The sequence below is a fragment of the Agelaius phoeniceus genome, assembly GCF_051311805.1.
Source record: "Agelaius phoeniceus isolate bAgePho1 chromosome W unlocalized genomic scaffold, bAgePho1.hap1 SUPER_W_unloc_1, whole genome shotgun sequence".
Taxonomy (NCBI): Eukaryota; Metazoa; Chordata; class Aves; order Passeriformes; family Icteridae; genus Agelaius; species Agelaius phoeniceus.
The window spans coordinates 5,655,296-6,126,778 of record NW_027509866.1 but is presented as its reverse complement, the minus strand read 5'-3'; the positions used below and the strand labels follow the sequence as shown (position 1 = coordinate 6,126,778).

The window sequence follows — 471,483 nt, the reverse complement described above, 5'->3', positions numbered from 1 at the left end:
TCCTGATCCAGGCCAGGAGCCATTGGCCTTCTTGGCCACCTGGGCACACTGCTGCCTCATGTCCAGCCTGCTGTCCATCACTCCCTGCAGGTCCCTTTCTGCCCGGCTGCTCTCCAGCCACTCTGTCCCCAGCCTGTAGCACTGGGGCCAAATAGCAGGGCCTGGCACTTGGATTTGTTAAACCTCACCTTGTTCGATTCATCCTCTGGATCCAGCCTACCAAGGTCCCTGTGCAGACCACTCCTATGTTCTCTCAGATCAAAACTCACATCCAGCTTGGTGACATCTGCAAAGAAGTCCTTGGTTCAAAGGGGCCCCTCAGTGTCACAATGGCCTCTTGGTTACACCAGGCCCTGCACTGTCACACTGGTCTCCTTGGTTCCATGGGGCCACAAAATATGACAATGGACTCCTTGGTTCCATGCGGCTTCACAGTGTCACAATGTTCTCATTGGTGCTGCAGTTTCACAGTGGCCCCTTGGTTCCATGGGGCCCCAGGGTGTCACAATGGCCCCATGGCCACATGAGGTCCCACACTGTCACCATTGTCTCTGTGGTTCCACAAGTCCCCTCAGTGTCACAATGGACTCCTTGTTTCCACAAGGCCACACAGTGTCACAGCATTATTCCAGATCCCTTGAGGCCCCATCGTGTCACAGTGGGCCCTTGGTTACACAGGATCCTGCAGTGTCACAATGTCCCCTTGGTTCCATGAGGCCCCGCAGTGTCAGAACGGCCCCTTGGTTCCACTGGGCCCTGCAGTCTCTCAATGGTCCCCTTGGTTTTGCAGTGTCAAAATGGTGAAACCCCTTGGTTACACAAGGCCCTGCAGTGTCACAATGGCCTCTGTGGTTCCACGAGGGCCCAGAGTGTCACGGGGCACTCCCTGGTTCCATTTGGCCCCAGAGCACCACCGTGGACACCTGGTTCTGTGGGGCTGCACGGTGTCACCATGGTCCTCTTAGTTCCATGAGGCCCTGCAGTGTCACAATGGCCCCAGAGTGTCCCAGTCATCACAGAATGACAGAATCAAATAGGCTGGAAAAGACCTTTGGGATCATCAAGTCCAAGCAATGCCCTGATGCTGCCTTGTCACCCAGATCATGCCACTGAGTGCCACTGGAGAGGGACAGTGACTCTGCCACCTCCCCCCTGGCCAGCCCATTCCAGTTCCCACTCACCCTTTCTGTGAAGAACTCCTTCCTATTGTCCAGCCTGAGCCTCCCCTGGTGCAGCTTAAGGCTGGGTCTTCTTGTCCTGCCCTCCAGCAGATCCACACTCACACCCAGCTTGGTGCCATCTGCACTTTGTGAATGCTGCACTCGATCCCCTCACCCAGACCATCAGTGAAGATATTAAACAGGACTGGGCCCAGCACAGATCCCTGGGGACAGCACCAGTGCCTGGATACCAGCTGGGTGCAGCACCATCCCCACCCCTCTCTGGGCCCAGCCTCCAGGCAGCTCTTAAATCTCCCAGCCAGGAGGGAACCTGCCCAAGCCGTGGGCTGCAGCTTTTCCAGGGAATGCTGTCAGAGACAGAGTCAAAGGCTCTGCTGGAGTCCAGGCACACAACATCCACAGCCTTTCCCCCATCCACAGGTGGGTCACCTGGGCATAAAAGGAGACCAGGTTGGTCAGGCAGGACCTGCCAGCCCTAAATCCACGCTGGCTGGCTCTGATCCCTGGGCCATCCTGTGGGTGCCCTGTGATGGCACTCAAGGTGATCTGTTCCAGAACCTTGCTGGGCACCCAGGTCAGGCTGACAGGCCTGGAGTTCCCCAGCTCCTCCTTCCAGCCCTTCCTGGGGATGGGCTCACACTGGCACCTCCAGTGCTCTGGGCCCTCCCTGCTGAGCCAGGACTGATGGTAAATGATGGAGAGCAGCTTGGGGAGCTCATCCACAGCTCCCTCATCCCCCTGGGATGGATCTCATCTGCTCCCATAGACCTGTGAGCATCTGAGTGGCTCAGCAGGTCCCCAGCTGCTTCCTCCTGGATTCCAGGGGGCTGTTCTGCTCCCTGTGCCCATCTACCAGCTCAGGAGAACACTTGTCCTGAGGACAACCTGTCCTATATTGAAAATTGAGGGAAACAAGGTGTTAAACTGTTCAGACGTTTCTTTAGTTACTCTATTCTCCACTGCATCCAATAAAGAGTAGAGGTTCTCTTTATCCGGTGTTTTGCTACTAATTTATTTATAGAAACATTTCCTATTAGTTCTCACACAAGTGGCCAGATTAAGCTCTAATTGGGCTTTCACCTCTTTCCTCTTCTTTCTGCATAACCTAGCAACATCCTTAAACACTTCCTGAGTTGCCTGTTTCTCTTTTCAAAATGATGCATCCTCTTTTTTCCCTTAAGTTCCCACAAAAGCTCCATGGGCAGCCAGGCCAGTCCTTTTCCTCACCAGCTCATCTTTTACCACACTGGGACAGGCTGCTCCTTCCCCCTTGAGATTACTTTCTTGAAAAGTGTCCATCCTTCCTGGACCCCTTTGATTTTAAGGGCTCTTTCTCTTTAAAAAATCAGTACCTGATTCAGTACTCCCCAAATCAGCGTCCTAAACAGGCCAAAGTCTGCCCTTCCTAATTCCAGTGCGGAAGTTTTGTTACTGCCCCTCCTCCTTTCACAGAACATTGAAAACTTGATTATTTCATGGTCACTGTGCCCCAGGCAGCCTCTGAGCCCCACATCTGCCCCCAGCCCTTCTCTGCTTGTGAACAGCAGCAGACAGAGCTTTCCTTGGCAGTGGGAGTGTTACCAAAAATTCAGTGAAAGAGAAAACTCCTTTACCCCAGTGCAGCATTAAGAAGCAGCATTCTTTATTCAGCTGGATGCACGGGGGAGAGCTCCTCCCAAAGCTGTGCATGCTGAGCACAGGAAAGTTTCTGTTTATTTTCTGTATTTTGCACACATATTCATTGATTGTCTTGGACTAAACATACATATGATAATCATTTCCCCGAAATCATTAACACATTTCCCCTCCCCTTTACCCATGTGTTCTTCTGTCCTGGGGGTCTCTCTGGTGGTCCCTGGTGGTCGTGGACCCCAAGGTTCCGGTGGGCCTGGCTGAGCTGGCAGGACCCTGAGGCTGCTGAACTTCCAGTTCCCCTTCTCACACAATGGGCCTTGTGTGGTTTCCACAGGCCTGGGGATATGGAGAACAAGCTCCAGGTGTGAGCTCACCTGGTGTAGGCAATTGATCATCTGGTAATATGAGGTCACAGAGTGGGCTATGACATCACAGAGTGGGTTATGCGAGGTCATGGAGAAGCATCACAGACTGCCTCTGTGACATCACAGAGCCAACTGTGCCATCACAGAGCAAGCTGTGTCATCACAGAGCAGACTATGACCTCACGGAGTTGCCTGTGACATCAGAGACCAGCTGTGTGACATTAGAGAATGGGCTGTGACATCCCAGAGCAGGCTGTGACATCCCAGAGGGGCTGTGTGACATCCCAGAGGGGCTGTGTGACATCCCAGCAGGGCTGTGTCAGGTCACTGGGTTGGTCACTCTGCCCCAGCTCCCCCTCACAGTTTCTCCCAACAAGTCCAATGCTGTCCATGCCCAGCGGGGTCCCTGTCCCACAGGATCCCCCCAGCCCACCTGGAGCCACAGCCTCCACCAAAGGATGTTCCACAGGATCCACCCCAGAGCCTGACATGGGGACAAGGGGCCAGGGCTGTGTGACCAGGACATCAAGGACGGGGATTATCCAGGTCACTGTGGCCTGGGTTGGGTTGCCCAGGGCAGGAAAGATGTCTGGCAGCTGGAGCAGGGTCTGGGAAGGGCCTTCAAGGTGGGGCTGGAGCCCCTGGGCTGTGAGCAGAGGCTGAGGGAGCTGGGCTTGTCCAGCCCAGAGCAGGGAAGGCTGAGGGGCTCCTCATCCCAGCCTGGCAGTGCCAGCGAGGAGGGGATGGAGAACACAGAGCCAGGCTCTTCACCGGGGGCCTGGTGGGAGACAAAAGCCAATGGGTGGAAGGGGAAAGAGGGGAGATCAGCCAGGACAGGAGGAGATGAAATGAGTCAGGCTGGTTTCAGCATTTCCTCAGCACCAAGAGCAGCCTGACCTCCCTTCTCCTTCCACCACTGACAGCTTTGCAAATCAGGAATTGTTGGAGCTGTTTTGCCCCCACTCCAGGATGAGCATCCTGATACAAGAACTTCATTGTTTTTATATCTATCACAGAGACACATTTGTCTAAAATTACTTTTAGGATGGAAATCACTTTTGGGTGGTGGACTCATCAGACACTGCTGGGACGTTGCACATGGCTCAGGGAAGAGTGAGATTGTTATTAAATTGTGTCCTGTTCAACTGTGGTCTGTTGGCCATGAAGAGAAACTTTCTGTGCCTCTGATTCTCACCAGTTCCTGACCCCCAAAGGACAGAAACCTGGTGAGTTGTGGTTCCCACTACAGGGGCTGCACTTGGACCTCCCTCCATCCCCAGAGCTGAGCTCCCTTGTCCCAGAGAGTCCCTGGCAATGCAGGGATGAAGGAAACAGGACAAGCTGGGGGGATCAGGGGCAGGGCAGAGCCAGGGAAAGAATGACTTTTGCATTTGCTGGAGCTGTGCCTTCCCTTGGCTTTGTTGGCTGACAAGAAATGAACATCCCTCTGTGTCTCGGGCAGCTCCTTCTGCAAGGAAAGCAGGTGGGAGTTGGAGCCAAGGAGCTGAAAGCTGCAGGTGCAGCCTGGGCTGGAGGGAGCTCAGATTTGCACAAGGCTGCTCTGAGTGCCAGGGCTTGGATGGGGGAAATGGTGGGGTGCGGGTAGGGACCGAGTCTGATTGATTGTCAGCCATGAAGGGTCTTGATTTTCATATCTATTCCAACTGCATGAGGAGATACTTGGATTCAGTGTCAATTGGAGATTGCACATATCAATGAATTAACAGGAAAAGAAAACTAAACAGGACCTAAAAAATCTTTCCTCGCTGTCTTTTTAAATGTCATGTATTCAGTTTGAATACACTACTGAGATCTACTTAACCACAAAGGATTTGAAAATTAAAATCAAATGATTCCCAGAGGCTTGGCTTGTTCAGGTGTTCTGAAGTTTCATGAGCCCTGGGACACTGAATTCCTGCACTGAAGAGCTGAAGGCTGAACAAGCCTCTGGAGCAGTGAAATTCAGCAGCAGCCTCCAAGTTGCTGAGGATGTCAGCAGCCCCCAGTGAGGCCATCCCTGCCCAGAGACCGTGGGGGAATGGGCAGACAAGGAGAGCGTCCCTGGGGCTGGGGCAGCACAACTCAGAGGCACCAGCGGCTCCAGCTGGGCAATGGAGTGTGGGATGTGGCTGGGAAAGCCCTGCCTGGGCTGGGCCAAGCAGCACACACAAGCTCTGACCCCCATCCCCCAAACAACTCTCTCAAGGAGACATTTAAAGGAATTACATTTGTTTCTGTACCCTGAGTTGGACTCCCTGGAGAAATGCCAACAAGAGATTCTCGGGAGCTCCAAACTATAAATCAGCCTTTACTGGGAGCTTTAGAAAATCAGAGAAACTTTTGGAAATGGTTTATTATGACATTGTAGTGGTTTTGGTTTGTTAATTTAGGATTTTTATTATCTTGAGATTTCTTAATTAATCATTTCATGAGTATGGTGGGTTTTACTGTTGGTTAATTATTTATGTCTTTATTTTGTTGTGAGATTGGATTACAAAAAAGGTAAAGTGGGTTCAAAATTTTAAAAGTATAAAGAAATTTTTATTAACAGTAAATTAAGAAAGAAAAAAGGAGTAAGAATTAAATTCTTGGAACACTTTATTTTTCTTTATAACTTTTTCTTTTATACTGACAATATAAAGAAAGTAAAAATTCAATTTCTAGTTAGGTTACTATTTCTAGAATAGTCCTTTTTTAGTTTCCTTAGGGAGAGAAGTTTTTCTTGTTAAGGTTATGGAGATTTTTTTTCAAAAGGAAAAAATAGGGTTTTTGTGGTTCATAATTTTGTCATGGATATCTGTTCTGTGGAACTTTGGTATTGTTAAGTTGTTTTTATTGCCAAAAGCTTTTCTACAGCTTGTTGATGGGCCATGTCAACTTATGGGATATTGTTTTAATGATGAGTTATTTAAAGGTAAAAACTTTTATTATTTACTTTTGAAATTATTTTTATCTCTGGGAATAGAGATCTTCTCTTGGGGGTACTGGATTATGTTTTTATCTTCTCCTGTTTAAACTTTTTATGAAATTACAGTTATTTTAACATTTGGTTTTTTTTAGTATGCAAGTTTTTTGTTTGACAATAATTTGAATATTTTTATTTTTTTATAATTTTATGTGCTATAAAAAAAGAGTTTTTTCTCTATAGTTTATAAGAGGGTTTTATTTTTAAGATTAATGTACTTTTTCTTTTTTTTAATTTGGAATTTCATGTCTTCTTCACTGTCTTTGATGGTTTTATAATATTTTTATGTTTGTATTTTGTTTTTCCCTTTTACTTGAGGGAGGATTGAAGTATTGAAAGGGTTGGCACCTGACCTGCCAGTAACTTGTGGTGGAAGTTGTGGTTGGGTTGAGTTAGAATTGGTTTTATGGTTAATTTTTGTGGGGTTTTAATTTTAGTTGTAGGGTTATTTTGTATGGGTTGTAGGCTGTAGGGGTTTCTGGTTTTAGTTGTGTAGAGGGAGGGCACTTGATGGTGAGGTTTTAATAGCTGTGGCTGGCTTTGTTCTGGTTGGGGTTTTGTAGCCTCTTTTGTTTTCCTGTTTGGGAGTTGTTGGGGTTTGGTTTGGTCAGAATGGGGCCGATGAGGGGAGGGGGTGGCCTGGGGAGGGGGGAATGGGCTCAGCCTGGGGCAGGGTTGCTTGGTTTGGTTTGGTTTGGTTTGGTTTGGTTTGGTTTGGTTGAGATGGGGGCCAGGGCCGGGGCCCGCTGCTTCTTTGTTGTCTGGAAAAGAAAGAGGAGGTTCCTGGGGTTTTTTGTCTTTTACATTTGTGTTTCACAGAGGCATGTTCAGTATCTCAGTGGTTTAACAGATTGTAAGTTACACAAAAACTTTTATATTACTTTTAAAAAATCTTCTCATGTCAAACTATGACAGACATTCAATCAACAAAACAACACTTGTCAAAGCAATGACTTGGCCCATTTAACTTCAGAAACTCTAAGACTGTTCAATGAAATGTTAATCAAAATTTGGAAGAGAAACAGAAGAATAAGACACAGAAAGAGAGAAACAAAAAAAGAAACAGAGAAGCACACACACAGCTACAAAGCCCTGGATTCCAGCACTGTTCAGATGGAAATTCCAAGAGGATGCAGGGTCAAGATGTGTGCTTGCCTTTTGGTCAGCCTTCAATACCCCTTGGTCTCCCTGGGCCCTTCCCCCAGGTGGGGCTTGGGCTCATTTGGTCCCTCAGGAGCTGGGCTGGGGGCTGCAGAGGTGGCTGTGGGGCATTGCCTGTGCTGTGCCAGGGACTGGCAGCCACTGCTGGGCTGGGATAGAGGCTCTGGGGGGATTGGGGTTCCAGGGCAGGGCAGGGCTGGGCTTCCAGGGCAGGGCAAGGCTGCACCTGCCCCTTCCTCCCCCACACATAAATTGTTTTGAGCCAACAATCTCCTCCAGTCTCTCACAGTAAGGGAATGTTGGAGGTGGAATTCCATTCTGGCCATGGGCACTGGACAAGAAGGACAGTTCTTTTCCATAGGAAGGAAAGCACAGAGCCCCAGTGTTTGGAAGGCAGGTGAGAGCCTCAGTAGGCCACGGCCAGGCAGACTTCTCAAGAATTGCAGATTTTGTCTGGGAGTAGTCTTTCAATTAAGGGAATTTTGAAGGTGGAAACCCAGTCTCCGCTGTGGGCACCTGGAGAAGCAGGACAGTTCTTTTCCATAGGAAGGAGAGCACAGAGCCTCAGTGCTTCAACAGCAGATGAGAAAAGACCCTAAACATGCCAAGGTCAGCTGGTCCAGTCAGGCAGCCCATGGGAGGCCAAAGCAGCCACACGTGTTCTGTGTTCCATTGGTTTTGTGGGCCCCATAGTGTCACAATGGTGCCTTGGATCCGTGAGGCCCCACAGTGCCGTAATGGTGACTTGTTTCTATGGGGTCCAGCAGTGTTACAATGGCAAAGTCCAGCAATATCACAATGGACCCTTGGTCAAACAATGTCACAGTGGCGCCAAGGTTCCAGAAGGCCCTGCAGTTTCACAATGGTCCCACTTATTCCAGAAGGCCCTGCAGTGTCACAATGGTCTCCACAGTTCCACAGGCCCCACAGTTTCACGGGATTCCTCTGTTCCATGAGCCCTGCAATGTCACAATGGACCTTTGGACCCTGGGGGTTTGCTGTGCCACAATGGTCTCCTTTGGCTCCACAGTGTCACAATGGACCAATGATGACAGGAGTCCCCTCTGTGTCACCCTGGAGCTTTAGTTTCATGCAGCCCTGCAGTGTCTCAATGAACCCTTGGTTCAATGGGGTTCCGCAATGTCACAATGGTCCCAAGTTTCCATGCAGCCTTGCAGTGTCACAATGGTCTCCTTTGGTTCCCAGTGTCACAATGGACCCCTGATGACACGAGGTTCCACAATGTCACAATGGACCTTTGGTTCCATTGCCCAGCTGGAGCCGCTGGTGCCTCTGAGTTGTGCTGCCCCAGCCCCAGGGACGCTCTCCTTGTCTGCCCATTCCCCCACGGTCTCTGGGCAGGGATGGCCTCACTGGGGGCTGCTGACATCCTCAGCAACTTGGAGGCTGCTGCTGAATTTCACTGCTCCAGAGGCTTGTTCAGCCTTCAGCTCTTCAGTGCAGGAATTCAGTGTCCTTGGGGCTCATTAACATTCGGAACACCTGAACAAGCCAAGCCTCTGGGAATCATTTGATTTTAATTTTCAAATCATTTGTGGTTAATTAGACAGATCTCAATAGTATATCCAGAGTGAATGCAATATATTGAAAAAGACAGTGAGAAAAGATTTTTCAGATCCTGTTTAGGATTTTTCCCCTGTAAATTAAATGATATGTGCAATCTCCAACTGACACTGAGTCCAAGTACCTCCTCATGCAGTTTGAATAGATATGAAAATCAAGACCCTTCATGGCTGACAATCAATCGGACTCTGTCCCTACCCCCAGCCCACCATTTCCCCCATCCAAGCCCTGGCACTCAGAGCAGCCTTGTGCAAATCTGAGCTCCCTCCAGCCCAGGCTGCACCTGCAGCTTTTAGCTCCTTGGCTCCAACTCCCACCGGCTTTCCTTGGAGAAAGAGCTGCCCGAGACACAGAGGGATGTTCATTTCTTGTCAGCCAACAAAGCCAAGGGAAGGCACAGCTCCATGAAATGCAAAAGTCATTCCTCTGCTGGATATTAAATCTACTTTGCACAGCAGACAGTCTCAGAGCAATGGAAAACACCTTCTGTGCCCAGCACAGATCCCAAGGTTCCCCCAAACCCTCCCTACCCAGATTCTGCCCTGATTTCCTCTTTGCACACACGAGTCACACGCTGAAGTCAGGAGCTCCCTCCATGCCCAGAGGGAGGAAAAGAGAGAAAGGGGATGAAGAGCTCTCCTGTGCAGAGCCAAGGTCCAAGTGCAGCCCCTGCAGTGGGAACCAAAACTCATCAGGTTTGTGTCCTTTTGGCTCAGGGACTGGTGGCACTCAGAGGCCCAGAAAGGTTTCTTGCCAACAAACACAAGTTGAACATTTGAAGAGTTTAATAACCATCACAGCTCTTCCCTCAGCTCTCTGGGATGTCCCAGCAGCATCTGACATGTCCACCATCCCCAATGGCTTTCTGAACAGGAATAGTTTTTAAGCAAAAACATAAGAAATGGAAATTCTGTGATAGGTATAACCACAGTGAGATACTCAATTCATATTTTTTTTAACTTGAAAGATTTGGCCACTCCCTGAAGTTGAAAGCATGAAACCAGTCAGCTGAGAGGCGCTCAAATGACCAGAGAGCATCTGGAGGAGGAAATCTGGGAGCAGCAAGAAGGACATAGATCCAGCTGATCCAGTGAAGAGATGTCCTTAGACACGGCCATTTAAACAGGAGAGCTGGAAACACCTCAAGGAAGGGGGTCATTAATTATTAGATTGAATGTCAGTGGCAAAGGAAGAGGGGAAGATCTGTATTTCTTCCCTTGCCATCAGTAGAAACATCCAGTAGATCCAGGAAATTCCTGTTCTTGGTGGGAAAATATTGCCATTTCTTAAAATACTCAAGTGACCCAGATAATAAAGATTTGCTTGTGTATTATGAAACTAACAGGAATTAAAACCAATGCCCCTTTCCACGCAGACATCAGTTGTGTGCCCATGAACAGGCAGTGCCACTTGTGCCCTGAGGTGCCCAGCTGGGATTGGATCTCTCCAAGAGCACCTGAGGGAGAGCAGAGCACCTTGCAAGCTGCAGGTCCTTGACAGCCCCACAGGGCTCCTGTCCCATCAACATATTCTCTGCTCCAGTCTGAAACAGGGCCCAGCATGGTGCTGGGACCATCAGAGAGCTGAGGTGTGTGCTGGAATTCAATGGCCTCCCCATCCTGCAGCAGCCCTGCATTTCCCTGCTGCAGCCTTGGTCTCCAGCCCAGCCATGGAGGCTCTTTGGGCTCTGGAGTGTTGCTGCAGCCCCCAAGGGCAGCTGAGCTCTGCCTTTGGCACAGTCAGGCCTGGCCAGCTGCCAGGACTGTCTAGGTTCCCTTGGCTTCCTGAGGGCCAGCTCTCATCTGCCTGTGAAACACTGGGGCTCTGTACTCTCCTTCCTATGGAAAAGAATCATCCTTCTCATCCAGGTGGCCATGGACAAAACTGGGATTTGGCCTCCCAAATTCCTTCTACCCAAGGATTGCTCCCAGACAAAAGCTGCCAAGACAAACAGGTCTGGCTGGCCTTGGCCTCCTTGGAGCTGCCTCTAATCACCCTATGAAACACTGGGGCTCTGCCCTTTCCTTCCTGTGGACTAGAACTGTCATTCTGATCCAGGCACTCATAGCTGAAATGGAATTCCACCTCTGAAACTCCCCAAATATCCAAGGGTTGCTTTCAGACAAAAGCTGCAAGGACAGACAGGTCTGGCTGCCTTGGCCTCTGGTGACTGCCTCTCATCTGCCTTCAAATCCCTGGGGCTCTGTGGTTTCCTTCCTGTAGAAAAGAACTGTCCCTCTTGTCCAGGCACCCATGGCCTCAAGCACATGAGCACTGTACAGGGACAATGGAGCTCTGTCTCAGTGGGGTGGAGACTGAGGACAGTAGAGGAGACCTGGGAGGGATTGAAGGGAGGTTTCAGAGATGGTGGATCCTTTTGACATAATAGTAAACAGGGAGAAGAAAAAAGAAAAAAATTAACGTAAATTGCTGCTGGGGAGATGCGGACTGGACACAAGGAGAAAGGCATTTCCCTGCCAGGGCAGGGCTGTGGTGCAACACATTCCCCAGGAGGAGCCTGGAGCAGCCCCAGGCTTTGTGTGGGCAGGCAGAGGCAGGCAGGAGGCAGAGCTGTCAGCAAAGGAAGGGGCCAGCCAGGTGGGGCAGCCGGGGGATGCCCACAGCCTGCAGGGACAGAGGCGCAGGGCAGGGACACCGTAGGACAGCCTGGGCTGCACAGGGCACAGGGGTGGGCAGCAGCTGCCAGGCCCTGACAGAGCCAACTTGGGCAGCACTTTGGCCATGGCTGCTGGCCCTGGGCCTGAGGCCATGAGGGAACAAGTTACCCTTGCAGGCCTGGGCCCTCATTGCCTCCTTGTCCCTGCTCAGCAGCCTGGCAGGGGCTGCCCCATGCTCCTGCCCTTGGCATTGCCCATCCCCACATGCCAGTGCCCATCCCGGGAAGAGCCCTGAGCAATGAGGGAGGGACAGGATCTGCCTGGCCAGGGGCTGGGGCTCAGGCCTTGGCCCTTTGCATTCCTGAAACACATCCAGCTTTGCTCAGCACCAGAGACACCTTTGCCTTGTTTGTCCCCAGCTGTCATCACTGCCTCCAGTGTTCTGCTCTACCTGGAACTTGGGGACACTTTCCCAGTTGTCTCCCTCAGTGGGACCCATTAAAACTTCAAGAAACTTCAGAGTTTCAATTTAATTTTGAGTTTCTGAGAAGTTTTTTGAAGACTCTCTCAGGGACTGAGTCTGATGTAAACAACACCAAATCCCTGAGAGGCTCATTCAAGTCCTTGTGCTGTGTCTGTGCTGCTGAGCTTTAAAGGAACAGCTCTTCCCAGGGCCAGCTCCTCTCCCAGCCCAGCAGGGCTGAGGGCTCTGCCTGCAGGCACTGAGGGGACAGGAGCCAGGCAGAGACAGGCTGAAGGCAATCAGGATTGGGAAGACATTGAGCTGAGACTTCACTTGGGGAAAGATCTTCACGGCCCTGTGCATGGTGAGTGTGTGGGTGCAGGGCAATGTCCCCTGTGCTCCTGGAGGGATCTCCTGAAGCCAGCACACCCCACAGCCTGGGGGATGTGTCAGGAGGACTCTCCCAGTTTCTCTGTGGCAGAGGAGGAGGAGGAGGAGGAGGATGTGCTGCAGAGCAGAGCACCCCTTCTTAGGGGATTTTTCATGAGCTCATTCAGGGCAGGAATTTCCTGCTTGGGTCTCTACTTTCCTGAATCTGTGCCCCCACTTTTCCCTGGCTCAGCTGGGTGGTAATGGAAACTCAGCTGTGCAGGGCAGAGCAGGGGCTGAGGCTCTTAAACCATCACACTGAGGATTCCTGGGCACCTCAGCAAGTGCCTGCACCTGCCCAGCCTCCAGATCCATGCAGCATCACCTTTCCATGGTGCCCAGTCTGGGGGAAGCTGCTCTTTAATCCCTGCAGGGCCGAGCAGCTGCAGGGCAGGGCTGGCCCAGGGGCTGGGCTGGGCTCTGGCAGCTCTGGCAGGGAAGGAGCCCGGGGCCACAGGAGCAGCTGGGGCTGGGACAGCTCCAGCAGCAGAGCTGTGGGCAGGGAGGGAGGGAGGCAGTGCTGAGGGCAGCCCTGCTGCAGGGCAGATGTGGCACCTGCCGGGCCTGCCCTGCAGGGCAGACACTGCCCTGAGCAGCACAGATCTTGTGTCCCCTCACAGCCAGCACAGCCCTCAGCCCGGGGGCTCGGGGCCCTCAGTCCCTCCTGGGCCGGCAGAGCAGCCCCAGAGATGAAGGGGCCACTTCATCTTGGCCACATGGCCACACTCTCCGGCCATGTGCCCATTCCCTGCTGACCAGGGCCTGGGGGGCACTGTCCTGCCCTGCTGCTGCCTGGCAGGGGCTGAGCAGGGCTGGGCAGGGAGAGGCTTTTCCTCAGGCCCGGCTCTCTCTCTCCCCTTGCCTTGCCCAGGTGCTGCTGGCATTGCTGAGGGGCTCTCTGGAATGGCAGTTCCAGCTGCAGGGCCAGGCCCAGCCCTTGGGCTCCTCCTGTGCAGGCTGAGCACAGCAATGGGGTGTCCCAGCTCCCTGTGCCCGGGGAGCTCTGGGCAGGGCAGCCTGGGAGGCTGGCAATGAGCCCACTCTCCTGACTCTGGGAAAGGCAGGAGCCACTTTGTGTGCCAGGGATCCCTCTGCTCTCTGCAGTGTCTCCTGGCTGTCCAGGGTAACATGGGAGTGGATTTCAGAAAGGTGCCAGTCCAAGGAAGCTGGAACAGGAGAGAGGGACAGAGCAGCTCCCCTCAGTCTGCACTAAGCCTCAGACAACCCTCCTACCTACCTGGACTCTCTGTTCTTCCACAGTGCAGCAGAATCTCTCATTCTGTCTCCTGTCATCCCCATCCCTTCCCCCATGCAGCTCCTCTGCCTTAGCTGAACATTTTTATCCAAGTCCCAACACCAGTACTGGCCCCTGCCCTCACTGTTCCCCTGTACTGACTGGGGGTCAGGGCTGACTCCCAGGTGTCCTGCAGATCAAGGTCCAGCTCCTGACACAACATTGGCCAGCAGCAATCAGGGCTCCAGCAACAGAGCTGAAGGAAGATTTCTGAGACATGGACAGGGGAAGCTGTTCAGTGGCAGGAACGACTCTATGAGAAAGGGCTTTGATAATTCTGAGAGAAATCTCCCTTCCATTGCCCTGTCTTTCCACCTTCTGCAGGTTGAAATGCCCAGACACAGCAAATGTCCAACAGCAGCTCCATCAGGCACTTCCTCCTGCTGGCATTGGCAGACACGCGGCAGCTGCAGCTCCTGCACTTCTGCCTCTTGCTGGGCATCTCCCTGGCTGCCCTCCTGGGCAACGGCCTCATCATCAGCGCCGTAGCCTGCGGCCACCACCTGCACACGCCCATGTTCTTCTTCCTGCTCAACCTGGCCCTCGCTGACCTGGGCTCCATCTGCACCACTGTCCCCAAAGCCATGCACAATTCCCTCTGGGACACCAGCAACATCTCCTACACTGGATGTGCTTCACAAGTATTTTTTTTGGTCTTTTTCATTGCAGCAGAGCTTTCATTCCTGACCGTGATGTGCTACGACCGCTACGTGTCCATCTGCAAACCCCTGCACTACGGGACCCTCCTGGGCAGCAGAGCTTGTGCCCACATGGCAGCAGCTGCCTGGGCCAGTGCCTTTCTCTATTCACTGCTGCACACGGCCAATACATTTTCCCTGCCCCTGTGCCATGGCAATGCCCTGGGCCAGTTCTTCTGTGAAATCCCACACATCCTCAAGCTCTCCTGCTCCAAATCCTACCTCAGGGAACTTGGTCTCATTGTGGGTAGTCTTTGTTTAGATTTTGGCTGTTTTGTGTTCATGGTTTTCTCCTATGTGCAGATCTTCAGGGCTGTGCTGAGGATCCCCTCAGAGCAGGGACGGAACAAAGCCTTTTCCACCTGCCTCCCTCACCTGGCTGTGGTGTCCTTGTTTCTCAGCACTGGCTCATTTGCTCACCTGAAGCCCCCCTCCATGTCCTCCCCATCCCTGGATCTGGCCCTGTCAGTTCTGTACTCGGTGGTGCCTCCAGGCCTGAACCCCCTCATCTACAGCCTGAGGAATCAGGAGCTCAAGGCTGCAGTGTGGAGCCTGATGACTGGATTCTTTCAGAAACATTAAACTGCTTCCCAATTTCTGCCAATCACTTGTAATAAAAGTGATCTTTGATACTTGTTGGTTTGGTTGTGTGTTTTTTCCCCTTTTTTTTACTTTTTTTAATCTTGACTACAAATAAATGTCATTGTTTGAGCCAGTTCTCATTTTGTTTCTCTCCACAATCCCTGTGGCCACAGACAGTGTCAATGAGGGGTTGTGCTCTTGGTGGCTTTAAAGGAACTAAAGCATCTCCCAGCAGAGTTTTCTGCAGAGATGCCCTTTTATTGCCTTCTCTGGAGCTGCAGCAGCAATGTCTGTGTGCAGAGCTGGGGCAGATACGTGCTGAGCACAGCAGCTCTGCTCCTGCTGGCCACACCATTCCTGAGCCAGGCCAGGAACCATTGGCCTTCTTGGCAACCTGGGCACACAGCTGCCTCATGTCCAGCCTGCTGTCCATCAGTCCCTGCAGGTCCCTTTCTGCCTGGCTGCTCTCCAGCCACTCTGTCCCCAGCCTGTAGCACTGGGGCCAAATATCAGGGTCGGGTACTCGTATTTGTTAAACCTCACCTTGTTGGATTCATCCCCTGGATCCAGCCTATCAAGGTCCCTGTGCAGACCACTCCTATGTTCTCTCAGATCAAAACTCACATCCAGCTGTGTGACATCTGCAAAGAAGTCTTTGGTTCCAAGGGGCCCCTCAGTGTCACAATGGCCTCTTGGACACACCAGGCCCTGCACTGTCACACTGGTCTCCTTGGTTTCATGAGACCATGCAGATCAACAATGTTCTCCTTGGTTCCATGGGGCTTCACAGTGTCACAATGTTTTTGTTTTTGCTGCAGTTTCACAGTGGCCCCTTGGTTCCATGGGGCCCAGGGTGTCACAATGGCCCCATGGCCACATGAGGTCCCACACTGTCACCATGGTCTCTGGGGTTCCACAAGTCCCCTCAGTGTCACAATGGACTCCTTGTTTCCACAAGGCCACACAGTGTCACAACGATCTTCAAGATCCCTTGAGGCCCCATCGTGTCACAGTGGGCCCTTGGTTACACAGGATCCTGCAGTGTCACAATGTCCCCTTGGTGCCATGAGGCCTCGCAGTGTCAGAATGGCCCCTTGGTTCCACTGGGCCCTGCAGTCTCCCAATGGTCTGCTTGGTTTTGCAGTGTCAAAATGGTGAAACCCCTTGGTTCCACGAGGCCCTGCAGTGTCACAATGGCCTCTGTGGTTCCACGAGGGCCCAGAGTGTCACGGGGCACTCCCTGGGTGCATTTGGCCCCACAGCACCACCATGGACCCCTGGTTCTGTGGGGCTGCACGGTGTCACCATGGTCCTCTTAGTTCCACAAGGCCCTGCAGTGTCACAATGGCCCCAGAGTGTCCCAATCATCAGAGAATGACAGAATCAAATAGGCTGGAAAAGACCTTTGGGATCATCAAGTCCAACCAATGCCCTGATACTGCCTTGTCACTCAGACCATGCCACTGAGTGCCACTGGAGAGGGACAGTGACTCTGCCACCTCTCCCCAGGCCAGCCCATTCCAGTTCCCACTCACCCTTTCTGTGAAGAACTCCTTCCTATTGTCCAGCCTGAGCCTCCCCTGGTGCAGCTTAAGGCTGGGTCTTCTTGTCCTGCCCTCCAGCAGATCCACACTCACACCCAGCTTGGTGCCATCTGCAATTTGTGAATGCTGGACTCGATCCCCTCAGCCAGACCATCAGTGAAGATATTAAACAGGACTGGGCCCAGCACAGATCCCTGGGGACAGCACCAGTGCCTGGACACCAGCTGGGTGCAGCACCATCCCCACCACTCTCTGGGCCCAGCCTCCAGCCAGCTCTTAAATCTCCCAGCCAGGAGGGAACCTGCCCAAGCCGTGGGCTGCAGCTTTTCCAGGGAATGCTGTCAGAGACAGAGTCAAAGGCTCTGCTGGAGTCCAGGCACACAACATCCACAGCCTTTCCCACATCCACAGGTGGGTCACCTGGGCATAAAAGGAGCCCAGGTTGGTCAGGCAGGACCTGCCAGCCCTAAATCCATGCTGGCTGGCTCTGATCCCTGGGCCATCCTGTGGGTGCCCTGTGATGGCACTCAAGGTGATCTGTTCCATAACCTTGCCAGGCACCCAGGTCAGGCTGACAGGCCTGGAGTTCCCCAGCTCCTCCTTCCAGCCCTTCCTGGGGATGGGCTCACACTGGCACCTCCAGTGCTCTGGGACCTCCCTGCTGAGCCAGGACTGATGGTAAATGATGGAGAGCAGCTTGGGCAGCTCATCCACAGCTCCCTCATCCCCCTAGGATGGATCCCATCTGCTCCCAGAGACACCTGTGAGCATCTGAGTGGCTCAGCAGGTCCCCAGCTGCTTCCTCCTGGATTCCAGGGGGGCTGTTCTGCTCCCTGTGCTCATCTACCAGCTCAGGAGAACACTTGTCCTGAGGACAGCCTGTCCTACTATTGAAAATTGAGACAAACAAGGTGTTAAGTAGCTCAGCCTTTTCCTTATCTTTAGTTACTATATTCCCCATTCCATCCAATGAAGAGTGGAGGTTCTCCTTCTCCCTCCTTTTGCTATAAATTTTTTTATAAAAACTTTTTTATTTTTTTACAGAAGCTGATAGGTTAAGTTCTGATTGAGTTTTCAGCTCTCAGCTTTTCTTTCTGCATAACCTAATGACATCCTTAAACACTTCCTGAGTTGTCAGTCCGTTTTCCCCTTGACTTCCCACAAAATCTCCATGTGGAGCCAGGCCAGTCATTTTCCTCACTGGCTCATCTTTTGCCACACTGGCACAGGCTGCTCCTTCCCCCTTAAGATTACTTTCTTGAAATGTGTCCATCCTTCCCAGCCCTCTTTGTTTTTAAGGGCTGTTTTTCCTTAAAAAAATCAGTACCCAATTTGGTACTCCCCAAATCTGCATCCTAAACAGGCCAAAGTCTGCCCTTCCTAATTCCAGTGTAGAAGATTTGTTGCTGCCCCTCCTTCTTTCACAGAACATTGAAAACTTGATTATTTCATGGTCACTGTGCCCCAGGCAGCCTCTGAGCCCCACATCCGCCCCCAGCCCTTCTCTGTTTGTGAACAGCAGCAGACAGAGCTTTCCTTGGCAGTGGGAATGTTACCAAAAATTTAGTAAAACAGAAAACTCCTTAACCCCAATGTAGCATTAAGAAGCAGCATTCTTTATTCAGCTGGATGCACAGGGGAGAGCTCCTCCCAAAGCGCAGGCTGAGTACAGGAAAGTTTCTGTTTATATTCTCTATTTTGCACACATATTCATTGATTGTCTTGGACTAAACACACATATGATAATCATTTCCCCAAAATCATTAGCATATTTCCCCTCCCCTTTACCCATGTGTTCTTCTGTCCTGGGGGTCTCTCTGCTGGTCCCTGGTGGTCGTGGACCCCAATGTTCCAGTGGGCCTGGCTGAGCTGGCAGGACCCTGAGGCTGCTGAACTTCCAGTTCCCCTTCTCACACAATGGGCCTTGTGTGGTTTCCATAGGCCTGGGGTTGTGGAGAACAAGCTGCAGGTGTCAGCTCACCTGGTGTAGGCAATTGATCATCTGGTAACATGAGGTAACAGAGTGGGCTATGACATCACAGAGTGGGGGATGTGAGGTCATGGAGATGCTATGACATCATAGGCCATATCTGTGACACCACATGGCAGAATTCTGACATCAAAGAGGAGATGATGACATCAGAGATTTGGCTGTGACATCAGAGACCAGCTGTGTGACATTAGAGAATAGGCTGTGACATCACAGAGCAGACTATGACATCAATGAGTTGGCTGTGACATCAGAGGCCAGCTGTGTGACATTAGAGAAGGGGCTGTGACATCACATACCAGGCTGTGGCATCCCAGAGGGCTGTGTGACATCCCAGCAGGGCTGTGTCAGGTCACTGGGTTGGTCACTCTGCCCCAGCTCCCCCTCACAGTTTCTCCCAACAAGTCCAATGCTGTCCATGCCCAGCGGGGTCCCTGTCCCCCGGGATCCCTCCGGCCCACCTGGAGCCACAGCCTCCACCAAAGGATGTTCCACAGGATCCACCCCAGAGCCTGACATGGGGACAAGGGGCCAGGGCTGTGTGACCAGGACATCAAGGATGGGGATTCTCCAGGTCAGTGTGGCCTGGGTTGGGTTGCCCAGGGCAGGAAAGATGTCTGGAAGCTGCAGCAGGGTCTGGGAAGGGCCTCCAAGGTGGGGCTGGAGCCCCTGGGCTGTGAGCAGAGGCTGAGGGAGCTGGGCTTGTCCAGCCCAGAGCAGGGAAGGCTGAGGGGCTCCTCATCCCAGCCTGGCAGTGCCAGCGAGGAGGGGATGGAGAACACAGAGCCAGGCTCTTCACCGGGGGCCTGGTGGGAGACAAAAGCCAATGGGTGGAAGGGGAAAGAGGGGAGATCAGCCAGGACAGGAGGAGATGAAATGAGTCAGGCTGGTTTCAGCATTTCCTCAGCACCAAGAGCAGCCTGACCTCCCTTCTCCTTCCACCACTGACAGCTTTGCAAATCAGGAATTGTTGGAGCTGTTTTGCCCCCACTCCAGGATGAGCATCCTGATACAAGAAATTAATTGTGTTTATGTCAATCACAGAACCATGTTTGTCCAGAATTACTTTTAGTATGGAAATTACTTGTGGATGGTGGACTCATCAGACACTGCTGGGACATTGCACATAGCTCAGGGAAGAGTGTGATTGTTATTAAATTGTGTCCTGGTCAACCATGGTCTGTTGGCCATGAAGAGAAACTTTCTGTTCCTCTGAGTCTCATCAGTTCCTGACCCCCAAAGGACACAAACCTGATGAGTTATGGTTCCCACTCCAGGGCTGCACTTGGACCTCCCTCCATAGCCAGAGAGTCCCTGGGAATGCAGGGACAAAGGAAACAGGACAGGCTCTGGAGATCAGGGGCAGGGCAGAGCCAGGGAGAAGAATGACTTTTGCATTCAATGGAGCTGTGCCTTCCCTTGGCTTTGCTGGCTGACAAGAAATGAACATCCCTCTGTGTCTCGGGCAGCTCTTTCTCCAAGGAAAGCCGGTGGGAGTTGGAGCCAAGGAGCTGAAAGCTGCAGGTGCAGCCTGGGCTGGAGGGAGCTCAGATTTGCACAAGGCTGCTCTGAGTGCCAGGGCTTGGATGGGGGAAATGGTGGGGTGGGGGTAGGGACAGAGTCTGATTGATTGTCAGCCATGAAGGGTCTTGATTTTCATATCCATTCAAACTGCATGAGGAGGTACTTGGATTCAATGTGAATTGGAGATTGCACATATCATTTAATTAGGGAAAGAAGTTTTTCTTGTTAAGGTTATGGAGATTTTTTTACAAGAGGAAAAAGTTTTTTTGTGGTTCTTAATTCTGTCATGGATAACGGGTGTCTGGGGAAGTCTGTTATTGTGAAGTTGTATTTATTGCCAGAAGCTTTTTCACAGCTTGTTGATGGGCCATGTCAACTTATGGGGTTTTGTTTTAAAGATGAGTTATTTAAAGGTATAAGTTTTTATTATTTACTTTTAAAATTATTTTTATTTCTGGGAATAGAGATCTTCTCTTGGGGATACTGGATTACTTTTTTCCCCCCTTATTTAAACTTTTTATGAAATGACAGTTATTTTAATATTTATTTATTTTAGTATGCAGGTTTTTGTTTGAAAATAATTTGAATATTTTATAGTTTTATGTGTTATAAAGAAAAAGAGTTTTCTCTTTGTAGTTTATAAGAGGATTTTAGTTTTAAGATTAAGGTATTTTTTCTTCTTTTTTTGGGGGGATTTAATTTCTTCTTTACTGACTTTGATGGTTTAATGTTATTTTTTTATATGCTTGTATTTTGGGTTTTTTATATGTTCATATTTTGTTTTTTTCTTTTACCCGAGGGAGGATTGAAGTATTGAAAGGGTTAACAACTTACCTGCTGGTAACTTGTGGTGGAAGTTGTGGTAGGGTTGGGTTAGGATTGGTTTTATGGTTTGTTTTTGGCTTTTTTATCTTTAAGTTTTTAGTTGTAGGGTTATTCTGTATGGGTTGTAGGGGTTTTTCGTGTTGGGAGAGGGGACTTGATGGTAAGATTTTAATAGCTGTGGCTGGCTTTGTTCTGGTTGGGGTTTTGTAGCCTCTTTTGTTTTCGTGTTTGGGAGTTATTGGGGTTTGGTATGGTCAGAATGGGGCTGATGGGGAGGGGGTGGCCTGGGGAGGGTGGAAGGGGCTTAGCCCATGGCAGGGTTGCTTGGTTTGGTTTGGTTTGATTTGGTGTGGTTGGGTTTGATTTGGTTTGGTTTGGTTTGGTTTGGTTTGGTTTGGTTTGATTTGGTTGGGTTTGATTTGGTTTGGTTTGGTTTGGTTTGGTTTGATTTGGTTGAGATGGGGGCCAGGGCCAGTGCCCGCTGCTTCTTTGTTGACTGGAAAAGAAAGAGGAGGTTCCTGGGTTTTTCATCTTTAACATTTGTGTTTAACAGAGGCATGTTCAGTATCTCAGTGGTTTAACAGATTGTCAGTTACACAAGAAGTTTTGTATTACTTTTTAAAATTCTTCTTATGTTAAACTACGACAGATACTCAGTCAACAAAACAACACTTCTCAAAGTATTGACTTGGCCCATTCAACTTCACAAACTCTAAGCCTGTTCAATTTAATGTTAATCAAAATTTGCAAGAGCACAGAAACAGAAGAAGACACAGAAAGAGATAAAAGACTAAAAAGATACAGAGAGGCATAAACACAGAGCTACCAACTCCTGGATTCCAGCACTTTTCAGATGGAAATTCCAAGAGGATGCAGGGTCAAGATCTCTGCTTGCCTTGTGGTCAGCCTTCAATACCCCTTGGTCTCCCTGGGCCCTTCCCCCAGGTGGGGCTTGGGCTCATTTGGTCCCTCAGGAGCTGGGCTGGGGCTGCAGAGGTGGCTGTGGAGCATTGCCTGTGCTGTGCCAGGGACTGGCAGCCACTGCTGGGCTGGGATAGAGGCTCTGGGGGGATTGGGGTTGCAGGGCAGGGCAGGGCTGGGCTTCCAGGGCAGGGCAGGGCTGGACCTGCCCCTTCCTCCCCCATGCATGAAATGTTTTGAGCCAACCATCTCCTCCAGTCTGTCACAACAGGAAATTTTGGAGGTGAAATCCCAATTCTGGCCAGGGGCACCTGGCCGCTAAGGGCAGCTCTTTTCCATAGGAAGGGAAGCAGAGAGTCACAGTGTTTGGAAGGCAGGTAAGAGCCTCACTAGGCAAAGGCCAGCCGGACTTGTCAGGAATGGCAGAGTTTGTCTGGGAGCAGTTTTTGGATTAAGGGAATTTTGAAGGTAGAAGCCCAATCTCAGCCATGGGTGGCTGGAGAAGCAGGACAGTTCTTTCCTATAGGAAGGAAAGCACAGAGGCTTCCCACAATGTCACGGGACTCCTCTGTTCCATGATCCTGCAATGTCACAATGGACCTTTGAACCCTGGGGGTTTGCAGTGTCACAATGGACTCCTCTGACTCCACAGTGTCACAATGGACCACTAATGACATCAGGCCCTGCAATGTCACAATGGAGTTTTGGTTCCATGCATCCCTGCAGTGTCACAAAGGCCTCTTGGTTTCACGAGGCCCCACAGTATCGCAATGGTCTCTTGGTTCTGTGGGGACCCCCAGGGTCACCATGGTCTCACCGGTTCCATGAGACCTCACAGTGTCACAATGCTTTGCCTATTCCATTAGCCCACATAGCATAAAAATGGTCTCCATCATTCCAGGAGTCCCCTCAGTGTCACAGTAGACCTTTGGCTTCATGGGGTCTCACAGTGTCACAATGGCCCCTTGGTTCCTTGACACCCCTAAGTGTCACAATGGTCTCCACAGTTCCATGAGGCCCCACAGTGTCACAATGGACCCTTGGTTTGATGGGGCCTCTCAGTGTCACAATGATCCCTACACTCCATGGAGCCACACATGGAATGGAACTGTGTGGCTCCATGGAATGTAGGGATCATTGTGACACTAGCTTGGGGACCCAGGGGGACAGGGGACCCCACTGTGCCCAAGCAGCCTTTGACTTTTCTGAGGTAAACTATGAGGGGAGGCTAGGGTGGATTGACCTCCTCAGTGACCTCAAACATTCCCTTTGATGTCACACAACCACCTGTGATGTCACACAGATCCTGTGATATCACAGAGCTAATTTTGTTATGTCACCCTGTAATGTCATACAGCAGTGCTGTGATATCAGAGAAGATTGTGATGTCACAAAGTCACTCTGTCATATCATAGTCTCTTCTGTGATGTCACAGCCTGGTCTGTGATGTTTCACAGCCACCTGGTGATCTCACAACCCACTCTCTGATGCCACAGAGCCACCCTCTATCATGGCAGAATCTGCTCTATGGCCTCATATCCTACTCTGTGATGTCACAGACAGCTGTGTGATGTCACAACTCCCTCAGTGATGTCACAAAGCCCTCAAGAACTCAGTTATATTGAAACACTGAAGTTTCTTGGACTTTGAAGAGATCCCTGTCAGGGACACAACTGAGAAAGTGTCCCCAGGTTCCAGGTAGAGCAGAACACTGGAGGCAGTGATGACAAGTGGGGACAAGCAAGGCAAAGGTGTCTCTGGTGCTGAGCAAACCTGGATGTGTTCCAGGAATGCAAAGGACCAAGGCCTGAGCCCCAGCCCCTGGCCAGGTAGATCGTGTCCCTCCCTCCTTGCTCAGGGCTCTTCCCAGGATGGGCACTGGCATGTGGGGATGGGCAGTGCCAAGGGCAGGAGCATGGGGCAGCCCCTGCCAGGCTGCTGAGCAGGGACAAGGAGGCAATGAGGCCCCAGGCCTGCAAGGGTCACTTGTCCCCTTGTGGCCTCAGGCCCAGGGCCAGCAGCCATGGCCAAAGTGCTGCCCAAGTTGGCTCTGTCAGGGCTGTCTTGCAGCTGCTGCCCATCCCTGTGCCCTGTGCAGCCCAGGCTGTCCTACGGTGTCCCTGTCCTGCGCCTCTGTCCCTGCAGGCTGTGGGCATCCCCCGGCTGCCCCACCTGGCTGGGCCCTTCCTTTGCTGACAGCTCTGCCTCCTGCCTGCCTCTGCCTGCCCACACAAAGCCGTGGGCCTGATATCAAAAGGGTAATTCAATTTTCACTGTGCCTGTGAACTTTTAGTACAGGAATAAGGCATTCAGGTGCTGCTTTCTCACCAAGGATGGTTGGAAGACAAGAAGAAGACATTTGGCGCAAGATTGCAGTGACAGAAAATCGAAGGACTGAGTCTGGGAACTTGAGGTGGGTTTTATGGGTAAATTGTAATATGCATGTAGTGATGCTGCTGGTAGAATTATATGTCCACATAAGGTTACGAGTTATATCTCACTAGACCTCAGACCCGAATAAATTATATATAATTTAAATAAGAAATTAGTGTTAAGGAGTCTTAATCTGATATTTTGGATATTTGGTGGTGGTGGGGCCTCCTAGAACAAGGAGTCAGCTGTGACACTGAGCAAAGTCAGGGCACAAAGGGTCCTTTGTGAGTCTGCAGAACCCCATGGAACCAAAATCCGTTTTGCTACATCGGGGTCACATTGAACCAATGGTCCATTGTGATACTGCAGCTCCAAGGAGACCATTGTGACCCTGAGAAACCTCTTGGAACCAAGGGACCATTGTGACACAGCAAGGCTGGTGGAACCATGAATCCATTGTGACACAGCATGGCCACATGGAGCCAAGGGGCTACTGTGACACTGCAGATCCAAGGAGACCATTGTGACTTAGGAACCTCATGGAACCAGGAGTCCATTGTTCCACTGTGGGGCCCTGTCCAACCAAGGGCACGACAGTGACTTTGTGGGGCCTTATGGAACAATGGAGACTATTCTGACACTTTGGGACCCAAAGGAACCAAAGGGCCATTATAGCATGGCAGGGCCTCATGGAACCAAGGGGTCTCCAGTGAACCCTGTGGGTGGCCAGGGGATGAAGGGTCCAGTGGAACCAAGGATACCATTGTGACACTCTGGGGCCTCATGGAACCAAAGGTCCATTGTGACACAACAGGGCCTCATGGAACCATGGAGGCCATTTTTACACTTAGAGGCCTTGTGGAACCAAAGGTCTTTTGTGGCACTTCAGAGCCTTGTGGAGCCAAGGGGACCACAGAGACACTGTGGGGCTCAGTGAAACCAATAGTGTGTTCTGACACTGCAGGGCCTTATGCAATCACATAGACCATGGTGACACCAAAGGCCTCAATGAACCAGGGGGCCATTGTGACACTACAAAGTCTCATGGAAGCAAGGAACCATTGTGACACTATTGAGTCTTGGCAGGCCAAGGGGCAGTTGTCACACTCTGTGGCAGCAAGGAGTCCATTGTGACACTACAGGACCCCATGGAAATAAGGATCCATGTAACAGTGTGGGACCCCATGGAACAAACGTTCCATTGTGATACTGCAAAGCCTGATGGAATCCTGGAGGCCATTATGACACTTTGGGGCCCTGTTGAATCAAGGGGCTCTGCAGGGCCTCATGGAACCAAGGAGCCCCTTCTGACACTGTGAGTCCCAATAAAACCAAGGGTCCAGTGTGACACCGTGGAACCAAGGAGACTGTTGTTGTCTGGTTTTGGCAGTACAAAAGCTCATGGAACAAAAAGTCCATTGTGACATTGTGGAGCCTCATAGAACCAAGGAGACTGATATGACACTTAGGGACCCAATGGAACCAAGGGGCCATTGTGACACCACAGGGCCTCATAGAACCAAGGAGCCATTGTAGCACAGCAGGGCCTCATGGAATCAAGAGGATCACAGTGACCCTGTGGGGCTCCACAAGGGGCTGTGGGGCTCTATAAGGGGCTGTGGGGCTCCATGAGACCATGGAGCCATTCTAACTGTGGAACCAAGGATACCACTGTTACACTATGGGGCATCATGGAACCAAGGAGAGCACTGTGACACTGCAGGGCTCCGTTGAACTGAGAACTTGTGTGGCAGGGAGGAGCCCAATGGAACCAAGGTGCCATTGTGATACTGTGGAACCAAAAGAGACCATTGTGACACTGAGGGGCTTCATGGAACCAATGAGACCATTCTGACATTCCGAGTCCCCATGGAACCAAGGGGCCATTGTGACACCACAGGACCTCACAGAACCAAGGCAGCCACTGTGACACTGCAAGGTCTCATGGAAGCAAGGGGCCATTGTGTCACTGTGGGTCCCCATGGAAGCAAGGGGACATTGTGACACATTCAGGCCTGGTTGAACCAACAGGGCCATTGTGACCCTGAGGAACCCAATAGAATCAAGGGGCCAGTTTGAGACTCTGCCACGTGATGGAACCAATGGGCCATTGTGGCATTGCACCATCCCATGGAAACAAGGAAACCATTTTAACACAGCAAAGTCCTCATGGAAGCAAGGGGCCATTATGCCACTGTGGAGCCAAGGAGACCATTGTTATATCACTGGGCCTCATGGAAACAAAGATCTGTTGTGATCCTACAGAGCCTCATGGAACCAAGGGGCCATTGTGATGCTGCAGGGCCCCAAGGATCCAAGAACATGGAACAGGTCTGGCTGGCTGGGCCTCCTGGGGGCTGCCTGACTGGTCCAGCTGACCTGGGCATGTTGAGGACCACTTCTCATCAGACACTGAAGCCCTGGAGTTGTGTGCTTTCCTTCCTGTAGGGAAGAACTCCTACTCCAGGGGTTCATGGCTGAAATTGGGATCCCTCCTCCAAATCTGATTATATCCAAGGATTATTCCCATATGAAACCTACCAGGACAGACAGCTCTGGCTGGCCTTGGCCTCTTGGGGGACCACCTCTCATCTGCCTTCAAAACACTGGATGCCTGTGCTTTTCTTGCCACAGAAAAAAACCCATCTTTCAAGTCCAGGTGTCCATGGCCAAAATTGGGAATCTGCCTCTAAAATTCCTTATATCCAAGGATAGCTCCCAGACAAACCTGCCAGGACTGTCCAGGTTCCCTTGGCTTCTTAAGGGCCAGCTCTCATCATCCTTTGAAACACTGGGGCTCTGTACTTTCCTTCCTATGGAAAAGAACTGTCTTTCTTGTCCAGATGCCCATAGACAAAAGTGGGGTTTGGCCTCCCAAATTCTGTCTATCCAAGGATTCTTCCCTGACAACAGGTCTGGCTTCCCTTGGCCTCCTTGGGGCTGCCTCTAATCAGCCTTTGAAACACTGGGATCCAACCTTCCTTCCAGGAACCCATGGCTGAAATGGAATTCCACCCCTAATATTCCCCAAATATCCAAGGGTTGCTTTCAGACTAAAGCTGCAAGGACAGGCAATTTGAGGTGTCATGGGACCAAGGGTCCATTGTGAAACTGCAAGACCCCATGGAGCCACAGGTCCATTGTGACTTTGCAAGGCCTCATGGAATCATGGAGACACGATTAAGACACGTCACAGCCTCATGGAAACAAGGAGACCAATGTGACACTAACGGGACTCATGGAATCACAGAGACCATTGTGACACTGTGAGGCCCCATGGAACCGGTGAGACCATTGTGACCCTGGGGGTCCCCACAGAATCAAGAGGATCCTTGTGATACTGTGGGGCCTCCTGAAACCAAGAGGCCTTTGTGACCTGCATGGAACCAAAGCTCCAGGGTGACACAGAGGGGCCTCCTGTCATCAATGGTCCATTGTGACACTGTGGAGCCAAAGGAGACCATTGTGACACTGCAGACCCCCAGGGTCCAAAGGTCCATTGTGACACTGCAGGGGCTCATGGAGTCATTGGGACCATTGTGACACAGCGGGGCCTTCTGGAACCCAGGGGCCATCGTGAAACTACTGGATCCCATGGAAACAAGGGGTCATTGTGACACTGCTGGACCCCATGGGATCAAGCCACCATTATGGCACGGCGGGGCTCCATGGATCCAAGGCACGATTTTGGCACTCTAGGGCCCCACAAAACCAAGGGAACACAGAACAGATCTGGCTGGTTTGGCCTCCCAGGGGCTGCCTGACTGGTCCAGCTGACCCTGGCATGTTGAGGGTCTCTTCTCATCTGCTGCTGAAGCACTGGGGCTCCGTGCTTTTCTTCCTATGGAAAAGAACTCTCCTCCTCCTCCAGGCACCCGTGGCCAGAACTGGGATTCCACCTCCAAATTTTCTTATTATAGTAGAGGAAATGTATTGTATTTGAATATCTGTATAAAGGCTTTGTCCTGGGAGGTCACGGTTGTCCTTCATGGGCTGCAGCTGTGATGTCCTTCATTGGGCCGTAGCTGTGGCTAATGAAGATAACTGGGATAAAAGGGTGTGGGTTAGCCAGTCAGAGAGAGTCTTGGAGGAGCCCTGAAGTGAGAAAGATGCAGGAGAAGGAGTCTGTGCTGTGAAGATCTGCAGCCATAAGAACACACCAAGGAGGTATGGAACTTCAGAAATTTGATAACAACAGTATGGGACTCCAGAAATAGAACAACACCACCTTATCTCATGCGATTGTTCCAATAGGAATATTCCCAGGACAAGTCTGTCTTGCAGTGGTTTCAGAAGGGTCACTTTGCATCTATCTCAAAAAACAGTGGGGAAGGCTCTGTGATTTCCTTCCTATGGAAAAGAAGTGTTCTGCTTCTCCAGGTGCCCATGGTTGGGATTGGGGTTCCACCTCTAATATTCCCTATATCCAAAGTCTGGTCCCAGACAAAATCTTCCATTCCTGACAAGTCTGGCTGGTCTTGGCCTAGTGAGGCTCTCCAAACACTGGGGCTCTGTGCTTTCCTTCCTATGGAAAAGAACTGTCCTTCTAGTCCAGATGCCCATGGCCAGAATTTGGGTTCCACCTTGAATATTGCCTGTTGTGACAAATTGGAGGAGACTATTGGCTGGAAACATTTCATATGTGGGGGGAGGAAGGTGCAGGTCCAGCCTTGCCCTGCCCTGGAAGCCCAGCCCTGCCCTGCCCTGCAACCCCAATCCCCCCAGAGCCTCTATCCCAGCCCAGCAGTGGCTGCCAGTCCCTGGCACAGCACAGGCAATGCTCCACAGCCACCTCTGCAGCCCCAGCCCAGCTCCTGAGGGACCAAATGAGCCCAAGCCCCACCTGGGGGAAGGGCCCAGGGAGACCAAGGGGTATTGAAGGCTGACCACAAGGCAAGCACACATCTTGACCCTACCTCCTCTTGGAATTTCCATCTGAACAGTGCTGGAATCCATGAGTTGGTAGCTGTGTGTGTGCTTCTCTGTATCTTTTTTGAGTTTTTCTCTTTCTGTGTCTTCTTCTTCTGTTTCTGTGCTCCTGCAAATGTTGATTAACTTTAAATTGAACAGGCTTAGAGTTTGTGAAGTTGAATGGGCCAAGTCAATGCTTTCAGAAGTGTTTTTTGTTGATTGAATATCTGTTGTAATACATGACAAGGATTTTTAAAAGTAATGTAAAACTTTTTGTGTCACTGACAATCTGTTAAACCACTGAGATACTGAACACGCCTCTGTGAAACACAAATGTTAAAGATGAAAAACCCAGGAACCTCCTCTTTCGTTTCCAGTCAACAAAGAAGCAGCGGGCCATGGCCCTGGCCCCCATCTCAACCAAACCAAACCAAACCAAGCAACCCTGCCATGGGCTGAGCCCCTTCCCCCCTCCCCAGGCTGCCCCACCCCCATTGGCCCCATTCTGACCAAACCAAACCCCAACAACTCCCAAACAGGAAAACAAAAGAGGCTACGAAACCCCAACCAGAACAAAGCCAGCCACAGCTATTAAAATCTCACCATCAAGTCCCCTCTCCCCAACACAACTCAAACCAAAAACCCCTACAACCTACCACCCGTACAAAATAACCCTGCAACTAAAATTAAACACAAAGAAAAACCCAAAACCAACCATAAAACCAATCCTAACACAACCCAACCACAACTTCCACCACAAGTTACTGGCAGGTCAGGTGTTAATCCTTTCAATACTTCATTGCTCCATCGAGTAAAAGAAAAAAACAAAATACCAGCATATAAAAAATATATAAAACCATCAAAGTCAGTAAAGGAGAAATTAAATCCCAAATAAAAAAGAAGAAAAAATACCTTAATCTTAAAACTAAAATTCTCTTGTAAACTATAATGAAAAAACTCTTTTTCTTTATAACACAAAAAACTTTTTAAAAAATTACAATTAATATTAAAAAACCCCTCCATAATAAAATAAACAAATGTTAAAATAACTGTAATTTCATCAAAAGTTTAAACAGAAGGGAAAAAAATCCAAGTAATCCAGTATCCCCAAGAGAAGATCTCTATTCCCAGAGATAAAAATAATTTTAAAAATAAAATATAAAAACTTTTACCCTTAAAGAACTCATCTTTAAAACAATACCCCATAAGTTGACATGGCCCATCTACAAGCTGTGAAAAAGCTTGTAGCAATAAAAACAACTTCCCAAGAACAAAGTTCCCCAGACAACTGTTATCCATGATGGAATTAAGAACCAAAAAAAAAAAAATTTCTTCTTGTAAAAAAATATCCATAACCTTAACAAGAAAAACTTCCCTCCCCAAGTAAACTAAAAAAAGACTACTCTTGAAATAGTAAACCAACTAGAAATTTTAAGTTTACTTTACACTGTCAGTAAAAAGAAAAAGTTATAAAGAAAAAAAGTGTTCTAAAGGGTTTATTATAATTCTTACTACTTTTTTCTTTTTAAATTTACTTTTAATAAAAAATTCTTTATACCCTTTTAAAATGTTAGGCCTACTTGACCTTTCCATTAATCCTACCTCACAATAAAATAAATAAATAAATAATTAACCGACACGAAAACTCACTACACTCATCAATTAAGAAATCTCAATATTAGAAAAATCTTAAATTAACAAACTAAAACCACTACAATGTCATAATAAACCATTTGCAAAAGTTTCTCTGATTTTCTAAAGCTCCCAGTAGTGACTGTTTTCTTCTTTTCAGCTCCTGAGAATCTCTTGTTGGTATTACTCCAGGGAGTCCAACTCAGAGAACACAAACAAATGTAATTCCTTTTAAATGTCTCCTTGAGAGAGTTGTTTGGGGAATGGGAGTCAGGGCTTGTGTGTCCTGCTTGGCCCAGCCCAGGCAGGGCTTTCCCAGCCCCATTCCACACTCCATTGCCCAGCTGGAGCCGCTGGTGCCTCTGAGTTGTGCTGCCCCAGCCCCAGGGACGCTCTCCTTGTCTGCCCATTCCCCCACGCTCTCTGGGCAGGGATGGCCTCACTGGGGGCTGCTGACATCCTCAGCAACTTGGAGGCTGCTGCTGAATTTCACTGCTCCAGAGGCTTGTTCAGCCTTCAGCTCTTCAGTGCAGGAATTCAGTGTCCCATGGCTCATGAACATTCAGAACACCTGAACAAGCCAAGCCTCTGGGAATCATTTGATTTAAGTCTCCATATCTTCTGTGGTTAATTTGACAGATTTCAGTAGTGTATTCAAAGTGAATGTATTTTATTTACAACAACAGTAAGAAAAGATTTTTTTAGGTGCTGTTTAGGGTTTTTTTTTCCTGTTAATACATTGAAATGTCCAATCTCCAATTGACACTGAATCCAAGTAACTCCTCAAGCAGTTAAATAGATATGAAAATCGATCAGACTCTGTCCCTACCCCCAGCCCACCATTTCCCCCATCCAAGCCCTGGCATTCAGAGCAGCCTTGTGCAAATCTGAGCTCCCTCCAGCCCAGGCTGCACCTGCAGCTTTCAGCTCCTTGGCTCCAACTCCCACCTGCTTTCCTTGGAGAAGGAGCTGCCCGAGACACAGAGGGATGTTCATTTCTTGTCAGCCAACAAAGCCAAGGGAAGGCACAGCTCCATCCAATGCAAAAGTCATTCCTCTGCCGGATATTCAATCCACTTTGCACAGCAGACAATCTCAGAGCTATGGAAAACACCTTCTGTGCCCAGCACAGATCCCAAGGTCCCCCCAAACCCTCCCTGCCCCGATTCTGCCCAGATTTGCTCTTTGCACACACGAGTCACAGGCTGAAGTCAGGAGCTCCCTCCAAGCCCAGAGGGAGGAAAAGAGAGAAAGGGGATGAAGAGCTCTCCTGTGCAGAGCCAAGGTCCAAGTGCAGCCCCTGCAGTGGGAACCAAAACTCATCAGGTTTGTGTCCTTTGGGCTCAGGGTCTGGTGACACTCAGAGGCACAGAAGGGTTTCTCGCCAACAAACACAAGATGAACATTTGGACAGTGTAATAACCATCACAGCTCTTCCTTCAGCTCTCTGGGATGTCCCAGCTGCATCTGACATGTCCCCCATCCTCAAGGGATTTCTGTACTGGAACAGTTTTAGATAAAGATATAAGAAAAATTAGGATGTTGACTAAGGTGATATTTACTGAATATCAGAAAGATTGGGAAACTCCCTGAAGTTCAAAGCAGGAATCCAGTCAGTTGAGAGGCACTTGAATAACCAGGGAGCATCTGGCGGAAGAAATCTGGAAGCAGTGGGAATGACAAAGATCCAGTGCGTCTAGTGAAGAGACATACATAGAGACAGCCATTTAAACAGCACAGGTAACACCTGTGAGGAAAAGGGAGATGATATAATACACAGATTATTGGAGACTCAAGCAGAGAGCAAGATCAGTATTTCTTCTCCTGCCATCAGTATACTTCCAGGAAATTGCTCTTCCTGGTGAGAAAATTTTGCCATGTCTAAAGAATACTCAAATGACCCAGATAATGAAAATGTGCATGCATATTATAAAATTTACAAGTATTAAAACCTGTGCCCCTTTGCAGGTAGAAATCATTTGTGTGCCCATGGACAGGCAGTGCCACTTGTGCCCTGAGGTGCCTAGCTGGGATTGGATCTCTCCCAGAGCACCTGAGGGAGAGCAGAGCACCTTGCAAGCTGCAGGTCCTTGACAGCCCCACAGGGCTCCTGTCCCATCAACATCTGCTCTGCTCCAGTCTGAAACAGGGCCCAGCATGGTGCTGGGATCATCAGAGAGCTGAGGTGTGTGCTGGAATTCAATGCTCTCCCCATCCCGCAGCAGCCCTGCATTTCCCTGCTGCAGCCTTGGTCTCCAGCACAGCCATGGAGGCTCTTTGGGCTCTGGAGTGTTGCTGCAGCCCCCAATGGCAGCTGAGCTCTGCCTTTGGCACAGTCAGGGCTGGCCAGCGCAGGCCATGCTCAGCAATTGCTTGTGTGTGCCTGGCCTTGCTGTCAGCCCTGTGAGCGGCTGCGTGGCCCCTTTGTGGCCCTGTGCTGGCCCAGCCATGGTGGCCCAGCCCCTGTGCAGGCCCAGCCCAGGCCAGGAGCATTGCGGCTGGGAACGGCCCCTGTGCCGTGGTGCCCACAGCAGCCTTGGGGCTCTGTGCCCCATGGCCTCCCTGCTGGGCAGCCTCTGCCAGCTCCTGCAGAGCCCGTGGCACCTGTGGGGCTGCACAGACAGCCCTGCCCCGGGCTCTGCCGGCCTCTGGGCCAGCAGAGAGGCAGCCAGGGCTGGCCATGGCCGGGAACAGGCCCTGAGCCCCGCAGGAGGATGGAGCTGGGCCACCATGGCTGGGCCAGCACCTTCTAATCCAGTCTGAACAGATATGATAATCAAGACCCCTCCTGGCTGATAATCAATCACACTTTGTCCCCACTCCCTCCCCACCATTTCCCTCATCCAACCCCTGGCACTCCTATGGATCAGGAATGGTGTGGCCAGCAGGGGCAGGGCTGTGATTCTTCCCCTGTGCTTGCCATTGGTTCTGCAGCACCTCAAGTGCTGTGTCCAGTTCAGGGACCCCCAATTTAGGAAGGACACGGAGGGGCTGGAGCATGTCCAGAGAAGGGAAACAAGGCTGGGGAGGGCTCTGAAGCACAAGTCCTGTGAGGAGTGGCTGAGGGAGCTGGGTTTGTTTATCCTGGAGAAGTGGAGGCTCAGGGGAGACCTCATCACTCTCTACAACTCCCTGACAGGAGGGTGCAGCCAGGTGGGGGTCGGGCTCTTTTCCCAGGGAACAGGGACAGGACAAGAGGACACAGCCTTCAGCTGCACCAGGGGACATTTAGGCTGGACATTGGAAATATTCTTCAAACAGAGGGTGATCGGGCAACGGCATGGGCTGTCCAGGGAGGTGGGTGTGTCGCCGTCCCTGGAAGTGTTTAAAGAAAGACTGGATGTGGCACTGAGTGCCATGGTCTGGGTGACAAGGTGGTATTGGGTGCCAGGTTGGACTTGATGCTCTCCAAGGTCTTTTCCAGCCTGGCTGATTCTCTGATGATTGTGACCCTGCAGGGCCCTGGGGAAGCAAGGGGCCATTATGACACTGCAGGGCCTGGTGGCACTAAGAGGACCATGGTGACACTGTGTATGACATGGCAGCACAGAGCCAAGGGGCCATGGTGACACTGTGGGGCTGAATGGAAGCAAGGAGTCCATGGTGACAGTCTGGGTCCTTGTGGAACCACAGAGGCCACTGTGACCCTGCAGGGCCTTGTGGAACCATGCAGAGCATTGTGACAGAGCAGGACCTGGTGTCATGATGGGGCCATTGTGACACTGCAGGGCCCCATGGAACCAAGGGGCCAGGGCTGCTCCTCAGGGACCCATGGAATGAATGAAACATGTTTGAAACCGTGGTGGCCTTTGGGACCAAGAGGCCATTGTGACACTCTGGAACCAAGGAGAGCATTGCTGCACTGCCAGATCTCATGGAACCAAGGATCCATTGTGACACTGCAAGGCCCAAGGATCCAAGGGACTTTGTGACACCAAGGGGTCCCATGGAACTAAAGGGAGATTGTGACACTGTGAAGCCTCATGGAATCATGGAGACCATTGTGACACTCTGGGGCCTCATGGAACCATGGTGACACCAAGTTGTCTGGGAGTGTGGATCTGCTGGAGGGTAGGAGGGCTCTGCACAGGGCCCTGGACAGGCTGGATCCAGGGCCCAAATCCAACAAGGTGAGGTTTAACAAGTCCAAGTGCCGGGTCCTGCACTTTGGCCACAAAAACCCCTGAAGCGCTACAGGCTGGGGACAGAGTGTCTGGAGAGCAGCCAGGCAGAAAGGGACCTGCAGGGACTGATGGACAGCAGGCTGGACATGAGGCAGCAGTGTGCCCAGGTGGGCAAGAAGGCCAATGGCTCCTGGCCTGGCTCAGGAATGGTGTGGCCAGCAGGAGCAGGGCAGTGATTCTTCCCCTGTGCTCAGCACTGGTTGGGCAGAAGTGCTGTGTCCAGTTCCTGGCCCCCAATTTAGGAAGGACATGGAGGGGCTGGAGTGTGGGGCTGGGGAGAGGTCTGGAACACAAGTCCTGTGAGGAGGGGCTGAGGGAGCTGGGGTTGTTTATCCTGGAGAAAAGGAGGCTCAGGGGACAAAAGGCAGTGTCAGGGCACAGGTTGGACTTGATGATCTCCAAGGTCTTTTCCAACCTTGCTGATCCTGGGATTCTCTGAAACCACCACTGGAGCAGTTGCAGGATGAGCCCTGGGCCTCCTCTGCAGAAGCTCCAGCAGCCCAGGTCCCTCAGCTTCTCCTGCCAGCCCCAAAGCCCATCCTGTCAGTCCTGCAGAGCCTCTGCAGCTCCTCCTCATTGCCCAGAACAGGGAGCCCCAGAGCCAGACACAGCAGCCCAGATGTGCCCCCCTGGCCTGGGGTGCCTCTGGCAAGGGAGCAGCAGCAGGCACTGCAGGAGCCTGCAGCCAATTCCTGCAGCACTTGTAGGATGATCCTGCTGCCCAAGGGACGTTGCCATGGGGCCAAGTCAGGAACTGCAATGGGGAGTGGGGCCAGAGAGGAAAGGGCAAACAGGGATGGGCTGTTTGCAGGGGAAGGAACAGGGCTGGGCAAGAGGAAGAGATTTGTACAAGGGAAGAGTAAAGAAAACAAAGGTGAAGCCAAGGAAATGCCCAGGGCAGTTTGGGGGTGGCTGCCAGGCAGCCCTGGCTCTGAGCAACAGCGTCTGCAGTGGCACAGGAAACTCCCAGCTGATGGGAACAAACTTTCTGGCTGAGTGCAGAGGCCAGGACAAAGCTGAGTGGTTTCCCTGGTGTCCCCCAGCCCTGGCTGGCCCCAGGGGCTGATGGCATTTGTGCTCCCTCAGGTTCATGTCCCCACAGCAACAGCATGGGGGTGCTGGCCCTGCTGTGTGCAATGCAAACAGGGGCTGCTGAGGCAGTGCTGCCGTGTCTGTGCCTGCAAGGATGGGGCACCTGTGTGTGCTGGGGGAGAGGCCAGGGCTGCAGAGGGGGGATGTTGTTGGCAGCTGCATGAGGACGCTCTGGGACGCTGCCCTGGGCTGTGCAGCGCACTGGGCATGGATCAGCCCCTGCTCTGCTGCTCCTTCCCGTCTCCCCAGGGCCCTTGCAGAGCCCCAGCCATGCTGTTTGCCCCCAGCCTGCCCACGGCCAGCCTGGGGCTGCTGACGGGGGTTTCTGTGCTGAGCATTGGCCTGGCCGTGTTCTTGAGAGAGCCTGGGCAAGGAGCCTGGAGCCCCCAGGGCCTGGCCTGAGGCGTCAGCGCTGCCCCAGCAGTGCCCATGGCCTGGCCCTGCTGCAGCCCCGGCACTGCCACCCCCAGGGCTGTGCCCGGCCCCGAGAGCACTCAGGCCCTGCAGCAACACCAGGGCCACCAGGGCAGCGGGGCAGGGCCACGGCAGCAGCACTGGCAACACCAAGTGCTGCTGCTGCTGCTGCTGCTGGGCACAGCTGCTGGGCCAGCACTGATCTGCCCCAGCTCTGCACACAGACATTGCTGCTGCAGCTCCAGAGAAGGCAACAAAAGGGCATCTCTGCAGAAAACTCTGCTGGGGGATCCTTTAGTTCCTTTAAAGCCACCAAGAGCGCAGCCCTTCATTGACACAGTCTGTGGGCACAGGGCAGGTGGAGAGAAACAAAAAGATAAATGGCACAAACAATGACATTTATTTGTAGATAACATGAAAAAAGTAAAAAAAAGAAAAAGAAATTCCAAAATGAAAACTACAAGAAGTATCAAAGATGAATTTTATGACAAGCGATTTGCAGAAATTGGCCAGCAGTTTAATGTTTCTGAAAGCATCCAGTGATCAGTCTCCACACTGCAGCCTTGAGCTCCTGGTTCCTCAGGCTGTAGATGAGGGGGTTCAGGGCTGGAGGCACCACCGAGTACAGAACTGACAGGGCCAGATCCAGGGATGGGGAGGACATGGAGGGAGGCTTCAGGTAGGAAAATGTGGCAGTGCTGATGAACAGGGAGACCACGGCCAGGTGAGGGAGGCAGGTGGAAAAGGCTTTGTGCCGTCCCTGCTCAGAGGGGATCCTCAGCACAGCCCTGAAGATCTGCACATAGGAGAAAACAATGAACACAAAACATCCAGAAGATAAACACACACTAACAGCAAGAAGCCCCAGTTCCCTGAGATAGGATTTGGCACAGGAGAGCTTGAGCATCTGGGGCACTTCACAGAAGAACTGGCCCAGGGCATTGCCATGGCACAGGGGCAGGGAAAATGTATTGGCCGTGTGCATGAAAGCAGTGAGAAAGGCAGTGGCCCAGGCAGCTGCTGCCATGTGGGCACAAGCTCTGCTGCCCAGGAGGGTCCCGTAGTGCAGGGGTTTGCAGATGGACACGTAGCGGTCGTAGCACATGATCGTCAGCAGATAAAACTCTGATCCAAGGAAGAAGAAAATCAGAAAGAGTTGGGCAGCACATCCGGTGTAGGAGATGGTGCTGGTGTCCCAGAGGGAATTGTGCATGGCTTTGGGGACAGTGGTGCAGATGGAGCCCAGGTCAGCGAGGGCCAGGTTGAGCAGGAAGAAGAACATGGGCGTGTGCAGGTGGTGGCCGCAGGCTACGGCGCTGATGATGAGGCCGTTGCCCAGGAGGGCAGCCAGGGAGATGCCCAGCAAGAGGCAGAAGTGCAGGAGCTGCAGCTGCCGCGTGTCTGCCAATGTCAGCAGGAGGAAGTGCCTGATGGAGCTGCTGTTGGACATTTGCTGGGACTGGCCTTGGGGAGCTGTTCATGGAGAAAAGTCAGTGACAGGTTAGGAGGAACCTTTTCCAGCAAAAACAAAGCCTTTTCCCATAGACCCTTCTTGTATAACCCTCTGACACCCTTTTGAATTTCCAGCAGATTTTCATTCAGCTCCAAGGGGGGATCCCTGGCTGGTGCTGGCTGAGTGGGACATCAGGTTCAGGGCAGCTACACACAGGGTTTTTATTATTCAGCTCTGCTGTGCAGATGTGGGAGGAGGACAGGGACCTGTCCTCGTGTTCCACTTTGAAACCTTGTTAATACAGACGGCCCTGTGAGCATGTGCACCCCCACTGCCAGAGAGCAGGAATGGTAAAATCTGTTTAAATCTTCTAGAGATTTTACAGCTCCTCTTCCCCCTCTCTTGCTATATTCAGATGTCAGTAACTCTCAGCATTTCTGCTGCCCTCAGGGAGAACAGAGTGAGTTCTCTGAGGCAAGGTGGTGAGTGGAGAGTGAGGGGAGGAGGTCTGTCTCCCAGTCCTGTTCCAGGATTCTCTGGGCTTTCATCATTCTTAGACATAGGATGATCACCCTCCCATGTTTCCTTTAAAAACCATCCTGACACTTCTGAGAGCAGATGGATCCCCCACAGTCCACCAAATGTCCATTCCTTTCTCAAGGTCGCAGCCCCACATTTGTACCCAGGGAAACACAGGCCTCATTTCACCAACCCAGCAGCATTTTCCCATCCTAGAACTTCTGTGCCTCACCCTCGGGCTTTCAGATAACACAGAGATGTTACAGGACAGGTTTGCACCCTGGATTGAAGCTCCCAGCTTGGACTGAAATCTCAGGGAGACTCCCAAGTGTCCTTCTGATGGCATTGGATTGAGGGAGATGCAGCTCCTACCCTGGCTGCACTGACAGCATTGCCCAGAGCCGGGCACTGGGGACAGCGTCACCCTGAGCCAGCTGTGCCCCCTGCCAGAGCCCCCAGGGTCGGGCAGCTGCTCCCAGCCCTGTGCTCTGCAGAGGGAACTGGGCCCGGGGCTGCAGAGCTGCCCCACGGCTCTGCTGCAGCTCTGCCTGCACAGGAGGGGCTGCACGCCTTGGAGCCCCGGCCCTGAGGGCAGAGGCTTGGCTGGGGCACAGGAGGGAGGGGGCTTGTTCAGAGGGAGGGGCTGCACTGCAGGGGCTCCTGTGGGCATCTCTAAACTCTCCCTGCCACAGCATTGCTGGGCTTTGTTTTCTCTCATTGCCTGATCTTCTCTCTGCTTCCTGCAGATTTCGCTCCTGCAGGTGTTTCCCTGTGCCTGATCTCTCCCTGCCAGCACTCACAGACCCCAAATCTCTGTGCACTCTCCTTGGCCTGACAGAACCCTGCCTGTTTGCAGGGAACTGGCTGGGTGCAGGTTCTGTTTGCAGCTTGGAGAAAGGGCAGCTCAGACTGAGCCTGATGGCTCCAGCAAAGGTGATGCTGCTGCTGTCCATGGGCAGAGTGGCTGAAAGAACATTAGGGATCTCCTGTGAACCTCCTGATCACTAAAAGTAACAGTTTGGATGTCTCAGGCACATGTCAAAATTAATGATTAATAATTCATTATCATCCTTTTAATATTTTTGCTGCCCGCCCCCCCCCTTCCCTTCTTCCCCACAATTCCCATACAGTTGGAAACTGAATAGAAAGTCGTTGGAAATTTCCTCATTTTTATCAAAATCCTTGTCTTGGAAATATTCTGTGACTGATCAGAACCCCTCAGCATGTCAGAGCTTCATGAACATTTCACCTCCCCTGCACCAGAAATACCCAGAGTTGTACTCACAGGCTCTGCAGGCATTGGCATGTTCCAGCTGCAGGAGATGGCTCCAGGAGCTGCAGCTGCACTGTCCTGCAGCCAGAGGTTCCTGTGCCAAGGGCTGGCAGTGATTGTGCCCCAGGCACTTCTCAGCCCCTTCCCAGCCCTGACTGATTGAAGCTCTCTGTGCCTCTGTGCTGTGCCCGGGCTGGCTGCAGGCAGTGCCCCAGCCCTGCTGGGCTGGCACAAGAGCTGCTCATCCAGAGAAATGTGCTTTTGAAGCTCTTCTTGGTGACCAGGAGCTGCCTCTGTGCCAGGAGCCCAGCCCAGCTCAGCAGCACAGACACAGCACAAGGACTTTAATCAGCCTCTGGGGCTTTGTGCTCAGGCCCTGAACATCAGTCCCTGAGAGGGAGCTGAAGAAACCTCTCCAGAACTCCAAGGCAGAATCCACCTCCAAACTTTCTTGGACTTTTAATGGGTCCCAGAGAGGGAAACGACTGAGCAAGTGTCCCCAGGCCCCAGGCAGAGCAGAGAACTGCAGGCAGTGCTGACAGGTGGGGACAAAGAGAAGCCAAGTCTTGGTGCCCTGGGGCACAGCAGGGTCTGTGCCAGCAAGGGCTGGGAGGAGACACCTTGTCCTGAGGCCCTGGGGCCTCCTGGCACAGCCCCAGCCAGGCTGGGCACTGTCAGCCCCTTGTGCTGCCCTCAGCATCCCCCCCTAGCCCACATCCCAGTGGCCTCAAGGATCTGCTGCAAGGAGTTCCTGGGGAGCCTTGCTCAGCAATGGCCCTGGGGGCTCCTTCATGCTCCCTGCAGGGACTGCAGCTTTTTCAAAGGACTCTGGCTTTGGCTTTTGCCTTGCAGTCTCTGAGAGGTTTGTGCAATCATGGCTCCAATTATCTGCTGTAATTAGTCCCTGGAGAGGCTTTGTCAGTAACAACACTCAGTGGGGCTCATTAATGCTTTAAGGTACTCCAGTTATTTGAAGGTACTTGGTGTTTCCCTTTTGATACAGACTCTGTGAGAGGTTTGTGCAATCATGGCCCCAATTATCTGCTTTAATGAGTCCCTGGAGAGCTTTGTACTGACACTCAGTGCTGCTCAGTAATGCTTTGAGCTTCTCACATTTTTTAAGGTAGTTTGGAATTTCCTTTCCACACTGAGACTCTGAGATGTTTTTGGTCAATCCTGGCCTCCAATTGTCACCTCCAAGGAGTCCAGGAGGAGTCTGTGTTGGGGATGGACCTCAGTGGGACCCATTCATGCTTTGAGACACTTTGGGGTTTTCTTCTGACTTTGACTCCTGGAAAGGTTTGTGCAATCTCCTCTCAGGCCCTGAGGTTCCAGGGCTCAGCTCCAAATGCACCACAGGGCTCATCAGGATGCAGCAAGTCCTGACAAACCATGGCTCTGCCTTGATTTCCCTCTGCTCTAATGCAGTTTATCAGGAATGTATCTGGAGTGATTTTTGGTTTGCTAATTTGAGATTTCTCAGCCAATGCATCTATTCGTGCAGTGGGATCAGTGTTGGCTAATTACCATTGCACTCACTGGAATATATTTACTCATTTCTTGCTCTGAGATAGGATTAGGAGAAAGGCAAAGTAGTCTCAAAATTTTAAAAGAGTATATGGAAAAGTTTATTACCAGTAAATAGAAGAAAGATTAATAAGAATCTGAACACTTCTCCTCTCCCTACAACCTTTTCTTTCTTACTGACAATGCAAGGAGACAAAACCTGAAAGTTTCAGTCAGTTTATACCATCTAGAACAGTCTTTCTTCAGTTCACTTAGGGAGAGGAGTCTCTCTTTCATGCTATGGAGACTTCTCCATAAGAAAACAGTTCACTCGTGGCTCTCAATTCCCACAAATAGCAGCTGCCCAGAAAATCTGCAATTGTGATGTTCCTCCCATTTTTTCATAGCTTTTCCCACAGATGTTTTTATGGGCCATGTCAACTTATGGGGTATGAGTTTAAAGATGAGCTGTTGAAGAGCAAAGATTCTCTTCATCTATTTCTGAAATCATCTTCATCTCTGAGAACAGAGATCTTCTTCTTCTCTCCATGAGGGCGCAGGATCTCATTACTCTTCTCTCTTTCTCTGTTTAAAATTCTCATGGGATCACAGCTACTTCAACATTTGCCTACTTTAGCATGGAGGTTTTTGCTGAACAGGTCATCTCCCCATATTTTCAATTAGTTATAGGGAAAAAGAGAGTCTGACATATTAATTACATCCTTCCCCATAGCTTTACAAGAGGATTTCAGCCCCAAGATCAAGGCATCTCCTCATCCCTCCCATCTGGGACTCAACTTCCTATTCAGTGACCTGGGTGTCTTCATGTTGCTCCTCTGTGTGCCTGCACTTTGTCCTTTTCTCTCACTGGAGGGAGGATGGAAGCACTGAAAGAGTTCATATCTCACCCGGGGCCTGCAGATGGTTCCGTGCCCCCGGCCAGGCTCGGTGCTTGCGGCCGGAGCTGTTTTACGATGGAGGTTTCTGCAGCGGCTGCGCTGGGGCTGTGTCAGGATGGGCCGCGCTGGGGCAGGGCCAGGATCTCAGCAGCCAGGCCAGAGCACAGCAGCAGCACGGCCGGGGGCCGATGGCTTCTCCTGCCCCTGCCCGGGGCTTGCGGCTGAAGCCCAAGGGTGGCAGAATCTTGGCCGAGCCGGCCCGGCCCGGGGCTGCTCCTGGGGCCCGGCGGATCCTGGCTGGGCCCGGGCTGGCGGCGGGGCAGGGCTCAGCAGGGCCCAGATGTTCCCAACTGCAGCCATGGCCCGGCCCGGCCTCGGCCCCGCGGCCTCCCCTGCCCTGCCCGGCAGCCGATGGGGCCTGGCGGGGTCCCTGGGAAGGGGCCCGGCCCCACGGCAGGAGCCACCCGGCCCGGCCTGGCTGAGACGGGGCCGGGTCAGCCTTGTTACCTCTGTGCCAGCCAGAAGGGAAAGAGACCCTCCCAGGCTCTCCCATCTTTAACATGTGTCTTCACAGAGGCGTGTACAGTTTCCTTAGTGGTTTAACAGATTGTCAATTCTCAAAGCTGATTACTGATTGGTTTTTTGTCAGACATGGAAGAAAACTGCTAGCAACTTCTTTTAGGACATCAATTCTGTGATGCAAAACCACCACAACTGCACAGAGCACAGAGCTCCTTTGTCCATATATAGTGCTCATGTGCCCGAGGTTTCAAAATACCTCCCTGGGAGATCTCTGGGCCCTATCCAAGGTGTTTTCAAATGAAAACATTCAGCTCAAGGTCTAAGAAAATCACAAGTGGACAGGGCCAGCCTGACCTGTCTGTCCTGGCTACTTTTGTCTGAGATCAGTCCTTGGATATACAGAATTGAGAGGCCAAATTCTAATTTTGGCCATGGTCCCTGGACATGAAAGCCGGTTCTTTTCCATAGGAAGGAAGGAACAGAGCCCCAGTGTTTCAGGGGCAGATGAGAGGTGGCCACCAGAGGCCAAGGCCAGCCAGAGCAAGCAGGATTTTGTTCTGAGTGATATCCTTGCATATAGGAATTGTTTTAGGGAGAGTTCCAATTTTGGCAATGGGCATTGGAAAAGGGGGACGGTTCTTTTCCATAGCAAGAAAAGCACGGAGCCCCAGTTTTCCAGGAGCTGATGAGAGGCAGCCCTTGACATCAAAACATCAGCCAGACCTCTCAGGGGACCCCTGGGAGGCCAAACCAGCCAGACCTGTTCCATGTTCCCTCACTTCCATGGGGCCCCACAGTGTCCCAATGGTCCCTTGCTTCCCTGAGGACCTGAGGTGCCATAATGCCCCCTTGGTGACACCAGGCCCTGAAGGGTCCCAATGGTCTCCATGGTTCCATCAGGCCCCACAGAGCCATAATGGTCTCTGGGTTCCATGAAGCCCCGCTGTGTCACCATGGCTCCTTGGTTCCATGGGCTCCAGTGGTGCCACAATGATCCCCTTGGTTCCATGAGGTCTCCACAGTGTCCCAGTGATCTCCATGGGAAGGGAAGAACCCAGCCCCAGTGTTGCAGGGGCTGCCACCAGAGGCCAAGGCCAGCCAGACTTGATGGTACTGGCAGATTGTGCCTGGGAGCAACCCTTGGATATACAGAATTTTGGAGGTGGAATCCCAATTTCAGACATGGACACTGGAGGATAAGGATGGTTGTTTTCCATTGGAAAGAAACCACGGAACACTGATTCAACGGTGACATTTGGGGATATGTGGGGCCTATTGGGGATCCTTTTTGCACCTTGTGACCCAACAGGAGCTTCTCTAATAAGTGTTGCCTGAAGCTCCCACTGTGCCCATGACAGGAACCCCTGTGAGTGTCTGGGCCATCCTGGCTCTTTGGCAGCCTGGGGACTCCTGGGATGTCACCGTGGAGCCCCCGTGAGTGCCTGTGACAGATCAGTGCCTTTGCAGCCCAAGGTGCCCTGGGATGTCACCATGGAATGGCTGTGACTGCCTCTGACCACAGGGCTCTTTACCATCCCCAGAAAGCCCTGGGAGGTCTCCATGGAGCCCCTGTCCCTGCCTGTGACATTCCAGCTCTGGAACAGCCTGGAGACTCTTGGAAGGATCCCATGAAACTCCTCTGAGGGCCTGTGACAAATCTGATCCTTAGCAGGCAACAATCACCAGCCCCCTGTTGCTATGGTCAGTTTCCATGGCAACAATCACCAGCCCCCTGTTGCTATGCTCAGTCCCTTGGCAGCTCGATGGAGACCCCATGCCAGGGGTGGTTGCCATGGCCACCAGGGCTGGCACCAGCTGGGATGCTCGGTTTCCACAGGCCGGGCTTCAGGAATGGGATTCCCCAATTTCCTGCTCCCGCTAAAACCACGCTGCCCTCGCTGCCCTCCCGCCTCCCATGGAAAGCACAAAAGGCAAAGATCCTGGGCTGGGATATGAACAATTTATTGGGAACAGCAACGAGATAAGGAAAAAATGAAACAGAAACAATATTGATAACAGAAGGGATAAACAAAACTTTTACAGGGAAAACTAAACACAACTGACTGTCTCTTCCCAGCCACAATTTCCCCTGTCTGGAAAGGACACCCTTCTCCTCAGGGAGAGAGAGAGAGAGAGTCCCTTTCCTGCCCCTGGCAATGGCCTGAGGTGGGAGTGAATGGAATGAAAGGGCCATGGCATGACCATCATGTTCTTCAATCCCACATCATGTCACAGGGCAGGAAAAGGGACAGGTGTCTTCCCAGCATGGATCATGGGCAAAACGGATCCCCAGGACTCTTCCCAACGTGGGTCCTCTAAAGGGGGATGAAGCTGGAGTGGTGCATGAAGCTCTTCCTGCAGCTGGGGCATTTGCAGGCCTTTCCTTACTGGTGCCTCCGTTGGTGTTTTGTCAAGTGAGAGCTGCTGGTGAAGCTCTTCCCACACTGGGGACACTCGTAGGGCCTCTCCCCAGTGTGGATGCGCTGGTGCCTGATGAGGTGGGCTTTCTGCTTGAAGCCCTTCCCACAGTCAGGGCAGCTCTGCCTCTCATCAGTGTGAATTCGCTGGTGGCAGAGGAGACTGGAGCTGGTCTGAAACCTCTTCCCACACTGGGGACACTCGTAGGGCCTCTCCCCAGTGTGGATGCGTTGGTGGGTGATGAGGGCAGAGCTGCAGCTGAAGCCCTTCCCACACTCCCCACACTCGTAGGGCCATTCCCCAGTGTGGATCATCTGGTGGCTGATCAGGGTGCTGCTCTGCCTGAAGCTCTTCCCACACTCCAAGCACTTGTGGGGCTTTTTCCCATCATGAATCTGCTCATGGGCCACCAGCTCCGAGCTCTGGCTGAAGCTCTGTCCACCTTCCTGGCTCAGGGTGGGTCTTTCCTCCTCAGAGCACCCTGGTCTGGGTTTGGAGCCCCTTCTCCTGTGGGATCTCTGGGGCTTTTCCTCTACATTGGAATTCTGCACCGTGGAGCCACTCAAAATGGCCTCTTCCATGAGGTTCTGCTTTGAGGATTTGTCCTCCCTGGTCTCCATCCTCAGCTTCTTCCCTGGGGGAGGAAGGACAAGGAGAGGATGGGATTTGCCTCCGTGCCAGAGGGAAGGGGAAGGAGATCCCCCCAGTGCATCCCCAGCAGGACGGGGTTGGCAGCAGGGTTGTCCTGCAGCCAGGGGCTGTGCTGGGCTGGGAGATGGAGCAGGAGAGAGGGGGAAAGGGGCACTGACTTCCTCCTCATCTGCCTGGGTGTCCCAGGGCATTGTGTCAGTTTGAAAAGACAGGTGTCTGCTAAGGAAGGTAGGAGACTCCCTTGAAATGGAAAATGTTAATCCCTTCACTTGGAATTATAATTTTCAAAACAAGAGGCTGTCAAGCAAAATCTATGGGAATAGGAATAACAATTCTTCAGAAGGAAAATTAAAAATACACATGCAGTAGTACTAAAAACCACTTACAGAGTAAGAATACGACCTGACACCCTGTGGGTCAGAGTGTTGGTAGCACTCCTGTTAAATGGTGGCTGCAGTGCTCCTGCAGGGACAGGTGTGGTTCTGTTGGAGCAGTGATCCTGTAGAAGGGTGGAGTTTTCCTCTGAAGGTCCAGTTGTGGCGTCTATTGGCCTGGTCTTCCTCTGGGATCCAGTGGAGCTGAAAGCTGCTCTTCTGGGAATCTTGTGGGAGAAGGCTGACTCTGTTGTTCACATTCTCAGATTATATCCCGGTAGGAATGCTTGGCTCCTCCCTCTGGGCAGAGCTTCTCACAATGGGATGATGGAATTTTTATCAGTGACACTCAATGGCCCATTAACAGAAGATATCTCCCTGGAGGGAGGATTCATGTGGAAGAGATAAAGTAAACTGCTCAATTAACAGATGATAATTGCCCCAGCTTTACCAGAGGGTAATTGAATACACACCCAGCTAAACCTGAGACACTGTTCCAGCCTTGGAAAGCAGGATTTGGTACCAGGATTCTTTAGGGAATGCAACCCTGATTGAAGGCAGAGATAGAATCTCCAGAGCCTGCAGCCAGAAATGGACAGTTGTGTGATACTCATTTCAACATCTTCTCTTTCGGAATTATTGACTAATGATTATTTGCTTTGCCTACCTAATATTTTTGTAATTTTTTGCAAATTTGCATTATCTAAATTACACTGTTCCTTAAGTTAAGTTGGTGTCTGTGTCTTTGGTGCGGGCCCTGCCCACTGGCGAAACAGGGCCCAATCCTGCCTAAGTGTTACCTGGGGAGACAAAACCCTCACTGCAAATGTGCCCCCTTCCTCCTTGTTCCCCACACTTCATGCACTGATCATGATGTCCTATGGTCTGGGCTATCCCTGGGGTCAGCTGGGATCTCCTGTCCTGGCTGTGTCCCCTCCCAAGCTCCCCCACACCCTCAGCCCCTCCCCAGCGTGGCCGAAGGAGGGGCAGGACAGGCCTTGGCTCAGTGCGAGCTCAGCAAGAACAAAACCATCTCTGTGTGCTCAGCCCTGTGCTCAGCCCCCGGGCCCGGCATTTCCTCCACTGCCACCCCGGAGCCCCCTTTCCCACCCCTCTGCCCCACGGCCGCCGCAGCACCGGCTGACAATAGAAGCAATTCTGGGGCAATTCCAAGTTTCCTTGGTTCCTGCACAGCTCCAGCTCAGCTCCTGGCAGGTTACAATTAAAGAAAAGTGCAAATTCGGCCCAATACAGATATTATTAAAAGGAAGTGGAAGCTCTGTGTAGCTGTCACAAAGGTGACAGGGATGAAGAGAATAATGATTCTCACATTTGGCAAAAAACCCAAGCCTGGGAATTCAGTAGTTATTTGGGAATTTAGCTACTTTAGCTGGGCTTCTTGTGGGACTTTTAGCAGCCTTGTGTTCCTCACCATGTGGTGAATGAACCTTGTCAGTCTTGCTGCTATCATTTGCTTCATTTCCTCCAGTGATTTTAACAAACTTTTCAAGGAGGGACAACAAAATATTTTCTTTACACTCCAGTCCCACAACAGCCATTTTCCTCATCAGTTCTCCCATAGGTTGCTCAGATGAAGCTGCGTCAGTTTCCAAGACTTCCTCCAGAGAGACTCACAACCTCCTCAGAGGAAGGAACCATGCTGTTGTCAAAGGCAACTGGGGTCAAAGAACAGTGCCCTGAACTCACTGTGTCAAAATAATTTCACAATCTGGTTAAGAAAATATTAGAGAGATGCCATTTTCCCTGGAGAAGGGCACGTGTGACATTGTCCCCTGTGTGTGAGGCCTTCCCGGGGTGGGGGTTTTACACCTGAGCCAGTTTGGGTAAGGGGGGTGGTGTTCACCCCCTGAGCAGGGATTACCCCACTGTTTCAGGCTGCAATGTAAGATGGAACCAAATGCATGTTTTCAATCCCCATCTTCATCAACTGCTATAAACAGGTGGGGCAGTGTTCTTGATCTCTTCCATGACTCAGCCCTGATAACGCCTTCCAGGGGAGATATCTTCTGGGAATGGGCCATTGAGTGTCACTGCAGGACTGATAAAATTCCATCATCCCATTGTGGGATGCTCCGCCCAGGGGGAGGATCCAAGCATTGCTACCTGCATATAAGCTGAGCCTTGCAACACCAGGAGCAGCTTGCCTACTGGATTCCCAGAGGACAAGAGCTCCAGAACCACCAGAGACCTTCAGAGGAAGACCAGACCCTTCTACAGGATCACTGCTTGGACAGAATCACGTTCATCACTCCAACAGGACTGCAGCCACCATTTAATGGGACTGCTGCCACCACCCTGAGCAACAGGGTGTCAGGTTATATCCTGACTCTATCAGTTTAAGGCAGTGTTTCTGCATCATTGCCTTGATCTTCATTTTCTTATAAAATTGTAATCCTGGTTTAGACCCTCCCCAGGTTTGCCTTCAAACAAGTACAAAATTCAATGTACTTATCCCTTGTTTTCTTCTCAAAACAGGATTTTCCATCCCATAAACTTAGCCAGATGGAGGAGGAGGCTGTGAGGAAGAAGAAGGTGCCCCAGGAGCCCCAGGCAGGTGAGGAGGAAGTCAATGCCCCTTTCCCCCTCTCTCCTGCTCCATCTCCCAGCCCAGCTGGTGGTCCATGAGCAGCTTCATGATGGGGAGAAGCCCCACAAGTGCTTGGAGTGTGGGAAGAGCTTCAGGCAGAGCAGCACCCTGATCAGCCACCAGATGATCCACACCGGGGAATGGCCCTACGAGTGTGGGGAGTGTGGGAAGTGTGATGGTGTTGGCAGGGTTCTTAGGATGAGAGAAGAGACAAGAATGTCGACTCCATGTTTCAGAAGGCTTGATTTATTATTTTATGATATATATTATATTAAATCTGTGCTACAAGAATAGAAGAAAGTATATTATCAGAAGTCTAGCTATGAATAGAAAAGGAATGATAACAAAGGCTTGTGACTGACTGAGACAGTCCGGACAGCTGGACTGTGAATGGCCATTATTAGAAACAACCACATGAGACCAATCACAGATCCACTTGTTGCATTCCACACGACCAAATTATCATTGTTTACATTTTGTTCCTGAGGCCTCTCAGCTTCGCAAGAGAAAAATCCTAAGGAAAGGATTTTTCAGAAAATATCATGGCTACAGGGAAGGGCTTCAGCTGCATGTCCCACCTCATCACCCACCGGCGCATCCACACTGGGGAGAGGCCCTACGAGTGTCCCCAGTGTGGGAAGAGCTTCCCCAGCAGCTCTCACTTGACCAGACACCAACAGATCCACCCATAGGGGAAGCCCTGCAACATCTCTGACTGTGGGAAGAGCTTCCTGCACTGCTCCAACTCCATGCCCCATGAGAGGACCCACTTTGGGCAGAGCCCTGGTAACCCACATTCCCTGTGATCCATGTTGGGAGGAGATCTTGATGGTTATCCTTTTGGTCTGGCCCTAATTTTTTTCTGATTTGTCTCTATTACTTAAAAATAATACGACTAAAAAGAAAGTAATTGATCAAAGATGTCTAAAGTGCCACAATTTAACAGGTATTTCAGATGGAATTTATGGTTTGGGGACATATTTTGGGGGATTTGTGGGTTCTTGGGTGATTTCAGGAAGTGTTCTCCGTATCTTTGCACTCCAAAGTCAAGATGATTTGATCTGTCACCTCAAAATTACTTAATTGCCCTGAAAAAAACTCAGTCATACCCCACAAGGGCTCAATCCCACCTCAAATTGGCTTGTTCCCACCTCAAAAAAAAAATCAGTCCCATGTCAAAATTACTCAATTCCACAGCCTCTAGGGTGAGATGGGATTGGAAGGAGATTTGGGGAAGTGGCATACAAATTTGGAGAAGTGGGATCAGGATTGTGTGGGGCTGGGTGTGTGGGATGTATTTTGATAATAAATAAAACATTCAGATTATTAACTTCTATCCCATTCATTTTCCATCAGTTCTGGTTTGTTTTTCAGAGTGCCACCTTCTCAGCTGATTGTGTTTCTGTCCTCCTTTCTCTCCTGCCTCTCTTTGCCTGCTCTGTTTCTCTCTCAGTGTCTCCCTTGACCCAAGGGCAGCTCCCACCAAAGACCCTGCCCTGATTTAATTCCCAATCCATGAGCTACAACAACCATGGGTGAAGTTATGAAGGCTGGCAGTGAAATGTCACTGTAAGATCTTGCTCCACTTGGCTTTTGGCTCCTTCTTAGGGCTTTGCCTTCAAGAGCAGGAACATCTTTTCCTGGCTGGGAACTGGAATTCCAGCCCCTGGCAGTGTGTGCCATGGATCCCAGAGGGGCATTCCCGAGGCTGCCAGGGTGCTGCCCCTGCCGTGCCTCCCAAGGAGCTGTGCAGGGCCAGGGCACAAGGTCCAGCAGCTCTGTTGGTGCTGCAGTGCCACAAGGGCCCCTGCTTCCATGAGTTTCCCTACTGCCAGCAGTGGTTCCTTGGTTCCCATGATGCCCTGCTGCTGTGTCACCATGGATATTTGGTGCCATGAAGTTCTTCAGTGTCACAATGGCCTCCTTGGATGGGCAGTGTCACCATGGACCATTGACTCCAGGCAGCCCCGCTGGGTCACCATCGACTCTTTGGTTCCATGAGGGTCTGGGGGTGTCTCCATGGTTTCCTTGGGTCCACAGTGTCACAATGGACCACTGGATCCACGTGGCCCTGCTGTGTCACCATGGCCCCTTGGTTCCATGGGACCCCAGGGTCACAATTGACACCTTGTTTCCATGTCACCCCAAAATGGCCCCTTCATTCCATGAAAAATACAAAAGTTTTGTAGAAACATTGAGCAAATCCTGCTTAACACACCTGAGAACATCTGTTGGCATTCAAGAGAGAGGTTAAAGGTGAGGATGGCACCAGCAGCTTCCATCTGCAACAGAGATCCAGGGAAAGGACAGGGACAGAGAATTCAGGTGGAAGACTCAGAGAATTCTGCTTCCAGAGATCATTTCTGCTCACACTGTCCCTTGGAGAAAGGTGACACCATTCCAGGCAGCCTGGACTGAGCAGGTGGCTCCTGAGTGGGGTTTGTTGTTCAGGAAACCTGCTCAGGCTTTTCCACTCTTTCCTCACCAACAGGAAAACTTCTCCTGGGGCTGTGTGCAGGCAGAGCCCTGAGGAGAGCAGGTGGGACACGGTGCAATGGGCTGGGACATGGAGCTGCAGAGCTCAGGGACAAGGTTCTGCTGCAGGGCACAGGGATGTCAGTGCCAGGTGGGCCATGTCAGACATGGTGAGGCTGGGGGTGAGGAGCAGCTTGTCCAAACAGGGTCAGCCCTCAAGGGGCTCATTCTTCTTTGTGCCCAGACCTCCTAAGGAGACATTCAGCATCAAGATCACCTGGGGAATGCTTCTATCTGCTCTTCTCTGACCTGAAAAATAAAAAAATACACAGTTGAATAAAGAAGAAAAGTCATGAGGTGCACTTGAAATTTCCTCCTTACAAGAATCCCAAACTGATTACAATCAGCTGCACAAGCCCTGGAGACTTGAAGACCACTGAAGGAAGACAAAGAGTCCTCAAGAGTTTTCTGTATTTTGATGGTCCCCACGGTGGATTTGGGGCTAAGTCCAGGACCCTCAGGCACTGAGAGAAGGGTGAAGAAGCTGCTCAAGGAGTCACAAGCAAAACTCCAAGTCCCTTGGAGCATCACTGGGCCCCACTGAGGGCAGGGAGGGCCAAAGGCTCCCCAGGGACTGCAGAGAGCAGATCCTTGAGGCCAGGATTGCAGGGAGCCACAGGCTCTGAGCAGGGAACTGCAATGCTGAGCAAGGCCTGGGCTGGCTGGGGGAAGCAGAAAGGCCAAGCCCTGAGCCCAGCCTGGGACAGCAGGGCCTGTCCCTCACGGGTGGCTCGGGGCTGTTTGTGGGGCAGTGGAATATGGGGGGCAGCAAGGACAAATGCCATAAACCTGTGTGACACTGCAGACCCTCATGGAACCAAGGGGCCAGTGGGACACTGTGGGAAGTTGTGGAACCAAGGGGATCATTGTGGCACTGCTGGGACCAGGGAACCAAGGGGCCAGTATGACACTGTGGGGCTTCATGGAAACAAGAGGCCATTGTGAGGCTGCAGGGCTGGAACACCCCAGAACACTGAAATGCTGGGGGTAACCAGAGGTTCCTCTCCTTGAGTTTGGTGCACAGGAGAAACACCAACCAGATATTCTCAACATGGACAGATGTAAAGAATGTTCTTCTTTTAAGAAAGGGACCCACAAGGATCATCAAGTTCAGCTCTCAAGTGAATGGCCCACACAAGGATTGAACCCACAGCCTCGGTGATACCAGCACCATGCTCTGACCAACTGAGCTAAGAGGTAAAGTGACACAAAATGTTACTGGCAAAATACAGACAGTAAAGGAACTTTTGCAAAGGGTTTAATACAACATCCACTTCAACAGAAAATGCTTATTGTAGTATTAACTTCATAAACTTAGCCCAATTAACCTAAAAACCGTTAACCCTTTAGATGTTAAGCCACCTAAAAACGTGCCAGGTAAGTAGGATTAGAAGGAGAAGAAATAGGGAACAGAAAGACAGAAGATGCATAGAAAGACACACACCTAGGTAGCAACTGCTGGGGTTCCAGCATCACCAACAAAGGAACCCCAGGAGAAGGCAGGATCCACACCCTGGGCTGGCCTCGTGCTCCGGCTTTTCACCCCCTGGGCCTTCATGGCCCCGCCCCTGGGGTGGGACTGCCACTTGCTTGTCCAATCAGAGACAGGGTAGGCACCAGCTGCTGGTGTGTGATTGATTGATTGATTGATTGACAGCTGGGCCAATCAGAGCTGGGTTAGCACCGCCCCTGCTGTGTGATTGGCAGCTCTGCCAGGCCAGGGCTGGGGGCAGGGCTCTGTCCCACCACAAACCAAGGCCTGACCCGGCCCTGGCCCCACACGGGCATTCCGAGCATCCCAAGGTGTCTCGGGACATGGATCTCATCCAGCCTCTGACAGTGACCACGGTGACACTACGGAACCTCATGGAGCCATGGCTCAGTTGTGACAATGGAGGTCCAAGGAAACGATGGTGAGACTGTGGAATCCAGGATCATGGAATCAAGGAGACCATTGTGCAAATCATGGGCCCTATGGAAGCAAGGATCAATGATCAAACTGTGGTTATGTTGTGATTGATTTAAAACAGAAACAAGGAGCCATTGTTTCACAGCGGGGCTGCGTGGGGCCAATGGACCCTTGTGACTCTGTTGGGGCTCCTGAAACCAAGAAGCCATTGTGGCATTGCCAGACCTCATGGAATCAAGGAGACCATTGTGACAGTGTTAGGACCCATGAAATCCATGGAACATGGAACAGGTCTTCCTGGTTTGGTCTCCTGGGGGCTTTCTGACAGGTCCCACTGAATTTGGCATGTCAAGGGCCACTTCCCATCTGACCGTGAAGCACTGGGGCTCTGTGCTTTTATTCCTATGGGAAAGAACTGTCTTTCCTGTCTAGGCACCCATGGCCAAAATTGGGATTCTGCATCTAAAATTCCCTATATCCAAGGGTTACTCCTGGAATAAATCTGCCCATACAGTCAAGTCTGGCCAGCCTTGGCCCCTGGTGACTGCCTCTCATCTGCCCCTGCACCACTGGGGCTCACTTGTTTCCTTCCTATGGAGACCATTGTGACACTGAGGGGCGTCGTGGAAGCAAAGGGCCATGGTGACGCTGCAGGCCTTTGTGGAACCTGTTACACTGTAGGAACTTGTGGAACCAAGGGGAGCATTGTGACCTTGCAGGGTACCATGCATTCAAGGGGCCACTCTGACACTGTGGAGCCTCATAGAACAAAAGACATCACTGTGGCTCTGCTGGGCCGCATGGTCCCAAGGGGCCAATGTGAAGCAGCAGGGCTTTGTGGAACCAAGAGGCCATTGCTGCATTTCAGGGCCTCGTGGAGCCAAAGGGCAGTTGTGATCCTGCAAGGCACTGTGGATCCATGGAGAGCATTGTGGCATTGCAAGGCCCCATGGAATCATGGAGACCATTGTGACACTGTGGGGCCTCATGGAAGGAAGGGGCCATTGTGACACTATGGGAACTTGTGGAACCAAGGGAATCATTGTTGCACTACTGGGCCCCAATGGAACCAAGGGGCCATTGGACACAGCGAGGCTTCCTGGAACACAAAGATCATCATGACACTGTGAGGCCTTGTGGAACCATGGAGACCATAAAGATCCTTAAGGACTTGTGTAACCAAGGGGCCATTATGACACCTGAGGGCATCATGGAATCAAGGAGCCATTGTGACACTGCAGGGCCCTGTGGAACCAAGGGAACATGAAACAGGTGTGGCTGCCTTGGCCTCCCAGGGGTCACCTGACAGGTCTGGCTGACCTTGGAATGTGGAAGGCCACTCCCATCTGCCCCTGAAACACTGGAGCTCTGGGCTTTTCTTTTTATGGAAAAGAACTGACCATTTTTTCCAGGCATCCATGGCCAAAATTAGGATTCCACCTCCAAATTTTTGTGTGCTACAGGATTGCTCCCAGCCAAAAGTTGCCAGGACAGACAGCTCTGGCTGGTCTTTGACTCCTGAGGGGCTGCACTCACCTGTTTTCCAAACACTGGAAAGGGCTCTGTGCTTTTCTTTTTATGAAAAAAAACCACCATCCCTTTTCTCCAGGTACAAATGTTTTAAATTAGGACTCTACATTCATAATTTCAAATATCCATTGGTTGCTCCCAGCAAACCTGCCAGGACAGACAGGTCAGGCTTGCCTTGGCCTCTGGTGGTTGCCATTCATCAGCTCCTGAAACATGGGGGCTCCGTGCTTTCCTTCCTATGGAGACCAATGTGACACTTGGGAGCCTTGTGAAATGCAGGGGCCATTGTGACACTGCAGTGCACCATGGATCCAAGGGACCATTGTGACACTGTGGGGCCTCGTGGAACCAAGGACATCATTGTGGCTCTGTTGGGCCACATGGTCCCAAGGGGCCGGTGCAAATCAGCAATGTGGGAGTTAGCCTGGCTGCAACTCAGTGTCAGCCAGATTTTACCCTGGAAGAACTGGGCGCGAGTTTCCAGCCCTGGGAATCATTTGTTTAACTTAGGGTGAGTTTGAGAGTTCCCCCATAAGCCTTTAGTGTTGCTATGCTAAGTTGTCCAAGTTCTCCTCCCCTATTGGTTACTTGTTTCCCCTATAGGGTTATTGTTCCAGAGTGTTCTACCCTCAAGTGTATATTTTGTTGCTTTGCCTTTATCTCAGGTCTTTGAATCCCACCCCTCATACTGTGCTCGACTTCTCCATATTTATTGTTTTCCACCCTGTTACTAAAGTTCTTTTTGGGCAACTCCATTGATCCTGCTTGTAGGAGCGTCGGGGGGTAGGACAGTTGGGACAGACGGAGACAAGAGATCTCTGAAGCCAGGTCTTGGAACTTGTGGTTTATTGCAAAGGGTGTGGGTGCAGGGGCCTTGTTTGGAGCTGCCAGCCACAGCTCGGAGCAGGCCCGAAGGAGGAGCTCGAAAGAGGCGCCCAAAATGGATGCCCGAAAGAGGAGGGGAGTTCCCGTTACAATACAAGAAATCGTCTTCTGTGCTGCATATTCTAATTTTCACTAACCAATCTAGTACATGATACAAATCCTATAGCATTTACATACAGCCTAGAAGAATCATTACATTACCATACTGTGTTACATTTTAAACCCTAAAAACTCCTCTTTGGACCCCTTCTGCCAAGCTAGTAGGGTCTGCTCTGACCCTTGGACCTGTCTGCAAGCAGAGAGTATTGTTTCATCAAAAGAAGATTACCTTCAGCCGGCCATATCATTGTTTTCCAGTTGTTCAGTAACTAAGGCTTGGTATCTCAAAGCTTGCTTTCATTTCAATCTCACTTTTAGTTTCCATATTCTCAAAATCTTTTGCCAGGCAATCATATTTATAAGGCTTTCCTGTGTCATCTTCCCCAGCATCTGCTCCTTTTCATTTTTACCACCCTTGCCCTGAAGTTGGGGAACCAGAAAGGTTTGTCACAGCCACCCTCATTGCGACCTTTGGTGCCCGAACAGGGACCCTGACATTCAGTCAGGTCAGCTGGGGTTAGCTGATGGATAGGCCAGCGCTCCCAGGGATTGTGGATTGTGCCGGGCCGGCAGATTCATCATTGCTTCAAGGGACCTGGGCCAGGATCCACAGGGACAGCAACAGTTTCACCTGCGTAGGCTTGCAGGTGGGTTTGGGGAAACGCAGGACAATTATTGCCCATTTTGCCACTGTGTTTTTACAATACGCACCCACATCCCATAACTGATTTGGGGTGTTCCAGTGGCTGCTCCACCTAAAGTGGAGAAAGAGAAAAATGGGCAGCCAGATGTCCAAAGTAGAAAGGCGTGTATATGGATGCTTTAAATTAATTCTCACTGATCATGACCAAATATCTTCAAAGTACAAATTAAAATCAATCGTGAAGTGGATCATTAAAAATTTTCCAGATGCCCCTGAGCCTGACCATCCTCCCTCCATCTTGGCTCCTCCACTTCCTGCTACCACAGCCTTCTCTTCCGCCCTGAATGAACCTCCAGACTCCACCCCCACAACTGCGGGTCACACCCCCACTGTCAATCATTCCACCTCCACCCTGGGCCATGCCTCCAGAACTCCACCCTGGAAGTCCGCCATCCTAAATCAAGACCTGGAACACCTGACAAAATGGCAGCGCCCTCTGCCTCACCCTCCAGCAACAATATAACCCCATGATCAAAGATACTAAGCCCAACTGTCATACTATTTCTAATCCAAATGTTTCTGGTCCAAGTTATTCTTCCTCCCCAGAAGACAGTTTGGACTCCCCAGAGCCACCTTGCCCCTCAGCCCCAGAAGATCCCTAGGAAAGGATCCGGAAAGAAGCAGTTAAGGAAGGAGACTGGCAAATAGCCTCGAAACTCCTCGTTGCCCCTGTATGTTATGAAAGAAGGGGGCAGAATCCCAGGTATCAACCATTGGTTTATGGGGAAATCAAGGATCTGTGTAGGGCAGCTAAAGACCATAGAAAGGACTTACCTTGTTTTAATGGCCTAATGAGGGCCATGTTTACAGCACATGCTTTAACCCCCTATAATGTAAAATATATTATGACCACGATGTTGTCACCTACAGAATACACCCTGTGAGAAAGGGGATGGAAGTGTTTACTAAATCAATTAATAGCAGACTATGCTAATAATGAGGCAAGGGCGGAATTGACAATCAACCATCTAGCTGGAGAAGGTCAACACAGCCTACCAGATGATCAAGCAGCAGGTATCCCCAGAGAAGTATTGGATGATATCAAAGAGATGGCTTTGAAAGCTTTAATCCAGGTATCAGGTGGTAGCACCCCCAATTTGGACAACCTTGGGTGGCTGCAGCTAAAGCTTTAGGACAATCAGACCATCCTGGGTGCCTGTTAAGTAAGCAAACCAATGCTGCCTCCCTCACATTGAGTGGGCTGCTCTCAGACACAGAGACCATCAGACACGCCACCTTGCAGAACAGCGATAGAGTTTTGACTCTGGGCACATGGGCATGGCTGTGTAGACTCTGAGGGCATGTGCTGCATGAACCTCTCCAGCCACAGCGAGTCAATCCACAAGAGCATTCAGGCACTGAAGGAAGGGTTCAAGAAGCTTCAAGTGGAAAACAAAGACTGGTTCAATAAACTCTTCCAGTCCAAGGGACTAAAGGGTTGGATGATGTCTAGCTAAAACAGGACTAGTCATTCACTTAGTGGTTGTTGTTGTATTGTTAATTCCACCGTGTTTGTTTAGATGCTTTTAGAAAGTCTTACAAAATTCCTTCACTTCCATATTTGTTATAAAACAGAAAGGGGAAGATACCCAACACAGGCTCCTCATGGACTCCTTGGAGGAGAGAATTGGAGGCCAGGATGGCACAAAAACCTCTCAGAGACTCAGTTTGGGAGGGAAAATCCTTAAAAGTACCTAAAAGTATTCTTAAATCCATAAAGTACCTGAAAAACCTTGAGTATCTCAAGGCATTAATGAGCCCCACTGAGTGTGAGTACAAAGATCTCAAGGGACTCATTAAAGCAGATAATTGGGGCCATAATGCACAAACCTCTCACAGAGTCTGGATCAAAAGGGAAACACCAAGTACCTTCAAATAACTGAAGTACCTTGAAGTATTAATGAGCCCCACTGAGTGTTGTTACTGACAAAGCCTCTCCAGGGACTAATTACAGCAGATAATTGGAGGCCATGATTGCACAAACCTCTCAGAGACTCCAAGGCAAAAGCCAAAGCCAAAGTCCTTTGAAAAAGCTGCAGTCCCTGCAGGGAGCATTCAGGAGCCCCCAGGGCCATTGCTGAGCAAGGCTCCCCAGGGACTCCTTGCAGCAGATCCTTGAGGCCACTGGGATGTGGGCTAGGGGGGGATGCTGAGGGCAGCACAAGGGGCTGACAGTGCCCAGCCTGGCTGGGGCTGTGCCAGGAGGCCCCAGGGCCTCAGGACAAGGTGTCTCCTCCCAGCCCTTGCTGGCACAGACCCTGCTGTGGCCCAGGGCACCAAGACTTGGCTTCTCTTTGTCCCCACCTGTCATCACTGCCTGCAGTTCTCTGCTCTGCCTGGGGCCTGGGGACACTTGCTCAGTCGTGTCCCTCACTGGGACCCATTAAAAGTCCAAGAAATTTTGAGATGGATTCTGCCTTGGAGTTCTGCAGAGGTTTCTTCAGCTGCCTCTCAGGGACTGATGTTCAGGGCCTGAGCATAAAGCCCCAGAGGCTGATTAAAGTCCTTGTGCTGTGTCTGTGCTGCTGAGCTGGGCTGGGCTCCTGGCACAGAGGCAGCTCCTGCTCACCAAGAAGAGCTTCAAAAGCACATTTCTCTTGATGAGCAGCTCTTGTGCCAGCCCAGCAGGACTGGGGCACTGCCTGCAGCCACCCCGGGCACAGCACAGAGGCACAGAGAGCTTCAATCAGTCAGGGCTGGGAAGGGGCTGAGAAGTGCCTGGGGCACAATCACTGCCAGCCCTTGGCACAGGAACCTCTGGCTGCAGGACAATGCAGCTGCAGCTCCTGGAGCCATCTCCTGCAGCTGGAACATGCCAATGCCTGCAGAGCCTGTGAGTACATTCTCTGCTTGTCTCTTGTGCAGAGCAGCCAGGGGTGCCCAGGGCTGTCCTGCAGAGCAGGGTCCTGCAGCCCAGGGCGCTGTGCTGGGGCAGGGACTCTGCTGCCTGCCAGGGACAGCTCTCAGCCAGCCCTGGCAGCTGCTGCCAGCACTGGGGGACAAGATCTGGGCGGCAGGAGACAGCTGGTGAGGCTTGGAAGTGTTCTCCTTGTGTGGGGAGGATGCTGCATTGTTCAGGACTGCTCCCAGCATGGCATTTAACTGCAGAACGTTTCCAAGTAGATCATTCAGGGAGCACAGCAAGGGAGGGGCTGCATAAGGGGGATAATCCTGCTTTTTTAATCTACTGCTCTGGGTTGCCTGGATAAGAAACTGCCCATAGATATTCATCTCTCAGTGAAGGCTGGGAAAAATAAATTTAAAAATTCTCTTAGATCTGAATAAACTTTGCAGTTACAGAGATCAACAGAGGGCCCCTGAGCAAAAGCATCAGTGTCGCTTTTTCAGCCTCCTCAGGGTTGCTCTGACGTTGCCATCAGAGCCTGCAGAGCCAGAGCTGCCCCTGGGCAGTGCCTGAGCTGGGAGGGCTCTGCAGGGGAGAGCTGAGCCCCCAGGGCTGGGCTGGGCTCTGGCAGCACTGGCAGGGCCCAGCCCTGGGCACAGGGAAGCAGCTGCTGGCAGGGACAGCTCCAGGCAGCAGAGCCCTGGGCAGGCAGTGGGGGGAAAGTGCCCCCGGCCTCTGCTGGGATATTTCAAGTCCTCTCCAAACCCAACTATTCCATGATTACTTTTCTTACAGAGCCCCATGCCAAGGTGCAGCAAATGTCCAACAGCAGCTCCATCAGGCACTTCCTCCTGCTGGCATTGGCAGACACGCGGCAGCTGCAGCTCCTGCACTTCTGCCTCTTGCTGGGCATCTCCCTGGCTGCCCTCCTGGGCAACGGCCTCATCATCAGCGCCGTAGCCTGCGGCCACCACCTGCACACGCCCATGTTCTTCTTCCTGCTCAACCTGGCCCTCGCTGACCTGGGCTCCATCTGCACCACTGTCCCCAAAGCCATGCACAATTCCCTCTGGGACACCAGCAACATCTCCTACACTGGATGTGCTGCTCAAGTATTTTTCTTGGTGTTCTTCCTCTCAGCAGAGCTTGCCCTCTTGACCGTGATGTGCTACGACCGCTACGTGTCCATCTGCAAACCCCTGCACTACGGGACCCTCCTGGGCAGCAGAGCTTGTGCCCACATGGCAGCAGCTGCCTGGGCCAGTGCCTTTCTCTATTCACTGCTGCACACAGCCAATACATTTTCCCTGCCCCTGTGCCATGGCAATGCCCTGGGCCAGTTCTTCTGTGAAATTCCTCAGATCCTCAAACTCTCCTGCTCCAAATCCCACCTCAGGGAACTTGGGCTTATTGCTTTTAGTGTCTGTTTGGTATTTGGCTGTTTTGTGTTCATTGTTTTCTCCTATGTGCAGATCTTCAGGGCTGTGCTGAGGATCCCCTCTGAGCAGGGACGGCACAAAGCCTTTTCCACCTGCCTCCCTCACCTGGCTGTGGTCTCTCTGTTTGTCACCACTGTTATTTTTGCCCACCTGAAGCCCCCCTCCATCTCTTCCCCATCCCTGGATCTGTCAGTCTCTGTTCTGTACTCGGTGGTGACTCCAGCCCTCAACCCTCTCATCTACAGCCTGAGGAACCAGGAGCTCAAGGATGCCCTGAGAAAAATTATGACTTTATCTTTTCAGAAAAAATAAACTCTCTTTTTTCTGCTCTATAACCTTAAGAATGTAACTCTTTACAATCTCAGCCTTTTTTTCCTAGTTCTGCAGTTTTTCATTGGGAACTTTTCTTATTATTTTACTAGTGTTATAATGTTTTTTATAAAATACTGTAGTACTCTGCTGAGCATGTCTACATGGACATCTACTTTTCTTGTGTAGCACAAAGACTTTCAGGAGTCTTGTTCCCTGTTCATTTCAATAAAATCCAGTGTCTGCCCTGCCTTGTGTGTCCAAGGCATTTCCTCAGCCCTTCTCTGGCTCTGCAGGGGCAGTGCCTGTGAGCAGAGGCTGAGGGAAGGGGCTCCCAGCACAGCAGCACGGCCAGGGACAATGGCCCTGCCTCTTTGCACATCTGCTCCCCCCAGCTCCACACTCCCCTCCCCAGCCCTGCTGTGGGTGCAAGGCCAGAGTGCTCTGGCAGCTTGGTCCCTGTCCTGCTGCGTGTCCCTGCTGTGACCCCAGGCAGGGACAGGCCATGGGCACTGCTGGGACACAGCTGGGCTCCAGCACAGCAGCTCCATCAGCAAAGAGCATCTCCTGAGGGCAGGGCAGGGAGGCTTTGCTCCCCTCCAGAGTCACTCTCAGGAGGCTCCTTGTGTTCCTTGCTCTCCCAGGGCTCAGTGGGATGAGATCAGGGTCTCACTGGGGCCTTCAGGGGACTCAGGTCTGGGTCAGATTTTGCTTGTTGCTGGCCAGTGCCCATCAGATGCTGAATGGTCTGTGCTGAACCTTCCTGGGGCTCTGCAGCTTGTGCCAGGGATGATGGCAGGGGAATGTTTGTCTGGAGGGCCTTGGGAACTGTAGGAGAGCACAGGGGACCTGCAGGGACAGAGTGTGCCAGGGACCAGCAGGGAGTGGAGATCACTGGGCACAGGCCTGGCCAGGGTGGGGTCACCCTGAGATCAAGGCCTGAATGTCTGCTGTGAGCCAGGAGAGCTCTGCAGCCCAGGGGCACAGCAGGCACAGGGAAAGGAGTCTGGGCACTGACTCCTCTGCCCCTCAGGGATCTCCCCCAGGAGGATCCAGGGCAGCCCCGAGCCCCTCTGGCAGCCCTGGAACAAGGCAGGCACCTCTGAGCCCCTCCATGGCCCTGCAGAGCCCGTGTGGGAGGGGGTCAGGGCAGGAGCACCCTCAGCTGCCTCTGTGTCCCAGGCTGAGCAGCAGAGCCCAGCAGAGGCAGCCCAGGGCCCCGGGCAGCACAGCCCCCGTGCTCTGCAGAGCAGCAGCCCCAGCTCGGGGCTCTGGGCAGCAGGGCAGGGCTGCAGCAATGGCTGCTCGGGCCAGCACAGACGTGTTCCCCTGGGAAAGGCTCTGGGGGCAGCTGGCATGGGCCAGGAGCAGGGCAGGAGCCCGTGGGGGTGCAGAGGAGCCCTGGCAAGAGGCTGCCCTGTCCCTGAGCCAGCAGGAGCTGCCCGAGGAGCCCCGGGGCCAACTCTGCTGCTGGGCTGGGCAGCGGGGCTGGCCCTGGGGCTGCAGGAGCTGCCCGAGCTGAGCATCTGCTGAGCATCCCAGACACAGAGTGGCTGTCCCTGACCTCCAGGGCCTCCAGTTCCTGCTGCAGGCCCTGACCTGACTCTGCTGCTCTGCTGGGCTGGGGCAGGGGCACAGAGGGGAAAACAATGGAGCCTTGTCCCCATGAGTCCCCACAGAGTCAGAATGGTCTCCATGGTTCCATGAGGCCCCAGAGTGTCACCATGGCCCTTTGGTTCCATGGACCCCCATAGGGTCACCACGGTCCCCTGGTTACAAGAGGCCCTTCAGTGTCACAAGGGCCCCCTTGGTTCTGTGGAGCCCACAGAGTCAGTTTTGCCAGTGGGCAGGGTCAGCATCAAACACACAGACACAAACTGAAGGAATTGTGTAATTTATATAATGTATGTCTGCAAAAAATTACAATAGGAGAGGCTCAGCAAAGCACATAATCATTAGAAAATAATTACAAAAGCAGAAGCTCAGCAATGCACCCAACCATCCCCACCAAAGATTGCCTGCAGTGATTGAGAAAGATCCAGCCCCAGTTACCCTCAGCCTTTACCATCCCCCAGACCCACACAGCAGCTGGGGAAGCTGTCACAGCCAAGGGCTGCAGAGCCACTCCTGGGCACTGGCAATTCCTGCAGGTGCCTCCAGCCACAGGTGAGGCTCCAACCCCGCTGGGAGAGGGCCCAGCTCTGACAGTGCTGAATGGACAAACTGACAGCACTGCTAGTGTGGCAACATCCGGTTTCATTCTCCTCTTGGCTCCCTCCCAAAGCCTGGCCAGGGCTCCAGGAGGAACCAAGGGAGGTGACTTTGACCATTCAGCCCCAAACAAGGCCAGATGGGGCCTTGTCTGGCTTCCAAATACAGAAAAGTAAATCCATATTTCACCAATGAACATGTACAGAGCTTATATTGCTAATAATGATTCATTAATGAGTGGATACAAAAATTTCATTTGGTTGGAAGGTTCATCTGGAGCTCAGCTTTGCCTCAGGGCCTGTTGTTCAGGCCTCAGTCAGGGCCTGGTGAGGCCTCAGTGCTTCACTCAATGCTTAGACCTACAGATGAACTGCAACCTTCATAACAACTCTTTCAATAACACAGCTTAGATTTAGGTATTAGGCATAAAGGCATCTCCTCTTGTTCTTCAATTAAGTGCTGTTCAAGTTCATAATCGAGAGCTTTAATTCACATTCCTTTTAAAATAGCCCTAATTAGTTGCTATTCTCTGTTATTTTATCAAATGTTCCTTTTTTCTTGAGACTGTGTCTCATTTTAGACAAGTCTCAATACTCCATTTCCAGCACAAAGTGTCACAGCAACTCTAACATGGAATCATAACACACCAAGTGTTCACACTGTAGTGATGACAGACACTGCCATGAATGCATTTCACAGCAGCTCCAATTTGGCAGCCATGAAGCCAATGCCACCAAGAAGAATTTTCTTCTTGCTGCCACTCTTGTACTGCTTTTTCTGTCAAGGTGATTCCTCACTGTTGGACCTCTAACCCAGCACTGATCGACATTCCTGCAACATTCCTGTCCTGGAATAGCCCAGGTTCCTCCCTGGCCAGCAAGCAGATAATCCAAGCCCATGTGGGTCTGTGGAGTCCCCATTCCATCCCATTGGAGCTCCTGGCATGTGCTATTGGATATTATAACAGGATCATTTGCTATTTCTTCTAATAATCAATTTATCTCATTACTGTAAGCTCCACAGGACGAGGCAGTGCCCATGGGGCACAGGGTGAACCAGAATCTTTGGCTTTCTGAAACCCAATGCACTCCTTGAGGGGAAAATGCTCTCTGGGCCTCAACTCTTCCTTGTGGTTGTTGCTGAAGGACCCGAAATGGTGGCCCTGCAGCCAAGAGTGGTGTGACACTGACACTGACCAGCTCCAGCACCCCAAGTTCTACTGACATTGGCAGTGATGGTGAAGCACAGAAATCCTCTCACACTGTGGCCTCTGGAACTAGAACAGGGTTTGGTTTCTCCTGAAGGGAAATCCTAGTGAATCCTGTCCAACTGATCATTGCATTACTGTGTTCCACAGCACAGTTTTCTGTACCTGTCCCTGCACTGACAGTGACGAGGCAGAGCCCATGGACAGAGTTCTGGCCACCCCACAGGGTGGGCCCTCCAAGGGAACCCCATTCCTCCCAACTCCAGCTGAGAACACACCCAGCAATTAGTGACATGCAGTACTTTGCCTACCCTGATCTTTACATTTTCATAACTCATCATTACATTTTGGTGACTAACCCCTGGGTGAAACCCTAGAGGTGTTTGTGGCAGACAAAGATTCTGGCTGACTATGAAGGTACAACTTACAGACACCAGTAGTACTTTAGTGACACCGTTCTTCATTCATTTTTCTCAACCTCATTTGGGATAAGAACAACAATCCTGTTGTCCATGGAGCTGGCACCATGTTAATTCCAGAATAATGCCCCCAGGCCCTTTGCTGTTCAGCTTTACCATGCTGTCTGTGGCTAACAAGGCCTGGGGGGCCCTTTCCCCTCTGGCTGGAAGGGGCCGGGTCCCAGTCCCTGAGGGGCACCCGGGCTCCTGGATGCAATTCCTGTGCAAGTCCCTCAGTGTCACAGCAGCCTTCCCATGGAGCCCCGTGGATCAGAGCATTTCCCAAAGGGGCCCTTGGGGCAAACAGGGAGATTTGGTCTGGCAGCATGTGTAAAACAATATCCTGTCAGATCTCCTTGTTCTCACACAGAACACTTGGCTGCAGGGACACATTCCCATTGTTCCTGCCCAGGTTTCAGGACTCAGAGTTGTCTTTCCCAGGAGCTGCTCCTTCAGCTGCCTCGGGAGGGCCATTTGGCCTCCAGACCCACACTTGGGCTCCATTATTAGGGCTGCTGGATCCAAACCCTTTATCTCCACAAACGGTGGTGATTGCAGGTGGATCTCCTTTTTTCACAATCCTTCTCAAAATTGCAATATTGATAATTGTGCTACCCTGTCATGGGGTTGACTAATCCAATCCTGGTCACTATTGTTTAACACAATTCCTTTAATTTCTCCTTGATATTCTGCATCAATTCCTCCTGCCATGACATGACCACTTTGCAAGGCCAAGCTCGGGTGAGCAGTTACCAAACCAAAGTGTCCTGGAGGAATCTGAATTCCTGTTTCAGTATTGATAGCTCTCATTTGCTTTGAATTTATCCAAACTAATTCCAGTGCATGAAGGCCCAGCCCTGCAGCCTCTGGGCTGGCCCTGCCAGGGGCCATCACAGCCAGAACAATTTCCCAGGCAGCCCAAGTCTCACTGCCCATGGTTGGATTTGCAAACTGGGGGCAGCCGTGCACAGCCAGGGGGTTTCCATTTCCCCATGGGCCATTGTTAAGGGCATGGAGCACATCTGGGAGATGGGTTCTCCATGGGCAAAGGTTCCCATCTCCTCATTTTTTCAATTGCTTTTTAAACAACCCCTTCACGAGTTCAACCAATCCTGCAGCTTGTGAATAGTTTGGTACATGAAAAACCCTGCAGGCTTAATCACTGAATTTTTCACAGGAACAGACAAAGCACTCTGCATCACAGTATCAGCAAACCCTGTAAAAACAGCCAATTTTATCCCTTCCTCCTTTTTTCACTGTATACAATCTCACAAAGTTGACCACTGACATTAGGGCCCTGGCCAGTCCTGTTCTGTAGGGTATTTAGTGTTACATCCCTGAGCAGCCAAAGCTACCAAATTAGTGTTATACTATTATATAATAGTAATCAGCACTACTTCACATTATTATAATTTTATATGTAGATATACATATTGATACAGACAGACAGACCTAGACATACATATAAAAATATATAAAAATATATATATGAAGATCTTATTATATTATAAATACATATATTGTTATTTATTATATTGATATTTCACTTGCACAAATGCAGCTGAGCTCAAGATTAAAACCTTCTTCTCTTGCTCCATGTGGGAGCATTCCAACAATAATTGTTCCTTCTGAAGCTGCTGTTTCCAATGGACTCTTAAGAAATTCATCTTTGTCTGCCCAAACCCACAAGTTCTTTTCCATATGTAATTTTTGGATGCATTTGAAGCCATCCAGGGGTTCAGCCTCTTTTACCCGACTGCCCCACTGCTCCACGGGGCTCCGACCTCAGCCCACTCCAGAGCCAGGGAACTCCAGGGAAGGGCTTCCCATCTGGGAATTTCTGATGGCACTGATTCCTCACATTTACATTGAACAAGTGACATTTTGTTGGGATCTGGCCAGACTGTGCCAGTTTTGTTTTACCAGTGGGCAGGGTCAGCACCAAAGACACAGACTCCAACTGAAGGAATCAGTGTCATTTCCTGCAGCTCAAAGCAGCAAAGAATCACAACAGGAGCAGCTCAGCAATGCACCCAACCATCCCCACCAAAGATTGCCTGCAGTGATTGAGAAAGATCCAGCCCCAGTTACCCTCAGCCTTTACCATCCCCCAGACCCACACAGCAGCTGGGGAAGCTGTCACAGCCAAGGGCTGCAGAGCCACTCCTGGGCACTGGCAATTCCTGCAGGTGCCTCCAGCCACAGGTGAGGCTCCAACCCCGCTGGGAGAGGGCCCAGCTCTGACAGTGCTGAATGGACAAACTGACAGCACTGCTAGTGTGGCAACATCTGCTTTCATCCTCCTCTTGGCTCCCTCCCAAAGCCTGGCCAGGGCCCCAGGAGGAACCAAGGGAGGTGACTTTGACCATTCAGCCCCAAACAAAGCCAGATGTCAGATTTCATGGCCTGGTCTGGCTTCTAAATACACAAAGGTCCGTACATGTTTCACTAAGGAGTGGCTACATCTATCACAGTGCTAATGACCATGCACATTTCATCAGGGAGCAGATACAAAGATAACCTTTGGTTGGAAGGTTCATCCAGAGGCCACCTTGGGCTCAGGGCCTGCTGTTCAGGCCTCACTCAGGGCTGCTGTCCAGGCCTTGGCACTTCAGGGACGTGGTTTAGTGCTGGGCTTGGCACTGCTGGCTGAGCGGCTGCACTGGGTGAGCCCAGAGGGCTTTTCCAACAGAAAGGATTCTGTGATTCCATGATTCTATCCACTGCATTCAGCTGGGTCCATGTTAGCAGCATTCATTTGCTCAGAAAGTCTCCTCTTGCCCAGCTCCTGTGGCCTGAGGCTTCAGCTCCTTCAGCTCCTGGTGCTGAGCTGCTCATGCTGAACGAGACGACTCGGAGAGAAGAGCACAGTCCATGCAATTCCTTCTGGGACACGGAGAGGGGAGGCTGTGCAAACAGGAGCATTGTTTGCTGTGGCCTCCTCTCTGCCCTTCACGCCTTTCAGCGCTTGGAACCAGCCCAGAGCTTTCTCCAAGAGTGCAATGGAGCAGCTGTTCCTGCTCCTGGCTCTGGCTCTCTCCAGTCTCTGCCCTTGCCTGCTTCTGTCCCTCGTGCTGTGCCCTCTGTTCCCCCAGGGCTGGCTGGCTGCTGCCCAGGACTGTGGCACTGGCACAGATCCAGTGCTCCAGAGCCTCCTTTCTGTGCCCTTGGAGCTGCCTGGCCACAGCAGCCTTTTCCATCTGCAAGCTCCCCATGGACAGGGAGTGCCCAGCTCCGTTCCTTGCACAGCCTCCAGGAGCCCAGGGCTGCCATCTCAAGTCCCTGCTGGCACTGGGGGCTCCCAGGTGCCTCAGGCTGCTGTGACACCGCTGCACACGGGAGGGAAGAGGGGCAGGGGCTGTGCTGAAAGTCAGCTCCATCTGCTGCTGCTGCTGCTGCTGCTGCTGCTGCTGCTGCTGCTGCTGCTGTGGGGTCATTTGTGCAGCCCTGGCCCAGAGTCAGGGATCAGATCCTGCCAGTCTCTTCCAGCCCTGGCTGCTCAGAGGTTGGGCCTTGGAGCCTCAGGTGGGCAAAGGCAGCTGCTGCTGGTCCCTCTGTGTGCCCGTGTTCAGCAGTGCTGCTCCATCAGTCTGTGCCCAGCAACGGGGAAAAGCCTCAGCCCTGCAGGGCCAGGAGCTGCCGGGCTCTGCCTGAGCAGCTCAGCCAGCAGGAAGGGAGCTGCTCCACATGGGAACCAGCAGCAGAGGACATTCTTTCGATAGGACATGTTTTCTATTTAAAAGAAAAAAAAAGAAAAATAGAAAAAAAAAGGTAAATTGTAAAAGATAAGAATAAAATCCAAGTGTTAGTGAAAAAAACATAACATAATGTTAGTGAAAAAAACAAAACATAAATGCAAAGTTACATTCTTTGCATTAAGAGCTAAATGATCTTTTTAAAAAGAGAACTCAGTTATTTACATTGTAAATGTGCTGATGCCATGGATGCATCTTGCTGACTTCAGCACCCTTTTTTGAAAAGTTTTTGAGGTTGTTTCCAACATTGTTAATTTGTGGGTGAAGCAATGGGAAATTGCTTTGTGCCCTGCCACCTCCAAGCAGGACTGGGAATGGAAACTCTGTCAAAGCCCAAATCCTTTAGAAGATGCCCTTCCTTCTCACCCTCAGTTAATGAGCTGCACATTCCTGTTGAAACTGTCAGGGGTTTCTTAAAGACACAAAGTCCCACTTGCAGCTTTTTGCTCTGGTTTGGCAGTGCAGAAGGGCAATTCTCCATCCACCAGATCCAGACTGCACTGCCTCAGGAGCACGGCCCACTCGCCAGCTTTGGCCCACTCGTGGCACTGCTAGAGGAGGAAGAAAGTGCAACTGCACAATTCCAGCCAATCAAGAAGGAAGAATGGGACAGACAAAACAGCCTGTGCAGATCCAGGCATTCAGCTGGGACTGTGGAGAGTTTGGGTCCTTGCCAATTGGATGTGTGTCCCCAGCTGCAATCTCTGGGCCTGCAGCAGAGTCTCACTCACCTGCCAAAGCAGAAAGCTCAGGTGCTGTGCTCGCAACGGGCTCGTCTGATGCAGAGCTGTCAGAGCAATGTGAGGGCAGAGCCAGCCCAGCTGGGCCCAGGGCTGAGCCCAGCAGAGCCCTGGAAGAGCCCAGAGCAGCCTCAGCACCCGCAGAGCCCGGCTGCAAGGAGAGAAAGCAGAAACCGCCCGTCAGCTGAGGGCTCCTGTGCCCTTGTGCCAAGGCCTGCGGTGCCCAGGCCGTGGTGGCTGTGCCCAGAGCTGTGCCCAGAGCTGCCCATCCCTGCTGCCTTTGGCAGCAGAGCAGGAGGGCAGGACATGTGCCCAGCCTGCAGCCAGCCACGGCACATCCAGCCCTCAGCAGCTGCCCAGAGCCAAAAAGCAGCTGGGCAGCCACTGAAGAATTCATTGCATCTGCCCCAGCAAAGGGGGAACCTTTGGTGCCCGGCCAGGCCGTGCCAGGCCCAGATCTGGGAGCATCCCCCTGCCTGTGGACTCACCTGCAAATTGGGCCTGGAGCCTGGCTTTGAAGAAGGTGCCAGAATCCAAGTCCATCATCTTCAGCTGGCCAGGCCGAGGAAGAGATTGTCACCCTTGAGCTTGTCCTTGGTGTCTCCAGCAGCAGCCCCACCTGGTACAGCTTCTCCAGGGGCTCCTTCTCCTTCCTGGGGCCAGACCAGGCTGTCAGGGCTCTGCCCAGGGCCCCAGCCATCCATGAACCAGACAAACCAAACCAGGGGGGATGGTGGCCACCAGTGCTTGCCACACCAGGTCTCCAGCTCAGCTCCAGCCCAAGAGCTGCGTGTTCCCTTCTGCTGACCCCTGCTCAGAGCTACAGGCAGCACAAAACCAGCCTGGTTTGCTTTGCCACTGAGTGCCAAGAGATGTGTGGAGCTGGTACCTGCCAGGCCCCTGGATCCAACTGTGCACGTGGATCTCTCCCATCTTCTAGGGCAGAGGAACACCCTGCACCCAAGGATGGCAGAAAAGCTCTTCTAAGGATGGCCTGTCCGAGGGTTGCATGGACAAACACCTCTTAATGATATCCTGGCACTCTGGGGAGAGAAACCAGAAATCACCAGTCAGCTGGAGAAGTTGCCCCCCTGTTCCTGTGCCCAGGCCATGTTGGGTGTGCCCAGAGCTGGGCCTAAACCTCCCCATGGATGCTCTATTTGGACGAGAGCAGGAGAGCAGGACCTGTGCCACCTCCTCAGCAGCTGCCAGAGTGGGATGCCCACGAGCCCGCTGCTGTCTCCCAGCACTGGGATTCCCCCCGTGCCCAGAGATGAGGATCCACCTTGAGAGAGCCATCGTGGGAACAAGATCCGCCCCCGGATGATCTCCTGGCCCCTCCTGAACGGGTGCTTGCCCATGACCAGGTGGCACAGCAGGAGGCCCAGGGACCAGATCGTCGCTGCCTCGCTGTGGTAGCGCTGGTGCTGGATCCACTCTGGTGGGCTGTAGGACAGGGTTCCTGTGGAACACAGACACAGTTCAGCGGGGGGATGCTGCTGCTCCCAGAGCCCGGCCCCAGCATCCCTGGCCATGTGGGGGCTGCCCCAGAGGCACACGGGGTGAGCGCTGCCCTCTCGCCAGCACCTGGGACTTGTGTACAAACTCGGGGCTGGAAAAGAAGCCACAGGTGCTGGAAGAAGGCAGCAGAAACCCTGGGAAGGCCCAACCATGACACACAAAGGAAAAACCCACCCACTGGTGGAGAAAACCCACTCTCCTCCCCATCTGCATGGCCCCCAAAAATGTTAATAAGCCAAGGCAAACAAGGGGAGCGGAGCAGTCCAAGCCCTTCCTCGCCTGCACACCAAACCATCCAGGGCACGGGGTCAGACCCCCTCTCTGCTACCCCCATGGGGGTTTGTGTCGGGCTGGCTGCCCCAGCTCCAGCCCCAGCCCAGGCCACAGTGGGTGCTGAAGGCTGTTGGCAGGGCAGGCAGCTGGCCCCCTCACACCCCACCCAAATCAACTCGGCTCCAGCATCAATCCCATCCCGGCTGCAATAGGGGGAAGCCCCGGTGCTGCACCCAGGCTGGGCCATGAGATGCCCAGGAGCATCCCCCGGAGGGCTCACCTGCAAACTGGGTGTAGGCTGTGTCTTGGAGGAAGGCGCCACAGCCAAAGTCGATGAGTTTCAGCTGCCCGCTGGCCAGGTCGAGCAGGATGTTCTCGGGCTTGATGTCCCTGTGCAGGACCCCGCAGGCGGTGCAGTGCCGCACGGCCTCCAGCACCTGGCGGAACAGCGCCCGCGCCTCCTCCTCGGGCAGGAACCGCCGCTCCGCCAGGAAAGCCGAGAGCTCCTGGCACCGCTCCGGACGCTCCAGCACCAGCAGGAAGCTGTCGGGGAGCTCGAGCCACTCCAGGAGCTGAATGACAGCGGCACAGCCACGGGACACCTTGGCCAGCAGCACGATCTCCAGCGGCGCGCTGCTGCCGTCGGGCTGCGGGAGGAGCGCGGTGCCGTCAGTGGGGCTGAGGCCGTGCCGGGGCTCTGGGAGCCCTCAGCCAGCCCGGGATGCTCTGCACGCCCCGCTCAGCCCACGCCCGCTCTCCCCGCAGGGCTCCCGGCGGCTCCCACCCTGCCGGGCCCCGGCTCCTCGCCGCCCGGCCCGGCCCGGCTGCTGCCGCTGGCCCCGCTCACTCACCAGCTCGCCCCAGTGCCGGATGCGATCCCGCGGCACGCGTTTGATGGCCACCTGCGAGCGAGGGAGAGCAGCGGGCTGAGCTCGCCGCCCGTCCTGCCCAGCCCCGACCTTCTCCTCCTTGTCCGCCTTCTCCTCCTCCCCCTCCTCCTTCTCCTCCTCCTCCTCCCCCTCCGCCCGCCGCCGGCCCCGCCGCTCACCGGGGCGCCGTCCGAGAGCCGCGTCCCCGAGCAGACGCTGCCGAAGCCGCCGCGCCCCAGCAGCGAACCCACTCGGTACCGCTCCTGCAGGGCCTCGTGCGCCTTCCCTGCGGGCGAGACGCGGCTGTCAGCGCTCGGCCCGGGGCCAGCAACGGCCCCCGAGCGCCCCCCGAGCGGCCCGGGCCGGGCATCCCCACCCGCCCCGGGCCCCGGCGGCTCGGGGCCGGCGGCCGCGCTGCCGAGCGGCGGAGCTCGGGCCGGGGAAGCCCCAGCGGAGGCGGCGGGAGCGGCCGCGCCGCCTGTGTCCTCCGCGGGCCCCGGGAGGAGCCGGGGACGGGGACGGGGACGGGGCCGGGACTGGACCCCACATCGGGTCCTGGACCGGGCTCGGGCCAGGCGGAGCCGAAGGGCGGCGATGCCGCTCCCGCACCAGGCACTGACGCCCGCCCAGCAGCGCCACCGCCAGTACGGCCAGAGCCGGGCGGAGGCGAGAGCGCGGCGGGACGGCCGGGGCCGGGCACGGGGCAGCCCCGCCCGGGGCCGGGGGCGGGCCGGGGGCATGGCCCGGCCCGGCAGGGGAGAGGGAGGCGGGGAGAGGAGAGGGACGCCGGGCAAGGGACCCCGAGAGAAGGGTGCCCGACAGCGGGAAAGGGAGAGAAAGAGAAAGAAAAAGAGAGAGTGTTGAAGCGTCTCTGCTTTTGCTGCCGCTGCTGCTGCCGCCGCTGCCGCCGCTGCAACTGAAGCACCGGGGCCGTTCGTCCCCGTGTCCGTTCCCCGCTCGCCCCACGAGCCCCACGTTCGAGCCCCGCGCGCCCCGGGCACAGCCCCTGAGTCTGTCCAAACACGGGAACTTTGCAGCGGTGAGCCCAGATGCAGAGCCCTCACTCCTGCACACTGGCACAGCAATCCCCTCGCTTGCTGCTCTGCATTGGCCTGGCTGAGGGGCAAACACTGTCGGGCCACCTTCCCTTGCTGTAGGATTCCTACCTGAGCCCAGCACTGCACTTACATCTCCAGTCTTGCCTTCCAGTAAAACCAGGGGAAGGAAAACTCTGTGTGGCTCATGGTATTTTCGAGTGTCTAAAAATCACTAAGTCACTGATCTTAGAGGTGCAGTGCATCTGGAATTCCTGGGATGGAGAAGTAGTGCAACATGGAAAAGGGGAGCATAGAAATAAATAGAGGAAAACATCTTGGATTGTTTCTTTCTGTTTTCATTTCATTTCCTAAAAACTGTTTCAGTTCTTCCAGAATCTTGTCCACAGTTCTGTTTGCTCTGTCCAAGAACCTTTCCTGGAGAACGAGGTGCAGCTTCTGTCACAAGATGTGCCACCAACTGCAGCTTCTCTTGGCTTTCCACACTGTGCATGCAGCACAACTCTTGCAGCAAAGCAGGACAAATGTTTGAAGAACTTTACAGCTAGTTCTTTCTTTTCCTTGTGAGCTGGGCACTGTGCCATTGGTGAGGTTTTCATTGTCACTGGTTTACACTAAGAAAACATTATGGGCTCCCAGGAATTGTTAGGGAATGCAAGCCTGACTGAATGCAGAGAAAGACTCTCCAGACCTTGCAGCCAGAAATGGAGAGCTGTGTGATAATCATTCCAACACCCCCATGGACATCTTGAAAGTGATGTAGAACATGAAAATGGGCTGGCAGAGGGAGTTTGTTTCAGTGTTCAGTTCAGATACTTCTACATCTCTTGCACTGATATAAATCAAGAGCACAGTCAGTTCATGAAAGGCACCAGAACAAGCTGGACCCCTCAGGAGATGACTGAAAGAATCTGAAAAGGAGAAATGCAGGGAATGACTTGGTGAGCTTTGCCTGTACAAAGGATAATTTTTCCTAATACTTTCCAATCCATTCCCTCCACTTTTGTCCTTCCTGACAAAGCCATTTTCATCCCAGATTCCCCATGAAATGGGAAGCCTGAGCTTGTGGAGTGCCTGAACGATGCCCTGTTCCTCTGCAGGGACACTCAGGCTGGAACAGGAGCAGGAGCCCTCTCTGGGGCAGCCTCCTCCGAGCTGGAATTTGTGCCGTGCTGGGAGAGGAGGAGGAGGGGGAGAAGGCAGGCGCTGTGTGGCAGGAGCAGGAGGGTTGGGCCACAGGACATTCCGTCTGCATCGCTGCCCCACAGTGGGCGGCCGTGCCCAGGGCTCTGGGCCTGGCCCTACGTGCGCTGAGCTCCCTGGGCCGGGCTCAGGTTCCTGCTGGGACTGGGCAGAGCCTGGGCTCAAACTGGGGGCAGCAGCAGTGCAAAACACCTCTGGGCATCTGTGTTTGCTGCTGCTGGGAAGGAGCAATGAAGCGAGTTGAGAAGTTCTGGTTTCTGTTTCTCCTGGTGGATTTTTAAATTTAATTCCACACTATGGAGGCAATTTCTGTGCTGGCCTCTGTCAGTTTATTCTCTTTCAACACAACAAGGCTGTGTTTGAGCACTGCAAATGTGGCCTGTGTGGCTTTAATTCCTCTCGCCTTAGTGCTCAGGGGCTGGTGGGCATTCCAGTATCTGCTGATCTTTATGCCTGCAACAAAAGCACTGACTTCACTTTCATGAAAGAACCATGGGCAGCACCAACTGAAAGAGGCACTTGCAGTTTTATGGGTAAAATTCAGGTGGCAAGCAGAAGAGGGCCAAGAGCAGCCGTGATCTCCAATTCCCAAGGCAAAGGCACCAGCAGCCTCCTGCTGTCAGCTCAGGGTGAGTCAAACAGAGCTGAAAACAGCGTTGGAACCCGATCCTTTCTTCCTCTGAGGGCTGGCTCAGGGCAGCACAGGCGGGCCCTGAGCAGTCAGGGCTGTGTGTGGGTGCTGGCTGCTCTGCTCCAGAATTGAGCTGGAAAAAGCCCTTGGGAGCCGAGGCAGGAGCAGGCGGGAAGGGGCCGGCGCTGCTGCTGCTCCTGGCCGGGAGCCCCGGCTGGGCCGGGCCGGCACCCCCTGAGCTGCGGCTGCTGCTGCTGCTGCCAGAGCCGGGCGGGACTCGGGGACAGGGAACGGACACGGGGGACAGCAAAGGCCTGGTGGCTGCAGGGATGGTGACGCTGGGGCCAGCGCCTGCACAGAGCTTCAGCCCGCAATTAACCCTGAGGGAAACGCTGGGGAAAGGCTCCATTTCAGCCTTTCTGCACTCGTGGCTGGGAAGAGACTGAAATGAAAGGAGAACAAGCAAGGCCCAATCCCTCCTCTTTTGGGAGGAGCCCTGGCCCTGGGCCTGTGAGGGGCCTGTGAGGGGCCGTGAGGGGTAGTGAGGGGCCATGAGGGGCCGTGAGGGGCCACGGGGAACTGGGGAAGCCATAAAGGTCTGTGAGAGGCTGTGGGAGCCCAGGCCCCTCATGGAACCAAGGGTCCATTGTGACACTGCAGAACCAAGGAGATCATTGTTGACAGTACAGAACCTCTTGGAACCAAGGGGCCACTGTGGCCCAGCAGGGCCTTATGGAACCAAAAGGACCATGGTGACACTATGGAGCCTCATGGTACCAAGGGGCCATTGTTACACAGCAGCCACAGCAGGGCCACAGAACATAGGAGATCATTGTGACACTGCACAACCTCATGGAATCAAGACATCCATGTTACTCTCCTGAACCTCATGGAACCAAGGGTCCCTTGTGACACTGTGGAACCAAGGAGATCATTGTTGGCAGTATGAAAGCTCATGGAACCAAAAGTCCATTGTGACATTGTGGGGCCTCATGGAACCATGGAGACCATTATGACACTTCAGGACCCAGTGGAACCAAGGGGCCATTGTGACACTGCAGGGCCTTGTATAACCAAGGAGCCATTGTAGCACGGCAGGACCTCATGGAATCAAGGGGGTCACAGTGACCCTGTGGGGCTCCGTAAGGGGCCATGGGGCTCTATAAGGGGCTGTGGGCCCCCATGAGACCACAGGGACATTCTGACTGTGGAACCAAGGATACCATTGTTACACTATGGGGCATCATGGAACCAAGGAGGCCATTGTGATCCAGTCGGGGAACCCGCTGAGACTATTGTGACACTTCAAGGGCCACTGTGGAACTGCAGGGCCTCGTGGAACCAATGACACCATTGTGACATGGCACAGCCTCATGGGACCAAGGGGACATTGTGACACTATAGGGCCTTGTAGAACTGAGGGGCCCTTGTGACCCTGTGTGGCACCATGGAACAAAGGAGAGCACTGTGACACTGCAGGGAAACAAGGGGCCATTCCGTACTTTAGGGCTTCATGGAACCAAGGTGCCATTGTGATACTGCGGAACCAAAAGAGACCATTGTGACACTGCGGGGCTTCATGGAACCAATGAGGCCATTCTGACATTCCGAGTCCCCATGGAACCAAGGGGCCATTGTGACACCATAGGGCCTCACAGAACCAAGGCAGCCACTGTGACACTGCAAGGTCTCATGGAAGCAAGGGACCAGTGTAACACACCCAGGCCTGGTGGAAGCAAGGGGCCATTGTGATCCTGGGGAACCCAATAGAACCTAGGGGCCATTTTGAGACTCTGCATCCTCATGGAACCAATGGGCCATTGTGGCACTGCACAGTCCCATGGAAACAAGGAAACCATTTTGACACTGCAAGGCCTCATGGAAGCAAGGGGCCATTGTGCCACTGTGGACCCAAGGAGACCATTGTTATATCACTGAGCCTCATGGAAACAAAGATCTGTTGTGATCCTACAGGGTCTTATGGAACCAAGGGGCCACTGTGATGCTGCAGGGCCCCAAGGATCCAAGAACATGGAACAGGTCTGGCTGGCTGGGCCTCCTGGGGGCTGCCTGACTGGTCTTGCTGACCTTGGCATGTTGAGGGCCACTTCTCATCAGACACTGAAGCCCTGGAGTTGTGTGCTTTCCTTCCTGTGGGAAAGAATTGTCCTTCTATTCCAGGGGTTCATGGCTGAAATTGGGATTCCTCCTCCAAATTTGATTATATCCAAGGATTATTCCCATATGTCACCTGTCAGGACAGACAGCTCCGGCTGTTCTTGGTTTTTTGGGGGCCAACTCTCATCTGCCTTCAAAAAAGAGGGGGCCTGTCCTTTTCTTCCCATGCAAAAAAATATCTTTTATGTCCAGGCATCCATGGCCAAAACTGAGGATCTACCTCCAAAATTCCTTATATTATCCAAGGATGGCTCCCAGACAAAAGCTTCCAGGCCTGTCCAGGTTCCCTTGGCTTCCTGAGGGCCAGCTTTCATCATCCTTTGAAACACTCGGGCTCTGTACTTTCCTTCCTATGGAAAAGAACTGTCTTTCTTGTCCAGATGCCCATTGACAAAAGTGGGGTTTGGCCTCCCAAATTCTGTCTATCCAAGGATTCTTCCCTGACAACAGGTCTGGCTTGCCTTGGCTTCCTTGGGGCTGCCTCAAATCAGCCTTTGAAACACTGGGATCCAACCTTCCTTCCAGGAACCCATGGCTGAAATGGAATTCCACCCCTAATACTCCCCAAATATCCAAGGGTTGCTTTCAGACTAAAGCTGCAAGGACAGGCAATTTGAGGTGTCATGGGACCAAGGGTCCATTGTGAAACTGAGAGACCCCATGGAGCCAAAGGTCCATTGTGACTTTGCAAGGCCTCATGGAATCATGGAGACACAATTAAGACACGTCACAGCCTCATGGAAACAAGGAGACTAATGTGACACTAACGGGACTCATGGAATCACAGAGACCATTGTGACGCTGTGAGGCCTCATGGAACCGGTGAGACCATTGTGACCCTGGGGGTCCGCACAGAACCAAGAGGATCCTTGTGATACTGTGGGGCCTCCTGAAACCAAGAGGCCTTTGTGACACTGCAGGGCTGCATGGAACCAAAGCTCCAGGGTGACACAGAGGGGCCTCCTGTCATCAATGGTCCATTGTGACACTGTGGAGCCAAAGGAGACCATTGTGACACTGCAAACCCCCAGGGTCCAAAGGTCCATTGTGACACTGCAGGGGCTCATGGAGTCATTGGGACCATTGTGACACAGCGGGGCCTTCTGGAACCCAGGGGCCATCGTGAAACTGCTGGATCCCATGGAAACAAGGGGTCATCGTGACACTGCTGGACCCCATGGGATCAAGCCACCATTATGGCACAGTGGGGCTCCATGGATCCAAGGCACGATTTTGGCACTCTAGGGCCCCACAAAACCAAGGGAACACAGAACAGATCTGGCTGGTTTGGCCTCCCAGGGGCTGCCTGACTGGTCCAGCTGACCCTGGCATGTTGAGGGTCTCTTCTCATCTGCTGCTGAAGCACTGCGGCTCCGTGCTTTTCTTCCTATGGAACAGAACTCTCCTCCTCCTCCAGGCACCCGTGGCCAGAACTGAGATTCCACCTCCAAATTTTCTTATTATAGTAGAGGAAATGTATTGTATTTGAATATCTGTATAAAGGCTTTGCCCTGGGAGGTCACGGTTGTCCTTCATGGGCTGCAGCTGCAATGTCCTTCATTGGGCCGTAGCTGTGGCTAATGAAGATAACTGGGATAAAAGGGTGTGGGTTAGCCAGTTGGAGAGTCTTGGAGGAGCCCTGAAGTGAGAAAGATGCAGGAGAAGGAGTCTGTGCTGTGAAGATCTGCAGCCATAAGAACACACCAAGGAGGTATGGAACTTCAGAAATTTGATAACAACAGTATGGGACTCCAGAAATAGAACAACACCACCTTATATCCAGCGATTGTTCCAATAGGGATATTGCCAGGACAAGTCTGTCTTGCAGTGGTTTTACGAGGGTCACTTTGCATCGGTCTCAAAAAACACTGGGGAAGGCTCTGTGATTTCCTTCCTATGGAAAAGAAGTGTTCTGCTTCTCCAGGTGCCCATGGCTGGGATTGGGGTTCCACCTCTAATATTCCCTATATCCAAAGTCTGGTCCCAGACAAAATCTTCCATTCCTGACAAGTCTGGCTGGTCTTGGCCTAGTGAGGCTCGCCAAACACTGGGGCTCTGTGCTTTCCTTCCTATGGAAAAGAACTGTCCTTCTAGTCCAGGTGCGCATGGCCAGAATTTGGGTTCCACCTCCAATATTGCCTGTTATGACAAATTGGAGGAGATTGTTGGCTGGAAACATTTCATGTGTGTGGGGGAAAAAGGGGCAGGTCCAGCCTTGCCCTGCCCTGGAAGCCCAGCCCTGCCCTGCCCTGGAACCCCAATCCCCCCAGAGCCTCTATCCCAGCCCAGCAGTGGCTGCCAGTCCCTGGCACAGCACAGGCAATGCTCCACAGCCACCTCTGCAGCCCCAGCCCAGCTCCTGAGGGACCAAATGAGCCCAAGCCCCACCTGGGGGAAGGGCCCAGGGAGACCAAGGGGTATTGAAGGCTGACCACAAGGCAAGCACACATCTTGACCCTACCTCCTCTTGGAATTTCCATCTGAACTGCGCTGGAATCCAGGAGTTGGTAGCTGTGTGTGTGCTTCTCTGTATCTTTTTTGAGTTTTTCTCTTTCTGCATCTTCTTCTTCTGTTTCTGTGCTCCTGCAAATGTTGATTAACTTTAAATTGAACAGGCTTAGAGTTTGTGAAGTTGAATGGGCCAAGTCAATGCTTTCAGAAGTGTTTTTTGTTGATTGAATATCTGTTGTAATACATGACAAGAATTTTTAAAAGTAATGTAAAACTTTTTGTGTCACTGACAATCTGTTAAACCACTGAGATACTGAACACGCCTCTGTGAAACACAAATGTTAAAGATGGAAAAACCCAGGAACCTCCTCTTTCGTTTCCAGTCAACAAAGAAGCAGCGGGCCATGGCCCTGGCCCCCATCTCAACCAAACCAAACCAAACCAAACCAAACCAAACCAAACCAAACCAAACCAAACCAAACCAAGCAACCCTGCCATGGGCTGAGCCCCTTCCCCCCTCCCCAGGCCACCCCCTCCCCATCGGCCCCATTCTGACCAAACCAAACCCCAACAACTCCCAAACAGGAAAACAAAAGAGGCTACAAAACCCCAACCAGAACAAAGCCAGCCACAGCTATTAAAATCTCACCATCAAGTCCCCTCTCCCCAACACAACTCAAACCAAAAACCCCTACAACCTACCACCCATACAAAATAACCCTGCAACTAAAATTAAACACAAAGAAAAACCCAAAACCAACCATAAAACCAATCCTAACACAACCCAACCACAACTTCCACCACAAGTTACTGGCAGGTCAGGTGTTAATCCTTTCAATACTTCATTGCTCCATCGAGTAAAAGAAAAAAACAAAATACCAGCATATAAAAAATATATAAAACCATCGAAGTCAGTAAAGGAGAAATTAAATCCCAAATAAAAAAGAAGAAAAAATACCTTAATCTTAAAACTAAAATTTTCTTGTAAACTATAATGAAAAAACTCTTTTTCTTTATAACACAAAAAACTTTTAAAAAAAATTACAATTAATATTAAAAAAACCCTCCATAATAAAATAAACAAATGTTAAAATAACTGTAATTTCATAAAAAGTTTAAACAGAAGGGAAAAAAATCCAAGTAATCCAGTATCCCCAAGAGAAGATCTCTATTCCCAGAGATAAAAATAATTTTAAAAATAAAAAATAAAAACTTTTACCCTTAAAGAACTCATCTTTAAAACAATACCCCATAAGTTGACATGGCCCATCTACAAGCTGTGAAAAAGCTTGTAGCAATAAAAACAACTTCACAAGAACAAAGTTCCCCAGACAACTGTTATCCATGATGGAATTAAGAACCAAAAAAAAAAAAAAAATTTCTTCTTGTAAAAAAATATCCATAACCTTAACAAGAAAAACTTCTCTCCCCAAGTAAACTAAAAAAAGACTACTCTTGAAATAGTAAACCAACTAGAAATTTTAAGTTTACTTTACACTGTCAGTAAAAAGAAAAAGTTATAAAGAAAAAAAAGTGTTCTAAAGGGTTTATTATAATTCTTACTACTTTTTTTCTTTTTAAATTTACTTTTAATAAAAATTTCTTTATACCCTTTTAAAATGTTAGGCCTACTTGACCTTTCCATTAATCCCATCTCACAATAAAATAAATAAATAAATAATTAACCGACACGATAACTCACTACACTCATCAATTAAGAAATCTCAATATTAGAAAAATCTTAAATTAACAAACTAAAACCACTACAATGTCATAATAAACCATTTGCAAAAGTTTCTCTGATTTTCTAAAGCTCCCAGTAGTGACTGTTTTCTTCTGTTCAGCTCCTGAGAATCTTTGTTGGTATTACTCCAGGGAGTCCAACTCAGTGTACACAAACAATTGTAATTCCTTTTAAATGTCTCCTTGAGAGAGTTGTTTGGGGAATGGGAGTCAGGGCTTGTGTGTCCTGCTTGGCCCAGCCCAGGCAGGGCTTTCCCAGCCACATTCCACACTCCATTGCCCAGCTGGAGCCGCTGGTGCCTCTGAGTTGTGCTGCCCCAGCCCCAGGGACGCTCTCCTTGTCTGCCCATTCCCCCACGGTCTCTGGGCAGGGATGGCCTCACTGGGGGCTGCTGACATCCTCAGCAACTTGGAGGCTGCTGCTGAATTTCACTGCTCCAGAGGCTTGTTCAGCCTTCAGCTCTTCAGTGCAGGAATTCAGTGTCCCAGGGCTCATGAACATTCAGAACACCTGAACAAGCCAAGCCTCTGGGAATCATTTGATTTTAATTTTCAAATAATTTGTGGTTAAGTAGATCTCAGTAGTGTATTCAAACGGAATACACTATGTTTAAAAAGACAGTGAGAAAAGATTGTTTAGGTCCTGTTTAGTTTTGTTTTCCTGTTAATTCATTGACATATGCAATCTCTGATTGACACTGAATCCAGGTACTTCCTCATGCAGTTTGAATGGATATGAAAAATCAAGACCCTTCATGGCTGACAATCAATCAGACTCTGTCCCTACCCCCAGCCCACCATTTCCCCCATCCAAGGCCTGGCACTCAGAGCAGCCTTGTGCAAATCTGAGCTCCCTCCAGCCCAGGCTGCACCTGCAGCTTTCAGCTCCTTGGCTCCCACTCCCACCTGCTTTCCTTGCAGAAGGAGCTGCTCAAGACACAGAGGGATGTTCATTTCTTGTCAGCCAACAAAGCCAAGGGAAGGCACAACTCCATCAAATGCCAAAGTCATTCCTCTGCTGGATATTAAATCCACTTTGCACAGCAGACAGTCTCAGAGCAATGGAAAACACCTTCTGTGCCCAGCACAGATCCCAAGGTCTCCCCAAACCCTCCCTGCCCCGATTCTGCCCAGATTTGCTCTTTGCACACACGAGTCACAGGCTGAAGTCAGGAGCTCCCTCCATGCCCAGAGGGAGGAAAAGAGAAAGGGTATGAAGAGCTCTCCTGTGCAGAGCCAAGGTCCAAATGCAGCCCCTGCAGTGGGAACCACAACTCATCAGGTTTGTGTCCTTTGGGCTCAGGGCCTGGTGACACTCAGAGGCACAGAAAGGTTTCTTGCCAGCAAATAGAAGATGAACATTTGAACAGTTTAAGAACCATCACAGTTCTTCTCTCAGCTGCTCTCTGTGATGTCCCAGCAGCTTCTGACATGTCCACCATCCCCAAGGGATTTCTTACAGGAACAGTTTTAGACAGAGACATAAGCAAAGGTAATTCTGTGATACATATAAACACAATTAGGATGTTTATATGTAATGTGGACTTGTATATGTAATATCTGAAGTTCAAATATATACCACTAATGTGGTATATATTTGAACTTCAGAAAGACTGTCCACTAGCTGAAGCTCAAAGCATGAAACCAGTCATTTGAGAGGCACTTGAATGACCAGAGAGCATCTGGATGAGAAAATCTGGGAGTGATGGAAAGGACATAGATCCAGTTGCTCTAAATGAAGAGATATTCTTAGACATGGACATTTAAAAAGGAGAGCAAGAAACACATGAAGTAGGTGGGGTCATTAAATATTAGAGTGAATGTCAGTGGCAAAGGTAGAGGGGAAGACGAGTATTTCTTCTCCTGCCATCAGTAGGAGAATCCAGTAAATCCAGGAAATTCCTGTTCCTGATGGGAAAAGTTTGCTGTTTCTTAAAAGTACTCAAGTGACCCAGATAATAAAGATTTGCTTGTATATTATGAAACTAACAGGTATTAAAACCTGTGCCCCTTTCCAGGAAGACATCAGCTGTGTGCCCATTACAGGCAGTGCCACTTGTGCCCTGAGGTGCCCAGCTGGGATTGGATCTCTCTGAGAGCACCTGAGGGAGAGCAGAGCACCTTGCAAGCTGCAGGGCCCTGCCAGCCCCGCAGGGCTCCTGTGCCATCAACATCTGCTCTGCTCCAGTCTGAAACAGGGCCCAGCATGGTGCTGGGATCATCAGAGAGCTGAGGTGTGTGCTGGAATTCAATGGCCTCCCCATCCCGCTGCAGCCCCCGAGGGCAGCTGAGCTCTGCCTTTGGCACAGTCAGGCCTGGCCAGCGCAGGCCATGCTCAGCAATTGCTTGTGTGTGCCTGGCCTTGCTGTCAGCCCCGGCAGCGGCTGCGTGGCCCCTTTGTGGCCCTGTGCTGGCCCAGCCATGGTGGCCCAGCCCCTGTGCAGGCCCAGCCCAGGCCAGGAGCATTGCGGCTGGGAACGGCCCCTGTGCCGTGGTGCCCACAGCAGCCTTGGGGCTCTGTGCCCCATGGCCTCCCTGCTGGGCAGCCTCTGCCAGCTCCTGCAGAGCCCGTGGCACCTGTGGGGCTGCACAGACAGCCCTGCCCCGGGCTCTGCTGGCCTCTGGGCCAGCAGAGAGGCAGCCAGGGCTGGCCATGGCCGGGAACAGGCCCTGAGCCCCGCAGGAGGATGGAGCTGGGCCACAGCCAAACTCAGCCCAGGCCAAAGCTGGGCTCAGCATCCAGGGCTGCCAACGAATGGGCACAGAGGCTGGCACTGACAAATGTCCTGGGCCCCCTCCCTGCTCTGTCCATGCCACCAAGGGCACAGAGCAGCCTCCTCTCTGGGCCACTTGCCTGTTTGCAATGCCTTGCACAGGCGCTGGCCCTGCCCCACAAGGCCTGGCCTGAGTCCTGCCCCTGCACGCTCAGCCAGGCTGAGATGGACACTGATGGTTTCTGGGCCAGGCTCTCTGAGCCCAGCCCAGCTCCCTGCAAGCTCTGCCAGCTGCCCTGAGCTCTGGGCAGCACCAAGGGCCTCTCTGAGCCCAGCCCAGCCCAGCCAGCTCTGGCCCCACAGCTCTGCTCAGCCCAGGCTGCTCTGGGCACTGGCCCCATGGCCTCAGCCCCTGCCAAGGCCACAGCAGCAGCTGCAGCTGCCACAGGACTCAGCCCCAGCCATGGGGGAAGGTGCTTGGCCAAGGCCAAAGGAGGCTCCCTGGCTGCCCTGCTCCCCTGGGGCTGAGGTGCTGAGAGCTCTGCAGCCCCTGCTGCCATCCCATCTGCCCAGGGCAGCACCAGAGCCCCGGCCTTGGGGCCCTCAAGAGCTGCTCCTGCTCCAGGCCCAGGGCCCATGCCAAAGCTGGGGCAGCAGCCACAAAGCTGTGCCCATTTCTGTTCATTGCGGCTCTGATGGGGATGGATCCTCAGCCATTTGGTGTTTGCTAATGAATTTTATTTCTCCAGAGGACTCTTTCTTGAGCTCTTCAGTTGAGGAATTCAGTGAAAAAGGATCATAAACATGTGTTCGAAACACCTGAAGAAGAACAGCCCCGAGGAATAATTGAAGTTTTCAATTCTTCTGTGAATAATTAGACAAATTTCACAAGTGTTTTCAATGTGAATCTGATGTATTGAAAAAAAAAAGGAAGAGAACTGTTTTATCCAGTATCCTTTTCCTTTTTCTAGTTTGGTATATTCAATGTCCAGTTGTTATTGACTCTCAGCACCTCCTAATGCTGTTTGAAGATATATAAAAATCAAGACCCCTTATGGCTGAAAATCAATAACACTGTCCCCACCCCCTCTCCACCATTTCTCTCATCCAACGCCTGGAACTCCAATAGATCAGGAATGGTGTGACCAGCAGGAGCAGGCAGTGAATCTTTCCCTGTTCTCAGAACTGGTTGGGCAGCACCTCGAGTGCTGTGTCCAGTTCTGGGCCCCTAATTTAGGAAGGACATGGAGAGGCTGGAGCGTGTCCAGAGAAGGGCAACAAGGCTGGGGAGGGGTCTGAAACACAAGTCCTGTGAGGAGTGGCTGAGGGAGCTGGGGTTGTTTATCCTGGAGAAGAGGAGGCTCAGGGGAGACCTCATCACTCTCTACAACTCCCTGACAGGAGGGTGCAGCCAGGTGGGGGTCGGGCTCTTCTCCCAGGGAACAGTGACAGGACAAGAGAACACAGCCTTCAGTGGCACCAGGGGATATTTAGGATGGAACATGAGGAAATATTCTTTCAAATATTTGAAAGGATTGATTGCGCATCGGAATGGGCTGCCCAGGGAGGTGGGTGAGTCCCCATCCCTGGCAGTGTTTGAGGAAAGACTGGATGTGGCACTCAGTGCCATGGTCTGGGTGACAAGGTGGTGTTGGGTGCCAGGTTGGACTTGATGCTCTCCAAGGTCTTTTCCAGCCTGGTTGATTCTCTGATGATTGTGACACTGCAGGGCCTGGGGAAGCAAGGGGCCACTGTGACACTAAGCAAGGGGCCTGGTGGCACCAAGAGGACCATGGTGACACTGTGTACGACATGGCAGCACAGAGCCAAGGGGCCAGGGTGACACTGTGGGGCTGAATGGAAGCCAGGAGTCCACGGTGACAGTCTGGGTCCTGGTGGCACCACAGAGGCCACTGTGACACTGCAGGGCCTTGTGGAACCATGCAGAGCATTGTGACAGAGCAGGACCTGGTGTCACGATGGGGCCATTGTGACACTGCAGAGCCCCATGGAACCAAGGGGCCAGGGCTGCTCCTCAGGGACTCCTGGAATGAAGGAAACATGTTTGACACTGTGGGGGCCCTTGGGACCAAGAGGCCATTGTGCCACTGTGGAACCAAGGACAGCATTGCTGCACTGCCAGACCTCATGGAACCAAGGATCCATTGTGACACTGCAGGGCCTTGGGGACCACGGCACCATTGTGACACTGCAGGGCCCAAGGATCCAAGGGACTTGGTGACTCCAAGGGGTCCCATGGAACCAAAGGGACATTGTGACACTGGGAGGCCTCATGGAATCATGGAGACCATTGTGACACACTGGGGACACATGGAACCATGGTGACACCAAGTTGTCTGGGAGTGTGCATCTGCTGGAGGGTAGGAGGGCTCTGCACAGGGCCCTGGACAGGCTGGATCCAGGGCCCAAATCCAACAAGGTGAGGTTTAACAAGTCCCAGTGCCGGGTCCTGCACTTTGGCCACAACAACCCCTGCAGCACTACAGGCATGGGACAGAGTGGCTGGAGAGCAGCCAGGCAGAAAGGGACCTGCAGGGACGGATGGACAGCAGGCTGGACATGAGCCAGCAGTGTGCCCAGGTGGCCAAGAAGGCCAATGGCTCCTGGCCTGGATCAGGAATGGTGTGGCCAGCAGGAGTAGGGCAGGGATTCTTCCCCTGTGCTGGACACTGGTTGGGCAGCACCTCGAGTGCTGTGTCCAGTTCTGGGCCCCCCAATTTAGGAAGGACCTGGAGGGGCTGGAGCGTGTCCAGAGAAGGGCAACAAGGCTGGGGAGGGGTCTGGAGCACAAGACCTGTGAGGAGCGGCTGAGAGAGCTGGGGTTGTTTATCCTGGAGAAGAGGAGGCTCAGGGGGGAAAAGGCAGTGTTAGGGCACAGGTTGGACTTGATGATCTCCAAGGTCTTTTCCAGCCTTGCTCATGCTGGGATTCTCTGAAACCACCCATGGAGCAGTTGCAGAATGAGCCCTGGGCCTCCTCTTCAGAAGGAGGGAACAGGGGTGGGCAATAGAAGAAATTTGTATCAGGAAAGAGTAAAGAAAGCAAAGGTGAAGCCAAGGAAATGCTCAGGGCAGTTTGGGGGTGGCTGCCAGGCAGCCGTGGCTCTGAGCAACAGCGTCTGCAGTGGCACAGGAAACTCCCAGCTGATGGGAACAAACTTTCTGGCTGAGTGCAGAGGCCAGGACAAAGCTGAGTGGTTTCCCTGGTGTCCCCCAGGCCTTGCTGGCCCCAGGGGCTGATGGCATTTGTGCTCCCTCAGGTTCATGTCCCCACAGCAACAGCATGGGGGTGCTGGCCCTGCTGTGTGCAATGCAAACAGGGGCTGCTGAGGCAGTGCTGCTGTGTCTGTGCCTGCAAGGATGGGGCACCTGTGTGAGCTGGGGGAGAGGCCAGGGCTGCAGAGGGGGGATGTTGTTGGCAGCTGCATGAGGACGCTCTGGGACGCTGCCCTGGGCTGTGCAGCGCACTGGGCATGGATCAGCCCCTGCTCTGCTGCTCCTTCCCGTCTGGCCCAGGGCCCTTGCAGAGCCCCAGCCATGCTGTTTGCCCCCAGCCTGCCCACGGCCAGCCTGGGGCTGCTGACGGGGGTTTCTGTGCTGAGCCTTGGCCTGGCCGTGTTCTTGAGACAGCCTGGGCAAGGAGCCTGGAGCCCCCAGGGCCTGGCCTGAGGCGTCAGCGCTGCCCCAGCAGTGCCCATGGCCTGTCCCTGCTGCAGCCCCGGCACTGCCACCCCCAGGGCCGTGCCCGGCCCCGAGAGCACTCAGGCCCTGCAGCAACACCAGGGCCACCAGGGCAGCGGGGCAGGGCCACGGCAGCAGCACTGGCAACACCAAGTGCTGCTGCTGCTGCTGCTGCTGGGCACAGCTGCTGGGCCAGCACTGATCTGCCCCAGCTCTGCACACAGACATTGCTGCTGCAGCTCCAGAAAAGGCAACAAAAGGGCATCCATGCAGAAAACTTTGCTGGGAGATCCTTTAGTTCCTTTAAAGCCACCGAGAGCTCGTTGATACTGTCTGGTACCACAGGGAAGGTGGAGAGAAACAAAATGAAAAATGGCACAAAGAATGACATTACTTTGCAGACAATATGAAAAAAGTAAAGCAAAGGAAAAGAACTTCCAAAAATGAAACCAAGAAGAAGTATCAAATATGAATTTTATTTCAAGTGATTTAAAGAAATTGGCCAGATGTTTAATGTTTGCGAAACCATCCAGTCATCAGTCTCCACACTGCAGCCTTGAGCTCCTGGTTCCTCAGGCTGTAGATGAGGGGGTTCAGGGCTGGAGTCACCACTGAGTACAGAACTGACAGGGCCAGATCCAGGGATGGGGAGGGGATGGAGGGGGGCTTCAGGTAGGCAAATATGGCAGTGCTGAGGAACAGGGAGAGCACAGCCAGGTGAGGGAGGCAGGTGGAAAAGGCTTTGTGCTGTCCCTGCTCAGAGGGGATCCTCAGCACAGCCCTGAAGATCTGCACATAGGAGAAAACAATGAACACAAAAGAACCAAGTGCTACACAGGCATTAACAGCAAGAAGCCCCAATTCCCTGAGGTTTGAGTGTGAGCAGGAGAGCTTGAGAATCTGTGGGATTTCACAGAAGAACTGGCCCAGGGCATTGCCATGGCACAGGGGCAGGGAAAATGTATTGGCCATATGCATGAGAGCATTGAGAAAGGCACTGGCCCAGGCAGCTGCTGCCATGTGGGCACAAGCTCTGCTGCCCAGGAGGGTCCCATAGTGCAGGGGTTTGCAGATGGACACGTAGCGGTCGTAGCACATGATGGTCAGGAGGAAATACTCTGCTGAGATGAAAAAGGCAAAAAAAAAGAGCTGTGCAGCACATCCAGTGTAGGAGATGTTGCTGGTGTCCCAGAGGGAATTGTGCATGGCTTTGGGGACAGTGGTGCAGATGGAGCCCAGGTCAGCGAGGGCCAGGTTGAGCAGGAAGAAGAACATGGGCGTGTGCAGGTGGTGGCCGCAGGCTACGGCGCTGATGATGAGGCCGTTGCCCAGGAGGGCAGCCAGGGAGATGCCCAGCAAGAGGCAGAAGTGCAGGAGCTGCAGCTGCCGCGTGTCTGCCAATGCCAGCAGCAGGAAGTGCCTGATGGAGCTGCTGTTGGACATTTGCTGGGGCTGCACATGGGCACCTGTTCATGGAGAAAGGACAATGACAAGTTAGGAGAGGCTGCTTGAAGCCAAACCTGGGCCATTCCCTGTAGACTGTCCCTACATTAGGGACACACTGCCCTTCTAGCTTCTGTGGGAAAGCCTTTGGCTGCAATCAGAGCACAATCACACTCCCCAGGTACCCTGGGATGAACCAGACCCTGCCCAGAGCAGAGGGATCCCTGAGTGTCTCACCCTCTCTCAAGGTCTCTGGGCAAGGTCTCAGCACCTCCTCGTGCCAAGGACACTCACGGCTCCCTGGGCAAACCCAGCAGCATTTCCTCAGCTGTGGCAGCTCTGCCCTTCCCCGTGGGACATCCAGGGAACTCCCAGAGGCTCTGGCACAGATTTGCACCCAGGAGGGCAGCTCAGAGCCTGGCAGGGCACAGCAAGGAGATCCCTGGCTGTGCCCATGATGGGATCTCAGGGAGGGGGCTCAGCTCATTCCCCTTTCCCATGGACTGCTTTGCCCACAGCCCCACAGGTGCCAGGCAAGCTTGGACACCCCATTCCCATGGACAGCCCTGCCTGGCAGGAATGCCAAGGGCAGTGCCTGACTCAGCTGCTGCAGATGCCAGAGCCTCCCTGAGAGCAGCAGATAACAGTGCCAATGTCAGGGCAGTGCAGAACCAAGAGCAGATGTTGTGGTGCTGTGCCTGAGAGGGCAGGGCAGAGACAGCCGGGCACTCAGGACAGTGTTCCCGTGCCCAGCTGTGCCCGGCACCTCCCACACACCAACAGTGCCCTCCTGCCCCAGCCCTGCTCTCTTCAGCCCCCTCTGCTTCCCTGAGCATCTCCCTGGGCCTGGACATTCCCTCCTGAGAGGAGCCTTGTCCCTGCCAGCGCTCACAGAGCCCATCCCAGCCTGTGTGCCCTGGCTGGGGCCCTACAGAAACCTGCCTGTGTGCAGGGCCCTGGCTGGAGCAGGCTCTGTGTGCAGCTGGGCAAGGGCAGCTCAGGAGAGCCCTGCTGGGCCCTGCAAAGGTGATGCTGCTGCTGTGCAGGGCTGAGGAGTGGCTGAGGGCCCTTTGGGAGGCTCCCAGCAGAGACACTGACCACCCAAAGTTACAGTTCTGGACTCTCTGTAAATGTTCAAACATTCCTTTGGTGATCCTGTGTGTCCCTTTCAATTTAGAATGTTTTGGGATTCTGGGATAACAATTCCTGTTCTGCTTCTCTTATCCCCCTGCTGTCTATAATCCAAAGAAAAAAAAAAAAACCCTTGCAACAGTGTTAGAACAGTAAAGTAAAAACCAGACATTAATTGGAAGCTTCCAGGTGTCCCAATGGGGATGGGGCACACTCGGTCCCTGATTTCAACAATTTATTAAGGTTGATTAATTAGGATATTTAACAGGAACATCCAATAGGAGATTCAGTTGCCCTGGTTACAGGGCCATTGTGTTACACACTCCCTGCTCAACCTGTTGGAATAGGTCCAAAGGCTTCTTTGCCAAAAATTTTTGTTATGACTGCTCACATTCTGGTCAATTAAAAAAATGGTTTTGTAGGTTCTCTTCCTGATAATAAGACAGTATTTCAGGAAGGTATTTAGACAGTGAGCTTATTGTTCTAAAATCTAAGAGAAAGGTTAGGAAACGTACTAGAGTTAATTATTATAATTATATAAGTATGTAATATTAGTTTATTATAGTTAATTAGGAATTTAGTAGTGTTAAGTAAGGATTGTAGATTTATAACTATATAATAGTAAGTTACAGAGCTATGAATATATGAAAAATATGTAAAATGCAAAAATCTTTTCGTCATCACCCCAACTTTCCCATCCTTCTCCAAGAACGAAATTTAAAACACTCTCAGGAAAGCTCCTGATCTTTCCAGCAATCCCAGGCTTACCTTCTTTGGGAAGTGCCCTCCGCAGCTGTGCCCAGGCTGGTTTGGAGCTGGGAGCAGCCCTGCCCCACCCAGCCCCTCTCAGCAGCAGCCCCTGCCCTGCTCAGGGCGGCTCCTTCCCCCCAGAGCTTCTGCCCAGCGCTGGGAGCAGCTGCCAGGGCTGGCTGAGAGCTGTCCCTGGCAGGCAGCAGAGTCCCTGCCCCAGCACAGCGCCCTGGGCTGCAGGACCCTGCTCTGCAGGACAGCCCTGGGCACCCCTGGCTGCAGCCCCGGCTGCTCAGCCCTGCAGCAGAGCCTGGCAACAGGAGCTGCCTTGGGCTGTGCCTGGGCTGGGGCAGCAGGGAAAGCCAGCCCTGCCCTAGGGCCACAGCCCTGCCCTGGAGCAGCTCTGAGAGTCCTCCTGAAAGGTCCTAAAATCTGTGGGATGTGCGAGCTCCAGGGGATCCCTGCAGGAACTGCGGCTTCTCTTCCCACAGCCAGGGAATGACTGCATCAAACCTGGGATGATTTCTGCTCTAGTGAGCCCTGAGTGAGCTCTGCCCTGTGCTCCCAGCCCAGGCTGACTTTAACCCCTCTGTGCCTCTGTGCTGTGCCCGGGGTGGCTGCAGGCAGTGCCCCAGCCCTGCTGGGCTGTGCACAGGAGCTGCTCCTGCCCAGAGCTGTCTCTCTGCAGCGCTGCCCTTGCCAGGAGCCGCCTCTGTGCCAGCAGCCTCTCTGCAGGTTTTTCAAAGGACTTTGGGTTTGGCTTTTGCCTTGGAGTCTCTGAGAGGTTTGTGCAATCATGGCCCCAATTATCTGCTTTAACGAGTCCCTGGAGAGCTTTGTACTGACACTCAGTGGGGCTCATTAATGCCTTGAGATACTCAAGGTTTTTAAGGTACTTTGGATTTTTCTTTCCACACCGAGTCTCTGAGAGGTTTTGGGTCATCCTGGCCTCCAATTCTGTCCTCCAAGGAGTCCATGAGTAGCCTGTGTTGGGGATGGACCTCAGTGGGACCCATTCATGCCTTGAGATACTTTGGGTTTTGTCGTGGTGAGGGAAACTTGGACACTCAATATGAGTGTTTAGCAAGCTTCGTTTATTGAAGAGAGCATCAGACTTTTATGCACAACAAGCAATAAGCTCATACATATTCTGCAAGCTAAGCAATCTATTGGCTATAATACGATATCAGCTCTTCCTCATACCTTAGGGGTTACATCTTTCTTTTCTCATGTCTCTCTCACTGCTTGTTACTGTACTACAGCCATGCTCAAAGACACAGTGTTTTGCAGGTGCAGGGACCCAGATTAGCTGCATCCTCCCGATTCTTGGTCCAGAATGTGGCCCTTGTCACGTAGCCATTCCTCCACACCTTATTCTCTTCCCCTCTGATTTTCCCACACCCTCCCCAGGCCCTGCTCTGGAGTAGCGTTGGCCATGCCACCCTGGACTCTCCTTTCCAAGATGGTGATGGCCACACCACTTGGAACCTGTTCTGCCGCTCTTCACCTTCTCTTCCCGGCCCTGATCTCGCCTCTGGCTCCACCTCTGGAGGTTGTGACCACTCCATCACAGGACACATCTATTCCAGGGAAGATGGAACCAGAAACCCCACTGCAGAAACCTCCTTTTGTTTACTCCCCCAGAATGGTGATGCCCATAACCCTCCTAGCAGAGCCCCAGACAACTTGCTGCAGTTACGCAGCACAAACATCAGGGCTTCCACGCCTTCTCCTGAGAGGATCTCCCACTTCATTGCCTCTGCCGGCACCATAGAGCCCCTCCAAAGCCAGGCCAGTCCATCAAACAGTTTGGGACCTGTGTTTCAGCATCGAGAGCCTCCTTTGAATGCGGCCACTGCCATCCGGACTCCCCAAAGAAACTTTGTGTTTCACCAAATTGTGCCTGTGCCAGTACCCACCGCCATGGATTGCAGCAGCAGGCACCTCCAGCACGCCATGGCAAACTGCACTCAACAAAGTTTGACACCCAGCGCTCCCAAGCACAGCTGGTGGAGAAGGAGAAATCATCACCAAGCCTGCTCCAGACAGCAAATTAATGTAACTGTGCAAGTTTTCTGTAGAAACCCTAACACTTCCCTTTTTATTCCCCCTTCCTGGTAAATATATTTTCAGTTGTATTTAGATCATTTTAATTTTAAGCGAGTTCTAGATCATGTTTATATCACAAAAGATATGTTTGTTTGATTAACCTTTTCCAACCCCCCAGTCTTCATTAGAAAGGAGTAGCTTGATTTAATAGTACTAATTTAACTCATGTAAGCTATTAAATACCAGAATTATTATTTCATTTGTTAATGTTAATTTAGTTTTTACAGACTATTATTATCTCTTTTCATTTTAATATATACATAAATGTAAATAGTTCTCAACTAATGTTACAAGAAGTTAATATGACACAAACAATCCTAACTCCCATTACTCATGTTAAGTTTTTAAATCTCTTTATTTTAATTAATTGGAAAAATCAAGTTTCCAGAATACACTCTTTATACCCTATTATCCTTTATGGAAAGAACCCTGCAGAAAAACAATATCTCATGATAAATGTGTAAGTCTAATTTGATGCTTGATTTTTCACTGGTTTAAAAAGTTTTTTACAAATGATGAGTTTCATTTTGTGTTTTTATAAATTATGTGTTTTACTTTCGTACTTGATCTTGCAAATGACAATTTTTTGTTAGCAGAAAAATAACAGAAGTTTTAATTAGAGTGAAAAGCAAGTGAAAAGAAGGTGTGCATAAGCTGTTTGATTGTAAGTCAAGAAGTGATAGTATAGAATACTTGAAAGATGTTTAAAGGGAAGAGAAAAAGGGGAAAGAGGAAAAAAGGAAAAAGAGAAAGTAAGAGAGTGAGCAAAAAAGAGAAGGACTAATTTACTAAGAATAAGGGTATTAAGTTGAGAGCAAAGAAATGAAAGAAAAGGCTTAAGTGTTACTTTAATTATTACATTAAACTTACTTTCTTACCTATACCTTTTAATCTTCTTGTGTGTACCCCCTTCATGTTTAGTCTTTCCATTAAGATTGTTTATTGTCTCAAGTTTAGCTAAAATTATCAGTTTTATAATTGTTATTGTCATGTTAATAGTGTTTTACTGTTCATTATTATGTCCCTGGGAATCCCTTTATGAGTTGTCATAATCTATCTATAAGTCACCTCATAAGTATTAACTAATTTAAGGGCTATAACTTTAATTTTTCCCCTGTTTCTAAAAGAAAGAAAAAGGGGGAGGTATGGGGTTCCCCCGCCCCAGGAGGTGGGGATTCTACCCAGACAGAGAGCATCAGGCGAGGGGTGTGATTTAAAGAAGATTCCACCCCTCCATCCTGTGGGCTGTGACCCCGGAAGCCCAGGAAGAAACACTCCACTCCATTTTGTCAAATAAGGAATGGCCCCAGAATGTTCTTCTTTTCCTGTACTCCCATTAGTGTAAATTCTACTGCAATGTCCCTGCCTTAGTTTTTTCTATTGATTTTTTTTCCTTAGTTTTTTCCTTGATCCACCCTTTGCAGTCCCCTGCTCCTCCTGCTATTGGACCCCAACTCTAAACACCACCCCTACTCTTTCATGTAAAATCCATGACCCTCCGCCCCTTGTTTCTTGTCTTGGTCCCTGGCACAATAAAGGATCCTGGGTTTTGCTAAACCCAGACCGGTCCTGTTGCCTTCCTGTCCCTGTTGGTCACCGGTGGCTGCCTGAGGTCTGAGACTCTGGGGCCTGGGGGAGTTGTTACACCACAGGCCCCTGGACCCAAATGCCAGCTCTTTGCCATGGGAAACAAAACTCACGGCCCCAGTTTCCTGATGTCAGTTTGCAGGAGGCGCTTGGCACTGCCAGGGCAGCCTGAATTGGAGGTGGTGGCAGGTTGGATCTGGGAGACACCCTGTACCGTTCGGGATTTCAGGAGGCAGCACCCACTCGGGGTCACAGGCCCCTGGACATGAACACTGGTGGAGGAAAGATCCAATGTTAAAAGCATCACCCAGGCAATGCTCTTTTGACAAGTTCTGCCCTGAGCTTTCCTTAAGAAGATCTGAAACATTCAATGTCACCAGCAAAGGCTCCTGCAATGGCTGCTGGCCAGCAGAGCAGGGCTGTCAGCTGTGAAACAAGTGCTGCCACAAGCAGCAGCTCCCCCAGGGCAGCAAATCAAGAGCTGGGAAGGAGCTGATCTGATGGCCAAACCTCCTTAGCTCCTTCTGAAAGAGCAGGAACAGTTCCTCATTCCAGTGAGGTGGAATGCTGGGCAGCACAGCTCCAGGTGAGGACTGGACACAAGTTTGCTCCCACTGAGTGCTGATGGTTTCTGCAGGAGCTCTGGGCCCCTGTGCTTGACAGGCACAATGAGGAGAGAAGGAGCCAAGTGCACTGATGTAGAAAAAGGATATGTAAAAAGTTTTTAGAGCCTAATAGAAGGCCCACACAGTATGAATCTGTATATAAATCTTGAGACAAGAAATGCTGACTTAAAAATGCCCTGGAATAGGACAGATACTGTTGAGAGAGAAATGGAGCTAGAAAAAAATTTCAAAAGATGGCCTTGCAAATAAGACTTTGGAAAAATAAAGCTATGAAAGATGCATTGTAGTGGGACCCACAAGGGGTAGTTTGAAATAATTGGCTTTAAGGCATCTACAACATGGTGTGGAAAAAAAGCAGATAGACCAAGAAACACTTAAAAGGTATTATAATTAGGAAATAGTCAGCTTCTGATTGTGATGGCGTGAATTATAACATCTGTATTGTCTCACCCTTCTCATGAGACTGAAAATGGAATAAAAGTTTTTAAAACACCTCTCAGTTGTCCCATTTCTAGGTCTTGAAAAGAGTATTATCCAACACACTGACACACCTTTGCCTCGAGCATAACCCAGCCTGCACCAAACACACTGAAAGTTTTCCCCTTTGGCCCATGTCTTGAAACATCAGGTCTGGTGTTTGACAACTCAGGTTGGTTTGGTGTCAAGGAGTTTCCCTCAGAAATACTGGGTTTGTCTTCCTCTGTGCCTTTCCCTCAGCAGCCTTGGGCATGCTCCTATGTGAAGCCATCTGTCTCACACAGTTTGAGACAACTTAAAACAGGATATTGTGCAATAAGTCATCTCCTCTATAGTGTTCCAACAATCCCTTTCCAGCAATATGAAGTTATTACTAATAGATGAAAGTGGAAAAACCCCAACAGTTTATTAACAAACAGAATCCCCCCATGACACGCGTTCCAAGAAGGCGCCGGGTTCTCTCTCGGGAAGAACAGGAGCTGTCACGGAGCAGTTCCAGCAGCTGATGGAAGCTCGGTGGCTCGTCCAGCGTCGGCTTTCTCCCATGGCAGAGCTCCCTGGAACGGTCAGGGCAGGGGAAGCAGCTGGGCTGGAGCCCCTCGCTGTCTTTTCTCCCCGGCGTGGCTCAGCTCACAGACTCTCGGGCTGGGAGCGGGGCCGCTCCGCTTCTGCCGGCACCATGTCCCCGGGCTTGGACAAACAGTTTTCTGCCAGGAGAGCCATGCACACTGCTCCACTGATCCCTCATAAAGGCCCAAACCAACTCCAAACACTCTGTCTGCAGCAGCTTTTCACAAAGGGCTGCAGAAATCCAGGACAGCTGCAAGTGAGTGTCGGAAGGCTCTTGTCTTGCTCCTGACAGCAGAATTCTTGATGATCTTATGCAATTTTATTCAGATGTAACATGAGAGCTGAGGTTTTTTGTTAAAATATTTCATGATGAGTAACAAGCCTTGGGAGCATGAGGTACAGGACTTACATGTGAAAGCATGAGCATATCCTCCAAAGTGGCCAGTTTAATTGTCCATTTTATTATTCTTCTATTTACTCCACACTAATAAGGAAAACCAAGCTTTGCTTGGAGGCAAAACAGGCATGGGATACACTACAGTCCCTCGCAGGCTCCCAGGGCTGAGAGTGACAAAGCAGGCAATCTGCTTCATTGTGAACCATTACAGAGCTACATCCCAATCTGGTTTAAGCAGCGTGGTATTATTAAGAGCTCCTTTTCTGCATGAGATACACAAAGGAGATCCCAAAGGATTTTCATGCAAGCATGCAGTAAAGAACTGGTCCTGCTATCCTAATGAAGGATGGCTTTGGCAATTACACTCTTCCCATTCATCTTTTGATGCAGACACTTCAGGTTTTCCCCCACACCCCTGCAGGGCTGGCAGTCACTGTTTCCCATTTCCTGTTCTTCCCTAGAGATGGTGCAGTGGCTGCTTTGAAACAGAAAGCCCTGAGATCTGGACAGCTTGAGGAGCATGAAATGCTAATTAAGTGCTCATATTGGTAATACCCAGGTCTGCACTTCCCAGTCCTCTGAAGCCAGCAGCAGGAGGACCATGCATCATTCCTGTTGGTGGATGGTCATGTTTCTGATGTGCAAGAGCAATGGCTTTGAGGAGGGACAAAAATGCCCCTCTTCAAACAGTGGGTGTGCAAGGAGATGTGAAGTTTCACAGCCTTTTCTAGGATATTTCAGAAAGATCTAAGAGAATATTGTGGCATGGAGTAGGTCCCTAATTTTGTCTCCAGAGAAATCCCCAAAGGGCACATTCACTCTGCTGCTGATGGCAACCCCATAAGCTCATGGACCCGTTTTCCCTGCAACATGCCACCCTGCCTGGGCTTTATTAGGCCAGGACTAGACCCAGAGCAAAGCAAACACATGCAGCCAGGTGACACTGTGTAACATCAGAAGCTGGCAACCAAGAGTACAGTTTGCACTGGGGCCAGAAGTGTTTTTCCCTAAGACAAAGCAAATTGAAATGTGAAGTTTAATACTTCAAATGATTATGAAAGGAAACTGCAGAATAATTTCTGGAAGGGCAGCATTGTCAATGATCGTGCAGCCCACCAAGAGCTGGAGCTGAATCCAGAATTGCTTCTTCCAGCTGTGCAGGAATTCATTACACGGGCAAGCACTGGTCCATGGGAACAAATGATGCCCTAGCTCTGGGCTGAATGGCACCCAGGCTGCAGTACAGATTGGAGGAACCCTTGTCACTTGTTATTGGCCTTCCAGTGCACTCATCCTTCTGCAAACAAGGTGCAAACAACACAGCTGGACTGCTGTCCCAGGTAAATATACATACAGGTGACTTTTCTAAAGCAGTGCATCATTTCCCAGTGAAATACATGACCTCTTCTTACCTATGGAATTGTGATTGAAGACACCTGTGAGCCAGATCTGTGGGAGGTTGCAAAGGAGCAAAGCTTTGGGATTTGGGCACACTTCTCTTTGTTTCTTTGCTCAGGCCTTTGGTGAGCCCAGAACACACCGAGGTAGAAAACCTTTGACTATACAGGATCTTTTGGATCCATTGTCCCCAAACAGGTCAATGGTGGCCCCATTGTAATGCCAAGTAACAAAGAGCAGCACAAATGACACAAAGAAAACATGGCCAAAGAGGAGAGGAGAGGCCCAATGAGGAAAGGATGTGGTGAGACACTGGCACATTGAGTGAGCTGCACTCCCATAATCTCTAGGCTAGCAGGTCCTGGTATTACGTTCTCCTCTTGGTTTATTTAAGTTTTATTTGTTTATTTACTTTTTTCATCATCAAAAATACATATAGTTAAACATATGTCAAAAATTTTAAAGATACAATCAAAACACATTAATTCAAAACTACATCTAAAGATCAGAACATATGTACAGCTGTAACTATGAAGCCTAAGGCATCAATCCTATTCTTCAAACACTCTTCATGCAGGCAGCAGCTTCTTCCTGAGCTTGGAGGAAAGAGAGCTCTTCTGGACGGGAGGCGAGGACTTTGTGGGTGAGGGAACATCGGAAGTGTCTGGAGAAAACTTCTCAGTAAGACTGTAACCAGCCAGATCTGCAAAATGGAGACACAAAATTTAACAGAGGCCACCATGCAAACCTAAAGCATCTGAAGCTCCATATTTCATGGGACACATTTCCTGCAAACTTCTAAACAGCTGCACAGGGAAACATGCTCCTGCTGGCAGACACTTGAGGCAGGCCAGGGCAAAACCCTGAGCCACTTGCCCAGAGCTAGCACAGGCACAGCCTGGCCTCTGGGCTGCCCTGGGACAGCAGGGAGCCCAGAGCCCTGTGCTCTCCAGGAATGGCTCAGCTGCACCTGCACCCTCCTGCTCCTCTGCCTGCCCCACAGCTCAGCAGCCCTGCAGCTCCAGGGGCACTGGCAGCAGCACAGCTCCTTGCAGGGGCACATGCAGGGCACAGCTGTTCCCTGGCAATGTGCACAGCCTCTCTGCGCTGCCACAAGACCCTTCCTCCCAACAGAGACTGGCCCAGCTCCCCCCTCACCTCTGTGTGAGGCTGAGCCATGATTCCCTTCACCTTGTCCTCCATCTGGAGCTGCTCCAGGCCCCCAATGCCATGACTAGGAAGGGCAATGGAGAGAGCGGGGGCAGATGCAAACCCTTCCTTTGGATTTCATCTTTTTTGGCACAGCTAAAAAGGCAAATCCGGAGGTGTCCAACTCAGCGCTTCCTCAGCCTTCTGGAGAACATCTCGCCCTCACCAGCCCAGCATTTTGGAGAGGTTTTCCCGCACGTGTGCAGGCTTGCTGGCAGCACATTTCTTCAGCTGGGTGCCCATCACCTTGTAGAGGGCAGAGGCGAGCTTGGTGGCCACGGTGCGGACACTGGCGCTCCGCACGGGCAGCGCCTTGTTCTCCAGGAAGGACCAGAGCACGGGCAGGGCGTCGCGCTGGACGACTGCAGGGCTCCTGGCATGGACCCACTGCACAAGCACTGCCGGGACAGAGACACAGCTCCTTAGCCACAACCTCAATGCAAACAAGCATCTACCTCTGCTTTTGCTTCTGGCAAGCCTCTCTGGCCAAGATCAGCAAAATGGCACACAGAGCCCCTTGATCCAGAAACGGGCAAAGCAGCTGATCATCCTGGAAACAGAACCACCAACCCCCCAGGACTAATTGCTCCAACCAGAGCCTTGTCCCTGTGGCAGACTTTGCACATTTATTAAATTATTTCACAGTCTCTTTCTGCATAAACAATGAATGAAACGTCCAACTGCCTTTTATTTCCATTAAGAACTTGTCTAAATCCACACTGAAGATTTGGAAATGCACCACAGAGAGGAAATGGAGAGATTTCTAATAAAGGGATGATTCCATTTTTGTAACTTTGATGTCAAGTTCCAAATGTCTAATCTGGCTCTTCCCTGTGCTCAGTGGCACACAGCAAAGGGCAGGATTAGAACACACCTCAAAACTCCAGCCCACCAGAGATGGCTGCTCCTTGACAGCTGGATTAGAAACATCAGTGACCAGCTGGTGTCTTTGGCAGAATGCTTTTGGGGCTTCCAAGAAACAGCTGTTTCAAACCTCAGGGTGTCTTAGAGAATTACCCAGATCCCATTGCTGTGGCATTTGAGCATCTCCACATTTTATTGCCACTTTCCCCTCCCAATGTTAATGGCATTTTTTCTTTTAATGTCCACTGAAATAGGGGCATAGAGAAAGAAAAATGCTACACAGGGGACTGAAATGCAACCAAAACACGAATGTTTTCTCATATTGTCTCTGAAATGTGCTCTCTGCCCATTTTTTGAACTGAACTATATCAAACACAGACAAAAATTTACTACCAACAGGCTTCTTGCATGGCAGATTTGGCTGAGAGACCAAAACCTGAATGGCTCTGGAGACCATTCTTATTTTCTGATCAGACAAAATGTTATCTAGCAGCCATTTAATATTCTGTGGTGGAAGAGACTTCATTTTCTCGATGCTGTTAATCCACCACCAGTCATCAACATTGAAAGAGTTCCTGCAAGTACCCAAAACCAATTTTGCTAAGCAGGAAAGGGTTATGGTACTGTGGTGGTTTGACAGGAAATGTGTTTTTTGGGATGCTGTGTTTTTGGCCAATGGATATTCAGGCTTTAATATTGGCATTTAACCTGGCCATTGGGACATGGACACGCCTCTGAGAACACGGGGTTAAAAGCAGAGCTCTCCCCTGGGAGGGTCCTTTTGGGTTTCCGGCGGGAAAGAGTTCGGGTCTCTGCCCCGGCCCAGCTGCTGGCTGGGCAGGGGGAGGGGAAAAGCCATGTGGCCAAGAGAGGTAGGCCTGAGCCCCGGGGTGGAAGGGTGGAAGAGAGAAAGAGAGAGAGAGACACCGGGAGCCATCGGGTGCCCCCCCTGAGAGACAGAGAGAGAGAGAAAGAGCCGCTGCCTGAGACTGTGACCTTGAAGCTTGATAAACATGGGCCTGTGCCGGCAGCACGGCTGGGACGGAGAAGAAGGGGGGGTTCAGCCGGCCACTTGTAGGAGCTTTTAACCCCTTTTTGGAAAATGAGAACTTTACAGAACATTGACCTTTCCTAGAAGATAGAGTGGAAGATGAGGAAGAAAATGGGCCAGTGTGAGAGAGGTCTGGGCAAGCGAGAGATAGTAGAAGAATAGAGAAGAATCCTAGTGGGAAGAGATGATGGAGTAGCTTTTGCTGGACTCTTTTTGTATAGCCATGGACAGACCCATGTTCCTTGTGATACAGAGACTGCATTCTAGGGGGAGGCAATGGCCTCAGAGCCAAGAGGGTTCAGTGTTGATGCCCCTCGGCCCCAGGGGGTGAAAAAAATATGGGGGGGACAGGTGTCCCAAAGGAGAGATTGTGGGGACAGGTGTCCCAAAGGAGAGACTGTGCCTTTTTTGGATCGGGACAGAGCATCCTTAAAAGACAACCCTAGAAGCAGTTCTGGTCCGTGTTCAGTGGTGAGAGCACTGGACATGAAAAGGAAGAAGTCACGACGGCAGATGTACTCCGGGCGGTGCCACGAGTGACACGGAAACACACGAGGCTTCAGCTGTGTTTCCAGGGGAAGCCCATGGCACAAGAAGGACTCCTCTCCTCTTGATGAACTGAGGATTGATTGTTTGAAGGGTGGTGCAGGACTGAGAGTTGGTGATTTGAGGAACAAATGTATTGAGCTGGAAATTTGGTGGGGGGAGGAGGAAATGCATTTGTGAAGTTTTCATTTTCCCTGTGTGTGTGTGTTCCTTTTTTCTTTGTAGTTGTAGTGTAGTTAATAAAGTTTTGTTTTCTTTTTTCCCTAAGTAGGAGCCTGCTTTGCTTATTCCTGGTCACATCTCACAGCAGAAACCAGGGAGAAGGTATTTTCATGGGGGCACTGGCATTGTGCCAGTGTCAAACCATGACAGGTACCCATTTTAAAATAGGAATTAATTTGAGTTTAAATGCAGTTAAAGACATCGGTGACTACTGAACGTGAGGAACAGCTGTCTGTTTCTACTAAATCTCAGAGACAACATCTGCTCTTTCTAAAGTAATCCTAATTTATGGTTAATTCCTTTATTTGAAAAAGAGATCAAAAGAACTGCTAAACTAAATTCCCTATTGCTGGAGATCTACTTTATTCAAATGCTCTTTAAAGGGCCTTTGACATTCCCAGTCACTGAACATGCCCTTTTGAGATTCCTAATGGAGACACAAAGTGTATTAAACCTTGCATTTAAAGATGTTGGCATAATTAGCAGTGGATTTAGCCCCAGGTAAAGCAAGGTGATCAATTCTCCTCTCTACTATATATTGAGATTATCCTTTTTCCATTCCTTGTCTCTTGCTGACATAGCAAGCTCCTCTGAGGAATCAATTATCAGCTGCATTTGTAGCATTTTGGACAGCGCTGGCACAGGCAGACACTGTTTGCACACCCTGAAAGGCTCCGTCCAAGCCACTTTGACAGCACAGGCAGGGAGCCTCAGCACTCTGCTTCTGTCCCTGTGCCCCAGAGGCTGCCTTGCACTAAACCCCTGCCTCTGATGCCTCTGTTGAGTTTTGACCTGAGCTGTGACCCCCAGGCTCTGCATGGTTCAGCCTCAAAACTTTCCAACAGAAAAACAAGAATTTTGTGAGGACAGAACAAACTGATGCCCTGAAACAGCATCTGCCACCATTTCCCCTCAAAGATCACAGATGTCCCTGAGCTTCCCAGAGAGGAACCAGCTGGGGTATTTTCAGCCCCTCCCTTTGCTGGAGGTGGTTCTGAGATGCCCCAGTGAGAGCTCAGCCCCGAGGCCGAGCGCTGCCCCCATCTCAGATGCTGCCCAGCTCTGCAGCAGCCAGGGAAATCCTGCCAAATCCACCTGCCTGGGCTATTGGGCAGCAGGGACAAGCTCAGCACCTCCTGATGTGGAGGAGCTGCTCTGCTGTCTGTTCACAGGCATTCCCTGTCAATACTCCCTGGGCAGAGCTCTTGGCTCAGAAGGGGAGGCCATACCTGTGATACACTCGGTGACATCCAGCAGAGCTTGGCCACTCAGGTGATTCCATTGGTAGCTGAACTCTTTCAGCAGTGACACTTGATCTACAAGGGAAACACATGGTTCTGCTCACTTTTCTCAGGTCATAGGAGAAAGGACAGTGAGGAGGGAAAGGGCAGGGCCAACCCCATTTTATAAAATAAAGTACATTTCTGTGGATTTTTGAATCCTTTTCTTCTTTCCTTCCAGCCTGCTTGGCAGGGTTTAAAATTCCAAAAGAAAAGCTCTCCTTTCACATTTGTAAATCCAAACTTGTCTGCTGTAGCAGGAGCTATGTTAAAACATTTCACATCAGGGACCTCAAGAGTTCAGTCACATGGAAGCAGTGAAAAGGTTTTGCATCCCAGAGCAAAAAGGAAGAAGCCCATACTTGGGTCACAGAAAGGCACTGAGTCAGGCAGTTCCTGAGTTTACAGAGCAGCTGGGGAGGAGAAAGTGGAAACTCCTCTTGAAGACCTGCCTCTTCAACACTCCTTTTTTCAGGCATATTTCCCCAGTGAGCATTCTCAGAGCTGACATAAATCTGTGTGGCAAAGGAATTTAGAGCAGCCCTTGCCTATGTAGTTAATTGCTGTGGCCATCTTGCCCCATGCAAAACAACATGTGGAACAAGGCATCATTGACAGCTGGGTTTATACCTGTTTGTTCTAATGAAATGAACTTGGTGAATCATAAGTTCCCCTTTGAACATGGAAGACAAAGAAGAAAAGTGGAAAATAGGCAGCTGATGCCTCTAATGTAGAGCCTCCCAGGTGGCTGCTCTGCAGAAGCTCTGATGGGCCAGTGTCCCTTCATGCCAACAGCAAAGCTGTTCATTTGGGAAGTCAGACAGGGCCCAAGCACACTCCAAACCCCCTTTGCCTCTGAACTGTAGCAAAGCTGTAGCCCAGGACTTGCTCTTCAGACAAGCAGCACAGAGCCAAGGGCTCCTGGGACTGTTGGGAAATGCTGCTGCACATTCCAGCCTGTTGGGGATGGTGCATAAGGACTGCAGCTGCACAGCTTCTGGTGGGTGTCAGCTGCAGTGTTCCACAGACAAGAGCAGCTGTCAAGGCACTCAGCGCTCTCTTGTGCAGGAGAGACAGAGATGCAGTTGAGGAGAGTCCCTGCCAGGGCTCAGCCTTACCCAAATGAGCAATGGATTCTTCCAGTGCTTTCACAGCTGCCCCACGAACCCTGGGATCCTTTGAGTTCAGGTTCTTTGTTATTCCTTCCACCAAACCAATGATCACTGGGTTCAAGGCATCTTTCAGGACTCCTGTGATTTCAGCCAGCACATCCAGCGCCCTCTGCTTCACTTTCTTGTGGCTGTCAGATATCCTCAGGACAAAATAATCAAAAATCTGTGAAGAGAACAAGCAACATGAAAGCTGGATTCAAATGTCCTTGTTTGAAGAGTGGCTGTAGCAGTCAGCAATGTCAAAGATGAAAGTGATCCTTTCTGTCAGGTCAGCACTCGCTTGCACAATTTCACTGTTTTCCTGTGGGCCACTCACTGGAATAGTGGCGCAACCTCATGATGGTTGAAAGATTTTCTTCTGTTTTTAAGAGATTGGGCTGGGGACAGAGTAGCCCCTATGGTATTTCTCTCCATCTCTAAATCATTAAATCAATTCCATTTATTAATGCTAAAGAGTACCTTTGCTTTGAATGGAAGCAGATGTTTACAATGCCTGGTTTTCTATACAGTTGCCTCGAGTACTGAGGGCAGTTATGATTTTGCCAAAACTATGGCTGGAGGAGATCTAAGTTTTATTTTGTTTGTCTCAGAGCCAGTGTCTGGAGAAGTGCAGGGCTCTGATCAACTCTTCCAGGATCCAGACCATTTCTCTAAGTAACAGGTGGACTTCTGAAATGGAATGTGCTGTACAGCTCTCATTAGAGCACGTTCAGTCCCTTGACAGCCACATTGTCAGGCACCTTTTCCTGGAAAAAGGGAAAAAGCAGCTACTGGGAGGAGAAGGCAGAGAGGAGTCCTTAGCTGTTTCCATCCTTTTCCAAAGAGAAAAAAAGACCCCCCCAAGAAGGGTGAGCACTGTCTTTACCAAGAGGAATAGGAACAAGGATGGAAATGAGTAGCCAGAGCTGTGCCTGTGTAAGACAAGAAGGAGTATATAGAAGTGTTGTTTTTGAAAAACCAAATGGGTTTAAACCAACCCAGCCTGATACTTCTCTTCCCTATGCAAACCCATTTTTGGTCTAGAGAACAATTGCCATGCTTTCAGGGGCTGGATTTCCTTCACTTAACCCAACTGGGAGTAGGAGACAGCAGCAGTTACACCAGCAGAAAATTCTGCCATCATCTGATAAACAGCATCAATAGGCACCTGCCGGACAAATACAGCTGGACTGAAATAACTTGTCCTGAAGACTGGACCTGAATTACATTTGTCTGGGTAAGAGGGACCAGCGTGTCCCAAACAGCCAGGATGGAGTGCCAAGACACACTGAATTAACTTTGCTGCTACAGGCTTAGGAAAGGAACTAAAGGAAAGGAGCAGTGAAGATACCCTACGTACTTGGACAATGTTGGTGGAGATGAGCTGGGGGCTGGTTTTGCACAGGTCTTGGAGGAGTTCCACTCCTTCCATCCTTGTCTGAAACCCCTTGGCTTCCAGGAGATGGTAAAGCTTCTGGAGCAGCTCCGTTTCTTCCACAGCTGGAGGTGACGTGACCTGGGCTTTTGCACGGTGTAGGAGGTGTCCATCAGAGGGAGATTTCACCCTGGAAAATAAAACCAAATGAGGACCTGGTGGTGATAATTATTGTAGCATGGCATCCCCGTCGTGGAAATAATTAGCATTGACTCCATGATTCCAGAGGGCTGATCAATCACTTTATTACACTATACTATACTATACTATACTATACTATACTATACTATACTATACTATACTATACTATACTATACAGAAACTCATCACCCTTACAGACAGTCAGACACAGACAGACCAGATTAGTCAATTGAATCCAAAACACCATCACCAGTAGCCAATTAAGAAATTACCCTTTAGTAAACAAATCTCTATAACACATTCCACATGTTCACAACAACAGGCGCAGCAAGGGCAGGTAAGAATTGTTTCTGATTCTTTTCTCTGATCTTCTCACAGCCTTCCCCAGGACAATGCCTGGGAAAGTTGTGCCTGCTGCTCTCTATGGAGAGAGCTGCAGCCACAGACAATACCTTCAGTTAATTGTGAGCAAAACATCTTGAGCAGCTTTCCTATTATGTGATTTCAAGCTGGAAAGTCATGAGGGTCCGAAGAACAATGTGGACCTCATGACAATGATTACTGGAGACAATCTGCAAGTGACATTCTTGCCAGAGCTCACTGAGGAAAACCAAGGATGAGATGCATCTGATCTATCTTCAGATGGCTGCCAGGGCACACAGGTCACATTGCTTTGTGGAGAAAGAGAGACACTGCTTCCAAGTCTAAATGCCTCCTCATAAGGGACGTGTGTGTCTTAGAATAAGGAAACTCATCACTCTGGAGAAGTGTCTCTACACCAGGCATGACAATCTGGAAAAGTAGCTCAGATGCATCTGAACCGATAAACAGGGCTATATTTGAAGGATTCAGAAAATCAGTAAGAGAGATAAAAACGGAAGCCAGACATCCCAGAACTACACTCCACTCACATTTCATTTGCTTCCCTAGAGCCTAGATGCACAGGTTAACAAACCCACTGGGAGCAATTCTCCTGATCAACCTGTCTCTTCCATGAGCACGGGAAGATGCTAGCTGTGCTACTGAGGCATGTGGTCACTTTCCTGCCACTGCTGAGCAGGACAGAGCTAAATTCTTTTATCAGAGGAGAAGAGGTACAAGCAGCTCTGCAACTGCCATGAAAGAGACAGCAAGGAGCAATTCCTGTCTTAAATGCTGATTGCAGCACAGGGGGAAATAAACCAAACATGCTGTCCATCAAGCAAATTACATGAAGGACAGGAATATCAAGACAAAAAGTCCACATTGAGACACCTGTTGACTGAAGTTGTTCAGGAATTGCCTTGCTCCTTACTACTCAAACTTGATACTGTTTGAGTGTAAGAAAACCATGATTCAGCCAGGCCAAACCACATGGATGAGAACTGCATCTTTGTGGAATGGCATCTTGCTTCCAGACTGAGATTTCTCATCAAAACACCCATCTGAAAAAGACTCCACTCAGATGAAAACAAAGCCCTGTTTGAATTTACTTGTCCCAAGTCAGGCAGCAGAAACTTGGCCCTCTCCCAGCCTCCACAACACTGCCCTTGCCACTGCACTGCATTGTCTGAGCTGCAACCAATGGGTGTCTTTTTGTCTCTCCATTTTTGTGGAAACCCCTCCAGAGAAGTTGTGTTCAGCACAATGCAGAAGTAGATATTTTTTATCCTAGAGCATTTGTAGGGAAAGGAAACAATCTGTGGCACTGGTCATCTCTGCCAGAAAGTTTTTCCTGAGGAAGAGACATGTAAAGCTTGTCATGTGCTTTGTCTCATCTAACAAAAGTGCTCAGTACCGTTTGCTAGAAGACAACGTGGCCTGGGGCTTCTTTGGGCCACCGTTCCTCTCCTTCACCGGCTCCTTGACAGATGGGCCTTCAGCCTTCTGGTTTGCCATCCCCTACAAAGACATAGAGAAACCCCATCAGTCTTTGGAGTATAAAATTGGAAATTCCCTGTTGAAAACACAAATTAGAACCAGGATCACTGCTACCAAGGCTTAGGGAAACATTTCCTAACTTACAGATGGAAACAGACCAGAGATTCAGTGATGCCAACTCTTTGTTTTCAGTAGCCCAAGGCAGGTTATGGGTGCTACCAGACTGAGCAGCAATATAAAATCCTAAATTCCTTAAGTCTTGAGCATAAATGGAAATAATGCAAACTGGCAGGCAATGAGTGTTTGTGAAGGAAGCAGCAGAACAAACTGGACTCTTTGGGGGTTGGCCCATTGTGTTGGAAGTAGATTTGGTTCAACAGTCACTCTCCCTGTGCCTGCACAAAGGCAGGCTCCCTTCTATAATGTCGATAGAAAAATCCCCTCAAACAAACAAAGGATTTTCCACTGGATGCTGCTGAATTCACCAAGCTTCTTCCAGCTCCACAGGGCTTGACAGCAGGGCAGCATTCCCAAAAGACAGACAGTAATTGAAGTAACTAGGATTGACTTGGACATCTTTTGTGTATTTGCAAATTTTCTTCGTACTACTATTTCCAGTGTCCTTTGCAAAGACTCTGTTATGTTCAGAAGCGCAATTCTCACTTAATTCCTTTACAGGGGCAGAGTAGGGAGAGCCTGGTGGGGGCTTACGCTTAAATGTAAACCCATTTTCTCCTCTTCCCCTTTCCTCTTTGTGACTGATATTGAAAATATTCAAAACCCCACTTTTTCCCTAATAATATCAATTCCTTTGTGATCTGCAGATGAACAGGCTGAGGATTAACAGCTCATTCCCAGCAGCAAAATGATTCAGCAGAAGAGGAATGAGCTAAAGACAGATTGGGTATGTTTGATCTCATATTAGCAGTGGCGATACTTGCACAAAGGAGACATTTCTCCTGCCAAGCACTTACTTTCTTCTTGATTCTTGTCAGAATATCTTCCAGGTCACGGGTGGAAAGAGATTGTTCCAAAAGCTTTTTAAATTGTTGATGATTGAGCAACATCTTCACCATCTCCTGTCCATAATGCCTAAGGAAGGAAGGAAGGACAGAAGAAAGGAAGGAAGGAGGCAAAAAGGAAGGCAGGAAGGCATGAAGGAAGAAAGGAAACAAAAGAAAAGTGAACAAACACAGGAAGAGTGTTAACAGAAAAGGCTGATACCTTAAACTCATCAGGTGCAATCCTTGCACGAGAAGGCATTACCTGCTCAGCAAAGAGGGAGATTTACCTCACTTGACACTGCACAGTGCTGTCAGCTGAACACAAGAGGCAAGAGGAGAATGTGGGGCAACAGAAAAATACCATTTCGCTCTGAAACTGTGGGTGTGCTTCTGTGGCATCAAAGGATCTCAGGGAACAAGCAAAACACATCTGCTTTGTTGTCAGAGCCTATTAGCAGTGTCTTGCTGCCATTGCACAATAATTTGCCTTTCTTTAACTGGCAGGGAAGCCAGAACAAAACACCTCATGCATCCTATTGAGTATTCTATACTATGTGTTTGCACAGGGGCAGCTAGTTGCTCTGGTGTTCTTGGCAGCTATTCATGGGAATTTCATCATCAAAGGAAGGGGATTTTGGTGGTTTGGGTTGATTTTGCCACAGTTTTCTTCAAGAAGAAATGTGGAGTTCACTGAGCCACAGATAACAGCATTCTAGAAATCTGCAGAACAGGTTTAGAAAGACTGAATATGTTGGCTGAAGACCTCTGAAATATTTCTAGGAAAGTCTGAAGTTAATGAGAAATGGATGTTTGGGATCCTTCAGTGATGAACATTAGCCAACACTTTGGCTTTGTGTTGTGCACCTAAGGCCAAACAAAACTGTTGGACTCGCTGATCTGAGCTCTTTTGATCTCAGTAAAGAATCCTTCAAGCCACAGGAAAAAGTTGGCAATGCTCCTTTTTGCTGGCCAACCTCAGGTTTCCCAGTACAGCCATTTGCCCAGGCAACCCAGAGCAGTGGTCACAGTGCCAAGGCTGACAGAGCTCAAGAAGTGTTTGGACAATGCTCTCAAGCACATGGAGTGACTCTTGGGGTCATTGCACATGGCCAGGGGATGGACTCCATGACCCTGATGGGTCCCTTCCAACTCAGCATATTCCATGATTCACACCATGAGGTAACTTCATATTCCCTTTAGTTTCCACTCTTTTGTGGTTTCATCTTTATAGCCAGACACAAAACGGTTTTGCTGTTTTAGGAGGTGAAATGATCATTACCTTGTGTCCTTGTGACAGTCCTGAGCAAGCTTCCCTGCCACGTGTGCCAGCCTCTCAGCCCAGGCTGTGCCTGCGAGCTTGGTGGCTCCAATTCTCTGCATCAGGGACAGGAGGAGTTCGGCTGCACGCTTCCGCACCGGGGCGGGGCGGCTGCTGGGGAGGAGAGAGCAAACCCTGGGCCACAGGGACCAGGAGCAGCAGCAGCACAGGCCTTGGCCAGAGCCTGCTCCCTGCCCTTGCTGGGGGAAGGAGCCTGGGCTCTCCCTGCACCTTCAGACACCTGCAGAAGGTTCTGTCCTCAGGTAAACACAAAGTTCGCATTGCACACAAGGCCTGCCTGCACGGAAGAGGGAGGAATCCAGTCTCCCTGCACTGTCTGATACTCAATTCTTTCTCAGTTTTTATTCTGAGAAAGATTAAAGAAATAGATGACATATGAATAATTTAGAAATTAAGGACAATGATGTCGACCCATCAGAGGGCACCCAGTACACAGAGCTGCAGCAGGATTGAGGCTCTTTTCACCCATTTATCCCCAAATCTGCAGACCTTTGGAAAACAACAAATGCAGGGAAAACACATTGTGGGCTGTGAAGTTGCAGAATATCCAGCAATGCAGCCTGTTTCTTCTGTGAGGCTTGGCAATGGATCCATCTGAATGTTTTTCCCTATTCCAAAGCTGGGGAAAGGGTGGCAGGCAGTTTAGCCAGGTTGTCCTGTTCTAGAGAGTGTCTCTTGGGAACTATCACCAACATTTAAGGCAGCATTTGCTTCAACTGTCCCATGGCACTCGGCCTGTGAAGGTGCCTTTAGAGTGATTCATCATCTCAAGGCTAACACGAAACATCAGTTTGAATAGAAAGTAGAGCTCTAAGGCCAGGACAGTCATACAAGACTCCTTTGGCAGGAGCTGCACCTGCTGTGCAGGCTGTGCCACACCCAGCAGATTGTCCCCCATGTGCTCCATGCCCCAGCAAGGACCCTCTTCATTTCTCAAGTTAATGGCATCATGAGGAGCCATGGTTTTCCCCAGGGCCTCTGTGGTTAGTGCTGTGAAATACCAAACACTGCTCACAGCTGCAATTGCAATTGTCCCTCTTCCCACAAAAGCACAAGGCTCTATCCTTGGCCCTTGCAGGCACTTTCCCTTCCCCACCAGTCACCATATCTAGGAAAATCTGACAGACTGGGAGAACTCCAGGAAGCAGCAGGAAGCTGAGTCAGAGGAGCTTTAGTTTGGATATCAGGAAAAAGGGTTTTTCACCCAGAGGGTGGCTGGGCACTGGAACAGGCTCCCCAGGGCAGTGGTCACAGCACCAAGCCTGACAGGGTTGAAGAAGCATTTGGACAACAATCTCAGGCACTTGGTGTGACCCTTGGGCTGTTCTGTGCAAGGCCAGGAGCTGGACTTGATGGTCCTGATGGGCCCCTTCCGACTCCCCATATTCTACAGTTCTGTGATTCTGGGAACTAATAATAGGCTGCAGGATGGCAGAAATAGGTGACAAGAGGAAAGAAGTGAGGGTGGTCGGAGAATCAAGTCACTGAGTCCACAGAAGATGCAGGATACAGGACCCTTCCCTCCCACCATTCCCATCTCTGTCTCATCCCTTCTCCCTCCCACACACACGAAGGTGAAGAACATCACTAAAAGAAGAAGAACCTACTTGACTCCCATGTCCATGAGAGCAGCCATTGCTCGTGCAGGAGTCACATTCTCCACCATGATCCCCAGGGTCTGACTGGCTGCTTTCTGCACAAATTCTGGCGAGTTGGACACCATCTGGAGAAGGACCCGAGCAACCTCATCCACCTCAGAGTCCATGTCCTTCTTCAAGGTCACAAAGAGCTCTCCCAGAGTGACAATGGCAGAGTAGGACACCTTGGAACGGAGGTTGGTCACCTGGGGAAGTCATGAGGGGAAGTATAAGAATCACCTTGAAAAGAAAACCAGTTGCCTTCAACAGAAGTCCCAGGAAATGACAACACATCCCACTGTGTCCAGAGGAACATACAAGTACAAGAAGAGCAGGAGAGCACAAGCACAGAAAGGCACTTACTCTGGCACCAATTTCTGGCCTCAGACCTGCTTACTGCAGGCCTAAAAAAAATTTGACCAAAGTGTTCTACTTAACCCTTCTAAAATGTCCACAGCTTTGATTTTAGGCCCTTTTACTAGAAAATTAAAGCAAGAGCTGCTTTCAGATCATAAAGGCACAAGTCATAAAGATTAAAGAGTCAGGTGCTCCTGTTCAAAAAAGCAACACCAGCAGCTGAAGCACTCAGCCAGGAAACAGAAAACACAGGCTCTGGTCTACAGAATAATTTGCAGTGTTGAATTACAGTTTGGGCAGAGATTGGGACTCTGGAAAATAACGTCATTAGTGTCTCAGTTTCTGCCTTTGCACATTGCATTATAAAGGCACCACACTCAAAGATGAGTGTCAGATACCTGACCTGCCAGTAGATACAGCTGCATGTACCCACGGATCCTACAGATAGCTGACAGACATTAGAAATATCAGGTCTAAAACCAGAAATGAAGGCAGACCTTGAGCACACATGGAGATGAGCAAGCACATACCTACTCTACACACCGTGTATGAAGTATGGAGGACAATTCAGAACAATGTTCTCACCTCGCTGGTAACTGCCAAGCAAATGTCACGAAGTCTACAAAGCAGGACCTCTGAATGGGACCCAGCCAGGTGTTTGATGGTGAAGAGTCCCTTCTCCTTCAGCTCCCTGAAAGGCAGAAGATTGATTTTTCTCTCCACCAAGGCAGCACCCTCTGAAATGACCAGGCTGGCAGCTCAGTTGAACAATGGGAGGTGCTTTTCAAGGAGTGCTTATTGAAATCCTGGAACGCGTTGCCCCAGGATGCTGTGGCTGTCAAAAGCATTCACAAACCCAAGGGGCAAAGAGAGGGGTTTCAGAGTGGCCATTTAAGAAGACAGCCTTTCTGAAATCTCTGGCACATGAGGCCCCTCTGTCACTGCTTCCTAGAAGCTGTGAGACCGGGCCATGCTGCTGTTTCTTGTCACCTCCCTGTACCTGTCCCTGAGGCACAGTGCCACCAGGCTGTTATTGGGGCATTTTCCTTCTTTGTCAGCCCCAGCAGGCATTCAGCAGGGAGAGTCTGCACTGCCACTCTGGAGCTGAGTTTCCACTCTACAATCTCAGCCTCTCTGTCACCCCCTCCACTCCACCTCACACATTCCCCAAAAAAGCAGCAGGATGACCCAGGAGATTCCACCCCTGGGCAAACTCTGGGCAAACTCTGGCTTTTCCCAAAACCCCCTACCTAAAACAACCCCCACAACAGCAACAAGTGATTTAAAAGGTGCAAACAACTCTGTCTCTGAGCACTTGCTTTGTGCAAGCCCTCAGCTACAGGAAGGTCTGTGAGGCATCAGGGCTGCAGCCCAGGGCTGGTGACCGATCCCACAGGCACCCCTGAGTGCCATCCAGACCCCCCACACCTGCAGAAGCTCTCTGCACCTCACAGGGCACCAAAGAGAAATGGGGAAGAGAAAGCAGAAGTGAAAGGGCAAAACAAAGGTGATTCCACAAGGAGATGCATCATGGCAGATTTTTCATGCTTATCCCGGTGTGAATGGAGTCCTTACCCCTGTGTGAATGAAGCATCCACCAGGGAGTGATAAAAAAAGACATCAAAAAGAAAACCAGTATCAGCTAAAATTTGTAGGGTTATCAACTCTGGACCTCCTTCTGCCTGTGTATAATTTTGGGACACATTGGGAGTATTGGCAAAACATCTCAGGTCCATATGAAGCAGTGAGAGGTAAAAAGTTGAATTCCAAAAGTGCAAGATTCCTAGAGGGTTTTCTTTCTTTTTCCTTCTCTTCTGCCATGAGCCCTTCAGGAGTAATGGCAGGCTGAGGGACTTGAAAGCACAACTTAGTCCATTTCTCAGAAAAAGGAACTCCCTGGAGCTGCTTCTGGGACTCCCATGCAGGAGGTCACAGGGAGACCCTGTCACCTGCCATTGCTGTCAGCAGTGGGAGCAGAGAGGAATCTTACTCAGTCCCACTGGGCCAGTGGCCCAAGGCACCCAAATCTCTACACTCAAAACTTCTGCCATCCTGCTTCTGCCTTCAGCCAGCAAATCATCTCCTTCCAGAGCTTTCTCTCTTCCCTCAAGGTTTCCTTTGCAGCTCCATGGAGCAGCAGGCAAAGCGAGGAAACAGCACGGACCTGCTGCAGCTGCAGCACTGCTGCAGAGCAAGGCCAAGAAAAGGCTGCTCTCCAATCTTCATCCTCTCCCTGCTCTGCAGGGGTTTCACCAGTGCCCTTTGGCCCTCTGGGCTCTCGGGGCTCCGAGGCACGAGCAAGACACGCTTCTGACCGACCTTAACGCCGAGAGGGACACAGAGGGAACGGGGCCTTTCTTACCAGTCATCGCTGCCCAGCATGGAGAGTGCCTCCTGCAAGGACTGCTGTGGGTCTGAAGAGGCTCTGTCCTTCTGCTCACGCCCACAGAGCAGCTCCTCTCGGCGCTTGGCACCAGGGGCTGTCTGCGAGGTCACTGTGAGGAGAGGGTCGGCCATGGGCACTGCAGCCCCGGGCAAGGCCCCGCCATGGAGCGGCCTCAGCCCCATCTCCCAGCCAGGGCTCCGTGTGCTACAAACTGGCGCTGGCTCAGAGGCCTCCCTGCTGTCTGGCTCCTGGGGCTCCTTGCTTGCTCCCAGCCTCCCCCAGCTGGGCCCAGCTCCGGGCTGAAGCTGACAATTGCCCCCGCAGCGCCAGCTCCCAAGTGCCACAGGTGCCCAGATAGTGAGTGAACAACTGATCGTGGTGGTTCTCATAGGAGCACAGTGAGCACAGCCTGGCAGACTGCCCTGCAGCTCATCCCTGCAGTCCCAGCTGCCTCCTGGCACCAGTGCTGTAGTTTGGACTCTCAGGATGGGCAAAAGCCAGAGCTGAGGCCTTTACCACTACTTTATTCAGCTCAACTTTCCAATGGATCTCTAAGAACCAACTGCTCCAGTACTTCCAAGCTGGAGTCACTCAAAAGTAGATTTGCTGTTCACTCTCAGGACAGACTATGGAGCCAAGATCCCAGCAGTGCTGGCTGAGGCAGGAGGCAGTTTGTACTCCTTGTGCAAGGACAAACCCGTGTGGAAAAAGCTGCCACGGAGCAGGCTTACCTGAGGAGCTGTGCGGGAAGCTGCCATCCCCATGGATGATGGGTGTATTGGGCAGTAAGGGAATGTTGTCCTGCTTCCTCACGACCTCCTTCTTCAAGGCACCACCAGGGTGTGTTCTCTGCACTCTAGAAGCTGTGCCATCAACAGGTGGTAGGCTAAAGGCTGCAGGGACCAAAGAGGAGCTTGTAAGTGGATAGTGCTGCACAGGGTGATGATGGAAAGGGCCAGAAAACTTGCTGGAGCTGCATAACATCTCTTTGTTATCCCAAAGAACTTCAAGTATAACAATGAAATACCACTTTATACCAAGTATAACACTAACATGGGACAATGAGCACAGAGTCCTAGAAGATTTTGGGTTGGAAGGCACCTTTAAGCACTATCTAGTCCAACCCCTGTGAGCAGGGACATCTTCATCCTGAGCTGGTTCCTCAGAGCCCCATGTAAGGTTTCCTTGAACACCTTCAAGGATGGGACAACAACAGCTTCTCTGGGAAAACCCTTCCAGATTTTCATTCCCTTCATTATAAAAAAAATTCTCCCTTATGTCTAATCAAAATCTACCCTATTCTAGCTTAAAGCCAAACTGCAGCAATGCTTTCCCTAAGAAACAATGAAACCCAGCATTGCTTTGCCTTTGTTCTCCTGTTGCAGAGGCTGGCAGGGGCAGTTGCCAAAGGAAAGTGCAGATAACCTTGGGTGCTGGCCTCGGGCTGAGTGCTGCCTCCTCAGGGCCCCGCTGCCGCCCTCGGGCAGCGCTCACAGCCCTGCAGGCAGAGCCCCTCAGCCGGGATTCAGTCGGGAACGCTGCTGCCTCCTGGGGCTACAGCAGAAGCCCTGGCTGGGGCTTCAGCACAGCTCTACAGCACCAGCTCCTCAGCAGGGAGTGGCAGGAGATGGAACTCTGGTGCCTTCATTACAAGGAGCTGAATTTTGTTTCTTCCAGGCTGCACCCCAGTTGAAAAGCATTCTTTTGGACTCCCCTTCCCTGGAGGCTGCTCTCCAGGAGAGAGTCTGAAGCCCCAGTGTACTTTGCAAGACAGTTTTCTCTACTCTAAAAGACTTCAGAGGTCAAGGGAGGAAGCTGATATTCTGTTACTGACTCAGTGAGGCCATGGGCAAGACACTTCATGCCTCTGTATTTTTCTTTGAGAAACAGAATTCAATCCCAAGCAAGCTTCCACTCAGATGCAAGCAGAACAGCTCCCCAGTCTGATTGCAACACTGATTGCAAAGGACCACCACAAGTGTAGCCACCACTTACTTGCTTCAGCTGCATCCCCAGGCTCGACTGTCTCAGGAATAGGCTGCAAGGATGTTTTCCTTTGTCTCCTATTCTTCATCTCTCTCTCAAAAAGCTCTGCATCCTTCTGCTCCAAGTTCTTTTGAGCCAACATGCACAAAGCAGCACGGATCTGGGTGCAATAGAAATACATCATAGACTGCAAGCAGAGACACATAAACCACACACAACATCTCATCAGGAGCACAGAGTCCACAGAGTGCCATAGGCTTCAATGCAGCTCCATCCACATTCCAATAGTTTCAGAGGAATGTCTCCAGTCCTCACCTTGGCAATTACACACAATGAGGGGGAACACTTCAGTGCCACAACCTTCCACTGCTGCAACTGCAACCTATGTCAGGAAGCCCTGCTTGAAGCATCAAAGTCATAGGAGTGCTCCAAGAGGAAGAGCTGACATGGCCAGTGAGCAGGCAGTTCAGTTCCTACAGGCCATGGCAGGAGAATAAAAACCATGTGCAATACCCAGCAAGGAGGGTTAATGAGCTGTTGCTTAACACTCATGGCCAGGAATTGCAGCTGTTTCTCACTTCCTGGCTTCTGAACAACTCAGCTCTGAAGGGCTCTGAAGGACTTGGTCTCTCAGATCAGGAGATCAAAAGGAAGAGTCATGTGAAAAGAAGTTGCAGAAACACTGATGATAATGAGCAGAAAACTTGAGAATGAGAGGGCTGTGAGATACAGCCAAAAAGGTAACCAGGAAAAATCAACCTCTCCCATTTTCTTTTGCAGCCTTGCTTACACCCAACATTAGAATCTTTGCTTCTCTGCTTCCAAGGGTGCACTTTGCCCATGTGCACTGATGTGTAGCTTGCTCTGCCATTCAGAACTTCTCTAAAACAGCCTTTGCACATAAAGAATGCTTCAGGCATGACCTTAGCACCATCTCCAAACCAGGGACCTTGGCACCACTGGAAATAGCCAAGCAATGGTTCTGTAGCTGTCCAATATATTCCCAAGGGAATCCCCATCCCCCAAGAGTGGCAGATGATGATTTTCAGTGACATTTTGGGCCAAGCACTAAACAGCCACTGGAAAGGAAGTCTGCTCATCCCTGTCCTTATCCCTTACCTTTCCAAAGCCATCCCTCAGCTCTTTGTCCCTCGTTAGACCAGGACTGGTGGGATGATCTGTCTCCTTGGCCTGGCTCAGTGGGAGGCCTGGGAATGGAAGCAAAGCTTTGTGTCAATCTCTGGCAGACTTCAAGCCCCCAAAAATGCAATGCTGGGCAACAGGCAAGACAGGTTCCAGAGTGCAGAGCTCTCAAGACACAGAGATTGTGACTGAGAGCAGCAAGGTACAATGCCTGGACCCTCTCCCAAGGGAAGGGCTACTGGCAGCAGACATGACATGGCTCTGTTGGCCAGCAGACTGAAACCTGCTGCATGATGAAGGCCTCAGCCCCTGCAGGCTGGAGAGCCTCTGTGTCTGATAGAGAAGGGCAGAGACAGAGATTGCTCTTGACAGAGATTCTTTTCTGCCCTTTTTCACACTGATTTTAGTAAGCATCATCTTTCTGGTTCCTGAAAGAAGCCCCAGGTTCTAATACCTGGATGCATTTAGATCAACATTGTCTTCTTTTTGTTGGAATATTTTAGAGGACATTCAAAGAAAATCTGAGCATTGCAGGAGTGTTACCCAAATGTGAACTGTGTTCTTGACACTAGATATTTCATTTTCCCCAAGGATTTTCATTCTAAACTGTATGAGCTTGGGCCACTTTTAGGCCAGCCTGACTAAAGGCTGATTTTCTGTCACAGACATCTTTTATGAAAAATCCTTTCCTTAGGATTTTTCCTCCTGAGAAGCTGAGAGGCCTCAGGAACAAAATGTAAACAATGGTTATCTGCTGCTGTGGAATGCAACAGGTGGATCTGTGATGGGTCCATGTTGGTTGTTTCTAATTAATGGCCAATCACAGCCAGCTGGCTCGGACACAGAGTCCGAGACAGCTGCCTTTGTTATGCCATTTTATTCTATTCTTAGCTAGCCTTCTGAGGAAATCCTTTCTTCTATTCTTTTAGTATAGTTTTAATGTAATATATATCATAAAATAATAAATCAAGCCTTCTGAAATATGGAGTCAAATCCTCATCTCTTCCCTCAACCTGAGACCCCTGTGAACACCATCATAATTTTCTAGTTGCAATTCTATACAACAGCTTCACAGAGGATAAATTAAGTGGCAACACAGTAGAAAAAAAGCAATGTCTTAAATCAGGACTTTTTGCCCCTGCAGAATGGTCAGCATAATAAAAAAAAGGAGACTTAACTAGTGGCTCTTTCAAAGGAGGGCCTTGGAAGGTAAAAGCCTTTGGGATATTGGCAGGGAAACTACAGATCCCAAGGTAACCTCCTTGGGACCACTGCTGTCAGTCAGGCCAGCAAAATGGACACACAAAATATAACAGAGGTGACGACACAATCTAAAGCATCTGAAGCTCCATATTTCATGGGACACATTTCCTGCAAACTTCTAAACAGCTGCACAGGGAAACATGCTCCTGCTGGCAGACACTTGAGGCAGGCCAGGGCAAAACCCTGAGCCACGTGCCCAGAGCTAGCACAGGCACAGCCTGGCCTCTGGGCTGCCCTGGGACAGCAGGGAGCCCAGAGCCCTGTGCTCTCCAGGAATGGCTCAGCTGCACATGCACCCTCCTGCTCCTCTGCCTGCCCCACAGCTCAGCAGCCCTGCAGCTCCAGGGGCACTGGCAGCAGCACAGCTCCTTGCAGGGGCACATGCAGGGCACAGCTGTTCCCTGGCAATGTGCACAGCCTCTCTGCGCTGCCACAGGACCCTTCCTGCTGCCAGCAAGCAGCCCAGCGCCCCCCTCCCCTCTGTCCTTGTCCTCCCTGGCAGTGCCCCTGGGGCCAGCGCGGCTCCGCGGCCTCTGCCGGGGCTCCTGGGCCCAGGCCCCTGAGCCGCCCCGGAGCCCAAACCTCCATTCCCAAGGCCGGGCTCCGGCACAGGAGGCTCCAAGCCCAACAGGTCAGCCAGTTCCCTTGGGAACAGAGCCATCCCAGCTCCTATCTTGCACCAAGAGCTCTTTCCCCTCTTCCTCTGGGTGTTTGCTGTAGGCTCAGAAGAAGCTGACATTCAGGTACAAGAGAAGAAGTGAGTTAATTGAACTCATGCCTTTACAATCAACCCATCTAATGGGTGAGGAATTCAAAGCATATTTTAGTTACTGAAAAGATTGCTTGTTTTTTTTATTTTTCATGAAATGAGCATCAGTTTAATTTCTCTGAACAATATGGAGCTGGCAAGCCAAGAGAGAAGGGCTCTACTAGTTCATGTGATGCCCCTTGCCTCCCCACTACTACAGGACCCCTTTCCTTCCAAGCAGTTGGAAATTCACTGTGCTCTCTAGAATCTGACACTGGCAAGGAAGTAATTGTTTTCAAAAGTAATTTTCAAGGCCTTTGTTTCTGTAGGTCCCACTGAATTCCAGGTCAGGTTTTGCATTTCTGGGATTTTATATTACTCTTTACAACAAAAGAAGTGCTGGGACACAAACAATGGCACCACGTTTTAGATGCAAAAGAAGCTTTGCTTTCTCCATTAGATGTGCCCAGTATTCTGTGAGCCTGGCTTTGTAGGGAACAAAGTGTTCATCCCAAAGTTCCATTTTTGCTCTACTTACTTGTTCCAGGGGTTTATTATCCCCTGCTGTCTTTTCAGCAGAGACACTCAAACACAACATAAACATGACCTGCCTCAAAACATTTCTGATCTTGGCTAATACTGTCAACTCAAAATATTCCTAATGGAAATAGCAGAGGGTAGGTCATTTTGAAATACTCTCCAACAGAGCAGTTAGAATTAAGAGAAATAGTTCTTTACATGGCTACACAGAGAATAAAATCATATGGCAGTCAAGGAGGATGAGTGTCTTAAACCTGGATTCCTTCACCCTGACCACTGCCGTGGTCAGTAATAAAAGTGAGACAGGTAAGGTTTAATGAGAAAGGTCATTTCTAGTCCAGAATTGATCCAGCAAAAATGTCACCTTAGTGAGCATTAAGCATTCCAGCTGCATATCAGCAAGTAAGGAGTCATTCCAAAGGGGCCACAGCCAGGATTTGGCAGAACTAACCCTGATCCCCAAAGGAACCAGGGGATCTGATCCCTTTTTCTGCATCAGCAGAATTATTTCTCCAAGTCTCATCTCTCCTATCATTACACACCCAGAGATGACACAGGAACAACAACAGTGTCATTGGGGCTTTCAACTTGAAAGCATTGCCTGACCCAGATGCACCAGGGACTGCATTTTGTCTGGCACAATTCCACTTGTCAGGGATCAGGCAAGGCAGGGACAGGGACAAGGCAGAAGGCATCTCCTGCCCCAGCCTCAGCCTGCAACACTGACACAGGCAGAGAGAGCTGGGCAAGAGATTTGTCACTGTGAACCTGCCATGGGTGGCTTTGGGCTTGTGCTGTCACAGCATGACAAACTCACACCCTGCCTAGGCTGCATCCATTTGGAAGGCTCTTTCTCCTTCATTGGAAAATTCAACAGGACTTTCTATCATAGGAAATTTCCAGATTTCTGCCAGTGCAAAACCAGACAATGTCCATGAATCCTCTTCAGATCTCAAAGGGTTCAGCTCAGAAACTGCCCCAAGGAAAGGTTTTCTGCTTCAAAAGCAGGAGGAAGGAGTGGGAACATCTCTTATTTCATGATAAATGCTTTCTTTACCCTAATTGTGACACTAGAAAGGCTGCAGGAGATAAAAGACATGTGCAGGATGGAGAGGAAGGTATCCTCTTCCAGCTCAGCATTTCAGGGGCCAACAGGTACCACTCAACACTTCACACTGGTGGAATTTTCACTACACCACCAGAGAACACTCCCACTGACAGGGCTCTGGGAGAGTCCACTGAACCCACAAAAGAATTGAAATGAATTTAAAGAAATTTTGAAAATAATTGGTTTTAACCAAGATTTCCAAATATCACCTCTGAGTCAAGACTACAATGGTCATTTTAGGACAGACATGCCCTGTACCTACCTGCAAGTTCAGAGTTCTTCTCTTTGTTTATGCTGCTGGGTCTTGGCCTGGAGAAAATGGAGGACAAAAGAACATGTGAGGAGGTAGAAAGAGAAGGGAGGGAATGGGTGTACCATGAAAGGAGGCAAACCTACTTAGCATGGTCACTCTGATGAAGGAGGAAATGCAACCCATAAACCAACAGGATGCAGAGCTGATTCATTGTCCTTAAAATTTACGTTGCTGGAGTCACACAGAGCTGGCCAAACACAGCAGTCATTCTTCAACTTGCATCAGAACTCCCCAGTTCTGCTGCCTCTCCTTTTGCAGCCAAGTGGCTCCTACAGCCTCTCTGAAGCAGCAAGAGCTGCTGAGCTGAGACATGAGTCCGTATGGAGGGCAGCTACTTTTGTACAGCTGCCAAAGCTTGACTTTGCTTACTTGTTCCTTACCCTGGTGACAGCCTCGTGCTACATGGGATCAGAGCACTGCTGTCTCCTGAGAATGATATTACACCTGCTGGCTCTTTCAAGAACAAAAAGGCTGTTTCCAACTCAGCTGCTAGGGGAGGAGATTCAGATTGCACACCTTAAAAGCCCCACTGAAGATTCTCAATTGGCATGATACTTCTGTGACTCCCTCTTTATTGATAACACTTGGATAAGGGTAACAGCGACATTTTCTCTTGCATATCCAAGCCAATATTTTTCCATCAGGTACAGTCCTATGCCTCTTCTCTAGCACCTTGCCCTCTTTGATCTTAAGCCCAGATCAAAATATTAAACATCAATCGGATTATACATCAGATTTTACATCTATACTGAAAAATTTATCTGGCATCTCATTTCACTGTGGACTCCCAGGCACAGTCACATTACACCTGACGTTTACAGAAGCAGCACCTGAATTTGCAGACACCTTTCCAGTAGCCAATATTTGCCCAAGCACATTCTCCTGGTTGCAGAATTTGACAGTCAAGGATGACAGCATTCAAACATCTGCAGGATCCGACCCATGCAATTCAGTTCCCAAATGTCACCACAACAATTACAGAGAGATTCAATAGCCAAGCCCAGCAGAGGACCCATCAGGGGGTGCTTTAAAGACCTGCCTCCTCTTCCCCACCACCACCTCTGCTCTTGGGGCATATGGTGTTGGGTTTGACATTGTGCTGGATCATCATGGATGGGCAAAATAGTGAATACACAGAAGTTTGCCAAAATACAGGAGACAGATGGCTGTGAAAAATAACCCAACAAGAAAGGAAGAGTGAGGTGAACAACACACTGCAGCAGCAGACACCTTGGCTCACCTCATCTCCTGGGACTCCTGGAATTCCAGCTGGGGAGAGCTTGGCAGAGACCCTGCAGCGCTGCCCACAGGGGGACTGCCTGCCCTGCGTATGGGGGGGATCAAAGGCAGTGCCAGTGACCCCTTCTTCATATCCCCACCACTGGAATAGAGCAAGGAAGTCTGGAAAGAGTAGAATACAGTGCTCAGATCAAGCATCCAGCCTTGCCCTCATTCATGCCTCAAGACATTTAGATATGCCCTCAATTGGGACCTGGCAGGAAAAGCCAAACTGATGAAGCAGCTTGGACCAGGATAGGGAATGAAAATGGAGGAGGTGAGGGAGAGACCATGTCCCAGATTTGCCACCTCTCCCCTCATGCTCACTTTTCACTAAGGGTTCCTACATTCCCAGCTGGCATCCAGGTTTTGGACATGAAGATGCTCTGAGGTGCCCCTGCCTCCACTGCCCTTTTGGATGGCATGGCAGTGGCTTTAGATCACTGTTCTCTCCCTGCCCCTGAGGTGTCTCACAGCCACTGCTGATCTCCAGCCACGTCCCCACAAAACCATTCTGCAGGATGCCAAAACCTGCTTTTCTCAGGCCCCTCATTTCTCCTGCTGCTGCCCTTCCCTCCTGCACTTCCCCAGCAGCCTTGGAGCCCAGATGCTGCTGAGCTCTCGGGATGCTGGCTGCTCTCCAGCTCCCACACATCCATCATCTCAGGCTCCCTGGCACTGAGGAAGTTCAGCAGAGCTCCCTGCCCTGCTGCTCTCTGCAAGCTCTCTGCCTGCCCACATTGCTCCAGGGCCCCCATGCCATGGCCAGGAATGGGGCTGGAGGCAGCAGGGGCAGGTGCACACCCTTCCTTCATATCCCATCATTTCTGGCCCAGCTAAAGAGCCAAACCAGGACCTGTTCAAACTTCAGTGAGAGGGTCAGTTCCTGTCAGGGAAAAGGTCTCAGAGCTCTGCCCACAGCACATCACCTGAACATTTACCACACTGCACTTACTTTGGTCTCCTTACCTTACATCCTTTTCCCTCTGAAATCAGCTCCTGTTTTTTTACCCAGGACCCATCCCAGCCGGTGCCATTTTCCCCATTCTCCTGCTCTCCGCTGCATGTTGGGCCTGGCTTGGTAGAAGGAGAGCTCTTCTGGATGGGAGGCAACGGCTTGGAAGGAAGGAGCATGGAGGGACTTGCCAGGGAAAACCTCTTGGCAAGAGGGCAGCCAGTCAGGCCTGCAAAGTGGAGACACAAAATAGAACAGAGGCCACCATGCAAACCTAAAGCATCTGAAGCTCCGTATTTCATGGGACACATTTCCTGCGAACTTCTAAACAGCTGCACAGGGAAACATGCTCCTGCTGGCAGACACTTGAGGCAGGCCAGGGCAAAACCCTGAGCCACCTGCCCAGAGCTAGCACAGGCACAGCCTGGCCTCTGGGCTGCCCTGGGACAGCAGGGAGCCCAGAGCCCTGTGCTCTCCAGGAATGGCTCAGCTGCACCTGCACCCTCCTGTTCCTCTGCCTGCCCCACAGCTCAGCAGCCCTGCAGCTCCAGGGGCACTGGCAGCAGCACAGCTCCTTGCAGGGGCACATGCAGGGCACAGCTGTTCCCTGGCAATGTGCACAGCCTCTCTGCGCTGACACAAGACCCTTCCTCCCAACAGAGACTGGCCCAGCTCCCCCCTCACCTCTGTGTGAGGCTCAGCCGTGCTCACAAGGGAAGAAGTGAGTTAGGTGAACTCCCACCCTTACAATCAATCCATCCAAAGATTGATGAGGCGTCCAAGGTGTTTTTACTATTCAGAAGATCACTCTGTTTTTTTATTTCATGAAACTAGCATCACTAGAATTCCTCTAACTGTATGGAGCAGGGAAGCCAAGAGACAAAGCTTCTACTGCTTTGCTTAGGTGTTACTCATTGCCCATCCACTACTTTGAAATCCCTTTCCTTCCAAACAGTTGGCAACCCACAGTGGTCTCCAGAATTTGACAATTACACCTAGGAAATAATTGGTTTCCAAAGCTAGTTTTCATGGCCTTTGTTTCTGTAACTCCCACTCAGTTCTGGGTTGGGTTTGGTTGGTTCCAAAACTCATTCCATTTCTCTTCACAAGGAAGGAAGTGCTGGTACGTGAACAATGGCACCCCATGTCAGAAGTAAAAGAAGCTTTGCATACCCATTTCAAGTCCCCAGTATTCAAGGACCCAAATCTGCAGGGAACAAATTAGCTTTCAAATATTTTGGTTTTGCTCAGCTTCATTGCTCCATGGCTGTATTTCCTGCTTTCTTTGCTGCACAGACCCAAACCCCACATAATCATGACCTGGTTGAAAACATTTCTGATCATGGCAGTTCATAACAATTAAAAAAATTTTAGTGGAGATTACAAAGGGCAGATCATTAAAAAAAGACCATTCTCCAATCTGTATTTTTTTATCCCTGTAGAATGGCCTGATCATTTTTAAAACCACAACAGGTAAGGTTTAATGAAATAGATAATTTCTAGTACAGAATTAATCCAGAAAAATTGTCACCTTACTTAGTGAGCAATACTATTCCCTAGCTGCATTAAGCATTCCAGCTGCATATCAGCAAGTAAGGAGTCATTCCAAAGGGGCCACAGCCAGGATTTGGCAGAACTAACCCTGATCCCCAAAGGAACCAGGGGATCTGATCCCTTTTTCTGCATCAGCAGAATTATTTCTCCAAGTCTCATCTCTCCTATCATTACACACCCAGAGATGACACAGGAACAACAACAGTGTCATTGGGGCTTTCAACTTGAAAGCATTGCCTGACCCAGATGCACCAGGGACTGCATTTTGTCTGGCACAATTCCACTTGTCAGGGATCAGGCAAGGCAGGGACAGGGACAAGGCAGAAGGCATCTCCTGCCCCAGCCTCAGCCTGCAACACTGACACAGGCAGAGAGAGCTGGGCAAGAGATTTGTCACTGTGAACCTGCCATGGGTGGCTGTGGGCTTGTGCTGTCACAGCATGACAAACTCACACCCTGCCTAGGCTGCATCCATTTGGAAGCCACCTTCTCCTTCATTGGAAAATTCAACAGGACTTTCTATCATAGGAAATTTCCAGATTTCTGCCAGTGCAAAACCAGACAATGTCCATGAATCCTCTTCAGATCTCAAAGGGTTCAGCTCAGAAACTGCCCCAAGGAAAGGTTTTCTTCTTCAAAAGCAGGAGGAAGGAGTGGGAACATCTCTCATTTCATGATAAATGCTTTCTTTACCCTAATTGTGACACTAGAAAGGCTGCAGGAGATAAAAGGCATGTGCAGGATGGAAAGGAATGTTTCCTTGCCCTGCACTGCATCTCCAGGGCCCCAAGGCACCACTCCAGCTCCTGCCACTCAACACTTCAAACTGGAGGAATTTTCACTGCACCACTGGAGAACACTCCCAGGGACTGGGCTCTGGGAGAGTCCAGTGAGCCCATCAAGGAATTGAAATGAATTTAAAGAAATTTTTTAAACAATGGGTTTTAACCAGGCTTTCCAAATATCACCTCTGAGTCAAGACTACAATGGTCATTTTAGGACAGACATGCCCTGTACCCACCTGCATGTTCAAAGTTCTCTTTGTTTATGCTGCTGGGTCTTGGCCTGGAGAAAATGGAGGACAAAAGAACATGTGAGGAGGTAGAAAGAGAAGGGAGGGAATGGGTGTACCATGAAAGGAGGCAAAACTTCTTAGCATGGTCACTCTGATGAAGGAGGAAATGCAACTCATAAACCAACAGGATGCAAAGCTGATTCATTGTCCTTCAGCTTTCAGATGCTGGAGTCACACAGAGTTGACCAAGTTCTGTGTGAAACAATAGCCAAGTCCAGCAGAGGACCCATCTGGAGGTTCTTTGAAGCCCTGCCTCCTCTTCCCCACCACCACCTCTGCTCTTGGGACATTGCTGTTGCCTTTGACATTGTGCTGGATCATCATAGATGGGCATAATGGTGAATACACAGAGGCTTGCCTAAATACATGGGACACCTGACTGGGCAAAAAACCCACACGAGATGGGAAGAGAGAACTGAACAGCACACTGCAGCAGCAGACACCTTGGCTTACCTCATCTCCTGGGACTCCTGGAATTCCAGCTGGGGAGAGCTTGGCAGAGACCCTGCAGTGCTGCCCACAGGGGGACTCACTGCCTTGCCTATGGGGGGGATCAAAGGTGGTGCCAGTGACCCCTTCTTCATATCCCCACCACTGGAATAGAGCAAGGAAGTCTGGAAAGAGTAGAACACAGTGCTCAGGTCAAGCATCCAGACTTGCCCCCATTCATGCTTCAAGACATTTAGCCATGCATTTAACTGGGACCTGGCAGGAAAAGCCAAACTGATGAAGCAGCTTGGCCCAGGATGGGGAAAGGTGACCTAGGAAAGGAAGGTGGTGAGGGACAGATCGTGTCACACATTTGCCACCTCTGCCCTCATGCTCACTCCTCTGCAAGTGGCTGCATTCCCAGCTGGCATTCACATGTTTGACATCAAGATGTTCTGAGGTGCCCCTGCCTCCACTGCCCTTTTGGATGGCATGGCAGTGGCTTTAGATCACTGTTCTCTCCCTGCCCCTGAGGTGTCTCACAGCCACTGCTGATCTCCAGCCACGTCCCCACAAAACCATTCTGCAGGATGCCAAAACCTGCTTTTCTCAAGCCCCTCATTTCTCCTGCTGCTGCCCTTCCCTCCTACACTTCCCCAGCAGCCTTGGAGCCCAGATGCTGCTGAGCTCTCAGGATGCTGGCTGCTCTCCAGCTCCCACACATCCATCATCTCAGGCTCCCTGACACTGAGGAAGTTCAGCAGAGCTCCCTGCCCTGCTGCTCTCTGCAAGCTCTCTGCCTGCCCACATTGCTCCAGGGCCCCCATGCCATGGCCAGGAATGGGGCTGGGGGCAGCAGGGGCAGGTGCACACCCTTCCTTCATATCCCATCATTTCTGGCCCAGCTAAAGAGCCAAACCAGGACCTGTTCAAACTTCAGTGAGAGGGTCAGTTCCTGTCAGGGATACACTGGGCCCTTTCTCTGCAAGGCTGAAATCAACTACCAGAGTCCTTGATTGCACATTCTGTCTACCAAAGCTGTTGTTCATCTGCCTCCTGCTGCACCCCATGGCAAACCCAAAACAACTGCAGGCCCTGGCCCTGCTGCAAAGGCAATCGTGGGGCTGGGCTCTGGGCTGCTCTCCCCATGGCCACCTCCCATCCCTTCCCTCTGCACAAAGCCATGCCAGAGCACACAGCTGCCCAGAAGCTGATGAAGTCCTGAAATAGCAGCAGGGACAACTGTGCAGAGGGCATGGCTGTACAAGTCAAAAGCTGAGACAACCTGAAACTGCCTTTGCAGGACTGCCTGTTCCAGCAAACACCTTTTTCCATCCTAACCAGGCACAGCTGACAGAAACCATCACCAAGACACAGAGACGGTTCAAAGAAACCCATTGCTTACTAAATCTAGGAGTACAGCCTGTCCAGAGTGGACAACTTTAGCTGCTCTGACTGCTTGTTGGTGTTTTCTCAGCCATAAGACAGAGGAAGAACCACGGCAGAGCCCAGAAACCATTGTAAGACCTCTCCTGTTATTGATCCACACTGAGGACATGAAGGCTGCACTACACACCCATTGCAGAGACAGCCTGAAGCACAGTGTCCAGCTGAGCTCTTCTTTGGCTCAGCTGCTTCCCTGGGCTCACAGCATAGGAAAAGCTCTCCAAGCTCTGCCTCCAGCACATAAACTGAAAATCTACCTCACAGGACTTAGTTTGGTCTCCTTACCTTAGAATTTTTTCCTTCTGAACTCTGCTCCTGGTATTCTCTACTGTCATTATCATAGCCAGTGCCTGCTTCCTTGTTCTCTCCTTCCATGCTGTCCATTTTATTATTGTTAGAAGAAGGAGAGCTGATCCGGATGGGGGGCAATGGCTTTGAGGGAAGGAGCCAAGGCCGGAAAGACTTGGAGAAAATGAACCTAGTCACACCTGCAAAGTGGAGGAATTCTCACTGCACCACCAGAGAACACTCCCAGGGACTGGGCTCTGGAAGAGCCCACTGAGCTCTGGGAGAGCCCACTGAGCCCATCAAAGAATTGAAATGAATTTAAAGAATTTTTTAAAAGAATAGGATTTATCCAAGCTTTCCAAATGTCACCTCTGAGTCAAGACTACAATGGTCATTTTAGGACAGACATGCCCTGTACCCACCTGCAAGTTCAGAGTTCTTCTCTTTGTTTATGCTGCTGGGTCTTGGCCTGGAGAAAATGGAGGACAAAAGAACATGTGAGGAGGTAGAAAGAGAAGGGAGGGAATAGGTGTACCATGAAAGGAGGCAAAACTTTTAAACATGGTCACTCTGATGAAGGAGGAAATGCAACCCATAAACCAACAGGATGCAAAGCTAATTCACTGTCCTTAAGCTTTCAGTTTCTGGAGTCACAGAGAGCTGGCCAAGCTCTGGATGAAATAATGGCCAAGTCCATCAGAGGACCCATCTGGAGGTGCTTTGAAGCCCTGCCTCCTCTTCCCCACCACCAGCAGCAGTCATTCTTCAACTTGCACCAGAACTCCCCATTTCTGCTGTCTCTCCTTTTGCAGCCAAGTGGCTCCTACAGCCTCTCTGAAGCAGCAAGAGCTGCTGAGCTGAGACACGAGTCCATATCGAGGGCAGCTACTTTTGTACAGCTGCCAAAGCTTGACTTGGCCTGCCCGTGCCTTACCCTGGTGACAGCCTCGTGCTACATGGGATCAGAGCACTGCTGTCTCCTGAGAATGATATTACACCTGCTGGCTCTTTCAAGAACAAAAAGGCTGTTTCCAACTCAGCTGCTAGGGGAGGAGATTCAGATTGCACACCTTAAAAGCCCCACTGAAGATTCTCAATTAGAATGATACTTCTGTATCTCCTTCCTTATTGTTATCACTCAGATAAGCTTGACAGCTACATTTTCTTACGCATATCCAAGCCAATATCTTTCCATAAGGTACAGTCCTATGCCTTTTCTCTACCACCTTGCCCTCTTTGATCATAAGCCCAGATAAAAATAATAAACATCGATTGGATTATGCATTTATACCCCAAAACATATCTGGAATCTCATTTCACAGCGGAGGCCCAGGCACAGTGAAGTTACACCTGATGTTTACAGAAGCAGCACCTGAATTTGCAGACACCTCTCCAGTAGCCAATATTTGCCCACAGATAATCTCCTGGTTGCAGAAGTTGACAGTCAAGGATCACAGCATTCAAAGATCTGCAGGATCTAGACCCATGCAATTCAGTTCCCAAATGACACCACAAACATTGCAGAGGGAATCAATAGCCAAGTCCAGCAGAGGACCCATCAGGAGGTTCTTTGAAGCCCTGCCTCCTCTTCCCCACCACCACCTCTGCTCTTGGGGCATTGCTGTTGCCTTTGACATTGTGCTGGATCATCATGGATGGGCAAAATAGTGAATACACAGAGGCTTGCCTAAATACATGGGACACCTGACTGGGCAAAAAACCCACACGAGATGGGAAGAGAGAACTGAACAGCACACTGCAGCAGCAGACACCTTGGCTTACCTCATCTCCTGGGACTCCTGGAATTCCAGCTGGGGAGAGCTTTCCAGAGACCCTGCAGCACTGCCCACAGGGGGACTCACTGCCCTGCATATGGGGGGGATCAAAGGTGGTGCCAGTGACCCCTTCTTCATATCCCCACCACTGGAATAGAGCAAGGAAGTCTGGAAAGAGTAGAACACAGTGCTCAGGTCAAGCATCCAGACTTGCCCCCATTCATGCTTCAAGACATTTAGCCATGCATTTAACTGGGACCTGGCAGGAAAAGCCAAACTGATGAAGCAGCTTGGCCCAGGATGGGGAAAGGTGACCTAGGAAAGGAAGGTGGTGAGGGACAGATCGTGTCACACATTTGCCACCTCTGCCCTCATGCTCACTCCTCTGCAAGTGGCTGCATTCCCAGCTGGCATTCACATGGTTGACATGAAGATGCTCTGAGGTGCCCCTGCCTCCACTGCCCTTTTGGATGGCATGGCAGTGGCTTTAGATCACTGTTCTCTCCCTGCCCCTGAGGTGTCTCACAGCCACTGCTCATCTCCAGCCACGTCCCCACAAAGCCATTCTGCAGGATGCCAAACCTGGTTTTCTCAGGCCCCTCATTTCTCCTGCTGCTGCCCTTCCCTCCTGCACTTCCCCAGCAGCCTTGGAGCCCAGATGCTGCTGAGCTCTCGGGATGCTGGCTGCTCTCCAGCTCCCACACATCCATCATCTCAGGCTCCCTGGCACTGAGGAAGTTCAGCAGAGCTCCCTGCCCTGCTGCTCTCTGCAAGCTCTCTGCCTGCCCACATTGCTCCAGGGCCCCCATGCCATGGCCAGGAATGGGGCTGGGGGCAGCAGGGGCAGGTGCACACCCTTCCTTCATATCCCATCATTTCTGGCCCAGCTAAAGAGCCAAACCAGGACCTGTTCAAACTTCAGTGAGAGGGTCAGTTCCTGTCAGGGAAAAGGTCTCAGAGCTCTGCCCACAGCACATCACCTGAACATTTACCACACTGCACTTACTTTGGTCTCCTTACCTTACATCCTTTTCCCTCTGAAATCAGCTCCTGTTTTTTTACCCAGGACCCATCCCAGCCGGTGCCATTTTCCCCATTCTCCTGCTCTCCGCTGCATGTTGGGCCTGGCTTGGTAGAAGGAGAGCTCTTCTGGATGGGAGGCAATGGCTTGGAGGGAAGGAGCATGGAGGGACTTGCCAGGGAAAACCTCTTGGCAAGAGGGCAGCCAGTCAGGCCTGCAAAGTGGAGACACAAAATAGAACAGAGGCCACCATGCAAACCTAAAGCATCTGAAGCTCCATATTTCATGGGACACATTTCCTGCAAACTTCTAAACAGCTGCACAGGGAAACATGCTCCTGCTGGCAGACACTTGAGGCAGGCCAGGGCAAAACCCTGAGCCACCTGCCCAGAGCTAGCACAGGCACAGCCTGGCCTCTGGGCTGCCCTGGGACAGCAGGGAGCCCAGAGCCCTGTGCTCTCCAGGAATGGCTCAGCTGCACCTGCACCCTCCTGTTCCTCTGCCTGCCCCACAGCTCAGCAGCCCTGCAGCTCCAGGGGCACTGGCAGCAGCACAGCTCCTTGCAGGGGCACATGCAGGGCACAGCTGTTCCCTGGCAATGTGCACAGCCTCTCTGCGCTGCCACAAGACCCTTCCTCCCAACAGAGACTGGCCCAGCTCCCCCCTCACCTCTGTGTGAGGCTGAGCCATGCTCACAAGGGAAGAAGTGAGTTAGGTGAACTCCCACCTTTATCATCAGCAAATCTAATGGGTGTGGCACTCGAGGGGAATAATTTCTAATTATTGAGAAAATTTATTTGGTTTTATTTCTCATGGAACTGGCCTGCATTTAATTTTTCTGAAGAGTATTGAGTTAGCAAGTCTGAACGTAAAGGTGGAAACCTCCAATGATAAGAGGGGAAAAAAGAAAAAAAGATTCTTTCTTAAGGCTGGCCTGTGAATCCACTGGAAAAACCCACACTAGCTGTGACTGCTAGTTCTGCAAACCACAAAAACCTTCCCACAACAGGCAGGCATTATTGGTGTTTCTAGTGCACCGTAATACCATCCTGAGGGTTGGGCCCAACCAGCAAGCAGAGGAAGAATGGGAAATTTATCTGTAGTGAGACCTAACGTTGATGGCAAAGAAAGCAACAGGACTTGCATCTCATGACCTTGTCCAATCTGTGGTCAGCTGTGGCCACAGTCCCTGTCCTGGCTGACAGTATGAGTGATTTGGCCACTGTCAAAAAGGAGAAAGCAGAGTAAACTAATGACAGAATGTTGTGATGCCTCAGGGCATCCTTGCAGGATCATCTGTAGCTGTCAGCCACCTACTCTGACACAGAGACAGCACTGACCACCACAGACCAGTTTTCTCTGAAATCTGGTGGGATTTGTTTTCCATTTGGCTTCAGCCTTTCAGCTCCTTTCTATCCTCACCTTTTCCTTCAGGGGTCTTTCGTTTTCCAGTGAAATCCATGTTTGAACCCGTGTTTCTGCCTGGCAGAAGTGCCTGGGTTGGAATTTGGGAACGCTCTCAGAGCAGTCAGCGCCGGGAGCTTGGTGCCAGCCTTTGAACAAGGCCGGGTGACTCCAATCGCCAGCGCTCGGCACAGAGAGGCAGAGCCGGACGCGTCTGCTGCCACTGGGGCTGTGTCAACACAACCTGCACCAGCCCAGCCTGGGGCTGCCCCTTTGTGACACGCTCACCATGGTTCTCTCGTTTCCATGGCTGCAAAACCCCACCCCGACTCCATCCCCTTCCATTCCCTTGCCAAGGGCAGCCAGCCCTAAGCCCAGCCTGGCCAGGCCTGAGGCTTTCACACTGTCTAGGATATAGACCCTTTCCAAAGCTACTTTTCAAGGCCTTTATTTCTGTAATTCCCACTCAGTTCTGGGTTGCAGCTTGTTGGTGTGGGATTTTGTTTATTTGTCTTCACATCAAACCAAGTGCTGGGACACAAACAATGGCACCAGGAGGTGGAAGTTAAAGAAGCTTTGCACTTCCCAGTAGATGACCCCGTAATTCAGCTGGCCAATAGCTGTAGGGAACAAATTGACCATCCAAACGTTCCACTTTTGCTCTGCTTCATTGTTCCATGGCTTTATTCCCTGCTTTCTTTATTGCAGAGACACCCAAGCCCAACATAGACATGATCTGCTTCAAAATATTTCTGATCTTGGCGGTTCCTGACAATTCCAAATTTCTTAGCAGTAATATCACAATAGGCAGGTCATTCTGAAATACACTCCAACAGAAAAGATAAAACTAATCATGCTTGATTTGGCAGAACTAAGCCTGAGCCATGGGACCCGTGGGTCTGATCCCCTTTTCTGCATCTGCAAAATCATTTCTTCAAGTCTTATCTCTCCTATCTATTCAAAGAAGCTTTGCTCTCTGCATTAGGTGCCCCCAGTATTCAATGGGCTGATATGATCAGTGTATCTGTAGGGTGTAAATTTGCCATGCAGAGTTCTCCTTTGTTGCTCAAGGGGTTTCTTCCTGCTTTCTTTCCTGCAGACAGACCCAAAACCAACATTACAACACCTGCCTCAAAGCAATTCTCATTTGGACTGTCCCTGAAAATTCAAACCTACGCTCAGAGCGTTTCCCTGTCCCCAGGGACAGGCTCCAAGGCTGGGCTCTCACCTGCACAGAATGAAGAAGAGCTGCTGCCCTTGCCAGCGGCTGCGGGGTCTCGCCATCAGTGCTTTGAATGCAGCTTTTGCACACACTCTGCCTCTCTGAGCCCAGCAGCATTCCCGGGCATCAGCAGAGCTGCTGCAGGCCAACATCCTCCAGGCACAGCTGCAGCAAGGAGATTGCAACAAGGCCTGGCTGCAGGAGTCTCCAGCCTGCAGCAGCCCTTCCCCTGTGGGGAATCATCTTGTGCTGCCATGGGGGAGCAAAGGGGGTGAGGGGCTCTTTGCAGATGAGGGTCTCCTCCATGTGCTGCTGCTCGCTGGGCTGATACAGCTGCTGCTGCCCTCCCCCACAGCTGTACCAGGAGCCTGCCTGGGAAAATAACACTGCCAGTGCCAGTGCCAGTGCCAGCCGCCCATCCCTGCCATGGCCCTGCCCTCAGGGCGTCCTGCCCACCAAACTGCTCCAGTCAGGTGATGTCAGACACCATCAAAACACATTCAAACAACGCATTTTCCACACTCTGGCAAAATCATGGCCATACAGGCCACATGCTGGAGGCAGACTGCTGTTGGCAGAATGGGGGAAGCCCCAGCAGCTGCTCTCCCCAGGCTGGATGGCCATGGCAGCAGAGGCAAGTCTCTCACTGTTCCCACTGCTGTGGGACCCAGTGCTTTGGACATGTTCCCACTGAACTCAGGCTGCTGCTACAGCAGCACCATGCTTTCACACATTTGATAACAAAGAGTTGGAATGGCACACAGGATTCCCCATGAGCTACAAAAAAAAAAAAAAAAAAAAAAGAGGAGCACATGGAGGAGACCCTCATCTGCAAAGAGCCCCTCACCCCCTTTGCTCCCCCATGGCAGCGCAAGTGAGGAGGCAAGTGAGTTAGAATAGTTTGCTCCTTTTTAATACAAGCATACCTGGATTTAGGCAGGGACACTGGGCTAATCATACTGGGGCCTGGTTTGTAAGCTTTGTTGTTGCAGTGTGATGCCATTTCCTGTTTCAGCTCCCAGGTGTGGCAATACATTCTCCCTTCCCCTCCCCCTTGCCTCCTTGCTAAGTGCTGTCAGTCGATCTTAACATTCCAGCAAGGTCTGGTTGGTGCAGTTCAAAAGATGCCCCTCAGCCCTGGGTCATTGGCTCGTCCAAGTGTCATTGTCCCCTGAGCCTTCCCCCCCTCCCACCTGGTTGGTGGCTCACCTACCCTTTCCCCTCCCCCTTTCCCCAGGCTTAAAAAGAGACAGGACCATGCGGTCGGGATTCTGTAGAGCTGTTACCAAGATTCAGACATCTGTGACCCTGGAATAAAACTCTGGATTAAAACCTCTGCAGAATCCATCTCCTTTTCCTCTTCACCTAGCCTGGAGCCTTTCCATCAGAGGTAAACTGAGTTTTACCATACCTGGACTTGTTCCGAGTGCCTGACTGCAACTTGCAGCCAGCCAAAGGCGTCTCTGAGGTGAAACACCACAGCTGCTGCCTTTGGCCCAGCAGCCAGGCTCAGACGAGCCCAGGCACATTCCACCTGGTAATATTGGGATAATATTCCAATACTTTGTCTCTAGCAATTCCCACCAGTCTGCAAGCATGTTTCAGCAGAAAGGGGTAGAGAAGACTTTACAGCACATGCAGGAGCAAGTCTGAGCAGGAACTCAAAGTACAAGACAAATACTCCCAAATCGGCCACCCATGGGGAAAGGAAGAAGAAAAGCAGATGAAACAAGTGCCATTGTGGCTGAATTGCCTGCATTTATCCCATGGTCAGAGCTTTCTGTACAAAAGCACCTCAATTCAAACACACAGCTTAAGATCAAGGAATTCAAGTGTTTCGAGAGCATTTAAAGCCTGATTCCTATTACTTTCAAGGAAAGGTAGATGCTAAATTCCTTAAAAACACAAATGTGGGTCTATTTGGGAGTGCATCCTTCAAAAGCAGGAATGGAAGTTTAGAATTGCAGAACTATTTCCACTGGAAAAGACCTTCAAGATCATAGAGTCCTCCCAATAACCTGAGACCACTAACACTGCCAAGGTCACCACCAAAGCATATCCCAGGAAATGTCGTGGGATGGGACATCCTTCTTGTCTCCTTTGTCTCCCCAGGAGCCCCTAGGAAAGAGAAATGCCTACACAGGCTTTATCTGATTCCTTCCCAGCCAGCCCTTCCCTCACTCCTGGGTCTCATTTGCTCCACAGGCTTCACCAGCTCGCTCAGCTCAGAGGAGCTGTCAGAGGAGAAAACGCTGCCTGGTGTGGGGCTGTCTGATCCCTGTCTCATCTTGATTCCATCTGCCCCGCTCCCACCCCCATCAAAGAGACCGAAGGATCCCCCCAACCCCACGGTTCTGCACCAGATCCCGGGCACATTCCCTCCTGCGCTCCTTGGTGGCCCTGGGGAGGCTCCAGAGCCCTCTCTGTGTGCGGTATGGAATATTAATCCCAATATTTCCAGGTGTGGGGTGCCTGGCCTCGTCTGACCCTTGCTGCTGGACCAAAGGCAGCAGCTGTGGTGTTTCACCTCAGAGATACCTTTGGCCGGCTGGGTGCTGCAGCTAGGCACTTGGAACAAATCCAGGCATAGTAGGAACTCAGTTAACCTCTGGTGGAAAAGGTTCAGGTGTTGGTGAAGAGAAAGGAGAGGATTCTATCGTAGAGTTTTAATCCAGAGTTTTATTCCAGGATGGTAGACCTCTGAATCTTGTAACAGCTCCCAATAGAATCCCGGCCACATGGTCTTGTGTCCTTTTAAGCCCCGGGGACAGGGGGAGGGGAAGGGACAGGTGAGGGCCAACCAGGTGGGAGGAGGGGAAGGCTCAAGGGATAAAGACACTTGGACAGGCCAATGAGCCCAGACCTGAGGGGCATCTTTTGAACTTTTGCCAACCACACGACGCCCTTGCTGGAATGTTAAGATTGATGGGCAGCTCTTAGCAGGAGGGCAAAGGGGAAAGGAAAGGTTGGCACACCTGAGGGGTTGGGATAGGTGAAACAGGAAATGGCATCACCCTGCAACAGTGCGGGACAGCTGCTGCAGCACTGCTGCGCCTGTGTGCGAGCAGCGCCCAAGGAGCAGCTGCGCCAGTTCAGAGTCTGAAACGGAATCCTCAGTGCACACAAATGACAACTGGCATTTCAGGGCTGGCAGGAGAAGCTAAATCCATCTGCTCCCTGCCCTTTCTAGCCATGGCCACGCTGATGCAATTGGAAGAATTGTCCCTGCCCAGGAAGATCTCAGGTGCAAGAGAGGAGCAAAACCAGGTGTTTCTGAGGTGCTAGCTTCCAGTGCCGCAGGTTTTCCTTCCAAGTTCTAAGGGGTTTGGACTATTTTTACCATTTCATATTTTCTGTGAGTCCCTGTGAGCGAGTAAGCACCACAAACCCTCTCCCTCAAAGCCCTGAGGTACTGCCAAAACAGAACTTGTTCATGCTCTTTCCTCCTGATGATTTTATAATCCCATGCAGACTCTGATAGCAAACCCGTGCTGTAGAGAAAAGATTGACCTTGGCATCCTGGGGCACTTTCTGGGTGGGTGTTTGAATCTGCTTTTCCAGGCCTTGGGCTGAGCAGGGTGAGGCCGAGGCCTGGGCCCCTCCAGCCGGCGCCGGGAGCCCCTGGGGCAGCAGCAAGGGGCGGCCCTGAGGGGCGGCACAGGGGGCATTTCCCCCGAGCGGGCGGGCGGGCGAGCGGCGGGGAAAGGCGCCCTGGGCACAAGGGCAGGCACAAGGGCCCCGGCTCTCTGCAGTGCGGGCGGCCCAGCGCCAATCGCTGCTCCCGGAGCCGCTGCCAGGGCCGGGTCTCCTCCCCGCCGCTGACCCTGCACCTGCAGCGCTGCCTCCGGCTCTGCCGGGCTCCCCGGCACGGACGGCAAGGACATGGACACGCTGCAGCAGGGGCCCAGCAGGGACACCCAGATGGTGCCAGGGCTGCAGCTCCTCTCCTGCAAGGAAAGGCTGACACAGCTCGGCTTCTTCAGCCTGGGAAAGAGACCCAGCCTGATCCAGCTGCGGCCTTCCAGTACCTGAGGGCAACCTAAAAGAAAGCTGGACAGGGACTTTGTATGAGGGCAGGCAAAGACAGGACAAGGGAGAATGGACTCAAATGGAGAGAGATTAGGTTCAGGTAAGGGATTTAGAAAAAAGACTCTCCTGGAACAGGTTGCCCAGAGATGGTGTGCGTGTCCCATCCCTGACAGTGTTCAAGGCCAGGCTGCATGGAGCTCTAGAGAAGTCGGTCTAGTGCAAGGGGTCCCCAGCCCACAGCAGGGGGGTTGCAGCCATGGGATTTTTCAGATCGCTTCCAAGCCAAACCATGCCACAACTCCATGATTCTGGGATTCTTCCCCTCCTCATCCTCGGGCAGAAAAAGAAACTTGGCCCCAAGTTCCACACTGCAGACCATGTCTTTTGGCAGCCTGCAACTGTGTCAACAGAGGATGAAAAGAGATGACGTTACTGACACAATTTCCCTTTTCTACTTGAAAATTAAATGCTCTGCTCCTGTCCACTCTGGCAAAATTGTCAGAAGAGGAAATTCTTCCCCATGAAATGCTTCGTCTCACACAAAGAAGAAAGAAGCCACAAGCCAACACTCTTCTTTATTGCTACCTTGTTTTATTTGGTTACCTTTCTAATAGGAATTACTTTGGGGTGTGATTTGTTTGTTTCTCTCTCTCCTTCCTTGGGGCGCGCGGTGGCTCCTCCATTGGGTTCGTGGGGGCAACGGAGGAACGGCCGCGAGCTCCGGCGGCTCAGCAGCGGCAGCGGCAGCAGCAGCAGCAGCAGCGCTTCTCTCGATCGATTTCCCCCTCGACTTTTCACTCGCTCCTCATCCCCTTCTCCCTCTCACACTCACTCTACTCCCATCTCGTGCTGTCCCGTCCCATCCTGTGCCGTCCGTGTTCCGCCTCTCCCAGCCCGGCTGATGCTGCGTCCCGCGAAGCGCCCCTCGGTGGGGCCACCCCGTGCCCGCCCCCGCCCAGCCCGCTGTTGTTCCGCCTCGGCCGGGGTCTCTCCGTCCTGGCTGTGGCGCCGCTGGAAGAGCCACTTGCTCTGGTGCTGGCGGAGCATCGCGGTCTTTTGGCTGAGCCTGGCACGGGCTCTGGCCCAGCCCCAGCCAAGGCCCCGGCTCCAAACAAAGCCCCTGCCGCGGTGCCGCCCGCAGCCGCCCTGCTGCCGCCCGGCTCCCGCCCTGTGGCCAACAGCGTGGCCGGCAGCTGCCCCGCTCCGAGCTCCGCCGCTCGCCAGCTCGGCCGCCGGCCCCAAGCCGCCGCAGCCTGGGGCGGCTCGGCAAGCAGCAGCGCGCCGGGCGGGCGGGTGCCCCGGGCAGAAGAGCGGGATCGCGGTGCCGCCCGCACGGGCAGAGAGGCCTCCCCTAGAGCAGCTCTACCGGCAGGGCCCGCTGCTGGGCAGTGGTGGCTGCAGCAGCGTTTACTCCGGGACCCAGCTCGCCGACGGCGCCCCAGTAAGAGACAGGGCCAGGTCAGAGGGTGGCAGCCAGCAAGCGAGTGTCCCAGGAGTGCATCTCGGAGTGGGCGCGGCTGGTGAGTGAGCGGGGCCAGCGGGAGGAGCCGGCGGGGCGTTCTGGGCAGGGCTGAGGCAAGGCCCGGCAGGGCAGCAGCTGGAACGCTGTGAGGGGAGTGAGCGTGGAGTGAGTGGAGGCCGCGCAGCGCCCCGGGCCGGGCCATGGCGAGCCGCAGCAGGGCAGGGGCTGCCCGAGGCATGGCGCAACATCGGCCCCACTGACGGCATCGCGGTCCCCCTGCAGCGCAAGGGCGCCCTTGTGCCCCTGGAGCTGGTGCTGCTGTGGATGGTGTCACAGCCTGGCTTCCACGGCGGCGTGTGGCTCCTGGACTGGTTCGAGGTGCCCAAGGGCTTCGTGCTTCATGCCCGAGGACGTCACGGAGCGTCCGCAGCGCTGTCAGGACCTCTGGTACTTCCTGCACGAGTGGCGGTTCCTGACGGAGCCCGTGGCACGGGGGCTGTTCCACCAGGTGCTGGAGGCCGTGCGGCCCTGCAGCAGCCTCAGTGTCCTGCACAGCTACATCAAGGCCGAGAATGTCCTCGTCGACCTGGCCATGGGCAAGGCGAAGCTCATCGACTTCAGCTGCGGCACGATCCTCCAGGACACGTTCTACACCTGGATGTCAGGTGAGCCCGAAGCTGGTGCCCAGACAGGCAGCAGAGGTTCCCCTTTTGGCTGGCAGAGGGGCAAAAGGGAGGGAAGGAAGGAGGGGGAATCCTTCTCAGCCAGCTGCAGCCAAGTTGCTTTTTGGCAGGGCAGGGGCTGGCTCTTGTGCAACGGGAGCTGGCTGGGAGGGAGGGAGCAGCATGGGCCTGATGAGCTGCACCCGTGTCCCATAGGAACACTGGAGTACAGCCCAGCAGAGTGGATCCTCTTTGGCTGCTACCATTGTGAGATGCAAAGCTGTGTTTCGTGTCAGGTACAAACAGGTGATGTGTGTACTTGCGAATGCAAAATGTGTGGACCCCAACAATGGGAGAGCTGTGAATTCTAATAATAACTGAGGAAAATAAAGCATGGAAAAAGGCCTTTGAACCTATCTTTTGTTTGCAATTAATTCTGGTTGATTTAGGAGCATTGGAATTAAGGTGTTAAGGATGTTGCTTTTTGCTTGCATTTAATCCATAAAAAAGCTCTGCAATAATAACCTTTTGAAGTAGAATTTTAGAATATTACTTGTATCCTTGAAACTATAGCTTTGGAATATATACATAGGAAATATGCTTATCTCAGGCCTTATTGAAGCAGAGAAAAACATTTTGAGAAAGGAAGATGACCATCACCTCAAGGATTTATGGTTTCGACCAAAGGGAAGCTGGACATCACTGTTATGAGATTTATAGTCTCTGCAATTAAAAGGTGGGCACATCTGGAGAGCTGGACTCCACCAGATGGAATTCGTCTTTCTTCTTTCGGAAACTGGACCATCACCATCTGGGGATACTCCTTTGAAAATACATCCTGAGAAATTCAAATCACAATACTGTATAGAATTGTGATGTAATAATTTGGAATAAAAATTGCTGATGAGTAAAAAAATTGGAAATAGAAACTGCTGAAAAAGCTGATGAGTGTAATGAGTTAATGTCTTAGTTTGTTCATCAAGTTGCTAAAAAGACTCTAAGAGGGGGAAAAGCCAGTAATAGAGAAAACCGCAAGGATAGATGTAACCAACTAATATGTTGAAAGATGAATATAACGGGCTAATATATTGCAAAATAACTGTCATAAGGCTTAAACCACAAACTGTCAGAAGCTAATATGTTGAAAGGCTAACTAGACAAATGTGTAACTATATGTAGCTGTGTGCCTATATATGGTAAAGGCTATTGTAAGACCTCGAGGAAGAGGACCGGAGCCTTCGTCCAGATGACCACCAGAAGGCAGAATAAGACCCCCTAGCAACTCTCGGTGCAGACGCAGAGAATGCCAGAAGGACACCCAACAACAACAGATAAAAAGGAGGACTGAACTGCCGAGTGGCGTGGGCCGTTGGTGGAGCGGTGACTCCCGGGTGGGTGCAAGCCTTTTGTTGGCTGCACCCAGTGCTGTAATTTGCCTATTATTGCTTGCTCTATCAATTAATAAATTACATTTTATTTGGACTCACTTGTCGGTGGTTGGTTCCTCACCACAACTTTTAACAATGAGTACCCCTATAAATACCTGTAACCCTCAATTATCGGTGTGCAGTTGGAGGGAAAACTTCCCCCATGGTAGCCAGCGCTGTATTGCTCATACTTTACCATATTAAATAATAAATTGATTGCTGCTTGAATATTGGCCTAGTCAAGGTTCTTATTCATAACAAAACTTTGTTCCTTTAGCCTGGCTGCAGAGACCCCCAGGGCCTTTTCTGCACCCAGTCCCAGCCCCCAGCACTTGCTGAAGGTGCTCCCTGCAAATGTCCTGGAGCTGCCAGGGCCCTGTCCTTGCTGTCACCTGCTGGGGCTGGCCATGGACAGAGCTCCTGGACTTGCATTTCCAGCTGTTGTGCAGCCAAAGCTGAGGGATCTGCAGCTGCCTGCAATAGGAGCCTCTCTCCAGGGGAAATCTCCCCTCCTGTGCCAGCCCATGGCAATGCTGAATATTCCTCCATTTTTTAGATCTTTTTAAATATTTACCTCAAATAGAAGAAGAAAGGCTCTAGAATAGACACCAAATGTTTAAAAAACATTAATAATTCTCGTTTTTTCTGTTTCTCCAGTCTCCATACTTTCTCTCTACTATCCTTCATTTTCCTAGGAATTTCTCAGCACCTCTGTCTCCTTTTTCTATCCAACACGCCTTTAAACTTTAAACAGCAGCATTTGAAGTCTCCCTGTTGTTATGTTTGCTCAATTATCCCTTCATAAAAAAACCCCAAACAATATTTCAGATAGCAGCAATTTTAATTGAATAGTTTAGAAGATATATACTGACAATTAATTTGATTAAAAATAAGGGATAATTTGGTTCCAATAATAGCGCATAAGCAAAAGATAACCGCGGGGTGCGGAGCGCAGGGCTCTTGGACCCTTGCCACCTCACCTACGAGCTTGCCAAGTGAAGATCCCCCCCTTATATGCCATGTGTCAATGCCATCTCCTCCCATTTCTGATTCATCACACTTCTACCTCTGCCCTCACCACCACCTTTACCGCGCATGCTCCACCACTCGTTTTGGTGGTCGCACAAGTCTTTGGGGGTCGTCACTGATGAAGGCTCTACTCTTCCTCTTTGTCCTTTAATTCACCTTTGGGTTACACATGCGCACCAAGCCAGTACAATGTAAGCCAAAACTAACATATTACTACATTTTACATCAAAGCAATAAATCTCTTATAGTGGGCATTTTCCTGGGACCCAACCAGATTTTCCCTTCTTTCTGTTAATTTTTAGTAACTGTTATCTCTTGCTTTTCCTCCTGTCCTTGAACATCGGCAGGGAAGGGGGGTGGAGCCCCTCCTCTCCCTTTCTTTCTTGACATTATAACTTTTAACTGTTTTATTATTCCCAAATATTAATTACTGTATCAATATTGATTACTGTTTCAATTTTATCAGCATGAATCATACCTATTTACCACACAGTCCTGGTGTAACATGTGTTTTGGGTTTGGATGTCCCAGGACATGCACTCCTGAAGATTCCAAATTACTTTGTGCTGTTCCTGCTGTCTCCTGGAATGATTTCACCCCAGCCATAGCTGGAACAGTTAATGTAAAAACATTTATTATCCATTTACCACTGTCACTCTGCTCTTGGCACGATTCTTTCTTCATCCTTATGGATGGAGAAAATGTGCTCTCTCCAAGGGATAGGAGGGAATAAAAACTGCTCTGGAACTCCAGCCAGAATGTACCTATGAGGAGGAAAAAATGCCTTCAATATGTTTTTTATCTTTCTAATCTTAGCCAGGCCTGGTGTCTTCTCCCAACCAGTCATTTCAGTCCATGAAGACATAACAGTGGAATATTGACCTCATTTTCTTTACTGTTGAATATGTTGATATTTTTATTTATCCTTACAAGGTAAAAATTAATTAAATTATTCCTGTGGAGAAAATGAGGCACAGGACAAGACTGGGATTCATCTGCATAATTTGGGGTGTCTGTTATTTATTCATCTTGATTTAATTATCATCAATTAAAGACAATCTAATCAACAAACTGAATAGAGTTTAGAGTGTGAATCACCTGACAAAGTGCACGTCTGGTTTAGGGTGAAATAAATCACAGAATGGGTTGGGTTGGAAAAACCCTTCAAGATCATCCAGTTCTCTACAGCCTGAGTGTGATCCAGCTGCCTTGGCACTGAATTTATTGAAACTTTAGTCAACCAATCTGTGCATTTACATATTGCTGGTCAACAGGACAGGGAGCCAAGAGGAGCCCCATTCCCTACTACAGCCCATTGGACACTTTGGGACACCTAAAATAGCTCCAGGAACCAAAGACCAGGCCAAAGTGGTGACTCCACACATCACTTCTGCAGCCGGGGCAGAGGGACCTGGGAGATCACCCAAATCATGGAATTGCAGAATTGCAAAGGTTGGAAAAGGGCTCCAAGTTCATCCAGTCCAACTGTCAACACCATTAAACCCTGTCCTCATCCACACCCCCTCTGAACACTTCCAGGGATGGTGACTCCACCACTACTCTGGGAAGCCTGTTCCAATGCCTGATAATGTAAATTAAAATTCCCAGATTTTAGTGCCTGGAATAATTTTCCCAAGGTTAATTCTGATACCTAAAGATACTGAAATCACATCATCCAGCACTGGGGGTCACGAGCTGTTCACTGTGCCCTGGGATACTTGATGGGGCTCTGGTAAGAGAGGAAAACAGCTGGAAAAGGAATTGTCCAGCCCTTGGTCACTCATTACAGTAATGGCTTGAGGAAGACCTTAAAAAGGAGAAAATGAGGCTCAGGGGAGACCTTATTGCTCTCTACAGCCACTGAAAGGAGGTGAGTGAGGTCAGGGTTGGTTTCTTCTCCCAGGAAAGAATTGCACATGGAGAAAGGGCCTCAAGCTGTGACACAGCAGGTCCAGGTTGGATCTTATGAAAGATTTCTTCACTGAAAGGATGGTTAAGCATTGGAATGGACTGCCCAGGGAAATGGTGGAGATATCATCCCTCAAGTGCTCAAAAATGAGTAGGAATTGCACTTGGGTTGGTGGATATGGTGGGATTCATTCAAAAATTGGACCAAATGATCTTGAAGGTCTTTTCCAACCTGAAGGGTTCCATGAAAGCAGAACTGCTGCAAAGCCTCCAGCTCCCTGGCAGGCTGTGCCTCTGTGTGTGGCTGTCTGGGCTGCGAGCACAAGGTGTTGGATGTCTGTTTATTTGTATTATTTATTAAGCAAATTATTTCTGTGCCCAGCATCTGGAAACACGCCATAAATAAAACACAGCAGAGTCTTAAATTTTGCTGCTATTCACAGGCAAATGTCCCTCAGCCCTCCTTGCAATGCCACAATAAACCTCTGTAAATAACATGCCCAGCTTGCTGTCAGTGCCAAAAGACATTGCAGAGCAAATCCAGCCTCCTGCCATCTTCTGGAGGAGAATTGGCAGGAGTCACGGACACCAAAAATGCAGCTGTGCACCTCCAGGAGAAACTGCCTAATGAGGAGAGTGGAGCACAGGAAGAGCAGATCCTCTTACATTTGGGGATTGCCACATGACCTCTAAAGACAATTCTATCTCCAGCTGTCGTCCAAATGGCTTTGAACAAAGCTCCAAGAGGGAATATTTTAGGTAGGGGCGTTTCCCTAAGGAACTAAAATCTGTCATGACATGCAGCACAAAATATAAATCCACACACACTGGATCAGACTGCATTCCAGGTTCAGCCTAAAGTCCAGACTCTTCCACTCTGCACCAGCATTGAATATGTTCTTATGGAGAGACGGCTCTTATTGAATTAAGGTGCCAAGGAGATCATCTACCAAAGTCAAACCCAGGGATTTTATTTAACAATAAATGTTAGGTAGAGAAATTGAAGCAGATTGGAAACAGGAGAGTGAGAAGGAAAGAGAGGGAAAAGTGAGGGTGGGGTGGATTGGGGAAGAGATCAAACAGTGGACAGTACAAGACTTGTCTCCAGCAGTGTCCCATCAGTCCCTCCTCGCCCTGTGCTTCTCTGCACTGGGGTCCCAGTGGTTCTTGTGGAGGTGAGGACCCCAGGCCATCCATCCAGGGTTTACACCTTTCTCCACTCTATTTTAAGGGTACCCAGGGAGGCACTTTCCTAGTTGCCCTGTGAAAGGAGAATGGGTTTGCCTTCATTTACCTGCAATGCTGAGGCCCAAGGAGCATTTCTCAGCTCCCAAACCCCCCTCCCTGGGGGCAGGGTGGGGATGCACCCCCACAATGCAGCCCAGGCCTAAAGTCAGCTTCTGTGGAGTGCACGAGGCAGCGCTGTCACCCTTCCTCAGCCGGCTCTGCCTGACCAGGCTGCCTTGCTGTTGGCTTGGGGCTGAGGGGCTGGGGCCGGCAGCAGGACCTACCTTTGGCAAGTGTTTGCCTTGGCCACCACCCACCCATCCATGGGTGTGTGCCCAGGGTTGGTCTGTCCCTGCTGCCGGCGGCTCTGGGACCGGCCGCTGCCCCCGGGAGCTGGGCGTGCTCAGGGGAGCCGGCGTCTCTGGGCATCGTCCTGGTGCGGGCCCCGGGCTCACTGCTCTGGCTGCCCCCTGAGGCAGCTGAAGGAGAAAAGGCGGCGCAGGGCCCGCCGGGCCGTCCTGGCCATGGAGCGCCGTGGCCGCGGGGCCGGGGGCTGCGGGGCGGCTGCGCTGCCAGCGGGGCGGGCAGGAACGCTGCGTGCCAGGGGCTGGGCAGGCTCCGGGCAAGCTCCTGCCGGCGGCTCCTGCCCGCAGGGCTTTGCCTGGGCAGGGGCGGCCTGGGCACGGCCGGCCTCCATGCCTGCTTCTTCTGCCTCCTCCGCAGGGTCAGCAGGCAGGGCACAACCCACAGACACATTCGGGTCTTTGAGCAAAGCCCTGCGGAGAGGCTCGCCGTGCCCCTGGTCGCTGAGGTCACTGTCTGGAGACGTAGGCACTGGCTCTAACTCTCGGTCTCGCGGTGGGAGTGACAACGGGCTCTCTACCTCTCTGGCCCTCTCTCTTGCCACTTCTTGCTCCCCCTTCTCCAGGAGCTCGTTCAGCAGAGTTTCCAGGCACGGCAAGTCCTCAGAGTCAGAGCCCAAGTCTGCAAACAGCTCAGGAGACACAAGCTCTGAGCAGTTTTGTGTCTCTGCTGTGACATCTCTGATCACACAGCAAGAGCTGAGTGGCACCAAGGGGTCTGCAGCTGGTTCCAGGGTGGCACCTGATGGATCCCTGAGGTCATAGCTGGACGTCATGGGGCTTTCTTCATTGCTCATGGAGGAGGAGATGTCTCCAAAGAGCTCTGCATGCATTTTCTCTTCCTCCAGCTTCTCCAGCCCCTCTCTCTTTTTGCTCGGAAGTTGTAGCAAATCCTCAGGCCCCATGCACAGCTGCTTGTGAAGTGCAGCATGCTTGGCTGGCCGGCCAGTTGCCCTTTGCTCACAGGGGTCTCCAGAGAAAGGAGAAGCTGAGAAGCCTGAGCTTTCCTCAGGTACTGATGTGAGGAGGAGCTTGCTGTGGCCCTCGTCCCAGGGATCTCCAGCCAGGGCAGAAGCTTCTGCCTCTACCTCATTCTCCTTCAAGAGCAGGGCAAGCCACAAACTCTGCAGGTCGCTGTCCCAGTGTCCTGCAGCCTGTGCTTCTGGGAGCTCTTCCTCCTCTCGCTTTTCCTCCAGCCCCTTGACAGGAGTGTCCCAGGGCTGTGAGTTTCCAGAGACAGAGCTCTGCTCTGCCAACTGGGCAGAGGAAGGGAGCTCAGAGCACTTTGCTGCCTCTTCTGCGGAGCCTTTGGTTGAGCTGGAAGCACTGGGCAGCTCCTGGGGCTCTGCATCCACCTCTTGGTGGGCGCTTGACTGTTTGTGACTGCAGGTGGACATGATGGACTTGTCTTCTGACAGGTGTGGGCTGAGGCCTCCAAAAAGGTCTTTGTGGATGTGGCCACCATGCCCTTCCTGCACCTCAATGCCCTCCTCTTTCCCAGAGCGCCCCAGGTGCTTCCAGGCCGGCCGGGCCCCAGTGCGGAGCGGCGCGCCACGTGCAGGTGTCACGGGGGGCAGGCGGTGGCCCTGCCTTGCCCCTGACCCCTGCCAGAGCCCTTCTGTTCTGCTCCCCGGGGAAGGCGTTCCCTGGGCTCTGCCTGCAGCCAGAGTGCCCCATGGAGAAGGTGGCACACGCTCTGGCTGGCCCCGGGCCATGGGGCACACAGCACGGGCTGTGCCTCTGGGAGAGGATCCAGAGGCGGCTGCTGCAGGTGCTGCTGGCAGAGGGGGCAGCTTGGCACTGCCAGTGGACACGCTGGACATTTGACCACTGAGCTGGCCTGGAGGTGCCAGTGTCACCTTAGGGCCGTGGAGAGGTGGCAAGTCCAACACGGACAATCTCTGTGGCCCTGTGACACGGCTGTGGGGCACTGAGCGCCTGCCCTCCTGGCTGCCCCTGCGTGTGCAGGACCAGGTGGGGCTCCATGACCGGATGGGTTTGGGTAACAGAGTGGGCCCAGGGATGGGCGTGATGGTCGTCCAGGTGACCTGAGGTGCCGCCTGTGGCTGCCTGTGGGTCACCTGTGGGAAGCAGGAGGAGGCACAGGATGGAGCTGGCTGTGTGGGCACAGTGTCCCTCATCAAGCCCAGGCCTGGCCCCAAGGCAGGTGCTGGCCACAGCAGCCAGGCCGGGCCGGGTTCCCAGCTGGGCTCGCTGCCTCTGGGCATTGCTGTGCCTGGGCCATCCCAGTGCTGTCCCCTCCGCAGAGCATGGCCTGGTGCCAGGCCTGGCTGTCTCTGTCCCAGGGCTTCCCCCAGGTCCCACTGCAGGCTCTCCCTCCATCCCTGTCCCTCACCTGTCGCCGCCGGTACAGCAGTGGCTGCCCCTCACGGGGCTGGCCGTGGGCATTCATCTCCTCCTCTTCCACATTGTGGTGAACACTGGCCACAACTGCCCGGGTGAGCTGCTGCCTCCAGAGAAGCTGCTGCCTCCTCAGAGAGCTGCTCTCCTGGGAGCGGCCACTGCAGGGATTGGCAGCCCCAAGGCCCATGACATGCACCCAGGTCACAATGGCCTCTGGGCCCGATGTCACCGCAGGTCACAAAGGCCTGGTGGGCATGGCCGCCCTTTCTCCTAGAGGCCTGGTGGTTTCCATGCTGATGCTCCTGGGCACAAAGGCCTTTTTAATGCCTTTGCCCCACAACTTTGCCTGCTCTTGTTCCTCTCTCAATGTTCTGCAGCTCTCTCTTGTTCCACCTTGTGTTCCTCCCTTAAACATCCCCAAGGAAGCCCTGAGCCAAAGTGCCAAAGGGCTTTTCCCATCCAGCCCACCCTGGGTCCCAGCCCTCAGGCCTGACCTCTCATAGATCATCAAAAGCTCCATTTGAACTCAATCTGATGGCTACTGTGAAAGGCTATAGAAAGTGTGTTTAAAAAAAAAAATATTAATAACAAAGGAGGGCCAAGGAAAATGTCCATTCATTATTTCGTAGGGTGGGTGGGGAAGGATGGAATTATGGTCAGGCATATGCCAGGGGCATCCTGGTGTTCTGTGTCAGCCATAGTGTGGCCAGCAGGACCAGGGCTCTGATTGTCCCTCTGTGCTGGGCAGTGGTGAGGTCACACCTCATATCCTGTGCCCAGCTTTGAGTCTCTTTACCCTGTGCCTACATTTAATAAACATTACCATCTCCTTGAGTGGTAAGAATCTCTTGTGTCTTTGTCATAACTATATGGCCTATTGCAGATTAGAGGTAAGGTTACAATTAATTGATAGGTTTTCTCATTTATGGGTCAGAAATAGTGAAATTATGTAACATTACATATGCTGAGTTCATTGTAGGTGGTTTACATGTTTGATGGATATAATTTGGTTTATCTTCTGACAGGGTATACAGGATGATTATAAGCAGTGAACACAATAAAGCCAAAACTAACAAAACTACAGTTGGATGCAACATTAAATTCAAAATTCCAGTTGCTCTGGGTGGCCATCCAAAAATAGTCTCCCACCAACAATGCTCTCTATCTTTCTTCCCTCTTTCCAGGACATGGTGCATCTTCTCTGCCTGACAATGGGTGGTAATGCGGGTTCTTGGACTCAGATCATCATATTGCAACAGATTCTTGCCAATGCCAGATTCACTCCAGGCAATGAAACTTGACACAGTGTGCAGTTGGATTGTAGCAATTGCTGAGTTGCGAGGGAGCTGCATCCCATCATTTTGCTAAAACTACAGATATCGCTATTAGAGCGATCAGATGTCTCTCAGGTGGTGTTTTCTGTAAACATAGAATCACACCAAGTTCTCATACAGATACATCCATTTCCAGCATATGCAAGTACAGTCACTGGGGTTTCAACAGAATATTGACGTTTTCTTAAGAGTCAAGGCAAATCTCTTAGTTGTTAATAGTATTATTTTCACAAATAAATCCTTGCTGTTCCTGTCCGTCAGGCATTAACATCCACAGCTGGCCATTTGCTCCCATTTGGGGCTCACACTTGTATGTTCTAACAGATAGAGGACAGTTCCATTGGGATTTAATCAGCACTATAATTGGGTATAAGGCATAGAGTATTGTTAAAAGAAAAGCTGTGACTTTACCATCAATGGGATAATAAGTGTCATTAACAAGATGCCACCAAGATTGGAAACACTTTCAAAGAGAGTGTGATAATCCCAAATTACCTTTTGTTTATCAGTGGTCAAGGTGCCCTCATTGCCTTTCCTTTTAATTGCTATTACAGCAGATTGCAACCACATCTGAGGAAAACATGTGGTGCATGGTGTAGAATTTAACTAAAGTTCTATTTATTATGATTTATGCTTATCAGTTGGCATAAATAAAGTGAGGCTCTTTAGCATGTGGGTCAAGCTGTGTTGATGTGTATTTTGGGTTCTCCTTTGAGAACAATGAGCAATTCAGGACATCATGTAAAAAGTCAGCAACAGGGAATTTATTGAACAATAAATGGGCAGTAGACAGATAGAAAGGGATAGGAAACAGGAGAGTGAGAAGGAAAAAGGGGGAAGATGGAGGACGGGGTGGGGAAGGAAAGAGTAGGGGTGCACGGGTGTGGGGAAGATCAGGACTGGGGTGGGAAAGAGACCAAACAGAGTACAAGACTCTTGGCTCCAGCAGTGTCCCATCTGTCCTTGGTGACCCTGGGCTTCTCTGCAATGGGGTCCCGCTGGTTCTTGTGGAGGTGGGGAAACAAGGTCATTCACCTGGGGTTAACATCTTTCTCTGGTCCATGCTGTGAGTATCCAGGGAACCGTTTTCCTCTTTGCCATGTGAAGAGAGAATGGGTTTCATTTACCTGCAATGCTGAGGCCCAAGGAGCATTTCTAAGCTCCTAAACCCCCCTCCCTGGGGGCAGGATGGGGCTGCACCCCCATAGTGTCACTTAGCAGGTGGGTTGTGCTGTGCTTGTTAGTCCACACAGGTGCTCAGAGGGGTTTTTCTTGGCTGCAGCATGAGGTGGGGGTTTTGAAAAAGGCCTCTGGGGAGCAGGGTGACCTGGAGTGGGCAAACAGGGGTGTATCACGGCAGTTTTTTGGGCAAACAGGGGCCTGGCACGGCTCTGAGGGCGTGTCATGGTAGTTTGTGGGCAAACAGGGTCCTGGCACGGCTCTGATGGCGTGGCACAGCAGTTTGTGGGCAAACAGGGGCCTGGCACGGCTCTGAGGGCGTGGCACAGCAGTTTGTGGGCAAACAGGGGCCTGGCACGGCTCTGAGGGCGTGGCAGGGCAGTTTGTGGGCAAACAGGGGTGTGGCACAGCAGTTTGTGGGCAAACAGGGGCCTGGCACAGCTCTGAGGGCATGGCGTGGTTGTTTGCGCAGCAGTTCACACCGGCAGGGTTGCAGGTTTCCAGGAGTCCCCTGTTCAAAAGGTTTGCTGTGTGTTGCTGTTGGTGTTTTTGTTGTTCCAGGGTTTCTGTTAGTAATGGTCCTCACATGATCAAAACCCCTAGTTAGTGCAAATCTGTGTAACCAAATGGAACCCTCCAAAAAGGATGTGTCTGCACAGACTCATTCCTGTGCGGAGAGTTTGAGCTTCTCTGTGGTTTCAGGGAGGTTGAGGACAGAACTTGCCTGAGGTGTGAATAGGTGGATGATCTTCTCACATTGGTGGCTGACCGTAGAGAGGAAGTTGAAAGAATAAGGAGTATCAGGGAAAGTGAAAGGGAAATAAATCAGTGGATTGCCCTTCCATCCTTGAGGGAAGCCCACCAAGGGTCAGAGGACTCCTCTGCCTTCCACTGTCAGGCAATAGAAGAACTCTTGGTAGATGAAGGGGACTGGAACTGGGTCCCTGCTTGAGGAAAGAGGCCCTTAATAATTATAGTATTAACAAAAAACTCCTTTTATCAATAAGTATTAATAAAAACTCCTCCCAACCCCCATTCTCTAGCCAGGTCCACTTCAGAATAGGTATGAGCCCCTGGATCTGGAGCATCAGCCAAATTATTTAGAAGAAAAGTATCTGCCCATTGAGCATCCCAATTATGATTGATCTGTGAGAGGGACTGCCACCTCTAACATCCAAAAGGAAAGAAGGGTAATCATGGTGGGTGACTCCCTTCTGAGGGGAACAGAGGGCCCCATATGTCGACCAAACCCACCCCACAGAGAGGTCTGCTGCCTCCCTGGGGCCTGGATATGGGATATTACTGAGAGACTGCCTGGGGTGATTCAGCCCTCTGATTATTACCCACTGCTGATATTCCAGGCTGGCGGTGATGAGATTGAAAAGAGGAATGTCAGGACAATTAAAAGGGACTTTAGGGCGCTGGGACAAGTGGTTGATAGGACAGGGACACAGGTAGTCTTTTCCTCAGGCCCTTTGGTGGCTGAGAAAAACGGTGAAAGGAATAGGAGAGCTCACATTATTAACAAGTGGCTCAATGGTTGGTGTCATCAGCAGAATTTTGGATTCATTGATCATGGGGCAACTTTTCCAGCACCTGCTCTACTGGAACCAGATGGGATACATCTCTCTGTTAAGGGCAGAAGATTTTTTGCTCATGAACTGGCAGAATTTCTTGAGAGGGCTTTAAATTAGGTTTGAAGGGGGAAGGGGATGCATCTGGCAGTCTGGAAGCAGGCCCAAGGGTGGCAAGCCTGAGTTAGGGTGAAATCAGCAGCCCAGCTGAGGTGCATGTATACCAGTGCACACAGCATGGGTAACAAACAAGAAGAGCTGGAGGCCATGGTGCAGCAGCAAAGCTGTGATGTAATTGGCATCAGGGAAACGTGGTGGGATGACTCACATGGCTGGAGCGCTGCACTGGATGGCTACAAGCTCTTCAGGAGAGACAGGAAAGGGAGAAGAGGTGGAGGGGTGGCCCTTTATATTAGGGAGGCTTTGGACACCATAGGTATTGAAACTAATGATGATGAAGTTGAATGCCTGTGGGTGAGAATTAGGGGGAAGGCCAACACGGCTGACATGCTACTGGGAGTCTGTTATTGTCCACCCAACCAGGAAGAAGAGATGGACAACTTATTCTATAAACAGCTAGAGAATGTTTCTGGATCATCAGCTCTTGTTCTTGTTGGTGATTTCAACCTGCCAGACATTTGTTGGGAAATCAATACAGCTGAAAAGAGGCAGTCCAAAAGATTTTTAGAGTTTGTTGAGGACAACTTTTTGTTGCAGCTGATGGGTAAGCCCACCACAGAAGGGACTGTGTTAGATCTGTTGTTTGCAACAGATGGGATGTAGAGATGGGCTGGTGGAAGATGTGGTGGTGGGAGACTGCTTGGGGGATAGTGATCATGAAATCATAGAGTTCTCAATATTCGGTGAAGTCAGGAGGAACATCAATAAGGCTTTTACATTGGACTTCTGGAGGGCAGACTTTGGCCTGTTTAGGAGACTTATTCAGAGAGTTCCTTAAAAACAAAGGAGTTCAGGAAGGGTGGGCATGCCTCAAAACAGTGATCTTGAGGGCACAGGAACAGACTCTCCTTGTGTGCTGAAAGACAAGTCGATGAGGCAAATGCCCAGCCTGGATGGGCAAGGAGGTTTTGGAGGAACTTAAGAATAAAAAGAGGATGTATCATCTTTGGAAGGAGGGTCAGGTCTCTCAGGAAGTATTTAAGGGGGTGGCTAGAGCATGTAGGAAAAAAAAAATAGGGAGGCCAAACTCAGTTAGAACTTAAAATGGCAACTTTTGTAAATGTCTTAAGTTGAAAGACGTAGCTGGGGTTGTATTCAATTCCTATCTGTAAGAGGTGAGGCAGTTATCTTCTGTTAATTGGGCAGTTTTTCTTTATCTTTCCCTCAACCAATCCTCCCTCTGGGGAGACATCTTCTGTTAATGGGCCATTGAGTGTCACTGCATGACTGATAACAATTACATCATCACATTGTGAGATGCTCCACCCAGAGGGAGGAGCCAAGCATTCCTACCTGGATATAATCTGAGATTTTGGGACACCAGTACAGCCTTTTCCCCACTGGATTCCCAGAGGAGCAGCTTTCAGCCCCACTGGATGCCCAGCGGAGCAGCTTTCTTCCCCACTGGATTCCCAGAGGAAGATCAGGCCCATCTACACTACCACTGGACCTTCAGAGGAAAACTACACCCTTCTACAGGATCCCTGCTCCAACAGAACCATACCTGTCACTTCAGGAGCACTGCAGCTGCCATTCAATGGGACTGCTACCAACACCTGACCAACAGGTATTCTGACTCTGTCAGTAGGGGGTTTTTTGTTTGTACTCCTACATTTGTATTTTTAGTTTTCCTAGTAAAGAACTCTTATTCATATTCCAGTATCTTTGACTAAGAGCCTCTTAATTTCAAAATTATAATAATTCAGAGGCAGCGAGTTTGCATTTTCCATTTCAAGGGAGGCTCCTGCCTTCCTTAGTGGACACCTGTCTTTTCAAACCAAGACATTAACCCTTAGAGGGAAATTGAAAATATATACCCCACACTCATTTTAGAAGTATCCTAAGCCAAAAGGCTGAGAAATGGCTCACTGATTCCCAAGTGCTAAAGTATGAACCCATCTTAATAGATAATGGTTTAGAGCTAATTCTGAGTAACCAACTCAACCCTGCCCAGTTTTTGTATGGAGAACCAGATGAGGATCTAATACATAATTGCCTAGAGGTTATAAACTATCAAACTAAAGAAAGGATCTAACAGATCAAGCACTCCAAGGTGGAAAACAATTGTACATTGATGGATCTTCACGGGTAATAAAGGGGCACAGGGTATCGGGTACGCTATAGTGCATGAAGGGTTGGTGGCCACAGAAAAGGGAAAGTTACCTTCCAACTGGTCAGCCCAAGGTGTGAGTTGTACGCCCTAAAGCGAACTCTGGAAATATTGGCACAGAAAAGGGGAAAAATATATACAGACTGAAAATATGCTTTTGCAAAAGTTCATTTCTTTGGAAAAAATTTGGGAAGAGAGGGGGCTATAAAATTCAAAGGGAAAGGGACTGAGTAATGAAAAACTTATTTTAGAAGAGTTAGAAACCTTGCAATTACCAGAGGAAGTAGCAGCAGTATATGTTAAAGGACATCAAAAAAGGATAACTCAGGAGGCACATGGAAGCAATTTAGCCAATTTAGAATCTAAAAATGCAACTGAACCAGAGACAGGAAAACTAATAATATTAGTATTAGCCCCCATGAGAGAAATGCATAATGTCCCCATATTCAGTGGGACAAAAAAGGAAGAACTCCTTAAAATAGGAGCTGAGAAAGATAACGAAAAAATGTGGAGACTAGCAGATGGGAGGCAAATGTTGAATAAACCCCTTGCCAAGAAAATGCTAGAAGGTGTACATGGAACAACACATTGGGGTACACAAGTGCTAAGTGATCAATTTCTAAGGAATTGGGGATGCATAGGAATTTTTGGGATAGCTAAGCAGGTGACTGAATGGTGTGTGATATATCAACAACTGAATAAGAAAATCATGAGGAAAACACCCAGAGGAGGGCAAGAACTGGCCTTATGGCCCTTTCATAACATCCCAGTAGACTTTACTGAGCTTCCCCAGGTACAATGGTGGAAGTTTTTGCCAGTGATAGCAGATCACGTGACTCATTGGGTAGAGGTGGTACCCACGGTGAAAAACAATGCCAGTGTTGTGAGTAAAACACTTCTAGAATCAATCATTCCCCAATATGGGATGGAAAACAGGATTGATTCAGACTGGGGAACTCATTCACATCGAAGATATTGCAGAAAGTTGTTCAAGCCTTGGAAATGAAATGGGAATTACACACTCCATGGCATCCACAGAGTTCTGAAATTTTGGTGTCACAGAAGAAGAACAAGAACCAGTGACACGGGCTGAAGAGGCTCCTCCATATAACCAACTGCCCCCAGAGGAAACGCGCTACGCTCTTTTCACTGATGGTTCCTGTCGCATCGTAGGGATGAACCGGAAGTGGAAAGCAGCCGTATGGAGCCCCACATGACAGGTTGCAGAGGCCACTGAAGGTGAAGGTGGATCAAGCCAACTTGCTGAACTCAAAGCCGTTCAGCTGGCCCTGGACATTGCAGAAAGAGAGAAGTGGCCAAAGCTCTACCTCTACACTGATTCATGGATGGTAGCCAATGCTCTGTGGGGATGGCTGGAGAGGTGGAATGAGTCCAACTGGCAGCATAGAGGAAAACCAATTTGGGCTGCTGAAGAGTGGAAAGACATTGCTACCAGGGTAGGGAGGCTACCTGTGAATGTCCGCCATGTAGATGCTCATGTCTCCAAGAGTTGGGCTAATGAGGAACACCAAAACAACAAACAGGTAGATCAGGTAGCAAAAATAGAGGTGTCGAAGATAGACTTAGATTGACAACAGAAGGGAGAGTTATTCCTAGCTCGATGGGCCCATGATGCCTGCCTCAGGCCATCAGGGCAGAGATGCCACCTATAAGTGGGCACGAGACCGAGGGGTGGATTTAACCATGGACAGTATTTCTCAGGTTATCCATGACTGTGAGACGTGTGCTGCCATCAAGCAGGCCAAGGGAGTGAAGCCCCTATGGTATGGTGGGCGGGGGTCCAAGTACAAGTATGGGGAGGCCTGGCAGATTGACTCCATCCCACTGCCCCAGACACGCCAGGGCAAGTGCCACGTGCTGACCATGGTGGAAGCCACCACTGGATGGTTGGAAACCTACCCTGTGTCTCATGCTACTGCCTGGAACACCATCCTGGGCCTTGAAAAGCAAATCCTGTGGAGACATGGTACCCCTGAGAGGATTGAGTCAGACAATGGGACTCATTTCAAGGACAGCCTTATCAACACCTGGGCTAGCGAACATGGCATTGAGTGGGTGTACCATATCCCCTACCATGCACCAGTTGCAGGCAAAGTGGAGAGGTACAATGGACTACTAAAAACCCAGCTGAAAGCTTTGGGTGGGGGATCTTTCAAAAATTGGGAGCAGCATTTAGCAAAGGTCACCTGGTTAGTTAACACCCGAGGTTCCACCAACCGAGCAGGTCCTGCCCAGTCTGAGTCCCTGAATATAACAGATGGAGATAAAGTCCCAGTGGTCCATGTCAGAGGTTTGTTGGGGAAGACTGTGTGGATCAATTCTGCCTCGAGTACAGACAAACTCATTTGTGGGGTTGTTTTTGCTCAGGGACCAGGTTGCACATGGTGGATAATGCAAAGAGATGGAACAACACCATGTGTACCACAGGGAGATCTGATTGTGGGGTGAGAATGATATGCAATATCACTGTTTGTTGGATGTTACTGCCATTGCCTGTACATTACACCATACAGACATGAGACAGAAGGAAATGTGTAAGTGTTGAAGGTCTGGGCAAGTGGAAGATGGAGAAGGAAATGTGGAAGTGTTGAAGGTCTGAGCAAGTGAAAGATGGTGCTTTGAGTGAGTAAGTTGAAAGGGGTGAAATCCTGCAGCTCTGTAGTATAGGGCATGGATTCAGTGGTCCAGTGTGGGGATGTGATGAGGGCATGATGGGTATTGCTTGTAATTTTTGGGGGAACAGATGGAAATTTTGTGTGAATAAATGCATGATGTGTTGTAGTATGTTGATGATATAGGGATAAGGGGTGGAATGTCCTAGGGTGACATTACGATGCTTCTTTATCCATTCATGTGTTCTGTTTATGCTGGATATTATGTTCTATGCCTTTAAGACTGGCTCTGAAGAGTGAAAGTTTTGTTTTGGTTTTCTTATCAGCCTGGTGGGGCACAGAGACGCGCAGTACATAGTGCTGCTTTTGCTTTTTGCCTTTCCTTTTTGCATTGCTCTCTCACTCTTGCTTCTGCTTCACTTCTGCTTGCTCTTGCTTCTGCTCATTAGCTAGTTTATCGAAACTGTCCAAATTTCTTCCTGGACTGTTTCTCCTTTCCTTTTTGAACCATCTCGAACCTGCTCCGGATTGGCACCTGGGAACACCGAGCGTTTGCACCCTGTGGCCTGCAGCAGCTCCCCCAGCACCAGAGGGACTGAGTGACCACCCCCAAGAGAGACTTTCTGAATTTGCCATCTTTTTTCAGAGTGGTGAAAGAGCGGTGTCATCCGGTATTGTTCATTCTGTGTGCTGGGGGGTGCTGTGCCTGTTAAATAAACAGGTTCTTTCCACTCCTCTCCGAGGAATTCTTCCCGAACTGGCTGGGGGGAGGGGCTGTGTGGGTTTGCTTTCTGGAGGGGCCACCCTTTGGAGATTCTGTACCAAATTTGCCCTAAACCAGGAGACCCCAATATGGGATGGCAAACAGGATTGATTCAGACCAGGGAACTCATTTCACATCAAAGATATTGCAGAAAGGGGTTCAGGCCCTGGCAGTAAAATGGGAATTACACACTCCATGGCAACCATAGAGTTCTGGTCAGGTTGAGAGAATGAATCAAACTCTTAAAAGAGCTCTAGTAAAGCTAATGATTGAAGCCCAAAGGTCATGCATAAAATGTCTCCCTTTGGCCTTATTAAGAATTAGAACCCAACCCCAGTCAGATCTGGGGGTCCCACCCTATGAAATGATGTTTGGATTACCCTTCCTGACCTCACCCCAGAAGGCTGCCACCTATGAGGAAGGGGAAGCCAATGCCAAGAAATAAGTGATGTCTATAGCACAAACTTTAAAAGGGCTAAGACATAAAGGGGCAATTCCTCAAACTACCACCCTGGATTTCAGAATCCATAATATTAATCCCAGGAATTGGGTGATGATTAAGCCATGGAGAGATCAGCCTCTAACTCCTCAGTGGGAAGGTCCCTTTCAGGCACTGCTCAGCACCGAATCGGCCGTGCGAGCTGCAGAGCGGGGATGGACTCATGGCAACAGAGTCAAAGGCCCAGGAGAAGAACCCAAAGAGTGGACTGTAACATCCAGGCTGGGTGAAACAAGATTGACTCTCAAACAGAGACTGAGAGACAACCAGGAAAACACCAAGACACCCAAAAAGTAGAGTCAAGCTTCCACCAACCAGCTCGAGAACTGTCTTCCTGTTTTCATGGGTGAGAATTACCAGCAGCTGTTGAGGAGAAGTACACAAGGGACTGTAAAAGGTAATGGGACAGCTTCTTCAAGGAAATAAGACAAAGGAAGGAGGGCAAGGCCAGGTTGACCCCTTTGTTCGCTACCAAGAAGGCTCCATGGCCCTGCTGTGGGTAGCAACCCCGTAGGCACGGTAAGGTAGGGACAAAAGGCCAGACCAGACCTCTGTAATTCCTCAGTTGTCTTTTAATTCAGGGACTGGAGGGCAGGACTGAGTTGGCCTCTGTGCTCACCCCTAAGATGCACCAACTATGGGTAGCAGCCACACAGGCACAGTAGATGGGAGTCAAAGCCACACTGGACCTCTGGGATGCCCTTTTGTCCATTCCAAATGAGTGTGTCTAAGGAAAACCTGAGATTTTTTCTCCTGTTCCCACTGTCCTTGCCCACATCAACAGATGCTGGTATGACTCATTCAAGAGACAGGAAAATTTTTTTACTTAATTTTTCAAACAAGTGATGTGGAGAGCTTTGTGGACAGTTGGCTAGCTGAGAAAGGTCACGTCGACATGATACCGTTGGTTAAGTTAAAGGAAGGCAAGTCTAGGATTCAGCAGTCAGTGTCCAACCACTGACAAGGACATTGTGCCCTTGGTGCAACAACAGTATAGAGGAGAGCATCTTGTGCCAAAAATATGCAGATAGTTTCAGCAGAATAACCGCAAGAATGTAGAAGTAGTAACAAGATAATTATAAGAATATAGAAGTAGGTGTGGTTGACCGATAAGTAATTAGCCAATAATGAGCTCTGCTTTGCAATATGTATAAGCTTCATTAAGACCAATATAAATATGTGTGAACTATCAATAAAGTTTGAGACTTGCTGATCACTCATATTGAATGCTGCATTTCTTCCGCCGATCCAACAAAGTGACTTCTAGAAAAAGAAAAGAGGGGCTTATAATGGATGTGTAATCCTACAGTTGGCTCTCACAATTAAGGGGTGAATATTAAATATATGTTTGGAGAAGTTTTGTAGATGTATAGTTATCCTTCCCCTCTCCCTTGCATTGCTATCACAGGATGGCCTCAGTAGTTGGGGCATTTGGGAGGGTTGGCTTGTTCCTATGGCAGCACCTGACCTCCAATCAAGGTGTGAGACAGTGATCTCCACCACTGGACAGTGAAGAAGGAGTCGATTGACAAGACTTTGGGAGGGGCTGGAGGTGTAAAAGACAGAACATCCATTTTGTAGATGAGCACATGGTGACTGAATCCTTTGCTCCTGGTGCTGTATTCTTTTCTTAATTCAGTCTTCTGTTGTATTTTGATAAGGTCTTAATAAAGCATTTAAACTTTTGAAAGTAAAAATCGTTTCTCACTTGGGGTTGGGGAATGTGGGGCAAGGTTGTCCACACTGGGTCAGCTCTCAAGGTACAACTTCACTGACCTGGCCAGACCTCCTCGGGAGAGACCCTGGATCAAGATCAATCACAGAATGCTGCAATCACCTCTTGTATAATAAAAAGAGCAATAAAGGCACCATTTAAGAAAGGAATACATATTTCCTAGAAGCTCTTTGAAATATTTTTCCATAACTGTAAAAGGAAATCTTCCTGATGAACTGCTCCAGAGCAGAGGGAAATCAAGGCAGAGCCATGGTTTGTCAGGACTTGCTTGATCCTAATGAGCCCTGTGGTGCATTTGGAGCTGAGCCCTGGAACCTCAGGGCCGGAGAGGAGATTGCACAAACCTTTCCAGGAGTCAAAGTCAGTCGAAAAACCCAAAGTGTCTCAAAGCATGAATGGGTCCAACTGAGGTCAACACAGGCTCCTCATGGACTCCTTGGAGGAGAGAATTGGAGGCCAGGATGGCACAAAAACCTCTCAAAGACTAAGAGTGGAAAGGAACATCCAGAGTACCTTAAAAACCTTGAGTATTTCAAAGTATTAATGAGCCCCACGGAGTGTCAGTACAAAGCTCTCAAGGGACTCGTTAAAGCAGATAATTGGGGCCATGATTGCACAAACCTCTCACAGAGTCTGTATCAAAACGAAAAAACCAAATACCTTAAAATAACTGAAGTATCTTGAAGCATTAATGACCTCAATGATTGTCATTACTGATTAAGGCTCTCAAGGGACTCATTAAAGCAGATAATTGGATGCTGTGACTGCACAATCTTTCTCATAGAGTCTGTGGCAAAAGGTAAGCACCAAGTAGCTTAAAAAATTGAAGTACCCTGAAGTATTAATGAGCCCCACTGAGTGTTGTTACTGACAAAGCCTCTCCAGGGACTAATTACAGCAGATAATTGGAGGCCATGATTGCAGAGACCTCTCAGAGACTGCAAGGCAAAAGCCAAAGCCAAAGTCCTTTGAAAAACCTGCAGTCCCTGCAGGGAGCATGAAGGAGCCCCCAGGGCCATTGCTGAGCAAGGCTCCCCAGGGACTCCTTGCAGCAGATCCTTGAGGCCGCTGGGATGTGGGCTAGGGGGGGATGCTGAGGGCAGCACAAGGGGCTGACAGTGCCCAGCCTGGCTGGGGCTGTGCCAGGAGGCCCCAGGGCCTCAGGACAAGGTGTCTCCTCCCAGCCCTTGCTGGCACAGACCCTGCTGTGCCCCAGGGCACCAAGACTTGGCTTCTCTTTGTCCCCACCTGTCATCACTGCCTGCAGTTCTCTGCTCTGCCTGGGGCCTGGGGACACTTGCTCAGTCGTGTCCCTCACTGGGACCCATTAAAAGTCCAAGAAAGTTTGGAGTTGGATTCTGCCTTGGAGTTCTGGAGAGGTTTCTTCAGCTGCCTCTCAGGGACTGATGTCCAGGGCCTAAACACAAAGCCCCAGAGGCTGATTAAAGTCCTTGTGCTGTGTGTGTGCTGCTGAGCTGGGCTGGGCTCCTGGCACAGAGGCAGCTCCTGGTCACCAAGAAGAGCTTCAAAAGCACATTTCTCTGGATGAGCAGCTCTTGTGCCAGCCCAGCAGGGCTGGGGCACTGCCTGCAGCCAGCCCGGGCACAGCCCAGAGGCACAGAGAGCTTCAATCAGTCAGGGCTGGGAAGGGGCTGAGAAGTGCCTGGGGCACAATCACTGCCAGCCCTTGGCACAGGAACCTCTGGCTGCAGGACAATGCAGCTGCAGCTCCTGGAGCCATCTCCTCAAGCTGGAACATGCCAATGCCTGCAGAGCCTGTGAGTGCATTCTCTGCTTGTCTCTTGTGCAGAGCAGCCAGGGGTGCCCAGGGCTGTCCTGCAGAGCAGGGTCCTGCAGCCCAGGGCACTGTGCTGGGGCAGGGACTCTGCTGCCTGCCAGGGACAGCTCTCAGCCAGCCCTGGCAGCTGCTCCCAGCACTGGGGGACAAGATCTGGGTGGCAGGAGACAGCTGGTGAGGCTTGGGAGTGTTCTCCTTGTGTGGGGAGGGTGCTGCCTTGTTCAGGACTGCTCCTAGCATGGCATTTAACTGCAGAACATTTCCAAGTAGATTATACAGGGAGCACAGCAAGGCAGGGGCTGCATAGAAGGGAAAATCCTGCTTTTTAATCTACTGCTCTGTGTTGCTTGGATGGGAAATTCCACATGAATATTCATCTCTCAGTTCAGGTTGAGAAAACAAAAAATCTATCAGATGTTAATAAACCAGGCGGTGACAGAAATCAGCACAGGGCCCTTTAGAGGCAGCATCAGTGTTGCTTTTCCAGCCTCCTCAGGGTTGCTCTGACGTTGCCATTAGAGCCTGCAGAGCCAGAGCTGCCCCTGGGCAGTGCCTGAGCTGGGAGGGCTCTGCAGGGCAGAGCTGAGCCCCCAGGGCTGGGCTGGGCTCTGGCAGCACTGGCAGGGCCCAGCCCTGGGCGCAGGGAAGCAGCTGCTGGCAGGGACAGCTCCAGGCAGCAGAGCCCTGGGCAGGCAGTGGGGGGAAAGTGCCCCCAGGCTGTGCTGGGATATTTCAAGTCCTCTCCAAACCCAACTATTCCATGATTACTTTTCTTACAGATCCCCTTGCCAAGGCACAGCAAATGTCCAACAGCAGCTCCATCAGGCACTTCCTGCTGCTGGCATTGGCAGACACGCGGCAGCTGCAGCTCCTGCACTTCTGCCTCTTGCTGGGCATCTCCCTGGCTGCCCTCCTGGGCAACAGCCTCATCATCAGCGCCGTAGCCTGCGGCCACCACCTGCACACGCCCATGTTCTTCTTCCTGCTCAACCTGGCCCTCAGCGACCTGGGCTCCATCTGCACCACTGTCCCCAAAGCCATGCACAATTCCCTCTGGAACACCAGGGACATCTCCTACACTGGATGTGCTGCTCAGCTCTTTTTCTTTATGTTCTTCATCTCAGCAGAGCTTTTCCTCCTGACCATGATGTGCTACGACCGCTACGTGTCCATCTGCAAACCCCTGCACTACGGGACCCTCCTGGGCAGCAGAGCTTGTGCCCACATGGCAGCAGCTGCCTGGGCCAGTGCCTTTCTCTATTCACTGCTGCACACAGCCAATACATTTTCCCTGCCCCTGTGCCATGGCAATGCCCTGGGCCAATTCTTCTGTGAAATTCCACAGATCCTCAAGCTCTCCTGCTCCCAATCTTATCTCAGGGAATTTGGGCTCATTGCTGTCAGTGTGTCTTTGGTATTTGGTTGTTTTGTGTTCATTGTTTTCTCCTATGTGCAGATCTTCAGGGCTGTGCTGAGGATCCCCTCTGAGCAGGGACGGCACAAAGCCTTTTCCACCTGCCTTCCTCACCTGGTCGTGGTCTCCCTGTTTGTCAGCACTGTCGTGTTTGCCTACCTGAAGCCCCCCTCCATCTTCTCCCCATCCCTGGATCTGGCCCTGTCATTTCTGTACTCGGTGGTGCCCCCAGCCCTGAACCCCCTCATCTACAGCCTGAGGAACCAGGAGCTCAAGGATTCAGTGAGGAGACTGATCACTGGAAAATTTCAGACGCATTAAACTGCTGGCCAGTGTTTGCAAATCACATGTAATAAAAGTCATATTTGATACTTCTTCTTGATTTCATTTTAGAGTTTTTTATCTTTGTTCTAATTTTTTCTTATTGTCCACAAAGAAATGTCATTGTTTCTGCCATTTCTCATTTTGTTTCTCTCCACCTTCCCTGTGGCCACAGACTGTGTCAATGAGGGGCTGCACTCTCAATGGCTTTAAAGGAACTAAAGGATCTCCCAGCAGAGTTTTCTGCAGAGATGCCCTTTTGTTGCCTTCTCTGGAGCTGCAACAGCAATGTCTGTGTGCAGAGCTGGGGCAGATCAGTGCTGGCCCAGCAGCTGTGCCCAGCAGCAGCAGCAGCAGCAGCAGCACTTGGTGTTGCCAGTGCTGCTGCCGTGGCCCTGCCCCGCTGCCCTGGTGGCCCTGGTGTTGCTGCAGGGCCTGAGTGCTCTCGGGGCCGGGCACAGCCCTGGGGGTGGCAGTGCCGGGGCTGCAGCAGGGACAGGCCGTGGGCACTGCTGGGGCAGCGCTGACGCCTCAGGCCAGGCCCTGGGGGCTCCAGGCTCCTTGCCCAGGCTCTCTCAAGAACACGGCCAGGCCAATGCTCAGCACAGAAACCCCCGTCAGCAGCCCCAGGCTGGCCGTGGGCAGGCTGGGGGCAAACAGCATGGCTGGGGCTCTGCAAGGGCCCTGGGCCAGACGGGAAGGAGCAGCAGAGCAGGGGCTGATCCATGCCCAGTGCGCTGCACAGCCCAGGGCAGCGTCCCAGAGCGTCCTCATGCAGCTGCCAACAACATCCCCCCTCTGCAGCCCTGGCCTCTCCCCCAGCTCACACAGGTGCCCCATCCTTGCAGGCACAGACACGGCAGCACTGCCTCAGCAGCCCCTGTTTGCATTGCACACAGCAGGGCCAGCACCCCCATGCTGTTGCTGTGGGGACATGAACCTGAGGGAGCACAAATGCCATCAGCCCCTGGGGCCAGCAAGGGCTGCGGGACACCAGGGAAACCACTCAGCTTTGTCCTGGCCTCTGCACTCAGCCAGAAAGTTTGTTCCCATCAGCTGGGAGTTTCCTGTGCCACTGCAGACGCTGTTGCTCAGAGCCAGGGCTGCCTGGCAGCCACCCCCAAACTGCCCTGAGCATTTCCTTTGCTTCTCCTTTGCTTCCTTTCCTCTTTCCTAATCCAGATTTCTTCCTCTAGCTCAGCCCTGTTCCCTGCCCTGCAAACAGCCCATCCCTGTTTGCCCTTTCCTCTCTGGCCCCACTCCCCATTGCAGTTCCTGACTTGGCCCCATGGGAACGTCCCTTGGGCAGCAGGATCATCCTACAAGTGCTGCAGGAATTGTCTGCAGGCTCCTGCAGTGCCTGCTGCTGCTCCCTTGCCAGAGGCACCCCAGGCCAGGGGGGCACATCTGGGCTGCTGTGTCTGCCTCTGGGGCTCCCTGTTCTGGGCAGTGAGGAGGAGCTGCAGAGGCTCTGCAGGACTGAGAGGATGGGCTTTGGGGCTGGCAGGAGAAGCTGAGGGACCTGGGCTGCTGGAGCTGCTGAAGAGGAGGCCCAGGGCTCATCCTGCAACTGCTTCAAGGGTGGTTTCAGAGAATCCCAGAATCAGGAAGGAAAAGACCTTGGAGATCATCAAGTCCAACCTGTGCCCTGACACTGCCTTGTCTCCCCTGAGCCTCCTCTTCTCCAGGATAAACAACCCCAGCTGCCTCTGCTGCTCCTCACAAGAGTTGAGCTCCAGACCCCTCCCCAGCCTTGTTTCCCTTCTCTGGACATGCTCTGGCCCCTCCAAGTCCTTCCTAAATTGAGTGGTCCAAAACTGAACACAGCACTCGAGGTGCTGCCCAAGCAGTGCCCAGCACAGGGGAAGAATCCCTGCCCTGCTCCTGCTGGCCACACCATTCCTGATCCAGGCCAGGAGCCATTGGCCTTCTTGGCCACCTGGGCACACTGCTGCCTCATGTCCAGCCTGCTGTCCATCAGTCCCTGCAGGTCCCTTTCTGCCTGGCTGCTCTCCAGCCACTCTGTCCCCAGCCTGTAGAGCTGCAGGGGTTGTTGTGGCCAAAGTGCAGGACCCGGCACTGGGACTTGTTAAACCTCACCTTGTTGGATTTGGGCCCTGGATCCAGCCTGGCCAGGACCCTGTGCAGAGCCCTCCTACCCTCCAGCAGATTCACACTCCCAGACAACTCGGTGTCCCTTTGGTCCCCAGAGTGTCCCAGTGGTCTCCGTGATTCCATGAGGCCTCCCAGTGTCACAATGGCCCTTTGGTTCCATGGGACCCCTTGGTGTCACAAAGTCCCTTGGATCCTTGGGCCCTGCAGTGTCACAATGGATCCTTGGTTCCATGAAGTCTGGCAGTGCAGCAATGCTCTCCTTGGTTCCACAGGGTCACAATGGCCTCTTGGTCCCAAGGGCCACCACGGTGTCAAACATGTTTCCTTCATTCCAGGAGTCCCTGAGGAGCAGCCCTGGCCCCTTGGTTCCATGGGGCCCTGCAGTGTCACAATGGCCCCATCGTGACACCAGGTCCTGCTCTGTCACAATGCTCTGCATGGTTCCACAGGGCCCTGCAGGGTCACAGTGGCCTCTCGGTTCCAGGAGGCCTCAGAGTGCCACAATGAATTCCTTGGTGCTGCGGTGTCACAATGGAGCCCTGGTGACAAGATCCTGCAGTGTCACCAGGGACCCTGGGTTCCATGGGGCACCACAGTGTCACAATTGTTCCCTCAGTTACCAGAGTCCTTTCAATGGAGCAATGGCCCCTTGATTCCATTGTCCCCAGGCTCTCCCAAGGCTCTCCTTGGTTCCACAGTGGCACAATGGCCCCTTGGTTCCACAAGTCACAGTGGCCTCTATGGTTCCACCAGGACCCAGACTGTCACCATGGACTGCTTGCTTCCATCCAGCCCCACAGTGTCACCATGGCCCCTTGGCTCTGTGCTGCCATGTCGTACACAGTGTCACCATGGTCCTCTTGGTGCAACCAGGCCCCACAGTGTCACAATGTCCCCTTGCTTCCCCAGGCCCTGCAGTGTCACAATCATCAGAGAATCTATCAGGCTGCAAAAAATGTCGGAGAGCATCAAGTCCAACCTGGGACCCAACACCACCTTGTCACCCAGGCCATGGCACTTATTGCCACATCCAGTCTTTCCTTAAAAACCTCCAAGGACAGTGACTCACCCACCTCCCTGGGCAGCCCATTCCAAAGCCCAGGGTTCCAATGTGTGATTCCAATGTGAAGATTTGTAAAGAATATTTCCTAATATCTAGCCTAAACATCTCCTGGTGCAGGTTTAGGTTGTGTTGTCTTGTCCTGTCAGTGTTCCCTTGGAGAAGAGCCCGACCCCCTCCTGGCTGCACCCTCCTTTCAGGGACTTGTAGAGAGTGATGAGGTCTCCCCTGAGCCTCCTCCAGGATAAACAACCCCAGCTCCCTCAGCCACTCCTCACAGGACTTGTGCTCCAGACCCCTCCCCAGCCTTGTTGCCCTATTCTGGACATGCTCCAGCCCCTCCATGTCCTTCCTAAATTGGGGGGCCCAAAACTGGAAACCGGACTTGAGGTGCTGCCGAACCAATGCCAAGCACAGTGGAAGAATACTTGCCCTGCCCCTGCTGGCCACACCATTCCTGATCCATTGGAATTCCAGGGGTTGGATGAGGGAAATGGTGGGGAAGGAGTGGGGACAAAGTGTTATTGATTGTCAGCCATGAAGGGTTTTGATTTTTTTTTATATCTGTTCAGACTGGATTATGAGGTGCTAGAGGTCAATATCAATTGGACATTGCTCATACGAATCTACAAATAGGAAAAGAAAACTTAACATGACAAAACACTTCTCTCTGCATTGTTTTCAAGACAGTGTATTCACTTAGAATGCACCTCTGAAATCTGCTAATTATTCACAGAATAAATAAAAACATAGAATATTCCCTGTGGCTTTGGTTGTTCTGGAGTTTTTGCTCAAATGTTTATGAGCTTTCCTCACTGAATTCCTGAATTGAAGAGCTCAAGAAAGTAGAGGCCTGTGGAGTAGTAAAATTCATCAGCAAACACCAAGTGGCCGAGGATCCATGCCCATGGGAGCAGCAACGAACAGAAATGGGCACAGCTCTGTGGCTGCCCCAGCTTTGGCATGGGCCCTGGGCCTGGAGCAGTAGCAGCTCTTGAGGGCCCCAAGGCCGGGGCTCTTGTGCTGCCCTGGGCAGATGGGATGGCAGCAGGGGCTGCAGAGCTCTCAGCACCTCAGGCCGAGGGGAGCAGGGCAGCCAGGGAGCCTCCTTTGGCCTTGGCCCAGCACCTTCCCCCATGGCTGGGGCTGAGTCGTGTGGCAGCTGCAGCTGCTGCTGTGGCCTTGGCGGGGGCTGAGGCCGTGGGGCCAGTGCCCAGAGCAGCCTGGCCTGAGCAGAGCTGTGGGGCCAGAGCCGGCTGGGCTGGGCTGGGCTGGGCTCAGAGAGGCCCTTGGTGCTGCCCAGAGCTCAGGGCAGCTGGCAGAGCTTGCAGGGAGCTGGGCTGGGCTCCGAGAGCGTGGCCCAGAAACCATCAGTGTCCATCTCAGGCTGGCTGAGCGTGCAGGGGCAGGACTCAGGCCAGGCCTTGTGGGGCAGGGCCAGCGCCTGTGCAAGGCATTGCAAACAGGCAAGTGGCCCAGAGAGGAGGCTGCTCTGTGCCCTTGGTGGCAGGGACAGAGCAAGGAGGGGCCCCAGGACATTTGTCAGCGCCCGCCTCTGTGCCCATGCGTTGGCAGCCCTGGCTGCTGAGCCCAGCTTTGGCCTGGGCTGAGTTTGGCTGTGGCCCAGCTCCATCCTCCTGCAGGGCTCAGGGCCTGTTCCCGGCCATGGCCAGCCCTGGCTGCCTCTCTGCTGGCCCAGAGGCCGGCAGAGCCCGGGGCAGGGCTGTCTATGCAGCCCCACAGGTGCCACGGGCTCTGCAGGAGCTGGCAGAGGCTGCCCAGCAGGGAGGCCATGGGGCACAGAGCCCCAAGGCTGCTGTGGGCACCACGGCACAGGGGCCGTTCCCAGCCGCAATGCTCCTGGCCTGGGCTGGGCCTGCACAGGGGCTGGGCCACCATGGCTGGGCCAGCACAGGGCCACAAAGGGGCCACGCAGCCGCTGCCGGGGCTGACAGCAAGGCCAGGCACACACAAGCAATTGCTGAGCATGGCCTGCGCTGGCCAGGCCTGACTGTGCCAAAGGCAGAGCTCAGCTGCCCTTGGGGGCTGCAGCAACACTCCAGAGCCCAAAGAGCCTCCATGGCTGGGCTGGAGACCAAGGCTGCAGCAGGGAAATGCAGGGCTGCTGCGGGATGGGGAGGCCATTGAATTCCAGCACACACCTCAGCTCTCTGATGATCCCAGCACCATGCTGGGCCCTGTTTCAGACTGGAGCAGAGCAGATGTTGATGGCACAGGAGCCCTGCGGGGCTGTCAGGGACCTGCAGCTTGCAAGGTGCTCTGCTCTCCCTCAGGTGCTCTGGGAGAGATCCAATCCCAGCTGGGCACCTCAGGGCACAAGTGGCACTGCCAGTTCATGGGGACACAACTGATGTCTGCCTGGAAAGGGGCACAGGTGTTAATACCTGTTAGTTTTATAATATACAAGCAAATCTTTATTATCTGGGTCACTTGAGTACTTTTAAGAAACGGCAAACTTTTCCCAGCAGGAACAGGAATTTCCTTCTTCTACTGATGGCAGGAGAAGAAATACTCATCTTCCCCTCTACCTTTGCCACTGACATTCATTCTAATATTCAATGAACCCACTTCCTTCAGGTGTTTCCAGCTCTCCTGTTCAAATGTCCATGTCTAAGAACTTCTCTTAATTTAGAGCAACTGGATCCATGTCCTTTCTATAACTCCCAGATTTTCTCATCCAGATGCTCTCTGGTCATTCAAGTGCCTAACAAATGACTGGTTTCATGCTTTGAACTTCAGCTAGTTGCCAATCTTTCTGAAGTTCAAATATATACCACATTAGTGGTATATATTTGAACTTCACATATTACATATACAAGTCCACATTACATATAAACATCCTAATTGTGTTTATATGTATCACAGAATTACCTTTGCTTATGTCTCTGTCTAAAACTGTTCCTGTAAGAAATCCCTTGGGGATGGTGGACATGTCAGAAGCTGCTGGGACATCACAGAGAGCTGAGGGAAGAGCTGTGATGGTTATTAAACTGTTCAAATGTTCAACTTGTGTTTGTTGGAAGGAAACCTTTCTGTGCCTCTGAGTGTCACCAGTCCCTGAGCCCAAAGGACACAAACCTGATGAGTTGTGGTTCCCACTGCAGGGGCTGCACTTGGACCTTGGCTCTGCACAGGAGAGCTCTTCATCCCCTTTCTCTCTTTTCCTCCCTCTGGGCATGGAGGGAGCTCCTGACTTCAGCCTGTGACTCGTGTGTGCAAAGAGCAAATCTGGGCAGAATCGGGGCAGGGAGGGTTTGGGGGGACCTTGGGATCTGTGCTGGGCACAGAAGTTGTTTTCCATTGCTCTGAGACTGTCTGCAGTGCAAAGTGGATTTAATATCCAGCTGAGGAATGACTTTTGCATTTGATGGAGCTGTGCCTTCCCTTGGCTTTGTTGGCTGACAAGAAATGAACATCCCTCTGTGTCTCGGGCAGCTCCTTCTGCAAGGAAAGCAGGTGAGAGTTGGAGCCAAGGAGCTGAAAGCTGCAGGAGCAGCCTGGGCTGGAGGGAGCTCAGATTTGCACAAGGCTGCTCTGAGTGCCAGGGCTTGGATGGGGGAAAAGGTGGGCTGGGGGTAGGGACAGAGTCTGATTGATTGTCAGCCATGAAGGGTCTTGATTTTCATATCTATTCACACTGCATGAGGAGGTACTTGGATTCAATGTCAATTGGAGATTGCACATATCAATGAATTAACAGGAAAACAAAACTAAACAGGATCTAAAAAATATTTTCTCGCTGTCTTTTTAAATATCATGTATTCAGTTTCAATACACTACTGAGATCTACTTAACCACAAAGGATTTGAAAATTAAAATCAAATGATTCCCAGAGGCTTGGCTTGTTCAGTGTTCTGAGTGTTCATGAGCCCTGGGACACTGAATTCCTGCACTGAAGAGCTGAAGGCTGAACAAGCCTCTGGAGCAGGAAAATTCAGCAGCAGCCTCCAAGTTGCTGAGGATGTCAGCAGCCCCCAGTGAGGCCATCCCTGCCCAGAGACCGTGGGGGAATGGGCAGACAAGGAGAGCGTCCCTGGGGCTGGGGCAGCACAACTCAGAGGCACCAGGGGCTCCAGCTGGGCAATGGAGTGTGGGATGTGGCTGGGAAAGCCCTGCCTGGGCTGGGCCAAGCAGCACAGACAAGCCCTGACTCCCATCCCCCAAACAACTCTCTCAAGGAGACATTTAAAAGGAAATTATTTTTAATTTTAATCTATTTTTTTTGTGTACTCTGAGTTGGATGCACTGAGAAATATCAACAAGAGTTTCTCAAGAGCTCAAAACAACAAAACAGCCTCTACTGGTAACTTGAGAAAATCACAGACACTTTGGCAAAAGGTTTATTATGACATTGTAGTGGTTTTGGTTTGTTAATTTAAGATTTTTTGAATCATGATGTTTCTTAATTAATGTACTGATGAGTGTGGTGTGTTTTATTGTCAGTTAGTTATTTATGTATTTATTTTGCTGTGAGATAAGATTACGAGAAAGGTAAAGTAGGCTTAAAATTTTAAAGTATATAAAGAAATTTTTATTCCAAGTAAATTAAAAAAGACAAAATGAGTAAGAATTAAAATAAACTCTTTAGAACAATTTTTTTTTTCTTTACTACTTTTTCTTTTTACTGACCATGTAAAGAAAGTAAAATTACAATTTCTAGTTAGTTTACTATTTCTAGAATAGTCTTTTTTAAATTTTACTTAGGGAGAGAAGTATTTCTAGTAAAGGTTATGAAGATTTTTTTTCAAGAGGAAAAAATAGTTTTTTTGTGTTTCTTAATTCTGTCATGGATAACAGTTGTCTGGGGAACTTTGTTATTGTGAAGTTGTTTTTATTCCTAAAAGATTGTTTACAGCTTGTTGATGGGCCATGTTGACTTATGGGGTATTGTTTTACAGATGAGTTTTTTAAAGGTAAAAGTTTTTATTATTTAATTTTTAAATTATTTTTATATCTGGGAATAGTGTTCTTCTCTTGGGAACAGTTGATTACTTTTTTTTTCCTCTTTAAACATTTTATGAAATTACAGTTAGTTTAACTTCTGTTTATATGGAGAATTTTGTTTGATATTATTTTGAATATTTTCCTTTTTTTATAGTTTTATGTGTTATAAAGAAAAAGAGTTTTTCTCTTTATAGTTTATGAGAGGATTTTAGTTTTAAGATAAAAGTATTTTTTGTTCTTTTTTATTTGGGATTTAATTTCTTCTTTACCAACTTTTATGGTTTTATGTTGTTTTTTATATGCTTATATTTTCTTTTTTTCTTTTCCTTAAGGGAGGATTGAAGTATTGAAAGGGTTAACACCTGACCCACCAGTAACTTGTGGTGAAAGTTGTGGTTGGGTTGTGTAAAATTGGTTTTATGGCTGGTTTTGGGGTTTTTGTGTTTAATTTTAGTTGTAGGGTTATTTTGTGTGCATTGTAGGTTGTAGGGGTTTTTGGTTTGAGTTGTGTTGCAGGGCGGGGACTTGATGGTAATATTTTAATAGCTGTGGCCGGCTTTGTTCTGGTTGGGGTTTTGTAGCCTCTTTTGTTTTCCTGTTTGGAGTTGTTGGGGTTTGGTTTGGTCAGAATGGGGCCGATGGGGGTGGGGGGGCAGCCTGGGGAGGGGGGAAGGGGCTCAGCCCATGGCAGGGTTGCTTGGTTTGGTTTGGTTTGGTTGGGTTTGGTTTGGTTTGGTTTGGTTGAGATGGGGGCTGGGGATGAGGCATGCTGCTTCTTTGTTGACTGGAAAAGAAAGAGGAGGTGCCTGGTTTTTTTAGTCTTTAACATTTGTGTTTAACAGAGGTGTGTTCAGTATCTCAGTGGTTTAACAGACAGTCAGTTACACAAGAAGTTTTGTATTACTTTTTAAAATTCTTCTCATATCAAACTACAGCAGATATTCTGTCAACAAAAAACACTTCTGAAAAACATGGCCCATTCAACTTCACAAACTGTAAGCCTGTTCAATTTAATGTTAATCAAAATTTGCAGGAGCACAGACACAGAAGAAGAAGAAGAAACAGAAAGAGAGAAAGACAAAAAAGACATAGAGAGGCACACACACAGCTACCAACTCCTGGATTCCAGCATTGTTCAGAAGGAAATTCCAAGAGGATGCAGGGTCAAGATGTGTGCTTGCCTTGTGGTCAGCCTTCAATACCCCTTGGTCTCCCTGGGCCCTTCCCCCAGGTGGGGCTTGGGCTCATTTGGTCCCTCAGGAGCTGGGCTGGGGCCTGCAGAGGTGGCTGTGGAGCATTGCCTGTGCTGTGCCAGGGACTGGCAGCCACTGCTGGGCTGGGATAGAGGCTCTGGGGGGATTGGGGTTCCAGGGCAGGGCAAAGCAGGGCTGGGGTTCCCGGGCAGGGAAAAGCTGGACCTGCCCCGTCCTCCTCCACACACAGAATGTTTCCAGCCAATAATCTCCTCCAGTCTCTCACAATAGGGAAGGTTGGAGGTGAAGTCCCAATTCTGGCCATGGGCACCTGAAGGAGAAGGACAGTTTTTTCTATAAGAAAGAAAGCATGGAGCCCTAGTGTTTGGAAGGCAGGTGAGAGCCTCAGTAGGCCAAGGCCAGCCAGACTTGTCAGAAATGGAAGTTTTTGTCTGGGAGCAAACTTTTGTTTTAGGGAATTTTAGAGGTGGAATCCCAATCTTGGCCATGGGCCCCTGGAGAAGCAGGACAGTTCTTTCCCATAGGAAGGAAAGCACAGAGACTTCCCCAATGTTTTTTGAGACAGATGGGAAGTGACCCTTGTGAAACCACTGCAAGACAGACTTGTCCTGGCAATATTCCTATGGGAACAATCGCGTGATATAAGGAAATTTGGAGGTGAAATCCCAATTCTGGCAATGGGTGCCTGGAGGTGAAGGACAGTTCTTTTCCATTGGAAGGAAAGCACGGAGCCCCAGTGCTTCAGCAGCAGATGAGAAGAGACCCTCAACATGCCATGGTCAGTTGGACCAGTCAGGCAGCCAATGGGAGGCCAAACCAGCCAGACCTGTTCTGTGTTCCCTTGCTTTTATGAGGCCCTGCAGTATCACCATGGTCCCCTTGGTTCCATGGGGCCCCGCAGTGTCCTAGTGGTACTTTGATTCCATGGGGTCCGACAGTGTCACAATGGACCCTTGGTTCAATGGGGTCCCACAATGTCTCAATGGCCCCTAGGTTTCAGAAGGCCCCAAGTGTCACAATGGTCCCATGGATTCCATGAGGCCTTACAGTGTCACAATGGTCTCTGTGGTTCCCTAGGCCCCGCAGTGTCATGTGTCTCCTCTGTTCCATGTACCCTGCAATGTCACAATGGACTTTTGGACCCTGGTGGTTTGTGGTGTCACAATGGTCTCCTTTGGCTCCACAGTGTCACAATGGGCCATTGATGACAGGAAGCCCCTCTATGTCCCCTTGGAGCTTTGGTTCCATGCAGCCCTGCAGTGTCACAATGGTGTCCTTTGGCTCCACAGTGTCAAAATGGACTCCTGATGACATGAGGCCCCACAATGTTACCATGACACCTGCAGTGTCACAATGGTCTCCTTGGTTCCATGGTGCCCCACACTATCACAGTGGTCCTCTTGGTTCTGTGGGGACACCCAGGGTCACAATGGTCTCCTTGGTTCCATGAGGCCGTGAAGTCTCTTAATGGTCTCTCCATGGTTCCATGAGGCCCTGCAATGTCACAATGGACCTTTGGCTCCTGGGATCTCACAGTTTCACAATGGCCCCTTGGTTCCATCACACCCCAAAATCTCATAATGGTCTCCAAAGATCCATGAGGCCCTGCGGTGTCACAATGGACCCTTGGTTTGATGAGGCCTCTCAGTGTCAGAATGATATCAAGATTCCATGGAGCCACACAGTGTCAGTATGGTCCCCATGGTTCCATGAGGCCCAGCAATGTCACAGTGCTCTCCATGATTCCATTCAGCCCCAGAGTGTCACAATGGTCCCTTGGTCTCACAGGGCCCCACAGTGTCACAATGGTCCCTTGGTTCCATGGGCCCTGTGCTGCTGCATTCCCCCCTCCCCTTCTCAGGCCGCCCTGCCAGATGAGAAATGCTCCTTGGGGCTCGGCCTTGGCCAACAGCCCCTGGGCTCAGCTCCTCTGCAGCTCATCACAAACACTGTCTGCTCCAGGCACTGCTGCTGCCCAACCAGCTCCTGCTTTCTGGAGGAGCAGCCCTGGGAACTGCTTTTGTTCCCTCAGTGGCACAACATCCCTGTTCTCACACTGCCAAAGAAAGCTGCTGATGCCACGTGTGGCCAGGATGAACCATTGCTGGGACTGAAGCCCCTCTCTTGGGGCCCTGCAAACAGCGCTCCAAAAGGAGCCCTTGGAGCTCTCCTGGGCCAGCGACTCCCTCTGAGTGGGGCCTCTCCCAGCTGGGAACTCTCCCGTTTGCTGCACTCGGGGATCCCCAACAACGACGGAGCCTGGGCTGATCCCCCCACTCCTCCAGGCTCAACCCTTCACCCGCTGGGGAGATGCCAAAGGATCCACAGGGAGCATTTCCTGCCCTGAGGGGAATTTCTCCCAGGTGCCTTGCACTGACTCTTTGTGTCTGTGTGTACACAGGAGTGCCTGTGCTGGGGAAATGTGGCAGAAATGCTGCTCTCTGAGGGGTTTGAGTGCCTTGGATAGCTGAGTCAGTCAGGCCTGTAGGTAAGGTTAAATCACAAGGTCTAAGCTAATTTAAATGCTGCTAAGAGTTGTTCTTTTGCTAAGTTGTTATCTTTAATATAACTTATAGGCTAAGTTGAATATTGTTAAGTGCTATTCCTCTGTTAAATTGCTAACTTAGGTTTTAAGTTAGATTAAATACTGTTAAGTGCTGTTCTTTTGCTAAAGTGTGAAGGTGACAGTATCAGTTAAGGTTAAGGTATAAGTTAAGTCCTTTTAAGTTTGAGCTCTGTTAAGCTTCTAGGCTGCATTCCTTTTATCCTTGCCCTCACTGTCCTTGTGTCATACACACACAGGGACAGGTCTTGGTTCATTTCTGGTTTGATTGCCTGGATTTGGTTTGGTTTTGTTGTTGCTTTGTTTCCTTGGTGTGCCTGAAGTGTCCAGTCAGGAGCAGAGTGACTCTTGCCAAGGAACTCTGTGCTGCTGTCCCTTAAAATTGAATCTGGTTTTTGCTGATCCCTTGCTGGAGATTTTTTCAGCGCTCTCAAGGCCTCCGTTGGTACCAGGGTGAAGGAGCCCTGGCCCAGGCTCTGGCCCTGGGGGACACGGGGACGCTGCCGGGGGGTCCCTGTCCCCCTGTGCCACCCCCAGGGCCCCGGCCCCCCATCCCCGTGTCAGGCTCTGGGGTCGATCTCGTGGAACATCCTCTGGGGGAGGCTGTGGGGCCGGGGGCGGGGGGACCCGGGGGGACAGGGGACCCCGCTGTGCACGAGCAGGGTTAGACTGCTCTGGGGGGAACTGTGAGGGGGGCCGGGGCAGAGTGACCTCCCCAGTGACCTCACACAGCCCCTGGGATGTCACACAGCCAACTGTGATGTCACACAGACATCTGTGATGTCACACAGCCCCCTGTGTGATTTAAAACACCCCCCAGTGTGACATCACACAATCTTCCTATGATGTCACAACCCCTATGATGTCATTCAACATCCGGTGATGACACACAGACTTCGTGTGATGTCACACAACCATCTGTGATGTCATACAAACTCATGTGATGTCACACAGCCCCAGTGATGTTACCCTGTGATGTGATACATCTGCTCTGTGATGTCACAGAAGATACTGTGATATCACAAAGTCATCATGTGATGTCACTGTCTCTTCTGTGATGTCACAGCCTACTCTATGATTTCCCCCCCCAGTGATGTCACAAGTCACTCTCTGATGTCACAGTTCCATCCTGTATGATGGCAGGATCTGCTCTATGGCCTCACACTATGATGTCACAGACAGCTGCGTGATGTCATGACCCCCTCAGTGATGTCACAAAGCCCTCTATGTGTTATCATGGTGCCACTCTGTAATGTCACAGCACACAAGACCTCACAGCCTGCTCTGTGATGTCACACAGCCATGCCATGATGTCACGCAATCCCCTCTATGGTGCAATAGCTGCTCGATGTCCTCACAAAACAAGCTCTGTGATGTCATAGCCCAATCTGTGACCTCACACAGCCCACTCTGTGCTGTCACACAGCCCCTTGCTGACATCACAGCTGCTCTGTGCCTCCATGACACAGGCACAGAGGAGCTGCTGTGACACAGCCCCCTCTGGGACATGCCACAGCCCCTGCCAGTGCTGAGCCCCTGGGAGCTCTGTCTGTGCCCTGCTGGTGTCCCTGAGGGGCCCTGGCAGTGCCCCAGCCCTGCTGGGCTGTGCACAGGAGCTGCTCCTGGCCAGAGCTGTCTCTCTGCAGCTCTGCTGCCCTTGCCAGGAGCTGCCTCTGGGCCAGGAGCCCGGCCCAGCTCAGCAGCAAAGACACAGCACAAGGGCTTTAATGACCCTCTGGGGCTTTGGTGCTCTTTGCATCAGACTCAGTCCCTCAGTGCTCAAAGAACTTCTCAGGGACTCAAAAAGAGAGTGAAACAATGAAGTTTCCCCTCAAACTTTAGAGAGATCCATGTGAGGGACAGGACTGAGAAAGTGTCCCCAGGTTCCAAGCAGAGCAGAACACTGGTGGCAGTGATGACAGGTGGGGACAAGCAAGGCAAAGGTGTCTCTGGTGCTGAGCAAACCTGGATGTGGTTCAGGAATGCAAAGGGCCAAGGCCTGAGCCCTTTGGAATAAATTCTTCCTTTCTCCTGCTGTTCTCTACTATATCAAAAGGATCCTCCACCTCTGAAACCACCCTTCAATCCCTCCCAAAGCTCTCCTCTGCTGTCCTCAGTCTCCACCCCACTGAGCACAGAGCTCCTGTGTCCCTATAGAGTGGTCAAGTGCTTGAGGCCAACAGCACCTGGACAAGAGGGACAGTTCTTTTCTATAGGAAGGAAACCACAGAACCCCAGGGTTTTGAAGGCAGATGAGAAGCAGTCACCAGAGGCCAGGGCCAGCGAGACCTGTCTGGCCTTGCAGCTTTTGTCTGAAAGCAGCCTTTGGATATATGGGGAATTTTGGGTGTGGAATTCCATTTCAGCCACGGGTTCCTGGAATGGAATGACAGTTCTCCATAGGAAGGAAAGGGCAGAGCCCCAGTGTTTTAAGGACTGATTAGAGGCAGCCCCAAGGAGGCCAAGGCAGCCAGATCTCTTGTCAGGGAAGAATCCTTGGACAGACAGAATTTGGGAGGCCAAACTCCACTTTTGTCTATTGGGCTCTGGACAAGAAGGACAGTTCTTTTCCATAGGAAGGAAAGTGCAGAACCCCAGTGCTTCAAAGGGAGATGTGAGCTGGCCCTTAGCAAGCCGAGGGAACCTAGATAGTCCTGGAAGCTTTTGTCTGGAGCTGTCCTTGGATTTAAGGAATTCTGGAGGTGAATTCTCAGTTTTGGCCATGGATGCCTGGACTTGAAAGATGTTTTTTTTCCATAAGAAGAAAAGCACAGGCCCCTGGTGTTTTGAAGGCAGATGAGAGGTGGCCCCCAAGAGGCCAAGGCCAGCCAGAGCTGTCTGTCCTGACAGGTGACATATGGGAATAATCCTTGGATATAATCAAATTTGGAGGAGGAATCCCAATTTCAGCCATGAAGCCCTGGAAGGGAAGGACAGTCCTTTCTCACAGGAAGGGAAGCATGGAACTCCAGGGTTTCCGGGGCGGATGAGAAGTGACCTTCAACATGCCCAGGTCAGCTGGACCAGTCAGGCAGCCCCCAGGAGGCCCAGCCAGCCAGACCTGTTCTATGTTCTTGGATCCTTGGGGCCCTGCAGCATCACAGTGGCCCCTTGGTTCCATGAGGCTCTGTAGGATCACAACAGATCTTTGTTTCCATGAGGCCCAGTGATATAACAATGGTCTCCTTGGCTCCACAGTGGCACAATGGCCCCTTGCTTCCATGAGGTGTTGCAGTGTCACAGTGGTTTCCTTGTTTCCATGGGACTGTGCAATGCCACAATGGCCCTTTGGTTCCATGAGGTGACAGAGTCTCAAAATGGCTCCTTGGTTCTATTGGGTTCCTCACGGACACAATGGCCCCTTGGTTCCACCAGGCCTGGATGTGTTACACTGGCCCCTTGCTTCCACGGGGACCCACAGTGTCACAAAGATTTCTTACAATGGCCCCTTGCTTCCATGAGACCCTGCAGTGTCACAGTGGTTGCCTTGGTTATATAAGACCCTGTGGTGTCACAGTGGCCCCTTGGTTCCAGTGGGTCCTGAAGTGTCATATCAGTCTCCTTGGTTCAATGAGGCCCCGCAATATCACAATGGACTTTTGATTCCATGAGCTTTTGTACTGCCAACAACAGCCAACAACAGTCTCCTTGGTTCCATGGTGTCACACTGGACCCTTGGTTTTATTGGGACTCACAGTGTCAGAAGGGTCTCCTTGGTTCCATGAGGCCCTGCAGAGCCCCTTGATTCAACAGGGCCTCAAAGTGTCATCATGGTCTCCAGGATTCCATGAGGCCTTGCAGTGTCACAATGGACCTTTGGTTCCATGGGGTCCCACATTGTTACATGAATCCTTAATTCCATGGGGTCCTGTCATCCACAATGGACTCTTGGGTTCCATGGTGCCACAGAGTGTGACAACTGCCCCTTGGCCTGCCAAGACTCCATAGTGTCCCAATGGTTCCTTGCTTCCATGAGACTTTGTAGTGTCACAATGGCCCCTTGGTTCATTGAGGCCTTCGGTGTCACAATGGTCTCCATGATTCCATAAGGCCTTGCAGTGTCACAACAGACCATTGGTTTCACTGAGCCCCACAGTGTCTCTGTGGTCCTCTTGGCTCCACAAGGCTCTGAAGTGCCACAAAAGCCCTTTGGTTCCACAAGGCCTCAAAGTGTAAAAATGGCCTCCATGGTGTCAGGAGGCCTCAGAGTGTCACAATGGTATCCTTGGTTCCACTGGACCCTTCATCCCCTGGAGACCCCCAAGGTTCACTGTAGTCCCCTTGGTTCCATGAGGCCCTGCCATGCTGTAATGGCCCTTTGGTTCCATTGGGTCCCAAAGTGTCAGAACAGTCTCCATTGTTCCATGAGGCCCCCCAAAGTCACTGTGCTCCCCTGGGTTCCACAGGGCCCTACAGTGTGACAATGGACTCTTGGTTCCATGAGGTTCCTCAGTTAGAATGGTCTCCTTGGATCCACAGTGTCACAGTAGCCCCTTGGCTCCATGTGGCCACGCTGTGTCACAATGGCTCATGATTCCATGAGGCCACAGAGTTTAACAACGGCTCTTGGTTCCATCAGGCCTTGCTGTGTCACAATGGACTCCTGGTTCCATGAGCTTTCACACTGCCCACAACAGTCTCCTTGGTTCTGCAGGGTCACCATGGTCCCTTTGTTCCATGAGGTTCCATAGCAGAACACGGTCACCTTGGTTCTGTGAGATTCTGCAGTGTCTCAATGGACTCATGGTTCCACCAGGCCTTGCTGTGTCAGAATGGCCCCTTGGTTCCAAGAGGTTTCTCAGGGTCACAATGGTCTCCTTGGAGCTGCAGTATCACAATGAACCATTGGTTCAATGTGGCCCCAGTGTACCAAAATGGATTTTGGTTCCATGGGGTTCTGCAGACTCACAAAGGACCCTTTGTGCCCTGACTTTGCTCAGTGTCACAGCTGACTCCTTGTTCTGTGAGGCCCTGCCACCACCAAATATCCAAAATATCAGAATAAGACTCCTTAACACTAATTTCCTATTAACGAGGATATCATTTATTCGGGTCTGAGGTCTAGTGAGGGATAACTCCTAACCTTATGTGGACATGAATTTCTACCAGCGTCACTAAATGCATATTACAATTTACCCATTACCATAAAACCCACCTCAAGTTCCCAGATTCAGTCCTTTGATTTTCTGTCACTGCATTCTTGAGCCAAATGTCTTCTTCTTGTCTTCCAACCATGCTTGGTGAGAAAGCAGCCCCTGAATGCCTTGTTGCTGTACTAAAAGTTCACAGGCACAGTAAAAATTGAATGAACCCTTTTGGTATCAAGGCCAAGGCTTTGTGTGGGCAGGCAGAGGCAGGCAGGAGGCAGAGCTGTCAGCAAAGGAAGGGCCCAGCCAGGTGGGGCAGCCGGGGGATGCCCACAGCCTGCAGGGACAGAGGCGCAGGGCAGGGACACCGTAGGACAGCCTGGGCTGCACAGGGCACAGGGATGGGCAGCAGCTGCAAGACAGCCCTGACAGAGCCAACTTGGGCAGCACTTTGGCCATGGCAGACACAAAGAGCACCAAAGCCCCAGAGGGTCATTAAAGTCCTTGTGCTGTGTCTGTGCTGCTGAGCTGGGCCGGGCTCCTGGCCCAGAGGCAGCTCCTGGCAAGGGCAGCAGAGCTGCAGAGAGACAGCTCTGGCCAGGAGCAGCTCCTGTGCACAGCCCAGCAGGGCTGGGGCACTGCCAGGGCCCCTCAGGGACACCAGCAGGGCACAGACAGAGCTCCCAGGGGCTCAGCACTGGCAGGGGCTGTGGCATGTCCCAGAGGGGGCTGTGTCACAGCAGCGCCTCTGTGGCTGTGTCATGGAGGCACAGAGCAGCTGTGATGTCAGCAAGGGGCTGTGTGTCATCACAGCGTGGGCTGTGTGAGGTCACTGAGCAGCTACAGCATCATAGAGTTAACTCTGTGACACCACCGAGCAGGCTCTGACATCATGGCATGGCTGTATGACATCATAGAGGGGGCTGTGAGGTCAAAGTGTATGCTGTGACATTACAGAATGGCAGTATGACATCACAGAGAGGGTTTTGTGGCTCAGAGAGGGTTTTGTGACATCACTGAGGTTGTTGTGACATCACACAGCTGTCTGTGACATCATAGAGTAGGGTGTGAGGCCATGGAGCAGATCCTGCCATCATAGAGGGTGGCTCTGTGACATCAGAGAGTAGGTTGTGACATCACTGGCTGGCTGTGTAACATCATAGAGCTGGCTGTGACATCACAGAACACACAGTGACATGATATGGTGACTTTGCGACATCACAGTGTCTTCTGAGACATCACAGTGCAGCTGCATGACATTCCAGAGTGACTTCCAAGAGTTGACTCTGTGACATCACAAGGGTGCTATGTGGCATCCCAAAGTGGGCTGTGAAATCACTGGTGGGTGTGTGACATTGAAAAAGAGATCTGTGGCATCAGAGGGGGCTGTGTGACATCACAGGAGCTGTGTGAGGTTACAGAGAATGGCTGTGTGATATCACAGGGGCTGTGTGACATCCGGGGGGCTGTGTGAGGTCACAGAGATGTCAGTGTGACATCACAGGGGCTGTGTGAAATCACAGGTTGCTGTCTGATGTCACAGGGGCTGTGTGACATCACAGGGGCAGTGTGACATCACTGGGGCTGTGTGAGGTCACTGGGGAGGTCACTCTGCCCCGGCCCCCTCACAGTTCCCCCCAGAGCAGTCCAACCCTGCTCGTGCACAGCGGGGTCCCCTGTCCCCCCGGGTCCCCCCGCCCCCGGCGCCGCAGCCTCCCCCAGAGGATGTTCCACGAGATCGACCCCAGAGCCTGACACGGGGACAGGGGCCGGGGCCCTGGGGGTGGCACAGGGGGACAGGGACCCCCCGGCAGCGTCCCCGTGTCCCCCAGGGCCAGAGCCTGGGCCAGGGCTCCTTCACCCTGCTACCAACGAGGCCTTGAGAGCGCTGAAAAAATCCCCAGCAAGGGATCAGCAAAAACAAGATTTAATATTAAGGGACAGCAGCACAAAGTTCCTTGGCAAGAGTCACTCTGCTCCTGACTGGACACTTCAGGCAAACCAGGGAAGCAAAGCAACAACAAAACCAAACCAAATCCAGGCAATCAAACCTGAAATGAGCCAAGAACCCTCCCTGTGTGTGTGTGTGTGTGTGTGACATAAGGACAAGGAGGGCAAGGATAAAAGGAATACAGCCCAAAATGTTAACAGAGATGAAATTTAAAAGGACTTAAGTGATACCGTCAACTTCACAATTTAGCAAAAGAACAGCACTTAACAGTACTTAACCTAACTTAAAACCAATGACTCAATAATTTAACACAGGAATAACACTTAACAAAACTTAGCTAATAACTTGAATGAAACTTAACAACTTAGCAAAAGAAGAACTCTTAGCAGCATTTAACTTAGCTTAGATCTCCTGACTTAACCTTACTTACTGATATCTGGATATCTGAGTGACTCAGCTATCCAAGGCACTCAAACCCCTCAGAGAGCAGCATTTCTGCCACATTGCAGGCTGCAGTGTAAGATGGAACCAAATGCATGTTTTCAATCCCCATCTTCATCAACTGCTATAAACAGGTGGGGCAGTGTTCTTGATCTCTTCCATGACTCAGCCCTGATAACGCCCTCCAGGGGAGATATCTTCTGGGAATGGGCCATTGTGTATCACTGCAGGGCTGATAAAATTCCATCATCCCATTGTGGGATGCTCCGCCCAGGGGGAGGATCCAAGCATTCCTACCTGCATATAAGCTGAGCCTTGCAACACCAGGAGCAGCTTGCCTACTGGATTCCCAGAGGACAAGAGCTCCAGAACCACCACTGGACCTCCAGAGGATGACCAGACCCTTCTACAGGATCACTGCTCGGACAGAATCACATTCATCTCTCCAACAGGACTGCAGCCACGCTATGCAGAAAGAAAAGTTGAGAGGTGAAAGCTCAATTAGAACTTAACCTGGCGGTTTCTGTAAAAAGAATAAAACGTTTTTATAAAAAAGTTTATAGCAAAAAGAGGATGAAGGAGAACCTCTACTCTTTTTTATTGATTGCAGTTGAGAATAGAGTAACTGAAGATAAGTAAAAGACTAAGCTACTTAATATCTTCTTGTCAATTTTCAGTATTAGTACAGGTAGTCCTCAGGACAAGTGTTCTCCTGAGCTGGTAGATGGGCACAGGGAGCACAACAGCCCCCTGGAATCCAGGAGGAAGCAGGTGCTAACCTGCTGAGCCACTCAGATGCTCACAGGTGTATGGGATCAGATGGGATCCATCCTAGGGGGATGAGGGAGCTGTGGATGAGCTCCCCAAGCTGCTCTCCATCATTTACCATCAGTCCTGGCTCAGCAGGGAGGGCCCAGAGCACTGGAGGTGCCAGTGTGAGCCCATCCCCAGGAAGGGCTGGAAGGAGGAGCTGGGGAACTCCAGGCCTGTCAGCCTGACCTGGGTGCCCGGCAAGGTTATGGAACAGATCACCTTGAGTGCCATCACAGGGCACCCACAGGATGGCCCAGGGATCAGAGCCAGCCAGCGTGGATTTCAATGTCTGCGCTGATGGTCTGGATGAGGGGATTGAGTCCATCATCAGCAAATTTGCAGATGACACCAAGCTGGGTGTGAGTGTGGATCTGCTGGAGGGTAGGAGGGCTCTGCACAGGGCCCTGCACAGGCTGGATCCAGGGCCCAAATCCAACAAGGTGAGGTTTAACAAGTCCCAGTGCCAGGTCCTGCACTTTGGCCACAACAACCCCTGCAGCTCTACAGGCTGGGGACAGAGTGGCTGGAGAGCAGCCAGGCAGAAAGGGACCTGCAGGGACTGATGGACAGCAGGCTGGACATGAGGCAGCAGTGTGCCCAGGTGGCCAAGAAGGCCAATGGCTCCTGGCCTGGATCAGGAATGGTGTGGCCAGCAGGAGCGGGGCAGTGATTCTTCCCCTGTGCTGGGCACTGGTTGGGCAGCACCTTGAGTGCTGTGTCCATTTCTGGGCCCCCCAATTCAGGAAGGACATGGAGGGGCTGGAGCGTGTCCAGAGAAGGGCAACAAGGCTGGGGAGTGGTCTGGAGCAAAAGTCCTGTGAGGAGCGGCTGAGAGAGCTGGGGTTGTTTATCCTGGAGAAGAGGAGGCTCAGGGGAGACAAGGCAGTGTCAGGGCACAGGTTGGACTTGGTGATCTCCAAGGTCTTTTCCAACCTTGCTGATTCTGGGATTCTCTGGAACCACCCCTGGAGCAGTTGCAGGATGAGCCCTGGGCCTCCTCTTCAGCAGCTCCAGCAGCCCAGGTCCCTCAGCTTCTCCTGGCAGCCCCAAAGCCCATCCTGTCAGTCCTGCAGAGCCTCTGCAGCTCCTCCTCATTGCCCAGAACAGGGAGCCCCAGAGGCAGACACAGCAGCCCAGATGTGCCCCCCTGGCCTGGGGTGCCTCTGGCAAGGGAGCAGCAGCAGGCACTGCAGGAGCCTGCAGACAATTCCTGCAGCACTTGTAGGATGATCCTGCTGCCCAAGGGACATTCCCATGGTGCCAAGTCAGGAACTGCAATGGGGAGTGGGGCCAGAGAGGAAAGGGCAAACAGGGATGGGCTGTTTGCAGGGGAAGGAACAGGGATGGGCAACATGAAGAAATTTGTACAAGGGAAGAGTAAAGAAAACAAAGGTGAAGCAAAGGAAATGCTCAGGGCAGTTTGGGGGTGGCTGCCAGGCAGCCCTGGCTCTGAGCAACAGCGTCTGCAGTGGCACAGGACACTCCCAGCTGATGGGAACAAACTTTCTGGCTGAGTGCAGAGGCCAGGACAAAGCTGAGTGGTTTCCCTGGTGTCCCCAGGCCTTGCTGGCCCCAGGGGCTGATGGCATTTGTGCTCCCTCAGCTTCATGTCCCCACAGCAACAGCATGGGGGTGCTGGCCCTGCTGTGTGCAATGCAAACAGGGGCTGCTGAGGCAGTGCTGCCGTGTCTGTGCCTGCAAGGATGGGGCACCTGTGTGAGCTGGGGGAGAGGCCAGGGCTGCAGAGGGGGGATGTTGTTGGCAGCTGCATGAGGACGCTCTGGGACGCTGCCCTGGGCTGTGCAGCGCACTGGGCATGGATCAGCCCCTGCTCTGCTGCTCCTTCCCGTCTGCCCCAGGGCCCTTGCAGAGCCCCAGCCATGCTGTTTGCCCCCAGCCTGCCCACGGCCAGCCTGGGGCTGCTCATGGGGGTTTCTGTGCTGAGCATTGGCCTGGCCGTGTTCTTGAGAGAGCCTGGGCAAGGAGCCTGGAGCCCCCAGGGCCTGGCCTGAGGCGTCAGCGCTGCCCCAGCAGTGCCCATGGCCTGTCCCTGCTGCAGCCCCGGCACTGCCACCCCCAGGGCTGTGCCCGGCCCCGAGAGCACTCAGTGCCTGCAGCAACACCAGGGCCACCAGGGCAGCGGGGCAGGGCCACGGCAGCAGCACTGGCAACACCAAGTGCTGCTGCTGCTGCTGCTGCTGGGCACAGCTGCTGGGCCAGCACTGATCTGCCCCAGCTCTGCACACAGACATTGCTGCTGCAGCTCCAGAGAAGGCAACAAAAGGGCATCTCTGCAGAAAACTCTGCTGGGACATCCTTTAGTTCCTTTAAAGCCACCAAGAGTGCAGCCCTCACTGACACTGTCTGTGGCCACAGGGAAGGTGGAGAGAAACTAAATTAATTATAGCACAAAGAATGACATTTCTTTGTGGACAAGATGAATAAAAATAATGCAAATAAAAGAACCTCCAAAATGAAACCAACAAGTAGTATCAAAGATGACTTTTATTACAAGTGATTTGCAGAAATAGGCCAGCAGTTTAATGTTTCTGAAAGCATCCAGTCATCAGTCTCCGCACTGCAGCCTTGAGCTCCTGGTTCCTCAGGCTGTAGATGAGGGGGTTCAGGGCTGGAGGCACCACCGAGTACAGAACTGACAGGGCCAAATCCAGGGATGGGGAGGACATGGAGGGGGGTTTCAGGTGAACAAAGATAACCGTGCTGATGAACAGAGAGACGATAGCCAGGTGAGGGAGGCAGGTGGAAAAGGCTTTGTGCCGTCCCTGCTCAGAGGGGATCCTCAGCACAGCCCTGAAGATCTGCACATAGGAGAAAACAATGAACACAAAACAACACAATGATAAACAGGAGCTAACAGCAATGAGTCCCAGTTCCCTGAGGTTTGAGTGTGAGCAGGAGAGCTTAAGGATCTGTGGAATTTCACAGAAGAACTGGCCCAGGGCATTGTCATGGCACAGGGGCAGGGAAAATGTATTGGCTGTGTGCATGAGAGCATTGAGAAAGGCACTGGCCCAGGCAGCTGCTGCCATGTGGGCACAAGCTCTGCTGCCCAGGAGGGTCCCGTAGTGCAGGGGTTTGCAGATGGACACGTAGCGGTCGTAGCACATGATGGTCAGGAGATAAAACTCTGATCCAAGGAAGAAGTAAATCAGAAAGAGTTGTGTGGCACATCCAGTGTAGGAGATGTCCCTGGTGTCCCAGAGGGAATTGTGCATGGCTTTGGGGACAGTGGTGCAGATGGAGCCCAGGTCAGCGAGGGCCAGGTTGAGCAGGAAGAAGAACATGGGCGTGTGCAGGTGGTGGCCGCAGGCTACGGCGCTGATGATGAGGCCGTTGCCCAGGAGGGCAGCCAGGGAGATGCCCAGCAAGAGGCAGAAGTGCAGGAGCTGCAGCTGCCGCGTGTCTGCCAATGCCAGCAGGAGGAAGTGCCTGATGGAGCTGCTGTTGGATATTTGCTGTGCCTTGGCATGGGGATCTGTAAGAAAAGTAATCATGGAATAGTTGGGTTTGGAGAGGACTTGAAATATCCCAGCACAGCCTGGGGGCACTTTCCCCCCACTGCCTGCCCAGGGCTCTGCTGCCTGGAGCTGTCCCTGCCAGCAGCTGCTTCCCTGTGCCCAGGGCTGGCCCCTGCCAGTGCTGCCAGAGCCCAGCCCAGCCCTGGGGGCTCAGCTCTGCCCTGCAGAGCCCTCCCAGCTCAGGCACTGCCCAGGGGCAGCTCTGGCTCTGCAGGCTCTGATGGCAACATCAGAGCAACCCTGAGGAGGCTGGAAAAGTGACACTGATGCTGGCTGTGAGGGGCCCTGTGCTGATTTCTGTCACTTCCTGGTTTAGTCATATCTCAGAGCAATTTTTTTATTTTTCTCAGCCTGAACTGAGTGATGAATATCTACGGGCAATTTCCCATCCAGGTAACATAGAGCAGTAGATTAAAAAAAAGGATTTTCCCTTTTATGCAGCCCCTGCCTTCCTGTGCTCCCTGTATAATCTAAATTGTGCAGTTAAATGCCATGCTGGGAGCAGTCCTGAACAATGCAGCATCCTCCCCACACAAGGAGAACACTTCCAAGCCTCACCAGCTGTCTCCTCCCAGCCAGATCTTGTCCCCCAGCGCTGGGAGCAGCTGCCAGGGCTGGCTGAGAGCTGTCCCTGGCAGGCAGCAGAGTCCCTGCCCCAGCACAGCGCCCTGGGCTGCAGGACCCTGCTCTGCAGGACAGCCCTGGGCACCCCTGGCTGCTCTGCACAAGAGACAATCAGAGAATGTACTCACAGGCTCTGCAGGCATTGGGATGTTCCAGCTTGAGGAGATGGCTCCAGGAGCTGCAGCTGCACTGTCCTGCAGCCAGAGGTTCCTGTGCCAAGGGCTGGCAGTGATTGTGCCCCAGGCACTTCTCAGCCCCTTCCCAGCCCTGACTGATTGAAGCTCTCTGTGCCTCTGTGCTGTGCCTGGGCTGGCTGCAGGCAGTGCCCCAGCCCTGCTGGGCTGGCAGAAGAGCTGCTCATCCAGAGAAATGTGCTTTTGAAGCTCTTCTTGGTGACCAGGAGCTGCCTCTGTGCCAGGAGCCCAGCCCAGCTCAGCAGCACAGACACAGCACAAGGACTTTAATCAGCCTCTGGGGCTTTGTGCTCAGGCCCTGGACATCAGTCTCTGAGAGGGAGCTGAAGAAACCTCTCCAGAACTCCAAGGCAGAATCCAACTCCAAACTTTCTTGGACTTTTAATGGGTCCCAGAGAGGGACACGACTGAGCAAGTGTCCCCAGGCCCCAGGCAGAGCAGAGAACTGCAGGCAGTGATGACAGGTGGGGACAGAGAGAAGCCAAGTCTTGGTGCCCTGGGCCACAGCAGGGTCTGTGCCAGCAAGGGCTGGGAGGAGACACCTTGTCCTGAGGCCCTGGGGCCTCCTGGCACAGCCCCAGCCAGGCTGGGCACTGTCAGCCCCTTGTGCTGCCCTCAGCATCCCCCCCTAGCCCACATCCCAGTGGCCTCAAGGATCTGCTGCAAGGAGTCCCTGGGGAGCCTTGCTCAGCAATGGCCCTGGGGGCTCCTTCATGCTCCCTGCAGGGACTGCAGGTTTTTCAAAGGACTTTGGCTTTGGCTTTTGCCTTGCAGTCTCTGAGAGGTTTGTGCAATCATGGCCTCCAATTATCTGCTGTAATTAGTCCCTGGAGAGGCTTTGTCAGTAACAACACTCAGTGGGGCTCATTAATACTTCAGGGTACTTCAGTTATTTTAAGGTACTTGGTGTTTCCCTTTTGATCCAGACTCTGTGAGAGGTTTGTGCAATCATGGCCCCAATTATCTGCTTTAATGAGTCCCTGGAGAGCTTTGTACTGACACTCATTGGGGCTCATTAATGCCTTGAGATACTCAAGGTTTTTAAGTTACTTTATGGATTTAAGAATACTTCTAGGTACTTTTAACGATTTTCCTTCCCACACTGAGTCTCTGGGAGGTTCTTGTGCCATCCTGGCCTCCAATTCTCTCCTCCAAGGAGTCCATGAGGAGCCTGTGTTGGGTATCTTCCCCCTTTCTGTTTTACAACAAAGATGGAACTGAAAGAATTTTGTAAGACTTTCTAAAAGCATCCAAACAAACATGGGACAATTAACAATACAACAACAACCACTAAGAGATTTAATAGTCCTGTTGTAGGTAGACATCATCAAACCCTTTAGTCCCTTGGATTAGAAGAGTTTATTGAACCAGTCTTTGTTTTCCACTTGAAGTTTCTTGAACCCTTCCTTCAGTACCTGAATGCTCTTGTGGATTGACTCGCTGTGGCTGGAGAGGTTCATGCAGCACATGGCCTCAGAGTCTACACAGCCATGCCCATGTGCCCAGAGTAAAAACTCTATGGCTGTTCTGCAAAGTGGTGTGTCTGATGGTCTCTGTGTCTGAGAGCAGCCACTCAATGTGAGGGAGGCAGCATTGGTTTGCTTAATCAACAGGCACCCAGGATGGTCTGATTGCCCTAAAGCTTTAGCTGCAGCCACCCAAGGTAGTCCAAATTGGGGGTGCTACCATCCGATACCTGAATTAAAGCTTTCAAAGACATCTCTTTGATATCATCCAATACTTCTCTGGGGATACCTGCTGCTTGATCATCTTCTAGGCTGTGTTGTCCTTCTCCAGCTAGATGGTTGATTGTCAATTCTACCCTTGCCTCATTATTAGCATAGTCTGCTATTAATTGATTTAGTAAACACTTCCATCCCCCTTCTCACAGGGTGTATTCTGTTGGTAACAACAATGTGGTCATAATATATTTTAAATCATAGGGGGTTAAGATGTGCTGTAAACATGACCCTCATTAGGCCATTAAAACAAGGTAAGTCCTTCCTGTGGTCTTTATCTGCCCTGCACAGGTCCTTGATTTTCCTGTAAACCAATGGCTGATCCCTGGGATTCTGCCCTCTTCTTTTATAACAAATGGGGGCAACGAGGAATTTCAAGACTATTTGCCACTCTCCTTCCTTAACAACTTCTTTCTGTATCCTTTGCTAGGGATCTTCTGGGGTTGAGGGGCGAGGTGGCTCTGGGGAATCCAAACTGTCTTCTGGGGAGGAAGAATAACTTGGAGCAGAAACATTCAGATGAGAAATATTGTGACAGCTGGGCTTAATATCTTTCATCATGGGGTTATGTTGTTGCTGGAGGGTGAGGAAAAGGGCACTGCCATTTTGTCAGGTGTTGGGGAGGAAGGGCCCTGATTTAGGATGGCGGACTTCCAGGGTGGAGCTCTGGAGGCATGGTCCAGGGTGGAGGTGGAATGATTGACAGTGGGGGCGTGACCCACAGTGTTGGGGGTGGAGTCTGGAGGTTCATTCAGGGCGGAAGAGAAGGTCGTGGTAGCAGGAAATGGAGGAGGCAAGATGGAGGGAGGATGGTCAGGCTCAGGGGCATCTGGAAGATTTTTAATGATCCACTTCATGATTGATTTTAATTTGTTCTTTGAAGATATTTGGTCATGATCAGTGAGAATTAACTTAAAGCATCCATATACACACCTTTCTACTTTGGACATCCAGCTGACCATTTTTCTCTTTCTCTGCCTTACATGGAACAGCCACTGGAACACCCCAAATCAGTTATGGGATGTGGGTGCGTATTGTAAAAACACAGTGGCAAAATGGGCAATAATTGTCCTGCGTTTCCCCAAACCCACCTGCAATCCTATGCAGGTGAAACTTTCACTGTCCCTGTGGATCCTGGCCGAGGTCCCTCAAAGCAATGATGAATCTGCCGGCCCGGCACAATCCAAAATCCCGGGGAGCACTGGCCTATCCATCAGCTAACCCCAGCTGACATGACTGAATGTCAGGGTCCCTGTTCGGGCACCCAAGGTCACAATGAGGGTGGCTGTGACAAACCTTTCTGGTTCCCCAACTTCAGGGCAAGGGTGGTGAAAATGAAAAGGAGCAGATGCTGGGGAAGATGAAACAGGAAAGCCTTATAAATATGATTGCCTGGCAAAAGATTTTGAGAATATGGAAACTATAAGCGAGATTTAAATGAAAGCAAGCTTTGAGATACCAAGTCTTAGTTACTGAACAACGGAAAAACAATGGTATGGCCAGCTGAAGGTAATCTTCTTTTGATGAAACAACACCCTCTGCTTGCAGACAGGTCCAAGGGTCAGAGCAGACCCTACTAGCTCGGCAGAAGGGGTCCAAAGAGTCGTTTTTAGGGTTTAAAATGTAACACAGTATGGTAATGTAATGATTCTTATAGGCTGTATGTAAATGCTATAAGATTTGTATCTTGTACTAAAGTGGTTAGTGAAAATTAGAATATGCAGCACAGAAGAAGATTTATTGTATTGTAACGGGAACTCCCCTCCTCTTTTGGGCATCCGTTTTGGGCGCCTCTTTCGAGCTCCTCTCTCGGCCTGCTCCGAGCTGTGGCTGGCAGCTCCAAACAAGGCCCCTGCAACCACACCCTTTGCAATAAACCACAAGTTCCAAGACCTGGCTTCAGAGATCTCCGTCCATCCCAACCATCCTACCCTCCGACGCTCCTACAAGCAGGATCAATGGAGTTGCCCAAAAAGAACTTTAGTAACAGGGTGAAAAACAATAAACATGGAGAAGTCGAGCACAGTATGAGGGGTGGGATTCAAAGACCTGAGATAAAGGCGAAGCAACAATATATACACTTGAGGATAGAACACTCTGGAACAATAGCCCTATAGGGGAAACAAGTAACCAACAGGGGAAGCAGAACTTGAACAACTTAGCATAACAACACTAAAGGCTTATGGGGGAACTCTCAAACGCACCCTGAGTTAAACAAATGATTCCCAGGACTTGAAACTCATGCCCAATTCTTTCGGAGTAAAATCTGGCTGACTCTGAGTTACAGCTGGGCTAACTCCCACACCGCTGCTTCACACTGGTCCCTTGGGACCATCCGGCCCAGCAGAACCACAATGATGTCCTTGGTTCCACGAGGCCCCACAGTGTCACAATGGTCCCTTGGATCCATGGTGCTCTGCAGTGTCACAATGGCCCCTTCATTTCACAAGGCTCCCAAATGTCACATTGGTCTCCATAGGAAGGAAACCATGGAGCCCCCATGTTTCAGGAGCTGATGAACAGCAACCACCAGAGGCCAAGGCAAGCCTGACCTGTCTGTCCTGGCAGGCTTGCCTGGAGCAACCCTTGGATATTTGAAATTATGAATGTGGAATCCTAATTTCAGACATTTCGCCTGGAGAAGAGGGATGGGGTTATTTTTTCATAAAAGGAAAGGCACAGAGCCCTTTCCAGTGTTTTGGAAATAGCTGAGTGCAGCCCCTCAGGAGTCAAAGACCAGCCAGACTTGTCTATCCTGGCAACTTTTGTCTGGGAGCAATCCTTTAGCACACAAAAATTTGGAGGTGTAATCCTAATTTTGGCCATGGATGCCTGGAAAAAATGGACAGTTCTTTTCCATAAAAAGAAGAGCCCAGAGCCCCAGTGTTTCAGGGGCAGATGGGAGTGGCCTTCCACATTCCAAGGTCAGCCAGACCTGTCAGGTGACCCCTGGGAGGCCAAGGCAGCCACACCTGTTTCATGTTCCCTTGGTTCCACAGGGCCCTGCAGTGTCACAATGGTTCTCTGGCTTCCATGATGCCCTCAGGTGTCATAATGGCCCCTTGATTACACAAGTCCTTAAGGATCCTAATGGTCTCCATGGTTCCACAAGGCCCCACAGTGTCCTGATGGTCTATTGGTTCCATGAAGCCTGGGTGTGTCCAATGGCCCCTCGGTTCCATTGGGGCCCAGTAGTGCAACAATGATTCCCTTGGTTCCACAAGTTCCCACAGTGTCACAATGGCCCCTTCCTTCCATGGGGCCCCACAGTGTCACAAGGGTCTCCATGGTTCCATGGGGCCTTGCAATGCCACAATGCTCTCCATGGATCCACAGTACCCTGCAGGATCACAACGGCCCTTTGGCTCCACAAGGGCCTGAAATGCAGCAATGGCCTCTTGGTTCCACAAAGCCCTGCTGCTTCACACTGGCCCCTTGGGACCATGAGGCCCAGCAGAGCCACAAAGATGTCCTTGGTTCCACGAGGCCCCACAGTGTCACAGTGGCCCCTTGGATCCATGGTACCCTGCAGGGTCACAATGCTCCCCTTGGTTCCACAAGTTCCTACAGTGTCACAGGTTCCACAAGGGCCTGCAGTGCCACCATGGCCCATTGGTTCCACAATGCCCCGCAGTGTCACAATTGTCTCCATAGGAAGGAAACAAGTGAGCCCCAGTGGGGCAGGGGCAGATGAGAGGCAGTCACCAGAGGCCAAGGCTGGTCAGACTTGACTGTACGGGCAGATTTTGTCTGGGAGTAACGCTTGGATATAGAGAATTTTAGACACAGAATCCCAATTTTCGCCATGGGTGCCGAGACAAGAAAGGCAGTTCTTTCCCATAGGAATAAAAGCACAGAGCCCCAGTGCTTCATGGTCAGATGGGAAGTGGCCCTTGACATGCCAAATTCAGTGGCACCTGTCAGACAGCCCCCAGGAGGCCAAACCAGGCAGACCTGTTCCATGTTCCATTGACTTCATGGGTCCTAGCACTGTCACAAGGGTCTCCTTGATTCCATGAGGTCTGGCAATGTCACAATGGATTCTTGGTTTCATGAGCCCCAACAGAGTCACAAGGGTCCATTGGCCCCACACAGCCCTGCTGTGAAACAATGGCTCCTTGTTTCTATTTTAAATCAATCACAATCAAACCACAGTTTGATCATTGATCCTTGCTTCCATAGAGCCCATGATTTGCACAATGGTCTCCTTGATTCCATGATCCTGGATTCCACAGTCTCACCATTGTTTCCTTGGATCTCCATTGTCACAACTGAGCCATGGCTCCATGAGGTTCCTTAGTGTCACCATGGTCGCTGTCAGAGGCTGGATGAGATCCATGTCCCGAGACACCTTGGGATGCTCGGAATGCCCGTGTGGGGCCAGGGCCGGGTCAGGCCTTGGTTTGTGGTGGGACAGAGCCCCCCCCCCAGCCCTGGCCTGGCAGAGCTGCCAATCACACAGCAGGGGCGGTGCTAACCCAGTTCTGATTGGCTGAGCTGTCAATCAATCACACAGTGGGGGGGTGGTGACATTAACCCAGCTCTGATTGGCCCAGCTGTCAATCAATCACACACTAACAGCTGCTCCCTACCCTGATTGGAGAAGCAACTGGCAGTCCCACCCCAGCGGCGGGCCCATGAAGGCCCAGGGGGTTAAAAGCCAGGGCACAAGGCCAGCCCAGCATCTGGATCCTGCCTTCTGCTGGGGTTCCTCTGTTGGTGATGCTGGAACCTGAGCAGATGGTAGCTATGTGCGTGATTTTCTGTGGATCTTCTGTCTTTCTGTTGTTCTCTATTTCTTCTCCTTCTAATCCTAGTCACCTGGAACATTTTTGGGTAACTTCATTCACATGTTAAGGGTTAAAGGATTTTAGGTTAAATGTGTGGGAATCCAGGGCACAGGGAATATTTCTCTGTCTGCTCTGAGGGGTCCTGACCCCCAGAGAAACACTGTCTTTAACCTTTGCCCATGGAGAGGACTTCCAGGGCTTTGAGACAGATTAGAATTTACCCAAGTGTGAAATAGATGAGAGGGTACTACACTGTGTTCCTTGGGTGAGAAATTTAGGTTTTAGGATTTTTAGTATAGTGTAGATAGGAAGCAAGATGCAGGAATTGGGTGTAGTCCCTGTCTTCTTCTTTATCTGCTCCATTTCCTGTAGTGTTGGTGGCACAGGGTGATTGGTCAAGGAAAGCACAGTGCAGAGGTCATATGAACAGTCAACGGGCGAGTTATTGGTAAATAAGTAGAAATATTGTACGTTTTAAGAGTTGATTGGATGAGACAACTTTGAAACTGTACATTTTGGGGCCTTTTTGCAGTGCTTTTCCAGCATGCTGAGCCTGGTGTGCACAGCATGAAAAACTGTAGATAAGATAACGATAAACAAGAAGCTGGAGACCAAAAAAGTCCCATGCATCTCCTATTACCTGGCACATAACTGCTACAGGAGGGTTTCCCCATCAGGGGAGTCCCCAGAAAGGCCCAACATAAAACAAACATCAATAACTGTTGTCCTGACAATGTTTGTAATAAGTTGGCTCTTTTCCATGAAGTTGTTTGCTGATGGGTGTTGTCTTAATTGGGCAATCATGTAAAATGTGTTTATTAAAAGACCAATGAGGTCCACCTGTAGCAAACCAAGATATAAAATGGTGGTTTTTAGCCCTTAGACTTCTGATCAGAGTCTATGTCATCTCTGATTCAGCGGTACCATTTGGGGATCCTTTCTGTACCTCGTGACCCAACAGGATCTTCTCTAATAAACTTTGCCTGAAGTCCCCACTGTGCCCATGAGAGGAACCCCTATGAGTGTCTGGGCCATCCCGGCTCTTTGGCAGTGTTGTGGTTTAGGGCAAATTTGGAGGAGAATTTCCAAATTTGGGCCCCTCCAGTAAGCAAACCCACACAGCCCCTCCCCCCAACCGGTTTGGGAAGGATTCCTCGGAGAGAAGTGGAAAGAACCTGTTTATTTAACAAGCACAGCACCCCCCAGCACACAAAATGAACAATACCGGATAGCACCACTCTGAAAAAGATGACAAATTCAGAAAGTCTCTCTTGGGGGGTGGTCACTCTGTTCTCAGTCCCTCCTGCGCTGGGGCAGCTGCTGCAGGCCACAAGGTGCAGACTCTTGGTGTTTCCCAGGTCCCAGTCTGGAGCAGGTTCGAAATGGTCAGAAAAAGGAAAGGAGAAACAGTCCAGGAAGGAATTGGACAGTTTAGCTAAACTAGCTTATGAGCAAAAGCAAGCAGAAGCGAAGCAAGCAAGAGCGAGAGAGAGCAAAGCGAAAAGCAAAAGCAGAAAAAGCAAAAGCTGCAGTCTCTGTGCCCCGCCAGGCTGATAAGAAAACCAAAACAAAACTTTCCCTCTTCAGAGCCAGTCTTAAAGGCACAGAACATAATATCCAGCATAAACAGAATACATGAATGGGGATACAAGCATCATAACATCACCCTAGGACATTCCACCCCTTATCCCTATATCATCAACATACTACCACACATCATGCATTTATTCACACAAAATTTCCATCTGCTCCCCCAAAATTTACAAGCAATACCCATCATGCCCTCATCACATCCCCACACTGGACCACTGAATCCAGGCCCTATACTACAGAGCTGCAGGATTTCACCCCTTTCACCTTACTCAAAGCTCCATCTTTCACTTGCTCAGACCTTTGACACTTGCACATTTCCTTCTCCATCTTCCACTTGCCCAGACCTTCAGCACTTACACATTTCCTTCTATCTCATGTCTGTATGGTTTAATGTACAGACAATGGCAGTAACATCCAACAAACAGTGATATTGCATATCATTCTCACCCCACAATCAGATCTCCCTGAGGTACACATCGTGTTGTTCCATCTCTTTGCATTATCCACCATGTGCAACCTGGTCCCTGAGCAAAGACAACCCCACAAATGAGTTTGTCTGTACTCGAGGCAGAATTGCCCACACAGTCTTTCCCAACAAACCTCTGACACGTACAACTGGGACTTTATCTCCATCTGTTATATTCAGGGACTCAGACTGGGCAGGACCTGCTCAGTTGGTGGAACCTCGGGTGTTAACTAACCAGGTGGCCTTTGCTAAATGTTGCTCCCAATTTTTGAAAGATCCCCCACCCAAAGCTTTCAGCTGGGTTTTAGTAGTCCATTGTACCTCTCCACTTTGCCTGCAGCTGGTGCATGGTAGGGGATATGGTACACCCACTCAATGCCATGTTCGCTAGCCCAGGTGTTGATAAGGCTGTCCTTGAAATGAGTCCCATTGTCTGACTCAATCCTCTCAGGGGTACCATGTCTCCACAGGATTTGCTTTTCAAGGCCCAGGATGGTGTTCCAGGCAATAGCATGAGGCACAGGGTGGGTTTCCAACCATCCAGTGGTGGCTTCCACCATGGTCAGCACGTGGCGCTTGCCCTGGCGTGTCTGGGGCAGTGGGATGGAGTCAATCTGCCAGGCTTCCCCATACTTGTACTTGGACCCCCGCCCACCATACCATAGGGGCTTCACTCGCTTGGCCTGCTTGATGGCAGCACACGTCTCACAGTCATGGATAACCTGAGAAATACTGTCCATGGGTAAATCCACCCCTTGGTCTCATGCCCACTTATAGGTGGCATCTCTGCCCTGATGGCCTGAGGCATCATGGGCCCATCGAGCTAGGAATAACTCTCCCTTGTGTTCCCAATCTAGGTCTATCTTTGACACCCCTATCTTTGCTGCCTGGTCTACCTGCTCATTGTTTTGGTGTTCCTCATTGGCTCTACTCTTGGAGACATGGGCATCTACATGGCAGACTTTCACATGTAGCCTCCCTACCCTGGTAGCAATGTCTTTCCACTCTTCAGCAGCCCAAATTGGTTTTCCTCTACTCTGCCAGTTGGACTCATTCCACCTCTCCAGCCATCCCCACAGATCATTGGCTACCATCCATGAATCAGTGTAGAGGTAGAGCTTTGGCCATTTCTCTCTTTCTGCAATGTCCAGGGCCAGCTGAACGGCTTTGAGTTCTGCAAGTTGGCTTGATCCACCTTCACCTTCAGTGGCCTCTGTGACCTGTCGTGTGGGGCTCCATACGGCTGCTTTCCACTTCCGGTTCATCCCTACGATGCGACAGGAACCGTCAGTGAAAAGAGCGTAGCGCGTTTCCTCTGGGGGCAGTTGGTTACATGGAGGAGCCTCTTCAGCCCATGTCACTGGTTCTTGTTCTTCATCTGTGACACCAAAATTCGCACCTTTGGGCCAATTTGTAATTACCTCCAAACTCCCAGGGCGATTCAGTTTACCTATACGGGCGCTGTCTCTGTCCCTCTGGAGCCTCTCAGGAACCCTGGGCCAGTCCCAAGTCGGCAGACACCGGGGGCAGCCCCGACACGGCCGACAGTGGGGAGACACTCTCTGTGCCCCGAGGGTACTGAGGGCACCTGGGCTGGTCGCCTGTGCAGCACAAGAGACACCAGAGACATCGCTAGAAGATAAAGGGCTGACTCTTAGCAGGGGTTAATCCAAGGTTTTATTCTAGGAGTCCCAAAGGAGCCCCTACACCTCAGGGCCCTCCTGCCCAGAGCCCCGGGAGATGTGCCAAGGTTACATTTAAAGGGAGGTGGAAACCCAAAGTAGATAACATTTGACTAACCAAGAAGTGACCCTAAGGGATGGGTACTGGGGGATGGACATTTAGGACAGTGTATGGGGCAAGGCTTGGGGGGCTGACCCCTGGCTTCTGGCTAATCACTCGACATCCTGGACCGAAGCTTCTGGATGGAGGGGATGGGATGCTGAGTGATTGACAGAGAGCCAGGGTAGGGGTTTGGGGATGATCTCAGCAAGGGAAAGGGATTACAGAGGTAAAGGGAGGGCGGTACCATCTGGGATGAACCATTTGGGAAAAATACAGGGATTCAAAAACAAAACTATTACAAAATATTACAAAGTATAAAAACACACAACACACCACCCAGATCTGGTGTTTGCTGTGCAAGTGCCCAGATCCAGAAATTTCCCAGGGTTGACACAGCCCAAGTCCAGCAATTTCCTGGCACAGAAAGCCAAAATCTGGCAATTTCCTGATGCCAATACAGGCGCCCAGACCTGGTGTTTGCTGCCACTGCCAGTGCTCAGATCTGGACATTTCCCTGTTCTGGCAGAGCCAAGTCCAGCAATTTTCTGGCAAAGAAAGCCAAAATCTGGCAATTCCCTGCTACTGTCATTGGCAATGCCAAGATCCGGTGTTTGCTGGCACCACCAGTGCCCAGATGCGGGATTTTCCCGGTGCCAGCACATCCCGAGTCGAGTAATTTTCTGGCAAAGAAAGCCAAAACCTTGCAAATACCTGGTGCTGGCCCCACCCAGATCTGGTGTTTGCTGGCACTGCCAGTGCTCAGATCCAGCAGTTTCCCAGTGGCAGCACAGCCCAAGTCCAGCAGTTTGCTGGCACAGAAAGACAAAACCCAGCAATTTTCTGGTGATAGCACCGGCACCACCCAGATCTGCGGTTAGCTGGCACTGCCAGTGCCCAGATCTGGCAATTTCCCTGTGCCACCACAACCCAAATGCAGCAATTTTCTGGCAAAGAAAGCCAAAACGAGGCTCCACCCAGATCTGGTGTGTTTGGATTGGTTTAAAACAAGAGGGAGACCTCGGCTTAAGGCCATGGGAAAACCCTCTTTAGTCAGGGTCAGCAGGAGCTCCCGCCCATAATCCTCTTGTTCAGTTATGCAGATTGTTACTAGAAAGTTCTGAGTTCTCTTTGCTACCATTGGTTACTTTATACTGCAAAATTTGTAATATTCTTAATCCCTCCTTCCTCTTGGATCCTTCCCTCAGATCCCACCTTAACCCCTCCCCATAAATAAATGGATAAATATCCCTGCTAGACCCTGGACCCAGGCTTTTTTCTGCTTTGCTCTCTCTACTGTGCACGCCGTCCTGTTTGTTGTGTTTGCCTTCATTAAAGTTCTGTTTCCAGAGCACCAGATGAAAGCAGTCTCTCTCTGTAAAGTGGCCAGAGCTGGTTCTCAGGGAAACCACTGGCCAATGGTCCGGACAAGGGCCAGAAGGTTTCACTGGTGTTTGCTGGCACCACCAGTGCCCACATCTGGAAATTTCCCTATTCTGACACAGCCCAAGTGCAGCAACAATTTACTGGCATAGAAATCCAAAACCCGGCAACTTTCTGCTACTGGCTCTGGCACTGCCCACATCTTGTGTTTGCTGCGCCAGTGCCCAGATTTGGAAATTTCCCGGTGCCAGCGGAGCCCAAATCCAGCAGATTTCTGTTGCTGGCAACAACACCACCCAGATCTGGTGTTTGCTGGCTGTGCCAGCGCCCAGATCTGAAAACTTCCTGGTGCCAGCACAGCCCAAGTCCAGTGATTTGCTGGCACAGAAAACCAAAATTTGGAAATTTCCAGGTTCTGGCTGCAGCACCATCCAGATCTGGTGCTTGCTGGGACCGCCAGTGCCCAGATTTGGAAATTTCCCGATGCCTTCACAGCCCAGGTCTAGCAATTTGGTTTTAGCTAGCTTAGGCAGAGAAGTTCCTTGGACTGTGACTTTCCTTTTTCTTGGAACTGTTTAAACCTGCTCTGGACTGAAAACCCAGAAAAACACCGGCAGCTCACACCTGTGGCCCACCGAGCTCTGGGACGCTGCATTCCAGCCCCAGAGGGACTTAGAAGAGACCGAGTGAGCCAACTACAACCCACAAAAAGCACTTTCTGAATTTGCCATCTCTTCAGCACTGTCAGAGGTTTTATTTAATATTATTCATTTTTCATGCTTCTGAATACTTTACTTGTTAAATAAACTGGGGTTTTTTCACTTTTTTCGAGGGAAGTCTTTTCCTGAACTAGTAGGGGGAGGGGCCGCTTGAACTTGCTTTCTAGACAGCCCCTTTTGGAGGTTTCCTTCCCAAATTTGCCCTAAGCCAGCACAAACAGTCATCATGAAAATTTCACCAGTGGCATAATTTCCTGCTGGCAAATCTTGGGACAGAAGCTTGACCTTGTTCTCCATGAGACATTCTTGGGAAGAGCAGACAGGAGAAGATTCCTGGAAAACTGAAACAGCTTTCCAGAAGTGAAATGAAAATGAACGAAACAATCCAAGGTCTTTTCCTCTATTTATTTCTATGCTCCCATTTTCCATCTTGCATTACTTCTCCATCCCAGGAATTCCAGATGCACTGTACCTCTAAGATCAGTGACTTAGTGATTTTTAGACACTCGAAAATACCATGAGCCACACAGAGTTTTCCTTCCCCTGGTTTTACTGGAAGGCAACACTGGAGATGTAAGTGCTTGGGTCAGGTAGGAATCCTACAGCAAGGGAAGGTGGCCCAACAGTGTTTGAGCCTCAGCCAGGCCAATGCAGAGCAGCAAGCGAGGGGATTGCTGTGCCAGTGTGCAGGAGTCAGGGCTCTGCATCTGGGCTCACCGCTGCAAAGTTCCCGTGTTTGGACAGACTCAGGGGCTGTGCCCGGGGCGCGCGGGGCTCGAACGTGGGGCTCGTGGGGCGAGCGGGGAACGGACACGGGGACGAACGGCCCCGGTGCTTCAGTTGCAGCGGCGGCAGCGGCGGCAGCAGCAGCGGCGGCAGCAGAACAGATATTTTAGATTACTCTTTCTTTCTTTCTTTCTCTTATTCTTTCTCTTTCTGTTTTTCCTTCTGTTTTTCTTTCTCTCCCTTTCCCGCGGTCGGGCACCCTTCTCTCGGGGTCCCTTGCCCGGCGTCCCTCTCCTCTCCCCGCCTCCCTCTCCCCTGCCGGGCCGGGCCATGCCCCCGGCCCGCCCCCGGCCCCGGGCGGGGCTGCCCCGTGCCCGGCCCCGCCCGTCCCGCCGCGCTCTCGCCTCCGCCCGGCTCTGGCCGTACTGGCGGTGGCGCTGCTGGGCGGGCGTCAGTGCCTGGTGCGGGGGCGGCATCGCCGCCCTTCGGCTCCGCCTGGCCCGAGCCCGGCCCCGGACCCGACGCAGGGTCCAGTCCCGGCCCCGACCCCGGCCCCGGCCCCGGCCCCGGCCCCGGCCCCGGCCCCGGCTCCTCCCGGGGCCAGCGGAGGACACAGGCGGCGCGGCCGCTCCCGCCGCCTCCGCTGGGGCTTCCCCGGCCCGAGCTCCGCCGCTCGACAGCGCGGCCGCCGGCCCCGAGACTCCCGTGCCGCGTTCCAAGGAGCGAACGCCTGGGCGTGGCCGGCCCGGGGCGGCTGAGGGGTGCTCGGGGGCCGTTGCTGGCCCCGGGCCGAGCTCTGACAGCCGCGTCCCGCCCGCAGGGAAGGCGCACGACGCCCTGCAGGAGCGGCACCGGCTGGGTTCGCTGCTGGGCCGCGCTCCAGTCACAAACATGGAGCAGAGAGCGCCGAGAGTGCGCAAGGTGGTCTGGCTGGATCAGAAGGAGGAGGACGAAGGCCCTGGAGCTGCCCCAGCACAGGGGACCGAGGCGGTGCCCGTCCATCCACCGCAGGAGGGTGAGTGGCAGAGCAGCCAACTTGGCCCCATCCCATCCCATCCCATCCCATTCCCTGGGGAAATGCCCAGGGACAGGACGGAAGAGGGGCCGGGCAGACACCCCGCAGTGGCCGTGCTCCATCTCCCTGGAGCATCCCGGGGCTCTCCCTGCCTGGGCAGCGCAGGGCTGGGCTGTGTTCTCCGGCCTCTCCCGCAGCCCCTCAGCTCTGGCTGTGCTCGCTCTTTGCCAGATGCAGCCGTGGAGCGCACACAAGGGCAGGAATCCAGCCGTGGCCGCTTCCGCAGCACAGCACAGGTACCTGCAGCCACCCCCACCTGGGCTGGGCCTGCTGTCCCTGCTCAGCCCAGCACCGTGTGTGCAGCACTCCATGCAACATCCCCGGCTTCCTGCCCTTCTCCTACAGCTCGTTTGCAACTTCATCCGGAGCATTCGGCAGGAAGAGATCAGCACCATGGGCACTGGGCTCAGAGCTCACTCCCAGCTCCTCAATCATGAGACCAGTGCCGCCCTGCTGGATTTGCTCCTGGAGAAGGGTGCTGCCAGGCCAGAACAAGTGAGCAGCCTGGGGCCAGGCTTCAATTCCCCCATGAGTCCCGTGGCTTCCCCAGCCAGGCCTGTTGGTCCCTGGGAGCCTTTGAGGCCATGGCAGTGCGCTGGCAAGGGAAGCATTCTCTGGGGACCCTGGGGACATTGCTCCCTCTGGCAGCTTTCCAAGTCTCCCCGTGCCTTCTCCAGGTGCCCGCCATGGTGAGGTACATTCACCGATGGCTCCTGGCCAATGATTCTGCTGAGCACAGGCTGGACGAGGCCCTGCTGACTCTCACCAGAGCACACCCGGGTGATGCAGTCGTGACGCTGCTGCGTGTGGCCCCGTCCTGTGACAGGTATGGGGCCCACCTGCCCAGAGGGCTCAGGCTTCCCCAGCCCATCACCCTGTACCGCCTGGCCAAGGTGTCTGACCAACAGAGAGTTCCAGGGCCCTCTGGCTGCTGCCTTTTCCAGCCCTGGCACGTCAGCCCCCAAGCCTGCTGCCATGCTCCCTTGCCACCCCTCAGGGCTCTGTCCCCACAGGGCTGGGCTGCCTGGCTGCTGCTGGCGAGGGCCAGTGGGCAGAGGCAGAGCCAGCCATCAGCCCGGGCCCCTAGGGATGCCCAGGCCACGGTGCCGTGTCTGAGACCCCCCTGAGACAGAGCTCTAACCCCGCAGAGCTGCCATCACCATGTGGAAGACCATCATGGGCTCGCTCAGGACTGCGGAGCCAGTGCAGCTGATACTCCTGGATGTGCTGGGGAGCTGGCCCAAGCACAGCACTTGCACCTCTGATGGGGACAAAACGGGTGTCTTTGGCCTGGCTGTGAGTTTCTGCAAGTGGCCTTTGCTGGCCCCAAGGCTGCCTCTCCAGCAGCTCTCCATCCTCCTTCCCCCACTGCATCTCCCTGCCTCAGGTGCTGGCCTGAAACCCGGCCCAGGGGCAGCTTCAGGCCCACCAGGCCCCGTGCTCTCCCTGCCAAGGTCTCTCTGGGCCTCTTCCTGCCAAGCTCGGGCCCTGCCACATGGACACCTCGGCACTGAGCGCTGTCTCGGGGGGCTTTGTCCCTTGCAGGCAACCATGGTGATGTGGAAGATCCTCCAGGAGCCCCCTGTCCCACGTGTAGTGGCTCCGTATTTCCCCCGCCTATTTTTGCATCTGCTCTTCCAAGTGTTCTTCAGCACAGAAGAGATGCCAGAGGAGGTCGATGCCTTCTGGAAGGGATGCCAGGAAGAGCACGGCCTTGCCACCAGCCCCAACAGGTGCTCCATCCCAGTCCACCTGTCCCTGCCACGTGGCCTGCCAAGGAGCCAGTGCTGCCAGTGTGACCTGGGCTTTGCTGTGCACACAGGTTTGCAGTGCAGACCCTGAAGTCCCTGCTCTGCCTTGTCCAGTGTGAGCACGTGGTGGTGTCAATGGAAGGCAAGCGTGGCTGGGACACGCTGCTCTGCGTTGATACCCACCACTATGCCGTGGCTCTGCTGGCCAGGTGAGACCCCCCTTGTCCCCATTGCTCCTGGCATTTGTGCCCTGAGCCCGGGCTGTCCCACACGGTCCCCATGGCTGTGGGCCAAAGGGACGAGGGACAGCCAAGCGGACTGGGAAAGGCTGGGAAAGGAGGGTGCCCAGGAGCGGCCACATCTCAAAGGGCCCAGGTCCCCTGGCAGGGTGGTGGGGAAAGACAAGAACAGTGTGAGTCAGTGCTGGGAGAGGCTTCCCCCCCTCCCCCAGCTCAGGGTCTTAGTGCCATTTTCCACCTTCCAGGGAGATTCGCCATGCATCCAGGCCCTTGTGTAAAAGGATCTTATGCTGCCTCCTTGAGATGCTCAGCAAAGAGATGCCATACTGGGATTTCCCTGCCCTGGCATTCCTTGTGGAGGTGAGCCTGAAGGCCAGCATGACCTGGCTGAGCTGCCTCCCAGCTCTCTGCCCTCTCGTCACCGCAGCCGCCTGGGACGGTGCCCGTGCCCTGCGCTGCTGCCTGGGCCCAGCCCTGTGTGGCTCCGGGCTCCTGCCGGCCGGCTCCCCCGTCACTGGCCTGTGCCTTTCAGCTCCTCGAGTGCCTGGACTTGAGGGAATGCAGGGACAGCATCATGGATCTTGTCTTGTCATGGCACCTGCGGAGGGAGCGCGCAGACATTGGCAGCCAGCTTCTCAGGGCCCTCCTCCCGCTCAGGGACCATTCCCCGCTGGTGAGAAGGGGGCAGTGGCTGAAGCCCTGCAGGCAGCGTGGGGCTGGGCAACGCAGTCGCTTGGCCTTGCCTGGCCTTCGGGTTCTGGGGCAGCTGCTCCCAGCTCTCCTGCCTCCCACTTCAGCTGCCCGAGTGCTTCAGGACAGGCCTTTGGCCTCTGGGCCCCGCGGCAGCAGGGTGGCCTTTCACAAACTTGCCTTCCGCACAGGCCGAAAGAATGTGGAGCCTGACGGAAAGGCTCGTGGAGCTCCTGCGGGTCAGGATGACCACCATGCTACTGGGCTATCTGTTCCTGGATAATGGTGCCCGCATACCCAGCCCCATCGCCCTGCATTTGGCTAACGTGTTCCTGCCACTCTTTGACTACGTAAGGCTCTGTGTCCCCAGCCACGGCCACTGGCTGCTGCCCGGACACTTGGTGCCCTGTGGAGATGCAGGCCTGCACCAGTGTGGGCCAGAATCAGCTGATGCTGAGCTCTTGCTGCCTTCCTGTTCTACAGGGTGATAGCCAGGTGCAGCAGCTCTCCATGATTGTCTTTCACACCTTGATGTCTGCTGTAGAAGAAGAAGGAAAGAAGCCCCTGATGACACAAGTGTGGCAGAGCCTGCTCCCACTGCTCTTCCACTGCCACGATGAGAATCTGCGTGTGGCACAGGTGAGGACTCGTGGGCTGCTGCTGTCCCCATGGCAGGGGCTCGGCTGCCTCCTGCCCTGCGCCTGCTGGACCGCAGCCTCCTCCAGGCTGCGGCTCCTGTGCCCTGGGCTCTGGGGCCATCTCCGCGTCTCTGCTGCTCTCCAGACTTCTCGGGAAACGATGCTTTGTGCGGTCAAGTTCCTGAAAAGGAAAGATCTTGAGAAAAGTGTGAAGAAAGAGAAACTCTGGAAGTTCGCTGAGCTCCTGGTAAGGAGGGCCTGCAAGCCCCAGCCTCAGGCTGGAGAAGGCCCCTGAGGGCGGTGCTCAGTGTGCGGGGCTGGCAGCTGTGCCCCTACCCACTGCTGCAGCCAGAGGCCACACGGGCTCTTCTCCAGGCTCCTGTGGGCCCGAGCCGGGTGTCCGTGGAGCCCCGGCCCGGCGGGGCTGCGGGCCGGCACCGCGGCTCCCTGGGCAGCAGCCGGCCCTCTGCCCCCTGCCCTCGGGGGCCCTTGGCCAGCGGCTGCTGGCCGCGCCTCAGGGCTGTGCGGGCAGGGGAGGCCGGGGCTGGGCACAGGCAGCGCCCGGCCCAGGGGCTGAGCCCGCGCCAACCCTTCCCTCCTGCCGCTCTCTGCAGCTGGCAGAGGACAGGAGCCGAGCGGCCGAGCACCTGCGCCGGGCCCTGCGCTACCTGCAGAGCCCACAGGAGCCCCTGCGAGAGGCGGCCATCAGGTTCATGGGTGAGCCACGAGCCCGGGCTCCCTCCCCGGCCCGCCGCAGCTCGGCCCCGGCCCCGCCTGCTGCCCCGGCAGCGCCAGCCGGGCCCGGCGCCGTGGAGCCCCGCCTGGGCTGGGCATTGCTGCTGCCGCCCTCTGGCAGCCGTGCCCTGGGGCGGCAGCGTGCGCCAAGGGCCGGGCTGAGCCCTGCCGGGCCAGCAGCCCGTGTGGCCACAGCGCCGGCAGCGCCGCTGGCAGGGAGCTGTGCCGCTGGGGCCGTGACAGGCTCTGTGTTCACAGGCATGGCCGGGCGGCACCTGAGGGGGCAGCAGCGAGAGCTGCAGCTGATCTGCACTGGTGAGTGAGGGCAGCGGGCTGGCAGCGGGGGCTGCCGGGGGGAGAGCTGCAAGCCCTGCCCCGGCTGCGGAGGGCTCTGCTCCCGTGGCCAGAGCACACGGAGATTTCAGGGCCACGTGGGCCATTGGTGGCCAGCAGCTTCGGGCTGATCCCCTTGCTCCCTGCTCCCTCCTGGCCATGGCCAGAGCCAGCTGGGATGGCCCTTGCCGGGGGCTCTCCTGGGCTCCCCGCAGATCCGGCTCTGACCGTGGCTCTGTTCCTCTCTCTTGCAGCCCTGGAACGCCTGACGGAGGACGTGAGCAGTGCCGTGTCACAGCTGGCACTTGAAACACTGCATGTCCTCCGGGCAATAGAGCGTGGGCGATATTCCACCATCCAGAGGCTGCAAGATCAGCTGCGCAGGGCATGGAGGACTCGGCCTCGCCTGTCGGGGCTCGGCTGCCTGCACTGCCGGATGACTTAGGAGGAGAGCTGATCTGGGAGTCTGTCTTTGCTGGGGCAACCTGAGCCAGAGGTAATTTTCTTTAAGATTTTTCTTATTTTCTATTTTTATCTATATTGTAAATAAATAAATTATAGAGTATATAGAATTATATATATTATTATAGATCATATATTACTGTAAATAATTCTAGAATGTGTTATGATACACAGACTGCCAGGAGCTTTTCTTTGCTGCCCAGGGTCTGCAGGGCAAGAGGCAGGAAAGGGTGAGAAGGGAGCTTGTGCTCAGCAGCACAGCAGGCTGAGGGGTCCTAAGGCCCTGAAGGGGGAAAAGGGTGCTTGTGCTCAGCCAGCTGCCCAGGCGTGCAGCGGGCAAGGGGAAATGGCCAGAAGCCCCTTGGCCTGTGGTGGTTCTGCTGAAGCCTTTGTGCTGCCCACAGAGCGGCTGGGCAGGGGCCAGAGCTGCGGGGATCCCTGCCAGAGCGGTGCCTGGAGATGGCCACAAGGCCTGTGCCAGGCAGGAGGCGCCATCCGTGCCCTCCTGCCCGTGCACTGCTGCCTGCCTTGCTGAGGGCTCCCAGGTGCCTCTGGCTGGGGCTGCTCCGGAGCTGCTGTGGGGCTGCGGCGCTGCTGCCGGGCAGCTTGGCCGGGCTGGGGCAGGGCCTGAGGGGCTGGGGCGCTGGCAAGCCCTGAGCAATGGGGCTGTCAGAGGCCACAAGCAGCCCCCGGCAGCCGCCTTGTTCCTGCCAGAGTTGACTTGCAAGAGGGATCCTGGGCACTGTGGAACCAACAGCATCGGTGTTGTTGGAAACCCAAATGCAGGGAAATCCCAGACCTTTGGTCTTGTCAGCAAAGCTTAGAATTGAACCCAGGATTTGATCTGAGACCTTGGAAAGGGCTTCCAAACTTAGGTGCTAGAAGCGACAATGCCGATTTCTAGTTTCTAGCAGAGACATGGGGAGGAAAATTGAAGTGGAGGAAAGTTTAGAGTTTTATAGTTCAAGATGCAGAAAAAGTAAAAGTAGTTACAATGGTAAACAAGAAGTTTAGGATGCAGTGCTGTAGGTTTGTGTGTCATAACATGATTGGCTAAGGAAGCTTGCACTGTAGCATGAGTCCATAAGAGGAAAGATTGAAGGATTGGCTCCAAAACACAAATATCCTTGTTGGCGGTGTCTTCTTGGCCAAGAAATCCTTCAAAGCTCTTGTAACTACAAGTCTTGCGGCCCTGTGAGCTGTGCAGTGCAGATGGGAGCCAAACTCACCCTTCCTGTCTATGTAGAAGAGAAGAAAAAGCAATGGCATCATCTAAAAAACTCAGAGCTCCGCTCTCTAGCTCATACCAAACTCCTTCAACTCCCCCAAAGTGGGATTTAGCTACAAACACATGGCAAGGACTCTTAGTGCTGTCTCTTTGACTCCAGAGCAGCTGCTTTAGGATCGTTCCCATAAGCCTGTGTAGTTATGTGCCAGAAATGTATCATTTGAAGAATCTTTCCCAACTGACTTGCATGGAGTTTTGCTTGAAGAGTATTTGAGGAGAAAGGCTCCCAGCAGAGGTCTGGGCTTTGGCCGAGCTGTGTCCCCTGCTGATTGTGAAGTGTGCCATCGGCTGCAGGGCTTTCTGGGCTAAAAATATCATCAAGTCACTTGGACTTGCTCATTTTGGCCTGTAAAAGCTGGACCCAATTTTGACGCAACTTTGGAGACCTCATCTATGGGTGGATGGAGCAGCTAGGATTCTCCCAGTTGCTGGGAATGGTTCTCCAGGTCCCTGGAGTATCCAGGGCCCTGGTAAGTTGCAGCTCCACACATGCCTTGGCAATGAGAAGCAGAGGAAGCCAGACCTTTTTGTGCTGCCTGTGTCACTGCACCGGGGCCATGGGATGGGCACACGCAGCCCTTGTGCTGGAGCTGAGCTGCTCTGCCCAGCACTGGTGGCCGCCATCCAAGCTGGTTTTGCTTGTCCTGGTTCCCTGACAGCTGGGGCCCTGGGCAGAGCCCTGAGAGCCTGGTCTCCCCCCAGGGAAGGAGCAGGAGCCCCTGGAGAAGCTGTACGGGGTGGGGATGCTGCTGCTGCTGCTGCTGCTGCTGGAGACAGCCAGGATGACATCAAGGATGACAAGCTCTTCCTCAGCCTGGCCACTGGAGGCTGAAGGTGATGGACTTTGATTCTGGCACCTTCTTCAAAGCCAAACTTCACAGGGAATTTTCAGATGAGTCTACACCTGGGGAAATGCTGCCAGATTTGGGCATGGCCCAGCCTGGCTGGGAAGCAAAGGTTCCCCCTTTGCTGGGGCAGATGCAACTCATCCTTCAGTCGCTGCCCACCTGCTTTTGGCAGGGCTGGGGGAATGGGCTGGGGTGGGTACAAATGGGAGTGGGCTCCTGGCCCTGCCAACAGCCCCCAGCACCCACCGTGCCCCGGGCTGGGGCTGGGGCTGGGGCTGGGGCTGGGGCAGCCAGCCCGACACAAACAAAGCCCCATGGTGGGAGCAGAGGTGGGACTCCAGAACCTGTGCAGGGGCTGCTTTGCTGTGCAGGCAAGGAAGGGCTGGGCTACTGCACTGCCCTTGTTTGCTTTGGGATTTTGGGGGGCAGTGCAGGGTGGAAGAGAGAAAGTGTGGGCTTCCCTCAGCCATGCCTGGGTTTTTCCCTACCATGTAGGAGTTGGGCCTTCCTCAAGGCCCTGACAGAGATAAGAGTTTTTACCGTTTTTCTTGTTTTCCCTTTTTGCATCTAATCTCTTTTCAAGAATGTGTTGTTTGTTTTTCCAGAGGAAGCATTCTAGGTGGTCCAGTGTGGATGGGGAAGTGCTTGGGAGCAGCTGTGGCGTGGATGGGCGGTGGCCTTGGAGAAGGCTGAGGCCATGGTTTGGGAGCAGCTTTTCTTGCAGCCGTGGGTGGCATGAGGTGGGTCCCTGTGTGCTTGGCAGGGTGGGATCAGAGCTTTTGGGAGATGGCAGCGAGCACAGGAGCATCCTGCTCTGGGCAGCTGCTGAGGGCTGGATGTGCCGTGGCTGGCTGCAGGCTGGGCACATGTCCTGCCCTCCTGCTCTGCTGCCAAAGGCAGCAGGGATGGGCAGCTCTGGGCACAGCTCTGGGCACAGCCAGCACGGCCTGGGCCCCGCAGGCCTTGGCACAAGGGCACAGGAGCCCTCAGCTGACGGGCGGTTTCTGCTTTCTCTCCTTGCAGCCGGGCTCTGCGGCTGCTGAGGCTGCTCTGGGCTCTGCCAGGGCTCTGCTGGGCTCAGCCCTGGGCCCAGCTGGGCTGGCTCTGCCCTCACATTGCTCTGACAGCTCTGCATCAGACGAGCCCATTGCGAGCACAGCGCCTGAGCTTTCTGCTTTGGCAGGTGAGTGAGACTCTGCTGCAGGCCCAGAGATTGCAGCTGGGGACACACATCCAATTGGCAAGGACCCAAACTCTCCACAGTCCCAGCTGAACCCCTGGATCTGTACAGGGTTTTTGTCTGTCCCATTCTTCCTTCTTGATTGGCTGGAATTGTGCAGTTGCACTTTCTTCCTCCTCTAGCAGTGCCAAGAGTGGGCCAAAGCTGGCGAGTGGGCCGTGCTCCTGAGGCAGTGCAGTCTGGAGCTGATGGATGGAGAATTGCCCTTCTGCACTTCAAACCAGAGCAAAAAGGCCTAACTGGGACTTTGTGTGTTTAAGAAATCCCTGACAGTTTCAAAGGGAATGTGCAGCTCATTTCCAGGCTGAGAAGGAAGGGCATCTTCTAAAGGATTTGGACTTTGACAGAGTTTCCATTCCCAGTCCTGCTTGGAGCTGGAAGGGCACAAAGCAATTTCCTCTTGCTTCGACCACAATTTCAAATACCAATGTTGGAAAGAAAGCCCAAAATCTTTTAAAAGGCTGCTGAGGTCAGTAAGATGGATCCATGCCATCAGCACATTTACAATGTAAATAACTGAGTTCTCTTTTTAAAAAGATCATTTACCTCTTAATGCAAAGAATGTAACTTTGCATTTATGTTTTGTTTTTTTCACTAACATTATGTTATGTTTTTTCACTAACACTTGGATTTTATTCTTATCTTTTACAATTTACCTATTTTTTTCCTTTTTATTTTTTTTTCTTTTAAATAGAAAACATGTCCTATCAAAGGAGTGTCCTTTGCTCCTGGTTCCTGTGTGGAGCAGCTCCCTTCCTGCTGGCTGAGCTGCTCAGGCAGAGCCCGGCAGCTCCTGGCCCTGCAGGGCTGAGGCTTTTCCCCGTTGCTGGGCACAGACTGATGGAGCAGCACTGCTGAACACGGGCACACAGAGGGACCAGGAGCAGCTGCCTTTGCCCACCTGAGGCTCCAGGGCCCAACCTCTGAGCAGCCAGGGCTGGAAGAGACTGGCAGGATCTGATCCCTGACTCTGGGCCAGGGCTGCACAAATGACCCCACAGCAACAGCAGCAGCAGCAGCAGATGGAGCTGACTTTCAGCACAGCCCCTGCCCCTGTTCCCTCCCATGTGCAGCGGTGTCACAGCAGCCTGAGGCACCTGGGAGCCCCCAGTGCCAGCAGGGACTTGAGATGGCAGCCCTGGGCTCCTGGAGGCTGTGCAAGGAACGGAGCTGGGCACTCCCTGTCCATGGGGAGCTTGCAGATGGAAAAGGCTGCTGTGCCCAGGCAGCTCCAAGGGCACAGAAAGGAGGCTCTGGAGCACTGGATCTGGGCCAGTGCCACAGTCCTGGGCAGCAGCCAGCCAGCCCTGGGGGAACAGAGGGCACAGCACGAGGGACAGAAGCAGGCAAGGGCAGAGACTGGAGAGAGCCAGAGCCAGGAGCAGGAACAGCTGCTCCATTGCACTCTTGGAGAAAGCTCTTGGCTGGTTCCAAGCGCTGAAAGGCGTGAAGGGCAGAGAGGAGGCCACAGCAAACAATGCTCCTGTTTGCACAGCCTCCCCTCTCCGTGTCCCAGAAGGAATTGCATGGACTGTGCTCTTCTCTCCGAGTCGTCTCGTTCAGCATGAGCAGCTCAGCACCAGGAGCTGAAGGAGCTGAAGCCTCAGGCCACAGGAGCTGGGCAAGAGGAGACTTTCTGAGCAAATGAATGCTGCTAACATGGACCCAGCTGAATGCAGTGGATAGAATCATGGAATCACAGAATCCTTTCTGTTGGAAAAGCCCTCTGAGCTCACCCAGTGCAGCCGCTCACCCAGCAGTGCCAAGCCCAGCACTAAACCACGTCCCTGAAGTGCCAAGGCCTGGACAGCAGCCCTGAGTGAGGCCTGAACAGCAGGCCCTGAGCCCAAGGTGGCCTCTGGATGAACCTTCCAACCAATGGTTATCTTTGTATCTGCTCCCTGATGAAATAGGCATGCTCATTAGAATTGTGATAGATGTAGCCACTCATTAGTGAAACATGTATTGACCTTTGTGTATTTAGAAGCCAGACCAGGCCATGAAATCTGACATCTGGCCTTGTTTGGGGCTGAATGGTCAAAGTCACCTCCCTTGGTTCCTCCTGGGGCCCTGGCCAGGCTTTGGGAGGGACCCAAGAGGAGGATGAAATCAGATGTTGCCACACTAGCAGTGCTGTCAGTTGGTTCATTCAGCACTGTCAGAGCTGGGCCCTCTCCCAGCGGGGTTGGAGCCTCAGCTGTGGCTGGAGGCACCTGCAGGAATTGCCAGTGCCCAGGAGTGGCTCTGCAGCCCTTGGCTGTGACAGCTTCCCCAGCTGCTGTGTGGGTCTGGGGGATGGGAAAGGCTGAGGGTAACTGGGGCTGGATCTTTCTCAATCCCTGCAGGCAATCTTTGGTGGGGATGGTTGGGTGCATTGCTGAGCTGCTCCTGTTGTGATTCTTTGCTGCTTTGAGCTGCAGGAAATGACACTGATTCCTTCAGTTGGAGTCTGTGTCTTTGGTGCTGACCCTGCCCACTGGTAAAACAAAACTGGCCCAGTCTGGCCCGATCCCAACAAAATCTCACTTGTTCAGTTTCAATGTGAGGAATCAGTGCCATCAGAAATTCCCAGATGGGAAGCCCTTCCCTGGAGTTCCCTGGCTCTGGAGTGGGCTGAGGTCGGAGCCCCGTGGGAGCAGTGGGGCAGTCGGGTAAAAGAGGCTGCACCCCTGGATGGCTTAAAATGCATCCAAAAATTGCACGTGGAAAAGGAAAAGAACTTGTGGGTTTGGGCAGACAAAGATGAATTTGTTAAGAGTCCATTGGAAACAGCACCTTCAGAAGGAACATTTATTGTTGGAATACCCCCACATGGAGCAAGAGAAGAAGGTTTTAATCTTGAGCTCAGCTGCATTTATGCCAGTGAAATATCAATATAATAAATAACTATATGTATTTATTGTATAATAAGACCTTAATATATATATATTTGTATATTTATATATATATATATTATATATATGTCTGTATCTATCTGTTTATATGTATATCAATATGTATATCTACATATGAAATCATAATAATGTGAAATAGTGCTGACAATACTAATTTGGTGCCTTTGGCTGCTCAGGGATGTAACTCTAAATACTCTACAGAACAGGACTGGCCAGGGCCCTACTGTCAGTGGTCAACTATGTGAGATAGTATACAATGAAAAAAGGAGGAAGGGAGGAAATTGGCTATTTTCCCAGGGTCTGCTGATACTGTGATGCAGAGTGCTTTGTCTGTTCCTGTGAAAAATTCAGTGATGAAGCCTGCAGGGTTTTTCATATCCCAGACAATCCACAAGCTGCAGGATTGGTTGCATGGGTGAAGGGGTTGTTAAAAGAGCAGTTGAAAAAATGAGGAGATGGGAACCTTTGCCCATGGAGAACCCATCTCCCAGATGTGCTCCCTGCCCTTAACAATGGCCCATGGGGAAATGGAAACCCCTGGCTGTGCATGGCTGCACCCAATTTGCAAATCCAACCATGGGCAGTGAGACTTGGGCTGCCTGGGAAATTGTTCTGGCTGTGATGGCCCCTGGCAGGGCCAGCCCAGAGGCTGCAGGGCTGGGCCTTCATGCATTGGAATTAATGAGGAGAAATTCAAAGCAAATGAGAGCTATCAATACTGAAACAGGAATTCAGATTCCTCCAGGACACTTTGCTTTGGTAACTGCTCACCCGAGCTTGGCCTTGCAAAGTGTTCATGTCATGAGAGGAGGAATTATTGTTGCAGATATCAAGGAGAAATTAAAGGAATTGTGTTAAACAATAGTGACCAGGATTGGATTAGTCAACCCTATAACAGGGTAGCACAATTATCAATATTGCAATGTTAAGAAGGATTGTGAACAAAGGAGATCCACCTGCAATCACCACCGTTTGTGGAGATAAAGGGTTTGGATCCAGCAGCCCTAATAATGGAGCCCGAGTGTGGGTCCAGAGGCCAAATGGCCCTCCCGAGGCAGCTGAAGGAGCAGCTCCTGGGAAAGACAACTCTGAGTCCTGAAACGTGGGCAGGAACAATGGGAATGTGTCCCTGCAGCCAAGTGTTGTGTGTGAGAACAAGTAGATCTGACAGGATATTGTTTTACACATCCTGCCAGACCAAATCTCCCTGTTTGCCCCAAGAGCCCCTTTGGGAAATGCTCTGATCCACGGGGCTCCATGGGAAGGCTGCTGTGACACTGAGGGACTTGCACAGGAATTGCATCCAGGAGCCCGGGTGCCCCTCAGGGACTGGGACCCGGCCCCTTCCAGCCCGAGGGGAAAGGGCCCCCCCAGGCCTTGTTAGCCCCAGACAGCATGGTAAAGCTGAACAGCAAAGGGCCTGGGGGCATTATTCTGGAATTAACATGGTGCCAGCTCCATGGACAGCAGAATTCTTGTTCCTAACTCGAATGAGATGGAGAAAAATGGATGAAGAATGGTGTCACTGAAGTACTACTGGTGTCTGTAAGGTGTACCTTGATAGTCAGCCAGAATCTTTGTCTGCCACAAACACCTCTAGAGTTTCACCAAGGGGTTAGTCATCAAAATGTAATGATGAGTTCTGAGGGATTGCTGAGCTTCTTTTGTAATTCTTTGCTGATGATGATGTGCTTTGCTGAGCTTTTCCTTTTGTAATTCTTTGCAGCTGTGCACGATATAAATGACACAATTCCTTAAGCTGATGTGTGTCTTTGGTAGTGACCCTGCCCACTGGAGAAACAGGGCCCCCTCTTGCCTGAGTGTTACCTGGCAAGGCAGAAACCCTCCCTCCAAAATTCCCCCTTCCTCCTTGTTCCCCCCTTCATACCCTGAGTATGATGTGCTCTGGTCTGGGCTGTGCCCGGGGTCAGTTGGGGTCACCTGTCCTGGCTGTGTCCCCTGCCCAGCTCCCCCGCAGCCCCAGCCCCTCCCCAGCGTGGCTGGACGAGGGGCAGGACAGGCCTTGGCTGTGCTGCAGCTCAGCAAGAACAAAACCATCTCTGCGTGCTCAGCGCTGTGCTCAGCACCTGGCCCAGCAGTGTCTCAGTGCCAGGGGCTGTGCCCTCAGTGCCTGCCAGCGGTTTCCATGGCAACTGCCAGGCCAGGTGACCCAGGTGTCCCCCCCAGTGCTGGTTGCCATGGAAACAGTGCCCAGCCCTGCCCCTTTCTGTCTGGCTGACCTGGCCTTTGGCCCTGGCAGTGCCCTTGGCTGCTGGTTCCTGGTGCCCGAGCGGCCAGCGCGGCACAGGGCAGGTGGCCATGGCACAGCCCCCAGCAAGGGATCCCCTCTGGCTCTGGGCACTGACACCAGCCCTGAGCAAGGGGCCCAGGGCAGCTTTCCATGGCCACCAACCACCACAACAGCTCCGGGCATTGGTTGCCATGGCACCAATCTAAGGAACGGGTCCCTGTGTCCATTGCCATGGCACCTGGTGTCACCAACGAGTGTCACTGCAATTGTACCTGGAACAGCCCTGGCACCGCTTTGTCCTCAGGGTTGCCATGGCAGCCGAGGGCAGCAACAGCTCTGCAGGCAAGGGGCCATGGAACCTGGCTGCAGAAATGGCTCCTTGGGCTGGTTTCCAAGGAAACCTGAACTGATGGGGGTTGCCATGGCAGCCAAAGCCAGCAGTGGGGTCCCTGCAGTGTCCATGGCAACAGTCCCTTGCAATGGCCCAGTGCAGGTTGGGATGATGATCCACCCTCACAGCTGGCCCAGAGCAGGTCTGCAAGTGCCCTTCCCACAGCCTGTCTGCACAGAAACACTTCCAGGGATCTCTGCATTTCCCTTCCCTCACTCTTGGGTCGCTCACACACCTCCCAGCCACCCTCTTGGTGCTTTGAGCTGCAAGGAGTTCAAAGCTGCTCTGTCCTTCGGGAGCTGGTCTAATTCTACCTTCAGCCAAGTTTGGATTAATGTTTATATTAGAACTTCCTTTGTGTCTGTGCTAGATGAGTAATATGATGATTGTCTGTCACAATTAATGGACTAATATGTGTATATGGAAATATAATATAATATAATATAATATAATATAATATTATATTATATTATATTATATTATATTATATTACATTATATTATATTATATTATATTTTATTATATTATATATAATGTATATATAAGAAAAGTTTTATAGATTTATAGTTGTACCTGCTCACATGGTTATCAAGGGAAAATGGGAGTTGGGACATCTGGGAGGGCTGGCTTGTCACTATGGCGACATCTGACCTCTAATCAGGATTTCTCAAAATTTTCGGGGGCTCTCCTGGGATAGACACCTCTCCCCGGTGGTGCTAGGAGTTTGCAAAAAGAAGTGCACCCACGCCACAAATTTGGTGGAGTCTTCAGATACTTCTGGGGCCACCAGTGGTTGCAGGCTGAAGCTCAGAGACAGCAGGAGGCTGGATAAAGAAAAGAGAAAAGGGGTGAGCACTATTTTTTAGCCAGATAATTACTCTGTAATTTCAGTATAGGAAAGCAAACTCCAGCCAGTACTCCATACCAAACCCGTCCTGGTCCATTGGAGTTTTAGGATGCTGGGCAGTTGGAGGAAACGGCAGGAATCATTATAAAGAGGAAAGCAGAGGTGTTTTTCCTCTGTGGACGGCGGGACACGTAGGACAGAGAAGTTTGAGAAGGGTTTTGTGGCACCGAGCCAGTGGTGGTCTCGGGGAGGCACAGCCAGCGCTGGGCTATTCTGGTAGGGAATGGCAGCACACGTGGTGGAGAGGAAAGCGGGGATTTTCCCCCGTGGCCAGTGGGACACGTGAGATGGGTTTGTGTAGGGTTTTGCAGCACCGAGCCAGCGGTGGTGTCGGGGGAGGCACGGCCAGGGCTGTGGTATCCCAGGCTGGCTGAGCAGCGATAACCGGCGGCAGTTTTGGGGGAAGCGCCAGCGGCCGGGCACTGGTGGCACTGGCAGTGGCCGAGCTCGGTGGGAATGGCTCTTGGGCAAAAGCAGCTCCAGGGTTCCCGGAGCCAGCTGAGATCGGCCTGGAAACGGGACAACCGCCGAGAGGTTTGCTGAGGTGGGGTTACCCTGTAGTAGGCGTAACACTTCAGATGCCATGGCGAGTCGGGGCGGAGCTGCCGAGCCAGGCTGGGCTGGGGACGGAAGCCCCTGGACCACAGAGTTTTTTTCGGAGGAGAGGTAAAGCTTTTTTCTAGTTTTTTCTCTCTCTTCCCCTTTTCTTCCTCTCTCCCCTTTTTCCTCTCTCTCTTCCCTTTCCTTCTCCTTCCTCCTTTCCAGGTTTCCTTTTTTTTCCCCTTTCCCTTTCCCTTCTTAGGGAGCTGGGCTCAGTTGGGAGGGCCTGTGCTTGGAAAGGCAGGCTCTGTCGGGGGCAGACCTGTGATCGACTGGCCATGATGGGATCATGGGTGAGTAGCGAATCCCCAAAGGAAGACGCAGAGATTGAAGAGGAACCAAGGGGCATCCCTCCAGACAGCCCACTAGGAAGGAAGCTAGCCCGGTGGAAATATGACCCCAACACCAAAATAAGGACGAGAGCAAAATGGTTCAGTACTGCGTATTGGAATGGACCAGAAGGGAAATCAGGAGAGATCATGTCTACTGGCCGAGATATGGATCAGACAAAGGATGGATATGCCGAGCATTAAACATTTATGTAAGAGCTAAGGAACCATTCAATCGGGAGGAGAGTGACTGTGCTGCTTGCTGGGAAGGGGAAACCTCACCCTCGAAGGTGAGCATGTTTAAGGTAGCAGAACATACAGAGTGGGACCCGTTAGACCTGTTCCCCCTCCCACTTCCAGCAGTCCCAACTGCACCTCCCCTACTGCCTGATGGGCCTAGCCAGAACACCAGGAGCAGGGTAGCACAAAGAGAGGAAAGCAGATCAGAGGATGGGAGCCAAGCATTGGGACTGTACCCCCTGAGGGAGGAAGCCCTGGGGGGATATGGGAATGAATTGGATTTGTAACTGTACCTCTCAGTTCTTCTGACATGAGAATGTTCAAGAAATAATTGAAAGGATTACTAGAGGACCTCACTGGATTAGTGGAACAGTTAGATCAATTTCTGGGGCCCAATATTGATATGTGGGAAGAGATGCAATCAATAATGGCTGTGTTGTTCACACCAGAAGAAAGACAGATGATCCGAGCAGCTGAGATTTGGATATGGGAAAGGGAGCATGTGCAAGGACCTCCTGGGGATCTGAAAATGCCCATAGTGCACCCCACCAGGACCACAACAGCACTGGGGGAAGGCAAGACATGGAAGAATAGAGAACATTGATTACAAAAGTCATCAAAGAAGCAGCTCCATGTAACCAAAATGCCTGTAAGGCTTTCAATGAGCAGCAAAAGAGGGAAGAAACCCCAACAGAGCGGTTAGAAAAGCTGAGGAAAAATATAAGGCAATATTCAGGAGTTGACCCTGACACAGTGACTGGACTGATCTTACTGGACAGATAAATTTTGTCATTCATGCCTGGCCAGATATACGGAGAAAATTAGAAAAGTTAGATGGTTGGCTAGAAAAGAGGTTGGAAGATCTCTTAAGGGAAGCACAGAAGGTGCATGTAAAAAGGGATGAAGAGAAGGCTAAGACAAAAGCCACGGTAATGGCAACTGCCATTAGGAAGGGAACCAGCATGCAAAGAACAACCCAGGTAAGGGAGGGGGATTCCAAGTACGGGAAGATAGAGGGGAGATGCATCTCCTTGGGACTGGGCAGAAAAAGGAGAGTTTGGGAAACAGGGGAACTTAGGACCAGTCTGCTTTTACTGTAAAGAGAGTGGGAATATTAGAAGGAATTGCCCCCAGAAGGAAAAGGATCTGAGGGTCTATGAGACTGAGCAAAAAGAAGTAGATCAGCAGTGTCAAGGGCTCTACCTCCTGGGGACAGAATACCACCAGGGGCCCTTGATAACTTTAAAAATAGATCCCCAGGAGGAAGAATTTGAATTCTTAGTAGACAAGGGGTCTGAAAGAACTTGTGTTTGTAGAATCCCAAAGGGGTGCAAAAAGGGTCAAGATACCATGCAGGTAGTAGGTGCAAAACAGGAGGGGTTCAAGGTCTCAGTTATAAAGGAAGTAAAGTTTGAAGGGGCAAATAAAGTAGGAATTGGAGATGTTCTATTAGTTCAAGAAGCAGGATGCAATCTATTAGACTGAGATTTACAAGTGCAGTTAAGCATTCGAGTACTCCCAGAGGAAGGAAAAATGGTGGTTAAACTTCTCGAATTTGGGGAAGAGGATGAGGGCAAAATTCATGAGATGGTGTGGGCAAAACCAAAAAATTGAGGCAAATTGAACATGAAACCTATAGTAATAAAATTAATTGATGACAGCTCTCCAGTCCAGGTACGAAAATATCCACTTTCCCTGGAGGGGAGACGAGGACTGCAGCCACTGATCCAGGACCTACTTGAGGACAGGACCTTAGAACCATGTATGTCCCCCCATAATACACCCATATTGCTAGTAAAGAAGTCAGATGGGACTTACAGGCTTGTCCAAGATTTGAGAGAAGTGAACAAAAGAACAGTGAATCGGTACCCAGTAGTGCTTAACCCCTCAACACGACTGAGTAATGTCCCCCCAGCACACCACTGGTTTATTGTCATACACCTAAAAGATATTTTTTGGGCATGTCCACTGGCAGGGGAAAGTAGGGATATATTTACTTTTGAATGGGAGGACCCTGATTCTGGGAGGAAGCAACAGCTTTAGTGGACTGGGTTACCCCAAGGGTTTTCCGAATCCCCCAACCTCTTCAGTCAAACCCTAGGAGAAGTAACACAACTCTTCTCCATCAAACCTGAGATAAAGATTATCCAATATGTAAATTATTTCCTTTTCTCAGGACAGGAAGAAAAAGAAGTTTGGGAATCCACCATAGTGTTGTTAAACTTTCTGGGGGACCAAGGACTTCAGGTATCAAAAGGGAAACTCCAATTTGTAGAGAGAGAAGTAAAATACCAAGGACATGTGATTTGTCAAGGGAGCTGGCGGCTGAACCCTGAGAGAATTACAGGGATTGTTTCACTCCCACTGCCAAAAACTAAGAGGGAAGTCAGAAGGTTTTTAGGCCTGTTGGGATATTGTAGGCTATGGATTGAAGGATACATGCAGGCCATCCAGTTCTTGTATGAAAAGTTAGCAGAAGAAGAGATTAGGTGGGAAAAAGACGATGAACAGAAGTTTGAAGCTTTAAAGCAAAAATTAGTCAGTGCATTGGCACAGAGTCTTCCTGCCTTAGACAAACCCTTCTATCTGTTTGTGGATCTAGAAAAAGGGATAACACATGGAGTGTTAGCCCAGGACTGGGGAGGATCCAGGAAACCAGTGGCCTATTTATCAAAACTGCCAGACCCTGTCAGCCGGAGGTGGCCAACCTGCATTCAGGCTGTGGCAGTGACCGCCCTACTCATAGCAGAAAGCAAAACATTAACCATTTGGGTGAAAATTGAAGATGTACATCCCAAACTCCGTGAGGAGTATCCTGAGCCAAAAGGCTGAGAAATGGCTCACTGATTCCCAAGTGCTAAAGAATGAAGCCATCTTAAGAGATAATGGTTTAGAGCTGATTGTGAGTAACCAACTCAACCCTGCCCAGTTTTTGTATGGAGAACCAAGTGAGGAACTAATACATAATTGCCTAGAGGTTATAAACTATCAAACTAAAGGAAGAGAGGACCTAACAGATCAACCACTCCAAGGTGGAAAATGATTGTACATTGATGGGTCTTCATGGGTAATAAAGGGGCACAGGGTATCAGGGTACGCTATAGTGCATGAAGGGTTGGTGGCCACAGAAAAGAGAAAGTTACCTTCCAACTGGTCAGCCCAAGCGTGTGAGTTGTATGCCCTAAAACAATCTCTGGAAATATTGGCACAGAAAAGGGGAACAATAGATTCAGACTCAAAATAGACTTTTGGAGTAGCGCATACCTTTGGAAAAATTTGGGAAGAAAGTGTGTTATTAAATTCAAAGGGAAAGGGACTGATTAATGAAAAATTTGTCTTAGAAGAGTCAGAAACCTTACAATTACCAGAGGAAGTAGCAGTGGTGTATGTTAAAGGACATCAAAAAGGGATGACTCAGGAGGTGCGTGTTGCCTTCTTGGGAAGGCAGCGGCGACCTGGTTTCGGAGTCCAGCACGGCGATCCCCTCCTGGGATCCCTCGGGGCCAGCAACGGACGCTGACACCAATGTGGTGGACGGTTAAAGGCGTTTATTGAGGGGTCTCAAGGGTATTTATGGACTAAGGGGTTTCTCTACGTCAGAAAGGGGTTTGGCTATACTTTCTAGGGTTAGTGTGGAGTGGAAAGTTACTGGCATCCATAGGTTAGGGGGGCTACCTGTTTGGCTACATTCCAAGAGTGATCCTTATCTATGGGGAGAGGTGCAGAAGGAGTCCTGTAATTTTCCGTCACAGCCCGAAATCTTCCGAACACCTGTCCCTTACCTACCACACTTCCCCCCCCTCTTTTACAAATGAACGAGGTAGTCCTATACATAGGCACTGAAATGAGGTAGGAGGTTGAGATCTGACTAGGGAAAAGGGTCTTGGGAAACCTGAGTAAGTTTCTGCCAGGCAAGTCTCTCGTGACTGGCAGTGTTCCCTGTTGAATTCACAGGAATTGTGGCTGTCCCACGAACAGGATGCTAGCCCGTTCTAGGCGGGCCTGAACGAATGAGACTAGCTTGTTCAGCAGGCATGGCCCGAAGGTAATAGCTAAAAGCAGGGTTGCCAATGGACCTATTAGGGTAGAAATTAGGGTGGTTAGCCATGGTGATCGATTGAACCAGGATTCGAACCAGCCCTGTTGGGCTTCCCTGTCTTTCTCTCTCTGAGCCAGTCTGTTTCGGAGTTCTGCCATGGAGTCTCTAATGACTCCTGTGTGGTCAGCATAGAAACAGCATTCCTCTTTCAAGGCGGCACACAGGCCCCCTTGCTGCATGAACAGGAGATCCAGTCCTCGCCTGTTCTGCAGGACCACTTCTGAGAGTGAAGAGACTGACTTTTCTAGAAAGGAAATGGATTTCTCGATCCTCTGCAGGTCCTCATCGATGGTCATCTGCAGCTGGGACAGTCCTTGGTGTTGAGTTGCTAGGGCTGAGACACCTGTTGCCGTTCCAGCCGCCCCTAGGCCGAGCAGCATTGCGATAGTTATACCTGTTAATATTTCTCTCTTGCAGAGCCGGCTGTTTTCTTCGAAAAGGTGGTACACCTCTCCGTCTGAGTGGTACAGGACCCTAGGGACGATCAGAACTTGAACACAAAAGTCGTTAGAGTTACCGAATTTGGCAAGAGACACGCAGGGACTCACTCCAGATCTCTGGCAAACCCACATCCCAGATACGGATGGGACTACCCACTTATTATTCTTCCTGTCGGGCTCAACTACTTCGGTGCAGACGTTGCCTTTCCGCTTAGCTAGGGTTGCATTGCCAAAGCATCTGCCCTGACCTGTGACTTGACTCAGGGTAATTCCTTTGCGGGGTGTGTCCCATCTGCACTGGCGAGGGGCATCGGCTGTGGAATAGCTGAAGGGGGTATCTAAAGCGACTCCTTCGTAAAAGGGGGGTTTAACATCGTAACAAAGCCAGCAGGAATCGGTTATGTTAGGGTTAGATTCATTCAGGGATAGAAAGGTAGCTTCTAACATGCGAAGGATTGGGTTCGAGCCTGACCTGGCTGATTGGCCTATCTGGAAGGCTTCCTCATCGCCAGTCGGGACATCGGTGACCCTTGTGGGCAAGGCTTTGGGGTAGGTCATGTTTCTCCCTTTCTGTGTGCTTTTGATCATTTTGTTGGGCCCAACTGCTCTGGGTGCTGACGGTTGGAGTCTGGTAATTTGCACATTCACCCACTTTTCTGACCCTTGAAGGACTACTGTCCATGCTTTGCCCACAGCCCAGCTAGGGTGATTCGGCTGCAAAACTGTCATGTTATAGTGAGTGCATTTCTGGAATTTGGGGACTTTATGGTGGTTTCGATAGAAACTTCCCTGGAGGAAGACGGGTGTTTTGCAGCCTGCGGGTGCCCAGGTGAACTGTATGAATCTGTTGGGCTCTTGTGGGTCCCACCCAGGTCCTGACGGCCTGGCGTCTGTAACTATTGTTTCACAGCCCCAGTGCCCACAGTATCCCCACCCTGGGCGATTGCAATAACCTTTTCCTGGGTTTGAGGCTGGGCACCAGTAGGATAGGTACATGTGTGCGGCGTGTGAAGAATAGGGGTCTACCTTTGGTTGTCCCGGAAACAGGTCGGTGACGCGAAGCACAAAGGATGGGGCGTTCGGCGTGGTGATGTCTCTGAGCATCTTGTCACCAGTAAGATGTTGCATGACCCACCTGAAGGGCTGATGAGGGTAGTAGTCTGGGCTGGCTTGCCCTCTGGTGACAAGCCCCAACAGCAAAATCACACAGAAACACCGTTGTTGCTTTAATTTTGATGGCACGAGCTTCTCAGGAGATGTCGGGTTGCTCGTTGGCCTCTCTCTCTTTCCCAGTAGTGGGGAATATGAGTTTCGGGGACGTCCAATGATCCAGTCCTGCAAACAAAGTCTCACAATTCTCATGAGTTTCCCTATGAAGGTCTGGTTTGATAGATTTGAGTGGACACCATTTAATGTCCCCGTCCTTTTTAACGGCCGCATATCCCCGCCCTGTGAGCACCAATCTCCAACCCTGTTCCCACTCCCCTAGTTCATTTTTGATCACCACCCGTGGGCCTTCCTCTAGTGCCCGAGTGGCCCAGTGTCTCTGAGCAGGACTGTTTATTTCGTCCCCCCTAGGGAATTGATTTAATGCTAGCAGCGCAGCTGCCAGCATGCGCGCCTGGTCACCCGGGGGAATGGCATTGGTGAAGCCTTCTGCCTTTGCTAGCACTTCCAGCTTAGTTTTCAGAGTCTGGTTTGCTCTCTCGACGATGGCTTGCCCAGTGCTGTTGTATGGGATGCCATGCACCAAGGCGATGTTCCATTTCGAGGTGAATGCTTGGACTACCTTTGAGATGAAGTTTGGGCCGGGCCGTTATCTGTTTTGATCTGTTTTGGAACTCCAAGCCATGCCATGGCTGTTAGCCAATGTTGGATGGTCGCTTTGGAATCAGTCTTGAGATGCTGTGTGGCCACAATCATGCCGCTGTACGTATCTACGGTAACCGCGAGCCACGCTCGGGGTTTCAACAGCTGGCATTGTGTAAAGTCTGTTTGCCATATTTCTGAGGCTTTGAGGCCTCTGGGGTTGACGCCACTCGACCACAGTGGCGACTTCTGGCAGTGGGGGTACGTAGCGATGACGTGCTTTGCGTCCATGGTAGAAATCCCGCACCTTTTCGCAAGCGCTTTAGCTCCGATGTGAAGGGATTCGTGCAACTGATGAGCTTCTTTCAGTGTCCATACGCCCTTTGCGGCAGCGTCAGCCTTGTCGTTGCCTATTTGGTAGAATCCTTTGACCGGGTCGTGGCTGTTGATGTGGATGACTGATATGGTGCCTTTCCGTGAATAGAGTGCTTCCTCCAGCATCGTTGCCACTGTGGACACTGACACACCTGGTCCGGACATGGCTAGGCAGAGCTTGGCCACAAATATGGAATCAGTCACAATGTTAAGGTGTTCTTCTGGGAACAGTCCGCACGCTAGCACTACAGCTGCTGCTTCAAGCTGTTGGACCGAAAGCGTGGGGTCGGTTGCCTTGACACATTGCCACTGTTCTCCTGACTGCCATACTGCCGCCGCGGTGGAGGTCTGCGATGATGCGTCTGTGAAGATGGTTGGTCCCGCCCGTGGTTGGTCAAGTACTTTTGGTGGGAGGTCAATATCGATGACCGTGAGCAGCCGAGTCCAAGGGGGTTTTTCCGCGTAGCAAATCTCTCCTCCAAAGCCTGTAAGGGCCATGGCTAGATATTCCAATATTGTTGTTGACTGCGCAGAGAGCTGTTTGCGGAGAGGCAAGCTTATCCTGGAAGGTTCGATGCCCAGATGTCTTAGGGCGAGTTTCCTGCCTTTCATGATGAGGCTGCAGAGGCACTCGACTCCCGGGGAAAAGGCACGCGACGGTTTCCCCTAGACCACCCATAGTATTGGTTGGGCCTTGTCGGGGGGTCCTTGGGCTAAGGCTCTCACTCCCCCCTTTTTTGTAAAGTGGACATACAGATCGACTGGAGCACTTGAGTCCCATCTGGTGAGCATGCTCTCTGACATCTGACGTTCGATGAAGTTGAGCGAGCATACCGCTTCCGGTGTCAGGGTTTTTTGCTCCCATGGGTTCTTCCCTTTCAAGAGGTCATTCAGAGGGTCCATGACCTCGGGAGGAATCAGGACGATGTTGCGGAGCCACTGTAAGGACCCTACCAGCTGTTGCATGTCGTGGAGCGTCTTGATGTCTCAGCGGATTTTCATCTGGGGAGGAGTTATGTAGGAGCTTGTGATTCTCACTCCTAGGAAGGTCACGCATGGTCCCTTTTTTATTTTTGCACTCGCTACCTCAAAGCCATTTGTCCTTAAGGTCTCGGAGATGGTAGACACCAACTGGTCCACTTGTCTCGTGGATGGTGCGGCGATCAGGATGTTGTCCATGTACTGCACGATGGTTACAGTCGGATTGCTCTGCCGGACTGGTGCTAGCGCTCGGTCCATGGTGATCTGGCAGATAGTTGGGGAGTTGAGCATTCCTTGTGGAAGCATCCTCCATTGGAAGCGTAGGTTGGGCCGCTGGCTGTTTGGGAAGACGATGGAGAAGGCGAAACACTCCTTGTCGTCTTCGTGCAGGGGAATAGAAAAGAAGCAGTCTTTGATGTCGAGCACTGCACAGGGTTGTCCTTTCGGTATCACAGAGTTCATGGGCAGCGAAGTTTGCACAGGGCCCATAGGCTGGATTCTCTTGTTCACTTCTCGCAAGTCGTGCAGGAGACGAAAGCCTTCACCAGACCGCTTAGGTATTACAAAGATCGGAGTGTTCCATGGACTCGTGGAGGGTTCTATATGATTCTTGTGTAATTCACGGCTAACTAACTCAATGAGGGCAGTCATTCGAGGCGTTGACAAGGGCCACTGTTTGACCCACACTGGGTCGGCTGATTTCCAAGTCAGCTTGATGGGCAATGGCGGGTACGCGACAGTGGCCCCTAGAATAAATTTGTCACCCTAACATCCAGCAGGGCTAGGGCATCCCTCCCTAGCAAGGGTGGGCAGTCCGACATCACATATGCAGTGAGGGTGATAGTTCTTCCCGGTCCTCTCTCGGTGCAGAGGGTTATTGCCACTGGTTGGGTGCTCTTGTGGGCTCGGGACAGCCCTCCAACTCCGCCCACCATGGGGGCTACTTCTAGCTTCCATGGTCGAGGCCAATGTATGTCTGGGATGACGGTGACATCTGACCCTGTGTCCGCCCAAAAGGGAAGGCAGATGGCCGAGTCGTCGGAGCTGTTGTGGAGACGACACACTGCCCACACGATCAGTGGGTGTTTCCCCACCTTCGCGGCGAAGGCCACCCATGGGTCCCGTTCCCATGCTTTCATGGCCAAAGCCACCCAGGGGCCTCGGCCCCAGGGAGCGGTTCTTGGTATTCCTGAGGTGCAGATGGGTTCGATTGAGCCATTGGCTGGGCGACAAAGTTGGTCATTCCCTGAGGGGGTGGAGGTGGTGGGCATGAGAGCCGTGTGCCCCATTGGAGGTTGCTGTAGCTGGGCCGCTGCATGTTCCAGGTGGGAGGAGGCTGGATACGGCCCGGCTGCCCCCTCCCTCTCCCGTTTCCCTGATGCCTGGATCTGCATTCCTTAGCTAAATGCCCTTTCTTTCCACATGCCCAGCATGGTCCCCTAGGTCTCCCGTGGCGTGGTAGAGCAGCTGCTGGTGGGTGCCCTGACTGGGGGCAGTTTGTTGCCACGTGCCCAGCTTGGCCACACTTAAAGCATGCCATGACACTCGTTATTGCAGTGTGAACTGCTGCTTGAATGGGAGCTAGGTGTTCTTCCTTTGCAACGTGTCTGATCATGGCAGCTAGATTAGACCCTTGCGGCAGTGATCTTAAAATGTCTTTGGTGGCTGAGTTGCATTGCTGGCGCAGGCACTCTGCCAGCACAGGACCCTTTGCCTCTGAGGGTAATGTTGAGGAGTCCAAGGCAGCCTGTAAACGATCCACAAACTGAGTGAAGCTTTCACTCTCACTCTGCTTTATTGTGGACCAAGGCGACGGTTTGGCTATTACTTTGGAAGCAACACGGATGGCTTCTCGGGCAGCACGGGTTGTTGTCATAACCTCATGTGCCCGCAAGCCCTCAGCCTGTGCCTGGGGGGTGATCATTGTAGGGTCTGTGCCCATTAGCCTCTGTATGCTGGAGCCGTGCAGTGGATGGTCTGCCCCTGTTACCAGGGCCAGCTGCTTAATACAGATATCCTCCCATTCCTGCTTAAAAACGATCATCCCTGCCCCATCAAAAATCATTCTGCAAGTCTGCTTAATATCAAAAGGTAACATGTCATCCCCTCCAAAAACGCTGTCAATGAGTGTGGAAACCATGGCAGAATTAATTCCCCTATCTGCAATTGCTTTAATAATTGCCTGCATGTCTTTCGGGTTTACCGGGGAATAGGTCCTTTGATTCCCGCCGGCTCCCCCCACCCGAACGGGGAACACCAGTTTTGCTGACGGAGTCCATTCAGCACACGCTATTTTTATTTTCCGCCAGTCTGTAAGCGGAGTTCGATCTTTCTCCGATATCCCCTTCACCCATGCAGGAGCGCTGTGGCTAGTGACCTTGTATGCCGCTGCTCTCCTTCTGTTAAAACCCAAATCCGAGTCGGAACTCCCCGTTCCCCTCTGGAGCTCGGAGCTCGAGTCCGAGTCGGAGCCGGAAGTCAACTGCCCGGACGTTTCCGGGCTGCTCTTCCTTTTTCCCGGGCTCCGACCCCGCCCCTTCTTGCGGGGGTCGGGCCGTTCCCTCCCCCTGGGGTCCCCCCGCCTCCTGCTGGGGGAGGTCCTTGCCCTATAAGGACCTGTCGGGTCCGGCTGTCTGTCTCTGCCCCGACATGGGTAGAGTCGTTCTTTGGTGGGCGCGATGCAAAGGACGAGTCTGGACTCTTCAGCTTTCGGTCTTCAGGTTGTTTATTATTTCTTATCTACAAAATTTTTCTGTCTGCCCAACAGAGGTCTGATCTGCAGGCAGTCACAGGCACTCTCTGACCACCCACGGGGCGGCCATAGTCTTTTTATACTAAAACCTACGTATACAATATTTACCTTTATTTCCCAATGCTTTTCGCCCATGTTAGCAAGTGCACCTTCACCAGAAACCAATCCCCAAGTGCCAACATCATCACAGGAGATGGAGGACAAGAAGAAGAAAGAAGAAGGACAAGACACGCCCTGATCTCTCCATCTTGTCTCCATAACCCCCCTGTACCAAAAACCTTAAAGTTTATATCTCACCCTCTAAATGTGTCTCTTTTACACCTTGTACTCTAAAGCGATTCTCTTGTCCTCAGACTCTTGTTACTTCTGTGGATGGATCAAAATCAAGCCACCAAACACTCTTGGCAACATTCCAGGGTTTTCGAGACCCCCAAGGGTTCTCCTAGCATCTCTGGACATCGGGAACGATGTGCTGAGATCCCACAAGGACCTAAAGTGAACTGAGCACTCTGATTGGCCTTACGCTCCTCCGCGGGGGGCCGCCCCGTCCCCCCGCTCGCCCGCGCATGCGTTGTTAAGCAGGCTGACTGCATTTCCGCCCCCCGTGTTTTCCTTTCCGCCCTGAACACGCGGTTCGGCGCCATTTTCAAACGCATACGGAGGGGTTGCGCTTTTATCCACCCCTTTGGGGTCCGGCAATTTCGCCGCCTCCTGCGCTTCCTCCGTTAACCCCCACCAAAACGCCCGCGCGCGTTCCCCCCCTCTGATGGTGAAGCGGTCTGCTCGGGGGAATCCAGCGCTCGCGGTTCCGCGGTGCTGATCTGATCGAAGCCCTCCGTGGTTTGCATTGCCGTGCCCACCCCCAACTGCGGCGTGGCTAATAGCCAAGCCTGCGCGGCTTTCCAGGTCTCCTGCTCTTCTCTAGCTTTCTGCAGAGCCTGCACGACTCTGCCCCATGACTTTAGAGCTTCCCCTGAGCCTGCGGACATAGTTTCCTCAGCTAAAACCTTTGTACAAGTATCCCATATCTCCGAATGGAGAATGTCCACCGGGCTGTCTATCGCCCCCAGCTTAATAAGTCTCGGTATAGCAAGACATAAATCTTTTAGCTTACAATCAATCCCCCATTGAGCATGCATCTGAGTTACGACCTTCGCTATGGCTTCCATGGTCCACGCTGGTCCCGGGGCGTCCCCCCCGCTGCACTAGGCCTGCTGTGCAGCCGCCGGTCCCCTGTCCAGGCGAAATCCCGAACTCCGGGCGCTGCGATTTTCCCGGGGTTTCGGCATCAGATGTTGCCGTTATGGCATAGCGACCTGGTTCGGGAGGTCCGGCACGGTGACCCAAGGCCCAGGGTCACTCGGTCCAATGCTACATACACCAATGTGGTGGACAGCAAATGGCATTTATTGACGGGTCTCAGGGGTATTTATGGTTTGGGCAGTCTGTGTCACTTCCCTCTGCTCACATCCGGCCGGGTGCGGCCGGGTACAGAGCAAAGGTCAGACTGCAGGGTGAGGGGGGCCTTCTTATCTACCCATACAGCCCGAGATCTTCCGCAGGCAGATCCCTAGCTCTCCACAGACCCCTCACTTGTCTTACAACCACTGTGACAGACAGACTGAGATGTAAGAAGCCTCTCCATCAAAGACCAGGACATGAAATCCCTATGGGAAAAGGTCCCCCCCACTCTTTCCAAGGACTGGGACTGAGACCCCCAACCTGGGGGAGGTGTGTGGGGGAGGCAAGCTGACCAAAGCAAGATGGATGTTGCAGGTGTGAGCAGTGGACCAAGAAGACAATGGCTCTCACCCACTGCTGAGAACATGGACTGTGTGTACCCTTCTCTAAATACCATTCTTTCCCCCCAAAATACAATAGACTACCTTTGATTCAGTTTCAAGTTTTACCCCTTCCCCCATAAAGAAAAAGAGTATAATAAGAGTTTGGATGAACTGCAACCCGGAGACCTCCCCAGACGTGACCTGGTGAACTCCATTGGCTGGACATTGAAGGACTTCGCCGTTCTACGTCTGGTAGCTCTACACCTTCCTTTCAGGGGGGCTTCAGGTACAGAGAAGCACCAGTGCTGAAGAACAGAGAGAGCACGGCCAGGTGAGGGAGGCAGGTGGAAAAGGCTTTGTGCCGTCCCTGCTCAGAGGGGATCCTCAGCACAGCCCTGAAGATCTGCACATAGGAGAAAACAATGAACACAAAACAAACAAAATCTAAACACACACTTACAGCAATGAGCCCAAATTCCCTGAGGTAGGATTTTGAGCAGGAGAGCTTGAGGATCTGAGGGATTTCACAGAAGAACTGGCCCAGGGCATTGCCATGGCAAAGGGGCAGGGAAAATGTATTGGCCATGTGCATGAGAGCATTGAGAAAGGCACTGGCCCAGGCAGCTGCTGCCATGTGGGCACAAGCTCTGCTGCCCACGAGGGTCCCGTAGTGCAGGGGTTTGCAGATGGACACGTAGCGGTCGTAGCATAGCACATGATCGTCAGCAAATAAAACTCTGCTGAGATGAAGAACAGAAAGAAAAAGAGCTGAGCAGCACATCCTGTGTAGGAGATGTTCCTGGTGTCCCAGATGGAATTGTGCATGGCTTTGGGGACAGTGGTGCAGATGGAGCCCAGGTCAGCGAGGGCCAGGTTGAGCAGGAAGAAGAACATGGGCGTGTGCAGGTGGTGGCCGCAGGCTACGGCGCTGATGATGAGGCCGTTGCCCAGGAGGGCAGCCAGGGAGATGCCCAGCAAGAGGCAGAAGTGCAGGAGCTGCAGCTGCCGCGTGTCTGCCAATGCCAGCAGGAGGAATGGCCTGATGGAGCTGCTGTTGGACATTTGCTGTGATGCCTTGGCATGGGGATCTGTAAGAAAAGTAATCATGGAATAGTTGGGTTTGGAGAGGACTTGAAATATCCCAGCACAGCCTGGGGGCACTTTCCCCCCACTGCCTGCCCAGGGCTCTGCTGCCTGGAGCTGTCCCTGCCAGCAGCTGCTTCCCTGTGCCCAGGGCTGGGCCCTGCCAGTGCTGCCAGAGCCCAGCCCAGCCCTGGGGGCTCAGCTCTGCCCTGCAGAGCCCTCCCAGCTCAGGCACTGCCCAGGGGCAGCTCTGGCTCTGCAGGCTCTGATGGCAACGTCAGAGCAACCCTGAGGAGGCTGGAAAAGTGGCACTGATGCTGCCTGTGAGGGGCTCTGTGCTGATTTCTGTGACTTCCTGGTTTATTACATCTGATAGATTTTTTGTTTTCTCAATCTGAAGTAAGAGATGAATATCTATGTGCAATTTCCCATCCAGGCAACCTAGAGCAGTAGATTAAAAAAGCAGGATTTTCCCTTCTATGCAGTCCCTGCCTTGCTGTGCTTCCTGTATAATCTACTTGAAAAGGTTCTGCAGTTCAATGTCATGCTGGGAGCAGTCCTGAACAATGCAGCATCCTCCCCACACAAGGAGAACACTCCCAAGCCTCACCAGCTGTCTCCTGCCACCCAGATCTTGTCCCCCAGTGCTGGGAGCAGCTGCCAGGGCTGGCTGAGAGCTGTCCCTGGCAGGCAGCAGAGTCCCTGCCCCAGCACAGCGCCCTGGGCTGCAGGACCCTGCTCTGCAGGACAGCCCTGGGCACCCCTGGCTGCTCTGCACAAGAGACAAGCAGAGAATGTACTCACAGGCTCTGCAGGCATTGGCATGTTCCAGCTTGAGGAGATGGCTCCAGGAGCTGCAGCGGCATTGTCCTGCAGCCAGAGGTTCCTGTGCCAAGGGCTGGCAGTGATTGTGCCCCAGGCAGACTGGGCACTGTCAGCCCCTTGTGCTGCCCTCAGCATCCCCCCCTCGCCCACATCCCAGTGGCCTCAAGGATCTGCTGCAAGGAGTCCCTGGGGAGCCTTGCTCAGCAATGGCCCTGGGGGCTCCTTCATGCTCCCTGCAGGGACTGCAGCTTTTTCAAAGGACTTTGGCTTTGGCTTTTGCCTTGGAGTCTCTGAGAGGTTTGTGCAATCATGGCTTCCAATTATCTGCTGTAATTAGTCCCTGGAGATTCTCTGCCTGTTGCAGCATTGATTGGGACTCATTAATACTTCAGGGTACTTAAGTTTTTTAAGCTACTTCCTCTTTCCCTTTTGATACAGACTCTATGAAAAAGATTGTGCATTTACAGGCTCCAATTATCTGCTTAATGAGTCTCTGGAGAGCCGTTATCAGTAACAACATTCAGTGCGCTCATTAATGCTTTAAGGTACTTTAGTTATTTTAAGGTACTTGGTGTTTCCCTTTTGATACAGACTGTGAGAGGTTTGTGCAATCATGGCCCCAATTATCTGCTTTAATGAGCCCCTGGAGAGCTTTGTACTGACACTCAGTGGGGCTCAGAAGCTTTGAGCTTCTCAAAATTTTTAAGGTAGTTTGGAATTTCCTTTCCACTCTGAGTCTCTGAGATGTTTTTGGCTAATCCTGGCCTCCAATTGTCTCCTCCAAGGGATCCATGCGGAGCCTGTGTTGGGCATGGACCTCACTGAGACCCATTCATGCTTTGAGACACTTTGGGGTTTTCTTCTGACTTTGACTCCTGGAAAGGTTTGTGCAATCTCCTCTCAGGCCCTGAGGTTCAAGGGCTCAGCTCCAAATGCACCACAGGGCTCATTAGGATGCAGCAAGTCCTGACGAACCATGTCTCTGCCTTGATTTCCCTCTGCTCTAATGCAGTTTATCAGGAATGTATCTGGAGTGATTTTTCGTTTGCTAATTTGAGATTTCTCAGCCAATGCACCTATCAGTGCAGTGGGATCAGTGTTGGCTAATTACCATTGCATTCACTGGAATATATTTACTCATTTCCTGCTGTGAGATAGGATTAGGAGAAAGGCAAAGTAGGCTCAAAATTTTAAAAGGGTATATAGAAAAGTTTATTACCACTAGATAGAAAAAAGAATAATAAGAGAAAGCAAAGTAGGCTCAAAATTTTTAAAGGGTATACAGAAAAGTTTATTACCAGTAAAAAGAAGAAAGAGTAATAGGAATCTGAACACTTCTCCTCTCCCTACAACCTTTTCTTTCTTACTGACAATGCAAGGAGACAAAACCTGAAAGTTTCAGTCAGTTTATACCATCTAGAACAGTCTTTCTTCAGTTCACTTAGGGAGAGGATTCTCGCTTTCATGCAATGGAGACTTCTCCATAAGAAAAACATTTGCTCGTGGCTCTCAATTCCCACGAAGAGCAGCTGCCCAGAAAATCTGCAATTGTCAAGTCCCTCCCATTTTTCATAGCTTTTCCCACAGCTGTTTTTATGGGCCATGTCAACTAATGGGGTATGAGTTTAGAGATGAGCTGTTCAAGAGCAAAGATTCTCTTCATCTATTTATGAAATCATCTTCATCTCTGAGAACAGAGATCTTCTTCACTCCCTGAGGGCAGAGGATCTCACCACTCTTCTCTCTTTCTCTCTTTAAACTTCTCATAGGATCACAGCTACTTCAACATTTGCCTAGTTTACCATGGAGGCCTTTGCTGAACAAGTCATCTCCCCATATTTTCAAATAGTTATAGGGGAAAAGAGAGTCTGATATATTAATTACATCCTTCTCCATAGCTTTTCAAGAGGATTTCAGCCCCAAGATCAAGGCATCTCCTCATCCCTTCCATCTGGGACTCAACTTTCCCTTCACTGACCTCGGTGTCTTCATGTTGCTCCTCTCTGTGCCTGCAGTTTGTCCTTTTCTCTCACTGGAGGGAGGATGGAAGCACTGAAAGAGTTCATATCTCACCCGGGGCCTGCAGATTGGTTCCGTGCCCCCGGCCGGGCTCGGTGCTTGCGGCCGGAGCTGTTTTACGATGGAGGTTTCTGCAGCGGCTGCGCTGGGGCTGTGTCAGGATGGGCCGCGCTGGGGCAGGGCCAGGATCTCAGCAGCCAGGCCAGAGCACAGCAGCAGCACGGCCGGGGCCGATGGCTTCTCCTGCCCCTGCCCGGGGCTTGCGGCTGAAGCCCAAGGGTGGCAGAATCTTGGCTGAGCCGGCCTGGCCCGGGGCTGCTCCTGGGGCCCGGCGGATCCTGGCTGGGCCCGGGCTGGCGGCGGGGCAGGGCTCAGCAGGGCCCAGATGTTCCCAACTGCAGCCATGGCCCGGCCCGGCCTCGGCCCCGCGGCCTCCCCTGCCCTGCCCGGCAGCCGATGGGGCCTGGCGGGGTCCCTGGGAAGGGGCCCGGCCCCACGGCAGGAGCCGCCCGGCCCGGCCTGGCTGAGACGGGGCCGGGTCAGCCTTGTTACCTCTGTGCCAGCCAGAAGGGAAAGAGACCCTCCCAGGCTTTCCCATCTTTAACATGTGTCTTCACAGAGGCGTGTACAGTTTCCTTCATAGTTTAACAGATTGTCAATTCTCAAAGATAATTACTGATTGTTTTTTTTGTCAGACATGGAGGAAACTGCTAGCAGCTTCTCTTAGAACATCACTTTCGTGATGCAAAACCACCACAACTGCACAGAGCACAGAGCTCCTTTGTCCATAGGTAGTGCTCATGTGCCCGAGGTTTCAAAATACCTCCCTGGGAGATCTCCGGGCCCTCTCCAAGGTGTTTTCAAATGAAAACATTCAGCTCAGAGTCTAAGAAAATCACCAGAGGACAGGGCCAGCCTGGCCTGTCTGTCCTGGCTACTTTTGTCTGAGATCAGTCCTTGGATAAACAGAATTGAGAGGCCAAATTCTAATTTTGGCCATGGTCCCTGGACCTGAAAGCCGGTTCTTTTCCATAGGAAGGAAGGAACAGAGCCCCAGTGTTTCAGGGGCAGATGAGAAATGGCCACCAGAGGCCAAGGCCAGCCAGAGCAAGCAGGATTTTGTTCTGAGTGATATCCTTGCATATAGGAATTGCTTTAGGGAGAGTTTCAATTTTGGCAATGGGCATCTGAAAAGGGGGGTGGTTCTTTCCCATAGCAAGAAAAGCACGGAGCCCCAGTTTTCCAGGAGCTGATGAGAGGCGGCCCTTGACATTGCAACATCAGCCAGAGCTGTCAGGGGACCCCTGGGAAGCCAAACCAGCCAGACCTGTTCCATGTTCCCTCAGTTCCATGGGGCCCCACAGTGTCCCAATGGTCCCTTGCTTCCCTGAGGCCCTGAGGAGTCATAATGCCCCCTTGGTGACACCAGGCCCTGAAGGGTCCCAATGGTCTCCATGGTTCCATCAGGCCCCACAGAGCCATAATGGTCTCTGGGTTCCATGAAGCCCCACTGTGTCACCATGGCCCCTTGGTTCCATGGGCTCCAGTGGTGCCACAATGATCCCCTTGGTTCCATGAGGTCCCACAGTGTCCCAGTGATCTCCATGGGAAGGGAAGAACCCAGCCCCAGTGTTGCAGGGGCAGTCACCAGAGGTCAAGGCCACCCAGGCATGATGGTACTGGAAGATTGTGCCTGGGAGCAACCCTTGGATATCCAGAATTTTGGAGGTGGAATCCCAATTTCAGACATGGACACCTGGAGGATAAGGATGCTTGTTTTCCATTGGAAAGAAAGCACGGAACACTGATACAACAGTGACATTTGGGGATCTATGGGGAGCATTGGGGATCGTTTCTGCACCTCGTGACCCAACAGGAGCTTCTCTAATAAATGTTGCCTGAAGCTCCCACTGTGGTCATGACAGGAACCCCTGTGAGTGTCTGGGACATCCCGGCTCTTTGGCAGCCTGGGGACTCCTGGGATGTCACCATGGGATGGCTGTGACTGCCTCTGACCACAGGGCTCTTTACCATCCCCAGAAAGCACTGGGAGGTCTCCATGGAGCCCCTGTCTCTGCCTGTGACATTCCAGCTCTGGAACAGCCTGGAGACTCTTGGAAAGTCCCCATGGAACCCTTCTGAGGGCCTGTGACAAATCTGATCCTTAGCAGGCAACCATCACCAGCCCCCTGTTGCTATGGTCAGTTTCCATGGCAACCATCACCAGTCCCCTCTTGCTGTGCTCAGTCCCTTGGCAGCTCCATGGAGACCCCATGCCAGGGGTGGTTGCCATGGCCACCAGGGCTGGCACCAGCTGGGATGCTCGGTTTCCACGGGCCGGGCTTCAGCAATGGGATTCCCCAATTTCCTGCTCCTGCTAAAACCACGCTGCCCTCGCTGCCCCCCTGCCTCCCATGGAAAGCACAAAAGGCAAAGATCCCGGGCTGGGATAAGAACAATTTATTGGGAACAGCAACGAGATAAGGAAAAAATGGAACAGAAACAATATTGATAACAGAAGGGATAAATAAAACTTTGACAGGGAAAACTACAACACAACTGACTGTCTCTTTCCAGCCACAATTTCCCCTGTCTGGAAAGGACACCCTTCTCCTCTGGGAGAGAGAGAGAAGGTCCCTTTCCTGCCCCTGGCAATAGCCTGAGGTGGGAGTGAATGTAATGAAAGGGCCATGGCCAGACCATCATGTTCTTCAATCCCACATCATGTCACGGGCAGGAAAAGGGAGAGGTGTCTTCCCAGCATGGATTACGGGCAACACGGATCCCCAGGACTCTTCCCAATGCGGGTCCTCTAAAGGGGGATGAAGCTGGAGCGGTGCATGAAGCTGTTCCTGCAGCTGGGGCATTTGCAGGGCTTTCCTTACTGGCGGCTCCATGGGTGTCTGGTCAAGTGAGAGCTGCTGGTGAAGCTCTTCCCACACTGGGGACATTCGTAGGGGCTCTCCCCAGGGTGGCTGCACCAGTGGGTGACGACGGTGGAGTTGTGCTTGAAGCCCTTCCCACAGTCAGGGCAGCAGAAGGGCCTCTCCCCAGTGTGAATCTGCTGGTGGCAGAGGAGACTGGAGCTGGTCTGAAACCTCTTCTGACACTGGGGAAACTCGTAGGGCCTCTCCCCAGTGTGGATGCGTTGGTGGTTGATGAGGGCAGAGCTGCAGCTGAAGCCCTTCCCACACTCCCCACACTCGTATGGCCATTCCCCAGTGTGGATCATCTGGTGGCTGATCAGGGTGCTGCTCTGCCTGAAGCTCTTCCCACACTCCAAGCACTTGTGGGGCTTTTTCCCATCATGAAGCTGCTCATGGGCCACCAGCTCTGAGCTCTGTCCACCTTCCTGTCTCAGGGTGGGTCTTTCCTCCTCAGAGCACCCTGGGCTGGGTTTGGAGCCCCTCCTCCTGTGGGATCTCTGGGGCTTTTCCTCCACGTTGGAATTCTGCACTGTGGAGCCACTTAAAATGGCCTCTTCCACGATGTTCTGCCTTGGGGATTTGTCCTCCGTGGTCTCCATCCTCAGCTTCTTCTCTGGGGGAGGAAAGACAAGGAGAGGATGGGATTTGCCTCCGTGCCAGAGGGAAGGGGAAGGAGATCCCCCCAGTGCATCCCCAGCAGGACGGGGTTGGCAGCAGGGTTGTCCTGCAGCCGGGGGCTGTGCTGGGCTGGGAGATGGAGCAGGAGAGAGGGGGAAAGGGGCACTGACTTCCTCCTCACCTGCCTGGCTGTCCCAGGGTATTGTGTCAGTTTGAAAAGACAGGTGTCTGCTAAGGAAGGCAGGAGACTCCCCTGAAATGGAAAATGTTAATCCCTTCACTTGGAATTATAATTTTCAAAACAAGGGGCTGTCAAGCAAAGTCTATGGGAATAGGAATAACAATTCTTCAGAAGGAAAATTAAAAATACAAATGCAGTAGTACTAAAAACTACTTACAGAGTAAGAATACGACCTGACACCCTGTGGGTCAGAGTGTTGGTAGCACTCCTGTTAAATGGTGGTTGCAGTGCTCCTGCAGGGACAGGTGTGGTTCTGTTGGAGCAGGGATCCTTAGAAGATTGGAGTTTTCCTCGGAAGGTCCAGTTGTGGCGTCGATCGGCCTGGTCTTCTTCTGGGATCCAGTGGAGCTGAAAGCTGCTCTTCTGGGAATCTTGTGGGAGAAGGCTGACTCTGTTGTTCACATTCTCAGATTATCTCCAGGTAGGAATGCTTGGCTCCTCCCTCTGGGCAGATCTTCTCACAATGGGATGATGGAATTTTTATCAGTGACACTCAATGGCCCATTAACAGAAGATATCTCCCTGGAGGGAGGATTCATGTGGAAGAGATAAAGTAAACTGCTCAATTAACAGATGATAATTGCCCCAACTTTAACAGAGGGTAATTGAATACACACCCAGCTAAACCTGAGACACTGTTCCAGCCTTGGAAAGCAGGATTTGGTACCAGGATTCTTTAGGGAATGCAACCCTGATTGAAGGCAGAGATAGAATCTCCAGAGCCTGCAGCCAGAAATGGACAGTTGTGTCATACTCATTTCAACATCTTCTCTTTTGGAATTATTGACTAATGATTATTTGCTTTGCCTACCTAATATTTTTGTAATTTTTTGCAAATTTGCATTATCTAAATTACACTGTTCCTTAAGTTAAGTTGGTGTCTGTGTCATTGGTGCGGGCCCTGCCCACTGGCGAAACAGGGCCCAATCCTGCCTAAGTGTTACCTGCGGAGACAAAACCCTTCACTGCAAATGTGCCCCCTTCCTCCTTGTTCCCCACACTTCATGCACTGATCATGATGTCCTATGGTCTGGGGTATCCCTGGGGTCAGCTGGGATCTCCTGTCCTGGCTGTGTCCCCTCCCAAGCTCCCCCACACCCTCAGCCCCTCCCCAGCGTGGCCGAATGAGGGGCAGGACAGGCCTTGGCTCAGTGCGAGCTCAGCAAGAACAAAACCATCTCTGCGTGCTCAGCCCTGTGCTCAGCCCCCGGGCCCGGCATTTCCTCCACTGCCACCCCGGAGCCCCCTTTCCCACCCCTCTGCCCCACGGCCACCGCAGCACTGGCTGACAATAGAAGCAATTCTGTGGCAATTCCAAGTTTCCTTGGTTCCTGCACAGCTCCAGCTCAGCTGCTGGCAGGTTCCAATTAAAGAAAAGTGCAAATTCGGCCCAATACAGATATTATTAAAAGGAAGGGAAAGCTCTGTGTAGCTGTCACAAAGGTGACAGGGATGAAGAGAATAATGATTCTCACATTTGGAAAAAACCCAAGCCTGGGAATCCAGTAGTTATTTGGGAATTTAGCTACTTGAGCTGGGCTTCCTGTGGGACTTCTAGCAACCTTGTGTTCCTCACCATGTGGTGAATGAACCTTGTCAGTCTTGCTGGTATTATTTGCTCCATTTCCTCCTGTGATTTTAACAAACTTTTCAAGTAGGGACAACAAAGTCTTTTCTTTACACTCCAGTCCCACAACAGCCATTTTCCTCATCAGTTCTCCCATAGGTTGCTCAGACGAAGCTGCATCCAAGTTTCCAAGAGTTCCTCCAGAGAGACCCACAACCTCCTCAGAGGAAGGAACCATGCTGTTGTCAAAGGCAACTGGGGTCAAAGAACAGTGCCCTGAACTCACTGTGCCAAAATAATTTTGCAATCTGGTTAAGAAAATATTAGAGAGATGCCATTTGCCCTGGAGAAGGGCACGTGTGACATTGTCCCCTGTGTGTGTGGCCTTCCCGGGGTGGGGGTTTTACACCTGAGCCAGTTTGGGTAAGGGGGGTGGTGTTCACCCCCTGAGCAGGGATTCCCCCACTGTTTCAGGTTGCAGTGTAAGTTGGAACCAAATGCATGTTTTCAATCCCCATCTTCATCAACTGCTAGAAACAGGTGGGGCAGTGTTCTTGATCTCTTCCATGATTCAGCCCTGATAACGCCCTCCAGGGGAGATATCTGCTGGGAATGGGCCATTGAGTGTCACTGCAGGACTGATCAAATTCCATCATCCCATTGTGGCATGCTCCGCCCAGGGGGAGGATCCAAGCATTCCTACCTGCATATAAGCTGAGCCTTGCAACACCAGGAGCAGCTTGCCTACTGGATTCCCAGAGGACAAGAGCTCCAGAACCACCACTGGACCTTCAGAGGAAGACCAGACCCTTCTACAGGATCACTGCTCTGACAGAATCACGTTCATCACTCCAACAGGACTGCAGCCACCATTTAATGGGACAGCAGCCACCAGCCTGACCAGCAGGGTGTCAGGTTATATCCAGACTCTGTCAGTTTAAGGCAGTGTTTCTGCATCATTGCCTCGATCTTCATTTTCTTATTAAATTGTAATCCTGGTTTAGACCCTCCCCAGGTTTGCCTTCAAACAAGTACAAAATTCAATGTACTTATCCCTTGTTTTCTTCTCAAAACAGGATTTTCCATCCCTTAAACTTGGCCAGATGGAGGAGGAGGCTGCGAGGAAGAAGACACGGTGCCCCAGGAGCCCCAGGCAGGTGAGGAGGAAGTCAATGCCCCTTTCCCCCTCTCTCCTGCTCCATCTCCCAGCCCAGCACAGCCCCCGGCTGCAGGACAACCCTGCTGCCAACCCCGTCCTGCTGGGGATGCACTGGGGGGATCTCCTTCCCCTTCCCTCTGGCACAGAGGCAAATCCCATCCTCCCCTTGTCCTTCCTCCCCCAGGGAAGAAGCTGAGGATGGAGACCAGGGAGGGCAAATCCCTGTAGCAGAACCTCATGGAAGAGGCCAATTCCAGTGGCTCCACAGTGCAGAATTCCAACATGGAGGACAAGTCCCAGAGATCCCACAGGAGAAGGGGCTCCAAACCCAGCCCAGGGTGCTCTGAGGAGGAAAGACCCACCCTGAGCCAGGAAGGTGGACAGAGCTTCAGCCAGAGCTCAGAGCTGGTGGCCCATGGGCAGCTTCATGATGGGAAAAAGCCCCACAAGTGCTTGGAGTGTGGGAATAGCTTCAGGAAGAGCAGCAGCCTGATCAGCCACCAGATGATCCACACCGGGGAATGGCCCTATGAGTGTGGGGAGTGTGGGAAGGGCTTCAGCTGCAGCTCCACCCTTTTGACCCACCAGTGCATCCACACTGGGGAGAGGCCCTACGAGTGTCCTGAGTGCCAGAAGAGGTTTCACACCAGCCCTGATCTCGCCAGGCACCGGCAGATTCACACAGAAGAAAGGCCCTTCCACTGCCCTGATTGCGGGAAGGGCTTGAAGCGCAACTCCCACCTCATCAGGCACCAGCTCATCCACCCTGGGGAGAAACCCTACGAGTGCCGCACGTGTGGGAAGAGGTTTTGGAGCAGCTCAAATCTCCACCTGCATGAGCGGATTCACGCAGATGAGAGGCCCTTCTACTGCCCTGACTGCGGGAAGAGCTTCAAGCACAATTCCACCCTCATCAGGCACCAGCGCATCCACACTGGGGAGAGGCCCTACGAGTGTCACCAGTGTGGGAAGAGCTTCACCAGAAGCTCTCATTTGACAAGACACCAACGGAGCCACCAGTAAATGAAGCCCTGCAAGTGCCTCGATTGCAGGAACAGCTTCATGCACCACTCCAGCTTCATCCCCCATGGGAGAAGCCAGATTGGAAAGAGCCCTGGTGATCCATGTTCCCTGTGATCCATGCTGGGAAGACACCTGTCCCTTTTCCTGCCCTTGCCAATGACCTGATGTGGCATTGAAAAACATGAGGGTCTGGCCATGGCCCTGTCATTACATTCAGTCCAACTACAGATCATTGCCTGGGACAGGAAAGGGACTCTCTCTCCCTGAGGAGAAGGCTGTCCTTTCCAGGCAAGAAATATTGTAGCCAGGCAGACCCTGTGAGTTGTGTTGTAGTTTTCCCTGTAAACAGTTTTATTTATCCCTTCTGTTATCAATATTGTTTCTGTTCCTGTTTGTTCCTTATCCCGTTGCTGTTCCCAATAAATTGTTCTTAACCCAGTCCGGGATCTTTGCCTTTTGTGCTTTCCATGGCAGGTGGGAGGGCAGTGAGGGCAGCGCGGTTTTAGCGGCAGCAGGAAATTGGGGAATCCCATTCCTGAAGCCCAGCCCGTGGAAACCGAGCATCTCAGCTGGTGCCAGCCCTGGTGTTCATGGCAGCAGCCTTGGGAGCGGGTCCCTGGCTGGGGCTGTGGGAACCTCTTCCCTCTGGTGCCCAGGGACAGGAGTGGAGAGAGCGGCTGCAGCTGAGTTGGAGCAGGCTCAGGTCGGATGTCAGGAAAAGGTTTTTGCCCAGAGGCTGCTGGGGCCCTGGCCAGGCTCCCCAGGGCAGGGTCCCAGCTCCAGGGCTCTCTGAGCTGCAGCAGCGTTTGGCCAGCGCTGCCAGGCCCAGGCTGGCATTGTTGGGGTGTCCTGTGCAGGGCCAGCAGTTGCACTGGAGGATCCTGATGGGTCCCTCCCAGCTCAGCCAATTCTGTGCTTCTGGGATCCCATCAGCCTGGGGATGGGGGCTGCCAATGGTTGCCATGGCAACGGGCTCTGGCTGCAGGCCTGAGCTGGTGTCCATGGCAACCACCCCTGGCATGGGGTCTCCATGGAGCTGCCAAAGGACAGAGCATAGTAACAGGGGGCTGGGGATGGTTTCCATGGAAACTGACCATAGCAACAGGAGGCTGGGGATGGTTGCCTGCTGAGGATCAGATTTGTCACAGGCCCTCACAGGGGTTCCATGGGATCTTTCCAAGATTCTCCAGGCTGTTCCAGAGCTGGAATGTCACAGGCAGAGACAGGGGCTCCATGGAGACCTCCCAGGGCTTTCTGGGGATGGTAAAGAGCCCTGTGGTCAGAGGCAGTCACAGCCATTCCATGGTGACATCCCAGGGCACCTTGGGCTGCAAAGGCACCCATCTGTCACAGGCACTCACGGGGGCTCCACGGTGACATCCCAGGAGTCCCCAGGCTGCCAAAGAGCCGGGATGTCCCAGACACTCACAGGGGCTCCTGTCATGGGCACAGTGGGAGCTTCAGGCAGCGTTTATTAGAGAAGCTCCTGTTGGGTCACGAGGTGCAGAAAGGATCCCCAATAGCCCCCACAGATCCGCAAATGTCACTGTTGAATCAGGGATGACACAGACTCAGATCAGAAGACTAAGGGCTAAAAGCCACTCATTTTTGCAATCCTCTTCTTTTATATCTTGGTTTGCTACAGGTGGACCTCATTGGTCATTTAATAGACACATTTCACATGATTGGCCAATTAAGACAACCCCCTTCAGTAAACAACTTTATGGAAAAAAGTCAACCTATTACAAACATTGTTGGGGCTCCAGTCATTGATGTCTGTTTCATGTTGGGCCTTTCTGGGGCCTCCCTGGATAGGGGAAACCCTCCTGTAGCAGTTCTGTGTCAGGTAAAAGGAGATGCATGGGACTTTTTCAGTCTTCAGTTTCTTTTTTATTGTTATCTAAAGTTTTGCATTGCTGTCCACACCAGGGTCAGCACGCTGGAAAAGCACCACAAAATGGCCCCAAAATGTACAGTTTCAAGGTCTTTTAAAGTTGTCTCATCCAATTAACTCTTAAAACGTACATTATTTCTACTTATCTACCAATAACTCATCCCTTGACTGTCCACATAACCTCCACACTGTGCTTTCCTTGACCAATGACCCCGTCCCACCAACACTGTAAAAAATGGAGTAGATGAAGAAGACAGGGACTACACCCAAATTCCTGCATCTTGCTTCCTATCTACACCATACTAAAAATCCCAAAACCTAAATTTCTCACCCAAGGAACATAGTGTACTCCCATCTAATCTATTCCACACTTTGCTAAATTCTAATTGGTCTCTATGTCCTGGAAGTCCTCTCCATGGGCAAAGGTTAAAGGCAGTGTTTCTCTGGGGGTCAGGACCCCTCAGAGCAGACAGAGAAATATTCCCTGTGCCCTGGATTCCCACACATTTAACCTAAAATCCTTTAACCTTTAAGATTTTAAGTTACCCAGAAATGTTGCAGGTAAGTACGTTTAGAAGGAGAAGAAACAGAGACCAACAGAAAGACAGAAGATCCATAGAAGGACACACACATGGGCACCAACTGCTCAGGTTCCAGCATCACCAACAGAGGAACCCCAGCAGAAGGCAGGAGCCAGACCCTGGGCTGGCCTCGTGCTCCGGCTTTTAACCCCCTGGGCCTTCATGGCCCCACCCCTGGAGTGGGACTGCCAGTTGCTTGTCCAATCAGAGCCAGGGTAGCACCAGCTGCTGCTGTGTGATTGATTGACAGCTGGGCCAATCAGAGCTGGGTTAGTGCCGCCCCCCCCCCCCCCCCCCCCCTGCTGTGTGATTGACAGCCCTGCCAGGCCAGGGCTGGGGGCGGGGCTCTGTCCCACCACAAACCAAGGCCTGACCCGGCCCTGGCCCCACAGGGGCATTCCGAGCATCCCAAGGTGTCTCGGGACATGGATCTCATCCAGCCTCTGACAGCGACCACGGTGACACTGCGGAACCTCATGGAGCCTTGGGTCAGTTGTGACAATGGAGATCCAAGGAAACGATGGGGAGACTGTGGAATCCAGGAATCATGGAATCAAGGAGACCATTGTGCAAATCACGGGCCCTATGGAAGCAAGGATCAATGATCAAACTGTGGTTTGATTGTGATTGATTTAAAATAGAAACAAGGAGCCATTGTGACACAGCGGGGCCACATGGAGGCATGGGAACCCTGTGACTCTGTTGGGGCTCATGAAACCAAGAATCCATTGTGACTTTGCCAGACCTCATGGAATCAAGGATTACACTGTGACAGTGTGGGGATCCATGAAATCAAGGGAACATTGAACAAGTCTGTCTGGTTTGGCCTCCTGGGGGCTGTCTGACAGGTGCCACTGAATTTGGCATGTCAAGGGCCACTTCCCATCTGACCATGAAGCACTGGGGCTCCATGCTTTTCTTCCTATGGAAAAGAACTGTCTTTCTTGTCTAGGCTCACATGGCTGAAATTAGGATTCTACCTCTAAAATTCCATATATTCAAGGGTTACTCTCCAAAATAATCTACCAATACAGTCAAGTCTGGCCAGCCTTGGCCTCTGGCGGCTGCCTCTCATCTGCCCCTGCCCCACTGGGGCTCACTTGTTTCCTTCCTATGGAGACCATTGTGACACTGTGGAGCACTGTGGAACCAATGGGCCACGGTGACACTGCAGGCCTTTGTGGAACCTGTGACACTGTAGGAACTTGTGGAACCAAGGGGAACATTGTGACCCTGCAGGGTACCATGGATCCAAGGGGCCACTGTGACACTGTGGGGCCTCGTGGAACAAAGGACATCTTTGTGGCTCTGTTGGGCCGCATGGTCCCAAGGGGCCAGTGTGAAGCAGCAGGGCTTTGTGGAACCAAGAGGCCACTGCTGCATTTCAGGGCCTCATGGAGCCAAAGGGCCGTTGTGATCCTGCAGGGCACTGTGGATCCATGGAGAGCATTGCAGGGCTCCATGGAATCATGGAGACCATTGTGACACTGTGGGGCCCCATGGAACCAAAGGAACATTGTGACCCTGCAGGGCCTCATGGATGAAAAGGGCTGTTGTGACACTCTGGGAAGTTGTGGAACCAAGGGAATCATTGTTGCACTACTGGACCCCAATGGAACCAACGGGTCATTGGACACAGAGGGGCTTCATGGAACCCAAAGACCATTAGGACACAGTGAGGCCTTGTGGAACCATGGAGACCATTAGGATCCTTAAGGACTTGTGTAATCAAGGGGCCATTATGACACCAGAGGGCATCATGGAAGCAAGGAGCCATTGTGACACTGCAGGGCCCTGTGGAACCAAGGGAACATGAAACAGGTGTGGCTGCCTTGGCCTCCCAGGGGTCACCTGACAGGTCTGGCTGACCTTGGAATGTGGAAGGCCACTCCCATCTGCCCCTGAAACACTGGGGCTCTGGGCTTTCCTTCTTTTTATGGAAAAGAACTGTCCATTTTTACCAGGCGTCCATAGCCAAAATTAGGATTCCACCTCCAAATTTTTGTGTGCTAAAGGATTGCTCCCAGACAAAAGTTGCCAGGATAGACAAGTCTGGCTGGTCTTTGACTCCTGAGGGGCTGCACTCAGCTATTTTCCAAACACTGGAAAGGGCTCTGTGCTTTTCCTTTTATCCTTTTATGGGAAAAAAAAAAACCCATCCTGTCGCTATAGGACACAAAAGAACACACGCTCACACCGTTCTCAAGGTGAAAGAGAAAAAAGGGCCGTTTATTTTCTGACTCCAACATTTATAGTTTTCCAAAAGTGACACTGGATTGGAGGGTGACAGTGGCACCTCTCCAATGCCACTGGTTAAACCAACAGTCCATCAACTCTCTCCTCCTCCATAAAGGAATGCAAAACAATGAGTTATTTACAGAAAGTATGTGAGAAAATTCACTACAAGAATGTCAACATCAGAAGGCTTAGAAAATCTTAAAAACCCAGGGTGACATCTCACCCTTTTTCCATTTAAAAAGAAAAAGAAAAGAAAATGAACAATGTAAAAAGGAAAACATGAACAATGCTCAGTGTCCACTTGCGGACGAATCATCAGAGCGATCACTCCCATCATCTGCATCTGAGTCATCACTCAATGATCCGCCCGCTTGACCCCTTTCAGGTTGGTCACGGTCTCCGTCTTGCTCATCGGCTGGATTCTGCCTCTGCGGTCGCAGGTCAGGGCGAACACATTTCGAAGGTACCCAGCGTACCCCAGTATCTGTGGATACACAAGCATACCCGCGCCCCGAAGCGATAAGGTCGTAGGGAACTTCCCACTGTTTGGTGACTAAATTTCACACCCAAACCTTCGCTCGAGGCTGATGTGCCTCGTCCGCAGCCTGCAACGAGAGATGGTGATTCAAAATGACAGGGTTATTTGAGTTCTGTGGCACAGAAAGATGATTGATTGTGTACAAAGCTTTTGCCAACCGACTGTGCGGGGTTTCACCCTGCATTCCCCGCTTTTGTTTTTGAAGAACCCGCTTCAGAGTACCATGAGTGCGTTCTACAATAGCTTGACCAGTCGGGGAATGAGGGATTCCAAACTTGTGCGAAACACCCCACAACTGCAGGAACTGCCGCACCTTTTGCGATGCGTAAGCAGGACCATTGTCGGTTTTCACCGCAGAAGGTATGCCCAAAACGGCAAAGGCCTGCCTCCAGTGGGCAAGGACATCGCGGGCCTTCTCCCCAGTGTGAGCCGAAGCCCACATCGCAGAGGAGAACGTGTCCACAGTGACATGCACATACTTGAGCCGGCCAAACTCGGCAACCAGGGTGACATCGGTCTGCCAAAGCTCCAAGGCCCTAAGGCCTCTGGGGTTCACCCCTGCCGGCAAAGGCGGAGCAAGTGCATGGCAGTCATCACATGACTCAACAATGTCACGAGCCTCAGTTGGCGTCAGCTGAAACTTCTTCTGCAGGGTATGTGCGTTTTGGTGGAAAAACCCATGCGATGCCTTGGCCTGCGTGAGTGTATCAGGCTGAGGCGCTACCCACGCTGGGTTAGCCAGCTTGTCAGCCCTCGCGTTACCTTCCACTATAAAGCCTGGCAAAGTGGTGTGACTCCTCACATGCAGAACATAGAATGGATGAACCCGGGCCTGAATGGCACACCACAAGGTCTTCAGTAAGTGAAACAAGGCAGGATTACTGACCTCCTTCAAGACCGAGTGACCCAACCGCTGTGCGATATCAGCCACATAGGCGGAATCCGTGACCAAGTTGAAAGGCTCCTGGGAGAATCTTTCAAATGCCATGACAGCAGCCCTCAGTTCAACCAACTGGGCTGACCCATCCTCGTGGCCTTCCAGAACCTGCCACTCAGATCCATCCCTCCAGGTAACAATGGCCTTCCCAGTCCTCCCTGAACCATTAGTGAAGACAGTGGGTCCTTGCACGGGTTCCTGGCTATTTTTGGGCTGCAAAGAGATTTTTGTGGATTTTGCCATATGCAGTAGCCTATGGCTGGGCAGATGATAAGTGATCTGCCCGGAGAAATTTTCCAGAGCACTCTGCAGGGACACACTGTTTGCAAAGCTCCAGTCAAAATCCTCCCGTTGCACCGGGAGTATGATCTTTGCGGGATCCGCACCCATCAATTGCAAACACCGTTGCCGGCATTTGATTATCAAGCGAGCGATCAATTCAAACAACGCAGTTGCCATCTTCTGCGGCTGATGGGGCAGGAAAACCCATTCCAAAATGTGCAAGGAATCAGACCAATTGTCACTCCACTGGCCAATGATACCCGTGGGATACAAATCTGGAGTGGTGACGAACACAGTGACATCAACGGAGGGATCAATGCGATAAACTTGGCAAGCCGAAACAGCTCGCTGAACCACCTCCAACGCCTTATGCGCCTCAGGGGTCAGTGTGCGAGGTGATTTTAGATCAGCGTCTCCTTTCAACAAATCATACAGAGGAGACAGCTGCGCATCGGTTACTCCCAAATACGGACGCAACCAAGTGATGACACCCACCAATTTCTGAACATCATTCAGTGTCCTCACAGGATGCACAAATTGCACCTCCTGGTGACGGATCGTCCATTCCAGAATTTTGACCCCCAAATACTTCCAAGGTGGTTGCTGTTGGACCTTCTCCGGAGCCACCTGCAGTCCCTGAGCATGCAAAGCATCAAGCAACCGAGGCTGAATCCTCAGCAGCTCATCCTGGGTGGACGCGGCCACTAAAATGTCGTCCATATAATGATACAGACGTGCGTCAGGAAACTGCCTGCGAACTCCAGACAAGGCACGGGCCATATACCACTGGCATATGGCAGGAGAATTGCACATGCCCTGAGGCAATGTCCTCCATTGATACCTCTGTGCAGGCTCAGCCTCGTTAATTGCTGGCACTGAGAAGGCAAACTTCGGTCTGTCATCGGGATGCAAAGGAATTGTAAAGAAACAATCCTTCAGATCCACAATGAGGACCGGCCAGTCTGCAGGAAGCATGGTAGGCGATGGCATGCCCGCCTGCAATGTTCCCATGCTTTCCATCACGGCATTAACCTTTCGGAGGTCTTGCAACAACCTCCATTTCCCAGACTTCTTTTTGATGCAGAAGACAGGGGTGTTCCAGGGGCTGGTGGAAGGCTCCAGATGGCCCTGGTCCAACTGCTCCTGCACCAGATTCCGAAGGGCATTCAACTTCTCTTGAGGGAGGGGCCACTGCTTTTCCCATACAGGTTTGTAAACCAGCCAGCGTATAGGAGGCGTCGGACACTCTGCGCCCTTCACTGCAGTGGCCCCCATCAAAAATCCGTCCCAATGCGCACCCCCCAAGAAGACAGAACATCCCTCCCCCAAAGGTTGGCAGGAGTAGAAGTAACATGAGGCCTAACCCAGGCCACCCTGGGTTCGTGACCAGCACAGGCCGTTGGCTCACATAACATTGCGCCGTCCCTCCCAGGCCAGCGACAGATGTCCCCACCGGATCCAAGGGCCACTCTGAGGGCCAGGTCACAAGGGAGAGAACCGTGACATCAGCACCGCTGTCGAGAAGCCCACGGACACGGACTTCTGGCGGCGTTGCACCTGGAACAGACAGGGTGCACAGCATCTCGGGACGGTCCTTGGTCAGGACAGCAGTCCAGTGAACTTGAGGCGGCCCAGTGGAGCCAAAACCGCCAGCTCCACGCGACTGATCAGCTGACCTGCAAACAGAGGACTTGAAAGGCACAAGTTGAGCAAGCCGCATCCCTTTCGGGATCGTGACGGGGGGGTGGGTGTGGAGACCATGGCACAAATCTGCCCCGTGAAATCCGCATCGATGAGCCCCAGGTGCACAATGATGCCCTGAAGGGTGGCACTAGACCTCCCCATAAGGAGAGCACTCATGCCCCCACCCAAGGGACCAAAGGCATCCAGGGGAACCTTGTATATCTGAGAAGACTCTAACACAACTGTTGCTGCGGTGCAGACATCCACTCCTGCTGATCCACGGGTGCTGGCTGCAAGCCGGCAAAGGAGACCTCCATCAGCACCGGGGTCTGGAGAGAAGCTTGTCTCCGCACGCGTCCCCCCTGCGCGCTCCGCTTGCCGTTTCCCGAGCCTGGCAAAGCTTGGCCATTAGCATGAACAGTCGCCTTGCACACATCAGACATATGATTCGGCCTACCACACCAACCACACAAGAACATGGGGAACTTCACCTTCTGCGCTTTCTTCCCCTGCTTCTTGCCAGCCTGTGCAATCCCCCGCTGCGGCCGCTTGCCCTGCGGCGCCGCCCAAACCGGCTGCACAGCGGCAGCCACGGCAGCCAACTTCCGATCCTGGGGGACGATGTCCGCACAGGCCTCCGCCATCTCAGAGACAGTAGGATCACCAGGCAGAGCCACTATGACTTTCCTACAAGCAGCATTGCAATTGCACTTGACAAGGTTCGTAATCGTAACGCTCCTTGCCACAGGATCAGGCACCTGCCTCTCCATGGATGCAATCAGCCTTTCCGCGAACGTCATGAAAGGCTCGTCATCCCCCTGGACAATGGTCGGGAACGGCGGCCTCGGAGCAGCCATTTCCAGGGTCTGAACAATCGCAGCCATGCCCAGCGAGTGGCACTGTTCAAGCACAAGGGGATCAAATCCAACCTGCCCTTGAACATTCTCATAAAGCCCTGTTCCCAGCAGCATGTCAGCGACAACCCCACGCCTGGGGTCCTGCGGACCCAGCGTAGCATTCCGCAACACCGCGTGGGCCACCAACCGAGCCCACTTGGTTTCAAAGACACCATACTGCACAGGGTCAAAAAGAGAACGTGCCACACGACGGATATCGTAAGGCGTCAGCCTGTCTGAATCAACCCGCCGGAGAGTCCGCATAACCTCAGTGGACCCCAAACCATGCTGAGCAACTGCCTCACGGAGCTCCTTCTCCAGCTTATATGAAAGGGGTTCATAGGTGTTATGAGCAACACCCCTGAGCACAGGGAAAACCTGAGGATCCCCTGGCAAAGCCACCGCACCTGACGCTCCCTGGTCCTCAGGCCCAACAGGGGCAAAAGACGAAAGTCGCCTGGGAGCCAGGCCAACACCACTCGGCCCTGGGCCCCCCGCAGCACCGGCAGAGCCAAAGGAGCCCGCCCCGCGACCCTGCAGGTGCCGCGAGGAAACAGGCTCATTCATCTCGTCAGTCTTGGTTTTCGCCTCTTGCCAAAAACGTTCGGGATGCCTGGGACGCACGGTCACCTGACAGGCAGGAAGCGTCCACAAATTCGACGAGGAAGTGCCGTGGCCCCAGGCACCCACCGGCCTCCCGCTGGCCGTCCAACAGGTGCGCTAAAGGTAAACACCCCAGCGCCCTGTCGTGTTACAGCTCCAGCAGGGGCCGCCCCGGCAGACGCAGGTACCGTCCCGGCCTGCAAATCCGGCGTGGGCCGGGACGAGACCGGCGCGGGGCCCCCGGCCCCCGACACAGGGGAGGGACGGGACGCCGAGAGAGACGCAGTCCGCGCAGCTGCGTCGCTGCGGGATGGCACCAGGGAGCCCGGCAAGCCCCCTATGAGGGTCCGTCCCAAACCACAAGACGGCCCAGCCGGTACCGCCCCCACCGAGCAGAGAGGGGTGGGCTGCCCACCCACCAGAGCGGGGCCGGACAGAACACCGACCGACGCCCTGCCCCCGGCTGCATCCACTGACTGCACACGCTCAGCGGGTTGCGCCAGCCCAGGGGCGGGTGACATCCCGCCCCCGGGTGCTTCCACTGACTGCGCATGCCCAGCAGGCTGCGCAGGCCCAGGGACGGGCGAAGTCGCCCCCCCGCCAATGAGCCCAGCTCGGAGGTGGGCAACCCTGCCCCCGCCGTGGCCAGGGGGAACTTTGTGGAAACACCGCAATTCGGACACCAGGTCGTCACCGAACCAGACTCAAGCCGAAGCGGAGGCTGGCCCTCAAGAACCGGAAAGGCACAAAGAAAAGGCAACCCGTCCCCCACCCCACCGCCCACGCCGGGCGAAGCAGGACGACGACGGCCCGCCGAATCCACAGAGCCCGCAGAAACCCACGGGGCTCCGCCCCCCAGCACACCGTCTGGAGGTGGGGAGGGGGACTCCACATCGGACAAAAACTCAACCTCCACCTCCTCCACGTCCGAGGCAGAAGAGCTTCCCCGGGAACTCCGAGGGGTACAAGAGCCAGACCCCTCCCAAAGCTCCACACATCTCTTCCACTGCACCAGCAGCGGTCCCGCATCTAGAGTGCAATTGTCAAAAAGGGCCTCCATGAGGCGGGTCCCCACACGAGACCACTCCTCCCTGGAGAACACCCTCTCAGGACCCGAAAGAAACCCTCGCTCCCGGGCCCACAGAAACAACCTCTCAAAGTCATCCCAGGAAACAGAAATCTGTTTCCACTCCAGGACCCCCCTCCAAAGATCCAAAAGGAGGAGATCCTCCTCAAAACCCACAGCGCTCGCCATTACCCCAAGAACCGCAGGCAAAGCACCAAAGAGAGGGGGGGGAAACCTCACCGCAATCTGCTGCAATACACACGTCAGGGTCACCAAATGTCGCTATAGGACACAAAGGAACACACGCTCACACCGTTCTCAAGGTCAAAGAGGAAAAAAGGGCCGTTTATTTTCTGACTCCAACATTTATAGTTTTCCAAAAGTGACACTGGATTGGAGGGTGACAGTGGCACCTCTCCAATGCCACTGGTTAAACCAACAGTCCATCAACTCTCTCCTCCTCCATAAAGGAATGCAAAACAATGAGTTATTTACAGAAAGTGTGTGAGAAAATTCACTACAAGAATGTCAACATCAGAAGGCTTAGAAAATCTTAAAAACTCAGGGTGACAATAGACGGGCCAATCATCTGCTACAAAGGTGTCACGGTTTGACACTGGCGCAATGCCAGTGCCCCCATGAAAATACATTCTCCCTGGTGTCTGCTGTGAGATGTGACCAGGAATAGAGCAAAGCAGGCTCCAGCTGAGGAATAAAAGGGGAAAAGAAACCCCCAACTTTATTAACTTACAATATATAAAAGAAACACACAGAACTCAGGATGAAAACCTTCCAAACATTCCTCCTCCCCCCACTAAATTCCCAATACATCACAGTAAGACAAAACCTTGGATTCTCAATTCAGTTACCACCCCTCAGATCACCAACTCTCAGTCCATCACCACCCTTTAGATAATCAGTTCTCAGTTCATCAAGAAGAGAGGAGTTCCTCTTGTACCATAGGCTTCCCCTGGAAGCACAGTTGAGACCTTGTGTGTTTCCATATCACACGTGGCACTGCCTGGAGATCATTTCCCATCATGACATCTTCCGTCCATGCCCAGTGCTCTCACCACTGCACATGGACCAGAGCTGCTTCTAGGGTTCCCCTTTTAAGGATGCTTTGCCCAGTTCCAAAAAAAGTACAGTCTCTCACTTTCGGGACACCTGTCCCTCCCAAATTCAGCCCCTGGGGCCGAGGGGTATCAAGAACAGAGATCTTGTTCTTCTTCCCTGAAGATGGAGAGCACCACCACCCTCCTCACCCGTTGTCTCTGTTCACACACTCCTTCACATAACATCACTGCACTCTCTTGGCTCCAAGCCATTGCCTCCCCCTAGATGCAGTCTCTGTGTCACAGGAAAAAAATGGTTCTGTTCATGGCTATACAAGAAAAGTCCAGCCAAAGGCCATTCCATCACCTCCTCTCAACGAAGATTCTTCTCAACTTCTCTTGTGGCCCATTTCCTCTTATCTCATCTCTATCTCTCTTCTCATTCAACTCCAGGAGGATCAGTAAGGTTTCCATCATCCAAGAAAAGGGTTAAAAATCTCAGGCTCTGCCTGTCCAGAACTCCCACGCTGCCCTGCCAGGCACCTTCTCGCTGCACCCCCCTTCTCCTTTATGGCCGGCCGTGCTGCCTGCATGTGATACCGAATTTCAAGCTGGTATAAGCACAGGCACAGGCTCACTCTCTTTCTCTCTCTCTTTCTCTCATTCTCTCTGGGGGACTGGCTGCCCGATGACTCTCCAGTGTTCCTCCACCCTTCCATCCTGCAGGGGCCTTCACCTCCCCTCTCTGTCCAAGGCCCGGCCTACCTCACCCGGCCGCATGGCTTCCCCTCCCCTGCCAGCCCGCAGCCGGGCAGGGCAGCTCTGACCTCTTTCACAGACAGAACCCAAGAGAGCTTCCCTCTGGGAGTTCCCTGCTTTTAACCCCCTGTGTTCTCAGAGGCATATCCATGTCCTCAGTGGCCACACCAGGTGCCAATATTCAAATCTGAGCACCTATTGGTTTGACAACAGCATCCCAAAAAACTCGCGTCCTTTTCAAACCAGGACACTGGCGGAAAAATATTGCCATTTCTTGAAAGTACTCTATTGACCCAGATAATAAAGATTTGCTTGTGTATTATGAAACCAACAGGTATTAACACCTGTGCCAATTTCGAGGCAGACATCAGTTGTGTGCCCATGAACAGGCAGTGCCAGTTGTGCCCTGAGGTGCCCAGCTGGGATTGGATCTCTCCCAGAGCACCTGAGGGACAGCAGAGCACCTTGCAAGCTGCAGGTCCCTGACAGCCCCGCAGGGCTCCTGTCCCATCAACATCTGCTCTGCTCCAGTCTGAAACAGGGCCCAGCAGGGTGCTGGGATAATCAGAGAGCTGAGGTGTGTGCTGGAATTCAATGGCCTCCCCATCCCGCAGCAGCCCTGCATTTCCCTGCTGAAGCCTTGGTCTCCAGCACAGCCATGGAGGCTCTTTGGGCTCTGGAGTGTTGCTGCAGCCGCCAAGGGCAGCTGAGCTCTGCCTTTGGCACAGTCAGGCCTGGCCAGCACAGGCCATGCTCAGGAATTGCTTGTGTGTGCCTGGCCTTGCTGTCAGCCCCGGCAGCGGCTGCGTGGCCCCTTTGTGGCCGGGTGCGGGCCCAGCCATGGTGGCCCAGCCCCTGTGCAGGCCCAGCCCAGGCCAGGAGCATTGCGGCTGGGAACGGCCCCTGTGCCGTGGTGCCCACAGCAGCCTTGGGGCTCTGTGCCCCATGGCCTCCCTGCTGGGCAGCCTCTGCCAGCTCCTGCAGAGCCCCTGGCACCTGTGGGGCTGCACAGACAGCCCTGCCCCGGGCTCTGCCGGCCTCTGGGCCAGCAGAGAGGCAGCCAGGGCTGGCCATGGCCGGGAACAGGCCCTGAGCCCCGCAGGAGGATGGAGCTGGGCCACAGCCAAACTCAGCCCAGGCCAAAGCTGGGCTCAGCAGCCAGGGCTGCCAACTCATGGGCACAGAGGCTGCCGCTGACAAATGTCCTGGGCCCCCTCCCTGCTCTGTCCGTGCCACCAAGGGCACAGAGCAGCCTCCTCTCTGGGCCACTTGCCTGTTTGCAATGCCTTGCACAGGCGCTGGCACTGCCCCACAAGGCCTGGCCTGAGTCCTGCCCCTGCACGCTCAGCCAGGCTGAGATGGACACTGATGGTTTCTGGGCCAGGCTCTCGGAGCCCAGCCCAGCTCCCTGCAAGCTCTGCCAGCTGCCCTGAGCTCTGGGCAGCACCAAGGGCCTCTCTGAGCCCAGCCCAGCCCAGCCGGCTCTGGCCCCACAGCTCTGCTCAGGCCAGGCTGCTCTGGCCACTGGCCCCACGGCCTCAGCCCCTGCCAAGGGCACAGCAGCAGCTGCAGCTGCCACAGGAACTCAGCCCCAGCCATGGGGGAAGGTGCTTGGCCAAGGCCAAAGGAGGCTCCCTGGCTGCCCTGCTCCCCTGGGGCTGAGGTGCTGAGAGCTCTGCAGCCCCTGCTGCCATCCCATCTGCCCAGGGCAGCACAAGAGCCCCGGCCTTGGGGCCCTCAAGAGCTGCTCCTGCTCCAGGCCCAGGGCCCATGCCAAAGCTGGGGCAGCCACAAAGCTGTGCCCATTTCTGTTCATTGTTGCTCTGATGGGGATGGATCTGCAGCCACTGGGAGGTTGCTGAAGAATTTTCCTACTCCAGAGGCCTTGTCTTTCTTGAGCTCTTCAGTTCAGGAATTCAGTGAAAGAAGCTCATAAACATTTGTTCAAAACGCCTTAAGAAGAAAAGCCCTTGGGAAAAATTTAGGTTTTCAATTCTTCTGTGGCTAATTAGTCAGATTTCAGAAGTATATTCGAGGTGAAATAAAATATTGAAAACAATGCAGAGAGAACTGTTCTGTCCTTTTACCTTCTCCGGTTTATGGATTGATATCAGCAATGTCCAGTTGATATTTATCCCTAGCACCTCCTCATGAAGTTTGAACAGATATGAAAATCCAGACTGGTATGAAAATCCAGACCCTTCATGGCTTACAATCAATCAGACTTTGTCCCTACCCCCACACCACCATTTCCCTCATCCAATCATCCAATCCCTGCCACTCAGAGCAGCTCAGAAATGGAGTCACATTCAGGGTTGTCCCCACGGCTCAGGGTTGGGGCCTGGTCAGTTCAATCTCTTTATTGCTGACAGTGCAATTAGGAAGGGCAGGCTTTGGCCTGTTTAGGATGCTGATTTGGGGAGTACCGAATCAGGTACTGATTCTTTTAAGGGAAACAGCCATTAAAAAAAAGGGGTCCAGGAAGGATGGACACCTTTCAAGAAAGTAATCTTAAGGGGGAAGGAGCAGTCAGTCCCAGTGTGGCAAAAGATGAGCTGGTGAGGAAAAGGACTGTCCTGGCTGTCCATGGAGCTTTTGTGGGAACTCAGGGGGAAAAAGGACCATTAACTCAGAAAGTGTTTAAGGATGTAGTTAGGATATACAGAAAAAAAAGTTGAGAGGTGAAACCTGAATTAGAAATTAACCTGGCAGCGTCTGTAAAAAAAATGTTAAGTAGTTTTTATATAAAATTTAATAGCAAAAAGGAGGGAGAAGGAGAACCTCTACTCTTTATTGGATAAAGGGGAGAAAATGGTAACTAAAGACAAGGAAATGGCTGAGCTACTTAACACCTTGTTTTTCTCAATTTTCAATATTAGGACAGGTTGTCCTCAGGACAAGTGTTCTCCTGAGCTGGTAGATGGGCACAGGGAGCAGAACAGCCCCCTGGAATCCAGGAGGAAGCAGTTGCTGACCTGCTGAGCCACTCAGATGCTCACAGGTGTATGGGATCAGATGGGATCCATCCCAGGGGGATGAGGGAGCTGTGGATGAGCTCCCCAAGCTGCTCTCCATCATTTACCATCAGTCCTGGCTCAGCAGGGAGGGCCCAGAGCACTGGAGGTGCCAGTGTGAGCCCATCCCCAGGAAGGGCTGGAAGGAGGAGCTGGGGAACTCCAGGCCTGTCAGCCTGACCTGGGTGCCCGGCAAGGTTATGGAACAGATCACCTTGAGTGCCATCACAGGGGCACCCACAGGATGGCCCAGGGATCAGAGCCAGCCAGCGTGGATTTCAATATCTGCATTGATGATCTGCATGAGGGGATTGAGTTCACCATCAGCAAATTTGCAGATGACACCAAGCTGGGTGTGAGTGTGGATCTGCTGGAGGGTAGGAGGGCTCTGCACAGGGCCCTGGACAGGCTGGATCCAGGGCCCAAATCCAACAAGGTGAGGTTTAACAAGTCCCAGTGCCAGGTCCTGCACTTTGGCCACAACAAGCCCTGCAGCACTACAGGCTGGGGACAGAGTGGCTGGAGAGCAGCCAGGCAGAAATGGACCTGCAGGGACTGATGGACAGCAGGCTGCACATGAGGCAGCAGTGTGCCCAGGTGGCCAAGAAGGCCAATGGTTCCTGGCCTGAATCAGGAATGGTGTGGCCAGCAGGAGCAGGGCAGGGATTCTTCCTCTGTGCTGGGCACTGGTTGGGCAGCACCTCGAGTGCTGTGTCCAGTTCTGGGCTCCTCAATTTAGGAAGGACATGGAGGGGCTGGAGCGTGTCCAGAGAAGGGCAACAAGGCTGGGGAGGGGTCTGGAATACAAGTCCTGTGAGGAGTAGCTGAGGGAGCTGCTGGGGTTGTTTATCCTGGAGGAGCAGAGGCCCAGGGGTAACAAGGTGGTATCAGGGCACAGGTTGGACTTGACGATCTCCAAGGTCTTTTCCAAACTTGCTGATTCTGGGATTCTCTGAAACCACCCTTGGAGCAGTTGCAGGATGAGCCCTGGGCCTCCTCTTCAGCAGCTCCAGCAGCCCAGGTCCCTCAGCTTCTCCTGGCAGCCCCAAAGCCCATCCTGTCAGTCCTGCAGAGCCTCTGCAGCTCCTCCTCACTGCCCAGAACAGGGAGCCCCAGAGCCAGACACAGCAGCCCAGATGTGCCCCCCTGGCCTGGGGTGCCTCTGGCAAGGGAGCAGCAGCAGGCACTGCAGGAGCCTGCAGACAATTCCTGCAGCACTTTTTAGGATGATCCTGCTGCCCAAGGGACGTTCCCATGGGGCCAAGTCAGGAACTGCAATGGGGAGTGGGGCCAGAGAGGAAAGGGCAAACAGAGATGGCTGTTTGCAGGGGAGGGAACAGGGCTGGGCAAGTGGAAGAAATTTCTACCATGAAGAGTAAAGAAAGCAAAGGTGAAGGAAAGGAAATGCTCAGGGAAGTTTGGGAGTGGCTGATAGGCAGCGCTGGCTCTGAGCAACAGCGTCTGCAGGAAACTCCCAGCTGATGGGAACAAACTTTCTGGCTGACTGCAGAGGCCAGGACAAAGCTGAGTGGTTTCCCTGGTGTCCCGCAGGCCTTGCTGGCCCCAGGGGCTGATGGCATTTGTGCTCCCTCAGGTTCATGTCCCCACAGCAACAGCATGGGGGTGCTGCCCCTGCTGTATGCAATGCAAACAGGGGCTGCTGAGGCAGTGCTGCCGTGTCTGTGCCTGCAAGGATGGGGCACCTGTGTGAGCTGGGGGAGAGGCCAGGGCTGCAGAGGGGGGATGTTGTTGGCAGCTGCATGAGGACGCTCTGGGACGCTGCCCTGGGCTGTGCAGCGCACTGGGCATGGATCAGCCCCTGCTCTGCTGCTCCTTCCCGTCTGCCCCAGGGCCCTTGCAGAGCCCCAGCCATGCTGTTTGCCCCCAGCCTGCCCACGGCCAGCCTGGGGCTGCTGACGGGGGTTTCTGTGCTGAGCATTGGCCTGGCCGTGTTCTTGAGAGAGCCTGGGCAAGGAGCCTGGAGCCCCCAGGGCCTGGCCTGAGGCGTCAGCGCTGCCCCAGCAGTGCCCATGGCCTGGCCCTGCTGCAGCCCCGGCACTGCCACCCCCAGGGCTGTGCCCGGCCCCGAGAGCACTCAGGCCCTGCAGCAACACCAGGGCCACCAGGGCAGCGGGGCAGGGCCACGGCAGCAGCACTGGCAACACCAAGTGCTGCTGCTGCTGCTGCTGGGCACAGCTGCTGGGCCAGCACTGATCTGCCCCAGCTCTGCACACAGACATTGCTGCTGCAGCTCCAGAGAAGGCAACACAAGGGGATCCCTGCAGAAAACTTTGCTGGGAGATCCATTAGTTTCTCTAAAGCCATTGAGAGCACAACCCCTCACTGACACAGTTTTTGGCCACAGGGAAGGTGGAGGAAAACAAAATGAGAAATGGCACAAACAATGACATTTCTTTGTGGAAAATATGAAAATACTAAAAGAAAGGAAAATAACCTCCAAAATTAAATGAACAAGAAGAATCAAATATTACTTTTATTACAAGTGATTCGCAGAAATTGGCCAGCAGTTTAATGTTTCTGAAAGCATCCAGTCATCAGTCTCCACCCTGCAGCCTTGAGCTCCTGGTTCCTCAGGCTGTAGATGAGGGGATTCAGGGCTGGGGGCACCACCGAGTACAGAACTGACAGGGCCAGATCCAGGGATGGGGAGGACATGGAGGGGGGCTTCAGGTGAGCAAAGATAATAGTGCTGAGGAACAGAGAGAGCACGGCCAGGTGAGGGAGGCAGGTGGAAAAGGCTTTGTGCCGTCCCTGCTCAGAGGGGATCCTCAGCACAGCCCTGAAGATCTGCACATAGGAGAAAACAATGAACACAAAACAACCAAAACCTAAACAGCAACTAACAACAATGAGCCCCAGATCTCTGAAGTTGGAGTGTGAGCAGGAGAGCTTAAGGATCTGTGGGATTTCACAGAAGAACTGGCCCAGAGCATTGCCATGGCACAGGGGCAGGGAAAATGTATTGGCTGTGTGCAGCAGTGAATAGAGAAAGGCACTGGCCCAGGCAGCTGCTGCCATGTGGGCACAAGCTCTGCTGCCCAGGAGGGTCCCGTAGTGCAGGGGTTGGCAGATGGACACGTAGCGGTCGTAGCACATGATGGTCAGCAGGGAAAGCTCTGCTCCAGTAAAGAACAGAACGAAAAAGAGCTGAGCAGCACATCCTGTGTAGGAGATGTTGCTGGTGTCCCAGAGGGAATTGTGCATGGCTTTGGGGACAGTGGTGCAGATGGAGCCCAGGTCAGCGAGGGCCAGGTTGAGCAGGAAGAAGAACATGGGCGTGTGCAGGTGGTGGCCGCAGGCTACGGCGCTGATGATGAGGCCGTTGCCCAGGAGGGCAGCCAGGGAGATGCCCAGCAAGAGGCAGAAGTGCAGGAGCTGCAGCTGCCGCGTGTCTGCCAATGCCAGCAGGAGGAAGTGCCTGATGGAGCTGCTGTTGGACATTTGCTGGGGTTGCACATGGGCACCTGTTTATGGAGAAAGGACAGTGAAGAGTTAGAGGAGATACCTGTAAACAAAACCAAAGCCTTTTCCAATACACCTACCCTGGAACACACACAAACACACTTCTATTTTTAAGAGTTCTTGTGTTTTCTTTAAAAGCTTCCCCATACCTCTGCTAGTGTACTTGAATATCAGAAACCCTCAGCATTTCTGCTGCCCTTAGGGAATAGAGAGCATGTTCTGAGAGGCAAAGTGATAAGTGGAGAGCTAGTGGACATTGTCTGTCATTCTGACCTGCTCAGAATATCTCTGGGCTTTAAACTTTGTCAGTTGGAGGGTGATCACCTCCCCATGTTTCCCTTTAAAATTCCCCAGGTACAGTTAGAGCAGATGTTTCCACCACAGCCCAAATCCACATTTGTAGCCAAGGACTCACGTTGCTCATTTCACCAACCCAGCAGCATTTTCAGTGTCACAACACCTCTGTCTTTCCCCATCAATCTCGTAACTCAGAGCTGCTCTAGGACAGGTTTGCACCCTGGATTGAAGCTCCCAGCTTGGACTGAAATCTCAGGGAGACTTCCAAGTGTCCTTCTGATGGCATTGGATTGTGGGAGATGCAGCTCCTTCCCTGGCTGCACTGACAGCATTGCCCAGAGCCGGGCCCTGGGGACAGCGTCACCCTGAGCCAGCTGTGCCCCTGCCAGAGCCCCCAGGGCCGGGCAGCTGCTCCCAGCCCTGTGCTCTGCAGAGGGAACTGGGCCCGGGGCTGCAGAGCTGCCCCACGGCTCTGCTGCAGCTCTGCCTGCACAGGAGGGGCTGCACGCCTTGGAGCCCCGGCCCTGAGGGCAGAGGCTTGGCTGGGGCACAGGAGGGAGGGGGCTTCTTCAGAGGGAGGGGCTGCACTGCAGGGGCTCCTGTGGGCATCTCTAAACTCTCCCTGCCACAGCATTGCTGGGCTTTGTTTTCTCTCATTGCCTGATCTTCTCTCTGCTTCCTGCAGATTTTCCTCCTGCAGGTGTTTCCCTGTGCCTGATCTCTCCCTGCCAGCACCCACAGACCCCAAATCTCTGTGCACTCTCCTTGGCCCTACAGAACCCTGCCTGTTTGCAGGGCACTGGCGGGGGGCAGGTTCTGTTTGCAGCTTGGAGAAAGGACAGCTCAGACTGAGCCTGATGGCTCCAGCAAAGGTGATGCTGCTGCTGTCCATGGGCAGAGTGGCTGAAAGCACATTAGGGATCTCCTACTGATCACTAAAAAGAAACAGTTCAGATGTCTCAGGCACTTGTCAAAATTCATAATTATAATTCATAATCAACCTTTATACTTATCCCCCCCTCCCTGCCATGCTCCAATAGTGAGAAACTGAATACAACGTCTTTGAAAGTTTCCTCATTTTTTACAAAGTCCTTGTCTTCGAAATATTCTGTGACTGACCAGAACCCCTCAGCATGTCAGAGATTCATGAGCATTTCACCTCCCCTGCCCCAGAATTACTCAGAGTTGTACTCACAGGCTCTGCAGGCATTGGGATGTTCCAGCTTGAGGAGATGGCTCCAGGAGCTGCAGCTGCATTGTCCTGCAGCCAGAGGTTCCTGTGCCAAGGGCTGGCAGTGATTGTGCCCCAGGCACTTCTCAGCCCCTTCCCAGCCCTGACTGATTGAAGCTCTCTGTGCCTCTGGGCTGTGCCCACGCTGGCTGCAGGCAGTGCCCCAGCCCTGCTGGGCTGGCAGAAGAGCTGCTCATCCAGAGAAATGTGCTTTTGAAGCTCTTCTTGGTGACCAGGAGCTGCCTCTGTGCCAGGAGCCCAGCCCAGCTCAGCAGCACAGACACAGCACAAGGACTTTAATCAGCCTCTGAGGCTTTGTGCTCAGGGCCTGGACATCAGTCCCTGAGAGGGAGCTGAAGAAACCTCTGCAGAACTCCACGTCAGAATCCAACTCCAAAGTTTCTTGGACTTTTAATGGGTCCCAGAGAGGGACACGACTGAGCAAGTGTCCCCAGGCCTCAGGCAGAGCAGAGAACTGCAGGCAGTGATGACAGGTGGGGACAAAGACAAGCCAAGTCTTGGTGGCCTGGGGCACAGCAGGGTCTGTGCCAGCAAGGGCTGGGAGGAGACACCTTGTCCTGAGGCCCTGGGGCCTCCTGGCACAGCCCCAGCCAGGCTGGGCACTGTCAGCCCCTTGTGCTGCCCTCAGCATCCCCCCCTAGCCCACATCCCAGTGGCCTCAAGGATCTGCTGCAAGGGGTCCCTGGGGAGCCTTGCTCAGCAATGGCCCTGGGGGCTCCTGAATGCTCCCTGCAGGGACTGCAGCTTTTTCAAAGGACTTTGGCTTTGGCTTTTGCCTTGGAGTCTCTGAGAGGTTTGTGCAATCATGGCCTCCAATTATCTGCTGTAATTAGTCCCTGGAGAGGCTTTGTCAGGAACAAAACTCAGTGGGGCTCATAAATACTTCAAGGTACTTGAGTTATTTGAAGGTACTTGGTGTTTCCATTTTGATACAGACTCTGTGAGAGGTTTGTGCAATCATGGCCCCAATTATCTGCTTTAATGAGTCCCTGGAGAGCTTTGTACTGACACTCAGTGGGGCTCATCAATACCTTGAAATACTCAAGGTTTTTAAGGTACTTTATGCATTTAAGGATACTTTTAGGTACTTTTAAGGATTTTCCTTTCCACACTGAGTCTCTGAGAGGTTTTTGTGCCATCCTGGCCTCCAATTCTCTTCTCCAAGGAGTCCATGAGGATCCTGTATTGGGTATCTTCCCCCTTTCTGTTTTACAACAAAGATGGAATTGAAAGAATTTTGTAAGACCTTCTAAAAACATTCAAACAAACGTGGGACCATTAACAACACTATAACAACCACTAAGAGAATTAATAGTCCTGTTTTAGCTAGACATCATGCAACCCTTTAGTCTTATGGATTGGAAGAATTTATTGACCTAGTCTTTGTTTTCCACTTGAAGCTTCTTGAACCCTTCCTTCAGTATCTGAATGCTCTTGTGGATTGACTCGCTGTGGCTGGAGAGGTTCATGCAGCACATGCCCTCAGAGTCTACACAGCCATGCCCATGTGCCCAGAGTAAAAACTCTATCGCTGTTCTGCAAGGTGGCGTGTCTGATGGTCTCTGTGTCTGAGAGCAGCCACTCAGTGTGAGGGAGGCAGCATTGGTTTGCTTACTCAACAGGCACCCAGGATGGTCTGATTGTCCTAAAGCTTTAGCTGCAGCCACCCAAGGTAGTAACATGGAGGCTGCTATTCTCTTGTTTTGACTCCAATACATGACATTATTTTTGCAATCAGATTCAAAGTAGTGTGTAGATCTTTTTGCTCTGTTTCTCTGGCCATTTTAATCATTTTTGTGTTTGGTGCCAGCAAGGTAAGCCTCCCCAAGCTACAAGACCTGCCTTTGATGTCTGAAGGGACACCAGGCCATGCTCTATCCTTGCAAATAAGAAACACACCCTGCAGCAAGTTGAGTGGGTAGCTACTGGACCAAGAAATTATGGAAGAGGTGTAATTACACCATCAGGTGTGGTTTTTGTAAGTGGGATGGTATGGGGAGATGTCTCTCCTGATAGTTTCTTTTTTTCTTGTAATTTTGTGTCTTTCACCCTCCCCCCATCTCAGACAGTAATAAAACCTTACACAAAAGTCCATTTTTACAGAGTTGAGAATTTCTACCCCCTGAGTTTGAGTGGTGCATGCAGGAGCTTCTGGGTCCAGTAGTCCCAAGCACCAACAGGGTTGCACTTCTATTTGCCGTCAGGATTGTCCCCTGGCATACTGCAAATGGCACCCTCAGGTATTGGCCAGACATCTGTAGGCAACCCCAGTAGGCAGGTGGAGAAGGGGTCGTCAGGGCTAGCGACAGACAGGCACAGGGTGTCTTGTTTCATGGCTTTGCTAGAGTTATCCATACATTGTGCTTTGTGTTTTTGAGGGCTGCCCATCCACTCAGTAGGAGCATTGTTGCAAACAGGCTGAGGCATGTTAGTAGAAGCTTCCTATGTGTCATCTTCAAAAGAATTGTCTAGTCCAGGTGCCAGAGTCACTGTCTGGTGGGTTTTGTCTTGGGGTGGACTTGGGGGTTCCTTTGCAGAATCCACACTCAGTGGCTACAGGCAGGGCTTGATGTTCTTATCTGGGATACACCAAGGTCCTTTATCACAAATGGTCTCATTGTGGCAATTTGGCCTTCAGGTCCTTTGATGTTAATAAGTTCTGCACTTTGGAGACTGTCACGGTCACCTCCAATCTCGGACAATATTCCTGCAGTAGCTGTAAACGCCCAGTTAGGAGCCCACTTGGAACGTGAGATACCTGTCACATCTGCTCCCATGTCCACAAGCCCTGTCAAAACAATCTTTTCACTGTTAAGTTCCAGAGTGCAGGTGATTTTTGGTCAATCCTGATTTATCACATCCCTAGTGAAGTGTCATCAGCATCCTGCCTGGGCAATTGTTAGTCCTTGGGGTATAAAACAAGGTGAGTTGGGAGACAGGGCCAGCACTGTAATTTCTCATTGTGAGGACATTGATAGTATGGATGGCAATACAAAAAATTCTTCAGTGCTTGATTGGTAGTTTACTAAAATTAATAGTTCACAGGGCTGATCTTCGGGCCCCAGCTGTCCTGTCGATATTTCATGGGCAAAATAATCAGTTAAAACAACAGATTCCAGACTCACCAACTTCAATTTTGCCCCTGGTGGTAAGGTGGTTGGCAAATGGGAGATGAGGTGCTGGAGTTTAGGGCTACATTATCTGTAATGGGTGTACAATTCAGCGATTGTAGGCATCATTGGCTTGAACATTTGTGCCATAGCCTGAGGCCACCTTGCACTCCAATGGCAGTTTTTGGCTGCTTGGTTGTCCTAGGGTGACGTTATGATGCTTGTATCCCCATTCATGTGTTCTGTTAATGTTGGATATTATGTTCTGTACCTTTAAGACCGGCTCTGAAGTGGGAAAGTTTTGTTTTGGTTTTCTTATCAGCCTGGCGGGACACAGGGACTGCAGCTTTTGCTTTTGCTGCTTTTGCTTTCTGCTTTGGCTCTTTCGCTCTTGCTCGCTTTGCTTCTGCTTGCTTTTGCTCTTTAGCTAATTCAGCTAAACTGTCCAATTTCTTCCTGGACGGTTTCTCCTTTCCTTTTTCTGATCACTTCGAACCTGCTCCGGACTGGGACCTGAGAAACACCAAGATCCTGCACCTTCTGGCCTGCAGCAGCAGCCCCAGCGCCGGAGGGACTGAGACCAGAGTGACCACCCCCAGAGAGACTTTCTGAATTTGTCATCTTTTTCAGAGTGGTGTCATCCGGTATTGTTCATTTTGTGTGCTGGGGGGTGCTGTGCTTGTTAAATAAACAGGTTCTTTCCACTCCTCTCCGAGGAATCCTTCCCAAACCGGTTGGGGGGAGGGGCTGTGTGGGTTTGCTAACTGGAGGAGCCCTAATTTGGAAATTCTCCTCCAAATTTGCCCTAAACCTCGACAAAATTTTGGCGCCCAACGTGAGGCTCGAGAGAGAGAGAGTGGAAAAACCCTGTTTTGTGGGTATTTTGGTTGCCATTACTCTCTGTTTGAAGCAGTTAATAGCCATGCTTTTTGAATTCATGATGAGTGTTGGGGTGAAGGCTTGCATGTGCTTCTGGTCCCTAGGGTTTTTCGAGATTTTAATACCTCTGTGGTCCTTAGGTTTATTTTCCTATCCTGAAATAGTTCTAGTATTGTCCCTCATACGTAGTTTTTACAGCAGAGGGGCAGTGACCAGAATAGCTATCCTGCTGGGCTTGATGGCAATGATGTGCAAGAAGTTTATAAACATCTTGGGGTCTGCTCCAGGTATGAATGGTTCTTGGCTATGGTTATTCGTCCAGTTTGTTGGAGGAGGAGCAGCAGGGAATGAGGCTTTTCAGCCTTTGGTTTCCTTCCTCTCCTATGAATCGGTTGCATCAGTAGTAAAGGATGTTCAGTTTCCCCTGAATGTTAGAGAAACCATCTTTCTTGTATTCAATCTGGTAACCTTCCTCTATACAGTCTGCTGTCTCTCCAGAATGAGGGCTGAGATTTCTAGACGGGCTGATGAGACCCCTGACTTAGGAGTAGACACAGGTGTGAAACATCCTGAGTGGTGTGGGAAATGGGAGGAAATGGGCCAAATCCTGAAGGAATTCTCTGACCCTATAGTCTGGGATTTTCCCCATAAACAAATTCAGAACCCAGCTGAGGTGGGGAAATATCTGAAAGAGAAATACCAGGATGAGCCTAAGGAGAGAAAGGTCATTGCAGTGAGCTGGGCCCTGGCATATGCTTATCGCACTCTGTTGGAGACTGTAGGACAGCAGACGGAGGCAGGGGGGCAGGGAGATAAATCAGCAGCTATCCCAGTCACTCAGGCTGCAGCCAACACCACAGGCTCGAAGCCAGCAGCCAAACCAGATAGTGAGCCTAAGCCAGCAGCTAAACCAATGGCTGCTGCTACCAGTACCAGAAGTGGGAAATGCACGGACAAGACCAATCGACCAGTGGATGATGATGATGATGATGATGCAGCAGAAGGAACCTCAATGCCTCCTGACATAAAATCAGGAGTCAAAGCAGCAGGTGCAAGACCAGATGCAAATATTGAGTCCTTTTCCCTGAAGGACCTTCGTGGCTTACGGAAGGATTACACCAGACGACCTGATGAATCCATAATTAGTTGGTTAGTCCGTCTCTGGGATGCTGCAGGCGAGGCTACAATTCTGGATGGCACAGAAGCGAGGCATTTGGGATCCCTGTCACATAATCCTGTCATTGACCAAGGAATGATGAGGGGGGCAAACCCTCAGAGCCTCTGGGCACGGGTCTTGGAAAGTGTTGCACAAAGATACCTGTGTGCAGATGATCTTTATATGCAACAGACACAGTGGAAGACCATAGAGCAAGGGATCCAACGCCTGAGAGAGATGGCAGTGGCAGAGATTATCTTCTCAGATGATGTGACAACTAGGAACCCAGACTTGGTGCCATGCACGTCTGTGATGTGGCGGAAACTTGTGCGACTTGGGCCACACGAATATGCTTCTGCCCTAGCCATAATGAAGCGGGATGAGAGGGACGAGACTGTGCTGGATATGGCAAGGAAGCTCCGAGCATATGCAGATGCTGTGCATGGCCCAACACATGCCAGAATTGCAGCGGTAGAAACACGTCTGCAGAACTTAGAGGATAAGATAAAGGAGAATCATAAGAAGCTCAGAGAGGAGATTAAAGAAGACCTTCTCCAAATCTCAGCAGTACAGATCAGAGGTTCTGGTATCCAAGGCAGACATTCCCCAGATGGCCAGAGAAGGTACACCCCACAAACAGAGCTGTGGTTCTACCTGCGTGACTGTGGAGAAAATATGAGGAGGTGGGATGGAAAACCTACTGCTGTTCTGGCACGACGGGTGAGTGAATTGAAGGAAGCCACCAGGAAGAAAGCAGCTCCAGTTGCCCGTAGCCGAACCGCCAGGTATGATGCTGATGATGCCATGTCTGATCCCCTTGAAGGAACATCTAAGACATATGCCCAGGGAAAGAAGGATAACCAGGCTTAGAGGGGCCCTGCCTCTAGCCAGGTAGAGGCCAGGGAAAATCGTGTTTTCTGGTCTGTGTGGATTCGTTGGCCTGGCACATCAGAACCACAAGAGTATAAAGCTTTGGTTGATACTGGCGCACAATGTACATTAATTCCGTCGAGACATGTGGGGACAGAGTCTGTTTCTATTGCTGGTGTGACAGGGGGATCCCAGGATTTCACTTTGGTGGAAGCTGATGTGAGCCTCACTGGGAATGAGTGGAAGAAACATCCTATTGTGACTGGCCCAGAGGCCCCATGTATTTTGGGCATAGACTACCTTCGAAGTGGGTATTTCAAAGACCCAAAAGGACTCAAGTGGGCATTTGGGATAGCTGCTGTAGAGACAGAGGGCATCCAGCAATTGAACACCTTGCCTGGGCTGTCTGAGAATCCATCTGCAGTAGGATGTCTGATGGGAGAAGATCAACGAGTGCCAATTGCCACCTCCATAGTGCATCGACGACAGTATAGAACTACTCGAGATGCTGTGATCCCCATCCATAAGATGATCCGAGAGCTGGAGAGCCAAGGGGTGGTCAGCAAGACCCACTCACCCTTCAACAGCCCCATTTGGCCTGTGCGAAAATCTGAAGGAGAATGGAGATTGACTGTGGACTACCGTGCATTGAATGAGGTGACTCCACCACTGAGTGCTGCTGTGCCAGACATATTAGAGCTCCAGTACGAGCTTGAGTCCAAGGCAGCGAGGTGGTATGCCACTATAGACATTGCCAATGCATTTTTCTCCATTCCTCTGGCAGCAGAATGCAGGCCTCAGTTTGCTTTCACGTGGAGGGGAGTGCAGTATACCTGGAACCGAATGCCCCAGGGGTGGAAGCACAGTCCTACCATCTGCCATGGACTGATCCAGACTGCACTAGAAAGGGGTGAGGCTCCAGAACATCTGCAATATATTGATGACATCATTGTGTGGGGGAACACAGCTGCGGAAGTGTTTGAGAAAGGAAAGGAAATCATCCAAATCCTCCTGGGAGCTGGTTTCGCCATTAAAAAGAACAAAGTAAAGGGACCAGCTGGTGAGATTCAGTTCCTGGGAGTGAAGTGGCAAGATGGACGGCGTCAGATTCCTACAGACGTCATCAACAAGATCACAGCAATGTCTCCACCCACCAATAAGAAAGAGACACAGGCTTTCCTAGGTGCCATAGGCTTTTGGAGGATGCACATTCCTGAGTATAGTCAGATCGTGAGCCCTCTTTACCTGGTCACCCACAAGAAGAACACTTTCCACTGGGGCCCGGAGCAGCAACAGGCCTTTGTCCAGATCAAGCAGGAGATCGCTCATGCAGTAGCTCTTGGCCCAGTTAGGACAGGACCAGATGTGAAGAACATGCTCTACTCTGCAGCCGGGAACCATGGCTTGTCCTGGAGCCTTTGGCAGAAGGTGCCTGGGGAGACTCGGGGTCGACCACTGGGATTTTGGAGTCGAGGCTACAGAGGCTCTGAGGCCAACTACACTCCCACAGAGAAGGAAATCTTGGCTGCCTATGAAGGAGTCCAAGCTGCCTCAGCGGTGATTGGTACAGAAGCACAACTCCTCCTGGCACCCCGACTACCGGTGCTGGGGTGGATGTTCAAAGGCAAGGTTCCTGCCACTCACCATGCCACCAGTGCCACATGGAGCAAGTGGATTGCTCTTATCACTCAGCGCGCCCATATAGGTAAACTGAATCGACCTGGGATTTTGGAGGTAATTACAAATTGGCCCAAAGTTGAGAATTTTGGTGTCACAGATGAAGAGCAAGAACCAGTGACACAGACTGAAGAGGCTCCTCCATATAACTGACTGCCCCCAGAGGAAACACGCTATGCTCTTTTCACTGACGGTTCCTGTCGCATCGTAGGGATGAACCGGAAGTGGAAAGCAGCCGTATGGAGCCCCACATGACAGGTTGCACAAGCTACTGAAGAAGAAGGTGGATCAAGCCAACTTGCAGAACTCAAAGCCGTTTAACTGGCGCTGGACATTGCAGAAAGAGAGAAATGGCCAAAGCTCTACCTCTACACTGATTCATGGATGGTAGCCAATGCTCTGTGGGGATGGCTGGAGAGGTGGAAAAAGGCCAACTGGCAGCGTAGAGGAAAACCAATTTGGGCTGCTGGTGAGTGGAAAGACATTGCTACCAGGGTAGGGAGGCTACATGTGAAAGTCCGCCAGGTAGATGCCCATGTCTCCAAGAGTAGAGCCAATGAGGAACACCAAAACAATGAGCAGGTAGACCAGGCAGCAAAGATAGGGGTGTCAAAGATAGACCTAGATTGGGAACACAAGGGAGAGTTATTCCTAGCTCGATGGGCCCATGATGCCTCAGGCCATCAGGGCAGAGATGCCACCTAGAAGTGGGCAAGAGACCGAGGGGTGGATTTACCCATGGACAGTATTTCTCAGGTTATCCATGACTGTGAGACGTGTGCTGCCATCAAGCAGGCCAAGTGAGTGAAGCCCATATGGTACGGTGGGTGGGGGTCCAAGTACAAGTATGGGGAGGCCTGGCAGATTGACTCCATCCCACTGCCCCAGACACGCCAGGGCAAGCGCCATGTGCTGACCATGGTGGAAGCCACCACTGGATGGTTGGAAACCTACCCTGTGCCTCATGCTACTGCCTGGAACACCATCCTGGGCCTTGAAAAGCAGGTCCTGTGGAGACATGGTACGCCTGAGAGGACTGAGTCAGACAATGGGACTCATTTCAAGGACAGCCTTATCAGCACCTCGGCTAGGGAACATGGCATTGAGTGGGTGTACCATATCCCCTACCATGCACCAGCTGCAGGCAAAGTGGAGAGGTACAATGGACTACTAAAAACCCAGCTGAAAGCTTTGGGTGGGGGATCTTTCAAAAATTGGGAGCAGCAATTAGCAAAGGCCACCTGGTCAGTTAACAGCCAAGGTTCCACCAACCGAGCAGGTCTTGCCCAGTCTGAGTCCCTGAATATAACAGATGGAGATAAAGTCCCAGTGGTGCATGTCAGAGGTTTGTTAGGGAAGACTGTGTGGATCAATTCTGCCTCGAGTACAGACAAACTCATTTGTGGGGTTGTCTTTGCTCAGGGACCAGGTTGCACATGGTGGATAATGCAAAGAGATGGAACAACACGATGTGTACCTCAGGGAGATCTGATTGTGGGGTGAGAATGATATGCAAATATCACTGTTTGTTGGATGTTACTGCCATTGTCTGTACATTACACCATACAGACATGAGATAGAAGGAAATGTGTAAGTGTTGAAGGTCTGGGCAAGTGAAAGATGGAGCTTTGAGTGAGTAAGGTGAAAGGGGGAAATCCTGCAGCTCTGTAGCATAGGGCATGGATTCAGTGGTCCAGTGTGGGGATGTGATGAGGGCATGATGGGTATTGCTTGTAAATTTTGGGGGAGCAGATGGAAATTTTGTGTGAATAAATGCATGATGTGTGGTAGTATGTTGATGATATGGGGATAAGGGGTGGAATGTCCTAGGGTGACGTTATGATGCTTGTATCCCCATTCATGTGTTCTGTTTATGCTGGATATTATGTTCTGTACCTTTAAGACCGGCTCTGAAGAGGGAAAGTTTCTTTTTGGTTTTCTTATCAGCCTGGCGGGACACAGAGACTGCGGCTTTTGCTTTTTCTGCTTTTGCTTTTCGCTTTGCTCTCTCTCGCTCTTGCTTGCTTCGCTTCTGCTTGCTTTGCTCATTAGCTAGTTTGCTAAACTGTCCAATTTCTTCCTGGACTGTTTCTCCTTTCCTTTTTCTGACCATTTCAAACCTGCTCCGGACTGGGACCTGGGAAACACCAAGAATCTGCACCCTGTGGCCTGCAGCAGCTGCCCCAGCACCGGAAGGACTGAGAACAGAGCGACCACCCCCCAAGAGAGACTTTCTGAATTTGTCATCTTTTTTCAGAGCGGTGTCATCCGGTATTGTTCATTTTGTGTGCTGGGGGGTGCTGTGCTTGTTAAATAAACAGGTTCTTTCCACTCCTCTCCAAGGAATCCTTCCCGAACCGGTTGGGGGGAGGGGCTGTGTGGGTTTGCTTACTGGAGGAGCCCTAATTTGGAAATTCTCCTCCAAATTTGCCCTTAACCACGACACTCATCTGCTGTTGAAGCACTGGGCCTCCGAGCTTTCCTTCCTATGGAAAAGAACTGTCATTCTTCTCCAGGCACCCTTGCCAGATTTGAGATTTCACTTCCAAATTTCCTTATATCCAGGGATTGTTCCAACAGGAATATTGTCAGGACAGGTTTGGCTGGCAACGGTTTCACAATGGTCACCTCTCATCTGTCCCCAAAACACTGGGGAAAGTTCCATGCTTTCATTCCTATGGGAAAGAATTGTCCTGCTTCTCCAGGTGCCCATGGCTGAGACTGGGTTTCCACCTTCAAAATTCCCTAAATTGAAAGACTGCTCCCAGACAAAATCTGCCATTCCTGACAAGTCTGCCTGGCCGTGGCCTACTTAGGCTCTCACCTGCCTTCCAAACACTGGGGCTCTGGGCTTTCCTTCCTATGGAAAAGAACTGTCCTTCTTGTCTATGTGCCCATGGCCAGAATTAAATTCCACCTCCAACACTGCCTTACTGTGAGAGACTGGAGGAGATTGTTGTCCCAAAACATTTCATGTGTGGGGGAGGAAGGGGCAGGTCCAGCCTTGCCCTGCCCTGGAAGCCCAGCCCTGCCCTGCCCTGGAGCCCCAATCCCCCCAGAGCCTCTATCCCAGCCCAGCAGTGGCTGCCAGTTCCTGGCACAGCACAGGCAATGCCCCACAGCCACCTCTGCAGCCCCAGCCCAGCTCCTGAGGGACCAAATGAGCCCAAGCCCCACCTGGGGGAAGGGCCCAGGGAGACCAAGGGGTATTGAAGGCTGACCACAAGGCAAGCACACATCTTACCCTGCCTCCTCTTGGAATTTCCATCTGAACAGCACTGGAATCCAGGAGCTGGTAGCTGTGTGTGTGCTTCTCTGAATCTTATTTGTCTTTCTATCTCTTTGAGAGAGAGAAAGAAAAATACTTCTTCTATTTTTGTCCTCTTGCAAATTTTGATTAACATGAAATTGAACAGGCTTAGACTTTGTGAAGTTGAATGGGCCAAATTAATGCTTTGAGAAGTGTTGTTTTGTTAATTGAATGTCCTATTAAACCTTTTGCGAAAATTTCTTTGATTTTCTAAAGTTGCCAGTAAAGGCTGTTTGGTTGTTTTGAGCTCCTGAGAATTTCTTGTCAATATTTCTCCAGTGTTTTCAACTCAGGGTACACAAACAATTGTAATTCCTCTTAAATGTCTCCTTGAGAGAGTTTTTTAGTGGATGGGGGTCACGGCTTGTGTGTCCTGCTTGGCCCAGCCCAGGCAGGGCTTTCCCAGCCACATTCCACACTCCATTGCCCAGCTGGAGCCGCTGGTGCCTCTGAGTTGTGCTGCCCCAGCCCCAGGGACGCTCTCCTTGTCTGCCCATTCCCCCACGGTCTCTGGGCAGGGATGGCCTCACTGGGGGCAGCTGACATCCTCAGCAACTTGGAGGCTGCTGCTGAATTTCACTGCTCCAGAGGCTTGTTCAGCCTTCAGCTCTTCAGTGCAGGAATTCAGTGTCCCAGGGCTCATGAACATTCAGAACACCTGAACAAGCCAAGCCTCTGGGAATCATTTGATTTTAATTTTCAAATCATTTGTGGTTACTTAGACAGATTGCAGTAGTGTATTCAAATTGAATATGTTCTATTTAAAAAGACAGTGAGCAAAGATTTTTTAGGTCCTGTTTAGGGTTTTTTTTTCTGATCAAAAATTGATATGTGTAGTCTCCAATTGACACTGAATCCAAGTACCTCCTCATGCAGTTGGAATAGATATGAAAATCAAGACTCTTCCTGGCTGACAATCAATCAGACTCTGTCCCTACCCCCACCCCACCATTTCCCCCATCCAAGCCCTGGCACTCAGAGCAGCCTTGTGCAAATCTCAGCTCCCTCCAGCCCAGGCTGCACCTGCAGCTTTCAGCTCCTTGGCTCCACCTGCTTTCCTTGGAGAAGGAGCTGCTCAAGGCACAGAGGGATGTTCATTTTTTGTCAGCCAACAAAGCCAAGGGAAGGCACAGCTCCATCAAATGCAAAAGTCATTCTCCGTTGCTCTGCCCTGCCCCTGTTCCCCACAGCCTCTCCTGTTTCCTTCATCCCTGCATTGCCAGGCACTCTCTGGGACAAGGGAGCTCTGCTCTGGCTATGGAGGGATGCCCAAGTGCCACCACTGGAGCAGGAGCCACAACTCATCAGGTTTGTGTCCTTTGGGGGTCAGGAACTGGTGAGACTCAGAGGCACAGACAGTTTCTCTTCATGGCCAACAGACCACAGTTGAACAGGACACAATTTAATAACAATCTCACTCTTCCCTGAGCAATGTGCAACATCCCAGCAGCATCTGATGACTCCACCATCCACAAGTGATTTCCATACTAAAATTAATTTTAGACAAAACATGGTTCTGTGACAGATATAAACACAATTTAGTTCTTGTATCAGGATGTTCATCCAGGAGTGGGGGCAAAACAGCTCCAACAATTCCTGATTTGCAAAGCTGTCAGTGGTGGATGGAGAAGGGAGGTCAGGCTGCTTTTGGTGCTGAGGAAATGCTGAAACCAGCCTGACTCATTTCATCTCCTCCTGTCCTGGCTGATCTCCCCTCTTTCCCCTTCCACCCATTGGCTTTTGTCTCCCACCAGGCCCCCAGTGAAGAGCCTGGCTCTGTGCTCTCCATCCCCTCCTCGCTGGCACTGCCAGGCTGGGATGAGGAGCCCCTCAGCCTTCCCTGCTCTGGGCTGGACAAGCCCAGCTCCCTCAGTCTCTGCTCACAGCCCAAGGGCTCCAGCCCCACCTTGGGGGCCCTTCCCAGACCCTGCTCCAGCTGCCAGACATCTTTCCTGCCCTGGGCAACCCAACCCAGGCCACAGTGACCTGGAGAATCCCCGTCCTTGATGTCCTGGTCACACAGCCCTGGCCCCTTGTCCCCATGTCAGGCTCTGGGGTGGATCCTGTGGAACATCCTTTGGTGGAGGCTGTGGCTCCAGGTGGGCCGGGGGGATCCCGGGGGACAGGGACCCCACTGGGCATGGACGGCATTGGACTTGTTGGGAGAAACTGTGAGGGGGAGCTGGGGCCGAGTGACCAACCCAGTGACCTGACACAGCCCTGCTGGGATGGCACACAGCCCCTCTGGGATGTCACACAGCCCCTCTGGGATGTCACAGCCTGCTCTGTGAGCTCACAGCCCCTTCTCTAATGTCACACATCTGGTCTCTGATGTCACAGCCAATTCTGTGATGTCATAGTCTGCTCTGTGATGCCATCACTAATCAATGATCTCACATTACCCACTTTGTGATGTCATAGCCCACTCTGTGACCTCATGTTACCAGATAATCAATTGCCTACACCAGGTGAGCTGACACCTGGAGCTTGTTCTCCACATCCCCAGGCCTATGGAAGCCACACAAGGCCCATTGTGTGAGAAGGGGAACTGGAAGTTTAGCAGCCTCAGGGTCCTGCCAGCTCAGCCAGGCCCACTGGAACATTGGGGTCCACGACCACGAGGGACCACCAGAGAGCCCCCCAGGACAGAAGAACACATGGGTAAAGGGGAGGGGAAATATGCTAATGATTTTGGGGAAATGATTATCATATGTGTGTTTAGTCCAAGACAATCAATGAATATGTGTGCAAAATAGAGAATATAAACAGAAACTTTCCTGTACTCAGCATGCACAGCTTTGGGAGGAGCTCTCCCCCGTGCATCCAGCTGAATAAAGAATGCTGCTTCTTAATGCTACACTGGGGTTAAGGAGTTTTCTGTTTTGCCGAATTTTTGGTGACACTCCCAAGGAAAGCTCTGTCTGCTGCTGTTCACACGGAGGCTGCTTGGGCCCAGTGACCATGAAATAATCAAGTTTTCAATGTTCTATGAAAGAAGGAGGGGCAGCAACAAAACTTCTACACTGGCATTAGGAAGGGCAGACTTTGGCCCTCCCCAGACTTTGGGGAGTACCAAATCTGGTACTGATTTTTTGAAAGGAAAGAGCCCTTTAAAGCAAAGGGATCCAGGAAGGATGGACAAATTTCAAGAAAGTAGTCTTAAGGGGGAAGGAGCAACCTGTCCCAGTGTGCCAAAACATGATCTAGAGAGGAAAAGGACTGTCCTGGCTGCCGATGGAGCTTTTGTGGGAACTCAGGGGAAAAAAGGACCAGCAATGCAGAAAGTGTTTAAGGATGTCATTAGGTTATGAAGAAAGTGATGTGAAGAAATGAAAGCTCAATTAGAATTTAAACTGGCGGCTTGTAAAAAGAATAAAAAATGTTTTTATAAAAACAATTATAGCAAAAGGAGGGAGAAGGAGAACCTCTACTCTTTATTGGATGCAGTTAAAAATAGAGCAACTGAAGATAAGTAAAAGACAAAGCTACTTAATATCTTGTTTGTCAATTTTCAATATTAGGACAGGCTGTCCTCAGGACAAGTGTTCTCCTGAGCTGGTAGATGGGCACAGGGAACAGAACAGCCCCCTGGAATCCAGGAGGAAGCAGCTGGGGACCTGCTGAGCCACTCAGATGCTCACAGGTGTATGGGATCAGATGGGATCCATCCTAGGGGGATGAGGGAGCTGTGGATGAGCTCCCCAAGCTGCTCTCCATCATTTACCATCAGTCCTGGCTCAGCAGGGAGGGCCCAGAGCACTGGAGGTGCCAGTGTGAGCCCATCCCCAGGAAGGGCAGGAAGGAGGAGCTGGGGAACTCCAGGCCTGTCAGCCTGACCTGGGTGCCTGGCAAGGTTATGGAACAGATCACCTTGAGTGCCATCCCAGGGCACCCACAGGATGGCCCAGGGATCAGAGCCAGCCAGCGTGGATTTCAATACCTGCATTGATGGTCTGGGTGAGGGGATTGATTCCAGCATCAGCAAATTTGCAGATGACACCAAGCTGGGTGTGAGTGTGGATCTGCTGGAGGGTAGGAGGGCTCTGCACAGGGCCCAAATCCAGCAAGGTGAGGTTTAATAAGTCCCAGTGCCGGGTCCTGCACTTTGGCCACAACAACCACTGCAGCACTACAGGCTGGGGAAAGAGTGGCTGGAGAGCAGCCAGGCAGAAAGGGACCTGCAGGGACTGATGGACAGCAGGCTGGACATGAGGCAGCAGTGTGCCCAGGTGGCCAAGAAGGCCAATGGCTCCTGGCCTGGATCAGGAATTGTATGGCCAGAAGGAGCAGGGGAGTGATTTTTGTCCTGTGCTCAGCACTGGTTGGGCAGCACCTCGAGTGCTGTGTCCAGTTCTGGGCCCCATAAATTAGGAAGGCCATGGAGGGGCTGGAGCATGTCCAGAGAAGGGCAACAAGGCTGGGGAAGGGTGTGGAGCACAAGTCCTGTGAGGAGTGGCTGAGGGAGCTGGGGTTGTTTGTCCTGGAGAAGAGGAGGCTCAGGAGAAACCAGGCCATGTCAGGGCACAGGCTGGACTAGATGATCTCCAAGGCCTTTTCCAAACTTCCTAATTCTGGGATTCCCTGAAACTACCCATGGAGCAGTTGCAGGATGAGCCCTGGGCCTCCTCTTCAGCAGCTCCAGCAGCCCAGGTCCCTCAGCTTCTCCTGCCAGCCCCAAAGCCCATCCTGTCAGTCCTGCAGAGCCTCTGCAGCTCCTCCTCACTGCCCAGAACAGGGAGCCCCAGAGCCAGACACAGCAGCCCAGATGTGCCCCCCTGGCCTGGGGTGCCTGTGGCAAGGGAGCAGCAGCAGGCACTGCAGGAGCCTGCAGACAATTCCTGCAGCACTTGTAGGATGATCCTGCTGCCCAAGGGACGTTCCCATGGTGCCAAGTCAGGAACTGCAATGGGGAGTGGGGCCAGAGAGGAAAGGGCAAACAGGGATGGGCTGTTTGCAGGGGAGGCAACAGGGCTGGGCAACATGAAGAAATCTGGATTAGGAAAGAGGAAAGAAAGCAAAGGTGAAGGTAAGGAAATACTCAGGGCAGTTTGGGGGTGGCTGCCAGGCAGCCCTGGCTCTGAGCAACAGCGTCTGCAGTGGCACAGGAAACTCCCAGCTGATGGGAACAAACTTTCTGGCTGAGTGCAGAGGCCAGGACAAAGCTGAGTGGTTTCCCTGGTGTCCCGCAGGCCTTGCTGGCCCCAGGGGCTGATGGCATTTGTGCTCCCTCAGGTTCATGTCCCCACAGCAACAGCATGGGGGTGCTGGCCCTGCTGTGTGCAATGCAAACAGGGGCTGCTGAGGCAGTGCTGCCGTGTCTGTGCCTGCAAGGATGGGGCACCTGTGTGAGCTGGGGGAGAGGCCAGGGCTGCAGAGGGGGGATGTTGTTGGTAGCTGCATGAGGACGCTCTGGGACGCTGCCCTGGGCTGTGCAGCGCCCTGGGCATGGATCAGCCCCTGCTCTGCTGCTCCTTCCCGTCTGGCCCAGGGCCCTTGCAGAGCCCCAGCCATGCTGTTTGCCCCCAGCCTGCCCACGGCCAGCCTGGGGCTGCTGACGGGGGTTTCTGTGCTGAGCATTGGCCTGGCCGTGTTCTTGAGAGAGCCTGGGCAAGGAGCCTGGAGCCCCCAGGGCCTGGCCTGAGACGTCAGCGCTGCCCCAGCAGTGCCCATGGCCTGTCCCTGCTGCAGCCCCGGCACTGCCACCCCCAGGGCTGTGCCCGGCCCCGAGAGCACTCAGGCCCTGCAGCAACACCAGGGCCACCAGGGCAGCGGGGCAGGGCCACGGCAGCAGCACTGGCAACACCAAGTGCTGCTGCTGCTGCTGCTGCTGCTGGGCACAGCTGCTGGGCCAGCCCTGATCTGCCCCAGCTCTGCACACAGACATTGCTGCTGCAGCTCCAGAGAAGGCAACAAAAGGGCATCTCTACAGAAAACTCTGCTGGGAGATCCTTTAGTTCATTTAAAGCCACCGAGAGTGCAGCCCCTCATTGACACAGTCTGTGGCTACAGGGAAGATGGAGAGAAATAAAATGAGAAATGGCACAAACAATGACATTTATTTGTGGACAATATTGAAAAAGTAAAACAAAGAAAAAGAACCACTCAAATTAAACTAACAAGAAGTGTCAAGACTATTTTTATTACAAGTGCTTTGCAGAAATTGGCCAGCAGTTCAATGTTCCTGAAAGCATCCAGTCATCAGTGTGCACACTGCAACCTTGAGCTCCTGGTTCCTCAGGCTGTAGATGAGGGGGTTCAGGGCTGGAGGCACCACCGAGTACAGAACTGACAGGGCCAGATCCAGGGATGGGGAAGACAGGGAAGGGGGCTTCAGGTGAGAAAAGATACCAGTGCTGAGGAACAGAGAGACCACGGCCAGGTGAGGGAGGCAGGTGGAAAAGGCTCTGTGCCGTCCCTGCTCAGAGGGGATCCTCAGCACAGCCCTGAAGATCTGCACATAGGAGAAAACAATGAACATGAAACAACCCAATACCACACAGGAACTTACAGCAATGAGCCCAAGTTCCCTGAGGTAGGATTTGGAGCAGGAGAGCTTGAGGATTGGGGGGATTTCACAGAAGAACTGGCCCAGGGCATTGCCATGGCACAGGGGCAGGGAAAATGTATTGGCTGTGTGCAGCAGTGAATAGAGAAAGGCACTGGCCCAGGCAGCTGCTGCCATGTGGGCACAAGCTCTGCTGCCCAGGAGGGTCCCGTAGTGCAGGGGTTTGCAGATGGACACGTAGCGGTCGTAGCACATGATGGTCAGGAGATAAAACTCTGATCCAAGGAAGAAGTAAATCAGAAAGAGTTGTGCGGCACATCCAGTGTAGGAGATGTTGCTGGTGTCCCAGAGGGAATTGTGCATGGCTTTGGGGACAGTGGTGCAGATGGAGCCCAGGTCAGTGAGGGCCAGGTTGAGCAGGAAGAAGAACATGGGCGTGTGCAGGTGGTGGCCGCAGGCTACGGCGCTGATGATGAGGCCGTTGCCCAGGAGGGCAGCCAGGGAGATGCCCAGCAAGAGGCAGAAGTGCAGGAGCTGCAGCTGCCGCGTGTCTGCCAATGCCAGCAGCAGGAAGTGCCTGATGGAGCTGCTGTTGGACATTTGCTGCACCTTGGCATGGGGATCTGTAAGAAAAGAAATCATGGAATAGTTGGGTTTGGAGAGGACTTGAAATATCCCAGCACAGCCTGGGGGCACTTTCCCCCCACTGCCTGCCCAGGGCTCTGCTGCCTGGAGCTGTCCCTGCCAGCAGCTGCTTCCCTGTGCCCAGGGCTGGGCCCTGCCAGTGCTGCCAGAGCCCAGCCCAGCCCTGGGGGCTCAGCTCTGCCCTGCAGAGCCCTCCCAGCTCAGGCACTGCCCAGGGCTGCTCTGGCTCTGCAGGCTCTGATGGCAACATCAGAGCAACCCTGAGGAGGCTGGAAAAGCAACACCGATGCTGCCTCTGAGGGGCCCTGTGCTGATTTCTGTCTATGCCTGCTTTATTCAGATCGGAGAGAAATTTGGTTTTTTTCCACCAGAACTGACAGATCAATATCTATGTGGAGTTTCCCATCCAGGAAACCCAGAGCAGTAGATTAAAACAGGAGGATTTTCCCTTTTATGCAACCCCTGCATTGCTGTGCTCCCTGTATAATCTACTTGGAAATGTTCTGCAGTTAAATGTCATGCTTGGAGCAGTCCTGAACAATGCAGCATCCTCCCCACACAAGGGGAACACTTCCAAGCCTCACCAGCTGTCTCCTCCCACCCAGATCTTGTGCCCCAGGGCTGGGAGCAGCTGCCAGGGCTGGCTGAGAGCTGTCCCTGGCAGGCAGCAGAGTCCCTGCCCCAGCACAGCGCCCTGGGCTGCAGGACCCTGCTCTGCAGGACAGCCCTGGGCACCCCTGGCTGCTCTGCACAAGAGACAAGCAGAGAATGTACTCACAGGCTCTGCAGGCATTGGCATGTTGCAGCTTGAGGAGATGGCTCCAGGAGCTGCAGCTGCATTGTCCTGCAGCCAGAGGTTCCTGTGCCAAGGGCTGGCAGTGATTGTGCCCCAGGCACTTCTCAGCCCCTTCCCAGCCCTGACTGATTGAAGCTCTCTGTGCCTCTGGGCTGTGCCCGGGCTGGCTGCAGGCAGTGCCCCAGCCCTGCTGGGCTGGCACAAGAGCTGCTCATCCAGAGAAATGTGCTTTTGAAGCTCTTCTTGGTGACCGGGAGCTGCCTCTGGGCCAGGAGCCCAGCCCAGCTCAGCAGCACAGACACAGCACAAGGACTTTAATCAGCCTCTGGGGCTTTGTGCTCAGGCCCTGAGCATCAGTCCCTGAGAGGGAGCTGAAGAAACCTCTCCAGAACTCCAAGGCAGAATCCAACTCCAAACTTTCTTGGACTTTTAATGGGTCCCAGAGAGGGACACGACTGAGCAAGTGTCCCCAGGCCCCAGGCAGAGCAGAGAACTGCAGGCAGTGATGACAGGTGGGGACAAAGAGAAGCCAAGTCTTGGTGCCCTGGAGCACAGCAGGGTCTGTGCCAGCAAGGGCTGGGAGGAGACACCTTGTCCTGAGGCCCTGGGGCCTCCTGGCACAGCCCCAGCCAGGCTGGGCACTGTCAGCCCCTTGTGCTGCCCTCAGCATCCCCCCCTAGCCCACATCCCAGTGGCCTCAAGGATCTGCTGCAAGGAGTCCCTGGGGAGCCTTGCTCAGCCATGGCCCTGGGGGCTCCTGAATGCTCCCTGCTGGGACTGCAGGTTTTTCAAAGGACTTTGGCTTTGGCTTTTGCCTTGGAGTCTCTGAGAGCTTTGTGCAATCATGGCCTCCAATTATCTGCTTTAACGAGTCCCTTGAGAGCTTTGCACTGGCACTCAGTGTGGCTCATTAATTCTTTGAGATACTCAAGGTTTTTTAAGGTGTTTTGGATTCTCCTTTCCACACTGAGTGTCTGAGAAGTTGTTGTGCCATCCTGGCCTCCAATTGTCTCCTCCAAGGAGTCCATGAGCAGCCTGTGTTGGGATGGTCCTCAGTGGGACCCATTCATGCTTTGAGACACTTTGGGGTTTTCTTCTGACTTTGACTCCTGGAAAGGTTTGTGCAATCTCCTCTCAGGCCCTGAGGTTCAAAGGCTCAGCTCCAAATGCACCACAGGGCTCATTAGGATACAGCAAGTCCTGACAAACCATGGCTCTGCCTTGATTTCCATCGAGTCTTTTTCAGTTCAGCAGGAAGTTTTCCTTTTACAGTTATGGATTGTATAAATAAGAAACTTGACTAGCCCAATATTTAAGCAGCAATCAATTTATTAATTAATATGGTAAAGTATGAGCAATACAGCACTGGGTATAGTGGGGGAAGTTTTCCCTCCAACTGCACACCTATAGTTGAGGCTTACAGGTATTTATAGGGGTACTCATCAGCTTTCTCAGCAGTTTCTATTCCAATTCTTACTCATCAGCAGTTTCTATTCCCAATTTTTACGTCACAATTCTACACACTATTGTGATTTAGTTTTTCTCAGGATGTATCCCAAAAGGAGTATCCCCAGATGGTGGTGGTCTGGTTAGCAAAAGAAGAAAGACGAATCCCATCTGGTAAGGTCCAGCTCTCCAGATGTGGGTCCTCCTTTTAATTGCAGAGACTATAAATCTAACAACAGTGATGTGAAGCTTCCCTTGGTTGAAACTATAAATCCTTGAGGTGGTGTTCATCTTCCTTTCTCAAGCTGTTTTTCTCTGCTTTATTAAAGCATGAGATAAGCATGTTTCCATTATATATATTCCAAAGCTATAGTTTCAAGGATACAAGCAATGTTCTAAAATTATACTTCAAAAGGTTATTATTGCAGAACTCTTAAGAATTAACTACAAGCAAAAAGCAACATCCTTAATGCTTTAATGCCAATGCTCCTAAATCAGCCAAGGTTAATTGCAAACAAAAGATGGGTTCAAAAGACTTCTTCCATGCTTTACTTTCCTCAGTTATTATCGAATTCACAACTGTCCCATTGTCGGTCTCCACACATATCGCAATCACAAATACACACGTTGCCTGTGTGTACCTGACACGACACACGGCTTTGTATTTCACATCCCCCGTGTCCCCCTGTGTTCCCCCGGGCAGGGAGCTGCTCTGGCCCGGGATGGCCGGGCCCAGCCGCCGGGCCTCGCCGGCAGCGGGCAGGAGCCGGCCCGGGCTGCGGGACACGGCGGGGGTGCCCGGCTGCAAAGCAGCTCTGGCTCCCGCCAGGGAGCTGTGGGCAAGGGGCTGCAGCCGTGCGGGAGGAAAGCTGCTGGGCCAGCCCCTAACGCTGCCCCGCAGGAAGGAAGGGCAGGAGGAGGCTGACGAATGAGCCGCGAATGTGGCAGTGCAGACATGAAGGGACAAGTGCCCTTGGGGGCCGGGGGTCGGGGCCAGCCCTCGGGCAGGGCTCCGAGCGGCTCCTGAGCCGGCCTAAGGGCCGCCTGGAAGGATTGCAGGCGGCAGCCGAGAGCAGCAGCGCCGGCAGTGCCAGCCGGGCCCCACGGCCACCTGCCCGTGCCTTGGCAGCCCGTGAGGGCCGCGGGCTCTGCAGCGCCGCTCCTGCTCCCACAGCCGGCCCGGAGCCTCAGGGCTGCCCCGCAGGCGCCGCGGCGGCAGCAGCGGCCTCAGGGCCCGGCCCGGGGCTCCATCTGCTCAGCCCGGGGGCAGAGCCACAGCAGGGGGGAAGGGGCTGAAGGAGCACCAGGGAGCCCGGGGAGAGACAGGCTGTGAGACAAGGCTCTGCCTAGAATTTTAACAGTTTTTATTAACCTAATAACAATATACAATTAACTTAATTACTATATACAAGTAAAAAGTCAAGTTTCTTATGACAATTGTCACAGGCATTTCTCGCTTTGGACAAGATGTCCCAGGTCGAGCATTGGGTGCTGAGTCCTTTCCAGCTGGCCGGGGGCTGTTGATGTCTGGCGGGGCTGCAGAGGCTGCTCGAGCCCTGGGGCCCATGAGACCTGTTGAGGAGCTGTGCCTGGCCGTGCTCTCCTGAGGCGGCAGGGCCTGGGCGTGAAGGGCAAGGGTGAGCCGCCACAGGTGCTGGCCCCAGCGCACCAGGACTCAAGCTCTTGTCCCACACTGGGCATGGCCATTCTCCCACGTTACTCCAGCTCCAAGCTCAGTTGCCCCCATGTGCCAGTCCTCCTGCTCCATTCTGCCCCTTCCTTCTTACCCCAGACACAAAATACCCATGCCACATTACCCAGCTCTGTACGCAGAGCCCTGCTCATCCCCCAGCTGGCACCCTGCAGATAATCAGCCCCTGTCGTCATTGACCCCCTTGCCCTGACAGGGCCATACCTGACGCATCCTGTGTCCTGATCGCCGTACGATGCTGGTCATTACGGCCCCTCGAGATGTGTCCATAACCGTGCAGCAGGGTCACACTGGGCTGAGGAGGAGACGGCAGCTGGCTGCAATGCAGGGCCCAATCCAGCACACCCCAATAATCCAACTCAGGTCTCCCTGGAGACTGAAGGCACAGATTCCCCCTGGATAGTCAGCAATGCCATCAAGCCTCAGTCACCATTCTGTGTCCCCACCTACATCACACCTACCTTGTTGTGTACCAGGAGACACTGCAGCCTTGCACTTGTATGTGGGGAAGCCTTGATGTTCGGCATCGTGGAGCTGCTGCTCTGATGGTCCCCAGAGCTCTGCAGCACTCGGGGACACTGGCACGGACCAGCAGCCTCCTGTGGGATGGGGCAGAGGACACTCAGTGCCCAGCCCTGTGGCATGCAGGGCATCACCCTGCTGTGCCAGGGAGGGCACTGGCAGTGCTGCCTGCAGGGGCATGTCTCTGCCAGCTCCTGTCCACCTGCTGCAGGAGCCCCAAGCCCATCCCACCAGGCTGCATCTGCTGGCTCTGTCCCCATGGCCACGTGTGCTGGCCATGGCACCAGGCAGGTCCCTGTGCACAGGACACCAGCTGGCAGGAGCTGGGCTGTCCCAGCTGCAGGGATTGGTTTTGGGAACTCCTTTCACAGGAGGCACCCAATCCCCGTCTGTAGGATTGACGGGGGTAGCACGGTCGGGATGAACGGAGACGAGAGATCTCTGAAGCCAGGTTGTGGACGGTTTATTGCAAAGGGCGTGGGTGCAGGGCCCTGCTTGGAGCTGCCAGCTGCAGCTCAGAACAGGCCTGAGAGAAGAGAGGGGTAGAGAGGATGAGAGCGTAAGAGAGTAAAAGCATAAGAGAGTAAAAGGGGTATGAGGATAAAAGGCAAGAGCTAAAAGACAAGAAGTAAGAGTAAGAGCTAAGAGCTAAGAGCATAGAAAAGTAAGAGCCAAGTTCCCGTTACAATACAATAAATCATCTTCTGTGTTGAATATTCTGATTCTCACTTAACCAATCTAGTACAACATACAAATCCTATAGCATTTCCATACAGCCTATAAGAATCACTACATTACCATACTGTGCTACATTTTAAACCCTAAAAACTCCTCTTTGGACCCCTTCTGCCAAGCTGGCAGGGTCTGCTCGGACCCTTGGACCTTCCTGCAAGCAGAGGGTCTTGTTTCACCTTCAGCCGGCCACACCATTGTTTTCCCGTTGTTCAGTAACTAAGGGATCTCGAAGCTTGCTTTCATTTCAATCTCACTTATAGTTTCCATATTCTCAAAATCTTTTGCCAGGCAATCATATTTATAAGGCTTTCCTGTTTCATCTTCCCCAACAGCCCTCCAAGCCTGAGCTCAGACTGCAAACAGACACAGCTCATCAGATGTGCTTTCAGCAGCCTTGGGACAGAGAGATGGGCCAGACAGGGCAGTGCAAGGCAAGGAATGCAAAAGCCCCCAGCCCTGGGGCAAGCACTGGCCCTCCACAGCTGCCCTCTGCTCCCCTGCCCTGCCCCGTCCCCCCAGGCTGCTCTGCCCCAGCCCAGGTGCAGAGCCCTCCTTGCTGTGTCAGGGCTGCTCTGCACCCCAGGCGCTGGGGATGTGTCCTCAGGGCCCTCACCTTTGGCTGGGCGGTGGCTCCTTGCTGGGGGGCATGGGCTGCAAATACGGGAGTGTCTCGGGGTACCTGGGGAGGGCAGGAGTCACAGGGGTGTGACAGGGGACAAAGAACCTGTTCCTGTTGGAGGCAGCCCCCCCAAAGCCATGGGATTGTAGCCCATGGCATCCCGCTGCCTGTAGCCCTTGGGATGAGCCCCCACAGCCCCTGCTGATGGGCAGAGCTGCAGAGGGGGCTCCCCACATCAGCCCCTCCCAAGCAGACACTGTCCCCCTGTGCCAGCACAGCGGGTCACTGCTGGCACCCATCTCCCCCCATGCCAGCCCCGCTGCCCCCGAGGCACTGGTGCTACTCACTGGCCAGGAACCTGCACGCTGAGCATGCGGTCACAGGACAGGCACGAGAAAGGGACTGGCAGCTGCCTAAGGAGGGGGAGGGAAGAGGGCTGGCTGAGCTCCTGGGGCCACAGCCCTGCAGCACACAGGCAGCAGCTCCCTGCAGCAGCCAGCTGCTGGGCAGCTCACTGCACAGGGGCACGGCCATTGCAGGGTGAACCGTGGGCTCTTGAGCCTCTTTCTCCCCATCCCCAAGGTGCTGGCTGATGCCAGGTGAAGGGCACAGGCACCCATGCCACCATCCCAAGCAGCCCCTGCAGCGCTTTCAGCCCCTCTCTGGCACCAAAGCTCCCCCGTGTGCACGGCCAGGAGGGCAGGGCACGACCCAGCTCAGGGGCATGGTGTGTGACAGCCCTGCTTGGCAGGAGCAGTTGCCATCGCTGTCCCCAAAGCCATCAGAATCTCCATTGCACTCACTTCTTAATCCCAGCAGCATTTTCACGCAACAGCCTATCCTCGAGTTCCTCCATGTTCCTGTTCCAGGAGTCCTCCCGGTGTTTACGGAAAGTCTTCAGCTCCAGGCGATCCAGCTATGAACAGGGGCACAGCCTCAGCCAGCTGCTCCAGGATGTGACATGGAGCTCTCCAGGGAAAAGCCTGGAGGGGGATCCTCAGAGGGATGCTGCCTCAGGCTGTCAAGTCCCAAAGGTGCCAGTTCCTCATGGTGGGGACGAGGTACCCCTCACCTTGTCTTCAATTGCATCGCTGAACTGCTGCTGGGTACTGTTCCAGTGCTGCTCCTGGCCTGAAATCTGGCTCTGCAACTCCTGCATCCTCTCATCCAGCTCCTCCATGTTCTCTTCACACTGGCTGCAATCCACTTTGCTGTCCAAGGCAGCTTTGTCCGCCTTCTAGCAGAGGGGAAGGGCAGGAGAAACGCCAAAGGGGAAAGGGATGAGGAACGCCAGGCAGGGCCAGCGTGTGAGGGGCAGAGGGAGGAGTGCTTCTGAGACAGAGTAGAAATTCTCCAGAGTAGAAATCTATTTTGATTTAGGTGAAATGTACATCTTTGAGTCTGTGGTTAGAAAACATAGCTATGTAGCCTGACTGCAAAGCCTAGGCTCAGGGAAACTGATTCAGTGAAGGACAGAGATAAGGGGGGGACGGGACAGAGGGTGATAAAGAGAGACAGAGAGACTGCTGTGAAAGCAGGTCAACCTGACCTAAGAATTCTTTCTGATAAAGAAGAACTAGTGGCAAATGTCACGCAAAATTTGTAAAAATGTATATGTATGAACCTATTGTGAAATTGTATGGATATGTATTTGAGAGGAGGATAAAAAGGGACCTGAAGTTCCCAGAGGTACGCATGCCTTTTAAGGAGAGTAATCTCTGCATGCATCCCGCGCTGTAATAATAAATATGCCGGGTTTACAACTTACACAAAGTTGTGGAGTTTTTGGCTATCTCTGCAAAACAGACCCCTTTTGGAGGTTTCCTCCCAAAATTTGCCCTAAGCCAGCACAAACAGTCATCATGAAAATTTCACCAGTGGCATAATTTCCTGCTGGCAAATCTTGGGACAGAAGCTTGACCTTGTTCTCCATGAGACATTCTTGGGAAGAGAGACAGGAGAAGATTCCTGGAAAACTGAAACAGCTTTCCAGAAGTGAAATGAAAATGAAAGAAACAATCCAAGATGTTTTCCTCTATTTATTTCTATGCTCCCCTTTTCCATGTTGCACTACTTCTCCATCCCAGGAATTCCAGATGCACCGCACCTCTAAGATCGGTGACTTAGTGATTTTTAGACACTTGAAAATACCATGAGCCACACACATTTTCCTTCCCCTGGTTTTACTGGAAGGCAACACTGGAGATGTAAGTGCAGTGCTTGGGTCAGGTAGAAATCCTACCGCAAGGGAAGGTGGCCCGACAGTGTTTGACCCTCAGGCAGGCCAATGCAGAGCAGCAAGCGAGGGGATTGCTGTGCCAGTGTGCAGGAGTCAGGGCTCTGCACCTGGGCTCACCGCTGCAAAGTTCCCGTGTTTGGACAGACTCAGGGGCTGTGCCCGGGGCGCGCGGGGCTCGAACGTGGGGCTCGTGGGGCGAGCGGGGAACGGACACGGGGACGAACGGCCCCGGTGCTTCAGTTGCAGCGGCGGCAGCGGCGGCAGCAGCAGCGGCAGCAAAAGCAGAGACGCTTCAACATTCCTTCTCTTTTTCTTTCTGTTTTTGTTTTTCTTTCTCTCCCTTTCCTGCGGTCCAGCACCCTTCTCTCGGGGTCCCTTGCCCGGCGTCCCTCTCCTCTCCCCGCCTCCCTCTCCCCTGCCGGGCCGGGCCATGCCCCCGGCCCGTCCCCGGCCCCGGGCGGGGCTGCCCCGTGCCCGGCCCCGGCCGTCCCGCCGCGCTCTCGCCTCCGCCCGGCTCTGGCCGTACTGGCGGTGGCGCTGCTGGGCGGGCGTCAGTGCCTGGTGCGGGGGCGGCATCGCCGCCCTTCGGCTCCGCCTGGCCCGAGCCCGGCCCCGGACCCGACGTGAAGTCCCGTCCCGATCCCGGCCTCGGCCCCGGCCCCGACCCCGTCCCCGTCCCCGGCCCCGGCTCCTCCCGGGGCCCGCGGAGGACACAGGCGGCGCGGCCGCTCCCGCCGCCTCCGCTGGGGCTTCCCCGGCCCGAGCTCCGCCGCTCGGCAGCGCGGCCGCCGGCCCTGAGCCGCCGGGGCCCGGGGCGGGTGGGGATGCCCGGCCCGGGCCGCTCGGGGGGCGCTCGGGGGCCGTTGCTGGCCCCGGGCCGAGCGCTGACAGCCGCGTCTCGCCCGCAGGGAAGGCGCAGGAGGCCCTGCAGGAGCGGTACCGCCTGGTTTCGCTGCTGGGGCGCGGCGGCTTCGGCAGCGTCTTCGCGGCCACGCGGCTCTCGGACGGCGCCCCGGTGAGCGGCGGGGCCGGCGGCGGGCGGAGGGGGAGGAGGAGGAGGAGGAGGAGAAGGCGGACAAGGAGGAGAAGGTCGGGGCTGGGCAGGACGGGCGGCGAGCTCAGCCCGCTGCTCTCCCTCGCTCGCAGGTGGCCATCAAACGCGTGCCGCGGGATCGCATCCGGCACTGGGGCGAGCTGGTGAGTGAGCGGGGCCAGCGGCAGCAGCCGGGCCGGGCCGGGCGGCGAGGAGCCGGGGCCCGGCAGGGTGGGAGCCGCCGGGAGCCTGCGGGGAGAGCGGGCGTGGGCTGAGCGGGGCGTGCAGAGCATCCCGGGCTGGCTGAGGGCTCCCAGAGCCCCGGCACGGCCTCAGCCCCACTGACGGCACCGCGCTCCTCCCGCAGCCCGACGGCAGCAGCGCGCCGCTGGAGATCGTGCTGCTGGCCAAGGTGTCCCGTGGCTGTGCCGCTGTCATTCAGCTCCTGGAGTGGCTCGAGCTCCCCGACAGCTTCCTGCTGGTGCTGGAGCGTCCGGAGCGGTGCCAGGAGCTCTCGGGTTTCCTGGCGGAGCGGGGGTTCCTGCCGGAGGAGGAGGCGCGGGCGCTGTTCCGCCAGGTGCTGGAGGCCGTGCGGCACTGCACCGCCTGCGGGGTCCTGCACAGGGACATCAAGCCCGAGAACATCCTGCTCGACCTGGCCAGCGGGCAGCTGAAACTCATCGACTTTGGCTGTGGCGCCTTCCTCCAAGACACAGCCTACACCCAGTTTGCAGGTGAGCCCTCGCAGGGGATGCTCCTGGGCATCTCATGGCCCAGCCTGGGTGCAGCACCGGGGCTTCCCCCTATTGCAGCCAGGATGGGATTGATGCTGGAGCCGAGTTGATTTGGGTGGGGTGTGAGGGGGGCCAGCTGCCAGCCCTGCCGACAGCCTTCAGCACCCACTGTGGCCTGGGCTGGGGCTGGAGCTGGGGCAGCCAGCCCGACACAAACCCCCATGGGGGTAGCAGAGAGGGGGGTCTGACCCCGTGCCCCGGATGGTTTGGTGTGCAGGCGAGGAAGGGCTTGGACTGCTCTGCTCCCCTTGTTTGCCTTGGCTTATTAACATTTTTGGGGGCCATGCAGGTGGGGAGGAGAGTGGGTTTTCTCCACCACTGGGTGGGTTTCTCCTTTGTGTGTCATGGTTGGGCCTTCCCAGGGTTTCTGCTGCCCTCTTCCAGCACCAGTGGCTTCTTTTCCAGCCCCGAGTTTGTACACAAGTCCCAGGTGCTGGCGAGAGGGCAGCGCTCACCCCGTGTGCCTCTGGGGCAGCCCCCACATGGCCAGGAATGCTGGGGCCAGGCTCTGGGAGCAGCAGCATCCCCCTGCTGAGCTGTGTCTGTGTTCCACAGGAACCCTGTCCTACAGCCCACCAGAGTGGATCCAGCACCAACGCTACCACGGCGAGGCAGCGACGATCTGGTCCCTGGGCCTCCTGCTGTGCCACCTGGTCATGGGCAAGCACCCGTTCAGGAGGGGCCAGGAGATCATCCGGGGGCGGATCTTGTTCCCACGATGGCTCTCTCAAGGTGGATCCTCATCTCTGGGCACGGGGGGAATCCCAGTGCTGGGAGACAGCATCGGGCTCGTGGGCATCCCACTCTGGCAGCTGCTGAGGAGGTGGCACAGGTCCTGCTCTCCTGCTCTCCTCCAAACAGAGCATCCATGGGGAAGTTTAGGCACAGCTCTGGGCACACCCAGCATGGCCTGGGCACGGGAACAGGGGGGCAACTTCTCCAGCTGACTGGTGATTTCTGGTTTCGCTCCCCAGAGTGCCAGGATATCATTAAGAGGTGTTTGTCCATGCAACCCTCAGACAGGCCATCCTTAGAAGAGCTTTTCTGTCATCCTTGGGTGCAGGGTGTTCCTCTGCCCTAGAAGATGGGAGAGATCCACATGCACAGTTGGATCCAGGGGCCTGGCAGGTACCAGCTCCACACATCTCTTGGCACTCAGTGGCAAAGCAAACCAGGCTGGTTTTGTGCTGCCTGTAGCTCTGAGCAGGGGTCAGCAGAAGGGAACACGCAGCTCTTGGGCTGGAGCTGAGCTGGAGACCTGGTGTGGCAAGCACTGGTGGCCACCATCCCCCCTGGTTTGGTTTGTCTGGTTCATGGATGGCTGGGGCCCTGGGCAGAGCCCTGACAGCCTGGTCTGGCCCAGGGAAGGAGAAGGAGCCCCTGGAGAAGCTGTACCAGGTGGGGCTGTTGCTGGAGACACCAAGGACAACCTCAAGGGTGACAATCTCTTCCTTGGCCTGGTCAGCTGAAGATGATGGACTTGGATTCTGGCACCTTCTTCAAAGCCAGGCTCCAGGCCCAATTTGCAGGTGAGTCCACAGGCAGGGGGATGCTCCCAGATCTGGTCCTGGCACGGCCTGGCCGGGCACCAAAGGTTCCCCCTTTGCTGGGGCAGATGCAATGAATTCTTCAGTCGCTGCCCAGCTGCTTTTTGGCTCTGGGCAGCTGCTGAGGGCTGGATGTGCCATGGCTGGCTGCAGGCTGGACACATGTCCTGCCCTCCTGCTCTGCTGCCAAAGGCAGCAGGGATGGGCAGCTCTGGGCACAGCTCTGGGCACAGCCAGCACGGCCTGGGCACCACAGGCCTTGGCACAAGGGCACAGGAGCCCTCAGCTGACGGGCGGTTTCTGCTTTCTCTCCTTGCAGCCGGGCTCTGCGGCTGCTGAGGCTGCTCTGGGCTCTGCCAGGGCTCTGCTGGGCTCAGCCCTGGGCCCAGCTGGGCTGGCTCTGCCCTCACATTGCTCTGACAGCTCTGCATCAGACGAGCCCGTTGCGAGCACAGTGCCTGAGCTTTCTGCTTTGGCAGCTGAGTGAGACTCTGCTGCAGGCCCAGAGATTGCAGCTGGGGACACACATCCAATTGGCAAAGACCCAAACTCTCCACAGTCCCAGCTGAATGCCTGGATCTGCACAGGCTGTTTTGTCTGTCCCATTCTTCCTTCTTGATTGGCTGGAATGGTGCAGTTGCACTTTCTTCCTCCTCTAGCAGTGCCACGAGTGGGCCAAAGCTGGCGAGTGGGCCGTGCTCCTGAGGCAGTGCAGTCTGGAGCTGGTGGATGGAGAATTGCCCTTCTGCACTGCCAAACCAGAGCAAAAAGCCCTAAGTGGCACTTTGTGTCTTTAAGAAATCCCTGACAGTTTCAAAGGGAATGTGCAGCTCATTTCCAGGCTGAGAAGGAAGGGCATCTTCTAAAGGATTTGGACTTTGACAGAGTTTCCATTCCCAGTCCTGCTTGGAGCTGGAAGGGCACAAAACAATTTCCTCTTGCTTCAACCACAATTTAAAATACCAATGTTGGAAACAAACCCCAAAATCTTTTAAAAGGCTGCTGAGGTCAGTAGGATGGATCCATGCCATCAGCACATTTACAAAATAAATAACTGAGTTCTCTTTTTAAAAAGATCATTTAGCTCTTAATGCAAAGAATGTAACTTTGCATTTATGTTTTGTTTTTTTCACTAACATTATGTTATGTTTTTTCACTAACACTTGGATTTTATTCTTATCTTTTACAATTTACCTATTTTTTTCCCTTTTTCGTTTTTTTTCCTTTAAATAGAAAACCTGTCCTATAAAAGGGATGTCCTTTGCTCCTGGTTCCCGTGTGGAGCAGCTCCCTCCCTGCTGGCTGAGCTGCTCAGGCAGAGCCCGGCAGCTCCTGGCCCTGCAGGGCTGAGGCTTTTCCCCGTTGCTGGGCACAGACTGATGGAGCAGCACTGCTGAACACGGGCACACAGAGGGACCAGGAGCAGCTGCCTTTGCCCACCTGAGGCTCCAGGGCCCAACCTCTGAGCAGCCAGGGCTGGAAGAGACTGGCAGGATCTGATCCCCGACTCTGGGCCAGGGCTGCACAAATGACCCCACAGCAGCAGCAGCAGCAGCAGCAGATGGAGCTGACTTTCAGCACAGCCCCTGCCCCTGTTCCCTCCCGTGTGCAGCGGTGTCACAGCAGCCTGAGGCACCTGGGAGCCCCCAGTGCCAGCAGGGACTTGAGATGGCAGCCCTGGGCTCCTGGAGGCTGTGCAAGGAACGGAGCTGGGCACTCCCTGTCCATGGGGAGCTTGCAGATGGAAAAGGCTGCTGTGCTCAGGCAGCTGCAAGGGCACAGAAAGGAGGGTCTGGAGCACTGGATCTGTGCCAGTGCCACAGTCCTGGGCAGCAGCCAGCCAGCCCTGGGGGAACAGAGGGCACAGCACGAGGGACAGAAGCAGGCAAGGGCAGAGACTGGAGAGAGCCAGAGCCAGGAGCAGGAACAGCTGCTCCATTGCACTCTTGGCAAAGCTCTTGGCTGGTTCCAAGCACTGAAAGGCGTGAAGGGCAGAGAGGAGGCCACAGCAAACAATGCTCCTGTTTGCACAGCCTCCCCTCTGCGTGTCCCAGAAGGAATTGCATGGACTGTGCTCTTCTCTCCGAGTCGTCTCGTTCAGCATGAGCAGCTCAGCACCAGGAGCTGAAGGAGCTGAAGCCTCAGGCCACAGGAGCTGGGCAAGAGGAGACTTTCTGAGCAAATGAATGCTGCTAACGTGGACCCAGCTGAATGCAGTGGATAAAATCATGGAATCACAGAATCCTTTCTGTTGGAAAAGCCCTCTGAGCTCACCCAGTGCAGCCGCTCAGCCAGCAGTGCCAAGCCCAGCACTAAAGCACGTCCCTGAAGTGCCAAGGCCTGGACAGCAGCCCTGAGTGAGGCCTGAACAGCAGGCCCTGAGCCCAAGGTGGCCTCTGGATGAACCTTCCAACCAAAGGTTATCTTTGTATCTGCTCCCTGATGAAATGTGCATGGTCATTAGCACTGTGATAGATGTAGCCACTCATTAGTGAAACATGTATTGACCTTTGTGTATTTAGAAGCCAGACCAGGCCATGAAATCTGACATCTGGCCTTGTTTGGGGCTGAATGGCCAAAGTCACCTCCCTTGGTCCCTCCTTGGGCCCTGGCCAGGCTTTGGGAGGGACCCAAGAGGAGGATGAAACCAGATGTTGCCACACTAGCAGTGCTGTCAGTTTGTCCATTCAGCACTGTCAGAGCTGGGCCCTCTCCCAGCGGGGTTGGAGCCTCACCTGTGGCTGGAGGCACCTGCAGGAATTGCCAGTGCCCAGGAGTGGCTCTGCAGCCCTTGGCTGTGACAGCTTCCCCAGCTGCTGTGTGGGTCTGGGGAATGGTAAAGGCTGAGGGTAACTGGGGCTGGATCTTTCTCAATCACTGCAGGCAATCTTTGGTGGGGATGGTTGGGTGCATTGCTGAGCTGCTCCTGTTGTGATTCTTTGCTGCTCTGAACTGCAGGAAATGACACTGATTCCTTCAGTTGGAGTCTGTGTCTTTGGTGCTGACCCTGCCCACTGGCAAAACAAAACTGGCCCAGTCTGGCCAGATCCCAACAAAATGTCACTTGTTCAGTTTCAATGTGAGGAATCAGTGCCATCAGAAATTCCCAGATGGGAAGCCCTTCCCTGGAGTTCCCTGGCTCTGGAGTGGGCTGAGGTCGGAGCCGCGTGGGAGCAGTGGGGCAGTCGGGTAAAAGAGGCTGCAGCCCTGGATGGCTTAAAATGCATCCAAAAATTGCACATGGAAAAGGAAAAGAACTTGTGGGTTTGGGCAGACAAAGATGAATGTGTTAAGAGTCCATTGGAAACAGCAGCTTCAGAAGGAACAATTATTGTTGGAATGCTCCCACATGGAGCAAGAGAAGAAGGTTTTAATCTTGAGCTCAGCTGCATTTGTGCCAGTGAAATATCAATATAATAAATAACTATGTATGTATTTATAGTACAATAAGACCTTCATATATATATTTTTATATATTTTTATATGTATGTCTAGGTTTGTCTATCTATATCAATATGTATATCTACATATAAAATGATAATAATGTGAAGTAGTTCTGACAATACTAATTTGGTAGCTTTGGCTGCTCAGGGATGTAATATTAATACCCTACAGAACAGGATTGGCCAGGACCCTAATGTCAGTGGTCAACTTTGTGAGATTGTATACAATGAAAAAAGGAGGAAGGGAGGAAATTGGCTGTTTTTACAGGGTTTGCTGATACTGTGATGCAGAGTTCTTTGTCTGTTCCTGTGAAAAATTCAGTGATTAAGCCTGCAGGGTTTTTCATGTACCAGACTATGCACAAGCTGCAGGATTGGTTGCACGGGCAAAGGGGTTGTTTAAAAAGCAGTTGAAAAAATGAGGAGATGGAACCTTTGCCCATGGAGAACCCATCTCCCAGATGTGCTCCATGCCCTTAACAATGGCCCACTGGGGAAATGGAAACCCCCTGGCTGTGCACAGCTGCCCCCAATTTGCAAATCCAACCATGGGCAGTGAGACTTGGGCTGCCTGGGAAATTGTTCTGGCTGTGATGGCCCCTGGCAGGGCCAGCCCAGAGGCTGCAGGGCTGGGCCATCATGCACTGGAATTAGTTTGGATAAATTCAAAGCAAATGAGAGCTATCAATACTGAAACAGGAATTCAGATTCCTCCAGGGCACTTTGCTTTGGTAACTGCTCCCTTGGAGCTTGGCCTTACAAAGAGTTCATGTCATGGGAAGAGGAACTGATGCAGAATATCAAGGAGAAATTAAAGGAATTGTGTTAAACAAAAGTGAACAAGATGGGATTATTCAAACCCATGACAGGGTAGCACAATTATCAATATTGCAATGTTTAGAAGGATTGTGAAAAAAGGAGATCCACCTGCAATCACCACTGTTTGTGGAGATAAAGGGTCTGGATCCAGCAGCCCTAATAATGGAGCCCGAGTGTGGGTCCGGAGGCCAAATGGCCCTCCCGAGGCAGCTGAAGGAGCAGCTCCTGGGAAAGACAACTCTGAGTCCTGAAACCTGGGCAGGAACAATGGCAATGTGTCCCTGCAGCCAAGTGTTCTGTGTGAGAACAAGGAGATCTGACAGGATATTGTTTTACACATGCTGCCAGACCAAATCTCCCTGTTTGCCCCGAGGGCCCCTTTGGGAAATGCTCTGATCCACGGGGCTCCATGGGAAGGCTGCTGTGACACTGAGGGACTTGCACAGGAATTGCATCCAGGAGCCCGGGTGCCCCTCAGGGACTGGGACCCGGCCCCTTCCAGCCAGAGGGGAAAGGGCCCCCCCAGGCCTTGTTAGCCACAGACAGCATGGTAAAGCTGAACAGCAAAGGGCCTGGGGGCATTATTCTGGAATTAACATGGGGCCAGCTCCATGGACAGCAGAATTGTTGTTCCTAACTCAAATGAGTTTGAGAAAAATGAATGAAGAACGGTGTCACTAAAGTACTGCTGGTGTCTGTAAGTTGTACCTTGATAGTCAGCCAGAATCTTTGTCTGCCACAAACACCTCTAGTATTTGACCAAGGGGTTAGTCATCAAAATGTAATGATGAGTTCTGATGGATTGCTGAGCTTCTTTTGTAATTCTTTGCTAATGATGATGTGCTTTGCTGAGCTTTTCCTTTTGTAATTCTTTGCAGCTGTGCATGATATAAATGACACAATTCCTTCAGTTGGTGTCTGTGTCTTTGGTAGTGACCCTGCCCACTGGTGAAACAGGGCCCCCTCTTGCCTAAGCGTTACCTGGGAAGGCAGAAACCCTCCCTCCAAAATTCCCCCTTCCTCCTTGTTCCCCCCTTCATACCCTGAGCATGATGTGCTCTGCTCTGGGCTGTGCCCGGGGTCAGTTGGGGTCACCTGTCCTGGCTGTGTCCCCTGCCAAGCTCCCCCGCAGCCCCAGCCCCTCCCCAGCGTGGCTGGACGAGGGGCAGGACAGGCCTTGGCTGTGCTGCAGCTCAGCAAGAACAAAACCATCTCTGCGTGCTCAGCGCTGTGCTCAGCACCCGGCCCAGCAGTGTCTCAGTGCCAGGGGCTGTGCCCCCAGTGCCTGCCAGGGGTTTCCATGGCAACTGCCAGGCCAGGTGACCCAGGTGTCCCCCCAGTGCCGGTTGCCATGGAAACAGTGCCCAGCGCTGCCCCTTTCTGTCTGGCTGACCTGGCCTTTGGCCCTGGCAGTGCCCTTGGCTGCTGGTTCCTGGTGCCCGAGCGGCCAGCGCGGCACAGGGCAGGTGGCCATGGCACAGCCCCCAGCAAGGGATCCCCTCTGGCTCTGGGCACTGACACCAGCCCTGAGCAAGGGGCCCAGGGCAGCTTTCCATGGCCACCAACCACCACAACGGCTCCGGGCATTGGTTGCCATGGCACCAATCTAAGGAACGGGTCCCCGTGGCCGTTGCCATGGCACCTGGTGGCACCAACGAGTGTCACTGCAATTGTACCTGGAACAGCCCTGGCACTGCTTTGTCCTCAGGGTTGCCATGGCAGCCCAGGGCAGCAACAGCTCTGCAGGCAGGGGACCATGGAACCTGGCTGCAGAAATGGCTCCTCGGGCTGGTTTCCAAGGAAACCTGAACTGATGGGGGTTGCCATGGCACCCAAAGCCAGCAGTGGGGTCCCTGCAGTGTCCATGGCAACAGCCCCTTGCAATGGCGCAGTGCAGGTTGGGATGATGATCCACCCTCACAGCTGGCCCAGGCAGGTCTGGAGTGCTCTTGGTGGCAGCTTGGGCTTGGCACACACTTGAGGAGGATGTCTGTTTGCAATGGGGAAACTCAGGAGTTTTAGATTGCTTCAAAAAATTAAAAAGTCAAAATCCCTCTTTGGCTGTTTGCAGCCAGTTCTCCAAGCAAAGCAGGTCCCAGGTGAGTGAGGGGAGACAGGATGGGGTTCACAGGTGTGTTTGCAGTATGCTACACTGAACCCAATGAAAGGAAGAAGGGGGCACCGTGCCCTTTTTGCAACAATAGCCTTGGAAGTTGTCCCACCTCTCGGCCTGGCTGGACTTCTCCTGAGTTTTGGGTGGTCCCTCACAGAAGACCCCTCACTTGTCTTACAACCACTGTGACAGACAGACTGAGACGTAAGAAGCCTCTCCATCAAAGACCAGGACATGAAATCCCTATGGGAAAAGGCCCCCACACTCTTTCCAAGGACTGGGACTGAGACCCCCAACCTGGGGGAGGTGTGTGGGGGAGGCAAGCTGACCAAAGCGAGATGGATGTTGCAGGTGTGAGCAGTGGACCAAGAAGACAATGGCTCTCGCCCACTGCTGAGAACATGGACTGTGTGTACCCTTCTCTAAATACCATTCTTTCCCCCAAAAATACAATAGACTACCTTTGATTCAGTTTCAAGTTTTACCCCTTCCCCCATCAAGAAAAAGAGTATAATAAGAGTTTGGATGAACTGCAACCCTGAGACCTCTCCAGACGTGACCTGGTGAACTCCATTGGCTGCATATTGAAGGACTTCGCCCATTCTATGTTTGGTAGCTCTACACCTTCCTTTCTCTTCCTCCCTCTTTTTCCCTTTCCCCCAATTCCTCCCCAAGGCATTTTGTCGTGGTTATTCAATAAAGGTACATTTGTTTGGATTATCACTGCAGCCCCCTGTACCATGTTGGTGCTTTTTGCACTCTGAGATCAACCCATGAACCATCACAAAACCTGTTCGTAAGGATGGATTGTGACACTTGTATACATCCTATAGAAACCTTCTATTAAACCTTAAAAATTCTCTACAAATTCATGTCCAACATTACTGGGTCTGGCACCGCCCAGATCTGCTGTTTGCTGCCAGCACCAGTGCCCAGATCTGGAAATTCCCTTGTTCCAGCAGAGCCAAGTCCAGCAATTTCTGGCAAAGAAAGCCAAAACCAGGCAAATACCTGGTGCCTACACTACTCTGATCTCGTGTTTGCTGACACCGCCAGTGCCCAGATCCGGAATTTTTCAGATGCCTGCACAGCATAATTCCAGCAGTTTGCTGGCACAGAAAGGTCACATTTGGCAATTTCCCAGTGCCAGAACATTCCCCACCAAGATCTGCTGTGCACTGGCACTGCCAGTGCCCACATCTGGCAATTTCCCAGTGCTGGCACAACCCAAATGCAGCAATTTTCTGGCAAAAAAAGCCAAACCCCGGCAGCTTCCTGGTGCTGCCACCAGCATCACTGTCTCTGTCCCTCTGGGAGCCTCTCAGGAACCCTGGGCCAGTCCCGAGTCGGCAGACACCGGGGGCAGCCCCGACACGGCCGACAGCGGGGAGACACTCTCTGTGCCCCGAGGGTACTGAGGGCACCTGGGCTGGGCGCCTGGGCAGCACAAGAGACACCAGAGACATCGGTAGAAGATAAAGGGCTGACTCTTAGCAGGGGTTAATGTGACCGTGGTCACAGGGGTTTTCAGGGGAAGTAAGAGACGAGAATGTTGACTCAATGATCAGAAGGCTTGATTTATTATTTTATGATATATATATTACATTATACCTATGCTAAAAAGAAATAGGAAATGAAAAGGTTTCCTCAGAAACTAGCTAAGCTAAGAATAGAAAAGAAAAGAATGATAACAAAGGCAGCTCTCTCGGACTCTGTCCGAGACAGCTCGGTCCTTGATTGGCCATTAATTATAAACATCCCAGATGGGCCAATCACAGGTGGACCTGTTGCATTCCACAGCAGCAGATAACCATTGTTTACATTCTGTCTCTGAGGCCTCTTAGCTTCTCAGAAGGAAAAATCCTAAAGAACGGATTTTTAGTGAAAAGATGTCTGCAACAGTGCCCAGCCCCTGTGCAGGCCCAGCCCAGGCCAGGAGCATTGCGGCTGGGAACGGCCCCTGTGCCATGGTGCCCACAGCAGCCTTGGGGCTCTGTGCCCCATGGCCTCCCTGCTGGGCAGCCTCTGCCAGCTCCTGCAGAGCCCGTGGCACCTGTGGGGCTGCACAGACAGCCCTGCCCCGGGCTCTGCCGGCCTCTGGGCCAGGCTCTCGGAGCCCAGCTCCCTGCAAGCTCTGCCAGCTGCCCTGAGCTCTGGGCAGCACCAAGGGCCTCTCTGAGCCCAGCCCAGCCCAGCCGGCTCTGGCCCCACAGCTCTGCTCAGGCCAGGCTGCTCTGGCCACTGGCCCCACGGCCTCAGCCCCTGCCAAGGCCACAGCAGCAGCTGCAGCTGCCACAGGACTCAGCCCCAGCCATGGGGGAAGGTGTTTGGCCAAGGCCAAAGGAGGCTCCCTGGCTGCCCTGCTTCCCTCGGCCTGAGGTGCTGAGAGCTCTGCAGCCCCTGCTGCCATCCCATCTGCCCAGGGCAGCACCAGAGCCCCGGCCTTAGGGCCCTCAAGAGCTGCTCCTGCTCCAGGCCCAGGGCCCATGCCAAAGCTGGGACAGCAGCCACAAAGCTGTGTCCATTTCTGTTCATTGCTGCTCTCATGGGCATGGATCCTCAGCCACTTGGAGGTTGCTGATTAATTTTATTACTCCAGAGGCCTCTTCTTTCTTGAGCTCTTCAGTTCAGGAATTCAGTGACAAACGCTCATAAACATTTGTTCGAAACCCCCAAACAAGAAAAGCCCATGGGAATAATTGAAGTTTTCAATTCTTCTCTAGTTAATTAGACACATTTCACAATTGTATTCAAAGTGAATATACTACATTGAAAACAATGCAGAGAGAATTGTTTTGCCTGTTTAAGTTTTCTTTTCCTGTTTATAGATAGATATCAGCAATGTCCACTTGATAGTGACCGCCAGCACCTCCTAATGCAGTTTCAACTGATTTGAAAATCAAGACCCTTCATGGCAGACAATCACACTTTGTCCCTACCCACAACCCAGGACTTCCTTCATCCAACCCCTGGCACTCAGAGAAGCTGAGGAATGGAGTCACATCCAGGGGTGTCCCCAGGGCTCAGGATTTGGGCCAGGTCAGTTCAATCTCTTTATTGCTGATCTGGACAAGGCCATTGAGGGCACCCTCAGTCAGTTCCCAGGTGAGCCCAAGCTGGGTGGGAGTGTGGCTGTGCTGGAGAGCAGGAAGCTCTGCAGAGGGATCTGGCCAGGCTGGAGCCATGGGCCCAGGACAATTGGATGAGGTTCACCAAGGCCAAGGGCTGGGTCCTGCCCTGGGCTCACAACCACCCCAAATCCCTGGGCATGCCCTGCCCCTGATCCCCACAGCCTGTCCTGTTTCCTTCATCCCTGCATTGCCAGGGACTCTCTGGGACAAGGGAGCTCTGCTCTGGGGATGGAGGGAGGTGCAAGTGCAGCCACTGGAGTGGGAACCACAACTCATCAGGTTTGAGTCCTTTGGGGGACAGGAACTGGTGAGACTCAGAGGCACAGAAAGTTTCTCCACATGGCCAACAGACCATGGTTGAACAGGATAAAATTTAATAACAATCACACTCTTCCCTGAGCTATGTTCAAAGTCCCAGCAGTGTCTGATGTGTCCTCCATCCACATTTCCATTCTAACATTATTTTCACACAAATGTGGTTCTGTGACAGATAGAAACACAATTAAGTTCTTGTATCAGGATGCTCATCCTGGAGTGGGGGCAAAACAGCTCCAACAATTCCTGATTTGCAAAGCTGTCAGTGGTGGATGGAGAAGGGAGGTCAGGCTGCTTTTGGTGTTGAGGAAATGCTGAAACCAGCCTGACTCATTTCATTTCCTCCTGTCCTGGCTGATCTCCCCTCTTTCCCCTTCCACCCATTGGCTTTTGTCTCCCACCAGGCCCCCGGTGAAGAGCCTGGCTCTGTGTTCTCCATCCCCTCCTCGCTGGCACTGCCAGGCTGGGATGAGGAGCCCCTCAGCCTTCCCTGCTCTGGGCTGGACAAGCCCAGCTCCCTCAGCCTCTGCTCACAGCCCAAGGGCTCCAGCCCCACCTTGGAGGCCCTTCCCAGACCCTGCTCCAGCTGCCAGACATCTTTCCTGCCCTGGGCAACCCAACCCAGGCCACGGTGACCTGGAGAATCCCCGTCCTTGATGTCCTGGTCACACAGCCCTGGCCCCTTGTCCCCATGTCAGGCTCTGGGGTGGATCCTGTGGAACATCCTTTGGTGGAGGCTGTGGCTCCAGGTGGGCCGGGGGGATCCCGGGGGACAGGGACCCTGCTGGGCATGGACAGCATTGGACTTGTTGGGAGAAATTGTGAGGGGGAGCTGGGGCAGAGTGACCAACCCAGTGACCTGACACAGCCCTGCTGGGATGTCACACAGCCCCTCTGGGATGTCACAGCCTGCTCTGTGATGTCACAGCCCCTTCTCTAATGTCACACAGCTGGTCTCTGATGTCACAGCCAACTCAGTGATGTCACAGCCTGCTCTGTGATGTCATAGTCTGCTCTGTGATGTCACAGAGGCAGTCTATGATGCTGTGGCTTCTCAATGACCTTGCATAACCCACTCTGTGATGTCATACCCCACTCTGTGACCTCATGTTACCAGATGATCAATTGTCTGCACCAGGTGAGCTCACAGCTGGAGCTTGTTCTCCATAACCCCAGGCCTATGGAAACCACACAAGGCCCATTGTGTGAGAAGGGGAACTGGAAGTTCAGCAGCCTCAGGGTCCTGCCAGCTCAGCCAGGCCCACTGGAACATTGGGGTCCACGACCACCAGGGACCAGCAGAGAGACCCTCAGGACAGAGGAATGCTTGGGTAAAAAGGAGGGGAAATGTGTCAATGATTTGGGGAAATGATTATCATATGTGTGTTTAGCCCAGGACAGTCAATGAATTTGTGAGCAAAATACAGAATAAAACCTGAAACTTTCCTGTACTCAGCCTGCACGGCTTTGGGAGGAGCTCTCCCCTGTGCATCCAGCTGAATAAAGAATGCTGCTTCTTAATGCTACACTGGGGTTAAGGAGTTTTCTGTTTCACTGAGTTTTTGGTAACACTCCCACTGCCAAGGAAAGCTCTGTCTGCTGCTGTTCACAGACAGAGAAGGGCTGGGGGCAGATGTGGGGCTCAGAGGCTGCCTGGGGCACAGTGACCATGAAATAATCAAGTTTTCAGTGTTCTGTGAAAGAAGGAGGGGCAACAACAAAACTTCCACACTGGAATTAGGAAGGGCAGACTTTGGCCTGTTTAGGACGCTGATTTGGGGAGTATTGAATTAGGTACTGACTTTCTTAAAAAGAAACAGCCCTTTAAACAAAGGGGTCCAGGAAGGATGGACACATTTCAAGGAAGTAATCTTAAGGGAGAAGAGCAGCCTGTCCCAGTGTGGCAAAAGATGAGCTGGTGATGAAAGTGACTGGCCTGGCTGCCCATGGAGCTTTTGTGGGAACTCAGGGGATAAAAGGACTAGTAACGCAGGAAGCATTTAAGGATTTTGATGGGTTATTCAGAAAGAAAAGTTGAGATGTGAAAGCTCAAATAGAACTTAACCTGGCAGCTTCTGTAAAAAAGAGGTTTTTATAAAAAAAAATTGTCGCAAAAGTAGGGAGAAGAAGAACCTCTACTCTTTATTGGATGCAGTAGAGAATATAGTAACTAAAGATAAGGAAAAGGCTGAGCTACTTAACACATTTTTTTGCTCAATTTTCAATATTAGGACAGGTTGTCCTCAGGACAAGTGTTCTCCTGAGCTGGTAGATGGGCACAGGGAGCAGAACAGCCCCCTGGAATCCAGGAGGAAGCAGCTGCTGACCTGCTGAGCCACTCAGATGCTCACAGGTCTATGGGATCAGATGGGATCCATCCCAGGGAGATGAGGGAGCTGTGGATGAGCTCCCCAAGCTGCTCTCCATCATTTACCATCAGTCCTGGCTCAGCAGGGAGGGCCCAGAGCACTGGAGGTGCCAGTGTGAGCCCATCCCCAGGAAGGGCTGGAAGGAGGAGCTGGGGAACTCCAGGCCTGTCAGCCTGACCTGGGTGCCTGGCAAGGTTATGGAACAGATCACCTTGAGTGCCACCACAGGGCACCCACAGGATGGCCCAGGGATCAGAGCCAGCCAGCGTGGATTTAGGGCTGGCAGGTCCTGCCTGGCCAACCTGGTCTCCTTTTATGCCCAGGTGACCCACCTGTGGATGTGGGAAAGGCTGTGGATGTTGTGTGCCTGGACTCCAGCAGAGCCTTTTACTCTGTCTCTGACAGCATTCCCTGGAAAAGCTGCAGCCCACGGCTTGGGCAGGTTCCCTCCTGGCTGGGAGATTTAAGAGCTGGCTGGAGGCTGGGCCCAGAGAGTGGTGGGGATGGTGCTGCACCCAGCTGGTGTCCAGGCACTGGTGCTGTCCCCAGGGATCTGTGCTGGGCCCAGTCCTGTTTAATATCTTCACTGATGATCTGGGTGAGGGGATCGAGTGCAGCATTCACAAATTGCAGATGGCACCAAGCTGGGTGTGAGTGTGGATCTGCTGGAGGGCAGGACAAGAAGACCCAGCCTTAAGCTGCACCAGGGGAGGCTCAGGCTGGACAATAGGAAGGAGTTCTTCACAGAAAGGGTGAGTGGGAACTGGAATGGGCTGGCCAGGGGGGAGGTGGCAGAGTCACTGTCCCTCTGCAGTGGCACTCAGTGGCATGGTCTGGGTGACAAGGCAGTATTAGGGCATTGGTTGGACTTGATGATCCCAAAGGTCTTTTCCAGCCTATTTGATTCTGTCATTCTGTGATGATTGGGACACTCTGGGGCCGTTGTGACACTGCAGGGCCTTGTGGAGCTAAGAGGACCATGGTGACACCGTGCAGCCCCAGAGAACCAGGGGTCCATGGTGGTGCTGTGGGGCCAAATGGACCCAGGGAGTGCCCTGTGACACTCTGGGTCCTCGTGGAACCACAGAGGCCATTGTGACACTGCAGGGCCTCGTGTAACCAAGGGGTTTCACCATTTTGACACTGCAAAACCAAGGAGACCATTGGGAGACTGCAGGGCCCAGTGGAACCAAGGGGCTGTTCTGACACTGCTGGGCCTCATGGAACCAAGGGGACATTGTGACACTGCAGGATCCTGTGTAACCAAGGGGCCACTGTGACACAATGGGGCCTCAAGGAATCTGGAAGAAGAACGTTGTGACACTGTGTGGCCTTGTGGGAACAAGGAGTCCATTGTGACACTGAGGGGACTTGTGGAACCACAGAGACCATGGTGACAGTGTGGGACCTCATGTGGCCATGGAGCCATTGTGACACCCTGGGGCCCCATGGAACCAAGGGGCCACTGTGAAACTGCAGCACCTACGAGGACATTGTTTACACTGTAAAGCCCCACAGAAGCAAGAAGTCCCTTGTCACATTTTGAGGCCCCATGGAACCAAGGAGACCAGTGTGACAGTGCAGGGCCTGGTGTAATCAAAGGGCCATTGTGACACTGAGGGGCCCCATGGAACCAAGGACTTCTTTGCAGATGACACCAAGCTGGGTGTGAGTGTTGAGCTGCTGGAGGGTAGGAGGTCTCTGCACAGGGACCTGGACAGGCTGGATCCAGAGGATGAATCCAACAAGGTGAGGTTTGACAAATCCAAGTGCCAAGCCCTGCTATTTGGCCCAAGTGCTGCAGGCTGGGGACAGAGTGGCTGGAGAGCAGCCAGGCAGAAAGGGACCTGCAGGGACTGATGGACAGCAGGCTGGACATGAGGAAGCAGTGTGCCCAGGTGGCCAAGAAGGCCAAAGGCTCCTGGACTGGATCAGGAATGGTGTGGCCAGCAGGAGCAGAACTGCTGGGCCAGCACTGATCTGCCCCCAGCTCTGCACACAGACATTGCTGCTGCAGCTTCACAAAAGGCAACTAAAGGGCATCTCTGCAGAAAACTCTGCTAGGAGATCCTTTAGTTCATTTAAAGCCACCAAGAGCACAACCCCTCATTGACACAGTCTGTGGCCATAGGGAAGGTGGAGAGAAACAAAATGAGAAATGGCACAAAGATTGACATTTCTTTGTAGATAATATGAAAAAACTAAAAAAAAGAAAAAGAACTTCCAAAATGAAACCAAGAAGAAGTATCAAATATGAATTTTATTTCAAGTGATTTAAAGAAATTGGCCAGATGTTTAATGTTTGTGAAACCATCCAGTCATCAGTCTCCACACTGCAGCCTTGAGCTCCTGGTTCCTCAGGCTGTAGATGAGGGGGTTCAGGGCTGGAGGCACCACCGAATACAAAACTGCCAGTGCCAGATCCAGCGATGGAGAGGAGATAGAGGGGGACTTCAGGTGAGCAAAGATAATAGTGCTGAGGAACAGGGAGACCACGGCCAGGTGAGGGAGGCAGGTGGAAAAGGCTTTGTGCCGTCCCTGCTCAGAGGGGATCCTCAGCACAGCCCTGAAGATCTGCACATAGGAGAAAACAATGAACATGAAACAACCAAGTGCTAAACAGGCACTAACAGCAAGAAGTCCCAGTTCCCTGAGCTGGGATTTGGAGCAGGAGAGCTTGAGGATCTGTGGGATTTCACAGAAGAACTGGCCCAGGGCATTGCCATGGCACAGGGGCAGGGAAAATGTATTGGCCGTGTGAATCAGTGAATAAAGAAAGGCACTGGCCCAGGCAGCTGCTGCCATGTGGGCACAAGCTCTGCTGCCCAGGAGGGTCCCATAGTGCAGGGGTTTGCAGATGGACACGTAGCGGTCGTAGCACATGATGGTCAGGACGGCAAGCTCTGATCCAAGGAAGAAGAAAGTCAGAAAGACCTGTGCAGCACATCCAGTGTAGGAGATGTTGCTGGTGTTCCAGAGGGAATTGTGCATAGCTTTGGGGACAGTGGTGCAGATGGAGCCCAGGTCAGCAAGGGCCAGGTTGAGCAGGAAGAAGAACATGGGCGTGTGCAGGTGGTGGCCGCAGGCTACGGCGCTGATGATGAGGCCGTTGCCCAGGAGGGCAGCCAGGGAGATGCCCAGCAAGAGGCAGAAGTGCAGGAGCTGCAGCTGCCGCGTGTCTGCCAATGCCAGCAGCAGGAAGTGCCTGATGGAGCTGCTGTTGGACATTTGCTGCACCTTGGCATGGGGATCTGTAAGAAAAGTAATCATGGAATAGTTGGGTGTGGAGAGGACTTGAAATATCCCAGCACAGCCTGGGGGCACTTTCCCCCCACTGCCTGCCCAGGGCTCTGCTGCCTGGAGCTGTCCCTGCCAGCAGCTGCTTCCCTGTGCCCAGGGCTGGGCCCTGCCAGTGCTGCCAGAGCCCAGCCCAGCCCTGGGGGCTCAGCTCTGCCCTGCAGAGCCCTCCCAGCTCAGGTACTGCACAGGGGCAGCTCTGGCTCTGCAGGCTCTGATGGCAACGTCAGAGCAACCCTGAGGAGGCTGGAAAAGCGACACTGAGGATGCCCTTGAGAGGCCCTGTGCTGATTTCCTTAAGTGCCTGGTTTACTCACATCTGAGAGAAAATATTTTTATTTTTCTCAACATGATCTGAGAGATGAATATCTATGTGCAATATCCCATCCAGGCAACCCAGAGCAGTAGATTAAGAAAACAGGATTTTCCCTTTTATGCAGCCCCTGCCTTGCTGTGCTCCCTGTATAATCTACTTGGAAATGTTCTGCAGGTAAATGCCATGCTGGGAGCAGTCCTGAACAATGCAGCATCCTCCCCACACAAGGAGAACACTCCCAAGCCTCACCAGCTGTCTCCTGCCACCCAGATCTTGTCCCCCAGTGCTGGGAGCAGCTGCCAGGGCTGGCTGAGAGCTGTCCCTGGCAGGCAGCAGAGTCCCTGCCCCAGCACAGCACCCTGGGCTGCAGGACCCTGCTCTGCAGGACAGCCCTGGGCACCCCTGGCTGCTCTGCACAAGAGACAAGCAGAGAATGCACTCACAGGCTCTGCAGGCATTGGCATGTTCCAGCTGCAGGAGATGGCTCCAGGAGCTGCAGCTGCATTGTCCTGCAGCCAGAGGTTCCTGTGCCAAGGGCTGGCAGTGATTGTGCCCCAGGCACTTCTCAGCCCCTTCCCAGCCCTGACTGATTGAAGCTCTCTGTGCCTCTGGGCTGTGCCCGGGCTGGCTGCAGGCAGTGCCCCAGCCCTGCTGGGCTGGCACAAGAGCTGCTCATCAAGAGAAATGTGCTTTTGAAGCTCTTCTTGGTGAGCAGGAGCTGCCTCTGTGCCAGGAGCCCAGCCCAGCTCAGCAGCACAGACACAGCACAAGGACTTTAATCAGCCTCTGGGGCTTTGTGCTCAGGCCCTGAACATCAGTCCCTGAGAGGGAGCTGAAGAAACCTTTCCAGAACTCCAAGGCAGAATCCAACTCCAAACTTTCTTGGACTTTTAATGGGTCCCAGAGAGGGACACGACTGAGCAAGTGTCCCCAGGCCCCAGGCAGAGCAGAGAACTGCAGGCAGTGATGACAGGTGGGGACAAAGAGAAGCCAAGTCTTGGTGCCCTGGGGCACAGCAGGGTCTGTGCCAGCAAGGGCTGGGAGGAGACACCTTGTCCTGAGGCCCTGGGGCCTCCTGGCACAGCCCCAGCCAGGCTGGGCACTGTCAGCCCCTTGTGCTGCCCTCAGCATCCCCCCCTAGCCCACATCCCAGTGGCCTCAAGGATCTGCTGCAAGGAGTCCCTGGGGAGCCTTGCTCAGCAATGGCCCTGGGGGCTCCTTCATGCTCCCTGCAGGGACTGCAGCTTTTTCAAAGGACTTGGAGTTTGGCTTTTGCCTTGGAATCTCTGAGAGGTTTGTGCAATCATGGCCTCCAATTATCTGCTGTAATTAGTCCCTGGAGAGGCTTTGTCAGTAACAACACTCAGTGGGGCTCATTAATGCTTTAAGGTACTCCAGTTTTTTTAAGGTACTTGGTGTTTCCCTTTTGATACAGACTCTGTGAGAGGTTTGTGCAATCATGGCCCCAATTATCTGCTTTAATGAGTCCCTGGAGAGCTTTGTTCTGACACTCAGTGGTGCTCAGTAATTCTTTGAGCTTCTCACATTTTTTAAGGTAGTTTGGAATTTCCTTCCAACACTGAGACTCTGAGAGGTTTTTGTGCCATCCTGAACTCCACTTGTCTCCTCCAAGGGGTCCATGAGGAGCCTGTGTTGGGCATGGACCTCACTGAGACCCATTCATGCTTTGAGACACTTTGGTGTTTTCTTCTGACTTTGACTCCTGGAAAGGTTTGTGCAATCTCCTCTCAGGCCCTGAGGTTCAAGGGCTCAGCTCCAAATGCACCACAGGGCTCATCAGGATGCGGCAAGTCCTGACAAACCATGGCTCTGCCTTGATTTCCCTCTGCTCTAATGCAGTTTATCAGGGCTGTATCTGGAGTGATTTTGGTTTGCTAATTTGAGATTTCTCAGCCAATGCATCTATTAGTGCAGTGGGATCAGTGTTGGCTAATTACCATTGCACTCACTGGAATATATTTACTCATTTCCTGCTGTGAGATAGGATTAGGAGAAAAGCAAAGTAGGCTCAAAATTTTAAAAGGGTATATAGAAAAGTTTATTACCAGTAAATAGAAGAAAGAGTAATAAGAATATGAACACTTCTCCTCTCCCTACAACCTTTTCTTTCTTCCTGACAATGCATGGAGACAAAACCTGAAAGTTTCAGTCACTTTACACCATCTAGAACAGTCTTTCTTCAGTTCACTTAGGGAGAGGAGTCTCTCTTTCATGCTATGGAGACTTCTCCATAAGAAAAAAGTTCTCTTGTGGCTCTCAATTCCCACAAATAGCAGCTGCCCAGAAAATCTGCAATCGTGAAGTCCCTCCCATTTTTCACAGCTTTTCCCACAGCTGTTTTTATGGGCCATGTCAACTAATGGGGTATGAGTTTAAAGATGAGCTGTTCAAGAGCAAAGAATCTCTTCATCTATTTCTGAAATCATCTTCATCTCTGAGAACAGAGATCTTCTTCTCTCCATGAGGGCGCAGGATCTCATTACTCTTCTCTCTTTCTCTGTTTAAACTTCTCATGGGATCACAGCTACTTCAACATTTGCCTACTTTAGCATGGAGGTTTTTGCTGAACAGGTCATCTCCCCATATTTTAAATTAGTTATAGGGAAAAAGAGAGTCTGATGTATCAATTACATCCTTCCCCATAGCTTTACAAGAGGATTTCAGCCCCAAGATCAAGGCATCTCCTCATCCCTCCCATCTGGGACTCAACTTCCCCTTCAGTGACCTTGGTGTCTTCATGTTGCTCCTCTCTGTGCCTGCACTTTGTCCTTTTCTCTCACTGGAGGGAGGATGGAAGCACTGAAAGAGTTCATATCTCACCCGGGGCCTGCAGATGGTTCCGTGCCCCCGGCCGGGCTCGGTGCTTGCGGCCGGAGCTGTTTTACGATGGAGGTTTCTGCAGCGGCTGCGCTGGGGCTGTGTCAGGATGGGCCGCGCTGGGGCAGGGCCAGGATCTCAGCAGCCAGGCCAGAGCACAGCAGCAGCACGGCCGGGGGCCGATGGCTTCTCCTGCCCCTGCCCGGGGCTTGCGGCTGAAGCCCAAGGGTGGCAGAATCTTGGCCGAGCCGGCCCGGCCCGGGGCTGCTCCTGGGGCCCGGCGGATCCTGGCTGGGCCCGGGCTGGCGGCGGGGCAGGGCTCAGCAGGGCCCAGATGTTCCCAACTGCAGCCATGGCCCGGCCCGGCTGCCGATGGGGCCTGGCGGGGTCCCTGGGAAGGGGCCCGGCCCCACGGCAGGAGCCGCCCGGCCCGGCCTGGCTGAGATGGGACCGGGTCAGCCTTGTTACCTCTGTGCCAGCCAGAAGGGAAAGAGACCCTCCCAGGCTTTCCCATCTTTAACATGTGTCTTCACAGAGGCGTGTACAGTTTCCTTAGTGGTTTAACAGATTGTCAATTCTCAAAGCTAATTACTGATTGGTTTTTTGTCAGACATGGAAGAAAACTGCTAGCAACTTCTTTTAGGACATCAATTCTGTGATGCAAAACCACCACAACTGCACAGAGCACAGAGCTCCTTTGTCCATATATAGTGCTCATGTGCCCGAGGTTTCAAAATACCTCCCTGGGAGATCTCTGGGCCCTCTCCAAGGTGTTTTCAAATGAAAACATTCAGCTCAAGGTCTAAGAAAATCACGAGAGGACAGGGCAAGCCTGACCTGTCTGTCCTGGCTACTTTTGTCTGAGATCAGTCCTTGGATATACAGAATTGAGAGGCCAAATTCTAATTTTGGCCATGGTCCCTGGACCTGAAAGCCGGTTCTTTTCCATAGGAAGGAAGGAACAGAGCCCCAGTGTTTCAGGGGCAGATGAGAGGTGGCCACCAGAGGCCAAGGCCAGCCAGAGCAAGCAGGATTTTGTTCTGAGTGATATCCTTGCATATAGGAATTGTTTTAGGGAGAGTTCCAATTTTGGCAATGGGCATTGGAAAAGGGGGACGGTTCTTTTCCATAGCAAGAAAAGCACGGAGCCCCAGTTTTCCAGGAGCTGATGAGAGGCAGCCCTTGACATCAAAACATCAGCCAGACCTCTCAGGGGACCCCTGGGAGGCCAAACCAGCCAGACCTGTTCCATGTTCCCTCACTTCCATGGGGCCCCACAGTGTCCCAATGGTCCCTTGCTTCCCTGAGGCCCTGAGGTGTCATAATGCCCCCTTGGTGACACCAGGCCCTGAAGGGTCCCAATGGTCTCCATGGTTCCATCAGGCCCCACAGAGCCATAATGGTCTCTGGGTTCCATGAAGCCCCACTGTGTCACCATGGCTCCTTGGTTCCATGGGCTCCAGTGGTGCCACAATGATCCCCTTGGTTCCATGAGGTCTCCACAGTGTCCCAGTGATCTCCATGGGAAGGGAAGAACCCAGCCCCAGTGTTGCAGGGGCAGTCACCAGAGGTCAAGGCCACCCAGGCTTGATGGTACTGGCAGATTGTGCCTGGGAGCAACCCTTGGATATCCAGAATTTTGGAGGTGGAATCCCAATTTCAGACATGGACACTGGAGGATAAGGATGGTTGTTTTCCATTGGAAAGAAACCATGGAACACTGATTCAACGGTGACATTTGGGGATATGTGGGGCCTATTGGGGATCCTTTTTGCACCTTGTGACCCAACAGGAGCTTCTCTAATAAGTGTTGCCTGAAGCTCCCACTGTGCCCATGACAGGAACCCCTGTGAGTGTCTGGGCCATCCTGGCTCTTTGGCAGCCTGGGCACTCCTGGGATGTCACCGTGGAGCCCCCGTGAGTGCCTGTGACAGATGGGTGCCTTTGCAGCCCAAGGTGCCCTGGGATGTCACCATGGAATGGCTGTGACTGCCTCTGACCACAGGGCTCTTTACCATCCCCAGAAAGCCCTGGGAGGTCTCCATGGAGCCCCTGTCCCTGCCTGTCACATTCCAGCTCTGGAACTGCCTGGAGATTCTTGGAAAGTCCCCATGGAACCCCTCTGAGGGCCTCTGACAAATCTGATCCTTAGCAGGCTGTCGTAATGGCGGGAGAGATGCGACACACCATATGCGATGAATAGCAAATCTCGAAGTTTATTGAAAGCTTACACATTTTTATATTAGTGTTAATGAAGCTTATGCATATTGCAAAATCTGAGCTCATTATTGGTTAAAGAACACTATGATCAAACACACCTACTTCTATCTCTTAACAATTATTTTGCTTCTATGTGTACATTCTTCTAATTTCTCTACCTTGGGATAGCTACATTTTCTGGCAAGAATTTTCTCCCCCGTCTTCCCGTTTTAGAGAAGGTCACTGTGACCTTTGTCAGTAATTGGGCACCCGTTGCTCAGTTCCCAGCTTGTTTCTCTTACCCTTATCCATCGGTATCACATCGGAATGTCCTTTCTCAGCTAACCAATTATCCAAAAAGCTCTCTACAGCAGGCAACCATCACCAGCCCCCTGTTGCTATGGTCAGTTTCCATGGCAACCATCACCAGGCCCCTGTTGCTATGCTCAGTCCCTTGGCAGCTCCATGGAGACCCCATGCCAGGGGTGGTTGCCATGGCCACCAGGGCTGGCACCAGCTGGGATGCTCGGTTTCCACGGGCCGGGCTTCAGGAATGGGATTCCCCAATTTCCTGCTCCCGCTAAAACCACGCTGCCCTCGCTGCCCTCCCGCCTCCTGTGGAAAGCACAAAAGGCAAAGATCCCGGGCTGGGAGTAGAACAATTTATTGGGAACAGCAACGAGATAAGGAACAAACAGGAACAGAAACAATATTGATAACAGAAGGGATAAATAAAACTATTTACAGAGAAAACTACAACATCAACAACTAGTTCTTCCTGGCAATGTATTTCCTCCTGTCTGGAAAGGACACCTTCTCCCTGGGGAGAGAGAGAGAGAGAGTCCCTTTTCCGCCCCTGGCAATGACCTGAGGTGGGAGTGAATGTAATGACAGGGCCATGGCCAGACCATCATGTTCTCCAAGCCCACGTCAGGTCATTGGCAGGTGCAACAAAAGGTACAGGTGTCTTCCCAGCATGGATCACAGGGAACATGGATCACCAGGGCTCTTCCCAACGTGGGGTCTCCAATGGGGGATAAAGCTGGAGCAGTGCATTAAACTCTTCCTGCAGTTGGGGCATGTGCAGGGCTTCTTTTACTGGTGCCTCTGTTGGTGTCTGGTCAAGTGTGAGCTGCTGGTGAAGCTCTTCCCACACTGGGGACACTCGTAGGGCCTCTCCCCAGTGTGGATGAGCTGGTGGGTGATGAGGGTGGAGTTGTGCTTGAAGCCCTTCCCGCAGTCGGGGCAGAGGAAGGGCCTCTCATCCGTGTGAATGCGCTGGTGTTGGAGGAGCTGAGAGCTGCTGTGAAACCTCTTCCCACACTCAGGGCACTCATAGGGCTGCTCCCCTATGTGGATCATTTGGTGGATGATCATTTGGGTCTTCCTACTAAAGGTCATCCCACATTCCCCACAGTTGTATGGCCTTTCCCCAGTGTGGATCCTCTGGTGGCAGATCAAGAGAGACTTCTGCCTAAAGCTCTTCCCACATTCCCCATATTCATAGGGTCGTTCCCTGGTGTGGGTCTTCTGGTGGGAGATCAGGTTAGAGTTCTGGCTGAAGCTCATCCCACGTTCCCCACACTTGTAGGGCTTCTCCCCAGTGTGGATCCGCTGGTGCCTGATGAGGGTGGAGTTGCGCTTGAAGCCCATCCCACAGTCAGGGCAGCGGAAGGGCCTCTCATCGGTGTGAATCTGCTGGTGCTGGAGGAGACTGGAGCTGGTCTGAAACCTCTTCTGACACTGGGGACACTCATAGGGCCTCTCCCCAGTGTGGATGCGTTGGTGGATGATGAGGGCAGAGCTGCAGCTGAAGCCCTTCCCACACTCCCCACACTCATAGGGCCATTCCCCAGTGTGGATCATCTGGTGGCTGATCAGGGTGCTGCTCTGCCTGAAGCTCTTCCCACACTCCAAGCACTTGTGGGGCTTCTCCCCATCATGAAGCTGCCCATGGACCACCAGCTCTGAGCTCTGGCTGAAGCTCTGTCCAGCTTCCTGGCTCAGGGTGGGTCTTTCCTCCTCAGAGTACCCTGGGCTGGGTTTTGATCCCCTCCTCCTGTGGGATCTCTGTAGCTTTTCTTCTCCCTTGGATTCCCGTGCCATGGAGTTTCTCAAAACAGCCACACACCCCTGTGATGTCACACAGGCTCCCTGTGATGTCACACAACTAACTCTATGATGTCACACAGCCCAGTTGATGTCTCTGCCTAGTCTGTGATGTCACACAGCCAGCTGTGGCTTGTCACACAGCCAACTCTATCATGTCACACCACCCCTGTGATTTCACACAGCCAACACTATGATGTCACACAGCCCCCTGTGATGTCACACAACCTTGGCTCAGTGCTGGGCAGCCCCGGCACTGTCCCAGCATTGGCCTCTCCCTCCTGCCCCGTCCCTCAGCCAGTGCTGCCCTTGGGGCGCTGGGCCTTGGCTTCCTCTTCTCCCTGGGCATCTCCTGCTGCCCGCCCAGGGTGTCCCGGGGAGCTACTGCCCCTGAGCCAGGGGCTCTGCTCTGCTGCCCTGGGCATCCCGGGGCTCCTGAAACACCCCATGGCCAGGGCGGGCCCAGAGTGTCACAATGTCCCCCTGGTTCCATCAGGCCCTGCAGTGTCACAGTGCTCCCTGTGCTCCCTGAGGCCCCACATCACCCAGCCCAGGCCATTGCCCTGGTTCCAGTCACTCCCAGTATGATCCCAGTGACTCCCAGTCTCACTGAGTATATCCCAGTTGATCCCAGCATGCTCCCAGTCACTCCCACTTCCAGTTGATTCCAGCATGATTCCAGTTGCTCACAGCTACTCCAAATCACCCTCCAGTGCAATTCCAGTTTCTCCCAGTATATCCCAGTTGTCTCCAACATTGTCCAAACTGCCCTCAGCGTGCTCCTTGTCACTCCCAGTATGATCCCAGTCCCCCTCAATGTCGTCTGAATTCCACCCAGTATGATCCCGCTTGCCCCCACTTGCCCCAGTACTGTCCCAGTCACTGCCAGTATGATCTCACTGGCCCCCAGTATAGACACAGTCACTCCCAGTTGCCCCCAGTTGCTCCCAACATGGTCCCAGCTGTTCCCAGTGTTGTCCCCTCCAGTATCATTACAGACACTCCCAGTATATTCCAGTTGCTCATTCCCAGCCACCCCAGTTGCCCCAGCATGGTTCCAGTTGCCCACAGGCCGATCTCACTCATTCCCAGTATATCCAAGTTGCCCCCAGCACTCACCCATCATTCCCAGTTGCTCCCAGTAGCCCTCAGTGTGCTCCCAGTTGCTCCCAGTATTTCCATGTCCGTGCTCCAAGTGCTGCTCCCAGCCCTGATCCGTGGGCATGGGAATGTCCCGCTCCCTTGCCGGGGCAGGGTCACACCTGAGCCAGGTGTGCAGGGCAGGACCTTGCCCTGACCCCAAGCACTGTCCCAGCTGCAGGATCTGCTTCCCATCGGCTCTTCCTCCTGCAGCCCCGAGCCCAGCTTGATGCTGAACAAAGGGGCTGGGCTGGGGTCATCCCCCAGTGGGGGCTGTGCACCCCCTCTTCCCCCTCCCCAAATTCCCTCTGGGGGAGCAGGAGCTGGGGCAGGAGCCCTGTGGGGAGGGACAAGGAGGTGACACCAGGATGGGAGGGTCACACATGCTCTGGGGGGGGTCACACACAGTCCGTGAGGACCCCCCCTCACCTCTCCTGCAGCACCAGGAGGATGAACCCCAACATGGAGCCCCTGACCCCTGGCAGTATCTCGTGGGGTGGGGTCTGGTGGCTGCTTTGGGGGTCTGGGAGGTCACGACCACCCAAAAACCCCCTCCCAACCCTACAGCTACTCCCAGTCCCCTCGCACCACCCCACAGCTCCTGGCCAGGACACCCCCAACCACTCCCTGCAACGCAAATGTCCCCAAAAACCACAAAACCCCTTCCCATCTCCCCTAAGTCCCACCCAAATTCTCTCCATAACACACAGCCCTGCCAACACACACAAATCCTCACAAACCTCCCAGAAGGCCCCCAAACCCTCTCCCAGCAAGACAAATTCTCCCAAGAGCCACAAGAGCCTCTCTCAGTCCCCACAGGAGTCGCTAAAACCCCTCCCACCTCCCATGGCACTGAGCAGGAGAGGTTGGTGGACAGGAACATCCCCAGTCAGGAGCAGCTTGGCACTTCAGCAGTGATTTGGGCACTTTGAGGGAACACCCCAAATGGGGGGACCCAGGCCAGGAACTGGGACAGACAACCAGAATTCCTGGAGAACAGATGGAGTCAGGTGAACACATTCTGCCGACACACCTATGAGGTTGTGGCCATGTCCCCTGGTTTTGACAGCCTCAGAACACCCAAATCCTCTCAAATATTCCATTGAACCAAGCCCAAATTCACCCCCAAATCCCAGTAAATGGTGCAGCTTTAGATCTCTTTGTTTAATTTCTTTATTTTCACCCCAGATTTGGTTGTTTAGAGAGGGTGAAAATGGAAATTATTTCGATGGAAAAGACCTCCAAGATCATGCAGCACTGCTTGATGCCACCAGAAGAAACAATTGAACAGAGCAGGTGAGATTTTTTGAGGTGTAAATTCAACAAATCACTTCTTCCCAATCAATTTCCAGTTTAGATCAGAGTCCTGATGGATGTTCCTGCTGCTGTGTTCATCCAGGGGATCCAGGAGGACATGGATAAGCAGCCAGGTGTCTTCCCAGCAGGGATCACTGGGAACATGGATCACCAGGGCTCTGACCAACGTGTCCTCCCATAGGGATGGAGCTGGGGCAGTGCACTAAGCTCTTCCTACAGTTGGGGCACTCACAGGGCTTCCCTTACCGGTGCCTCCATTGGTGTCTGGTCAAGTGAGAGCTCTGGGTGAAGCTCTGAAGCTCTTCCCACACTGGGGACTCTCATAAGGCCTCTCCCCAGTGTGGATGTGCTTGTGCTTGACAAGACTGAAGTTTTGCTTGAAGCCCTTCTCGCAGCTGGGGCAGTGGAAGAGCCTCTCATCCGTGTTGGAGGAGATCGGAGCTGGTCTGAAACCTCCTCTGACACTCAGGACACTCGTAGGGCCTCTCCCCAGTGTGGATGCGTTGATGGGTAAAGAGGGTGGATCTGCAGCTGAAGCCCTTCCCGCACTCCCCACACTCATAGGGCCATTCCCCAGTGTGGATCATCTGTAGCACATCAGGGTACTGCTGCAGCCAAAGCTCTTCCCACTCTCCAAGCACTTGTGGGGCTTCTCCCCATCATGAAACTGCTCATGGATGAACAGCTCTGAGTTCTGGCTGAAGCTCTGCCCACCTTCCTGGCACAGGGTGGGTCTTTCCTCCTGTCCTGGATTGTCAAGCAAATTGTATTCTATTTGCCATCTGTATGGCAGTTGTCTTCTGTTAAGTGGGCAGTTTTCCTTACCTCTTCCACAACCACTCCTCCCTCCTGGGAGACATCTGCTGATAACAGCTATTGAATGTCACTGCATGATTGATAAGAACTACGGCATCCCATTGGGAGATGCTCCGCCCAGAGGGAAGAGCCAAGCATTCTACCCATATATAATCTGGAAATTCTGGAACACCAGCACGGCTTCTCCACTGGATTTCCCAGAGGAACAGCTGCTCTCTTCTTCCATTGGATCTTCAAAGGAAGACCACACCCTTTTCTACAGGATCCCTGCTCCAGCAGAAACACACCTGATGGTCCAGGAGGACTGCAGCCACATTTCCAATTAGACTGCTACCAACACACAGACCAACAGGGTGTCAGGTTGTGTTCTGACTCTGTCAGTGTCGATTTACTTTACTGCATAGTTTATTTTATCTTTATATTTTCTTCCCTATTAAAGAACTGTTATTCCCTGCTCCCATATTTTTTTGCCTGAGAGACCCTGAATTTAAAATTTAGAGCAATTTGATAGGGCGGTTTAACATTTTCCATTTCAGAGGAGGCTCCTGCCTTCCTTATCAGACACCTGCCTTTCCAAACCTAGACAGCTATGATATCACAGAGTAGTAGGCTGTGACATCATGGCATGGTTGTATGACATCAGAGAGGGGGCTGTGAGGTCAAAGTGTGTGCTGTGACATTACAAAGTGGCAGTATGACATCACAGAGAGGGTTTTGTGACATCAGAGAGTGGGTTGTGACATCACTGGGTGGCTGTGTAACATCATACAGCAGGCTGTGACATCACAGAACACACAGTGATATCACATGGTGACTTTGTGACATCACAGCACTGCTGTATGACATAACAAGGTGACATCATAGAATTGGCTCTGTGACATGACAGGGGCTGTGTGACATCACAGGGTCTGTGTGAGGTCACTGGGGAGGTCACTCTGCCCCGGCCCCCCTCACAGTTCCCCCCAGAGCAGTCCAACCCTGCTCGTGCACAGCGGGGTCCCCTGTCCCCCTGGGTCCCCCCGCCCCCGGCGCCACAGCCTCCCCCAGAGGATGTTCCACGAGATCGACCCCAGAGCCTGACACGGGGATGGGGGCCGGGGCCCTGGGGGTGGCACAGGGGGACAGGGACCCCCCGGCAGCGTCCCCGTGTCCCCCAGGGCCAGAGCCTGGGCCAGGGCTCCTTCACCCTGGTACCAACGAGGCCTTGAGAGCGCTGAAAAAATCCCCAGCAAGGGAGCAGCAAAAACCAGATTGAATATTAAGGGACAGCAGCACAAAGTTGCTTGGCAAGAGTCACTCTGCTCCTGACTGGACACTTCAGGTACACCAAGGAAACGAAGCAACAACAAAACCAAACAGAATCCAGGCAATCAAACCAGAAATGAGCCATGTGTGTGCGTGACAGAAGGAGAGTGAGGGCAAGGATAAAAGGAATACAGCCCAAAAGCTTAACAGAGGTCAAAACTAACAGGACTTAAGTTACACCTTAACCTTAACTGATACGTTTATCTTCAAAATTTAGCAAAAGAACAGCACTAAACAGTAACAACCTAACATAAAACCTATGACTTAGCAATTTAACAGAGGAATAATAATTAACAATATTCAACTTAACTTATTACTTAGATTAAACATAACAATATAGCAAAAGAACAACTCTTAGGAGCATTTAACTTAGCTTAGACCTTGTGATTTAGCCTGACCTACAGGCCTGATTGACTCAGCTATCCAAGGCACTCAAACCCCTCAGAGAGCAGCATTTCTGTCACATTTCCCCAGCACAGGCACTCCTGTGTGCACACAGACACAAAGAGTCACTACAAGGCACCTGTGAGAAATTCCCCTGAGGGCAGGAAATGCTCCCTGTGGATCCTTTGGCATCTCCCCAGAGGGTGAAGGGTTGAGCCTGGAGGAGTGGGGGGATCGGCCCAGGCTCCGTCGTTGCTCGGGATCCCCGAGTGCAGCAAACGGGAGAGTTCCCGGCTGGGAGAGGCCCCACTCAGAGGGAGTCGCTGGCCCAGGAGAGCTCCAAGGGCTCCTTTTGGAGCGCTGTTTGCAGGGCCCCAAGAGAGGGGCTTCAGTCCCAGCAATGGTTCATCCTGGACGCACTTGGCACCAACAGCTTTCTTTGGCAGGGTGAGAACAGGGATGTTGTGCCACTGAGGGAACAAAAGCAGCTCCCAGGGCTGCTCCTCCAGAAAGCAGGAGCTGGTTGGGCAGCAGCAGTGCCTGGGGCAGACAGTGTTTGTGATGAGCTGCAGAGGAGCTGAGCCCAGGGGCTGTTGGCCAAGGCCGAGCCCCAAGGAGCATTTCTCAGCTGGCAGGGCAGCCTGAGAAGGGGAGGGGGAATGCAGCAGCACAGGGCCCATGGAACCAAGGGAGCATTGTGACACTGTGGGGCCCTATGAGACCAAGGGACCATTGTGACACTGTGGGTCCCTGTGAGACCAAGAGGCCTTTGTGACACTGCAGGGCTGCATGGAACCAAAGGCCCAGTGTGACATTGCAGGGCCTGATGTCATCAATGGTCCATTGTGACACTGTGGAGCCAAAGGAGACCATTGTGACACTGCAAACACCCAGGGTCCAAAGGTCCATTGTGACATCGCAGGGCTCAGGGAATTGAGGAGTCATGTGACACTGTGGGGCCAGGGGAACTACTGAGACCATTGTGACACTGCAAGGCCCCATGGAATTGTTGGGACCATTGTGATACTGCAGGGCCTTCTGGAACCTAGGGGACATTGTGATACTGTGGGACCCCATGGAACCAAGTCACCATTAGGGCACTGTGGGGCCTCATGGATCCAAGGCGTCATTGTGACACTATGGGGTCCTACAAAACCAATGGAACACAGAACAGGTTTGGCTCGTTTGGCCCCCCAGGGGCCACCTGACTGGTCCAGCTGATCTTGGCATATTGAGGTTCTCTTCTCATCTGCTGCTGAAATACTGGGGCTCTGTGCTTTCCTTCCTATGGAAAAGAACTGTCCTTCTTCTCCCGGCACCCATGGCCAGATTTGGGATTTCACCTCCAAATTTCCTTCTATCCAGGGATTGTTCGCATAGGAATATTGCCAGGACAAGTCTGGCTGGCATTGGTTTCACAAGGGTCAGCTCTCATCTGTCCCCAAAAAACTGAGGAAGGCTCCGTGCTCCCCTTCCTATGGGAAAGAACTGTCCTGCTTCTCCAGAAACCTATGGATGAGATTGGGATTCCACCTCCAAAATTCCCTTAATTGAAAGACTGCTCCCAGACAAAATCTGCCATTCCTGACAAGTCTGAATGGCCTTGGCCTAGTGAGGCTCTCACCTGCCTTCCAAACACTGGAGCTCTGGGCTTTCCTTCCTATGGAAAAGAACTGCCCTTCTCGGTCAGGTGCCCATAGCCAGAAATGGGGTTCCACCTCCAACATTCCCTGTTGTGACAGACTGGAGGAGATTGTTGGCTTGAAACATTTCATGTGTGGGGGAGGAAGGGGCAGGTCCAGCCTTGCCCTGCCCTGGAACCCCAGCACTGCCCTGGAACCCCAATCCCCCCAGAGCCTCTATCCCAGCCCAGCAGTGGCTGCCAGTCCCTGGCACAGCACAGGCAATGCTCCACAGCCACCTCTGCAGCCCCAGCCCAGCTCCTGAGGGACCAAATGAGCCCAAGCCCCACCTGGGGGAAGGGTCCAGGGAGACCAAGGGGTATTGAAGGCTGACCACAAGGCAAGCACACATCTTGACCCTACCTCCTCTTGGAATTTCCTTCGGAACAGTGCTGGAATGTAGGAGTTGGTAGCTGTGTGTGTGCTTCTCTGCATCTTTTTTGTCTTTCTCTCTTTCTGTGTCTTCTTCTTCTCTTCCTCTTGCAAATTTTGATTAACATGAAATTGAACAGGCTTAGACTTTGTGAAGATGAATGGGCCAAGTCAATGCTTTCAGAAATGTTTTTTGTTGATTGAATGTCTATTGTAGTTTGACATGAGAAGAATTTTAAAAAGTAATACAAAACTTTTTGTGTAACTGACAATCTGTTAAACCACTGAGATACTGAACACGCCTCTGTTAAACACAAATATTAAAGATGGAAAAACCCAGAAACCTCCTCTTTCTTTTCCAGTCAACAAAGAAGCAGCGGGCCCCGGCCCTGGCCCCCATCTCAACCAAACCAAACCAAACCAAACCAAACAAAACCAAACCAAAACAAGCAACCCTGCCATGGGCTGAGCCCCTTCCCCCCTCCCCAGGCTGCCCCCCCACCCCCATCAGCCCCATTCTGACCAAACCAAACCCCAACAACTCCCAAACAGGAAAACAAAAGAGGCTACAAAACCCCAACCAGAACAAAGCCAACCACAGCTATTAAAATCTTACCATCAAGTCCCCTCCCCCCAACACAACTAAAACCAAAAACCCCTAAAACTTACAACCCATACAAAATAACCCTACAACTAAAATTAAACAAAAAACCCCACAAAAATCAACCATAAAACTAATCCTAACACAACCCAACCACAACTTCAACTACAAGTTACTGGCAGGTGAGGTGTTAACCCTTTCAATACTTCAATCCTCCATCAAGTAAAAGGAAAAAACAAAATACAAACATATAAAAAAATTATAAAAGCATCAAAGTCAGTAAAGAAGAAATGAAATCCCTAATAAAAAATAAGAAAAAATACCTTAATCTTAAAAGTAAAATCCTCTTATAAATGATAAAGAAAAAAATTCTTTTTTTATAGCACTTACCATTATGAAAAAATAAAAATATTTAAATTATTATCAAACAAAAACCTGCATACTAAAAAAAAAAAAAGTTAAAATAACTGTAATTTCATAAAAAGTTTAAACAGGAAAAGATAAAAACATAATCCAGTACCCCCAAGTGAAGATCTCTATTTCTAGAGATAAAAAAAAATTTAAAAGTAAAAAATAAAAACTTTTACCCTTAAAGAACTCATCTTTAAAACAGTACCCCATAAGTTCACATGGCCCATCCACAAGCTGTAAAAAAGCTTCTGGCAATAAAAACAATTTCACAATAACAAAGTTCCCCAGACAACTCTTATGCATGACAGAATTAAGAACCACAAAAACCGTAATTTTTCCACTCGCAAAAAAATCTCCATAACCTTAACAAGAAAAACTTCTCTCCCAAAGTAAACTAAAAAAAGACTATTCTAGAAATAGTAAACTAACTAGAAATTTTAAGTTTAATTTCTTTACATTGTCAGTAAAAAGAAAAAGTTGTAAAGAAAAAAATTGTTCCAAAGAGTTTATTTCTATTCTCACTACCTTTTTTCTTTAGGCTGCTTTTATTGATATTTTCTTTATACCCTTTTAAAATTTTAGACCTACTTCACCTTTCCCATAATCCTATTTCAGAACAAAATACATAAATATTAAGCAACATTAAAACACATCACACTCATCAATACATTAAGAAATCTCAAGATAGGAAAAATCTTAAATTAATAACCAGAACCACTAAAATATAATGATAAACATTTTGCCAAAGTTTCTCTGATTTTCTAAAGTTGCCAGTAAATGCTGCTTTGTTGTTTTGAGCTCCTGAGGATCTCTTGTCAGTATTCCTCCAGTGCAATTGACTCAGAGTACACAAACAATTGCAATTCCTTTTAAATGTCTCCTTGAGAGAGTTGTTTGGGGGATGGGAGTCAGGGCTTGTGTGTGCTGCTTGGCCCAGCCCAGGCAGGGCTTTCCCAGCCACATTCCACACTCCATTGCCCAGCTGGAGCCGCTGGTGCCTCTGAGTTGTGCTGCCCCAGCCCCAGGGACGCTCTCCTTGTCTGCCCATTCCCCCACGGTCTCTGGGCAGGGATGGCCTCACTGGGGGCTGCTGACATCCTCAGCAACTTGGAGGCTGCTGCTGAATTTCACTGCTCCAGAGGCTTGTTCAGCCTTCAGCTCTTCAGTGCAGGAATTCAGTGTCCCAGGGCTCATGAACATTCAGAACATCGTAACAAGCCAAGCCTCTGGGAATCATTTGATTTTAATTTTCAAATCCTTTGTGGTTAAGTAGATCTCAGTAGTGTATTGAAACTGAATACATGATATTTAAAAAGACAGCGAGAAAACATTTTGTAGGTCCTGTTTAGGTTTCTTTTCCTGTTAATTCATTGACATGTGCAATCTCCAATTGACACTGAATCCAGGTACCTCCTCATGCAGTTTGAATGGATATGCAAATCAAGACCCTTCATGGCTGACAATCAATCAGACTCTGTCCCTACCCCCACCCCACCATTTCCCCCATCCAAGCCCTGGCACTCAGAGCAGCCTTGTGCAAATCTGAGCTCCCTCCAGCCCAGGCTGCTCCTGCAGCTTTCAGCTCCTTGGCTCCAATTCCCACCTGCTTTCCTTGGAGAAGGCGCTGCCCGAGACACAGAGGGATGTTCATTTCTTGTCAGCCAACAAAGCCAAGGGAAGGCACAGCTCCATCCAATGCAAAAGTCATTCCCCTGCTGGATATTAAATCCACTTTCCACAGCAGACAGTCTCAGAGCAATGGAAAACACCTTCTGTGCCCAGCACAGATCCCAAGGTCCCCCCAAACCCTCCCTGCCCCGATTCTGCCCAGATTTGCTCTTTGCACACATGAGTCACAGGCTGAAGTCAGGAGCTCCCTCCACGCCCAGAGGGAGGAAAAGAAAGAAAGAGCATGAAGAGCTCTGCTCTGCAGAGCCAAGGTCCAAGTGCAGCCCCAGCAGTGAGAACCACAACTCATCAGGTTTGTGTCCTTTGGGCTCAGGGCCTGGTGACACTCAGAGGCACAGAAAGGTTTCTTGCCAACAAACACAAGTTGAACATTTGAACAGTGTAATAACCATCACAGCTCTTCCCTCAGCTCTCTGGGATGTCCCAGCAGCATCTGACATGTCCCCCATCTCCAAGGGATTTCTGTACTGGAACAGTTTTAGATAAAGACATAAGAAAAGGTAATTCTATGATAGATGTAAAGACATTTAGGATGTTGACTGCTGTGATATTTATTTGAATATTGTAAAAATTGGGAAAGTCCTTGAAGCTCAAAGCTGGAACCCAGTCAGTTGAGAGGCACTTGAATGACCAGAGAGCAACTGGAGGAAGAAATCTGGAAGCAATGGGAAGGACAAAGATCCAGTATGTCTAGTGAAGAGATATACAGAGAGACGGCCATTCAAACAGGAGAACTGGTAACACCTGAAGGAAAAGGGAGATGATATAATACACAGATTATTAGAGACTCAAGCAGAGGGGAAGATCAGTATTTCTTCTCCTGCCATCAGTACACTTCCAGGAAATTGCTGTTCCTGGTGGGAAAATTTTGCCATGTCTTAAGAGTACTCAAACGACCCAGATTATGAAAATGTGCTTGCATATTATGAATTTTACAAGTATTAAAACCTGTGCCCCTTTCCAGGCAGACATCAGTTGTGTGGCCATGGACAGGCAGTGCCACTTGCGCCCTGAGGTGCCCAGCTGGGATTGGATCTCTCCAAGAGCACCTGAGGGACAGCAGAGCACCTTGCAAGCTGCAGGTCCCTGACAGCCCCACAAGGCTCCTGTCCCATCAACATCTGCTCTGCTCCAGTCTGAAACAGGGCCCAGCATGGTGCAGGGATCATCAGAGAGCTGAGGTGTGTGCTGGAATTCAATGGCCTCCCCATCCCGCAGCAGCCCTGCATTTCCCTGCTGCAGCCTTGGTCTCCAGCCCAGCCATGGAGGCTCTTTGGGCTCTGGAGTGTTGCTGCAGCCCCCAAGGGCAGCTGAGCTCTGCCTTTGCCACAGTCAGGCCTGGCCAGCGCAGGCCATGCTCAGCAATTGCTTGTGTGTGGCCTTGCTGTCAGCCCCGGCAGCGGCTGCGTGGCCCCTTTGAGGCCCTGTGCTGGCCCAGCCATGGTGGCCCAGCCCCTGTGCAGGCCCAGCCCAGGCCAGGAGCATTGTGGCTGGGAACGGCCCCTGTGCCGTGGTGCCCACAGCAGCCTTGGGGCTCTGTGCCCCATGGCCTCCCTGCTGGGCAGCCTCTGCCAGCTCCTGCAGAGCCCGTGGCACCTGTGGGGCTGCACAGACAGCCCTGCCCCGGGCTCTGCCGGCCTCTGGGCCAGCAGAGAGGCAGCCAGGGCTGGCCATGGCTGGGAACAGGCCCTGAGCCCTGCAGGAGGATGGAGCTGGGCCACAGCCAAACTCAGCCCAGGCCAAAGCTGGGCTCAGCAGCCAGGGCTGCCAACGCATGGGCACAGAGGCTGGTGCTGACAAATGTCCTGGGCCCCCTCCCTGCTCTGGCCATGCCACCAAGGGCACAGAGCAGCCTCCTCTCTGGGCCACTTGCCTGTTTGCAATGCCTTGCACAGGCGCTGGCCCTGCCCCACAAGGCCTGGCCTGAGTCCTGTCCCTGCACGCTCAGCCAGGCTGAGATGGACACTGATGGTTTCTGGGCCAGGCTCTCGGAGCCCAGCCCAGCTCCCTGCAAGCTCTGCCAGCTGCCCTGAGCTCTGGGCAGCACCAAGGGCCTCTCTGAGCCCAGCCCAGCCCAGCCGGCTCTGGCCCCACAGCTCTGCTCAGCCCAGGCTGCTCTGGCCACTGGCCCCACGGCCTCAGCCCCTGCCAAGGCCACAGCAGCAGCTGCAGCTGCCACAGGACTCAGCCCCAGCCATGGGGGAAGGTGCTTGGCCAAGGCCAAAGGAGGCTCCCTGGCTGCCCTGCTCCCCTCGGCCTGAGGTGCTGAGAGCTCTGCAGCCCCTGCTGCCATCCCATCTGCCCAGGGCAGCACAAGAGCCCCGGCCTTGGGGCCCTCAAGAGCTGCTCCTGCTCCAGGCCCAGGGCCCATGCCAAAGCTGGGGCAGCCACAAAGCTGTGCCAATTTCTGTTCATTGCTGCTCTCATGGGCATGGATCCTCAGCCACTTGGTGTTTGCTGATGCATTTTACTACTCCAGAGGCCTCTACTTTCTTGAGCTCTACAGTTCAGGAATTCAGTGAGGAAAGCTCATAAACATTTGAGCAAAAACTCCAGAACAACCAAAGCCACAGGGAATATTCTATGTTTTTATTTATTCTGTGAATAATTAACAGATTTCAGAGGTGTATTCTAAGTGAATACACTGTCTTGAAAACAATGCAGAGAGAAGTGTTTTGTCATGTTAAGTTTTCTTTTTCTATTTGTAGATTGGTATGAGTAATGTCCAATTGATATTGACCTCTAGCACCTCCTAATCCAGTCTGAACAGATATAAAAAAAAATCAAAACGCTTAATGGCTGACAATCAATAACACTTTGTCCCCACTCCTTCCCCACCATTTCCCTCATCCAACCCCTGGAATTCCAATGGATCAGGAATGGTGTGGCCAGGAGGGGCAGGGTAGGTATTCTTCCACTGTGTTTGGCATTGGTTCGGCAGCACCTCAAGTCCGGTTTCCAGTTTTGGGCCCCCCAATTTAGGAAGGACATGGAGGGGCTGGAGCATGTCCAGAATAGGGCAACAAGGCTGGGGAGGGGTCTGGAGCACAAGTCCTGTGAGGAGCAGCTAAGGGAGCTGGGGTTGTTTATCCTGGAGAAGAGGAGGCTCAGGGGAGACCTCATCACTCTCTACAGCTCCCTGACAGGAGGGTGCAGCCAGGTGGGGGTCAGGCTCTTTTCCCAGGGCACAGTGACAGGAAAAGAGGACACAACCTTTAGCTGTACCAGGGGACATTTAGGCTGGACTTTAGGAAATATTCTTCACACAAGGGGTGATTGGGCATTGGAATGGGCTGCCCAGGGAGTTGGGTGAGTCACCGTCTCTTGAGGTTTTTAAGGAAAGATTGGATGTGGCACTGAGTGCAATGGTTTGGGTGACAAGGTTGTGCTGGGTCCCAGGTTGGACCTGTTGCACTCTAAGGTCTTTTACAGCCTGGCTGATTCTCTGATGATTGTGACACTGCAGGGCCCTGGGGAAGCAAGGGGCCATTGTGACACTGCAGGGCCTGGTGGCACTAAGGGGACCATGGTGACACTGTGTATGACATGGCAGCACAGAGCCAAGGGGCCATTGTGACACTGCAGGGCCCCATGGAACCAAGGGGCCAGGGCTGCTCCTCAGGGACTCCTGCAATGAAGGAAACATATTTGACACCATGGTGGCCCTTGGGACCAAGAGGCCATTTTGACACTGTGGAACCAAGGACAGCATTGCTACACTGCCAGACCTCATGGAACCAAGGATCCACTGTGACACTGCAGGGCCCAAGGATCCAAGGGACTTTGTGACACCAAGGGGTCCCCTGGAACCAAAGGAACATTGTGACACTGGGAGGCCTCAGGGAATCATGGAGACCATTGGGACACTCGGGGGCCTCACGGAACCCTGGTGACCCCAAGTTTTCTGGGAGTGTGGATCTGCTGGAGGGTAAGAGGGCTCTGCACAGGGCCCTGGAAAGGCTGGATCCAGGGCCCAAATCCACCAAGGTGAGGTTTAACAAGTCCCAGTGCCGGGTCCTGCACTTTGGCCACAACAACCCCTGCAGCACTACAGGCTGGGGACAGAGTGGCTGGAGAGCAGCCAGGCAGAAAGGGACCTGCAGGGCCTGAGGGACAGCAGGCTGGACATGAGGCAGCAGTGTGCCCAGGTGGGCAAGAAGGCTGGGGGACGTTCCCATGGTGCCAAGTCAGGAACTGCAATGGGGAGTGGGGCCAGAGAGGAAAGGGCAAACAGCGATGGGCTGTTTGCAGGGCAGGGAACAGGGCCTGGCAAGAGGAAGAAATTTGTCCAAGGGAAGAGTAAAGAAAGTAAAGGTGGGACAAAGGATATGCTCAGGGCAGTTTGGGGGTGGCTGCCAGGCAGCCCTGGCTCTGAGCAACAGCGTCTGCAGTGGCACAGGAAACTCCCAGCTGATGGGAACAAACTTTCTGGCTGAGTGCAGAGGCCAGGACAAAGCTGAGTGGTTTCCCTGGTGTCCCCCAGGCCTTGCTGGCCCCAGGGGCTGATGGCATTTGTGCTCCCTCAGGTTCATGTCCCCACAGCAACAGCATGGGGGTGCTGGCCCTGCTGTGTGCAATGCAAACAGGGGCTGCTGAGGCAGTGCTGCCGTGTCTGTGCCTGCAAGGATGGGGCACCTGTGTGAGCTGGGGGAGAGGCCAGGGCTGCAGAGGGGGGATGTTGTTGGCAGCTGCATGAGGACGCTCTGGGACGCTGCCCTGGGCTGTGCAGCGCACTGGGCATGGATCAGCCCCTGCTCTGCTGCTCCTTCCCGTCTGCCCCAGGGCCTTTGCAGAGCCCCAGCCATGCTGTTTGCCCCCAGCCTGCCCACGGCCAGCCTGGGGCTGCTGACGGGGGTTTCTGTGCTGAGCATTGGCCTGGCCGTGTTCTGGAGAGAGCCTGGGCAAGGAGCCTGGAGCCCCCAGGGCCTGGCCTGAGGCGTCAGCGCTGCCCCAGCAGTGCCCATGGCCTGTCCCTGCTGCAGCCCTGGCACTGCCACCCCCAGGGCTGTGCCCGGCCCCGAGAGCACTCAGGCCCTGCAGCAACACCAGGGCCACCAGGGCAGCGGGGCAGGGCCACGGCAGCAGCACTGGCAACACCAAGTGCTGCTGCTGCTGCTGCTGCTGGGCACAGCTGCTGGGCCAGCACTGATCTGCCCCAGCTCTGCACACAGACATTGCTGCTGCAGCTCCAGAGAAGGCAACACAAGGGCATCTCTGCAGAAAACTCTGCTGGGAGATTCTTTAGTTCCTTTAAAGCCATTGAGAGTGCAGCCCCTCATTGACACAGTCTGTAGCCACAGGGAAGGTGGAAAGAAACAAAATGACAAATGGCACAAGGAATTACAATTATTTGTGGACTATATTATAAAAGTAAAACTAAGAAAAATTATCTCAGAAATGAAACCAACAAGAAGTATCAAACATTATTTTTTTCAAAGTGATTTGCAGAAATTGGCCAGCAGTTTAACGTTTTTGAAAGCATCCAGTCATCAGTCTCCACCCTGCAGCCTTGAGCTCCTGGTTCCTCAGGCTGTAGATGAGGGGGTTCAGAGCTGGAGGCACCACCGAGTACAGAACTGACACTGATAGATCCAGGGATGGAGAGGACATGGAGGGGGGCTTCAGGTAGGCAAAGATTACAGTGCTGAGGAACAGGGAGAGCACAGCCAGGTGAGGGAGGCAGGTGGAAAAGGCTTTGTGCCGTCCCTGCTCAGAGGGGATCCTCAGCACAGCCCTGAAGATCTGCACATAGGAGGAAACAATGAACACAAAACAACCAAGTACCAAACAGGCACTAACAGCTATGAGCCCCAGTTCCCTGAGGTAGGATTTGGAGGAGGAGAGCTTGAGGATCTGTGGGATTTCACAGAAGAACTGGCCCAGGGCATTGCCATGGCACAGGGGCAGGGAAAATGTATTGGCCGTGTGCATGAGAGCATTGAGAAAGGCACTGGCCCAGGCAGCTGCTGCCATGTGGGCACAAGCTCTGCTGCCCAGGAGGGTCCCGTAGTGCAGGGGTTTGCAGATGGACACGTAGCGGTCGTAGCACATGATGGTCAGGAGGGAATACTCTGCTGAGATGAAGAAGAGAAAGAAAAAGAGCTGAGCAGCACATGCAGTGTAGGAGATGTTGCTGGTGTCCCAGAGGGAATTGTGCATGGCTTTGGGGACAGTGGTGCAGATGGAGCCCAGGTCGCTGAGGGCCAGGTTGAGCAGGAAGAAGAACATGGGCGTGTGCAGGTGGTGGCCGCAGGCTACGGCGCTGATGATGAGGCCGTTGCCCAGGAGGGCAGCCAGGGAGATGCCCAGCAAGAGCTCCTGCCCAGAAGTGCAGGAGCTGCAGCTGCCGCGTGTCTGCCAATGCCAGCAGCAGGAAGTGACTGATGGAGCTGCTGTTGGACATTTGCTGGGGCTGCACATGGGCACCTGTTCATGGAGAAAAGGAAAGTGAAGTGTTAGAGGAGATAGCTGCAAGCAAAATCAAAGCCATTTCCCATACACCATCCTCTGTAACTTACATGGACATGCTTTTGTGTTTAAGAGTTCTGAGGTTTTCTTTTTAATCTCCCGCCATGACTCTCCTCGTATTCTTGGATAGCAGAAACCCTCAGCAATTCCTCTGCCCTCTGGTAGAACAGAGTGAGTTCCCTGACATAAGATGATGAGTGGAGAGTGAGGGGAGATGCTCTGTCCCTTCATTCGGTTTGGAGTATCTCTGGGCTTTCACTTTTCTCAAATGGAGGATGTTCACACTCCCAGGTTTCTCTTACAAACCCCCAGGTACTGCTGAGAGCAGATGGATCCACCCCAGCCCAGCTCCACATTTGTAGCCAAGGATTCATATCACTCATTTCACCAACCCAGCAGCATTTTCAGTGTCACAACACCAATGCTTTTTCCCATCAATCTCATAACTCAGAGATGCTCTAGGACAGGTTTGCATCCTGGATTAAAGCTCCCAGCTTGGACTGAAATCTCAGGGAGACTCCCAAGTGTCCTTCTGATGGCATTGGATTGTGGGAGATGCAGCTCCTTCCCTGGCTGCACTGACAGCATTGCCCAGAGCCGGGCACTGGGGACAGCGTCACCCTGAGCCAGCTGTGCCCCTGCCAGAGCCCCCAGAGCCGGGCAGCTGCTCCCAGCCCTGTGCTCTGCAGAGGGAACTGGGCCCGGGGCTGCAGAGCTGCCCCACGGCTCTGCTGCAGCTCTGCCTGCACAGGAGGGGCTGCACGCCTTGGAGCCCCGGCCCTGAGGGCAGAGGCTTGGCTGGGGCACAGGAGGGAGGGGGCTTGTTCAGAGCGAGGGGCTGCACTGCAGGGGCTCCTGTGGGCATCTCTAAACTCTCCCTGCCACAGCATTGCTGGGCTTTGTTTTCTCTCATTGCCTGATCTTCTCTCTGCTTCCTGCAGATTTCCCTCCTACAGGTGTTTCCCTCTGCCTGATCTCTCCCTGCCAGCACCCATAGACCCCAAATCTCTGTGCACTCTCCTTGGCCCTACAGAACCCTGCCTGTTTGCAGGGCACTGGCTGGGGGCAGGTTCTGTTTGCAGCTTGGAGAAAGGACAGCTCAGACTGAGCCTGATGGCTCCAGCAAAGGTGATGCTTCTGCTGTCCATGGGCAGAGTGGCTGAAACGACATTAGGGATCTCCTGTGAACCTATTGATCACTAAAAGGAACAGTTCAGATGTCTTAGACACTTCCAAAATATCATAATTATAATTCATAATTAATCTTTAATAATAATCCCCCCACTCCCTGCCATTCTCCAATATTAGGAAACTGAATACAAAGTCTTTGGAAATGTCTTAATATTTAATGAAATCCTTGTCTTGGAAATTTTCTATGACTGATCAGCATCCTTCAGCATGTCAGAGCTTCAAGAGCATTTCACCTCCCCTGCACCAGAAATACCCAGAGTTGTACTCACAGGCTCTGCAGGCATTGGGATGTTCCAGCTTGAGGAGATGGCTCCAGGAGCTGCAGCTGCATTGTCCTGCAGCCAGAGGTTCCTGTGCCAAGGGCTGGCAGTGATTGTGCCCCAGGCACTTCTCAGCCCCTTCCCAGCCCTGACTGATTGAAGCTCTCTGTGCCTCTGGGCTGTGCCCGCGCTGGCTGCAGGCAGTGCCCCAGCCCTGCTGGGCTGGCACAAGAGCTGCTCATCCAGAGAAATGTGCTTTTGAAGCTCTTCTTGGTGACCAGGAGCTGCCTCTGTGCCAGGAGCCCAGCCCAGCTCAGCAGCACAGACACAGCACAAGGACTTTAATCAGCCTCTGGGGCTTTGTGCTCAGGCCCTGAACATCAGTCCCTGAGAGGGAGCTGAAGAAACCTCTCCGGAACTCCAAGGCAGAATCCAACTCCAAAGTTTCTTGGACTTTTAATGGGTCCCAGTGAGGGACACGACTGAGCAAGTGTCCCCAGGCCCCAGGCAGAGCAGAGAACTGCAGGCAGTGATGACAGGTGGGGACAAAGAGAAGCCAAGTCTTGGTGCCCTGGGGCACAGCAGGGTCTGTGCCAGCAAGGGCTGGGAGGAGACACCTTGTGCTGAGGCCCTGGGGCCTCCTGGCACAGCCCCAGCCAGGCTGGGCACTGTCAGCCCCTTGTGCTGCCCTCAGCATCCCCCCCTAGCCCACATCCCAGTGGCCTCAAGGATCTGCTGCAAGGAGTCCCTGGGGAGCCTTGCTCAGCAATGGCCCTGGGGGCTCCTTCATGCTCCCTGCAGGGACTGCAGGTTTTTCAAAGGACTTTGGGCTTGGCTTTTGCCTTGGAGGCTCTGAGAGGTTTGTGCAATCATGGCCTCCAATTATCTGCTGTAATTAGTCCCTGGAGAGGCTTTGTCAGGAACAACACTCAGTGGGGCTCATTAATACTTCAAGGTACTCCGGTTATTTGAAGGTACTTGGTGTTTCCCTTTTGATACAGACTCTGTGAGAGGTTTGTGCAATCATGGCTCCAATTATCTGCTTTAATGAGTCCCTGGAGAGCTTTGTACTGACACTCAGTGGGGCTCAGTAATGCTTTGAGCTTCACAAATTTTTTAAGGTAGTTTGGAATTGTCTTTTCCACATTGAGACTCTGAGAGGTTTTTGGTCAATCCTGGCCTCCAGTTCTCTCTTCCATGGAGTCCATGAGCAGCCTGTGTTGGGGATGGACCTCACTGAGACCCATTCATGCTTTGAGACACTTTGGGGTTTTCTTCTGACTTTGACTCCTGGAAAGGTTTGTGCAATCTCCTCTCAGGCCCTGAGGTTCCAGGGCTCAGCTCCAAATGCACCACAGTGCTCATCAGGATGCAGCAAGTCCTGACAAACTATGGCTCTGCCTTGATTTCCCTCTGCTCTTATGCAGTTTATCAGGAACCTATCTGGAGTGATTTTGGTTTGCTAATTTGAGATTTCTCAGCCAATGCATCTATTAGTGCAGTGGGATCAATGTTGGCTAATTACCATTGCCCTCACTGGAATATATTTACTCATTTCCTGCTGTGAGATAGGATTAGGAGAAAAGAAAAGTAGGCTCAAAATTTTAAAAGGGTATATAGAAAAGTTTATTACCAGTAAATAGGAGAAAGATTAATAAGAATCTGAACACTTCTCCTCTCCCTACAACCTTTTCTTTCTTACTGACAATGCAAGGAGACAAAACCTGAAAGTTTCAGTCACTTTACACCATCTAGAACAGTCTTTCTTCAGTTCACTTAGGGAGAGGAGTCTCTCTTTCATGCTATGGAGACTTCTCCATAAGGAAAAAGTTCATTCGTGGCTCTCAATTCCCACAAATAGCAGCTGCCCAGAAAATCTGCAATTGTGAGGTCTCTCCCATTTTTCACAGCTTTTCCCACAGCTGTTTTTATGGGCCATGTCAGCTTATGGGGTATGAGTTTAAAGATGAGCTGTTCAGGAGCAAAGATTCTCTTCATCTATTTCTGAAATCATCTTCATCTCTGAGAACAGAGATCTTCTTCTTCTCTCCCTGAGGGCACAGGATCTCACCACTCTTCTCTCTTTCTCTGTTTAAACTTCTCATGGGATCACAGCTACTTCAACATTTGCCTACTTTAGCATGGAGGTTTTTGCTGAACAGGTCATCTCCCCATATTTTCAATTCGTTATAGGGAAAAAGAGAGTCTGACATATTAATTACATCCTTCTCCATAGCTTTTCAAGAGGATTTCAGGCTGCAAGATCAAGGCATCTCCTCATCCCTCCCATCTGGGACTCAACTTCCCCTTCAGTGACCTTGGTGTCTTCATGTTGCTCCTCTCTGTGCCTGCACTTTGTCCTTTTCTCTCACTGGAGGGAGGATGGAAGCACTGAAAGAGTTCATATCTCACCCGGGGCCTGCAGATGGTTCCGTGCCCCCGGCCGGGCTCGGTGCTTGCGGCCGGAGCTGTTTTACGATGGAGGTTTCTGCAGCGGCTGCGCTGGGGCTGTGTCAGGATGGGCCGCGCTGGGGCAGGGCCAGGATCTCAGCAGCCAGGCCAGAGCACAGCAGCAGCACGGCCGGGGCCGATGGCTTCTCCTGCCCCTGCCCGGGGCTTGCGGCTGAACCCCAAGGGTGGCAGAATCTTGGCCGAGCCGGCCCGGCCCGGGGCTGCTCCTGGGGCCCGGCGGATCCTGGCTGGGCCCGGGCTGGCGGCGGGGCAGGGCTCAGCAGGGCCCAGATGTTCCCAACTGCAGCCATGGCCCGGCCCGGCCTCGGCCCCGCGGCCTCCCCTGCCCTGCCCGGCAGCCGATGGGGCCTGGCGGGGTCCCTGGGAAGGGGCCCGGCCCCACGGCAGGAGCCGCCCGGCCCGGCCTGGCTGAGACGGGGCCGGGTCAGCCTTGTTACCTCTGTGCCAGCCAGAAGGGAAAGAGACCCTCCCAGGCTTTCTCATCTTTAACATGTGTCTTCACAGAAGCGTGTACAGTTTCCTTAGCAGTTTAACAGATTGTCAATTCTCAAAGTTAATTACTGATTGGTTTTTTAGTCAGACACAGAGGAAACTGCTAGCAGCTTCTCTTGGAACATCACTTCCATGATGCCAAACCACCACAACAGCACAGAGCACAGAGTTCCTTTGTCCATATGTAGTAGTCATGTGCCCAAGTCCTCAAAAACTCTTCTTGGGAGATGTCTGGGCACTTTCCAAGGTTTTTTCAACTGAAAGCATTCAGCTCAGGGTATAAGAAAATCACCAGAAGACATGGCCAGACTGACCTGTCTGTCCTTGGGAGCAATCTTTGGATATATGGAATTTGGGAGGCCAAATTCTAATTTTGGCCATGGACCATGGACATGAAGGTTGGTTCTTTTCTGTAGGAAGGAAGGAACAGAGCCCCAGTGTTTGCCAGGCAGAAGAGAGTGACCACCAGAGGACAAGGCCAGCCAGAAGTGGCAGGTTTTTTTCTGAGAGAGACCCTTGCATATAGGAAAATTTTTAGAGAGAATACCAATTTTGGCAATGGACATTTAAAAAGAGGGACAGTTCTTTTCTATAGCAAGGAAAGCACGGAGCCCCAGTGTTCCAGGAGCTGATGAGAGGCAGCCCTTGACATCACAACATCAGCCAGACCTGTCAGGGGCCCTGGGAGGCCAAGCCAGCCAGACCTATTCCATGTTCCCTCACTTCCATGGGGCCCCACATTGTCCCAATGGTCCCTTGCTTCCCTGAGGCCCTGAGGTGTCATAATGCCCCCTTGGTGACACCAGGCCCTGAAGGGTCCCGATGGTCTCCATGGTTCCATCAGGCCCCACAGAGCCATAAGGGTCTCTGGGTTCCATGAAGCCCCGCTGGGTCACCATGGCCCCTTGGTTCCATGGGCTCCAGTGGTGCCACAATGATCCCCTTGGTTCCATGGGGTCCCCACAGTGTCCCAGTGATCTCCATGGGAAGGGAAGAACCCAGCCCCAGTGTTGCAGGGGCAGCCACCAGAGGCCAAGGCCAGCCAGGCTTGATGGTACTGGCAGATTGTGCCTGGGAGCAATCCTTGGATATACAGAATTTTGGAGGTGGAATCCCAATTTCAGACATGGACACCTAGAGGATAAGGATGGTTGTTTTCCATTGGAAACAAAGCACGGAACACTGATTCAAGAGTGACATATGGGGATCTATGGGGAGCACTGGGGATCGTTTCTGCACCTCGTGACCCAACAGGAGCTTCTCTAATAAACTTTGCCTGAAGCTCCCACTGTGCCCATGACAGGAACCCATAGTGTCTGGGACATCCTGGCTCTTTGGCATCCTGGGAACTCCTGGGATGTCACTGTGGAATGGCTGTGACTCCCTCTGACCACAGGGCTCTTTACTATCCCAGAAACGCCTGGGAGGTCTCCATGGAGCCCCTGTCTCTGCCTGTGACATTCCAGCTCTGGAACAGCCTGGAGATTCATGGAACCCTTCTGAGGGCCTGTGACAAATCTGATCCTTAGCAGGCAACCATCACCAGTCCACTGTTGCTATGGGCAGTTTCCATGGACACCATCCCCAGCCCCCTGTTGCTATGCTCAGTCCCTTGGCAGCTCCATGGAGACCCCATGCCAGAGGTGGTTGCCATGGCCACCAGGGCTGGCACCAGCTGGGATGCTCGGTTTCCACGGGCCGGGCTTCAGGAATGGGATTCCCCAATTTCCTGCTCCTGCTAAAACCGCGCTGCCCTCGCTGCCCTCCCGCCTCCCATGGAAAGCACAAAAGGCAAAGATCCCGGGCTGGGATAAGAACAATTTATTGGGAACAGCAACGAGATAAAGAACAAACAGGAACAGAAACAATATTGATAACAGAAGGGATAAATAAAACTGTTTACAGAGAAAACTACAACATCAACAACTAGTTCTTCCTGGCAATGTATTTCCTCCTGTCTGGAAAGGACACCCTTTTCCTCAGGGAGAGAGAGTGAGAGAGAGTCCCTTTCCTGCCCCTGGCAATGACCTGAGGTGGGAGTGAATGTAATGACAGGGCCATGGCCAGACCCTCATGTTCTCCAACCCCACATCATGTCATTGGCAGGGGCAGGAAAAGGGACAGGTGTCTTCCCAGCATGGATCATGGGGAACATGGATCACCAGGGCTCTGACCAACGTGGTGTCTCCAATGGGGGATAAAGCTGGAGCGGTGCATGAAGCTGTTCCTGCCGTTGAGGCATGTGCAGGGCTTCTTTTACTGGTGCCTCCGTTGGTGTCTGCTCAAGTGAGAGCTGCTGGTGAAGCTCTTCCCACACTGGGGACACTTGTAGGGCCTCTCCCCAGTGTGGATGCGCCGGTGGGTGATGAGGGTGGAGTTGTGCTTGAAGCCCTTCCCGCAGTCAGGGCAGAGGAAGGGCCTCTCATCCGTGTGAATGCGCTGGTGCTGGAGGAGCTGAGAGCTGGTGTGAAACCTCTTCCCACACTCGGGGCACTGGTAGGGCCTCTCCCCTGTGTGGATCATTTGGTGGATGATCATTTGGGTCTTCCTACTAAAGGTCATTCCACATTCCCCACAGTTGTATGGCCTTTCCCCAGTGTGGATCCTCTGGTGGCAGATCAAGAGAGACTTCTGCCTAAAGCTCTTCCCACATTCCCCACACTCATAGGGCCATTCCCTGGTGTGGGTCTTGTGGTGGGAGATCAGGTTAGAGTTCTGGCTGAAGCTCATCCCACATTCCCCACACTCGTAGGGCTTCTCCCCGGTGTGGATCCGCTGGTGCCTGATGAGGTGGGAGTTGCGCTTGAAGCCCATCCCACAGTCAGGGCAGCGGAAGGGCCTCTCATCCGTGTGGATCCGCTCATGCAGGAGGAGATCAGAGCTGGTGTAAAACCTCTTCTGACACTGGGGACACTCGTAGGGCCTCTCCCTCTCCCCAGCGTGGATGCGCTGGTGGGTGATGAGGGTGGAGTTGCGCTTGAAGCCCTTCCCACAGCTGGGGCAGCGGAAGGGCCTCTCATCAGTGTGAATCTGCTGGTGCTGGAGGAGACTGGAGCTGGTCTGAAACCTCTTCTGACACTCAGGACACTCGTAGGGCCTCTCCCCAGTGTGGATGCGTTGGTGGATGATGAGGGCAGAGCTGCAGCTGAAGCCCTTCCCACACTCCCCACACTCCTAGGGCCATTCCCCAGTGTGGATCATCTGGTGGCAGATCAGGGTGCTGCTCTGCCTGAAGCTCTTCCCACACTCCAAGCACTTGTGGGGCTTCTCCCCATTGTGAAGCTGCCCATGGACCACCAGCTCTGAGCTCTGGCTGAAGCTCTGTCCACCTTCCTGCCTCAGGGTGGGTCTTTCCTCCTCAGAGCACACTGGGCTGGGTTTGGAGCCCCTCCTCCTGTGGGATCTCTGGGGCTTTTCCTCCCCATTGGATTCCTGTGCCCTGGAGTCACTCAAAATGGCCTCATCCATGAGTTTCTGCTGTGGGGATTTCTCCTTTCTGGTCTCCATGCTCAGCTCCTTCCTGGGGAGAGGAAGGACAAGGAGAGGATGGGATTTGCCTCCGTGCCACAGGGAAGGGGAAGGAGATCCCCCCAGTGCATCCCCAGCAGGACGGGGTTGGCAGCAGGGTTGTCCTGCAGCCGGGGGCTGTGCTGGGCTGGGAGATGGAGCAGGAGAGAGGGGGAAAGGGGCACTGACTTCCTCCTCACCTTCCTGAATGTCCTGGGGCTCCTTCCTCTTCCTTGCAGCCTCCTCCTCCATCTGGCAAAGGTTTGGGGATGTGAAATCCTGTTCTGGGAGGAAAGCAAGGGATGAGCGCATTGAATTTTTTACTGGTTTCAAGGCAAACCTGGGGGAGAGTCTAAACCAGAATTACAATTTCATAAGAAAAGAAGATCAAGGCAATGCTACAGAAACACTGCCTTAAACTGACAGAGTCAGGATATAACCTGACACCCTGTTGCTGCTCAGGGTGGTGGCTGCAGTCCTGTTGGAGAGATGAACGTGATTCTGTCCAAGCAGTGATCCTGTAGAAGGGTCTGGTCTTCCTCTGAAGGTCCAGTGGTGGTTCTGGAGCTCTTGTCCTCTGGGAATCCAGTAGGCAAGCTGCTCCTGGTGTTGCAAGGCTCAGCTTATATGCAGGTAGGAATGCTTGGATCCTCCCCCTGGGTGGAGCATGCCACAATGGGATGATAGAATTTGATCAGTCCTGCAGTGACACTCAATGGCCCATTCCCAGCAGATATCTCCCCTGGAGGGCGTTATCAGGGCTGAGTCATGGAAGAGATCAAGAACACGGCCCCACCTGTTTCTAGCAGTTGATGAAGATGGGGATTGAAAACATGCATTTGGTTCCATCTTACATTGCAACCTGAAACAGTGGGGGAATCCCTGCTCAGGGGGTGAACACCACCCACCTTACCCAAACTGGCTCAGGTGTAAAACCCCCACCCTGGGAATGCCACACACACACAGGGGACAATGTCACACTTGCCCTGCTCCAGGGCAAATGGCATCTCTCTAATATTTTCTTAACCAGATTGCAAAATTATTTTGGCACAGTGAGTTCAGGGCACTGTTCTTTGACCCCAGTTGCCTTTGACAACAGCATGGTTCCTTCCTCTGACGAGGTTGTGGGTCTCTCTGGAGGAACTCTTGGAAACTTGGATGCAGCTTCGTCTGAGCGACCTATGGGAGAACTGATGAGGAAAATGGCTGTTGTGGGACTGGAGTGTAAAGAAAATATTTTGTTGTCCCTACTTGAAAAGTTTGTTAAAATCACTGGAGGAAAGGGAGCAAATGATACCAGCAAGACTGACAAGGTTCATTCACCACATGGTGAGGAACACAAGGCTGCTAAAAGTCCCACAAGAAGCCCAGCTCAAGTAGCTAAATTCCCAAATAACTACTGAATTCCCAGGCTTGGGTTTTTTCCAAATGTGAGAATCATTATTCTCTTCATCCCTGTCACCTTTGTGACAGCTACACAGAGCTTTCCCTTCCTTTTAATAATATCTGTATTGGGCCGAATTTGCACTTTTCTTTAATTGTAACCTGCCAGCAGCTGAGCTGGAGCTGTGCAGGAACCAAGGAAACTTGGAATTGCCCCAGAATTGCTTCTATTGTCAGCCGGTGCTGCGGCGGCCGTGGGGCAGAGGGGTGGGAAAGGGGGCTCCGGGGTGGCAGTGGAGGAAATGCCGGGCCCGGGGGCTGAGCACAGGGCTGAGCACGCAGAGATGGTTTTGTTCTTGCTGAGCTCGCACTGAGCCAAGGCCTGTCCTGCCCCTCATTCGGCCACGCTGGGGAGGGGCTGAGGGTGTGGGGGAGCTTGGGAGGGGACACAGCCAGGACAGGAGATCCCAGCTGACCCCAGGGATACCCCAGACCATAGGACATCATGATCAGTGCATGAAGTGTGGGGATCAAGGAGGAAGGGGGCACATTTGCAGTCAGGGTTTTGTCTCCCCAGGTAACACTTAGGCAGGATTGGGCCCTGTTTCGCCAGTGGGCAGGGCCCGCACCAAAGACACAGAAACCAACTTAACTTAAGGAACAGTGTAATTTAGATAATGCAAATTTGCAAAAAATTACAAAAATATTAGGTAGGCAAAGCAAATAATCATTAGTCAATAATTCCAAAAGAGAAGATGTTGAAATGAGTATGACACAACTGTCCATTTCTGGCTGCAGGCTCTGGAGATTCTATCTCTGCCTTCAATCAGGGTTGCATTCCCTAAAGAATCCTGGTACCAAATCCTGCTTTCCAAGGCTGGAACAGTGTCTCAGGTTTAGCTGGGTGTGTATTCAATTACCCTCTGTTAAAGTTGGGGCAATTATCATCTGTTAATTGAGCAGTTTACTTTATCTCTTCCGCATGGAATCCTCCCTCCAGAGAGATATCTTCTGTTAATGGGCCATTGAGTGTCACTGATAAAAATTCCATCATCCCATTGTGAGAAGATCTGCCCAGAGGGAGGAGCCAAGCATTCCTACCTGGATATAATCTGAGAATGTGAACAACAGAGTCGGCCTTTTCCCACAAGATTCCCAGAAGAGCAGCTTTCAGCTCCACTGGATCCCAGAGGAAGGCCAGGCCGATCGACGCCACAACTGGACCTTCAGAAGAAAACTCCACCCTTCTACAGGATCACTGCTCCAACAGAACCACACCTGTCACTGCAGGAGCACTGCAGCCACCATTTAACAGGAGTGCTACCAACACTCTGATCCACAGGGTGTCAGGTCGTATTCTTACTCTGTAAGTAGTTTTTAGTACTACTGCATTTGTATTTTTAATTTTCCTTCTGAAGAACTGTTATTCGTATTCCCATAGACTTTGCTTGACAGCCCCTTGTTTTGGAAATTATAATTCCAAGTGAAGGGATTAACATTTTCTGTTTCAGGGGAGTCTCCTGCCTTCCTTAGCAGACCCCTGTCTTTTCAAACTGACACAATGCCCTGGGACAGCCAGGCAGGTGAGGAGGAAGTCAGTGCCCCTTTCCCCCTCTCTCCTGCTCCATCTCCCAGCCCAGCACAGCCCCCGGCTGCAGGACAACCCTGCTGCCAACCCCGTCCTGCTGGGGATGCACTGGGGGGATCTCCTTCCCCTTCCCTCTGGCACGGAGGCAAATCCCATCCTCTCCTTGTCTTTTCTCCCCCAGAGAAGAAGCTGAGGATGGAGACCACGGAGGACAAATCCCCAAGGCAGAACATCGTGGAAGAGGCCATTTTGAGTGGCTCCACGGTGCAGAATTCCAACGTGGAGGAAAAGCCCCAGAGATTCCACAGGAGGAGGGGCTCCAAACCCAGCCCAGGGTGCTCTGAGGAGGAAAGACCCACCCTGAGGCAGGAAGGTGGACAGAGCTTCAGCCAGAGCTTGGAGCTGGTGGTCCATGGGCAGCTTCACAATGGGGAGAAGCCCCACAAGTGCTTGGAGTGTGGGAAGAGCCTCAGGAAGAGTAACCACCTGATCCGCCACCAGATGATCCACACTGGGGAATGGCCCTAGGAGTGTGGGGAGTGTGGGAAGGGCTTCAGCTGCAGCTCTGCCCTCATCATCCACCAACGCATCCACACTGGGGAGAGGCCCTATGAGTGTCCCCAGTGTCAGAAGAGGTTTCAGACCAGCTCCAGTCTCCTCTGCCACCAGCGAATTCACACCAATGAGAGGCCCTTCCGCTGTCCTGACTGCGGGAAGGGCTTCAAGCACAACTCCACCCTCGTCACCCACCGGTGCATCCACACTGGGGAGAGGCCCTACGAGTGTCCCCAGTGTGGGAAGAGCTTCACCAGCAGCTCTCCCTTGACCAGACACCCACGGAGCTGCCAGTAAGGAAAGCCCTGCAAATGCCCCAGCTGCAGGAACAGCTTCATGCACTGCTCCAGCTTCATCCCCCTTTAGAGGACCCGCATTGGGAAGAGTCCTGGGGATCCGTGTTGCCCATGATCCATGCTGGGAAGACACCTGTCCCTTTTCCTGCCCGTGACATGATGTGGGATTGAAGAACATGATGGTCTGGCCATGGCCCTTTCATTACATTCACTCCCACCTCAGGCTATTGCCAGGGGCAGGAAAGGGACCTTCTCTCTCTCTCCCAGAGGAGAAGGGTGTCCTTTCCAGACAGGAGGAAATTGTGGCTGGGAAGAGACAGTCAGTTGTGTTGTAGTTTTCCCTGTCAAAGTTTTATTTATCCCTTCTGTTATCAATATTGTTTCTGTTCAAATTTTTCCTTATCTCGTTGCTGTTCCCAATAAATTGTTCTTATCCCAGCCCAGGATCTTTGCCTTTTGTGCTTTCCATGGGAGGCAGGAGGGCAGCGAGGGCAGCGTGGTTTTAGCAGGAGCAGGAAATTGGGGAATCCCATTCCTGAAGCCCGGCCCGTGGAAACCGAGCATCCCAGCTGGTGCCAGCCCTGGTGTTCATGGCAACCACCCCTGGCATGGGGTCTCCATGGAGTTGCCAAGGGACTGAACACAGCAACAGGGGGCTGGTAATGGTTTCCATGGAAACTGACTATAGAACAGGGGGCTGGTGATGGTTGCCATGGAAACTGACCATAGCAACAGGGTTGCTGGTGATGTCTGCCTGCTAAGGATCAGATTTGTCACAGACCCTCAGAGGGGTTCCATGGGGACTTTCCAAGAGTCTCCAGGCTGTTCCAGAGCTGGAATGTCACACACAGAGACAGGGGCTCCATGGAGACCTCCCAGGGCTTTCTGGGATGGTAAAGAGCCCTGTGGTCAGAGGCAGTCACAGCCATTCCATGGTGACATCCCAGGGCACCCTGGGCTGCAAGGGCACTGATCTGTCACAGGCACTCACGGGGGCTCCACGGTGACATCCCAGGAGTCCCCAGGCTGCCAAAGAGCCGGGATGGCCCAGACACTCACAGGGGTTCCTGTCATGGGCACAGTGGGAGCTTCAGGCAGCGTTTATTAGAGAAGCTCCTGTTGGGTTACAAGGTGCAGAAACGATTCCCAATAGTCCCCACAGATCCGCAAATGTCACCGTTGAGTCAGAGATGACACAGACTCAGATCAGAAGGCTAAGGGCTAAAAGCCACCCATTTTTTCAATCCTCTTCCTTTTGACCTTGGTTTTCTACAGGTGGATCTCATTGGTGATTTAATCAACACATTTCACATGATTGGCTGATAAAGACAACCCCCTTCAGTAAACAACTTTATGGAAAAAACAACCTATTACAAACACCACTTGTCGATAATTTACAATTCTTTCTCTCCAGCTTCCTAATGGTTCCCAATCTAATTACTGGGCAAACTCTCTTGCTTTCTCTGTCTCTGACCAGACTCTCATATCCACAGAAAAATACCCCCAAGGACCTCCAGGCTTTGTAATCTCCTTCTGTGAGAGGAGCCTTGGAGCAACTGGCTCCAATCCCAGCCTCAGACTTTTACAGAGTTCATGGGTAAAGAATTATCAAGGTGAAATTTAACCTTTAGCATTTGTCCCACAGGATTAAGGATGACAAATCATATATATTTATAAAAAAAATATATTATCTATTATGGTAACGATTAGAAAAAATTATCTTAATCAGAATTGTTTACTCCAAGGTATAAGAGCTGTACCATATTTTATTATATTATACTAATTTATAGAAAGCACTCAGAAGGGATTTCAAAGCAATTTTATTAAAGGAAAAGAAGCTGTTTTTAAGGAGAGATTGATGTCACTCCCACAGACCAATGACCATGGGCAAATCCCTTTGGCTCAGCCTGAAGCAGTGACCTTGAGGGGTGTCCCTACTGCAGGGAGGAATCTCCACACCCCCCAGGAAGGGAAATGTCAGGGGATGCTGCCTTTAAAATTTGGGATGGGGCTTTTCTAGTCTGAGGTTCTGCTCTGTCAGTCAGGTGTGCCCAGGCTGGGCCAGCTCAGCAGCTCTGCAGAAGCTCTCAGTGGTGTCACTTGGTTGTTCCTTTCTCTGGGGATTTTCCAGCACTGTCACAGCTTCAGCTCCCTCTGAGGATGTTCAACTTTGGGATGGAGGAGTCAGGCTGGTTTCTGCATTATTCACCCCAAAAGCAGCGTGACCCCCCCTCCTTCATTTCCCACTGCGGCCTTTGCAAACACGGTGTTGCTGGAGTTGTTGGAGGCCATTGCAGGCAGAGCCTCCTGCTCCAGCAGGAACTGCCTCTCCTGTGCCATCAGCAGGGCAGGTCCCGCTGCAGGAAAAGCCCCAGGCCAGCCCCAGCACAGGGAAGGCCTCGGGCACAAGGGCAGAGTGCCGTGCTGGGAGCTGTGCCAGGGAGAGCCTGAGGCACCAAAGGCACCTTGGCAGCAGCAGCTGCTTGCAGGCCATGGCCAGAAGCCTCCCTTGGCAGCCCGGCCTGGTGGCCACCACTGCAGAGCTGCTGCCTCAGGGCTCATTCCTGGCTGGCCTCTGAAAAGCCACTGCTGCTCCAGGAGCCTGACTGGGAAGCCATTGGCCCCAGCACCTCGGGGACAAGATATCAATGACAAAACTCTTCATGCCAGCAGAGCCAAGGCAGGGGCAGAGGAAAGGGCAGAGCCAGGCCCAGGGGACAGGGCTGCCATGGTGATGGCTGTCAGGGCACTGCCCCTGCAGCAGCCTGGCTGCCCTCAGCAGACATTCTGGCCAGAAGCCTTGTGAGGACACCCAGCGCATCAGAGAACCCACACTACAGGAATTCTGTCACTGGGGAGGGCAGGGGGTTTCACTGGGTCAGGTTGCACAAAGCTCCTGTTCTTGGACAATTCCTGGGATGGGGAATCCACTTCTGTGGAAAAACAGTTGCAGTTTCATGTCACTTCCATAATTGTGAAATATTTCCTCTTCTAACAAATGTAAATCTGCCCTAATTCAGTTTAGAGATATTGACCCTTGTTCTGTCATGGCAAGATTTGGGAGAAAATCACTTTGATCACTATTTTTCCATTTTCACAGACCTTGGAGAGGACCCAAAAATCTCCCAAGACTGGGTTTGGAGGCCTCATCATAAAACCAGCAGGGAGAGTCTGCAGGCTCTGGGGTCAGTGGGGTGGAGACTGAGGACAGAACAGGAGTAGCCTGGGAGGGATTGGAGGGTGGTTTCAGAGGGGCTGGAGCTTTTGTTCATAGTGGGAATGAGCCTGAAGAAGACATAATAGCACCAAGGGCAGCTGGGGAGGCCCAGAGTGGACACAAGGAGAAAGGAATTTCCCTGCCAGGGCAGGGCTGTGGTGCAGCACGTCCCCCAGCAGGAGCCTGGAGCAGCCCAAGGCTTTGTGTGGGCAGGCAGAGGCAGGCAGGAGGCAGAGCTGTCAGCAAAGGAAGGGCCCAGCCAGGTGGGGCAGCCGGGGATGCCCACAGCCTGCAGGGACAGAGGCGCAGGTTTGCTCAGCACCAGAGACACCTTTGCCTTGCTTGTCCCCACCTGTCATCACTGCCACCAGTGTTCTGCTCTACCTGGAACCTGGGGACACTTTCTCAGTCCTGTCCTTCAGAAGGATCTATTTAAAGTATGAGAAACTTCAGTGTTTCACCCTCTTTTTGAGTGCCTGAGAAGTTCTTTGAGCACACTCTGAGGGACTGAGATTGATGCAAAGAGCACCAAAGCCCCAGAGGGTCATTACAGTCCTTGTGCTGTGTCTGCGCTGCTGAGCTGGGCCGGGCTCCTGACCCAGAGGCAGCTCCTGGCAAGGGCAGCAGAGCTGCAGAGAGACAGCTCTGGCCAGGAGCAGCTCCTGTGCACAGCCCAGCAGGGCTGGGGCACTGCCAGGGCCCCTCAGGGACACCAGCAGGGCACAGAAAGAGCTCCCAGGGGCTCAGCACTGGCAGGGGCTGTGGCCTGTCCCAGAGGGGGCTGTGTCACAGCAGCGCCTCTGTGGCTGTGTCATGGAGGCACAGAGCAGCTGTGATGTCAGCAATGGGCTGTGTGACAGCACAGAGTGGGCTGTGACATCACAGAATTTTTTGTGTGAGGTCATCAAGCAGCTATGGCATCATAGAGCTGACTGTGATGTCACTGGCTGGGCTGTGACATCAGAGGGGGCTGTATGACATCACAGTGTTGTCTGTAATCACTGAGTGGGTTGTTACATCACAGAGCAGACTATGACATCAGAGGGTGGATGTATGACACCACAGAGTTGGTTGTGAATCTCAGCGCAGTCTGTGACATCATAGAGTGGGCTGTGAGATCACTGGTTGGTAATGTGACATCATAGAAAAGGCTGTGATGTTACATAGTGGTGATGTGACATGGTAAGAGTGGGCTGTTAAATGGAGTGTATTGTGACATCACAGAGTGGGTGGTGAGGTCACAGAGCAGACTCTGCCATCATAGTGGGCTGCTCTGTGATATCACAGACCAGGCTGTGATATCATAAAATATCAGTGTGACATCACAATATTGACTGTGACATCATAATGTGGCCTGTGACGTCACAAGAGGACTGTGTGTCATCACAGGGGCTGTGTGACATCATAGGGGCTGTGTGAGGTCACTGGGGAGGTCACTCTGCCCCGGCCCCCTCACAGTTCCCCCCAGAGCAGTCCAACCCTGCTCGTGCACAGTGGGGTCCCCTGTCCCCCCGGGTCCCCCCGCCCCCGGCGCCGCAGCCTCCCCCAGAGGATGTTCCACGAGATCGACCCCAGAGCCTGACACGGGGACGGGGGGCCGGGGCCCTGGGGGTGGCACAGGGGGACAGGGACCCTCCAGCAGCGTCCCCGTGTCCCCCAGGGCCAGAGCCTGGGTCAGGGCTCCTTCACCCTGTTATGAATGAGGCCTTGAGAGCGCTGAAAAAATCCCCAGCAAGGGATCAGCAAAAACCAGATTGAATATTAAGGGACAGCAGCACAAAGTTCCTTGGCAAGAGTCACTCTGCTCCTGACTGGACACTTCAGGCCAAGCAAGGAAACAAAGCAACAACAAAACCAATCAAAATCCAGACAATCAAACCAGATATGAAGTGATAACTGTCCCTGTGTGTGTGTGTGTGACACAAGGACAGTGAGAGCAAGGATGAAAGGAATACGGCCTGAAAGCTTAATGTAGCTCAAATTTAAGGGGACAATTTTGCCAAAACAAGGTCAGTAGCTAACAGTACTTAACCTAGCCTACAACCTATGAGTTTTCATTTAACAGAGGATTAACATTTAACAGTGTTTAATTCAGCTTATACCTTAAATTAAACATAACAACTTCGCAAAAGAACAACTCTTAGCAGCATTTAACTTCACATAGTGAGACAGAGTAAAAATTCCCCAGAGTAGAAATCCATTTTGATTTAGGTGAAATATACATCTCTAAGTCTATGTGGCCTGACTGCAAGGTCTAGGCTCAAGGGAAACTGCATCAATGAAGGACAGAGATAAGAGGGGGCGGGGGGACGACACGACAGAGGGTGATAAAGAGAGACAGAAAGACTGCTGTAAAAGCAGGTCAGCCTGACCTAGGAATTCTTTCTGATAAAGAAGAACTGGCGGCAAATGTCACGCGAAATTTGTAAAAATGAATATGTTGAACCTGTTGTGAAACTGTATGCATATGTATTTGAGAGGGGGATAAAAAGGACCTGAAGTTCCCGGAGGTACCCATGCCTTTTACAGAGAGTAATCTCCGCATGCGTCCAGCGTCCAGCACTGTAATAATAAACATACCGACTTTACAACTTTCACAAAGTTGTGGAGTTTTTTTGTCTCTCTCTCCGCAAAACAACAGACCTTGTGAATTAACCTTACCTACAGGCAATGGTTCATCCTGGCCGCACTTGGCACCAACAGCTTTCTTTGGCAGTGTGAGAACAGGGATGTTGTGCCACTGAGGGAACAAAACCAGCTCCCAGGGCTGCTCCTACAGAAAGCAGGAGCTGGTTGGGCAGCAGCAGTGCCTGGAGCAGACAGTGTTTGTGAGGAGCTGCAGAGGAGCTGAGCCCAGGGGCTGTTGGCCAAGGCCGAGCCCCAAGGAGCATTTCTCATCTGGCAGGGCGGGCTGAGAAGGGGAGGGGGGAATGCAGCAGCACAGGGCCCATGGAACCAAGGGACCATTGTGACACCGTGGGGCCCTGTGAGACCAAGGGACCATTGTGACACTGTGGGGCCTCATGGAATCTTGGAGAGCACTGTGACATTCCTGGGCCTCCTGGAACCAAGGGGATTGTACTGACGCTGTGTGGCTCCATGAAATGCAGGGATCATTGTGTCACTGAGAGGCCCCATCAAACCAAGCATCCATTGTTACACTGCAGGGACTCCTTGAACCATGGAGACCACTGTGACAATTTGTGGTATCATGGAACCAATGGGCCATTGTGACACTGCGAGACCCCCATGGAGCTAAGGTCCTAAGTGTGATATTGCAAGGCCTCGTGGAACCATGGAGACACCATTAAGACACTTCACAGACCCATGGAACCAAGGAGACCATTGTGACACTGAGGGGACTCATGGAATCATGGAGACCATTGTGACACTGTGAGGCCCCATGGAACAGGCAAAGCATTGTGACACTGTGGGGCCTGATGGAACCAGTGAGACCATTGTGACCCTGGGGGTCCCCACAGATCCAAGAGGATCATTGTGATGCTGTGGCGCCTGGTGAAACCAAGAGGCCTTTGTGACACTGCAGGGCTCCATGGAACCAAAGCTCCAGGGTGACACAGAGGGGCCTCCTGTCATCAGTGGTCCATTGTGACTCTGTGGAGCCAAAGGAGACCATTGTGACACTGCAAACCCCCAGGGTCCAAAGGTCCATTGTGACATTGCAGGGCTCATGGAACAGAGGAGTCCCGTGACATTGTGGGGGCTGGGGAACCATGGAGACCATTGTGACACTGCAGGGCCTCATGGAATCATTGGCACCATTGTGACACTGCAGGGCCTTGTGGAATCATTGGCACCATTGTGACATTTTGGGACCTCATTGAACCAAGGGTCCATTGTGACACTGCTGGACCCCATGGAATCAAAGCACCATTAGGACACTGAAGGGCCCAATGGAACCAAGGGGACCATGGTGATACTGCAGGGCCTCATAAAAGAGAACACAGAAAAGGTCTGGCTGGTTTGGCCTCCCATGGACTACTTGATTGGTCCAGCTGACCTTGGCATGTTGAGGGTTTCTTCTCATCTGCTGCTGGAACACTGGGGCTCCATGCTTTTCTTGCCATGGAAAAGAAATCTCCTTCTCCTCCAGGCACCCATGGCCAGAATTAGGATTTCACCTCTAAATTTCCTTATTTCCACAGATTTTTCCCTTAGGAACAGGGGATTTTTCCAATAGGAATATTGCCAGGACAAGTCTGGCTGGCAATGGTTTCATAAGGGTCACCTCTCATTGGTCCCTGAAACACTGGGGAAGGCTCTGTGCTTTCCTTCCTATGGAAAAGAACTGTCCTGCTTCTGTGTGTGCCCATGGCCACAATTGGGTTTCCAACTCCAAAATTCCTTAAATGCAAGGACTGATCCCAGACAAAATCTGCCATTCCTGACAAGTCTGGCTGGCCTTGGCCAAGTGAGGCTCTCACCTGCCTTCCAAACACTGGGGCTCTGTGCTATGGAAAAGAATTATCTTTCTCGCCCAGGTGCCCATGGCCAGAATTCGGATTTCACCTCCAACATTCCCTGTTCTGACAGACTGGAGGAGATTGTTGGCTCAAAACATTTCATGTGTGGGGGAGGAAGGGGCAGGTCCAGCCTTGCCCTGCCCTGGAAGCCCAGCCCTGCCCTGCTCTGGAACCCCAATCCCCCCAGAGCCTCTATCCCAGCCCAGCAGTGGCTGCCAGTCCCTGGCACAGCACAGGCAATGCTCCACAGCCACCTCTGCAGCCCCAGCCCAGCTCCTGAGGGACCAAATGAGCCCAAGCCCCACCTGGGGGAAGGGCCCAGGGAGACCAAGGGGTATTGAAGGCTGACCACAAGGCAAGCACACATCTTGACCCTGCATCCTCTTGGAATTTCCATCTGAACACTGCTGGAATCCAGGAGTTGCAAGCTCTGTCTGTGCTTCTCTCAATCTTATTTTTCTTTCTCTCGCTCTGAGAAAGAGGAAGAAAAATACTTCTTCTATTTTTGTCCTCTTGCAAATGTTGATTAACTTTAAATTGCACAGGCTTAGAGTTTGTGAAGTTGAATGGGCCAAATTAATGTTTTGAGAAGTGTTTTTTGTTGATTGAATATCCTATTAAACCTTTTGCGAAAATTTCTTTGATTTTCTAAAGTTGCCAGTAAAGGCTGTTTGGTTGTTTTGAGCTCTTGAGGATTTCCTGTCAGTATTTCTCCAGTGTGTCCAACTTAGGGTACAGAAACAATTGTAATTCCTCTAAAATGTCTCCTTGAGAGAGTTGTTTAGTGGATGGGGGTCAGGGCTTGTCTGTGCTGCTTGGCCCAGCCCAGGCAGGGCTTTCCCAGCCACATTCCACACTCCATTGCCCAGCTGGAGCCGCTGGTGCCTCTGAGTTGTGCTGCCCCAGCCCCAGGGACGCTCTCCTTGTCTGCCCATTCCCCCACGGTCTCTGGGCAGGGATGGCCTCACTGGGGGCTGCTGACATCCTCAGCAACTTGGAGGCTGCTGCTGAATTTCACTGCTCCAGAGGCTTGTTCAGCCTTCAGCTCTTCAGTGCAGGAATTCAGTGTCCCAGGGCTCATTAACATTCAGAACACCTGAACAAGCCCAGCCTCTGGGAATCATTTGATTTATTTTTCCAAATCATTTGTTCAGCCTTCAGCTCCTCAGTTCAGAAATTCAGTGTCCCAGCGCTCATTAACATTCAGAACAACTTAACAAGCCAAGCCATGGGGAAAATTAGATTTAAGTGTTCAAATCTTTTGTGGTTAATTTGACAGATTTCAGTAGTGTGTTCAAAGTGAATGCATTATATGTAAAAAGACAGTGAGAAAATATTTTTAGGTCCTGTTTAGGATATTTTCCTGTTCATAAATCAATATGTGCAGTCTCCAATTGACACTGAATCCAAGTACCTCCTCATGCAGTTGGAATAGATATGAAAATCAAGACCCTTCATGGCTGACAATCAATCAGACTCTGTCCCTACCCCCAGCCCACCATTTCCCCCATCCAAGCCCTGGCACTCAGAGCAGCCTTGTGCAAATCTCAGCTCCCTCCAGCCCAGGCTGCACCTGCAGCTTTCAGCTCCTTGGCTCCAACTCCCACCTGCTTTCCTTGCAGAAGGAGCTGCCCGAGACACAGAGGGATGTTCATTTCTTGTCAGCCAACAAAGCCAAGGGAAGGTACAGCTCCATCCAATGCAAAAGTCATTCCTCTGCTGGATATTAAATCCACTTTGCACAGCAGACAGTCTCAGAGCAATGGAAAACACCTTCTGTGCCCAGCACAGTTCCCAAGGTCCCCCCAAACCCTCCCTGTCCCGATTCTGCCCAGATTTGCTCTTTGCACCCACGAGTCACAGGCTGAAGTCAGGAGCTCCCTCCATGCCCAGAGGGAGGAAAAGAGAGAAAGGGGATGAAGAGCTCTCCTGTGCAGAGCCAAGGTCCAAGTGCAGCCCCTGCAGTGGGAGCCACAACTCATCAGGTTTGTGTCCTTTGGGGTCAGGGACTGGTGACACTCAGAGGCACAGAAATGTTTCTTGCCAACAAACACAAGTTGATCATTTGAACAGTTTAATAACCATCACAGCTCTTCCCTCAGCTCTCTGGGATGTCCCAGCAGCATCTGACATGTCCACCATCCCCAACAGCTTTCTGAACAGGAACAGTTTTTAAGCAAATACATAAGAAATGGAAATTCTGTGAAAGGTATAACCACAGTGAGATACTCAATTCATATTTTTTTTAACATCAGAAAGATTTGGCCACTCCCTGAAGTTCAAAACGTGAAACCAGTCAGTTGAGAGGCACTCAAATGACCAGAGAGCATCCGGAGGAGGAAATCTGAGAGTATCAGGAAGGACATAGATCCACCTGATCCAGTGAAGAGATGTCCTTAGACACGGCCATTTAAACAGAAGAGCTGGAAACACCTCAAGGAAGGTGGTCATTAATTATTAGACTGAATGTCAGTGGCAAAGGTAGAGGGGATTGTGGTGGTTTGACGGGAAATGTGGTTTTTGGGATGCTGTGGGTGGGCCAATGGATATTCAGATTTTAATACTGGCATCTAAGCTGGCCATTAGGACATTGGATCCGCCTCTGAGAACATGGGGTTAAAAGCAGAGCTCTCCCCTGGGAGGCTCTCTTGGGTTTCCAGCGGGAAAGAGTTCGGGTCTCTGCCCCGGCCCAGCTGCTGGCTGGGCAGGGGGAGGGGAAAGCCATGTGGCCGGGAGAGGTAGGCCTGAGCCCCGGGGTGGAAGGGTGGAAGAGAGAGAGAGAGAGACACCGGGAGCCATCAGGCAGCCCCCCCTGAGAGACACAGAGAGAGAGAGAGAGAGAGAGAGAGAGAGAGAGAGAGAGAGAGAGCCGCTGCCTGGGACTGTAACCTTGAAACTGGATAAACATGGCCCTGTGCCGGCAGCACGGCTGGGACGGAGAAGAAGGGGGGGTGCAGCCGGCCGCTTGTAAGAGCTTTTAACCCCTTTTCAGAGAATGAGAACTTTACAGATCATTGACCTTTCCTAGAAGATAGAGTGGAAGATGAGGAAGGAAATGGGCCAGTGTGAGAGAGGTCTGGGTGAGTGAGAGATAGTGGAAGAATAGAGAAGAATCCTAGTGGGAAGAGATGATGGAGTAGCTTTTGCTGGACTCTTTTTGTATAGCCATGGACAGAACCATGTTCCTTGTGATACAGAGACTGCATTCTAGGGGGAGGCAATGGCCTCAGAACCAAGAGGGTTCAGTGTTGATGCCCCTCGGCCCCAGGGGGTGAAAAAATATGGGGGGGACAGGTGTCCCAAAGGAGAGACTGTGGGGACAGGTGTCCCAAAGGAGAGACTGTGCCTTTTTTGGATCGGGACAGAGCATCCTTAAAAGACAACCCTAGAAGCAGTTCTGGTCCATGTTCAGTGGTGAGAGCACTGGACATGAAAAGGAAGAGGTCATGACGGCAGATGTACTCCGGGCGGTGCCACGAGTGACACGGAAACACACGAGGCTTCGACTGTGTTTCCAGGGGAAGCCCATGGCACAAGAAGGACTCCTCTCCTCTTGATGAACTGAGGATTGATTGTCTAAAAGGTGGTGCTGGACCGAGAGTTGGTGATTTGAGGAACAAATGTATTGTGTTGGAAATTTGGTGGGGGGAGGAGGAAATGCATTTGTGAGGTTTTCATTTTCCCTGTGTGTGTGTTCCTTTTTATCTGTAGCTGTAGAGTAGTTAATAAAGTTCTGGTTCTTTTTTCCCTAAGTAGGAGCCTGCTTTGCTTATTCCTGGTCACATCTCACAGCAGAAACCAGGGAGAAGGTATCTTCATGGGGGCACTGGCATTGTGCCAGTGTTAAACCATGACACAGCAGCAGGAGGTTTTATTGCTTAATATGGTTCAATTTTTGTGCTGGTGAATGCTTTGCCTGTTAAATAAAGTGGTTTTTTCCACTTTTATCCAAGGAAATATTTTCCCAAACTGGCTGAGGGTGGGGCTGCTGAATCTGCATTCTAGAGGAAACCCCTTTCGGGAGTTTTCTCCCAAATTTGCCCTAAAGCAGGACAGGGTGGTAGGAAGAGGGGGGAAGCCCAAGTGGCTGGATTGAGGGGAGGCTGGAGAGAGGGACCTTGGGACCCCAAAATCCGCCTGCATCCCTTAGCAGGACCCTGGAGAGGGGGGATCCCCAGGACCCATGGGATCCCCAACAGCCCAGAGACAGGGGACCACCAGAACCCCAGAGGGATGAGACTGGAAATGGGAAACTCCTGGTGGTGCTTTCTTTATACACTCTTGATTTTTGGAGGTTTTTATGGACATCAGGTGACTTCTAGAGATGGACTTGGGCAAGAGGAATCCCCAACCCAAGGCATTCACACCTTGTTTCTCCCCAATCCAGGATTTTCCCCAAACCTTCCCACAGTGACATCCCTCCTGTCCTGCTCTGGGTGAGCTCAGTCCCAAACCTGACCCTGATCCTGGTCTCAATCTCACTCCATGTTCAGACACACTCACAGTTCTGTATTAAATCACATCCTAGTCCCAGACTCATCTAGCCCCAGACCCAATCCCAACCCCAGCCCTAAAGCCAATCCCATGTCTAGCCTTAACCCCAATCCCAGCTCTAATCCAAATCTCAGCCCCAACTCCAAGCCCAGCCCCAATTCCAGCCCCTTCCTAAATCCTCAGCCCCAAACCAAATCCCAGGTTCAGCCCTTCTGGGGGTTTGGGGGTGTCTCTGTCCCTGTGACCCCGATGATGTTTGGGTGGGGTCCCAGCAGGGCTGAGAGGGACAGAGACCCCCCCGGCCTCGCCAGGGGTGAGAAGGTGGCAGAGCCCCCCCAGCCCCGAGCAGCCTCAGCGGTGAGAGGGACACAGAGCCCCTGGTGCCCAGCCCTGCACAGGCATTGCCTGAGGCCAGAGGGATGGAGACCCCCCGAGCATCCCCCAGGGCCAGGGGACAGAGAGCCCCGAGCATCCCCTGGGCTGAGAGGGACAGAGACTGCCCCGAGCACCCCCTGGCACAGGGGAGAGAGGGAGGGAGACCCCCCAGGCATTCCCTGGGTGAGAATGATGGAGACCCCTGGGGAATGGCCTGGGGTGAGAGGGACAGGGACACCCCCGGGGAATGGCCTGGGGTGACAGGGACAGGGACAACCCTCCCAAGACCCTCCCAAGCATCCCCCAGTATGAGAGGCACAGAGACCCCTTGAGCATCCCCTGGGCACCAGACAAAGTAAAGTTGTTTCTTGACAAAAATCAAATTTTACACTACAGAAAATGCCTTGAATTTGGTCTTCCCACAAGTCACTAGTGGTGAAAACCCAAACAAATCCCAAAATTTAATAAACTGACAGTAGAAGCAATTTTGTGGCAATTCCAAAATCCATTGGTCCTGCACAGCTCCAGCTCAGCTGCTGCCACATTCTGATAAAAGAAAAGTGGAAATTTGGCCCAATACATTGTGATACCTCTTTTATGAAAAGATTATGAAAAGGAAGGGAAAGTTCTGTGTAGATATCAAAAGGTGACAGGGACAAAGAAAAAAATTATTCTTAGATTTGGCAAAGCCCCCGGCCTGTGAAAGAGAAAAGGGGGGACAGCCACGGACTGAGAGGGACAGAGACCTCCCCTGGGGCAGGGCCAGTGTGACATTGTCCCCTGTGTGTGCGTGGCCTTCCCAGGGTGGGGGTTTTACACCTGAGCCAGTTTGGGTAAGGGGGGTGGTGTTCACCCCCTGAGCAGGGATTCCCCCACTGTTTCAGGCTGCAATGTAAGATGGAACCAAATGCATGTTTTCAATGCCCATCTTCATCAACTGCTAGAAACAGGTGGGGCAGTGTTCTTGATCTCTTCCATGACTCAGCCCTGATAACGCCCTCCAGGGGAGATATCTTCTGGGAATGGGCCATTGAGTGTCACTGCAGGACTGATCAAATTCCATCCTCCCATTGTGGGATGCTCCGCCCAGGGGCAGGATCCAAGCATTTCTACCTGCATATAAGCTGAGGCTCTCAACACCAGGAGCAGCTTGCCTACTGGATTCCCAGAGGACAAGAGCTCCAGAACCACCACTGGACCTTCAGAGGAAGACCAGACCCTTCTACAGGATCACTGCTTGGACAGAATCACGTTCATCACTCCAACAGGACTGCAGTCACCATTTAATGGGACTGCTGCCACCAGCCTGAGCAGCAACAGGGTGTCAGGTTATATCCTGACTCTGTCAGTTTAGGGCAGTGTTTCTGCATCATTGCCTCGATCTTCATTTTCTTATTAAATTGTAATCCTGGTTTAGACCCTCCCCAGGTTTGCCTTCAAACAAGTACAAAATTCAATGTACTTATCCCTTGTTTTCTTCTCAAAACAGGATTTTCCATCCCTTAAACTTGGCCAGATGGAGGAGGAGGCTGTGAGGAAGAAGAAGGTGCCCCAGGAGCCCCAGGCAGGTGAGGAGGAAGTCAATGCCCCTTTCCCCCTCTCTCCTGCTCCATCTCCCAGCCCAGCACAGCCCCCAGCTGCAGGACAACCCTGCTGCCAACCCCGTCCTGCTGGGGATGCACTGGGGGGATCTCCTTCCCCTTCCCTGTGGCACGGAGGCAAATCCCATCCTCTCCTTGGTCTTCCTCGCCCAGAAAAGGAGCTGAGGATGGAGACCAGGGAGGGCAAATCCCTGTGGCAGAACCTCATGGAAGAGGCCAATTCCAGTGGCTCCACAGTGCAGAATTCCAACGTGGAGGACAAGTCCCAGAGATCCCACAGGAGAAGGGGCTCCAAACCCAGCCCAGGGTGCTCTGAGGAGGAAAGACCCACCCTGAGCCAGGAAGGTGGACAGAGCTTCAGCCAGAGCTCCGAGCTGGTGGCCCATGAGCAGCTTCATGATGGGAAAAAGCCCCACAAGTGCTTGGAGTGTGGGAAGAGCTTCAGGCAGAGCAGCACCCTGATCAGCCACCAGATGATCCACACTGGGGAATGGCCCTATGAGTGTGGGGAGTGTGGGAAGGGCTTCAGCTGCAGCTCCACCCTTTTGACCCACCAGTGCATCCACACTGGGGAGAGGCCCTACGAGTGTCCTGAGTGCCAGAAGAGGTTTCACACCAGCCCTGATCTCGCCAGGCACCGGCAGATTCACACAGAAGAAAGGCCCTTCCACTGCCCTGATTGCGGGATGGGCTTCAAGCGCAAGTCCCACCTCATCAGGCACCAGCTCATCCACACTGGGGAGAGGCCCTACGAGTTCTGCACGTGTGGGAAGAGGTTTCGGACCAGCTCAAATCTCCACCTGCATGAGCGGATTCACGCGGATGAGAGGCCCTTCTACTGCCCTGACTGCGGGAAGAGCTTCAAGCACAACTCCACCCTCATCAGGCACCAGCGCATCCACACTGGGGAGAGGCAGAGGCCCTACGAGTGTCCCCAGTGTGGGAAGAGCTTCACCAGAAGCTCTCATTTGACAAGACACCAACGGAGCCACCAGTAAATGAAGCCCTGCAAGTGCCTAGATTGCAGGAACAGCTTCATGTACCACTCCAGCTTCATCCCCCATGGGAGAAGCCAGATTGCAAAGAGCCCTGGTGATCCATGTTCCCTGTGATCCATGCTGGGAAGACACCTGTACCTTTTCCTGCCCTTTGCCAATGACCTGATGTGGGATTGGAGAACATGAGGGTCTGGCCATGGCCCTGTCATTACATTCAGTCCCACCTCAGATCATTGCCAGGGACAGGAAAGGGACTCTCTCTCTCTCCCTGAGGAGAAGGGTGTCCTTTCCAGGCAAGAAATCTTGTAGCCAGGCAGACCCTGTGAGTTGTGTTGTAGTTTTCCCTGTAAACAGTTTTATTTATCCCTTCTGTTATCAATATTGTTTCTGTTCCTGTTTGTTCCTTATCCCGTTGCTGTTCCCATTAAATTGTTCTTAAACCAGTCCGGGATCTTTGCCTTTTGTGCTTTCCATGGGAGGCGGGAGGGCAGCGAGGACAGCGCGGTTTTAGCGGGAGCAGGAAATTGGGGAATCCCATTCCTGAAGCCCGGCCCGTGGAAACCGAGCATCCCAGCTGGTGGCAGCCCTGGTGGCCATGGCAGCAGCCTTGGGAGCGGGTCCCTGGCTGGGGCTGTGGGAACCTCTTCCCTCTGGTGCCCAGGGACAGGAGTGGAGGGAGCGGCTGCAGCTGAGTTGGGGCAGGCTCAGGTTGGATGTCAGGAAAAGGTTTTTGGCCAGAGGCTGCTGGGGCCCTGGCCAGGCTCCCCAGGGCAGGGTCCCAGCTCCAGGGCTCTCTGAGCTGCAGCAGCGTTTGGCCAGCGCTGCCAGGCCCAGGCTGGCATTGTTGGGGTGTCCTGTGCAGGGCCAGCAGTTGGACTGGAGGATCCTGATGGGTCCCTCCCAGCTCAGCCAATTCTGTGCTTCTGGGGTCCCATCAGCCTGGGGATGGGGGCTGCCAATGGTTGCCATGGCAACGGGCTCTGGCTGCAGGCCTGAGCTGGTGTCCATGGCAACCACCCCTGGCATGGGGTCTCCATGGAGCTGCCAAGGGACAGAGCATAGCAACAGGGGGCTGGTGATGGTTGCCATGGAAACTGAGCATAGCAACAGGGGGCTGGGGATGGTTGCCATGGAAACTGACCATAGCAATAGGGGGCCATGGGATGGTTGCCTGCTAAGGATCAGATTTGTCACGGGCCCTCAGAGGGGTTCCATGGGATCTTTCCAAGAGTCTCCAGGCTGTTCCAGAGCTGGAATGTCACAGGCAGAGACAGGGGCTCCATGGAGACCTCCCAGGGCTTTCTGGGGATGGTAAAGCGCCCTGTGGTCAGAGGCAGTCACAGCCATTCCATGGTGACATCCCAGGGCACCTTGGGCTGCAAAGGCACCCATCTGTCACAGGCACTCACGGGGGCTCCATGGTGACATCCCAGGAGTGCCCAGGCTGCCAAAGAGCTGGGATGGCCCAGACACTCACAGGGGTTCCTGTCATGGGCACAGTGGGAGCTTCAGGCAAAGTTTATTAGAGAAGCTCCTGTTGGGTCACGAGGTGCAGAAAGGATCCCCAATAGCCCCCACAGATCCCCAAATGTCACCACTGAATCAGAGATGACACAGACTCAGATCAGAAGGCTAAGGACTAAAAGCCACCTGTTTTTTCAATCCTCTTGTTTTATGTCTTGTTTTGCTACAGGTGGACCTCATTGGTCATTTAATCAACACATTTCATATGATTGGCCAATTAAGCCAACACCCTTCAGTAAACAACTTTATGGAAAAAACCCAACTTATTTCAAACCTTGTCAGAGCACCAGTTTTTGATGTTTGTTTTACATTGGGCCTTTCTGGGGGCTCCCTGGATGGGAGAAACCCTCCTGTAGTAGTTCTGTGCCATGTAAAAGGAGATGCATGGGACTTTTTTGGTCTTCAGCTTATTGATATCTTAAATAAAGTTTTGCACGCTGTCCACACCAGGCTCAGCACGCTGGAAATGCACCACAAAATGGCCCCAAAATGTTCAGTTTCAAGGTCTTTTAAAGTTGTCTCATCCAATTAACTCTTAAAACATACATTTTTTCTACTTATAGACCAATAACTCATCCCTTGACTGTCCACATAACCTCTGCACTGTGCTTTCCTTGACCAATGACCCCGTCCCACCAACACTGTAAAAAATGGAGTAGATGAAGAAGACAGGGACTACACCCCAATTCCTGCATCTTGCTTCCTATCTACACCATACTAAAAATCCCAAAACCTAAATTTCTCACCCAAGGAACATAGTGTACTCCCATCTAATCTATTCCACACTTTGCTAAATTCTAGTCGGTCTCTATGTCCTGGAAGTCCTCTCCATGGGCAAAGGTTAAAGGCAGTGTTTCTCTTGGGGTCAGGACCCCTCAGAGCAGACAGAGAAATATTCCTTGTGCCCTGGATTCCCACACATTTCACCTCAAATCCTTTAACCTTTAAGATTTTAAGTTACCCAGAAATGTTCCAGGTAAGTAGGATTAGAAGGAGAAGAAATAGAGAACAACAGAAAGACAGAAGATCCATAGAAGGACACGCACATGGGCACCAACTGCTCAGGTTCCAGCATCACCAACAGAGGAACCCCAGCAGAAGGCAGGATCCACACCCTGGGCTGGCCTCCTGCTCTGGCTTTTAACCCCCTGGGCCTTCATGGCCCCGCCCCTGGGGTGGGACTGCCAGTTGCTTGTCCAATCAGAGACAGGGTAGCACCAGCTGCTGGTGTGTGATTGATTGATTGACAGCTGGGCCAATCAGAGCTGGGTTAGCACCGCCCCTGCTGTGTGATTGACAGCTCTGCTAGGCCAGGGCTGGGGGCGGGGCTCTGTCCCACCACAAACCAAGGCCTGACCCGGCCCTGGCCCCACACGGGCATTCCGAGCATCCCAAGGTGTCTCGGGACATGGATCTCATCCAGCCTCTGACAGCGACCACGGTGACACTGCGGAACCTCATGGAGCCATGGCTCAGTTGTGACAATGGAGATCCAAGGAAACGATGGTGAGACTGTGGAATCCAGGAATCATGGAATCAAGGAGACCATTGTGCAAATCATGGGCCCTATGGAAGCAAGGATCAGTGATCAAACTGTGGTTTCATTGTGATTGATTTAAAATAGAAACAAGGAGCCATTGTGACACAGCGGGGCCACATGGAGCCACGGGAACCCTGTGACTCTGTTGGGGCTCATGAAACCAAGAAGCCATTGTGACATTGCCAGAGCTCATGGAATCAAGGATTACACTGTGACAGTGTGGGGATCCATGAAATCAAGGGAACATTGAACAAGTCTGTCTGGTTTGGCCTCCTGGGGGCTGTCTGACAGGTCCCACTGAATTTGGCATGTCAAGGGCCACTTCCCATCTGACCATGAAGCACTGGGGCTCCATGCTTTTCTTCCTATGGAAAAGAACTGTCTTTCTTGTCTAGGCTCACATGGCCAAAATTAGGATTCTACCTTTAAAATTCCATATATTCAAGGGTTACTCTCCAAAATAATCTACCAATACAGTCAAGTCTGGCCAGCCTTGGCCTCTGGTGGCTGCCTCTCATCTGCCCCTGCCCCACTGGGGCTCACTTGTTTCCTTCCTATGGAGACCATTGTGACACTGCGGGGCGTTGTGGAGCCAAAGGGCCATGGTGACACTGCAGGCCCTTGTGGAACCTGTGACACTGTAGGAACTTGTGGAACCAAGGGGATCATTGTGACCCTGCAGGGTACCATGGATCCAAGGGACCACTGTGACACTGTGGTGCCTCGTGGAACCAAGGACATCATTGTGGCTCTGTTGGGCCGCATGGTCCCAAGGGGCCAGTGTGAAGCAGCAGGGCTTTGTGGAGCCAAGAGGCCATTGCTGCATTTCAGGGCCTCGTGGAGCCAAAGGGCTGCAGTGATCCTGCAGGGCACTGTGGATCCATGGAGAGCATTGTGGCATTGCAAGGCCCCATGGAATCATGGAGACCATTGTGACCCTGCAGGGCCTCATGAAGGGAAGGGGCCATTGTGACACTAGGGGAAGTTGTGGAACCAAGGGAATCATTGTTGCACTACTGGGCCCCAATGGAACCAAGGGGCCATGGTAACACAGAGGGGCTTCATGGAACCCAAAGACCATTAGGACACTGTGGGGCCTTGTGGAACCATGGAGACCATTAGTATCCTTAAGGACTTGTGTAATCAAGGGGCCATTATGACACCTGAGGGCATCATGGGAGCAAGGAGCCATTGTGACACTGCAGGGCCCTGTGGAGCCAAGGGAACATGAAACAGGTGTGGCTGCCTTGGGCTCCCAGGGGTCACCTGACAGGTCTGGCTGACCTTGGAATGTGGAAGGCCACTCCCATCTGTTCCTGAAACATTGGGGCTCTGGGCTTTCCTTCTTTTTATGGAAAAGAACTGTCCATCTTTTCCAGGTATCCATGCCCAAACTTGGGATTCCATCTCCAAATTTCTGTGTATCCAAGGATTGCTGCCAGACAAAAGCTGCCAGGACAGACAGGTCTGGCTGATCTTTAACTCCTGAGTGCCAGAACTCACCTGTTTTCTAAACAGTGGAAAGGGCTCCGTGCTTTTCTTTGTATGGAAAAAATCATCCTTCTCCAGGCACAAATGTCTGAAATTAGGACTCCACATTCATAATTTCAAATATCCAAGGGTTGCTCCAAGCAAACCTGCCAGGACAGACAGGTCAGGCTTGCCTTGGCCTCTGGTGGCTGCTGTTCATCAGCTCCTGAAACACGGGTGCTCTGTGGTTTCCTTCCTATGGAGACCAATGTGACACTTGGGAGCCTTGTGAAATGAAGGGGCCATTGTGACACTGCAGAGCACCATGGATCCAAGGCACCATTGTGACACTGTGGGGCCTCGTGGAACCAAGGACATCCCTGTGGCTCTGTTAGGCCGCAGGGTCCCAAGGGGCCAGAGCAAATCAGCAATGTGGGAGTTAGCCCAGCTGTAACTCAGTCAGACAGATTTTACCCCAAAAGAATTGGGCATGAGTTTCAAGCCCTGGGAATCATTTGTTTAAATTAAAGTGAGCTTGAAAGTTCTCCAAAAAGCCTTTAGTATTTTTATGCTAACTTGTCCAAGTTCTCCTCCCCTACTGGTTACTTGTTTCCCCTATAGGGTTATTGTTCTAGAGTGTTCTACCCCCAAGTGTACATGTTGTTGCTCCCCTTTGTCTCGGGTCTTTGGATCCTGCCCCTCATACTGTTCTCGACTTCTCCATGTTTATTGTTTTTCACCCTGTTATTAAAGTTCCTTTTAAACAACTCTATTGATCCTGCTCTTTTCATTTTTGCCACCCTTGCCCTGAAGTCAGGGAACCAGAGAGGTTTGGTCAGAGCCACCCTCACTGTGACCTTGGGCGCCCAAACAGGGACCATGACACTCAGGGCTCCCTGTGTCAGTCACGTCAGCTGGGGTTAGCTGATGGATAGGCCAGTGCTCCCTGGGATTGTGGATTGTGCTGGGCCCGGCGGATTCATCGTTGCTTCAAGGGACCTTGGCCAGGATCGGCAGGGACAACAACGGTTTCACCTGCATAGGATTGCAGGTGGGTTTGGGGAAATGCAAGACATTTATTGCCCATTTTGCCACTGTGTTTTTACAATATGCACCCGCATCCCATAACTGATTTGGGGTGTTCTGGTGGCTCTTCCCCATAAGGTGGAGAAAGAGAAAAATGGGCAGCCAGATGTCCAAATTAGAAAGCAGCATATATGGATGCTTTAAGTTAATTCTCACAGATCATGACAAAATATTTTCAGAGAACGAATTCAAATCAATCATGAGGTGGATCATTAAAAATTTTCCAGACACCTCTGCTCATGAAATCCATACCACTGTATTTTGGGACTCAGTGGGAGTTAAACTGTACAACGTCTCAATCAAAAGGGACCCCATTGTATCCCGCATGCTCCCCATCTTCCACACCATCCTTGAGACCCTTCACCAGCAAGCAGTGTGTTGAAAACTCAATCCGTTGGTCACTCCTAACTCGGGACCTCCCCTCAAACCTGCCTTTCTCAGACCTTCCACGATGGTCCAAGATGGCAATGGCCACGCAGTCTTGGAGCATCATGCCCTGGAGACTCAAGATGGAAGGAGCCTGAATGTGGCTCGGGAGCCCAACCATCCTCCCTCCATCTTGGCTCCTCCACTTCCTGCTACCACAGCCTTCTCTTCCGCCCTGAACGAACCTCCAGACTCCACCCCCGCAACTGTGGGTCACGCCCCCACTGTCAATCATTCCACCTCCACCCTGGGCCATGCCTCCAGTTAAGGAAGGAGACTGGCAAATAACCTTGAAACTCCTCAATGCCCTGGTATGTTATTAAAGAAGGGGGCAGAATTCCAGGTATCAGCCATTGATTTATGGGGAAATCAAGGATCTGTGTAGGGCGGCTAAAGACCATAGGAAGGACTTACCTTGTTTTAATGGCCTAATGAGGGCCATGTTTACAGCACATCTTAACCCCCTATGATTTAAAATATATTATGACCATGTTGTTGTCACCTACAGAATACACCCTGTGGGAAGAGGGATGGAAACGTTCGCTAAATGAATTAATAGAAGACTGTGCTAATAATGAGGCAAGGGCTGAAATGACAATCAACCATCTAGCTGGAGGACAACACAGCCTACCAGATGATCAAGCAGCAGGTATCCCCAGAAAAGCACTGGATGATATAAAAAAAAATGGTTTTGAAAGCTTGAATCCAGGTACCGGATGGTACCACCCCCAGTTTGGACTACGTAAACAGAAGACAAGAACCTGGAGAGCCCTACATGAAATTTATTGATCACCTTAAACAGGCACTAGAGAAACAAGTCTGGAATGAAAAGACTCAAAATTAATTACTAAAATCGTTGGGGGTAGCCAATGCCAACCTGGAATGTAAGAAAGTGCTGTGTGCCCTTCCACTAGAGCTGGAACCCACATGCCTGCAGATGATTGAGGCCTGAAATTGCCTCAGAACAACAGAACACAGAGCAGCTGTACAAGCCCAGGCATCGGGAGTTGTAGAAGCCCTAGGGGCCATGAAATTCCCCTTTAAGGGGCCCCAGCAACATCTACAGGGCCCAAAAATATGTTTCCAGTGTGGTCAACAAGGACATTTTAGAAAAGATTGTCCCCAAGGACAAGGTGCCTATCCGGTCCCTAATGGATAATCAACATTAAATTCGGTGGAATTTCTCAAAAGGTAACTACACCAAGCAGCCAAAAACTGCCATTGGAGTGCAAGGTGGCCTCAGGCTATGGCACAAATGTTCAAGCCAATGATGCCTACAATCGCTGAATTGTACACCCATTACAGATAATGTAGCCCTAAACTCCAGCACCTCATCTCCCATTTGCCAACCACCTTACCACCAGGGGCAAAATTGAAGTTGGTGAGTCTGGAATCTGTTGTTTTAACTGATTCTTTTGCCCATGAAATATCGACAGGACAGCTGGGGCCCGAAGATCAACCCTGTGAACTATTAATTTTAGTAAACTACCAATCAAGCACTGAAGGATTTTTTGTATTGCCATCCATACTATCAATGTCCTCACAATGAGAAATTACAGTGCTGGCCCTGTCTCCCAACCCACCTTGTTTTGTACCCCAAGGACTAACAATTGCCCAAGCAGGATGCTGATGACACTTTACTAGGGATGTGATAAATCAGGATTGACCAAAAATCACCTGCACTCTGGAACTTAACAGTGAAAAGATTGTTTTGACAGGGCTTGTGGACATGGGAGCAGATGTGACAGGTATCTCACGTTCCAAGTGGGCTCCTAACTGGGCGTTTACAGCTACTGCAGGAATATTGTCCGAGATTGGAGGTGACCGTGACAGTCTCCAAAGTGCAGAACTTATTAACATCAAAGGACCTGAAGGCCAAATTGCCACAATGAGACCAGTTGTGATAAAGGACTTTGGTGTATCCCAGATAAGAACATCAAGCCCTACCTGTAGCCACTGAGTGTGGATTCTGCAAAGGAACCCCCAAGTCTACCCCAAGACAAAACCCACCAGACAGTGACTCTGGCACCTGGACTAGACAATTCTCTTGAAGATGACACATAGGAAGCTTCTACTCACATTCCTCAGCCTGTTTGCAACCATGCTCCTCACGAGTGGATGGGTAGCCCTCAAAAACACAAAGCACAGTGTATGGATAACTCTAGCAAAGCCATGGAACAAGACACCCTGTGCCTGTCTGTCGCTAGCCCTGATGACCCCTTCTCCACCTGCCTACTGGGGTTGCCTACAGATGTCTGGCCAATACCTGAGGGTGCCATTTGCAGTATGCCAGGTGACAATCCTGATGGCAAATAGAAGTGCAACCCTGTCGGTGCTTGGGACTACTGGACCCAGAAGCTCCTGCATGCACCACTTGAACTCAGGGGGTAGAAATTCTCAGCTCTGTAAAAATGGACTTTTGTGTAAGGTTTTATTACTGTCTGAGATGGAAAGAGGGTGAAAGACACAAAATTACAAGAAAAAAAGAAACTATCAGGAGAGACATCTCCACATACCATCCCACTTACAAAAACCACAGCTGATGGTGTAATTACACCTCTTCCATGATTTCTTGGTCCAGTAGCTACCCATTCAACTTGCTGCAGGGTGTGTTTCTTATTTGCAAGGATAGAGCATGGCCTGCTGTCCCTTCACACATCAAAGGCAGACCTTGTAGCTTGGGGAGGCTTACCTTGCTGGCACCCAACACAAAAATGATTAATGGCCAGAGAAAGAGAGCAAAAAGATCTACACACTACTTTGAATCTGATTGCAAAAATAATGTCATCTATTGGAGTCAAAACCAAAGAATAGCAGCCTCCATCTTACTACCTTGGGTGGCTGCAGCTAAAGCTTTAGGACAATCAGACCATCCTGGGTGCCTGTTAAGTAAGCAAACCAATGCTGCCTCCCTCACATTGAGTGGCTGCTCTCAGACACAGAGACCATCAGACACGCCACCTTGCAGAACAGCGATAGAGATTTTACTCTGGGCACATGGGCATGGCTGTGTAGACTCTGAGGGCATGTGCTGCATGAACCTCTCCAGCCACAGCAAGTCAATGCACAAGAGCATTCAGGTACTGAAGAAAGGGTTCAAGAAGCTTCAAGTAGAAAACAAAGACTGGGTCAATAAACTCTTCCAATCCAAGGGACTAAAGGGTTGGATGATGTCTAGCTAGAACAGGACTATTAATTCTCTTAGTGGTTGTTGTTGTATTGCTGATTGTCCCATGTTTGTTTGGATGCTTTTAGAAAGTCTTAAAAAATTCTTTCAATTCCATCTTTGTGTTAAAACAGAAAGGGGGAAGATACTCAACACAGGCTCCTCATGGACCCCTTGGAGGAGAGACTTGGAGGCCAGGATGGCACAAAAACCTCTCAGAGCCTCAGTGTGGAAAGGAAAATCCTTAAAAGTATCTAAAAGTATCCTTAAATCCATAAAGTACCTTAAAAACCTTGAGTATCTCAAAGCATTACTGAGCACCACTGAGTGTCAGTACAAAGCTCTCAGGGGACTCATTAAAGCAGATAATTGGGGCCGTGATTGCACAAACCTCTCACAGAGTCTGTATCAAAAGGGAAACACCAAGTACCTTCAAATAACTGAAGTACCCTGAAGTATTAATGAGCCCCACTCAGTGTTGTTACTGACAGAGCCTCTCCAGGGACTAATTACAGCAGATAATTGGAGGCCATGATTGCACAAACCTCTCAGAGACTCCAAGGCAAAAGCCAAACTCCAAGTCCTTTGAAAAAGCTGCAGTCCCTGCAGGGAGCATGAAGGAGCCCCCAGGGCCATTGCTGAGCAAGGCTCCCCAGGGACTCCTTGCAGCAGATCCTTGAGGCCACTGGGATGTGGGCTAGGGGGGGATGCTGAGGGCAGCACAAGGGGCTGACAGTGCCCAGCCTGGCTGGGGCTGTGCCAGGAGGCCCCAGGGCCTCAGGACAAGGTGTCTCCTCCCAGCCCTTGCTGGCACAGACCCTGCTGTGCCCCAGGCCACCAAGACTTGGCTTCTCTTTGTCCCCACCTGTCAGCACTGCCTGCAGTTCTCTGCTCTGCCTGGGGCCTGGGGACACTTGCTCAGTCATGTCCCTCAGTGGAACCCATTAAAAGTCCAAGAAAGTTTGGAGTTGGATTCTGCCTTGGAATTCTGCAGAGGTTTCTTCAGCTCCCTCTCAGGGACTGATGTTCAGGGCCTGAGCACAAAGGCCCAGAGGCTGATTAAAGTCCTGGTGCTGTGTCTGTGCTGCTGAGCTGGGCTGGGCTCCTGGCCCAGAGGCAGCTCCTGGTCACCAAGAAGAGCTTCAAAAGCACATTTCTCTGGATGAGCAGCTCTTGTGCCAGCCCAGCAGGGCTGGGGCACTGCCTGCAGCCAGCCCGGGCACAGCCCAGAGGCACAGAGAGCTTCAATCAGTCAGGACTGGGAAGGGGCTGAGAAGTGCCTGGGGCACAATCACTGCCAGCCCTTGGCACAGGAACCTCTGGCTGCAGGACAATGCAGCTGCAGCTCCTGGAGCCATCTCCTCAAGCTGGAACATCCCAATGCCTGCAGAGCCTGTGAGTACATTCTCTGCTTGTCTCTTGTGCAGAGCAGCCAGGGGTGCCCAGGGCTGTCCTGCAGAGCAGGGTCCTGCAGCCCAGGGCGCTGTGCTGGGGCAGGGACTCTGCTGCCTGCCAGGGACAGCTCTCAGCCAGCCCTGGCAGCTGCTCCCAGCACTGGGGGACAAGATCTGGCTGGGGGGAGGCAGCTGGTGAGGCTTGGAAGTGTTCTCCTTGTGTGGGGAGGATGCTGCATTGTTCAGGACTGCTCCTAGCATTGCATTTAACTGCAGAATTTAGATTATATAGGGAGCACAGCAAGGCAGGGGATGCATAAAAGGGGAAATCCTGCTTTTCATTCTACTGCTCTGTGATGCCTTGATGGGAAATTGTACATACATATTCATCCCTGAGGTAAGGCTGAGGAAACATAATAAATTATCTGAGATCTGAATAAAGCATGCAGTGAAAGAAATCAGTCCTTTGAGGCAGCATCAGTGTCGCTTTTCCAGCCTCCTCAGGGTTGCTCTGACGTTTCCATCAGAGCCTGCAGAGACAGAGCTGCCCCTGGGCAGTGCCTGAGCTGGGAGGGCTCTGCAGGGCAGAGCTGAGCCCCCAGGGCTGGGCTGGGCTCTGGCAGCACTGGCAGGGCCCAGCCCTGGGCACAGGGAAGCAGCTGCTGGCAGGGACAGCTCCAGGCAGCAGAGCCCTGGGCAGGCAGTGGGGGGAAAGTGCCCCCAGGCTGTGCTGGGATATTTCAAGTCCTCTCCAAACCCAACTATTCCATGATTACTTTTTCTACAGGTCCCCTTGCCAAGACAGAAGAAATGTCCAACAGCAGCTCCATCAGGCACTTCCTGCTGCTGGCATTGGCAGACACGCGGCAGCTGCAGCTCCTGCACTTCTGCCTCTTGCTGGGCATCTCCCTGGCTGCCCTCCTGGGCAACGGCCTCATCATCAGCGCCGTAGCCTGCGGCCACCACCTGCACACGCCCATGTTCTTCTTCCTGCTCAACCTGGCCCTCGCTGACCTGGGCTCCATCTGCACCACTGTCCCCAAAGCCATGCACAATTCCCTCTGGGACACCAGCAACATCTCCTACACAGGATGTGCTGCACAGGTCTTTTACTTTCTTTTCTTTATCTCAGCAGAGTTTTCCCTCCTGACCATCATGTGCTACGACCGCTACGTGTCCATCTGCAAACCCCTGCACTACGGGACCCTCCTGGGCAGCAGAGCTTGTGCCCACATGGCAGCAGCTGCCTGGGCCAGTGGCTTCCTCTTTTCACTGCTGCACACGGCCAATACATTTTCCCTGCCCCTGTGCCATGGCAATGCCCTGGGCCAGTTCTTCTGTGAAATCCCACAGATCCTCAAGCTCTCCTGCTCCAAATCCTACCTCAGAGAGCTTGGGCTCATTGCTCTTAGTGCTTTTTTAGGACTTGGCTGTTTTGTGTTCATTGTTTTCTCCTATGTGCAGATCTTCAGGGCCGTGCTGAGGATCCCCTCTGAGCAGGGACGGCACAAAGCCTTTTCCACCTGCCTCCCTCACCTGGCTGTGGTCTCTCTGTTCATCAGCACTGGCACATTTGCTTACCTAAAGCCCTTATCCATGTCCTCCCCATCCCTGGATCTGTCAGTGTCAGTTCTATACTCAGTGGTGCCTCCAGCCCTGAACCCCCTCATCTACAGCCTGAGGAACCAGGAGCTCAAGGCTGCAGTGTGGAGAGTGATGACTGGATGGTTTCAGAAACATTAAACTGCTGTCAAATTTATGCCAATCATTTGTAACAAATGGAATCTTTGATACTTCTTGTTGGTTTGTTCGTGGGGTTTTTTCTTTTCTTTTACTTTTTCCATATTGTCCACAAATAATGTCATTGTTTGTGCCATTTCTCATATTGTTTCTCTCCACCTTCCCTGTGGCCACACACTGTGTCAATGAGGGGCTGCACTCTCAGTGTATTTAAAGGAACTAAAGGATCTCCCAGCAGAGTTTTCTGCAGAGATGCCCTTTTGTTGCCTTCTCTGGAGCTGCAGCAGCAATGTCTGTGTGCAGAGCTGGGGCAGATCAGGGCTGGCCCAGCAGCTGTGCCCAGCAGCAGCAGCAGCAGCAGCAGCACTTGGTGTTGCCAGTGCTGCTGCCGTGGCCCTGCCCCGCTGCCCTGGTGGCCCTGGTGTTGCTGCAGGGCCTGAGTGCTCTCGGGGCCGGGCACAGCCCTGGGGGTGGCAGTGCCGGGGCTGCAGCAGGGACAGGCCGTGGGCACTGCTGGGGCAGCGCTGACGCCTCAGGCCAGGCCCTGGGGGCTCCAGGCTCCTTGCCCAGGCTCTCTCAAGAACACGGCCAGGCCAATGCTCAGCACAGAAACCCCCGTCAGCAGCCCCAGGCTGGCCGTGGGCAGGCTGGGGGCAAACAGCATGGCTGGGGCTCTGCAAGGGCCCTGGGCCAGACGGGAAGGAGCAGCAGAGCAGGGGCTGATCCATGCCCAGGGCGCTGCACAGCCCAGGGCAGCGTCCCAGAGCGTCCTCATGCAGCTGCCAACAACATCCCCCCTCTGCAGCCCTGGCCTCTCCCCCAGCTCACACAGGTGCCCCATCCTTGCAGGCACAGACACGGCAGCACTGCCTCAGCAGCCCCTGTTTGCATTGCACACAGCAGGGCCAGCACCCCCATGCTGTTGCTGTGGGGACATGAACCTGAGGGAGCACAAATGCCATCAGCCCCTGGGGCCAGCAAGGCCTGCGGGACACCAGGGAAACCACTCAGCTTTGTCCTGGCCTCTGCACTCAGCCAGAAAGTTTGTTCCCATCAGCTGGGAGTTTCCTGTGCCACTGCAGACGCTGTTGCTCAGAGCCAGGGCTGCCTGGCAGCCATCCCCAAACTGCCCTGACCATTTCCTTGGCTGAACCTTTGCTTTCTCCACTCTTCCTGCTTCAAATTTCTACCCACTGCCCAGCCCGGTTCCCTCCCCTGCAAACAGCCCATCCCTGTTTGCCCTTTCCCCTCTGGCCACACTCCCCATTGCAGTTCCTGACTTGGCCCCATGGGAACGTCCCTTGGGCAGCAGGATCATCCTACAAGTGCTGCAGGAATTGTCTGCAGGCTCCTGCAGTGCCTGCTGCTGCTCCCTTGCCAGAGGCACCCCAGGCCAGCGGGAGACATCTGGGCTGCTGTGTCTGCCTCTGGGGCTCCCTGTTCTGGGCAATGAGGAGGAGCTGCAGAGTCTCTGCAGGACTGACAGGATGGGCTTTGGGGCTGCCAGGAGAAGCTGAGGGACCTGGGCTGCTGGAGCTGCTGAAGAGGAGGCCCAGGGCTCATCCTGCAACTGCTCCAAGGGTGCTTTCAGAGAACCCCAGAATCAGCAAGGTTGGAAAAGGCCTTGGGGATCATCAAGTCCAACCTGTGCCCTGACACTGCCTTGTCTCCCCTGAGCCTCCTCTTCTCCAGGATAAACAACCCCAGTTCCCTCAGCCCCTCCTCACAGGACTTGTGCTCCAGACCCCTCCCCAGCCTTGTTGCCCTTCTCTGGACACGCTCCAGCCCCTCCATGTCCTTCCTAAATCGGGGTGCCCAGAACTGGACACAGGACTCGAGGTGCTGCCCAACCAGTGCTGAGCACAGGGGAAGAATCCCTTCCCTGCTCCTGCTGGCCACACCATTCCTGATCCAGGCCAGCAGCCATTGGCCTTCTCGGCCACCTGGGCACACTGCTGCCTCATGTCCAGCCTGCTGTCCATCAGTCCCTGCAGGTCCCTTTCTGCCTGGCTGCTCTCCAGCCACTCTGTCCCCAGCCTGTAGGGCTGCAGGGGTTGTTGTGGCCAAAGTGCAGGACCCGGCACTGGGACTTGTTCAACCTCACCTTGTTGGATTTGGGCCCTGTGCAGAGCCCTCCTACCCTCCAGCAGATCCACTCTCACACCCAGCTTGGTGCCATCTGCAAATTTGCTGATCATGGACTCAATCCCCTCATCCAGATCATCAGTGCAGATATTGAAATCCACGCTGGCTGGCTCTGATCCCTGGGCCATCCTGTGGGTGCCCTGTGGTGGCACTCAAGGTGATCTGTTCCATAACCTTGCCGGGCACCCAGGTCAGGCTGACAGGCCTGGAGTTCCCCAGCTCCTCCTTCCAGCCCTTCCTGGGGATGGGCTCACCCTGGCACCTCCAGTTCTCTGGGACCTCCCTGCTGAGCCAGGACTGATGGTAAATGATGGAGAGCAGCTTGGGGAGCTCATCCACAGCTCCCTCATCCCCCTGGGATGGATCCCATCTGATCCCACACACCTGTGAGCATCTGAGTGGCTCATCAGGTCAGCAGCTGCTTCCTCCTGGATTCCAGGGGGCTGTTCTGCTCCCTGTGCCCATCTACCAGCTCAGGAGAACACTTGTCCTGAGGACAACCTGTCCTAATATTGAAAATTGATAGAAACAAGTGTAAAGTAGCTTAGCCTTTTCCTTATCTTAAGTTACTGTATTCCCCACTGCACTCAAAAAAGAGTAGAGGTTCTCATTATCTTATCATTTGAAATTAATTTATTTATAGAAACATTTTCTATTATTTTTCGCACAAGTGGCCAGGTTAAGCTCTAATTGAGCTTTCACATCTGATCTTTTATTCCTGCATAACCTAACAACATCCTTAAACCCTTCCTAAGTTGCCTGATCTTCTGTCAAAAGTTCATGTATCCTTTTCTTTCCCGAGTTCCCACAAAATCTCGATGGGCAGCCAGGCCAGTCATTTTCCTCACCAGCTCATCTTTTGCCACACTGGGACAGGCTGCTTCTTCCCCCTTAAAATTACTTTCTTGAAATGTGTCCACCCATCCCAGACCCCATTTGTTTTTAAGGGCTGTTTCCCTTAAAAAAATCAGTACCTGATTTAGTACTCCCCAAATCTGCATCCTGAACAGGCCAAAGTCTGCCCTTCCTAATTGCTGTGTAGACGTTCTGTTACTGCCTCACTCTCTTACCCAGAATATTGAAAACTTGAAAACCCCAATGTTCCAGTGGGCCTGGCTGAGCTGGCAGGACCCTGAGGCTGCTGAACTTCCAGTTCCCCTTCTCACACAATGGGCACTGTGTGGTTTCCATAGGCCTGGGGATGTGGAGAACAAGCTCCAGGTGTCAGCTCAGCTGGTGTAGGCAATTGATCATCTGGTAACATGAGGTCACAGAGTGGGCTATGACATCACAGAGTGGGTAATGTGAGGTCATTGATCAGCTATGACATCACAGACTGCCTCTGTGACATCACAGAGCCAGATGTGACATCACAGAGCAGACTATGATATCACGGACTTGGCTGTGACATCAGAGACCAGCTGTGTGACATTAGAGAATGGGCTGTGACATCCCAGAGGGGCTATGTGACATCCCAGCAGGGCTGTGTCAGGTCACTGGGTTGGTCACTCTGCCCCAGCTCCCCCTCACAGTTTCTCCCAACAAGTCCAATGCTGTCCATGCCCAGCAGGGTCCCTGTCCCCCGGGATCCCCCCGGCCCACCTGGAGCCACAGCCTCCACCAAAGGATGTTCCACAGGATCCACCCCAGAGCCTGACATGGGGACAAGGGGCCAGGGCTGTGTGACCAGGACATCAAGGACGGGGATTATCCAGGTCACTGTGGCCAGGGTTGGGTTGCCCAGGACAGGAAAGATGTCTGGCAGCTGGAGCAGGGTCTGGGAAGGGCCTCCAAGGTGGGGCTGGAGCCCTTGGGCTGTGAGCAGAGGCTGAGGGAGCTGGGCTTGTCCAGCCCAGAGCAGGGAAGGCTGAGGGGCTCCTCATCCCAGCCTGGCAGTGCCAGCGAGGAGGGGATGGAGAACACAGAGCCAGGCTCTTCACCGGGGGCCTGGTGGGAGACAAAAGCCACTGGGTGGAAGGGGAAAGAGGGGAGATCAGCCAGGATAGGAAGAGATGAAATGAGTCAGGCTGGTTTCAGCATTTCCTCAACACCAAGAGCAGCCTGACCTCCCTTCTCCATCCACCACTGACAGCTTTGCAAATCAGGAATTGTTGGAGCTGTTTTGCCCCCACTCCAGGATGAGCATCCTGATACAAGAACTTAATTGTGTTTATATCTATCACAGAATCACTTTTGTCTGAAATTAATTTTAGTATGGAAATGACTTGTCAATGGTGGACTCCTCAGATGCTGCTGGGACATTGCACATAGCTCAGGGAAGAGCGAGATTGTTATTAAATTGTGTCCTGTTCAACCATGGTCTGTTGGCCATGAGGAGAAACTTTCTGTGCCCCTGAGTCTCACCAGTTCCTGACCCCCAAAGGACACAAACCTGATGAGTTGTGGTTCCCACTCCAGTGGTGGCACTTGGGCATTCCTCCATCCCCAGAGCAGGGCTCCCTTGTACCAGAGAGTCCCTGGCAATGTAGAGATGAAGGAAACAGGAAAGGCTGTGGGGATCAGGGGCAGAGCACAGTCAGGGATTTGGGGTGGTTGTGAGCCCAGGGCAGGACCTGGCCCTTGGCCTTGGTGAATATCATCCAATTGTCCTGGGCCCATGGCTCCAGCCTGTCCAGATCCCTCTGCAGAGCTTCCTGCCCTCCAGCACAGCCACACTCCCACCCAGCCTGGACTCACCTGGGAACTGACTGAGGGTGCCCTTGAGGGCCTCATCCAGATCAGCAATAAAGAGATTGAATTGATCTGTCCCCAATCCTGAGGCCTGGGGACACCCCTGGATGTGACTCCATTCCTCAGCTGCTCTGAGTGCCAGGGGCTGGATGAGGGAAATGGTGGGGTGTGGGTAGGGACAAAGTGTGATTGATTGTCAGCTATGAAGGGTTTTGATTTTCAAATCTGTTCAGAGTGCATGAGGAGGTGCTGGTGGTCACTATCAAGTGGACATTGCTGATGTCCATTGCTATAAACAGGAAAAGAAAACTTAAACGGGCAAAACAATTCTCTCAGCATTGTTTTCAATATAGTATATTCACTTCGAATACACTTCTGAAATATGTCTAATTAACGAAGGAAGAATTGGAAACTTCAATTATTCCCATGGGATTTTCTTGTTTGGGGGTTTCGAACAAATATTTATGAGCTTTTCCCACTGAATTCCTGAACTGTAGAGCTCAAGAAAGAAGAGGCCTCTGAAGTAATAAAATTCATTAGCAACCTCCAAGTGTTTGAGGATCCATGCCCATGAGAGCAGCAATGAACAGAAATGGGCACAGCTTTGTGGCTGCCCCAGCTTTGGCATGGGCCCTGGGCCTGGAGCAGGAGCAGCTCTTGAGGGCCCCAAGGCCGGGGCTCTTGTGCTGCCCTGGGCAGATGGGATGGCAGCAGGGTCTGCAGAGCTCTCAGCACCTCAGGCCGAGGGGAGCAGGGCAGCCAGGGAGCCTCCTTTGGCCTTGGCCCAGCACCTTCCCCCATGGCTGGGGCTGAGTCCTGTGGCAGCTGCAGCTGCTGCTGTGGCCTTGGCAGGGGCTGAGGCCGTGGGGCCAGTGCCCAGAGCAGCCTGGCCTGAGCAGAGCTGTGGGGCCAGAGCCGGCTGGGCTGGGCTGGGCTCAGAGAGGCCCTTGGTGCTGCCCAGAGCTCAGGGCAGCTGGCAGAGCTTGCAGGGAGCTGGGCTGGGCTCCGAGAGCCTGGCCCAGAAACCATCAGTGTCCATCTCAGCCTGGCTGAGCGTGCAGGGGCAGGACTCAGGCCAGGCCTTGTGGGGCAGGGCCAGCACCTGTGCAAGGCATTGCAAACAGGCAAGTGGCCCAGAGAGGAGGCTGCTCTGTGCCCTTGGTGGCATGGACAGAGCAGAGAGGGGGCCCAGGACATTTGTCAGCGCCAGCCTCTGTGCGCATGCGTTGGCAGCCCTGGCTGCTGAGCCCAGCTTTGGCCTGGGCTGAGTTTGGCTGTGGCCCAGCTCCATCCTCCTGCGGGGCTCAGGGCCTGTTCCCGGCCATGGCCAGCCCTGGCTGCCTCTCTGCTGGCCCAGAGGCCGGCAGAGCCCGGGGCAGGGCTGTCTGTGCAGCCCCACAGGTGCCACGGGCTCTGCAGGAGCTGGCAGAGGCTGCCCAGCAGGGAGGCCATGGGGCACAGAGCCCCAAGGCTGCTGTGGGCACCACGGCACAGGGGCCGTTCCCAGCCGCAATGCTCCTGGCCTGGGCTGGGCCTGCACAGGGGCTGGGCGACTGTCACAGACATCTTTTCACTAAAAATCCTTTCTTTAGGATTTTTCCTTCTGAGAAGCTGAAGCCTCAGAGGCAGAATGTAAACAATGGTTATCTGCTGCTGTGGAACGCAACAGGTCCACCTGTGATTGGCCCATCTTTGATGTTTATAATTTATGGCCAATCAAGGACTGAGCTATCTCGGACAGAGTCTGAGAGGGCTGCATTTGTTATCATTCTCTTCTTTTCAATTCTTAGCTTAGTTAGCATCTGAGGAAACCTCTTCCTATTTCTTTTTAGTATAGTGATAATGTAATATATATATATATATATATCATAAAATAATAAATCAAGCCTTCTGAACATGGATTCAACATTCTCGTCTCTTCCCTCATCCAAGAACCCCTGTGAACACGGTCACAGTTGGTGACCCTGAGTGACTGAAGAGGAGAATCATCGATTGGTGAGACCCCAGAGGAGCACTGCTGCATTTGGGTAAACCCCGAGTATATGGCACTTATGGTCACCTCACAAGTGACCACAGAAGTGGATTCTAGCCAGAAGCTGAAGAACTGAAGATCCTGATTTGGACAGAGTTCACAGCAAGGCTGACCACAGATAGAACCTGAAAATCCTCCAGGAAGATGTCCGGAAAGCTCAGCAGCACCATGCAGCTGGCCAGAGAGTGCTGGACACTGTCACAAGGTTCTGTTAGCTTTTCCCCTCCTGAAAATGCTGCCCTTTGCAGTTTGTGGCTGCAAATGTGGAGGACCCTTCCCACAGAGGCAGAGGTTCCTTTCTCCCCTTCAGAGGAGAGACTTATTGCCCTCTGGCACAAATGGGGTGAAGAGGACGGAATTCTCCTGTCAGAGAGATATTTCTAGGAGTTTTTTCGATGGGCAAAGCTCTTTGGATTTTTTACGAATGTACTCTATGCCCTTGATATCTTTGTGTGGGAGTGCATGGAATCCATTTTCCAAGTCGTTTTGAACAGTAGATTCGGGTACGCCCAGATTTATCCAGTGTTCAGCGCACTTTTTCTGGTTTTGCAACGGAGAGCAGCTGTTTTTCCCTGGATTGCTAACTGCACGGGGCAAGCCCCATTCCCCCCAGTTCTTGTGGGAGGAGACCCTTTGGAGGGGGACGATCTGCTGCTTCCCAGCCCCCCTGAATCGCAGCGGGGGGGTGAAGTTTCGCCCGGAGCCGAAGAAGTTTTTTTTCCTGCGTTTTTGGAGCATGCTCAGACGGAGCCGTCTTTTCCCCCCCTCGTCTCTCTCCGGGGCGGCACCGCCCTGGCAGCCCTGCAGGCCCCACCCCGCCTGGGCCCCTGGACCCCGCCCCGCTCAGAGCTGGGGGCGGCATCGGTGCCCGAGGTCCCGTCTCTGGGGCCCGCGGGGCCGCCTCCAGTGCCTGGGGGGCCGCTCCAGCTCTCCCCGTGGCCGCTTCTCTGGGCAGCCCCGCCCGCGGCTCCACCGGCTTCTGCGCCTGCGCGGCTGACCTCCGAAACAGCGCTTCCTGTGGCTGCACTGGTGTTTCCAGGCAACGGAGATCCGGTGTCGCTTCCACCGCTTCCCGCGGCTGTGCCGGTGTTGCCAGGCGACAACGACGCGGCTGCTGCTTCCGGCCCGGCGGGGGGTGCATTCTCTCTGGCCCCACCGCCCCCGCCAGCCCCCCCGGCGGCTTCGCCACCTTACGCCGAATCAGTCCCAGTTCAGGATGCTGCTGAAAATTACACCGAGCCCGGGAGCCCCTCGGAGCTGCCCACGGTCCCGCCGCCCCCGGCAGCAGCTGCCACGGCGGCTCCTGCACCCAGCGTGACTCCCCCCTGAGTTTTTCGGGCTGTCCCGGGGCGGCCTCTGTGGGTGGAGCTGGGACAGGGGAAGAGGGCGTCAGCCTCTCCTTCCATGGAGGAGGCATGGCCCGACAGCTGGGTGTGGGTGCAGCCCGGCTGCCTGCTTTCAAACTCAGCGTTCTTGGCAGGGTGGGGGGTGTTTGGTCGGGGATTGCCCCTTGGAGGTTGCCATCCCTGCCGCCCCTCGCGTGCCCCAGCGGTGTTGGGGAGGTGGCTCCAGAAAGTTCTGCCCCCGGTCCCCTGGCCGGAGAGGTTTGGCGTGGTGCCGGGAGGCAGATGGGAGGAACACCTTTTGCATTTGCATTGCAGAGGCAAGGGGAACAGCGGGAAGCGGTCATCACTTGTTTGCTATGGGGAACAAACATTCCCAGACCCGAGATGAAGATCCTCGGGGCAGCTTCTGTCCCCCCATTGCTGGCATGCCTCGGTGATTTTGGGGGAGGAAGCGTTTGGTCACCTGTTCTGCCATTGTACTGGCAGCAGGGTGCGGGTCTGTGACAATGCAGAGCCTGCCACGTGGGCCAGGCCTGGGCTGTTGGGCTCGGGTCCCTGGACCAGGGCCACCTCCCGGCCTCCTGCTGGGTTTGGGGGCTTTGCTTCCCCCTTCAGGTCCTGGGCCACCGTTTTGTGGGCCAGGTCTGGGGTTCCTGATCCTTCCACATGGGCCAGGGCCCCCAAGGGCCTCTCTCTGGCTCCTCTGCTGCTGCTGCTCTTTCCGACAAGAAAAAAAAAAAAAAAATTGAATAAAAAAGGGTGAAAGAGCTGGCAGCAGCTCAGAGGCATTGAGGAGCCAGGGATTGGCTTCAGCCCAAGTTGTTCAATAAAGGGCTGTGGCAAGACATTTCAGAAATTTTCTCAAAATTGTTTGAAGACTGTCAATGGACTTTTGATAACTATTGATGGACTTTTCTGTAGCAAGCCTGTTTCAGGACCAAAAGAAACTTTCAGATATGGCAAAGAGGAACATCTTCAGTCCATGGACTTTTCCTGAAACTCAGCTGCTTGGACTTGAATTTTCTTTGCATTGTTTTTTCATTTTCTTATATTATAAAATTGTTTTAGTAATATGATAGAATTTTATGTTCTACGGGTGAAGAAATTCCCAGTGCATTCCACAGGAGCACTTGAGTGGAGTTTGATTGGCAACAGATAACCTGTCAAGTGTTTGTCTTTTTCTTCGGCATGAGTACAGCAGAGAAAATTACAAACACTTTTTCCTTTTAATTTAACTAAATAAAAAATGGTGACATGTCGCAGACATCTTTCGTGAAAAATCCTTTCTTAGGATTTTTCCTTGTGAGAAGCTGCAGTTTCAGTAACCAAAGTAAACAATGGTTATCTGCTGCTGTGGAATGCAATAGGTAGACCCATGATTGGTCTCCTGTGGGTGTTTGGATTTCTTGACCACTCATGGCAGAGCTGGCTCTTGCTCTGTCTGAGACACAGATCTTTGTTATTCATTCTTTTCTATTCTTAGCTTAGCTAGCTTCTGAAGAAACCTTTTCCTTTCTATTGCTTTTAGTATAGTCTTAATGTAACATATATCATAAAATAATACATCAAGCCTTCAGATCATGGAGTCAACATTCTCGTCTCTTCTTCATCCTGAAAACCCCTGTGACCACAGTCACAGGGTACGGCTACAAGGGCTGAGATTTCATCTCCTTCCAGCTGGGACGCGGGAGCTTTGCAGGGTCGGACGATGCTGCCTGGATCACCCAGAGGTGCTGGGAATCCAAAAGGATCATGGTGGAGCAAGTGAAGCATTTCCTGGTACACACCTGTGTGGAAGGGCCCCCAAAATACATCAGACATGGTCGGGAGGCTCTGGAGCACAAAGGTGGGCGTGGGAGGGGAAGGGCAATTCCTATGGGAATGGGGTATTCAGGAATGGGGGACTTGGGAATGCAGGAATTGCCATGGAATTTCCATGGCCAGATCTCACTCTCATTCCAGTCAGGTGAGAATTCCATGGATGGATCTCCCCCCTAACCCACTGCCATGGGAATTCCATGGAGAAATTATTTGAATTGATGACCAATCCAATGCCAGCAGTGCAATGAGATCTAATCCCTGCTGGGATTCCATGGGACCTCAATCCCAATCCTTTACCCAGGCTGGCTCTGCTGTGCCCGTGGCAGCACCAGGGGAGTGCCCTGTCCCTGCCCTGAGCCCAGCACGAGCCTTTCCTTGGCTGTTCTGTGCCCTGCTCGGGGCAGGAGGGCACAGCCAGAGTGGCTTTGGTGGCCCCGGGCACCCGGCTGGGCTGCAGCCACTGCAGGGGCTCCTGGGGAATGTTCCAGAGCAAAGCTTAAAGCAAACAACAGTTCCTGGAGGGGATTCTGCCCCTGGGCCTGTGCTGGGAGCCCAAGGGCAACAGCCCAAAGTGCTGGAGCTCAGTGTCCCTTGGCCAGGCCGTGTTCCCTGGCTGTGCCCTGTCCCTCAGCTGTGCCCTGTCCCTGTCCCCTGTCCCTCAGCTGTGCCCTGTCCCTCAGCTGTGCCCTGTCCCTGTCCCCTGTCCCTCGGCTCTGTGGGGCCGGGGCTGGCAGCAGGACCCAGAGCAGCCCTGGGGGAGAACAACCCTGAGCCCCAGCTGGGCCAGTTCCCCCCAGGTCACTCCCACCATGGGCCCTGTGGCTCCCAGTCATCCCCAGGATGGTCCCAGTCACTTCCAGTTACACTCAGTATGTTCCCAGTATCATCCCGGTCACTCCCAGTATGATCTCAGTATAATCCCAGCATGATCCCAGCACAGTCCCAGGTGTTTCCATTCACCCCTACTATAGTTCCAGGCACTGCCAGTATGGTTCCAGCCACTCCCAGTATGATTCCAGTATGAACCCAGTCACTCTCAGTACGGTGCCATTTGCCCCCAGTATGGTCCCAGTCACTCCAAGTCACCCAGTATGATTCCAGTCACTCCCAGATCCCCCCAGTATTATTCCAGTAACTTCTTTTATGGTTCCTCTGTGATCCCAGTCACTCCCGGTCTCCGCCAGTATATCCCAATTGCTCCCAGTAGCTTCCAGCATGATTCCAGTTGCTCATAGCCACTCCCAGTCACCTCCAGCACAATTCCAGTCACTTCCTGTATATCCCAGTTGCCCCAGCATGGTCTCAGTTGCCCTCAGTCTGCTCCCAGTCACTTCCAGTGAGATCCCAGAATGACCCCAGTCACCCTCACTCAGTGTGGTTCCAGTTGCTCCCAGTATGATCCCATTTGTCCCAGCATGGTCCCATTTCCTCCCAGTGTGATCCCAGTTGCCTCTAGCACAGACCCAGTCCATCCCAGTATGATCCTACTCTGATGCCATGATGATTCCAGTTGCTCCCAGTATGGTCCTGGTTGCTCCCAGTCTGATCCCAGTTGCTCTCAGTGGCCCCTAGCATAGACCCATCGACCCAAGAATGATCCCAGTATGAGTCCACCATGATCCCAGTCTCCCCCAGTATGGTCCCAGTCAATCCCAGTTGCCCCAAGTGTAGACTAGTCACTGCCAGTTCCTCCAGGCGTCCATGGTTGAGATTGGGTTTGCACCTCCAAAATTCCCTATATCCAAAGACTGCTCCAAAACAAAATCTGCCATTCCTGACAAGTCTGGCTGGCCTTGGCCAAGTGAGGCTCTCACCTGCCTCCCAAACACTGGGGCTCCGTGCTTTCCTTCCTATGGAAAAGAACTGCCCTTCTTGTCCAGATCCCCATGGCCAAATTTGTGTTCCACCTCCAACATTGCCTGTTGTGACAGATTGTAGGAGATTGTTGGCTCAAAACTTTTCATATGGGGGAGGATGAAGGGGCAGGTCAAGCCTTGCCCTGCCCTGTGACCCCAGCCCCGTCCTGCCCTGGAACCCCAATCCCCCCAGAGCCTCTATCCCAGCCCAGCAGTGGCTGCCAGTCCCTGGCACAGCACAGGCAATGCTCCACAGCCACCTCTGCAGCCCCCAGCCCAGCTCCTGAGGGACCAAATGAGCCCAAGCCCCACCTGGGGGAAGGGCCCAGGGAAACCAAGGGGTATTGAAGGCTGACCACAAGGCAAGCACACATCTTGACCCTGGATCCTCTTGGAATTTCCATCTGAACAGTGCTGGAATCCAGGAGTTGGTAGTTGTGTGTGTGTGCTTCTCTAAATCTTATTTGTCTTCCTCTCTCTCTGTGTCTACTTCTTATATTTTCGTCCTCTTGCAAATTTTGAGTAACTTGAAATTTAACAGGCTTAGAGTTTGTGTAGTTGAATGGGCCAAGTTAATGCTTTGAGAAGTGTTTTTTGTCGATTGAATGTTGTACCAAACCTTTTGCCAAAGTTTCTCTGATTTTCTAAAGTTACCAGTAAAGGCTGGTTTGTTGTTTTGACCTTGTGAGAATCTCTTGTTGGTATTACTGCAGTACATCCAACTCAGAGTACACAAACAGCTGTAATTCCTTTTAAATGTCTCACTGAGGGAGTTGTTCGGGGGATGGGAGTCAGGGATTCTCTGTCCTGTCCCCACGGTCTCTGGGCAGGGATGGCCTCAGTGGGGGCTGCTGACATCCTCAGCAACTTGGAGGCTGCTGCTGAATTTTCCTGCTCCAGAGGCTTGTTCAGCCTTCAGCTCTTCAGTGCAGGAATTCAGTGTACCAGGGCTCATGAACATTCAGAACACCTGAACAAGCCAAGCCTCTGGGAATCATTTGATTTTAATTTTCAAATAATTTGTGGTTAAGTAGATCTCAGTAGTGTATTGAAACTGAATACATGATATTTAAAAAGACAGCGAGAAAAGGTTTTTTAGGTCCTGTTTAGTTTTGTTTTCCTGTTAATTCATTGATATGTGCAATCTCTAATTCACACTGAATCCAAGTACTGCTCCAGAGGCTTGTTCAGCCCACAGCTCTTCAGTGCAGGAATTCAGTGTCCCAGGGCTCATTAACATTCAGAACACCTGAACAAGCCAAGCCTCTGGGAATAATTTGATTTCAGTTTACAAATCTCGTGTGGTTAATAAGAGAGATTTCAGAAGTGCATTCAACTGAATATATTCTATTTAAAAAGACAGTGAGGAAAACATTTTTTAGGTCCTGTTTTGGTTTTTTTTTTTTCCTTTTAATAGCAATCTCCAACTGACATTTAATCCAAGTACATCCTCATGCAGTTTGAATAGATATGAAAATCAAGACCCTTCATGGCTGACAATCAATCAGACTCTGTCCCTACCCCCACCCCACCATTTCCCCCATCCAAGCCCTGGCACTCAGAGCAGCCTTGTGCAAATCTGAGCTCCCTCCAGTCCAGGCTGCACCTGCAGCTTTCAGCTCCTTGGCTCCAACTCCCACCTGCTTTCCTTGGAGAAGGAGCTGCCTGAGACACAGAGGGATGTTCATTTCTTGTCAGCCAGCAAAGCCAAGGGAAGGCACAGCTCCATCAAATGCAAAAGTCATCCTTCTCCCTGGCTGTGCCCTGCCCCTGATCCCCCCAGCCTGTCCTGTTTCCTTCATCCCTGCATTGCCAGGCACTCTCTGGGACAAGGGAGCTCTGCTCTGGGGATGGAGGGAGGTCCAAGTGCAGCCATTGGAGTGGGAACCACAACTCATCAGGTTTGTGTCCTTTGAGGGAGCAGGAACTCATGAGACTCATAGGCACAGAAATGTTTCTTCTCATGGCCAACATAATAAAAATTGTGACCATGATAAAATTTAAGAAACATCAGAAGACTTCCCTCAATTCCTTGTGAAATCTCAGCACTATCTGACATGTCTACCAGCCACAAGGGATAGCCATAAAGGAAGGTCTTTAGACAAAGACATAGGAAGAGGTGAGATAAAAGATAAAACTACAACTAAGATGCTGATTAATGAGTTATTTAAACTTCTGAAAGAGTGGGCAACTCCCTTAAGCTCAAAGCATGAAGCCAGTCAAGGGACACTCATTGGAAGGACCAGAAAACTGCTGCAGGAGGAAATCTAGGAGACAGGGGAAGGACATAGATCCAGCTGCTCTAAATAAAGACATGTCCTTAGACATGGCCATTTAACCAGGAGGGCTGGAAACACCTAAAGGAAGAGGGTCATGACATCTTAGACTGAATGTTGGTGACAAGAGCAGAGGGGAAGATCAGTATTTCTTCTCCTGCCATCAGTAGAAGGATCCAGTAAATCCAGGAAATTCCTTTTCTTGGCAGGAATACTTTGCCATTTCTTAAAAGTACTCAAACGACCCAGATAATTAAGATTTGCTTGTATATTAACAAACAAACAGGTATTAACACCTGTGCCCCTTTCAGGCAGACATCCACTGTGTGCCCATGAACAGGCAGTGCCACTTGTGCCCTGAGGTGCCCAGCTGGGATTGGATCTCTCCCAGAGCACCTGAGGGAGAGCAGAGCACCTTGCAAGCTGCAGGTCCCTGACAGCCCCACAGGGCTCCTGTCCCATCAACATCTGCTCTGCTCCAGTCTGAAACAGGGCCCAGCATGGTGCTGGGATCATCAGAGAGCTGAGGTGTGAGCTGGAATTCAATGGCCTCCCCATCCCGCAGCAGCCCTGCATTTCCCTGCTGCAGCCTTGGTCTCCAGCCCAGCCATGGAGGCTCTTTGGGCTCTGGAGTGTTGCTGCAGCCCCCAAGGGCAGCTGAGCTCTGCCTTTGGCACAGTCAGGCCTGGCCAGCGCAGGCCATGCTCAGCAATTGCTTGTGTGTGCCTGGCCTTGCTGTCAGCCCCGGCAGCGGCTGCGTGGCCCCTTTGTGGCCCTGTGCTGGCCCAGCCATGGTGGCCCAGCCCCTGTGCAGGCCCAGCCCAGGCCAGGAGCATTGCGGCTGGGAACGGCCCCGGTGCCGTGGTGCCCACAGCAGCCTTGGGGCTCTGTGCCCCATGGCCTCCCTGCTGGGCAGCCTCTGCCAGCTCCTGCAGAGCCCGTGGCACCTGTGGGGCTGCACAGACAGCCCTGCCCCGGGCTCTGCCGGTCTCTGGGCCAGCAGAGAGGCAGCCAGGGCTGGCCATGGCCGGGAACAGGCCCTGAGCCCCGCAGGAGGATGGAGCTGGGCCACAGCCAAACTCAGCCCAGGCCAAAGCTGGGCTCAGCAGCCAGGGCTGCCAACACATGGGCACAGAGGCTGGCGCTGACAAATGTCCTGGGCCCCCTCCCTGCTCTGTCCCTGCCACAGAGGGCACAGAGCAGCCTCCTCTCTGGGCCACTTGCCTGTTTGCAATGCCTTGCACAGGCGCTGGCCCTGCCCCACAAGGCCTGGCCTGAGTCCTGCCCCTGCACGCTCAGCCAGGCTGAGATGGACACTGATGGTTTCTGGGCCAGGCTCTCGGAGCCCAGCCCAGCTCCCTGCAAGCTCTGCCAGCTGCCCTGAGCTCTGGGCAGCACCAAGGGCCTCTCTGAGCCCAGCCCAGCCCAGCCGGCTCTGGCCCCACAGCTCTGCTCAGGCCAGGCTGCTCTGGGCACTGGCCCCACGGCCTCAGCCCCTGCCAAGGCCACAGCAGCAGCTGCAGCTGCCACAGGACTCAGCCCCAGCCATGGGGGAAGGTGCTGGGCCAAGGCCAAAGGAAGCTCCCTGGCTGCCCTGCTCCCCTCGGCCTGAGGTGCTGAGAGCTCTGCAGACCCTGCTGCCATCCCATCTGCCCAGGGCAGCACAAGAGCCCCGGCCTTGGGGCCCTCAAGAGCTGCTCCTGCTCCAGGCCCAGGGCCCATGCCAAAGCTGGGGCAGCCACAAAGCTGTGCCCATTTCTGTTCATTGCTGCTCTGATGGGGATGGATCCTCAGCCACTTGGATTTCACTGATGAATTTTAATACTCCAGAGGCCTCTTCTTTCTTGAGCTCTTCAGTTCAGGAATTCAGTGGGTAAAGCTCATAAACATTTGTTCAGAATACCTGAACAAGAAAAGGCCCTGGGGAATATTTCAAATTTTCAATTCTTAATGTGTTTAGTTGTACAAATGACAGAAGTCTACTCAAAGTGAATATACAATAGTATAAAACAATGCTGACAGCACAGTTTTCTTCAGTTAAGTTTTATTTTCCTGTTTATAGCTTGATCTTAGCAATTTCCAATTGATATTGATCCCCAGCAGCTTTTAATGCAGTCGGAACAGATATGAAGATCAAGACCCTTCATGGCTAACAATCAATAACACTTTGTCCCCACCCCCTCCCCACCATTTCTCTCATCCAACCCCTGGAACTCCTATGGATCAGGAATGGTGTGGCCAGCAGGAGTAGGGCAGTGATTCTTCCCCTGTGCTCAGCACTGGTTGGGCAGCACCTTGAGTGCTGTGTCCCGTTCTGGGCCCCCCAATTTAGGAAGGACATGGAGAGGATGGAGCATGTGCAGAGAAGGGCAATGAAGCTGATGAGGCTTCTGGAACACAAGTCATGTGAGGAGTGGCTGAGGGAGCTGGGATTGTTTATCCTGGAGAAGAGGAGGCTCAGGGGAGACAAGGCAGTGTCAGGGCACAGGTTGGACTTGATGATCCCCAAGGCCTTTTCCAACCTTGCTGATTCTGGGGTTCTCTGAAAGCACCCTTGGAGCAGTTGCAGGATGAGCCCTGGGCCTCCTCTTCAGGAGCTCCAGCAGCCCAGGTCCCTCAGCTTCTCCTGACAGCCCCAAAGCCCATCCTGTCAGTCCTGCAGAGCCTCTGCAGCTCCTCCTCATTGCCCAGAACAGGGAGCCCCAGAGGCAGACACAGCAGCCCAGATGTGCCCCCCTGGCCTGGGGTGCCTCTGGCAAGGGAGCAGCAGCAGGCACTGCAGGAGCCTGCAGACAATTCCTGCAGCACTTGTAGGATGATCCTGCTGCCCAAGGGACGTTCCCATGGGGCCAAGACAGGAACTGCAATGGGGAGTCGGGCCAGAGAGGAAAGGGCAAACAGGGATGGGCTGTTTGCAGGGGAGGGAACACAGGAGGGCAATTGGAAGAAATTTGTACCAGGGAAGAGTAAAGAAAGCAAAGGTGCAGCCAAGGAAATGCTCAGGGCAGTTTGGGGGTGGCTGTCAAGCAGCCCTGGCTCTGAGCAACAGCGTCTGCAGTGGCACAGGAAACTCCCAGCTGATGGGAACAAACTTTCTGGCTGAGTTCAGAGGCCAGGACAAAGCTGAGTGGTTTCCCTGGTGTCCCCCAGCCCTGGCTGGCCCCAGGGGCTGATGGCATTTGTGCTCCCTCAGGTTCATGTCCCCACAGCAACAGCATGGGGGTGCTGGCCCTGCTGTGTGCAATGCAAACAGGGGCTGCTGAGGCAGTGCTGCCGTGTCTGTGCCTGCAAGGATGGGGCACCTGTGTGAGCTGGGGGAGAGGCCAGGGCTGCAGAGGGGGGATGTTGTTGGCAGCTGCATGAGGACGCTCTGGGATGCTGCCCTGGGCTGGGCAGCGCACTGGGCATGGATCAGCCCCTGCTCTGCTGCTCCTTCCCGTCTGCCCCAGGGCCCTTGCAGAGCCCCAGCCATGCTGTTTGCCCCCAGCCTGCCCACGGCCAGCCTGGGGCTGCTGACGGGGGTTTCTGTGCTGAGCCTTGGCCTGGCCGTGTTCTTGAGAGAGCCTGGGCAAGGAGCCTGGAGCCCCCAGGGCCTGGGCTGAGGCGTCAGCGCTGCCCCAGCAGTGCCCATGGCCTGTCCCTGCTGCAGCCCCGGCACTGCCACCCTCAGGGCTGTGCCCGGCCCCGAGAGCACTCAGGCCCTGCAGCAACACCAGGGCCACCAGGGCAGCGGGGCAGGGCCACGGCAGCAGCACTGGCAACACCAAGTGCTGCTGCTGCTGCTGCTGGGCACAGCTGCTGGGCCAGCACTGATCTGCTCCAGCTCTGCACACAGACATTGCTGCTGCAGCTCCAGAGAAGGCAACAAAAGGGCATCTCTGCAGAAAACTCTGCTGGGAGGTACTTTAGTTCCTTTTGTGCCCCCAAGAGCACAGCCCCTCATTGACACAGTCTGTGTCCACAGGGAAGGAGGAGAGAAACAAAATGAGAAATTGCACAAGGAATGGCTTTTCTTCTTTGACAATATGAAAAAAGAAAAACAAAGGAAAAGTGAAAGAAAAAACAAAGGAAATGAAACCACAGAGAAAAATAAAAGATGAGTTTTATTACAAGTGATTTGTAAACACTGGCCAGCAGTTTAATGACCCTGAAAGCATCCAGTCATCAGTCTCCAAACTGCTGCCTTGAGCTCCTGGTTCCTCAGGCTGTAGATGAGGGGGTTCAGGGCTGGAGGCACCACCGAGTACAGAACTGACAGGGCCAGATCCAGGGATGGGGAGGACATGGAGGGGGGCTTCAGGTGGGTAAATATGCTAGTACTGACTAAGAGAGAGACCACAGCCAGGTGAGGGAGGCAGGTGGAAAAGGCTTTGTGCCGTCCCTGCTCAGAGGGGATCCTTACCACAGCCCCGAAGATCTGCACATAGGAGAAAACAATGAACACAAAACAGCCAAAACCTAAAGAGGCACTGACAGCAATGAGCCCAAGTTCTCTGAGGTTGGACTGTGAGCAGGAGAGCTTGAGGATCTGTGGGATTTCACAGAAGAACTGGCCCAGGGCATTGCCATGGCACAGGGGCAGGGAAAATGTATTGGCTGTGTGCATGAGAGCATTGAGAAAGGCACTGGCCCAGGCAGCTGCTGCCATGTGGGCACAAGCTCTGCTGCCCAGGAGGGTCCCGTAGTGCAGGGGTTTGCAGATGGACACGTAGCGGTCGTAGCACATCACGGTCAGGAGGAAATACTCTGTTGAAATGAAGAAGAGAAAGAAAAAGACCTGTGCTGCACATCCAGTGTAGGAGATGTTGCTGGTGTCCCAGAGGGAATTGTGCATGGCTTTGGGGACAGTGGTGCAGATGGAGCCCAGGTCAGCGAGGGCCAGGTTGAGCAGGAAGAAGAACATGGGCGTGTGCAGGTGGTGGCCGCAGGCTACGGCGCTGATGATGAGGCCGTTGCCCAGGAGGGCAGCCAGGGAGATGCCCAGCAAGAGGCAGAAGTGCAGGAGCTGCAGCTGCCGCGTGTCTGCCAATGCCAGCAGGAGGAAGTGCCTGATGGAGCTGCTGTTGGACATTTGCTGGGGCCGCACATGGGCACCTGTTCATGGAGAAAAGGACAGTGAAGTTTTGGAGGACATACCTGTAACCAAAATCAAAGCCATTTCCAATACCCCCTCCCTCGGAAAATACACAGATACTCTTTTGTTTTTAGGAGTTCTGGGTTTTTTTAAAAACCTCCCCCATGTTTTTCCTGGTGTTCTAGGATATCAGAAAGCCTCAGAATTTCTGCTGCCCCCAGGGAAAACAGAGTGCATTCTGCGAGTCAAAGTGATGAGTGGAGAGTGAGGGGATATGGTCTGGTTCATTCTGACTTATTCAGAGTTCCTCAGGGTTTTACCTTGCTCAGGTGGAGGGTGATCACCTTCCCATGCTTCCCCAAAAATGTCACCAGGCACTGCTTAGAGCAGATGATTCCACCACAGCCCAGCTCCACATTTGTAGCCAAGGACTCACATTGGTCATTTCACCAACCCAGCAGCATTTTCAGTGTCACAACACCTCTGCCTTTGCCCATCAATCTCATAACTCAGAGATGCTCTAGGACAGGTTTGTGCCCTGGATTGGAGCTCCCAGCTTGGACTGAAATCTCAGGGAGACTTCCAAGTGTCCTTCTGATGGCATTGGATGAAGGGAGATGCAGCTCCTTCCCTGGCTGCACTGACAGCATTGCCCAGAGCTGGGCACTGGGGACAGCGTCACCCTGAGCCAGCTGTGCCCCCTCCAGAGCCCCCAGGGCCGGGCAGCTGCTCCCAGCCCTGTGCTCTGCAGAGGGAACTGGGCCCGGGGCTGCAGAGCTGCCCCACGGCTCTGCTGCAGCTCTGCCTGCACAGGAGGGGCTGCACGCCTTGGAGCCCCGGCCCTGAGGGCAGAGGCTTGGCTGGGCCACAGGAGGGAGGGGGCTTGTTCAGAGGGAGGGGCTGCACTGTAGGGGCTCCTGTGGGCATCTCTAAACTCTCCCTGCCACAGCATTGCTGGGCTTTGTTTTCTCCCATTGCCTGATCTTCTCTCTGCTTCCTGCAGATTTCCCTCCTGCAGGTGTTTCCCTGTGCCTGATCTCTCCCTGCCAGCACCCACAGACCCCAAATCTCTGTGCACTCCCCTTGGCCCTACAGAACCCTGCCTGTTTGCAGGGCACTGGCTGGGGGCAGGTTCCGTTTGCAGCTTGGAGAAAGGGCAGCTCAGACTGAGCCTGATGGCTCCAGCAAAGGTGATGCTGCTGCTGTCCATGGGCAGAGTGGCTGAAAGCACATTAGGGATCTCCTGTGAACCTCCTGATCACTAAAAGTAACAGTCTGGATGTCTCAGGCACTTGTCAAAATTAATGATTAATAATTCATTATCATCCTTTTAATATTTTTACTGCCCCCCCCCCTTCCCTTCTTCCCCACATTTTTCATACAGTTGGAAACAGAATAGAAAGTCTTTGGAAATTTCCTCATTTTTATCAAAATCCTTGTCTTGGAAATATTCTGTGACTGATCAGAACCCCTCAGCATGTCAGAGCTTCATGAGCATTTCACCTCCCCTGCACCAGAAATACTCAGAGTTGTACTCACAGAGTCTGTAGTCATTGGCATGTTCCAGCTGCAGGAGACGGCTCCAGGAGCTGCAGCTGCACTGTCCTGCAGCCAGAGGTTCCTGTGCCAAGGGCTGGCAGTGATTGTGCCCCAGGCACTTCTCAGCCCCTTCCCAGCCCTGACTGATTGAAGCTCTCTGTGCCTCTGGGCTGTGCCCGGGCTGGCTGCAGGCAGTGCCCCAGCCCTGCTGGGCTGGCACAAGAGCTGCTCATCCAGAGAAATGTGCTTTTGAAGCTCTTCTTGGTGACCAGGAGCTGCCTCTGTGCCAGGAGCCCAGCCCAGCTCAGCAGCACAGACACAGCACAAGGACTTTAATGAGCATCTGGGGCTTTGTGCTCAGGCCCTGAACATCAGTCCCTCAGAAGGAGCTGAAGAAACCTCTCCAGAACTCCCAAGGCAGAATGCAACTCCAAACTTTCTTGGACTTTTAATGGGTCCCACTGAGGGACATGACTGAGCAAGTGTCCCCAGGCCCCAGGCAGAGCAGAGAACTGCAGGCAGTGCTGACAGGTGGGGACAAAGAGAAGCCAAGTCTTGGTGCCCTGGGGCACAGCAGGGTCTGTGCCAGCAAGGGCTGGGAGGAGACACCTTGTCCTGAGGCCCTGGGGCCTCCTGGCACAGCCCCAGCCAGGCTGGGCACTGTCAGCCCCTTGTGCTGCCCTCAGCATCCCCCCCTAGCCCACATCCCAGTGGCCTCAAGGATCTGCTGCAAGGAGTCCCTGGGGAGCCTTGCTCAGCAATGGCCCTGGGGGCTCCTTCATGCTCCCTGCAGGGACTGCAGGATTTTCAAAGGACTTTGGGTTTGGCTTTTGCCTTGGAGTCTCTGAGAGCTTTGTGCAATCCTGGCCTCCAATTATCTGCTGTAATTAGTCCCTGGAGAGGCTTTGTCAGGAACAACATTCAGTGGGGCTCATTAATACTTCGGGATACTTCAGTTATTTTAAGGTACTTGGTGTTTCCCTTTTGATACAGACTCTGTGAGAGGTTTGTGCAATCATGGCCCCAATTATCCGCTTTAATGAGTCCCCTGAGAGCGTTATACTGACACTCAGTCGTGCTCAGTAATGCTTTGAGCTTCTCAAATTTTTTAAGGTAGTTTGGAATTTCCTTTCCACACTGAGACTCTGAGAGGTTTTTGGTCAATCCTGGCCTCCAATTGTCTCCTCCAAGGAGTCCATGAGGAGCCTGTGAGGGGCATGGACCTCACTGAGACCCATTCATGCTTTGAGACACTTTAGGGTTTTCTTCTGGCTTTGACTCCTGGAAAGGTTTGTGCCATCTCCTCTCAGGCCCTGAGGTTCAAGGGCTCAGCTCCAAATGCACCACAGGGCTCATCAGGATGCAGCAAGTCCTGACAAACCATGGCTCTGCTGATGGGATCCCAGAAGCACAGAATTGGCTGAGCTGGGAGGGACCCATCAGGATCCTCCAGTCCAACTGCTGGCCCTGCACAGGACACCCCAACAATGCCAGCCTGGGCCTGGCAGCGCTGGCCAAACGCTGCTGCAGCTCAGAGAGCCCTGGAGCTGGGACCCTGCCCTGGGGAGCCTGGCCAGGGCCCCAGCAGCCTCTGGCCAAAAACCTTTTCCTGACATCCAAGCTGAGCCTGCCCCGACTCAGCTGCAGCCGCTCCCTCCAATCCTGTCCCTGGGCACCAGAGGGAAGAGGTTCCCACAGCCCCAGCCAGGGACCCGCTCCCAAGGCTGCTGCCATGGCCACCAGGGCTGGCACCAGCTGGGATGCTCGGTTTCCACGGGCCAGGCTTCAGGAATGGGATTCCCCAATTTCCTGCTCCTGCTAAAACCGCGCTGCCCTTGCTGCCCTCCCGCCTGCCATGGAAAGCACAAAAGGCAAAGATCCCAGGCTGGGATAAGAACAATTTATTGGGAACAGCAAGGAGATAAGGAACAAAAGGAACAGAAACAATATTGATAACAGAAGGGATAAATAAAACTGTTTACAGGGAAAACTACAACATCAACAACTAGTTCTTCCTGGCAATGTATTTCCTCCTGTCTGGAAAGGACACCCTTTTCCTCAGGGAGAGAGAGAGAGAGTCCCTTTCCTGCCCCGGGCAATGACCTGAGGTGGGAGTGAATGTAATGACAGGGCCATGGCCAGACCCTCATGTTCTCCAATCCCACATAAAGTCATTGGCGGGGCAACCAAAGGTACAGGTGTCTTCCCAGCATGGATCACAGGGAACATGGATCACCAGGGCTCTGACCAACGTGGTGTCTCCAATGGGGGATTTAGCTGGAGCAGTGCATGAAGCTCTTCCTGCAGTTGGGGCATGTGCAGGGCTTCCCTTACCGGTGCCTCCATTAGTGTCTAGTCAAGTGAGAGCTGCTGGTGAAGGTCTTCCCACACTGGGGACACTTGCAGGGCCTCTCCCCAATGTGGATGCGCCGGTGGGTGACGAGGGTGGAGTTGTGCTTGAAGCCCTTCCCGCAGTTGGGGCAGAGGAAGGGCCTCTCATCCATGTGAATTCGCTGGTGCTGGAGGAGCTGAGAGCTGGTGTGAAACCTCTTCCCACACTCGGGGCACTGGTAGGACCTCTCCCCTGTGTGGATCATTTGGTGGATGATCATTTGGGTCTTCCTACTAAAGGTCATCCCACATTCCCCACAGTTGTATGGCCTTTCCCCAGTGTGGATCCTCTGGTGGCAGATCAAGAGAGACTTCTGCCTAAAGCTCTTCCCACATTCCCCATATTCATAGGGTCGTTCCCTGGTGTGGGTCTTCTGGTGGGAGATCAGGTTAGAGTTCTGGCTGAAGCTCATCCCACGTTCCCCACACTTGTAGGGCTTCTCCCCAGTGTGGATCCGCTGGTGCCTGATGAGGGTGGAGTTGCGCTTGAAGCCCATCCCACAGTCAGGGCAGCGGAAGGGCCTCTCATCCGTGTGAATCCGCTCATGCAGGAGGAGATCAGAGCTGGTGTAAAACCTCTTCTGACACTGGGGACACTCGCAGGGCCTCTTCCTCTCCCCAGCGTGAATGCGCTGGTGGGTGATGAGGGTGGAGTTGCGCTTGAAGCCCTTCCCACAGTCAGGGCAGTGGAAGGGACTCTCATCAGTGTGAATCTGCTGGTGCTGGAGGAGACTGGAGCTGGTCTGAAACCTCTTCTGACACTGGGGACACTCATAGGGCCTCTCCCCAGTGTGGATGCGTTGGTGGATGATGAGGGCAGAGCTGCAGCTGAAGGCCTTCCCACACTCCCCACACTCGTAGGGCCATTCCCCGGTGTGGATCATCTGGTGGCTGATCAGGGTGCTGCTCGGCCTGAAGCTCTTCCCACACTCCAAGCACTTCTGGGGCTTCTCCCCATTGTGAAGCTGCCCATGGACCACCAGCTCCATGCTCTGGCTGAAGCTCTGTCCACCTTCCTGCCTCAGGGTGGGTCTTTCCTCCTCACCCTGGGCTGGGTTTGGAGCTCCTCCTCTTGTGGAATCTCTGGGGATTTTCCTCCCCATTGGATTCCTGTGCCCTGGAGTCACGCAAAATGGCCTCTTCCATGAGGTCCTGCCCTGGGGATTTTTCCTCCCTGGTCTCAATGCTCAGCTCCTTGTCTGGGGGAGGAAGGACAAGGAGAGGATGGGATTTGCCTCCGTGCCACAGGGAAGGGGAAGGAGATCCCCCCAGTGCATCCCCGGCAGGACGGGGTTGGCAGCAGGGTTGTCCTGCAGCCGGGGGCTGTGCTGGGCTGGGAGATGGAGCAGGAGAGAGGGGGAAAGGGGCACTGACTTCCTCCTCACCTGCCTGGGTCTCCCAGGGCATTGTGTCAGTTTGAAAAGACAGGTGTCTGCTAAGGAAGGCAGGAGACTCCCCTGAAATCGAAAATGTTAATCCCTTCCCTTGGAATTATAATTTTCAAAACAAGGGGCTGTCAAGCAAAGTCTATGGGAATAGGAATAACAGTTCTTCAGAAGGAAAATTAAAAATACAAATGCAGTAGTACTACAAACTACTTATGGAGTAAGAATATGACCTGACACCCTGTGGGTCAGAGTGTTGGTAGCACTCCTGTTAAATGGTGGCTGCAGTGCTCCTGCAGGGACAGGTGTGGTTCTGTTGGAGCAGTGATCCTGTGGAAGTGTGGAGTTTTCCTCTGAAGGTCCAGTTGTGGCATCAATTGGCCTGGTCTTCCTCTGGGATCCAGTGGAGCTGAAAGCTGCTCTTCTGGGAATCCTATGGGAGAAGGCTGACTCTGTTGTTCACATTCTCAGATTATATCCAGCTAGGAATGCTTGGCTCCTCCCTCTGGGCAGAGCTTTTCACAATGGGATGATGGAATTTTTATCAGTGACACTCAATGGCCCATTAACAGAAGATATCTCCCTGGAGGGAGGATTCATGTGGAAGAGATAAAGTAAACTGCTCAATTAACTGATGATAATTGCCCCACCTTTAACAGAGGGTAATGGAATACACACCCAGCTAAACCTGAGACACTGTTCCAGCCTTGGAAAGCAGGATTTGGTACCAGGATTCTTTAGGGAATGCAACCCTGATTGAAGGCAGAGATAGAATCTCCAGAGCCTGCAGCCAGAAATGGACAGTTGTGTCATACTCATTTCAACATCTTCTCTTTTGGAATTATTGACTAATGATCATTTGCTTTGCCTACCTAATATTTTTGTAATTTTTTGCAAATTTGCATTATCTAAATTACACTGTTCCTTAAGTTAAGTTGGTGTCTGTGTCTTTGGTGCGGGCCCTGCCCACTGGCGAAACAGGGCCCAATCCTGCCTAAGTGTTACCTGGGGAGACAAAACCCTCACTGCAAATGTGCCCCCTTCCTCCTTGTTCCCCACACTTCATGCACTGATCATGATGTCCTATGGTCTGGGGTATCCCTGGGGTCAGCTGGGATCTCCTGTCCTGGCTGTGTCCCCTCCCAAGCTCCCCCACACCCTCAGCCGCTCCCCAGCGTGGCCGAATGAGGGGCAGGACAGGCCTTGGCTCAGTGCGAGCTCAGCAAGAACAAAACCATCTCTGCGTGCTCAGCCCTGTGCTCAGCCCCCGGGCCCGGCATTTCCTCCACTGCCACCCCGGACCCCCCTTTCCCACCCCTCTGCCCCACGGCCACTGCAGCACCGGCTGACAATAGAAGCAATTCTGGGGCAATTCCAAGTTTCCTTGGTTCCTGCACAGCTCCAGCTCAGCTGCTGGCAGGTTACAATTAATGAAAAGTGCAAATTCGGCCCAATACAGATATTATTAAAGGAAGGGAAAGCTCTGTGTAGCTGTCACAAAGGTGACAGGGATGAAGAGAATAATGATTCTCACATTTGGAAAAAACCCAAGCCTGGGAATTCAGTAGTTATTTGGGAATTTAGCTACTTGAGCTGGGCTTCTTGTGGGACTTTTAGCAGCCTTGTGTTCCTCACCATGTGGTGAATGAACCTTGTCAGTCTTGCTGGTATTATTTGCTCCATTTCCTCCAATGATTTTAACAAACTTTTCAAGGAGGGACAACAAAATATTTTCTTTACACTCCAGTCCCACAACAGCCATTTTCCTCATCAGTTCTCCCATAGGTCGCTCAGACGAAGCTGCATCCAAGTTTCCAAGAGTTCCTCCAGAGAGACCCACAACCTCGTCAGAGGAAGGAACCATGCTGTTGTCAAAGGCAACTGGGGTCAAAGAACAGTGCCCTGAACTCCCTGTGCCAAAATAATTTTGCAATCTGGTTAAGAAAATATTAGAGAGATGCCATTTGCCCTGGGGCAGGGCAAGTGTGACATTGTCCCCTGTGTGTGTGGCCTTCCCGGGGTGGGGGTTTTACACCTGAGCCAGTTTGGGTAAGGGGGGTGGTGTTCACCCCCTGAGCAGGGATTCCCCCACTGTTTCAGGCTGCAATGTAAGATGGAACCAAATGCATGTTTTCAATCCCCATCTTCATCAACTGCTATAAACAGGTGGGGCAGTGTTCTTGATCTCTTCCATGACTCAGCCCTGATCACGCCCTCCAGGGGAGATATCTTCTGGGAATGGGCCATTGGGTGTCACTGCAGGACTGATCAAATTCCATCCTCCCATTGTGGGATGCTCCGCCCAGGGGGAGGATCCAAGCATTCCTACCTGGATATAAGCTGAGCCTTGCAACACCAGGAGCAGCTTGCCTACTGGATTCCCAGAGGACAAGAGCTCCAGAACCACCACTGGACCTTCAGAGGAAGACCAGACGCTTCTACAGGATCACTGCTTGGACAGAATCACGTTCATCACTCCCACAGGACTGCAGCCACCATTGAATGGGACTGCAGCCACCAGCCTGACCAGCAACAGGGTGTCAGGTTATATCCAGACTCTGTCAGTTTAAGGCAGTGTTTCTGCATCATTGCCTCGATCTTCATTTTCTTATTAAATTGTAATCCTGGTTTAGACCCTCCCCAGGTTTGCCTTCAAACAAGTACAAAATTCAATGTACTTATCCCTTGTTTTCTTCTCAAAACAGGATTTTCCATCCCTTAAACTTGGCCAGATGGAGGAGGAGGCTGTGAGGAAGAAGAAGGTGCCCCAGGAGCCCCAGGCAGGTGAGGAGGAAGTCAATGCCCCTTTCCCCCTCTCTCCTGCTCCATCTCCCAGCCCAGCACAGCCCCTGGCTGCAGGACAACCCTGCTGCCAACCCCGTCCTGCTGGGGATGCACTGGGGGGATCTCCTTCCCCTTCCCTCTGGCACGGAGGCAAATCCCATCCTCTCCTTCTCCTTCCTCCCCCTGGGAAGAAGCTGAGGATGGAGACCAGGGAGGGCAAATCCCTGTGGCGGAACCTCATGGAAGAGGCCAATTCGAGTGGCTCCACAGTGCAGAATTCCAATGTGGAGGACAAGTCCCAGAGATCCCACAGGAGAAGGGGCTCCAAACCCAGCCCAGGGTGCTCTGAGGAGGAAAGACCCACCCTGAGCCAGGAAGGTGGACAGAGCTTCAGCCAGAGCTCGGAGCTGGTGGCCCATGAGCAGCTTCATGATGGGAAAGAGCCCCAGAAGTGCTTGGAGTGTGGGAAGAGCTTCAGGCAGAGCAGCACCCTGATCAGCCACCAGATGATCCACACTGGGGAATGGCCCTACGAGCGTGGGGAGTGTGGGAAGGGCTTCAGCTGCAGCTCTGCCCTCATCATCCACCAACGCATCCACACTGGGGAGAGGCCCTATGAGTGTCCCCAGTGTCAGAAGAGGTTTCAGACCAGCTCCAGTCTCCTCCAGCACCAGCAGATTCACACAGAGGAGAGGCCCTTCCGCTGCCCTGACTGTGGGAAGGGCTTCAAGCGCAACTCCACCCTCATCACCCACCAGCACATCCACGCTGGGGAGAGGGAGAGGCCCTACGAGTGTCCCCAGTGTCAGAAGAGGTTTTACACCAGCTCTGTTCTCCTCCTGCATGAGCGGATTCACACGGATGAGAGGCCCTTCCGCTGCCCTGACTGTGGGATGGGCTTCAAGCGCAACTCCCACCTCATCAGGCACCAGCGGATCCACACCGGGGAGAAGCCCTACAAGTGTGGGGAATGTGGGATGAGCTTCAACCAGAAATCTAACCTGATCTCCCACCAGAAGACCCACACCAGGGATCGACCCTATGAGTGTGGGGAATGTGGGAAGAGCTTTAGGCAGAAGTCTCTCTTGATCTGCCACCAGAGGATCCACACTGGGGAAAGGCCATACAACTGCGGGGAATGTGGGATGACCTTTAGTAGGAAGACCCAAATGATCATCCACCAAATGATCCACACTGGGGAGCGGCCCTACCAGTGCCCCGAGTGTGGGAAGAGGTTTCACACCAGCTCTCAGCTCCTCCAGCACCAGCGCATTCACACGGATGAGAGGCCCTTCCACTGCCCTGACTGCGGGAAGGGCTTCAAGCACAACTCCACCCTCGTCACCCACCGGCGCATCCACATTGGGGAGAGGCCCTGCAAGTGTCCCCAGTGTGGGAAGAGCTTCACCAGCAGCTCTCACTTGACTAGACACCAACGGAGGCACCAGTAAGAGAAGCCCTGCACATGCCTCAGCTGCAGGAAGAGCTTCATGCACTGCTCCAGCTTTATCCCCCATTGGAGACCCCACACTGGGAAGAGCCCTGGTGATCCATGTTCCCTGTGATCCATGCTGGGAAGACACCTGTCCCTTTTCCTGCCCCTTTTCATGTCCTGTCCCTTTTCATGTCCCAATGACATGATGTGGGATTGGAGAACATGAGGGTCTGGCCATGGTCCTGTCATTACATTCACTCCCACCTCAGGTCATTGCCGGGGGCAGGAAAGGGACTCTCTCTCTCTCTCTCCCTGAGGAGAAGGGTGTCCTTTCCAGGCAGGAGGAAATACATTGCCAGGAAGAACTAGTTGTTGATGTTGTAGTTTTCTCTGTAAATAGTTTTACTTATCCGTTCTGTTATCAATATTGTTTTTGTTCCTGTTTGTTCTTTATCTCATTGCAGTTCCCAATAAATTGTTCTTATCCCAGCCCAGGATCTTTGCCTTTTGTGCTTTCCATGGCAGGCGGGAGGGCAGCGAGGGCAGTGCAGTTTTAGCAGGAGCAGGAAATTGGGGAATCCCATTCCTGAAGCCCGGCCCGTGGAAACCGAGCATCCCAGCTGGTGCCAGCCCTGGTGGCCATGGCAACCACCCCGGTATGGGGTCTCCATGGAGCTGCCAAGGGACTGAGCAGAGCAACAGGGGGCTGGTGATGGTTGCTATGGAAACTGCCCATAGCAACAGTGGACTGGTGATGGTTGCCTGCTAAGGATCAGATTTGTCACAGGCCCTCAGAGGGGTTCCATGGGGACATTCCAAGAATCTCCAGGCTGTTCCAGAGCTGGAATGTCACAGGCAGGGGCTCCATGGAGACCTCCCAGGCGTTTCTGGGATGGTAAAGAGCCCTGTGGTCAGAGGCAGTCACAGCCATTCCATGGTGACATCCCAGGAGTCCCCAGGCTGCCAGAGAGCTGGGATGTCCCAGACACTCACATGGGTTCCTGTGATGGGCACAGTGGGAGCTTCAGGCAGCGTTTATTAGAGGAGCTCCTGTTGGGTCACAAGGTCCAGAAACGATCCCCAGTGCTCCCCATAGATCCCCAAATGTCACTGTTGAATCAGTGTTCCGTGGTTTCTTTCCAATGGAAAACAAGCATCCTTATCCTCCAGGTGTCCATGTCTGAAATTGGGATTCCACCTCCAAAATTCTGGATATCCAAAGGTTACTCCCAGGCACAATCTGCCAGTACCATCAAGCCTGGCTGGCCTTGGCCTCTGGATGGCTGCCCCTGCAACACTGGGGCTGGGTTCTTCCCTTCCCATGGAGATAACTGGGACACTGTGGAGACCTCATGGAACCAAGGGGATCCTTGTGGCACCACTGGAGCCCATGGAACCAAGGGGCCATGGTGACCCAGCGGGGCTTCATGGAACCCAGAGACCATTATGGCTCTGTGGGGCCTGATGGAACCATGGAGACCATTGGGACCCTTCAGGGCCTGGTGTCACCAAGGGGGCATTATGGCACCTCAGGGCCTCAGGGAAGCGAGGGACCATTGGGACAATGTGGGGCCTGATGGAACTGAGGGAACATGGAACAGGCCTGGCTGGCTTGGCCTCCCAGGGGCCACCTGAAAGGTCTGGCTGATGTGGGGATGTCAAGGGCTGCCTCTCATCAGCTCCTGGAACACTGGGGCTCCATGCTTTTCTTGCTATAGAAAAGAACCGTCCCTCTTTTTAAATGTCCATTGCCAAAATTGGTATTCTCTCTAAAAATTTTCCTATATGCAAGGGTTTCTCTCAGAAAAAAAAGCTGCCGCTTCTGGCTGGCCTTGTCCTCTGGTGGTCACTCTCTTCTGCCTGGCAAACACTGGGGCTCTGTTCCTTCCTTCCTATGGAGAAGAACCAACCTTCATGTCCATGGTCCATGGCCAAAATTAGAATTTGGCCTCCCAAATTCCATATATCCAAAGATTGCTTCCAGACAACAGTAGCAAGGACAGACATGTCAGGCTGGCCATGTCTTCTGGTGATTTTCTTAGACTCTGAGTTGAATGCTTTCAGTTGAAAAAACCTTGGAAAGGGCCCAGAGATCTCCCAAGAAGTGTTTTTGAGGACTTGGGCACATGAGCACTACATATGGACAAAGGAGCTCTGTGCTCTGTGCTGTTGTGGTGGTTTTGCATCATGTAAGTGATGTCCTAAGAGAAGCTGCTAGCAGTTTCATCTGTGTCTGACAAAGAAACCAATCAGTAATTAGCTTTGAGAACTGACAATCTGTTAAACCACAAAGGAAACTGTACACGCCTCTGTGAAGACACATGTTAAGATGGGAAAGCCTGGGAGGCTCTCTTTCCCTTCTGGCTGGCACAGAGGTAACAAGGCTGACCCGGCCCCGTCTCAGCCAGGCCGGGCCGGGCGGCTCCTGCCGTGGGGCCGGGCCCCTTCCCAGGGACCCCGCCAGGCCCCATCGGCTGCCGGGCAGGGCAGGGGAGGCCGCGGGGCCAAGGCCGGGCCGGGCCATGGCTGCAGTTGGGAACATCTGGGCCCTGCTGAGCCCTGCCCCGCTGCCAGCCTGGGCCCAGCCAGGATCCGCCGGGCCCCAGGAGCAGCCCCGGGCCGGGCCGGCTCGGCCAAGATTCTGCCACCCTTGGGCTTCAGCCGCAAGCCCCGGGCAGGGGCAGGAGAAGCCATCGGCCCCCGGCCGTGCTGCTGCTGTGCTCTGGCCTGGCTGCTGAGATCCTGGCCCTGCCCCAGCGCGGCCCATCCTGACACAGCCCCAGCGCAGCCGCTGCAGAAACCTCCATCGTAAAACAGCTCCGGCTGCAAGCACCGAGCCCGGCCGGGGGCACGGAACCATCTGCAGGCCCCGGGTGAGAGATGAACTCTTTCAGTGCTTCCATCCTCCCTCCAGTGAGAGAAAAGGACAAAGTGCAGGCACAGAGAGGAGCAACATGAAGACACCGAGGTCACTGAAGGGCAAGTTGAGTTCCAGATGGAAAGGATGAGGATATGCCTTGATCTTGGGGCTGAAATCCTCTTGTAAAGCTATGGGGAAGGATGCAATTAATATATCAGACTCTCTTTTTCCCTATAACTAATTGAAAATATGGGTAGATGACTTGTTCAGCAAAAACCTCCATGCTAAAGTAGGCAATTGTTGAAGTAGCTGTGATCCCATGAGAAGTTTAAACAGAGAAAGAGAGAAGAGTGGTGAGATCCTGTGCCCTCAGGGAGAGAAGAAGAAGATCTCTGTTCTCAGAGATGAAGATGATTTCAGAAATAGGTGAACAGAATCTTTGCTCTTGAACGGCTCATCTTTAAACTCATACCCCATAAGTTGACATGGCCCATGAAAACAGCTGTGGGAAAAGCTATGAAAAATGGAAGGGACTTCACACTTGCAGATTTTCTGGGCAGCTGCTATTCGTGGGAATTGAGAGCCACAAGAGAACTTTTTTCTTATGGAGAAGTCTCCATAGCATGAAAGAGGGACTCCTCTGCCTAAGTGAACTGAAGAAAGAATGTTCTAGATGGTGTAAACTGACTGAAACTTTCAGGTTTTGTCTCCTTGCATTGTCAGTAAGAAAGAAAAGATTGTAGGGAGAGGAGAAGTGTTCAGATTCTTATTACTCTTTCTTCTATTTACTGGTAATAAACATTTCTATATACCTCTTTAAAATTTTGAGCCTACTTTCCCTTTCTCCTAATCCTTTCTCACAGCAGGAAATGAGTAAATATATTCCAGTGAGGGCAATGGTAATTAGCCAACACTGATCCCACTGCATTAATAGATGCATTGGCTGAGAAATCTCAAATTAGCAAACCAAAATCACTCCAGATAGGTTCCTGATAAACTGCATAAGAGCAGAGGGAAATCAAGGCAGAGCCATGGTTTGTCAGGACTTGCTGCGTCCTGATGAGCCCTGTGGTGCATTTGGAGCTGAGCCCTTGAACCTCAGGGCCTGAGAGGAGATTGCACAAACCTTTCCAGGAGTCAAAGGCAGAAGAAAACCCCAAAGTGTCTCAGAGCTTGAATGGGTCCCACTGAGGTTCATCCCCAACCCAGGCTCCTCCTGGACTCCTTGGAGGAGAGAACTGGAGGCCAGAATTGACCAAAAACCTCTCAGAGTCTCAATGTGGAAAGGAAATTCCAAACTACCTTAAAAATTTTGAGAAGCTCAAAGCATTACTGAGCACCACTGAGTGCCAATGCAAAGCTCTCCGGGGACTCATTAAAGCAGATAATTGGGGCCATGATTGCACAAACCTCTCACAGAGTCTGTATCAAAAGGGAAACACCAAGTACCTTCAAATAACTGAAGTACCCTGAAGTATTAATGAGCCCCACTGAGTGTTGTTACTGACAAAGCCTCTCCAGGGACTAATTACAGCAGATAATTGGAGGCCATGATTGCACAAACCTCTCAGAGACTCCAAGGCAAAAGCCAAACCCAAAGTCCTTTGAAAATCCTGCAGTCCCTGCAGGGAGCATGAAGGAGCCCCCAGGGCCATTGCTGAGCAAGGCTCCCCAGGGACTCCTTGCAGCAGATCCTTGAGGCCACTGGGATGTGGGCTAGGGGGGGATGCTGAGGGCAGCACAAGGGGCTGACAGTGCCCAGCCTGGCTGGGGCTGTGCCAGGAGGCCCCAGGGCCTCAGCACAAGGTGTCTCCTCCCAGCCCTTGCTGGCACAGACCCTGCTGTGCCCCAGGGCACCAAGACTTGGCTTCTCTTTGTCCCCACCTGTCATCACTGCCTGCAGTTCTCTGCTCTGCCTGGGGCCTGGGGACACTTGCTCAGCCGTGTCCCTCACTGGGACCCATTAAAAGTCCAAGAAACTTTGGAGTTGGATTCTGCCTTGGAGTTCTGGAGAGGTTTCTTCATCTCCCTCTCAGGGACTGATGTCCAGGGCCTGAGCACAAAGCCCCAGAGGCTCATTAAAGTCCTTGTGCTGTGTCTGTGCTGCTGAGCTGGGCTGGGCTCCTGGCACAGAGGCAGCTCCTGGTCACCAAGAAGAGCTTCAAAAGCACATTTCTCTGGATGAGCAGCTCTTGTGCCAGCCCAGCAGGGCTGGGGCACTGCCTGCAGCCAGCGCGGGCACAGCCCAGAGGCACAGAGAGCTTCAATCAGTCAGGGCTGGGAAGGGGCTGAGAAGTGCCTGGGGCACAATCACTGCCAGCCCTTGGCACAGGAACCTCTGGCTGCAGGACAATGCAGCTGCAGCTCCTGGAGCCATCTCCTCAAGCTGCAACATCCCAATGCCTACAGACTCTGTGAGTACAACTCTGAGTATTTCTGGGGCAGGGGAGGTGAAAGGTTCATGATGCTCTGACATGCTCAAGGGTTCTGGTCAGTCATAGAATATTTCCAAGTCTAGGATTTTGATAAAATATAAGAAATTTCTTAAGACTTTGTATTCAGTTTCCTACTATTGAAGAATGGTTGGGAGGTGGTGATAAATATTAAAGGATGATTATAAATTTTGACAGTTGCCTGTAATATCTGACCTGGTAAATTTTGCTTATGAATTATTATTTATGAAATTTTGAAAGTTCCCAAGACATCTGAACTGTTGCTTTTAGTGACCAATAGGTTCACAGGAGATCCCTAATGTGCTTCAAGCCCTTCTGCCCATGGACAGCAGCAGCATCACCTTTGCTGGAGCCATCAGGCTCAGCCTGAGCTGTCCTTTCTCCAGGCTGCAAACAGAACCTGCCCCCAGCCAGTGCCCTGCAAACAGGCAGGGTTCTGTAGGGCCAAGGAGAGTGCACAGAGATTTGGGGTCTGTGGGTGCTGGCAGGGAGAGATCAGGCACAGGGAAACACCTGCGGGAGGAAAATCTGGAGGAAGCAGAGAGAAGATCAGGCAAGGAGAGAAAACAAAGCCCAGCAATGCTGTGGCAGGGAGAGTTTAGAGATGCCCACAGGAGCCCCTGCAGTGCAGCCCCTCCCTCTGAACAAGCCCCCTCCCTCCTGTGCCCCAGCCAAGCCTCTGCCCTCAGGGCCGGGGCTCCAAGGCGTGCAGCCCCTCCTGTGCAGGCAGAGCTGCAGCAGAGCCGTGGGGCAGCTCTGCAGCCCCGGGCCCAGTTCCCTCTGCAGAGCACAGGGCTGGGAGCAGCTGCCCGGCCCTGGGGGCTCTGGCAGGGGCACAGCTGGCTCAGGGTGACGCTGTCCCCAGGGCCCGGCTCTGGGCAATGCTGTCAGGGCAGCCAGGGAAGGAGCTGCATCTCCCTTCATCCAGTGCCATCAGAAGGACACTTGGATGTCTCCCTGAGATTTCAGTCCAAGCTGGGAGCTTCAATCCAGGATGCAAACCTGTCCTAGAGCAGCTCTGAGTTATGAGATTAATGGGGAAAGGCAGAGGTGATGTGACACTGAAAATGCTGCTGGGTTGGTGAAATGAGCAATGTGAGTCCTTGGCTACAAAAGTGGAGCTGGGCTGTGGTGGAAACATCTGCTCTCAGCAATACCTGGGGGAATTTTAAAGGGAAACATGGAGAGGTGATCACCCTCCAACTGGCAAAGGTTAAAGCCCAGCGAAATTCTGAACAGGTCAGAATGACAGACGATGTCCACTAGATCTCCATTTATCACTTTGCCTCTCAGAACATGCTCTCTATTCCCTAAGGGCAGTAGAAATGGTGAGGGTTTCTGATATTCAAGAACACCAGCAGAGGTATGGGGAAGCTTTAAAGTAAACACCAGAATTCTTCAAAAAAAAAGTGTATCTATGTGTGTTCCAGGGTAGGTGTATGAGAAAAGGCTTTGATTTTGTTTACAGGTATCTCCTCTAACTCTTCACTGTCCTTTCTCCATGAACAGGTGCCCATGTGCAGCCCCAGCAAATGTCCAACAGCAGCTCCATCAGGCACTTCCTCCTGCTGGCATTGGCAGACACGCGGCAGCTGCAGCTCCTGCACTTCTGCCTCTTGCTGGGCATCTCCCTGGCTGCCCTCCTGGGCAACGGCCTCATCATCAGCGCCGTAGCCTGCGGCCACCACCTGCACACGCCCATGTTCTTCTTCCTGCTCAACCTGGCCCTCGCTGACCTGGGCTCCATCTGCACCACTGTCCCCAAAGCCATGCACAATTCCCTCTGGGACACCAGCAACATCTCCTACTCAGGATGTGCTACTCAGGTTTTTTTCCTGATCTTCTTCATTGGAGCAGAATATTTTCTCCTCACTACTATGTGCTACGACCGCTACGTGTCCATCTGCAAACCCCTGCACTACGGGACCCTCCTGGGCAGCAGAGCTTGTGCCCACATGGCAGCAGCTGCCTGGGCCAGTGCCTTTCTCAATGCTCTCATGCACACAGCCAATACATTTTCCCTGCCCCTGTGCCATGGCAATGCCCTGGGCCAGTTCTTCTGTGAAATCCCACAGATCCTCAAGCTCTCCTGCTCAGAATCCCACCTCAGGGAACTTGGGCTCATGGCTGTCAGTGCCTTTTTAGGACTCGGTTGCTTTGTGTTCATTGTTTTCTCCTATGTGCAGATCTTCAGAGCTGTGCTGAGGATCCCCTCTGAGCAGGGACGGCACAAAGCCTTTTCCACCTGCCTCCCTCACCTGGCTGTGGTCTCCCTGTTTGTCAGCACTGTCATGTTTGCCTACCTGAAGCCCCCCTCCATCTTCTCCCCATCCCTGGATCTGACCCTGTCAGTTCTGTACTCAGTGGTGCCTCCAGCCCTGAACCCCCTCATCTACAGCCTGAGGAACCAGGAGCTCAAGGCTGCAGTGAGAAGACTGATGACTGGATGGTTTCAGAAACATTAAACTGCTAGTGAATATCTGTAAATAGATTGTAATAAAAGTAAACTTTGATACTTCTTCTTGGTTTCAGAGGTTCTATTTCTTTGTTTCAGGTTTTTCATATTTTCCGCAAAGAAATGTCATTGTTTGTGCCATTTCTCTTTTTGTTTCACTCCTCCTTCCCTGTGGCCACAGACTGTGTCAATGAGGGGCTGCGCTCTCGGTGGCTTTAAAGGAACTAAAGGATGTCCCAGCAGAGTTTTCTGCAGAGATGCCCTTTTGTTGCCTTCTCTGGAGCTGCAGCAGCAATGTCTGTGTGCAGAGCTGGGGCAGATCAGTGCTGGCCCAGCAGCTGTGCCCAGCAGCAGCAGCAGCAGCAGCACTTGGTGTTGCCAGTGCTGCTGCCGTGGCCCTGCCCCGCTGCCCTGGTGGCCCTGGTGTTGCTGCAGGGCCTGAGTGCTCTCGGGGCCGGGCACGGCCCTGGGGGTGGCAGTGCCGGGGCTGCAGCAGGGACAGGCCATGTAATATAAATCACCTTTGATAATTCTTTTGGGTTTGGTTGTGGGTTTGTTCTTTTTTTCCCCATGTTTAAGTTTTTTAATATTGTCCACAAAGAAAAGCCATTGGTTTTGCCATTTCTCATTTTGTTTCTCTCCATCTTCCCTGTGTCCACAGATTGTGTGGGTGAGGGGCTGCATTCCGTGTGGCTTTAAAGGAACTAAAGCATCTCCCAGCGAAGTTTTTTCCAGAGATGCCCTTGCGTTCCCTTCTCTGTAGCTGCAGCAGCAATGTCTGTGTGCAGAGCTGGGGCAGATCAGTGCTGGCACAGCAGCTCTGCTCCTGCTGGCCACACCATTCCTGATCCAGGCCAGGAGCCATTGGCCTTCTTGGCCACCTGGGCACACTGCTGCCTCATGTCCATCAGTCCCTGCAGGTCCCTTTCTGCCTGGCTGCTCTCCAGCCACTCTGTCCCCAGGCTGTAGCACTGGGGCCAAATATCAGGGCCTGGCACTTGGATTTGTTAAACCTCACCTGGTTGGATTCATCCTCTGGATCCAGCCTATCAAGGTTCCTGTGCAGACCACTCCTATGTTCTCTCAGATCAAAGCTCACATCCAGCTTGGTGATATCTGCAAAGATGTCCTTGGTTCCATGGGGCCCCTCAGTGTCACAATGGCCTCTTGGTAACACCAGGCCCTGCACTGTCACACTGGTCTCCTTGCTTCCATGGGGCCCCAAAATGTGACAATTGTACCCTTGGTTCCACGGGGCTTCACAGTGTCACAATGTTCTCATTGGTGCTGCAGTTTCACAGTGGCCCCTTGGTTCCATGGGGCCCCAGGGTGTCACAATGGCCCCATGGTCACATGAGGTCCCACACTGTCACCATGGTCTCTGTGGTTCCACAAGTCCCCTCAGTGTCACAATGGACTCCTTGTTTCCACGAGGCCACACAGTGTCACAGCATTATTCCAGATCCCTTGAGGCCCCATCGTGTCACAGTGGCCCCTTGGTTACACAGGATCCTGCAGTGTCACAATGTCCCCTTGGTGCCATGAGGCCCCGCAGTGTCAGAACGGCCCCTTGGTTCCACTGGGCCCTGCAGTCTCCCAATGGTCCCCTTGATTTTGCAGTGTCAAAATGGTGAAACCCCTTGGTTACACAAGGCCCAGCAGTGTCACAATGGCCTCTGTGGTTCCACGAGGGCCCAGAGTGTCACGGGGCACTCCCTGGGTCCTTTTGGCCCCACAGCACCACAATGGAGCCCTGGTTCTGTGGGGCTGCACGGTGTCACCCTGGTCCTCTTAGTTCCACAAGGCCCTGCAGTGTCACAATGGCCCCAGAGTGTCCCAATCATCACAGAATGACAGAATCAAATAGGCTGGAAAAGACCTTTGGGATCATCAAGTCCATGCAATGCCCTAATACTGCCTTGTCACCCAGACCATGCCACTGAGTGCCACTGCAGAGGGACAGTGACTCTGCTACCTCCCCCCTGGCCAGCCCATTCCAGTTCCCACTCACCCTTTCTGTGAAGAACTCCTTCCTATTGTCCAGCCTGAGCCTCCCCTGGTGCAGCTTAAGGCTGGGTCTTCTTGTCCTGCCCTCCAGCAGATCCACACTCACACCCAGCTTGGTGCCATCTGCAATTTGTGAATGCTGGACTCGATCCCCTCACCCAGATCATCAGTGAAGATATTAAACAGGACTGGGCCCAGCACAGATCCCTGGGGACAGCACCAGTGCCTGGACACCAGCTGGGTGCAGCACCATCCCCACCACTCTCTGGGCCCAGCCTCCAGCCAGCTCTTAAATCTCCCAGCCAGGAGGGAACCTGCCCAAGCCGTGGGCTGCAGCTTTTCCAGGGAATGCTGTCAGAGACAGAGTCAAAGGCTCTGCTGGAGTCCAGGCACACAACATCCACAGCCTTTCCCCCATCCACAGGTGGGTCACCTGGGCATAAAAGGAGACCAGGTTGGTCAGGCAGGACCTGCCAGCCCTAAATCCACGCTGGCTGGCTCTGATCCCTGGGCCATCCTGTGGGTGCCCTGTGATGGCACTCAAGGTGATCTGTTCCATAACCTTGCCGGGCACCCAGGTCAGGCTGACAGGCCTGGAGTTCCCCAGCTCCTCCTTCCAGCCCTTCCTGGGGATGGGCTCACCCTGGCACCTCCAGTGCTCTGGGCCCTCCCTGCTGAGCCAGGACTGATGGTAAATGATGGAGAGCAGCTTGGGGAGCTCATCCACAGCTCCCTCATCCCCCTGGGATGGATCCCATCTGATCCCATACACCTGTGAGCATCTGAGTGGCTCAGCAGGTCAGCAGCTGCTTCCTCCTGGATTCCAGGGGGCTGTTCTGCTCCCTGTGCCCATCTACCAGCTCAGGAGAACACTTGTCCTGAGAACAACCTGTCCTAATATTAAAAATTGAGACAAACAAGGTGTTAAGTAGCTCAGCCTTTTCCTTATCTTTAGTTATTGTATTCCCCACTGCAGCCAATAAAGAGTAGAGGTTCTCCTTCTCCCTCCTTTTGCTATAATTTTTTTTATAAAAACATTTTTATTTTTTTACAGAAGCTGATAGGTTAAGTTCTGCTTGAGTTTTCAGCTCTCAAATTTTCTTTCTGCATAACCTAACAACATCCTTAAACACTTCCTGAGTTGTCAGTCCATTTTCCCCTTTTCCCACAAAAAGCTCCATGTGGAGCCAGGACAGTCATTTTCCTCACCAGCTCATCTTTTGCCACACTGGGACAGGCTGCTCCTTCCCCCTTAAGATTGCTTTCTTGAAATTTGTCCATCCTTCCCAGCCCTCTTTGTTTTTAAGGGCTGTTTCCCTTAAAAAATCGGTACCTGATTTGGTACTCCCCAGATCTGCATCCTGAACAGGCCAAAGTCTGCCCTTCCTAATTCCAGTGCAGAAGTTTTGTTGCTGCCCCTCCTTCTTTCACAGAACATTGAAAACTTGATTATTTCATGGTCACTGTGCCCCAGGCAGCCTCTGAGCCCCACATCTGCCCCCAGCCCTTCTCTGTTTGTGAACAGCAGCAGACAGAGCTTTCCTTTGCAGTGGGAGTGTCACGAAAAATTCAGTGAAACAGAAAACTCCTTTTAACCCCAGTGTAGCATTAAGAAGCAGCATTCTTTATTCAGCTGGATGCACGGGGGAGAGCTCCTCCCAAAGCTGTGCATGCTGAGTACAGGAAAGTTTCTGTTTATTTTCTGTATTTTGCACACATATTCATTGATTGTCCTGGACTTAACATGCATATGATAATCATTTCCCCAAAATCATTAACATATTCCCCCCTCCCCTTTACCCATGTGTTCTTCTGTCCTGGGGGTCTCTCTGGTGGTCCCTGGTGGTCGTGGACCCCAATGTTCCAGTGGGCCTGGCTGAGCTGGCAGGACCCTGAGGCTGCTGAACTTCCAGTTCCCCTTCTGACACAATGGGCCTTGTGTGGTTTCCATAGGCCTGGGGATGTGGAGAAAAAGCTCCAGGTGTCAGCTCACCTGGTGTAGACAATTGATCATCTGGTAATATGAGGTGACAGAGTGGGGTATGACATCACAAAGTGGGTAATGTGAGATCATAGAGAAGCTATGACATCATAGGCCATATCTGTGACACCACACGGCAGAATTCTGACATCATAGAGGAGATGTCTGACATCAGAGATTTGGCTGTGACATCAGAGACCAGCTGTTTGACATTAGAGAATGGGCTGTGACATCACAGAGCAGGCTGTGATATCCCAGAGGGGCTGTGTGACATCCCAGAGGGGCTGTGTGACATCCCAGAGGGGCTGTGTGCCATCCCAGCAGGGCTGTGTCAGGTCACTGGGTTGGTCACTCGGCCCCAGCTCCCCCTCACAGTTTCTCCCAACAAGTCCAATGCTGTCCATGCCCAGCGGGGTCCCTGTCCCCCGGGATCCCCCCGGCCCACCTGGAGCCACAGCCTCCACCAAAGGATGTTCCACAGGATCCACCCCAGAGCCTGACATGGGGACAAGGGGCCAGGGCTGTGTGACCAGGACATCAAGGACGGGGATTATCCAGGTCACTGTGGCCTGGGTTGGGTTGCCCAGGGCAGGAAAGATGTCTGGCAGCTGGAGCAGGGTCTGGGAAGGGCCTCCAAGGTGGGGCTGGAGCCCCTGGGCTGTGAGCAGAGGCTGAGGGAGCTGGGCTTGTCCAGCCCAGAGCAGGGAAGGCTGAGGGGCTCCTCATCCCAGCCTGGCAGTGCCAGCGAGGAGGGGATGGAGAACACAGAGCCAGGCTCTTCACCGGGGGCCTGGTGGGAGACAAAAGCCAATGGGTGGAAGGGGAAAGAGGGGAGATCAGCCAGGACAGGAGGAGATGAAATGAGTCAGGCTGCTTTCAGCATTTCCTCAGCACCAAAAGCAGCCTGACCTCCCTTCTCCATCCACCACTGACAGCTTTGCAAATCAGGAATTGTTGGAGCTGTTTTGCACCCACTCCAGGACGAGCATCCTGATACAAGTATTTAATTGTTTTTATATCTATGACAGAGACACATTTGTCTAAAATTACTTTTAGAATGGATATCACTTGTTGATGGAGGACTCCTCAGATGCTGCTGGGACGTTGCACATATCTCAGGTAAGAGTGTGATTGTTATTAAATTGTGTCCTCTTCAACCATGGTCTGTTGGCCATGAGGAGAAACTTTCTGTGCCTCTGAGTCTCACCAGTTCCTGGTCCCCCAAAGGACACAAACCTGATGAGTTGTGGTTCCCACTCCAGTAGTGGCACTTGCACCTCCCTCCATCCCCAGAGCAGAGCTCCCTTGTCCCAGAGAGTCCCTGGCAATGCAGGGATGAAGGAAACAGGACAGGCTGTGGGGATCAGGGGCAGAGCCAGGGGGAAGAATGACTTTTGCATTTGATGGGGCTGTGCCTTCCCTTGGCTTTGCTGGCTGACAAGAAATGAACATCCCTCTGTGTCTCGGGCAGCTCCTTCTGCAAGGAAAGCAGGTGGGAGTTGGAGCCAAGGAGCTGAAAGCTGCAGGTGCAGCCTGGGCTGGAGGGAGCTCAGATTTGCACAAGGCTGCTCTGAGTGCCAGGGCTTGGATGGGGGAAATGGTGGGGTGGGGGTAGGGACAGAGTCTGATTGACTGTCAGCCATGAAGGGTCTTGATTTTCATATCTATTCAAACTGCATGAGGAGGTACCTGGATTCAGTGTCAATTGGAGACTGAACATATCAGTGAATTAACAGGAAAACCAAACTAAACAGGACCTAAAAAATCTTTTTTTGCTGTCTTTTTAAATATCATGTATTCAATTTCAATACACTACTGAGATCTACTTAACCAAAGGATTTGAAAATTAAAATCAAATGATTCCCAGAGGCTTGGCTTGTTCAGGTGTTCGGAATGTCAATGAGCCCTGGGACACTGAATTCCTGCACTGAAGAGCTGAAGGCTGAACAAGCCTCTGGAGCAGGGAAATTCAGCAGCAGCCTCCAAGTTGCTGAGGATGTCAGCAGCCCCCAGTGAGGCCATCCCTGCCCAGAGACCGTGGGGGAATGGGCAGACAAGGAGAGCGTCCCTGGGGCTGGGGCAGCACAACTCAGAGGCACCAGCGGCTCCAGCTGGGCAATGGAGTGTGGAATGTGGCTGGGAAAGCCCTGCCTGGGCTGGGCCAAGCAGGACACACAAGCCCTGACTCCCATTCCCCATACAACTCTCTTAATGAGACAATTAAAAGGAATTTACAGTTGTTTGTTTCCTCTGAATTGGATGTGCTGGAGAAATACCAACAAGGGATTGTCAGGAGCTCAAAGCAACAAAACAGATTTTACTGGCAACTTTAGAAAATCAGAGAAACTTTGGCAAATGGTTTAATACAACATTCATTCAACACAAAACACTTCTCAAAGCATTACCTTGGCCCATTCAACTTCAAAAATTCATAGCTTGTTCAATTTTAAGTTACTCAAAATTTGCAAGGGGACAAAAATAGAAGACACAGGAAGAGAGAAAAATGTGATATAGAGAAGCATACACAGCTACCAACTCCTGGATTCCAGCAGAGTTCAGATGGAAATTCCAAGAGGATTCAGGGTCAAGATGTGTGCTTGCCTTGTGGTCAGCCTTCAATACCCCTTGGTCTCCCTGGGCCCTTCCCCCAGGTGGGGCTTGGGCTCATTTGGTCCCTCAGGAGCTGGGCTGGGGCTGCAGAGGTGGCTGTGGAGCATTGCCTGTGCTGTGCCAGGGACTGGCAGCCACTGCTGGGCTGGGATAGAGGCTCTGGGGGGATTGGGGTCACAGGGCAGGGCAGGGCTGGGGTTCCAGGGCAGGTCAAGGCTGGACCTGCCCCCTCCTCCCCCACACACACAAAATGTTTCCAGCCAACAATCTCCTCCAGGCTGTCACAACAGGCAATGTTGGAGGTGAAATCCCAAATTTGGCCATGTGTGCCTGGCCCAGAAGGACAGTTCCTTTCCATAGGAAGGAAAGCATACACCCCTAGTGTTTGGAAGCCAGGTGAGAGCCTCTCTAGTCCAAGGCCAGCCAGACTTGCCAGGAATGGCAGATTTTGTCTGGGAGTAGTCTTTGAATATAGGGAATTTGGAGGTGACTCTTTGTGTCTGTGTGCACACAGGAGTGCCTGTGCTGGGGAAATGTGGCAGAAATGCTGCTCTCTGAGGGGTTTGAGAGCCTTGGATAGCTGAGTCAGTCAGGCCTGTAAGTAAGGTTACATCATGAGGAATAAGGTAAATGGTGTTAAGAGCTTTTTTTTGCTAAGTAAAGTTTAATATGATATAAGCTAAGTTGAATATTGTTTAATGTTATTCTACCATTAAATCATTAAGTCATAGGTTGTAAGTTAGGTTAAATACTGTTTGTGGGAATCCATAAAATTAGAGGGTTCTAGGAAAGCTGCAAAAGACAGGCCTCAGATACAGCAGAATTGTGAACAGTGCTAAAGCAACAGTCATGAGATAGGTCAGCAGAAAAATTATTTAAACTGTAGAAAAGGCAAGGGCAAATAGAACAATAGCCTATGTATTAATGCTTGTCTGAATAGCTCTCTAAGTTCAGAAAGTTTATCTAGCAAGATATTAGGAAGGTTAAAGCTTAGTAATGGAGCTCTGTGCGTTGTCTCTTACAAACAGGTACTGTATTCTAAAAGAGCAAGCATTGTTTTAACCAAAGGTACGTGTGCTTATGGTGATTGGATAGAACTACTGTCAATATGCTTTTGCTTTGTGTGATTGGTCAAGAAGCTTATAAAGTATGTTGTAACATGAAGTTTTCTGGCCTGCTGCCTGGATTGTGAGCTGCTAGCATCTTCCCATTATCATAATCATGTAATGAGACTGATGCTGAAAAAAGAAACAGCTCGAGACACTTTCCATAGCAGCCCCATCTCGTTCGCATCCGTAAATAAAACCCCAGCCGGTGTTAAAGTTAAGTGCTGTTCTTTTGCTAAATTGTCAAGTTGAAGGTATCAGTTAAGGTTAAAGTGTAAGTTAAGTCCTGTTAAGTTTGAGCTCTGTTCAGCTTTTGGGCCGTATTCCTTTTATCCTTGCCCTCACTGTCCTTGTGTCATACACACACACACACAGGGACAGTTCTCGGCTCATTTCTGGTTTGATTGTCCAGACTTTATTTGGTTTTGTTGTTGCTTTGTTTCCTTGCTGGGCCTGAAGTGTCCAGTCAGGAGCAGAGTGACTCCTGCCAAGGAACTTTGTGCTGCTGTCCCTTAATATTCAATCTGGTTTTTGCTGATCCCTTGCTGGGGATTTTTTCAGCGCTCTCAAGGCCTCGTTGGTACCAGGGTGAAGGAGCCCTGGCCCAGGCTCTGGCCCTGGGGGACACGGGGACGCTGCCGGGGGGTCCCTGTCCCCCTGTGCCACCCCCAGGGCCCCGGCCCCCCGTCCCCGTGTCAGGCTCTGGGGTCGATCTCGTGGAACATCCCCTGGGGGAGGCTGCGGCGCCGGGGGCGGGGGGACCCGGGGGGACAGGGGACCCCGCTGTGCACGAGCAGGGTTGGACTGCTCTGGGGGGAACTGTGAGGGGGCCGGGGAAGAGTGACCTCCCCAGTGACCTCACACAGCCCCTGTGATGTCACACAGCCAAATCTGGGATGTCACCCTGGAATGTCATGCAGCTGCACTGTGATGTCGCAGAAGACTCTGTGATGTCAGAAAGTCACCCTGTGATGTCACAATCTGTACTGTGATGTCATAGCCTGCTCTATGATGTTACACATCTGGCCAGTGATGTCGCAATGCTCTCTCTGATGTCACAGAGCCACCCTCTATGAATTCAGGATCTGCTCTATGGCCTCACACCGTACTCTGTGATGTCACAGACAGATGTGTGATGTCATAAACCCCTCAATGATATCACAAAACCCTCTCTGTGATGTCATATTGCCACTTTGTAAGGTCACAGTATACACTCTGACCTCACAGCCAGCTCTATGATGCCATACAGCCATGCCATGATGTCACAGCCTGCTCTGTGATGTCACAGAACCCCTCTATGATGTCATACAGTTCCCTCTATGATGCTCCAGCTGCTCAGTGACCTCACACAACAAACTCTGTCTTGTCATAGCCCTGTCTGTGACCTCACACAGCCCATTCTGTGCTGTCACACAGCCCCTTGCTGACATCACAGATGCTCTGTGCCTCCATGACACAGCCACAGAGGAGCTGCTGTGACACAGCCCCCTCTGGGACATGCCACAGCCCCTGCCAGTGCTGAGCCCCTGGGAGCTCTGTCTGTGCCCTGCTGGTGTCCCTGAGGGGCCCTGGCAGTGCCCCAGCCCTGCTGGGCTGTGCACAGGAGCTGCTCCTGGCCAGAGCTGTCTCTCTGCAGCTCTGCTGCGCTTGCCAGGAGCTGCCTCTGGGCCAGGAGCCCGGCCCAGCTCAGCAGCACAGACACAGCACAAGGGCTGTAATGACCCTCTGGGGCTTTCGTGCCCTTTGCATCAGACTCAGTCCCTAAGAGTGTGCTCAAAGAACTTCTCAGGGACTCAAAAAGAGGGTGAAACAAGAACGTTTCTCATATTTTAAATAGATCCATCTGAGGGACAGGACTGAGAAAGTGTCCCCAGGTTCCAGGTAGAGCAGAACACTGGTGGCAGTGATGACAGGTGGGGACAAGCAAGGCAAGGGTGTCTCTGGTGCTGAGCAAACCTGCGCCTCTGTCCCTGCAGGCTGTTGGCATCCCCTGGCACACACAGGGCACACACAGGGGAACACTGGGGCTGTCACTGCTGGGGTGTCACACACAGGGCAACGCTGGGTCTGTCACCGCTGGGGTGTCACACACAGGGGAACACTGGGGCTGTCACCGCTGGGGTGTCACACACAGGGCAATGCTGGGGCTGCCCCGCTCCTGCCCTGTCCCCAACAGCTCTGCCAGCGCCTCAAGGGGACACAAAGGCTGAGCCAAAGGGTGAGAATTGCAGAAGGGGCTGAGCTGGCAGGGCCCATTGGGATCAGCCAGTCCAGCCCCCAGCCCTGCACAGTTCCCCCAACAATCGCAGCCTGGGCAGCCCTGGGAGCGGTGTCCAAAGGCCTCTGGAGCTCCGACAACCTCGGGGCTGTGCCCATTCCCTGAGGAGCCTGGGCAGTGCCCGAGCCCCCTCTGGGGGAAGAAGCTTTTGCTGATCCCCAGCCCAGCCCTGCCCTGGCCCAGCTCCAGCCGTTCCCTCGGGTCCTGTCCCTGCTCACCGGGGCAGAGATCAGAGCTTGCCCAGAGAAGCCGTGGCTGCCCCTGGATCCCTGGCAGGGTCCAAGGCCAGGCTGGACAGGGCTTGGAGCAGCCTGGGATAGTGGAAGGTGTCCCTGCCCAGGGCAGAGGGTGGAATGAAATGAACTTGAAGGTCTCTTTCAAACCAAGCCATTCTGTGATTCTGTGGTTTTGGGAGAGATGCTGAAGCTCTGGCTCAGCTTTATCTCAGACCCAGCAGCAGCCATGGGTGGGATCATCACCTCCTCCCTCTCCCTGAGGTGGGAACTCACCCAGTGGCAGTGTGAAAAATGCCAATCCCATGTTAAAATTTTAGAAGTTTAATAGTAATAAAACAGTAATAAAAATTAGAACAATAAGAATTTGGACAATCAAAGTTAGGACAATAAAAGACAGTAAAGGTAAAGAATTAGGGATGTCCAGGTGCTTTGCTCTGCCACAAAAGCACACTTCGCTAACAAAGGAAGGAACCCTTAAAAGAAATAGCCTGTTGCATATTCATATATCTCATACACAATTCAAACATTCCTTTCACACAAAGAGTGTCTTCTGCTTAATTTCTGCTGCCCCCCCTCATCTTGTACATCAATTTCTTGGCTCCTAGAAGTCTGGAAGAAGTCTGGATTGTCCCAATAAGGGGGCAATAATTCTTCTTTTGGTGTCTTGTTGCTGTTTTCTTTATGTGAAGAATTTCTTGGTTATCTTATCCATTCCTTGTGCTAGTTACAAAAAGTATCTTACATCACATAATTTTTTATTTTAATACTATGCTATAGCCTAAAACTATATTTACCACACTGCTTAAAAAGATTAATACAGCACTACAAAAAATTAATACAACAAAACCTTCCAACATAACACATATTATATTCATTTTAATACTTGTGCAGAGCCAATCACATAGTACGCATTTTTCACAATCAATAACAGATACACATCACATTCTGGCAACTCTCTAGGGTAAAAGCTTTTTAAAGACATACCTATAGGGATAACTTTATTCCCTACAGATCCTTAGAAGTACTGCACAGGCTGTGATTAAGTCAAAGAAAGTATGGCAATATACCATCTTTTCCCACCACCCTATGTGCAACTCATTTATTAAGTATTCATACAGTATGTCAGTTGGACACCAAAAGAGAAAACCTGCATCAGCAGCAGCTGAAAACAAAGCTAGAATCTAAGTTGACACATTTCAAAATTTAATTTCTGGGCTTGAAAAGTCATTTGGCTCAATCCAGAACTCTATAAAACAGTTTATTCTCCTACTGAAAAAAAAAATATTCTCATTACAACACATTTTCCAGTGATGCAGCTACTGTTAGACAACAAGAGGAAACACATAGACAGGCAGATTCCTTGCTCCTCTCTTTGTCGTCTCAATAAATTTGCCACCATTAAGATAAATCATGAGAAGCTGCTAGAACACAAAATTCTCTTCCAATTACATACATGAAAAGATCTTCTATTTATTCTTCTCAAGTTAATTTGTAAGGCTTTCATAAAAGATTAGAATTATGGTCTTCTCTACTCCAAATGGAAAATGTTTCATTAGACTAATTCAAGACAAGACTTCACTTTCAACTCGTAACACGTAAGAATGTCACATGAAAGCTGATAAGCAGATTCTGGCCAGAGCACTGGTGTACCTGCTTCAGGCTGGAGCCCCCTGACTGAGTTCTTTTGGCATGTGTTTGGAGTGTCTTACATTTAAACCATGCAAGAGCAAGTCAAAGGCAGGCATCATAGAAATAGCTACTATATATAAAAAAAGGTAACATATTTTATTATAAAAACTATGCTTTTCAAAGCTGAAAATCTTTGTGCTGAGCTTGAGACTGCACTGTATGGCTGACACGAGGCTTTGGTCACAGATTATGCATGAACAATCCAGAACCTCCTGCATTCTTCATGAATTTGTATCTTGTGTATTTTGTCCTTGCCCACACAAGCTAGAAAATTAAGGAAAACATGCACAATGATAAAGAAAACACAGTGCAATTTAGGAACCATTCAAGAAAATCATGGTTCATTTACCTATATGTTACATCCAGAGACAACTCAAACAATTGCTGCTGAAGAACTTATACCATTAACTTTATTACAAATTTTCAAAGGCAGGTGGATTTCCTCTTCCTGCTCAAACAATTTAACAGGATTCTTGCTATTGGCAATTAAATTATTATTTAATTCTACCTTAATATGATTTTAAAGATTCATTATAGCTCTAAAACTGTAGAATACTGTGTGCTTTGTGGATAAATAGGCCAGGGAACAGTTAACAATTCTAGGGATTTATGTCTATCATATTGATTGGTCAGGGTAACATGTGAGCTCCTGTAAAATCCTTTTACAAAACATTATAGTTTATCATACTGTCCTAGGCTAACTATATGATGCTTTTATCCCCAATCATCTGTTCTGTTTATGATGAATAATAAGTTTTGCACCTTTAAGACTTGTTCCAAGTGCGAAGTGGGGAGAGAAGAAGCACAGAGTTTTGTTTTCAGACACTGCACTCACTCCTCCACATTCCTGCTCCTGGACTGTGTTGTCTGCAGATGGACAGACACTGGGACAGAGCTCCCCTTTGTTTTGGTTAGTTTTAGCTAGCCGAGGCAAAAAAGTTCCCTGGACTGTGAGAATTTTACTTTTCTTTGGACCTGTTTAGACCTGCTCCGGACCGAACAGCAGAAGAGCACCAGCAGCTGCACCTGTGGCCCACCAGGCCAGGCCTGGGCTGTGGCATTTCCAGCACCAGAGGGACTGATCAGAGCCTGAGTGAGCTGAGCTGCAACCTGGGGAGGGACTTTCTGAGTTTGTCATCTCTTTTCCAGCAGCAAGAGGTTTTATTGATTAATCTTGTTTATGTTTTCTTGTTTAATAAATTGAGGTTTATTAAACAAGGTTTTTCCAAAAAACAGGTTTTTCCACTTTTCTCCAAGGAGGTATTTTTTCCCTGACTGGCTGGGGGAGAGGCTGATTGAATCTGCTTCCTAGAGGAACCCCTTAGGGGATTCTCTCCCAAATTTACCCTGAACCAGCACACATACTTAACTTGAAAGGATTGTCTGTCTTTACCAGGTGTTAACTTCAAAGAATCCCAGAATCAATGAGGTTGTAAGAGATCACTGAGATCATTGCCTCAAGCTTTGGACCAAACACCACCTTGTCAAACAGACCAGAGCACTGAGTGCCACATCCAGCTGGTCTTTGAACATATTCAGAGACCCTGGGCAATGCCTTCCAATGCTTAAGAAACCTTTCTGTGAAGAAATTCCTCTGATGTCCAACTTAACCTCCCTGGTGCAGCTTAAGACTGTGTCTTCTTGTCCTGTCACTGCTTGTCTGTGAGGAGAGCCCAATCCCCATCTTACTACAACCTCCTGTCAGGGTGGTGTAGAGAGTGAAAATGTTCCCCCTGGGCCTCCTTTGCTCAAGACTGAGCCCTCCTGAGCTCCCTTAGTTCTCTCAGCCATTTCTCATCAGACTTATTCTCTAGACCCTTAATCAACTTCTTTTTTCTTCTCTGGGTTTGGTCCAGATCCTCAATGTCCTTCCTTGGGTGATGTCAGGATGGGTCAGAGGGCAGATCTGCTGGAGGACAGGAAGGCTGCAGAGGGTCCTGGGCAGGCTGGATCCATGGGCTGAGACCACTGGCATGAGGGTAAACAGGACCAAGTGCTGGGTTGTACACTTTGGCCACACTGACCCTCTGCAGCTCCCAGCTGTGGAAAGAGTGGCTGTGAAGCCGATTGACAACACCTGAACCTGAGCCCAGGTGTGCCCAGGTGGGGAAAAAGGCCAATCAGCATCCTGGCCTGTATCAGCAATAGTGCAGCCATCAGGATCAGGGCAGTGATTGTCCTGTGCTGGGCACTGATGAAGACACATCTCAAGTGCTGTGTCACTTTTTGGGGCCTTCAACAATAATTAAAATTTCCCAAGCAATTGCTTTATTCATTATTTATTTGCCTCCCTTCCCTGCTTGGCTGTGACCAGAACTACACCAAAAGGAAAGTGCCTGCAGCCGAGGGAAAGCTGCCCTTGGGTATCTGTTTCTGTTTGTTGCTGCTGGTGGTGGTGTTTGTTTGCCTTGCTGTACATATTGGTAAAGAACTGTTACTCCTCTTCCCATATCTTTGCCTGAAAGCCCCTCAATTTCAAAATTATAATAATTTAGAGGGAAGGGGGTCACATTCTCCATTCTAGAGAGGTCCTGCAGACATCTGTCTTTCAAACCAAGACAAGCTGACAATCAACAATTTATTAACAATTGTTTATTAACAATTAATTGAGAATTATCAATTACTTATCAATCTAATAAACAGCTAATTAACTTAGGTAACTAAAAGGTAAGATAGAGGTCTTCACTGGAGCTTGAAAGGGTACTGCAGGGGTCCCTGCTGAAGGGGCCATCAGCAGCAGAAGGCACGGTGTTGCTGGCTCCTGCCGGATGCTCCACATGACACAAACGCTGTCTCTCAGGTGCTGCTCTCCACAGCCACTCCTTCTTGGGTCCCTGGCCTTTCTCTGTGTGGTGGTTTGACAGGAAATGTGTTTTTTGGGATGCTGTGTTTTGGGCCAATGGATATTCAGATTTTAATATTGGCATTTAACCTGGCCATTGGGACATTGGACACGCCTCTGAGAGCACGGGGTTAAAAGCAGAGCTCTCCCCTGGGAGGTTCTCTTGGGTTTCTGGCGGGAAAGAGTTCGGGTCTCTGCCCCGGCCCAGCTGCTGGCTGGGCAGGGGGAGGGGAAAGCCATGGCCGGGAGAGGTAGGCCTGAGCCCGGGGGTGGAAGGGTGGAAGAGAGAGAGAGAGACACCGGGAGCCATCGGGCAGCCCCCCCTGAGAGACACAGAGAGAGAGAGAGAGCCAGTGCCCGAGACTGTAACCTTGAAACTGGATAAACATGGGCCTGTGCCGGCAGCACGGCTGGGACGGAGAAGAAGGGGGGGTTGCAGCCGGCCGCTTGTAGGAGCTTTTAACCCCTTTTTGGAGAATGAGAACTTTACAGAACATTGACGTCTCCTAGAAGATCTAGTGGAAGATGATGAAGGAAATGTGCAAGTGTGAGAGGTCTGGCCGAGTGAGAGAGAGTGGAAGAATAGAGAAGAATCCTAGAGGGAAGAGATGATGGAGTGGATTTTGCTGGACTCTTTTTGTACAGCCATGGACAGAACCATGTTCCTTGTGACACAGAGACTGCATTCTAGGGGGAGGCAATGCCTCAGAACCAAGAGAGTTCAGTGTTGATGCCCCTCAGCCCCAGGGGGTGGAAAAATATGGGGGGGACAGGTGTCCCAAAGGAGAGATTGTGGGGACAGGTGTCCCAAAGGAGAGACTGTGCCTTTTTTGGATCGGGACAAAGCATCCCTAAAAAGATAACCCTAGAAGCAGCTCTGGTCTGTGTTCAGTGGTGAGAGCACTGGACATGAAAGGAAGAAGTCACGACGGCAGATGTACTCTGGGCAGTGCCACGAGTGACACAGAAACACACGAGGCTTCAGCTGTGTTTCCAGGGGAAGCCCATGGTACAAGAAGGACTCCTCTCCTCTTGATGAACTGAGGATTGATTGTCTAAAAGGTGGTGCTGGACCAGGAGTTGGTGATTTGGGGAATAGATGTATTGTGTTGGGAATTTGGTGGGGGGAGGAGGAAATGTACTTGTAAGGTTTTCATTTTCCTGTGTGTGTTCCTTTTTATCTATAGTTGTAGTGTAGTTAATAAAGTTTTGTTTTCTTCATTTCCAAGTGGGAGCCTGCTTTGCTTATTCCTGGTCACATCTCACAGCAGAAACCAGGGAGAGGGTATCCTCATGGGGGCACTGGCATTGTGTCAGTGTCAAACCATGACAGAATGTTAATGAGCCATGGGACACTGAATCCCTGCACTGAAGAGCTGAAGGCTGAACAAATGATTTGGAAAATTAAATCAAATTATTCCCTGAGGCTTGGCCTGTTAAGGTGTTCTGAATGTTAATGAGCCATGGGACACTGAATCCCTGCACTGAAGAGCTGAAGGCTGAACAAGTGATTTGGAAAATTAAATCAAATGATTCCCTGAGGCTTGGCCTGTTAAGGTGCTCTGAATGTTAATGAGCCCTGGGACACTGAATTCCTGCACTGAAGAGCTGAAGGCTGAACAAGCCTCTGGAGCAGTGAAATTCAGCAGCAGCCTCCAAGTTGCTGAGGATGTCAGCAGCCCCCAGTGAGGCCATCCCTGCCCAGAGACCGTGGGGGAATGGGCAGACAAGGAGAGCGTCCCTGGGGCTGGGGCAGCACAACTCAGAGGCACCAGCGGCTCCAGCTGGGCAATGGAGTGTGGAATGTGGCTGGGAAAGCCCTGCCTGGGCTGGGCCAAGCAGGACACACAAGCCCTGACTCACATCCACTAAAAAATGCTCTCAAGGAGACATTTAAAAGGAATTCAAGTTGTTTGTGTACTCTAAGTTAGATGCACTAAGAAATATCAATAAGAGATTTTTAGGAGCTCAAAACAACAAAACAGGAACTTTACTTGGAACTTCAGAAAATCAGAGAAGCTTTGGCAAAAGTTTTAATATGACATTCAATCAACAAAAAAAAACCTATCACAGCATTATCTTGGCCCATTCCACTTCACAAACTCTAAGCCTGTTCTATTTAAAGTTAAACAAAATGTCCAAGAGAACGTATATAGAAGTAGACACAGAAAGAGAGAAAATATGATTTAAAGAAGTGCACATATGTCAGGACCCTGAATATACCCCTGGCTGTCCTGAGCAGCCAAGAACCCTGCCAGGGGTCTCAGAGACCGTGGCACAGAGCCCAAAACACCTGTGGTTTTGATTATGACCCGTGGAGCAAATTACCAACCTTGTATGAAAATCGGCAAGCCACAACAGATTAAGTAGAATATTAGTGAAGTTATCATGGGGTGGAAAAGTAGATTTTAGAGTTTTTGGTATGGGGGTCCAGGAGGCAACATGGAGGGAACTTGGAACTGGGTATTTTCTCCTTCTTCTTCTTGGCCTCCATCTTCTGCTGTGATGTTGGCACTTAGAGATTGGTTTCGAGTAGAAGCTCACTGTCTAACATAGGTGATAGGTATTGGAAAGAAATTGTAAACATTCTACACGTAGTTTTTAGTATAAAGACATAACACCACCCTGGGGGCAGGCAGAATGCCTTGGACTGTCCTGCTGATCTGACCTCGGCAGGGCAGAAGAAAATTTTGTATAGATAAGGTAAAATAAACAACCTTGAGACCAAGAAATGAAGAGCTCTGACTCCTTCTTCAAGCGCCAGGCTGGGAAAAGAGACTTTCAAACTTTTCTTGGGATCACTCGGACGAGCTAACGATCCCGACATACACACAGCTACCAACTCCTGGATTCCAGCAGTGTTCCGATGGAAATTCCAAGAGGATGCAGGGTCAAGATGTGTGCTTGCCTTGTGGTCAGCCTTCAATACCCCTTGGTCTCCCTGGGCCCTTCCCCCAGGTGGGGCTTGGGCTCATTTGGTCCCTCAGGAGCTGGGCTGGGGGCTGCAGAGGTGGCTGTGGAGCATTTCCTGTGCTGTGCCAGGGACTGGCAGCCACTGCTGGGCTGGGATAGAGGCTCTGGGGGGATTGGGGTTCCAGGGCAGGGCACGGCTGGGCTTCCAGGGCAGGGCAAGGCTGCACCTGCCCCTTCCTCCCCCACACATGAAATGTTTCGAGCCAACAATCTCCTCCAGTCTGTCACAACCGGCAATGCTGGAGGTGGAACTCCAATTCTGGCCATGGGCACCTGGCCGAGAAGGACAGTTCTTTTCCATAGGAAGGAAAGCAGAGAGCCCCAGTGTTTGGAAGGCAAGTGAGAGCCTCACTAGGCCAAGGCCATTCAGACTTGTCAGGAATGGCAGATTTTGTCTGGGAGCATTCTTTGGATATAGGGAATTTGGAGGTGGAAGCCCAATCTCACCCATGGGTTCATGGAGAAGCTGGACAGTTCTTTCCCATAGGAAGGGGAGCATGCAGCCTTCCCCAGGGTTTAAGGGACAGATGAGGTGACCCTTGTGAAACCACTGCAAGACAGACTTGTCCTGGCAATATTCTTATGGGAATAATCACTGGATATAAGGAAATTTGGAGGTGAAATCCCAATTCTGGCAATGGGTGCCTGGAGGAGAAGGAGAGTTCTTCTCCATTGGGAAGGAAAGTGTGGAACCCCAGTGTTTCAGCAGGAGATGAGAAGAGACTTTCAACATGCCAAGGTCAGCTGGACCAGTCAGGTGGTCCCTGGGAGGCCAAACCAGCCAGACCTGTTCCATGTTCTTTTGGTTTTATGGCGCCCCATAAGGTCAGAAGGGCTCCTTGGACCCATGGGGCCCCGCAGTGTCATAATGGTGACTTGATTCCATGGGGTCCAGCAGTGTCACAACAGACCCTTCTTTTGATTGGGTTCCACAACGTCACAGTGGCCCCTAGGTTCCAGAAGGCCCTGCAGTGTCACAATGGTCCCAAGGATTCCATGAGGCCTTGCAGTGTCACAATGGTCTCCATGGTTCCACAGGCCCCCACGGTGTCACGTGACGCCTCTGTTCCATGAGCCCTGCAATGTCACAATGGACCTTTGGACCCTGGGAGTTTGCAGTGTCACAATGGTCTCCTTTGGCTCCACAGTGTCACAATGGACCATTGATGGGAGGAGGCCTGGCAATGTCACCCTGGAGCTTTGGTTCCATGCAGCCCTGCAGTGTCACAAAGGCCTCTTGGTTTCACCAGGCCCCACAGTATCACAATGGTCCTCTTGGTTGTGTGGGGACCCCCAGGGTCACAATGGTCTCACTGGTTCCATGAGGCCTCACAGTGTCACAATGCTTTGCCTATTCCATTCGCCGACATAGCACCACAATGGTCTCCATGATTCCATGAGTCCCCTCAGTGTCACAATGGTCTCCTTGGTGCCATGAGGCTATGTAGTGTCTTAATGGACTCCCCATGTTTCCATGATGCCTTGCAATGTCACAGTGGACCCTTGGCACCATTGTGAGACCATGGGGTCTTGCAGTGTCACAATGGCCCCTTGGTTCCAAGACACCCCAAAGTGTCACAATGGTCTCCACAGTTCCATGAGGCCCCACAGTGTCACAATGGTCCCCCTTGGTCTCACAGGGCCCTACAGTGTCACAATGCTCCCTTGGTTCCATGGGCCCTGTGCTGCTGCATTCCCCCCTGCCCTTCTCAGGCCGCCCTGCCAGCACAGAAATGCTCCTTGGGGCTCGGCCAACAGCCCCTGGGCTCAGCTCCTCTGCAGCTCCTCACAAACACTGTCTGCTCCAGGCACTGCTGCTGCCCAACCAGCTCCTGCTTTCTGTAGGAGCAGCCCTGGGAACTGCTTTTGTTCCCTCCGTGGCACAACATCCCTGTTCTCACACTGCCAAAGAAAGCTGTTGGTGCCAAGTGCGGCCAGGATGAACCATTGCTGGGACTGAAGCCCCTCTCTTGGGGCCCTGCAAACAGCGCTCCAAAAGGAGCCCTTGGAGCTCTCCTGGGCCAGCGACTCCCTCTGAGTGGGGCCTCTCCCAGCCGGGAACTCTCCCGTTTGCTGCACTCGGGGATCCCCAACAATGATGGAGCCTGGGCCAATCCCCCCAATCCTCCAGGCTCAACCCTTGGCCCACTGGGGAGATGCCAAAGGATCCACAGGGAGCATTTCCTGCCCTCAGGGGAATTTCTCACAGGTGCCTTGCACTGACTCTTTGTGTCTGTGTGCACACAGGAGTGCCCGTGCTGGGGAAATGTGGCAGAAATCCTGCTCTCTGAGGGGTTTGAGAGCCCTGGATAGCTGAGTCAGTCAGGCCTGAAGGTAAGGTTAAATCATAAGGTCTAAGTGATGTTAAATGCTGATTTGAGTTTTTCTTTTGCTAAGTTTTATGTTTAATATAAGTTATAAGCTGAGTTAAATATTTTTAAGTCTTATTCCTCTTTTAAATTTCTAAGTCATAGGTTATAAGTTAGGTTAAATACTGTTAAGCTATGTTCTTTTGTTAAATTCTGAAGTTGAAGGTATAAGTTAAGTCCTGTTAGGTTTGAGCTGTGTTAAGCTCTTAGACCATATTCCTTTTATCCTTGCCCTCACTGTAGTTGTGTCACACACAAACCCACAGGGATAGTTCTCGGCTCATTTCTGGTTTGATTGCCTGGATTCTGTTTGGTTTTGTTGTTGCTTTATTTCCTTGCTGGGCCTGAAGTGTCCAGTCAGGAGCAGAGTGACTCTTGCCAAGGAACTTTGTGCTGCTGTTGCTTAATATTAAATCTGGTTTTTGCTGATCCCTTGCTGGGGATTTTTTCAGCGCTCTCAAGGCCTCGTTGGTACCAGGGTGAAGGAGCCCTGGCCCAGGCTCTGGCCCTGGGGGACATGGGGATGCTGCCGGGGGGTCCCTGTCCCCCTGTGCCACCCGCAGGGCCCCGGCCCCCATCCCCGTGTCAGGCTCTGGGGTTGATCTCGTGGAACATCCTCTGGGGGAGGCTGCGGGGCCGGGGGCGGGGGGACCCGGGGGGACAGGGGACCCCGCTGTGCACGAGCAGGGTTGGACTGCTCTGGGGGGAACTGTGAGGGGGGCCGGGGCAGAGTGACCTCCCCAGGGACCTCACACAGCCCTTGTGATGTCACACTGCCCCTGTGATGTCACACAGCCCCTGTGATGTCACCCACCTCTTTTGCGATGTCACACAGCCCCTCTGGTGTCACAGAGCCATCTCTGTGATGTCACCCTGGAATGTAATGCAGCTGCAATGTGATGGCTCAGAAGTCTCTGTGATCTCACAAAGTCACCCTGTGATGTCAGTCTGTTCTGTGATGTCACAGCCTGCTCCATGATGTTACACAGCCACCCAGAGTTGTCACAACACACTCTCTGATGTCACCGAGCCACTCTATGTGATGGCAGGATCTGCTCTATGGCCTCACACCCTGCTCTATGATGTCACAGCCAGCTCTGTGATGTCACAACCCCCTCAGTGATGCCACAAAACCCTCTCTGTGATGTCATACTGACACTCTGTAATGTCAGAGCACACACTTTGACCGCACAGCCCCCTCTATGATTTCACACAGCCATGCCATGATCTCACAGCCTGCTCTGTGATGTCACACAGTTCCCTTTATGATCCTGTAGCTGCTCAATGACCTCACACAACAAACTCTGTGATGTCAGAGCCCAATCTGTGACTTCACACAGCCCACTCTGTGCTGTCACACTGCCCCTTGATGACATCACAGCTGCTCTGTGCCTCCATGACACAGCCACAGAGGAGCTGCTGTGACACAGCCCCCTCTGGGACATGCCACAGCCCCTGCCAGTGCTGAGCCCCTGGGAGCTCAGTCTGTGCCCTGCTGGTGTCCCTGAGGGGCCCTGGCAGTGCCCCAGCCCTGCTGGGCTGTGCACAGGAGCTGCTCCTGGCCAGAGCTGTCTCTCTGCAGCTCTGCTGCCCTTGTCAGGAGCTGCCTCTGGGCCAGGAGCCCGGCCCAGCTCAGCAGCACAGACACAGCACAAGGGCTTTAATGACCCTCTGGGGCTTTGGTGCTCTTTGTGTCTGCCATGGCCAAAGTGCTGCCCAAGTTGGCTCTGGCAGGGCTCTCTTGCAGCTGCTGCCCATCCCTGTGCCCTGTGCAGCCCAGGCTGTCCTACGGTGTCCCTGCCCTGCGCCTCTGTCCCTGCAGGCTGCTGGCATCCCCTGGCTGCCCCACCTGGCTGGCCCCTTCCTTTTCTGACAGCTCTGCCTCCTGCCTGCCTCTGCCTGCCCACACAAAGCCTTTGGCTTAATACCAAAAGGGTTCATTCAATTTTTACTGTGCCTGTGAACTTTCAGCACAGGAACAAGCCATGCAGGGGCTGCTTTCCCAGCAAGGATGGCTGGAAGACAAGAAGACATGTGGCTCAAGAATGTAGTGGCAGAAAAAAGAAGGACTGAAACTGGGAACTTGGGGTGGGTTTTATGGTAATGGGTAAATTGTGATACACATTTAGCAACGCTGGTAGAATTACATGTCCACATAAGATTGGGTCTATCCCTCACTAGACGTCAGGCCTGAATAAATGATACCCTCTTAAATAGGAAATTAGTGTTAAGGAGCCTTATTCTGATATTTTAGAGACTTGGTGATGGCAAGGCCTTACAGAACAAGGAGTCAGCTGTGACACTGTGCAAACTCATGGAACAAAGGGTCCATTGTGACTCTGCAGAACCCCATGGAACCAAAATCCATTTTGGCACATTGGGGCTACGTTGAACCAATTGTGATACACCACATGGTGATACTGCAGATCCAAGGACACCATTGTGACCCTGAGAAACCTCTTGGAACCAAGGGGCCATTCTGACTCATCAAGGCCTTGCGGAATCATGGGTCCATTGTGACACTGCAGAACCAAGGAGACTGCTGTGGGCAGTGTGAAAGCTCATGGAACCAGAAATCCATTGTGACTCAGCAAGGCCTTATGGAACCAAGGGTCCCTTGTTTAACTCTGTGGCCTCATGGAACCATAAGCCATTGTGACACAGCGTGGCCACATGGAGCCAAGGGGCCACTGTTACACTGCAGATCCAAGGAAACCATTGTGACTGAGGAACCTCATGGAACCAAGCGTTCATTGTTACACTGTGGGGGCCTGGGGAACCAAGGCGAGCACAGTGACATTGCAGGGCCTCAATGGACACTATTCTGATACTTTGGGACCCACTGGAACCAAGGGGCCATAACAGCGTGGCAGGGCCTCATGGAACCAATGGGACTACAGTGAACCCTGGGGGTCTCCATGGGATGAAGGGTCCAAGGAAGCAAGGATACCATTGTGACACTCTGGGGCATCATGGAACCAAAGGTCCATTGAGACACTTCAGAGCCTTGTGGAGCCAAGGGGACCACAGTAACACAGTGGGGCTCAGTGAAACCAATGGTCTGTTGTGACACTGCGAGGCCTTATGGAATCATGGAGACTATTGTGACACCAAAGGCTTCACTGAACCAAGGGGCCATTGTGACACTACAAGGCCTCATGGAAGCAAGGAATCATTGTGACACTATGGAGTCTTGGCAGGTCAAGGGGCAGTTGTCACACTGTGTGGCACCATTGAACCATGGAGACTGTTGTTGGTAGTACAAAAGCTCATGGAACCAAAAGTCCATTGTGACATTGTGGGGCCTCATAGAACCATGGAGACCATTATGACACTTCAGGACCCACTGGAACCTAGGGGCCATTGTGACACTGCAGGGCCTTGTATAACCAAGGCAACCACTGTGACACTGCAAGGTCTCATGGGAGCAAGGGGCCACTGTGACACTGTGGGTCCCCATGGAACCAAGGGGCCATTGTGACCCTGAGGAACCCAATAGAACCAAGGGGCCATTTTGAAACGATGTGACCTCATGGAACCAATGGGCATTCCATGGAACCTCATGGAACCATTGTGGCATTCTCAGTCCCATGGAAACAAGGAAACCATTTTGACACTGCAAGGCCTCATGGAATCAAGGGGCCATTGTGCCACTGTGGAGCCAAGGAGACCATTGTTATATCACTGGGCCTCATGGAAACAAAGATCTGTTGTGATCCTACAGAGCCTCATGGAACCAAGGGGCCACTGTGATGCTGCAGGGCCCCAAGGATCCAAGAACATGGAACAGGTCTGGCTGGCTGGGCTTCCTGGGGACTGCCTGACTGGTCCAGATGACCTTGGCATCTTGAGAGTCACTTCTCATCAGCCCCTGAAACCCTCGAGTTGTGTGCTTTCCTTCCTGTGGGAACAAACTGTCCTTCTCCTCCAGGGGTTCATGGCTGAAATTGGGATTCCTCCTCCAGATCTGATTATATCCAAAGACTATTCCCATATGAAACCTGCCAGGACAGAAAACTCTAGCTGGCCTTGGCCTCACCTTCTTGGGGGCCAACTCTCATCTGCCTTCAAAACACTGGGGACCTGTGCTTTTCTTCCCATTAAAAAAAAAACATCTTTTATGTCCAGGCATCCATGGCCAAACCTGGGAATCTGCCTGCAAAATTCTTTATATCCAAGGATAGCTCCCAGACAAAAGCTGCCAGGACTGTCCAGATTCCCTTGGCTTCCTGAGGGCCAGCTTTCATCTGCCTTTGAAGAACTGGGGCTCCGTACTGTGATGGTGTTCACAGGGGTTTTCAGGTGAGGGAAGAGACGAGAATGTTGACTTCATGTTCAGAAGGCTTGATTTATTATTTTATGATATACATTACAATAAAACTATACTAAAAAGCATAGAAGGAAAGTTTCATCTGAGAAATCTAGCTAAGCTAAGAATAGAAAAGAATGAATAATAATGGTTTGTCTCTCGGACAGAGAGTCCAAGCTAACTGGGCTGTGGTTGGCCATTAATTGTAAACACCCAAGATGGGCCAATCACAGATGCACCCGTTGCATTCCACAGCAGCAGATAACCATTGTTTACATTTTGTTGCTGAAGCCTCTCAGCTTCTCAGCAGGAAAAAATCCTAATGAAAGGATTTTCATAAAACGATGTCTGCAACACCGTACTTCCCTTTCTTATGGAAAAGAACTGTCCTTCTCATCCAGATGCCCATAGACAAAAGTGGGGTTTGGCCTCCCAAATTCTGTCTATCCAAGGATTCTTCCCTGACAGCAGATCTGGCTGGCCTTGGCCTCCTTGGGGCCGCCTCTAATCAGCCTTTGAAACACTGGGGCTCCATCTTTTCCTTCCTGTGGAGAACTGTCATTCCAGTCCAGGAACCCGTGGCTGAAATGGAATTCCACCCCCAAAATTCCCCATATATCCAAGGGTTGTTTTCAGACAAAAGCTGCAAGGACAGACAGGTCTGGCTGCCTTGGCCTCAGGTGACTGCTTCTCATCTGCCTTCAAACCCTGGGGTTCTTTTCCTTCTTATAGAAAAGAACTGTCCCTCTTGTCCAGGTGCTCTTGACCTCAAGTCCTTGACCACTCTATAGGGACACAGGAACTCTGTGCTCAGTGGAGTGGAGACTGAGGACATCAGAGGAGAGCCCTGGGAGGTATTGAAGGGTAGTTTCAGAGAGGGTGGATCCTTTTGACATAGTAGAGAACAGCAAGAGAAAGAAAGAATTAATGGAAAGGGCAGCTGGGGAAGGCCAGACAGGACATAACAAGAAAGAAATTTCCCTGGCAGGGCAGGGCTGTGGTGCAGCACGTCCCCCAGCAGGAGCCTGGAGCAGCCCAAGGCTTTGTGTGGGCAGGCAGAGGCAGGCAGGAGGCAGAGCTGTCAGCAAAGGAAGGGGCCAGCTAGGTGGGGCAGCCAGGGGATGCCCACAGCCTGCAGGGACAGAGGCGCAGGTTTGCTCAGCACCAGAGACACCTTTGCCTTGCTTGTCCCCACCTGTCATCACTGCCACCAGTGTTCTGCTCTACCTGGAACCTTGGGATGCTTTCTCAGGTGTGTCCCCGACAGGGATCTCTTCAAAGTACAAGAAACTTCAGTGTTTCAATGTAACTGAGTTCTTGAGGGTTCTGTGACATCACTGAGGGGATTGTGACATCACAGAGCTGGCTGTGACATCACAGAGTAGGATGTGAGGCCATAGAGCAGAGTCTGCCATCAGAGAATGTGGTTCTGTGGCATCAGAGAGGGGGTTGTGACATCACGGGGTGGCTGTGTAACATCACAGAGCAGGCTGTGACATCACAGAACAGACAGTGACATGACATAGTGACTTTTTGACATCTCAGCATCTTCTGTGACATCACAGAACAGCTGTATTACATCACAGTGTGACATCATAGAGTTGGCTCTGTGATGTCACAGGGAGCTGTGTGACATCGCAGAGGGACTGTGTGACATCACAGCGGCAGTGTGACATCACAGAGGCTGTGTGGCATCACAGGGGCTGTGTGAGGTCACTGGGGAGGTCACTCTGCCCCAGCCCCCCTCACAGTTCCCCCCCAGAGCAGTCCAACCCTGCTCGTGCACACCGGGGTCCCCTGTCCCCCCGGGTCCCCCCGCCCCCGGTGCCGCAGCCTCCCCCAGAGGATGTTCCACGAGATCGACCCCAGAGCCTGACACGGGGATGGGGGCCAGGGCCCTGGGGGTGGCACAGGGGGACAGGGACCCCCCGGCAGCGTCCCCGTGTCCCCCAGGGCCAGAGCCTGGGCCAGGGCTCCTTCACCCTGGTACCAAACAAGGCCTTGAGAGCGCTGAAAAAATCCCCAGCAAGGGATCAGCAAAAACCAGATTTAATATTAAGCAACAGCAGCACAAAGTTCCTTGGCAAGAGTCACTCTGCTCCTGACTGGACACTTCAGGCACACCAAGGAAACAAAGCAATAACAAAACCAAACATAATCTAGGCAATCAAACCAGAAATGAACCGAGAACTGTCCCTATGCATGTGTGTGACAAAAGGAGAGTGAGGGCAGGGATAAAAGGAATACGGCTTAAAAGCTTAAAAGAGCTCAAACTCAACAGGACTTAACTTATACCTTAACCTTAACTGATACCTTCAACTTCACAATTTAGCAAATGAACAGCACTTAACAGTACTAAACCTAAGTCACAACCTATAACTTAATGATTTAATGGTGGAATAAAAATGAAACAATATTTAACTTAGATTATAACATATTAAACTTTACTTAGCAAAAAAAAGCTCTTAACACCATTTAACTTATTCCTCGTGATGTAACCCCACTTACAGGCCTGGCTGACTCAGCTATCCAAGGCACTCAAACCCCTCAGAGAGCAGCATTTCTGCCACATTTCCCCAGCACAGGCACTCCTGTGTGCACACCGACACAAAGAGTCAGTGCAAGGCACCTGGGAGAAATTCCCCTGAGGGCAGGAAATGCTCCCTGAGGATCCTTTGGCATCTCCCCAGTGGGCCAAGGGTTGAGCCTGGAGGAGTGGGAGGATTGGCCCAGGCTCCGTTGTTGTTGGGGATCCCCAAGTGCAGCAAACGGGAGAGTTCCCGGCTGGGAGAGGCCCCACTCAGAGGGAGTCGCTGGCCCAGGAGAGCTCCAAGGGCTCCTTTTGGAGCGCTGTTTGCAGGGCCCCAAGAGAGGGGCTTCAGTCCCAGCAATGGTTCATCCTGGCCGCACTTGGCACCAACAGCTTTCTTTGGCAGTGTGAGAACAGGGATGTTGTGCCACGGAGGGAACAAAAGCAGTTCCCAGGGCTGCTCCTCCAGAAAGCAGGAGCTGGTTGGGCAGCAGCAGTGCCTGGAGCAGACAGTGTTTGTGATGAGCTGCAGAGGAGCTGAGCCCAGGGGCTGTTGGCCGAGGCCCAAGGAGCATTTCTGTGCTGGCAGGGTGGCCTGAGAAGGGGAGGGGGGAATGCAGCAGCACAGGGCCCATGGAACCAAGGGAGCATTGTGACACTGTGGGGCCCTGTGAGACCAAGGAACCATTGTGACACTCTGGGGCCCTGTGACACCGAGGGACCATTGTGACGCTGTGGGGCCTCATGGAATCATGGAGAGCGCTGTGACATCACTGGGCCTCATGGAACCAAAGGGACTGTGCTAATGCTCTGTGGCTCCAAGGAATGTAGGGATCATTGTGACACTGAGAGGTCCCATCAGACCAAGGATCCACTGTGACACCGTGGGGCCTCATGGAACCGTGGAGACCATTGTGACACTTTGAGGTGTCATGGGACCAACGGGCCATTGTGACACTGCAAGACGCCATGGAGCCAAAGGTCCATTGTGACATTGCAAGGCCTCATGGAACCATGGAGACACCATTAAGACACTTCATGGCCTCATGGAGCTAAGGGGCCATTGTGACACTGTGGGGCACCATGGAACCAAGGAGACCATTGTGACACTGAGGGGGCTCATGGAATCCTGGAGACCATTGTGACACTATGAGCCCCCATGAAATAAGTAAAGCATTGTGACACTCTGAGGCCTCATGGAATCAGTGAGACCATTGTGACCCTGGGAGTCCCCACACAACCAAGAGGGCCATTGTGATACTGTGGGGCCTGGTGAAACCAAGAGGCCTTTGTGACACTGCTGGGCTACATGGAACCAAATGTCCATTGTGACATTGCAGGGCCTGATGTCATCAGTGGTCCATTGTGACACTGGGAACCAAAGGAGACCATTGTGACACTGCAGGGCTGCATGGAACCAAAGTTCCACAGTGACACAGAGGGGCCCCTTGTCATCAATGTCCATTGTGACACTGTGGAGCCAATGGAGACCATTGTGACACCAAAAACCCTCACAGTTCAAAAGTCCATTGTGACATTGGAGGGCCTTCTGGAAAAAAGGACCCACTGCAACGCTGTGGAACTCAATTGAACCAAGGGTCCATTGTGACACTGCTGGATCCCATGGAATCAAGGCACCATTAAGACATTATGGAGCACCATAAAGCCAAGGGAACATGGAACAGGTCTGGCTGGTTTGGCCTCCCAGGGACTACCTGACTGGTCTAGCTGGCCTTGGCATCTTGAGGGGCTCTTCTCATCTGCTGCTGAAACCCTGGAGCTCCATGCTTTGATTCCTATGGAAAAGAACAGTCCTTCTCAGCCAGGTGCCCATGGCCAGAATTGGGATTTCACCTACAACATTCCCTATTGTGACAGACTGGAGGAGATTGTTGGGTCAAAAATTTTTATGTGTGGGGGAGGAAGGTGCAGGTCCAGCCTTGCCCTGCCCTGGAAGCCCAGCCCTGCCCTGCCCTGGAACCCCAATCCCCCCAGAGCCTCTATCCCAGCCCAGCAGTGGCTGCCAGTCCCTGGCACAGCACAGGCAATGCTCCACAGCCACCTCTGCAGCCCCAGCCCAGCTCCTCAGCTCCTGAGGGACCAAATGAGCACAAGTTCCACCCGGGGGAAGGGCCCAGGGAGACCAAGGGATATTGAAGGCTGACCACAAGGCAAGCACACATCTTGACCCAGCCTCCTCTTGGAATTTCCATCTGAACACTGCTGGAATCCAGGAGTTTGTAGCTGTGTGTGTGCTTCTCTATCTCACATTTTTCTCTCTTCCTGTGTCTTCTTCTATTTTTGTCCCCCTGCAAATTTTGATTAATTTAAAATTGAACAAACTATGAGTTTATGAAGTTGAATGGGCCAAGGTAATGCTTTGAGAAGTGTTTTGTGTTGATTGAATGTCCTATTAAACCTTTTGCCAAAGTTTCTCCGATTTTCTAAATTTGCCAGTAAAGTCTGTTTTGTTGCTTTGAGCTCCTGAGAATCCCTTGTTGGTATTTCTCCAGTGCATCCAACTCAGAGGATACAAACAACTGTAAATTCCTTTTAAATGTCTCATTGAGAGAGTTTTTTGGGGGATGAGAGTCAGGGCTTGTGTGTCCTGCTTGGCTCAGCCCAGGCAGGGCTTTCCCAGCCACATTCCACACTCCATTGCCCAGCTGGAGCCGCTGGTGCCTCTGAGTTGTGCTGCCCCAGCCCCAGGGACGCTCTCCTTGTCTGCCCATTCCCCCATGGTCTCTGGGCAGGGATGGCCTCAGTGGGGGCTGCTGACATCCTCAGCAACTTGGAGGCTGCTGCTGAATTTCCCTGCTCCAGAGGCTTGTTCAGCCTTCAGCTCTTCAGTGCAGGAATTCAGTGTCCCAGGGCTCATGAACATTCAGAACACCTTAACAGGCCAAACCTCTGGGAATCATTTGATTTTAATTCTCAAATCCTTTGTGGCTAATTAGACAGATCTCAGTAGTATATCCAAAGTGAATGCATTATATTTAAAATGACAGTGAGAAAATATTTTTTAGGTCCTGTTTAGGATTTTTCCTGTTTATAAATCAATATGTGCAATCTCCAATTGACACTGAATCCAAGTACCTCCTCATGCAGTGTGAATAGATATGAAAATCAAGACCCTTCATGGCTGACAATCAATCAGACTCTGTCCCTACCCCCACCCCACCATTTCCCCCATCCAAGCCCATGAACTCAGAGCAGCCTTGTGCAAATCTGAGCTCCCTCCAGCCCAGGCTGCACCTGCAGCTTTCAGCTCCTTGGCTCCAACTCCCACCTGCTTTCCTTGGAGAAGGAGCTGCCCGAGACACAGAGGGATGTTCATTTCTTGTCAGCCAACAAAGGCAAGGGAAGGCACAGCTCCATCAAATGCCAAAGTCATTCCTCTGCTGGATATTAAATCCACTTTGCACAGCAGACAGTCTCAGAGCAATGGAAAACACCTTCTGTGCCCAGCACAGATCCCAAGGTCCCCCCAAGCCCTCCCTGCCCCGATTCTGCCCAGATTTGCTCTTTGCACACACGAGTCACACGCTGAAGTCAGGAGCTCCCTCCATGCCCAGAGGGAAGAAAAGAGAGAAAGGGGATGAAGAGCTCTCCTGTGCAGAGCCAAGGTCCAAGTGCAGCCCCTGCAGTGGGAACCACAACTCATCAGGTTTGTGTCCTTTGGGCTCAGGGCCTGGTGACACTCAGAGGCACAGAAAGGTTTCTTGCCAGCAAACAGAACCTGATCATTTGAACAGTTTAATAACCATCACAGCTCTTGCCTCAGCTCTCTGAGATGTCCCAGCAGCATCTGACATGTCTCCCATCCACAAGGTATTTCTGAACAGGAACTGTTTTAGACAAAGACATAAGAAAACACAGTTCTATGATAAATAAAACACAATTGAGTTGATAATTAATTATATATTTATTTGAACATGAGAAATATTGGGCAACTTCTTGCAGCTCAAATCATGAAACCAGTCAGTTGAGAGGTGCTTGAATGACCAGAGAGGACCTGGAGGAGCAAATCTGGGAGCAGCAGGAAGTAAAAAGATCCACTAGCTTGAAAAGTAGAGATGTCCTTTGACATGGCCATTTAAACAGGAGAGCTGGAAACACCTGGTACAAAAGAGAGATTAAATAATAAACTGAATAGTGGTGACAAAAGTAGAAGAGAGGATCAGTATTTCATCTACAGGCATCAGCAGATGTGCAGAAAATTCCCGTTCCTGGCGGGAAAACTTTGTCATTTCTTAAAAGTACTCAAATGACCCAGATAATAAAGATTTGCTTGTATATTATGAAACTAAGAGTTATTAACGCCTGTACACCTTTCCAGGCAGACATTACCTGTGTGCCCATGAACAGGATGTGCCATGTGTGCCCTGAGGTGCCCAGCTGGGATTGGATCTCTCCCAGAGCACCTGAGGGAGAGCAGAGCACCTTGCAAGCTGCAGGTCCCTGAGAGCCCCACAGGGCTCCTGTCCCATCAACATCTGCTCTGCTCCAGTCTGAAACAGGGCCCAGCATGGTGCCGGGATCATCAGAGAGCTGAGGTGTGTGCTGGAATTCAATGGCCTCCCCATCCCGCAGCAGCCCTGCATTTCCCTGCTGCAGCCTTGGTCTCCAGCCCAGCCATGGAGGCTCTTTGGGCTCTGGAGTGTTGCTGCAGCCCCCAAGGGCAGCTGAGCTCTGCCTTTGGCACAGTCAGGCCTGGCCAGCGCAGGCCATGCTCAGCAATTGCTTGTGTGTGCCTGGCCTTGCTGTCAGCCCCGGCAGCGGCTGCGTGGCCCCTTTGTGGCCCTGTGCTGGCCCAGCCATGGTGGCCCAGCCCCTGTGCAGGCCCAGCCCAGGCCAGGAGCATTGCGGCTGGGAACGGCCCCTGTGCCGTGGTGCCCACAGCAGCCTTGGGGCTCTGTGCCCCATGGCCTCCCTGCTGGGCAGCCTCTGCCAGCTCCTGCAGAGCCCCTGGCACCTGTGGGGCTGCACAGACAGCCCTGCCCCGGGCCCTGCCAGCCTCTGGGCCAGCAGAGAGGCAGCCAGGGCTGGCCATAGCCGGGAACAGGCCCTGAGCCCCGCAGGAGGATGGAGCTGGGCCACAGCCAAACTCAGCCCAGGCCAAAGCTGGGCTCAGCAGCCAGGGCTGCCAACGCATGGGCACAGAGGCTGGCGCTGACAAATGTCCTGGGCCCCCTCCCTGCTCTGTCCATGCCACCAAGGGCACAGAGCAGCCTCCTCTCTGGGCCACTTGCCTGTTTGCAATGCCTTGCACAGGCGCTGGCCCTGCCCCACAAGGCCTGGCCTGAGTCCTGCCCCTGCACGCTCAGCCAGGCTGAGATGGACACTGATGGTTTCTGGGCCAGGGTCTCTTAGCCCAGCCCAGCTCCCTGCAAGCTCTGCCAAGGGCCTCTCTGAGCCCAGCCCAGCCCAGCCGGCTCTGGCCCCACAGCTCTGCTCAGGCCAGGCTGCTCTGGGCACTGGCCCCACGGCCTCAGCCCCTGCCAAGGGCACAGCAGCAGCTGCAGCTGCCACAGGACTCAGCCCCGGCCATGGGGGAAGGTGCTTGGCCAAGGCCAAAGGAGGCTCCCTGGCTGCCCTGCTCCCCTCGGCCTGAGGTGCTGAGAGCTCTGAAGCCCCTGCTGCCATCCCATCTGCCCAGGGCAGCACAAGAGCCCCAGCCTTGGGGCCCTCAAGAGCTGCTCCTGCTCCAGGCCCAGGGCCCATGCCAAAGCTGGGGCAGCCACAAAGCTGTGCCCATTGCTGTTCATTGCTGTTTTGATGGGGATGGATCCTCAGCCACTTGGGGGTTGCTGATGAATTTTATTACTCCAGAGGCCTCTTCTTTCTTGAGCTCTTCACTCCAGGAATTCAGTGAGAAAAGCTCATAAATATTCGTTCGAAACACCTGAACAAGACAACCCCCTGGGAATAATTGAAGTTTTCAATTCTTCTGTGGCTAATTAGTCAGATTTCAGAAGTGTATTCAAAGTGAATATACTATATTGAAAACAATACAGAGAGAACTCTTTTGTCCTTTTCAGTTTTCTTTTCCTAATTATAGATAGATATCAGCCATGTCCAATTGACATGGACCCCCTGCACCTCCTAATGCAGTTTACAGATATGAAAATCAAGACCCTTCATGGCAGACAATCACACTTTGTCCCTACCCACACCCCACCATTTCCCTCATCCAGCCCCTGGCACTCAGAGAAGCTGAGGAATGGAGTCACATCCCGGGGCGTCCCCAGGGCTCAGGACTGGGGCCAAGTCAGTTCAGTCTCTTTATTGCTCATCTGGACGAGGCCATTGAGGATACTCTCAGTCAGTTCCCAGGTGAGCCCAAGCTGGGTGGGAGTGTGGCTGTGCTGGAGGGCAGGAAGCTCTGCAGAGGGATCTGGACAGGCCCAGGACAATGAGATGAGGTTCACCAAGGCCAAGGGCCAGGTCCTGCCCTGGGCTCACAACCACCCCAAATCCCAGCCATGCCCTGCCCCTGATCCATCCAGCCTGTCCTGTTTCCTTCATCCCTGCATTGTCAGGGACTCTCTGGGACAAGGGAGCTCTGCTCTGGGGATGGAGGGAGGTGCATGTACCACCACTGGAGCAGGAACCACAACTCATCAGGTTTGTGTCCTTTGGGGGTCAGGAACTGCTGAGACTCAGAGGCACAGAAAGTTTCTCCACATGGCCTAGAGACCCCAGTTGAACAGGACACAATTTAATAACAATCACACTCTTCTCTGAGCTATCTGCAACATCCCAGAAGCATCTGATGAGTCCACCATCCACAAGTGATTTCCATACTAAAATTAATTTCAGACAAATGTGGTTCTGTGATAGATAGAAACACAATTAAGTTCTTGTATCAGGATGCTCATCTTGGAGTGGGGGCAAAACAGCTCGAACAATTCCTGATTTGCAAAGCTGTATGTGGTGGATGGAGAAGGGAGGTCAGGCTGCTCTAGTGCTGAGGAAATGCTGAAACCAGCCTGACTCATTTCATCTCCTCTGGTCCTGGCTGATCTCCCCTCTTTCCCCTTCCACCCAGTGGCTTTTGTCTCCCACCAGGCCCCCGGTGAAGAGCCTGGCTCTGTGTTCTCCATCCCCTCCTCGCTGGCACTGCCAGGCTGGGATGAGGAGCCCCTCAGCCTTCCCTGCTCTGGGCTGGACAAGCCCAGCTCCCTCAGCCTCTGCTCACAGCCCAAGGGCTCCAGCCCCACCTTGGAGGCCCTTCCCAGACCCTGCTCCAGCTGCCAGACATCTTTCCTGCCCAGGGCAGGATAATCCCCTACAACAGGGGAGGCTCAGGCTGGACAATAGGAAGGAGTTCTTCACAGAAAGGGTGAGTGGGAACTGGAATGGGCTGGCCAGGGGGGAGGTGGCAGAGTCACTGTCCCTCTCCAGTGGCATTCAGTGGCATGGTCTGGGTGACAAGGCAGTATTGGGGCATTGCTTGGACTTGATGATCCAAAGGTCTTTTCCAGCCTATTTGATTCTGTCATTCTCTGATGATTGGGACACTCGGGGGCCATTGTGACACTGCAGGGCCTCGTGGAACTAAGAGGACCATGGTGACACCGTGCAGCCCCACAGAACCAGGGGTCCATGGTGGTGCTGTGGGGCCAAATGGAACCAGGGAGTGCCCCGTGACACTCTGGGCCCTTGTGGAACCACAGAGGCCATTGTGACACTGCAGGGCCTCGTGTAACCAAGGGGTTTCACCATTTTGACACTGCAAAACCAAGGAGACCATTGGGAGACTACAGGGCCCAGTGGAACCAAGGGGCCGTTCTGACACTGCGGGGCCTCATGGCACCAAGGGGACATTGTGACACTGCAGGATCCTGTGTAACCAAGGGGCCACAGTGACACGATGGGGCCTCAAGGAATCTGGAATAATGCTGTGACACTGTGTGGCCTTGTGGAAACAAGGAGTCCATTGTGACACTGAGGGGACTTGTGGAACCACAGAGACCATGGTGACAGTGTGGGACCTCATGTGGCCATGGCGCCATTGTGACACCCTGGGGCCCCATGGAACCAAGGAGCCACTGTGAAACTGCAGCACCAATGAGAACATTGTGACACTGTGAAGCCCCATGGAACCAAGGAGAACATTGTTGATCTGCATGGTCTCATGAAACCAAGGAGACCAGTGTGACAGTGCAGGGCCTGGTGTGACCAAGAGGCCATTGTGACACTGAGGGGCCCCTTGGAACCAAGGACTTCTTTGCAGATGTCACACAGCTGGATGTGAGTTTTGACCTGAGAGAACATAGGAGTGGTCTGCACAGTGACTTGACAGGCTGGATCCAGAGGATGAATCAAACAAGGTGAGGTTTAACAAATCCAAGTGTCAGACCCTGATATTTGGCCCCAGTGCTACAGGCTTGGGACAGAGTGTCTGGAGAGCAGCCAGGCAGAAAGGGACCTGCAGGGACTGATGGACAGCAGGCTGGACATGAGGCAGCAGTGTGCCCAGGTGGCCAAGAAGGCCAATGGCTCCTGGCCTGGATCAGGAATGGTGTGGCCAGCAGGAGCAGAGCTGCTGTGCCAGCACTGATCTGCCCCAGCTCTGCACACAGACATTGCTGCAGCAGCTCCAGAGAGGGCAACAAAAGGGCATCTCTGCAGAAAACTCTGCTGGCAGATCCTTTAGTTCCTTTAAATACACCAAGAGCGCAGCCCCTCATTGACACAGTCTGTGGCCACAGGGAAGGTGGAGAGAAACAAAATGAGAAATGGCACAAATATTGACATTTCTTTGTTGACAATATGAAAAAACTAAAACAAAGGAAAGAAATCTCCAAAATGAAACACACAAGAAGTATCAAAAACTAGTTTTATTACAAGTAATTTGCAGAAATTGGCCAGCAGTTTAATGTTTCTGAAAGCATCCAGTCATCAGTCTCCTCACTGCAGCCTTGAGCTCCTGGTTCCTCAGGCTGTAGATGAGGGGGTTCAGGGCTGGAGGCACCACCGAGTACAGAACTGACAGGGCCAGATCCAGGGATGGGGAGGACATGGAGGGGGGCTTCAGGTGAGCAAAGATAATAGTGCTGATGAACAGGGAGACCACGACCAGGTGAGGGAGGCAGGTGGAAAAGGCTTTGTGCCGCCCCTGCTCAGAGGGGATCCTCAGCACAGCCCTGAAGATCTGCACATAGGAGAAAACAATGAACACAAAACAACCAAATGATAAATAGGAGCTAACAACAATGAGCCCCACTTCCGTGAGATAGGATTTGGAGCAGGAGAGCTTGAGGATCTGTGGGATTTCACAGAAGAACTGGCCCAGGGCATTGCCATGGCACAGGGGCAGGGAAAATGTATTGGCTGTGTGCATGAGAGCAGTGAGAAAGGCACTGGCCCAGGCAGCTGCTGCCATGTGGGCACAAGCTCTGCTGCCCAGGAGGGTCCCGTAGTGCAGGGGTTTGCAGATGGACACGTAGCGGTCGTAGCACATCACGGTCAGGAGGAAATACTCTGCTGAGATGAAGAAGAGAAAGAAAAAGAGCTGAGCAGCACATCCAGTGTAGGAGATGTTGCTGGTGTCCCAGAGGGAATTGTGCATGGCTTTGGGGACAGTGGTGCAGATGGAGCCCAGGTCAGAGAGGGCCAGGTTGAGCAGGAAGAAGAACATGGGCGTGTGCAGGTGGTGGCCGCAGGCTACGGCGCTGATGATGAGGCCGTTGCCCAGGAGGGCAGCCAGGGAGATGCCCAGCAAGAGGCAGAAGTGCAGGAGCTGCAGCTGCCGCGTGTCTGCCAATGCCAGCAGGAGGAAGTGCCTGATGGAGCTGCTGTTCGACATTTGCCCTGGCTGGCCATTGGGAGCTGTTCATGGAGAAAGAACAGTGACAAGTCAGGAGAGGCTGCATGGAGCCAAACCTGGCCATTTCCCTGCAGATTGTCCTGCTGGGACTCACCCAGCCTTGTTCCTGCTCTGGGAAAACCTTCACCCAGGTCCCTGCCTGAGCTCCAGTTGTGCTGGCTGAGTGTGCCAAGAACAGCCAGGCCTGTGCATGAGGACACCCAGGAGGGCAGCTCAGAGCCTGGCAGGGCACAGCAAGGAGATCCCTGGCTGTGCCCATGATGGGATCTCAGGGAGGGGGCTCAGCTCATTCCCCTTTCCCATGGACTGCTTTGCCCACAGCCCCACAGGTGCCAGGGAAGCTTGGACACCCCATTCCCATGGACAGCCCTGCCTCGCAGGAACGCCAAGGGCAGTGCCTGACTCAGCTGCTGCAGATGCCAGAGCCTCCCTGAGAGCAGCAGATAACAGTGCCAATGTCAGGGCAGTGCAGAACCAAGAGCAGATGTTGTGGTGCTGTGCCTGAGAGGGCAGGGCAGAGACAGCCGGGCACTCAGGACAGTGTTCCCGTGCCCAGCTGTGCCCGGCACCTCCCACACACCAACAGTGCCCTCCTGCCCCAGCCCTGCTCTCTCCAGCCCCCTCTCCTTCCCTGAGCATCTCCCTGGGCCTGGACATTCCCTCCTGAGAGGAGCCTTGTCCCTGCCAGCGCTCACAGAGCCCATCCCAGCCTGTGTGCCCTGGCTGGGGCCCTACAGAAACCTGCCTGTGTGCAGGGCCCTGGCTGGGGCAGGCTCTGTGTGCAGCTGGGCAAGGGCAGCTCAGGAGAGCCCTGCTGGGCCCTGCAAAGGTGATGCTGCTGCTGTGCAGGGCTGAGGGCCCTTTGGGAGGCTCCCAGCAGAGACACTGATCAACTTAATTTACAGTTCTGCAGTCTCTGTAAATGCTCAAACATTCCTTTGATGATCCTGTGTGTCCCTTTCAACTCAGAATGTTCTGTGAGTATCTGATTACAATTCCTGTTCTGCTCCTCTCATCCCCTTGTTGTCTATAATCAAAAAAGAAAACAAAAAAACCCTTGCAACAGTGTTACAACAGTAAAGTAAAAACCAGACATTAATTGGAAGCTTCCAGGTGTCCCAGTGGGGATGGGAAAACCCGGCCCCTGATTTCAACAATTTATTAAGGTTGATTATTAGGATATTTAACAGGAACATCCAATAGGAGATTCAGTGTCCCTGGTTACACACCCCCTGCTCAACCTGTTGGAATAGGTCCAAAGGCTTCTTTGCCAAAAATTTTTGTTATGACTGCTCACATTCTGGTCAATTAAAAAATGTTTTTGTAGGTTCTCTTCCTGATAATAAGACAGTATTTCAGGAAGGTATTTAGACAGTGAGCTTATTGTTCTAAAATCTAACAGAAAGGTTAGGAAACGTACTAGAGTTAATTATTATAATTATATAAGTATGTAATATTAGTTTATTATAGTTAATTAGGAATTTAGTAGTGTTAGGTAAGGATTGTAGATTTATAACTATATAATATTAAGTTACAGAGCTATGAATATATGAAAAATGTGTAAAATGCAAAAATCTTTTTGTCATCACCCCAACTTTCCCATCCTTCTACAAGAATGAAATTAAAAACACTCTCAGGAAAGCTCCTGATCTATACAGCAATCCCAGGCTTACCTTCTTTGGGAAGTGCCCTGCGGAGCTGTGCCCAGGCTGGTCTGGAGCTGGGAGCAGCCCTGCCCCACCCAGCCCCTCTCAGCAGCAGCCCCTGCCCTGCTCAGGGCGGCTCCTTCCCCCCAGAGCTTCTCCCCAGCGCTGGGAGCAGCTGCCAGGGCTGGCTGAGAGCTGTCCCTGGCAGGCAGCAGAGTCCCTGCCCCAGCACAGCGCCCTGGGCTGCAGGACCCTGCTCTGCAGGACAGCCCTGGGCACCCCTGGCTGCAGCCCCGGCTGCTCAGCCCTGCAGCAGAGCCTGGCAACAGGAGCTGCCTTGGGCTGTGCCTGGGCTGGGGCAGCAGGGAAAGCCAGCCCTGCCCTAGGGCCACAGCCCTGCCCTGGAGCAGCCCTGAGAGTCCTCCTGAAAGGTCCTAAAAGCTCTGGGCTGTGCCAGCTCCAGGAGATCCCTGCAGGAACTGCAGCTTCTCTTCCCACAGCCAGGGAATGAGTGCTTCAAACCTGGGCTGATTTCTGCTCTAGTGAGCCCTGAGTGAGCTCTGCCCTGTGCTCCCAGCCCAGGCTGAGTTTAACCCCTCTGTGCCTCTGTGCTGTGCCCGGGGTGGCTGCAGGCAGTGCCCCAGCCCTGCTGGGCTGGCACAAGAGCTGCTCATCCAGAGAAATGTGCTTTTGAAGCTCTTCTTGGTCACCAGGAGCTGCCTCTGGGCCAGGAGCCCAGCCCAGCTCAGCAGCACAGACACAGCACCAGGACTTTAATCAGCCTCTGGGCCTTTGTGCTCAGGCCCTGAACATCAGTCCCTGAGAGGGAGCTGAAGAAACCTCTCCAGAACTCCAAGGCAGAATCCAACTCCAAAGTTTCCTGGACTTTTAATGGGTCCCAGAGAGGGACACAACTGAGCAAGTGTCCCCAGGCCCCAGGCTGAGCAGAGAACTGCAGGCAGTGATGACAGGTGGGGACAAAGAGAAGCCAAGTCTTGGTGCCCTGGGGCACAGCAGGGTCTGTGCCACCAAGGGCTGGGAGGAGACACCTTGTCCTGAGGCCCTGGGGCCTCCTGGCACAGCCCCAGCCAGGCTGGGCACTGTCAGCCCCTTGTGCTGCCCTCAGCATCCCCCCCTAGCCCACATCCCAGTGGCCTCAAGGATCTGCTGCAAGGAGTCCCTGGGGAGCCTTGCTCAGCAATGGCCCTGGGGGCTCCTTCATGCTCCCTGCAGGGGCTGCAGGTTTTTCAAAGGACTTTGGCTTTGGCTTTTGCCTTGGACTCTCTGAGAGGTTTGTGCAATCATGGCCTTCAATTATCTGCTGTAATTAGTCCCTGGAGAGGCTTTGTCAATAACAACACTCAGTGGGGCTCATTAATACTTCAAGGTACTCCGGTTATTTGAAGGTACTTGGTGTTTCCCTTTTGATACAGACTCTGTGAGAGGTTTGTGCAATCATGGCTCCAATTATCTGCTTTAATGAGTCCCTGGAGAGCTTTGTACTGACACTCAGTGGTGCTCAGTAATGCTTTGAGCTTCACAAATTTTTTAAGGTAGTTTGGAATTGTCTTTTCCACATTGAGACTCTGAGAGGTTTTTGGTCAATCCTGGCCTCCAATGCTCTCCTCCAAGGAGTCCATGAGGAGCCTGTGTTGGGGATGGACTTCACTGAGACCCATTCCTGCTTTGAGACACTTTGGGGTTTTCTTCTGGCTTTGACTCCTGGAAAGGTTTGTGCAATCTCCTCTCAGGCCCTGAGGTTCCAGGGCTCAGCTCCAAATGCACCACAGTGCTCATCAGGATGCAGCAAGTCCTGACAAACCATGGCTCTGCCTTGATTTCCCTCTGCTCTTATGCAGTTTATCAGGAACCTATCTGGAGTGATTTTGGTTTGCTAATTTGAGATTTCTCAGCCAATGCATCTATTAGTGCAGTGGGATTGGTGTTGGCTAATTACCATTGCACTCACTGTAATATATTTACTCATTTCCTGCTGTGAGATAGGATTAGGAGAAAAGAAAAGTAGGCTCAAAATTTTAAAAGGGTATATAGAAATGTTTATTACCAGTAAATAGAAGAAAGATTAATAAGAATCTGAACACTTCTCCTCTCCCTACAACATTTTCTTTCTTACTGACAATGCAAGGAGACAAAACCTGAAAGTTTCAGTCACTTTACACCATCTAGAACAGTCTTTCTTCAGTTCACTTAGGGAGAGGAGTCTCTCTTTCATGCTATGGAGACTTCTCCATAAGGAAAAAGTTCATTCATGGCTCTCAATTCCCACAAATAGCAGCTGCTCAGAAAATCTGCAATTGTGAGGTCTCTCCCATTTTTCACAGCTTTTCCCACAGCTGTTTTTATGGGCCATGTCAGCTTATGGGGTATGAGTTTAAAGATGAGCTGTTCAGGAGCAAAGATTCTCTTCATCTATTTCTGAAATCATCTTCATCTCTGAGAACAGAGATCTTCTTCTTCTCTCCCTGATAGCACAGATTCTCACCACTCTTCTCTCTTTCTCTCTTTAAACTTCTAATGGGATCACAGCTCCTTCAACATTTGCCTACTTTAGCATGGAGGTTTTTGCTGAACAGGTGATCTCCCCATATTTTCAATTAGTTATAGGGAAAAAGAGAATCTGACATAATAATTACATCCTTCTCCATAGCTTTTCAAGAGGATTTCAGGCTGCAAGATCAAGGCATCTCCTCATCCCTCCCATCTGGGGCTCAACTTCCCCTTCAGTGACCTCGGTGTCTTCATGTTGCTCCTCTGTGTGCCTGCACTTTGTCCTTTTCTCTCACTGGAGGGAGGATGGAAGCACTGAAAGAGTTCATATCTCACCCGGGGCCTGCAGATGGTTCCGTGCCCCCGGCCGGGCTCGGTGCTTGCGGCCGGAGCTGTTTTACGATGGAGGTTTCTGCAGCGGCTGCGCTGGGGCTGTGTCAGGATGGGCCGCGCTGGGGCAGGGCCAGGATCTCAGCAGCCAGGCCAGAGCACAGCAGCAGCACGGCCGGGGGCCGATGGCTTCTCCTGCCCCTGCCCGGGGCTTGCAGCTGAAGCCCAAGGGTGGCAGAATCTTGGCCGAGCCGGCCCGGCCCGGGGCTGCTCCTGGGGCCCGGTGGATCCTGGCTGGGCCCGGGCTGGCGGCGGGGCAGGGCTCAGCAGGGCCCAGATGTTCCCAACTGCAGCCATGGCCCGGCCCGGCCTCGGCCCCGCGGCCTCCCCTGCCCTGCCCAGCAGCCGATGGGGCCTGGCGGGGTCCCTGGGAAGGGGCCCGGCCCCACGGCAGGAGCCGCCCGGCCCGGCCTGGCTGAGACGGGGCCGGGTCAGCCTTGTTACCTCTGTGCTAGCCAGAAGGGAAAGAGACCCTCCCAGGCTTTCCCATCTTTAACATGTGCCTTCACAGAGGCGTGTACAGTTTCCTTCATAGTTTAACAGATTGCCAATTCTCAAAGATAATTACTGATTGTTTTTTTTGTCAGACACGGAGGAAACTGCTAGCAGCTTCTCTTGGAACATCACTTCCATGATGCCAAACCCTCACAACAGCACAGAGCACAGAGTTCCTTTGTCCATATGTATTAGTCATGTGCCCAAGTCCTCAAAAACTCTTCTTGGGAGATCTCTGGCCCCTTTCCAAGGTTTTTTCAACTGAAAGCATTCAGCTCAGAGTCTAAGAAAATCACCAGAAGACATGGCCAGACTGACCTGTCTGTCCTTGGGAGCAATCTTTGGATATATGGAATTTGGGACGCCAAATTCTAATTTTGGCCATGGACCATGGACATGAAGGTTGGTTCTTTTCCGTAGGAAGGAAGGAACAGAGCCCCAGTGTTTGCCAGGCAGAAGAGAGTGACCACCAGAGGACAAGGCCAGCCAGAAGTGGCAGGTTTTTTTCTGAGAGAAACCCTTGCATATAGGAAAATTTTTAGAGAGAATACCAATTTTGGAAATGGACATTTAAAAAGAGGGACAGTTCTTTTCTATAGCAAGGAAAGCACGGAGCCCCAGTTTTCCAGGAGCTGATGAGAGGCAGCCCTTGACATCCCAACATCAGCCAGACCTGTCAGGGGCCCTGGGAGGCCAAGCCAGCCAGACCTATTCCATGTTCCCTCACTTCCATGGGGCCCCACATTGTCCCAGTGGTCTCCATGGGAAGGGAAGAACCCAGCCCCAGTGTTGCAGGGGTAGTCACCAGAGGTCCAGGCCACCCAGGCTTGATGGTACTGGCAGATTGTGCCTGGGAGCAATCCTTGGATATACAGAATTTTGGAGGTGGAATCCCAATTTCAGACATGGACACCTGGAGGATAAGGATGGTTGTTTTCCATTGGAAAGAAAGCACGGAACACTGATTCAACAGTGACATTTGGGGATCTATGGGAAGCATTGGGGATCGTTTCTGCACCTCGTGACCCAACAGGAGCTTCTCTAATAAACTTTGCCTGAAGCTCCCACTGTGCCCATCACAGGAACCCATAGTGTCTGGGACATCCCGGCTCTTTGGCATCCTGGGAACTCCTGGGATGTCACCATGGAATGGCTGTGACTGCCTCTGACCACAGGGCTCTTTACCATCCCAGAAACGCCTGGGAGGTCTCCATGGAGCCCCTGTCTCTGTGTGTGACATTCCAGCTCTGGAACAGCCTGGAGATTCATGGAACCCTTCTGAGGGCCTGTGACAAATCTGATCCTTAGTAGGCAACCATCACCAGTCCACTGTTGCTATGGGCAGTTTCCATGGACACCATCACCAGCCCCCTGTTCCTATGCTCAGTCCCTTGGCAGCTCCATGGAGACCCCATGCCAGGGGTGGTTTCCATGGCCACCAAGGCTGGCACCTGCTGGGATGCTCGGTTTCCACGGGCCGGGCTTCAGGAATGGGATTCCCCAATTTCCTGCTCCCGCTAAAACCGCGCTGTCCTCGCTGCCCTCCCGCCTGCCATGGAAAGCACAAAAGGCAAAGATCCCGGGCTGGGAGAAGAACAATTTATTGGGAACAGCAACGAGATAAAGAACAAACAGGAACAGAAACAATATTGATAACAGAAGGGATAAATAAAACTGTTTACAGAAAAAACTACAACATCAACAACTAGTTCTTCCTGGCAATGTATTTCCTCCTGTCTGGAAAGGACACCCTTTTCCTCAGGGGGAGAGAGAGAGAGTCCCTTTCCTGCCCCTGGCAATGACCTGAGGTGGGAGTGAATGTAATGACAGGGCCATGGCCAGACCCTCATGTTCTCCAACCCCACATCATGTCATTGGCAGGGGCAGGAAAAGAAACAGGTGTCTTCCCAGCATGGATCATGGGGAACATGGATCACCAGGGCTCTGACCAACGTGGTGTCTCCAATGGGGGATAAAGCTGGAGCGGTTCATGAAGCTGTTCCTGCAGTTGGGGCATGTGCAGGGCTTCTTTTACTGGTGCCTCCGTTGGTGTTTTGTCAAGTGAGAGCTGCTGGTGAAGCTCTTCCCACACTGGGGACACTCGTAGGGCCTCTCCCCAGTGTGGATGCGCCGGTGGGTGACGAGGGTGGAGTTGTGCTTGAAGCCCTTCCCGCAGTCGGGGCAGAGGAAGGGCCTCTCATCCGTGTGAATGCGCTGGTGCTGGAGGAGCTGAGAGCTGGTGTGAAACCTCTTCCCACACTCGGGGCACTTGTAGGGCCGCTCCCCACTGTGGATCATTTGGTGGATGTTCATTTGGGTCTTCCTACTAAAGGTCATCCCACATTCCCCGCAGTTGTATGGCCTTTCCCCAGTGTGGATCCTCTGGTGGCAGATCAAGAGAGATTTCTGCCTAAATCTCTTCCCACATTCCCCACATTCATAGGGTCGTTCCCTGGTGTGGGTCTTCTGATGGGAGATCAGGTTAGAGTTCTGGCTGAAGCTCATCCCACATTCCCCACACTCATAGGGCTTCTCCTGGGTGTGGATCCGCTGGTGCCTGATGAGGTGGGAGTTGCGCTTGAAGCCCTTCCCACAGTCAGGGCAGCAGAAGGGCCTCTCATCCGTGTGAATGCACTCATGCAGGAGGAGATCAGAGCTGGTGTAAAACCTCTTCTGACACTGGGGACACTCGTAGGGCCTCTCCCTCTCCCCAGCGTGGATGCGCTGGTGGGTGATGAGGGTGGAGTTGTGCTTGAAGCCCTTCCCACAGTTGGGGCAGCGGAAGGGCCTCTCCTCAGTGTGAATCTGCTGGTGCTGGAGGAGACTGGAGCTGGTCTTAAACCTCTTCTGACACTCAGGACACTCGTAGGGCCTCTCCCCAGTGTGGATGCGTTGGTGGATGATGAGGGCAGAGCTGCAGCTGAAGCCTTTCCCACACTCCCCACACTCGTAGGGCCATTCCCCAGTGTGGATCATCTGGTGGCTGATCAGGGTGCTGCTCTGCCTGAAGCTCTTCCCACACTCCAAGCACTTGTGGGGCTTCTCCCCATCATGAAGCTGCCCATGGACCACCAGCTCTGAGCTCTGGCTGAAGCTCTGTCCACCTTCCTGGCTCAGGTTGGGTCTTTCCTCCTAAGAGCACCCTGGGCTGGGTTTGGAGCCCCTCCTCCTGTGGGATCTCTGGGGATTTTCCTCCCCATTGGATTCCTGTGCCCTGGAGCCACTAAAAATGGCCTCTTCCATGAGGTTCTGCTGTGGGGATTTGTCCTCCCTGGTCTCCATCCTCACCTCCTTCTCTGGGGGAGGAAGGACAAGGGGAGGATGGGATTTGCCTCCGTGCCACAGGGAAGGGGAAGGAGATCCCCCCAGTGCATCCCCAGCAGGACGGGGTTGGCAGCAGGGTTGTCCTGCAGCCGGGGGCTGTGCTAGGCTGGGAGATGGAGCAGGAGAGAGGGGGAAAGGGGCACTGACTTCCTCCTCACCTGCCTGCGTGTCCCGGGGCTCCTTCCTCTTCCTTGCAGCCTCCTCCTCCATCTGGCAAAGGTTTGGGGATGTGAAATCCTGTTTTGGGAGGAAAGCAAGGGATGAGCGCATTGAATTTTTACTGGTTTGAAGACAAACCTTGGGGAGAGTCTAAACCAGAATTACAATTTAATAAGAAAAGAAGATCAAGGCAATGATACAGAAACACTGCCTTAAACTGACAGAGTCAGGATATAACCTGACACCCTGTTGGTCAGGGTGGTGGCAGCAGTCCCATTAAATGGTGGCTGCAGTCCTGTGGGAGTGATGAGCGTGATTCTGTCCAAGCAGTGATCCTGTAGAAGTGTCTGGTCTTCCTCTGAAGGTCCAGTGGTGGTTCTGGAGCTCTTGTCCTCTGGGAATCCAGTCGGCAAGCTGCTCCTGGTGTTGCAAGGCTCAGCTTATATCCAGGTAGGAATGCTTGGATCCTCCCCCTGGGCGGAGCATCCCACAATGGGAAGATGGAATTTTATCAGTCCTGAAGTGACACTCAATGGCCCATTCCCAGAAGATATCTCCCCTGGAGGGCGTTATCAGGGCTGAGTCATGGAAGAGATCAAGAACCCTGCCCCACCTGTTTATAGCAGTTGATGAAGATGGGCATTGAAAACATGCATTTGGTTCCATCTTACATTGCAGCCTGAAACAGTGGGGGAATCCCTGCTCAGGGGGTGAACACCACCCCCCTTACCCAAACTGGCTCAGGTGTAAAACCCCCACCCCGGGAAGGCCACACACACAGGGGACAATGTCACACTTGCCCTGCCCCAGGGGAGGTCTCTGTCCCTGTCACTCCCTTGCTCTTCCCCCTTTACTCTTTCTTTCCATCTCTCTCTTTACCCCGCATTTACTGTTCAATAAAATCCACTTTGGATTTGGTCTCATTAGCACTTTAATTGGGGCAGAGGCATCTCTCTAACAATTTTACTAACCTGATTGTGATATTATTTTGGCACAGTGAGTTCAGGGCACTGTTCTCTGACCCCAAGTGACTTTGACAACAGCATTGTTCCCTCCTCTGAGGAGGTTGTGGTTCTCTCTGGAGGAACTCTTGGAAACTTGGACGCAGCTTCCTCTGAGCAACTTACAGGAGAACTGATGAGGAAAATGGCTGTTGTCGGTGGCCAGTGTAAAGAAAATATTTTGATGCCCTTTCTTGAACAGCTTGTTAAAATCACTGGAGGAAAGGGAGAAAAAATACCAGCGAAACTAACAAGGTTCATTCACCCCAAGGTGAGGAACACAGGGCTGCTGAAAGTCTCAAAGAAGCCCAGCTCAAGCAGCTAAATTCCCAAATAACTCCCAAATTCACAGGCTGGTGGGCTTTGCCAAGTGTGAGAATCATTTGTCTCATTGTCCCTGTCACCTTTGTGACAGCTACACAGAGCTTTCCCTTCCTTTTCATACTCTATATTGGGCCGAATTTCCACCTTTCTTTTATCAGAATGCGCCAGCAGCGGAGCTGGAGCTGTGCAGAAACCAGTGGAAATTGGAATTGCCACAGAATTGCTTGTACTTCAGTTTATTAATGTTTGGGATTTGTTTGCATTTCCATCACAATTGTGTTTAGGGAAGAGCAACTTCAAGGCATTTTATGTAGGGTTAAGTTTGATTTCTGTCAAGAAACAATTTTACTTTGTCCGGTGCCCAGTGGATGCTCAAGGGGTCTCTGAGCCTCTCACACTGGGGGATGCTTGGGAGGGGCTTGGGAGGGTTTGTCCCCATCCCTGTGACCCCAGGCCATTCCCCAGGGGTGTCCCTGTCCCTGTCACCCCAGGCCATTCCCCAGGGCTGTCCCTGTCACCCCAGGCCATTCCCCAGGGGTGTCCCTGTCCCTGTCACCCCAGGCCATTCCCCAGGGGTCTCCATCATTCTCACCCAGGGAATGCCTGGGGGGTCTCCCTCCCTCTCTCCCCTGTGCCAGGGGGTGCTCGGGGCAGTCTCTGTCCCTCTCAGCCCAGGGGATGCTCGGGGCTCTCTGTCCCCTGGCCCTGGGGGATGCTCGGGGGGTCTCCATCCCTCTGGCCTCAGGCAATGCCTGTGCAGGGCTGGGCACCAGGGGCTCTGTGTCCCTCTCACCGCTGAGGCTGCTCGGGGCTGGGGGGGCTCTGCCACCTTCTCACCCCTGGCGAGGCCGGGGGGGTCTCTGTCCCTCTCAGCCCTGCTGGGACCCCACCCAAACATCATCGGGGTCACAGGGACAGAGACACCCCCAAAGCCCCAGAAGGGCTGAGCCTGGGATTTGGTTTGGGGCTGAGGATTTAGGAAGGGGCTGGAATTGGGGCTGGGCTTGGAGTTGGGGCTGAGATTTGGATTAGAGCTGGGATTGGGGTTAAGGCTAGACATGGGATTGGCTTTAGGGCTGGGGTTGGGATTGGGTCTGGGGCTAGATGAGTTTGGGGCTGGGATGGGATTAAATACAGAACTGTGAGTGTGTCTGAACATGGAGTGAGATTGAGACCAGGATCAGGGTCAGGTTTGGGACTGAGCTCACCCAGAGCAGGACAGGAGGGGATGTCACTGTGGGAAGGTTTGGGGAAAATACTGATTTGGGGAGAAACAAGGTATGAATGCCTTGGGTTGGGGATTCCTCCCACCCAAGTCCATCTCTAGAAGTCACATGATGTCCATAAAAACCTCCAAAAATCAAGAGTGAATAAAAAAAGCGCCACCAGGAGTGTCCCATTTCCAGTCTCATCCCTCTGGGGTTCTGGTGGTCCCCTGTCTCTGGGCTGTTGGGGATCCCATGGGTCCTGGGGATCCCCCCCTCTCCAGGGTCCTGCTAAGGGATGCAGGTGGATTTTGGGGTCCCAAGGTCCCTCTCTCCAGCCTCCCCTCAATCCAGCCTCTTGGGCTTCCCCCCTCTTCCAACCACCCTGTCCTGCTTTAGGGCAAATTTGGGAGAAAACCTCCAAAAGGAGTTTCCTCTGGAATGCAGATTCAGCAGCCCCACCCTCAGCCAGTTCGGGAAAATATTTCCTTGGATAAAAGTGGAAAAAAACACTTTATTTAACAGGCAAAGCATTCACCAGCACAAAAATTGAACAATATTAAGCAATAAAACCTCCTGCTGCTGGAAAATAGGTGACAAACTCCGAAAGTCCCTCCTTGGGCTGGGGCTTGGCTCACTCAGTGTCTTATCAGTCTCTTATCACTCTCTTATCAGTCTCTTATCAGTCTCTTATCAGTCCCTCCTGTATTGGAAATGCCGCGACCCAGGCTCAGCCCAGTGGGCCATAGGTGGGAGATGCCGGTGGTGTTCTGCGTGTTCAGTCCAGAGCAGGTTTAAACAGCTCCAAAGAAAAAGAAAAACAATAGTCCAGGGAACTTCTCTGCCTCAGAGAGCTAAACACTAACTAAAAGCAAAGGAGAGCTCAGTCCTGCCCTCTGTCCATCCAGGAGCCGGAATGTGGAGGAGTGAGTGCAGTGTATGAAAACAAACTGCAGCTTCTTCCTCCTCCCCTTGGCTCTCAGAACCAGCCTTAAAGGTGCAGAACTCATTTCTGGGCTAAACGGACCGATGGGGCACGAGCATCATGAAGTCACCCCAGGACGCGCCCCTGTCAGGGTCAGGGGGTCCCGTCCCCGCCTCATCTCTGGGCTGCCGGGGGTGCCCCAGCTCCGCTATCGCCCCTTCCCCTCTCCCCACCCCGGGGGTCCCCCATTCCACAGCCCCGGCTCTCACGGGGATCACCAAAACCAATGTCCCGCCCCGTCGGTACCGGGCCATCCCCACGTGGACCCCCCGGGACCCTCCCGAGGGGCGATCGCGGCTCCTCTGCCCCCGAAAAAGCTCCTCTTAGGGAGCCCGGAGATATCCGGGGCTCGAGTCCGGGATCTGCCGGCTCCGAACACGCTCCAAAAAAATCCTCCCAGAGACCCCTGGCTGGAGTTATTTGGGAATTGAGCTACTAGAGCTGGGCTTCTTGTGGGACTTTCAGCAGCCTTGTGTTTCTCACCCTGGAGTAAATGAACTCTATCAGTCACTCTGATATCATTTGCTCCCTTTCCTCCAGTGTTTTTAACAAACTTTTCAAAGAAGGACAACAAAATATTTTCTTTTTCACTGGCCACCCACGACAGCCATTTTCCTCATCAATCCTCCTGTAAGTTCCCCAGGAGGAAGGAGGGACTGTGTCCAAGTTTCCAAGAATTCTTCCAGGAAGAACCACAACCTCCTCAGAGGAGGGTACCATGCTGTTGTAAAAGGCACCTGGGGTCAGACAACAGTGCCTAAACTCACAGTGCCAGAATAATGTCACATTCTGGTTAAGAAAATTGTTAGAGAGATGCCTCTGCCCCAATTAAGGTGCTAACAAGACCAAATCCTACGTGCATTTTATTGAACAGTAAATGTGAGGTAGAGAGAGATGGAAAGAAAGAGAAAAGGGAGGGACAGCAAGGGAGTGAGAGGGACAGAGACCTCCCCTGGGGCAGGGCAAGTGTGACATTGTCCCCTGTGTGTGTGGCCTTCCCGGGGTGGGGGTTTTACACCTGAGCCAGTTTGGGTAAGGGGGGTGGTGTTCACCCCCTGAGCAGGGATTCCCCCACTGTTTCAGGCTGCAGTGTAAGATGGAACCAAATGCATGTTTGCAATCCCCATCTTCATCAACTGCTAGAAACAGGTGGGGCAGTGTTCTTGATCTCTTCCATGAATCAGCCCTGATAACGCCCTCCAGGGGAGATATCTTCTGGGAATGGGCCATTGAGTGTCACTGCAGGACTGATAAAATTCCATCATCCCATTGTGGGATGCTCCGCCCAGGGTGAGGATCCAAGCATTCCTACCTGCATATAAGCTGAGCCTTGCAACACCAGGAGCAGCTTGCCTACTGGATTCCCAGAGGACAAGAGCTCCAGAACCACCCCTGGACCTTCAGAGGAAGACCAGACACTTCTACAGGATCACTGCTTGGACAGAATCACGTTCATCACTCACACAGGACTGCAGCCACCATTTAATGGGACTGCTGCCACCAGCCTGACCAGCAACAGGGTGTCAGGTTATATCCTGACTCTGTCAGTTTAAGGCAGTGTTTCTGTATCATTGCCTTGATCTTCATTTTCTTATTAAATTGTAATCCTGGTTTAGACCCTCCCCAGGTTTGCCTTCAAACAAGTACAAAATTCAATGCGCTCATCCCTTGCTTTCCTCCCAAAACAGGATTTCACATCCCCAAACTTTTGCCAGATGGAGGAGGAGTCTGCAAGGAAGAGGAAGGAGCCCCGGGACATTCAGGAAGGTGAGGAGGAAGTCAGTGCCCCTTTCCCCCTCTCTCCTGCTCCATCTCCCAGCCCAGCACAGCCCCCGGCTGCAGGACAACCCTGCTGCCAACCCCGTCCTGCCGGGGATGCACTGGGGGGATCTCCTTCCCCTTCCCTCTGGCACGGAGGCAAATCCCATCCTCTCCTTGTCCTGCCTCCCCCCGGGAAGAAACTGAGGATGGAGACCAGAGAGGAGAAATCCCCACAGCAGAAACTCATGGATGAGGCCATTTTGAGTGACTCCAGGGCACAGGAATCCAATGGGGAGGAAAAGCCCCAGAGATCCCATAAGAGGAGGGGCTGCAAACCCAGCCCAGGGTGCTCTGAGGAGGAAAGACCCACCCTGAGCCAGGAAGGTGGACAGAGCTTCAGCCAGAGCTCAGAGCTGGTGGCCCATGAGCAGCTTCATGATGGGGAGAAGCCCCACAAGTGCTTGGAGTGTGGGAAGAGCTTCAGGCAGAGCAACACCCTGATCAGCCACCAGATGATCCACACGGGGGAATGGCCCTACGAGTGTGGGGAGTGTGGGAAGGGCTTCAGCTGCAGCTCTGCCCTCATCACCCACCAACGCATCCACACTGGGGAGAGGCCCTACGAGTGTCCTGAGTGTCAGAAGAGGTTTCAGACCAGCTCCAGTCTCCTCCAGCACCAGCAGATTCACACTGAGGAGAGGCCCTTCCGCTGCCCTGACTGTGGGAAGAGCTTCAAGCGCAACTCCACCCTCATCACCCACCAGCGCATCCACGCCGGGGAGAGGGAGAGGCCCTACGAGTGTCCCCAGTGTCAGAAGAGGTTTTAAACCAGCTCTGATCTCCTCCAGCATCCGCAGATTCACACGGATGAGAGGCCCTTCCGCTGCCCTGACTGTGGGATGGGCTTCAAGCGCAACTCCCACCTCATCAGGCACCAGCGGATCCACACCGGGGAGAAGCCCTACAAGTGTGGGGGATGTGGGATGAGCTTCAGCCAGAACTCTAACCTGATCTCCCACCAGAAGACCCACACCAGGGAACGACCCTATGAATGTGGGGAATGTGGGAAGAGATTTAGGCAGAAATCTCTCTTGATCTGCCACCAGAGGATCCACACTGGGGAAAGGCCATACAACTGTGGGGAATGTGGGATGACCTTTAGTAGGAAGACCCAAATGAACATCCACCAAATGATCCACACTGGGGAGCGGCCCTACCAGTGCCCCGAGTGTGGGAAGAGGTTTCACACCAGCTCTCAGCTCCTCCAGCACCAGCGAATTCACACGGATGAGAGGCCCTTCCTCTGCCCCGACTGCGGGAAGGGCTTCAAGCACAACTCCACCCTCGTCACCCACCGGCGCATCCACACTGGGGAGAGGCCCTACGAGTGTCCCCAGTGTGGGAAGAGCTTCACCAGCAGCTCTCACTTGACCAGACACCAACGGAGGCACCAGTAAAAGAAGCCCTGCACATGCCTCAACTGCAGGAACATCTTCATGCACCACTCCAGCTTCATCCCCCATTGGAGACACCACGTTGGTCAGAGCCCTGGTGATCCATGTTCCCTGTGATCCATGCTGGGAAGACACCTGTTTCTTTTCCTGCCCCTGCCAATGACATGATGTGGGGTTGGAGAACATGGGGGTCTGGCCATGGCCCTGTCATTACATTCACTCCCACCTCAGGTCATTGCCAGGGGCAGGAAAGGGACTCTCTCTCTCTCCCCCTGAGGAAAAGGGTGTCCTTTCCAGACAGGAGGAAATACATTGCCAGGAAGAACTAGTTGTTGATGTTGTAGTTTTTTCTGTAAACGGTTTTATTTATCCCTTCTGTTATCAATATTGTTTCTGTTCCTCTTTGTTCTTTATCTCGTTGCTGTTCCCAATAAATTGTTCTTTTCCCAGCCTGGGATCTTTGCCTTTTGTGCTTTCCATGGGAGGCGGGAGGGCAGCGAGGGCAGCGCGGTTTTAGCGGGAGCAGGAAATTGGGGAATCCCATTCCTGAAGCCCGGCCCGTGGAAACCGAGCATCCCAGCTGGTGCCAGCCTTGGTGGCCATGGAAACCACCTCTGGCATGGGGTCTCCATGGAGCTGCCAAGGGACTGAGCATAGCAACAGGGGGCTGGTGATGGTTGCTATGGAAACTGCCCATAGCAACAGTGGACTGGTGATGGTTGCCTACTAAGGATCAGATTTGTCACAGGCCCTCAGAAGGGTTCCATGGGGACTTTCCAAGAATCTCCAGGCTGTTCCAGAGCTGGAATGTCACAGGCAGAGACAGGGGCTCCATGGAGACCTCCCAGGCGTTTCTGGGATGGTAAAGAGCCCTGTGGTCAGAGGCAGTCACAGCCATTCCATGGTGACATCCCAGGAGTTCCCAGGATGCCAAAGAGCCGGGATGTCCCAGACACTCACATGGGTTCCTGTGATGGGCACAGTGGGAGCTTCAGGCAAAGTTTATTAGAGAAGCTTCTGTTGGGTCACGAGGTGCAGAAACGATCCCCAATGCTTCCCATAGATCCCCATATGTCACTCTTGAATCAGTGTTCCGTGCTTTCTTTCCAATGGAAAACAACCATCCTTATCCTCCAGGTGTCCATGTCTGAAATTGGGATTCCACCTCCAAAATTCTGTATATCCAAGGGTTGCTCCCAGGCACAATCTGCCAGTACCATCAAGCCTGGGTGGCCTGGACCTCTGGTGGCTGCCCCTGCAACACTGGGGCTGGGTCCTTCCCTTCCCATGGAGATCACTGGGACACTGTGGGGACCTCATGGAACCAAGGGGATCATTGTGGCACCACTGGAGCCCATGGAACCAAGGGGCCATGGTGACACAGTGGGGTTTCATGGAACCCAGAGACCATTATGGCTCTGTGGGGCCTGATGGAACCATGGAGACCATTGGGACCCTTCAGGGCCTGGTGTCACCAAGGGGGCATTATGACTCTTCAGGGCCTCAGGGAAGCAAGGGACCATTGGGACACTGTGGGGCCTGATGGAACTGAGGGAACATGGAACAGACCTGGCTGGTTTGGCTTCCCAGGGGTCCCCTGACAGGTCTGGCTGATGTTGGGATGTCAAGGGCTGCCTCTCATCAGCTCCTGGAACACTGGGGCTCTGTGCTTTTCTTGCTATAGAAAAGAACCATCCCTCTTTGTAAATGTCCATTGCCAAAATTGGTATTCTCTCAAAAAATTTTCCTATATGCAAGGGTTTCTCTCAGAAAAAAACCTGCCACTTCTGGCTGCCTTGTCCTCTGGTGGTCACTCTCTTCTGCCTGGCAAACACTGGGGCTCTGTTCCTTCCTTCCTATGGAAAAGAATGAACATTCATGTCCAGGGTCCATGGCCAAAATGAGAATTTGGCTTCCCAAATTCCACATGTCCAAAGATTGCTCCCAGACAAAAGTAGCCAGGACAGACAGGTCAGGCTGGCCCTATCCTCTGGTGATTTTCTTATATTCTGAGCTGAATGCTTTCAGTTGAAAACACCTTGGGGAGGGCCCAGAGATCTCCCAAGAAGTGTTTTTGAGGACTTGGGCACATGAACACTACATATGGACAAAGGAACTCTGTGCTCTGTGATGTTGTGAGGGTTTTGCATCACAGAAGTGATGTTCTAAGAGAAGCTGCTAGCAGTTTCCTCCGTGTCTGACAAAAAAACCAATCAGTAATCAGCTTTGAGAATTGACAATCTGTTAAACCACGAAAGAAACTGTACACGCCTCTGTGAAGACACATGTTAAAGATGGGAAAGCCTGGGAGGGTCTCTTTCCCTTCTGGCTGGCACAGAGGTAACAAGGCTGACCCGGCCCCGTCTCAGCCAGGCCGGGCCGGGCGGCTCCTGCCGTGGGGCCGGGCCCCTTCCCAGGGACCCCGCCAGGCCCCATCGGCTGCCGGGCAGGGCAGGGGAGGCCGCGGGGCCGAGGCCGGGCCGGGCCATGGCTGCAGTTGGGAACATCTGGGCCCTGCTGAGCCCTGCCCCGCCGCCAGCCCGGGCCCAGCCAGGATCCGCCGGGCCCCAGGAGCAGCCCCGGGCCGGGCCGGCTCGGCCAAGATTCTGCCACCCTTGGGCTTCAGCCGCAAGCCCCGGGCAGGGGCAGGAAAAGCCATCGGCCCCGGCCGTGCTGCTGCTGTGCTCTGGCCTGGCTGCTGAGGTCCTGGCCCTGCCCCAGCGCGGCCCATCCTGACACAGCCCCAGTGCAGCCGCTGCAGAAACCTCCATCATAAAACAGCTCCGGCCGCAAGCACCGAGCCCGGCCGGGGTCACGGAACCATCTGCAGGCCCCGGGTGAGATATGAACTCTTTCAGTGCTTCCATCCTCCCTCCAGTGAGAGAAAAGGACAAACTGCAGGCACACAGAGGAGCAACATGAAGACACCGAGGTCGCTGAAGAGGAAGTTGAGCCCCAGATGGGAGGGATGAGGAGATGCCTTGATCTGGGGGCTGAAATCCTCTTGTAAAGCTATGGGGAAGGATGTAATTGATACATCAGACTCTCTTTTTCCCTATAACTAATTTAAAATATGGGGAGATGACTTGTTCAGCAAAAACCTCCATGCTAAAGTAAGCAAATGATAAGTAGCTGTGATCCCATGAGAAGTTTAAACAGAGAAAGAGAGAAGAGTAATGAGATCCTGTGCTATCAGGGAGAGAAGAAGAAGATCTCTGTTCTCAGAGATGAAGATGATTTCAGAAATAGGTGAAGAGAATCTTTGCTCTTGAACAGCTCATCTTTAAACTCAAACCCCATAAGTTGACATTGCCCATAAACACAGCTGTGGGGAAAGCTGTGAAAAATGGGAGGGACTTCACAATTGCAGATTTTCTGGGCACCTGGTATTCATGGGAATTGAGAGCCACGAGAGAACTTTTTTCTTATGGAGAAGTCTCCATAGCATGAAAGAGAGACTCCTCTGCCTAAGTGAACTGAAGAAAGACTGTTCTAGATGGTGTAAACTGACTGAAACTTTCAGGTTTTGTCTCCTTACATTGTCAGTAAGAAAGAAAAGGTTGTAGGGAGAGGAGAAGTGTTCAGATTCTTATTATTCTTTCTTCTATTCACTGATAATAAACTTTTCAATATACCCCTTTAAAATTTTGAGCCTACTTTGCCTTTCTCCTAATCCTATCTCACAGCAGGAAATGAGTAAATATATTACAGTGAGTGCAATGGTAATTAGCCAACACTGATCCCACTGCACGAATAGATGCATTGGCTGAGAAATCTCAAATTAGCAAACCAAACTCACTCCAGATACATTCCTGATAAACTGCATTAGAGCAGAGGGAAATCAAGGCGGAGCCATGGTTTGTCAGGACTTGCTGCATCCTGATGAGCACTGTGGTGCATTTGGAGCTGAGCCCTGGAACCTCAGGGCCTGAGAGGAGATTGCAAAAACCTTTCCAGGAGTCAAAGTCAGAGGAAAACCCAAAAGTGTCTCAGAGCTTGAATGGGTCAAACTGAGGTTCATCCCCAACACAGGCTCCTCCTGGACTCCTTGGAGGAGAGAACTGGAGGCCAGGATTGACCAAAAACCTTTCAGAGTCTCAATGTGGAAAGGAAATTCCAAACTACCTTAAAAATTTTGAGAAGCTCAAAGCATTACTGAGCCCCACTGAGTGCCAATGCAAAGCTCTCCAGGGACTCATTAAAGCAGATAATTGGAGCCATGATTGCACAAACCTCTCACAGAGTCTGTATCAAAAGGGAAACACCAAGTACCTTCAAATAACTGAAGTACCCTGAAGTATTAATGAGCCCCAGTGAGTGTTGTTACTGACAAAGCCTCTCCAGGGACTAATTACAGCAGATAATTGGAGGCCATGATTGCACAAACCTCTCAGAGACTCCAAGGCAAAAGCCAAAGCCAAAGTCCTTTGAAAAAGCTGCAGTCCCTGCAGGGAGCATGAAGGAGCCCCCAGGGCCATTGCTGAGCAAGGCTCCCCAGGGACTCCTTGCAGCAGATCCTTGAGGCCACTGGGATGTGGGCTAGGGGGGGATGCTGAGGGCAGCACAAGGGGCTGACAGTGCCCAGCCTGGCTGGGGCTGGGCCAGGAGGCCCCAGGGCCTCAGGACAAGGTGTCTCCTCCCAGCCCTTGCTGGCACAGACCCTGCTGTGGCCCAGGGCACCAAGACTTGGCTTCTCTTTGTCCCCACCTGTCATCACTGCCTGCAGTTCTCTGCTCTGCCTGGGACCTGGGGACACTTGCTCAGTCGTGTCCCTCACTGGGACCATTAAAAGTCCAAGAAAGTTTGGAGTTGGATTCTGCCTTGGAGCTCTGGAGAGGTTTCTTCAGCTCCCTCTCAGGGCCTGAGCACAAAGCCCCAGAGGCTGATTAAAGTCCTTGTGCTGTGTCTGTGCTGCTGAGCTGGGCTGGGCTCCTGGCACAGAGGCAGCTCCTGCTCACCAAGAAGAGCTTCAAAAGCACATTTCTCTGGATGAGCAGCTCTTGTGCCAGCCCAGCAGGGCTGGGGCACTGCCTGCAGCCAGCCCGGGCACAGCCCAGAGGCACAGAGAGCTTCAATCAGTCAGGGCTGGGAAGGGGCTGAGAAGTGCCTGGGGCACAATCACTGCCAGCCCTTGGCACAGGAACCTCTGGCTGCAGGACAATGCAGCTGCAGCTCCTGGAGCCATCTCCTGCAGCTGGAACATGCCAATGCCTGCAGAGCCTGTGAGTCCATTCTCTGCTTGTCTCTTGTGCAGAGCAGCCAGGGGTGCCCAGGGCTGTCCTGCAGAGCAGGGTCCTGCAGCCCAGGGCGCTGTGCTGGGGCAGGGACTCTGCTGCCTGCCAGGGACAGCTCTCAGCCAGCCCTGGCAGCTGCTCCCAGCACTGGGGGACAAGATCTGGGTGGGGGGAGGCAGCTGGTGAGGCATGGAAGTGTTCTCCTTGTGTGGGGAGGATGCTGCATTGTTCAGGGCTGCTCCCAGCATGGCATTGAACTGCAGAACATTTCCAAATAGATTATACAGGGTGCACAGTGAGGCAGGGGCTGCATAAAGGGGAAAATCCTGCTTTTTTATTCTACTGCTCAGGGTTGCTGGTATGGGAAACTGCTCATAGATATTATTCTCCCAATTCAGGTTAATAAGAATAAAAATTTTATTTCTCAGATCTTACAAAACAACGGAGTTATAGAAATCAGCACAGGGCCCCTCACAGGCAGCATCAGTGTTGCTTTTCCAGCCTCCTCAGGGTTGCTCTGACGTTGCCATCAGAGCCTGCAGAGCCAGAGCTGCCCCTGGGCAGTGCCTGAGCTGGGAGGGCTCTGCAGGGCAGAGCTGAGCCCCCAGGGCTGGGCTGGGCTCTGGCAGCACTGGCAGGGCCCAGCCCTGGGCACAGGGAAGCAGCTGCTGGCAGGGACAGCTCCAGGCAGCAGAGCCCTGGGCAGGCAGTGGGGGGAAAGTGCCCCCAGGCTGTGCTGGGATATTTCAAGTCCTCTCCAAACCCAACTATTCCATGATTACTTTTCTTACAGATCCTCATGCCAAGGCGACACAGCAAATGTCGAACAGCAGCTCCATCAGGCACTTCCTGCTGCTGGCATTGGCAGACACGCGGCAGCTGCAGCTCCTGCACTTCTGCCTCTTGCTGGGCATCTCCCTGGCTGCCCTCCTGGGCAACGGCCTCATCATCAGCGCCGTAGCCTGCGGCCACCACCTGCACACGCCCATGTTCTTCTTCCTGCTCAACCTGGCCCTCGCTGACCTGGGCTCCATCTGCACCACTGTCCCCAAAGCCATGCACAATTCCCTCTGGGACACCAGCAACATCTCCTACACTGGATGCGCTGCACAGCTCTTTTTCTTCCTGTTCTTCATCTCAGCAGAGTTTTATTTGCTGACCATCATGTGCTACGACCGCTACATGTCCATCTGCAAACCCCTGCACTACGGGACCCTCCTGGGCAGCAGAGCTTGTGCCCACATGGCAGCAGCTGCCTGGGCCAGTGCCTTTCTCCATGCTCTCATGCACACGGCCAATACATTTTCCCTGCCCCTGTGCCATGGCAATGCCCTGGGTCAGTTCTTCTGTGAAATCCCACAGATCCTTAAGCTCTCCTGCTCACACTCAAACCTCAGGGAAGTGGGGCTCATTGCTGTTAGCTCCTGTTTATCATTTGGCTGTTTTGTGTTCATTGTTTTCTCCTATGTGCAGATTTTCAGGGCTGTGCTGAGGATCCCCTCTGAGCAGGGACGGCACAAAGCCTTTTCCACCTGCCTCCCTCACCTGGCTGTCGTCTCCCTGTTCCTCAGCAGTGTTATCTTTGCTCACCTGAAGCCCCCCTCCATGTCCTCCCCATCCCTGAATCTGGCCCTGTCAGTTCTGTACTCGGTGGTGCCTCCAGCCCTGAACCCCCTCATCTACAGCCTGAGGAACCAGGAGCTCAAGGCTGCAGTGTGGACACTGATGACTGGATGGTTACAGAAACATTAAACTGCTGGCCAATTTCTGAAAACTACTTGTAATAAAAGTCATCTTTGATACTTCTTGTTGGTTTCATCTTGGAGATTTTTTTTCTTTTTTTTACATTTTTCAGATTGTCCAAAATGAAATGTTAATGTTTCTGCCATGTCTCATTTTTATTCTCTCCACATTCCTTGTGGCCACAGACTGTGTCAATGAGGGGCTGTGCTCTCGGTGCCTTTAAAGCAACTAAAGGATCTCCCAGCAAAGTTTTTTCCAGAGATGCCCTTTTGTTGCCTTCTCTGGAGCTGCAGCAGCAATGTCTGTGTGCAGAGCTGGGGGCAGATCAGTGCTGGCACAAAAGCTCTGCTCCTGCTGGCCACACCATTCCTGATCCAGGCCAGGAGCCATTGGCCTTCTTGGCCACCTGGGCACACTGCTGCCTCATGTCCAGCCTGCTGTCCATCTGTCCCTGCAGGTCCCTTTCTGCCTGGCTGCTCTCCAGCCACTCTGTCCCCAGCCTGTAGCACTGGGCCAAATAGCAGGGCCTGGCACTTGGATTTGTTAAACCTCACGTTGTTGGATTCATCCCCTGGATCCAGCCTGTCCAAGTAACTGTGCAGAGCCCTCTGACCCTCCAGCAGATCAACACTCACATCCAGCTGTGTGACATTTGTGACGATGTCCTTGGTTCCATGGGGCCCCTCAGTGTCACAATGGCCTCTTGGTCACACCAGGCCCTGCACTGTCACACTGGCCTTCTTGGTTCCATGAGACCATGCAGAGTACAATGGTCTCCTTGGTTCCGTGGGGCTTCACAGTGTCACAATGTTCTCGTTGGTGCTGCAGTTTCACAGTGGACTCCTTGGTTCAATGGGGCCCCAGGGTGTCACAATGGCCCCATGGTCACATGAGGTCCCACACTGTCACCATGGTCTCTGTGCTTCCACAAGTCCCCTCAGTGTCACAATGGACTCCTTGTTTCCACAAGGCCACACAGTGTCACAACGTTCTTCCAGATCCCTTGAGGCCCCATCGTGTCACAGTGGCCCCTTGGTTACACAGGATCCTGCAGTGTCACACTGTCCCCTTGGTGCCATGAGGCCCCACAGTGTCAGAACGGCCCCTTGATTCCACTGGGCCCTGCAGTCTCCCAATGGTCCCCTTGGTTTAGCAGTGTCAAAATGGTGAAACCCCTTGGTTACACGAGGCCCTGCAGTGTCACAATGGCCTCTGTGGTTCCACAAGGACCCAGAGTGTCACGGGGCACTCCCTGGGTCCATTTGGCCCCACAGCACCACCATGGAGCCCTGGTTCTGTGGGGCTGCACGGTGTCACCATGGTCCTCTAAGTTCCACGAGGCCCTGCAGTGTCACAATGGCCCCAGAGTGTCCCAATCATCAGAGAATGACAGAATCAAATAGGCTGGAAAAGACCTTTGGGATCATCAAGTCCAAGCAATGCCCTAATAGTGCCTTGTCACCCAGACCGTGCCACTGAGTGCCACTGGAGAGGGACAGTGACTCTGCCACCTCCCCCCTGGCCAGCCCATTCCAGTTCCCACTCACCCTTTCTGTGAAGAACTCCTTCCTATTGTCCAGCCTGAGCCTCCCCTGGTGCAGCTTAAGGCTGTGTCTTCTTGTCCTGCCCTCCAGCAGATCCACACTCACACCCAGCTTGGTGCCATCTGCAATTTGTGAATGCTGGACTCGATCCCCTCAGCCAGACCATCAGTGAAGATATTAAACAGGACTGGGCCCAGCACAGATCCCTGGGGACAGCACCAGTGCCTGGACACCAGCTGGGTGCAGCCCCATCCCCACCACTCTCTGGGCCCAGCCTCCAGCCAGCTCTTAAATCTCCCAGCCAGGAGGGAACCTGCCCAAGCCGTGGGCTGCAGCTTTTCCAGGGAATGCTGTCAGAGACAGAGTCAAAGGCTCTGCTGGAGTCCAGGCACACAACATCCACAGCCTTTCCCCCATCCACAGGTGGGTCACCTGGGCATAAAAGGAGACCAGGTTGGTCAGGCAGGACCTGCCAGCCCTAAATCCACGCTGGCTGGCTCTGATCCCTGGGCCATCCTGTGGGTGCCCTGTGGTGGCACTCAAGGTGATCTGTTCCATAACCTTGCCGGGCACCCAGGTCAGGCTGACAGGCCTGGAGTTCCCCAGCTCCTCCTTCCAGCCCTTCCTGGGGATGGGCTCACACTGGCACCTCCAGTGCTCTGGGCCCTCCCTGCTGAGCCAGGACTGATGGTAAATGATGGAGAGCAGCTTGGGGAGCTCATCCACAGCTCCCTCATCCCCCTGGGATGGATCCCATCTGATCCCATGTGAGATCTCAGCACATCGTTCCCGATGTCCAGAGATGCCAGGAGAACCCTTGGGGGTCTCGGAAATCCTGGAATGTTGCCAAGAGTGTTTGGTGGCTTGATTTTGATCCATCCACAGAAGTAACAAGAGTTTGAGGACAAGAGAATCACTTTAGAGTAAAAGGTGTAAAAGAGACACATTTAGAGGGTGTGATATAAACTTTAAGGTTTTTGGTACAGGGGGGTTATGGAGACAAGATGGAGGGATCAGGGCGTGTCTCGTCCTTCTTCTTTCTTCTTCTTGTCCTCCATCTCCTGTGATGATGTTGGCACTTGGGGATTGGTTTCTGGTGAAGGTGCACTTGCTAACATGGGTGAAAAGCATTGGGAAATAAAGGTAAATATTGTGTACGTAAATTTTAGTATAAAAAGACATGACCGCCCCGTGGGTGGTCAGAGAGTGCCTGTGACTGCTTGCAGATCAGACCTCTGTTGGGCAGACAGAAAATTTTGTAGATAAGAAATAATAAACAATCAGAAGACCGAAAAGCTGAAGAGTCCAGACTCATCCTTTGCATCGCGTGCCACCCAAGAACCACTCTACCTGTGTCGGGGCAGAGACAGACAGCCGAACCCGACATCTGGCGTCCCTGGGTGGGCACCCGGCGGCGACCCGGGAGCAGCTCGGCAGCGACCGGCGATCCAGCAGCATCCAGCAGCACTCGCTGAGCCACGGTGAGCTCTGCTGTGCACCTCTTGCACAGGGGCAGCCTTGAAGCAACGAGTGGGCAGCTCCCGAGCTGGACTTATTCCCAGGAGAGCACTGATAACTCCTCGGGAAAACAGCCAGAAAGCAGCCAGGAGAATCTGAAAACGCAGCAGCCACAGAGGACATCGCACTCCACTTCGGCCGAAGAAAGTTCATAGCAGAACAGCCCGGATCGGAATCGGAAAGGCGCCTCCAGATCCATCTCCTGTGACCTGCAGGCAGAGACCAGGAGCCTTCGGACTGCTCTGACGACATAAATTCGGTGAGAAGGTCAAGAATTAAGAACATGGGGGGTACACTTTCCCAGAAACAAATAGAGATTCTGTCCGACCTACAAGGCGTGGCAGACACACACACTAAGGGGATCCCAAAGAAAAAGCTTAGAGAATTATTGCTGTGGGTGCGGTGTAATTACCCGTACTCCAAAACAAGGTTGTTATTTGAAGTAGGCTTTTGGCAAGAAGTTAACAGACATCTATATTTTCTAGCCATCAATGAGGATAAGACAGCCTTAAAATTGCTGTCTCCAGCAAGAATTATGTTAGAGGCGACCTTGACTCAATTTAGGGGGTCGGCCAGGCAACAAGTTGTTGCGAGTCCCACAAGGGCAGAGGGAGCAGAGCAAGGCTCCAAGCAGAGATTGGCTCTGATCTCAATTGGCCCGGGGGAAAAGGTGCCCGAGAAAAGAGGACAAGGAGAAATGGCATTGCCTTCAGTCCCACCATCCCGAAAACCCAAGGGAACCCTAAAGCACCCTGAGACCCCAGAGAGTGCAGGGGCTTCAGACTCCGACTCAGACACTGATGATACCATTCCGCTCCCTGATGAAATGAGGTTTTCTCCCAGTGATATCGAGGAAGCAGGCCACTCTTTAGGAGTGTACCGTCCCGATTCGCAGGAATCAGAGGGGGAGGAGGTGGAAAACGTGGCGGAGTTGGGGAGGGGGGTTCAAAGGGAACAAGCGGGGAGGGGGGATGCACTCTCTCGCGGCAGGCGCGGCGGCGCGGAAGCGGCGGTGGCCAGCGGGGGGGGCGTGGAGGCGATGGGGGACACGGGTTTCCGTGCGGCTTTTGCGAGCGCAACGCCAAGAGCGGCGGCGGCCACCTCTGGAGCGGTGCCAAGAGTGCGCGGGTCGAGCAAAGCTCAGGGAATGGCCGGGGAGACCTCTCAAACCAGCGCGGCAGCGTCAGACACGGGCAGCAAGGGCGGAGCAGCTGCAGAGCTCCGGCGAGCTGCTGTGGAGGGACGCAGGAGACGCGCGGTGGTGACGTCAGACCCAGAAGTCTGGACCCGGAGATCGGCTCGAATCGCAGCGAGAAAGGGGACACCCGCGGAGGGGGGGCTGCGCGCTTCGGCGGGGGGTGTGGATACAGCGTCAGAGGAGGAGGAGAGAGGGGCAGGAACAGACAATAGGGAGGAGACTTCGGAGGTGGAGCGGGACGGAGACAGTGACGTCAGTACAGGGGAGGCAGAGGGCGTCCCCGAAGGCACGCATGCGCGGGAAGTGCCGGCGGAGAGAGGTCGGGGGCGGGTCCGATCCTCTGTGACGTCTGGGGCAAAAAGGAGGGGCCATGCTCGGGGTTCGACATCCCGGGGCTCCACCCCCTCTCCGGGACCGATGCCTTTAGCCTCAAACCCTACGGTTCAAACCCCTTCCACTCAAAAGAAACGCTCAAGTATTCAGCCCTCAATGCCAGCTCAGTCAACAGCCATGCAAACTCGGTCTCAAACACGGTCGCGAGCGTTGCAGTCTGCTGAGCAAAAACCGATGGAGTTCGTGTCGTCATCAAGGTTGTCCAGGCAGGCGACAGCGCCACCTCGTGGAGGGACGACCACATTGCAGGA

At 52.3% G+C, this 471,483-nt stretch overlaps 10 protein-coding genes and 3 pseudogenes across 10 annotated transcripts; 4 read left to right on the top strand and 9 right to left on the bottom strand.

Annotated features, from left to right (window-relative positions):
- Positions 1–36,902: 36,902 nt before the first annotated feature.
- LOC143692527 (olfactory receptor 14C36-like) lies at positions 36,903–37,912 on the bottom strand. The gene has a single exon (XM_077172771.1). The coding sequence runs from the start codon at positions 37,833–37,835 to the stop codon at positions 36,903–36,905; it is 933 nt and encodes a 310-aa protein (XP_077028886.1). The 5' UTR covers positions 37,836–37,912.
- Positions 37,913–44,941: 7,029 nt separating this feature from the next.
- Positions 44,942–315,355, bottom strand: LOC143692464 (uncharacterized). Its single transcript, XM_077172697.1, has 4 exons — positions 314,623–315,355; positions 311,199–311,206; positions 237,967–238,273; positions 44,942–45,417 (listed from the first exon to the last, which is right to left on the bottom strand). Exons 1-4 carry the CDS (start codon positions 315,353–315,355, stop codon positions 44,942–44,944), a joined length of 1,524 nt encoding a protein of 507 aa, XP_077028812.1.
- Positions 70,170–128,755, bottom strand: LOC143692401 (TOG array regulator of axonemal microtubules protein 2-like). Its single transcript, XM_077172635.1, has 19 exons — positions 128,666–128,755; positions 116,538–116,715; positions 115,274–115,435; positions 114,519–114,651; positions 112,742–112,847; positions 111,770–112,005; positions 110,103–110,255; positions 108,794–108,911; positions 107,737–107,840; positions 105,744–105,948; positions 104,351–104,567; positions 103,182–103,268; positions 99,436–99,631; positions 99,219–99,294; positions 71,879–71,929; positions 71,486–71,599; positions 70,821–70,845; positions 70,519–70,695; positions 70,170–70,276 (listed from the first exon to the last, which is right to left on the bottom strand). The coding sequence occupies exons 1-19, from the start codon at positions 128,753–128,755 to the stop codon at positions 70,170–70,172; spliced, it is 2,535 nt and encodes an 844-aa protein (XP_077028750.1).
- On the bottom strand, positions 186,850–187,824 carry LOC143692400 (olfactory receptor 14A16-like). Its single transcript, XM_077172634.1, has one exon. It carries the CDS (start codon positions 187,822–187,824, stop codon positions 186,850–186,852), a length of 975 nt encoding a protein of 324 aa, XP_077028749.1.
- Positions 260,553–261,485, bottom strand: LOC143692399 (olfactory receptor 14C36-like). Its single transcript, XM_077172633.1, has one exon. It carries the CDS (start codon positions 261,483–261,485, stop codon positions 260,553–260,555), a length of 933 nt encoding a protein of 310 aa, XP_077028748.1.
- LOC143692549 (olfactory receptor 14C36-like) lies at positions 280,230–281,186 on the bottom strand. Its single transcript, XM_077172794.1, has one exon. The coding sequence runs from the start codon at positions 281,160–281,162 to the stop codon at positions 280,230–280,232; it is 933 nt and encodes a 310-aa protein (XP_077028909.1). The 5' UTR covers positions 281,163–281,186.
- Positions 288,732–292,183, top strand: LOC143692398 (serine/threonine-protein kinase pim-1-like). Its single transcript, XM_077172632.1, has 6 exons — positions 288,732–288,747; positions 289,632–290,290; positions 290,422–290,472; positions 290,676–291,042; positions 291,658–291,834; positions 292,077–292,183. Exons 1-6 carry the CDS (start codon positions 288,732–288,734, stop codon positions 292,181–292,183), a joined length of 1,377 nt encoding a protein of 458 aa, XP_077028747.1.
- On the bottom strand, positions 307,135–308,091 carry LOC143692546 (olfactory receptor 14I1-like). The gene has a single exon (XM_077172791.1). It carries the CDS (start codon positions 308,065–308,067, stop codon positions 307,135–307,137), a length of 933 nt encoding a protein of 310 aa, XP_077028906.1. The 5' UTR covers positions 308,068–308,091.
- Positions 315,356–317,305: 1,950 nt separating the features above from the next.
- LOC143692463 (uncharacterized) lies at positions 317,306–345,819 on the bottom strand (annotated as a pseudogene).
- Positions 345,820–347,793: 1,974 nt separating this feature from the next.
- LOC143692462 (uncharacterized) lies at positions 347,794–408,259 on the top strand (annotated as a pseudogene).
- LOC143692397 (olfactory receptor 14A16-like) lies at positions 370,113–371,045 on the top strand. Its single transcript, XM_077172631.1, has one exon. It carries the CDS (start codon positions 370,113–370,115, stop codon positions 371,043–371,045), a length of 933 nt encoding a protein of 310 aa, XP_077028746.1.
- A 6,707-nt stretch (positions 408,260–414,966) lies between the features above and the next one.
- Positions 414,967–459,664, bottom strand: LOC143692461 (uncharacterized; annotated as a pseudogene).
- A 5,991-nt stretch (positions 459,665–465,655) lies between these two features.
- Positions 465,656–466,588, top strand: LOC143692512 (olfactory receptor 14A16-like). Its single transcript, XM_077172753.1, has one exon. It carries the CDS (start codon positions 465,656–465,658, stop codon positions 466,586–466,588), a length of 933 nt encoding a protein of 310 aa, XP_077028868.1.
- The last annotated feature ends 4,895 nt before the right edge of the window (positions 466,589–471,483 follow it).

Coding starts and splice junctions, on each gene's coding strand:
- LOC143692527 (XM_077172771.1), bottom strand. CDS start 37,835: ATGTCCAACAGCAGCTCCATCAGGCACTTCCTCCTGCTGACATTGGCA.
- LOC143692401 (XM_077172635.1), bottom strand. CDS start 128,755: ATGGAAGGAGAGAACAAGGAAGCAGGCACTGGCTATGATAATGACAGT. Junction 99,295..99,435: donor CTCTCCAAAATGCTGGGCTG/GTGAGGGCGAGA, acceptor TGCCCTTCCTAG/TCATGGCATTGGGGGCCTGG. Junction 71,930..99,218: donor TGGCTCAGCCTCACACAGAG/GTGAGGGGGGAG, acceptor CCTCGCTCGCAG/GTGGCCATCAAACGCGTGCC.
- LOC143692400 (XM_077172634.1), bottom strand. CDS start 187,824: ATGATTACTTTTCTTACAGATCCCCATGCCAAGGCACAGCAAATATCC.
- LOC143692399 (XM_077172633.1), bottom strand. CDS start 261,485: ATGTCCAACAGCAGCTCCATCAGGCACTTCCTCCTGCTGGCATTGGCA.
- LOC143692549 (XM_077172794.1), bottom strand. CDS start 281,162: ATGTCCAACAGCAGCTCCATCAGGCACTTCCTGCTGCTGGCATTGGCA.
- LOC143692398 (XM_077172632.1), top strand. Junction 290,291..290,421: donor GGCTCTCGGACGGCGCCCCG/GTGAGCGGCGGG, acceptor CCTCGCTCGCAG/GTGGCCATCAAACGCGTGCC. Junction 291,835..292,076: donor CCCACGATGGCTCTCTCAAG/GTGGATCCTCAT, acceptor TTCGCTCCCCAG/AGTGCCAGGATATCATTAAG.
- LOC143692546 (XM_077172791.1), bottom strand. CDS start 308,067: ATGTCCAACAGCAGCTCCATCAGGCACTTCCTGCTGCTGGCATTGGCA.
- LOC143692464 (XM_077172697.1), bottom strand. CDS start 315,355: ATGATCCACACTGGGGAATGGCCCTATGAGTGTGGGGAGTGTGGGAAG. Junction 45,418..237,966: donor GCCCTTCTGCTGCCCTGACT/GTGGGAAGGGCT, acceptor TGAGCCAGGAAG/GTGGACAGAGCTTCAGCCAG.
- LOC143692397 (XM_077172631.1), top strand. CDS start 370,113: ATGTCCAACAGCAGCTCCATCAGGCACTTCCTGCTGCTGGCATTGGCA.
- LOC143692512 (XM_077172753.1), top strand. CDS start 465,656: ATGTCGAACAGCAGCTCCATCAGGCACTTCCTGCTGCTGGCATTGGCA.